Source organism: Kogia breviceps, chromosome 11 (genome assembly GCF_026419965.1).
Source record: "Kogia breviceps isolate mKogBre1 chromosome 11, mKogBre1 haplotype 1, whole genome shotgun sequence".
NCBI classification, from domain to species: Eukaryota; Metazoa; Chordata; class Mammalia; order Artiodactyla; family Physeteridae; genus Kogia; species Kogia breviceps.
In genome coordinates, this window is record NC_081320.1 from 67,800,453 (window position 1) to 68,224,032 (window position 423,580).

Sequence of the window (423,580 nt, forward strand, 5' to 3'; positions counted from 1 at the left end):
CAGGTCACCCTCACTAAGTCTATTTAAACTGTTCCTGTGTGCTCACTGGCTTCTCTCCTCACGCTGTGCACAGGATTAAGGCTTATGCGTCCTCATGGGGCAAAAATTGGTCCACCTGATTCTTATGAAAAACAGAAACAAAAGAACTTGCTCCCTGAGTTGAGAAGCAAGCAGCTACTTACAAGTTGTAGCTTGAAGAGGATTTAGGCAGTGCTCCTCACTTCCAAAACGTCCGTCCCTCTGGCTGTCATTCTCTCAGACAAAATTTTTTATTCCTCCTCTGAGGTCCCTTCTAAAATGCAGCCCCTTTCTCCACCTTCCCCGTGGGTATTAGGCCTTATCAGCAAACATCATACCTGGGAATCAGGAGGAACAGGACATGGGATAAGTGCTTGGGGGCAGGAAACACAGGCCAGCTCCTCAACAACACTCAGAATACCCATCAGGATCTGGCTCCTACCTGCCTCCCCAGCTTTATCTCTCTTCACTCTTGCCTTCATAAGGCTACAATCCTGTGGCACCCAACTTTGTACCCTTCATCATGCCCTGCTCTCTTTTGCTTTCTGGCTTTTAGGCATACTGTGCTCACTTCTTTGGCTGTCTCAACTCCTATTCACCCTTCAAATTTCAGTTCCGACATTGTTTCCTTAAGGAAGCCCTCCCTACTCATCTCAGTCTGGGTTTGATGCCCCTGCCATGCATCCCCATAGCTCCTCGTGCTTCTGAATCGTAGCACATGATGCACTGTATAATATGATCATTTATCACCTGTATCCCCAGCTGACTGTGAACACCAAGGGCACAGGTTCTGTGTTGGACTTGGCACCATCGCAGCACCAGACACTGCCTGGTACATAGTAGTCATTCAAAGAATGTTTGTTGAATGAATCAATAATTCATCGATTGGACAGATGAGTGTACTAGGGACAGACTTCACCTCCTTCACATCAAGGAATTGCCTTGCTTGAGCCCCACGTAGTTTTCCTAACTCCAGACAAGCCCCTGCTAAAAAGTGTACTGTAGATCAATCACAAAGGACTCTGAGAATGTACATAATTCCATGCAACCCATTCCCAAGCCTAGATGTACAACCTGGAGCACACGTCATTTTCTTCTGATGGGAGACAATGTGCCACTGTGCCTGGGAGTTTATGTGCCCACCTCAGAAGCTTAGACATCACTGCAGACCACCAACACCCCATTAGCATGAGTGGGGCTTCCAGGATCCTGGGAAAAGTTATAAAGGCCATCTTGGAGCCAATGGTCAGATTTCCATTGTATTGATACAAAGGTGGGAGGACAGAGATCTTCCTTTAATCCCTGAGACATGTGCTTGAGAGAGGCCAAGAACTTTGTCTGATGCAGGAGAGTAATGCAGGGCATTACTATGCTTAATAGCTGTGCTTAATAGCTTCCAGGAGGCACGGTCCAGGTCTCTGGGGAGAGGAACTTGAAAGAGCAGAGCTACTTTTAGAGAATCAAAAGAGTTAATCACAAGAAGCCAAGCCTTGCAAGTTTGGCTGAAACATGAATCATGGTAATGGTCACAGCTGGCCACTATTGAGAGCTTACAATGTGTCTACCTCTGCTCTCAGTGCTTTACAAGTATTAACCATACAATCCTCACCACACATGGTGACAAGGTAGGTCCTATTCTTACCCTCATTTCATAGATGAGGACACTGAGGCACAGATCTGTTAGGTGACTAACCCAGCATCACACCGTAAGTATAAAAAAAGAATTTGAACCCACACACTCTGCCTTCAGAGCCCCCAGGCTTAGCTGAGATCCTTGGCAGGAGTGGAGGGGACTGGTCATCAGTGCAAATGACTGGAATGATGATCCAGTGGGGCTAAGGCTGGTTGGTGGTGGTGACCACACTGCATTCTCCTATGTAATACTCACTAAGCATTTTCTCTGCTGCGTATCCAGCACTGGTCAGGCACTGGGCACAGGGGGTAGGTAGAATCCAGCCCCTGGCCTTGAGAGGCTCTCAGTCTCAAGTGTGGACCATCCCGTGGTCAGGGCTGTGGTGGTTGAAATGTGGGAGTCACGATGGGGAAGCCCTGCCCCCTGCCTGGGGAGGGTTAACGGAGTAGGGAGGCGTTCACCTGAGTCTGGAAAAATGAGAGCTGTGATTCAGGCTTTATCTCTTTGCTTCCTGCTTCTGTTCAGGAAATATCTGAAGGCCAAGGACTGTGTTTTACTTATCTTTGTCTCCCCAAGTGCCGGCACAGTGGAATGGCACATAATAGGTGTTCAATAAATGTATATGGACTAAATGAATGAGTAAACTGATTAAGCAGAATTGATTGTAAGGAACTCCTATTTGGGAGCAGAAGCAGACAAAACAAACTTTTAGGAGATCCAGGTAGAAATAAAAACCAGAGTGAGTGATGCAGAATAGGAAAGAACCCTTTGCTGAGGTTAAGCAGGTCTGCTGGAAGTTTCTGCTCTCTGTTCTGGCCCTCTCTGCTGTCTGGAAGGACTGAGGGCAGAGAGTGGTTGTTCCCTGGAGGGGCCCCAGTGATGCTGCCATTGTGTCTGGAACTTGGAAAGAAAGGCAGCTTCCCAGAGAAAGTCATCAGTGCCTGTAGTCAGATAATACACACACATCACTCCAGAAAGCCCTCCAAACACTGTAAATTTCATAAACCAGCAGCTTCCTGCAACTCCAGCTTCCAGTCCCCAGAGTGGGACCTGCATGATTTTATCACCCACCCCAGGTCACCTCTGGGCCTCCTCAGATTATTCTCAAGGTGGGGAGGGAGTGATGAAACCCTAGGGTCAAGCTCTCTGCTTTTAATATCACCTTCGCTACCAGCACCACCAAAGGGACAATGAAAGACTTTCAGAAAAAAACAATTCATTGAATACCATGATCTCAGAATTTAAAATCTGGACTAAAAAGAAAAAGAAAAACCTAAATATCTAAAAAACAAAGATTGGTTAAATAAAGTATGGTATGCCCATGCAATGAGATGTTTAGCAGCCATTTTAAAAGATGGTGTAGGGACTTCCTGGTGGCGCAGTGGTTAAGAATCCGCCTGCCAATGAAGGGGACATGGTGAGGTTCAAGCCCTGGTCTGGGAAGATCCCACATGCCACAGAGCAACTAAGCCCGTGCGCCACAACTACTGAGCCTGCAAGTCGCAACTGCTGAACCCGCATGCCACAACTACTGAAGCCTGCACACCTACAGCCTGTGCTCTGCAACAAGAGAAGCCACCGCAATGAGAAGCCCGCGCACCACAATGAAGAGTAGCCCCCGCTCGCCGCAATTAGAGAAAGCCAGCTTGCAGCAACGAAGACCCAACGCAGCCAAAAATAAAAATAAATAAATAAATTTACAAAAAGATGGTGTAGATTTTCGTTGACATGAAATGATATGTGACATATTCATAAGTGAAAAAATAAGTTATAAAACAGCTTGCAGATATATATATAGACATAGCGACATACAGAAGGGAGAAAGAACCTGGGAAGATACACATCAAACCTTAAATGTTGGTTATTTCCAGGTTGTATCCTCATGGATAATTTTTATTTTGTTTTTTATCTCTATTCTTAACTTGCATACAATGAGCAATCAATGAGTAATCATAGAAGGTCTGTCTGAGCGAGACTCTTGGATGATTTTAAAAGCAGACAAACTGACCCTGGGGTTTCATCAACCCCTCCCTACCTTGAGAATAATCTGAGCGGCTCAGAGGTGGTCTGCAATGGGTGATAAGATCACTCCGGGTCACATGTTGCTGGTTGGAAGTTGGAGTGGCAGGAAACTGCCAACTGCAGTCAAATCTTCTGTGTTTAGGAGGTCTTTTTGGATAACAATATATAGTTCTGATTGCAGGCGTTGCTAATTTTCTCCTTTCTGCCCTAGTTTCCAGAGTCAATGGCGGCACCCTCAGGTGATTGTACCTAAGGCTGGGGGCAGAAAGCCCTTCCAGGCAGCGGAGATGGTCCAAATCAGCTCTGATGAGCTTCCCCCACCTGCCAGTTTTGCTTCCTCTCCTTCTCCAGTTTAGCCTCAACTCAATCAGGGGTGAGCCTGGTCTGGGAGCAGATCAATTTACTCACCGTTATTTTATTGTCTGCATTTACCTCCTGCCCAAGAGGCCAGATCACTTTTCCAAGGTAAATTATTTATATACAAGAACTCAGAAAAAAAGATCCTCGATCTTCTCCTCCCAATTTCTCCAGGGTCTTGCCTCCAGCATTTTAACCCTCTCCCTCTGTTGTCTTCCTGGACATCTTCCCTAGCTCTGAGTCTGTCTTTCAACTACACTCAGGGCTCAAGTTTGGGGAAATTGGGGAACTGAGTCGAGGGTATCAGTTCCCGAAGGACCAGACCCTTAGGCTATTTAGCAAAATAAGGCTCCTCTTCCTGGCCAGGATCGGAGTGGTTTCCATGGTCACGCCGAGCCGCTCCATCAAAACGAAGGGTGGGGCGCTCTTCCGCACCCAGCCCTCTTCTCATACAGGCCAACAATGCCCCATACACAGACTGTACACAGACAAATATACCGTGCCGTGCATGCAGTCATGCATATATGCAAGCTCCATATATGCACCCTCAGACATATATAGTCAGACACCAGCATGCATTCTCTTGGGCATCCAGACCTATAAGCATATACACCTAGATAACACACACAGGTGTTGGAAAGCACACAACAACATGCAGACACCCACAGACAACTGTGCATTCTCACACCCGCATATGTGGATACTTGCACACACACTTAATCCCACAGACACTAGCACACATAAATCTACTACAGGCGAAGAAGGTGGCTGATGGGTCACCTATCCCTAGACAGGGACCATGACCACCACCCTGACGCGGGGCTTGCTTTGTTTCATAGGAAGTGTGTGCAGAAGGTTGGCTGCCCTTTGACAATGGGTTCAGCCCTCCTCTGCCTCCTGCTCCGCTGCCAGCTTTCTCCTCCCTGTTCCCTTATAGCCCCATTTTTTCATCTGGGGCTGTACCTGGTCGAGGGAATGCTAATCACCATGACAGAACTGTTTCCACCTGTTTACATCCCTGCTCACCTCCCCCTAATGCCATTTCAGACCCTGCCAAGCAGCGGGAGGAGGCCTGCTGTGCTGCTACAGTGAGAGGGGGAAGGAAGGAGCGAGAGGACAGTTGGAGTGTGAAAAGGACCCCAGCTAAGTGACTTCCCATTCCAGCAGACACACACAAGATGCACGTAATTGCTTTTAGCACAGTGGGATGGATAGAGATACAAAAGGTCAAATCAAGGATTTGTCCCATAATATCTTTGCTAAGCAGCAGTGTCAGACATTGGAAAAGCATATTCATGAATTGAGTTGCCAGAGTGTGGGGCAGGCTTTTTCAGAGGCGGCTGTGTGTTCCCTCTTTGAGGTGTGGTGATTGGATTCATACGGAGCAAGTGACTTCTCAATGCTCAACAAAGCTCTGCCTGTGAATTGGACAAAATAGTCTACTTGGCAGGCAGCTGAGATAACTATGCTAAGTGAATTTCATAGTCGCTCCCACTCACCACCTGCCCAAGCCTACTGGAAAATGCAGGATAAGGACCAAACTCCTGAGCGCGGCATTCAAGGCCCTCCACCAGCTGACACAGATTAACCTTTCCAGGCACTCCCTAACATGAATGTTGGATGTCTACCCCCCTGGGCCCTTCTCCAATCTCTGAATGCATCAGGAGACTGGCTGCTTTAAGGACCTTGCCTGTGGCATTCCCCAGAGTGCACTGTCCCCCCTTACCCATTCAAATCCTCCTTGTTATTCAGGCTCGACTCAAGTCCGAATTCCTCCAATCCTTTCCTTGTCCCCCTACCTAGAAGTGATCATGCCCTTCTTGGAAGGAGGAGGACAGCAGGATACTAGAGAAAGGACCCAAGTCTGGATCCTAGGATCTGATTTAATGTTAACAGGCTCACAGGGCCTGCTGTGTTGAGCAGTCTCTGAGTTGGGGGAGGTTGTTGGAGGTTGTTGAAATCACCCAGGGGAGGGAGGCCGGTGATTTGAACCAGGCTGCGGGGGGGCAGCAGTGGAGGTAGATTTGAAAGGAATTGCCCAGGGACTGGTTGTGGGATATTAAAAAGAGTTAAATATGATTACAAGATTTTTGGCCTAAGCGTTAACTGATATGCATGAGGAAAGAACAAATTTCAGTGGTAGATATTAAGAGTCTAGTTTGGGACATATTTAAGGTGCCTATTAGGTATCTGAGTAGAGAGGTCAAGACTGAGAAAAAAAAAAAAACAGGAGAGGGTGGTTTCCTGGAAGAAATTATTTTTAAAATTTATTTATTAATTTATTTATTTTTGGCTGCGTTGGGTCTTTGTTTCTGTGCGAGGCCTTTCTCTAGTTGTGGCAAGCGGGGGCCACTCTTCACCGCGGTGCACGGGCCTCTCACAGTCGCGGCCTCTCTTGTTGCGGAGCACAGGCTCCAGACGCGCAGGCTCAGCAGTTGTGGCTCACGGGCCCAGTTGCTCCGCGGCATGTGGGATCTTCCCAGACCAGGGCTCAAACCCGTGTCCCCTGCATTGGCAGGCAGATTCTCAACCACTGTGCCACCAGGGAAGCCCCATGGAATAAATTATTTTAAGGAGAAAAGCATGATCAGTCATGTTGAAAACAGCCAATAGGCCTAGTGAGAGGAGGACTAGGAGCCGACCATTGTATTGAGTTATGGGGAGGCCTTTGGTCACAAGTGGCAAGTGTGGTTTTATTAAGTAGTGGAGGCAAAAGCCTGAAGTGTAGTGGTTTCAAGAGGGACTAGTGAACTTTTAAGAAGTTTTGTTATAAAGGGAAGCAGATCAATGAGGTGGAGTAGAGGGATCAAAAAAGAATTTTTTCACAGGAAATAAAATGTCTTCAAAACACACCTGGGACTTCCCTGGTGGTGCAGTGGTTAAGAATCCGCCTGCCAATGCAGTGGACACGGGTTTGAGCCCTGGTCCACGAAGATCCCACGTGCCGCAAATCAACTAAGCCCGTGCACCACAACTACTGAACCTGTGCTCTAGAGCCCACGAGCCACAACCACTGAGCCTGCATGCCACAGCTACCGAAGTCTGCGTGCCTACAGCCCATGCTCCGCAGCAAGAGAAGCCACCGCAATGACAAGCCCATGCACGCAACGAAGAGCAGCCCCCGCTTGCAGCTACCAGAGAAAGCCTGAGCGCAGCAATGAAGACCTGATGCAGCCAAAAATAAATAAATTAAATAAATAAATTTATTTTTTTAAAAAAACACTTGCCCTCACCCTCTACTCCCTTCTATTCCTCTCACCCAGAGACAGAGAACATTTCAAGATTGACCAAAATAACGTCCACAGTTCAGCTCTCAGTGATTGAAGGAATCCCCATCCCAAGTTTCTCTGGAAACCAGGATAACTCTTTCTTATTTTAAACACAGTCCTGTGACTCTGGCCACATCAACCTTTCTCCTCCCCAACATCATGACCAATTTATCATTCTTCCTCCCAATTTCTCTTCTAAAACCAAGAAGGAAGGGGGATTTTTTTCAGGAGAGTCATATGTTCTCTAGGAAGTAGTACTGCCAAATCAGAGAGGTTTTCCTGGCAACTTAAAAAGATATAACAAATAATTTTAAAATGTAATGTTCTTCTCCATAGGAAAAAAAATCTCTGGCATATCAACCGCAGAGATGTTAAGTACATTTTCAGTTTTCAGAAAATACACTGTGTGTCAGGTACATAATTTCATTAGCCTGTTGTGTGGAGCGAGCTACTGTGAGGTGGTCTGTCATGTCTCCATTATTCCCAACCCCCCTGGAGTTTAATCACATTCAGGGCTATTTGCAACTATGGTTTCCCATTTCAAATCACATTAGGCTAAAATTAAGCCTATAACTTATACTTTGGGATGTAAATATGCAACATTTTCCATCAGCATATTCCACTGGTAAGTCGCTTCTGTGTGATGTCAAAGAAAAAGAGCAGAAAGATATCCAACTTGGTGTAAAAACTTGAGAACCCCTGACTTTGTAATTTTCCCGAAGGTCATCTCCTGTAGGGAGATAACGGGGGGGGGGGGGGGGTGTGCTCATCTTTCACTGGCTGTGTTGTTGGAATCCTGTCAATTTCATACCGATGTTTGCGAAAAGGTCAGCTGCGCCTCTCAAGGTGACAGGTCTTTTTGAAATGGCAATTTGGGCGTGGCTCCTGGGTTCCTTGTGGTCTCGGACTTCACAGAGAGCTGCCAGTCAGAGTTGCACAGGTTGCGAATGACGCCTTCAGGAGTCGTACAGTGTACCTACACAACTATACGCTGCAGCTCTGCTGCAGAGAGCTTACATGGGTGGAAGAAGAGAACGACAGAGTGCAAATACTTGGAGTTTCTTATCCAACAATGGTCCTGCCTTTACTACCACTGCGTCTCTCTCTGCTCCATTCCAGTGGAGAGGACTGAGGGCCCCCAATGTGCCACTGTCATCATGCTGTTCAAAAATATCCCACGAGTGATGTCGACTGTGGGTTTGCAATCATCATGTACAAAGGAAACCACAACACAACTGTGGGCTTGCTCCACTCCCGTGTGCTCAGAAACATGGCTCCCAGGTCCCCACACAGGAAGCACCAGAACCTCGTGATAGCCAGAGAGCCCGTGTCCTGCCTGCCCCCAGCCAAGGCCGAACTGCCAGCTCCCATTGCTTGAGAAGTACCACAACACCCAGCACTCAGGAGCCCCTGCTCTCTCCTCTCTTCTCCTCCCCCACGGCCTCCTTGGATTTTTCCTATAGTTTTGCCTTCTCTGCAGAATGCTGGCTCCATCATGGAGAGTACTCAGTTCCTTGAGGTCCCTGAGGAGGTTTTTGGTCTCTCAGAGGGAAACATCTACAAGGTAATAGCCCTTCTCTTGTTAATATCAATTACGTCTGACCAAAGACCCTTGTCATGGACTGAATGTGCATGTGTGTCTCTCCCAAATTCATACGTTGAAACCCTAATCCCCAATATGATGGTATTTGGAAGCGGGGCCTTTGGGAGGTAATTACAGTTAGATGAGGTCATGAGGGTGGTCTCTTGATAGGATTGATGCCCTTATAAAAAGAGGAAGAGACACGAGATCCATCTCTCTTTCCCTGCCATGTGAGGATACAGGGAGAAGGCAGCTGTCTATAAACCAGGAAGTAGGCTCTTACCAAGAACCTGACCATGCTGGCACCCTGACCTCAGACTTCCAGCCTCCAGAACTCTGAGAAATAAATGTTTGTTGTTTAAGCCACCTAGCCTATGGTATTTTGTTATAGGAGCCCAAGCTAAGACAACGCTTTCCCAGGAGGACTGAGAAGAAAGAAAAATCCCATTGTTGCCTGGAAAGTTCTTTCTTCTCTTGACCTAAATCTGACTTCTAGCAGGATTAGGTCCTAATTTTGCCCTAAGGAACAATACATATGTGACCTCTGCCCTTCCCACCTTCATCCTTCACCGACTGAAGCTCACTGTCATGGTTCTCTTTAGTATTTTCTTCTGCAGGTTGTTTCCCTAGCTCCCCTCTGAATGGCCTGGTTCTCAGATGCTTCACCACCAGAGTCAGCCTGTCCCTCGTCTACCATGTTGATGTGTCTTACAGAACCCAGGACCCAGAAGTGACCACTCTCCCAGATGTGGTTTCATGGGAGCAGACACCATCTATTTTCACATGCATCTATTTTCACGTTAGAATTTTATTTGACATAAAGTGGTTGGGGGGATAATATAGTGCTTCAAGGACTGATTTTTTAAAAATATACTGGATTGGTACATAGGCAGAAAAAAAGACTTGATTACAAGATTTTTAGAGCTATTACTCTATGGGATGTGTTTTTTAACGACTCACATGGCTTTGACATATGTCTCTGGTAATGTCTATTAGAAGATTTGATCAGCCCTATGTGACCTTCAGCAGATCCTTTCCCCATTTTTGGTCTCAACAACCTCCTCAGAAAAATGGGGGTGTTTATCTGATGATATCATCATCTATTTGATGATGCTATCTTCATGATTTGTTATTTCTTCAGGGCCCAGTGATACCCAATACTGAAGTGCACCCACCCAGTTCTGTGACCCACAGACACATGGTTGGAGCTGCAGGACCAGCTACGTGGAGGGAGGAATGTGGTGAGACAGAGGGGTGGGCAGAGGAAAGAGGGAGGCTAATCCTTGGAGTCCAGGACCAAGAGGCCAAGGGCACTAACAGAGGAAGGACCAAGGCCCAGTCTTAGTTCCCATATCTGAGCCAGGCTAAGTTGGAAATTAGGGACAGAGGAAAAAGGTCATTTCCCCACTTCCCTTCTTGCATGTCTGTGCCAAGGCAGGAGAAACCCTTTTATGGATGATGATCTTCCTTCTATGTGTGCTCCTGTTGGTGTGTCTCTCTCTTCTCCCCAGTGGTATCTATTCACAGTGGCATTTCCGAGAGGAGAGAGAGGGTCTCCATCAGCATAAGGAAGGTGGGTTGACATGCCCCAGAGAACGTCTTAGTGGCCACGTGCCCAGAAGAGCTGAGTCTCAGTTTTAGCTTCCTCCATCCATCCTGGCCCCTCCCCCTTAGCTTGTCCCAGAGTTTCCACTTTAGAGAGAGTAAGTTACCCTCAGTCACTTTTCACAAGACCAAATCCTACCACTTAAACGTGAATCTGGAAGGAGACAGCACTGCCTTGTTTTTCACAGCTTCACTGCAGTGATCTCTGACCCTGGGCTGTTCCTTGCTTCAGAGTTCACTGAGCTGATTCTTGCTTCAGAGTCTCTGCTGTGTCCTCAGCCAGCCCTGTGCCCTCCCTCCTGCCCTCCCAAGTCCTCAATCCTCAAGAAGTGGAGCCATTATGAAATCTTCTCTGATCTAATCTAATCTCCAACAAGCAGCCTCTTTTGCTGCTTTTTCTCTCTGACAAACCTGATTTATCCTGATGTGTCGAACTTTGGGCCACTGAGGCCATGCTGACCTCTTTGGGGAGCTCAGCTTTTGTGATGCTTGGGAAGCCCCTCTCCTGAGGACTGTATCAGCCTATTCTGCATCACATTTGAGCCCATTTTTTCTAAAAAGGACCTGGGAAGGCAGCCCATGCTGTGACTAAAGCTGTGAACATCTCTCCTTTTTTAGGGTGTCTTTCAGCCCTCCTGCCTGCCAGGTAAGAGCCAGGGGCCAGAGGTAGGGTGAAAACCTCACCTACCTGATGTTATATCGAACAGCAGTTAGATGACAGTCATTTAGACACTGGACATGCCGACAAAAGGGGCAAAACATGATGTTTCATATCATGTTTTGTTACATTATAACCATATATCATATATCATATCATATCATATCACTTTATATTAGTTTGCTAGGGCTGCCATAACAAAATACCCTAGACTGGGTGACTTACACAACAGATATTTATTTGCTCACCATTCTGAAGGCAGGAAGTCCGAGATCAAGGTGTCAGTATGTTAGGTTTCCTCTGAGGCCTCTCTCCTCAGTTTGCACACAACCAGCTGCCCTTTTGCTGCCTCTTCCCGCAGCCTTTACTCTGTGCATGCACCCCTGGTGTCTCTCTGTGTGTCCAGATCTCCTCCTCTTGTAAGGACACCAGTCAGATTGGATTAGGGCCCATCCTAACAGTTTCATTTTACTGTAATCACCTTTTTAAAGGCCTTATCTCCAAATACAGCCACATTCTGAGGTTCTGGGGGGCTAGACCTTCAACATATGAATTCTGGGGGGGAGAGAATTCAGCCCATAAAAATATTACTCCCCAATCCCATAATCAACTTGCAGTGAGGTCACAGCAAAAAGAACTGTCTCAAGTTGCAGCATGAGAGATTTCAGCTAGATGTAAGAAAGGTTCAGGCATATCCCAAGTTCAGATCCTGGGGTGGAATCTCAACAGGCAATCTAGAAAATATAATACATTTCCATTCATTTGGGACCCTTTTCAGAATTAGGAGGTTAAACTAAATGATTATTCAGTTTCAACATTAATTCATTTGATCAACTATTCATTTAGAAAACATTCACTAAGCCCTCACCTTGTGCCAGACACAGGGAATCCAGAAGTAAACCAGAGAAGGTTCTTGTCCTCAAGCAGGACTTATAATGATGTCTAAACCCTGGGTTTAGGGTTAGGTTGGATGGGAGGAAAGCAGGAGCAACCAAAATAAGGCATGTTAAGAATGTTATGAGGCAAGTGAAGGAGATTAAGAGGCACAAACTTCCAGTTATAAAATAAACATATAAACTAATGGTACCTAATTAAACTCACAAGCTTTTGCACAGCAAAAGAAACCATAAGCAAAATGAAAGGACAACCTCTGGACTGGGAGAAAACATTTGCAGTGCAACCGACAAGGCATTGATTTCCAAAATACACAAACAGCTCATACAGCTCAAAAACAAAAAACCAAACAACCCAATCCAAAAATGGGCAGAAGACCTAAACAGACATTTCTCCAGAGAAGACATACAGATGGCCAAGAGGCAATGAAAAGATGCTCAACATTGCTAATTATTAGAGAAATACAAATCAAAACTACAATGAAGTATCACTTCACACCGGCCAGAATGGCCATCATCAAAAAGTCTACAAATAATAAATGCTGGAGAGGGTGTGAAGAAAAGGGAACCCTCCTACACAGTTGGTGGGAATGTAAATTGGTGCAGCCACTATGGAGAACAGTATGGAGGTTCCTTAAAAAGCTAAAAATAGAACTATCATATTATCCAGCAATCCCACTCCTGGGCATATATCCAGAAAAGATGAAAACTCTAATTCAAAAAGATACATGCACCCCAATGTTCATAGTGGCATTATTTACAATAGCCAAGACATGGAAGCAACCTAAGTGTCCATCAACAGAGGAATGGATAAAGAAGATGTGGTATGTATATACAATGGAATATCACTCAGCCATAAAAAAGAATGAAATAATGTCATTTGCAGCAACATGGACGGACCTCGATTATCATACTAAATGAAGTAAGTCAGAGAAAGACAAATATTATATGATATCACTTATATGTGGAATCTAAAAAGTAGTAGAAATAAACTTACTTACAAAACAGAAGCAGGGCTTCCCTGGTGGCGCAGTGGTTGAGAGTCTGCCTGCCGATGCAGGGAACACACGTTCGTTCCCCAGTCTGGAAAGATCCCACATGCCGTGGAGCGGCTAGGCCCGTGAGCCATGGCCGCTGAGCCTGCGCATCCAGAGCCTGTGCTCCGCAACGGGAGAGGTCACAACAGTGAGAGGCCCGTGTACCGCAAAAAACAACAACAACAACAACAACAACAAAAAAAAAAACAGAAGCCGACTCACAGACATAGAAAACAAACTTATGGTTACCAAAGGGGAAGGGGGCAGGAATAAATTGGGAGTAGAGGATTAACAGATGCACACTACCATATACAAAATAAATAAATAACAAGGATTTACTATACAGCACAGAGAACTATAATCAATATCTTATAATCGACTATAGTGGAAAAGAATTGAAAAATATATATATATACATATATGTGTGTATATATATGTATAACAAAATCACTTTGCTATACACCTGAAATTAACACAGTATTGTAAATCAACTATACTTCAATAAAAATAAATAAGTAAGTAAGTCATAGGGATGTAATGTACACATAGGGACTATAGTTAATAATACCATAATAACTTTGTATGGTAACTAAACTTATCTAGCAAATTAAAAATAATAACAAAAAAAGAATGCCATGAGTCTTGAATGTTAGTGAAACCACAGACCTCGCCCAGGGTCAACACAGGCTTGTAGATTTCCTTCCTGGCCCTCAACAGTCCTTACACTCAGCAGGGGCTTCTGTTTGATAAAAGCCTGCATAAAGTATAACCTCCCAGGTTTGGGACATCTGAAAGACCTTGCACCTTGAGCCAATCCGAGGAAAGCTGGAGACATTTCTAAGTCCCACACCTGGGACAAACAGGTGTGAGGAGGGCCCGGTTGGCACCGCAGGGGTGTCACAATGGCCACAAACCATGAGTTTTGGGATCCTGTGGGCCCCGACACTGATCCTATTGCAACTGCAGACAGGCAGGCAAGAGTTCCCAAATCAGACACCTCTTCCCCTCACCTCACACCAAGGCTTGGTCACACCTTCTCTGGGGAGCCCACTAAATGCCTTTGGGATCTGTCCCGCGGGTGCGGCTGCCGGAAGCGGAGGCAGGGCTGCCAGGGCCAGTTACTTCCATCTAGAAGGTAAGCCTGCCATCTAGTGTCCAAGTATGGATAGCGCAGAGGCAAACGCTTTCCTCGCTCTGGGGGCCGCATTCAGCCTGCAGCATATTCTTTGGCCGCCCTCCATGAAGGCAAACCACTGTGCTTTCAGAGTGGATTTGATTTTTTAGAAACAGCTTAAAGTCATGCAAAGCCAAATGGTTATTGGTGGGAATGTGAAGAATAACACAGGTTTTTTCCTCTGTGGTTCGTAACCATCTAAAGGCAGGTGACTATTTTGAAGAATATACATATATATATTTTTAAATTAGCGTCTTGAGGGGACTAAAAGTCTAATTTTTTAAAACCCAACAATGTGTACCATGAACTCCTACTATGGTACATTTTTATACAGAATTTAAAATACATCTCCCCCAGAAATGAATGTTGGTGCCATTTTTTCCATAGAGGCTCATCTTCTAAGGAAAGAATGGTCTGTATGATTTACTCACCTGCTGAGTAGGGAGCTGTCTATACAACCTGATGGATCCCAGTCTCCCCTCACATCCTGGTCCCTAAAAGCTGAGTATTAATCCCAGAATTGGGTTCTGCCTGCAGGACCATTCATCCTGGGGCTTTCTTCAAAAGACTTCTGATGGGGGAAAGGGCTAATGGAGGTACACGAGGCAGGAGATCTGCTCTGTTTCTATTTCTCAAAGAAGGTGTGGAGCCCAGTGTCCAAACCAGGGGAGAAAAGGGCCCAGAGTCCATCTGAGGACACAGAGGAAGCACCAGAAAGTTAAAGCACCAGAGACTCAGACATTTGGTCCCTAGGGCCAGTGGTTGAATGGCTGCTGCTTCCTTGAAAAGCAGGAGAGCCAGGGCCCCAGACTGAGCCTGACTCGGGTGGGAGAGGCTAAAGAGAGCCCTCTCCAAACCAGCAAAGCCAGCCTCTGGTGGTCAGGCCTCAGGTTCTGAGAGGCCTTCAGCTCCTGGTGTCTTAGGAAGAGGCCCCCCTGCAACTCCTAGAGCCCCCTTTTCCTGGATGGAGCACAAGGTGGACCCGTCTCTAGGATACTTGCTGACTTCAACATTATCTGAGCACAAAGGGTCACTTCAGTTGAAATGAGCCTGGAATTCAGCCTGACCATCAGTGTAGTTAGGAGAGTTAATTGATCTTTTTAAATATGGAACAAGACCAGGAAAACAGGACACTCACTTGACCCTGAGCCCCTGGCACTTACATTATTGCCTTTATTAGCGATATTCTGGAGCTAGAAGAGTGCCAGTTAATAAATGCAGAAGGAATAAAAGAATTTTTAGGAACTTCCCTGGTGGTCCAATGGCTGAGACTTCACCTTCCAATGTAGGGGGTGTGGGTTCGATCCCTGGTCAGGGAGCTAAGATCCCACATGGCTTGCAGCAAAAAAACCAAAACATAAAACAGAAGCAATATTGTAACAAATTCAATGAAGAATTTAAATGGTCCACATCAAAAAGAAGTCTTAAAAAAGAGGCATTTTAGGGCTTCCCTGGTGGCGCAGTGGTTGAGAGTCTGCCTGCCGATGCAGGGGACACGGGTTAGTGCCCCGGTCCGGGAAGATCCCACATGCCGCGGAGCGGCTGGGCTTGTGAGCCATGGCCGCTGAGCCTGCGCATCCGGAGCCTGTGCTCCGCGACGGGAGAGGCCACAACAGCGAGAGGCCCGCGTACCGCAAAAAAAAGAGGCATTTTAATTTTAAAAAGAGGCATTTTAATAAAAAATTTTTTTTTTAAATCACTAATACTCCAAATGAAATAATGGGTCTAGGTAAAAATCATCAATAGATGCTAAGACCATCAGGTGAAAGGTTAATGGGAACTTTGTGGGCTGACATTACTTAAACCCAGTGATCAATCTTGGCATCATTAAAAGTGAAACAACCAGATACTATATGCCTCATAGTAATAGCACCACACTACGAAGTATTGGTGCCAAAATATTGATCTTGAATCTAATCAAGACCCTGGATATAACTACCAGTTTATAGGAAATATGAAGGATAGAGGAACATATTACTTGATATCACTTGGTATTACATTGATATTACATACTCGATTCCACAGGAAAGCAATCAGATGAATACAGAACACAAGATATTATACAGAACAAATTACCTGGTTTCTCCTCAAATCAATGGTGAGGGTGGACTGCTTTAGAATAAAAGAGACCAAAAAGACATGACTATGTGCAACCAACTATAAAAAGATGTCTGAGATAATCAAGAAATTTGAACACAGATTGGGTTTAGATGAGATTGAGAACTGTTGTTAATTTTGTTAGGTAATAATGACACTGTGGAATGCAAAAAGTCTTATCAATTGGAGATACAAACTGAATGAAATGTACCAACTGAAATGTTTCAGCTATCTAATATTTGCTTTAAAGCACAATAGCAGGATAAAAGGGAGGGATAGATGAAACAAGATTGTCAAAATGTTGATAATAATTGAAGCTGGGTCATGGGTACATGGAGGTTCTTTTCATTCTAATTTTGAGTATATTTAGAAATTTCCAAAATACACACACACACACACACACACACACACACTGTGGTGTCCTTAACCCCTGTGCATATCTCAGTTCATATCATATTATGTAAAATTCAGCCTCAGTTTGGGGTTTGAGAAGAATAGGTAGACTTATACAGAAGTGGCAAGGAATAACCATGGAGAATTTTGTGAGACTCTTCCTTCAAACATTTTGGATTTGAAAAGACAATTGAAAACAATGAGAGAGCAGTACATACCTATTAGAATGGCCAAAACCCAAGGCACTGACATCATCAAATGCTGGCGAGGATGTGGAGCAACAGGAACGCTCATTCCTTGCTTGTGGGAATGCAAAATGGTAACAGCCACACTGTATGATACTACAATGATGGATACAAGTTATTATACATTTGCCCAAAACCACAGAATGTACAATACCAAGACTGAACCTTAATGTAAACTATGGACTTGGGGTGATAATGATGTGCCAATGTAGATTAATCAATTGAAACAAATATAACACTCTGGTGGGGGATGTTGATAATGGGGGACCTTATGCATTTGTGAGAGCAGGGGATACATGGGAGATACCTGTACTTTCCATTCAATTTTGCTATGAACTTAAAACTGCTCTAAAAGGTAAAGTCTATTTTTTTAAAAAGACAATTGAAATGATCTTTTAAAAAAATATTCTACAGTCTCCAAAATGGACAGGAGACTTCCATGTGAGAAGAATCTAAAATGCTGTATCTTGGCAGCGCTGGGGACTGGCTACTAACTTAGCCAATACAACCAGCACCTCCCACAGACAAACAAGCAAAGATGTCTTTAGGGCACATCAACAAGCAAGAACACAGAGGAACACATGAACACGTGTGCTGACATGCCCAAGGCACAAACTACACACATGTATACTGACCCTACCACAGACACTAGCACAGCCACCAGGACGTGTGTAAGTGTCCACATACTCACAGGACATGAGAACTTACCCCTTCCCAGACAGTGCTGAAATATAAATCCAAATACAAACAAACAAATTCAGTAGTACTGAATATTAATGCATGGCTAGATAGAGTGGAAAAGCTTTGGAAATGAAAACAAAATTCTCAAACATCCATGTTAGTACTCCTGGAAGATCTGTATTAACTTGAGGGTAAATTTAAAGTTGTGTCTCCAAAAAAAAACACTTGAAAAGAAAAAAGATAGCATTTGACTTTCTTGTGCTTAGCTCTTCTCTCACCACACTTTTCCTCTAGGAAATCTAACCCAAAGCCTCATTCAGTGCCTGTGTACTAATCACACCCAATTCTCCCTCCCTAGCTCACACCTCTCTCTAAGCTGCAGACCTGTATTTCCAGCTGCTCATTGAACATTTCCTCTTGGTAATTAAGGTGCAGGCTAAGTTTATTTCTCTCTCATATGGTAGATGGCCCAGGGCAAGTTAGATGGCTCTGCCATCCTCAACATATGCTTTTCATCTCTGAGTCCAAGGTGGCTATTTCAGTTTTGGTTATCTTTCAGCCAGAGGAAAGGAGAAAAGAGTCCAGAGAATTCAGGCCCAATCCTTCTAAGACATGCATCACTTCATGGACTTCCCTGGTGGCGCAGTGGTTAAGAATCTGCCTGCCGGGCTTCCCTGGTGGCGCAGTGGTTGAGAGTCTGCCTGCCGGTGCAGGGGACACGGGTTCGTGCCCCGGTCCAGGAAGATCCCACATGCTGCGGAGCGGCTAGGCCCGTGAGCCATGGCCACTGAGCCTGCACGTCCCGAGCCTGGGCTCCACAACGGGAGAGGCCACAACAGTGAGAGGCCCACGTACTGCAAAAAAAAAAGAAAAAAAAAAAGCCTGCCAATGCAGGGGACATGGGTTTGAGCCCTGGTCTGGGAAGATATCACATGCCGTGGAGCAACTAAGCCCGGGAGCCACAACTACTGAGCCTGTGCTCCAGAGCCCATGAGCCACAACTACTGAAGCCCATGCGCCTAGAGTCCTTGCTCTGAAACAAAGAGAAGCTACCACAATGAGAAGCCCACGCACTGCAATGAAGAGTAGGCCCCACTCGCTGCAACTAGAGAAAGCCTGCGTGCAGCAATGAAGAGCCAACACAGCCAAAAATAAATAAATAAATAAATTTATTTATTTTAAAAATAAAATAAAAAATAAAAGAGTGGATATATGTATAATTGATTCACTTTGCTGTACAGCAGAAACTAATACGACATTGTAAATCAACTATATTCCAATAAAAATTAATTTAGAAAATAAAATAAAATTACAAATTATATGCATTATCTTAAAAAAAAGACACACATCACTTCTTCTCACATCCTATTGGCCAGAGTGTGGTCACATGGCCGCTTTCTGCAAGGGAAGATGGGAAGTAAAGTCTTTAGCTGAGTGGCCATGTGCCAGCTAACACTATCCTTGCAGAAGAAGGGCAGAAAGGTATTGGGGGTTAATCAGAAGTCAGATATATCCCTTGGATATCTGAAACTCAGTATAAATAGAACTAAATTCCTCATCTTCTTGGCCCCCTCTCCCATATCTATGTCTCCTCCTCTAATCCCCAGCTTGATAAATGACCCAACATTTATCCAGTCACCTAAGTAGGTTTGCCAGATTAAATAAAGGATTCCCAGTTAAATTTCATTTCAGTTAAACAAGGAATCATTTGGGAATTCCGTGGTGGTCCAGTGGTTAGGACTCCAAGCTTTCACTGCTGAGGGTACAGGTTCAATCCCTGGTTGGAGAACTAAGATCCCACAGGCCTTGTGGTACAGCCAAAAAAAAAAAAAACAAGGAATTATTTTTTTGGTATCAATATGTCCCAATACTGCATGCATTTTTATTTGATAAAGCTAGCAACCCTAAACCCAAGCCAGAAGCCTTGAAGCCATCCTGAATACCTCCCTCTTTTCCCATTTTGAATTGTCTTCCAAATGCTGATTCTTTTCTATAGTATTTCTCAATCTGTCCCCTCCCCCTCCACTGCACCTCCCCTGGTGTGGGCCATCACCCCCTCTCTCAGAGACTCCTGTATGGCTTCCTTCATGGCCTTTCTATTTCCAGCCTTGCCCCTTCTCATTCGTACTGTGCACAACAGGTAAACTAGTCTTTCTAAAAGGTAAACCTGACCGCACCACTCCCCTGCTTAAAATTCTTTCATTCCATTGCTCCCCATGGCTTTCAGGATAAGCTTATTAGCCAGGCTGACAAAAGTCCTTGATCTTTTGGCTTCTCTCTCTCCCTCTCTAGTCCCAGCTCTCTCAGCACCTAATCCGTTAGTCCTGAGAGACGACCCAGTCACATCGAGCCTCTGGGAGCCCTATAAGACTATCACTCTGTTCCTTTTGATCATGTATCTCCTCCATACAGCAAGAGCTTCTCATTCCTACTGCTGTCCCCACACCCCCTATTCTCCTTTGCCTGGCTAAACCTTACTTATTCTGAAAAACCCAGCTTAAATGTCACCTTCTCCCTACTTATTGTTTTAGGCACATATTTTTGCTCTCATAGCCCTTGACAAACGCTGTATTGTAATAGTTGACTTATCTGCATGTCTCCCTAACTACATTTTAAGTTCCTCCAGAGCAAGGACTATGTCTTATTTATTTAATTATTTATTTATTTTTGTCAGAGTTTGGAGCAGAGAACGGTTTATTGCAGGGCCAAGCAAGAACAGGGTGGCTCGTGCTCAAAAACCCGTGAACTCCATGTCTTATTTCTTTTGATATATTCAGCAACTGATACAGTAATTAGCACTAGTAAACAAATATTTATTGGCTGAATGATGGTTCTTTGGCTTAAAATATTCCTGCTCCCATCCTTTGACTGCTCCAGCCAGTCTCAGTTGGACAGTTTCCTCCATTTTCAGATGTGAAATTTTCTGCATCAATCTTAAACCTGTTGTATCTTTATCCTCACTGAAACTCTGGGCTTTGTTTTCCATGACTCATCCGTGATGAAAAAGCTTCTTGTTCACTCCATTACGCTCTTACCTAACGGATCTTAGAATAAAGAAATGACACCTTACCGAATGAGGCCCTGGCTAGTTCCCCTCCCAAGCTGAGTTTCAGATCATGATTCCAGCTGACATCAGGCAGCTGTTAGATGAGAGTTTTTCTCTTGCCCTCCCAACCCCCATGATTTGCCCCCAGCCCTCCCTCATCCCTGAGGAAATCACTTCTCTTTTTTTTTGTTTTGGGCCACATCAGTGTTTAGCAGGAGCAGGCAGCCATGCCTTGTTTGAGTTGTGATCTAACACCAGCTGACAGGTGGGTTTCAGGGGTGTCTCTGGGGCCGTGGCCTGTTTAGTGGATTTACCACTCTAAACTCAATTACAGGAGACTTTCAGGCTCCACAGGCAATTCCAGTCCCTTTTTGATAAAAACTCTGGTGAGTAAATAAGTCATGATGATGATAGGGTCCTGCCATTTAATATTCATTGAAGTATACAAGTTTGGAAATTGGAAGCAGAGTTTAATCCATTTTCATATTTATATCAACATGCAGCTTTAAAAAGAATCCCTCCTTTTCTCCAGCAATCTTGTCGATTTCTCTTTTGGAACGATAAAGATAAACTGGCCACAAATTTTTTTTTTTTTTTTTAATTAGAAATATCTGAAGTTACTATTATGAAAGTGTGAGCGTCGAATCTGTTCATCTTCAACTCAGAACTAATTCCTGCTTTTCATTTGAACTCCTGGGAGAGGTAGGTAATAGATAAATCAAAGTTGTTGCCGTTTCCGGCAGCTAGATTTTTGGATTTAACTTTGCTATTGGAGCTCAGGGATTATAGCCAGCCTAAGTAATGCAAAAACACCCCACTTTATGTAAAGGTAACAGTCACAAAATCACACTGTTCATGCTCACCAATAAAAGTTACAGGACTGTTCATAGAGGGAGACTTGAAACCTGGGGAGAAAGAGTTAACAGTGAAGAGTGTGGGGAATTGTGGTGCTTCCCGCCTCATTCCTGCTTCTTCTTTTTTTTTTTTTTTTTTTTTAAATGTGGATGAATGTTTAAGTGTGGTGCTATAGTTGAAGGCATCTCTTTTAATAATGCAACACACAGCTTCCTGAGGGGACAGCAGTTGATTTGGAAACTGAATATGGTGCACTCTAAATTCTCCTCCCCGAGGAAAGCTGACTAACTGATAAGTGCCATGAGCTAGCATGGGGACTCATTCTGTCAAATCGACTTGCTGGAAAGGCACTATGCAGAATCTTCTCCAGCCTCCGGGAGCTAATGTGAGCAGACACTTGTGACATTAGACAGTGCAGCAGGCCTGGCATAAAGGAAAAGTTCACCATCCGCCAACAAGGTGGTCTTTAGATGACAAGGATAAAGAAATCAGTGCAAATTTGTTAATGTAACAACTTGGAAAAGTGTGCTTCAAAAAAAAAAAAAAAAAGCCACGCTACGGGGAGAGAGGATCAAAAGAAAAAGAAGGCAACAGTACTTGGAAGCTTTCTTTGGGCTTTCTGCACCTTTGGGGCCGTTGCCTTTTCTCCTGGTCCTTCTTCTAGACTGGGGTATCTTCAGTTAAGTGAGTGAGTCCCAAACTTTGTCATTCCATAAGCCATTGCTCCACCTAAAACCAAATAAAGTAAAAGAGAAGGAAAGGAAAAGCAAAGAAGAGAAAAGAGAATTCTTGTGCCTTTGCCATTCTGGAGTAAATAACAGCTTTCCCATTTGAGATGGGTGATCACCTCACTGTCTCTAAGTGAGAATTCTTTTTTTTTTTTTTTAAAGACGATCATATATTTAATTTAGTTATTCATTTATTTTTGGCTGTGTTGGGTTTTCGTTGCTGCGCATGGGCTTTCTCTAGTTGTGGCTCGCGGACTCTAGAGGGCAGGCTCAGTAGTTGTGGCGCCCGGGCTTAGTTGCTCCACAGCATGTGGGATCTTCCTGGACCAGGGCTCGAACCCATGTTCACTGCATTGGCAGGCGGATTCTTAACCACTGTGCCACCAGGGAAGCCCCTTCCCACCGGTTCTTAATGACTATAACTAAAAAGAAGAGTTCTATGGTCAGATAAGCTTATGAATCAGGTTTAACACAATTAAACAATTTTTTTTAAACCATAGTATTTCTCAGAGCCTTCCCCATGCAAATGTGTATTATAAATATCCAAGGAAGAATTTACTTCCTAATTTTTTTCACAGCCAGTGCCATTCCCCAAGTGAAGGAACAACAGTATTCACAACCTCTGGTTCAGAAGTTAAGAAAATTGTTGAGTCGTGGTTGCCTGAACCACTAGGATGGAAATTTAAAGCATACTGATTAATTACCATATAGACCAGGTAGGTCTTACTTAAAACTTTCCCTTTTTAAAACGGCATCTTATAAAGTGGGATTGGCAGGAGGCAGAATTGTATATGGTTAAAACACAGACACTACAGTTGGACAGACCTGGGTTTAAATCTGTCAAACAAGTTATTTAATATCTCTAAGCTTCAGTGTCCTCACCTGTAAAATGGGGGCAATAATAATATTTACCTGCTAGGCTTGCTATATGAATTAAATGAGGTAATTCCTGGCTCTGTTAGCTATTATTGATGCATATATCGCACAGAGGGGCTAATATTTGTCACCAAATGAGTTAGTTAGTCTGTTCTCAACTACTCTACTCATTCAGAGACCTTGATGCCTCCAAGGTGGCAATAGGAAAAGCACTGCAATGGGACTCAGCATCTGTGGGCTTTAGAGCACCCTTTTTGCTTGACTGAGTAGTTAGTTGATGGACATATATCACATGTTTACTGACATCATCACGCCTCCCTATGCCGTTTCCTCTTCTGTGAAAAACAACAGCAGTAGCACACCTTTCCTACCTGTCTATGGGTTATTGTGAGATCAGATCCCTGATTCTTATGTTCATATGGTTTTCTTAAAGTATAAAGGCTTATAGCTTTTTCAAAAATAATTTAATGAATGCTTACTATATTCTAGGTGGTGTGTTGGGTCTTACATGTAATACCTCATTTTAATCCTCACTATCAGGTGGGTATTATCATACCTACTTTAGAGATGAGGAAACTGAAGGCTGGGAGGCCAGATACTGCTCATTTCCCCCAAGGTATCATAGCTAATAAGTGATAGAGCCAATAATCAACTCCAAAGGTCGTAGAACCACTGTGCTTTAAAAAATAATACCTTTAAAATACATTGTAAGTTTGAGATGAGTATTGGCCACATACAATTCATCTCTCTACCAGGTTCTACAGACATCTTTCTGATGTTGTAAAATCCTTAACTTGGAAAGCACCCAGCAGTTAAATGAATAAAGATGAAGCATTGGGTAGAAAATAGAATGATCAACACAGGATCCACTCTCTTAACTGGATGATTATTTATGGACACTGGCTAGTTAATTAACTTTCCCTGTGACCGATGTATATTTGCTATGATTATTACTATGATTAACATATGTTTGAGGACACCAACTGGAGAAAATCCAGTCACCTGTGTTAATTGATCTCTATCTCCTGGTAGTTCCTGGATGGCAAACTGACATGCACAGCAAGCAGCTTCATGGACTGAAGTTGAGCAAGGTCTGTCAGAGAGGGAAAATCCATATTAATGATATGCTATAAAACACTTTTTGTTAGTTACATATATTCCTTTACTTTCATTTCCCAAGAATAGCTCAGCTGTCAAAGCATTTCCAAGATTTCCATAGATTCGGCAAATACTGTGCGATTGAATTATTGCTCTGAGAGAAGCTGCAATTAAAACACATTAATCATTGTAACAAAGGATCCTTATTGAGGCTGACAAAGGTGGTGAAATCTGATGAGTAATTAGTCTGGTTAATCTTTTAAAAGTGAATTAAACCGCTAACAAGTTAAATCACTGTGATTTTCAAAATAAGCCTCCAGGGTGAGCAGAGAATGGGAATATTATCATCATTTTAAAAAGATATTTTCTTCCTTATTCTCATCTCTGGGCTTGCACTGGAGGTCCTGGGTTAGAATAGTAGGACCCAGAGGAGCAGCTAGGGAGAATGATGCTGGTCAAGCTTTTTCCCACAATGATTTCTCAATATATCTAAGAAAGTCTTACAGTGGATGGAGGAGGAACCATGCATTGTGACCTTTAAATCTGATTCAGAACTAATATGGCACCTGCTTACCAGCCATTCTCAATGACCTCTGGTGGATATATCATGCCATTCTGATTTCTTTCCCACCAACCATGACAACAGGGTCACTCTTGTATAACTTTGTCTTTTGCCCTTCCCTTTAGTCAGATGGCTTATTCTTCCAGACAACACCTCTCCTCTTTGCATGTCAATTACTGTGAAAGATCTGCCATACCCTGAAATGAACTGAGATGGGCAAATGTGAACTAATAAACCATGGGAAATGGAACAACAGGATAATACTTTGGGCTAAAGTCTTCCCTGTGGCTGAGCCTCCACAACTTTTGGGAGGTTTAGTGGATGTTGTGATGCATGGTCCAGATGCCCTTCAGGTAGGAAGGACTTATTTCTCCAGCTGCTAGGAGTGCTGCTGGCATTTGGCCCTCAGCTGTTAGCTTTGAGTGAAGAAAACTGCTCCTCCAAGGTCATGCCTCCTTCCAGGGGCAGCTGGCACCCATTTACTGATCAATGTGGGGGTATAAAGACTTGCCTGGGGCTTCCCTGGTGGCGCAGTGGTTGAGAGTCCGCCTGCCGATGCAGGGGACACGGGTTCGTGCCCCGGTCCAGGAGGATCCCGCGTGCCGTGGAGCGGCTGGGCCCGTGAGCCGTGGCCACTGGGCCTGCGCGTCCAGAGCCTGTACTCCACAACGGGAGAGGCCACAGCAGTGAGAGGCCCGCGTACCGCAAAAAAAAAAAAAAAAAAAAAAAGACTGGCCTGACTCGGAACAACTCCAAGGGGGTCATTCTGATGCTGGGGTTCACTGGGGGGTTGGCTAAGGCCTTTGCTGGGAGAGTATCACAGCCCAGTTTCTCCCTTATCCAATCTTAATTTCTTCTCCTCCCTATAGGTATTAATCACAAGAGGACTCCCTAACAAATAAACTGACTGCTAAACTGCTTCTCAGAATTTGCTTAAGGGGACTTCCCTGGTGGCACAGTGGTTAAGAATCCGCCTGCCACTGCAGGGGACACGGGTTCGAGCCCCGGTCCTGCAAGATCCCACACGCCGCGGAGCAACTAAGCCCGTGTGCCACAGCTACTGACCCTGCGTTCTAGAGCCCGTGCTCCACAACAAGAGAAGCCACCATGATGAGAAGCCCACGCACCACAATGGAGAGTAGTCCCTGCTCACCGCAACTAGAGAAAGCCTGCGCACAGCAACGAAGACCCAACGCAGCCAAAAGTAAAATAAAATTTTAAAAAATGATGGTGAGAAAGAACAACCATTAAAACAAAAAAAAGAATCTGCTTCCTGGAGACCCCAACCTGTAACAGAAGATGTCTCACTTGTGAGATGGAGGTCTCTAATGACTATCGATCCAATAACAGCAGATGGGAAAAATGAATCGGCCAAGCTCCCAACTCAGCTGCCTCCCAGCAAGAGTATTCATTACTCCTACAGCAAGAGTATTCCTACCAACAGATGCTCTAGGAGATGTCAAGGATCATTCCAAAAGAGAGAGATCATTGCTATCACAGATGAAAGGCTTATAGCTTTAAAAAGTAGGTAGATCTGGGCTTCCCTGGTGGTGCAGTGGTTGAGAGTCCGCCTGCCGATGCAGGGAACATGGGTTCATGCCCCGGTCCGGCAAGATCCCACATGCCGCGGAGCGGCTGGGCCCGTGAGCCATGACCGCTGAGCCTGCGCGTCCGGAGCCTGTGCTCCACAACAGGAGAGGCCACAACAGTGAGAGGCCCGCGTACCGCAAAAAAACAAAAAACAAAAACATGTCCTGGGATCTCCCCAATCAGTTTGTGGCAATTTCCAAGCCTCTTTAAATATTCTTTGATCTCCTGGTATGCCGCTGTCATGGGTAATTGTGAACGAAAGCCAAATATACCATGTTTTTGTCATGAATCAGACCCCTTGTCTCTATTGCAGCAAATCTAAAAAAAAACTGTAAAAGTATCAAGGGAAAGTTTGGGAATCCGGCTAAAATTGGACCTCAGAGAAAAGTGAAATAGAATTGAGATTTTTGGCCCAGGATAAGGGAAGTTCTACCAACTCCCTTCCCATGAAAAAGTCTATTGTGAGGAAACTGTTCAAGTCTTCCTTGACTTCCCATAGGAACAAACAAGATTGAAGCAGAAAGGACTTTGGCTAGGATTACTGAAGATTACTGAAATCTTTAGAGATTAAATCAGACTACCGTGTGTGTGTGTGTGTGTGTGTGTGTGTGTGTGTGTGTGTGTGTGTGTGTGTGTTTTACTTTCAGGATTGCTTTTAAAATATTTTGTTTTATAGCTATGTAACATACTCACATGGTTTCAAAGTCAAATCTACAAAACAATGTATATTCAAAGAATTCTAACTATCCCTGATCCTCCTATTCTATTCTCTCCCTCTCCCCTAAGAAACATGTTTATGTTTTTAGTTTGTTTTGGCCTATATCTCTTTTAAAATCTTTTTTTCCTTTTCACTCACTATTTCTCTTCAGTCACTCATTTATCTATTGAGCTTATCACTCTCTTTTGTGTTTTCCTAATTTAGTCTTCATTTCTGAAATAAAATTTTCCCTTTATTTCGAATTCTTTCCTGGGTTTATCACCTCATTTCAAAAATTTGCAGATTCTACATTGTCATTCTTTTATATCTTCTATCAGTTTAAAAAGTTTCTTTTAGCTTGTCTGAAATATTAGGACCTTCTTTTCATCCGTTTCATGAGCAGCTTTTTCTAAGTGGCTTTTAGTTTGGGGGTGAAAATATTTCCTTGATGCCCCAGCCTCAGTGCCCTTCATCTTCACTCCTCTCTACACACCTCCACCCAGAACCCTTCCCAGGAACTGACTCAGAGATTCTACCCTCCCCACTCCTCCAGGGTCTTGATCCCCCCCCCAATTTCTGTTGCTTCTCTTTTTCTGTACTTTTAACCCCTCCCTCTCTACTGGAACTTTTCCTTCAGCATATAAACACGTTTGTATCTATCCTATCTTTAAAAATTAATACAAACTGCCCCCCTCCCCATCTTATATCCCCCTTTAGCCATCTTCTTCTCTTATTCTTCTCTTAGCCAACCTTTTGCAAGGTCTGTCTGCATTATTTCATTTCCCATTCTGTTGTCAATCAGTGTCAGTTAGCCTATGCCTACGCCCCTCTGCTGAAACTCTTGCTGAGGTCACAAATGACTTCCTGGTTGTTAAATCCAATGACCTTTTTTCAGTTTTTATATTATGTGACCTGTTTCTACTCTCAGACACCACTGACCACCTCCTCTTTCTTGAAATGCTCTCCTTTGCTAGCTCTCTTTCTTTGATTTCTCCTTCCTCAGCCAACCACATAAATTTGCTATTCTGGGGGTTCCATCCTTGGCCCTGGTCTCTCCTCTTATCACCTGCCCTCCCTGGGTGATCTCATTCATTGCCTCAATTTCCACTACCACTCAAATGTTAATCATTTCCTATTTACTACTTATTTATTTATACCCCTCCTTATTAAAAAATTAACTTAAGACATTTTAGTAAGATATACGTGAAAAAATTAATGGAGAAAATCTAGGCAAAGGGTGGTGGTGGGGGTCTACAAATAAGGTAGAACACAAAAATGTGGTTCTAAGATTTCTTGTAGCCAGTGCAAAAAGGAAAACAGAACAACGCATACATTTCACTATTTGCTCAATAGAAGCACAGAATTCACGGTTCTGAGACACAAGCTTTTGGTCCCATAAAGTCCTCATAAAGGGGACATTGCACTGTGTTATGGTGTGTTCTCAAAATATATTAGTATAGTAAATACAATGATGTTTTTCTACAAGCTGTTTTTTTTTTTTTTAAATAATGCCTCTCAATATTGGTAAACATATGGAGAGCCAAAAACAATGTAGTCCAGGTACTCTGGTCTTTGACAACCAAGCCCATATTTTCAAACATTTTAACAGCATACTTCTTTGTTAAAAAGGAAATCTCATGTGGAGTACTAACACTTAAAACCAATTTAGTTGGAACAGTTCTGATTGAAAGGGAAAGCAGAGCCCTTGTCCTTCCATCTCCTGTCCATCCCCACCGGCCCGAGAACCTCTGAGGTTCAGCAGAACAACTTCTGGAAGCCACCATCCTGACTTAGATTCAAGGGTAAGTTCAGAGAATCACATCTTGAATGAAATGCTTTAGACAATTCTCCGTAATTATACCCTGAAGCTGAACTTTGGATCAGTATTGACTAAGGACATGGGGCAAAAATTATTCATCAATACACTAAGCAAATTAGCACAACTATTTTGGAAGACAATCTGGCAATACCTTTAAAAAGTAGCAATAAGTGGTAGTGAGTTCAAGGTTATATTCCCAAATACGTGTAAGTATTCTAAGTTGCCATTTAAGTACAGATTCACAAGATGAAATGATTGGCCAAATCGCAGATAGGATCAGGATTCTCATAGGCAATGGTTCTCAAACTTAAGCTAGCATCAGAGTTACCTGGAGGCTTGTTAAAACATAGATTGCTACACTCCACCTGCAGAATTTCTAATTCAGTAGGTCTGAGAAGGAGCCTGAAAATTTGCATATCTCACAAATTCCTGGGTGATGCTGATGCTGCTAGTCTAGGGACCACACTTTGAGAACCACTGTTCTTAAAGAAACTTAGGGAAACCTAAGGTGGCTACCTCACTTACCCAGAGTATCCAATTGCAGGTATGTAATATTCCTCAAAATATAATTTTGAATACTATTGTACAATCAAGGCATTAAAGTGCTATGATTTAAAATGGCAACAATAAATGTTAAAACAAGTAAAATCTTAAAACATTGTTGTCGGGCTTCCCAGGTGGCGCAGTGGTTGACAGTCTGCCTGCCGAATCAGGGGACACGGGTTCGTGCCCTGGTCCGGGAAGATCCCACATGCCGCGGAGCGGCTGGGCCCGTGAGCCGTGGCCGCTGAGCCTGCGCGTCCGGAGCCTGTGCTCTGCAACGGGAGAGGCCACAACAGTGAGAGAGCTGCGTACCGCAAAAAAACAAAACAAAACAAAAACCCAAAACATTGTTGTCATCTTGGTCTTTAAAAATATACTATTAGTAAAGATGCCTAAATGTTTAATTGAGTGATACAACTTTCTGGTGGGCAAAAAACAAAAACGAAAAAATAAAACAAAACCCCAAACCCTAGTTAACTTCTATAATTCAGAGTGAGATTTCACATTTTTATTTCTCTTTCTGTGAACTATCTTTTGATGCTATCCTTTCACCATTCTAACAGAACCGTTTATCTTTTTCTTATCAACTTAACACAACCTGGGTCTGCCATTGAGTTGCAAACATTTTCCAAGTTTGTCTTAACCTTGTGGTCATTTTTTAATATACATATTTTGAAATTTGTCACATTCAAGCGTACATGTCAGTCTTTTCCTTAATATCTTATGGTTTTGTATTTTGAAATTTAGAAAGTTCAAAATCTCTATTGAAAATTATATTTTTAAAATTCACCTATACTTTCCCTATCAATTTTTATTAATTAACTAATTAATTAATTAATTAATTTTTGGCTGCATTGGGTCTGTTGCTGCATGCAAGTTTTCTCTAGTTGTGGCGAGTGAGGGTTACTCTTCATTGCGGTGCGCGGGCTTCTCACTGCGGTGGCTTCTCTTGTTGTGGAGCCTGGGCTCTAGGTGCATGGGCTTCAGTAGTTGTGGCACACTGGCTCAGTAGTTATGGCTCACAGACTCTAGAGCACAGGCTCAGTAGTTGTGGCGCACGGGCTTAGTTGCTCCGTGGCATGTGGGATCTTCCTGGACCAGAGCTCAAACCCATGTCCCCTGCATTGGCAGGCAGATTCTTTTTTTTGGGCAGGCAGATTCTTAACTACTGTACCACCAGGGAAGTCCTGGACTTATGTTTTTATGTTTAAATCATAGACTCATCCAAATTTTATCTTGATGTATCATCTGTATTCTTTCCTCCAAACACTAGTCAGGTACCCTTAAGCTTTATTAAATTATCTAATATAAAGCTTCCCTTTTAAGGAAAAGGAAGAGATCAATATTTCCCAGAATTCCCTGGTGGCAAGAATCCACTAAGGCACATATTAAAATATAAGTTCCCAAGCCCCTACCCAGGAGACTCTGATTAATGTGGCGGGGGTGTGTGAAGGAATTTTTAGTAAGTACCCCCAGGTGATTGTTATCCAGGAAGTTTGGCAAACACTGGAGCAGACTCTGCTCTGGATATAAATAGACAGGACCATGCCATCAGAGATTGGATCCTGACATTTCTTGAGAGGTCTGGGAATTTGTATTTCTTAGACCTGCTTCCTTAGACCTTCTGCCAAATTACCCAACCACAGCTCAAATCCAAACCAAATAGGTTCTTTCCAGCACCCTCTTGTTGAGACATCCCATGGCTCCCCAGGGTGTGCGCTCCCTCACTGCAACAATAAACCCAATTTGTTCAACTACAGTACAAGTGTGTCCCTGGTCGTGTTTGGCTGAAGGGCATTGATAAAATACAAAAGCCTCTTTGGTAGTTCTAACATCTAAACAATTGCTGTAGTATCTGTTGATTTTTTAATAAAACATACGCTACCTTCAAATTAGGCCATTTTTATTACTTTTAATAAACACTGTATTCTTTGTGAAAGTTAATTTGGGACACTCAGTTATACAGTTGTGTCCCATGCATATGAATTCAGCTATGTGCATTTATCTCAAGAGTAAGTTTGTAACGGTTTGGTATGGTTCTTGCTCTTACGTCTCCAGCCCCTATGATACTACATATTCCTGTGGATGTGTATTCCACTGCATATTCTAGTGGAAGGAGAGATCATCCAAGTCCACAAAGCACAAACATCACTTGACAGTAGATTAAAAATAACAATAACAGTATACAAAACAGTGATTGTAAAGAAACACAATTTTAAACACAAATACAAGCTTCAAATGGAAATACCTAAAAGTCTCTAGAGTCAGTCCTGAGGAAACAAAGACAAGGAGAATACTGCAGTCTCATATATACACTAATATGTATAAAATAGATAAATAGTAAGAACCTGCTGTATAAAAATAAAATAAAATTATAAAAAGAATATTGCAGTCTGGAATTTATTGTGAAATGGAATTTTTATGAATCTCTACCAAACTTTTCCTAATTATTTGCATATTTGTTGCCTCATGTGAAAGAAACTTATCAAAATTACAATTAAATAAAAATGGTTTTGATCAACTATGAGTGAACACACGTTGACAAATCTGGCTATACTGACTACTGAATGGGAATGTGCAAAGAAAAGCAGTTTTGATATAGTCAATGACAAAGATGCAGAAGCTATATTTCAAAAACCAGAAACTATAATGTTAGTATTCGTTCAGCTACAGACCAATAAGTAGGTGTATAAGTTTTTTCCCCTTTTTCAAAAAAAAAAAACTTACTAAATTTAAAGTGTCATTTTATTACCTTTTTCTTTTTTGTATAATGATATCTTTTTGTTTTATTTAAAGTTTTACAGGTACGATTATACACATGATATTCAGCAAAAGATTTTCACTAACTGCATTTTTCACTGGCCATTATTCTTGTGTGTAGTGCGCGTGTTTATTGAGGTATAATTAACATTATAGTTAATGTTAATTATAAACTAACATTAGTTTCATGAGTACAACATAATGATTCCATATTCATATATATTGCTAAGCAATCACCACAATAACTCTAGTTAACATCTGTCCCCATACACAGTCACAAAAATTTTTTTTCTTGTGACGACTTTCATTATTCCTTTGTTTCATCTGTGATTATTAGTGAATAATTGTGTTGAATAGCGAGGGAGTATTTAACAAGAATCTGCTCTGAGTATCCAACAGATGAGATGCATCACTGCAGACCAGGCTCTCTCTGCCTTGGACCTCAGCCTGGAATGCACTTTCTCTTTCTCCTGACAGGTAACCTTTACTCATGCTCAGGCCTTAGCTAAAGTGATACTTCTGGGAAACCACCTTTAAACCTTCTGCAGTCCAGAGCTCCTGCATATTTCCCTCTGGACCTGTATCTCCTTTTTTCATATTGTCCATGCTTGTTTAACTGTTTATTACTTCAGCTAGCTTGTGAGCAGCATAAGGAAAGGGCTTGTATTTCTCCTGCTTGCTCAATAAGTGTTTGCTGAGTGCATTAAATAATGAATCCCCACCCCAGACACCTAAGGAAACAGATCAAATAAGTAATTGGCCTGAGCTACAGAGCAAGTCTTTTGGTAGAATTCCCAAAGCAGGAAATTTCTAAATAGAAAGTTTTCTAGGAGGAATTCCCACAACAAACTTGTGAGAATCAAAAGAAACAACTTCAATTTTACCTTCCCTCTATTCTTCCAGTCCCTGCCTCTCTCTATGCTTTAATATCACAGAAGTGCCCCAGGAAAATTCAATGTAAAGATAAGGAAGGTAAAAATCCACTAGAGATGTCTAAAAACAAATAGAATATCAAGAGGAAAAGGACTTGAGCAAAAAGAGAAGAGCAGGAATGTCCTCCACCCAGAATAGTGCTGTGAGGAGCAAGCACTTCCCCCCTTAACCCCTGACCCTGACAGGTACAAAGTTCTCAGAATTAGAAGGAGTGAAGGGGCAACAAACTTGGGTCTCCAAGGCTGAGGCAAACGCAGAGGAAAGAAAACAAGACTGATTCCTGGGGAGGGGATCAGAGAGCCTCCAGTTTTCCTGAGGATCCATTGCTAGTCCAGGTCAGCAGATAACAGGAGGCCAGGCATCCTGGATGAGCAATGCCTAGAGTTCTCCGTTGTCTTTAGCATTTTAACATGAGGATTCAGGGTGATAAACACTCACAAGTGACTCATGTTCCCAAGAGCCCTTGGATCACTTGTGTTCAGGGTTGACACCCGATCCACAGGATGGCTCGCAGGGGACCCTGAGCAGTGCCACAGCCTTGACCATCAGAGTTGCCCCAGATATGATATGAATATCCAGTGCTGATATGAATGTCCAGTGTGGGTAATTGAGTCTGCTTGCCCAGCAGAGAAACCCAGTATTCCACATACAGAACTGCTGTACTGATTAAAATGTATGTTTTGAGGCAGAAAAAGATTCCCTACATTATAGTGGGACTGAGAAACTTGCATGTCAAGGTGAAGCCTGATACAAATTAAACAAATGGGTAACAAACCCTTCTGGAGAGGAGCTTATAATGGAAACACTAATGGGATATAATTATGATCTGGATTTTGATCACTATGTTCTATTGAAGACACCTCTGGTATACAGTAGTTATGTAAAATACCTGTACACTGTTGTCAAGTGGCATTTTAAAAAAGCATTAAAGTTAATTTTTAAGAGCTTCAAAAACCACAGTAATGATTAAATGAGGAAGCCAACACTGCATTCTCTTTGCTACAAAGGAATTCAAGCAAGGCAAGGGGAGGAGGTGACTGGTGGCAATCCACTTAAGTCCTGTATGTTTTTCCTTCACTTCTAAGATATTCTCAGCCTTCATAGTCTATTTTGAAGGTCTAATTGAAGGACTCATGCACAGATGTAGCCAGAGAGCATTTTTCCAAATAATTAAACTCAACAAATACTTATGGATTGCTTGTGGTACATACAACATAAATCACAATTATTGTTCTCAAGGAATTTACAATCTAGTGGAAGAGAGATAATCCAAAGGCACAAAGTACCAATATGCAAAGCTATGCATTGCAGATACCATGGGGCCTTAAGGCTCCTTATTTAGTTGGGAGATTAGGAAAAGCCTCTGAATACTCAGGGCTTAAACAATAGGCAAAATCTTCAGGAATAGACAAAGGTGAGGAGTGTTTAGGGCATGGCAGGCAGAGTGTGGAGGCCCTTAAGGTCTGAATTGGGCAAAGCACTAGACAAGAGAAGTAGAACTTTCCAATGGGTGATAGTCATTAGTACGAGGTCAGCCTGGAGTGAAAGACTGGAAAAAGACCCCATGAATGGCATGCTGATGACTTAGAACAATAAGAATGCTTTATGCATTGAAGATTTGTTATCAGGAAGAAGTCCCATCAGAGTCATGTTAACATCTCTAAGCAAGAACAAACCTGATAATGCCCCTTAGTGACAGAATTGTCCCTTAAAAAAAAATAGATGTGCTTCAGATGCTTTTAGTAGGTTCTAAATCCTTTTACACTTATCTTTCCTTCCTTTTTTTCTCTCTTAATCAAAGAATACTATGCTAGCTCCAGCCCTCAGATGTCAAACCTCAAGCTAAGCCTGACTGAGAAGTTTGCAGATGAGAATTAAGAAACCAGAAAAAAAAAAAAACACCCCTCAGATTATACTCTTAGAATTAGACCACCTGCTTCTGCAGCTTTCTTGTCCTTTGCTATCCTGGGCCTCAGCAGGAGGCAAGCTGGGGGCCTCAGACTAGGGAGGACTGGCTGGTCTTAGGATGCTATCATAGACAACAGAGTTCCATGTCTTGGTAATAAGGGAAAGTTGAGTTCAGAAGGGTAAAAGTGCCACTACTCATTTTCTTCTTCCAGGGTCCTTAATCTTTGTAAAACCAATTAGTTTTAATTTTCTGAAAGCTTTGGGTTTTCTGTACATCTGTACACATCTGTACATCAAGTCTCTAAAGAGAGCACATGTGGGGCTCTCCTCCCTCTGGTGGGAGTCCAAAGAAAGGGAAGCTTGGTAGAAAGATTCATCTTTGAAATTCCTGAAAGATTCCATTCCACTGGTTTGGTACTGACAGATCTACTTCACTAAGTCTAAATTCCTCTAACTGGAGATGCAGCGTGCCGTCACAGTATCGCTGTCCATGGTGCTGACAACCAGTGTTCTGCTAAGCAGACATGGTTGTTTCTCTTATTTCTGAGACACTGTTGATGGCGAATTGAAGGTCCTTGTGTGCACTATGTCAAAATGGTCATAGTTGTATGTATTTTATCTTCTATCTGAAGAGTAACTTTATTTTTTACTATATTGTATAACAAAATTATGGTTTACATAGAGGATTCACATACACTGAGAGTTCTACCATGTTTCCGTTGATGATAAAATCTCTCTCTCTGGAAGGCATATAGGCTATCCACTCTTCCCCATATCCCTCTACTTATAACTCTACCTGGCTTTGAAAGTACTCTCCAATCTGATCATAATACCTGCATATCCCTATCTCCTGCTTTCAGCACACAGTCTCAGCAGCAGAGAGCAATTGCCTTTTCACCCCTCACATGCTACTATCAATCCCGTCTATTTCTTGACTCATTCTGGCTCCCAGACTGTAATTCCCCTCTATGACTTTCCTTCTTTCTCATAAAAACTCTACCCAGATTTCAATGTTCAGCTCCTACCCTGCCTCCTCCATGTAACCTTCTTTGATAATACTTCATTTTTCCTCTTCTCCAAATTCTTTCAGAATTTGTTATTTGGAAAATCTGGCATTGCATCTGGGATCATAGTACATTTGGAAGGCAACCTCAACTTGAGTTCCGTGCCTGTGCCAAATCAGTGCAGTGGAAAATGCATAGGTTTTAGTATCAGACAATTCTTAATATCAGTTCTAACTCCTCCATTCCCTAGCTTGAGTTGAGGTACTTAACCTTTTAAAGCCTCCTTTCTTCTCTAATCATGAAGAAAAATGTTTAACCTATATATCATGGAATTATATATGCATTATCAATTATTTGGCATACAATAGGCCCTTGGTAAGTGAGTTTTTGCTCTCTTCTTCCTCCCCACTGTAGCCTTCATACTACCTAGCACAATGTTGAACATATGGTAAATGTGACTTTACTGAAATGCACAGAAAATTCAGTTTGACTACTCAGCTTTTCTGTGAAATCCACCTGCAAGGAACTGGCCATCTCTCATCAAGCACATTTTGGGCAGAGAAGTGTCCACAAGGCCTGAGAGAGCAAACTTAAGAGAGACCATTAGAGAAGATGTTAAACTACTTGGCTCTTGAAATGGTTATAGTGATGGTTTATTTCATGTGTCAACTTGACTGGGCTAAAGGGATGCCCAGAGAGTTGGTTAGACATAATTTCTGAGTGTGTCTGTGAGTATTTCTGGATGAGATTAGCATTTGAATGGGTAGACTCTGTAAAGAAATTGACCTCATCAATGCAGGTGGGAATGATCCAATCCACTGAGGGCCTGAATAGAACAAAAAACTGGAGGAAGGGCAAATTTGCTCTCTTCCTGAGCTGGGACATCCATCTTCTCCTGTCCTTGGACATCAGCACTCCTGGTTCTCAAGCCTTCAGAGTTAGACTGAATTACACCACTAGTTTTCCCAGTTCTCCAGCTTGTGGATGGCAGATTTGGGGAATTCTTGCCTTCCATAATCCTGTGAGCCAATTCCTATAATATTACCTCCTTTTATATATATCTATATATATCCTATTGGTTCTTTGGAGAGCCCTAACACAGTCATGTTCTCAGTCAAGGTCTGATGACCAAGTACAAAACTCATGGACGTGGGCACTGGTGAAGGATACATGTAGCTGTCAAAATCTGACTCCTGCGTAACCTGTGCCCAAAACTCTTTAAAATTCAAAGTACAGTGTTGGAGAAAATTTTTACTCTCTACAGTTGCCAAATTTTGACATTTTTCCCCTGACATTTTTACTTTCTATTATCAGAAAGGGCAGAATTTCTTCTGAAAAAGAGAAGAAAAAGAAGATACATAGAATATTGGGGTTTTTTTTGTTCTTGAAAAGGCTTCTCATAGACTTTAAAAGAAAGTTTTTTCCTTCAGAGATTTATTTTGATAGAATTATCTGAGCCTTGTCAGGAAGAACTAAATTTTTGTGAGCCTACCGTACCAGTAAAATGCCAAATTATATGCTGTAAGTTTTTTGTTTTATCTCTGGGTCCAGTCAAAGAAAGAAAAGATTTTGAATCCAGAACTATTAGCATTTGGAGACAAAAGAGAGCCTTCACTGAAGCTGATACCCTGGGGCTTGTTCCCCAGCCCTACAGGCTCCATCACTCAGGTGGGAAGACGCTATATCCCTCTCTCTCTCTCTCTCTCTCTCTCTCTCTCTCTCTCTCTCACACACACACACACACACACACACAGACACACAGACACAGACACACACACACACACACACACACTTCTGGAAATCTAAGGAGTTTACAAACAAGATCACTTTCCTCAGTAACCTCTTTTAAAAGCATTAAGTCAACTTTATAATGAGCACCAGGAGATGAGTGCACGCCCACACGCGCACACACACACGCACCACACCCCCACCAAAAAAGTAACATTTTACTGAGGGCATTAAGTCTGCACTGGTATATCCTGATCACAAAGAAGTAACAGTGCAGTGGGAAGAGTTTAGACTTTAAAACCAGACATGCCTGGATGTGAATCCCAGTTCTACCACTCTCTGGCTCTGCTACTTTGGGCAAATTACCTAACCTCTCTGAGTCTCAGTTTCTTCATTTGTAAAGAGGAGATAATAATAATATCTATGTTGAAGAGTCATGGTTAGCGTTAAAAATTATATATGTAAAAATGCCTTATGTATTGGCTTGCCTGCAGTAGGAGCTCCATAAATGGTATACTGTTACTATAAATGAAACCTGGGACTATGACACCTGAGAGACAAACTTCATGTGTTGGAGACACCACAAGCAGGATAATGTGAGTGGAAAGAGGCACCAACAAGTCGGTGAGGCTGCAGAAATGAGCAGGGGCCACATCAGGTAGAAGCTCATGCAACCACAGTAAGGACTTTGGAATTTTGTTCTCAGTGTGATGGAAAGCCATAAAGAGTTTTGATTAGGGGAATAAAATTTTTTGATTATGTTTTGAAAATATTTCTTCGGTTGCTATGTAGAAAACAGACTGTGGTTGAGTGGTTAGGAGGCTACTTTAGGAGTCCGGGTGAGAGCTGATAATGGTGGGAGATGATGATGCAAATGGCAAGAAGTGTTTTGAAGTGCAGTTATGACTTGATGGTAGAGTTGACAGAACTTGCTGATAGACTGGGTGCATCGTATGAGAGAGAGGGGAGGAAAAATATGATTTTTAGGGTTTTGCACTGAGGAATTAGGAGCATGGAATAGCCATGAAACAGGGCAGACTGTGGGAGAAGCAGTTTGGGTCAGAGAGAGCAGGGAATGAAGAGTTCTGCTTTGGGCATGCGAGGTTTGCAATACCTATTAAACATCCAAGTAGGAATTGGAGACTGGACCTCAGAGAAGTGAGATAGGAATTTGTATGTCATCATCCTAAAGGTGGTATATGGAGCCAAGAGAAGAGGAGATTGCCAAGGTAGAGACAGAAGGAATCTGAGGCCCAGGGCACTGCAACATTTAGAGGCTGGAAAAGGAGGAAATCCAGTAAAATAGACTTAGGAGGACTATTCACCCCTGGATTTAGCTACACAAACATATTGGTAAGTGGAACAGTGGGGACAAAAGCCCGATGTGAATAAGTTCCAGAATGAATGGAAACTGATGGAGGAAAAAAAAAAAACAAAACAGTATAGGCAACTCTTTTCAGGGATTTTATTGTAAGGGGAAAAAACGAGAGAATAGCTAGAAGGAGAAGTAGAGTCTTGAGAGGTTTTTTTAAGATGGAAAACATATTAGAATGCATGCTGATGAGAATGATTTAGTAGTAGAGAGGGGAAATTAATGGTGCAGGAAAAAGAAGTGAAAATTTCAGGAGTGAAGTCCTTGAGTAGGCCAGAGGAGGTGAGATCTGAAGAAAAGTGGGAGGGTTGGCCTTAGACACAGTGAATTGTAAGAGGAAAGAAAGCCAAGTTTTTGAGCAGAGATTCAGGAGGCTGGTAGAATAATTGCCTCGCATATTCTAGAACAAGGCCTAGGCCAAAGCACATTACTAGAGAGTACTCTATATAGGGGATAGGGGCATTCTACAGTATGATATTTCACCACATAACATAGGGAAAGGTAATTTTGTTTTTCTCCTGGTTCCCTGCCATCAACCCCTCCTGCAGCCTCTGTGGCTTTTCTCTCCAGACTCCAGCATGGATACTGCATGCTAATGAGACAACACTTGGTCCAATCCCAGACACTTGTTTCTGAATAATCTGGCATTTTATCAGCACCTACAGCCTTGGTTTTCCTGATGATTAAATAAAAGGCCAAGGCTCTTAACAACTGTCAACTAGCTCTTTGGTGTGGTTTGGCTCCATGTCATATTAAACCACTGGGAAGTTTGGAACAATCTGATGAAAGGAGCACACCCTCCCCCTTTTGGGTCCTCCCCCAAACCATAGCTCAGACAGCAGGAGTTCAGCTTAGTCTTTCTGGGAAGATGGAGGAGGATAGGATGTCCTGACAATTTCAACTCCACATACCCATTTTGAGCATCACCTGGGCCCTCTGGCTTTCCTGAGTCCCTTCCAACCATTCAAAGGCCTTGTTTTTGTTTGCTTTCTGGCAATTATCATGTCTCCCTCCTTTCCGTCTGCTAGTCTTCTATTTCTCCTGAATGTGATCAAAGTCAGCTTAAGTATGATTCAAGCCCTAAATTCAAAATAAAGTCTCCTTCCTATTGAGAATTAAAAAAAAAAAAACCCAAACAAGAACATGTTTCTCTCAGTTCAAGTTTGAAAATGCCAGGCAGAAGCTACACCTTTTAAATAAGCTTTGAGATTTCTTTGAAGATGGCAGAAAGATGGAAGAGAAAGAGAATCGGGTAGCAACTGACTTTTGTGAAGTCCAGCTGGCACTGTAGAGCTTACTGAATTCACAAGGGGCATCAGAGGCACTGAGATGGCAGAGATCGTTGTGGCAGAAGCAACTGGAAAACGTCCTGGGACTGAAACACAGACAGATTAACATCACCCCGGTGGACACTAATGACTTGCACTTTGAAATGCCAGAGGCTCATACTGCCAGTTAAGACAAGGGAAAAACACATTTCTAGTCTCCAGAGACCTTAGATCTTTCCAAACTCTGCAGGCAAATGCAGCCGTCATGAATTTCTGCAGCGGGGCAGCCCCCTGGTGCCAGTAGGGGAATTACTGCCAGAGTTGCTATGGGCAGCGTAGTCAGCAAAGCTGAATAAAACAATCTCTGAAAACCTCTCAGAAGTTAGTAATGATTCAATTTATAATTCAATGCAATCAAGCCTACAGCATTTCCAAATACCAAGTTTATTTTAGTGATACCAGCTAAAACACTTTTTCCTCTGAAGGTTCACAGGCTAGACAAAAGGATTTCCAGGGGCTTTCCTGGTGGCACAGTGGTTGAGAGTCCGCCTGCCGATGCAGGGGACACGGGTTTGTGCCCCGGTCCGGGAAGATCCCACATGCCGTGGAGCGGGTGGGCCCGTGAGCCATGGCCCATGGCCGCTGAGCCTGCGCGTCCGGAGCCTGTGCTCCGCAACGGAAGAGGCCACAACAGTGAGAGGCCTGCGTACCGCAAAAAAAAAAAAAAGGTTTCCAAAAAAGTTTTATGATTTACCATCAACAGATAATTAGAATGTCTTTTCAATCACTGGCATCTGGATAAAGTAATTTTGCCCCAGCATGGGCATTTCTAGGAAGTAAACAAAAGTCAAAGAGGAGGGCGGAGTCAGATGGCGTACTAGGAGGACGAAGAATTCACGTCTCCTCACAACTAGGGCACCTACCAGGCACCGGTGGGGGACCATGGACAAGTCAGGCGACAGGAGGAACCCCCAGCGACCAGGTAGGACGTGGGGCGTTGGGGGAGTGAAGGGGGAGGAGAAGTGGAGGCGGGACCGTACTGGCTCCCCTGAGGGGCGGCTGGGGGAAGGGATGGGATCCCACCCCAGAAGGGGTAAATTGGAGGACCACTGGGAGGACAGAGGATCAAAAGGGAGTGTGGCCAGGTTTCCCCTGCCCACTTGGGCCCCCAACATGCTGAGATCCCAGGCCTCATCCTCTGCCCCCTGAGGCCCCCTCCAGCCACGTGGGTCCTGAGGGAGTGGGAGGGAGGGAAGGGGGAGCAAAAGTAAAGGCCGGGCCTCCAGGACCGGCACCCCTGAGGGGTGGCTGGGGGAGGGGAGTTCCTACAGCTAGTGGGACCCACCGGTGGTTAGGGGTCCAGTGGTGACAGGGGACACCCTGGGGGAGATGGTGGGGGAGGGGCACGAAGGAACAGAAGGGAAACCGGCCAGTGCCTTCCCTGTCCACTTAGGCACCAGGGAGCCTGTTGGGCTTGGGCCTAATCCTCTGCCCTTGGAGCCTCCCTCCTGCCGCTCAGAACCCGAGCCCCCCCCCTACACCCGCACCCTGGGTCCTACCTCTACACGCGGAGACCCCCTCCAACGAGCTGGGCCTAAACCCCACCCACACACCCTCACTCAGGGCCCTACCTCCAAACTCGGGAACCCCACACTCCAGAGGCCTTCCCTTCCACGTGCTGCCTCTCCCCACCTGCACAGGTCCTAAGCAGAGGCCCTGCCCGAACGTCTCCCCGCACCCTCCTAGGTCCTGCCCCACCCTAAACCCCACCCCGCCTAAGTTCCAGCCCCCACCCCCTGCCTAAACTCCACCCCCACAGCCAAGGCTTTTTTTTTCCTCTTTTAGATTGGGGTTCTGTTTTACCTTGTTGATTCATTGTTGTTGATTCTTTTTGTTGTTGTTGTTGTTGATTCTTTTAAATTTTTTCTTTTTTAAATGTATATTTTTAATCTTTTTTTTTTTTTTTTTTTTTTTTTTTTTTGCGGTACGCGGGCCTCTCACTGTTGTGGCCTCTCCCGTTGCGGAGCACAGGCTCCGGACGCTCAGGCTCAGCGGCCATGGCTCACAGGCCCAGCCGTTCCACGGCATGTGGGATCTTCCCAGACCAGCGCTCGAACCGGTGTACCCTGCATTGGCAGGCAGACTTGCAACCACTGTGCCACCAGGGAAGCCCGATTCTTTTAAATTTTTATTTTTCCTAATAAATATTTTTCTAATTTTATTTTATTCTTTATACTTTGTTATTGTTTTCTCCTTTGGGCTTGTTTCCCCCCCACCCTTCCGTTTTTATGTTGTGGTTTTATTTTACCTTGTTGTAGTTGTTTCAATTACCGTTTTATTTTTCCTAATATATTTTTTATCTAATATTATTTTGTTTTTTATTCTTTGATATTGTACTGCTCCTTTTTGTTTTTCTTCTTTCTTTCTTTCTTTTTTTTTTTAACCATGCCACGAGGCTTGTGAGATCTTGGTTCCCAGGCCAGAGGTCAGGCCCAAGCTCCTGTGGTGGGCGCTCCGAGTCCAAACCACTGGACTAACAGAGAATCTCAGATTCCAGGGAATATTAATCAGAGTGAGGCCTCCTGGAGGTCCTTATCTCAGCACCAAGACCCGGCTCTATCCAACTGCCTGCAAACTCCAGTGCTGGACATCTCAGGCCAAACAACCAGTAAGACAGGAATGCAGTACCACCCATCAAAAAGAGAAAAAAGAAAGAAACAACAAAAAAATATGTTACAGATGAAGGAGCAAGGTAAAAACCTACAAGACCAAATAAATGAAGATGAAATAGGCAAACTACCTGCAAAAGAATTCAGAGTAATGACAGTAAAGATGATCCAAAATCTCGGAAACAGAATGGAGAAAATACAAGAAACATTTAACAAGGATCTAGAAGAACTAAAGGGCAAACAATGATGAAAAACACAATTACTGAAATTAAAAATACTCTAGAAGGAATGAATAGCAGAATGACTGAGGCAAAAAAACTGGTAAGTGAGCTGGAAGATTAAATGGTGGAAATAACTGCCAAGGAGCAGAATAAAAAAAAAAAGAATGAGGGCTTCCCTGGTGGCGCAGTGGTTGAGAGTCCGCCTGCCGATGCAGGGGACACGGGTTCGTGCCCCGGTCCGGGAAGATCCCACATGCCACTGAGTGGCTGGGCCCGTGAGCCATGGCCGCTCAGCCTGCGCGTCTGGAGCCTGTGCTCCGCAGCGGGAGAGGCCACAACAGTGAGAGGCCCGCGTACTACAGAAAAAAAAAAAAAAAAAAAGAATGAAAATAATTGAGGACAGTCTCAGAGACCTCTGGGACAACATTAAATGCACCAACATTCGAATTATAGGGGTCCCAGAAGAAGAGAAAAAGAAAGGGTCTGAGAAAATATTTGAAGAGATTATAGTCGAAAACTTCCCTAACATGGGAAAGGAAATAGTCAGTCAAGTCCAGGAAGCACAGAGAGTACCATACAGGATAAACCCAAAGAGAAACACACTGAGACACATATTAATGCAACCATCAAAAATTAAATACAAAGAAAAATATTAAAAGCAGCAAGGGAAAAGCAACAAATAACATACAAGTAAATCCCCATAAGGTTAACAGCTGATTTCTCAGCAGAAACTCTGCCAGTCAGAAGGGAGTGGCAGGACATATTTCAAGTGATGAAAGGGAAAAACCTACAACCAAGATTACTCTACCCAGCAAGGATCTCATTCAGATTCAATGGAGAAATTATAACCTTTACAGATAAGCAAAAGTTAAGAGAATTCAGCACCACCAAACCAGCTTTACAACAAATGCTAAAGGAATTTCTCTAGGCAGGAAACACAAGAGAAGGAAAAGACCTACAAAAACTAACCCAAAACAATTAAGAAAATGGTAATAGGAACATATCAATAATTACCTTAAATGTAAATGGATTGGGCTTCCCTGGTGGCGCAGTGGTTGAGAGTCCGCCTGCCGATGCAGGAGACACGGGTTCGTGCCCTGGTCCGGGGGGATCCCACATGCCGCGGAGCGACTAAGCCCGTGAGCCATGGCTGCTGGGCCTGCGCGTCCGGAGCCTGTGCTTCGCAACGGGAGAGGCCACAACAGTGAGAGGCCCGCATACCGCAAAAAAAAAAAAAAAAAAAATGTAAATGGATTAAATGCTCCAACCAAAAGACACAGACTGGCTGAATGGATACAAAAACAAGACCCATACATATGCTGTCTACAAGAGACACACTTCAGACCTAGGGACACATACAGACTGAAAGGGAGGGGATGGAAAAAGATATTCCATGAAAATGGAAATCAAAAGAAAGCTGAAGTAGCAATCCCCATATCAGACAAAATAGACTTTAAACAAAGACTATTACAAGAGACAAAGAAGGACACTACATAATGTTCAAGGGATTAATCCAAGAAGAAGATATAACAATTGTAAATATTTTTGCACCTAACATAGGAGCACCTCACTACATAAGGCAAATGCTAACAGCCATAAAAGGGGAAATTGACAGTAACACAATCATAGTAGGGGACTTTAACACCCTACTTTCACCAATGGACAGATTATCCAAAATGAAAATAAATAAAGAAACACAAGCTTTAAATGACACATTAAACAAAATGGACTTAATTGATATTTATAGGACATTCCATCCAAAACCAACAGAATACACTTTCTTCTCAAGTGCACATGGAACACTCTCCAGGATAGATCATATCTTGGGTCACAAATCAAGCCTTGGTGAATTTAAGATAATTGAAATCATATCAAGTATCCTTTCCGACCACAACACTATGAGACTAGATATCAATTACAGGAAAAGATCTGTAAAAAATACAAACACATGGAGGCTAAACAGTAGGCTGCTAAATAGCCAAGAGATCACTGAAGAAATCAAAGGGGAAATAAAAAAATACCTATAAACAAATGACAATGAAAACATGATGACCCAAAACCTACGGGATGCAGCAAAAGCAGTTCTAAGAGGCAAGTTTATAGCAATACAATCCTATCTCAAGAAACAAGAAACTCTCAAATGAACAGCCTAACTTTACAACTAAAGCAATTAGAGAAAGAAGAACAAAAACCCCCAATGTTAGCAGAAGGAAAGAAATCATAAAGATCAGATCAGAAATAAATGAAAAAGAAATGAAGGAAACAACAGCAAAGATCAATAAAACTAAAAGCTGGTTCTTTGAGAAAATAAACAAAATTGATAAACCATTAGCCCAACTCATCAAGGAAAAAAGGGAGAAGACTCAAATCAGTAATTAGAAATGAAAAAGGAGAAGTAACAACTGACACTGCAGAAATACAAAGGATCATGTGAGATTACTACAAGCAACTCTATGCCAATAAAATGGACAACCTGGAAGAAATGGACAAATTCTTAGGAAAGCACAACCTTCTGAGACTGAACCAGGAAGAAATAGAAAATACGAACAGACCAATCACAAGCACTGAAATTGAAACTGTGATTTAAAATCTTCCAACAAACAAAAGCCCAGGACCAGATGGCTCTACAGGCGAATTCTATCAAACATTTAGAGAAGAGCTAACACCTATCCTTCTCAAACTCTTCCCAAATATAGCAGAGGGAGGAACACTCCTAAACTCATTCTACGAAGCCACCATCACCCCGATACCAAAAACAGACAAAGATGTCACAAAAAAAGAAAACTAGAGGCCAATATCTCTGATGAACATAGGTGCAAAAATCCTCAACAAAATACTAGCAAACAGACTCCAACAGCACATTGAAAGGATCATACACCATGATCAAGTGGGGTTTATCCCAGGAATGCAAGGATTCTTCAATATATGCAAATCAATCAATGTGATACACCATATTAACAAAATGAAGGATAAAAACCATATGATCAATAAAAAAAAACCATATGATCATCTCAATAGATTCAGAAAAAGCTTTTGACAAAATTCAACACCCATTTATGATGAAAACTTTCCAGAAAGTAGGCATAGAGGGAACCTACCTCAACATAATAAAGGCCATATATGACAAACTCACAGCCAACATTGTCCTCAATGGTGAAAAACTGAAACCATTTCCTCTACGATCAGGAACAAGACAAGGTTGCCCATTCTCACCACTATTATTCAACATAGTTTTGGAAATTTCAGCCACAGCAATCAGAGAAGAAAAAGAAATAAAAGGAATCCAAATCGGAAAAGAAGAAGTAAAACTGTCACTGTTTACAGATGACATGATACTATACATAGATAATCCTGAAGATGCGACCAGAAAACTAGAGCAAATCAATGAATTTGGTAGAGTAGCAGGATACAAAATTAATGCACAGAAATCTCTTGCATTCCTATACACTAATGATGAAAAATCTGAAAGAGAAATTAAGGAAACACTCCCATTTACCATTGCAACAAAAAGAATAAGATACCTAGGAACAAACCTACCTAAGGAGACAAAAGACCTATATGCAGAAAACTGTAAGACAGTGATGAAAGAAATTAAAGATGATATAAATAGATGGAGAGATATACCATGTTCTTTGGTTGGAAGAATCAACATTGTGAAAATGACTATACTACCCAAAGCAAACTACCAATTCTGTGCAATCCGTATCAAACTACAAATGGCATTTTTCACAGAACTAGAACAAAAAATGGCACAATTTGTATGGAAACACAAAAGATCCCGAATGGCTAAAGCAATCTTGAGAAAGAAAAAAGGAGCTGGAGGAATCAGGCTCCCAGACTTCAGACTGTACTACAAGGCTACAGTAATCAAGACAGTATGGTACTGGCACAAAAACAGAAATACAGATCATGGAACAGGATAGAAAGCCCAGAGATAAACCCACATACGTATGGTCACCTTACTTTTGATAAAGGAGGCAAGAGTATACAATGGAGGAAAGACTGCCTCTTCAATAAGTGGTGCTGAGAAAACTGGACAGTTCCATGTAAAAGAATGAAATTAGAACACTCCCTAACACCATACACAAAAATAAACTCAAAATGGATTAAAGACCTAAATGTAAGGGCAGACACTATTAAACTCCTACAGGAAAACATAGGCAGAACACTGTATGACATAAATCACAGCAAGATCCTTTTTGACCCACCTCCTAGAGAAACGGAAATAAAAACAAAAATAAACAAATGGGACCTAATGAAACTTAAAAGCTTTTGCACAGCAAAGGAAAACATAAACAAGGTGAAAAGACAACCCTCAGAATGGGAGAAAATATTTACAAGCGAAACAACTGACAAAGATTAATCTCCAAAATATACAACAGTTCATGTACCTCAATATCAAAAAAACAAACAACCCAATACAAAATAGGCAGAAGACCTAAATAGACATTTCTCCAAAGAAGATATACAGATTGCCAACAAACACATGAAAAGATGCTCAACATCACTAATCATTAGAGAAATGCAAATCAAAACTACAATGAGGTATCACCTCACACTGGTCAGAAGGGCCATGATCAAAAAATTTACAAACAATAAATGCTGGAGAGGGTGTGGAGAAAATGGAACCCTCTTGCACTGCTGGTGGGAATGTAAATTGATACAGCCACTATGGAGAACAGTATGGAGGTTCCTTAACAAACTAAAAATAGAACTACCATAAGACCCAGCAACCCCACTACTGGTCATATACCCTGATAAAACCATAATTCAAACACAGTCATGTACCACAATGTTCATTGCAGCACTGTTTACAATAGCCAGGACACGAAAACAACCTAAGTGTCCATCGACAGATGAATGGATAAAGATGTGGCACATGTATACAATGGAATATTACTCAGCCATGAAAAGAAATGAAATTGAGTTATTTGTAGTCAGGTGGATGGACCTAGAGTCTGTCATACAGAGTGAAGTAAGTCAGAAACAGAAAAACAAATACTGTATGCTAACACATATATATGGAATCTAAAAAAAAAAATGGTTCTGGTGTACCTAGCGGCAGGATGGGAATAAAGACACAGACGTAGAGAATGGACTTGAGGACACGGGGAGGGGGAAGGGTAAGCTGGGACGAAGTGAGAGAGTAACATTGACATATATACACTACCAAATGTAAAATAGATAGCTAGTGGGAAGCAGCTGCATAGCACAGGGAGATCAGCTCAGTGCTGTGGCCACCTAGAGGGGTGGGATAAGGAGGGTGGGAGGGAGACGCAAGAGGGAGGGGACATTATGGGGCTATACATATGCAAATTGAAGATTCACTTTGTTATACAGCAGAAACTAACACACCATTGTAAAGCAATTATATTCCAGTAAAGATGTTAAAGGAAAAAAGAAAAAAAAAAAGGCAAAGAAGAAAGAGCTTGCTGGAAAGTTTCTCCAAAGTAAAATCTTTCAAGAACCACTCTCAGCTGCAGGAAGGGAACGTTCCCACACCAATTTGATCAGCAAAATAAATGGGGGCTTTGAGCAGTGCAGATCAACAAAAGAATATCTGGTGTGACTGAAGGAATGAAATCTCTGGTTAAACATCTAAAACTGCAAATGGGTAGGAACTGATTAAATGTAATGTCAATCTCATGAAATCAGTCCTAAATGAATCTAAAATTCACACGTCACAGGTTTCTAAAGTCAATTTAGCACTTACAAATCTGGTCGACAAATAACTTTCCGATGCCCTGCACCAGGTGCTACAAGCAAGGGGAGAAGTAAAACTGGACCTGAGTTCTCAATTTCTCATCCAGTTCAGAAGGTCAAACTAACAGAATGAAAGGGGCATAACTAAATGCCAAATTGTGCAATACTAATTTTAAGTTGAATATAAATTCAGAAATGAGAGAAATCAGTGTTGGTTGGGGTGGAAGAGTTCCTGGGAGGCAGAGTAGCAAAAGACCCCCAATGAACCCAGACATATTCTTCTACAGGCCTGCCTGCAATTGTCACCATCACTGCTGTGCCTTTGCATTGTGGTTATTATTATAAAACAGTGTAGGATAGTGGTTAGATACACACTGGCTTTGGAACCCACCTGCCTGGGTTTCAAACCTGGCTCAATCACTTATTAGCTGTGTGATCTGGAGCAAATTAGCCTTTCTGTACCTCAGTTTTCTCATTTATAAAATGTAGTTACTAACAGATCCCACCTTATAGAACCGTTAGGATAAATGAGTTAACGTATGTAATTCACACAATGAATTTATAATTTGGTGTGCATCAGAATCACCTGGGGAGTTATGTAAAATATGGGGTCTGTAGAAGTTAAAGAAACTAAGCTCCCTAGTGCAGCTAATTATATTTGGGGAGATGGTGGTGGAGATTTTTTTCTTTGAGTGTCTTATTTCCAAGCCACTTGGTCAGCAGACCATTTCACCTGTGTTCTAGGGTGTTTCTCCTCAACCTCTTGCACAATTTTGCTGTGGAATATTTTTGGTGTGTTAGTTTCAATTTGGAGTATATCCGATTTTTTTAAAAAATTCATTTATTTTTGACTTGTTCCCTTTTGTTGAAACTTTGGAGTATAGCTTAGTTATATTTTAATCTTTCAACATTTTCAGTGTGTTATCTTTTTTTAATGTAATGAAGTTATAATCAACAAAATGATAAAGAAATGAGAACACAGAGAATGAATTAAAACAGTAAAAATAATTTAAAAATCAATTTACTGATGTTTAGAGGAAGCATGCTGTTAAAGAATTAAACCTAAAACTATGGAGAATAATGGTACTACCCAAAGTCAGTATGTATTAAGTTGGGCCTTTTTCTAGTGCAACAGCAAAAGCTCTCTCAAACCAGCTTAAGTACAAAGGTGATTTATTGGCTCATGTACCTGGTAAGTCCAGGGGTAAATCTGGCTTCAAGCACAACTGGATACGGAAACACCAATAAAGTCATAAGCCTTCTCTCTAGACCTTGGCTCTGCTTCTCTGTGTTGTTCTCATTCTCTCCTACTACATGGTGGGGCATGGAGAATGGTGGGGCAGGGAGAATGCCACCAGCAATTACTGATTCACGTTTTCATGGCTGATAACTCTAGGATAAGGTGTCTTTCCTACCAGCTGCAGTTAAAAATTCAATGAATTATGCCATTTGCTTTATTTTGGGTCCCTATTACTCTAGTCAAAAGGATGGGATTCTCTCATAGGCTAGGCCTGGCTCATGTGCTGATCCCTTGACCACCAGTGGGGTGTAATATTGGAAATTAGAAGAAGTATGAATGTAGGGGAAACATTGTGGAAGAATGACAAAAAAATGCTGACAGTCTCCTCCTTCTAACGTGCAGCGATAAACACGTATCTTTCTTGCCATATATAATTCAAAAAAGTGCTTTAATCTAATATAATTCAACTGAAACACGCCACTCACTTTCCAGTGGGAGACAACCCCAAGACACACATTTGTTCTATATCCTGCTTGCTGTGCCACATTTGCAGGTGATTTGCATTCCTCCCAGTCAGGAAAGTAAGATGGGCAGCCAAGAACAATAGCCATATCAATGTCTTTGCAACTTAATGCAATGAAAAATCCATATATTCTTAATAAGCACAAGTAAACTCTATTAGTTTCCCTCTCCAGCCTAAACTGAAATTATCAGAAGGTAAGTTGCATAAGTATCCAACTTGTAAAAGAAATTACTTTCCAACCCTTAGAGAGACACAAGCTAAAACAAAATTTCGTATTACCTATTGCTCTTAGAAAATTAAATATATTTTCTAGTTCCTTAAAAACAACAACAACAACAAAAACTTCAGTTAAACAGGAAGTTTAAGAGACCCATGTCACATTTTAGGAATTAACAATGACTGTTAATAAAGACTTCCTAAAGTTTATGTTCAGCTATTACAAGGATGATAACTGTTTTCTGTCTTGAAGGGATTCCGTTGCATAGTACATTGAAATGCCAATTACATTTGACTACTATTCTATATTGATTTATCCAGACACTATCCGCCCTGTGGGAAACACATAAACTTTCAGCCTTCACACATGGTAACACTGGGAAAATATCAGCAATAACCCCTTGTTGCCAATGCTGGTTACTTTCGTACAGTAAATGACCCTGCATCTGTCTTCCTGGTTTGTGCACTTACGAAAGAATTATTGTTTGATGGAAGTGTTGCTGAAGGGTGTAACAATGACAAATTGGACCTCCACTTATAATGAGAATCTTGGGGCTGTGTGCAAATAAAGGTCTGAGCAGAATTTTTTTTGAATAATTTGGAATTACATACATGTATAAATTTGGATATGAAAAATGTAGTCACAGATGAAAGAAGCCCTTGATTCATCAGACAAGTTGCCTTAAGAAAAAATACAATCATAACTAAACATTAAATCTGCTGCTTAAAATATGTTAAGGCTTTTAAGCAAACCAGGCTTTTAAACTCAAGGCAATCACTTGGTTCTTTGCTCACACTAGTTTGGATGTATTTGTGTGAAAATTGGAGGAGACTCCAAAAAGGCCAACAAACAATTATGAATGATCAGCTCTAGTTTTTGATTCTTTGCGATTCCTCATAAATTATATGAGGCCAAGAAAATGTTAATTTGACCTAAGTGAGATTAATGTCCACTGCCTTGTAAATTTCCCATTCAGGGTGTTGAGTACCATACTTTCAGCTAAGAATTTTAAAGTTAAATCGTTTTTCTTTTTTAAACTTTGGTCTTAAATGAAAATCTTTGTCTTAGATTGTATTAGCTACAATCTCAGATATTTCATGTTTTATGTAAAATGACTTAGCAACAACAGCAAGTTTTAATGTGTGAGAAACTATTTGCTGGAGAAGTCAATCAACCATGTTGTTCCCATAAACACGTCTCCAGTTCGAAGAGGTACAGTCTGATACATTTATCTGCCTGTTTCTGTTTACCCTGCATTTATATTGACATGATTGAGTACAGTGTTTTTCAAACTCCAAGTCATGCTGTATTAATGAATAGTGAAATCAAAATACAACCAGCATTTAAGATCTTTTTCTTTATGAACACTTTAAACCATATATAAAGTCGAGAGAATAGTAAAATGAACTCCTATACACCCACCACCCAGATTTTAAAAATAGCAAGATATTCACACTTGCTTCTTATGTCCTTTTGTTCTAACTTTTATTCCTTGGGGAGGTTTCTTCAAGAAAATTCCACCCAGCATGTTAATTTACTTCTACATATGCCAGCACATATCTCTAAAAATATACAAGTATTTTCTTACATAGCAACAGAGCCCATTATTACACCAAAAAAGCAATAATTCTTGTATTGTGCATTATACTCGTGTCTAAAAAATGTCTTCTTATAGCTGGTTTGTTTGAATTAGGATCAATCAGCATTTTAAAAAATAAAATAGAAAATAGATAAGTATTTACTTGTAAGTATTTACTGATGGCATCACATGTAGCAAGGCTCATTATTGTTTTATAAAATTTTTTGGTATGTGTGTATCTGTGTCACTTATAAAACATATTTTCTTACCATTGGTCATAGTCATGGAAGTGTGAACACCACTGGTTTAGAGATTCTCTCCTTTACTCGATAGGCTCTGGGCAGACTTCTGTGTCCAAAAACACTTTCTGCAGTTCAAGAAGGGATGTATATACAGAAAGGAGAGCTCTGTATCTTTACTTTTACTGTTCCCTCTGACTAGAAGTCCTCTCGCCATGATGTCTACTATGTAACTTCTTCCCCAGCCTACGAGGGCTGAAATATCATTCCCACCATGAAGCCTTCTTCTGTTCTCCTGCCTGGCTATCATTTGGCTTGTCTCTTCTTCATTCTACTCATCACACTGCCTAATGTAATGGTTATCTATATACAATATGTGTTTTATCCTCTCCTATAAATTAAGCTCATCAAATGTAGTATGAATAGGGCTTCCCTGGTGGCGCAGTGGTTGAGAGTCCGCCTGCCGATGCAGCGGACACGGGTTCGTGTCCCGGTCCGGGAAGATCCCACATGCCGCGGAGCGGCTGTGCCCGTGAGCCATGGCCGCTGAGCCTGTGCGTCCGGAGCCTGTGCTCCGCAGCGGGAGAGGCCACAACAGTGAGAGGCCCGCGTACCGCAAAAAAAAAAAAAAAAATGTAGTATGAATAATTTCTTTGCCCTGAATGTAATTTGCCCCGTGCTTTGCTTACACTAAGCATTTAACAACTGGAAAACGAAGTTAGGAATTTGGGACACTGGCTATAGATTACTAGGCAGTAAAGATGTTGGGGTCAAAAACTGGACCCCAAGGAGAGACTGGAGAAGAACCCAAATTCATGAGGTTTAGACTTGTTTATGAAAAGCAACAACAATATTGATGGTAGTAACATTACTTTTCACAGTTTCCTATGTGCCTGTAAGTACGTCACTAATATTCCCAAATAATCCTGGGAGGAAAGGGTAGATATCACCAGTTTTACACATTAACAAAAAAAGCAGTTAAGTACTTCTGCAAAGTCTGGCTTCTAAACTGTTAAAATTCTGTTCAGAGGCTATTCTATTTACTGAGATGGGGATCCCTAATTTTCTAACCAACGGTTGAACACATTTCATAGTTCAGAATAACTGAGGGAGAAACCAAGGAAGCTCAACCTGGGCTTCTCTTCCACTTTGTCACATCTTCTGGAGACTAAAGGAGTCTGAGAACAACTTGGTTAATTAAGTCTGAACTGAAAAACAGGCAAAACCACTCTTTCTCTCTTACACACACACAGCACACACCTACCATGTGTTAACAGCTATTCATCCTTCAGACCTCAACTTAAAGATCCCTTCCCCTGGAAACTTTTTTGATTCCCAGGTGAGGCATACTCGCTCAAGGAAACATGTCTCTTTCCTTCAGAACCCCTGTTTCAGTGTTTAATTCATTTAGTGTGATTATTTGGTTAATATCTGCCTTGTCCCTTAGAATGTAACTTCCATAACAGTAAGGACCATGCCTGCTTTTGCCCATCATATTTTTTCCTACACTTAACTTGCTGCCTGGCAGAACTAAGGGGTTTAATAGTGAATACATTCATGATTGACTAAATGAATGCCTAGACAAATTTCATCAATATTGCCTCATACTTCAAGAGGAAGCCTGGTACAAGAACAGAGAGAATCTTGGTTGGGGATTAAGGGTTTCAGAGCTAGAAGCAAGTAGAAAAGAATATGCATTCATTCTCACTACTACCTCTACCAGCCTCAATGATTTTGCAACCACATGCTTTGTCTTTCCTTCTGTGACATTGGTTGGACTATCTGGATTCTTACCTAAAGTCAATCCCTTCACTTTTGTACTGGATCCCATCCCGTCTTGCATATTCAATGTACTCTTTCTCCATCTTATGCTGCATTATCAATTTTTCACCCCTTACTGCAGCACTGTCCAGTAGAATTTTCTATGATGATGAAAATGTTTTCTGTGCTGTCCAATATGGTAGCTACTAGCTATATGTGGTTGAATGTGGTTAATTACTAAGGAACTGAATTTTAAAATTTATTTAAATTTAAATCTTCACTTCCCCTTCCTTCATGTACTCTTAAACATGCTTCACTCAATCATTTAGCTCAACATGTCACCAAAATGGCTCTTCTAAGCATCACCAGGGACCTCTGAGTTGAGAAATCCTATAGTCAATGTTGAGTGCTCATTTTACCAGAACAGCAGCATTTTACATGGTTGATAATTCCCACGGTTGAAAGATTTCTCTCTGTTATTTGTGAACTCACTACTCTCTCTTGGTTCTCCCCCTACCTCTCTGGCTATTCTTTCTCAGTTTCTTGTGCTGGATTTTCATCTTCACATCCTCTAAATACTGAAGTGTCATAAATCTCAGTCCTTCGACCTCATCTTTTGTCTATCCATATTTTCCTCCTAGGTGCTTTCATCCATTTCTCATCCATTTCTATGGCTTCAAATAATAGATACAGACTGTAAACTCCCAAGTGTATCTCTAGCTCAGAACTCCAGACTTGTTTATCATACAGCCAACCCCCTACTCAAACTTGACATTTGGATGTCTGACAGGCACTTCAAGTTTAATATTCCAGATTACTTTTGATTTCACCTTTTAAATCTGCTTTTCCCTCAGTCTTTCCCTTCTTAATCAGTGCTATCTCTATCTTTCTAATTACTCAGGTCAAAACTTTTGCAGTCAGTTTTTACTTACATCCCATAGCCAATCCATCAGTAAATCCTCTTGGTTCTATTTAAATAGAGTGAGGATCTGACCCTTTTTCATTCTCTCACCTGCCACCCTCCTTGTCCAAGCCACTACCATCTGTACTCTGGATTATTGCAAAAGCCTCCTCACTGGTCTCCCTACTTTTATTTATCCATATTCCCTTAAAATCACCTTTTCAAACAGCAGCCAGTGTGATCCTTTAAAAATGCAAATGGATTCATATCACAACATACTAAACTTTCCAATTGTTTCCCATCTCATTCTGAATAAAAATCAAAGTCCTTACTACAACACTCTGCATGATGAGGCCACGAACTACCTCTCAGATCCCAACGCCCATGGTCCCCGCCACCCCCTTTGCTCTTTCTTCTCATCCACACCGTCCTCATTGTTCTCCGAGGGGGTTAAGCATACCACCCTCAATTCCTTTCCCCTTATTTATTTTACATCACAGTTCTTATCGGTCTTCCCAAACTAAACTTTGGAGCCAATCGAATCAAAAGCCAGACGTGGTCTGTTTTGTTCTCTGCTGTATCTGCATCTCAAATAGTGCCTGGCACTATTTGAGAACACTATGGGTTCAATAAATCAGTGTTGAATGAGTGAATAAATAAATTATACCCTAGTGCCTAGTAGTATAACCCAGAGTAAATCATTTAACCTTTTATTTGGATCTCATTTTTCTCATCTCTCAAAGGAGAAATGAGCTGGATAACCTCCAAACACATTTATTCAGTAATTATTTAATGCAACCTACCTTGTGCTTGGCACTGGGTAGGTGCTTCCGCTACAGGAAAAGGCCGCACAGTTCCTGCTTTCAAGGAGCGCCTGTCGGGCTTCCGGGCTTCCGGAAAAAACTTCTGAGCTTTCACCTGGGAATGCTTAGAATACAACTCGGTGAAGAGGGCGTTGGAAAGTTGTCTGTACTTGAAGCCTGTTCTTGGCTTGCCACATAACTCCGATTGCCCCAACAGATACTGAACGGGCAAAACTTTGCTGAGAAAGCTGCTCTGAATTGTATTTGAAAATACATACATAATTTGACTATCAATTAGCGTTTTTACAAACTGAGATGGCATTATCACAGTACTGTTTTAAAAGAGTTATGAGTTGAAACCTTTGGGTAACTTGGGAACTTGTAACCCAAATTTACATGTATAATATGCAAAAAAAATCTGTAAGTTGATTTACATGCACAGGGTACCCTACCAGGTCGTAAGGCTGGGGGCCTCCTATTTTATCCCCAGATTTGGTTCAGGACTTTTTTTTTTTCAGGACTCTTAATTATATTTTATCTTGCTGGTGCATTTACTGAAGGAATGGGTGGGGTGGGAGTTGAGGAATATAATGCGTTCACTGCCAGTTTCAAAACTATACGACCTTCGTTAGAATCCATCCATTTCATAAAGCAAGGCACTATCATGGACTTAAAAGTTGGACCTCCGTATACCTTTACACTGTCCCCTGACCCCAAGCCCACAAATCACATCACATTTAATCTTGGAGGCCCCTAGCACAGTGCAAAGGTCCTTAACATTCTTCCTGTCCCACACTTCTGACTATAGAACGCTCCTCTCAGTAGGCGCGGCATCTTGGGCTTGGCGCAGGAACCGCGTAACGTTCGCCACAACTCCAGCACTCTGCAGAGAAATGTCCCACACTCCGGGATCTTCACAGTCGGCTCTTCTCGAGAGTTCCCGGGTGTTCTCGCTAGTTGGCCCCCCGCAAGCCCTTGCGCGAACCTGGGAGGAGTCGACCTCTTCCGACTCTACCAACTGAAAAATGCAGGGGTGGAGGTACTGAACATGCTGACGTGAAGGAAAGAGAACGGGAAGAGACCTCCCAGGAATGACATATAAAGCTACCTTGTAATGCACATATCTCGTGGGAAATCATATGTCCTGGGATAAACAGGTTTTTCCATCTTCCAAGTTATAGCAACACGTGACTCCCCCTACGTCTGGAGCGCCCGGCCTTTGGTCTCTCCCACGCCGGGCGACCCCGCGGTCACGTGCTCCCCCTGTCCTTGCTCAGCGTGCAGCTTAAGGTGGGGACGGCCGAGGCATGGCGGCCCTCCTGAGACCGGCCCGCTGGCTCCTCCGCTCTGGGGCGGCCCCGCACCTCCCGCTCTCCCTGCGCCTTCTAGCGGGCAGCCCGGGCCGGCCGCACGCCGCCTTCTGTCCGGGCGCCGCTCGCGCCGGGCCCGTCGCCGGGTGAGTGCCCGGCCGCTTTCTCAGCCCTCCTGCAGCGCGGCAGTTCCTCGGGGTCGTGGATGTGGGCGAGGGCCGGGTCCCACCTGTGCCCTCTCCACACTCTCCTCGCTGCTCCAGGGCCAGGCTTCCCTGGGCCTCGTATCACGCTCCTCACCGGGGGTTTTAGGGTGTCAGGGTTGGTCGCTTTCAGAAGGTTACGGCCACGGTCGTGGCTTGCTTCCGTTATGGATCCTGCTGTCGCCGCCTCGGACTCGGTCTTCCTGCCCACGGGTTATCGACGTTCTAAGAAGCTGAGAGGGGCTTTGAAGGATGCTGCCGGGGGTCAGGTGTTACTCTTCTGTGATTGACCGACTCGGGTGTTGTCTCACGTGCAAGCGTTATTGGTGGTTAGTAACCATCTAGGACTTAAGTTTCGAGAGGTTTCTTTTTGGAGGGAGGATAGGTTGGGAATTTTGGGTAAGCTAGGGGTAGCTTAGAGGTGGAAGTTTAATTATCATCAGTTTGGGCTTTTGCCTCCGTTTTTTTCAGTGGAGTTTACCTCAGTATTTACGAAGATGTGCAGCGGGTTGGGAGTTGGGACAGTAGGCTCTGTAAGTGTCAGTGAATGGGTAAGTGGATACATTCTAGGCACTCTGTGGGAACTGGGGGTGCAAAGGCAAATTAAGTTCTCAGTGGGTGTCAAATGTGTGAATAAATGCTCAGAATTGAGGCTTATCAGGAGGTAAGTTTGGTATAGACTTTGCCAAGGAGAGGATAAGGAAGCTTGATGAAGGTGTTAATTTGAGTAGTATTCTGATCGCCTGAGAAGGGTAGATGGGCACTGAGGTTTTAGAATTGAAGAAAAACTGATTTTGAAAGACTAGTGTTTACAAATAGAGGTACTTTGGGAGACAGCACAAGGACTAAGAGCTGAGGATCTGGAGTGGGCCAGGGCTGGACTGCAGGCTTCTCTATTTGCATTATGCCACTGGACAAGTTACGTAACGTTGACAGGCCTCAGTTTCTTTAGTTATAAGATGGGAGTAGTAATGGTGTTGGTGACATTGCATGAGGTTATCTATATAAAGCTCTTAACATAGGGCTTGGTTCCTAGTAAATGCTGTATTAGTTACTATAATAGTAACAGTAATATCTGTGAGTGCATGGATATTTTTGTGGTCCTGCTTGGAAACCTACTTTATGTGTAGAATTACATGGAGGAAATGTTTTGATGACTTCTTAACTTAGTTATACATCTTTGAAATGTAGTCTGCTTATGACTTGGAGCCTACCTGAATTTTCTCATTAAGCCTGAACAGTTAACCTTTAGAAGTTGTGCCCTTGCTTTCACAGATCTACACTTCTTGGCTTTCAGAGAGGTTTTTTTGAGAAAGTTGTGCCAATTATTTATATTTTTCTAGTTCTTAACATCCCTGTGAGGCCAGGGGAGGGTCGATGTTACAGTTCATCTTCGCTGTTGCATTTGAGGAAAACAGTAGGGGGAACACAATCTAGTAGAAAGGGTGTTGGTCTGTTCATCAGACCTGGGTTCCATTTACTTGCTGCGTAACCTTACTTAATCTTTTTGATCCTCAGTTCTTTGTGAAGTAGAGGTAACAAGGCCTTTCCCCCTTCTTTTAAAGCGCATTTCTTGTCATTCAGGACTCAACTTAAATGCTATCTCTTCAGAGAGGCCTTACCTCAACACTTACTGCAAACCCTATTTTAGTTGTATCACGGGATGTTTCACTTGTCTGATATTATTTATCTGCTCGCTGCTTGTTTCCTTAGAACTTAGTCTTGTTCACCACTGTGTGCTCAGCTCATAGCAGGCAGTAAATAAGTATTTGTTTTTTTGTTCTCCTGGACTCTGAACATTTTCGATACAGTTTCCTACCCACAGCCTGTAAGCATGCTCACATCTTTCCCACCTGAAAAACAAAACCTTTCCTGAAACTGGGCTTAACTCCACATGCTCCCCAGTCTCTTCTTCCTGTCTGTACTCCTGTCTCCTTCATTTCTTCACTTCGAATTCGCTCTTTGACCCACTGCAGTCACACCACTGGGAATAGCCATCATTGTTTTATTTATTAACTTTTTATTATGTATTTTTAAATTTTAGAACTTACGTGCCTTCAGGAACAATTGTGAAATATTGAGGGGGAAAGCAATAAACTAAAAATCACTCTTAATTCTATCACCCACAGAGAGCCATTGATATGTGTGTGTGCATATATATATATAGAGAGAGAGAGAGAGAGGGAGAGAGAGGGTGCTTTTAAAATTAGGTATGTGTGAGATGTAAGTTTATTTCATTTAATTTTTTAAGGGACTTCTTAATAGCCAGATCCACTTTTTTAAAAATATAAATTTATTTATTTTTATTTTTGACTGTGTTGGGTCTTTGTCGCTGTGCGCAGGCTTTCTCTGGTTGTGGCGAGTGGGGGCTACTCCCCGTCACAGTGTGCGGGCTTCTCATTGCAGTGGCTTCTCTTGTTGTGGAGCACAGGCTCTAGGCGTGCGGGCTTCAGTAGTTGTGGCTCGTGAGCTCTAGAGGGCAGGCTTAATAGTTGTGGCGCATGGGATTAGTTGCTCCACGGCATGTGGGATCTTCCCGGACCAGGGCTCCAACCTGTGTCCCCCACATTGGCAGGCAGATTCTTAATCACTGCGCCACCAAGGAAACCCCCAGATCCACTCTTAAGGCCTTGACCTCTGCATTACTGTCCCATTTCCCCCTTACTGAAACCCTTTTATTGGCATTGATGATGACACCACTCTTTCTTGATTTTATTCTCTTTAGAATTTTTCTCACTTTGTTGCATCCTTTTTCCTCTGTTCATCTCTTAAATGCTGATATCTTTGGAGGGTGGTGGTGGTTGTCCTTAGTCCTTTTGTTTTCTCATTTTTTTTTCATTCCCTTTGGGCGACCTCTTCCATTTTTAGGGCATCAGCCCATACCTGCCTATCTGATGATGGCAATATTTTCCCTCCTGGAGGTGCCTGCCTGCTACTAGGCACCTCCACTGGTTGAACTATAGGTACTTCAAACCCATACATCTCAAACTGGATTCATCACTTGGCTGTACACCAGAAACTAACACAACATTGTAAGTCAACTATATACTTCAATTTAAAAAATTTTTTAAATGAGAAAATATCAAACTGGATTCATCTTTCCTCCCAAATATGTTCCTCGTGTGTTCCCTGTTTTAGTGAATGTTGCTATTTCTGTCAGCTTTCTAGAGATTTTTCATTCATATTTCTTTGACACCTGTTCCCATCCCCCCTCCTATGTATTGATTGCACAAATGATTAAGTTCTGTTAGAGCTACTTCATCTGGAATGAGTTCCCTCTTCCAACCCCCACTTTATTCTGTAGTTTCTCTGGTAATTTGATCTTGTCATTTCCCTACTTAAGTATTAGACACTGTGGTGGCTCACATTTGTTCCAGGATAAGGTGCTTCATGTTCTGGAGATGCCTCTGGAGTCTCACTTCTTGTGAGTTCATTCCCATGGTGTCCTTTATGCTAGCCATATCAAACTCTACTTCAAAGTCCTCCACAGCAGGGCTTCTGAAACCGTAATGAGCAAAAGAATTCCCTGGGGATCCCCTGAAAATGTGGATTCTGACTTTGTAGGTATAGGTAGGGGACTGAGATTCCACATTTTTAACAAGCCCCCAGATGATAAAGGTGCTGCTGGTCTGTGAACCAGCAAGGCTTTGATGGACCACGTTATACATCTCTTTACCTTTGACTGTGATGTTCACTATTGGGATGTGTCTCCTCTTCTCTGTTTAATCTCTGTTGCTGGCTTCTCCCTTTGACCACTCCCTTCTTGTGCTTTCTCTCAGATCCGGAATCACTAAAGCACCCATTAACGCTATTGCATGTGTACCCACCAGCATTCCAGACCTGGTTGAAGGTTCCTTGAAGGCAGGGACTTTGTCTCACTCTTTTTGCCTGCCCTGGTGTCTGACTTTGTGGCACGTCGTAGATGTCAAATGTTTGTTGAGTAAATCAATGAAGTAGATGTCAAATGTTTGTTGAATAAATCAGTGAAAATCTTAGACATTGAGGAAGGAATATTTGTGGGATGCAAAGGAGTATGAAGGGGTACTTAACCCATTCATGTAGTGCAGTGGATCTCCACAAATTCACCCTGATCTTGATTTCCAGGAATGTCTGAGAAGGACAGATGAGTATTATTGAGTGAAATTATTAGAATTTATTAATCCTTAGGTGCTTCAGAGGAAAGGTAAGCTTTGAGCTAAATCAGTTTGGAAGCAGATCTGGATTGATGATTATCTTAAAGGTGAAGAGCACATATTGTCCTATGACAGAATGATGTGACTTCTAAAATTGAAAGGAGAGGAAACTTCCTTGTTTACCTCTCATTAAAAAAACTTTCTCAGCACATCTTAAAAGTCTGTCTGGGTCCTTTGGAGTTGCGATTCAGCCTCTGCTCCCTGTGGGTTTAAGTTTATCAATTACAGAGGACTATGATAGGCACGTGTACAACATATTATATATGTGCTATCCATAGAGAGGAATATAATATTGTGGCATTTCAGAGAGAAGAAGGAAAGAAACATTTGTTTTGTGGTAGGGGATCACTCAAGTTTAAGAGGCCATGTGGAAATGAGTAGTCAGAATGTTCCAGGGGAAGAAAGAGGAAGAAACTTGGAGGCCATACTTTTATCCTGTGTGTCTGCATGGGGTGGGATGTAGTGGAAGTTGATACTGCAAAAGCCAGTTAATTTCTTTTTTTAAAAAATAAATTAATTTATTTTTGGCTGCGTTGGGTCTTTGTTGCTGTGCGTGGGCTTTCTTTAGTTGCAGCGAGTGGTGGCTACTCTTGGTTGCCGGTGTGTGGGCTTCTCATTGCGGTGGCTTCTCTTGGTTGTGGAGCACGGGCTCTAGGCACACGGGCTTCAGGAGTTGTGGCACACAGGCTCAGTAGTTGTGGCTCGCAGGCTCTAGAGCTCACGCTCAGTAGTTGTGGCGCACGGGCTTAGTTGCTCCACGGCATGTGGAATCTTCCTGGACCAGGGCTCTACCCCATGTCCCCTGTATTGGTAGGCGGATTCTTAACCACTTCGCCTCCAGGGAAGTCCCCAATCAATTTCTTTTTTTTTTTTTTTTTTTTTTTTTTTTGCGGTATGCGGGCCTCTCACTGCTGTGGCCTCTCCCGCTGTGGAGCACAGGCTCCGGACGCGCAGGCCCAGCGGCCATGGCTCACGGGCTTAGTTGCTCCGCGGCATGTGGGATCTTCCCGGACCAGGGCACGAACCCGTGTCCCCTCCATCGGCAGGCGGACTCCCAACCACTGCGCCACCAGGGAAGCCCCCCAATCAATTTCTTAAAGCTACCAGGGTTGATTAGAAAGTTGGTCGGAAGCCGTTGGAGGCTTTTGAGAGGTACACGTCTTGACAAAGTTTATAAAGACCCTAGGAGAAATAGGGACTGGGGATAGATAGACCAGTGAGGAACAACATTGATACATACTGCAGATTAGGGTTAATAGGGCCACAACTAGGTGGTGCAGAACTGAAGAAAAGATACTTCCTTTTCTGAGAGAAAGAGAACAGGAGTTTGGCGAGAATGTTAGAATTAGGAAGAATTGATTTGGAGATTAGGATAAATAGTAGTACTTTTGGGGTAGATCTTTACCATTGTCAAACTGTGTTTGTATGAATTTATCACACACACATTTCATCTTCTGTGGGTTGATATTACAAATTAGGAAACTGAGGTTTAGAAGGGTGAAGTAATTTATCCAGGATCTCCAGTTGGGATTCAACTGCAGATGCTGTGATTCTCAGTTCCCAAGTGCTTTGAATATGTTGTGTTTTAGGTGCTGAAGGGATTACTTATTGACATAACATTTTTTTAAAAAGGCAGTACATAATACGGTATAAATTGAGGAATTAGAGACTATCACAAGTAAGTAAGCACATGATAAGATCTCAGAATGTAAACTCTGGAGGGCATCTCTAGAATAATCTAGTCTGTCCCACTCTTGCTGTATATTGATAGATTCTACAGAGTATCTTGCTCCACATTACATCAAAGGTCCCAGCCTGGTTAACTGACTCTTATTACTTCCTGTCATAGCTGAGACAAAGGAGACATCCCTTTGGACTGGAGGAGCCTGAGATGGAGGGGACATCTGGATAGGTGGAAAGGAATGGCATTGGTGTTTCAAGCCAGAAGACTGTTACCAAGTGTAGGAGGGTTTCAGTGACTTTTTTACTCTGAAGTTCTGTGACTTACCATAAAGCATAAAGCAGTGTTTGGGGGACAGCTTAGCTGGGCAAGAGTTTTCTGAGAATTGAGGTCTTGCAAAATTCAGGGAGAATTTTTCAGGGGGAAAATAGTTCAGGGAGAAAGTTCATTGTGACAGCTTTACAAAAAGATTTTTTAAAAGATCAAACAGCAGATATTTATTGAGTACCTTCTATAATAAGAGCTATTTATTGAGCACTCTTTTGTTAGGAATCTTATATTTTTTATGTGATCTTTACAAGGTAGGTATTTTTTCTCACGTGAGGGAACTAATGCTTAAACCAAATACCTTTCCCAGAGTCACGTACCTGTTAAACAGCATAGCTTGGATTTCAGTAGTCCTTTTAAAATAAGTCTTGTACTTTCTGCTAATACATTTAAAAAAGAAGAAATAATGTAGTTAATATTATGCTTACTTTGCTGGGTCCTTTATGTATACTTTTCTCAGTGTTGCCCGGACCTTGGGCATTTGTGTACTGCCTTCACATTTTTTGCCAAATCTAGTACTACCTAAACTATTATTTATGTTTAGCATTTTTCTTTTCATTGGGTTTAGGTTTAAACTGACATTTTATAACTTAATTTTGTTTTAAGCAAGAATTCTAGGAAGATAAAGAGCTAGATGCAATAGTTATTTTAAACTGTATTGAAGTAAATAAAACTACAGAAATAGAAAGTCTTTGTCTACATGCTATCTAAAATCATTTTCCTGGCAGAAGTGCAATATTTTGGGAAACACAGCATTATCTCAGTCTTTGTGATATTCCTGTGAGGTGAGTACTATTATCTCTGAGATTTTACTGGCTTAGAGAGAGTTGTGGTAACTTGGCCAAAGTTACATATCTTAGAAATGGCAGAGCCTGAAATCAGGACAGTCTGGGTTTTTTTTTTTTCCTTTTTTTTCCCCCTTCCAATGAGAATGTCTTGAATGGCCTAACTTTTGCATAATGGCTAACCGTTTATCCTTTTTTTTTTTTCATATAATTAGAGACTTTTGGCTTATAATTAGTGATAGTTCCCAGGAAACAGGACAACAGATATAAAAAGAATATGTTAGACATTTCTTACTGGAATCTAGGTTGCTATTGAGTCTGGTGTTAGCAAATTTGGAATACTAGACTTTTCAGTACAAGCTCTTCTGTTCTTAAGCTTCTTTCTTTTCTCCTTATAATATAGACTTTACAGTTAGGGGCCATGTTGGAAATTCTTAATTTTTTTAAACACATAAAATATTCCTGTTAAATTTGACTCTAAACAAGAATTTTAAGGACCAAAATTAGGAGTAATTGCCAAAATTTCCCCTCCTTATCCCAATAACCATTTTACATTTTTACATTCAAGCCCACACTCTGAAAGCTGGTGTGTTTCCACTATGCCATGGAGCCTTCTGTTTTTGTCTGTAAGATTGTGCTTATCTAGTGTTATAAAAAATACATAATACGTTAAGATGTATACAGAGGATTGATTACGACTCTCTAGGGCTCTTTTACATGAATTTTTCTCTTACATTGAAGTGAGAATTAACAAATTGTACTGGAAAGACTTGTTGCCTGGAATTTGCAGTTAAGTCAGGTGGGAGCCTTGGTGATTCTCATCTCCACACCCACCCTCCTCTAAGCTTCAGTCTCTCACTGGGACTGCTGCAACAGCTTCCTAAATGGTATCTCTATTAAATTCTTGCTGCTGTCCAGTTTATCGTCCACCCTGCAGCTAGACTGATCTTTTCTAAACAGAAATAGATCATACCACAACCCCTGCTTACAAAACCTTCAGTAGGGTTCTATACAGTTTTGTACTTGGAATGAAATCTGTATCTAGAATAAAATCCAGACTCCTTACCTTCACGATCTAGCCCAGCCTTCCTCTCCAATCTCATCCCATCTGTTGCTCACGCACTTGGTCTGCTGACTGTTCTACTTGGCCTAGAATACTTATCCTCTGATATCTGTATGGCTGCTGCTTTTCATCCTTAGTTAAAAATTTTGAATGTCATCATCTTTGTACATTTAATCCAAAGTAGAACCCTACATTGGGTTTTGTTGTTTTGTTTTTTTAAGTTTAACTAATTGATTATCAGGTTTACTTACTAGATAAGTAGAAAAGCTGATCCTAGCACAGTGCTTTATACATAGAAGGTGCTTAATAAATCTTCTTTGAATCAATAAATGAAATAATTTAGGTGTGATAAAAGTAAAAAAAAAAAAACAGTTATAGGATCCTAAAGAGGCAGTGACATGAAACGGTTTTGGGGGAGATTGATCTGGCAGTTAGTTGTATGAAGAAAAGCTTAAGCCTGAGAAACTAATATGAGTTTTGTTGCAAAAATCCATGTGTTCTGGATTGAATAAGGGACTCAGAAATAAAGAGGTATATGAGGGCTCAACAGATGGTCTGTGAAGGATGAGAGGGATTGAGCAATTATCCTAAGATTTTGAGCTCGAGGGAACAATGTAAAGACGGTGTAGTCAGTAGCAGTGGAGAAATTTGAAAGGAATACCAACCACTTTTAGGAGGAGTCATTGTTTTTCGAATTTTTAACATGTTAAAACTTAATTGGAATCAGTATATACATAAAATGTATAAAATAATTATATACTGCAACCAAGTTGGTTTTATTCCAGGTGTGCAAGCCTGGTTCAACGTTGGAATAGTCAATTGATGTAATCAACCATATCAACAGACTAAAGAAAACTCAAGTAGAATAGTTAAAATAAGGGATTGGTGAGAACATAAGAGAAATTTGGATACCTATTTCCTACAGAATAGTTCAGCAAAATATGCTGCTGTGAGAGCAGCATTGTGAAAATCAGTCTTGTATTTTATAAGCATGTCATAAAATCCAAATCCCATAGTTATCAGCCATTGTAGACTTTCCCTTATCTCGTCTCACATTCCCTGCCTACGTTTAATTTTTACCACTTTCCAGTGTGAACTGCCTGTTGCAGCCAGATTAGTTTCCTTGATGCCCTTCTGCCATGTTGAGCTCATTTCAGAATGAAATCACCCAAGTACAAGTACAGATTCTGTCATTTAACTAGCTTTTACTGTGACTTTGGGCAAGTTACTTCACTTTCTTATCTGTAAAGTCAAGATTATAGTCGTAATTTTCTATTACCTTGCATGTCTTAAATGCATAATAAACATTAGCTACTGACTATACCTATTCTATCGCTGTATCTTTAAACTCTGATAGCTCTAAAGTGATGCCAAATTGGCTCATAATAGCAGTGAAAAAAGATGGAAGAGAATAGGGAAGGGAGAGTTTTAAAAATGTATGTGATTAGTTTGGTGTATATTCAAAGTTTAAAAGGAATGAATAACAGTTCAATAAAAAGTTTCCTTGAAAGAAATAAACACTGAGACTATCCAGAACATACAAAGAACTCTTAAAACTCAACAATGAGAAAACTTAATGACCTGGTTGAGAAATGAGCAGTGAACAGTTCACCAAAGAAATATTGAAGGCAAATAAGCATATGTAAAGATGCTCATATCATATGTCATTAGGGAATTGCAAATTAAAACAACAATTAGATACCACTACATACATGTTAGAATAGCTAAAACACCTATGGCATCTGTGGTGAGGATGTGGAGCAATAGAAACTCTCATTTATTGCTAGTGGGAATGCAAAATGGTACAGTCATTTTGGAAGATAGTTTGACAGTTTCTTACAAAGATAAATAAACATAAGCTTACCATATGATCCAGCAGTCACACTCCTAGATATTTACCCAAATGAGTTGAAGATTTCTGTCCACACAGAAACCTGCACACAAATGTTTACAGTAGCTTTATTCATAATTTCCCCAAATTGGAAGCAACTAGTATGTCCTTCAGTAGGTGAACTGATAAGCAAATTGTGGTACATCCACACAATAGAATGTTACTCAACACTGAAAAGAAATGAACTATCAAGCCATGAAAAGACACAGGGGAACCTTAAATGTGTATTGCTAGGTGAAAGAAGCCAATCTGAAAACGATTACATCCTTTATGATCCAACTATATGACATTCTGGAAAAGGTGAAACAAGACAAGTAAAAAGTGGTTGCTAGGGGTTCAGGAGAAGGGTGAAGGGATGAGTAGGTGGAACACAGGGCATTTTGAGGGCAGTGAAATATTCTGTGGTTCTGTAATGCATGTCATGTATTTGTCAAAACCCATAGATAGATACACACAGAGCATGAACCTTTTTGTATACTATAGACCTTAGCTAATAAAAATGTATCAATATTGGTCATCATTTGTAATAAATGTACCACACTAATACAGAATGTTAATAGAGGAAATTAGGTGGAGGGGGAAGAGGGTATAATACATGGAAACTCTGTACTTTCTGGACAGTTTTTCTGTAAACTGAAAAATACCTTGAAAAAGTAAGGCATTGATTTTTAAAAGTGACAGGCTTAATGGGGGAGCCTATTAATTAGGGAACCCATGGAAGCCTGTTTATAATCTAATAATAATCTAGTCCTTGTACCTTTTTGAAATATGGACGCTCAACTATAAATCATTATTTTTTTCACTAAAGAGTCAAAAAACACTAGCACCAATTATAAAGAACAACAAAACCTGAGAAAAATAACTTTTTAAATGCCAGATTTTGCCAGAGAAAATTCATGGGTAACCTGGAAGTTGATTGTGAGTGCTGGAGTCTCAGGAGGGAAGCTGAGAAATTTCTCAAAAATATAAAGGAGCCATTTTATGACACTTGGGTGAAATGATAAAATAATTTTCCCTTATGTGTTTACATCACTTGGTTATCAGGTTTTGGAGGCAGTGCATTCCAGCTTGTGCAGGCCTGATGGTTAGGTTCCTGCCTTGCATGGACCCACCTTAACCCCTGCACTTGTTCTTTCCTTTCCTTTCTATCAGACATACCTATCGTTCTAGGCTGTGAACACACCCTTTTTCCTTCAGGGTGTGTTCAAGTGAATTTAAAAATAAATTCTGGGTCAAATAAGAAATGTAGAAAGCGCTGCCATGTGAGGAAGCACTGGAGAATCCTTTTGAAGAGTGTAGAATCCTTTGGTTTAAATATGTAACCCTTCCCCAGTTTAGTTTATAGTAGATTCATATTTTGACTTAACTAATTAAAGCCAAACACATGTGAAGGAGACTTGGCAGCATTAAAGATTTATTTTGTGAGAAAAATTAGCTTTAGAATGTTCAGCATGCAGTGCTGGTTTATTAACATCTCTGTTTTCTGCCTGAATTTTATTTGTGTTTGTTTGAGCTTACATTTTATTTTATTTTTTAAATATTTATTTATTTTGGCTGCACAGGGTCTTGGTTGCGGCATGTGGACTCTTAGTTGCTGCATGCATGTGGGATCTAGTTCCCTGACCAGGGATCGAACTCGAGCCCCCTGCATTGGGAGCGCAGAGTTTTACCCACTGGACTACCAGGGAAGTCCCTGATCTTACATTTTAAAACTGCATTTTAAGCAGAGGTTTTATTTTTATGCCCCTTCACAGTTTATCAGATTTGGGTTGTGTAAGAAACATTGACAAATACACTTCACTACAATTTTGAAATCTCTTATGTTATTTAGCTTTCATTGTTGAACAATATTATTGCACACACACCTGAACTTGACATATTGTTCTAGGTGATCTAAAATAATATTTTGTGTTTGCCTGACTAACAAGGGCATAGGTTAGTAACAGCCAGACAAACAGCCAGAGAAAACTTTTGAAAATAAGGGATAAATATATGTAGGCATTATCTTCTGTGGTTTATAGGTAAAAATCTAGCATTTAATTAATTCAGTTCATTTAACTAACTTTAATCAATTATCTATCTACAAGTGCTGATCATTAGGCTTCTTAACTAAACAAGATAAGACATTGTCTTGTTTAGTTAGTATTTTGATTTTTTCCATTGTTTTCCGGTCTACTGATTTACATAGGTGGAATCATTGATGGCCAGAGTGGTTGTGATTTGTCCCAGGTCACAGTGGTAGAATTTCTAGTCGAGTATCAGTTACTGCCTCTGTGTTTTACATAACCTTGTTGTGAAACTACTGATGTAGCTTTCTTTAATGTAACATCAGCTACTTAATCATTCAGTTTTGTGACTGGTTTTCCAGGTTAATAACATAGGATAGGAAGTCAACAATTTTATTTTTAAACTCACTAGTATGTAAATATTTATTTTCGTAATTGTGGTAAAAAATGTGCACATGCTAGAAAAATGTGATTGTCATCCTAAAGGCATTCTCAAATTAGTAAGTAGAGTGTTTTTACATTATACTTAGTTACTATATACTTAGTGTGTATTATTTAGTTATACTTACTGGCTACGTCTGAAAAGTCTAAGATATTTGGGGGTAAAGATGTAAATCTCTGAATTAGATAATTTTGTGTAAGATTTGAATGCACAGAAAGCTTAAATTCAATTCAAAGATTTATGACAGGGTTTCCTTCACACATAAGGATTATTTTTAAGTTTGATGTTTGTAAATCAGGTAGAGCCTATTGCTACAGTGTAGAATATCTCTGATTTCACATTTTGGAGCATTTGGTCTGCATGCTGGACCTGTTTTATTAAAACGTTGAATGGTTTAAAGGTTTTTTGCTTTTTGTAAACACACATGTACTAGTCTGACCTTAATTTATAAGCATTTTTTTTCCTTTTGACTTTCCCCAAATTAATGATGTTTAACAGCAGAAATCTAGTTTTATATTTCTTGGTTGCAGTTGTTAAATTGATTAGAAAAGTATACAGTTAGCATTTTGACATATGAATTGAGAGTTGAAACATCACTATAAAATGTTTCACATTTATTTAGAAAGATGGGAAGTTGTTTTGTCGTTAATGATCCTTTAAAAAACTGTATAATTTTAATTTGGAAATTGGTCTTCTTAATAATTCATAATAAGCAACACCTAGAAAGCATTTGAAGAATGCTTTAGAATTCTTCAGAATTTTAGATATATTTTAGATCTGTTGTCTCATTTGTAGAGGTGAGAAGAGCTTTGTAGCATAATCTTCATTTTCCTTCACTGACTTGGTTTTGGTTATGGGAGATTTAAAAACACTTAAAACATACCATATTATTGTCTTAGTTTGAGTTGATTCCATGTGAAAAGTTATCGAGACATTGTCAGTTATTCAAGAGGTTAATTTGCATGCAATTTATGTGCATGTGACTTCATTTAAAGCAAAGGTCAAAACTTTCTTCCCTACCAATTTATACTTCTCTGTGCCTTTTTGCTATTGTGCTATGAATTTAGGTATTTAATAACTAATAAGAAAGCTTTGTATAAATTTTACTCACAAAGATGACCTATGTGGTTAGTAGTTGACATAGTTTATTTCTAATTGTCTTTAATTTTGTAGAGAGCTACTGAGCCAAGCCAGGCTATATGCCATTGCTGCTGAAAAAAAGAATTATCTTCAAGAGGAGCCCACTTCTTCTCATAGAAGGAATGCCAGTCAGTTTGATTGGGCTCTAATGAGGCTAGATAATTCTGTTCGAAGAACTGGCCGCATCCCTAAGACTCTTCTACAAAAAGTTTTTGATAACACCTGCCACTCAGGTATTTGAAGATTCTCTGTTCAAAAAGTTGAACTTAAGTACTGGTTTGGTGGTAAGCTCATTATAGAGCACCTTACTTGTTACTTTAAATTTTGTTATTTCTATTCATGATTTTATGTTATGGTGATCTTTCTGTTTTTCCAACTCATCAGAGCAAAGTTTTGAGTAAAACATTTTGTTTTGCATGTTTATTTCAAAATCAGCAAATTAAAATTGTCTTTTCCCACAGTTTATGAAGGAATCACTTTCAGTGGTACATCTTCTTGGAAGATACTAGTTTTTCTTCTATTGTATAGTGTCTGCTTTCCCTAAGATAATCACATATGACAAATTCCCAGAAAGACTGATAATCACTATTCCCTTTCATTTTTACTGAGCTATTAAAATTTATTTGAGTCACTTATGCAACTTTGATAATCTGATAGAAACTTGCCCTCAGTACACCCCCCAAAAAAAGCCTTAACCATACATGCTCACACAAAAGCCCACGTGCAAGCCACACACATAATTTTGTATATAGTTTGAGAGCATTCACCAGCTTCCCAAAGCCCATCCATGATTTCAGTCACATTAAGAAGCTCTAGAATCTAATGATGAGGGATACTAAAGAAGTATCAGTAATAACTTGCATTTAAAGACAGTTTTTATCATTTTCTCTCTTTGATTTATTGAGTTGTATGGCTATCACCGCGGTCAATTTTAGAACATTTTTATCACCCCCAGAAGAAACCTCCATACTCCTAAACATCAGTCCCCAAACCCCCATCCCTTCCAGCCCTAGGCAACCAGTAGTGTACTTCCTTGTAGATTTGCTTATCCTGGATACTTTATATAAATGGAATCATGCAATAAGTGGTTTATTTTTGTTTTTGTTTTAAAGTCAGCTTTCAGAGACATGTGGATAAAGGGAGAAGGAAGTTAATATTTTGTAGAGGATTATAAACCTAAGTTGGATATTCTTGAGTTTTAATTGTACTGCTTTGTACTATTTTCATAAGATACTGAGAAGTTTAGCCTTTCTATTGCAGTAAGCACTAGGTTCTTTGTAGTCTTGCAGATTGTATAGATTTATAACCTTAGCTTCCCTAAGAAAACAGATCAGTTTTAAAAACTTGTAGTAACATTGTAAATGATACTTGTTGATCGGGATAGAATTTTTTGATTTATGAGTACTCTTTTAATATTATCTTTGGTGAGGCAGGAGATTTTAAAATATTTACAGATTTCAACTTAAGTTTTGATATTTATCTGCATGGTATTGATACTATGTTAAATATTATCCGTTAACCTGTTTTCGTAGGTAGCCCAGGTGGCAATCAAGCCTTGCTTCTGCTGCGCAGCTGTGGTTCTCTCTTGCCTGAACTAAAGCTCTCAGAGAGAACAGAATTTGCTCATAGGATATGGGACAAACTTCAGAAATTGGGTATGATTGTATGAATATATGATGTGTATAAAGGGTGTAGATACTTTTTCTTTTAGTAAAAAAGAATTTCTTTTCATAAATGCTGTAGTTCAGTTTTTTGTTTTGTTTTGTTTTTTGTTTTTTTTTTTGCGGTACGCGGGCCTCTCACCGCTGTGGCCTCTCCTGTTGCAGAGCACAGGCTCCAGACGCGCAGGCTCAGCGGCCAAGGCTCACGGGCCCAGCCGCTCCGCGGCATGTGGGATCTTCCCGGACCGGGAAACGAACCTGTGTCCCCTGCATCGGCAGGCAGATTCTCAACCACTGCGCCACCAGGGAAGCCCTGTAGTTCAGTTTTATGGAAGGGTTTTACTTGAGTCATTTTTTTTGTGATATGACTTATTTGGTGAGTTATAGTGACATCTAGGGGCATTAAGAATAAAATAATTTTTCATAACAAGTATTACTTTTAGGGTAAGTTAAAAGGAACGAAGTAGAAAGACATTTAGTCTGTCAAAGTTATAAATGCACATACTATTTGACCAAGCATTTCTATTTGTTAGAATTTATTAACATATCAAGGATTTCAGTGTTTTAATATGTTTATACTTAAAAAAATTCCTTTTGAAGTATAATTGATTTACAATATTATATTAACTTGAGGTGTACAACATAGTCTGTTTGTTAGAGTTTAGATAGATATACTCACATGTGCAAAAGGATATTCTTCATTGTAGCTGGTTTGCAAAAGTAAGAGATTGGAACCAACTCTAATGTCCCTCACTAGAGGTTTGGTTAAATAAATTATGGAGTGTCTGTAAAATGGAATACGGTGCAACCATTAAAAGAATGGAGTTCTTCATATACTAATGTGGGGTTTTCTCCAAAATATAATGAAAAATTAAGATGCAGAACAGAGTGTATATAGTTTGATACCATTCTGAAGAAAAATGTTTATATGTGTATGTGCATATAATATTAAAATATTTCTGGAAGGATGATAAACACTAGATACAATTTTTACTCTATACTTTTTAAAAAAATTATAGTTGATTACCCTATACTCTTTTATACTTTTTCATTTTGGGGCTATGAATAGTACCTTTTCAAAAAATAAAATAGTTTAAAAGGTCATTTGATAAAATTCAGTGTTCATTCCTGATATAAGAAAACCTTAACAAAGCAAACTAGAAATATTTATATGTCAGTAAGTCACATAATTTAAAAACACATGTTGAACTGGGAGAAAAATTTGTGAGAATGGTTATATTCTAAAATAGAAAAGAGCCCTTACATAGCAGTCATAACAATACCTCAATAGAAAGATAGACACGCATTACTTTCTATTATAATTGTTCACAAACATGTCTTTATACTGTGTATCCTTTGTGAGAGCAGAATTCATAACATCTTTGTTTTTCTCTTTGCCAGTAGAATAATGCTTTGAACTTATTACACTTTTTAACTAGTTGTTGAATTAATATTGTTAGAAACCTGGTAGATTGCCACCGTGACTCTTGTTCACAGACTTTTTTAAAGCTGTAAGAGATTTTTTAGCTTAGGTAATATGTCCAGAGTTACAGAATGAGCTGTGACAGATCTGAGACTGGAACTGAGTTTTCCAGACTAAAGAGGATTCTTTAGTCCCCTTTAGTCTGGAAATGATAGGCTCTCATTTCAGTGTTGCCATATGCTAAATTTTTAAAAATAGAATTACTTCTGGTGTACTTCTTGGCCACATCGTGATAATATATGTCTCCTTAGGTTTATTTATTTATTTATTTATGGCTGTGTTGGGTCTTCGTTTCTGTGCGAGGGCTTTCTCTAGTTGTGGCAAGTGGGGGCCACTCTTCATTGCGATGTGCGGGCCTCTCACTGTCGTGGCCTCTCGTTGCGGAGCACAGGCTCCAGACGCACAGGCTCAGTAGTTGTGGTTCACGGGCCTAGTTGCTCTGCGGCATATGGGATCTTCCCAGACCAGGGCTCGAACCCATGTCCCCTGCATTAGCAGGCAGATTCTCAACCACTGCGCCACCAGGGAAGCCCTCCTTAAGTTTTTTTATTCAGGTTATTTATATTTTCTGGAGTGTTCTTTTGTTTCTTACTCTTTAAGTCAATCCATTTTTCAAGCTATAATTTAAATCCCTTCTTTCTAGAGTTTTACCTCCAGTCCCAATTGGCATCTCATCAACTGCCTTCATTAGAATTGTGAATTTGTCTTTTTCTTTTTTTTGGCTGCATTGGGTCTTCGTTGCTGCACATGGGCTTTCTCTAGTTGCAGTGAGTGGCAGCTACTCTTCGTTGTGGTGTGTGGGCTTCTGATTGTGGTGGCTTTTCTTGTTGCGGAGCACAGGCTCTAGGTACGTGGGCTTCAGTAGTCATGGCACGTGCTCTCAGCAGTTGTGGCGCATGGGCTTAGTTGCTCCGCGGCATGTGGGATCTTCCTGGACCAGGGATTGAACCTGTGTCCCCTGAAATGGCAAGTGGACTCTTAACCACTGCACCACCAGGGAAGTCCCTGAATTTGTCTTTTTAATAGATATTCTTCTCTTGGAGTCTGATGATCTTATCTTACTCATATTTAGATCTTTGTCATGAACCTTCCAGTGTTTTGCACATGTTGGGTAGGTACTAAAGTAGTAATAGTTGAAATTGTAGAAAATGTTCAAGCAAATTTAACTTGACTTCAAAAAAATTTAAATTCTACTTCATTAAATAGTAAATCTATTAATATTAAAATGGTTCAAATGCAAAAGGTTCAATAAAGTTTATAGTGAAAGGCTTTGACCTATGTTCCCCAGACACCCAGTTCCACTCTTGGGGGCAATCAGTCAAATTTAACTTAAAAAAAAAGTTCTCGGGCTTCCCTGGTGGCGCAGTGGTTGAGAGTCCGCCTGCCGATGCAGGGGACGCGGGTTCGTGCCCCGGTCCGGGAAGATCCCACATGCCGCGGAGCGGCTGGGCCCGTGAGCCGTGGCCGCTGAGCCTGCGCGTCCGGAGCCTGTGCTCCGCCACGGGAGAGGCCACAACAGTGAGAGGCCCGCGTACTGCAAAAAAAAAAAAAAAAAGAAAGTTCTCTAAGATAATAATCACTTTTGGAAAAAGATAGATGTAATTTTTTTAGAAAACTATTTCTTACAAAGGCTGTTAATCTATTTGGGATTGCAGAAAACCTTGATCACTAGAACTCTGGTTTAGAGACAGAGGTAGGGAGGGTTAAAAACTACTCTGAACAAAAATGTGCAAACATGTTTTTAAGTATTGGTATTAGGGCAGGTCCGTATTTAATGTGTTTATGTAATCTTAATGAAGGGAACTATATAATGACATCTTAAAGTTTTCAGATGACACCATATTTTTCTTGAACATTAAAATGCCAAGCTAATTAACATAACCACATAAAAAGCCCTGTGAGATGACAGAAAAGTGGCAGGTAACTTTTACTGTGGGCAAGCACAAAGTAATACATGGAGGAGAGAATAATTATCCAAAATACACCAATGGATGAGCACTAATCTAGTAAGAAACCTGGCTTTTATCTAAAATAGTAATATTTTAGTATATTCTTTCAAGTTTGAACAAAATAAGTATAAGATAAATGTAAGTGGATGATAATTTACAAAATTATTACATAACGAGATTGAACAAGAACATAATATTAAAACATTAAAAGTAATGGACAGCAGACCCAGAGCCATGAGATAATATTAGAGGTATAAGGGTATATGGTAAGGTACATAAGGAAATGCTATTATATAGCTTTTGATTATTAAAGTAAGGTATTTTAGGATTATGTCCCTAAACTTTTGAGTTTTTAATTTAAATTTTAGTTAAAGACTTTAATTCACTCTATGAAAGATACACTATGGATTTTTAAAAAATTCTCTATTCTTCAAGAAATGACCCATGAAATTAACTAGACATAATAGTAAATATGGGGATAAAATTTTTACTGAAGTTCACAGAAACGTTTTTGTCATTTGTAGAACCATGTCAGTGTGGCAGAAATAAAGAAATGAAACCCAGTTGAGTTATGTTAACATTGATCTTGACTTAAATCTGTATGAAAATCCAGAATAGATGTTACTCATCTGGATTTTTAGCAGTTTCCTGAGCTTTTCCAGCACACTAGTGTAAATACCTTTATAAAATTATAGAATGTAACTTCCTCAGCCTTAGAGCTATAGCCAGCCATTGTTAGAGTTCAGCTTGAGTTGATGGTTTTTTGAAAGTTCTCAGACACTACATGGTAACCTTGTTGCATAATTATATTACAGATGTGGACTTGCACATGGTTCCCTATAAGGCCCTGTATAAAGTATTACAATGGTTAAGAGATTGGGCTCTCAAGGCAGACTACCTACATTCAAATTTATGGTCACATACTAGCCTTGTGGCCTTGGGTAAATGGAAGAGTCAGTTTTCCTAATCTGTAAGATGGGGATGATAATAGTACCTTCCTGAAAGCTGTTGTGAAGAGTAATTCAACCTCTGTATGCAGAGCACTTAGTACAGTGCCTGAAACATAGTAAATACACTACATGTCTAAGGTTAAAAACAAGTTTTAATTTAATAGAACAGGACTCTACTGCTTTGAATGTCAAACTGACACCACAGGCCTGTGTAGCTACAGGCAGTTGAATAAAGATATAAAATTTAATTCCCGACAAAACATGTAATTCCCGTAAAACATGTTAGCACTGTATTGATATGGTAACCAAGTTGTCATGTTGTGTTGGTATAGTAAGGCTGAGTGGTAACCTTAATTGATATGGCCTTAGGCAAGATGAACATAGAAAGAAAACAAAGGGCATTGGAATACAGGTAATTAACAATAGCAGGCTAGAAATGGTGTTCAGCAACTGGAAATGGAGTGGAAATGGAGCCTTCAAACACTGAGTAGCCTGGTTAGTAAATAAGCAAAATTGTTAGTACAGTCCTACCTGTATATAACAACTGCAGTCACAATCCATCCATCTCAGGGTATCTGTAATGTGGCAAGGACTGCTTTATAAGGAAAAGTCTTTCAGCCACTTTAAATGTAGGGGTCTTACTATTATAAAACTCTTAGAGGAAAACATAGGACACTCTTATGACATAGATCACAGCAAGATCCTTTTTGACCCACCTCCTAGAGAAATGGAAATAAAAACAACAATAAACAAATGGGACCTAATGAAACTTAAAAGCTTTTTGCACAGCAAAGGAAACCATAAACAAGACGAAAAGACAACCCTCAGAATGGGAGAAAATATTTGCAAATGAAGCAACTGACAAAGGATTAATCTCCAAAATTTACAAGCAGCTCATGCAGCTCAATATCAAAAATACAAACAACCCAATCCAAAAATGGGCAGAAGATCTAACTAGACATTTCTCCAAAGAAGATATACAGATTGCCAACAAACACATGAAAAGATGCTCAACATCACTAATCATTAGAGAAATGCAAATCAAAACTACAATGAGGTATCACCCCACACCAGTCAGAATGGCCATCATCAAAAAATCTACAAACAATGAATGCTGGAGAGAGTGTGGAGAAAAGGGAACCCTCTTGCACTGTTGGTGGGAATGTAAATTGATACAGCCACTATGGAGAACAGTAGGGAGGCGGTTCCTTAAACAACTAAAAATAGAACTACCATACGACCCAGCAATCCCACTACTGGGCATATGCCCTGAGAAAACCATACTTCAAAAAGAGTCATGTACCACAGTGTTCACTACAGCATTATTTACAATAGCCAGGACATGGAAGCAACCTAAGTGTTCATTGACAGATGAATGGATAAAGAAGATGTGGCACATATATACAATGGAATATTACTCAGCCATAAAAAGAAACGAAATTGAGTTATTTGTACTGAGGTGGATGGACCTAGAGACTGTCATACACAGTGAAGTAAGTCAGAAAGAGAAAAATAAATACTGTATACTAGCACATATATATGGAATCTAAAAAAATAAAATAAAAAATGGTTCTGAAGAACCTAGGGGCAGGACAGGAATAAAGACATAGATGTAGAGAATGGACTTGAGGACACAGGGAGGGGGAAGGGTAAGCTGGGAAGAAGTGAGAGATTGGCATGGACTTATATATACTACCAAATGTAAAATAGATAGTGGGTAGCAGCCACGTAGCACAGGGAGATGAGCTTGGTGCTTTGTGACCACCTAGAGGGGTGGGATAGGGTGGGTGGGAGGGAGACGCAAGAGGGAGGAGATATGGGGATATATGTATATGAATAGCTGATTCACTTTGTTATAAAGCAGAAAGTAACACAGCATTGTAAAGCAGTTATACTCCAATAAAGATGTTAAAAAAAAAGAAAATACAGGGGTCTTGTCAGCATTTTCTAACAGGAAGGGAATACTATGCTTCATAAGTAAGAGAACTTTTAATCCTTGAATAGGCAGTTACTTGTAACTGTCCATTAATTCAGTAATTACTCTCTTGTATACTAGTTTCCTCTGTTCTGGCAGGATTTCTATATAGGTGCGTCTAAATATGGGGTGTAACACTGAAGTGATCATGTTACCCTCCTTGTTTGTTACATTTAAGTGCACATATTTCAGTTGTGATAAAGGGTATGACTTTAAGTGCTCTTCTAAAAATTTGATTTAAATTTCATTTGTAGGTACTGTGTATGATGTAAGTCACTATAATGCTTTGCTTAAAGTCTACCTTCAAAATGAGTATAAATTTTCACCAACTGACTTCTTGGAAAAAATGGAGAAAGCAAACATTCAACCAAATCGCGTAAGTAGTTGCTATTATAAATGTTTATTGGTCATATCCACTTTTATTTTTACCCAGAAAAAATAATTTTTTAGGAAGTATTAACTGGCCCATTTCATTGACAGGTGACATACCAAAGGTTGATTGCTGCTTATTGTAATATGGGAGATATTGAAGGTGCCAGGTATGTAATTCTATAAATATATGTTTAAGCAAACATATTTGTAAGTCTTGTAAACCTAGAATATTTTCATTCTTCTTTTTAAGTTTCTACTTAGTATGAAAATTATTTCAGAAGTATTTTAACCTAGCAAATTTGGTCATATGACTTAGATAAAATACAAAATTTTGTAAAAGGGGAAATGTAATTGAAAATTGCTATTTTAATTAAAAATTTCATTTACTGGAGCAGAAGTTTAAAATTGTTGAGGTACAAAGCTGGCTTTACTTTTTTTTTTTAATTGCTGTTTCCAAAAGTAAATGTCCTTAACCATTTACACTGTATTCATTTATAAAACTGATAATATTCTCTTTATTTCAGTGATTTGTATAAAATTAGTTATGACATTTCTCTGCTCATGTAAAATTTATTAATACTTTTGGATGGAGGTTTTAGGAAATAAGGAATAAATTGAAATGTACAATCTCATTTTTAATAAAATGAATCATTAAACTTTATGCTTTTTAAAGGTTAATTAGTACAGAAGAAACCATCAGATTTTTAAAACTTACCTACTGTTTTTAACAAGAGTACTTCAAGACTATTGATATAACTTCAGGGAGTGGAATTTTGTGTGCACATGTTGTAAAAGGTGTTTTTCATGTGTATTTCCAAGAAGTATTTTTATATCTCTTTCGTTGCAGCAAGATTCTTGGATTTATGAAAACTAAGGATCTTCCAGTCACAGAGGCAGTATTCAGTGCTCTTGTTACAGGGCATGCAAGAGCTGGGTAATGTTCTACCTAAGGTTTTATTCTCAAATGAGATTTAAATTACAGAAATTATTGTGGAAAAATTTTAAGCTATGTTTATCTACCCTCTCAAAAAAAATCTTGAGTGTGTGTGGTAGAACATGCATATCTTAAAGTAAATTATTCTTTAATTTATCTGTTTCATCAAACTTTTATTTGAAGATTTCAGTTTTAAAAATTGGACTTGATCCAAAGTAACTGACTTTATAAAGTTTATTAACTACTCTGCTAGTGACCTGGAAAATATTTTTATTTCTGAAGAATAATTTACTAAATGTTATTCTTTCCTAAAAAGGTAAATTTGAGTCACAACATACCAAGTGAAAGAGGGCATGTTATTTAATGGCTATGTAATTATTATTTAATTTGATTTCTCTTTTGGAAAAGTTACCTATAAAAATTTGAGATGTTTATGATCTTTATTATTTCAGAAACCTGTTACCAGTTTAATATGTATTTATCCTTTTCTGATGTTATGATTCTCAATGGTACTTAAGAATTTTAATTTTAATAAGCGTAAGTAATACATTCTAGATTAAATGATACATTTGGCAGTATTATGGTAATCCATTTTATTTTCTTTGAATTAACTTACAGAGATATGGAGAATGCAGAAAATATTCTCACAGTGATGAAAGAGGCTGGAATTGAGCCTGGTCCAGACACATACATAGCACTGTTGAATGCATATGCCGAGAAGGGTGACATTGACCATGTTAAACAGGTGTGACTTATATAAATAAACATACTTTAAAATCATTTGTATAAACTGCTACATTTTGCATGATGCAGAAAAGTGTAGTTTATATCTGTTTTTAAAGATATCTCTTGAAGACAGTCTTGAAGGAGAATTTTTACTATAGTTCAGTACTTTGGTGTCGATGTAACAGTTATTGTTGGAATAGAATGTTTTTCTGTTTTATAAAAAGTCTTAAACCTTTAGATGTTATATGTTTCTAATTTTTTAAAATCTTGGTATTTTAATTTATTTAGCTTTAATAAAAAAAAAAACTTGTTTCTAACTTGTTCTTCTAATTTCTGGAACTGTCTATAGACCCTGGAGAAAGTGGAGAAGTCTGATCTTTACCTTATGGATCGTGATATATTGCAAATTATCTTTAGCTTCAGTAAAGCTGGGTATCCTCAATATGTCTCAGAAATTTTGGAAAAAATTACATATGAAAGAAGATATATTCCAGGTAGTTTTACAATTTTTATTTTCATGATTTTTCTAAAAATAAGAATTAATATTTTTACATGATGGAAAGGGCATTCTCTAACAATAGGGTATTGTGGTAGATGAACTTAAGATTCTTTTAAAGTCAGCTTAATAAACTGAAAAACTTGGGTGAATGAATACGTGGGAATGTTTTGATTTGGAAGTGTTTCACTATTATTTAGGCAGATAAATCCTTTTGGTATTTGTAGTTCATAAGTTTGTCTTTCATATTGGTAGCAGTGTAGAAATATTGTTCAAACCAGTAACAAAAGATGTCTTTGTTTTCTTTCCAGATACAATGAACCTCATTTTGCTTTTAGTCACAGAAAAATTGGAAGATACAGCATTGCAGATTTTATTAGCATGTCCTATATCAAGGGAAGACAGCCTGAGTGACTTTGGCAGTTTCTTTTTACGACACTGTGTGACTATGAATACGGTATTTACATAGTCTGTTTTTACTTTGTAGACAGTGTAATCGGCAGTGAAATAATATTCTTTAAAATACGAGAACATATTATGAGATTAGACCAACTATAAATATTAAGAGAACTTTGTTTTTGTGTTGGAAGATTGTTGGATAGAAAGAGGGTGAGAAGTTCAAATTTTTTATCTCAAAAGTGGTAGAATATTTGCAGATTAAGTTGATGTGGTGCCTTTCTTTTCTAGCCTGCAGAGAAGCTTAAAGACTACTGTAAGAAGTTAAAGGAAGCCCAGATGCACACATCTCCTTTCCAGTTCACACTCCAGTGTGCTTTACTAGCCAAAAAAATCGGTACTATATTCTCGTAATTAAAACTCACGTAATTAAGTTTTACTGAGGTAGCTTTGTAATATTTTATGGTGTCTCTTTCAGATTTGGCAGAAGCTCTAATGAAGGCTCTGAAGGAAGAAGGTTTTCCTATCAGAACTCATTATTTCTGGCCATTACTAGTTGGACATCAGAAGGAGAAAAATGTTCAAGGTTAGGTTTTACCTTTTACAGATTTAATAGTGGTTTAGATATCCAGTATAACAGTTTCTACACACATTTAATTGAATTATTTGGGAAAACATGCTTATTAGATCTTACGAGAAAATAGAATTAAGTCATAGTAAAGTATTAGGTAAACGTTTAAAAAACAAACATAATGGATTTCTTTCATCTTAATTTCATTTCTTAATTCATCTCTGATCTCGATATTCACACTTGTGATTGTGGTTTTAAATAGTTCATTATTTTTAAGTTTTTCAAAAAACTCTTTAGTTCTTGATTTTACATACATACAGTGTTTGAAATTAGTCTAGCCTTATTAAAGATGCAATATATACAATCAGACCATTTTCTTTGTGGACCAGTCTATTTCTTCTTAACTGAGCTGAGTTAAAATAATAGGAAAGGCAGGAAAACTTTTATTGCAAAATGAATGCTCATGACCTGACAGCCAACTGATTGAAGGACAGAAATGTTCAATCTTTGAGGTTCTTAAGTACATTTAAGCATTTAGCATACTTTTCCCTGTACACATGGGATGTCTATAGGATATGAATAAGAATTGAACAAATATTAAATTTTAGAGTACAGTATCTAATTCTTTGGTTTGCATTATTGGTAATTCAGAAAGAGTAGTCTCATAAAAAGATGCTTTTAACAGAAGTACTTCCCCCTTGGGGAAACAAAAAATGGTCTTTTTCATTTTATCTCGCCGTATAATGTGCTTTAGAATGAGATGCAGAGTTGTTAGTATGACATTGGGTGACAAACAAAATGCACAAACAACAAAAAAAGTGCTTTTAGCAGACTTTCATATTGCAATTTTATTTAAATATATAGCTGTTTTCTGGTTTAAAGGAAATAGTGAAACAAGTATTCCCTAATTGTTTCTGGCTGTAAAAGTCTCTAAATCCTTTTTAGAAAAATTTTTGTGAAAACAATATGCTAGTTGATTAACTCTTTGCATATCTTCCAGTTCTGAAAGCTCTAAGAGTTAACCTTTAACCCTAGTATTTTTGAACCACAGAAAGTTTACATCATTCCATGCAAATCTTTGGCCATGTGAGTATTGTCCACGATACACAGATATGAAAATACTTTTGGTACTCCTGTTGAAATGTTTGTTTATTCATCAGGTAAATTTGCTTTTCTCAACCTGTCATGGTATCTAGACTTGAATTGGTTACTACATTTTTACTACTTAGTAAACATGAAAGAATTCAGGTAATTCTTTCCATAGTTGTAGCTCAAACTAGTAGAAAGGACTTTATCTTGAAGCCATTTTTTTCTTAGAATCAAAGGTGCCTTGTTGAAAGCTCACATTATATTAATGAAGGAACTGAGAGCCCAGAGAGATTCAGTGGCTGATCTTAGGTTCCACATCTAGTTGTCAGTAGTGCTGGGATTAGCACTAGGATTTCTGTCCTCCTGTTTTAAATACTTATTTATATGCTGTACTTGTTTTATAAAAATTCTTAGCTATTGGTTAAAAATTAGGTATCAATTTTGGCATTAAGGACACATTTTAAAAGTGGTACCAAGTTTTCTAATCAGTGAAGGTTTTAACTGGAAAAATAGGAAAGCTGGAAAGTTAACTTGAGAGTACAAGAGATTGTCAGCTGTTTTACAGTTTTTAAAAAGTACTTTCTCCTTTGCAGGAAGTCCTGAAATTGCGTCAAGTATGTATTCTACAGTCTTTTCTTCATGTAACAGGGAAATGGCTGTATATATTCTATATAGTTTCTTTAGTGTAAGATAAGAAAGTAAGATTCTTTTTAGTGCAGTGAATTTGTTTTTTGTCTGGGGAAAGTCATTATAAACTGGTAGAAATAAATAATTAACAGAAGAAAATAATGGCTGCAGAGATGGAGGATGTAGAGGAGTGTTTCATAAGGAATAAATAAAACCCTTCAGGAAATCAAAGAAAGGTATGTAGAGGTCAGATCAGACTGAACCAGGTGTTCAACAATAGGATGATCAAACTTCTATTGAATTCTAGAATTTTTCTTGTTGCAAATTTGGCCATCACCAACCCTTAAAAAAGATTCTTATAATAATTTCCTCATGGCTTATCTTGCTAGTATTTTCTCTATTGTGCAAATGGAAAGGTGCAAATGGAAAAGTCCTCTCTTAGAATTTTAGCAAATTGGCCCAAGTGAGAGGAAATAATGCAGAATGATTGAGGGATTATCTACATCCCTTGGTATATTTAGGAAATGTGAAAATAAGAATATAAAACAGGTAAAATATAAAAGGAAGGGCTGGTATGAAAACCTAAATGCCAGTTGAGTGAAATGGTTGAATAGATGATACTTTTTAAAAAGTAAGAAATTGCCTCCTCATAAAGTGAGCGCTCTGGGTAGAGTCTAAAATTATGTGGAGTAAACACTCCTAGTTGGTGGAATTTGTTCAGGAAAACCATATATCTTTCCCAATAGTTTGAACTACTTTAATTCTTATAAAACTTTTTGAGTGGAGACTTTCCTTTAGATTCATAAACTTTCTTGTACCTACATTTGAAATATTTTTACTAGATTGTTTAGATTTTCTAAGTTCACAGAGGTTTGGGATCCTCGTTTATCTAAGTTAATATATGATTATTTTAATCTTTTATTTTAAAAAGAAATATGAATTGTATTTTTGAGGAGGAGGTATGTAGGTATGTCAGTTCAATCACCTTTCTTTCTCCTGATTGAGAAGTGTTTCCCTCTTCCTGTCCAACTATAGTTACTGAAGGGAATATCCTTGTGTGCTTCCTCAGAGTGCTTGAGGGAGTGACTGAACTTGGCTGAGCAATGGTGTGAACCCAGGTTTTCTTAAACCTGCTTTAGTTTCAGTTGGAAAGATACATAAGTTACAAATGCTACCAACCCAGGTCATCTAAACAGCAGAATGCACTCCTCTCCCTGCAAAACATTGGAAAAATGAATTAAGAGAATAAAATATATTTGAGGCATAGATGATGAGGGGAAGCGTTTGTATAGGAATAGGAATCTTCTATCTGCAATCAATTTGTTGGCCTGTTTTCAAACATTAGAAAATGAAATAGAGTTACCTTATGCTAAATTTTAGAAATTATTAGGGTATTTTAAGACAGCTAAAAAAATTAAATCACTGTTACTATTAACATTTGTTTGGTATTTTTAGGGTTTGACACTTTTTTTTTTTTTTTTTTTTTAGTTTTATTGACCACCCTGAGAAGTAAATAGGCAGCTTTATTATCATTCCTGTATGCAAAATGACTTGATCCCACATCCTTCTGATTGGAGGGAAAAGTGTAGGTTTTTGCATTTTTGTAGTATTACAAGCACCTGCCAACAATTAGGAGACAAGGTTTCTTTTTCAAGTAATGTCTCTGATCTTGAAGAAATCGCTTACTTTAACACTTCTGTTAAAATACAGATTATTGGACTTCTAAAGGCATTTCCAGCTTAGAGAAGTATACACCCCTCTTCTCCCTGCCCACCCAATAGGCTGAAATGAAAGCCTTGTTAATATGAACCTGATATATTGATCTAAACTGAGTTGCAATACTGCGATTCTTTTTGTTCAGTATGTTCTGTTTTTCCTGTTGTCTTCTATCTTCCTGTAGGCCTAGACCACAGAATTTCTTCTGTACTTGTGGGTAGTATTTACAATTTTTGTTACTTTGCTTCTGTCCATTCACTAGGCATTGAACTCTTATAGGTCAGAAAATTGTTCTATTTATTGAGTGCCTTGACTCGTATTGCCTTGCTTATTAATTCGTGGATGGTGGGTAGACGGATCAAGCCCAAAGGTACGTGTTACAGTGTCTAGAAGGCATGGTGCTGGCATACTGCCATTTCTAGCGTGTAAGTGAAGAAATAGTGGCTCAGAAAAGTGGAGTTACTTGCTCAGATTTACACTGCCATTAAGTGGAAGAACCAGGGTTGAAAGGTAGGTCTCTTTAAATTGCAAAAGCTGTTTTTGTTTTGTCACTTCACTGTAGTGTCTTATCAGACATTTAGCTACGTACTTTAAACCATGGTCATGAAAGCAGTCATTACTGGCCAGAAGGGACACTGAGGACATTAGATTAGCAGAAGTCTACTACTAGTAATTGAAAAGCAGCTAAAAAGAAAAGAAAAGCAGCTATGTCCTCCTGTCAGGTGCTTAGTAATCTTTGCATATGAAGAAGAGCGCAGTGTGATTGCCATTTTTATGATAGATATGAAGGTGACTAGTACTAATTCCCAAGAAGTTGTTAGAGGAATAGTTGTAAATTTTGCTTACAATTATTGTTAGACTTGTGTGTGCTATATGGACCAACTCTACATGCATGTTCTCTTAAATTTATAAGTAAGCACATGCCTTGTCTTTCAGGGATTTTTCCCTCTGTTATTTTTACATCTTGAAAAATATATCTAATTATCTAAGGTTTTGAAGATATTAGGTAATTTTAAACATAATGAACTGTTTAAAATGTTTTGATTCATAATTTAAATCTTATCTAAAAGAATTGTGCAGATATTCATAATGTAGTTGGACTTGCCTGTATGTTTCTGTATTCAGTGAGAATTTACAGTCAAGTTTTTGTATTAGAGTGTATTACCTAACAAATATATGGAAATATAATTTTTCTGTAGATGATACCATAGGGCAAAAATAGGGACATTTAGGGGAAGTTGTAATACTGTGAAAGTAATGAAGCTAAAGAAGTAAATTTTAAAGAGGAAAACAAGTGAGTCCTTTCTTTGATTAAACTGCTGCCTCTGTCAAAAATAGGTAATACCGGGCTTCCCTGGTGGTGCAGTGGTTGAGAATCTGCCTGCCGATACAGGGGACACGGGTTCGTGCCCCGGTCCGGGAGGATCCCACATGCCGCGGAGCGGCTGGGCCCATAAGCCTGTGCGTCTGGAGCTTGTGCGTCTGGAGCCTGTGCTCCGCAATGGGAGAGGCCACAACAGTGAGAGGCCCGTGTACCGCAAAAAAAAAAAAAAAAAAAAAAAAAAAAATAGGTAATACCTGAGTAGTTTGACAATATTCTAGAATTAATTGGTCTGATTTAAATCAGTTTATACTATTTAAAGCTAACTGTAGCTTTGGAAAACATGAACTGTACTATTAAGTTAGTAAAAGATATTTTTACAAATGGGGGAAGAGAAAGGACTTTTATAGTTTAAAATATAATGAGACTAATTCATTAGAATCAGTTGTTCTCTATTCATTTTTTGTTCTTGTATTAGGAAATAGGAAATCACTAGTTGGTCACAATTAGGGAATTCTTTACGTAAGTGCTTATATTTTTTTAAACTTATTTTAAATTTTTTTTCAAAGTAATCACTCAAAAATCATACATAGTTTTACAAGTCAAATATACTGCACAGTTTATAACAAAAGCAGCCATCCTCTGCCTATTCCATCCCACCTGAGTCCCATACCTGAGACAAAAGTGTTCATAAATGCTTAACTTAAAAACACTTTTGTCTTGGAAAGATCTCCTCTCACCCCATTCCTCTAATCCCTTCTCGCTGCAGTATTTAGTCATGTCAAGTTTTATTTTGTAAATCCATATTGCTCTGTGATAGCAATGCTGTTTTATGATCTCTGTTCATTTGGGATACTGGAAATTACTAAGCATCTTGCTTGTTTTCATTTTTCTTATAATTTCTAGGGTATTTCCTTAGCACTTTCTCCTGAATTAATAGGGAGAGATGAAGGAAGGAGCAATAAAATTTTTTCATTTATCATCTTATTATCCAGTTGTGTTGTTCTTTCTCTTTCAGATAAACAAAATGCTGAGTACTTTCCCTACATTCAGAAAGTAAATGAACTGAAAATTTTGATTTTTTGTTAATTTATTCCAAGTTCCTCATCTTTGTGCTTCTAAATTTCATTTTACAGGTATAGTTGAAGTCCTCAAAGGAATGCATGAACTAGGAGTAACTCCTGATCAGGAGACATACATAAATTACGTGTTTCCATGCTTTGATAGTGTAAAGTCAGTTCGTGCTATTTTGCAGGTGAGTACAACTGTGGTTTTAATTTCGTAATTGAAGAACATTTTCCCTCCCTAACGTTTCATGGTAATCAAAAAAAAAAAGTCACTGAGCTGAGGACTAAAATGGTTATGTTGCTATATAATTTTCTGAAGCTTTGTAAAAAGATTGGTTAGTGTAACATCTGTAGTTTTTTAAAATATATATATTTATTTATTTAATATTTATTTTGGCTGCACCAGGTCTTAGTTGTGGCATGTGGGATCTTTAATTGTGGCATTCAGGCTTCTTAGTTGTGGCATGTGAACTCTTAGTTGCAGCATGCGTGTGGGATCTAGTTCCCCTACCAGGGATCAAACCTGGGCCCCCTGCATTGGGAGTATGGAGTCTTACCCACTGGACCAACAGGAAAGTCTGGCATCTGTAGTTACTAAACTTAAAAGTCTTATAAAGGTAAAGTAGTATTTTTCTTGTGTGTTGAAAAGACAGTATGCCAATATCAGACAAAATTTAAATGAAACAGTTTCACTCTTTAATCCCACTCTACAGTGCAACTGCACCTTTCATTTTTGAATATTACTTTTCACTTTTATATGAATTTTCATAATAAACTCTTAGTATATTTACTATTCTGGGTTTTTTTCTTAAGTAATCTTTTGTTTGACCCCAGAGCATTGTTTTCCTGCCAGATAATTCCTGTCCCCACCAGAATAATTAAGGCATTATAATGGGGCATATGAAAAATTGACCCAGTGTACTGAGTCAGCAACGGTTACACTTTCCATTTTCAGAATAAAGTGCTATGCAATTAGGAACAACGTGGCGGAGTACCACACATTTTCGTAAGAAATATTTTGTTCAGAAGACCTGTTTCCTAGGTGGTTATTCACATAATGCCTTTATTTTTCTAATATTGTTAGAGTGTTCTTTTCTTTCCTTGAAATGATTTCATAATTACAGTCCTCTTAAAGGGAGAGTTTATGTCTTGAGTGTCTTTACCTTTCTTCCCTGAGTATTTAACAGTGTATTTTGACACTGTGCTATACATATTTTACTGTTAAAAAATATATTTAAAAAAGAAATTTTCCCACATGTTCTTATTTCCCCAAAACCTACTTTTTTCACTTGGCACCTTTACATTATAGTATGTAATTCCACAAATGATTGTTTATGCTTATATGATGTTTTATTGTGTGGATATACTGTAATTTATCTTTATTCATTTCTTATTATTGATTAATTAATTTTTAATATTGTGCTATTATTATAAAGTGGTTCAGTAAATATGTTTGGCTAAATTTCAGCCCATATACTTAAATTATTAAATACGATGTTGAGATAAGTCATTAGCCATTTGGAGTTAAATAAAAATAAATTTGATCTTTACCTCATTATATGTCTTAAAATATTTTAGATCATTAGAGCATTCAATTTTTATTTTGTTGTTAATTAGAGAATTGTTCTAATGTCTTCGATAGTAAACTCTTCCTAGAAGGAAGGCACTTTAAGGATAACAGATTATTTGAATTTGAAGATAAGCATTTAATTTGGGATGTTGGGACTGTATCTCATAGCTTTTGCTGAAGTTTGGTTATTCAGTTTATTTGTGTTATTTTAGAAAACAATCTTTTTTTAAATGAAGGATTATCAGAATACGGTCATATAAAGAAATGGGAAAACAGGAAATTTGAATGACATATCAAAATATTTTTAGCTGAGGTATATTATCATTGAAATATGCTTTATCCCTAGGAAAATGGATGTCTACATGAAGATAGTATATTTTCTCAAGCTGAATTGAGAATTGAAGCAGGAAATGGAAACTTAGACTATATTTTATCATTTTGTAAGTATGCAGCATTAGAAGAAAGCTTGACAGGTGTTAATTTCAGTTACTTTTGAGGGCATACAGGGTGGTTCATGCCCTCACTGCCTGCCTCAGGTAGTTCAAAGTATTTTCCTCAAAAGCAAGGAAGTTTTTATATGTTTTATTTAAGTTAGCCTTATAAGATAGTTTGTGAGTTTAACTTGTAGATAATTTGGAAGTAACTTTAAAGTTAATAGGACCTTGGAGATAACATGGTGTTAGGTTGGACTGGGGACCCAGAGGACTTGGGTCCTATTTATAATTAAGCTGCTGATTATGGGACCTGAAACAAATATCCATATTGTTCTTTTGTTTCAATTTTATGAAATGGGATAGTATTGCCTATCTGTCTAACTTGTGGGAGTTGCGAGAATCATACGAGATCTTGTTTTTGAAAGTGTTTTCTAAACTAATGCTTATTATGATCCTAAGTTACACGAAGCCATCTCCCAGTCCTCATTATTAGAAACACAGTAAATGTTTCCAAACACTTATAAATGATAGGGTGCTTTACAACGTTCATCACATGTTAATAAACTTCCTCCATTGATAGATGAAGAAAGGCAGAGAGATGTTAAATGATTTGCCCAAAGTTAGTGATTGAGTCAGAACCAAGATCATCTAATCTTAAACTTATTTTTCCACTATACTATGTTTTAATTTTAATAAATTAGACATTTTTTAATTTTAATTTTTAACATATCTATGGCATTATCTTGACAGTGTTTCAGATCTTGTGAAAGAGATATCTATTAAAAATAAATATACAAACATCAATTTCTAGCCCACTGAGATGTTAAAAGTTAAGATTTTATTAACGTATATTCAAATTGTGTAAGTGGAAGCTTTGTAAAAACCAGATTACTGGTATATATTACCTGTGTTTGAGTTATTTAAAATAGTTTATTGTATTATTATAAAGGCAAAGGCGACGTGTTCAGTATGAAAGCGTTGACTGTTAGGGGTGTAGTTATTTGAGTGTAAGCTTGAGTATTAATGCTGGCTGCTATCCGAGAGTATTGATTTTGCCTTCTACTCTGTATAATATATAGATTTTCCATACTGACAAAATGAAAACAGAGAAGCATTAGCTGAGGAATCTGGGTGCATAAGGTGGATACATGAGAGCTGCCTTTTCCCTTTATCATACCATCCATTCCACTTCATTGTCAACCTCTTGAATTTTTTCACACTTGTTTGTTGCTAAGGAAACTAGATGCTTTTTGTCAGCAGCCTTCCAGCTTGCTGAGATGTTTCTGGTCACCTTTTTAATGAATAAAAACTTGATAATATTCTGTAAAATACTAATTTGAATAGTTTAGAAGTAAGTTTCCAAGAAATTGTTTATTAAATGTGAAAAAGAAAAATGCCATGAACTTAAAGACTAAAGATTTCAGCTCCCTCACCCTTTGAATCACAGATATTTGAAGAGTAGTTAGTTCTGTAATTGCTGGTATTCCCTGTAGACGGCTTATAGATAGGCACTTTTGGTTACTACAAGGAATGGCAGGTAGTAGAGAAAAGTAAATGGCTTGTTTTTTTTTAAAATTGAGGTACAATTGATATACAGTATTAGTTTCAGGTGTACAACATAATTATTCAATATTTGTGTATATTGCAAAGTGGTCATCACAGTAAGTCTGGTTAACATTCGTCCACATACATGGTTACAGAAATTTTTTTTTCTTGTGATGAGGGTTTCAAAGATCTACTCTCTCAACAACTTTCACATATGAAATATAATATTAACTGTTGTCACCATGCTGTACATTCCATCCCCCTGACTTATTAAATGGCTTATTTTGATCAAGTTTGTGGAGTAGTAAGAAACATTTTCCCACTTGATTTTGTAGGCATGGAAATTAATTTGATCAAGCAAAGTTAAAGGTTACCAGAAAGCATGTGGTGTATCCACTTTAAAATTCCTGAGTGACTAAATGCAGCTCATTTCAGAGACGATTTTTAGAGTTTTAAATGCCACATGAAACTCCTGAGAAACTTATGCTTCCTGTTCAAGGGATCTAATAGTCGGTCTAAAATATTTCTCCTTATGTGTGCGGGTTAAATTTTTATTCATATTTAGGGAGATGAGCAAATCTTAAAACCTACTGTGATTTTTCCCATGAATTTCTTTTTTTTTTTTTTTAAGTTAACCAGCTATCTTAATCTTTACCTAAACTGTATTTATTAATTCTGTCTTCAGAATTTGCCTCCACTATGAGTTCCTGTCTAATTCCATCCCTCTTGAATCATTCAGTAGCCACTTTGCATATATACTGAAAAGATTAAAACAATTACTTATAACATGGCACTATTTTAATATAGTGACAGGGAAAAATAAATTCAGGATATGCCTACTGTGATTCTGTCCCAAGCCAATTATGGCAAGGGTTATGTGGAGAATCAGGTCTTATGCATTAAGGCCTGATTCTTTTTTTTTCTTTTTTGCGTTACGCGGGCCTCACTGTTGTGGCCTCTCCTGTTGCGGAGCGCAGGCTCAGTGGCCATGGCTCACGGGCCTAGCCACTACATGGCATGTAAGATCTTCCCGGACCAGGGCACAAACCCGTGTCCTCTGCATCGGCAGGCGGACTCTCAACCACTGCACAACCAGGGAAGCCCAGGCCTGATTCTTATACTAAGGCAAATCAGGCTTAGAATGTCAGCACTGAAACATACAAGGCTGTAGACTTAAATACCAAAATGAATGGTAGAGCAAACAAATCATCAGAAAAGTGAAAGATCAGTATAAATCAGTTACATAACAGAGGTAAAGAGGTTATTATGACTTTAGGTTGTCACTCTTGCATGAATGCAGGTCAAAGATCATGTGGAAAATAGAATGAGGAAGTGTGAGTGGTTCAACAGAATCTAACACCACTCTCAGAAAAGAACTTTCTGCCTCATCTTCTGTCTTTAAAGGGTAGTTGCAGTTTCTCCCTTCATAGTGCCATGTTGTCCAGTAACATACAGCCTTGGTATGTGTACCAGACTGACTCTGAGTATATGCTGGTAGATTAGTTATTGCCATTTATACAAAAGAATATTTATAAATTCATTAGTTGTGTAGATTTATATAAATGAAGTAAAGTATTTTAAAAGGATAGCTTATATTGCCAATATATATTTATGCAATTTCTAATAAACTTCGTATGAAAACTTTTCCATTTTTAAAATAGTATTTCCCAGATGAAAATTGAAAGGTATTGGTATAAATGTGCTTTCAAATAAATTGATAATTTAAGTTTTTGGTTTTGGTCTGGGGTTTTATGATGATTATTTTCTTTTGCAGTGGAATCAAATACATTGCCTTTCTCATTTGCTTCATTGAGAAGCAGCCTAATTCTAGGCTTTAAGAGGTAAGATGATCCACCTTATATAATCTTTGCCTGAATATAGACTGATTTCTCCTTTTTGACCTGCTGTGTGAGGAAAGAAACAGATATTCTTATCTTCCAGTATAATAGTTACCTGAATTAACCTTATCTATTTTATTCTTCCTACTAAGTAGTTGTGAGTTTAGGCTGCCTTTTTTTATCATCTATTCCAAGAAATTCATACTGATTTGGTAGAGGTCTTGTTTCACAAAAAGAGAGCACTCTTTGAAAATGGCGAGTTGGAGTTATAGACAAATTTGCATGTATATTTGATTTATACTTTGAGCATTTAATTACAAGAGGACTTTTATTCAGTGCAATACTACTCTCCTCCTCGGTGTGCTCAGGGAATGTTAATGACCTTTTCTCCCAATTTTGTTGTTTTGAAAATATTCAGACATAAAGACAAGTTGAAAGAGTGGTAAAGGAAATACATACCCTTTATGTAGATTCACCAGTTGTTGATATTTTGCCATATTGACTTGCTTTCTCTCTCATACACTTTTTCTCTAATATATACATATGGACATATACATATACATATATACACTTTTTCTCCTTTTTTGCCGAATTCCTTGAAGTTGTAGACATCATGATACTGGATCCTTCAGTATCTGTCTTAAGAATAAGGTCATCATCTTATGTAATCACAATACCAGTATCACTCCTAAAAATTAACAATACTATAATATCAACAAATATACATAGTGTGTGTTAAGATTGTCCCAGCTGTTCTAAAATTGTTTTATAGCTGTTTTACTTTTTGATGATTCAGTTAAGTTCATGCATGGTATTTGATTGCTATCTCTTTATTCTCTTAAAAATAATTCCTTACTTTTTTGGTGGTGGTGGGGAAAGAGTCGAGGCTTCTTTCTCTATAGAATGTCCCTCTCATACTTTGTGTTTACCTAATTTTTCCCTCACGATCATACTCAGATTGAACATTTTTAGCAAGTATATTTCATAGGTGATTGGCAGTTCTTAAGGAATATAATGTCAGGTGTCCAACTTTGGTGCCATCAGCTAATTTTGATCATTTGCTCACATTGGTCACCCCCACTTCTCTTCCTTGCAAAGGAACCTCATCTCCTTTGTAATTAGTAAGGCGTCTGTGGGGTGATACTTTGAGATAGTGTGTCTACCCTGTTTCCTAGCACCTTTCACTCAGTGGTGATAGTAGCTGTTGGTAGTCCTTGTTGAATCAGTTGTTAGCAGAGGTGGTTGCAAAAGGATGAGTTTCTAATATTGTCATTCTTTCTGTGTTTATAATGTTAATGACTTCTGATATTGATCCCAGTAATTTTTAGACTGTTGATGGAAGCACTAGGTTTTCTGTTGACATCTCTGGAACCTCCACTGCAGGCAAGAAGAGATAGAACAAGTAGGAGGGATTCTTGTTGCCATTCTTTATTTAGCCACTACAGTTCCACTCCTCTCATACACCTACATACATTTAAATAATTGCTATTTTCCTGAAGTTAAAAACAAAAACCAAGGTCTGTGCCTTTACAAATAAAGTTTGAAAAATATAGAACACATAATCAAGTAGATAAAAATGCTAGTAGAGCCAGATTTTAAAACAAGAACCCATAATGCATTATGAAGTGAAATATAGTGACTTTTCATATAATTGTCCTTGACAAAAGACTTGAAAACAAGTTTTTCATATAAACTTCCAGATCATGGGTATTTCCTTCTTTACCTTTATTATTTTTTTTATAGTCAGTTTGAAAGGCAGTTGTTATATTCCACAAATCCTAGACTTCTTTTTTTAAAAAAATAAATTTATTTATTTATTTTTGGTTGCGTTGGGTCTTCGTTGCTGAGCACAGGCTTTCTATAGTTGCGACGAGCGGGGGCTACTCTTGTTGCGGAGCAGGGGCTCCAGGCCTGCGGGCTTCAGTAGTTGTGGCGCACAGGCTTGGTTGCTCCACGGTATGTGGGAGTTTCCCGGACCAGAGCTTGAACCCGTGTCCCCTGCATTGGCAGGTGGATTCTTAACCATTGCGCCACCAGGGAAGCCCAATCCTAGACTTCTTAAACAAAGTATTTGGACTATAAAGTTGATTCAGTTTGATGAAAAAAACCTAATTGCATATTCTGATATATACCTGGGTCAGTCATTGAGCTTTTAGTGGCTTAAAGATTATAGTATGGAGAGGTGCTCACCTTTCCAGTAAGTGTGTCTGGTTGCTCTGTTTTCTGTTTCTACTTTTTAATTTTGTGTCATCTTTGCTGTAAGATTTTTTTTTTTTTTTTTTTACTATCCCTCTTGACAACTTTCAGTATACTTAACCTTAACCTACATACACTAAAATAATTTGCTGTTTCTGTTTATTGTGGGCTGGGAAGTTAGATACCCTAATGCACTGCAATTTGGAAAAATAAAATGTTCTAAATAAGGGCATGCTCAGACACTATCAAACTCTTAGAGGAAAACATAGGCAGAACACTATACGACATAAATCACAGCAAGATCCTTTTTGACCCATCTCCTAGAGAAATGGAAATAAAAACAAAAATAAACAAATGGGACCTAATGAAACTTAAAAGCTTTTGCACAGCAAAGGATACCATAAACAAGACCAAAAGACAACCCTCAGAATGGGAGAAAATATTTGCAAATGAAGCAACTGACAAAGGATTAATTTCCAAAATTTATAAGCAACTCATGCAGCTCAATAACAAAAAAACAAACAACCCAATCCAAAAATGGGCAGAAGAACTAAATAGACATTTCTCCAAAGAAGATATACAGATTGCTAACAAACACATGAAAGAATGCTCAACCTCATTAATCATTAGAGAAATGCAAATCAAAACTACAATGAGATATCATCTCACACCGGTCAGATTGGCCATCATCAAAAACTCTAGAAACAATAAATGCTGGAGAGGGTGTGGAGAAAAGGGAACCCTCTTGCACTGCTGGTGGGAATGTAAATTGATACAGCCGCTATGGAGAACAGTATGGAGGTTCCTTAAAAAACTACAAATAGAACTACCATACGACCCTGCAATCCCACTACTGGGCATATACCCTGAGAAAACCATAATTCAAAAAGAGTCATGTACCACAATGTTCACTGCAGCTCTATTTACAATAGCCAGGACATGGAAGCAACCTAAGTATCCATCAACAGATGAATGGATAAAGAAGATGTGGCACATATATACAATGGAATATTACTCAGCCATAAAAAGAAATGAAACTGAGTTATTTATAATGAGGTGGATGGACCTGGAGTCTGTCATACAGAGTGAAGTAAGTCAGAAGGAGAAAAACAAATACCGTATGCTAACACATATATATGGACTCTAAGGGAAAAAAATGTCATGAAGAGATTAGTGGTAGGACGGGAATAAAACACAGACTTACCCGAGCATGGACTTGAGGATATGGGGAGGGGGAAGGGTGGGCTGTGATGAAGTGAGAGAGTGGCAGGGACATATATACACTATCAAATGTAAATTAGATAGCTAGTGGGAAGCTGCCGCATAGCACAGGGAGATCACCTCTGTGCTTTGTGACCACCTAGAGGGGTGGGATAGGGAGGGTGGGAGAGAGGGTGATGCAAGAGGGAAGAGATATGGGAACATATGTATATGTATAACTGATTCAGTTTGTTGTAAAGGAAAAACTAACACACTATTGTAAAACAATTATACTCCAATAAAGATGTTAAAAAATAAATAAATAAATAAATAAGGGCATGCTTATCTTTTTGCTCCTATTTTGTAACAGATTTTGTGGTAGCTATTTTGATTATTAGAACATAAGTTCCATGTTTGGTTTATTGCACTGTTTCCAGCACGTAGATATTAATACCTGGCACATGATTAGCACTGTTGAATTAATTTTCGAGGCCTTATATATTCTGTGTTTCTGCCATTGTTTTTGAGCATTCCCTTTAATTCAACAAGTATTTATTGAGATTGGAGATGTTGGTTAGGATCAGATTGTAAAATATTTTTTAAAACATGAAGGAACTTGTCCTTTATTCTGAAGAAAGTAGACTAACTTGTGCAGTGTGGAGGCTGGCTGAAGCAGAGATCATCTAGGATGTAGTTGAATCACAGACGTTATATTGTTCATTTCTAGAAATTCAGATTTTTTTTTTTAATCTTCCATGTCTCCTTATCATGTTCATCCTTCTTTCTTCCTTCTTCTCTAAATGGAGATATTAATGATAGATGTTTTGATGTTCTTGCCTACTAATTCTGTTAATTTTTTTTTCAGGCATCATACATTTGTGCTTGTTTATAATTTGATTGGATGCCAGATGTGGATTTTATGCTGGTGGATATGGATTTTTTTTTCAATTCCTCTAAATATTTTTGATCTTTGTTCTGAGACAGTCTTAAGTTACTTGGAACAGTTTTCTTAGTGCTTGCTTCTGTGCCTTGTTAGGTAGGACTAGAGCAGCCTTTAGTCTAGGATTATTCCCACTAAATTAGTCAAGCCCTACTATTAAGGTAGTATCCTCCTGATACTGATAATTCTGTCTGCTAGCCCATGTATTTTGAGATTATTAGGAATGTGAACTATTACAATTCCATGTGTGGGTTCTGGCAATTGTCTTTTTTTGAGCTTCTGGGAAGTTCTCAGGTAGTTTCCTGGACTTCAGATTGTTTCTTCACTCGAAGCTGCTTATTAGTACTTAGCTGAAGCCTGAGGACAACCCTTTGCAGTTCTCCAGGGCTCTCTATTTGTCAAGGTCTGTCTGCTCTGATAGTCTGCCCTATAAAAACAAGTTTTAATTAGTCCCTTCCAGAGAAATATTTTAAATCTGTAGGTTCTAAAACTATATTATGTTGATGAATTTTTCTTATTGTAGATACCGAAAAGTTTCAGGTTGTGGTAATTTGTCATTAATCATAAGAACGTGCAAAATACGAAGTATTTGACTAGAGGTAATTTCTTTCTTTTCCTCACACCCCCAAAACTATTAAAAATTCAAAACATAGTCATTACAGGCCATATTATCTTGACATTAATGTAGCCTTCTATTCTTTCATTTGATGCTGAGCCAAGTAGTATATATGTTTTCAAATCCCTTTGTCAGTACGTTCAGTACAGCTTTTGAAACAGTCACCTATCACATGCTTCTCAGGGTCCTGTTGTACTCTTCTGGCAACTTTAGGATTGGCTGAGTGACTGAAAGCTGTTCTGAAAACCAAACTGATTGGTATTGCCAGTAGAGTCCTGCAGCTCCTATAAGGATTAGCCCTTAAGAGAGTCACTTCAAGTTACCAAAATTATTCATAGTTATCAGAAATAAGTTATAAAACATTAAATGAGGTAGCATAGTCACTTTAACTAATTCTAAGGGAAACGTGGATGTGCATTTCGGTATTGGAAGGCAATTTTTGTAAGAGTTATCTGCCTTTAGTATTACCTGCCTGATAGTGGTAGATCCATGGTCCAAGAGACAGTAATTCCTCCCATGTGTTCTGTAACTTGTTTGGGCCCAGATTAATTTTTTATGCTATCCCACAATATTTTTGAAAGACCAACACTGTTTTCTTCATATATTCTGAGAGTGGTGTTTGAGTGGTGTTTAAGTGGCAAGCTAGTTATTTCTGTAAATTGATAAGCTCAGGAGATGGTCATTGAATACCAATTAAGTGTCATGCCTTCCCGAAGTTTCCCAATGTATAAGCGAAATTGGTAGCCTATAGAGGCAAAGTCACCTATATAAAATGTTTAAAATTCAATATTGCTATTAGTTAGGGTGAGATTATTCAAGGTTATTAGGGAATTTTTACTTTTAATTTTTTTTAAAAATAAAGCTATTTTAAAGTATTTGAAAAAGGGCATTTACTCTGACTGGTAAAGTTAGTGAATTCTTCTGTCAAATCCAGGGCAAGAATATGTTTAGTATGAATAAGACTTTCTTTCCTCTTAATAGCACCAGCTGAACAAAGTTCAAATGAGAAAGAAGACAGTGTACATTTTGTATATTACTGAAAACTCCACCCCAGAAATATTGAGTCACTTCTAAGAGACAAAATGTCGCTGAAGATGGTTCAAAATTTGGTTGGCAAATACCAAAAAGAGAAATGTTTGAGAATTGGCTTGGAGGCACTTAAGTCTTCGTAGTCCATAGATAAAGAGTTCTGTGATATAAGGAGAGATTTTTCTGATCCAGTGGCAAGAGTTTGAACTTGACAAGTGGGAATCTGTACCATTGGAGCAGAGCTGCCTTTCACATGTTGAAAAAAATCAAGTTTCTGACACTAGCCCTGTCACAGTCAACCAAGTTAAGTGCCAGGTGTTAAGTTCCTCTTTTCAGTCAGCCAGTGAGGCTCCCACTCATGACATTTTTACAAGGAGAAGGGAAGTACTTCATGAAGTACAGTTTGTGAGTACTCAGGAAATATTAGCTCTTAGTGTGTTAAGGGCTGGGACTGTGAGGTAATAGGTAATTCAAGAATGAATAGGAATCTTCTTGCCCCCAACTTGTTAACTAGGTACCAGAAAATAGGAAAGCAACTGCAAACTTATCTTGATAATTATGAATATATAGAGGAGAAGATACTATCTGAATGGATAAAGAAGATGTGGTGTGTACACATGCACACACACACAAAATGGAATACTACTCAGCCATAAAAAGAATAAAACAGTGCCATTTGCTGCAACATGGAGAGACCTAGAGATTATCATGCTAAGTGAAGTAAGTCAGAAAGACAAATATCATATATCACTTTTATGTGGAATCTAAAATATGATACAAGTGAACTTATTTACAAAACAGAAACAGACTCACAGACATAGACAACAAACTTACGGTTACCAAAGGTGAAATGGGGGGAGGAATAAATTAGGAGTTTAGGATTAGCAGTTGCAAACTACTATATATAAAAGAGATAAACAGCAGGTCCTACTGTATAGCACAGGGAACTATATTCAATATCCTGTAATAAACCATAATGAAAAAGAATATGAAAGAGAATATATATATATATATATATATTTATAACTGAATCACTGTCTTTTCCTGCCAAGGTTAGGGGAGGAATGGGTCAGGGCAAGATGTGTAGAGAAGGTGCTGAACTGAGGTTAAAGGATGAATAAGCATTTGCCCAGGGGAAGGAAGGGCATTCCAGGCAAAGGCATTGTAGCTGAGAGAACAGTGCATTTGGGAACGTGATGATAGATTGACATAATGGTTGCCCATGAAATAATAGCAAGAAATAAAGCCAAAATGGTAGCCTGGGGCTCTTCACAAATGACCTCATTCTAAGTTATGAAGTTTAGACCTTGAGTCATGGCTTGCAGCCACTGAAAGATTGACATAATGAAGATAAGACTGACAATGGATATTTGAAGCGGGGAGAAAAGGGTACGGGTAAGGGTAGGTGGGGGAATAGGACAACAGCAAGAGATAATCGACAATTCTTGGGATCCTTTTAGGTGCCTGTGGAACTTCCAGTGAAGATAATGCTAAACTTAGCCTTTCTGAGTCTGTTTCTTCTGTGAAACAGGGAATTTAAATACCTACTTGCAGGATTGTCTTAAAAATTAAAAAATATAATGCACTTGGAACCTAGTACAGAGGATTGTTTTTAAGGAGCACCTAGGGAAGGAGAATTTCTGAAACAGATTGAGTAGCATCACTGGAAGACTGGCAGGGAATGATCAACAACACAAATCACAAAACTTAGTCAAAGGGGACCAGAAGGTGTTAGTTGAATTTTGAATTGAGATCAGTGGTAATAGTAAGAGTACTTTCAGTGGAAGTTTGGGGCCAGAAGCCAGACTGCAGGGATTGAGTGTGTGATGAAGAAGTGTTAACTATCCTTCACACAGCTTAGTTTAAAAGATTCTTTGTGGGTTTTTTAGTTTGTTTTTTCTGGACCTGTGCCATCTGTCATGAAGCTTCACGTTCAAGGTAGTGCTTTTAGTCATTTTCAGTTATTCTAGATATGTGTACAAATTTGAAAGTTTGCCTCTATGCCTTCCCTAGGTACTTCATGCCAGGTTTGATGGCAATTTACTATCTTAGGAATATTTTTGTTCTACATTAAGTTGATGTTTGATGAAAGATGATTAAAGTAGCTTTTCTTAAAAAGAAAGCCCAGTTTATTAATGCTGAGAGTTAGAATAGAGATGTAAAATTTAGACCAGAGATGGTATGTGTTTATTTTTCATTATGGAGGTTTCAATCATTCACGAAAGTAGAACTCCAAAGTAACCAGTGCCCAGCTTCAACAGTTAAGATTTGGTCAGTCTTGTTTCATTTATTCCTTCCCCACCCCCACCCCCCTTTTTTCCCCTATACTGTTTAAAATTATGGACCTCTTGTCATTCTGTCTCGTATATACCTCAGAACTTACTTTAAATAAAACAACCACTGTAATGTTATCACACCTGACAAAACTAACAGTAATTGAGAAAACGAATTCACCAAATTCCCAAAGGGGTCCATGGTACAGGACAGATGACAAACCACTGCAAATCTTGCCACTTAATATTGTACACTTTTGGACATTGGCTTCTCAAGTCCTTGCAAAGTGATTTACCTACTCTCCTTATTCCCACCTTCCTCCCCAGCACCACCACCCCCTACCCCAATTCCTTAGGTGTGGTAAGCATCTATCTATAGGTTCAAATTTCTTGGAATTAAAGCAGATTCTAGCCTAACCAAAAATGATGCCTGATTTTTTTTATCAATATAGATTTTTACTGTATCTTATTCTTCACTGCACAGCATTTTATCTTCTTTTTTTTTAACTAATTAATTTATTTTGGCTGAACCAGGTCTTGATTGCAGCACGTAGGATCTTCGTTGTGGCATGAGGGATCTTGAGTTGCGGTGTGCGGGCTTCTTAGTAGCAGCATGTGGGCTTCTTAGTAGTGGCATGCATGTGGGATCTAGTTCCCCGACCAGGGATCGAACCCGGGCCCCCTGCATTGGGAGCGCGGAGTCTTACCTGCTGGACCGCCAGGAAAGTCCATATCTTCATATTTTGAGTGCTCACTCTTCTTTCACTTACTGTATGGCCAAAAAACCAAAAAAAAACAAAAACCAAAACTTTTTTTTTTTTTTTTAAACATGGAAGTGTCAAGTAGTCGGAGGAGGCTGCTCTGTAATCAGTAGATGGATGAGATGAAAAACTTTCTTGTAACAGTTGAGAGATTGTCTTCCAGTTCAGCCTAGAGATACAATTTTTAGGTCAGTTTATCATGTCTTCTGCTAACTGATTACTCAAAGAGTTTTCTCCAAAATTGGAAGAAACACTATTAAATGCAGGGCTTCGTAAACATTTTTTTCCCCACTTATGAATAAGATTTCATCTTTTTCAAAACTTTTTCTTAATGTGCTTTAGTAGGAGGGATGATTTTATCATAAGGCAGAGGATTCTAGAGGGGCATGGAACGTGTTTTTATTTTTTGTTTTGAAGTAATTATGGAGTCATGGAATTTGCAAAGATAGGACACAAAGGGCCTGTATACTCTCCATCCATTTTCCCCCAATGGTAACATCTCATTTTATCACATGTATAGATTTGTGTAACCATTACTACACTGAAGATACAGAACTATGCCATCACTACAAATTACCCCCTGCCCCCAGTACTTCTTTATCTCCCATCCACCATCCCTAACCTATGGCAACCACTAATTTGTTGTCAATTTTTATAATTTTAGTTTGCAAAGGTTATATAACTGGACTCATAGAGTATATCATATTTTGAGATTGGCCTTTTTTCACACAGTGTAATGTCCCTGAAATCCATCCAAGTAGTCAGGTGTGTCAGTAGTTCATTCTGAATGTTTTTAAAGTTAAAAATAAGTGCCTTATTAACTCACTGTACCAAAAGTCCACCCTAAACTACCCAACCTCAAGTTTAAAGAGGGCTATGAATTTTTGTGGGTATAGGTTTAAAAAGGCTTGTAAGTTTTGTGGCTATTTTACAATGTTAAGTATAATATACATAATTATAATAAATATATAAATCATTCGCATTGTAAAATTATCATTAAAACGTAACTAGTCTCTTTAAAGTAGATTCTTTGTTTGAATTAAATATACAAAGCTTATAGACATTAAGTTTACAAAGCTTAAGTAGTATAAGAGGTTCATTGATTACCCAGTTTTGTAAATGATTTTTCATTTAAACAGTCAGAATTTGGGTGAGCCGTTCTTTTTGCTTTCCTGAAATAATTTCAAATTTATAGAAAATTACAAGAGTAGTATAGAGAACTTTTATATACCCTATTTATTAACTTTTTAGCCTTTTTTGACATTATCATTACACATTCTCTCCATCTGTTTATACATGCATGTATATATAAATGTTAATTTTTTGGAACTGTTTGGGCTTAGGTTGCATGTCATGACCCTTTATCCTTAAATATGTCAGTATATAATTCCACGGAACAAGGATGTTCCCTTAACCCAACTGCATCACAGTTGACAAATGCAGGAAATTTAACGTTGATGGAATATTTTTATCTAATAGAGCTCATATACCAGTTTTATCAATTATTTTCTCTTTCTCGCTCTTTTTTAATTAAAAAAATTTTTTTTTAGAAACTGCTTTTTAAAAAAAATTATTTATTATTTTATTTTTGGCTGTGTTCGGTCTTCGTTTCTGTGTGAGGGCTTTCTCTAATTGCGGCAAGCGGGGGCCACTCTTTATCGGGATGCGCGAGCCTCTCACTGTCGCGGCCTCTCTTGTTGCGGAGCACAGGCTCCAGACGCACATGCTCAGTAGTTGTGGCTCATGGGCCTAGTTGCTCTGCGGCATGTGGGATCTTCCCAGACCAGGGCTCGAACCCATGTCCCCTGCATTGGCAGGCAGATTCTCAACCACTGCGCCATCAGTGAAGCCCCTCTTTTTTTAAAAATTTATTTATTTATTTTTATTTTTTAATTTTCCTCCCTCCAGAACAGAATCCAGTTCAGGGACGGATGTTAGTTGTCTTTTTGTTTTGTTTCGTTTTTTTTTTGTTTTTTTGCGCTACGCGGGCCTCTCACCGCTGCGGCCTCTCCCGCCGCGGAGCACAGGCTCCGGACGCGCAGGCCCAGCGGCCATGGGTCACAGGCCCAGCCGCTCTGCGGCACGTGGGATCCTCCCGGACCGGGGCACGAACCAGCGTCCCCTGCATCGGCAGGCGGACTCCCAACCACTGCGCCACCAGGGAAGCCCTAGTTGTCTTTTCTCTTTAATTTTCCCTGATCTGGAACAGTTCTTCAGCCTTTGTCGTTTATGGCATTAATAGTTTTGGAGAATACAGGCCGGTTATTTTCTAGAATGTTCCTCATGATGGTTCCCCATGATTAGTTTCATGTTACATCCCTGATTGGAATACCGCAGGAGTGATGTTCTGTCCTTTTCAGGGAATTAAATCTAAAATGTGTCCATCAGCATCTCATTAGTGGTGTTAATTTTGATCACTCAGTGAAGTTATTGGTTCGATTTCTCCATTATGTGGTTACTGTCCTTACCATTACAAGTAATAAGCAGTCTTGGGTAGACACTTTGAGACCATGCAAATATCCTGCTCCATCAAACTGGGACCCCAGGATTTAATGATTCTTGTTCTTGAATCAGAGCCAAGAGCAAGAATCAGTAAACCTCTTTATTTTTGAGGTTTCAAAGTAAATGAGAGTCTATCTTTCTAAATTACCTTGGCTTGAAAATTCACTTTGATTTTGGAAACACTTATTTACTTATATATTTTAGGGCTTTGATCTGTATGCATTGCATATAATAATTGCTAGTGTCTTTTAACTTAAAATTTTTTTTTAACTTTTGGGTTTATTTTTAATCCTTTGCTGCCCCCTGCAGGTCTATGAATATAAATCTTTGGAGCAAGGTAAGTATTCCTAATATTGCAAATCATAACATGGTATATAAAAAGCAAAAGTTATAATAGGCTCATATATTTGTCATGTATCATTATAAATTAAGTGAATTTAGAATCTTCAAGTTGTTCGTTTTAGTTTTAAAACTGCTTTCCTGGAGCATGAAATTTATTATTGAAGTGATCCTTTACTTTGTCCTAAATTCTTCATAAGGTTTTCAACTTTTCCAAAAAACAACTGTTAACATTATTGCAGTAACCATACAGATTTAATAATTATTTTTAAAAATATATGCATGTGTGTATATGTTTATGTAAGTGTATCTATATGTATATCTATATATGAATGATATACAAATCAATTTTAAACTGCTATCTTTTTAAGAAGTTAACTGCTTTTATGCAGGAAATACAATGATCCTTATGCTGAATTACAAGAATATTTGTAGCTTAATAAAATCAGAATGCACATTATTGATTGGAATTCCCAATTTAAATATTTTTTTTAAATCTCATTTTCATTCAGTTCTGTTTTTAGTATTAAACTGCCATTCAAACTATATAGTCAGTTATAATATATGGTTGAGATATTTATATTTAGAACTAATTTTTTGACTAGAAAGATTATTCATTGGTTTATTAAATGTGTCTTTGTTCAAAATTTGGTGTTAAATTTGGCTGTCATGTTTGATGTATGGCTACAGCTTCTGGTAGAATTTATTGTCTACCTTCTACACATGTCTGTGTTGGTTAAAAAACAGTTTGTAGGTAAGGATTGTTTTCTTTTGTTTTGCTTTTGAACAGTTTCTACCTTAACCTTTGAATTGCTATTGACAGCAGCATGATTTCATGGTGGAGTGAAGTGGGGTATGGTCAGTTTTGCCTAATTTTCCATATTAGAAAATAAATAGTTGAAGAAGCTGCTGTAGTTTGAGTTGTTAATACTTATGGTATGTGCCAGGCACTATTTAAAGAACAAATAAGTTCAATCGTAGTATACACATGAGGTAATTCAGAATTCCTAACTCATATCACTTCAGAAAACTATGTTCCTTTCTTATATCATCTTCTGCCTGTGGATATATAGTCAAGTACTGTGTTCAAAAGTTAGATGTCAGTACTGTAGGTAGGTTTTGTAATCGTTTTCATCATAAAATATATATTTGAATTTAAAATTGAAATTTTCTGGGCAGAATTAACGTTGATGAGTGAATCTTTAGTTTTTGTGTATTCAGTTGATAAGAATCAATGATAAACATGTTAGAACTTTCGACCCCCTTTTGTTTTAATGCCATTAAAATGACTGGGAATATGTTGAAAAACTTTTTTAAAAAAAGTTATTTAGTGGTTCAGGATATTTTACTTTCTTATTTCTGTAAAACTTCATTTAAAAGGAGGAAACTGGACCAATTTCAACAAGACCAAAAACAGTACAATGACAAATAACATTGGTTGATAATTTCTATAAGCTATTTCCTATTATAACAGTTTATTTAAAACAGTATATAAACAGATCAGATTAGAGGCTTTCTTAGTGACATTTTATGAAACATTGCAGTTTTCCTTCAACATGGATTTGTTTTTGTTTTTAAAAGACAAGTCTATTATTTAAAAATGAAACAATCTCCTTGGCAGGTGGGGATGGTGTTGAATTACTATGATACAGAATAACACCTTACTGGAGAGAGGCTTTATTATTTCAAGAATTCAATTTCAGATTGTATTTGTTCTTGTTTGCTTCTCGCTGCAATGCACGCATTTTCTGTCTTACCAGATAACAGAACTGTTGTACAAGGATGGACGTTATTGCCAGGAGCCTCCAGGACCAACGGGTAGCGTTTCAATTTTGATGATTGTAACTTATCCACAAATCCATTCTTCTGTGTAATGATGGACTAGAAGAATTACAGCAGTAAACATTTTCTTTTTGAAAGTGAAATTTGAAAACATCTGGTTATAAATCTACATACTTATAACCACAACATTTTGAGATCTATGAGGTGTTTGGTTTTATCATAATTGTTTTTTTAAAGGGAGGGTTGGGTGAGCTTTTTTTTTAGATATTGAGGAAATGCTTCTTATAGAATCGATCAAAATAGGCTTAAAAATTAGTAATCCTTAGTGTTTATGTGATTTTAATGTTTTGCCAGTATAATCAAATATATAAAATAGTAAAGCGCTCTTGTAGATTTTTCTACTTAAATATAATTTATTACCCAAAATATATTATTTGACATATAATGTTTTTTGTTTTTACATAATAAAGCCTAGAATATATGGGTTTCTGTAAGAAAGTACCCTTCTTGAAAGTTCATATTTTTCTATCCTAGGTATTAACACATGGCCCTATACATTTTATGCTTGAATGCATAGGAAAATTACTGTTGTTACAAAGCATCTTTGTTAATCTCGGTTTTTCATTGGCTAATAGGCAGCTCTCCACAGGATTACTGTATCTGCTTATTAAAATTATTTAGCTTTCTATACTCAACATTTAACAATCCTCTAATTTTATGTTTCCCTAAGTATTGCCCACCAAAAAATTAGTACAGAAATGTGTACAAGGCATTTATTTATTCTCACGGTTTGTGATTTGGATGGGAAAGGGGTAAGGCCTTGGGCAGGACAACTTCTGTCACAGAGTGGTGGAAAAAGATAGATTGAAGTAAGATTCAGTACTGAAAAGCTGTCACTCGGTCTGAAAATAATTAATATTCCTTTCACTCACCAGTTAGATATGTGCTCCCAAACCACATAATCTCTATGCCTCAGTGATCATTGTTGCCATTTCAGAGCCTCTCATCAGGGTGACATCTCACACCAAAATGATTTCTTATAAATTAATCTTGATAACATGACAGTCTCAGTAATTTTAGTGGAATGCTTTCTCTTGTTTTTTTCCACAGAAGCTGTTGGCTATTTTCTTTATAACTTGATTGACAGCATGAGTGACTCAGAGGTACAGGCCAAGGAGGAGCGTTTGAGACAATACTTCCATCAGCTGATGGAGATGGTACCATTTCATTTTTTGCTATATAATGCCTGTCCTGCCTGACATGTATCTATTAGATTTGAAATTGCTGCTTTTAAGTACAACCAGACCACTTCTCAATGACATAGACGAGTTGGAGACTTAAATTATGTCTGAGAAAATTACTGTTAGACAAATCTCAGTTTGGTTGTCTAAAACTCAGTTTGTTTTTTCTCCTCCCTTCCCTTTGCACAGAATGTAAAAATTCCTGAAAATATCTACAGAGGCATTCGTAATCTGCTGGATAGCTACCATGTTCCTGAATTGATTAAGGTGTGTGTTAAACAGTAATCAGCTTTTTTAAATGCTTAATTTATATATAAAAGCATGTTAAAATTTTATTTAAATATGTTGCTTTTGGCCAGAAGTTTATTTAAATGACAACCTTTAAAACAAGGCTTTTCATTGATTGTTGGTAAATGCTGTTTATATATTGAAGAATGTGTTTAAAGTATTTATTACAATGTTTATAAAGCATGAACAGAATTTCTGGAAAATTTTGGAAGATGGAAAAATAACAGTAAAATGAAATGAAATTTCCAAAATTTGCTTTTGACATTTGCTAATATATTTTCCACATGTTTTCTGATTCTAATTTAAATCCCAATTTTAGGATGTTAATATGTTGGTTGAAAGAGAGAAGACAGACTCTCGAAGAGTAAGTAGGCTTTTGAGTAGATTCTACATGCTATAATAACCACATTTAATGAGAGTTCTAGACTGTTTCCTTATAAAACCATTGGTTCCTAACATTTTCGTCATCGATGTACCTCTAAGAAGTTGGTAAAAGCTATTTCAGAAAAATCAGCATATCTTAAAAAAATCGGCATATCTGAGAAATTTGCATATAATCTCAGGAGCTTTATAAACCCCTGGAGTCCATCCCCAGATCCCCAGATTAACATCCATGATAGCATTTATGACATTTAGGGGAAAGGTCAGTTTAAAGGGAAGAGTGACAAAGGGTGCATTTTCTTTGTAGGAAATTTCTTTCCTTCTTTTTTCTTTCCATTTCTGTAGACTATGCAGCCTACATCATCTGATTTGGAGTCTAAACTTGAAAAACTAAAAGCTGAAAATCAACCTATAGGAGATGTCCTAAAGCAACTCATATTAATGCTGTGTTCAGAAGAGGTAACTTTTAACTATTTCAAATATGCTATTAAGGTTAAAAAAAATTCTTTATAGATAAAAGTAAGCAAAGCCAAATGTAATATTTATGATTTTTACAATTAATTATTATACATCATGTCTGTGAAGAATGCAATCAAATGAAAGGTTAGCTAATTTCAGCTATACCTTGAATGACATGTTTTCCGGTTGCTGTAGTTTGTTTACAATAACCTGCAAAGTGAATGATAGTAACAGCCATGATAGGTTTATCAGACATGCCAAATGTCCTTTCAAGCCATGGCTCCGGTCTCTTATATCTAGATTGTCAAGCAACCAATACATGCAGTAGTCATTTGCAAGTCAAATATTACTGGGTTGTTAATGCAGGGATTGAAATTCCATTTTCCTGCTAGAAAAAAGTCTTTCTGAGATAAAGGGTCTCTTGCCTTTTTTCAGCAGGCGTCCAGCTGTACTTTGTGTTCATTTTAGTGTGCGTCTGCAATTTGTGGTATATCACCAGACTTTTTCAGTTTCTAGTTCAGTATCATTTGGTCTTATGCCTGTGTTTCTAGGGGAACAAAAATAACAGCTGACTTTAAGGTTATAACATGGTACTATTAAATTTTAAAATATTTCCTTACATTACTTGGATATTGAACTAGACTGTAAGGAATGTTGCAATGATAGATATTTCTGTGCATGGAAATTGGACGGTGAGTAAGGGCTCACTTGGTACATATTTAATCTGGAAGTCTTTTTTTTATAATACAATACCCAAACCTTAAAACATCAAATTTGGCATAGTGGCCTGTTTTGCAGTGTAGATAACAAATCTTTTAAACCCTACATATATATATCTTTTCCTGCTTTTTAAAAGGCAAATAAAAATACCAGGGAGCAAGGTGAAGTTAGTAACATGAATCCATTTCTTTTCAGGGAGCAAGGTGAAGTTAATAACATGAATCCACTTATTTTAAAAGTACTATTAACTTTTTTTACACTCTGAACATTGAAACTAGAAATTTTATTTTACTTTTATATTAATTTCTTATTTCTTTTTCACTTCTGTCCTTTATTTTAGAACATGCATAAAGCTCTTGAATTGAAAGCAAAATATGAATCAGATATGGTTATCGGTGGCTATGCCTCTTTAATAAATTTGTGCTGTCGACATGATAATGCAGAAGAGGCATTGAACCTGAAACGAGAATTGTGAGTACCCTGGCACTGAAACAAATCATCAGCATGTATGCTGATACACAGTCCTTGATGGATCATGTAGATTGAATACTACTCTCATATAATGTGAATTTTAAAAATTCTCTTTTGTGCTTTTGAAATTTCATACTATAAGACTGATTAATTATGGCTTGTTTTCAGCAAGGAGTCTTTGTTTAAGTATGATAAGACGTTCTATTCCTTAAAGCCAAAGTTTTTTTTGTCTTGATTATACAACTGCATATGATAACAGTGGTGATGGTAACTATTTTATAAAGCTTGTTAAATATTCCACTTTCTGTACTGTAGGGTAAACAAAACTCTGTCCATTTCTAAGGTATCTTTGGTTTCCCATCCTGATACATTTGCCAAATAAAAATATGTTTTTCAGGGGTATTTCAGTATTCATGACAAAGTTAGAATCACCTTAAGTGCCATGATACAAAAGAGTTCCTTATTGTCATTTGCAGATGGAAAGATGCAATATATATGTAGTGTTAGATTTTTACTTCGTCACTTTGAATATAATTACATGTGGATTTGTATATGGCTTCAAAAATAAACCTTAACTGGGCTTCCCTGGTGGCGCAGTGGTTGAGAATCTGCCTGCCGATGCAGGGGACACGGGTTCGTGTCCCGGTCTGGGAAGATCCCACATGCCGCGGAGCGGCTGGGCCCGTGAGCCATGGCCGCTGAACCTGAGCGTCCGGAGCCTGTGCTCCGCAACGGGAGAGGCCACAACAGTGAGAGGCCCGCGTACCACAAAAAAAATAAAAAATAAAAAAAAATAAACCTTAACTAAATTGTAGAGACCAATGTTAATAGCAGTTCAGACTCTGATGAGTTTTTGAAAAGTGATCAAGTAGATATTGCAGTCCTTTTAACAGTTAAACAACTTCTAACATAATATAAATATGGCTTTAATTTTTAGTGACCGTTTAGATTCTTCTGCTGTCCTTGATACCAGCAAGTATGTAAGACTTGTAAAAGTATTGGGAAAACATGGCAAGCTCCAAGGTAAGTGTCAGCACATAAAGGAAACATGTGATGCAAATATCTTGCCACTGGAATAACATGTGAATTGATACTAATGGTATATCATGTCTTGCAAAGTGCTGGAACACTTTGCATACAAATTTGCATGTGAATCCAGCCAGAGCTGCATGGACAGTGTAGGCCATTAGTTTTAATGGATTGGCAAGCTTGTCATTTACATTTGCACAGCTCAGTGCTTTTTGCATTTCTGTAGCTAGTTTTTATTAGCATTGCTGTTTGGTTTGAGTTTGAAGATCATGACTTATGGCACAATTTGCCTATATGCCTGCACTAATGGCTTTGTTATTGCTTAAGAACATTAGAAGGCTGAACATAAAACCTATAAATATAACCATTATTCAAGAATATGAATTTTGCAGTAGTCTTTGTCTTCGCTTTTAATAACGTTAACAAAATGTATACTTTAATAAGGTTTTACATAGAAGTTTGTGGGGAGAGCCTAGCTGATTATATTGTTGATGTACATACTCTAACTTTCTCATAGTTGAGATAATGCTAAACCTAATGTAATTACACTTGATAATTCTTACTGTTTGCTTGTTTCTTTCTCATTGGGCTTTATTTTGAAACTTTTTTTAACCTCCCTCTCTTCCTTTTATTCCTAGAGAAGATTTTAAAAAAATCTTTATAGTGAAAAATGTGTGGAGAAAATATTTGATTTGAACATTGAATTTTTTCCTAGGAAACCCTTCTAACACAGAAAATTCTTTATGAAGATTAGCCTGCTTTTTAAAAATTATTTTCTGTAAAATGGTCAAAACATTTTGTTTGTGCAATAATTAAGAACAACATTATAAAAATGCACTTATTCCATATCCTAAAATGTTTGTTTCTGCCTTCCTAATGAAGCTTAATGAATCTAATGTATTAACATGCAGTCTTTTGGAAAGCTTTCATTGGCTCTGCTTGGCTAATTAGTATCGACATAGCAAACAGGCCCTATCGGTATCAGACCATTAGTCTGGCTGTATATACAGTGTAAACACATCTTTATTATCTGGCCTCCTGACAAGCCATCTGCTGAAGAAACAATGGTGTGATTTAGCAGATGTTAGCTCTGAACGATAAAAGCATCCATTTAGGAGGATCTTACAGCTATAGGGCAGACAGTACAGGGTTATGTGGTGCAGAGTGGGCACACAGTCCCTATCTATAATTTGTAGTCAAAGTTGCAGGGAAATGATAAAACCATGCTATTGTGGATTTATAATTGTAGTCTCGTTTAGAAATGCAAGTAGTAATTAACTTGAAATCGGCATTATACACTAGAATTTACATTCCTGCTGGGCTTGAAATGCTGTTTTAATAGCAGTTTGTTTTCCCTACATGAAATTACCTAAGGGTCTTTTGTGCTACTTCATTGTAGATGCTATTAACATTCTAAAGGAGATGAAAGAGAAGGATGTTCTTATCAAAGATGCAACAGTCTTGTCCTTTTTCCACATCCTAAATGGCGCAGCTTTAAGAGGTGAAACTGAAACAGTAAAACAGTTGCATGAAGCCATCGTGACTCTAGGGTTAGCGAAACCATCTACCACCTTAAGTTCCCCATTGGTCACCCTATATCTGGAAAAGTAAGTTAATTTAATTTTCAGTTTTAAATGTTGGCATTGAAAGAATGAATCTAATCCTTTGGGGATTATACTTTGTAAATTCTCTGGTGCTGTGGAAGCCTTCGAGGTTATTCACCACAAAATAAGAGGACTTCTGTGGAGTAGGTGACCTTTAAAATCATCAGCCGCCATGTGGTCCTGTGGATTACTTCTCAATGGAATGATCTATGGTGATTTTTTTTTTTGTGGGGCATGTGATGATATTACATTAAGCCAAATCTAGTTTTTCCCAGTTTTGAGCCTTATAAGTGTTATTAATAAATATAAGAAAGAAGTATTCTCTGGGGCTTTTGATTATGCTTCATGACTGTTATTCAGGTAATGATGTGGCAGCGTCTCTTCATTGCTCCTTTCCTCCATGTAGTATTTTAATTGCATGTACCAATACAGTAGTTATTCTAGCTTCGATAAATATTTGTAGAAGATGTCTCTGTGTCTTCTGGGAAGAAGGTGAATTTTGTTAATAGGGTGAGATTTACTGAATTTGAAAATTTTTACGTTTGGAATGTTCATGTTGGTGCCCAATTTAAGGTATTTTTTCCAGCGCAAATCATAAAGTCAGCCTACTCTCTTGTAGTGAGTGAAACATTTTAGTAAGATGATAAAGTATTCTTTTCCTTTTGTGTTTTTCTTTTCTGTTTTAAAAAATTTCTGAGATCTTACCTCTTTGTCATCTCTTCCATGGTTTAATGCAATTTTTAATCTGCTTATTTTGTGATTGTGATTTTCTAATTTTAGTTTGGATGTTGCCGTATCAGTGTCAGGAGAAAAGTAAAAGATAAATCTTAACGGTTCTCATATTCTTCCCACATTTCTGGTTGTTTTTCTTTACTTATTAGGGGGTATAATTAATTTAATATAATGAATGATTTCGTATTGAATTTAAAATGTGGAATAAAAATATTTCTTAACTAAATATGCACACACATACATGCACATAAATGTTTTATGAAATAATTTCTTTGCCATCCAATCAAAAAATAGTTTATCAACTTATATGATTTGGCTAAATCTTAACCTCCACAATCTCAGCATTACATCTTTTTAAAGAAATAGTGATTCAAACAATTATTGTGTTATTGAGTTCTCATGTTCACAGCCACCTTTATATAGAAATCCTATAATTAATATGCTTCCTCCTAGAATTTTTTTGATTGTTTAAAAGACCCATCTCTGCAAATTGCATGTGGAGCTCTGCATAGGGATTTGAAAGAAATGGGCCCAGTGCCCAGAAAAATTAGGCCCTCCTCCGCCACTGGGCAAAAATAAAATAACAATGAAAATGAGGCCATGGTAGAAAAAGTATCTTACAAATAGAAATACTTTGAAGACAGGAGATACAAAAGTTTTCCAGAAGACGTCTGCAGGTGGGGCTCATGAACCAAGGAGAACTTCCCCCAAGGGAAAATGGAAATGGCATGGGATTCAGATGTTAATGTGGAGCATAGTCTTGTGCTTCTGATTTTACAGTAGTCAGAAATTTGTGTGTCTCAGTAAAATCTGACTGTCCCTGTTAATTGGGCTAGAGAAATCTAAATTAGTGTCTTTTATGATTTTTTTTTTTTACTACTTTCAGATACAAAGAGAAATTACCTTCTATTTTTATTTACCTGAATTTGTTTTTGTTTTTTGCTGTCTTTGCTTTGCAGAGGCAGTTTCCATGACAGGATCTTCAGTTTCATCTGTCATGATAAAAAGGTTTTGTTGACTCTTCTAGAGTCAGGAGAATAATTAAAAGGAGATAAAGGAAATTTCATGTTTAGCAGAAAACCGTAGTAGCACTCCTGGTGGGGGCTAAGTTGGAGGAAAACATTGACTTTGCAACTTATTTTCAATTGTGTTTTCCCAACTGATGGAAGATAGCTAATTAATTCAGAATCAGGACAAGTGCAGTACTAGGATTAACTACGCTAGCCTGCCCCCAAATCTACATGTATTTGATTTGATTAAATATGTTTAATCTTCAATAATGTCAGGTAATTGGCCTCAGCAGGTATGAGCTCATCTGGAGAATGAGGCTTTTATTCAAACTTGAGGTAGAATTATGAGAAACATTTCAGAACACTTTACAAAATCTTCATCCTTTCAAAGGCAAGCATCTTTTTGGAAAGTCATTGCAAAGACTCTGAAGAAGGCTGTCACTTACAAATTGTAATTCTGGAACAAATTCGCGAGGTTGAGTTCCTTAGAAAGATATATTTAAGATTCAATAGATATTAATTTTGGACTGACTTTTCCAGCATTGGATAAAACACAGGAGAAATTTAATATTGTATCAGTTTGTTACTTGGATATTGTATTAAAAGTTTTACAGTTATGAAAAATAATACATTTTGTTTTTATTCATTTGCCAAAGGAAATCCAAAATAACAGGTTTGCAAAATTTTGAAGAAGTTGTTAATAAACTAATCTGATTTGTATTATCAAAATAATACTTGCACTGAAAAGAAAAGATGTATGCTGAATTGAACAAAATTTTCATGTGTTTCGTTTACATTGGGACTGTTCTGTAAGACACATGTCTACATGTAGTCCGCATGAATGTTAAACATTTTCCATTGTAACTACTTAAAAAAAGTTTTTTTTAAATTGAAATCGTGCCTGATCCAGAAAGATGACCTGGATCCTCCATATTAAGGAAGAAAGAAATGCTTTAAAATAGATTAAAAGAGCTTTTGATTAGTCTTTATGCTATGATAAAGGAAATAAAATTAAGGAAATCTGGGCCATTAGTTTTAAAAGCATAAAAATTTGTATGATGCAGTTTCAGATTCACTTGTATAGCTGATCCATTTTGGTTTCATTTCATATGAAAAATACCTGAAGCTGTTTAACTGGAATATTTAGTGCAAATGATCAAAGAAGCTTTAATTTCTGCTTTCCATTTAGGATTTTTCTGTGCTGATTTGTGCTATAATCTGTATATACCCACATGCATTTCATTTAAGTGAATCATGGACTTTGTCCATATAATCCTCCCAGAACTCTTGCTAAATTAATCTTGAGTTCTTCATAAAGGTCACAATTTCTTTAAGATGAACCTATACCAATACGTTTTAAAACTCACTGTAACACTTCAATATGTTGCAGAAGTGGGAAATACACTTTTTATAATGCCTGTTATTCTGTCACATACATTCCCCTTCAATTTTGGCATCTTCATTTGTACTGGATACTTTTATTATTTATGGGAATGCTCGCCTTCTAGAGTAAAACTCTTTATGTGCTGAAGGGAAATTAAGGAGGTTTGGCTCTTTTACTCCATTATTGCAATTAAGAATTTAGCATCATCAGTGCCAAAGGACAAAAGTGGTTCATTTGCCCTAGGGGGACAGGACAGTGATAAGATGATTTTTCGTCAAGGATCATTGGGTCGTAATTAAGTTACATTCATGGCTATTGCTTTTTGAAGGATGATTGGTAAATGACAGGCTTCATGTGCTTAGTACGGACAGTGTTCAGTAGGGTTTTTTCTCCCTCTGTCAGAAAATCCTGTTGAGCCTGATAATGTAAATGTGGCATTTTATTCTGAACAAAAGAGCAGGGAAATGAGCTATCTTGTCTAATCATTCAGTTGTTTAACACCGACTTCCAGTTTAGACTCAATTGGCTGGAAAGCACTTGACATGTGAAGTTAGTGCTGTTCCGAACGCATGTTTGAGTAAATTTGAAAGTAAGTGACAGCTAAATTGTACCTAGGGAAATTACAAAGCCTTCAACACAGTTAATTTTTTGGGGAGGATTAGTTGTAATTGCAACACCAGTCTCCTTGAAGATTCCGCATTTATAGATGATGAACAGAAAAAAAAAACATTTAGCTCTTTAAAGGGCTGGTTCTCTTCACAGAATAATTTTTGTGAAGTCGATGGTTTCTCCTGAATTGATTTCTTTCTACACTGAACATCTGCTTAAGATTTATAGAATAGTCAGTTTTTAGAGTGTTAAGGTGTTTTTTGTTTCCCCCTCCCTTGTTTTGAACTTTTTTCTCCCCTAAAGCCCTTCTTTTCTCCAGTGATTTCAGATTTTGAGAGCTTTTCAGTCAGTAAGCTCTTTAAGTAAATCGCCACTTCACTAACACTTTTATGCATAATGTTGAAGCACTTTATTCCAATTAAAAAATTAATACTTGTCATTTAAATTTTTGATTAAATTGGAATTTATTTACTACAGGTAAGGAGACTTAAGTTTAAAGCTACCAAAAGGTAGATAGATAGTTGTCACTGGTTGTTCTTGTTCAAGATTGTATGAAACACATTTGTGATTTTTACAGTTATATATAAAGGAATTTGAGTTAGGAGGACTTTGTTTTCTGGTACCTTTAAGTAGATATTTTTATGATCAGCCTCATATAAATGTTATGTCCAGGGTTTGTTTTGAGTTAATTTGCATCAATCAAAAATATTTTAAAATGGTTGATTACTTTTTATTAGCATATATAGTTTTATTTATGAAAATCACTTTATGTGTATCATTGAAATACTTTGGGGGGGTGTCTAGTCATTGAAAATATCACAGTGGATTTTTCTTAGAGATAATAGTATGTTATAGAGTTGATTTTCACTTAGTATTATTTGAGGTTTGTGAAAGCAGTGGCTAAATTTTTATCAGGATTGGACTTTTAAAAATTTGTGACCCGTTTGTATATAAAGCTTTAGGAAATATGTATGTATACTGAAATAAGCACGGAGTAAGTTTTGAATCCAGAATTAATGTTTTCAACAAGATTTCTTCAAAGGATTATTGTTATTTTAGAGTAGAGTTTTAAATCAGTTCTAGTGTTTTAAAGTGTACTAAGGAAATCACAGAATCATCTTCGGTCACAGAAACTAGAATTACACTGATTGATAAAGTCTTCCCCCACATTTTTGGGTATAAGGCAGTTTCCACCTTTTTCCATTTGATATTTTACTGCACTTACTGATTTCATCCTGCCTAATAAAAGTGGTATTTTCATGTGATGATTTTTTCTGCCGGTGTGAAGCATATGAGATGATGAACCTAACAAGCTCAAGTTCATAGAACCTTGCATTAGAGTATTAGAACTGGGAGGGAACCCAAAGGTCCTTGAGTTCAACTGTTGTGATAATCTGCTTTCATCACCCCTTCTAGAAATGTGTCACACTGCTGTAGCCAAGCTGCATGTAGTACTTATCAATTGGGATTGAAATTCAAAAGTCCTATGAGTATACAACTATTTTCACAGCAATATGAATTTTGTATACTTTATCATATCTTTCATTTCCCTCACCCAAAGTTTTCAAGCTTTAATAGGAAAGATTAATGATGGCATCAAATCATATGAGGAGTGGACATTTTTATCTCTTTAAAGTGACGTGATCCAACCAAACACAAGTCAGAATGTAGATAATAAGGACTGAAAAGAAACGACTAGACCTTAGTTCATTTCTGTCATCAGTAAGCACACTTTGTACAAAATATTTCACTATAGATTTCTAATTCATTTTGTTGGCAACCTGGGGTCAGTGACATCGTTACTTAAAATTACTAACAGATATATATGAATTATTTCCATTTTGCTATACTTGTCTTTTCTGTTGTTGTTCTGAGCATGTATAATCTTCAGAAGCATATATTTGGAGACCAAAGACTATTAACATGTCTCTTTGATTGACAGAACAATTATTCACTCATTTATTGATAGCTTTGACCTAATGTAGGGAAAATACAATTGAGACAATATTATCCTAGTTTGGGAATTGATCTGAAAAAGCAAATTATACTGCTTTTTAAAAATCAGTGCGTGTTAGTTTTTCTCTTAAAAATATTTTGGTAGTTTTCCATTAAATGGAATTGTAGAAAGGTAATAACTGAACTTGTATCTGAAGCAAGGGAAAATACTGATTATATAAAGCTTTATATCATATGTGGTAGCTACTGTAGCATTTCTCTTGTATGACAGTAATCTAGCCTGCAACATCTACTTGCAGTTTTGAAATTAACCTGTAATTTAGTCTTCACCCCAAATGACAAAAATTCAAATGACTCTGTGGGGTGCCGGAAGATGCACTGTAAACAGGGCTTAGTAAGGGGATAAGGTAGAGTTCCATCAAGATAGGCTCATTTTCACTGTGTCAGTATTATTGTAGTAAAATTAATGCTTCTTCATGGTATTTTACTTTTTTTAGTACAGTTTAAAATCTTAATCTAGATAAAATAGTAATTCAATCTAGGGCAACATAACATTTGTATAATGAACCAAAATGTTAGGGCTTCAGTGGAAAATTTTAAAAGGCTTTCTTCTTTTTGAAAATTGTTGCACATGTGAGAGAAATGTGTTTTCTCCACAAAGATTGTCACCGTTGTCGCTACTTGTACTTTGGTCCATGTCTCTAACCATGCTTCTTTTTTTTAATACATTTCATACTTTCTTTTCAAAAATCTTTAATTTCTTATTCCATATTACACCACCTTATTAGGTTAAACAAACAACATTGCTTTTACTAGAGCATAATGTATAATTAGATGTACTCAACTGAAAGGGGGGAGTACAGGGACCTGATGACAGTGCCTTTCTCTGTTTACCTGGTGGCCTTAGGCTAATCAGTCAATCTCTAGATGCCTTAATTTCCTCATCTATTTAAAAATAAAGGAAGGTGGCAAGTAGAATTGGATCACATAATCTCTACAGCTTTTTCAAGGTCTTAATAAGTTCTCATACTGTCATTTTCCAAGGGAAACAGTAGGTTTTGAGGACCCACAAGAATGTGTTTCCACACTCTTATTTAATAAACTGACTTAACGAAAATATCTTTTTATTTTAATTAACCACATAGAGAAGCTTTGATTTTATAATTGGAAATAATTTTTAAAAGCTTACCCTCTAATGAAAAACTTTTAAAGAGTTCTAGAATTCACCAACCCTAAGAATATCCTAGGTTTAGCAATAGTAAGTTTCTATATATATGAATCCTAAAGTTACTTCTTCCTGGGACTTCCTTGTGGCGCAGTGGTTAGGAATCCGCCTGCTAATGCAGGGGACACGGGTTTGAGCCCTGGTCCGGGAAGGTTCCACGTGCTGTGGAGCACCTAAGCCCATGCGCCACAACTACTGAAGCCCGAGTGCCTAGAGCCCACGCTCCACAACAAGAGAAGCCACCTCAATGAGAAGCCCATGCACTGCAACGAAGAGTAGCCCCTGCTCACCACAACTAGAGAAAGCCCACATGCAGCGACAAAGACCCAACGCAGCCAAAAGTAAATTAAAAAAAAAAAAGTTACTTCCTCCTTATCTGGAGAGGCAGCAGTATGAAACATATGATGAGAAAGATGAAAGTGCTTGAAAATTTCTCGATGACTGTTGATGGACATTTAATAAAGTTTCCCAAATCTGGAATTATTGAGGACCATAAACACAAAGTGGTTGGAAAAAATATTTGACAGTAGTCCTTGTTTTTTATTTTTATTTTATTATTATTATTTTTTGCGGTAAGCGGGCCTCTTACTGCTGTGGCCTCTCCTGTTGCGTAGCCCGGACACGCAGGCTCAGCGGCCATGGCTCTGCAGCACGTGGGATCCTCCCGGACCGGGGCATGAACCCGTGTCCCCTGCATCGGCAGGTAGACTCTCAACCACTGCACCACCAGGAAAGCCCAGTCCTTGTTTTTAGAATGATGCATTCTTATAGCAATTTATATATAATCTGAGAGAATGCCTTCATCTTTTGGACTTTTTAAAGAGTGCCATTTAGCAAGCAAAATAATAAAAGATGAAGTAGGGAAAACAGGGAACCACTGATGATGTCTGTACTCTGAACATTGATTTTTATATAAGGATTGTTTCTTGTATTTTTTTTTTCCAATTTGGCTTCGTAATATTCTACCTTAAATAAAACTCACTCGTGTACCTTTTGACTGGTCATTGTATAGCTCTCAAATTAATTAGATATATTTTATTCATTGTTAATATTTTGATGTTTCCAAGGGATGACTTACCTACTGCTCTAGAAGTCACGATTGACTGCCATGAAAAGTATAAAATACTACCAAGGATTCATGATGTCCTATGTAAACTGATAGAGAAAGGGGAGACTGATCTAATTCAGAAAGGTTAGTCACCTTCTAATACGTTAGTGTTGTTAGTTTTCTTTTTTCCCCTCTTGCTTATTTAATCTTAATGTGTTGCTGTGAAGAGAAAATTTAACAGGAAGGCAAGCACATCCAGAGAAACTTTGTTACACTTTTGAGTTGAAAAATATCAGGTAGATTTTTAACATTATAAATGTACTTGATTTTAGTAACTTAATTTTGAAAAGTCACCCCTCTTATTTTTTGCTCCGCTTCTTGATGATCTGCCTTTGTGAGATTTTCAACCTTATCCTCACCAATACTCTTTGAAGCTAGTCACAGGTACTTAATGTCATAAATGTATGCTGTTAGATAAGGAATGTGACAGAAAATTGGTTGATTTAGCTGTAACCTTTAAGTTATTCTAAATATTTGTTTTAAAGATTTCTTGTATTTGTTCAGAACTCTTCAAGTGATACAGTGTTAGTCTATATTTTGTCTTCTAATATATTTTCTTCTTTCCTCTCTAGCAATGGACTTCGTGAGCCAAGAACAAGGTGAAATGACTATGCTGTATGATCTCTTCTTTGCCTTCCTACAGACAGGAAATTACAAAGAGGCCAAGAAGATCATTGAAGTATGATTTTTAACTACAGTATTCTAATTGTACAGCTATTTAGACTCTTAATTAGAATATGTTTACAAATTTTAACCTTTAATTACACATGTTCTGATTCATGTTAATATAATTCAGTCCCAATAATGTGGGGTGAGAGGGGAAGACTGGGCCAGCTTCTTTATTGTATATAATTACAGTTCAGAAAAGGCAGCCTGGTTGTATATTGAATTTGTTTCTTCACTTTGTTAAATTCACTGTTATATATCAAAATGATATTTGCATATTAAATCTTGGATTGTGGAACAATTAAATTAAACTGGCATTCCTGGGTGTAAAGTTGCTTAATCCTCTTTGCCAAGGAATTCTTTGTTCTTAAAAGCAGTGGAATTTAATTTGCTGCAGACCATGCGAAGATTTATTTGTAATGCTTGTCTATAAGTTAATCAGCCAAACAAGTGCTGTCTGCAAGTGTTTGGCATTTAATTTAAAATTTCTTCTTTTTTTCCCACTGTGGTAAGCAGCTTAAGGGAAATGGTAGGTGACAGACCTGGGCTATTTAGGATTAGTATATTTTATCTAGGCTTGATTGAAATTTTGCTTACTGAAATTGATTAGTATATCTAGGCTTGATTGAAATTTTGCTTACTGAAATTGATAAGTCAAAGGGCAACTATAAAGTCTGTCCAAATTGTGATTAATTTCACTATTAAACAATTCTGTATCTCCTAAAAAAAAAATCATTTCAGAGAAGATGGACCCATCGCCTTAAGAAACATTACTTTTAATGTGAGTAAAATAAACTTGTAAATACATCGGTGATCATTTTTCTCTCAGATATCCTTTACTGTTACTCCATGTCTTTTCCCAAAAGTGCCCATGGTGGACGAGACATAAAGGTGGTGTTTGGCCTCCTTGTTTTTATGTTGATGACTGCTTATAATGGATTTGAAAATACAGGCACACATCCCAGAAAATTATTAGTTTCTCTTGACATTTTTCAAAGAAGAGAAAAGTCTAGTATGAAAACGGAGGACTGTGAAATTAATTCAGAACTTTCTTATCTTTTTGTCTGTCTTTAACTCAATCTGTCCTCCTGTCGGAGGGAAGTGTGGAGCATGCTGTCTTGGACAGGTGCTTCTGTAGCTCGAGTAGTTTTTTTGTATTTTCTAGAAAATGTTATAAATTCTCTCATCGCAGGTGCACAGTGTATGTATCTGAAAATGAGGGAAGCTGTCTGCCTGTTGAGTTCTGTACTCTGTATGCATGTTATCAGTATTAGTAAGGCACTGATCAGAGCAGAAATAAAGCTCAGGTATTCAGATAATAGTGATTAGAGGTTCTACAGCAGGAAATCATGTGCCTCTCTTTGTGTAATAAGCAAGACATAATAGGAAGCACAAAAGGCATAAGAGTGGGTTCTCCTTTTTTCATCTACTTGCTAGTGTGATAATGAATAAGTTACTAAACCTTTCTAAGCTTCCTCATCTCTAAAAGGGAATATAGTATCTTTCTTTAAGATTCAATCACATAATGTATGTGAAGCAGCTTGTGTGTTTCCTGGATTATGGTAGTAATCAATATTATTAATTCTCTTTGCCCCTTAAAGGTAGAGATTGTGTTTTCTTCATCCCACATAATTCATAGTATGATGCTTAGCATAAGGTGCATGTTTGTCACATGAATAGGCGAGAGGAGGCTGCATCTGATTTACTTTAAAGCTTTGCCAATGTACAACATCATTGAGTGTAATCATTTAGGAATGGCTGTCTACTGATGACACAGTTTTTATAGTGAATGTGTACAGAATTGCTTAAAGGATACAGAATAGCTTTACAGAAGCCCTCTGCAGTACCCTAGGGTAGGACAGCAGGGTGTGCAATATATGGAAATATACTGAAGCACGTTTTTAGGGTTTTTTTTTTTTTTAATGGTTAGTTGGAGTTGAATTAAAGTGGGAACTTGATTTTTTGACTATTAAAATTCAAGACCTGGAGTTCTCATCGTTTTCTAAGGGTTATTGGAAATATTAAAAGTAATGAAAATTAATAAACTAGCACTGTATCACCATATGAAAGAATATTATAAATACTGAGCAACATTTTTATTATTCCCCAAAACGCAATAGTGTCTTATCAATGGGTAGATTCACTAGGATTGAATTTCCAAAGCAAAATATACAATAAAGCTTCTTTGTATTTGAAACATTGTGGGAGATAAGATAAACCAAGTTATAAAAATGGTCTCATTAAATAAAGAGACAAAATTCAGTGTATATATGACCTGTGTGTTTAAAATGAGTTGGTATACATATATGTGTGTGTGTATATATATATATATGTTTTAACATAGTTTTATATTTTATTTCTACCCATGGATTATTGCCGGAGGGTGGAATTATAGCTGGTATTTTCCTATATACTTTTCTGTATTTTCTGAGTTTTCAGTAATGAGCATATGTGTTCTTATTAGAGTGTTATTTTCTACTAAAAGAAAGAAAAGTAAATAAGACTTACATCCACCCTCAGGGAGCTAATGTGAGATTAATATGTGAAGATAATGTCTATATAAGACTGAGAAGTGTTGAGGGCTGTAAGAAAAATACAAATAGTTCTGAGAGTTCAAGAGAAAGTTATTCCCAGTGTAGGAAATTAGGTAAGACTTCATTGAGTTATGGGGTTTAGGGTGTGGCTTGATGGATGTGGTAAGTACTGTTCACATTTGGGAGTTTGATAGTGTTGGGCAATGTATTAAAGGTATTAGAGGTAGACAAAGAAGTAGAAAAGGGAAGTCTCTAAGTAGTTCCTTTTTTTCTCCAGCTTCATTGAGATACAAGTGACATTTAACATTGTGTAAGTTTAAGGTGTACAACCTGTTGGTTTGATGCGCTTATATATTGCAAAATGATTACCACTGCAGTGTTAGTTAACACCTCCATTACCTCATGTAATTACCATTTCTTTTTTGTGGTAAGAACATTTAAGATCTACTCTTAGCATCTTTCAAGTATATGAGTGTGTGTGTGTGTGTGTGTGTGTGTGTGTGTGTGTGTGTGTACGTGCACGCTGTATTGTTAAGTATAACTGCCATGTTGTACGTTAGATCCCTGGTACCTGTTCATCTTAGAACTGGAAGTTTGGGCTTCCCTGGTGGTGCAGTGGTTGAGAATCCGCCTGCCGATGCGGGAGACACGGGTTCGTGCCCTGGTCCGGGAAGATCCCACATGCCGCGGAGCGGCTGGGCCCGTGAGCCATGGCCGCTGAGCCTGTGCGTCCGGAGCCTGTGCTCCGTAACGGGAGAGGCCACAACAGTGAGAGGCCCGCATACCGCAAAAAAAAAAAAAAAAAAAAAAAAAAAAGAACTGGAAGTTTGTACCCTTTGACCAACATCTCCCCGTTTCTCCCCACCCCAAGACCCTGGCAAGCACCATTCTATGCACTGTTTTTAGGAGTTCAGCTTTTTTAGATTTCACATGTAAGGGATATCATACAGTCTTTCCGTGTCTCTGTCTGACTTATTTTCCTTAGCATAATGCTTTCATGGTCCATCTTCATTGTTGCAAATGGCAGAATTTCTTTCTTTCTCATGGCTGAATTGTGTGTGTGTGTGTGTGTGTGTGTGTGTGTGTGTGTGTGAGTGTGACTTGCAAATATTTTCTCCCATTTCATAGGTTGCCTTTTAATTTTGTTGATTGTTTCTTTTGCTGTACATAAGCTTTTTAGTTTGATGTAGTTCCACTTATTTATTTTTGCTTTTTTCACTTATGCTTTTGTGTCTTATCCAAAAAATTGTTGCCAAGACCAGTATCAGGGAGCTTTTTCCCTGTGTTTTGTTCTAGGAGGTTTATGATTTCAGGCTTTATGTTAAAGTCTTTAATCCATTGCAAGTTAATTTTTGTAAGTGGTAAAAGATAGGGGTTTAATTTTATTCTACTACATGTGATTTTCTAGTTTTCCCAATACCATTTATTAAAGAGACTATCCTTTTCCTGTTGAGTATTCTTGGCTCCCTTGTCGAATATTAGTTGACTATGTATGTGAAGGTTTATTTCTGATTCTGTTCTATTGGTCTTTGCTTCTGTTTTTATGCTAGTACTGTTCTGTTTGATTACTATAGCTTTGTAGTATAGCTTTAGGAAGTGCGATGCCTCCAGCTTTGTTCATTTTCAGGGCTGTTTTGGCTATTTGTGATCTTTTGTGGTTCCATACAAATTTTAGGATTGTTTTTTTCTATTTCTGTGAAAAATGCCATTCAGAATTTTGATAGGGTTTTCATTGACTCTATAGATAGCTTTGGATAGTATAGACATTTTAACAATATTAATTCTTCTGATCCATGAACATGGGGTATCTTTTCATTTATTTATGTCTTCAATTTCTTTCATCAAAATCTTATAGTTTTCAGTGTACAGATCTTTCACAACCTTGGTTAAATTTATTCCTAGGTTTTGTTTTTTTTTTAATCATTTTGATCATCTTGTGGATGGTATTTTTTTTTTCAGATATTCTGTTGTTCGTGGATAGAAATGAAACTGATTTCTATATGTTGATTTTGTATCCTGCAACTTTACTGAATCCGTTGATTAGTTCTAATAGTTTTTTGATGGAGTCTTTAGGATTTTCTGCATATAATATCTTGTCATCTGCAAACAAAGACAGTTTTATTTCTTTCTGATTTCTTAAATAGTTCTTTCATCCTGGGGTATAGGATTTATAGGAAGTATTTTGTAAGGGTAGATTGTTCCCAGAGACCCTTCAATATCAGAATAAGCAGGCTTGAGTTCATGCAGAAGACAGTGAACTCTCAGCAGTGTTAGAAAGAAATTTATACTAGCAGAAGAATGTGTGATAGATGAAAGGGGATTTGGGACAGTGAGATTAATAGGATCTGAATTAGGATAGTGGTTGTAGGGATTTTAAGACACTTTACTCAGTCATCTCAAATGATATCTAATAATTGAAGGATAGTGACCTTAATTAGCAGAAGGTATGGTGAATTAACAGAGGCATACGATCATCTAAGCTCTGACTTGAGAGAAACTAAGCTCTAACTTAGATCTGATACAGTGTCTCCCATCGTGAACCCTTATAAGTTGGCATTGGCAGATTTCGTCACCTAAAACTTCCTGGATGAAGTCCTTTAACTAAGGTGGTTGATAATATTTGAGTGGCTTAAAAAAAAAAAAAAAAAAAAAAAAAAAAAAAAAAAAAATATTTGAGTGGCTTCCCAGTTTGACCAATTTCCCCTCCTTCCCTCTCTCCCTCCTGCCCTTCAATAAATAATTATGGCTCACATCTTACAGTCTTGTTCTAAAGATAGACCTTAAAAAGATGAATCCATAAAATGAAATAATTGCTGTAACAGAAAGTGCTGTAGAAAGCATCTGTTTCAGACTAGATCTTTCTGAGGAAGTGATGTTTGGGATGAGAACTAAAGGATGAACTGGGACCCAGCGACATAAAGAGTGGGAGCAAAAGCATTTCACTTAGAGGGCACTGTCTGTGCAAAGGCCTGAGAAATTTTGTTATGTTTTTGTAGATGGTACCTCTTTTATGGTTCATAGTAGCAAAGATTTGGACTAAAACCCAGGCCTCCTGAGTTCTAGTCCCATGCTCTTTTGCTAGAAATTATGATAAAATAGGGTGGTATTTCTTTGTTTTAAAAAAAAAATGACTTCATTCTTTCGGCCAAGTGTCTTTTAAGGTACTTCATTCACCTCCCAGGAAAGAAGTGTTGCAGGTCATTTAAATAAATTAACAGTTTAGATCATTCATTTTGTGTATTAAGACTGGAGATTAAGTCCAGAGAGAGATGATAAAAACAAGTACAGAAAGTTAAATACTGACATGAAATGTTAAATAACCATATTAAAGGCTTCTATAAAGAATTATATCATTTAATTTTATTCTTAACCCTTTGAGCAGTTCAGTAATCACTTACTGATTGCCTGCCATGTGCCAGGCACTAAGTTCTCAGGATACAAACACAAGGATGAGTAAGAGTCTGCTTTAAACTTATTTAGCATTTCTTTTGCTAACCTCATCCCTTGAGGTTCAAACCTAGATAACAAGTTAACCAATATTGGTAACGTTTTTATACTTCTCAAATGATTTTCATGTACATCTTCATGTGAGCCTCACATAACAACTCTGAGAAGTAATTAGGGCAATGAAACTTCATTCAGTTCAGGATGTGAGTGTGGAGCTTATTTAGTTAGTAGTAGTCATGGAATTTGAAATCACGTCCTGATTTCACATTTTCTGTTGGTTCCCTTACACCATTTCTATCTACCTCCATGATCTCTCTTTTTTAAAAATTGAGATACGATATATTTCGTAAGTATAAGGTGTAGGACATGTTTATTTGATATATTTATGTATTTCAATACAACCTCCATGATTTCTCGATCCTTAGTGTCTGAACCACCAAAACAACTTATCGTTTCTCCAAACTTACTCTTTCTTGACTTTTCCCCCTCATCTTATCTGCTATTACCCTTCCATCACACTTCAGACAGAGTAAATTTGCTGTCTTCTCAGGGGGCAAAACCCTTCTTTTTATGATTTTGCCTTTAGGACCAAAAGTTTGGATTACAGCAATCTCCCAACCTTTGTTCCTCTTCCCTTTGTTCTTTAATAGATCAAATTCAGGGTTTTATCCTAATTTGCCTTCCTTAATAAGCCAGAATGGATCTTATATATAAAGAAGGGATTTTAGAGCTAGTTTCCCCTTCCAGCCCTCGAATTTCAAGAGATGTCAGTTCTCATGCAAAGTCATACCCCCCTCCCATGAGTTAGTTTACTTAGTATTTTCTGTAACACCTGGATCATATTTAGTTAATGATAGTTAGACTGTTAGTTTGGCTTGTTCAGACATATTTTCCTCCTTAGCAGATCACGGTCCTTAAGTCTGTCTCTGGAGATTTTACAGAAAAGGACAGTTATTGAAAGGTTTAATAATTTCCATGATACCCCTTTTTCTCCTTGCTCTCCTGGCTGTGGGGATAAATAGTTGCGTTCTTGCTGTTTTTGTTTGTCCCATACACCTCGTGCACTTGATTTTCCTCCTACTACTCCAGCCAAAGGACATGAAACCAGAGTAGTTGTTTGTTTTCCATTTTCCATTTCTAGTAGTAATGGTAAGAAAACTCAGAACAGGTAAAAATCACTATTTCAGTTAAATTTAAAATGATTGCCTTTAAGATTGAGTTCGAAGTAGAAGAATCTTCATCTGTTTTCACTTTAAAGGTAATAATTACTTGATCCTATTTTCACTAGTATACATCGAAGCCTATTATGATAACAGCAAATTTACATCAATGTAATATAATGAAATTAATGAAAATTATTTTTTTATTTTGGATTACTTTTTTTTCTTATACAAGTGAACGTAGTACTGAATTGGAACTTCACAAAGAGTGTTTTGAAGCACAGTAACCCAGGTGGAAATAAACATGCTGTGTTTTGGTTTTGGTGTTTGTTTGTTTTTATTTTTGCCTGCATTGGGTCTTCATTGCTGAGTGCGGGCTTTCTCTAGCTGTGGTGAATGAGGGCTACGCTTCATTGCAGTGCACGCAGGCTACTCATTGCAGTGGCTTCTCTTGTTTCAGAGCACAGGCTCTAGGCACATGGGCTCAGGAGTTGCGGCACATGGGCTCTAGGGCACATGGGCTTCAGTAGTTGTGGCGCATGGGCTTAGTTGCTCCGTGGCATGTGGCATCTTCCCGGATCAGGCATTAAACCCGTGTCCCCTGCATTGGCAGGCGGATTCTTAACCACTGCGCCATCAGGGAAGTCTTTTTTTGTTTTTTTTTTTTAAATTACAGTAATTACTTTATCCTCACTGTCTATTAAATAGATTGTATGTAACAAAAACAGGAAAAATTAAGAGTTGAGTTCATTGTTTTAATTAAGCAGTAACAGGTTTTGGATAAGTTATATTTAGCATCCCAATTAGAATTCTGTTCTCCATGTTTTATTACATTTTTCATTTTTACTTTAAATTTGCAATGTTTAAAATTCAATAAGATGTTAAGAGATAAGCCAGAAATGTAGACTATTACAGCAGCCTAGGAGATTTAGTTAATCTGACCTAGATGTTCTTTTGATGATTGAGATTTATCTGTGAAAACAGTTCTCAATTTCAAAATGAAGCATAGGAGTATCTGCCGTATAAGTCAGTTGTCCTGCCAGTGACAGGCAGATTAATCAGCCACAAAAAGGAAGAGTTTGCCATAAAAGTTGTGCTAGTCAGATGATTGACATTTGGATGAGCCCCATAATATTGAAAGTTATAAGTGAATGTAGCTCTTGCATTTTGCCATGTTCTAAAGAGGATTATCTAGTATTTTTTCAAGGGCTTTTTGTATACATTTTATGTTGGCTTCATTTTCAATGTAATGCATGTGAAACAAAACAGATAATGTGAGAAAATCCTTGAGTAGAAATTGGGTACAAATGTAAATATTAATGATGTTTGAGAATATATATCAACAGTTAATTTATTCAACATTTATTTCGTGTATCGCAAAATATGGGTACTTGCACGGTTAGAATGAGAACAGTTATACAACTTCTTCTGTACCAATTTTTCTGTCATTCTACCAAAGCTCTGAGATGTTAGTTCTTGTGTCAGTTTTTAATTTAACATTGTACAATACTATTTTTTTAAAATGTATTAATTTAATTTAATTTTGACTGCATTGGGTCTTCGTTGCTGTGCATGAGCTTTCTCCATTTGTGGCGAATGGGGGCTATTCTTTGTTGTGGTGCGCGGGCTTCTCATTGTGGTGGCTTCTCGTTGCAGAGCATGGGCTCTAGGTGCGTGGGCTTCAGTAGTTATAGCATGTGGGCTCAGTAGTTGTGGCTTGTGGGCTCTAGAGCGCAGCTTCAGAAGTTGTGGTGCATGGACTTAGTTGCTCCACGGCATGTGGGGTCTTCCCGGACCAGGGCTTGAACCCATGTCCCCTGCATTAGCAGGCGGATTCTTAACCACTGCGCCACCAGGGAAGCCCCTACAATACTATTTTTAAGAAATAAAAAGTAATGAGGACTTATAAATAAGAGATCAGATTTGAGGGTTGCCTAGTGTCATCCACAAAACTGAGTGGAGAAAACAGTAAACCTACATCCTCTGGACTGGAGCAGCCAGGGTAATGAGTATGTTGTTTTCTTATCGTAATGCTGGGATTGAAATGTAGTATTTAATAGGGAAGCCCTATTACAGATGATGAAAATACTGGAAGTAGAGTGACAGATCCTTGGAATTATACGTGAAGTGGTTTGTCTTTTATTTCAGTATCCAGAATTGTAAAGTAATTGTTTTGAAGCCAGAGTTATTGACTAAACCTTAGTAATTCCTAATTGAGGCTATAACATACATCTCAATTACTGAAATAAACTAAGACTATGAACTAATTTTAAGTACTTAACTTGTTTTTAGTACTTAGCTCTTTAAACATTTAGTTTTAGATACTAGGCAAACGTGTGCTAATCAGAATAATTTTTAATTTATTTATTTATAAATTTATTTTATTTATTTATTTTTGGCTGTGTTGGGTCTTCGTTGCTGTGCATGGGCTTTCTCTAGTTGTGGTGAGCAGGGGCTACTCTTTGTTTCGGTGCGTGGGCTTCTCTTTGCAGTGGCTTCTATTGTTGCAGAGCATGGGCTCTAGGCGCACGGGCTTCAGTAGTTGTGGCACATGGGCTTAGTAGTTGTGGCTCACGGGCTCTAGAGCACAGGCTCAGTAGTTGTGGCGCACGGGCTTAGTTGCTCCGTGGCATGTGGGATCTTCCCGGACCAGGGCTTGAGCCCGTGTCCTCTGCATTGGCAGGTGGATTCTTAACCACTGCGCCACCAGGGAAGCCCCAAAATACTTTTATCACTGAGTTTTACAAAGCATGTTTTTTTAAAAGCCATTGGTTTTATCATTGTGACAATTGTTAATAAGTCAACATAACATATTAATAGTTTTTGCTTCGTGAATCTGTTGGGATCTCTGAAGTGTGTGTGTGTGTGTGTGTGTGTGTGTGTGTGTGTGTGTGTGTGTGTGTGTGTGTGTTAATTTGACATATTTTGGAGTTGATTTAGTCCATCATTTCAAGGTTTCTTTTTGAGCTACAGAAAGCTTAGCCATTTTTAATGATTAAAGATTTACGGAATGAAAATTGACCTACAAAGTAACGTTTTGAAATAACCCGAATCTTCTAGACACTGGTGAAGTTCAGGTTGTTCTAATCCTAAAGGTCTTTGATAAATGTGGGATTAAGGTATAGGTTTCTTTTAGTATATACATTTGGCAGGGAGGAAGCAGGGTCATTAGAAGGAAAATTATTTGTGTTTGAGGGAAAATTAACATTTAGCTAAAGTCTTACGTTGTGTGCTGTATGATTATTTTATTTTACAGACTCCAGGCATTAGAGCTCGGCCTACAAGACTTCAGTGGTTTTGTGATAGATGTATTGCAAGTAATCAGGTTTGTGTTTAATTTCTGGTCTCACTCACCTAAAACTGTGAGTAGAAAGCAAGTGTCCTACATGTTCTGTGAGCATTTGGGGAATTCAGGAGATGCAGCATTGCTTATCTTGGTTGTTTTCCAAATAAGCAATAGCTTAATTCTGGTTTCTGAGGTCCAGTGGACTCCCTAAACATTTTAACTTGGGCTCTGAAGATTTTAGCTTGCTTCATTCTACTTGTTGGTTTGAGCAGGCTAATGTTTCTTTGGCAATTTAAATCTGCTTCAGTCGTTAGTGACCAGAGGAGTCACTTGATGGGAGCCCATTGGAGTTTCTACTTTACCTCTACTCCAGCACAGATATCTGTTCACATCCTGCCAAGAAAAAGCCACAGGGAAAGAGGAGTTTAAAGTTTGGGTAGAGGAATATTCCTATTAACAAATATAGATATACTCACTGAGTCCTCCACCCTGAATATATTTGAATTCTACAGAATGCTCCTTTGTGGAGGGTCCCTCAACTAGATAGTTATTCATGTGTGTTATTGACTCCAAAGAGTCCTTTAGCCCTTTAACTTAAAATTTTTTTAAAATTATGATAAAATACATATAACATCAAGTTTATCATTTTAACTGTTTTTAAGTGTACAGTTTAGTGGCATTAAGTACATTCACGATGTTGTGCTCAGTCCTTTAACTTTTGAAGTGAAGTTAATCTGCCCTTTGGGTAAAGTTAATTTGAAGGATTATTCAACTATAAAATATGTCCTTTACACAATCTAGATCCATCTGTTAATCTTATTTTTAAGGTTGAAACTCTAGAAAAATTAGTGGAGCTGACACAGAAGCTATTTGAATGTGATAGAGACCAGCTATACTACAGTCTGCTAAAACTATACAGTAAGTAATATGACTATTCCTCGTGTTTTCATTTTGAGACATTTATTCTATGGAAGGCAGTGGCCAGAAAGGAATATCAGGCTATGAGGAAGCTCCAGGGGTTGTCAAATGTGGAATCTTAAACAGAGGCTCATGTAGAGAGGCCAGATTGAATTTTCTCCAAAATGTTATATTGTATCACTAGACACCCTACAGTCTTCATAATTTCTGACATTCTTGCTGCAATAATGAGAAGGTGAGAAAAATCTTCATCAGAGCCACAGAATTTAATAGGAGTTTTTGAGGAGAGACTATTCTTTTTTTCTTTTAATTTAATTTCGTTAGTAGATTTATCAGTCACTTCTATAAATAAGTAGTCATTGACATGTTCATGTACATAAATCTTTTTCCAGAAAAATGCATATTGATGTACAAACTCATTGCTGAACAATTACTTTTAAAAATGTGATTGTATTATAGTTTTGACTCAGTTCTATATTACAAATGTTTTTCTACATTTTATCACCTACAAATGGCTACATTGAACAGATACACTAGAATTTACTCAGCCAGCCTCCTACTGCTAGACAAGTGAATAGATTTCAGTTTTCCATATTATAAAATAACACTGCATTAGTCATCTTTGCATCTAATCTTTAACACCCTTAATTGTTTCCCTAGGCTGAATTTGTGTTTATATTAAGGGTTAAAAGTGATTAACTTTTCTGAAACCTTCCATCTCTATTGTCAAACAGTACTCTAGAACTGTGCAGTCTCTTAGGGTATTTGGGTGGAGAGGAACAACACTTAGAATAATCAGTGACCTTTCTTCCTTCTTTCCCTTCCTTCCTTTTCTTCATAGATATTTGATCTAGATTTATTCTTCTCCTTTTCTTTTGGGAAGTTTTCCTTCACCAAACATAGACAGCAATGAATAAGGTGATTTCATTTGTCTTTTTGAACTTGTATTTATTATCGTTGGAAGCTTTGTCTTACGTCTTGATGGTATATGTAAAATGAGACTTGCTGTAAAATTTACATTTCATTTGTTGGTTGCATTGACATACCACAATGTAATTCTTAAAACTTTGGCTTGAATATGATCAGATTCTGGCACACAATGCTCAGGTTGTTGTTGAATGTATAGAATTTTAAAACTTAGGTTTTAGGTATTTAGTCCTTAATTAGTGGATTATAACCTGTATTTGAGTGCTGATTCTCCCTCCTTCCCCTGCTTTTTTACTTTTGAAGAACTGTTTCTTGCTTAAATTCTAATTTTATGCAAACTAAAAAATATATATATGTACACTACACTTATATGTCCAAATGAATCTCAGCCTTTAAAATCATCCCCATAAGAAGACTATATAAACTTTCATTCAGAAATACTCTGAAGCCCTTACTGTGCTAGCTGTTGAGGTAGGCACTGCAGATAGAAAGGTAGTGCTCTTCAGAAGAGTTAGACCTGAACCAGCACTGACAATACCTTGGGGGTGAAAGAACAGCTGTAAGGATGCATGAGGTACAGCGGTAGTCCAGGGAAGGATGAGAGGCAGCCAGCCTTACGGACTTCTTTCTCCTCTGCAGATGACCTTTTGCTGTTGCTTTTTTAAAAAGAAAGAAAAGAAAAAACAACTTTGAAGTTCATCTTAAAATTTCCTTTAGGGATAATCAGGAACTCTTATAAATAAACTGAGGTTTATTACCCTTTTCTTTTCTTTAATCCCCTCTATCTGTTCTGATCGACAACCCCCCTTCCAGCTCTGTATTTGAGCCAGTAGTCTGAGGCGCTCTCCTCTCCTTAGCTGAGGCGCTCTCCTCTCCTTAGCTGAGGAGCCTCTGAGGCTGAGGTAACATGAGGGTGGCCTCTCATGGAACTGGAAGCTGGAGGAATCATTATAGGGATGTATACTTTTTAACCCAGTTTGTTTACTTCCCAACTTCTATAGTGCTATAAATCAATAATGTAGTTGTGATAGCCCTGATCCTTCCCTTTCTGAAGAAAAAGCAAGGTTTCTCCTCCTGTGACATGGCCCCCTCCGTTTTGCCCTCTGACTTGGACCACTACTTAAATATGTTAAATAAAGCACTGTGGGCTCAATTTATTTGAAAAGGAACATGCAGTATGGAATGTCATATGAAATGTGGCCCTGTAACACATGAAAAAAATCCATGTTTTAGATTGTGGATTTCTGAGAAAACAATTTGTTTCACCTATTGGAATTTTTTATGAGCTCATTCTTTTTCATGATGTAATTTTCACCCTTGAAAGGAGTTCATTTAATTATTTGGGTTTATTTGTTAAAAAGCAGTTTTGCTTGTTTATTTTAAAACAGTACCTTTCACACAGGTATACACACTTATTTTGATGTGAATTACAACATACTACAGAAACATGCACAAGACAAAGATACATTGCTCCTTGGTTTATGACAGCAGCATCCATATGACTATAATCTAGATGAAGGAATAGCAAATGTAACTCTTTTCATTCCTTTAAATACTAGCTGACCTAAACCTGCTTTCATTTTCTACTTACTCCATATAATATGATGTTCATAGGTGGTCTGTTACAAGAATCTACCATAATTCAAACTTCAGTTCTATCCTTTCTAATACATTTTGACCTTTCATTGTGATAGTCTTGTAAAATTAGTTCCTAAACATTACATGAATGAAACAACTCCCTCACCTGCATATGTACTATTATTTCTAAATGACAATACTATAAGGAATATTTTATTTCTAAATGACAGTATTTTCACCTTCTTACCATTTTCTTATATTTGAAACACTTCAGTTTCTTTACATATACAAAGTAAAGATAGTTTATTCTTTGTATACATACAGTACTCTAGCCAAAACTAAAGCTGCCTTACATTCATAATTTTGTAACAAAAATTCTTTGAATCTGTTTTTAAAACCCCAACATTTAAAACCTGAGCATTTATCCTAAGAAGTTATTTATGTGCTGTTTTCTTCAAGTACTTATGACCACTGACATTTCTTTTTACGCCGTGTGGTCTCCTCCCCCCCATTATTACACAAATACAACATGAATATATTCTAAATTACTGAAGATTCAAGCAGTACAGTAGTGTACAGAACAAAATTTGGAAATGTCATTGTATGTCCACACCTTAGAGTTCACTTGTCAATGTCCATCCTTCCAATTCATTCTCTCTACATTTCTATCCATGTATTTTTTTACATATACCCCAATTATTTTGATTGTTTAATGCTCTACATGTTTCATACTCTGTGGCTTTTTAAAAATTATTATGAAATAAATTCACAGGAAAAGATATGTACTTAATTAATTAATTAATGGCTGGGTTGGGTCTTTGCTGCGCATGGGCTTTTCTCTAGTTGTGGCGAGCGCGGGCTACTCTTTGTTGCAGTGTGTGGGCTTCTCATTGCGGTGGCTCCTCTTGTTGCAGAGCACGGACTCTAGGCGCATGTGCTCTAGAGTGCAGGCTCAGTAGTTGTGGCACACGGGCTTAGTTGCTTGGCGGCACGTGGGATCTTCCTGGACCAGGGCTCGAACCCGTGTCACCTGCATTGGCAGGCAGATTCTCAACCACTGCGCCACCAGAGAAGCCCTGCTTTTTCTCCCTTTAATTACCAACTTCAAGTGCTGGTGTCCCTGGAACCTCCTAAGTTGATCATTAAAAATTTTTTTAATGAGTTTATTAATTTTTTTTTTGTATATTTGTGTTTCAGTTTGTTGCAACCCTTATTCTTTTGGGTGCTCAAATTGTTCCATCTTTGGCCACTGGGAACCCCATCGCATCAGCTCCTGTGTCATTTGACACACCCCATTAGTTTTTTTTTTCCTGAAATACCTTTTTAAAAAAAGTTTTTTAACAACTTTATTGGAGTATAATTGCTTTACATTGTTGGGTTAGCTGTATAACAAAGAGAATCAGCTATACGTATACATATATCCCCATATCCCCTCCCTCCCACCCCTCTAGGTGGTCACAAAGCACTGAGCTGATCTCCCTGTGTTATGCAGCTGCTTCCCACTAGCTATTTTACATTTGGTAGTGTACATATGTCAGTGCCACTATCTCACTTCATCCCAGCTTACCCTTCCCCCTCCTCGTGTCCTCAAGTCCATTCTCTACGTCTGCGTCTTTATTCCTGTCCTGCCCCTAGGTTCTTCATGACTTTTTTTTTTTTTTTAGATTCCATATATGTGTGTTAGCATACAGTATTTGTTTTGTTCTTTCTGACTTACTTCACTCTGTATGACCAACTCTAGGTCCATCCACCTCACTACAAATAACTCCATTTCATTTCTTTTTATGGCTGAGTAATATTCCATTGTATATATGTGCCACATCTTCTTTATCCATTCATCTGTCGATGGACACTTAGGTTGCTTCCATATCCTAGCTATTGTAAATAGTGCTGCAATGAACATTGTGGTGCATGACTCTTTGAATTATGGTTTTCTCAGGGTATATGCCCAGTAGTGGGATTGCTGGGTCATAACCCCATTAGTCTTTGATAGGTCCTTATTTTCAGAGCAAATAAGACCATCTAGGCTTACGTGGCATAATTCCTGTCCCACACCTGGAGTCCCCTTATTTTAGAGGGGAATGATATTTAGAGACCATTATCAGGTGATTGACACATGGGGAATTTAGAAATTGCCCCATCCTGTCAGTAATCTGTAAAAATTTATCATTTATATTTTTTATAATTAAAATCCTGATCTCTAGAAATCTTCATCTCTTAGTTTAAATACCATAGAAACCCCATGTGAAGAGCCAGTTGTTGTTACACACTGGTCAGGTAGCCATAAATGAAGCCCCATAACTATGTCTGTTCCTGTAAAATTCACTGATAGTGTCAAAAATCTTTGGTTTTATAGCTTAAGAGTTCTCAAATCATTTAGTAGTCAGCGCTCTTGTTCTTAAAGAAGACATGGTGAGTTCCAGAAAAGTGATGGAATTATTGAGGGAGTGTCCGTTCCCTAGTCACAGCCCAGGTTTGTGGCTGTTTGATTCTTCAAATAGCAAGTATGATTGTTGTTGTCTTGGTTGAAGGAATTTTAAGCCCCAGAGGGATATTATGAAAGAAAGGCATGACCCTTCCGTGCCTTCATGAGAGCACGGCTGCAGATTTTGGCACTGACTAGTTTGATTGCCTCAAATTTTTGTTATGTATTCTGTGATCCAGGTACATTTCCAAGATTTTTTTTTTTCAAAAAAAAAAAAAAGTGTGTATATCTCAGTTGTTTTATGCTGTATGCACTGTCTAGTTCTCAACTGTGTGGTTTTTTTGTTTGTTTGTTTGTTTTTTGCGGTACGCGGGCCTCTCACTGTTGTGGCCTCTCCCGCTGCAGAGCACAAGCTCCAGACGCGTGCACTCAGCGGCCATGGCTCACGGGCCCAGCCGCTCCACGGCACGTGGGATCTTCCCTGACCGGGGCACGAACCTGTGTCCCCTGCATCGGCAGGCAGACTCTCAACCACTGTGCCACCAGGGAAGCCCCTCACCTGTATTTTGAAAAAATTTTCTTGTTACTAGCTGCTAGTCCATTTGAACAGATGTATCTCTGTTATATCTTGTCCTCCCAAAGTAGAAGCTTTTCATATAGTTTGTGCTTTTTTAAAAAGAATTACCTTCCCATAGTTCTTTCAGTCTGAAGGCAGAGTTGTACCTCATTCACCTCTTCACTGTCTGAAATAGTTATGTTAGCTTAAAAATTAATCTCTTTAAAAAACACCTTAGCAGGGCTGTTCCCAGTGCTTGGAAATCTTCCCTGTGTCCTCCACAGTCCATAGTACTGTTTGGCACAGAACAAAAGTGGTTCCCCTTTCCCCTTCTACAGAATTAAAGATTTGGGGGCTTGGGTTTTTGTTTTTAATTTATTTAATCAAATAAACTAAAGTGTATTTGATAACCTTTATAAAGTTTTATACATTAACATACTTGAAAAATTACTCGAATTTTACATTACATGAGAACATTTTAATGACAGAAAAGCATAATTAGCTTATGAGAGTCTTGCTTTGAAAATTGATTATAAATTTAATAAGGGTTTTATATTAGGCTGATTTTTATTGTCAAAGTATGTATAAAATCACTCTGAACTTTAGGTTAATTTCTACTGTTTGGGCCACCTTTCAGCATATTCCTTATGAAAGTTTGGGCTGCAATCTTTGTATGACCCCTGGGAAATTCTCTACTTGTTATCTTTTTCTTTATTGCAGGTATCTGATGGAATGTAAATGTGTTTCGTTTTTGTTCTTTGAGTTTTTTACTTTCAGGAGTCAGTTATCAAAAAGCTTAGCTTTTCAGTTTTAGGGTGGGAGGGAAATGTAGGAAAATTCCATGTGTTTTAGTATTTTTGAGAAACAGATTTACTCATGTTTTCTGGAACACTTGTGTCCTGAAACACACCCTCTACTTGGAGCCGACCATACACCATTAAGATATTCCTTATTCATATTAGGATTTTTTTTTTTTCTCCAGTACGCGGGCCTCTCACCTCTGTGGCCTCTCCCTTCACGGAGCACAGGCTCCAGACGCGCAGACTCAGCGGCCATGGCTCACGGGCCCAGCCGCTCCGCGGCATGTGGGATCTTCTCAGACCGGGGCATGAACCCGTGTCCCCTGCATCAGCAGGCGAACTCAACCACTGCGCCACCAGGGAAGCCTGCAATTTTTTTTTAAAAGGCCACATTTAAAACAATACTTCTTTGTGCCTAATAGGTGTATTGAATTTAGTGTCATAAGACATTTTTCATATTTTGCTCTAGTTTTTCACAGGCAGAAATGGCTTGATCTTTTCTGTTTTTAAAACCCGTTAGAATGTTTAAAAATAAAGTCTTGATTCTTAAGTCTTTGCTCTTTGTGAAGACTAGGTTACCACATAGAAGGAACTAGATATTTCATTATGAAGGAAGCTGCCTATTTCTTTCCAGTAAACTTCCTGTGATCTTACTTAGTCTGAGGGCATTATGAGAAATCTATTACACGCTGACAAATTCTTCAAGTTGACAGAAGAGACAGAGTTCTCCCTATTTAACTAAGGGAAAAAGGTTTGTTGATTTGTCACTTTTGACAAAAATCATACATACATTTGCACACTTTCAGTCATTTTAGACCTTCAGCTGTGTACTGTACTGTATATGTGTATCCCATCGTCTTTCCAAGTCTACTGGTCATAGGTGAATTGTTACCTGTTTCTGATTTTGATTTTAACAGTGGGCAATTTCTCAGTTACTTTAAGAAGGTAAACTTTGTATCAACATGATTTTCAAAGTTCTTAATAAAGTGTGGGTTTTTTTTTTCTGTTGTTTTTTAATAGGTAAGTAATTTCTATGGTTTAAAATTCAAAAGATACGAAAAGATATACAGAAAGAAGTCTTCTTACCTTTGGTCCACAATCACCCTGGTCCTTTCCCTGAAGGCAATGTTTGGAATACTTCCTTCAACATCAAATAAAAATAGTTCTAAATATTGTCATGAATTCTATTTAGTACGTTCATTAATTTCTGCTTATTTTTACAGAAGTGAATGGTGACTGGCAAAGAGCTGATGCTGTCTGGAATAAAATGCAAGAAGAAAATATTATTCCTCGTGGAAAGACATTAAGGTTATTAGCGGAAATCCTTAGGAATAGTAACCAAGAGGTTCCATTTGACGTACCTGAGGTAATTTGTTTTTAACTGTAAGCATAACAGATTTTGTTGTTTGTCTATAGCTTTAGGTTATAGATTAGCCCAGCTTTACACTGAAAAGGTCACTGTTGTGTTTACCACTTTTTGTTTAATTGAATAATTTTATTTTTAAGTTGTGGTATGAGGATGAAAAACATTCCCTGACTTCATCACCCTCACCTGTAGAAGTTAGTCTCCAGAATGAGCTATTGAATGCCTGCCACAGGAAGAAAGACAAAGGTAAACGTGTACAGTGGGGTCTTCTTTCTGATAGCAACATGGGATCTAAGCCCAATAAATTAATAGTGATCTTGGATAGAAATGGAACTTAAATTGTATATATTAATTATTTTCTTTCATTTTTTAAGTTAACAAAGACATTTTGGGACAATTGGGAAAATTTAAATATCGACTGAGTAGTGGGTCATTAAGGAATCACTCATTTTATTACATACGATAACAGCATTATGATTTATAGGAAAATGTCCTTAAATTTTGAAATCTATAATGAAGTATTGAGAAATGGGAAAAAAATCAAGATTTCTGTAATGTATTTTAAAGTACTTAAGCCATAAAGAAAATGGTTAAATCTGGCAAAATGTTAATTATTAGGTGTAGGTGATGGGTATATGGAGGGGGTTATTATACTATTCTTTATATTTTTCTATACATTTGAAATTTTTCATAATAAAAACTAAAATAGTACATTTTTTCAAAAATTACACTTTGAAAATAACATTATCATTAATTTTTTGGCTAGTGTATTTGTTACATATTTTTACGTGAAAGCAAAAAATGATTAGGGCGTTAACCATCATACTAGTGTGTGTTACGCAGTGTCTTGAGGTTGAAGGCCAGATATGAGCCCTGTTTCTTGCGTTTTTTCCCTTTCTTCAGTGGTAAACTTTCCTGAAGGTATGCCTACCTCTATTGTGACTACTTTAAAATTTCTTTGACCATCTTGAACCCTCTGATACAAGCTTGCCTATCACATTCTAGATGTTTTCATTTAGACTTCGTTGTACCCTCCGTAGATCATATATTACTTTTCTTCCTTCATTTTTGTTAATTTTTCTCCATAAAATGCTAGTTACCTTTAACTCCTCCAGTTTTTGTGTACATTTTCAAGTATGCTTTATGATAATTTAACCATTATGCAGCAGATTTTCTTTTCATTTCAGTATTGACAGTTTTGAGCTCCCTTCAGTAGAAAGTCATCAATTTAGAAATTTATAGAACCTTTTAATTTCTTTTTTTAAATATTTTAAATTTTATTTATTTATTTTTGGCTGCGTTGGGTCTTCACTGGTGTGCACTGTCTTTTCTCTAGTTGTGGCAAGCAGGGGCTACTCTTCGTTGTGGCACGTGGGCTTCTCATTGTGGTGGCTTCTCTTGTTGCAGAGCATGGGCTCTAGGCGCATGAGCTTCAGTAGTTGTGGCACGTGGGCTCAGCAGTTGTGGCTCACTGGCTCTAGAGTGCAGGCTCAGTAGTTGTGGCACACGGGCTTAGTTGCTCCATGGCATATGGGATCTTCCTGGACCAGGGATCGAACCCTTGTCCCCTGCATTGGCAGGCAGATTCTTAACCACTGTGCCACCAGGGAAGTCCGCACCTTTTAATTTCTTAACTAGAAATTTTGTGACACTGACATAAAGTGTCTGAAGGAGGTATTAAGCTAAGCTCTTACGCTTTCTTAATACTGCAGAGTAAGTAACTTTTTATTCTTTCTGAGTCATTTTCCTTTGTTGCATATTCAGTCTATATATCCTTGAGTCTTTCACCATGTATCTCTTAAACCTAAATGTAAAGTTCATTGTTATCAATACTATTTAAATATTCTAATGGAATTTTGATTTGATTGAAATGAATGTTAGGTTAGTGTATACTTCCTGTTTAAAGATTCCAAAGCTCCATATATTGCCTTTTTTAAATTGTTGTTTTTATTTAAATAAAAACATTTTAACCAGCTAACTAAATATAATGCAGTATATATTATAAATGTAAATATATACCCCTATTCTAGTTTTTTAATTAAAAAAATATATTTATTTATTTTTGGCTGTGTTGGGTCTTCATTGCTGCGCACTGGCTTTATTTGCCGCGAGCAGGGGCTACTCTTTGTTGTGGTGCACAGGCTCCTCATTGCAGTGGCTTCTCTTGTTGCAGAGCACGGGCTCTAGGCATGTGGGCTGCAGTAGTTGTGGCTCGTGGGCTCTAGAGCGCAGGCTCAGTAGTGGTGCACAGGCTTAGTTGCTCTGTGGCATGTGGGATCTTCCTGGAACAGGGCTCAAACCCATGTCCCCTGCATTGGCAGGTGGATTGTTAACCACTGTGCCACCAGGGAAGTCCCCTATTCTAGTTTTAATATACAATTTACATTTATCTAGTAGGTTTCATTCTGTTAATGCTGCAGAGGTTTGAGTTACTTTTGTGTATATCTCAGAATTGAATGCTTGGCAAAATATGAATACTTTGAAAATTGAATTCAAGACTACAGTTTTAGAAAACCACTAGTAAGCTTTTCTAGATTATTTTGTTACCTTAAATATTCAAATTGTACTTACTCTGTATTTTCATTCAGCAAAGTAGTGAACTATTATACATGCTTGTTGGGATGTAGCCAATAATTTCAGTACATCGTAACTTCTAAGCTCTATTAAAAGGAAAATATATGCATTATGTACTGAATGATAGATTCTATCTTTTCTTAGTTAATATACAAATATTAAGATCATAACCTTTTTCTCTTGTTTTCTCTGAATTTAGCTTGAAAGTTAACTAAGTTTTTGATATTGTCTCTTCAGTTTAATTGAAGGGCTAATTCAAACTCCCCTAACTTGTAAACACAAGCATAATTCCTGCTTGTTTAGAAACTCTAAAGTAGCTCCGAATGTTCTTAGCATTAATATCATGTTCATTCCTATTTGTGTGTTCTATATTTCTTTACATGGAGCTTTATATCCATAAAAGGTCTTATGTGATAGTTCAGTTATGCCCCATCTTTATTGTGAGTTGTTTATACACACCAGAGTGTGGATTGTAGTTTCAGTTGGATGTTTATAGCCAGGCAATTTTATTTCAGAAAAGTAAGTGACTGAAAAGTATAGTTACTTCTCTTTTAGTAACATCTTTTCATTCACTGACAGTTATTGTGAACAAGTGAAATAAAACTGTTAATCAGTCAAACAAATGTTGCTTAGTTTACTTGTTAGATATCTGTATATTTGAAAATTGTATGTTTTTGTATAAGTCCTGTCGTAGCCAAATAATTTGATCTCCTAATTTTAGCATTACAGGCTATACTCACTGTAATGCTGTTGTGTTGGAGTCTTAACCGCAGGAACCACCCACTTACAGATTCAAGATCGCTTTTAAGTGAATCTTTTGCTCCCCTCAATCTAAATTATACCCCTGGTTTATTTGGACTTTAACACACATTTTGCAATTTATTTTGAAACTGGAAACTGGGATCATCTTTTGATAAACAAATTCAGAAGAGCTCTTTTTCGATTTTATTGGCATGAAAATAATTTATTGACTTTAGAGAGCTAGTATGAAAAATAATTTTGAAACGAAGCCCTTTCTGGTACCATCTGTTTGGATTTAGTAGTTTTCATAACTGTCACTTTGTTTTTTAAAGATTAGAAGAGTGATAACATCTTCTTTGGTCAGTGTGTGTGTGTCTGTAGAGTGGTATAGTGAGTGAATATTAAAAGAAGCAGAAATATGGGGGTTTGGGGCTTTGTTTTAGGGCTTTTCCCCCTCCTTTTTTGCCATTTCAGAATAATGTCATCTCATTTTTTGTTGTTTCTTTCCTTCATAGATGCATTTAATATTTTCCTGAAAGCAAAAAAGCAAAACATTGTGTTCAATACTGAAACTTATGCCAGTCTTATAAATTTACTGTTGATGAAGGATAATCCTACACAAGCAATGCAAGTGAAAGATTTGTAAGTATTAGTTCATCTGTTAAACCTCACACTTAAAAAAAAATATCAACTATCATTAGGATTTTTCTAATGATGTATTATAGTAGCAGTTGCTTGTCTTCAGCTAGTCACAAAAATTATATGAAATGGTTTTCTAATTTTATGAGTGTTTTTAACCTACAAAAAACGTAACTTTTATTAGCCCTGCACATTGCAGTATATTTTATTTTACCTTATGTAACCTCACAACTCATGTATTCTATTCATATATAGAAAAGTAGTTTTTAAAATCATATTGTTTCTTGTTCAGCAACTCGATCTGTATACTTTTTATGGTGGAAGCAGCCTGATACATGAAGACACCAAGGGCTTTGAACTTAGGCAAGGGTTTGAATCTTACTTGAAAGCTCGTGGGAAAATTTCCTCCTATCTCTGAGCCTCAGTTTTTCTTCTGTATAATGAGTAGATGATAATAAATATTACATTAATGATTTCTTCTAGTTATTGAAGGAGATAGAGTGAAGTGGAGAAAATATATGGTACTCAAAACCATATGCCTTTTCTCTTTCCCTTTCTTGTTTTGTAATCTGTTTAGTGGTGTTGGTGTTAGTGGTGGTAGTGGTTTTGTCTCTGGCTAGTTCCCTAGAGTAAAATACTTTGTTAATCAGAACGAGAATAAAGTTTTCTTCCCTGGTGTTGTGTCATTTAACTGACTCTGTTATCTTATCCCCAAGGAGTTACCTTCAAAAGTTAAGTAATTAATCAGAAAGGGCCTAGAAAGGAGAAGATCAAGGTCACCTGCTCTGGAAGGTACACCTGTCCTGTTGATGAGTCAATAGCTTTATTTTCAATGGCAAAGGTCAGCAGGCTCTGGACGCGCAGGCTCAGCGGCCATGGCTCACGGGCCCAGCCACTCCGCGGCACGTGGGATCTTCCCGGACTGGGGCACGAACCCGTATCCCCTGCATCATCAGGCGGACTCTCAACCACTGTGCCACCAGGGAAGCCCTAAGTTCAGGGTTTTTTATTTTTTATTTATTTATTTTTTTATTTTTTATTTTTTTTGCGTTACGTCGGCCTCTCACTGTTGTGGCCTCTTCCGTTGCGGAGCACAGGCCCTGGACACGCAGGCTCTGCGGCCATGGCTCACGGGCCCAGGTGCTCCACAGCACGTGGGATCCTCCCGGACCGGGGCACGAACCCATGTCCCCTGCATCGGCAGGCGGACTCTCAACCACTGCGCCACCAGGGAAGCCCGAGTTCAGGTTTTTAATGCATTGTGTCTCATTTGTGTTTTTACTCAGTTGCTAATTAAATTATCTATCTCTGGAATGTTCAGTACATCCTCAATTAGTGACTTGGAAAATGTGACATTGAACAACATCCTGTCATCTGTAACCATTGAAGTCATCCAGGAGGTGCAGTTTTTTTCCTACAGTTACTTTTCTTGGAAAATTATTATCTAAACACTATCCACAATTATCAAAGGTGTTTTGAAGCAACAGTGATTTGGGAGGAAGGGGTGGCAGGAAAAAGAGAGGAACATTTTGTGTTGAGAATTGGGTATGATTAACTGAGGAGATGGAAGCAAAGAAGGAAAACTTTTTCAAAAGTCTTTTAATCCTGAGGTTGGTCACAAAGACCTCTGAAATACTTCCCAAAAGTACAGATTATAATTCTTTCATTTTAATTGGGCTTGTTCTAGAATGGTGAGCCTCACATTCTGGTAGCATAAACAGATAACCCACCACCCACCCCAAAGGTTCTGACTCACCTGATCTGGCGTGGGGCCCAGGAATCTGCGTTTTACTAAACACCCCAGGTGAGTCAAGAATCACGTCTTAAACATTTTGATCACATACCATTATCATTGAGCTGTACTACTGTAAGTATATGATATATAAGTATATTATAGAACATACTCCAAAAATAGCAATTTTTTGGAGAATAAGATTTTAAAATAGAAAAACATTTTCTTGCCTCACCCTAGAGCATTCACACAGTGTGCATACCTCTTGCTGGAGACCCCTGATCTAGAGTAGTTTTTCAAATTGCATTTATAACCTGTTAGTGGATCATGGACTCTATTTAGTGGGGCAGAATCAACATCTTTTTTAGTTAAAAAGAATAGAAAATATCAAAGCATTCCACGTAGTAAAGATATTTTGTGGGTTTCCCTGGTGGCGCAGTGGTTGAGAGTCCGCCTGCCGATGCAGGGGACACGGGTTCGTGCCCCGGTCCGGGAAGATCCCAAATGCCGCAGAGCGACTGGGCCCATGAGCCATGGCCGCTGAGCCTGTGTGTCCGGAGCCTGTGCTCCACAACGGGAGAGGCCACAACAGTGAGAGGCCCACGTACCACACACACACAAAAAAAGATATTTTGTGAACATTTGCTTTTAGTTATATGTGCATCTGTATATATCAGTGCACTGGTATGTACCATAATACATCGTTTCTTACTATGTCTGACTGAGAACCTTGATCAAACAACTGTGAAAGATGTTGACCTAGAAGATGGTTATAAGCACAGCCCTTCTATTTACGCTTATGCCCACAACCTGTAAAATGTAGGTTTATCGTCTTTCCTTTCCTCCCTCTCTAGATGTTCATGAAACCTTTCTGTACTCCTGAATTTACTTTTATCTTCCCTGTGTTATCCTTACGGGAGTATTTTGTAGCTGCCTTCCCCATGTAGTTGTGTGGGCCCAAAGAGAATCCTAGATGCCAAGCTTTAGAATGCCCAGAGGCACTTAATCTGGGGATCTTTGCACATCCTTTTCCTTGAACCAATAAAACATTGTATCTGACTATGAAGAATCATATCTTGGGTTAGATCTACATTGGGTACTTTTGAAAATAACTCTGGACTGGGAATTCAGAAGCTGAAGTTAGAGTTCCAGTTCTCTGTTACTGGAGGAATGTCGTATAACTTCTCTGGATTTGTTTCCTGGTTCCAGCATTGCCAGTGTTCCACTAGGTCATTTCTTCCCCTTCTGGCTCTGTATCAGTGATCAGAATGAAAAAGAATTGTTGTTGTTTTTTTTTAAGAGGCATCTTTATTGTAACATGGTGTGACCAAATGAAATACTGTAGCAAGTGGTGGTACCCCCAGTATTATTCTGGCACTACTACTCTATAAATAGTCTGTTACAGTTACCTACATGATGCCACCTGTTCAGTCTTAAGAGCAATTGTTTTCCCTGTGAACTAATGCAGTCTTTGTTTTTGCTGTACCTTTGCTATCTCTAATGTGTTGTGGATTCACTTGACTACTAGTGAGATTTCTGCAGTTTCATTAAGAAGGTTATTAACCTTCCCAACAAGTAATGGAACCTCAGAAGTAACAGATGCCTTTAAAATTTTTGAAAGAAAAAAAGAAAGAATGACTTTCTTTCATTTTTAGTTAGAATTACAGCATTTCTTCGTGTTTCAAAATAAAAATTTAGGTATAGTGAATTCTTTCAAGGGAGGGGAACTGCTTATTCATAGAGCAGTAATGGTTATAAATTGTTATTTTAAATCCCTGTTAACACTGAACTGTATTCTTAGGAAATTTGAGAATCATGTGGTGATTAGCTCTGCTTTATCTTTCAAGAATAGCACTTCATTTTCTCTTGTTCCTACTAGCTTCTTATTTTATTCTGTCTAAAAATAATGCTAAATTAATAACTGATGGTTTTTACTGGATTGGCCAGTTTTTGTTTTCCAAAGTAAGATAAATTATAATCACTGCCTAATGTCCTATGTGCGTGTTATATAAGTAGAATCCGTAGACCAGTCATAGCTCTGAAATCTCTAATATGAAACTTTCCATGTGATACGATCTTCTTTGGTTAAGACAGTAATTTTTGCAGTTGATTGTAAGTTAAAAGATTGATACCCCTTCACTCTGGAATTTTTTTTCCTTTATTTTAGCAGTTCTAAAAATGAAAAGAAAATGTCTGGAATTCTGTGCTGTCCAGTCCAGTAGCCACTAGCCATAAGTGCCCACTTAAATTTAAATTATTAAAATTAAATATAATTAAGGTTTCCATTCCTCCATCACGGTAGCCAGGTAGCCACATGTAGCTGGTGGCTACCCTGTTGGACAGCATGGATAAGGAATATTCTCATCATCACAGGAAGTTTGATTTGATATCTCTGTACTAGATTTTTTTCCAAAAGGAAAGATCAAAATTATGAGTCAGAAGTAAACTTCTCTTATTTTATTGTATGAATTAGTACACTGCAAAATCACCAGTACCTTCTCTAGTTTTTCTCCTTTTGCCAGTTTGGAATATATTTTGGTTGTGATTGGTCAGTTTCTACATATGTAAAACATGTATATGTCAGCATGTAATAGAGCTGGGGAGAGTTTTCTCCTTATTTATCTTCACTTTCAAATGTGTATTGAATACACCTTCTTGAGATAGGAAGAGATTATTAAAAGAAAAATGTTCTGTGTTTTGAGATTTTCAAAAGGTTTGACAATCAAGTGTGATGTCAGAAGTTTTGTTACCTTATGGTTTTAATGAATTTTAGGTAATATTTTCAAGTAAATATGGTATAATGCATGTAATAATGTTGGCATAAGAAGTGAGCTTAATTTTAATAGTGTCTCCTTGTTTATTTAATCATGCTAAAGATTGAGAAAGTAAATCCTTTATTTTCTGCAGTTTATAGTCTCATGTATGAGTTTTTGACATAAGAGCTTTGACAGATGGGATAAAGGAAAAAAGTCAAACTGAGCAGTGGGTGGGTGCTTTGGTGGGATTAAGAGGATCGGGGCATAAGAAAATCCTTCCCTCAGGGACAGTAGGGGGGAACCTCAGAGGCTGAAAGTGACTGAGAGGATGGGCACGTCACAGTGTCTTTGGAGGATTTTCTTGGGATTGACGAGAATAATTTAGCAGTGACCCTGCTTTTCTCGCAATCTGCTCAGTTTAGATGTTCGTGTCGGTAGGCCGAGGTTGTTGGCAGCAAGATCATCACTGAGCTTGATAAGGCAAATGGCAGCAATTGCTTTTGCTCCTTTTGACCTGTGGAGATTTCCTAATCGGGAGATAAACCCTAGGGTCATTAAGGATGCTGAAATTTCATCACAGGAGATATGCAAACAATGTAGCAAACAGAAATCATCTCTGGCTAGGGTTCTTCTTATTATTTTTCTTTTTCTTTTTTTTTTAATTATGTAGGTTTTAGTCATAAGAAAAGCGAGTTTTTGCTCTTGAGTTTTAAAAAGTTGGGGGGTTTCAAATTTAAGGCTGGGACAAGATTGTGTGAAATTTTACATTTTAATGTAGCAGTGCTTTTAGTTCTGCAGTATATTCACCTTTAAAAATTGTATGTATCTAGATGACAGAAATTTGAAAATTAATCAACCAAATGATATGGTGTTAGTAATATGCTTTAGTTTATATTTAAAATATAAAGTGCTGAAAATAAATGCTCATTTTTGCCGAAAGAATAGTTTTACACTTTATAATTATGGTGAGTGTAGAAAAAAGAGGAAAAAGTATCCAGCTTAGGGTACAGCAGAACAATGCAGGGCATGCAGTTATTTTAGTCATCTAATATGTCAGCATTCAAGAATCTGAACCGATTGTTTAAAAAAAATCTTGTACTTTGTTTCTTTTGTTGCTCATTTCCAACTTTGTCATCTGTCAGAATGCAAAAAAAAATTATCCTTCTATAACCATTGACAGGATAACACAAAAGCTGTCTCCAGGTCGATATTTTGCAGCAATATTTTTAACATACGAACAGTAGTTTTTATAATTTCACCTTGGTGCTCAACCATTTATTATCGTATCAGAAGCATGTCAGTAATTCCTTTCTAAACGTCTGCTTCTTTTAGCGCTGAGACCCACATCAAGGGCTTCACACTGAACGATGCTGCCAACAGCCTCCTCATCATAACGCAAGTTAGGCGGGATTATTTGAAAGGTATGTCACAATGCTTGACCTTTACGTCACATTAATGCCTCTGCAGATTTTTCTTGTAACGCCCTTCGAATACTTGGATAAAGGAGTCCATTTAGCAAATTACCTGCTTATCAAGAGCCTTTTGTGGTAGCTGAGAGACGTAAATTACTGTACATGCATTTATAATACAGCTTGAATATGAATGTACTTGTCATTTGACCACTTAGTCCAGTTTCCATTCCATTTAACACAAGATGGGTTTTCTTAAGATGAATCACAGCTCTTCAGACATGCAAAATTTGTGTTCCAGAAGGAGAGAAAGTACAGGCTTTCAAGTGCGTTAAAATTCACAGCACAAGTCATTTTGCTTTGGAAATTAACATACTTTAGAGCATCTGAAACAATTCCCAGCAGTTGTTTCTTGCATATTGTGTTGGTTGTATGTGAGTTAGCAAATGAGTTAAATTGAGTGTTAAATGTGTGGGATTGTGCACCAAATGATTATAATATTGATTTTTAAAACTTAATCTAATACTTTTTTAATAGTTCATAATACCAACAGCAGTAAGATAACGGTGTTTGTTTGGAGTTTCGAGTTTTTGAATTAAGAGGATAACACCAGAAAAATGTGGAGATGACTTTGGGGAGGGTTGAGATGAGGCCATTTGTTTGGTAGGGGCTGTTTATGGGTTTGCAGAGGGATGGATTTGGATCGGATGGTCTTATGAATGAGCTCCCAAGGGGAAAAATGAATCTCTTATATTTAGATAAGCATCTTTTCACATTTAATTTTACATTTGAATTTTAGGTGATACAATAACACCATGGTTTTACCGATACAACAAAACACACTTAGGAACTCTTTAAGGAAGGTTGAAACAGCTCTTTAACTGGTAAATATGTTGCCTAGTTTCTTCCTCACTCTGTATATACTCCTCACTTTCATGCTTATAAAATAATTTCACATCTCTGAAAGTTGCTGTCTAATTGTGCAGCTTTAATGTTGCCTGTAATGCCTAGAGGTATTGGTCTTTGGACGTCTTCCTAATTGGTTAGGACTGAGTATGCAAGTGATGATTTCTGCCTTTGCAAAATTGCTGCCTCAGTATTCTACAGGCAGGACCAGCCTGTTAGCCTTCAGTCATAATTGAGTGTTGTAAGGCTTGCTATTAAAACTTTAAAAGCTTTCATTTTCTTTGCAATAGAAGAGGCTTTTTGGCAAGTAGATATTTAAAAACAATTTTTTTCTGCTTTTTAAAATTTTATTTTATTTTTTGGCCGCAACACGTGACATGTGGGATCTTAGTTCCCTGACCAGGGATCGAACCCGTGCCCCCTTCAGTGGAAGTGTGGAGTCTTAACCACTGGACCTCCAAGGAAGTCCCTGATAAACAGTTTTAAAACATTGAAAAATTAAACTTGCTCCCATATAAATAAGCTTATTTTTGTAAGTGACATTTTGTAGACATGGAGATCAGAATAAAACACTTTTTTATTTCAAGGGGTTAAGTTTCGAGCTGACTCAGATCAGTGTTTAACTTGACTGCCATCCCACTTGTATATTAGGTACCCTGTGAAGACAAGAAACGATGATATAATTTCACATCTGTTTTCAGCTGTTCACCTGGAGGTTGGTTGAGAGCAGAAGCTATGAACCCACCTCCCAGTGCCTCGCCATGGACTAAACTACTGTGGTCATTGTCAAGGACAGGAATGCTGTTGGCACCGTCCACATCTCCTTATTTTGCTCCATGGCTGGCTAGAGCTCCCAATTAAAAAAAAAAATCCAGGTTGCTTTTTCTCAATTCCATCTACTAAAGCAGGAAGAAAAATAAAACCAGTTCAAATGCTGTTCTGGAATATTAATAGCTGCTACATCACACTTTTGCAACATAGTCAGTATTACTAGTAAATTAGGTGACAGTGTGATAAGGACTCAGGGGGAGGGGTGTGGATGGATACTGCTTTTGGTGTCCCGTAAATCATGAACTGTCCAGAAGGCCAGACCTGTATGAGAATATGATTTCGGTTCCAAGGTCCCATGCTCCCTTTGGATAGACATAAAATGATCTCTTCTCCTCTATCCTCCACTCTTTCACACACACATGTACCCATAGATGCAGGCTCTGGGGTGGTTAGATTCTTGGGTTGATGTCTAACAGTATGACCTTGGGGAAATTATTTAAATTATCTGTGCCTCAGTTTCCCACATATAAATTTGGTACTTACCTCAGAGGGTAGTTGTGAGTGTAACTGCTTAATACTGTGTCTGGCATGTAGTAAGTGCTCAACAAATGTAGTAAAAGCTCAGTAAATGCGAGTTACTATCATCACCATTGTTATCTTATTTTTGTTGCTATTTGATCCACTAGTGTGGGAAGATCCTTCCTGGCTGACAATATTCTTGGCTAATAAAAATATTCCATATTATCTGTGTATGACCACCAGTTAAGATTTTATCAAGTTTATTTTCTATAGATAATATTATTAAAGTAGTATAAATAACATTTTTTGTTTCCTGTATGTTTGTGTGTATTTATAAAATTTTATTGAATATGCCTTTTAAACTGCCTATTTTCCCTTTTCCCCATTTGAGAATCACTGGTTTAGAATGTAGATTTGGAGTAATAATAATTTGTTTATTCAGTAATAAATACTTAAATTCATGATGTCTTTTACTGTATCACTTTTTTTTTTTTTTTTTTTTTGTGGTACGCGGGCCTCTCACTGTTGTGACCTCTCCCGTTGCGGAGCACAGGCTCTGGACGCGTAGGCTCAGCGGCCATGGCTCACGGGCCCAGCCGCTCTGCGGCATGTGGGATCTTCCCAGACCGGGGCATGAACCCGTGTCCCCTGCATTGGCAGGCGGATTCTCAACCACTGCGCCACCAGGGAAGCCCACTGTATCACTTTTAATAGCGTGTTTAATTATTACTGTTTCCCCATTCTGTTAAAGATAGACTGTTATTTGGAAAGCTGCTTTGAGGGTCTTAGTTTTGTGTAGGTTACACTGCTTTAATTTCTATAGAGCCATTGTTTTCTTTGGTAGCAGTGATTGTTGTGCTAAGTATTATATTTTCCCTGCAGTCCACCACTTTATTTAATATAATGATTTTGCTACCCTGGCACTTAAATCAGTAAATCAGAAGGATATTCCATATTTATCCATAATCACATACTTGTAAGTATGATACTTAAAAAAAGAAAGAAAGAAAGAAACTCCTGAGGGGTTTCTCCCTGGGAATCTGATGAGCTTTCTTTTCTCTGAAAAATCAGTGTAAGAAAATATCTGCAAAATATGTAATCGTGTAAAATAAATTTGTTAGTGTATAAGTTGAATGTTCCAGTTTGGCTGCTCTTCTTGTATGATCAGTCCTTTTTGGATTAGAAAGAGACATTGTTTTCAAGAAAGAATTTTGCAGTATTAGAAGATTTTGATAATCATGAATCTTTTGAGTGTAATAATATCTGGGAAAGTATGAATGTGGGTAGAGGTTACATATTTTTGGAAGATCTTTAATTTTTTAAATTTTTCCTTATTTATGTTTCTCTGAAGTTGTCAACTTCTTTGAAATTAGTCACTAAATGTTATCCCTGAATGGAATCCAACATTCTGTCAGTAATATCTGCATTTTCTCTGTGACTTAAAGAAGAAATTTCTCTGGTCTCTGATATCTTACAGTCAAATAAATCTTTATTATTTTTTTTAGGTTTCTCATACAGTATTAATATTTTCTGTAATATAGAATAAATTATTGATAGCTTTTTGTGTATAGTCATTTGGTGCTCGTATTTAAAAGCTAGTTTTCAAAACACATTAAAGTCAGTACAGTTCATATTAAAAAAAGCTCTATCACCTGCTCTTCTATTGTAGATGCTTTGACAACACTAAAAACAGCCTTGGATCTGGAGCAGATACCTTCTAGGGTAGCAGTGACCCGCCTTATTCAGGCATGTGCCTTGAAGGGTGATACAGAAAGCATACAAGACATTCAGAAGTTGGTAAATGGACTCGAAGATGCAATTGGACTTTCTCGTATGGTTTTCATCAATAACATTGCTTTGGCACAAATAAAGAAGTGAGTATTTTTGAACTTTCTTTTTCTGCATTGGATACCGGAAGGAACGTTATCTCAAATCCCACCTTTTGGGCTTCCCTGGTGGTGCAGTGGTTGAGAATCCGCCTGCCGATGCAGGAGACACGGGTTCGTGCCCTGGTCCGGGAAGATCCCACATGCCGCGGAGCAACTAAGCCCGTGAGCCATGGCCGCTGAGCCTGTGTGTCCGGAGCCTGTGCTCCGCAACGGGAGAGGCCACAACAGTGAGAGGCCCGCATACCGCAAAAAAAAAAAAAAAAAAAAAAAATCCCACCTTTTAAAAAACTAGGGTATTAGAAACCATATCAACTACAGAGGAAGTATCGATGCCAGTTGCTGATTATTCTATAGCTATCAGGAAATAATTATATGTTAACAAAATATGTTTTAGCTTTAAGTTAAATCTTAAACAACATTTATCAAAATTTTCAAATTCATTAAACTTGCTTCACGGTTGGTAACTTTTCTCATTCATACATTCCAGACCCTTGTTGAAACACTTGGTTGCAAAAGTGAAAAATAAGTTCATTTGAATGTCAGCAACACTTGAAGGTGACACTCTACCAGAACATAGTGAAACGGAAGGCCCAGCAAGCTTGTTAAAAATACACATTTCTATCTTCCCCACCCTCCTACCCAACCACCCCTGTCAACTTGAACACATCCACACAAATGGAGGCATTTAGAGATGATTCTCGTACCACCATTTCTAGATTCCTTGTTGAGAATCACTACTGTAGAAGTAAATAAGAACTTGATTTTTATTAACCTTACTAGCAAAGTTAAAGATTCATGGGGGTAATTATGGAATTGACATTTTTCATGCTTTTAGAAAAAGATGTTCTTTAGCAGTTAATCCTACATACATTTAATGGGTTGTGATATGAAAATGTCATGTTGGTTTTTACAGGGGTTTTTGTTCCTCTTTCTTTGGGCAGAGAAGAGGTTTTGTTTTGTTTTTCACCCTTTTAAAACTATTTCCCCAAATAGAACTTTAAACTTTTCCTTTAATAAGAAAATGTGATTATTTTAAGTTAGAAGATCCAGAAAATTATCCAGGCAGGTCTTTGTTGCTGCACACGGGCTTTCCCTAGTGTGGCGAGCAGGGGCTACTCTTAGTTGCGGTGCACAGGCTTCTCATTGCGGTGGCTTCTCGTTGCGGAGCATGGGCTCTAGGCGCATGGGCTTCAGTAGTTGTGGCTCACAGGCTCTGGAGCACAGGCTTAGTAGTTGTGGCGAACTGGCTTAGTTGCTCGGCGGCATGTGGGATCTTCCTGGCCCAGGGCTCAAACCCGTGTCCCCTGCATTGGCAGGCAGATTATTAACCAGTGCGCCACCAGGAAGCCCCTGGATGAAATTTTAAATGTTACCATATAAACAGAGTTTTATATGAGGCCGAGAATATGTTTTTATTCACTATTAAATAATTCTCTAACTAAAACCCATAAGAAAAATTTATTGTAATGGTGTACTCATTTTTAGAGAATTCTTGTTTTAGGTAATAATTCCAACATAAAATTGATTATTTGGATTTTGAGTGCCATATCATAACTGTAAAGTATCAATTAAAGAGCATCTTAACCAAAAAGATAGTCATAAAGATAATTTTTATCATAACTTGTTACATAAGGCCATGTAATTAATTTTTTTAAATAAAAAGTGAGAAGATACTTTTTTCTGAGAATTTTAGTATAAATTGAATATTTTTCAAATGTTATATATTACCTGACAAAAACAAATTATAGTGACTGTGGGTTGAGAGATGTGAAAATATACCTTTTGAAGACATCATCAGCATTTTTAAGAATCCTGAGATGTAATACATTATCTTTACTTCATGCAGTAGTGACGAGTTGCAGATTATAATGCCAGAGTTATATAGCATTTAAACAAGTTTTCATTTTACATCCAAACAGCTGCAGAATCAAATCTTTGAGATATAATAATTTTTTAAGTTACCGTCTTTAATTCTTCTCTATATAGTTGTTTGATGTTATCTCTAGAGCAGTTTTTTAAAATAAGCAGCTGCTTCAGTTACTGTAGCGTGAAGCACCCAGTGATTGCTTTTGCCACCTAAATGTGATTGGGTTCAACTTGCATAGTGTTTTTTATCTGGTTAATTGTAAATATATTTCCTTTTTTTCCTAAAGTGCTTGCATGTATATGAATCCCAGAGTACTCATACTGAAACTGCCTGCAATATTAATACTAAAGCAAATATTTCCTTATAATTTATTTTACTTTCTTTTACAGCAGTAACATAGATGGTGCAATAGAAAACATTGAAAATATGCTTACTTCAGGGAACCAAACCATGGAACCTCAGTACTTTGGCTTGGCATACTTATTCCGAAAAGTCATAGAGGAGCAGTTGGAACCAGCACTTGAAAAGAGTAAGTTAGCTGTTCTAGCCGAAGAACACAGAAGCACTTTTTCTCTGTAGTGAGTCTGGACTGACTTTCTTTGGTGGATGAGTTAGTTATACCACTGTTTAAATGAAAGATTTTTCTTACCTGTCATTTTTTTGCAGTAAGCATCATGGCGGAGAGATTGGCCAATCAGTTTGCAATTTACAAGCCTGTCACCGATCTTTTCCTTCAGCTTGTGGATTCAGGCAAGGTGGATGATGCCAGAGCTCTCCTACAGGTATGAACCGCCACACATGGAGCAGTGGGGCTTGTGGCTTGTGAGAAGTCAGTTGAGAAATTACTAGACTCAGGTGTGTGGTAGAATACCAAAAATGAAGTGTGGTGCTGCCTGCACATTTAAATTTGAACGTGAATCAAACTTACATGACAGACTGGATTGTAAGTTACAGGTTGCTGGTTTTAAAGATGCCAAATCGGACTAGAAATGTCTTCAGATTTAAGTGGGGGTGGGGCAAGACATGTTTTGCCAAAATGATTTAGAGACAAATGTTTCTGTGCAGATAGGTAATGCAAAACAATTCCTTTGATTTCCTAGCTTAATTTCTCTAACGCTCTGTAAATACTGTGTATCACCATGGCAACACAGTTTGCAAACAAAAAGTAGGAAATGTTTGCTTTTCAAGTTCAGCTTCTCTTGAATACTCAAACATTCTCAGTGCCTTATTCAAGATTTATTAAGAATTTGCTTTCTATTCACTTGTGTGTCACAGACACATTAAATGACAAATGCAGGTCTCTGTGGCCCTCACTCTCTCAGTTAAATTAGCAATCTTCAGGGAAGGAGACAACTGCGTTCATGCGATTTTAACAGCACTAAATATAAAGCTGAGCACCAAGTGCCGAGAGAATGGTGGGTGATCGCAGCTGCCACTGGTAATGTACACAAACAGGCACCGCCGCGGAGCCCCTTCCCAGCAGGTGGCAGTCAAACAGTCACCGTGATCCCGCCAACGGCTGTGTTTGTATAGACTCCCTGTGTCAAATTGAGGCCTGGGACCAATTTCTGGTAGTAAATAGTGTTATATTCACTTAACGTTTTTGCAAGCTGCGACACCTCTTAAGTAGTAGATTGGGAAGGTAAAACTGTACTCATTTGCTGGAGCTCTACTTTTGATCCTTAAAGTTCATCTAATTTGACAGTTAGAATCCAAGTCATTTTTAAAAGGAATTCCTGAGAAATTTCTCTGTGTTAACATTTTTGTAAAAAGTGTAAATTGGCACTGCCTCTAAGGCTTTTTTACTTTTGTTCCTGGAGAGAGAGAAATGCTAGTTAGTTGAGAATTCTCTTGTTTGGTTTGGTATGTTTACCTTAAAAAAAATTTTTTTTAAACAGAAAAGGCAATTTATGATGGGAATTTCAGGAATCTTTTCATTGTTTTATCTTGTTGCCTTTAGTATTAAAAGTTTTATCTTGAAAAGAATAAATTCTAATGCTTTATGTTTGTGTGTACATACCTAAGTGTACCCACTCAGGGTATATGCATGTCTAGCTGGACGTGTGATAGTATTCATTTAGCTTTAACACATTATTGTGATAGCTCTTTAGGAAGTCACACTTGGTATTTCATTTACCAGCTTGTTGATCAAGGCTCTTCTTAGTGAGCAGTCCAGAGTGGGAGACAGTGGGGATGTGGCAGCCGCCTTCAGAGCTGCATGTACCCACAGTAGCCTGTCTAGGGCTCTTGGCGACAGCCGAGCATTGCTGCAACAGCTGTCTTTTCGTTTTTATCCCTTCAGTAGACTGAGGTTTCAGATGATAAACCCTTTACCCATTCTTTACCTGCTTGTCAAACAGTAAAAGATTATTCTTGCTGTAGTGAAGAATACTTTATTCACAGATGTCGAAAGCATCAGTTTATAGTGTAAATGTTCTGTGTGTCCCCAAAAGTTCTTTTTATACTAGTCATTTTAGAATTGACAGTGTTTTAAAGCTTTGAAAGAGCAATGCGCTTTTAGAAAGTTAAGAGAATGACATCTGTGATGAGTGTAAACTAAAATAATGTCTTGCCATATTTGATTTTACTATAGCATCTAAGATGGGATAGACACTTGATTTATCTGGTCTGTCATATAAACTTTTTTTTTTTTTGAGTTTAACTTTTGTCTCTTTCTCAAGCACTGGCTGTCTATCGCAATGAAAGCCTTTTATAAAATAGAGAGATTGAAATCAGTCCTTTTGTATGCATAAGTGTAGGTAATTATACTTTAAAGAGAACTTGCTTTGTACATTTTAATTTTTATAAAGAAACGAGCAGTTATCTCCCTGACACCTTATTAAATGTATAATTAACCTTATGATCCCTAGCTCACTTGTGAATGCTTGGCAGTATAATTGGAGGGGAATAGTGTTTCTTTTTTCCCTCTTTCTTTGCAGTCCTAAACCTCATTCTTTGGTTGTGGAAGCATTGGTTGAATTTTTCTCTTCGCTTTTTAAACAGACCTTATACTTTCAGCGCCAAGGACAACATGCATGAAAGCCTGGCCTAGCTTGTACTTGTTTTCTTTTTTCTTGCCTTAAAAAACATTGGTCGACTGTTAGACCTTCTTATTGGTAATGATACATTACTGTATTATTGTGAACTTTATTAACTAGAAATATTCACCACTTTGGTCTGCTTGTTTATCAAAAACCTTCACTTACCAAATAATATTTCCATTTTTAGAGATGTGGTGCAATTGCTGAACAAACCCCAATTTTCTTGGTGTTCTGTATTAGGAATTCTCGGAAATCCGGAAAGGTATGGTGCTATTGTACTTGCTGACAAATCAATAATGCTATGAGCTAGTCTTGTTCAGAGGTATTGAGTATCATGTAAGAGCTTGTCAGTTCAGGACCTTTTCTGAAAATACTGTAGAGATTGAACACTTGCTGGCCTGTGCTTGTTTACGTCTTTAGATGTTGATGCAGAGTCAGTTCTGGCTCCTTGGTTGTATTGGAAATGCAGAACAACTTCATGCAGTGAATTCTCTATCCTTGTAGTTATGCATTGAGCCCCAAGAAAGGGCCCTTAGAAATGCAAGAAACAAATCCCGTTGCTTGGGTCACTGGGTAAGTTTCACAGTGCAGAAGCACTGCTGAGGGAGACACCTACTACAGAGTGTCTCCCATCAGGTGGCTCAGGTAGAAACCATGAGGTAGATGAACCCGTTAGCTTTAAAACTGGTATGTGCCACGGATTCATGTTCTGTTTGTAGTTACCTTATTTACACTAAAAGGTATGTGTGTATGTGTGAAACAGAACCAAGTCTTATTTTTGTTGTTTAAAAAAAAAGAATAAAAGCATATTTCAAAAAATTTTTTTTAGATTCAGTTTTTCATGGTGAGTGGGCACCAGAAACCCTGTTCTTAATTTATTTGGGCATATTATGAAGTTTTAAACTGAGCACCTATTGTAATGTTTGTTTTATGTTTCCAACTCTGGGAGGTCTAGTTTTCCTTAATTTTCACATACTTCCCCCATACGTACACTTTAAAAAATAATTTACCTAATTGCACTTTTTATCTCTGACTCATGTATTTATTTACAACAAACATCATTTAGAAAATATTTAGTTGTCCTTTTTTTTCCTTTCAAAGAGACTGTATAAAATGGTGTAGTATTTGCAGATAACCTACCACACATCACCTGTATACTTTAAATCATCTCTAGATTACTTATAATACCCAATACAATGTGAATGCTATGTAAATATTTGCTGGTACAAAGCAAATTCAATGTTTGCTTTTTTGGAATTTCTGGATTTATTTATTTATTTATTTTTTGGTCCGTGGTTGGTTGAATCTACAGATTCACAACCCACTGGGTACAGGGGGCCGACTGTACTAAGATATACAGAAGGGAAAATAGTCCATTAAATTGAATAGGCAGTTCTGTTGTACTGTTGTCAGGTTTTTTTGGTATAATGTCCATATATCAGTGTTCTATTTCAGTGTTCTTTTGAGTCATGGTAATGTTACCTATATTTAATTTTCTAGGCACCAACTGTGAAGTCTTTGTTAGAATTGATTCCTGAATTAACTGAAAAGGAAGAAGCATACACTTCCATCATGAAAAGCTATGGTAATAAGTTTAATCTGACTTCATTATTTAAGTGATTTAAATATTTGTAGTATAGTCAACTAAGTCTTCAGCTCAAAGGCAGTAATCCTAAATATCAGATAATTGCTTATGGTACAAAATTTATTTAGCCTTAGGATATGTTTTAAAACTGTATTTAAGAAAAATACAAAATTATTCATATAGTGTTAACATAAAGTATCTCTGAGCATCTTTTGAGGGGCCCTGATTTTGAGTAAGAGCCCAGGTTCCTGGAAGGACTTGGAAGTCCACTTGGGTGTACATATTGGGAACCAATCCAGTCTCTCTAAGATGTTTCGGAAAAACCTGAACGAACTTTTTGGCCAACCCAATACAATGTAAAATGGGTACATATTTGAGACTGCCACTTGACTTGCCTGTTTACTCCTTCAGTGGCCTACCTACTCCTTTGAAATAACAAACACCTTAATTAAAAAGTGAACCCCAAGGTTTTACCTGCAGTCACAACTGAAATTCTAGTCTTTTAAGCAGTTTCCTCCCTGATTGCCAGACAATCACACATGAAAGGGAACCAGTCTAAAGTTTCCTCAGTAATCAAGATAAATGTTAGCATTTGTAAATTATGATCACCTGTCCATCTGATGCCCACTGATTTGCTCACTTGAGGCAATGGGTAAATAATGAGTTGCTTTGTCGATTTTATTGTTGGCAGGACACCAGACTGAGCAATCAGAATTCTCCATTTTTATACCCTTATGAGTGGAACATGATATATTTCAAAATGGTGCTATAATCATAAAGTTTCGTTTGAGGAATTGGCGGATATTAAGTAATAACTAAGATGAAGTAGTGTAAAACAGCATAAAATTACTATTAAATTGTGTAATCCCACTTGGGAATTGGGAGGGAGAAGAGCAGGGAGATCAGGAAGTTTTAGTAAAAGGGAAGATATTAAAATTTTTTTGCAAATCAGCCACAAGTAGAAAGCCAGCTAAAGTTAGCTTCTAGGCTACTTCATCATCCAATTAAGTGAAATATTAGTGTAACTTGTATAGATGTATGTAGATTTTTTAATGTATATTAATATTGTATATAAAATTTTTTTGTCATTGTAGCTAACTGTATTCCTCATTTGCTTATTTTAGGATATGAGAATATATTGAAAGTTTTTTTTAACATCTTTATTGGTATATAATTGCTTTACAATGTTGTTAGTTTCTGCTTTATAACAAAGTGAATCAGTTATATATATACATATGTTCCCATATCTCTTCCCTCTTGCGTCTCCCTCCCTCCCACTCTCCCTTATTGAAAGTCTTTTGGTGTTGTTTAGCTGCTGATCTTGATGTTGATGTAGATATAGACTTCCATGTAATTTATTTTACACACTCCTCACCACAGAAGTCCTTGGATTAGCTTAATTTCAAAGTGTGGTTTTAAGCAGAAGAAGATTGAATGGTGTGTGCTTACTTTATGATTGAAGACTTCAGTTTGTGGTCACTTTAACTAGCATGGGTCTTTAAAATAGCTGTATTTGTCATTTTCCTTCTCTTTCATAGCCGGTGGTGCTGAATGAGAGGTATGGGGAAGGAAGGGCAGAGCTTGTAGATTACGAATGCTGAAGGTAGTTAAGTGTTCCTTTGCTTTGGGATAAAGGGATACAGGAGTCCCTGAATGGCTAAGTGTTTTGGGAAAAGAAGAAGATAGGTTGGCTTTATCTGTGATTAATATCTTTTTCTCTAGTCTTGGACAGTGATGTCGCATCTGCTAAAGAACTATATAAAAATTTGACTGCGAAGGATGTAAAATTGAATAATCTGTTTCTAAAGCGTTATGCAGTTTTGCTGAAGAATGCTGGAGAGTCTGTCCCTTTCACTGAGCCCCCTGTGAGTATTTCTTAATTAAGAGGGAAAAAAAATACCTCTGTGAAGATTTGTGTATGCTTCATAATAATGTGTAAAAAATAAGTTGAATACTTTATTACATGAGGATTAGATCTCTGAAGGATCCTCCAGAGAGGGCTTCAGGAACTGAACAGTCATGCCATGTGTTTGGCTGCAGGAAAACATAGCCCTCTGGGGCTAAGATTTAAAATACAAGGTCAGTCTCAGACCTTCAACTGTAGGTATGAATTTATCAAATGTCCTTGGGGCAGTTTCCTCTTCATTTCAACTTGAAATAGGGTTTAATGGCCTGTATTTCAATAGCTAAACATATTATGTCACTGTTAATTACTTGTTCATTTCCATTTTAAGTAAGTTGGGTTTTCTTTCTTTATCTAGGATTTTTTAAATTGAAATATAATTGACAACATTATATTAGTTACAGCTGTACAACATAATAACTCAATATTTGTATATATAGCAGAATGATCACCACAATAAGCCCAGTTAACATCTGCCACCATACATAGTCACAAAAGACAAATTTTTTTCTTGTGATGAAAACTTTCAAGATCTGCTCTCCCAGCTGTTTTCAAATATGCAATCCAGTATTATTAACCATAGTCACCGTGCTGTACATTGTATCCCCTTGACTTACCCATTTTATAACTGGAAATTTGTGCTGTTTGAACCCCTTTACCCATCTTCCTCCTCCTCAAACCTGCCCCCACTGGCCTCAGGCAACCACTGGTCTGTTCTCTGTATCCATGAGCTCGGTTCTGTTTGTGTTTTTCAGATTGCAGATATAAGTGAAATCATGCAGTGTTTATCTTTTTTTGTCTGACATATTTCACTTAGCATAATACCATCAAGGTCCATCCATGTTGCAGATGACAAGATTTCATTCTTTTTAAGGCTGAATAATATTCCTCTGTGCGTGTGTGTGTGTGTGTGTGTGTGTGTGTGTGTGTGTGTGTGTGAGAGACATTTTCTTTATCCTTCATCCATCGATGGACATTTAGATTGTTTCCATGTCTTGGCTATTGTAAATGCTGCAGTGACCCTGGGGGAGCATATATCTTTTTTGAATTAGTGTTTTCATTTTCTTTGGATGAATACCCAAAAGTGGAATTGCTAGATATATGTTAGTTTTATTTATAATTTTTCGAGGAACCTCCATGCTGTTCTCTGTAGTGGCTGCACCATTTACATTCCCACCAACAGTGCACAAGGACTCCTTTTTCTCCATATCTTTGCTAACATTTGTTATTCCTAGCCTTTTTGATAATAGGTATTCTAACAGGTATGAAGTGATATCTCACTGTGTTTTTTATTTGTATTTCCCTGATTATCAGTGATGTTGAACAACTTTTCGTGTACCTGTTGGCCATCTGTAGTTCTTCTTTGGCCACATGTCTGTTCAGTTCCCCTGTTGCTACTGAGTTTTATAAATTCTTTGTGTATTTTGACTAACCCCTTATCATCTATATATATTTACAAATATTTTCTCCCGCTCAGTAGGTTGCCTAGGAAATTTTGTTTTACTTTGCTTTGTTTAATAAGAGAAATCATGCGTGCAAAATTCCTTTTTATTGTTTCATTGAACTGAAGGTCACTAAAACATGTTTATTTCAAACCCCTAGACCTTCCATACCCAGGTGTAAATACCTGCATGCACTTACCCATGCACACACACAGAAGAGGCTCCTGGTGCCTTAATTCTCAGTTGGGGGCCCTTGAACTGGTGATTTCATGAAACAGAAGAGTGCTGAAGCTTGAGGAGACACGGCAGCTGCTGTGAGCCCAGCAGTCTTTGCTACCAGTTTGTAGTACTTTGTTTTTAAGTTTTGTACCATCACCTCTTGCTGGTAACTTTTATCTGTAACTTCCTTCCCTTTTTTTTTTTTCCTCTACAGGAAAGCTTTGAATTTTATGCAAAGCAGCTAAAGGAGTCAAGGGAAAACCCTTTGTGAAGCAAGCCGGCACTACTTTGTTTTGTGTGTATTTGTGATTCTGTGTCTGAAATGTTACTTTTTAAATGTATTCGAGAGGACAAAATAAACAAATGAAAAGTTACTTTGTTTATGTACTTTTATTTATTTGTAATATATGATAATATTCAACATCTTATTGACAATAACTGTGTATACTAAGTCACTAGACTTCTTTGGGTTTTGCCTACAATGTAAATCTATGGCATTTTCCGTGAGGCTCCTGGTGTAAGAAGCCATAGTTTTTCAGGGTTCTTCTCCCATTTGACTTTTCAGATTCCCGGCTCTGTCTCACTTATCATTTTCATAAAAAGATTGTTCCTTTAGTTAAGACTTGTTTGTCAACATTGTTTATCTGAAAAATTTTGGAGCTGGACAGAATGATGCTTAGTGGGCTTTCTAATGCTTAATATTCTATGAAGGAACAATTCTTTATTAGTGTAAAGCTCTGCATACTTTTCCGGTTTTGTAAAATGTTGGCGCCAGAGGCATCTCAGGAGCCATCAAATCCAGCACTCTTCATTTCCCAGTGAGAAGCTAAGACCCAAAGAGACTTGTTTGGTCAGGGTGCTCCCTCCATGCCTTCCCTTCTGCCACGGAGGCTCCCATAAACCTCTGTTCAAAACTGCATCTGAGTGTGAGTTTGATCATGAAGTTAGAGCAATGCATTTCCTTCGTCTTGGTTTCAGGTCTTCATCAGCACAAGCTACACCCTACACTGAACTTGTTACTTCGTACTGCATATCAGTGAATATGTGAGTAAGTATATGAAGGAGTGAAACCTCTGTTTGTATTCAGTTTTATCAAAGTTATCCTCAAATTGGCCTTCATGCCTGTTAATATCTATACTGTAAATAGTTACTCTAAAAGAATTTAAGATGGGTAGTCAAGACAGTTTACCATCTTAATGTAATGTTAACCTATTTGGGGATTATATTATTTAAAAAGTTGAAAATGGTTTGTTTGAGAGTTATCCCCACTTTGGTGTATCCCTTGTTCTTTTGAAATCGGTGATTAGCTACTGTTTTGGTTTCAGTGAGGTTACTTGGTTCCCACCATTTACGTGAAGGGAGACCTTGCCTTGGGGAGTAAGTAAGCCAGCTTCACACTGTTTATACTGCTAACCTGTGTCTTGTGGGCTCAACCATTCTGCATCTACAGCCTGCAGATGGCGTGAGAGGGAGGGTTGATGGAGGGAAGCCCCAAAATAAATGTTACCGTGGCATCAACCATGCTTCATCTCTGTTGTAGAGTTAGACGTAAGGAATTGGGCTCGGCCAGTGCCAAGTCCCAGCCTAGAGGAATTAGTAAAGCTTTCCTCTGTGTACCCCTCAGGTGCAGGACCTGGACGTGTTGTCTTGACACTACCCGATTTGCCATGAGCGTCACTCCATTAGGGATTCCACTGAAGCAGGCTTTATATTTTGTAGTTATGCCAACCATAAGATAGTTGAGCTTAATTTTATTGGTAGTCATTGAATTAGGTCTCTAAGATGAGGAACGACCTTGGGGCATAATCTGGACTTCCCAGTTATCTTTAGGGAAGCTCAGAGTACAATCTCATTTGCATGAAGTGACTCCAAGCCAGCCTTGTATATGGACTCTGGTAAAGTGTGGGTCTAGTGCAGAGGAAATAGATATAAATCCCTCGATGAGCTTTCTACTGTTTAATAACATTTCTGGCATTCTGAACAGCAGGCTGGACCATTCAATATATTACATACATTAAAGAACTATCAAGTCATGCATCTGTAGCACTGTATTGGCTTCCTGTTTTGAATGTAAATATTTAACATGTAATCATTGTATATTCTAGATGAGCTTACGAATGCTTTCTAAATATCTAATAGCAAAATTGAAATAAGTAGAAATTAAACACAATTATAGCAGCACTCAATGATACCTTTCAGATTCAGATTATAAGCAAACAGCTAATTCTAAAAAGTAAATGTCATAGACTTTGGGAAAGTATATTGTTTTATATGTAATTGTATGTTCGTGTATTTAAACCTTATATAATTTTAATGTGAAATGCTTTGAATAAATTGTATTCCAGTAACCTGTGGGCTTCTTCATTTTTATCTTATTAAATTTTTATATAGCCACTTTAAGCCATTTCAAGGACTTGAGTCTTAAAATTTTTAATTAAGAATTGTGTGGTGGCCTCTGTTGTGGCCGGAATTTCCTTGTTTTAAATGGTGTACAGGTTGTGAATGGGGAACCAGGGAAGTCACTGCTTATCTGCTTTAAGGACAAACAGACATTCAGTCTGAGATCTCTGACGTACAGAGTTGCAAGAATTAGAGTTGGGGGTTTTATCTTGCTTAAGTGTCAGAGGGAGGGAGCATTTTACAGCTGCACGGATGACTGGGCTCCACTCCACCAGGGCTGTCTTCAGCACACTCCCCTCTTTCTCCTGTTCCTTGCTTGTGAATGCTCACTGAGGCCGCTTCAATGTCCCCTCTCCCACCTGGAATATTAATTGTTCTCTCAGGGCCCCCCTGAAGCCACTTGAAAGCACAGCAGGTACCAACCACATAGGTTGTAAACTCCCTGAGGATCAGTTCTTTGTCTCCTGTCTGTGTCCCCAGCTTAGCACATTCATGAATTATCAGTGGTCAGTTCTGTGGGTTCTACCGTGTGTCAGGTGCCCCTCTTACTTGATATTCACGGTGAGGAAACGTAGGGAAGTTAATTTGCCCAGAATCACAGCGATAATATCACATGGCCAGGACTTTGAGAGTCATGTACTTAACTACGAGGTTACCAAAAACCCGATGGAATTCAGCCTAAACTCAGTTAAAAATCCAGTTAATGATCAAATTGTAATCTCTATAAGAATATTTTTTTAAAAACTTTCACATTAATACAAGTGTCCGCAGTCTCTGGACAGCTAGCACTGTATTTTCTTCCAGTTAATCAAATACCCGGTACCTGGCATAATCACTGAGTTTTCAAGTTCCAGTAAATTATTACGTGAGCTTTATATTGCAAATTGTTCTTCCCGGTACAATTTATTACTCCATTCTGTCTGCAGTGTGTGTGCTCTGCACATTTTTTCTCATGTCTGTGAGCAAACAATATTCATTTAATATTTGCCTTTGTGAAAAACCAGTATTTGTAGAGTTTCTGTAAGTGGAAGCAACATTCCTGAAGTATGGTTGAACTAGTAGCTGTAGGGGGTACAAAATCATGGTAATTTATCACTTTGCTGTTGTACATGAGCTTGAGTTTCCAACAGAAACGTATCCTGCTTTCAGGCTTGTGGACTTTACAAAGCCCACATTATGCAGCCTTGGTACAAATAAAATAGCTGCATTAACAAACTCAAAATAGGCACTTGTCTTTTTTTTTTTTTTTTTGCATGAAATAAACATCATCAGGTCTGGGTAGAGCAAAAAACACTTAACCAACTTAAGATCTACCACCTCTGCACATTCATTTGGACAATGGTTGGCTCTCAGGATCCATGTTGCGAGAGTTCACTAGAGAATAGATCTCACCAACCCTGCCCCCTGTGTGCACTTGCTGAGATTCTCTTAATTATTTACTTGTTTTTGTAGTTTCCTCCCCCAAGAACTTGAGCTCTCCCAGTGCTCTGCAGCCCCACCAGTTAGAACAGCCTGGCACTGTTAGGTGCCCAATAAGCATCACTGATTGAATCAATGGCACGTCACCTGTCCCCCTTTCCAAGGCATGTTCTTTCTGAGATGTATGGTTTGTGTGCATTGGGGGGTTTCTTCCTCACAAATGTCTTTATAGGAGATAGAGGTGCCACTTTTTAGCTCAGAGCTAGGATATTGGGGGTTGAGAGCTGAGAATTCTTTCAAACCCTGTGTGCCCACATGTTAGCATTTCCGGATTTGCTGCCAGGAGGAAGAGGGCTCTCAAATGTGGGATGAAATCAGACAACCTCAAGCTGAGTACAAGTACAGTGCAAGAGTGGAATCAACAAAAACAATGCTTCCATTTCATGGACATGGGGCCATAGAGCTTTTTAGAGTTTCGGGGAAAAGGGAACACCTCCAATTTTACGAAAAGACAAGACCACCGCACGAACGATAACTGTGAGGACTATTACATGGAAAGCTGAGAAGTGTTATCCATCCTTTGAATTGGTGTATTAAAATCTTAACCCACCGCTTAAAACATCATTGTTTTAACTGTTAGCTGCTAAGGCCACATGCACAGCTGTTCCCGGGCCGCCACCAGAAAATGGGCTGTGCTCCATTCGCCTGCCTCTGCCCAGGCTGTCTCAGGCAGACCGTGGAATAAAGAGGATATTGCTCTATCCCCTGGCCACTTTAGAAGACCCAATCATTTTATCAAAAACAAATGACAGATGAGATTTGAATTACCTAGTTTAGACTATTTGCAAATAAGGATGCTTTCTTTCAGGCATGAGCATGGGATGTGTTTTCCAAATAAGCACAGATCCACCAGTAAGATGCTTCCTCACTCCTGCATCCTAGCATCCCATTCCCTCGCTCTCTTCCTCGGAGTCTGCTCGGTGCTTCAGATCCATGACTGGACCCAAAGGAGAGTGGCTCAGGGCAGCTGTGCTAAACTCTGCCAAGTGACTAATGGGCGTCTCAGTAGAAACCCCTATAGCCCCAGGTCTGTAGTTAACACTTGGATTGGTGTAGCTTTAAATAGCGCTGCTGCTAGCTGTTTCATCTGGGATCAAAACAAGGCAGTGGAAGAAAAGAAGAAAACGAATGCAAGATCTACTTCTGTGAGCCTGACCAGGGAGATCAGCTTGACCAAGGGCATGATTGTGTCTTAAATAATCTTGATAGGAATGGAAGCCGTTTTAAAAAATTACCTCAGGAGGGGCTTCCCTGGTGGCGCAGTGGTTGAGAGTCCGCCTGCCGATGCAGGGGACACGGGTTCGCGCCCCGGTCCGGGAGGATCCCACATGCCGCGGAGCGGCTGGGCCCGTGAGCCATGGCCGCTGAGCCTGCGCGTCTGGAGCCTGTGCTCCGCAACGGGAGAGGCCACAACGGTGAGAGGCCCGCGTACCGCAAAAAAAAAAAAAAAAAAAAAAAATTACCTCAGGAAATATTTGAGTTAATATAGGTAATTATTTTCTGCTTAATTAAAATTTCCCTGTCAGCACAACTTGAAGTTGGAGGGCTTAAAATGCCAATTTCAAAACCTTTACCTGTTGACCAAGGGCCTGCAAACTACAGCCTCAGGCCAAGTCCAGCATGCCCCCTGTTTTCATAAATAATGTTTCACTGGGGCACAGCCACGCCACCCATACTTCAGAGTTGTCTGTGGCGCCTTCACACTGAGACAGCCAACTTGGGTATTTGCGACAGACTATATGGCCTGCAAAGGAAATATTTACTATTTCACCCTTAATGGGAAAAACTTGCAACCCCTGCTTTTTTTTTTCAATTGAAATATAGTTGATTTACAATATTGTGTTACTTTTTGGTGTACAGCAAAAGTGATTCATTTATATATATATATTTTTTAAAGGTTATTTTCCATTATAGGTTATTACAAGATATTGCATATAGTTTTCTGTGCTATATAGTAAATCCTTGTTGCTTATCTATTTTATGTGTAGTAGTTTGTATCTGCTAATCCCATACTCCTCATTTATAACCCCCCCTACCCTTTGGTAACCATGTTTGTTTTCTATGTCTATGAGTCTGTTTCTGTTTGTATATAGGTTCATTTGTATTATTTTTTAGATTCCACATGTAAGTGATATCATATAATGTTTGTCTTTCTCTGTCTGACTTACTTGACTTAGTATGATATTCTCTAGGTCCATCTGTGCTGCTGCAAATGTTACCAGAGTGGGACCCCCTTCCGAGGCCCGAGAGTGGGCTCTCGTATAACACTAGGAAGTGAACTGTCTGAGGAGACACACGGACTGACAAAGCAAAAGACTTTATTGAGAAGGGCCACCTGGGTGAAGAACAGCAGGGTAAGGAAACCCAGGAGAACTGATCTGCCATGTGACTCGCAGTCTCAGGTTTTATGGTAATGGGGTTAGTTTCTGGGTTGTTTCTAGCCAGTCATCTTCCTTGTGCCCATATGTGGTCTGACTCAGGGTCCTTCCTGGTGGCATGTGCATCTCTCAGCCAAGATGGATGGATTCCATTGTGAGGGTTTCTAGGAATTTGGCAGGACATATTATGGACTGGCATTTCCTCCCTCCTATTGGCCCCTCCTGAATTCTCCTGGTTAGTTTTTGGTGACAGCACCGAGTTCTTTACCAAGATCTCCTGTTGTGAGACAACTCACAGAGCAGTTATTATTGTGCCTGGCCAAGGTGGGTGGTTTCAGTCAACAGTTTCCTAATACAAATGGCAATATTTCATTCTTTTTTATGGCTGAGTAATATTCTGTTTTGTATACATATACACCACATATTCTTAAACCAATCGTCTGTTGATGGGCACTTGGGTTATTTCCATGTCTTGACTATTGTAAATAGTGCTGCTACGAATGTTGGAGTGGATGTATCTTTTCAAATTAGAGTTTTTATCTTTTCTGGGTATATGCCCAGGAGTGAGATTGCTGGATCAAAATAAGCTCTATTTTTAGTTTTTTGAGAAACCTCCATACTGTTTTCCATAGTGGCTGCACCGATTTACATTCCCACCAACAGTGCAGGAGGGTCCCCTTTTCTGCACATCCACTTCAGCATTTATTATTTGTAGACTTTTTGATAATAGCCATCCTGACTGGTGTGAGGTGCTACCTCATTGTAGTTTTGCTATGAATTTTTCTAAAAATTAGCGATGTTGAGCATATTTTCATGTGCCTGTTGATCAAGGGTCTGCAAACTACAGCCTCAGGCCAATCCAGCATGTGCCCTGTTTTCATAAATAATGTCCATTATTTACGAAATAAATAACTATTCTGCCCACTTTTTTGATTGGGTTTTTTGTTGTTGTTGTCGTTGAGTTGTATGAGCTGATTGTATATTTTGGATATTAACACGTCATCAGTTGCATCATTTGCAAATATTCTCTCCCATTCTGTAGGTTGTCTTTTCATTCTATTGATGGTTTCCTTTGTTGTGCAAAAGATTGGGTCCCATTGGTTTATTTTTTCTTTTTATTTCTTTTGCCTTGAGAGACTGATCTAAGAAAATACTGCTATGATTTATGTCCAAGGATGTTTTTCCTATGTTCTCTTCACAACCCCTGTTTGTGGGAATTACACAGAAGCAGATATCTACCCTTCTAATGCAGGGAGGGCTCACTGAACTGTGTGCACGCCTCTAGAACAGTGGTTCTTCTCCTTGGCCTCACATGCCCTGAGGAACATTTTTTTAAAAACAGACCAGTGGAACCAATCTCTGGGGGTGGGTCCACATTGGCATCTGTTAAAGCTCCAAGGTAGAGAACCACTGCTCTAGGGAAAAAAGAGAGGGAGAGAGAGAGAGAGAGAGAGAGGGAGAGAGAAAGAAAGAAAGGAAGAAAAGACTGAATGGTTCTACCACTCATGACGTCACATGATGTACCTTGGTGGCTGTCAACCCTCATTTCACTCTGGAATCACTGGAGAGTTAAAGAAAAAACCCAGTCTTCTTCCTCCTTCTCCATTCTCCATTCAGGCCTAAAGCCACTAGCTGACCACACTGGGGTTGGGAGTGGCTGTGGGGTGTGAGTTGGGGTGGGACAACTGTGGTGGGCCAGAGTAGGGTGAGGAGGACACCTCTGCAAACTTAGGGACAACATGATTTGGGAGTTAGAGCCTTAGCAAGGTGTCCACACAGGGGAAGGCATGCAGTGGAGTTGGGAGATTGGTTACGTATTGGAGGTTAATTAAATGAGTGAAAATATTAAGGCTAGTGGAAGCCAAGTTTCTTACAATTGGAGGAGGGAGTTATAATTGCAAAAAGGGAAAAAAACTAGACTCAACTCTGTGATGGTAGATTGGAATTGGATGTATCAATGTGGGGAAAAAATATGTTCTATATATAAAAATTTGGACAGATGTGTGTGCATGTCTGTACACACATACATACACATGTATACATATAAACATATATATGCATACATATAGTCCCTAGCTTTGTCCACTGAGAGGGTCTGGGAACAGGAATGCCCCAATACCAATGAGCATACGTATCACTCAGATCTTGGCTTCTAAATACAATTTTCCACTGAAAGGAACCAAGATTCTTTAGAGGAATGTCTGCTTCCATGACTAGGGGGTGGGAAAGTACATGATGAGCCTGAAACACTTTGTTGTGAAAGTGTTCAGAGAATGATGGGGAACTGTCAAAGGATGCAGAAGCCAGCTTGAATGGGCTCCAATTGCCACATCAGGGACAATCTGAACATCCAAGTTAATAATGATGGTAAAAGATTACAACCATTGATTAAACCAGGAAACCACAAGTTGATATTGATATAAATTTTAAAATGAATTAATGGAAAGTGATGAGGAATAGGCCACTTACACAGTTTCTAAATACCTGCCTACAAAAGGAGGGAAAATCGTTGACTGTGGTGAAACCTGGCAAGTACTCCTTTGATCAAGTGATCAAAGTGAACAACATCAGTTTGGGACAAATCGAAATCATGCACCACTGATAGGATGTAATGAGAAAAGCATATCTTTTCTGTGATATTCCTGCCAAAGGTGCGTGACCTGAATTTAATCATGAAAATATATCAGACAAACCAAATCTAGATATATTCTACAAAATCTTCATGTGTCAAGGTCATGGGAGTTAAGGAAAGCTGATGATTATTCTAAACTAAAAGAGACCAAAGAGAATTGATGACTAGATCCAATGCTTGATCCTGATCTGGATCCTTTTGCTATGAAGGACATTGTCAGAACAGTGAGTCTTTTTTTTTTTTTTAATACCTCTTGATTGGAGTATAATTGCTTCACAATACTGTGTTAGTTTCTGTTGTACAACAAAGTGAATCAGCCATATGCATACATATGTCCCCATATGCCCTCCCTCTTGAGCCTCCCTCCCACCCTCCCTATCCCACCCCTCTAGGTCATTGCAAAGCACTGAGATGATCTCCCTGTGCTATGCAGCTGCTTCCCACTAGCCATTTTACATTTGGTAGTATATATGTGTCGATGCTATTCTCACTTTGCTCCAGCTTCCCCCTCCCCACCATGTCCTCAACTCTATTCTCTATGTCTATGTCTTTATTCCTGCCCTGCAACTAGGCTCATCAGTACCTTTTTTTTTTTAGATTCCATAGATAAGTGTTAGCATACAGTATTTGTTTTTCTCTTTCTGACTTACTTCACTCTGTATGACAGACTCTAGGTCCATCCACCTGACTACAAATAACTCCATTTCGTTTCTTTTTATGGCTAATAGTCCGTTGTATATATGTGCCACATCTTCTTTATCCATTCATTTGTTGGTGGACACTTAGGTTGCTTCTATGTCCTGGCTGTTGTAAACAGTGCTGCAATGAACATTGTGGTACATGTCTCTTTTTGAATTATGGTTTTCTCAGGGTATATACCCAGTAGTGAGACTGCTGTATCATATGGTAGTTCTATTTTTAGTTTTTTAAGGAACTTCCATACTGTTCTCCATAGTGGCTGTATCAATTTACATTCCCACCAACAGTGCAAAAGGGTTCCCTTTTCTCCACACCCTCTCCAGCATTTATTGTTTGTAGATTTTTTGATGGTGGCCATTCTGACTGGTGTGAGGTGATACCTCACTGTACTTTTGATTTGCATTTCTCTTATGATATTGAGCATCTTTTCATGTGCCTTTTGTCCATCTGTATGTCTTCTTTGGTGAAATGTCTATTTAGGTCTTCAGCCTATTTTTTAACTGGGTTGTTTGTTTTTTTGATATTGAGCTCCATGAGCTGTTTGTATATTTTGGAGATTAATCCTTTGTTGTTTCATTTGCAAATATTTTCTCCCATTCTGAGGGTTGTCTTTTCGTCTCATTTATGGTTTCCTTTGTTGAGCAAAAGCTTTTAAGTTTCATTAGGTCCCATTTGTTTATTTTCGTTTTTATTTTCATTACTCTAGGAGGTGGGTCAAAAAAGATCTTGCTGTGGTTTATGTCAAAGAGTGTTTTTCCTATGTTTTCCTCTAAGAGTTTTACAGTGTCTGATCTTACATTTAGGTCTTCCATCCATTTTGAGTTTATTTTTGTGTATGGTGTTAGGGAGTGTTCTAATTTCATCTTTTACATGTAGCTGTCCAGTTTTCCCAGCACCACTTACTGAAGAGGCTTTTTTCCATTGTATGGTCTTGCCTCCTTTGTCATAAATTAGGTGACTATATATGTGTGGGTTTATCTCTGGGCTTTCTATCCTATACCATTGATCTATATTTCTGTTTTTGTGCCAGTACCACACTGTCTTGATTACTGTAGCTTTGTAGTATAGTTTGAAGTCAGGGAGCCTGATTTCTCCAGCTCTGTTTTTCTTTTTCAAGATTTCTTTGGCACTGTAACACTGCACCACTGCACCACTGGTGGTTTACATCACCACCATCCAGAGGGCAGACATCATTCAAGACTCACAATAGCCAAAATAGACAAAGTAAGTGAGTCTTGAATGATGTCTGCCCTTTGGATGGTGGCGATATAAAAGTGACACATGTGCAGTGTTACAGTTTCACCACATGAATATCCCAAGTTTAATGGTTGTATTATATAAGCGAAGTGTGCTAGCACTGCTCTTCAAGTCTAAATGTGCCTTCAGATTTCCTGGGGATCTTTTTAAAATGCAGATTCTGATTCAGTGGGTCTCAGTGGGGCCTGAGATTCTATCAGTCTAACCAGCTCCCAGGCGACACCCATGCTGCTGGCCCAGTGACCGCACTCAAAGTAGCAAGGGCCTAGGAAACCCATGGAGAACATTCACTCTCTGCCTCTTAAACATCCAACTTCCCCCTTCCTTTGGTTCCAGGCTCTGGTTTTCCTTTGGGGATCATTCCCTGCCTGCTTTCTGTACACCTGTTTTGGGTCAGCTTGTCTTCAAGGCTCAGGCATGAAGCATGTGACCTGGGCCTGCTCCATCTGATACTGAGCCACTGTGGAAGGTTCCAGGTTGGTTCTGAGACTCAGCCAGGGCCAGTGAGATGCAACTGTAAGAGTCCTGGCTGATATGACACAGTGTGTATAAACCTCTTCATCTTCTGGAGCCTTCCTTGGCTTCCAAGCCTCACAGTGGCTCAGACTTGCCTTCTGCCCCCTAACTCCTAAAGGCCTCGAAGGCCTTTCTGACCCCACATGATTCCACCAAATAGTAGCCCTGTGACCTTACTTAGCAAACAATTGCTCTGTGCCTCTCTTCTTTATCTATAAAACAGGATACTGTCCACCACAAAGAGTTGTTTTAACAGAGAAATTAATGATGTGATCCACATAAATAAAGTGTTTTGCCCTGAACCTGGTGTGGAGCGATTGCTCAGTAAATATGTAATTGTTCAGTTTGGCTTTTGGAGCCCATTACCTCACACAAAAAGAAGGGATGGCACCTCGCTGGTATGTTTTAGGTCCTTTTCTGTACTGAGAATGGCTCAACAGAGTTTGAAGACCCTGGAAGACGAGGCCAAATATTCCACTATTATGTTGTTTCCGCATAGCCTAACTACTCGATTCATACCTAATTTGGTCCTGTCTTGTATTAGTTGCCTATGCGAATACATACCAAAAGGAAATAAATTAGCGACATTGTAGGTGTCCCCAAGTATGGTTTTCACATTCCCAGTAATCTCGCAAGCTCTGGCCGGGGATCAGAAATATATTTCGACTGTCTTTATTCTACTGCCATCCTGTGGCCAGCCTGTGCCACTGCAGCACTGTGGACAGGATGTAGCTGAGCTTTGTGTTCCCACGGTCCTCCTCGTGCCTGGGAAGGGGCTCCTTGGGAGGGAGTGCAGTGGAAGGGCCTTCTCGAGTCCCCCACCGGCGGGCAGGAGTCTAGGCATGAATCACCAGTCCTGACTTGACTTCTGTTTGATGAACTTTAAGGACATATAGTACAGGACCATGAAGCCACCACTGATGCCTATGACGAAGAGGTAGATGGCGTAGAGAGGGTATGAACCCAGGCCCATGGCGTTGAGGATCTGGGAACAGAGACATCAGTGAGCTCATTAAGAACATGCTCAGACGGCTGCCACCTCTTTAGCGTCCAAGGCCTTGGCTCCTTACCATGTCTCCCGGGATAGGGATGGTGATGTTGCCAGCTGCCAGGTGATACGTGTGCCCACCAAACTGGATCTGCATCAGCCCTTCAAAACACCATCGGAGGAAGGACACCTTGGAAATCCACGCGGGCACTGGAGGCGGTGAGAGTCACATTACTCACACAGTCTAATCATCTGTTCCCTGGGAAGTGAGCCTGGAGAGTGGCCATGGTGGCTCTGACCCAAGGACAGCAAGAGAACAAAAGGGTGAACGGGCAGAGGGGAAGCTCAGGACATGGACTGGGGCAGAGGGGCCTAGTGGCTGCAGGATCACTGCACGTTTGTCCCATAATAACCCCAGAGAGTCATTTCATCAGGTGTCCAGCATGTGCTCAGCTTCACATAGCTTACGGACTGGGGAGACTCAGCAGCCCCAAACCAGAGATTACTGAGTCTGTACCCTGACCCTGCGGAGGCATCATGGTTCAGGGAGGAGGAGGAAGGAACGAACCCTGACTGCGCAGGACAGGCAAGGCCTGTTGATGGTAGGGAGTGGCATTCCTATAGAGAAATGATGCACAGGCGCCATCGTGAGAGCATGGAGTGTCTTGGGGGCTTCAGAAGAGCTGGGTGAGGCAGCAGGGAATGAGCAGCCCCAGGAGCACTCGAGGAAAGCAGTGGCTGGATTTGCACCTTAGGAAGCTCGTGCTGCATGGGTGAGGGTTGAGAGGGACATGGAGGAACCAGGGTCACAGATACCGGACTATCACAGTGGCCCAAGATCGGCTGATAGGGGGGCCGGGGGGCGGTGGGATAAGGCAAGAGGACATTTCAGAAAGACACAGGAGGCAGAATTGACTTAGCTCACTGGTGACGTGGAGGGTGAGGGAGAGTCAAGGGTGGCCCCTGGGTGTCGGGCGGGCTGTATGAGAAGGTACCATCTGTACCACGCCCCACTGCCCCTGTGTAGAGCCAGTATCCCTTGGCACCTGCTCCCAGAGGGGCCAGCTTTGAGTTGGACCCCTAACGGATGAGCTCTCATCTCCAGGGGAAAGCGGGCCGATCCAAGCACAGAAGGCCTCAAAAAGCTTGACCAGGTGAGGGGAGCAGGCCTCACCTGTCCACAGGTTGTCCAAGCTTATCATGAAGCCCCCAGTGAGGTAGAAGGAGTTGTAGAGAGCGTTGCCGAAGAAGGAGGACATGTGGAAGGTGGGGACCAGGGCGGCGGTGGCCAGGGCCATGGTTCTGCAACAGAAGACCACCAGCCACACCAGCAGGAAGTGCAGCAGGAAGGGCTCGGGGCCCGGGCGCAGGTTGGCCAGCCAGTAGGTAGGCATCCCGTAGATGATGATATAGACACAGTGCTCAGGAAGCTCCCCTAGGATCTGCGAAGGATGTGGAGCCAATGCCTTTATCTGCTACTGTTCTTTAAACGTTCAAAAGCAGCAGCCCCCAGTGACACCAACCTTCCCTCCTGGTGGTTTGATCGGGGTTGCAGCACGGAGGGCTGGTGGGCACGGGTGTGTGGGACTCTCAAGCATGAGCTCACTGCTGGCTTCCCCCTGCAGATGTCATGTGCTCCCTCTGGGGCAGCTCAGAGCTCCTAAGACCTGGTTTCAAGTCCCCACCCTGCCCGGCCAGACCTGGTAGCTGTGTGGTCTTGAGACGGCCACATAACCTCTCTGAGCTCCGCTTCCTTGAAATGAGGACAGTCACACCTGCTTGACCCGCTTCCCAGGGACATGGTGAGACTGGAGAGGTGAAGTATGCTAGGTTTTTCCCACCTCTTCTTTGTTAGGTTTCTGATGACCAGAAAAACGTCATTCCTGGTCCATAGTCCTGGCCGTGTGGTAAATGTTTAAACAATATCAAGTCTCTGAAACTCCCCTGAGCAAACGTGGCATTTGTAACCGCAGATGATGCACGGCCCCACGGTTCAGCAAAACGTTTCCCTGTAACTTCTGTACAATGTGGAGCAGCTTTTTCTGCTCCTCCTCCCACCCAGGGTGGCCACTCACTCCCAGGCCTGACCAGTCACCTTGGCAAAGAAATATGGCTCCACAGTGTACAGCCCATCTTCTAGTTCATAGTAAAGCAATGCTCTCTCCGAGTGACCTAGAAAGGGGAGAAAAGGAGAATGAAAAAGTGAAATTAATTTACAGTGTCTCTGTTTCTGAGTCTCTCTTAGTACAATTAAAAATAGTTTTATTGGGGCTTCCCTGGTGGCGCAGTGGTTAAGAATCCACCTGGCAATGCAGGGGAAACGGGTTCAAGCCCTGGTCCGGGAAGATCCCACATCCCGCGGAGCAACTAAGCCCGTGCGCCACAACTACTGAGCCTGCGCTCAGAAGTTCATGAGCCACAACTACTGAAGCCCGCACATCTAGAGCCTGTGCTCCTCAACAAGAGAAGCCGCCGCAATGAGAAGGCCACGCACCGCCAACAAAGAGTAGCCCCCACCTGCCGCAACTAGAGAAAGCCTGCGCGCAGCAACAAAGACCCAACTCAGCCATAAATAAATAAATAAATAGTTTTATTGCCTCAATGTCATGTATTTTTTTAAAAAACAGGCAATTTTAGATCCTAACTTAGATGTTTGTAATTCTGTGAGTTCTCCATTGCTGTCAGTATAACTCCTGCTAGGACAGGAATGCCTCAGACTCCTTGGTAATTAGTTCTCATTTGCATACTAATACTAATGTTCAAACTTGAAAAACAACCATCATCTTTTTTTTTTTTTTTTTTTTTAATTTTATTTTTTTTGCGGTACGCGGGCCTCTCACCGCTGTGGCCTCTCCCGTTGCGGAGCACAGGCTCCGGACGCGCAGGCTCAGCGGCCATGGCTCACGGGCCTAGACACTCGGCGGCATGTGGGATCTTCCCGGACCGGGGCACGAACCCGCGTCCCCTGCATCGGCAGGCGGACTCTCAACCATTGCGCCACCAGGGAAGCCCCAACCATCATCTTTTATTTCACAGTCACGGTGAAATTATTCAGCAAACCCTCTTCTCCAGGAGCTCAGAGGAACTCAGGCCACACTCACATTTGGCGATGACATCCAGGATCACGTTGAAAGGGACGAGAGCTCCGATCATGAACAAGAGGGCCACCGTGTCCATGAAGGAGAGCTTGACGGCTCCATGGCCATAGTAGAGGAACCCAATGATCAGGGACATCAAGCAGGCCTCTGCCCCATGGATGAGGAGGGCTGGCAGGTCTCGGAAGTCGTTGGAAATCTGACGACTTAAAAAACAGAATAAAGATGTGCCAAGGGGACAATAGGCACCAGCAGTGTGACCTTGGCAATGTCCTTGAATCTCTGTAAGGCTCATTTTCCTCCTCTGTGCGATGGGGAGGGCAGTGCCCACCTCACAGTTACTGTGAGGGATCAAACGAGAAAATCGATGAACGCATCTGTCTCAACAGTAGGTAATCAGTCAATGATTGTGACTTTTATCACCAATGTATCACCTTGCGATTTTATTTAAAGAAGTTATCCTGAGTAAATAACCAATCAAGAGCATAAAGGTGTATGTACAGGGATGTTTGTCATAGAGTTACTTGTAATAGCAAATGAATGAAGGTGATCTGACCATCAATATGGACTTAATGGGTAAATGAATTATGGCTAGATTTGGAAACCCTGAGGAAGACCTAACCAGATGAGAGGCAGAGGTGCTATTCTAAGTTGCGGGGAGTGGGGGGGAGGTTATGGAACAACACGTATGATCCCATTTATGTATTAAAATGGTTATGTGCATGGAAACATCTTAGACTCACACCAAACGCTCAGGTCTGGTTTTCTCTGAGGGCCGGTGTATCAGGGAACATTCCCTTTCCACTTGAGGGTCTCCTGTATCGACTGAATTTTTCATTAGTGATTCTGGGTGATTTCTATGAGTATCTGGCTATCAAGGAAATTTTGATTTTGTTTAAATAATCAAAGTAAGAGGAGTGCTCTGTAGCACATGGAGGGCTGGTGCTGGTTTTTTTGAAATGATTCTGCCTCTTCAAATTCAAATTCCTCCTTCAAATTCACTTTAGATCCAAAGGGCTTAATTTGATACAACAAAGACTTTTGGGGAGTGTGGGTGTGTATGTGATGAAATGGCAGACAATTACCGGATCAGCGTGTCAAACTGCTGTAGGGCGCCAGGCAGCTTAGTGGGAGTCTGTAAGGGGTTGGTGTCCCTCGGGGAAGCTGGGCTGTCAGGAGACAGAGAGTGTCATGGGGGCTTGGGGGCAGCCACCTTTTGCAGGGCGCTCTCCACACAGGGCCACCTGGCTGCCTTACCTCTGCACATAAGTGCCCACACCCTGCTCCCTTGACTCCACTGTCCACAGAAAGTCATCAAAGCCACGTATTCTTTCTTGAAACAAGGCTGCAAGGGACTGAGCCTTCTCCCTGGTGGCCACTTCCTGCTCTTTGCTTCTCCTGTCGATGCTGGTCAAGTCCACTGTAAGCAGAGGGCGACCCGGGCCCCGCAGGTGCTTACAGCCCATGATCCTGGTCAGCCCCCGGGGCCCCCGGGACATGCTCCCCACCCTCTGAGAGTGGACCATGAAGTGATGGTCAGAGCAGAGAGAGGCAGAGAGATACCCAGGGCTGTCCCCGAAGTCTACAGAGAGACTTCCTCGGGAGAAGGGCCAGTGAACACCGGCACTGGTCCCACCCAACAGGCTTATTATGGGGACATCCCCAGGACAGAGAAGGAGGCTTTGGGCTTTTGGAGCCCAAGGCCACAGCACGGTTATGCTCTGGCTCCAACTCCAGCCGTCCAAGAAGCTTGTGATGAGGACTCAGCCTCCCGGGCGTGCCTACCCCGGGGAGAAGGCGGGCTGGCCACGGAGAGGCTGAGCAGTCTGGCTTCCGGCAGCTCTAATTCTCAATGCGAATTAGTCATTTTGGCTTCCCAAGCAGCCTGCCCAAAAGGGAAGAATGTTTTGGCTGGAGGGTGCCAGGGTCTGGCCAAATATTAAGTACAATTCTCACTGCCCCGGGAGGAGGGAGCCAGCACCACCAGCTGGAGAACAGGCTGGGCCACACGCACCTCCATGTCACCCCGCTGGCAGCACCTGGTAGCCCCAGACCACAGCCCTCCTCTCCCGGGGCCCCTGCGATGCCAGAAGGGCACACCCGCCAGTCACAGCCAGGGCCTTCCTAGGCCTCTCCTCCCTCCATCCCTCCCTTGGGCAGAGTATTCCTCTTAACCTCTCTGCCTCTCCCCTCCTCCCCTTTTCATGACACATCTCAAGGCAGGATAACGTCTCGGAGAGGCCTTGTAAACCATGAAAGGTCCCTTCAGTGTGCGGGGCCCTAGCTTCAAACATCAGATTCTCTGCCAGACCGTGTGGCCCGGATCCGTAAGGGCCATCTGCCTCAGGGTTTGTGGGCAAGAGCTCCCCCCGCCACCCCAAAATGATAATAAAATAAAATAGAAAAAGAAAAAAAAAAATTTTTTTCAGATCTGGGCACCTGACTTCTGGCAACTTCTCTCTAGGGTTACAGCATATTGTTCCCAATGGCCAGGCTGGCAGGTGCCCTCTACCCCCTTATCTGGGGATGGCCGGCCAGAGGATGACACACTGGCAGGAAGCCAAGCTGGCACGTGCGCACAGGGAGGGAGGGTGACCTCTAGGTGAGTTCACACAGTGGCAGTGAGTGCAGAGGGTGAGGGCTGGTGGGCCAGAGAGAGTGGCCTGTCCTCCTAGGGGACGGTTGGAGGGTAGATGCCGGGAGGAAGGTGTGGGCAGCCGGGCCTGGAGTCTGGGAGGGGCTGGGCTGGGAGGTGGGAGGCCCAGTTCTGCCGCCTGACTATAAGGACTCCAGTTTTCTCATCAATAAGGACGAAGATGACCATGGCCTGGCAGGGCTGTGAGGGTCAAAGGGACACCCTCTGGTGCTTGGCACCTGTGGGCACAGTGTCTGCCCTCAAGGAGCTGGTCCTTGTCATCATGTTTACTGGGGAGGCCCTTGCTACACCAGGCCATCCCGGGAGGAAGGCTGGGCTCCAGGTGACCTATGTTTGGGACAAGCCACAGCTCCTGCTTCCCCAGCCCTGGGACAACCACGCAGCCTGTCCAGCAGCCACAGCGTTCCTCAGCACTCAGGATCCAGGTACCTGCTTTCAGGGTGGGCACCTGGAAAGGCAACTGTCCCCACAAGAATTGAGGGCCATATGCTGAGGCCTCAGGACCCCAAGCAGAAAGGCATGTCTGGTGCTGACCTCAATTTTCATATCTAGAGATTAATTGGCCAAGACCACCAAAAAGCCCCGAGCTGGCCTAGGCCCTGGGTCCCCCTCCACCACCCAGAGCCTCTGGGCTCCCTGCCTTTGTGGGGGAACCAGGGCACGGCTTGAAGATTTCCTGGTGGCTTCCAACCTCAAATATCCTGTTTCCCTACAGAATCTGAATAAAGACCACAGTTCCAGAAGTTGATCCAAACTCTCTTGGATTATATCTCCTCCGGTTTGGAGCTCTCAGAAGGTTCTTATCTGTCATGCACACAAGGGTGGCTATGTCAGAAGCTGCTTTCTTCAGGCCCCCATTCCTAGCATTTGATGCTTGGCAAACTGAAGCCTGTAATACGACCCATCTGCCCCCCTGTCTCCATCCTCGGTCCTGTTCTCCCGAAGCTTCTGAGAGTTTCTCTCCTGGCGGGGTTTGGGGTGTAGGGGAGCCCTGTTCCTTGCCTCTGGCCTGGCTGGCTCACCATAGTAGTCGGCAGGATTGCTGTAGCGGGGACAGGCGTGGCCGGCTGCTGTGAAATACTGGACCATGTGCTGAGCTGCCCCCAAGTAGATGGTGGTGCCAGACGTCATCAGGAGGACCAAATCAAACAGCCTGAAGATATCGGAGCGAGGCTGGTGGATGGAGATGAGCACCAGCCTGTTGCCTTTGGCCAGCCTGGACAGGGTTTTCACCAGGTTGTGGGCCGTGAAGCTGTCGAGCCCGGAGGTGGGTTCATCCAGGATGAGGATTCCTTCCCAACAAAGAGAAGCCTGGTTAAGGGGCAGGGCTCCGGCTGAACCGGATTAAGCCAGGCGGGCGGTGCAGGCCCCTCCTGCCTCACCTGGGTTCCACAGCAGCTGCACTGCGATGCTGACTCTGCGCCGCTCGCCCCCGGACACGCCCCGCACGTAGGAGTTGCCCATGCGCGTGTTGGCGCATTGCCGCAGTCGCAGCTCCGCGATCACGTCGTCCACCTGGGAGGCAGGGGCCTGCGGGTTTAGGAGGGCTGCGCCGGCCTGCTCGCGGCCAGGCGTGTGGTGACCCACAGTGGAAAGACGCCTGGGTTTACGGCGCCGGCCTTCATTTCCCTGATGCAACGTTTGTTCCCTGATTCTTTCCACACATCCAGAGCAGCTCCCACGTGCCGAGCACAGCACCACTTACTGGGAACGTGGCCATGCCCTGGCTTTCTAACTGCACGGAGAACCGGAAAACAAGTGAGCAAATATTCATCATACATTTGGGGCTAAGCTGGGACTTTAAAGGAAAACGGGGGATGGAGGGGCAGGGCTGAGCACACGGTGGGCGTTTTCGGATGGACAGATGGTGAGCTGGGTTGCTCATACTTGACCTGTGGCTGGACCCTGAGGCAGGGAGTGAGGGACGGGGAGGGGAAGGGTGTTATGGCTCCTTGGGGGGTCACTGGGGTCTGTTAGTTACCCTTTTGTCACGCTGGGCCTGGGAGAAATCTCTGGGCAGGCGCAGCTGGGCAACAAAAGCCAGGGTCTCGCGGACGGTCAGGTTGGGGAGCAGCTGATCGTGCTGGCGCACATGGGCCACGCACTTCCTGACCAGCTGGGGCGTGCTGTGCTGCCCGTTGATCCAGATTTGGCCTGACTTAATCTTGCCGCCGTGGCCTCGCCCGGTGATCACATCCAGCAAAGAGGCTCTCCCACAGCCTGAGAAACCACCAGAAGTATCCCTGAGAGCGGAGCTTCTGTGGGGGCCAGCCTGGAAGCCACTGCTGCCCGTGCACTCTCCAGACTGCTCTGTCCTTGCAGATGTAACCAGCCCTTAGGGAAGGTGGCACAGCTCTCAGACCTGCCTGGGGCAGCCAACTTGAGCATCCTGGGGGGTGCGGGGTGTTCAGGCCAGGTCGGCCTGTGGCTGCGTGACAGAAGAAAGCTGGAGTCCTAGTTGCCGCAGATGCTGCCTATGCCTGGAGCGATGCTTCCCCCTCCTCCAAGCAAGCCTGGTGTTAATTGCACTGTGAAGCTTAACTATTTTTGCCTGGCAAACATGCCAGCAGCATTTCATCATTCAAACATCATTTGGCTCAGAAGCTGGCATTGTGGGAAGAACTAATTTTGGAGAATTAATAGGGTGTCTTTTAAAAATGCAAAACTGGAACGTATTTTCAGAAAGGGAGAAAAATAGAGAAGTAATAAGTGTGGAAATGATTTTAAAACTACAGTACAGTGTACATATGGGTTCTGAATTTCTCTACACCCTCTGCACTCTTATTTTTCTCAGTAGTACCTTCCACTCTTAAAAAAAAAAAAAAAGGATCCATGACACGCAAATTAACACCATCCACTTCTGAATGACATAGTGATTGCTATCAATTTGGGGAAGTAAGTGTCAGATGGGATCAGGTTCCATGAGATTCCGTGAGACTCTTTCTTTGGCAGCCATTTGAACTGTAAATGCAAATAGGGTTCAGGCTCTGAGAAGGCCTTCTTGTAAAGGTGCTGGGAATAGCTCAGTCCAATTCCCCCAGGTGGGGTTTTGGTTTCCTTATGGCAAACTCCTTTTGGAGGGCGAAGTTTTCAAGTAGTTTTAAACAGGGAAAACTCCAATACACAGTGTAATAGCGCTTCCTTGCCACATGTCCAGGCCTCCCGCAGGCAGCCCCCTGCCCCCAGTTCCAGAGGCCTCCCGGGTGATCCTGCTGCTTACCTACTGGAGGTTCTCAGGGTGAAAGGGGACCTGTACGCTGCCTCCTGGGTGTACCTCATTCAAGGTCCCTGAGAACTTAGGTGGCACAAAATAGCCAGGAGAGAAGCCAGAGGGGAGGCCTCTGGCCCTGCTCCCGGCTCAGCCTCGGACATCATAGGATCCAGGCTCTGGGAGCGCAGGGCACTTTGCTAACATTTACAGGGACCTTAGGATTCCCAGTCAGGAAGCAGGACGACTACATTTCCTAAACAAAACCGTGGGAGGTGTGGGCAGCCTTTCCAGGGGAGGTTGCCAAGTATATTTGGGGAGATCCTCCGTGAACCAGGAGAAAACACCCACAGACATTCAAGACCCTTATAAAATGGCTGGAATCTCCCAATCAGTAAATTCATTCATTGGAAAAACGCCTTTGGCACTACCGCTGATTCTATAGAAGAAGCTAAAATGCCTGGGTGGCTGTTTTAATTAATTTCATTTTACTGTTACAATTTTGGTGAGCGGGAGTATAGATCACAGGTGGTATAATTGGTAAACCTTTCTAAGAAATCATTTAAGGAATTTCAGCCGTGTAAACCTGCAGCTAAACAACACTGAGCCTAGAGTCGAAAGTTCTGGAGACGCTCAGTGTGATTCCTGCTTGGCCTCTCCCGACTTCCCTTTTCTTCAACCACAAATCAGGGATGCTAACAGCTGCAGGGCTGTGTGTGGCTAGGATTAACAATCATGACTCTCAGCTTTGTGGAAGTGCCTAGTAAGGCCCATGTGTCCCCTCGACTCTCGGTTCATGAGAAGAAGAGGGTATAGCTAGAAGAGCCACCAGGTGTTACAGACAAAAACAAAATTGGCCTGTGAAGTTTCCACATTTTTCTTGTTTAGATCCGAATTGCAGGGGCAGGACTTGATTTGTGGGAGTTGTTTCAGTTACAAAGTGCATTTGCACACATCGTCGCATTCGATCTTCGGTTAGACAATAAACAGAACTTCCCCATCAGAAGACTAAAGACTAAAATGTTCAAAAAGTTGAGTAATCTCTACTTCTGGAAATGATTAATTGAAAGGTATAAAGTGCTCCCTCTAACACTGTGTAAGGGAGAAATGCCTTGATCTGCGTTTAAAAGGAAAGAAAGAAAGAAAGAAACAGCAAACCCCAAATGGAGCCACTTGTCCTAAGCCCCACACCACCTGACTGAGACTTAATACCTAACTTAATTACAATTTCAATCTCTCCCGTGAGTGGAATCTTAAACCAGCCCATCTGACATTACCTGGTAAGCACTGATAGACCCCTACTGTCCCCCAAAGGAAGGTGACCTTGCCTAAAACGATCAGCCCTTTGCTAGAATAACTTCCTTGTCCTACCTCCTTCTGCCTATAAAAGTCTTTCATTTCATACAGCTCTCCAGTGCTACTTTCTGTTTGCCAGATGGGTTGCTGCCCAAATCATGACTTGTTGGATAAAGTCAGTAAGATCTTTAAAATTTAATCAGTTGAATTTGTTTCATCATCTGAGAAGCAGGAGACCAGAGTTCAAGTTGTTGCTCTGCATTAAATGTTATGTCCTTAGACATCATTCCTCTTTTCTAAACTTTGGTCTTCTCATCTGTCAGATGAAGCGGGAGTGCTATGGGGCAGGAAGATACTCTAGCAATATTGAGAACTAGGTAATTTGAAAACCTTTCTCTAAAGATGCTTCCAGGCTGGTCAGGAGAAAGAAAGGTAGAATATGGTGGAAGGGAATGAACTCTGTTCTTCAAGCCCCCTTCCAGCTCTGGCATTCTACACTTTTAAGTTTGACCTGCACAAGTGACTTTCTGAAGCACTCCAAAAATCTGGATCTTTGCAGATGGTTGAAGGTTGAGCCAAGACTTGGGGTATCTGAGAAGTGAATTGCGGCAGGGGCTGTGCCTACCCATTGTTTGACCAAAACAGGAATCTGATTCAGGGGGAGCAATCAATGTGTGCTTCCTGTGGTGGAGGAGTCCCCTGGAAAGAACATTCAGTTCCAAAGCTGCATGATGCTCTTAGAAAGGCCTTACCTTGATATTAATGAAGGACCAAAACTCTGGCTGTAGCTGTAAGAGGCCCACTCATGATTCATAAGGGCAGTGACTGCCTGAGAGCTAGTAAATGGAGGAGCTGAGATTTGAACCCAGCTGTCAGACCCAGAACTTGTGCTCTTTTCACTCTGCTATATTATTCGACTGGTCAGCAAAGCGTTCTGTAAAGAGCATCTGTTTGTTTGAGGCACCACTCTGCATCCCAGGACAGAGAGAACCCACTGCCCCGCTATTTGCCCTCATTGGTACCTGAGCTCCCTATGATGGCCAGCATCTGTCCACTCCTCACTTTGAAGCTCAGATTTTGAATTCCCAGCTCACAAGAGTCCTTGTGAGATGTCCAGGGCATCCTGAAGTGAGACAGCTGCTTAAACCAAGGCACCTGGGAGGCTATGTCCACCTGTGGGGAGACATGAAAAGGTTCCTCAGAGAGCTTCACTTCTGTTCAGCTCCCTCCAGGAGATATCCTCCTGCTGATACACAACAGGCCTGAGGGGTCGCCCACTCAGGTTCTATCAAACATGGAGGTGGACCCCACCATGCTGAGAACCTGAAGCTGTCATTTCCAAGTCTGAAGAGAAGATTTGGGAAGCATGTGTAATAGCAGAACAGAAATAAATACACAACATGGAGGGACTAACTTGGGGCCCAGTGGCTGAGAATCCGCCTGCCAATGCAGGGGACATGGGTTCGATCCCTGGTCTGGGAAGATCCCACATGCCGCGGAGCAGCGTAGCCCGTGAGCCACAACTACTGAAGCCTGCACGCCTAGAGCCCATGCGCTGCAACAAGAAAAGCCACTGCAACGAGAAGCCCGTGCACCACAACAAGGAGTAGCCCCCACTAGCCGCAACTAGAGAAAGCCCGCACACAGCAACAAAGACCCAATGCAGCCTAAAAAAAATATATATATATATATATACACAAAATATAAAAAAATTTAAAAAAACACAAGGTGGAGCAAAACAATGTTTTTATTTAATAGTAATTTACTAATAACTTACCGAGCATTTACTGTGTGCAAGGCATTGTATTCATCTGCTTATTATATCCATTATCATTCAGTCCTCATTGCAAACCTACTATAACATATGTACTGTTTTAATCCCTGTTTACAGATGAGGCTCAGAGCAGTGAAGTAGCTTGCTCAAGGTCACACAGCTAGTAAGTGGCAGAGCAGAGAAAGGTCATGGTGTGGCTTGTCAGCTTGTTCTAACTCACTTCCCTGGGAAACCAGACTTGGGCCTCTGAGGTTTACCATCCCAGGTCTCAGCATGTTCTGCCTGGGCCACCTGGTATCTGGCCCTGGGGAGGCGTGGGAAATAGGGGTCTATGAATATGACCAGGAGATTCCTGAGAGCCTCTGAAAGGGCAGCAGTCCTTGCACTCTGATATTTTATTAGCTCCAGGGAAGTACATTTTACAAAAAAAAAAAAATATATATATATATATATATATATATATATATATATATATATATACACACACACACACACACATATGTATATGTATATGTATATAAAACTGATGAGATCTGAATAAAGTCTAGTTTGGTGAATAGTATTATATCATGGTTAATTTCTTAGTTTTGAGCACTGTGCTGTGGGTAAGCAAGATGTTAAAATTAGGGGAGGGTGGGCAAAGTGTATATGGGAACTCTGCACTCTTGGCAACTTTTTCAAAAGTCTAAAATAATTTGAAAATATAAAGTTAAAAATGAGTTTTAGAGATTTTTTTTTCCCCACGGGTTCACATGGTTGGCTTTATGTTTCAACAAAGGTCTCATTCTCTTTTTCATGCCTGTCAACCTCCAGCTCCAATATGTGTAGCTGAGGGACGTCTCCGTGGTGCTTGCACCCAAAATGTGAGGTATCACTGTGGCCTGGACTCCGTCCTGCGGGCAGAAGGCCCCCTGGTGGGCTCACCCTTCCCTTCCACTTGGGGAATTGTTTGGCCCTCCCTGCCCCCTCCTCCCACCTGCACTCAGGTGTGCCTCTACCTGGTAGCTGAGATCTCGCACCTCCAAGGTATTGGACTGGCCACTGTAGGTGAAGTACAGGCTGTTGTCACTTTCAGAGGAGAACATGCTGTCCTGGAGGCCCTGCTGGGAGACACGACAGGTGAGGGGCTCCTTCAGAAGGAGGAGGACATAGGAGAAAACAGAGAGAGGAGACCCAGAGAGGTGAGAGCAAGAGCTAGTGTGGGTGAGATCCCGAGTGGACAAGAGATGGATTTGCAGGAGGAGCCCAAGGGCTCTGAGAAAACAGGAGCATCCATGAGGGCAGGGCTCCTCTTTTCTGCAGAGAGAGCTTTGGGGCTTCCCTCCAGCACAGCTTCTGGCCCCAGAGAAGCTCAACCACAGGCTGCTGGAACCTAAACGCAGGTCGCTCTTGGAAGAGACCCAGACCCTGGACTGGAGAGAGCTTTGTGAGCCTCTGTGCCCAGAGAAGACCTGAGCTGGGGGCTGGCCTTTAACTTTCTCTTCCCTGCATCTGGCTTAGTATCTCCTGATACCAAACAGACTTTCCGTACCCAGCATGTGAGAGGAAGACAGCTGTCAACAAGCTAGTGCTCAGTACTTGTGAAGACACTACCATTAGAAAAGTTGCATCTTATCTTGGTAAGGAATTTTCACAACGGAGCTCTGCAAAATGCTGTTGGGGGATTTTAGAGGAAGGCCCTGTCATCGGCATCTTGTTGCTGTTTTTGGAGTGCTGCTTTATTTGAATGTACATCAAACACATCAGTGTTTCATGGTATCAGCTGATAACTTCGAATGATATTAACCATCTGCAGATCTGAATTCCTTCTAGTTTATCCATTCAATCATTTAAATCACTGAGGCCCAAGCAAGGAAGAACCTGCCTCATAAGATTTCTGTGATTTTTTTTAACATATTCAATTTTTCTTTCATTGCAGTAGTGCAGGGGAAAGTACGCATTCAGTAATAAGTTCCTGTTGATAACAAGTTCCTGTTGATTCCAATCTTCCCTCAGGGCTGCCATTCCCCCACTGATGTGTTCCTTCGACCAATCAGTCAAGCATCCAACAAATACCTATGGGGGCCACATCATGCTTTAGTCTTGGAGTTTGGGGTGTGACTGTGAAAAGGACAGTCTTTTTTTTTTTTTTTTTTTTTTAAGGGATCCACAAACAGCTTAGGGTACGCCCTACTGTGAATTACAAGGATTTATTTTGCTCAAATATTGTACAAAGAGTTTCAAAAGATCCTCAGCCTGTCTTCAAAAATCATTCATTCAAAATCACTCATTCAATCATAGTATTACCTACTTAAGGGAAAAATAAAGATGCCTTATAATTAAAACATCTTAATCTGAAGAAACATTACTTTCCAAATGTTGGTATAAGATACATTTTGATTAAAATTAGGCAGTATAAAAAAATCTAAACTATTATAGTGCTTAAGTCCAATTATTTATACCTAAAAGAAAAAATAAACCAAATGTATCAAAGGTTTAAGAAAAACCATCACATTTGAAGCATAGTTTTGAAGAAATATTCACAATCTAGAGAAAAGGACAGTCTTTGAGAAGCTTAGATTTCAGTAGATGAGACAGGTGATGAGGATGGAGCAAGACAGGCCAGACGTAGAGGCAGGCTGACCTTGAGCACCCGATCAGGCTATTTTTTCCCTGTCTCCACAGCGTCCGTGTGTGCTTTATGTGAAAACAACATGGCTTGTGACGTCTGTGAAAATAACATCCAGCAGTCTTTGTCAAAGCATCCCTGCAGTGTTGGAGGTAAAAGGTCCTTAAAAAGGACACTGAGACCAATGGAAGTGGAGGGAAGTAAATACGGGGGACAGTCTGCTGCAGGCTCACTGTGAGTAGCCCCCAGAGTTCTGGGAGAGTGTGGAAACAGCAGACCATAGCTACTTACCTTGTTTAATGTTTAAACTAGTACAGTAAAGATCCTATATTATATAGAAAAACATAGGAAAGATCAACAGCTAAGTCAGCAGAAGGGCTGTCTTTGGGGTATAGGAAGGGCCCATGGTGGGTAGGGGCCGTGCATGGGCTTCAAAGCTATTGGTAATTTGTGATGGGTATGGGAGTTCACCATTCTTTAAACCGCTTTGTCTGAAGTATTTCAAAATATGTTTTCAAGTTGAGAGAGTGTGTCCGTGAGGAGAAGTCCAGAGTTCCGCTCTCGCCTCGACCCCCAGCTGCAGGAGGCGAGAGGGTCACGCCCTCAGAGCTAGAGAATGAAGCTGGTGGGGAGGTCATGGGCAGCTCTGGATTCCGGCGGGTCAGCCCTGCAGCCCTGCCCCTCAGTCACCACCTGCGCAACCGGCATTCCCACTGCCTAGTTTTCCTATTGTATTTGGTTAAACCATCAGAAAGCCTGTCCATTGCTGAGAGACTCATTTGGGCTAACATGCATCCTGCTCGTTTGTTCTTAAAAGGTAAATATCTGCAGGAGGAACATTAGTCAGTTGGAGAAGGTATGAGTTAGCTCAGAATTTGCTTCTGCAACAAACGGCTGGGCCAGAATCTCCCCAGGTTAGATTTGGAGGTGGAGGTGCTGCTGAGAAAGGAGGGCTGGACACTTTGGAGTCTGGAGAAGTGTGTGGCGGTGACCTTAAGCCTAGAGGCTTCCACTCTCCAGGCGGGAGCTTGGAGAAGGTGGAGGGGCCCTGGGGAAAGAGGTGTCAGATGGGAAGACAGATGAAAGGAAGGAGAGAGGTGCATGCTCCCTGCTCCTGGGCGAAGTCGGCAGGCGCAGGCCAGTCAGGGGCCCCAGCCACCATCAAGGGCCTGTGCCATCCAGAGCTGCATAGACCGCTCAACTTTCGGAAGAGAATTCGTGGCTAGGCTGGGGACCACCTCTGTTCCATTTTGAAATATTTTCCTTGGCTCCCAGGAAGGATTTGTTAGAGCCTTCCTGAGGTTTTGACAAACTCTCTGTATTTTTCAAATGCTTAAATATCTATTCGGCTGACATCTTAATCAGTATGACTGTCAGAACATCACTTGAATTTCTGACAGGTGACACCCAAAAAAGCAAAAGCAGGTTTATTTGTAGGTAACCAGCTCGGCTGCTGCTGGGCTACATTGTAATTTCTCCTTGTATTAACTTCTGATCAAATTCCTGAGTCAGAAGCATAGAGGAGAAGGAAACTCAGGGAGCGCAGAACCCAAGTTCCTTGCTCTAAGATGAGGAGCCCGTGCCCTGGAAAAGTAGTGTCATGCTGAGGACTCCACACTGAGGCCTGGGCCCCTCTTGTCCTCCTCTGGCCAGGCTTTTGCCCACAGACTGTGGAGCCTGTGGACCCGAGGGCACCTGACACTCTGCGTACCCACACCCCCCGAATTCCCTGTGCAGGTGGCCACAAGCCCACTCCCAGGGCTGCATGAACTTCGTCCCAAGCCTATCCTCCTGGGCACCCCAGGCCAGAGGGGCATTTGTTTGTGGAGGGTATGGATGGAATGTGGGTGGGCAGGATGGGATGACCACGTAGGGGTGTGTGTGGTCATGTGTGGCGCTGGGTGTGGGTAGATAAGGGAGACAGGCAGTGGCTTGGGCTGGAAGCCACAAATCCTAGAATTTTTCAATTTACACCTGGCCTTCCACGTTGTGAAGAAGGTATGTCAAGCTAAGGGGATAAAAACTATTTTCTTTAATAGCTTTTAATTTGACTGATAACTTTTAAATATCTAGACATAGGGTACATAGCGCTCAGCCTCTTGTTCCAGGCCTCCATAAATGTTAGGGGCAAACTGTCGCTTGACACCTTGAATAACAGGAGTGGAGAAAAGGCAATTGGAAATGGCAGGGCCTGCACACATTCCTGGATGTCAGATTCGGGCAGGTCTTTGCATCCCAAGCGGTGATGGCTGAATTGTCAGACCTTCTAGAAAGTGTCCCCAAAGCCCCGGGGGACTTTGTCTCCTGTTCAGGCTGTGAGCAAGCACTGCCTTCACGGCTCCTAGGAATCCTCTTCCGGCCGCGGTTGGCCCCACGGGGCAGTCTCAGAGCACAGCTGCTCACCTGCTGTGGCTGCAGGGCTGACTGGGAGTGGCGGGTTCCTGGGCCCTGGCTGAAGTCAGGTCCTAGCCGCTCAAGGCCAGTCCAGGTGGCCTGTGGCCCTTGCTGTGGTGTGGAGCCCTCAGCCCTTCATGTCTTTCTGTCCCCACCCCTCAGCCCACTCACAGCCAGAGAAGACAGACAAGACAGTGGCCTGAGGCCGGGGGTGGAGGGTGGACATCTGCATCCTTTCTGTCTTCCGATTTCACTTCTTGCTTCAAACCCCACCCACATCCTGATTTCAGTCAAAGGCCATTTTTCAGGCAAACATTTCTCATGCAAAATGAGGGCAGAGACCCTGTGCCTCTTGGCCCCTCGGGTCGTGTATTCTTTCCAGCTCTCTCCGGGATCTTACGACCGCCTGCTGTATTTAGAGCATAAATTCTGATGTTCCCACAAAGTCCTCTGCCATCCTGTCTCATCAGTTTGCTGCCACTAAGGCTCTGAGCTTGACAGCCACACGGACAGAGGAGACACTGCAACGTCCCCGGGGAGGTGTGAGTGCATTTCCGTGATGGAGCCTCATTTGGAAAGAAGCCAGATCAGCTCAAGTCGCAAACAAGAACATCATTTCCCTGTAGGAGCACGTCTTAGGACAGGAAGTGACCTCAGAGGCCCCCCACCGACCCCTGGCCCCTGGAGTCTGCTCCCCTCAGCCCTCTGGTGCCCGGGAGGTGGAGTCCTGCTGTCATGTCCTCACTCTGCTTGTGGGTCCTCCTGCTGAGATAGGACCGAAAGTTCCTGACGGAGAGAAAGGTCTAATGCGCCCCCTCCCACCAGGACTGTGGTGACACCCATCACTCACCGAGTCATCCTGGGGAGCAGCCCTGTCCCCCAGCCCTGTCTCCTGTGGGGCCTCCTCAGCCATGGGGCCCAGTGGCGTCTGCGCCCGTCTCTGCAGCTTCCTTTGGACTTAACCACTGCCGGCCAGGGCCGACGTTCTCTGTCTCCCAGAGCTTGGCAAACTCTGGTCTGGCTCCCAGCATTCCCCTCTGGCAAGCCCTCCTACAAACACGGGCTGTGTGCTCTGCCCGCTGCCGAGATAACACGCAGACACACTCTGGCTAAAGGTACATCAGATAATGGCATCCACGGCCAAACCCAGGCCCGCCACTGGGAAGGCCTAAGGAGGGGCTCCAGGGCCAGGTGAGGGGCAGGCGGGACTGTCTGCCTCTGGCTCCTCGGCTGAGGCCGCCCCAGGGAGGGTCAGGAGAGAAAATTCACCTGTCTCCGCGGCCCGTTGGCCATGAGTGAACTCTACTTTTTGACCCCTGCGGGGTCCTCGGAACTCCAGGTAAACAGAAGCTCCCTATGCTCCCTAGAGGAGGTTCCTGCAGCTGCTTCTAAGCCTCGACACAGCCTGGGCATCCTCCATGCCTCCTACAGTGTCAGGTAAGGCCAGTGCCTCTTTCATCTGCTGGGAGCTTTGAGCTGTGGTCAGGGACAGGCATGGCCTGAGGTGAGTGGGCCTCCCTGCCCTCTGCTGGCTTTCCTCACCAATGGGGGGCATGCATGGAGGCTTGGGCTCCTTGTCTAGTGGGTGGAGGTGGAGAGAGGAGAGGGGAAGGGCTGCCAGAGGGAAGTGAGGGGCCGTGGTAGATGGCCCATCCTCCCGTCCACAGCAGGACTGGAAGATATGACAAACGACAGATGCAGCAGCTGTGCTCTGCCACCTTCCCCTGCTTTGTGCCCCTTCCCCCCGTGTCTCCCTTGTTGATGGCCTTCCCTATCTGGATGGCGAGCCCTTGGGGAATGGGGGTGCTGGGAGCATGAGGTGTAACGAAACTGGGTGAAGGAACGCAGGGTCAGCCGAAGGAATAAACAGTGTGCCATCTGCCAGCCAGCCAGAGAGAGCTGGTATTCAGAGCAGCTGCTGGACAGGTGCTTTATAGAGATGATCCGCTGTCACTACCCGCCAGGGTCTACAGAGGAGGACGCTGAGGCTGAAACACACTTAGGAGCCTGTCCAGAGACAACTCGGGCTGGGCAGAGCTGGGACTGGTGCTGGGGGACAAGGGGCTGGACCCTTCCAGAATCCCATGCTGCCTTTCCCTCGCGGGGTTTCCTTTAAAGCCACCGCGTGGGGCCCTGGTGGGACATCGCATCTCGCCGACAGAAGTGGACCAGGCAGATCCTCAAAGATGTCTCCTTGTATGTCGAGAGTGGGCAGATCATGTGCATCTTAGGGAGCTCAGGTAAGCTGGGGAGGGAGTTCCCTAAATTCTCCATGAGGACTCGAAAGAGTCTGTGGCTTGATTTGAACACCACATTGAGGAAACAGGTTTAAGTTGTACCAAGGAGGCCGCAGGTCTGATATTAGAATGACATCTGATGACCTGTGTGACTGTGAATAGAACCTGGTGCTAATGTGTAATCTTTAGGAAGATCCTTGAAAAAAACGAAGTCCTGCCGAACGTGTAAGTTAATTCATATTTCAGTTTGGAAAGCACCTAGCACAGTGCCTGGCATATAGGGGTGCTCAGTAAACACAATTTTCCTGCCTGGAGATGGGAAAAGGAGTTAAATAAGCACAAAGGTGCCCATTTATCCCCCATATTCATTGGTCTTTTAAAAATTATGATGTGTTTCAAACACACAGGCAAGATAGAGAGTAAATAAAGAGTGTTCGTGTCTTAACCTCTGCTTTATCAAATCTTAACATCATACCGTATTTACTTCAGATCTTTTTTTGTTTTGTTTTGTTTTTAAATTTATTTATTTATTTTTTGGCTGTGTTGGGTCTTCGTTTCTGTGCAAGGGATTTCTCTAGTTGTGGCGAGCGGGGGCCACTCTTCATCGGGGTGCGCGGGCCTCTCACTGTCGCGGCCCCTCCCGTTGCGGAGCACAGGCTCCAGACGCGCAGGCTCAGTAGTCGTGGCTCACGGGCCTAGTTGCTCCATGGCATGTGGGATCTTCCCAGACCAGGGCTCGAACCCGTGTCTCCTGCATTGGCAGGCAGATTCTCAACCACTGCGCCACCACGGAAGCCCCCTTTTTTGTTTTTTTTAAAGGAATTAAATATCACAGATTCCACTGAGGCTGTCTATGCGCCCGTTCCCCACCTCATTCTTCCCCTCCTATTTCCCTGCATCAGCAAGTCATTGCTGGGAAGGGTGGAGCCTCCGGGGAGGCAGCCCCTTGAGGCTGGGGCAATGCCCTGTGAAGGTCACAGCGGAGGGTGCACAGCTATGGGGGGGATTGGGTGCGTTGGCCCTGAAGAGGGCATCTGTGTGGCACATCACAGGGTCCACTACACTAGATTATCCTGCACATTTTAAGGTTGAAAGATTAGGACAAACTGGCTTCCCAGGAGCCTCTTAATGGAGTTCTTGCTTGCAAATTGTTGACACTTCCTGCCGTCTTCACTTGCATTGCTCTCTTTAATAGAGGTGAGCAATATAAGTCTGTTAAGCATGGTTAGCCTCTTTCGACCTGGGGAGTTAAATCCACAGCCACTCCCCTGCTGCAGTGGGCGGGACAGCTGGATGGTAACAGTAGTGTTGTTAAGATGAAATGGAAAGGAGTTCACTGGCGAGAATGGTTACACTTCCCTGAGATTTCCTTTTTTTTTTTTTTTTTTTTTTTTCCCTATTTTGGCTATGCCACGCGGCTTGCAGAATCTTAGTTCCCTGACCAGGGATTGAACCTGGGTCCTTGGCAGTCCTAACCACTGGACCGCCAGGGAAGTCCCTCCTTTTATTTTCTTTTTACAATTTTTAACCATTTCTAATTGTATGCATGTATCATAACATCCAGGGTCATCCTAATTTTCCTTTTGATAATTATACTTCTTTAAAGAGAAAAGCTGAGTTATTCCTTTAATAATGTGTCACTTGTTTCCTTCCTTGTGTAAGATAAAAAAGGATGGCATGCAGCACAACAAGGAATTGAACCCACTTCTCGGAAGTGTGTCCCGCAGGCCAATCTAAATCTTCATGCACATCTCAGCAGAACAGTGGGTGGAGCCCCCTGTTCTAGGGGCTCATGGGCTGGTGTCTGATGATACCTTATCATGGTTTCATGACTGTCCATCCTTTTATACTGAACATGAATTCAAGGTAGACTGCAAGTTCCCTGAGGGTGGGAGCTTGGTCTTTTTTTTTTTTTTTCCTGCTGTATCCTCAACAGTTAGGAGACGGCTGGCCACATCATAGGTGCTTAATAAGTATTTGCTGAATAAATGATTAAGCAAATGAATTAATTCTATGAATTACTCTTAGTTTTTCAGAAAATAACAGGATTTCATTGGTGTCTCATCTAAAGCAGTATTGTTTATCAAATCTTTACTAGTGAGGCAAAAGATGACTTAGGTGTTCAAAGTCTCATTAGAGAATGGTCTGCATAATGCAAGCCTGCCTAGTCAACCAACACTCCAGGGGAAGGTAATTTTATTTGACTCATTATTTTTGATCATTTAGGACCTAGACTCTAGGCTGCATGCTCCCTTGCAGAAGCCTATTTAGTTACAGGTGATTTCTGTCCATTTAGACAGGATAAACCCAAAGGACACAGTTTTATGGCCCTGTAGGGCATTAACCCTTTTCTTCTTTTTTTTTAAAATTGTGGTAAAATATACATATGTAAAATTTGCCATCTTAACCATTTAATTTATTTTTATTTTTTATTGAAGTATAAGTTTATTTGTAACGTGTTAGTTTCAAGTGTACAGCAAAGTGATTCAGTTATATATATGTTCTTTTTCAGATTCTTTTTCATTATAAGTTATTATAAGATATTGAATATAGTTCCCTGTGCTATACAGTAGGTCCTTGTTGTTTATTTTATCCACTTTATTATTTTTTTTGGCCACGCCATGAGGCATGTGGGGTCTTAGTTAGCCGATCAGGGTTCGACTCTGTACCCCCTGCAGTGGAAGTGTGGAGTCTTAACCACTGGACCGCCCGGGAAGTCCCCTTTTTGTTTATTTTATATGTAGTGGTGTATATCTGTTAATCCCAAGCTCCTAATTTATCCCTCCCCCTGCCCCCTTTCCCCTTTGGTAACCATAAGTTTGTTTCTATGTCTGTGAGTCTGTTTCTATTTTGTAAATAAGTTCATTTGTGTCTTCTTTTAGATTCCACATATGTGATATCATATGATTTTTGTCTTTCTCTGTCCTACTTCACTTAGTATGATAATCTCTAGGTCTGTCCATGTTGCTGCAAATGGCATTATTTCACTCTTTTTTATGGCTGAGTAATATTCCATTATGTTGTGTGTGTGTGTGTGTGTGTGTGTGTATTTTTATATTTATATATTTATATTTTAATATATATATATGAAACATCTTTATCCATTCATATGTTGATGGACACTTAGGTTGTCTATTTTTAGCTTTTTAAGGAACCTCCATACTGTTTTCCATAGTGGTTGCACCAATTTACATTCCCACCAACAGTGTCAGAGGGTTTCCTTTCTCCACACCCTCTGCAGCATTTGTTATTTGTAGGCTTTTTAATGACGGCCATTCTGACTGGCGTGAGGCGATACCTCATTGTAGTTCTGATTTGCATTTCTCTAAAAATTAGCCGTGTTGAGCATCTTTTCACGTGCCTGTTGGCCGTCTGTACGTCTTCTTTAGAGAAATGTCTATTTAGGTCTTCTGCCCATTTTTTGATTGTTGTTTGTTTTTTTGATATTGAGCTGTATGAGCTGTTTGTATATATTGGAAATTAATGTGGAAATTAATGCAATTGGTTGCATTGTTTGCAAATATTCTCTCCCAGTCTGTAGGTTGTCTTTTTGTTTTGTTGATGGCTTCCTTTACTGTGCAAAAGCTTATAAGTTTGATTAGGTTCCATTTGTTTACTTTTGCTTTTACTTCTTTTGCCTTGGGAGACTGACCTGAGAAAACATTGCTGCAATTTATGTCAGAGAACGTTTTACCTGTGTTTTCTTCTAGGAGTTTATGGTGTCTTGTATGTAAGGCTTTAAGCCATTTTGAGTATATTTTTGTGTACCTTCTTAACCATTTTAAAGTGTACAGTTCAGTGGTATTAAATACATTCACACAGTTGTGCAACCATCACCACCATCTATCCCCACAACCTTTCATCTTGTAAAACTAAAACTATTCTTCTTTTTTGGGGGCTGCATTGGATCTTTGTTGTTGTGCGTGGGCTTTCTCTAGTTGTGGCGAGTGGGGGCTACTCTTTGTTGTGGCACGCAGGCTTCTCATTGCAGTGGTTTCTCTTGTGGAGCACAGGCTCTAGGCACGTGGGCTTCAGTAGTTGCAGCATGCGGGCCCTAGAGTGCATGGGCTTCAGTAGTTGTGGTGTATGGGCTCAGTAGTTGTGGCTTGCGGGCTCTAGAGCGCAGGCTCAGTAGTTGTGGCGCACGGGCTTAGTTGCTCTGCGGCATGTGGTATCTTCCCGGGCCAGGGATCCAACCCATGTCCCCTGCACTGGTAAGCAGATTCTTAACCACTGCGCCACCAGGGAAGTCCCGAAACTATTCTTATTAAATAATAACTCCCCTTCTGTCATTTTCTCAGCCCCTGGCAACCACCATTACACTTCGTGCTTTTATGATTTTGACTACTCAAAGTACCTCATATACATGGAATCATACAGTATTTATCTTTTTTAACTGGCTTATTTCACTTATAATATCTTCATTGTTCACCTATGTTGTAGCGTCTTGCAAAATTTCCTTCATTTTAAAGGCTGAGTAATATTCCATTGTATGTAGAGACATAGTTTGCTTATCCATTCATCCATTAATGGACACTTTGATTGCTTCCACATTTTAGTTATTGTGAATAATGCTGCTATGAGCAAGGGTGTACAAATATCTTCAAGACCTTGTTTTCAGTTCTTTGAAGTATATATCCAGAAGTGGAATCGCTGGATCATATGGTAATTCTATTTTTAATTTTTTTAGAACCTCTATACTCTTTTCCACAGTGGCTATACTATTTTATATTCCCAGCAATAGTGCACAAAGGTTCCAGTTTTTCTGCATCCTAACCAACACTTGTTATTTTCTGTTTATTTTTATTGTAGCTGTTGTGTATGAGGTAGTATCTCATTGTAGTTTTGATTTATATTTCCCTACTGATTAGTAATGTTGAACATTTTTTCATGTGCTCATTGGCCATCTGTGCATCTTCTTTGGAGAAATGTCTATTCAAGTCCTTTACCCAATCTTGAACCGGATTGTTTGTTTCCTGTTGTTATTGTTGTCATTGTTGAGTTTTAGAAGTTCTCACTATATATTCTGGATATTAATCCTTTATCAGATATAAGGTTTGCAAATATTTTCCTCTCATTCTGTGGGCTGCCTTTTTTGCACTGTGGATAGTGTCTTTGGTTGAAAAACATAAGTTTAAAATTTTCATGAAGTCCAGTTTCTCTACTTTTTCTTTTGTTACCTATCCCTTTGGTGTCACATCCTAGGGCATTAACCATTATTGCATCTAACTTTGCCACTTATTCCAATCTTCTTTTCTCCACTGCTTGTACATACTAGTTTCTTATATCCTTATTATTTTTTTTTCCTGTCTGCATTGGGTCTTCGTTGCTGCACACGAGCTTTCTCTACTTGCGGCAAGCGGGGGTTACTCTTTGCTGCGGTGAGGGGGCTACTCATTGCAGTGGCTTCTCGTTGTGGAGCACGGGCTCTAGGCATGCAGGCTCAGTAGTTGCGGCATGTGGGCCCTAGAGCATACAGGCTTCAGTAGTTGCAGTGTGTGGGCTCAGTAGTTGTGGCACACGGGCTTAGTTGCTCTGCGGCATGTGGGATCTTCCCAGATCAGGGATTGAACCCATGTCCCCTGCATTGGCAGGTGGATTCTTAACCACTGTGCCACTAGGGAAGTCCCTTATATCCTTTTTTGAATGAGGATATGAATCCTTTTTTGTCATCCTGCTGGCACCCTCATTAATGAGTTAGGTATTTGACACATGTTCAAAAAAGGATAATATTAGTTACCTTTTTCTATGTTTAAAAAAGGATCCCCAAACTAAGTGACTTAATAAAAATCATTAATTATCTCTCAGTGTTTCTACAAGTCAGAAATTTGGAAGTGCCTTGGTTGGATGCTTCTGTCTGGGGTCCCTCATGAGGTGGTAGTCAGATGTCAGCTGGGGCTGCAGTCATCTGAAGGCTTGAATGGGGCTGGAGAAGCTACTTCTAAAGTGGCTCCCTCACATGCTGTCTAGCAAGTTGGTGCTCACTGTTGCTCAGTGAGGATGTGTGACATGAGAGGAACCCTGAGGGTCACCCACAAGAGGCTGAGAAGGAGCAGCCAGACCAGCAGGATTAAACCAAGAGGATGAGGTGGCATCAAGGCCAAGGGAGAGAGGTTTACAGAGAAGGGCAAGCAACAGTATCAACTGCTGCCGAGAAGTCAAACAACATACAGAGAAGCATCTATTGGATTTGGCAACAAAGAAGGAGGCTAGTTTTGAGATAGTGGTGGAACTGGAATCCAGGTTACAGGCTCTTTGGAAGAGCTGTCAGAGTTGAGACTGGATCCCAGAAATGGAAGGCTAGGGAGGCTACTAGTTAGAAGAACCACAGACAAGGCTTAAGATCGTGACTGAGATACTCAGAGCACATTTTGGAAGACAACCCCAGTGAAGTCACATTTTATTTCTTTACAAAAACTCTGCTCCCTTCCCCATGCTGACCTCTACCTGAACATACAGGGGCTGATTCTGAGCATTTTTTTTTTTTTTTTTTTTTGCGATATGCAGATCTCTCACTGTTGTGGCCTCTCCCGTTGCAGAACACAGGCTCCAGACGCGCAGGCTCAGCGGCCATGGCTCACGGGCCCAGCCGCTCTGCGGCATGTGGGATCTTCCCTGACTGGGGCACGAACCCGTGTCCCCTGCATCGGCAGGCGGACTCTCAACCACTGCGCCACCAGGGAAGCCCTGATTCTGAGCTTTGTCAGTCATGGGTTAGATAAGAAAACCACTGCTCCAGGAGCTTGGCTTATTCATCTTTGCACCCCTCAGAGCAACCAGCAGTTTCTTTAAAATATTTGAACAAAAGATCTTCCCTTTGGTTTTGCACAAGTCATCACATCCTCAGTAGAATTCTATTGCCACCTTCTCAGACAGCCCAGGATCTCCTGCCTATTCTCCCTGTTACTCATTCTAACTACTTAAAAGCTTTGGTCAGGAAAGGCCTGGTGACTCCTGTTCCTGTCTCCATTAACTCTCTGGGCCTATGTTAGCTTGTGTATGGGAAGGGCCAGCTGGTGTCCTACCCTAAAGGATCACTCTAACCCTAGAAAAAGCAAACCAGGAGAAACCTCACCCTCCTGTCACCTCAGCACAGGGCACTTAGTTCATCCCATCTCCTCTGTGGGCAAGGTCTTAGCGACAACCAGCTGGGTTATGCCCAAGGCTGTCAGTGTAGGCTGAGGCCAACTTGGTTTTAACCAAAGGACTCACTAAGCTAGTGCTTCTCAAACTCTAATATGCATTAGAACTACCCAGGGATCTTGTAAAAAGCAGAATCTGAGTTAGGAGTTGGGGCCTGAGATTCTGCATTTCTGGTTTTTTTTTTTTGCGGTACGCGGGTGTCTCACTGTTGTGGCCTCTCCCATTGTGGGGCACAGGCTCCGGACGCACAGGATCAGTGGCCATGGCTCACGGGCCCAGCCGCTCTGCAGCACATGGGATCCTCCCGGACCAGGGCACGAACCCGCGTCCCCTGCATCAGCAGGAGGATTCTCAACCACTGCGCCACCAGGGAAGCCCGAGATTCTGCATTTCTAACAAAAGCTCTGAGGTGGTGATGAGGCTGCTTGTCCTCAGACCACACTTGATTAAATCAACGAGGCTCTGGGCAGTGTCGCCTACATTCAGGAACCATCAGAGGATCCCAGGGGGTCACAAAAACAAATTCAGATGTCCTAGGATCCAAACGTTTCCAAGAACCCTGGTTTTCCTTTTATTCTGATCCTGTATTTTCTTTTTCAGCCTCAAGCAGCTTTAAAAACAAACAAACAGGCGGACAAAGCTCCTCCAGGCCTGACGTGGAGGAGAGAAACAGCTTGTCCCCTCTCATTGAGGAGACAAGCTGGAAGGACTCATTCCATGAGCTTGTCCCATGAGGCCAAAGAGAGAACAAGTCAGGGCTGGACCGCGGGTTCACCGAGGGTCTCGGGAAGTTCCCGCGACGCCTCGTGCAGGGCCTCCTCCAGGACCTTCTCTTGTCGCCTTCCAGGCTCGGGGAAAACCACCCTGCTGGACGCCATGTCCGGGCGGCTGCGGCGCACGGGGACCCTGCTCGGGGACGTGTTCGTGAACGGCCGGGCGCTGCGCAGGGAGCAGTTCCAGGACTGCTTCTCCTACGTCCTGCAGGTGCGCGCGTCCCCGGCCCCTGCCCGGCTGCCCGCTGGCCCCGCAGCCAGCGGGGGGCTGCTGACACATCCCTCCCCTGCAGAGCGACACTCTGCTGAGCAGCCTCACAGTCCGCGAGACGCTGTGCTACACGGCGCTGCTGGCCATCCGCGGCGGCTCCCAGGGCTTCTTCCAGAAGAAGGTGGGTACCGCCCCGGGGCCACCCAAGGCATCACCCCGCTGTGGCTTTGCAACCCCCTCGTCCCTCCGCTTGCCCCTTCCTCCCCTTCGCTCTTCACCCTTTAAGAGTCTAGGGCTGCACTGGCAGCCGCTAGTCACAGGTGGCTTTGGGGCACTTGAAACTGACTAGACCTACTTGAGATGTGCTGTGAGTGTAAAATACACACCAGATTTCAGGAACTTAGTCTGGAACCACAGAATATGAAATATCTCATTAACAATTTTTAAGATATTGATTATTGGTCAAAATGGAAGTATTTTGGTTGTATTGGGTTAAAGAAATTATACCACTAAAATTCATTTCATCTGTTTCTTTCCACTCTCTAAAATGTGGCCACTAAAATATTTAAATTCTAAATGTGGCTTGCGTGATATTTCTGTGGGGTGGCACTGTCCTGAAAGCTCTGTGTTTGAACGGATATGGCTATTTTCCTCACTGTGCGTTGCCCTGCAGCCCTGTTGAGATTTTTCTCAACTTTCTTTGAGGTGTCTTTCATGTGCCTCATCCAAACTGGATTCAGTTGGTGAAGGAGGAACTATTGAATTGTCAACTCTAAGTTCCAATCTGTTTCTTTAAGTGGACCTGATTTGGAAGAGGCTGCAAGTAAACTCACAGGGACCTTACCTGGAAACATTGCCTCGTTTCTGTCTGGGCTGGAAACATACAACCAAGGACAGGTCAACGTGCGATCTGCAAAGCAGGCACAGTTCTCTGGGAGACTGGCTCTCCGAGGTGCCAGAGATCACTGGTGACATCTGCCTCAGAGGCTTCACCACTCTGAGGCCTCAGTGAAGGTTCCTCCTGGGCACACAGATTACATCTGCGCTTCAGGCTCCAAAGCTAGCCTTTCTTTAATGCCATTGAGGTGCCAAGGGAATCCTCCATCACAGCTGAAGGGGCAGTAGGTTACTTCATTTTTATCAGACACCTCTGAGCCTGTCACCAGGGAGTTACTTCTCTTGTCCCTGGTGCTGGACTCTCAGACAGGGCTTGGCGAGTGCAGCTAGGTCTGAACTGTGTCCAGAGTACCAGCAGGCTTGTTTGTTGCCATGCCAAGTCAGGAAAGGGCATTCTTCTGTTTCAGAGTCCTGGATGTGTTGGAGCATAGCTTTCATTCCAGAGGAACCTTCAAGAAAGACCATTAGCCCCACAGAGTGAGGACTAGCCCTGTTCCTACCTGGAGGTTACCTTAGAGGGCTCAGAAGGCATTGCGAGGTTCTTGCTGTTCTACCAGCTTATTCTCTGGGCTCTCATATGTGGCTGGCATCCATCAGGCTTTGTTCACACACATCTCATTTCATTCTGGCATCAGCTCTATGAGGGAGGTGTTATCTCCAACTTTCAGATCAAGAAACTGACCCCCAAGGGTATTAAGATCCAACACCTGGGACTGGCAGAGGGGGGGCCATGGACCCAGGTCCTCTGGCTCCATCATGCCTCCCTGGGCCTCACTGTGGTCTGAGAAGACAGAGGTCGGAATTTGGCCCTCGGGGAGGCACAGGCGTGTTCACGTGACTTAGCTGCCCTGACAGCGAGTGACAGGTGAGCCCCTATGTAGGCTTCCTGTCTGCCTGCTTTAGTATTTTTGTGTCTAAAATGGGTAGGAGAGGATCTCATTGGTATTTGAGTTGGAGAAATGAAGTCATAAGCAGATTCTTTTGAGACAGTGATCCTTTTACATCACATACCCCAGGGAGAGAATCTGAGAAAGCCACCGAACCTTTTCCCCTGAAAATGCACATGTTTGCATAAATATTCAGAAAAATTCAAGGTACCTGAAGTTGGTTGATGGCAAATTTGCCCCCTGTGAATGGTCCCTCTCCCTGGCCCTGGCAGCCCCTAAGTGTCCTGCAAAGTTTCCTGTCATAAAGTTCTCCCTGCTTGAGAGTACTTTCTGAGCAAATCCAGTCCACAGGATGTAAAGTCCTGACAAAGTAGTTCAGGGAGAAGGAAGTGCCTGTGATAACAGAGCAGAGAGTGCAGCAGATCTGCTTTTGTCCTCTGCAAACCTGAACATAAAGCCATGACTGATGTGGCAGGCTTTGTCCGCCCTTGTGCTTCTTGGACCACTTGAGAACCCACACAGTTTACTCTCAGCCCCAGCTCTGCCATGGTGTGACCTTGGGCAATCTATGAACCTGTCTGAGGATCTGTTTTCTTTTCTATAATCGATAGAGTCATAATGCATCTCTCCTGGAGCTGATGTGAGGAATGAATCCGTTTATGTGAAATCACAGAGCATGGAGAGGACTGATGATCCAAGTGGTCCCTTCCAAGACTCTGTGAATTCTATTCCCAGCAGTGTTTGCAAAACATGGGAGAGGCTTCTAGCCAGAGACATCTGAAACACATGAAGTAAATGTCTCCTCTGTCCATTGCTTCTGAGCCAGGAGGGGCAAGCTCTACTCCTTTCTTGCTGTTGCAGAGCAGATGAAAGGGACACTCAGGAATCTGCCCTGGCTGGTGAACACATAAACCTTGCCATGTCAAGTGAAGCTCAATTCCAGAATCCTTCCACTCTGATGGCAAGAAGAGACAATCATACTGGTTTACTTATGCATTTCTAACAACCTCCTTATTCCTTTGTATCTATTTCAGATGTATCCCTTTCTCTTGGTCAAAGCTTCATCTATTGATCCCACTCCCTGTCTCCTCTGGAACTTTGTTCCATAAATCATCCCCTCCTTTACTCCAATTTAGTTTGCTGTTGTTGTTATTTTTTCATAGGGTATTTTTAAAAAATTATTTATTTATTTACTTTTGGCCGCGTTGGGTCTTCGTTGCTGCACGTGGGCTTTCTCTAGTTGTGGCGAGCGGGGGCTACTCTTTGTTGCGGGGCGTGGGCTTCTCACTGTGGTGGCTCCCCTTGTGGAGCACGGGCTCTAGGCCTGCGGGCTTCAGTAGTTGTGGCTCGCAGGCTCAGCAGTTGTGGCTCGCAGGCTCAGCAGTTGTAGTGCACAGGCTTAGTTGCTCTGTGGCATGTGGGATCTTCCCGGGCCAGGGCTCGAACCCGTGTCCCCTGCATTGGCAGGCAGATTCTTAACCACTGCACCACCAGGGAAGTCCTCTTTATTCATTATAAAAGAAACACAATCTCATTAGAGATGTTTGGGAACAAAACTCATTACCATATATATAAGTATTCCCAGTCTCTTTCTCTCTGCTTTCCCCAGGGCCTAATGCAGATAGGGGTACGCAGTCAGGGGAGGGCCAGAAATAGAGATTTTTGAAAGGGCCTCTGTGAGGAGATAAGCTAAGGAAGGAAAGAGGGAGAGGGAGGGAAAAGGCCAACCTTCTTGATTAGAGAGTCAGTAAAGAATTTTTTTTAGTGATTATTGATTTGGGGAGTTGAGGAGTAAGCAGAGGATTTCAGGGAGCTGCAGGTATAAGATAAGCAGAGTGAAGAGAATTAGGGGAAAGGAAAGTTTTAAAAGTGTGGCTGTAAGCTACAAACTGGGTTCCTTTTAAAGTCCTTAAAGAGATTCCAACAAAGATTGGCTTTATGTTTAATTACTTTTGATAGATGGATTATATCTGATGCAAAACCACAGTGAGATTGGGCCACATGGGACTCCAGGACTTATTTGGGTTACATAGGGGAAGCCAGCTTTAGTTCAAACCAAATTGATTTTTTTTTACATGTAAAACATTTATTATAATAAAGTTTCAAAAGCCAAAGACCAAAAAAATAAGCTATATTGTAACTATGCCTTAGGGGGGGAGGTTTTCTCTGTGGGCTGGACTGACTGTAGCATCTGAAAACAGGAGTCCAACAAAGTCTGCATTGTTCCTGCTGACTTTCCCTGAAGCAAGTTGAAACAGCTTTTTGTTGCTATAAGGACTAATGAAAAAAAATTCATGTCAATATTATTTATTTTAATCTGATACATATATTGTGATTTAAACCAAATTGGATTCTCTTGCAGTAGGTGTGCTTTCCCGAGGATGTGGTGAGTCTGGAAGTGGCCCAGGCACTCAAGGGAAGTGCGTTGCCTCTCCCCTGCCATCCTCAGCCCATGAATTGGGACACAGCCCAGCAGTGACCAGCCTTCCTGGACATTGTGTCTCTTACAGGTGGAGGCAGTCATGGCAGAGCTGAGTCTGAGCCACGTGGCAGATCGACTGATTGGCAACTACAACTTTGGGGGAATTTCCCATGGTGAGAGGCGCCGGGTCTCCATCGCAGCCCAGCTCCTCCAGGATCCCAGTAAGTGAGACCCAGAACTGCTACTGGCTGCTGCCTCTCTTATCTTCCATGTGTCTGCAGACATTTTCAGCCCTTTCTTCACAGTCTCCATTTGGAAAGGGGTTGGTTGGTTGGGAACTGAAGTCACTGAGGTTTCTCAAACTGGGGACCCGGTTTCTTTGGAAATCTAAGTAGTTCCTGATGTGATTCCATCATCCAAGTACAAAAGAGCTGTTGGACTTGGAAGCACTGCGTCTGTGTTAATGTTCAGTTAGGGTCTTGCATGAATGCCCTGTCCCTCCTTACTTCTTACTAGAGCAGCACCACCGTGTCTACTCTGGAAAGCCAGTGAGTTTTGCAGTGACTAGAAGTATTTATGAAACGGCAGGAATTCAAATAGGACTTTAAGTGATACATGAGAAAGTTTATATATTGGAAGGAGGGGCTATCAAGTTGGGGTAGCCAGTCACCTGCCTCTCCTGCCTGGCTTCATTCTCCCCACTCTCTGGGGAAACCCTGCCACTTATATACACTTGGAAGAGGGCATGATACATTTGGATACTTTCTTCACATTGGGTAGACCAAGACTGTGGGCAAGACTGCCCACATTCAGAACAAATAAGAGGGATGTTCTTAAGAGCCCCTGTACTTTTTGGGTAGAAATAAGCTACAGTTAAACCCTCCAAAGAATCCAAATGCCTGTCCCATCTCGGACTTTGTTTCACAGGTCAGAGTTTTCTGCAGTGCAAAGATGCAGTTGGTGTTGGAAAGTGCTAGACATGAAGTGAGATTATGTCTTTTTAAAAAATTTATTCAAGTCTAGTTGATTTACAGTGTTGTGTTAATTTCTGCTGTACAGCAAAGTGATTTCGTTATACATACACACACACACATACATACATATATATATATACACATTGTTTTTCATATTCTTTTCTGTTATGGTTTATCACAGGATACTGAATATAGTTCCCTGTGCTATACAGTAGGACCTTGTTGTTTATCCATCCTATGTATAATAGTTTGCGTCTGCTAACCCCAAATTCCTGATCCACCCTCCCCTACTCCCCCTTCCCCTTGACAACCACAAGTCTGTTCTCTATGTCTGTGAGTCTGTTTCGTAGATAAGTTCGTTTGTGTCATATTTTAGATTCCACATATAAGTGATATCATATTTGTCTTTCTCTGTTGGTCTTCTCTTACTATGATAATCTCTAGGTCTATCCATGTTGTGAGATTTTGCCTTTTTAACCAGCCTCCTCTCAGCCTTTTAGAAACACCTGGGTGCCAGCCTGCCAGCCCTTGTTCCCTGTTAGGGTCCCCTGGATGGAGCCCACACAGTCTATAGTGCCACATGAGAGGCCTGATGTGGTTGCTGCCTTGTCCCTTCAAGGATTAAGGATGGGATGTGCTCTGGAGCTGGGAGTTGGGCCCTTCCAGGTCAGGTGCTTTCTCCTGGGCTCAGGCTAAAGTACTACTCACTGCACACTGTTTGGATGGGATAAGACAGCTCAGTAAGGAACTGTTCAAATTTCTGAGGCTAGAGCACAGAGCCCAGGCTCGGCAGTGACTCAGATGTCTGATCTTTCTTTGCCGCAGAGGTCATGCTTTTTGATGAGCCAACCACAGGCCTGGACTGCATGACTGCAAATCAGATCGTTGTCCTCATAGCAGAGCTGGCTCGCAGGGACCGCATCGTGATCCTCACCATCCACCAGCCCCGCTCCGAGCTCTTCCAGGTGAGGGGGACGTCTGTTGTTCCAGCTCAACTCATCCAGGGTGGCTATATGTGTGCCAGGCTGGGGATCTCGGAGTAGAGATTAGTACTTAAACCAGAGCAATCCTGATGGGAAGGGCAAAGGATGGAAACTCAGTTCTTTTAGCACCTATCATGTACCAAATACCTTCTATACACTAGCTCTTTTAATCCACACAACAACCCTGTGAGGTGGGTACCAGTATTTTCACTTTACAGAGGGGAAGAGTGAGACTTAGAAAGGATCCAAAATTGAGCCAATATCACAGTTAATAAACAGCTGGAATTGGCATTCATATTCCAGTTGGCTTTCAGGTCTGTGTTTTTCCACTAAATCATATAGATTTCCTTCCCCAAAATCTCACCTTAATCTCCTAGGATCCTTTTAGGGAGCTATTATTTGCCTTTTATAGATGAGGATCTGAGATTAAAAAAATTTTTTTCTGTCCAAGGTCACTCATTCCAGGGCACGGCTGGGGCTCAAACCTAGGTCCTCTGACCAGTTCCATGAGCTGTCCTCTATCCTAGACATGATGCCGGGTGCAGGCTGGGAGGCAGCAGGACCCACAGTGGCAACCCAGGCTGGGAGGAAGAGGGGGGCATCTTGAGTGGTTCCGATGGCCGCAGTAAGAGTACTGATGTATGGCTGAGACAGTCAAAGGACTGACTACTTGAGACTTATCTGCCATAAAGATGTGGTGACCTGATTACACACTAACACTGTCTGTCGTTCAATCAGCTCTTTGATAAAATTGCCATTCTGAGCTGCGGAGAGCTGGTTTTCTGTGGGACACCGGTGGAAATGCTTGATTTCTTCAGTGGCTGCAGTTACCCTTGTCCCGAACATTCAAACCCTTTTGATTTTTATAGTAAGTTTTTCTTTCACAGTCCCTATCATATATGTTTTTTAAACTTTATCATCTCAGATTTCTGCCTAGATGACACCAGCACAAGTGGGTTTTATTTCTCCTTTAGTTTTCGTGTTTTTACTCTTCAAAAAATTAATTTGGCTGAGCCAATTAACTTGCCATAGATGACCTATCAGAATGAGGTGGGGGAATCTCTTTTTTTAAAAAAAAACCATTTTACCACTACTCTTCACTTAAAAAATATATATATTTATTTTAGGCTGCATTGGGTCTTAGTTGCTGTGTGCGGGCTTTCCCTAGTTGTGGCGAGCAGGTGCTACTCTTGGTTGCGGTGCGCGGGCTTCTCATTGCGGTGGCTTTTCTTGTTGCGGAGCACGGGCTCTAGGCGCGTGGGCTTCAGTAGCTGTGGCACGCGGGCTCAGTAGTTGTGGCGCATGGGCTTAGTTGCTCTGTGGCATGTGGGATCTTCCTGGAGTAGGCCTTGAACCCGTGTCCCCCTGCACTGGCATGCGGATTCATAACCACTGTGCCACCAGGGAAGTCCCGGGGATCTCTCTGGAAATGGTGCACTTCTACTTTGTCAGAGAAAAATTAGCTGAACTTCTGAATTCTCCCAGACAGGCCTATCAGGATCCTCATGGCCCTGCTGTGGTAGCTTTAAAATATTCTGATTTTATAGGTGGGCATTAACAACAGGTATTATTTTGATGAGATGAGGTATCATGGCTAGCACTCCTAAATCAATGATGGAACATATATTATTAGTCACTGTGTATATATGTGCATTTAAAAACACATGGGTCAGGACTTCCCTGGTGGCGCAGTGGTTGAGAATCCGCCTGCCGATGCAGGGTTCGTGCCCCGGTCCGGGAAGGTCCCACATGCCGCGGAGCGGCTGGGCCCGTGAGCCATGGCTGCTGAGCCTGCGCGTCCGGAGCCTGTGCCCCACAATGGGAGAGGCCACAACAGTGAGAGGCCCGCGTACCGCAAAAAAAAAAAAACCATGGGTCATTTTTTTTGTGGGAAAAAATTTCAGTGGACCTGACATCAGTGGATACCCAAAACAAAGAACGGCAGATAGAAACCTACAAGAGAGTCCAGATGATTGAATCTGCCTACAAAGAATCAGCAATGTATTGCAAAACCTTGGAGGATATTGAAAGAACAAAACACCTGAAAACATTACCAGTGATTCCTTTCAAAACCAGAGATTCTCCTGGAGCCCTTTCTAAACTGTGTGTTCTCTTGAGGTAAGAGCCTCACCCCATTTTAGATAGGTAGACATCCACCCATAAAAGAAAAGCAATTAAAACGGGGTTGTTTGGCTTTCAGGAGAGTGACGAGAAACTTAATGAGAAATAAGCTGGCAGTGACTATGCGTCTCACTCAGAATCTGATCATGGGTTTGTGCATCGTTTTCTTCCTTCTACGGGTCCAGAACGACGTGCTGAAGGGTGCCATCCAGGACCGTGTGGGTCTCCTGTACCAGTTAGTGGGTGCCATCCCGTACACAGGCATGCTCAATGCTGTGAACTTGTGTGAGTGCCCTGCCCAGGAGGTGGGCCCCCGGGGTCGTGGGAGCTTCTCTCTCCCTGAATATCTCCTTTCTCCAGCCGACACCTTGCAAGACTCCACCGTTATAGGGGTATTTCTCTGAGCTCAACCCGGCCCCCTCCAGGTTTTCTCTCTGGGACAAGGTATCTCGTGAATTAGTAACACCTTAGTGGGAATTAGGTCACCAAGTGGATCTCCCTGAGGGTCTCTGAGGATGCAGGGAAGCATGAAGTTACGAGGAGATGATGCGGCAGAGTTTGGGCGGGGTTTTTAGAAGAACAGCCCTGGTATCTTCTCTTATCCATTAGGAGGCACAGCCCATGGGGGCCCAGATGCCTGGCCGACTTTGCACTGTTAACGTTCTTTTTGGAGCCTATTTTAGGACAGCCAACACCCGGTTTTCAAACTCAGTGGGAGTCCAGAAGCAATACCTAGTTGCCTGATGTTCTGTGCCAACACCCTGCATGAAAAGAGGACAGAGTGCCTCACGTCACTCATTTGTGTCCCTTTTGCATGTGTGTTCTTGAATTGGTGACACCCCTCCCACCCACTTTAGAGAGACGGAAATAAATTGTGACAGCTTTTGTAATCTTATTGTAATTCAGGTAGAGTGTGGATTTCTGGGGTGGGGGTATTTATAGTTCTATGGATGTCAGGTTCCTTTTCTCCATGACTAGGGGGCCCCAGCTGGTCCTCACCATCCAGTGCTGATAGATCGCAAGTTCAGCCTGGACTAGCACCCCACCTCCTCCAGCTGTGTGGTGACTGGCTGTTCTGCAACCTGCCTCCCATGCCCAGTTCCTGTGTTGCGAGCCGTCAGCGACCAGGAGAGCAAGGATGGCCTGTACCAGAAGTGGCAGATGCTGCTAGCCTACGCGCTGCACGTGCTCCCCTTCAGCGTCATTGCCACCATGATATTCTGCAGCGTGTGCTACTGGTAAGGAAGAGGGTGTCCAGAGGCCTTCAGTTTTCCCGGGCCATGCTTCCCAGATGGTGGGGTCCCACATGGCCAGTGGGACCTGTGGAGGGAGAGCCCCAGGGTAAACAGCTCTCTGCTCTGGAGGGTCTTTTTTATTTTTATTTTTTTGTGATATGCGGGCCTCTCACTGCTATGGCCTCTCCCGTTGCGGAGCACAGGCTCCGGACGCACAGGCTCAGCGGCCATGGCTCACGGGCCCAGACGCTCCGCGGCATGTGGGATCTTCCCGGACCCGGGCACGAACCCGCGTCCCCTGCATCGGCAGGCAGACTCCTAACCACTGCGCCACGAGGGAAGCCCTGGAGGGTCTGTCTTTGCCCACCAATGTCTAGTACAGTGTCCTGTCCTTCAGGACAAAGAGAGGAACCCCACTGTGGGCCACATGGGACCTGAGAGCAGACCAGCAAGACTGCATGCACCAGGGAATAGCCTGTCCCCCATTCACTGCGGGGCCCGGCCTGAGGGGAGGGCTCTGGAGTAGCTGGAAGCAGGTGCAGAGGCAGTGAGCCTGTCCGCCCAGCTCAGCGTGGCTCCCAGGCTGCTGTGAGCTGGAGCGGCAACGCTGCCTGGGGTTTCATTTGACCGACCTGGGGCATCGCAGTTGGCCTGGGGTTAAGGGGGGTGGAGGAACCAAGAGTGACTATGCGAAGAGGGCTTTGGAGAACCCTGAAGCGCCCCTGATGCTGGGTTTCGATTGATGGTTTGTAGACAGTGCTTTTTATTTCATAGAACTCTTTACAGATGCAAATCTGAAAATGTGTAGAGTTATTTGTTGATTTGTTGTCATAGGGAGATGTATCTTCCCTAATCCCTCTGGCTTTCCCTTAAGAAAACATGGGGGGAATCATCCAGCAGTCTGTGATTCCAGTAGTGAAAGGTGCCCAGCTTGTCGTTCCAAGAGAGGACTTCAGGCGGTTCTGGAGACACTGTCTTTCTTCGGGCCACTGGATTCATGTGCGGGTGCTCCTACCCATAACGAGTATAAAGACCCATGATATGCGATGTGAATAATTATTATGAATCAAGTGAAATACAAGTAGAAGATAAGTGAGGGCCTGGTTAGTTTGAGCTCCAAGATGAAGAGTTAGAAGGTCATACTGTGCAGACTCTTAGATGTTGGTGTCACCCTGGGGAGAGACAGAGGCAAAGCTGCTTGCTCTGGTTAGCAAGAGGGTGGACTCTTGCAACCAAGGCCGATGGCAGGGACCACATGGCCCTCCTTGCTGGCCCTGATGAAGCCTCCTTGTCCTCTGATACTCGGGAACATGCTGAATCTCTGATCTGCGATGTAAACCACAGGCCCGTCTAGTTTAGGCTAAATGATCCAGCAGCAGATTTTTTAAAACTGACCACTTTTGAGTAAGCCAAGGTTGGTTGGAAATTGAGAACCTTGTGAATTTAGAACCTTGCTCCTCAATGTGGCCCACGAAGGAAGCACAGTGTCAGTGTTACCTTGGGGCTTGTTTAACCTGCAAAATCTCATGCCCAGCCCTGCTGAATTGGATTCCACATTTTACAAGATCCCCCAGGTGATTTATATGCACTTTAAAATTCGCAAAGCACTGATTTTGAACACCATATAATATTTGTAAAACTGCCCATGAGAAAGAGTTCTGTACGATTTAAGAAAACAGAGCAATTTTAAACTAGGTTCAGTCTTGTCGTGACTCTTTGACAAAAACACAGAATCATTTCTAGTGGCAGCACAGCTGTTAGCAATGTAGCAAATACTTTGATTTGATGACAGAAAAGTTTGTTGAATGCCTACTAGGTGCCAGGCACAGTGCCAGGTGCAGCTGGGGATTTAAAGGGGAGTAAACTGAAGGGGCTGCCCTCGAGCTTGCAATTCTGAACTGAGACGGCCCTGAAAGCTGGAGTGTTTTCTGACTCTTAGCAGCACATCAGACCTGAACTCACTCAGTAGCAAAATCCGATCTGAACCAACATGAGGTTCTTTGTACTTTTCCCACAGCAACACTCCTGTTTAGTAGATATGTTACAGGTGGAGTCCCTGACCCCACTGCAGCAAACATGGTCTACCCAGTGTGAAGCCTTTCCCAAATCTGTAAATTGCCGCATTCCAAAACACATCTGGCCCTAAAGTATTTCAGATGATGGATTGTGGACATAAAGCTCCAGATGACTGCAATTCAAGGAAGTGTAAGATTAATATTATAAAGAAGCACAAATACTGTGCTGAGGAATATAATAACAATAATGGCTGACACACATTGAGCACTTGCTTTTATGTCAGGCACTAAAAGGTTTAAATATATCAATTCATGTAATCCCTGCCACCGTTCTATAAAGGTGGCATTATTAATTATCCTTGTTTGAAGACGAGGAAGCTGAGGCACCGACGGGGAGTGTCTCTTCCCCATCTCACATTCATTATCACAGTGAGTTACAAAGGAGACCAAGGGTCCATTTGGCTGGATGGGGAGAGGGACTCTTGGAGGCTTTATAAAGGAGAACTTGAGAGATGAACAACATTTGAACAGGTGGAAAAGGAGCAAGGGCATTTCAGGGGAAGAAAGAGAAGGCGCATAGGTTCAGAAGCAAAAACACACAAGACCCTTCCAGAGAAAAAATTCAGTTGTGCTGTTGGGAAAGGAGGATTGGAAGGAGTGATGGAAAATACGACTGACAGCCTTGGAGCCTGGTAGGCGAGGTGCTGAATGCCAGGCTAAGGGGCTGAAGTGGATTAGATACCGGTACATAGTAGAGGATTTTTTTTTTTTTTTTTTTTTTCGGTACGCGGGCCTCTCACTGTTGTGGCCTCTCCCGTCGCGGAGCACAGGCTCCGGACGCGCAGGCTCAGTGGCCATGGCTCACGGGCCCAGCCGCTCTGTGGCATGTGGGATCCTCCCGGACCCAGGCACGAACCTGTGCCCCCTGCATCGGCAGGCGGACTCTCAACCAGTGCGCCACCAGGGAAGCCCCCATTGTAGAGGATTTTGACCCCCAGGGAGTGACCCATCTGTGTTGGACTCTTGTGGATGAGGCTGGCATCACTTTGGCCTCAGACTGGAGTGTTAGGGCAGAAAGGCTGGACAGCCCAGTGAGGAGGCTTGGTAACAGTCTGGGAAAGGCAGAGGCTCTGGTAAAGAGAGCAGCAGTGGCAACAGAAAGGGGGTTTCACGTTGAGATGCTGGGAAAGTAGAATCGAATGGACTCAGAAATGGAATGGATTGGGGTAATGCTGGGGGGTAAAGAGGGTCATGGATGATGCCTGAGTTTTCAGCCTGGGAGAATGGGAAGGGGACAGCATCCTTATCAAGTTTGCGAGGAAAGAGAATGGCTTTGGTTTTGAATATGTTGCATCTGGCATGCTACAGGACACCCAACTGGAGATGTCAATCTGAGGTCTGCACAATAGGTTGGTGTAGAAAGAAAAGGCAAGAGGAGTGAGAGGAGAGGCCTGGGAATGGATTCTGTAGGCGAGAATGTCAGAAAGGGAGGAAACGGTCTGAGGGTGATATCTTAAGAGGTACATTCAGAGGGTGGGAAGAGAGAGGCAATCCGGCGACAGAGGCCGAGAGGTGGTTAGAGTGGTGGGAAGAGAAGCAGAATCGGGCAGCATCAGAGAAGGCAAGAGGGGAGGGAGTTTCACGAAGGTGTAGTGAACCCGTTCAGTACTGCAGAGGTTCAAGGAGGTGAGGCATAGGATTAGGAGGTCACTGGTGCTTTTCCAAAAAAGAGGTTCAGTAGAGTAGTGGGGGTGCCAGTCAGGTTTACAAGGGAACAAGGAGTGAGATGGGAGAAGCAGCTGCTGTTTGAGAAGCTTGGTGGTACAGGAGAGGATGAAGAGGGGGCAGTTGCTTAAAAGGTTACCGGACTCAAGGAGTGGTTATTTTACAAAATGGTAAGTAAGACCATTAGGGAAAACCATTCGACTGAGATTAGATGAAACTACAGAAAAATTGGGTAATTCGCAGATCAAGTTTCCAGATGAGACCAAGGCAGAAACAGGAAAACCAGATTAACATAGTACCAAGGATGCAAGTAGACAGGACAAAGCTTGGTGAAGATGGGGTAAGAGATAGAGACAGGGAGAAAGAGAGGAGATGCAAAGGAGGGAAGATAAAGATAGAAATTCACAAAATGGGAGGTCAATCTATCTGCTGAGCACTGGGGAGAGGGTTTGAAATTCCCTGGGAAGAGGGCATAGTTTAAAGTAGAAGTTTTTATTAGCCATGATGGGACACGACATTGGAACCCAATAAGCAATGAGGAAGAATTAGGGGTCCAGGAATCAGCTGAGGCAAAGTGGCAGAGTGGATCCAATTAGCACAGCTTAATTGAGAGAGCAAGGTCCCCAGGTGGGGGATTGGTTAAGGCAAGGAATATAGCAGAAGGGATGAGGATCTGAGGCATTGAGGGCTTTGGGGATATGGGAGACAGGAGGAGGCCATGATCAGAAAGGGCATTTTCAGAATGTGAAATCTTGGATGTGGAACAGTTTTGAGTAACAAGTAACATTTAAATCCAAGACATGGTGAGTGATCAAGATTAGGTGGGTGGAGCCACTGGAATTGATCAGGTTACCTAATTAGGAGGCACTGGTGTTGATGGATCATCAAGGTTAAAAACCTTGAGGATAATGATGGTGGACAGGAGTGCAAAACTGACCCTGTTCTAAAAGCTACAAAATCATCAAAGGTGAGAGAATGTCTTAAAAGTCACAGAGGACTGCCTTGAGGCAGAGAATTAATAGTATAAGCCAACTTCCTGATTTGTATAGGAGGAAAGGCAGATGGCCTTGGAGAGTGGTAGGGAGGGGTGAGTGTAAGACATACCAACTCCTCTTACTTACTCTACAAATGGAAGAAAGAGCAGCCATGTCTAAGGGTTGTTGAGGATGTGCTATCACCAGGGAAATGTTATCTGGTGAAAGGAATGTAAGAGGTTAAGGGGCACGGATATAGGGTAGCTTGTTTACAAGAACATGAAGGTCAAATCAGTGGAAGGGGTTGGTAGAATAAAGGACAAGAATGGAATGGAACAGGCCTGGGGAGGGCTAATCCGTTGAAGGATGAAAGCAGTGAAGGGTTTTCACACTGGCAGTAACCCCATGTGACAAGGATGAGGTTCAGGGAAGGAGGGGCTGAGAAGCAGGTTGCGTGAATCCTTAGCATTAGGGTAGTAGGCTAGCTAGGGTGGGAGCAGTGCCAGCTGGGCAGAATGTGGTTGCTTATGGAGAAGCCTGGACAGTTCAGCCCTACTTACTGCAGTAGGTTGTGACCATCCTCTGAGTACTAGTATTCTTCTGTGAGAGCTGAGGAGCTGTAAAAAGGAAAAGGTGGCTCCATTGACTTGGGGCCAACAGAAACAATTTGAGGGACTAAATGGCCTCAAATGTTGGCCCTGTTCCGAAAAGGCCTTTCAAAGGGGAGTTTGGCCTGTCCTGCAGACTCTCCCCACCCACTTAACCACCATGGATTTATCCACAGAAGTCAAGTGTGGAATTTTTCTTAAATGATAATGCTTGGAGAGGAGCTAAAAACCTTATGTTTTTCTAGGACTCTGGCCTTATACCCTGAGGCTGCCAGATTTGGATATTTCTCTGCTGCTATCTTGGCCCTCCACTTAATTGGTGAATTTCTAACTCTCGTGCTACTTGGTGTGGTCCAAAACCCAAATGTGGTCAACAGCATGGTGGCCCTGCTCTGCGTTGCTGGGGTGCTTGTGGGCTCTGGATTCCTGAGGTAAGATCTAACAATTCAAATGATTTAGATTGGTATGATTTGATATTAATGATCACCTAATATGATTATTATAAGGCATTACAGAGAAGCGCTGTGTGATACTGTGATACTCTATCACCTTAGAGTCCAGAGTATTTATAGTGCTTCCTAGTCAGTATTGCTTAGACTTTGAACTGTTCATTATTTGTTAAATAAAATGTCTTCAGAATGAGAATCAGGAAATGACAATTGAAGCATGTTATCACATGTCATAAGCCATTATAACAAGAGGAGGAAAACCAAGCTGTCCTCCAGAAATACTCACAGCCTATTACAGGCTAAATAGCATGCATTTAGTTCATTTCTTCCCTGGCACTGTTGAGTTTCTATTCCAGATCTCAAATCTCAGTTACTTTAAGAAAGTAAGAATAGTCAGATAAGAAAAGAGCCTGCAGGATAGAAGACTGCTCAAGAAAGCATCAGGACTAGAAGGACACACACCAAATGTAAACAGTAGTTATCTCTGGGTGATACTTATTTTAATTTTCTTCATATTTTCTTGTATTTTGTGAATTTTCTATAATGGACAAGCATTAATTTATAACCAAGAAAAAAATATATGTACACATACATACATATTGTATATTTTTAAAAAGTAGCAGGAAGGGCAGAAAATTTTAGAAGGGTGAAAGTGGTTTCAGGTGGGTGATGTGAATGGGATCCAGTAAGTAAACTATGGGTCCCTGAGAAAATGTGAAGACAGCTCTGTTTCTTTGACTTAAAAATCAAAGAAAAGGGCCCGGAGACCTTCAAGATGGCAGAGGAGTAAGACGTGGAGATCACCCTCCTCTCCATAAATACATCAGAAATACATCTACATGTGGAACAACTGCTACAGAACACCTACTGAAGGCTGGCAGGAGACCTCAGACTTCCCAAAAGGCAAGAAACTCCCCACGTACCTGGCCATGTGGCTGACAGGGTCTTGGTGCTCTGGCCAGGTGTCAGGCCTGTGCCTCTGAGGTGGGAGAGCCGACTTCAGGACATTGGTCCACCAGAGACCTTCCGGCTCCACGTAATGTCAAATGGTGAAAACTTTCCCAGAGATCTCCATCTCAATGCTAAGACCCAGCACCACTCAACGACCAGCAAGCTACAGTGTTGGACACCCTATGCCAAACAACTAGCAAGACAGGAATACAACCCCAACCTTTAGCAGAGAGGCTGCCTAAAATCATAATAAGGCCACAGACACCCCAAAACACACCAGTGGACACGGTCCTGCCCACCAGAAAGACGATCCTCATCCACCAGAACACAGGCCCCAGTCCCCTCCACCAGGAAGCCTACACATCCCACTGAACCAACCTTACCCACTGGGAGCAGACACCAAAAACAACAGGAACTACGAACCTGCAGCCTGTGAAAAGGAGACCTCAAACACAGTAAGATAAGTAAAATGAAAAGACAGAAAAACACACAGCAGATGAAGGAGCAAGGTAAAAACCCACCAGACCTAACAAATGAAGAGGAAATAGGCAGTCTACCTGAAAAAGAAGTCAGAGTAATGATAGTAAAGATGGTCCAAAGTCTTGGAAATAGAATGGAGAAAATCAAGAAATGTTTAACAAGGACCTAGAGAACTAAAGAGCAAACAAACAATGATGAACAACACAATAAATGAAATTAAAAATTCTCTAGAAGGAATCAATAGCAGAATGACTGAGGCAGAAGAACGGATAAGTGACCTGGAAGACAGGATAGTGGAAATAACTATCACAGAGCAGAATAAAGAAAAAACAATGAAAAGAACTGAGGACAGTTTCAGGGACCTCTGGGACAACTTTAAATGCACCAACATTCAAATTATAGGGGTCCCAGAAGAAGAGAAAAAGAAAGGGTCTGAGAAAATATTTGAAGAGATTATAGTTGAAAACTTCCCTAATATGGGAAAGGAAATAGTCAAGTCCAGGAAGTACAGAGACTCCCATACAGGATAAATACAAGGAGAAGCACACCAAGACACATATTAAACTATCAAAAATTAAATACAAAGAAAAAATATTAAAAGCAGCAAGGGAGAAACAACAAATAACATACAAGGGAATCCCCGTAAGGTTAACAGCTGATCTTCCAGCAAAAACTCTGAAAGCCAGAAGGGAGTGGCAGGACATATATAAAGTGATGAAAGGGGAAAACATACAACCAAGAATACTCTACCTAGCAAGGATCTCACTCAGATTCAACGGAGAGATTAAAACCTTTACAGACAAGCAAAAGCTAAGAGAATTCAGCACCACCAAACCAGCTCTACAAATGCTAAAGGAAGTTCTCTATGCAGGAAACACAAGAGAAGGAAAAGACTTACAATAACAAACCCAAAACAATTAAGAAAATGATAATAGGAACATACATATAAATAACTATTTTAAATGTAAATGTATTAAATGCTCCCACCAAAAGACATAGATTGGCTGAATGGATACAAAAACAAGACCCGTATATATGCTGTCTACAGGAGACGCACTTCAGACCTAAGGACACATACAGACTGAAAGGGAGGGGATGGAAAAAGATATTCCATACAAATGGAAATCAAAAGAAAGCTGGAGTAGCAATTCTCATATCAGACAAAATAGACTTTAAAGACTATTACAGGAGACAAAGAAGGACACTACATAATGATCAAGAGATCAATCCAAGAAGAAGATATAACAATTGTAAATATTTATGCACCCAACATAGGAGCACCTCAGTAAATAAGGCAAATGCTAACAGACATAAAAGGGGAAATCGACAGTAACACAATCATAGTAGGGGACTTTAACACCCGACTTTCACCAATGGACAGATCATCCAAAATGCAAATAAGTAAGGAAACACAAGCTTTAAATGATACATTAAACAAGATGGACTTGATTGATATTTATAGGACATTCCATCCAAAAACAACAGAAAACACTTTCTTCTCAAGTGCTCATGGAACATTCTCCAGGATAGATCATATCTTGGGTCACAAATCAAGCCTTGGTAAATTTAAGAAAATTGAAATCATATCAAGTATCTTTTCCGACCACAATGCTATGAGACTAGATATCAATTACAGGAAAAAAAACTGTAAAAAATACAAACACATGGAGGCTAAACAATACGCTACTAAATAGCCAAAAGATCACTGAAGAAATCAAAGAGGAAATCAAAAAATACCTAGAAACAAATGACAATGAAAACACGACAATCCAAAACCTATGGGAATGCAGCAAAAGCAGTTCTAAGAGGGAAGTTGATAGCAATACAATCCTACCTCAAGAAACAAGAAACTCTCAAATAAACAACCTAACCTTACAACTAAAGCAATTAGAGAAAGAAGAACAAGAAAACCCCAAAGTTAGCAGAAGGAAAGAAATCATAAAGATAAGATCAGAAATAAATGAAAAAGAAATGAAGGAAATAATAGCAAAGATCAATAAAACTAAAAGCTGGTTCTTTGAGAAGATAAACAAAATTGATAAACCATTAGCCAGACTCATCAGGAAAAAAAGGGAGAAGACTGAAATCAACAGAATTAGAAATGAAAAAGGAGAAGTAACAACTGACACTGCAGAAATACAAAGGATCATGAGAGATTACTACAAGCAACTCTATGCCAATAAAATGGACAACCTGGAAGAAATGGACAAATTCTTAGAAAAGCACAACCTTCCGAGACTGAACCAGGAAGAAATAGAAAATATAAACAGACCAATCACAAGCACTGAAATCGAAACTGTGATTTAAAATCTTCCAACAAACAAAAGCCCAAGACCAGATGACTTCACAGGCGAATTCTATCAGACATTTAGAGAAGAGCTAACACCTATCCTTCTCAAACTGTTCCAAAATATGGCAGAAGGAGGAACACTCCCAAACTCATTCTACGAGGCCACGATCAACCTGATACCAAAACCAGACAAAGATGTCACAAAGAAAGAAAACTACAGGCCAATATCACATAGATGACGATAGATGCAAAACTCCTCAACAAAATACTAGCAAACAGAATCCAACAGCACATTAAAAGGATCATACACCATGATCAAGTGGGATTTATCCCAGGAATGCAAGGATTCTTCAATATACACAAATAAATCAATGTGATAAAGCATATTGACAAATTGAAGGAGAAAAACCATCATCTCAATAGATGAAGGAAGAGCTTTTGACAAAATTCTACACCCATTTATGATAAAAACCTTCCAGAAAGTAGGCATAGAGGGAACTTACCTCAATATAATAAAGGCCATATTTGACAAACCCACAGCAAACATCGTTCTCAATGGTGAAAAACTGAAACCATTTCCTCTAAGATCAGGAACAAGACAAGGTTGTCCACTCTCACCACTATTATTCAACATAGTTTTGGAAGTTTTAGCCACAGCAATCAGAGAAGAAAAAGAAATAAAAGGAATCCAAATTGGAAAAGAAGAAGTAAAGCTGTCACTGTCTGCAGATGACATGATACTATACATAGAGAATCCTAAAGATGCTACCAGAAAACTACTGGAGCTAATCAGTGAATTTGGTAAAGTAGCAGGATACAAAATTAATGCACAGAAATCTCTTGCATTCCTATACACTAATGATGAAATATCTGAAAGAGAATTTAAGGAAACAGTCCCATTTACTGCTGCAACGAAAAGAATAAAATACCTAGGAATAAACCTACCTAAGGAGACAAAAGACGTGTATGCAGAAAACTATAAGACACTGATGAAAGACATTAAAGATGATACAAACAGATGGAGAGATATACCATGTTCTTGGATTGGAAGAATCAATATTGTGAAAATGACTGTACTACCCAAAGCAATCTACAGATTCAATGCAATCCCTATCAAATTACCAATGGCATTTTTCACAGAACTAGAATAAAAACTTTCATAATTTGTATGGAAACAGAAAAGACCCCAAATAGCCAAAGCAGTCTTGAGGAAAAAAACAGAGCTGGAGGAATCAGGCTCCCAGACCTCAGACTATACTACAGAGCTACAGTAATCAAGACAGTATGGTACTGGCAAAAAAAAAAAAAAAAAAATCAGTGGAACAGGATAGAAAACCCAGAGATAAACCCACGCACATATGGTTACCTTATTTTTGATAAAGGAGGTAAGAATATACAATGTAGAAAAGAGAGCCTCTTCAATAAGTGCTGCTGGGAAAACTGGACAGCTACATGTAAAAGAATGAAATTAGAACACTCCCTAACACCATACACAAAAATAAACTCAAAGTGGCTTAAAGACCTAAATGTAAGGCCAGACGCTATAAAACTCTTAGAGGAAAACACAGGCAGAACACTCTTTGACATAAATCCCAGCAAGATCCTTTTTGACCCACCTCCTAGAGAATGGAAATAAAAACAAAAATAAACAAATGGGACCTAATGAAACTTAAAAGCTTTTGCACAGCAAAGGAAAGCACAGCAAAGGAAACCATAAACAAGATGAAAAGACAACCCTTAGAATGGGAGAAAATATTTGCAAATGAAGCAACTGACAAAGGATTAATCTCCAAAATTTACAAGCAGCTCATGCAGCTCAATATCAAAAAAACAAACAAACCAATCCAAAAATGGGCAGAAGACCTAAATAGACATTTCTCCAAAGAAGATATACAGATTGCCAACAAACACATGAAAGGATGCTCAACATCACTAATCATTAGAGAAATGCAAATCAAAACTACAATGAGGTATCACCTCACACCAGTCAGAATGGCCACATGAAAAAAATCTACAAACAATAAATGCTGGAGAGGGTGTGGAGAAAAGGGAACCCTCTTGCACTGTTGGTGGGAATATAAATTTATACAACCACTATGGAGAACAGCATGGAGGTTCCTTAAAAAACTAAAAATAGAATTACCATAGGACCCAGCAATCCCACTACTGGGCATATACCCTAAGAAAACCATAATTCAAAAAGAGTCATGGGCTTCCCTGGTGGCGCAGTGGTTGAGAGTCTGCCTGCCGGTGTGGGGGACATGGGTTCGTGCCCCAGTCTGGGAGGATCCCACATGCCGCGGAGCAGCTGGGCCCGTGAGCCATGGCCACTGAGCCTGCGCGTCTGGAGCCTGTGCTCCACAACAGGAGAGGCCACAACAGTGAGAGGCCCACGTACCGCCAAAAAAAAAAAAAAAAAAAAGAGTCATGTACCACAGTGTTCATTGCAGCTCTATTTACAATAGCCAGGACATGGAAGCAACCTAAGTGTCCATCGACAGATGAATGAATAAATATGTGGCACATATATACAATGGAATATTACTCAGCCATAAAAAGAAACGAAAATGAGTTATTTGTAGTCAGGTGGATGGACCTAGAGTCTGTCATACAGAGTGAAGTAAGTCAGAAAGAGAAAAATACGGTATGCTAACACATATATATGGAATCTAAAAAATAAATTAAAAAGGTTCTGAAGAACCTAAGGGCAGGACAGGAGTAAAGATGCAGACATAGAGAATGGACTTGAGGACATGGGGAGGGGGAAGGGTAAGCTGTGACGAAGTGAGAGAGTGGCATGGACATATATACACTACCAAATGTAAAACAGATAGCTAGTGGGAAGCAGCTGCATTGCACAGGGCGATCAGCTTGGTGCTTTGTGACCACTTAGAGAGGTGGGATAGGGAGGGTGGGAGGGAGATGCAACAGGCAGGAGATATGGGGATGTGTGTAGCTGACTCACTTTGTTATACAGCAGAAACTAACACACCATTGTAAAGCAATTATACTCCAATAAAGATGTTTAAAAAAATCAAAGAAGAAAGCTATTGAGCAGCTATTGTATGTAATCATATTTATTTGTTTAATTAACTCTCAGAGCAATCCATGTTCAGGTAAGAAAACTAAGCTCAGACTTGACATTGCTCTGATCACACAGCGGTGAAGGCTCTCCCAGGAGGCATGTGGCTCCCTGGAGACAGCACCGACCCTGGAGTCAGAGTCTTCCTCCTACCACTTAGTTGCCAAGTGACCATTGGCAAGTTACTTTTCTACCTAAATTAGTTTCCTCATTTATAAAATGGAGATAATGATCTCAGCCCCACCTGCCTCAAGGGATCATGAGACTCAAATGAGATCAGCAACCTGGAAACACTTCATGAACTGTAATGAGTTATTAAAAGGTGAGATATTATAACTCTCTCTTTAGATTTAAAATGCTGATGAATATGACACTTTTGAGGAGAGAGTGGGCTCAGAATTTAGGCAGGATACGGTAGGCCAAGTATGCTAAGTATATAATAAATTTTCTAATTTTACACCTAAGACAAGGAGATGTGGTCACTAAAAAATAAACATATATGTAAAACTTAATGTACTCTTGCTTTGTCAAGCTGTTTGCTGTAGTTTTCAAGATCACAATGTTACTCTAACTCTGAAAAGTGATGTAATCGGGTAGCAATGTATTAGTTCAAATAAAGGCATTCACATAACAAAAAAAGTGAGATATTATAAAGCCAAGTGAGTTCGGTTTTGACCAGTCAGGGAAGATATTTTTTTACAGTGACACCATTACATTGTATTTGTCCATGTTGCTTAATTGGCTTGTTAGCATCTATGAAAAATGCACAGATAAGATCACCCCAATGGCATGGGATCAAGCCAACAAATTACAGACCCAATCTTCAGCAGCATCTCCTCTTTCATATTTGAAACATTATGTGCTCCAATCAGTCTGGCACTATTTCACGTATTTGGTTTATAGGAAAGGAGATGGATTATTCTTGAGAGGTGGGCAGTGGCCAACATTATCAAAATGTTGTTGGGTTCTTTGCAGGATCTCAACATCCCAAGGCTTCACCTGGGTTCCGCTCCATCACTGGGGTGAAACTGAGCTCCTGAAGGCCACATCAACCTCCTAGTCATTGAGTTTATGTATTTTCCCTCAACTCATCATCTTTTCTGACCGAGTGCCTGCAACATGCGCACTTTCGGCCGCCTCCTCCTTTAAACACAAGTGGAAATAGCTTTGTAGTTCTTTCTGCTTACAAAATAATGCAAGTTCTTTGGGGGAGAAATGCACACAATACAGAAATGTATTAGGAAGTTAAGTAAAAGTTACCCGAAGTATCACAGCCCAGAGTTGAATTTTGTTGTGTATTTTGCTAGACTTTTATATAATCTTAATTAAAATGAGCTCATACTATTGTGAAGGAGTAAGGTATGCATGCTTTTCCCCCCTTTTAACAATATAATGTAGATGGTCCCACATCAGTAAGTTTAGATCTGTGGTTCCTCCCTCTCAGATGTACTGCAAGGATTGCTGTGACACAGCCTAGTTCTCCTCCTGTGTCTTTCACTGATCCATTTGTCCCCTGTCTGCCGCCTGCACGAAGCCTGGCTGGTGTTCCCTTGGCAGGGCGAGCTCTCTCTGAAAGGCCCCTTGGTTGGGTCTCACAGCCCATCACATGCTGCTCACGTTGCAGTCAGCCTCTTGAGGGCAGCAGCTGTGTCTCATTCATCATTATAGCTCTTCTCAGTGGCTGGCCCAAGGCCTTTAACCAATTAGGTTTGCCAAAAATATTTGGATTGAGTGAATAAATGAATGACTACTCTCTCTCCTTGGACTGCCTACACACTGGATCAGTCACCGAATCACGCTGGTTTTCTTCTCCGGCGTCAAATCACAGATGCACGTGGAGCTTTTGAGTTTGCCTTGTGTGGTGCGGTACAAGATGAAGGCACATGGTTCCTACCTCACACTCTAGCCGTCTGGGCAGCCACATCTTCTCGTGGCCATCACCCTCTTACAAGCCTTTGTCATCTCATCCTTGAACTTCTGCTGTAGCCTGCTCTCTTTTTTGCTGTTCCTACTCTACTCTTATTCTGATCCATCCTACTTGCTGGTGCCACTTTAATTTTCTTAAAACATTGATTGCAGTGTGACTTTTATCATGGTCCTTCAGTGTCAACTGCCTGCTGGCCCTGAAATAGCCAGTTCATGGCTACCATTCCAAACTCACCTCCCACCGCTCCCACTTCGGATCCTCTGCCTTTCTAGTCCATCCAGTCCCACATGCCTGTGCTCATACCATTCTGCCTTCCTAGAGTGTCCTTACCCTGCCCCCACATCCTCCCCAGACTCTGATCTGTCCTTTCCAGTCAGCAGCCTCTCAGTGTGGCTAATTCAATTTTGTGCCTCAGAAAATTGCCAATAACTGAAAGTCATGGAGTTTGCGGATCACTTGGTGAAACCATAAATTCTAAATACAAGAATATCATGGACATGTAGTACTGGTTTTCTATACTTTCTAAGCACAAATTGTTCGTCACTGTGTATTTTTATAGCCTTGAGAATGTATAGTTTATCTCTCCCAACTACATTATGAGTCTTTAGGGGTAGGATACTTCTTTCGAATTCCATAAGCACCCAGAACTAGTGCCTCGCAAATAGAAAGAATGTAATACGTATTTGTTGGTTGATAAAAGCTATTGAGTGGACTAAGAAGGCCACAAGGTCAGCATGAAGTTTCTCCTGAAACAGGTTTCACAACGAATGTCTGCTTGTTCTCACCATCCTTTCCCCCTTGTATTATAGTTTAGTTCTCACTTCATACATTAGCACCCTCAAATCTGTTTAATCACAAACATCCTCCACTAATGTGGTGTGTTATTTGTTTTCTTTTATGTTTATATCAATAAAACAGACACCAATCCATCATCAGGGGTGTGATAAATTAAGGTTCCTACTATAATGGATCACGAAGCTGTGATTAAAAATGATGGTGTGTTGTGCTTACTGACTTGAAAGGATGTCTGAGGCATACGTTTGTTTGAAAAAGCAGGTTAGGAAAGAGGATAAGGAGTTTAATTCCATTTATGTAAAATGTTATAAATACACATTACATATATCACCAAAATGTTAACAGTAGTTATTTCTGGGCAGTGGTATTTCTTTATACTTCTCAGTGTAGTTTGAAGTTTTTCTAGTGGACATACTTTTTATAATGAGAGATGAAAGACTATGTATATTCCTGTTGGGAAACATAAGGGCTGCCTTTCCTTTCATTTGGTAGGACTGCTACCAGAGCCTATTGAAGTTCATCTTTCTTTCTTTTTGCTTGTTTTAAGAAACACAGAAGAAATGCCCCTTCCTTTTAAAATCTTCAGTTATTTTACATTCCAAAAATATTGCTCTGAGATTCTTGTAGTCAATGAGTTCTACGGACAGAATTTCACTTGTGGTAAGTATTCAATTTTGGAATTTATTTTTACATATTAGTTTGAAAAAAAAACAATTCCTTGAGGGAAATGTATTTTTTGCTATATTGTAAAATAGATTTAAAACTTTGTTTTGAAGTCTAACATTTTCTCTGATTTTTAAAATAATAAGCAGTAGTCAAGCTAGTCACCTGTCAAAGGTCAATAGCTTAAGGGCACTCTGATGTTTTTAGAAAATGATAGACTTAATGTATACTGAGGTAAACTCTAGTATATTCTGGATGGATCAGTTCCTATACCTACTGAACAGGTTGAAGCAGGCTGCAGTGGCTTCTTCTTCCCCCACATGTACAGAGTATGGAGCTGAGTGAAGCCATTTTTGGCAAAAATCTGTTCCCTAATCCCACAAGAGGGCAGTTGGGAGTACAGCAAGGCCCTCCTGGCCCTTGGAAATCCCAGGCCAGTCTGTGAAGACACGTGAAGAACAGGGCAGAATTTAGTAGTTGTTTTATCTATCTTTAGGTGATAACATTAGTAACCTTGGGATATTCAGTGCTAAGTGATCATAATTTTTATCAGTACTATGGTACTGAATATACACCCAAAATGGAAACAAACCCGTTTCCATCTTCAAGGCCCCCAATACTCACTATTGCTTCATCTAATAATGAATTCTGGGCTCTCTAAAATTTCCTGTATCTTCATGAAGAAGGGTACTTAGCAGAATGTTGAGCATTTAGTGGGCATCTGATAAATACGTGTTGATTAAATTACCTTGCAAGTACCATATTTGACATTGTCAATCTTTTCCCTGGCAGGCAACTCAAATGGTTCTATGTCAACTAATCCAATGTGTGCCTTCAGTCAAGGAATTCAATTCATTGAGAGAACCTGCCCAGGTGCAACATCCAGATTCACAGCCAACTTTCTGATTTTGTATTCATTTATCCCAGTTCTTGTCATCCTAGGAATAATTGTTTTTAAAATTAGGGATTATCTCATTAGCAGATAGTAAAGAACATTGCTGTGAAATGGAACTTAAGCTCCTAGATGTACATGACTGCTTTGAATTTCTGAAATAAGAATGTCACGTGATTCTTATTAGTACCTCGTAAGGCCCCCTGTGCCCCTTGGATCCATGCAGGCCTTGAATGCTAGTCCAGGAGGGACATGTGGTATTTGGAAATTGTGACTGAGCTGGTCCAAAGATGTAAATAATAATTCATAAAGTTATGGGAGACTAGTGTGACTATTTGTTTTCTTTATTCTAGACACAGAAAAATAGGTCAGTTAAAGCTTATGCTTTACATTTGATAAAGGCTTTGGTAAAAAAGAAAACATTTGAGTGATTGTAAGTAACAGAAAAAGAGTTGTGGTTTGATTGAAGCAAAGCATCACGCAGAATTGGGTAAGAATGCTTTCATTTTCATTTAAAAACCCTATTTACGTGCACATGTCTACATAAGTTAACTGATCACATGGAGAGGATGTTGGACAGATGTTGGAAAAAGACCCCTGACACAGAGCATCCACTCATTTTACTGATGGTTAAAATGAAAAATGGCAGAAATGGGCTGAACTGAGAACAGCACACTAGACAAAAAGATTAGTTTGCTATTTTTCACTTTCTGCTTAGTTTACTTATAAAATTAAAAGTAAATGTTACTAAAGTATATGCACTGAGAAATAACATTTTTAAGGTTGGAGAGCAGCTGTTATTTAAAGTCCACATAGAAGAGATGCTCAATTGACACAACATTTACACTAAGAACAGAGTCACACACTAGGAATTCATGTTCTTGAATTGTAAAGAGAAAGAATGCTGATAAATACACATTTTTTAGGGATTAAATGATGTATATAGATTATTAAAAGTGGGTTCTGGACTAAATGACGGATCTTTCTGATCTTCAAGTAATTCATGTATAAGTCTGAAATGAAACGGTCTTCATGTTACCATGGTAACTTTGAGTAAGAATATCTTAGATAGTACATGAACTTGTTCAGTTACTGTAACCTAACTTGTAATGAATGATAAATTATAGTATTTGAAAGATCTCACATTATAGTGGGAAAGATCATTTCATTAAGGAAACCACAGTAAAATTCTGTTTCTTAGAACAGTATTTAAGGATCTGCAGACATTGGTAAAGTACCAGAATAGTATTGTCAATTTTTATAAAAGGTCTTTGACACTGATGATTATGGTATAATAGTTACATAATGTCTTACAGATTATATATGTCACATCAGTTATAGACAATTCTGGAGATGATAATCTATTAAAGTAGTTCAAAGAGAGTCCCACAGGAACCTCTTTTGAAATCACTGATTTCAACTTACTAAAGATATGGGTGTACAATGTAAGTGGAAACACTTTCTACTATTCATATGCAGATGAATTTCATTCTAGCTCAGAAACATTTGGAAAATTGACATAGCACGTGACTTCAAGCTATTAAATGTTAGTGATACCATGTTAGAAAAACATAATGACTTTCAACATGTGACAGTTTGTCTCAGTCAAAAATGGACAGTGATGTATAAGAAAATCAAAATATATAATAAAAATTCCTATTCCCACCAAGTCAGTGATATTTCTGAGATCAAAACGTTCACTGTTGATTTAAAGGGAGCTCTTTCTCCACAGCACTCAAGCAGGGTGCCTGTCTGCTCCTAAGACTGCAGCTCCTTGTAGACATGGTGAAATTTTCTAGAGTGTTGGAACCACATGCATTGTAACTAGTTTAGGAAGTCGTATTTCACTACAATAACCAGGTAGTTTGCTTTCCACTTGGATAGCACTCATCAATCTTGGTGTTCTTGAGGTTAGTAAGTGTGCTTATTTGAAGCTGGGTGCATGGCATATTAGAGTCAACATATTTTATAGTGGAAATGGAAGAACAGAGAATAAATTACTTTCCTGTTTAATGACAGCAGTTATGCTTACTCCAACTGAACTTGGCTAGCAGATACACAAGTCTCCAGGAGTCTGAAGGCTTCTTAAAGGCTATTCCACCTTGGAAATGATCTTAGTCATTACTAACTCATGCAGTCTTGGACTGCTTATTGATAGACTATCTCCTTAAATTTGCCTGTTCTTCAAAAAGTTATACTCAAAGTAAGTATGTCAGAACCTTCAGAGGTGCTGATTAAAAATGCAGATTACTGAGCCCCATTCCAGACCCACTGATTCAGGATCTCTGGGTGTGGGGACTCAGGAATGTGCATTTTATTTTATTTTTTTCTTTTTTTAAAAATTGAAATATAGTTGATTTACAGTGTTGTGCTAATTTCTGCTGTACAGCAAAGTGATTCAGTTATACATATATATACATTCTTTTTTATATTCTTTTCCATTATGGTTTATCACAGATACTGAATATAGTTCTCTGTGCTATACAGTAGGACCTTGTTGTTTATCCGTTCTGTATATAAAAGCTTACATCTGCTAACCCCAACTTCCCACTCCACCCCTCCCCAACCCCTCCCCCTTGGCAACCACCAGTGCCCTCTGTCTGTGATTCTCTTTCTGTTTCATAGATAGGTTCATTTGTGTCATATTTTATTATTTTTTAAATTTATTTTTTATTGAAGTATAGTTGAATTACAATGTTGTGTTAATTACTGCTGTATAGCAAAGTGACTCAGTTATACATATATATACATTCTTTTTCATATTCTTTTGCATTATGGTTTATCACAGGATATTGAATATAGTTCCCTGTGCTATACAGCAGGACCTTGTTTATCCATTTTGTATATACCAGTTTTCATCTGCTAATCCCAAACTTCCAATCCAACCCTCTCCCAGCACCTCCCCCTTGGCAACCACCAGTCTATTCTCTATGTCCCTGATTCTGTTTCTATTTCATAGATAAGTTCATTTGTGTCATATTTTAGATTCTACATATATATGATATCATATGATATTTGTGTCTCTTTCTGACTTACTTAGTATGATAATCTCTGCAAATGGCATTATTTCATTCTTTTTTATGGCTGAGTAGTATTCCATTGTATATATGTACCATATCTTTATCAATTCATCTGCTGATGGACATTTAGGTTGTTTCCATGTCCTGGCTATTGTGAACAGTGCTGCTATGAATATATGGGTGCATGTATCTTTTTGAATTATAGTTTTGTCTGGATATATGCCCAGGAGTGGGATTGCTGGATCATATGGTAATTCTATTTTCAGTTTTCTGAGGAACCTCCATACTGTTTTCCACAGTGGCTGCACCAACTTACATTCCCACCAACAGTGTAGGAGGGTTCTCTTTTCTCTACCCCATCTTCAGCATTTGTTATTTGTAGACTTTTTAATGATGGCCATTCTGACCAGTGTGAGGTGGTATTTCATTGCAGTTTTGATTTGCATATCTTTAAAAATTAGCGATGTTGAGCATCTTTTCATGTGCCTATTGGTCATCTGTATTTCTTCTTTGGGGAAATGTCTATTTAGGTCTTCTGCCCATTTTTCAATTGGGTTGTTTGGTTTTTTTTGTTGTTCAGTTGTATGAGTTGTTTGTATATTTTGGAAATTTAGCCCTTGTTGGTCGTGTTGTTTGCAAATTTTTCTCCCATTCCGTAGGTTGTCTTTTTGTTTTGTTTATGGTTTCCTTTGCTGTGCAAAAGCTTGTAAGTTTGATTAGGTCCCATTTGTTTATTTTTGTTTTTACTGCCTTGGGAGACTGACCTAAGAAAACATTGGTACAATTTATGTCAGAGAATGTTTTGCCTATGATTTCTTCTAGGAGTTTTATGGCATCATGTCTTATGTTTAAGTCTTTAAGTCATTTTGAGTTTATTTTTGTGTATGGTGAGAGGGTGTGTTCTAACTTCATTGATTTACATGTGGCTGTCCAACTTTACCAGCACCACTTGCTGAAGAGACTATCTTTTTCCCATTGTGTATTCTTGCCTCCTTTGTTGAAGATTAATTGACCATAGGTGTGTAGGTTTATTTCTGGGCTCTCTATTCTGTTCCATTGATCCATATGTCTGTTTCTGTGCCAGTACCATGCTGTTTCAATTACTGTAGCTTTGTAGTATTGTCTGAAGGCTGGGAGGCTTATGTTTCCTGCTTTGTCCTTTTTCATCAGGATTGCTTTGGCAATTCTGGGTCTTTTATGGTTCCATATGAATTTTAGGATTATTCTAGTTCTGTGAAAAATGTCATGGGTAATTTGATAGGGATTACATTAAATCTGTAGATTGCTTTGGGTAGTATGGCCATTTTAACAATATTCTTTCAATCCAAGAGCATGGGATATCTTTCCATTTCTTTGAATCATCTTCAGGCTTCTTTATTAATGTTTTATAGTTCTCAGCATATAAGTCTTTTACCTCCTTGGTCAGGTTTATTCCTAAGCATTTTATTTTTGGGGGTGCAATTTTAAAAGCTATTTTTAAATTTACATTCCCTTTCTGATATTTCATTGTTGGTGTAAAGAAATGCAACTGATTTATGTATGTTAATCTTGTATCCTGCTATATGCTGAATTTATCAGTTCTAGTAGTTTTTGTGTGGAGTCTTTAGGGTTTTCTCTATATGGTATCATATCATCTGCATAAAATGACAATTTTACCTTTTCCCTTCCAATTTGGATACCTTTTATTTCTTTTTCTTGTCTGATTGCTGTGGCTAGGACTTCCAGTACTATGTTAAATAGAAGAGGTGAGAGTGGGCATCCTTGTCTTGTTCCAGATTTTAGTGGGAAGACTTTCAGCTTTTCACTATTGAGTATTATATTGGCTGTGTGTTTATCATAAATAGTTTTTATTATGTTGAGATTATGTTCCCTCTATACCCACTTTGGTAAGAGTTTTTATTGTGAATGGATGTTGAATTTTGTCAAATGTTTTTTCTGCATCCATTGAGATGATCATGTAGTTTTTGTCTTTCATTTATGTGGTGTATCACGTTGATTGATTTGCGTATGTTGAGCCATCCTTGTGAACTTGGGATGAATCCCACTTGGTCGTGGTATATGATCTTTTTTTATGCGTTGTAGGATTCGGTTTGCTAATATTTGTTGAGATTTTTTGCATCTATATTGGCCTTAATTTTCTTTTTTGGTGGTGTCTTTGTCTGGTTTTGGTATCAAGGTGATGGAGGCTTCATAGAATGTATTTTGGAGTGTTCCTCTTCAATTTTTTGGAAGAGTTTGAGAAGGATCGGTACAAGTTCTTATTTGTATGTTTGGTAGAATTGGCCTGTGAAGCCATTTGGTCCTGGACTTCTGTTTGTAGGGAGTTTTAATTTTTATTTATTTTTAAAATTATATTTATTTATTTATTTGGCTGCTTCGGGTCTTAGTTGTGGCATGCGGGATTTTTCATTGCAGCACTTGGGTTCTTTGTTGTGGTACGCAGGCTTCTCTAGTTGTGGCGCAGTGGTGCTAGAGTGCGTGGGCTCAGTCATTGCGGCGTGTGGGGCTTTCTAGTTGTGCACGGGTTCCAGAGCACACAGGCTCAGTAGTTGCAGCATGTGGGCTCTCTAGGTGTGGCTCGCGGGCTCTAGAGTGTACAGGCTTAGTTGCCCCATGGCATGTGGGATCCTAGTTTCCTGACCAGGGATCGACCCTGCATCCCCTGCATTGGAAGGTGGATTCTTGACCACTGGACTACCAGGGAAGTCCCTGTAGGGAGTTTTAAAATTACAGATTCTATTTCACTTCTCATGATCAGTGGTTCACATTATCTATTTCTTGATTTAATTTTGGTGGGCTGTATGTTTCTAGAAACTTGTCCATTTCTTCTAGGTTGTTGAATTTGTTGGCATATAATTGTTCATAGTATTACCTTATGGTTTTTTGTATTTTTGCAGTATCAGTTGTTATGTATCCTTTTTCATATCTTGTTTATTTGGGTTCTTTCTCTTTTCTTCTTGGTGAGCCTGGCCAGAAGTTTGTCCATCTTGTTTATCCTTTCAGAGAACCAGCTCTTGGTTTTATTGGTTTTTTTCTATTTTTAAAAATCTCTTTTATTTATTTCTTCTCTGATCTTTATTATTTCTTTCCTTCTGCTGACTTTAGGTTTTGTTTGTTCTCTTTTTAAATTTTTTTTAAGTGGTAGGTTAGGTTGTTTGAGATTTTTCTTGTTTTTTTGAGGAAGGCCTGTATTGCTCTGAACTTCCCTCTAAGAACTGCTTTTGCTGCATCCCATAGATTTTGTGTGGTTGTGTTTTCATTGTCATTTGTCTCAAGGTAGGTATTTTTAAAATTTCCTCTTAGATTTCATTGATGACCCATCTGTTTTTTAGAAGCATGTTGCTTAATCTCCATGTAATCGTTTTTTCTCACTTCTTTGTCTGTGGATACTTTCTACGTTTATGCTGTTGTTGTCAGAAAAGATGCTTAAGATAATTTCTGTACTCTTAAATTTGTTAAGGCTTGTCTTGTGGCCTAGTATGTGGTCAGTCCTAGAGAATGTTCCATGTGCACTTGAAAAGAAGGTGTATTCTAGGTTTTTTGGATGTAATGTCCTGAAAACATCAATTAAGTCTAATGTTCTATTGTATCATTTAGGATCTCTGTTGCCTTATTCTCTGTCTAGAAGATCTGTCCATTGATGTGAATGCATGTTAAAATCTCCTATTACTGTATTCCTGTCTATTTTTCCCTTTATGTCAGTTAGTATTTGTTTTATGTATTTGGGTGTTCCTATATTAGGTGCATATATGTTGATGAGTGTAAAATCCTCCTCTTGTATTGAACCTTTTATCATTGTATAGTATCCCTCTTTATCTTTCTTTATGGCCTTTGTTTTAAAGTCTATTTTGTCAGAGTATTGCGACCCCTGCTCTCGTCATTTCCATTTGCATGAAATATCTTTTTCCATCCCCTCACTTTGTCTTTGTGTGTCCTTTGCCCTAAAGTGGGTCTCTTGTAGGCAACATATCTTAGGCTTGTGTTTTTTATCCAATCTGCCACTCTGTCTTTGGACTGGAGCATGTCTTTGGACTGGAGCATTTACTCCATTGACATTTAAGGTAATTATTTATTTATTTATTTATTTATTTTGTGGTACGCGGGTGTCTCACTGTTGTGGCCTCTCCCATTGCGGAGCACAGGCTCCGGACACGCAGGTTCAGCGGCCATGGCTCACGGGCCCAGCTGCTCCGCGGCATGTGGGATCTTCCCGGACCGGGGCACGAACCTGTGTCCCCCGCATCGGCAGGCGGACTCTCAACCACTGCGCCACCAGGGAAGCCCTAAGGTAATTATTGATAGATATGTATTTATTGCCATTTTAAACCTCATTTTCTCATTAATTTTATATTTCTTCTTTGTCCCTTTTTGTTTTTCCTTTTGTGGTTTGATGATTTTCTTTTGTATTATACTTATGTTCTCTTCTTTTTGGTTTTTGTGAATCTGTTGTATGTTTTTGATTTGTAGTTACCCTGTTTTTCAAGTATGTTAACCCCTTCCTATATCTATTTGCCTTAGACTGGTAGTCATATAGGCTCAAACACATTCTAGAGGAAAGAAAAAACCCCTACATTTTCTTACGCTCCTCCTCCACATTTTATGATTTTGATGTCCTCTTACATCTCCATCCTTTTGCTGTTCATTGTGGTTATCACTTTCACAGAAATTTTTTGATGTTTCTGTAAACCTGTGTACTGGCTTACTTAAGTGATTTACTTTCCAATTGTAATTTTCTCTTTCCTATAGATTCTTACTTTTTTTCTACTTAGAGAAGACCTTTCAATATTTCCTTTAGGATAGGTTTAGTATCGCTGTATTCTTTTCGTTTTTGCTTGTCTGAGAAATTATTTCTCCTTCTATTCTAAATAATAATCTTGCTGGGTAGAGTATCCTAGGTTGCAGAGTTTTTCCTTTCAGGACTTTGAATGTATCTTGCCACTCCCTTCTGGCCTGCAAACGTTTCTGTAGAGGCCAGATGGTAATAGCCTTATGGAGGTTCCCTTGTAATTAATTCTTTAGTTTCTCTCTTGCTGCCTTGAGAATCCTCTCTTTAACTTTTGCCATTTTTATTATAATATGTCTTGGTGTAGGTCTGTTTGGGTTTATCTTGTTTGGGACCCTCTGTGCTTCCTGTACCTGGATATCTGTTTCCTTCTTTGTTTGGGAAATTTTCAGCCATAATTTCTTCAAATACATTTTCGATCCCCTTTTCTCTTTCTTCCCCTTCTGGAATCCCTATTATGCATTGATTGGCATGCTTTATATTATCCTATCGGTCTCTCATATTGCTTTCATTTTTTTTTTTTTTCATTTGGCTTTGTCTGCTGTCCTGATTGGGTGATTTCCATTATTCTATCTTCCAGATCACTTATTCATTCTTCTGCATTATTCATTTTGCTATTCATTGCCTTTAGCTCAGCTTTCATCTCTGCAAATGAGTTTTCTAATTTTTCTGGGGTCCTTTTTATAGTTTATAGTTCCTTTTCACAGTACTCTGCATTTCTGTTGATAGACTTTCTTAATTCCTTCAGTATTTATTTTCATTATTTCCTTTTTGAAATTGGTGTCTATTAGACTAAAGAGGTCTGTTTCATTATTTGTTCTTTCAGGGGAATTCTCTTGGTCTTTTAACTGGGAGTTGTTCCTCTGCTTCTTCATTTTACTTATATTTCTCTTACTCTGTGAGTTTAGGAGAAACAATTATCTACTGTGATTTTGGAGAGCTATTTATATGTGGGGATGTCCCTGTGTAGCTGGTGTGAGTTTAATATATTTGGTGCAAGGTCTGTTTTTAGCATGGATGCCTGTTGACTCTTTCCTCAGCGTGTGCTGGTTGTTATCCCCTTGATACGGGTGTGCAGATGCGGTGGCTGGTGTCTGGCCTTGGGGTTCTTAGCAGCAGTGGTGGCTCTGGTGCACCCCCAGAGCACGTGACAGGAGCGGAGGTGGCTGGAGACTGCTCCTAGAGTCTGTGAGCGAGGCGGTGGCTTGCCTCCCTCCAGGCAGCTCCTGGAGCCCATGCATGTGGTGTCCTGCCCTCTGTGAGTGCACACAGAGAAAAAGGCTACAATGGCAGTCCCACCCCTTCCCTCGTGCACCCCCAAACAATGGCGCCTGGCCTCTAAGGCAGCCCAGGCTTCCTCCCCATACACTGTCAGTTGCAGTCACACTAGATTCCAGCCACCCCAGGCTGTTTCTGCACAGCCAACCCCAGTCCTGTCCCTGGGTCTGATCTCCAAAGCCCAAGTTCCGGCACCCAGTCCCCACCCGCACTGGTGGACCTGCATCTCAGGCTGGTGAGTGCAGGGTAGCAGCACTGTACATACCATCTGTTCAGTTTTCCCTCTGCTCTGGCTGCCACAAACCGGCTGAATCTCTGAAGCTCCCCTTCTGTCCCAGCAGATCTCCCCACCAGTGAAGGGGCTTTCCAGGGTGCAGGAACCTTTCCTCTTTCATAGCTCCTTCCCAGCGGTGCAGGTCCCATCTCCATTCCTTTCTCATTTTCTTTTTTCCTACCTGGTTACCTGGAGATTTTCTTGCCCTTTCAGCAGTTTGAGGTCTTCTGCCAGTGTTCAGTAGATATTCTGTGAGAATCATTCCACATGTAGATGTATTTTTGATGTATTTGTGGAAGAAGGTGAGCTTCACATCCTACTACTCCATCATCTTGATTGCTGCTCAGAAATGTGCATTTAAAAAAAGTACTTCAGATGCTTCTTGTGCCTCACCATTAATTAGAGTAAAATGATGACACCTGTGAAAGTGACCCCAATTCTACTTTTCTTACCAGACACAGCTAAGAACTCCTTAGAGAAGGAATGTGTCTAATATAAATGCTTAACCTTATACTCACAACTGTTACTAAATGCTCTTGCTTTCGTATTCCTGAAAACATAAGCAGAAACTTAGACGCTGAACCAAGTATACACTACTTAAACATGTTAAAGGTAGGTTCTGCAAGATTCTTTTTATTTTTTAAAAATATTGCATGTAATTATACAAATTTTTCCCTTTTAAGAGACTTAAAAGTATGCAGAGAGTTGCACTAATACAAGAAATTCCACTTTTCCTTTAACAAATTGCACATATAGACTTTCCTCACTTATTACTATAATATTAAGTAATAAAATAATCTTACTTGTATTTGGAAAAGAAGAAATAAACACCCTATATAGTTGCATTGGGTTCAGGAATCAAGCTCAATTTGTTTCCAAGACTTGGAAGAACTTCTTTTGTACTGTTCCAGTTCCTAAAACAAAAATATGTATTACTTGCAAATAACTTAAAATTTTAAAGCTAGGCACCTTAAAACTACCTTAGCATTTTTTTGGATATAACAGTGTATCGTTTATAACATTATCATTCTCCAAATTTCTTGACAACTGTTTTATAAATAATTATACTTAGGATTTATTTTCTAGAAATGCAGTCTTCAGAGTTTCTGTGTCACCAAAGCAGCACTTGGAGATGAATTTATTAAAATTTCAGACGAAATAAACACTACAGAGTATATACAAGTTGTTTTTCAACTAACAAACTTAAGCATTTGACATACTTTAAGTATATAAAAGTGATCTTATTTTTAAATATTTGCTGTTCAACTCTTGTCAAATTGTGGTTGAAGTTAGCAGAGTATCAATGTTTAAAATGTACATATCGTTTGACCCAGTGATTGTACCTTTAGAATTTTATCAATAAGTATAATAGAGACGAGCAGAAGAATAGCAATGGAAGGATATTCACTGAACTGTGTATATTGGCACACAATTGGAAATGGCTTAGACATCTCCCAGTAAGGGCTGATTAAATACATCAATGCTCATTCACACTTGACTTCATAGGCAGCCAGCAAAAACAATAGTGGTCTTATGTGCCACATGAAAAAGGCAAATAGGTGGAGAGAGGGCAGGACACTTCCATTTTCTACGTTATATACTTCTATGTCTTGATTTTTTTCACAATGGTATATGTTCCTTTCACAATTCATAAAACAGAGATAACTTTTAGTGGTGGTGAATATCCTGCATGAGATAACTGACCTGCAAAAGGGATCATCTAAGGGGATTGCCTCCTGGCCTCTTATATGTTGTTCAATGTCTACGTGTACAGAGTATATTATTATTTCAGATAAGCAAAAAGTGGTTACTCTGCAAGATAAGGCAATCACTGCCCTTTGGCTAATGTAACTGAAGTTCATTTTTGCTAGGAAAAGAAAATTGCATTCTCATTTTCAGAAAAAAAATTGCAGATTCTCTTTCATACCTATACTCTAAGTTATTAAAATTTAAATGTTGAAAGTTTCAAAACCGTATAAAGACTTCAGAAGGATTTTTTTATAGTATTAACTCTGAAGTAGTCTTTATAGCTTCGTTTATTTCTTCTAGTGAAGTTAGCTCAGTTCACCAGTTATCTTACAAGTAACTTATGGTTTCAAAGATTGTTAACTCATAAAGAATAAACAGTAATCAGTTATCACAAACTTTAATTGAATTATTTTTACCAATGCTAATGGTAAGGGCATTTGCTTTGAGATTCTGTGCTAGTAGTTTCTCTCTTCTACAGACAGCAAACTGAGAGAATATATAAATTTAAAATTTTGGATATTAGAATGTCAAAATTTGGAAATGGACATCAATAAAATAATTGAGCATCAACTGGTAATCATTAGCATGACTTTTACAGCAGAAGCATGAAATTATGTTAAGGTACTACATGTGCAAACTAAAATCAATTCATCTACTAAAATACCATGAATAAAATACTATGAAAGAGGCAAAATTAGGATATTATAACTTTTCAGGTGAGTTAAAAAAAAAATCTCTCAGTCAAGAGAATTTAGAAGAATTAGTGAGGTACAAGGGTTGAATAAAGAAAGATATTGTGGGGCTGCTTTCCAGTTCCACTCAAAATTCATATGGTTTTAAGGTCAGTTAGGGAAGATGTATTTGAATGTGAAAACTCATGATGCCTAGAAATACTCTAGTGCTTTAATAATAATGTGTGTGTGTGTATGTGTGTGTGTGTGTGTGTGTGTGTGTGTGTGTGTGTGTAAAAAAAAGGGATCACTATATAATATAAACAGGTACTCTTATCAACAATGGCAGTTAGTCATTAACTCCTAGATAAATATTAATTCAGAGATGACTTCCAACTAATCTCTATAGCCAACCTGCACACATAATAAGGATTACATGAGGTCACTTTAGTGTCCCTACAACATGCCTCTTACTTTGCTACAGCTACAACACCCTCTAAATATTCATGACATATTTTTCAAAAGTCTTCTGTACTTAAATGTTTTGCTTACTTATTCTAGAGCCCCTGAAGGTGAAAGGCTAGTGCTGAGAAAAAGACGCTGGTCCCGCTTGCAGTGGGTGGTTGTCTTCAGGTTATCCTTGCAACAATGTGACTGCCCAAGTTACACAGCACTATAAATCCCACCTGAGAGGTGGTCAGGGCATTCAATTTACTGTGCTTACAGTAAGGGCATGTTCTGTACAGTGTCTCATTTTATCAAACTAAAAGGAGATCTGGGAAAATCTAAATATTGGATCATGATGAATTTACCAACTTTTGCATTCTTACATTAGACTGTGTATCACAAATGGTGCTATCTGGCATATATGGAAAGCAGTCTCCACTTTTAATCACTTTCCTGAGAGACTCTGGGTTTGGTCAACTGTGTTTGTGTGCTTTCAGTCCTTAATTTTTCTGATACAAGTATAGATACATCTAAATGTCCTAATAAAAAACAAAACCTTTTAAATAGTTCCACAAACAAGAGAATATTATGGAAGTGTCTCCCCAACAGTGAGGTAAGAATCACTACCCATCTTCAATATAATCTGGAAAGTCCAAAAAGGATATGTGAACACTAAATCATCTCTGGGTGGTAGAACGATAGGTGATTTTTAGTTCCTTCTTCATGCATATCAGAATTTTTTAACATATAGTGAAGATGTACTATTTAAATAATTTTAAAAGTCAAAAATTAAGTAAATAAATTGAGAAAAATTTATGTAATTCTAAGGATATTTCTGTGATAAAACTCAAGATGAAATAAAATAAATGTTTAGGATAATACCTGATCCTTCTGAATTCTCATTTCATCAACTTCGCTTTCAGCATACTGAGGGTCTCTTGCAGGGTCCTTGACATCTTTTAATATGTTGATACTCTGAAATCACAATTCTTCAAATCATTTCATGCCCATAGCCCAAAACCTTCAATGCGGGGTATCATGTACCCCGCAAGCCAAGTTCTTGTTCCTCAGCTGGCCATCGCTGCTGAGGGTCAGTTCAAATTCCCCCAGGTCCTCTCTCCCTCATCTTTCAGATGTTGCCTCTCCCTTCTCTAACAACCAGAGAGCTCTGTTTGGACGCAGAGTGAGAACTGTGTCTTACGCATCTTTTAAGCCCACAGTGCCTCATATACAGTAGATTTTTAGCAAATGTTTAATTTATTTTTGAGCATGTGAGTAGAAAACAAAGTTACTATAATAGGCCTGCTGAAACATTTCCCAATAACTGTTGAATAGTGCTGAAAATTCTTGCTTTAAAAGAATTAGAAATACGTACCTTTGGTGGAAAGAGCTTTTCATACACTTTTTTCCACAATTCCATTGGTGAATGGGCATGAAGCTTTCCAATGTCATTGTCAGGAACAGGAGGAGATCCTAAAATTGGAAGTTTTATTCCAAATGACTGCATTGACTAAAACATTACAAACTCTATCAGTAAAACAGATGATACTTATAAAAATGTAAATCATAGATCACTCATTTCTCCCCTCCTATAGTCACTATTAAAATTCACCACAACCCAGTGTAGCAAGGCCACTGGGGCAGATTCTAGTACCAGAGGAAGAGGAGATAGAATAATGAGTAAACTATAATTCTCTTTCCCCACACTTAAACTGCTGCTCGGCAAAAATATAAAGTTTGATATTCTCATGTGTTCATGAATGTGTAAGGAAACAGTTATTCTTATGTGCTAATGAGTAGAATGCAAATTGGGACAGCTAAATCAGAGGGTAATAAGGCACTAGTGAATACTATGAAAATACTAAAAAAGGTCAAACTCTATTAACCAGCAATTCCAGTTTTGGGTGTTTACCCTAGAAATACCTGCATACATGCATTAAGGATTTCACATGGCTGCATCACTTGTATTAGTGAAAAATGGGCCACAACCGAAATGTCCATCAATAGAGGTATAGTGAACTAAATTACTATGCACAGCCATGCTCTATAACACTATCCAGCAGTCAAAGTATCAAATAGACTTATATATAGCATTAATATGGAAAAATCACTAAGGTGTACCAAGTAAAAAAGGAAAACTTCAAAATGATATAGAATGATACAATTATATTAAAACAAATAGTTTTTTCTAATGGTACTGATGAACCTATTTGCAGGGCAGGAAAAGAGATGCAGACGTAGAGAATGGACTTGTGGATGCAGTGGGGAAAGGGGAGTGTGGGATGAATTGAGAGAGTAGCACGGATATATACACACTACCATGTGTAAAATAGATAGCTAGTGGGAAGCTGCTGTATAGCACAGGGAGCTCAGCTTGATGCTCTGTGATGACCTAGAGCATGGGGTCATCACATGGGATGGGGGCAGGTGGGAGGGAGGCTCAAGAGGGAGGGGATATATGTATACATATAGCTGATTCACTTTGTTCTACAGCAGAAACTAACAACATGGTAAAGCAATTATACTCCAATTTAAAAATATATATATGGTACATATATACAATGGAATATTACTCAGCCATAAAAAAGAGTGAAATAATGCCATTTGCAGCAATGTGGATGGACCTAGAGATTATCATACTAAGTGAAGTAAGTCAAAGAAAGACAAATATCATATGATATCATATGTGGAATCTAAAAAAATGAGGCAAATGAACTTATTTACAACACAGAAATAGACTCAGACTTTGAAAACAAACTTATGATTACCAAAGGGGTAAGGTGGGGGAGGGATAAATTAGGAGTTTGAGATTAACATATACATACTACTATATATAAAATAGACAATCAACAAGGACCTATACTGTATAGCACAGGGAACTCTACTCAATATTCTGTAATAACCTATATGGGAAAAGAATCCAAAAAAAGAATGGATATATGTATATATATAACTGAATCACTTTGCTGTATACCTGAAACTAACAACATTGTAAATCAACTATAGTCCAATGTAAAATAAAAATTACATTAAAAAACAAAAAATAGTTTTTTCTATACCACATTCACATATATAGAAAATGGTCTGCAATATTAAACTTGATCCTAATATGTACTATTTCAAGATTTTATAAGGAGAATGCCTTTATGTATTGCTTGTATAATTTAAGTTAATTTAAAATTAAGTTAATATGAAAAATTTGAAAATATGCTGCCACTTCTTGGCAATTTTCAACCCACAGTCTGAGATTTGTCATTCTTTCTATTCTAGCATCTACATTGTTCACTAAGACTGTCTCACTCTTGATCTTTCAGGGCCTCCTTACTACTTTGGTGGGGAAGACACTGATATAATCCACTGATCTTATTTAGATTTCCCAAGTCTCTCCCTTGTCCTTATTTGTGTGTGTGTGTGTGTGTGTGTGTGTGTATGTGTGTGTATTAAGTTGTACAGAATTTTATCACCTTTGTAGGTTCATGTATCCACTACCACAGTCAAGATACTGAACAGTTCCATTCTAGAAGGATCCCTTGTGTTGCCCTTTTATAACCACAACTACCTCCTTCTCGATTCCTCCCCCTACCTCCCTACCTACAGTTCTGTCCCTAACCTCTGACAACCATTAATCTTTCCTCCATTTCTAAAATTTTTTCATTCCTAAATTTTATATAAATATAATTATATTGTACGTAACCTTTTCTCATTGGCTTTTAAAATTTAGTATAATCCCCTGGAGATTCACCCAAGTTGCTGTATGTATCAATAGTTTGTTCTTTTTTTATTGCTGAGTAATGTTCCATGGTAGGGATATACCACAGTTTATCCACTTACCTGTTGAATGATATCTGGGTTGTTTCCACTTTTGGGCTATTACAAATAAAGCTGTCATGAACATTTGTGTACAGATTTTTATGTGAACATAAGTTTTCATTTCTCTCAGATAAATGCCCAACACTGCAATTTCTAGGTCATTTGGTAGCTGAGTTTAGTTTTATAAGAAACCATCAAACTGTTTTCAAGAGTGGCTGTACCATTTTACATCCCCACCAGCAATGTACAATGTACAATCCAGTTTCCCCACATCCCCTCACAAGCATCTGGTGTTATCACTATATTTTATTTTACCTATTCTAATAAGTATGTGGTGATATCTCATTTGTATTTCCTTAATAATTAATGATATTAAACATCTTTTCATGTGCTTATTTGCCATTTGTATATCCTTTTTAGTGAAATATCTGGCCATGTCTTTTGCATATTTTCTATCTATCTATCTATCTATCTAGGCTGCACCAAGTCTTAATTGTGGCACGTGGAATCTTTAGTTGCAGCAGACAGACTTCTTAGTTGCAGCATGTGGACCTTTTTTTTTTTTTGGCTGCATTGGGTCTTCATTGCTGCATATGGGCTTTCTCTAGTTACAGCAAGTGGGGGCTACTCTTTGTTGTGGTGTGTGGGCTTCTTATTGTGGTGGCTTCTCTTGTCGCAGAGCACGGGCTCTAGGCATGTGGGCTCAGTAGTTGTGGCTTACGGACTCTAGAGTGCAGGCTCAGTAGTTGTGGTGCATGGCCTTAGTTGCTCCGCAGCGTGTGGAATCTTCCCAGACCAGGGCTCAAACCCATATCCCTGGCACTGGCAGGAGGATTCTTAACCACTGTGCCACCAGGGAAGCCCCATGTGGACTTCTTACTTGTGGCATGTGAACTCTTAGTTGTGGCATGCATGCGGGATCTAGTTCCCTGACCAGGGATTGAACCTGGGCCACCTGCATTGGGAGCGTGGAGTCTTCCCCACTGGGGAAGTCCTCTTTTGCATATTTTCTAATTGGATTTTTTTTTCTTCATCTTAAGGTATAATCTTCCAATTGCTTACAATTAATCAGTGCAAAGTGAGGTAAAGAGCCCAGCGTTGCCAGGTGGGGCAGCTGTGTCACACGAGCCTGCGCTTCTTGGAGTCCCTCTCCGCGTCCCGCTCCTGGGCGTCCACCTCACAGCCTAGTGGGGACACCAGGTTCAGCAGAGGGTCCTCAGAGGCCTGGCCGAAGAGTGCCAGCAGGAGGGCCATACCGAAGCCTGTGGCCCGCTCACCGGCGTGCACGGGCACAGCAATGTCCAGGTGGACCCAGACCCCAGGCCAGTCGAAGCTGATGTGCGAGGCGATGAAAAGGCCGGCGCAGGAGCTGGGGCCGTTGTCCCGGTCCGCCACTGAGTTCTTAATGTCGGCCACGGCCGAGGTGAACTCGCTGAAGTGCAGCTCCGGGCAGTAGACAAGCGGGTGCACCAGGTCCCCGCACTGCTGCCCGGCCTTCATGCAGGCCGCCTCCCACTCGGCGCTGTTGGTGAGCACTGCAGCGCGATACTTGCCCGTGGCGATGCCCTGAGCTCCGATCAGCGTGGCGATGTCCAGGATGATGTCGGCGCCCAGGTCCTTGCACGCGAAGGACACGCCATCTGCCAGCACCAGCCTGCCCTCGGCATCCATGTTGTTGATTTCCACAGTCTTTCCTGAGTACAGCAGGTGGATGTCGTCCGGCCTCGTGGTGCTGGGTCCCACCAAGTTCTCAGCTAAGCAGAACACGGCGTGGAGGGTGTCTTTGAAACCCTGCTTGACGGCGGCTCTGAAGGCCTCCCACAAGGCCGCGGCGCCTCCGCAGTCTCTCTTCATCCCCGGCACGGTGGTCTCTTCCCCTTCATGCTGAGACCCCCGGTGTCGTAGACGATGCCCTTGCCCACCCACGCGATGGTCTGGGTGGCTCCGTCTGGGGTGTGGCTGAGGACGGCTAGGGCTGGGGGGTGGAAGGCAGCTTTGCCCACACCACAGATCCCTCCAAATCCTCTCGTCTTCAGCTCCTCGTCCCGGATAACGGTTGGGACGATCCCCAGTTCTTTTCCAACTTTCTTAATCTCCTCGAGGAAGGTGTCTGTGTTCATCTCATTGCGGGGCGTGTCCACAATGCGGGCTGCCAGCCGCACGCCTTCTGTGGCACTTTTGTTAAACATTGCAAAGTGGACACTTCCACTGGCCCGTTGTCTTGTCCCACCAGGAAAAACTCCACTGGGACGGTCTTCTTCTCCAGGCGCCGTGATGCCCCTGAGCTTTGGGTGGAGAGTGGGAAAGTGCGGGCCAGGGCACAGGCCGAGGCGAAGGCGTCCGACCGCTCACAGACCATCAGAATGCACGGATGGATTCCGGCGGCAGGCAGGTCCGCGTGAGCCGGGTGACGAAATGCGCGGCCGAGGGGCTATTGTGCCGGCTCACCCTGTAGGGAAGGGCAGCCACGGTGGCATAGTTCCGGTAGAGAGGACAGCTGTCCGTGGGGCTGGGGTTGAGCGTGCTTAGGGCAGCCTGCCAGAGCTCCTCGGCGACCCAGGGCAGCAGCTTCCCGCGGACGTGGCTCCAGGGCACGCGGTGCAGGTGGTGCAGCTGCCCGAGCAGCAGCAGCTGCCGGCTCTGCGGGTCCGCGTCCCCGGCGCTCGCCTGGAACTGCAGCCCGACGTTCACCATCTTCGCCGGCCCAAGCACCCGCCCCGGCCACTGCGCCCGCCGCGCTTGGGCTCCCTCTCCGGCCGGGCCTTGGCTCCGCCCCCTGGATTTTTTTTTTTTTTTTTTTTTTTTTTACTGTTATTTATATATTCTAGATACTAGTCCTTTATAAAATATGTACTTTGAAAATATTTTCTCCCAGATTGTAGCATGTCTTTTTATCCTTTTCACGTGGGCTTTTAAGAGCAAACATTTTTTATTTTGATGAGGTCCAAGCGCCATGATTTTTTAAAAATTTATTTTATTTATTTGATAGCACTGGGTCTTAGTTGCGGCAGGTGGGCTCCTTAGTTGCGGCTCACCAGCTCCTTAGTTGCAGCACACGGGTTCCTTAGTGCTGGTATGTGAACTCTTAGTTGCTGCATGCATGTGGGATCTAGTTCCCTGACCAGGGATCGAACCCTGGCCCCCTGCATTGGGAGCATGGAGTCTTAACCACTGTGCCACCAGGGAAGTCCCTCCATGATTTTTTTAAAAAAATTAATTAATTAATTAATTAAATTTTGGCTGTGTTGGGTCTTCGTTGCTGTTCATGGGCTTTCTCTAGTTGTGGTGAGTAGGGGCTACTCTTCCTTGTGATGAACGGGCTTCTCATTGCCGTAGCTTCTCTTGTTGTGGAGCATGGGCTCAAGGCATACAGGGTTCAGTAGTTGTGGTGCATGGACTGAGCAGTTGTGGCTCATGGGCTCTAGAGCGCAGGCTCAGTAGTTGTGGCGTACGGGCTTAGTTGCTCCGCGGCATGTGGGATCTTCCCAGACCAGGGCTCGAACCTGTGTCCCCTGCACTGGCAGGCGGATTCTTAACCACTGCACCACCAGGGAAGTCCCCATGATTTTTAAAATTCAGTATTTTTCAACCCTTTCCTGACCTCCAACTACTTACATGGGCAAAAGATTTCTTCCATCAGCATTATCTATCATTACACACAGTGATTCTCACTGCTAATGAAATTAAGTTGGTAATAATAATTATTATAAAAATCAGTCTTTATAATCACTCATTAATACCTCTATTCTTTTCATTCCAATTCAATCTACAATCTCATGACAAAGATCTCTACATTTGAAGTCAAGTCAACTTTAGCTTGTAAGAGTAACGGGGGATGGGAAATAAAAAAGAAAATTATTGTCCATTAGAGTGTTAAAACCAAACTATGCCAACCCCAGCATACAGAGTTGCTAGGCCTGAAAATCTCCACAATGAAAATAGATTCTGTGAGAAGATAAGGAGCTTGACTATATAAACTCTTGAAATTTCTTTTGCTTCATGAGTCTAGGACATCTGTAAGTTTAGGAAACACATCCCATTGGATGAGAGGCAATTTTTCATAATGAAAAATTAAGGCATACCTAGTTAGTACAACTGTGTTCTTTTTGATTTATTCCAACACTTGAATCTCAGATTTTTCATCATTGCCCATAATATATAGCTTTGAATTTCCTGACCACTCTATGCTTCTGGTTTTCTTCTAAACACAGGAGCTAAAATTTAAAAGTATCTGGAAATCAGTGAGGGAAAGAAAATACATGCAAAATTTTTAGTGGAATATAGATTAGAAATCAGTCTCTTATGTGACAACATCCCTTCCATCACAAATATGTCAATGTGATGCATTTTGCATCAATACTGTGTATACAAATAAAAACAAGAATAACAGCAACAATAATGAAACCGGAAATGATGGTTAGAGTTAGGAGATGTTGGAGATGAAGTGAACAAGGAGTAGGACTAAATCAATAAGCAATTAAAAAGCCACTGAACAATCTTAATAAGTTCACCAACCTATTTGACTTAATGAATCCAATCCTGCTGTGACAAACAGTGGTTTATTCTGATCCATACATGTTGATTTGCTACATGGATAAGAAGAAAAAAGAATCCAATTTAGTTTAGCAATCAAATATCCTGCCACTCTCTACTGTAAATACAAGAGCCAAGTTTATATCTAGCCACTGGTGAGAGCATTCCTCAAATGAATGAATGAATATTAATATGATTCCAAAAATTAAAGTAGAGCACTAGTAAATGTATTATAGGAGAAAAAAAATGACAGACCCAAATTACTTCAAATCAACACCAAGGAAAGTAGCAAGGTTAAGAAAAATACACACTAAAATGATTGATTCCACTTCTAATCAATATAAAAAAGTGATAATAGCGGGAAAGCTACTGAAATGAGGGAAAAGAAATAAAAGAAATCAGGGAAACAAGTATAATAGTATCATTGTTTTAGTCTAGTCTCAAACTATGTATTATATAACATTTTAGTTGTAAAATTTGATAAATATTTAAACAATATAAGAAGCAGGAGACAATATGGAATTATCTCTAAGAACAGTCATCTGAGGCACTTTCCTGGTCAAGAAACAAAAGACTTGTGAGAACAATAATCAGATGAGACAATAACAACAACAACAAAAAAGATATTTAAAAAATATTTTAACAGTACCTTTTGTCAATGCCAAATGCCAACTGGTTAATAACTCCACGTATTTTTAGTAATAGAGCTTCTGATTTACTGGTAAACTACAAAGAAAAAAAATCAGGAGAATAAATTACATGCTCTGCTTTCAAATCACAGAAACAGGTAAAATAAATATGGTTTTGAACAAGTACAGATTGCAGAGAGAATTACTATCTATTTGTCCAACAATACTTGTGTTTCAGTAAGCAAAACAAAACCTTTGAATAAAGGGAAAGAAAAATCTCAGTAAATCTGTTTTAACTTACTCTTCAAACTTCATGAGTGCATGATATTGAATGGACTTGTTTTTATGCACTGATCCACAAATGGATCGTAGTCATTGCCAAAATGCAATCTGGTTGGTTAAAAAATAGGAGGTATGCATCATAAATAACTTTTTCATCTAAGGGCATATGACTGTCTTCAAAGCAGTTAATGTGGGAGTTGCAGATTAGTCCAACAGATACTGATACTCACTAAAACGATTTTTTAACTTCTCTTCTGAATTGCCTTTGGAACCTGCAAAATAAGCTACTGAATATTCTCAGTGGTGGTCTATAACTAGAGTGATCATCACCAGAACATTTTAGAGAACGAAACAGGGTGGGTACTATTAATCATTAATCTGAGAAATCAGGTGAAACTAGGACATATGGTTACCCTTCAAATCTTTTAAGACTAATTTGATTTTTGGAAATACCGAAGTCACCCAGCCAAATAAGAATGACCAAGATGTATGAAAGTGGGAAAAACAATCTTGAACCAAAATGAGATGTAATTATAATGTACAGAGATCAATTTTCAGGATAATATTCATCCTGGATTAAGAACAGGCTCCAGGGAGAACATTCAAAGGAGAACACTCATGTGAATATATAAGATTTGGTACATTTATTTTTAAAAATTGAAAAATTTTAGGCTTCTTTTGAGACAATTTTCTAATATGAAAACTTTAGCTGAATTTTAAAAACACAAGTTTTCATCACCATCATTATTATATTATATATAATGTTCCCTAGATCGTGAGGAAAAAAAACCTCGTCACAAATGTCTTTCATAGGATGTGGGAAGTTTTCTAACTCAACCCCACCCCCACCCCCATCTACTGCATCAACTGCCTTGAAAACATCCTCCAGAAATAGCTGTAGAGCTTTTCCTTATGAACTCAATGCCTGGGAACTCATAATCTCCAAAAGCAACTCATTCCATTTTCAGATAATGGTAGTATTAGAAATTTCTTTATTAATTTGAACTAAGCTCTATTGATTCCTTGTTATTGACTCTAAGAAAGCAAAGAATATATTTAATCCCTTTTCCATGGATCAGTCCTTCGAATATTTAAAAGAGTGTTATCACAATCCCGATGCCAGAATATAATTTTATACTGTTCCTCGTACATCATAATTCTAAGTCTCCTAACATCCTCTTGGTTCTCCACTGAATCTGGTCCTACTTACCAATGTTTTGTTTGTTTGTTTCTGTTAACTTGATTAGATTGCTCATACTATTGAACTAGTATTCTTGACTGAATTATAAAGGATAAACTATAGTGTTTAATAAAAAAGACTGCTGAGTATCATTGAACCTTGTAAAGCAGTACCCAAGTCTGGGCTGTAGGGTAAGAGTGGAAGTGAAACTGAAAGGTGGGTCTTGGATAACTCACTGCTTTCTTCTTGGTGTGGGAAGCTAGAAAAGCTTTATGGTTCCCCTGGTGGTCCAGAGTGCTCTTATAACCCCAACCTCTGAACCCTCTAGCTGACTGAAAGCTGAGATGAAGGAGTCTCAAATCCTTTCCCTAGTCCCTGACCTTCTAGGGTCTTTTGAACCACCTGCTGTGGCCTGGGTTGACCTGACTTCACCTAAATTTGTATCCGTAAGACCAGACTGGCCCTGATGGATCATCAAATGTGATCTGTTCCTAAAGAAAATAGGGATTTCCCTCAGCTAACTAACCAGAAGTAAGTATGGGGCCTTATCTAGTGGTGAAAGTAAGAAACTACAAGATCCATGGTCTTTGCTTCTGTACTCTGAATGAGTAATTTACCTTAAATTCCTCATATCTTTTTCAAAACAATAAAGAATATTTTTGTGGTTGCCAAGTTGGGGGTGGTGAGGAAAGGTTGGATTGGGAGTTTGGGACTAGCAGAGGCAAACTATTATATACAGAATGGATAAACAACAAAGTCCTATTGTACAGCACAGGGAACTATATTCAATATCCCATAATAAACCATAATGGAAAAGAATATGAAAATGAATTTTAAAAAAAGAATATTTCCAAAGTACTCTGTCAACCTAATATGTAAGCAGATACAGTACAAACATAAAAGGTAATGATTTTTAAGAAAATACGTAATAAAATGTATTTGGAGCATTCTGAAAAGTATAAAAATTTTAAATACAGATCATATTTATTACTTTTCATCTTAATATACTAGCCACAAAGGATGGGGACTAGGCCATGTTTTCTACAGGTTCCTCTGAGCACTCTGATTTAGAGGGAAAAAGAGACCATTCGAATGGAAGAAAGTTTTTCCTTTCTTCTTTTAAATAAAAAATGCGTTTATGTTTTATTGCATTAGAGGATATCCAGAAACATTTGTCCTGCTGTGGAAGATAATGATAACAGTAATTATAAGAACCAGGCTTTATTGAACTTTGTGTCAGACCCTGTGCTAAGCATTTCACAGTACTCGGGCTACTAATCCTCACAACAACCCTATGAAGAAGGTATTGTTTTGTCCATTTTACCAGGAGACGGAGGCTTCAGTGAGATTAAGTGACTTGTCTGAGACCACATATCTAGTAAATGGTTGCCCAGGCAGTATGACTCCCAAGTTCATATTTTTAACCTCTACAACAAACAGCATTTTTTTAAGTTTTAAAAAAATTGTTAGTCTTTTTCTCTTTTCTTTTAAGAGAACATAGATTCTAATTTTTAAATGGAAACTAAAACATGAATAAATGAACAACCAATTTATCTCTTTAAGATTGATGGGGGTTTATGGCTATTAGAAACTTAGAACTTTTGCTTAAAAGAAATGGTAGGCCATCTAGCAGAGTGTGTTCTAGAAATACATTATAAACACTCTGTAACAAGAGGGTTTTGAGGCAATGGGAAAGGAGAGAATGACATGCATTAGTAAAAGCATTAGCATTCATAACTATGCACCAAGCTGTTAATCTTTCCAAATTTGTTACTGTCTGTTCAAACCCAAAGGATAGGAAACGTACAAACCATTAATGATGCTCCATAATAATGTGCAACAAATCGAAGTGTCTTGCATATTACCTTCCTCTTCTCAGAGTCAAAATCCTGAAGAAATATGTTATTAAAAAGAAAAAAGTTGAGACAACTAGTGTCTGTAGCAGAAAGGTGCAAATTATTCAATACAGAAATAGATTTTCTTATTTATTTTTTGGAACATACCTTGAGTAGGATTCTATTACCTTGGCATTTGTCTCTATAGAGAGCTGAACAGTAGCTGCAGCCATCTAGAGCTGCAGCTACCAGATCTTTCCTTGTTTAAACACTTAGCTCAATAGAATTTAGATATAAGCGCACATTTTATAGTGCAGAATACCCCAAGGATTCTCTGACAAGCAAAGATAAGAAGAAACCAATTTTCTACTTTCTGCGATTTAAAAGTTGGGACATAAGCCCTGTCCCTTGGTGACTGGACTGGATTCAGTTTCTAAATCTTCTGCCATATCCCCATTCCACTGTATTTACTGTTCCTTACCTATTTTCTCTTTCCCAACTATATCCTCTTTTCCAAAATCTTTAAGATGCGTGACCTCTTGACCTCTCCCTCCCAGAGTCATTTTTTTCATTTCATTATTACTTTTGTTCCTCTCCTATAAAGCCTAGGCCTGCATGTACAACAAGCTCAACTAGAAGTGGAAGAGCTTACCTGAAAAATATCGTATTTACTTCCAATTATGACCAGAGGAATTGGAAATGGGTCAATTAATTCACGATCCTGTTAACAAACATATTTCATTGATTCATTATAATTGTTTATTACTATGTGTTCATCAATTTCCACTTATATCATTTTAAATCCTCCCATAATGTTGACATTGCTTGACATAGAGGTTGTTTCAATATTGAATTTCTTAAAATATCAATACATTTCTCAAGCATAAAACTAGAAATGACAATTCCCTGAACTATGATATTTATTCTTCATGTTGTGTCCTCTTATTTTCTTGAATATGTCACCTTCCTGTTTGTTGTTTTTTTTTTATTATTTCATATTAACGGTTTGTTACAATAACATTTATACACGGGAACCACAAACTATCAGTTTTTTTCTGATATTACCTTTGTAAAACGCACTCACATAAACTCTGGGCAATATAAAATACTGCTCTTGGTTTTCTAGAAGATGACGTTCATGATTGTATATAAAGGACTTACTTGTGTTATCATATTGCAAGTTTATAGTTTAATTAATTATCAGATGATAAAAAGATGTTGATTATGTGACAGACACTAAATGAATGTAAAGTATAGTGACAGTAAAGGCTGTTAAAATTCTATTCCTTGCTTAAAATTGTAGTTTTATCTAGCCTTTGCCAGGTGACATTTGTACAACCTGGTTTTTTATCTTCATTTTACAGAGATTATAAAATCAGTATCAAACTACTACCTTAAAACTCTATTCCTTTTGATTGGTGTAATATGCCATAACAATCACAGTAGATGTCTAACAAGAAGACATATGAAATCTTTTTCCTTGTTTTGCCCTTACTGAGGTTTTATTAAATTGCTATAATTTTCCAGTGAACAGGTTCATCTACATGAAATGAATTTCAACTCATGCATAAAAATCTAAAGAAGTTGTTTGTGATGTTATCTTTAACTATATATGGGGCTAAGAATTCTAGGGATAATCCCAACAGTAACTCACTGGATGGTCCTTCTGCATATTGCTCCATATCTTCTGTCTCATTTCAGAAACTGCTTTAGCATTTTTCTTCCCCAGTTTCATGATCACTTTATCTACATGAAGTTTTGTGGCTTGTAACAGATTTTCCATGGTGGGCCAAAGGTCATTAGGTTTTGAAAGGTCCAAAACAAGAACAATAGAAAATGTCCTAAAGAAATAAAAACATGTTTCAAAAAAAAAGACTCAAAATAATTACTATTTGAAACCATACTATACTGAAATTTATTTTCTAAAAATAACACTATAGTTTAAGAAAAAAAAAAAAAAACAGCAATTTTCTAAGGAAAAAAAATGCCAAAATTATAGCCTTATTTATTCTAGTGCTTTTCCCTAGTGATATTTAAGTGTCACAACTGAAGTTTTTGTTTGAACTAATAATAATCCATTTCAAATAATCGGCAAGCAATTGGGTCCAACAATGCCATGTTTAGATCCAGTTTTGCTGTGTGCTCCAAAGAAGGGAAGCAAAAATAATAATCACAGCAGCAACAATCTGGTGAAGGAGAAGAAAACAGATTTACTGATGGCCCTTGCTAGGGGGACTACCTACCTTATTTACTCTTAACAACAACACTTCCTAGAAGATGTTATGATGTCCATTTTATGGATTAGAAATCTGAGGCACAGATTCATATAACTAGTAAATTGTAGAGCTGGTATCTAGATGCAGAGCCACGTGCCTTTCTGCTGTACCTTGCTGCCTCTCTGAAAGCACACCCCTGGCCACCACACACACCACCACTGTGACCACATGCATGTGTGCTCAAGTTCATGTAAACTTAACCTCAGCAACAACAAACAACCCAATTTAAAAAGGGCAAAGAACTCAAATACACATTTCTCTATTTAAAGGTATACATATGGCCAATAAACATATGAAAAGAGGCCCAATATCACTAATCATTAGAGAAACCCAAATCAAAACCACAATGAGATACCACTTCACACCCATTAGGATAGCTATGATAAATAAAAGTAAAAATAAACAAAACCCCCCAGAAAATAACGAGTGTTGGTAAGGATATGGAGAAATTGGAACCCTGGTGCATTGCCAGTGGGAATATAAAATAGTACAGCAGACACTGTGGAAAGCAGTATAGATTAGAGGATCCTGCAGTATAGATTAGAGGATCCTGCAACTCCACTTCTGGGTGTTTTGAAATCAGGGACTCAAACAGATATTTGTACACCAACGTCCACAGCAGTATTACTAACAATTGCCAAAGGGGGGAAATGACCCACATGTCCATCAATGGTTTAAGAGATGAACAAAACGTGGTATATACAGACAATGAACTATTATTCAGCCTTAAAAAGGAAGGGAATTCTGATACATGCTACAACATGGATGCATCTTAAAGCCATTATGCTTAGTGAAATAAGCTAGACTCAAAAGGACAAGTATTGTATGATTTCATTTATATAAGGTACCTAGAGTAGTCAAATCATAGAGACAGAAACTAGAATGGTGGTTGCCAGGGGTTGGAGAAGGGAGAAATAGGGAGTTATTATTTATTGGGTACAGTTTCAGTTTGGGCAGATGAAATGTTCTGGAGATGGATGGTGGTGATAGCTGCACAACAACGTGAATATACTTAATGCCACTAAACTGTACATTTTAAAATGGCTAAAATGGGAATTTTATGTTACGATATTTTACAATAAAAAACGAGTCTGTCATACAGAGTGAAGGAAGTCAGAAGGAGAAAAACAAATACCGTATGCTAACACATATATATGGAATCTAAGAAAAAAAATGTCATGAAGAGATTAGTGGTAGGACGGGAATAAAACACAGACCTACTAGAGCATGGACTTGAGGATATGGGGAGGGGGAAGGGTAAGCGGTGACGATGTGAGAGAGTGGCAGGGACATATACACACTACCAAATGTAAATTAGATAGCTAGTGGGAAGCTGCCGCATAGCACAGGGAGTTCACCTCTCTGCTTTGTGACCACCTAGAGGGGTGGGATAGGGAGGGTGGGAGGGAGGGTGATGCAAGAGGGAAGAGTTATGGGAACATATGTATATGTATAACTGATTCACTTTGTTATAAAGAAGAAACTAACACACTATTGTAAAACAGTTATACTCAAATAAAGATGTTAAAAAAGAAAACAACGAACAAACAAATATAGCAGTATTTCAGAAAATGGTCATAATAAGTATGTAGAACCATAATCATGGGCCAATATATTTTGATCAATAGGGCAAACATTCTGCTAGTAGATATAGCAAGGAATTATAATACATGCTAGTTATAATATAGTCAAGTTATTTTGCTTAGTTTGAGCAAATCACCTGTGTTGTGTAATTAAAGCAGAACAGTAGCTAAATTCTATACTACAGGTCTAAATCCAGAAAGTAGTCTTTTTAGACATTAATTAGCAAGATTTTCTATAAAATTATTGTGCCATTAAATTCTCTAGCCAACTACATCTATGTCATTTTAATAAGCTCAGAACCAGTTTTGCTTAATTGTAACAGAATATATATACATAAGTGAGGATACTATATTTTCAGAGTTTTAGTATGGTTAATGTTTAAAAAAGAGAGGACTATGGTTGAACTTTTTTTAAACTGTGGTAAAATATTTATAACATAAAATTTATCATTTTTTCCAAATGAAAATAACTTCGTTTTAAGCAAAGGAGAAATGGATTATTCAACTTTTTTCTAAGATTAAAATGTATGTTTCCAGGGCTTCCCTGGTGGCGCAGTGGTTGAGAGTCCGCCTGCTGATGCAGGGGACACGGGTTCGTGCCCCGGTCCGGGAAGATCCCACATCCGCGGAGTGGCTGGGCCCGTGGGCCGTGGCCGCTGAGCCTGCGCGTCTGGAGCCTGTGCTCCGCAACAGGAGAGGCCACAGCAGTGAGAGGCCCGCGTACCGAAAAAAAAAAAACAAAAAACAAAAAAATACAACCTTTTAAAACAGGGAAGTGGACCACAGGAAATGCTCTATTACAAATTATCTAAGGTCTGTGGACATGTTCAGTGCATCTATAATTAGTCTATGAACAGGCATCTTAAAAATAAACAGTATCTAAGAGCACTGGTACGGCTGCTGAGGTCGCTGGGCTTCATCCAACATAAGGAAATTATATGTCAAATTAATTCCAGCCACAAAACACTCTGAGATTTGCAGCTACATGAGGAGTGAAATGCTTTCCATGAATTCTTCAATCACTCAGCAAGCTACTCTGGACCCAGGCCTATGGTGCCCCTGCCCTCTGTTCATCATAACCCTGACCCCTCTTCTCTCCTAAAGCAGGCTCCAGCTGCCCTGGGGTTCCAGGGAAAGAAGACCAAGAACTCACAAAGTGAGGCATTAAAGAAACTGGAAGGGTTTGGCTTCCTGTAGAAACCAGAATTTCTACCAGCCCGTGAGGTCTAGAGAAGGGAAGTGAGGTAATATGGCAAGGTGATGTGCAAGTCAGGGCCAGGTAAGAGCTGCTCCCGGCCTTTTCAGTCCTGTCAGCCTTGGGCCAAGCTGGCTGGAAGCTCTGGATCCTTCAGCCCCTCCCCATCCTCGCCATCTTTTCACAACCACACCACCGTGAGCTGCCCCAATTCCCAGGCAGCTTCGATTATTTGTCTCTGTTAAAGGAGGACAAATGGAAACTATACAGCAGTAAAATCCCATGATTCTGAAAAATAATGTCAGGGGAAAACGGTGGTTATAAGTGAAAAAGCAAGATCTAAATCTACATACATACAATATCCCATACCTGTACAAAGTATATTCATGAACACTGAAAACACTGAAAGAAATACCTCAATATGTTGAGAGTACTTCTTTTTCATGTGATTGAGGATGCTTTTACTTTCTATGTACCTTTCAGTATTTTTCCAAGTTTTCCATATGAGCATACATTACGTTTGTAATAAGTAAAAGACAGTAAATCAGATTTCTTTAAAAGAAAAAAAAAATCACTGGACAAACTAAGCCAACATTACCGGCTAGTTATAGAAAAACAATTATCCTGTTAACAAGAAATAATTCCATACTCTAAAGATCTTAATGGCTGAAATTTAACCAATAATTGTCAAGCCCTTTGTATTTGGTCCAGGCAGCAGCAATGGTTTGTGTTAAACTCTGACAGGAGTAAGATTTTTCAGATTTAAAAATTTTGTTTTCCTTGGCTAAGATGATAGTTTTCCACATCTGATTTGGCCACTTGTGGGAGTCGTTGTCAGGAAAACACCACCAAAGAGTTTGAGGTTTTCCCCCAGGTTCTGTTTCTTTTAGGTCAGCAAATAGAGACTTTCTTCCTCCTCTGACTCACAGACTTCCCTTGGATGAAGCTTCAGTGGTATTAATTAGCATTAAATTCAAAGGAGACATAATGTCCAGCTGCAGGAAAAACTCAGGGCTGAATTAGCTCATGCTTGGATGGGTATTAGAAATAATTGTTTTCACATTTATTTTTGCCAAGTGAATTCATTGCTCAAGTGTTATTTGATGTATTTTGTTTGTTTGCAGGCTTGCAAAATATGTTACTAGTTGGAATGCCAACTATTTCACTTCAGCACAGGCCAGAACCTTGGTTCTTTTAAAATCTCAGACAGCATTACAGTTTAAGCACATAGAAAGGAAGTGAACGTAAGCCTTCAGCAACATAAAACTGTCCCTGCAAATTCTGGTTCACAAAAGCCTACTCATATTCATCCTGTGGCCTCCACTGGATACTTACTAACAACTGTTCCTGGAGCTGGCCACACTTACCGTAAGGTGTCACTTGTGATTGGTATGCTGATTAAGTCCAGTAAAGAGGTTCCTCCACCTAGTTCCCAAAAATGAGCAATATCTTTTGGCTGAAAAAACAGGGTTTTTTCATATTAATGTTCCTTGATGTTTTAAAATTTTAAATAGTTCTTACATTTCATTAGTACCAGCCAGTAATAATTATGGATACAAGATATTATAGTCCTCAAGACCATTTCTTGGCAATTTTTTGAAAGGAAAGGAAAGGACATTTTTTCCTTTCTCTATTCCATCCCTCAAAATGCACCAAAACCTCTATTCCAAAGAACAAAAATGAAACATTAAGAATGTACATGTGTACTAAATGCCCTAATTCTACCCTAACTTACTAGAAGACATTAAACAGTGCCCCAATTCTGTAAATATCACATGTAGCAGACGCTCACTCAAGTTAGAAATGAAATTAACAAATTGAACACATTTGGAATTATCTTTTTGAAAACAGTTATAATTTTAGATAGAAATAAAACAGTTGAACAGGAAAACATCCTGAGGGAGGCAGAAGCTCACAAAATAAATGAGACACACAGACAAGACATGAGGAAACAGGAAGAACAGATGGCAGTCCGGGCTGCAGACTGGGATTTCCCGGGCAATAGTATATAAGCAGCTGGTCTGTGCCTGACTTCCCTGGGGAATGTGACTGGCTGGCACTGGCCATACAAGCGGTAGGTGGGGGAACAAGGAGAGACTCAACAACTGTTTCCCTTTTTAGAGGACTCCAACACTAGGGGATTGAAAGGGCTCGGCAGCCAAAGGGCTGGGTAGCTAGGAAATAAGACCATCTATTCCATGACAGCTCTCCTAGACCACCGGCTAGCTGATGGCATCTCTGCCTCTGGCCAGATACTAAGGAACCTTCAGGACACCAAGATTGTGTGAGGAACTGATAAAGCTATTCCATTTAGAACTTTCAGGAGACATTAAATCTGAGAAAGATGTGAAGCTTCTAGAATGAATATGGAAAAGCCCAACTTGATAGCACAAAGTTTAGCAGAAACAAATAGGTGAAAAAGAATCACATGAGTTTTTATGAGTCTAATACCATGAACTTGGAAGAGGCAGGTGGTTATTAAAGCAGTTTTAGATGAATATACGTATTTTGCATTTTTGACAAGTTATCTCAACCATTAAAATTGTTTTGCGGTTGCTATTTGAATCATTAATGTTTGTGGGGGAAATAAGTTTGCATTGGAAAATCTCCCTTGATTCACAACTGGATGAATAAAAGTTTTTAGAGCTCTTCTCAAAGTTAAGCTTATGAAAGTTGTCTCAGAGTTTCCCATGAAAAGGATAATTCCATTTCTAGGCTTATCACTCATTAAAAATTCATGTGAGTCACAAAAATAAAGTCCTCCCCCATCTCAATATATTACTTTTTTTCTTTTCTCTTTTAAATTTCAGGTTTTTTTTTTTGTTTTTTTTTTTTGTGGTACGCGGGGCTCTCCTTGTTGTGGCCTCTCTCGTTGCGGAGCACAGGCTCCGGACGCACAGGCTCAGTGGCCATGGCCTCACGGGCCCAGCCGCTCTGGGGTATGTGGGATCTTCCCGGACCGGGGCACGAACCCGTGTCCCCTGCATCGGCAGGCAGATTCTCAACCACTGCGCCACCAGGGAAGCCCCAAATTTCAGTTTTAATAACCAGCTCGGCATTGGTGAATCCAGGAAGCAGCAACAGCCCATTTTAACTATTTATACATTGTCTAATAATCAAACACTTGGACTGGATCAATCTATAAAAATTTGCCTGTGTTATGGGAGATATGGGACCTTCTACTGTATTCTAGATTGTTCTTCCATACATCTAATTTTATTTTAAAAAGACCTCTTTTTCATATGAGAACTCCAAAAGAGAATTCCATTTAGGAATTTTTATTCCTCTAACATACACTATAAGTTTTCCCTGTACCCTGAAAAATGTCTAATTTTCCTCTGTAGATACACTAACACAAGTGAAAACAGGATTATAGCCAATTAGGGCCTGTGGTCTCAAATAGCATTACCAACATCGAGATGTATTTGTAAAAATTCTAATAATCTGGATTTTGACCAGTATTTTTTCATAAATATTCCACAGGTCAAATTCATATTTTTAGCAGATTTTTTGGAGACAGAAGATAATTCACGATGTTATTCTCATTTGAAAGAAGAAAATATGCCAAAAAACTGTACAATAAAGTTACAAAGGAATCCGATTCAAGCATTTTAAGACATAACAAATGAGCAGGCCAAAATATTTCTCCACAGTTCGGTTGGCTTCATATATGCTGAGTTGCATTTGAATTAAAAAGTACATAGCTATGAAGTATACAGCTGGATATGTGCAACGATTGTAGGTAAGATGGAAAATATAAAACAATGTCAGCATCCTCACTTCTCCATGTATGTGTAGCACAGCATCACCAAAAAAGACACTCACTATGTTATGTCCTTTTGCTCTCCTTCCATATGTATATTCCAAGGCTAAGGTTGGTTTTGGTGGCTCATCCCTGCACAATAAAAGACAGGTAGTATTACCATCATGGGTGGAATTATTTTCTTACGCTATCATCTTACCTGATTTATTTTTGCTTCCTCTTAAAAACTTTGATTAGTAGAGAAGTTACACCTTGTATAACACATTGAGATAAAAACGATTAAGAATTTATACAAAAATTAAAATAAGCCTTCAAAATACCATCTTTAGTAGCAACTGCAGAGAATAATGGCACCTGCATGTAGTGGCAGCGCCTAGCAACACTGTTGGGGGAGTAGAGAAGGAGCTGGCAGTGTTGGTGGCCATGTTAGGGCACAAGCTCTCTGCATCCAGGCCACGTGGGAAGCACTGACAGCAGGTTTGTGCTCAGCCTTGATGTGGGGAGCTGGGAACCTAATGACTATCAATTTAACAGCAACATCAATGAAAGATTTTTGTACAGTTCTCAATCTGAAATCACAGTTCAAACATAGGCATCATTTAGCTAATGAGAGCTACAAACAAACAAGACTTTCCTTATCAACTTCCTGCAACACCTACCAATCATAATCCTAAATCTTAATCTGGTGGCATGCTTCTATGGTATAGAAGATTAGGAAGTATATAAAACAAATGGTAACATGCACAGTTTAAAGACCACTAATGTGCTTCAAAAGTAAACCCGTGAGAGGGCTTCCCTGGTGGCGCAGTGGCTAAGAATCCGTCTGCCAATGCAGGGGACACGGGTTCGAGCCCTGGTCCGGGAAGATCCCACACGCTGTGGAGCAACTAAGCCTGTGCGCCACACCTACTGAGCCTGCACTCTAGAGCCACACAACTACCGAAGCCCACATGCCTAGAGGCCGTGCTCCACAACAAGAGAAGCCACTGCAGTGAGAAGCCTGCGCACCACAACGAAGAGCAGCCCCCGCTCACAACCAGAGAAAGCCCACACGCAGCAAAAATAAAACTAAATTTTGAAAAAAAGTATACCCATGAGCAATTCGAAGATTATAATTAATGTTCAAACAGTCATGAACTAGATAGAACTAAAAAGTTTAAATATCAGAGTTGCATAGCCAAAAAAAGCAAGTACTATGGTAGACTGAGTAATTATGTTAATTTCTCCCCCCAAATAAGGAAATCCAATATTAATCCTGTATAATTTCTTTTTGCTTGTTGTTGGTTTTATCTTTAAAGGAGATTGTAGGGCTTCCCTGGTGGCGCAGTGGTTGAGAGTCCACCTGCCGATGTAGGGGACACGGGTTCGTGCCCCGGTCTGGGAGGATCCCGCGTGCCGCGGAGCGGCTGGGCCCGTGAGCCGTGGCCACTGGGCCTGCGCATCTGGAGCCTGTGCTCCGCAACGGGAGAGGCCACAACAGTGAGAGGCCCATGTACCACAAAAAAAATAAAATAAAAATAGAAGAGATTGTAAAAGCCATAATAAGGATTCACTAAGAATTAAAATATTTTGTTTCAGCCTCAAAATTATTCCCTTTCCATATGTCTTTTAGATTCTAACTTGCCCTACACAACAAGAATAAGTAAATGTAGTCTAGAGGTTAACATAACACTTACCTGTCAAGACACCTTAGAATAATAGTAGTCTTTCCCTGGAAATTCAAAAAGAAAGAAATACTGTGTTAATGTCATCCACATGTAAAATTTTATTATTGTTCATAATTGTGGCCCAAAATAGCTTTTAATCACTTGAATGATAAATTACCTGGAAACTAGAAACTTTCAGAATTAGAAAGTTAACTGTCAACTTTCCATCAGAGTGCAACTACACTGCTATTATTATAATTATAAAGTCCCGCAGATGACAAATACTAGCAAATCAAACCTCATTTTAGTGGTCAACTTGGCAGCTGTCTTAAATTTTCTCTCTACTCATCAATGCTAATTACTGGTTAAGCTGATGATTAGTGTCTTCTAAAATGTTTTAATTCCAATTTGTTGAAGTGGAAATAAAAAAAGATAACATACAAATAAAGGACATGTTGAAAATATGTTCCAAGTAAGCAATCCAGATACCAGGTTAGAGTACTTTGGGGGGTTTGTTTTATTTCTAGGAGACGTATTTATTCTAAATTTCTTTTTAGGAGTCAGGATATATAGGATGGCATATAGGATATCCCATCTCTGCCACTAATCAGGAAACTTAACTTCACATCTTAACCAGGGACTGGCTCAGTGGTTTAAATCATTGTGTTTGTTTTCTTAATAGTAAAACTATTTTTTTTAAACAAACAATCTCTTACAAGAAAATAGACAAAAGAGTAGCAGAGGGGAAAGCTCTACTGAAGGAAACCTTTAGGATCCAAAGAAAGCAGTTTGGAAAACTGTGGACTACCAAAAACACAGATTATTTTACTATACATGTTTTTTTAAGCCAAGAAACCTATAATATTTACCAAAAAAAAGATAATCATAAATAAATGACTCCAAATTATATCTGGGCTATGATCAAATTGAATGACTTTTTTTTTGGTAATGAGATATATAAATAATTGGAATAGTACTAAAAATATATATTATTGAAGGATATTTATTGGTAGGCGTTATATCCAAGTGAAAAACTAGAAACAATCTAAATGTCTCAAAAAGGGAATTGATTGGCTAAATTAATAATGGCAATCTGTATAATGGAATAACATGCAGCTAACAGGAATGATGACATAGGAATATACATACTGACATGGTAAGACATGCATAACAGATTATGCATGACCCTGTTTTCAGTTAAAAAGGTTCTTTTCCTACTTCTTTGAGATGCTCATACATATATAATATGCATAGATACAGAGAGAGAGAAAAAAAATACACAAATGAATCCAGAGAGATATCACATGTTAACAGTGAATGTTTCCAGGGGATAACTTTGTAGGTGATTAATATTTTTAAGAAAATAAAGATCTTCTAATTATCCTGTACTGAATATGTACATGTGGAATATTTTTAAAATTTTAAATAAATGAGGACTACAATACCTAAAAATTAATGTATCCTATGTGCAAGAAAGTATACAGAATTACGGTATTTTAGAATTGGAAGGAATCTTAGATAACATCTAGCCAATTTTCTCAAGTTCTCATGATCCCATAGTGTTGATTTAAATTATTTTTATTATAATTTCATTTAAATGTATAAGGCTACTTGGTGGAATTCCAAATAAACTCAACTCTGGGCACTGAAGTCAACTTTTGGATTACCATTAAAATAATGATCCAAATTTTAAAAATTCACTAGTAAACTGTTGCGCTCTGAGAATGCATCCACAGACCCCCAGGTTTCCTGGTCCAAGAAGCACTGACACAGTACAAGTTCATTTAGAGACTATCAAAATGAATCCCATCTTCCCTTCTATTACTTCAATCACAGCAGTAGAGTAAACAATTACTCTACTTCTCTTCTCTGGCAAGAATCTTAGAGGCTTGTATCAGTCTACCCTCATGGGTTTCATCTCTTCTGGCTTACAGTCTCCCTCTCCCTCTCAGCTACTGTCATTAGTCTTGTTAACTTCACACCCACATGGGCATGGGAAACCCACCTAAGACCCCAACCTCTCAGTCCCCTTTGCCTCCTTAAGAGACTTTTTCCTTCACTCTACTTCTGCTACATGTCACTTTCAAGGTTCTATTTTGAACCATTTCACTACTGGAAATTGTACCACTTCCAAAATCACACAAACAACACATTCTCTAACCACTTTTTTAGGAATCTCCACAGGAATAACTCTTTAGCTTTAGTGAGAGGCCTCCAAAGTCCATCCATCCTTCTGGGACACAGCTGGAAACAGAGGGGTGCTCAGGCTACCTGGGCACTGACGCTGCCCGGTAAAGATGTAGCTTCACTGATGTAGAAGTTAGTTCATGAAAGCCTCATGTCTGTTAACATGTAGAAGCATGAAGCACAGAAATAAAATAGTATTATATATACTATATATATATAAAATATCATAGAATAGACAGTTCCCGACTTAGGACAGTTCCACTTATGATTTTTTGACTTTATGATGATGTGAAACTGATATACAGTCAGTAGAAACTACACCTTGAATTTAAAATTTTGACCTTTTCCCGGGCTAATGATATGCACTAATATACTCTCTCATGATGGTGGGCTGCAGCTCCCAGTCAGCCCCTCGATCACGAGGGTAAACAACCAATACACTTACAACCATTCTGTATGCACACAACCATTCTGTTTTTCACTTTTAATACAGTATTCAATAAGTTACTTGAGATATTCAACACCTTCTTATACCGGAGCCTGTGCTCCGCAACGGGAGAGGCCACAACAGTGAGAGGCCCGCATACCGCAAAAAAAAAAAAAAAAAAAAAAAAACACCTTCTTATAAAATAGGCTTTGTGTTAGATAACTTTGCTCAACTGTAAGCTAATGTAAGTGTTTTGAGCACATTTAAGGTAGGTTAGGCTAAACTATGATGTAGGTTAGGTTTAGATGTATTAAATGCATTTTCAACTGATGATATTTTCAACTTATGATAGACTTACTGGGATGTAACCCCATTGTAAGTCGAGGAAGTTCTGTAATATAAACCCCAAATAAGATGAATTTCAGCATCTGCGAGCCTCAACCTTTTTTAGACAATATCACCAGCAGTCCTACGTCTCTGGCAGAAACTCTGTAGGCCAAGCAAAGCTGCATGAAGATATGATGCATCTGTTCCTGCTCTGTACGGCCACTTCCAAAACCCTTTTTATCCTTGGCTAAACAAGGGAAACTACAGTCAGTGGGGAGGGGTCTCTTGCTACTAAAGTGTTCCAATGGATATGCTGTTCTTTTCACAACAATAAACAGCCCTTTGACAAACATCACTGGCACAATTCAATTATTCCTTAAATGAGATTCCTAAAAGTGAACTAACTGAATCTAAAATATGAATATTATTTAAGATACTAACTTATTGACTTAGATGCTGACTTAGATATTTATTTATTTATTTATTTATTTATTTATTTATTTATTTTTATTTATTTTTTTTGTGGTATGCGGGCCTCTCACTGCTGTGGCCTCTCCCGTTGCGGAGCACAGGCTCCGGACGCGCAGGCTCAGCAGCCATGGCTCACGGGCTTAGTTGCTCCGCAGCATGTGGGATCTTCCCGGACCAGGGCACGAACCCGTGACCCCTGCATCGGCAGGTGGATTCTCAACCACTGCGCCACCAGGGAAGCCCCATGACTTAGATATTTAAATGGATCCTGGCTTTTATACTCAACTGAGGTGGAAGACCTTAATATTTTCAAATTATGAAATAAAAAAGTTAAAATATTTTAAATTATATTTACTATTATAATTTTTCCTAGATCAATATAAGTACTTTTTAACTCACACTAAATATGGTATTAGCTAAGTATAAAATTAGTTCATTAACTTCAAGCTCAATGGTTCCATGACCATGAATTTGCACAAAATGTCTAAATATTATTTTCAAAATGTAATTATTCTAATATTAGGTGATAAAAAATAAAATAATTTATTTCATATGTAAAATTCTTTCATCTGGGTATTTTTCAATCATGTCTTAGTGAGAATGTTAATACTGTAGTCAACATTATTTCTTAATTAACTTATGGTACACAACACTTAAATGATTATTCTATGTGAAATTAGCTCTCTGTTGATCTAAAGGGTATGCTATACCTGTGCACCTATCAACCCATGGATTTTGGCTGACTTCTGCTAATCTGTATGGAGATAAATGACATTACTAGGGTCAGAAATGACAAATAGATTGTTGTATCTCAACCACCAACATTTTCCTAGAATGCTGTGGATCAGATGTCATCTTCAGGCTCAGCAGAAAAAGCCACCACAATTGGTAAGATGTGTGTGGAAGATGTGTGCCTAGTGTTTGCTATCCCTTAAGGGACCCTGAAAAGCACCTTCTGACAACCAGATCTTAGACTATGGAAAACTGGAAAAGTAAAAATGTAGAGGTCTAGATAGCTTCCTTCCCACTTTTCTACCACCTAGAGATTCAGGTTTAGGGTGAGAAAGTAAGCTCTGGGAAGTGAAAGACTAGTCAATGACAAAGTTTTCTGGGCCACACTCTAGGAATACTAGAATGATTAACCCTTTAAAAAATTTTTTTCTGCAAGCTTTATTTTTTTCCTTTTCCATTATGGTTTATTACAAGATATTGAATATAGTTCCTCAGCTATACAGTAAAACCTTGTTGTTTATCCATTCTGTATTTAATAGTTTACATAGAATGATTATCCATTGAAAAGAGAGGAAACATATGTCAAGAGGATCAGAAGACCATGCTTAGAAATTTGACAATCAAATGAGAGCAGAGAAAACAAGAGAGAAAGGTCTGGATAAATTGAGATGTCTTTAGGTATGATATTAAGAAAAATTTTTAAAGAGAAAAATGGAAGAGGGTCCATGTAATTCATATGAAAAAACTGCTGAGACAAGGCCTTAGAATAATATATTAAAGCCACAGATGCAAAACTACAATAAGTTCAGTATTATCACAGGAAAACAAAATGACCTCATATATATTACCAAAACCTGTGGCATGAGTGAGTGCAATATCAATGTGAAGAATAAAACGAGACAGAAGAGGAGGAAAAATGCAGCACACTTTGTGTATCTGTATGGAAACTTACAAACATGCAGGTGGTAGCAGCATAAACAAATGCATTTGGATGAAAATAAAAAAACAGGGACTTCCCTGGTGGCATAGTGGTTGAGAGTCTGCCTGCTAATACAGGGGACACAGGTTAAAGCCCTGGTCTGTGAGGATCCCACATGCCGCGGAGCAACTAAGCCTGTATGCCACAACTACCGAGCCTGCGCTCTAGAGCCTGCGAGCCACAACTACTGAGCCCGTGTGCCACAATTACTGAAGCCCACGCACCTAGAGCCTGTGGTCTGCAACAAGAGAAGCCACTGCAATGAGAAGCCCATGCACCACAACGAAGAGTAGCCCCCACTTGCCACAACCAGAGAAAGCCTGCGTGCAGCAACAAAGACCCAACACAGCCAAAAATAAAATTTAAAAAAGTTTAAAAAAAGAAAATAAATGAACAGGGACTTCCCTGGTGGCACAGTGGTTGAGAGTCTGCCTGCCAATGCAGGGGACACGGGTTCGAGCCCTGGTCAGGGTGGATCCCACATGCCATGGAGCAACTAAGCCTGTGCGCCACAACTACTGAGCCTGTGCTCTAGAGCCTGCAAGCCACAACTACTGAAGCCCGTGTGCCACAACTACTGAAGCCTGTGTGCCTAGAGCCCGTGCTCTGCAACAAGGGAGTCCACTGCAATGAGAGGTCCGCACACTGTGGCAGGGAGTAGCCCCCACTTGCTGCAGCTGGATGAAGCCTACGCACAGCAATGAAGACCCAACACAGCCAAAAATAAATAAATAAATAAATAAATAAATAAATAAATAAATTTTTTTAAAAAAGAAAATAAATGAACAGAACACATGTAATCTCATGGAAGTATACTAGAGATTGTAGCCTGACCATATGAAATGAATAATACATAGGATATCTCATGACGTCAACACATCACAAGAGGAATACAGGCAACGTATAATAGTGTAGGGGATAACAACTATTCAAGACAGTGCCTAAGTCAGTTTGAATTGAGTTTTCTGTCACTCCCAAAGGAAATAATCCAGACTCACACAAAAACTAGTGTCAAAGAGAGGTTAAGTGACTCGTTCCAACCTAGAATTCTATACCTAGATAAACTTTCAATCCAGAGTGCGGGTAAAATAAAGACATTTTAGATATGCAAGGTCTCAAAAATTTTACTACCCATGTATACTTTCCCAGGAAACTACAAAAGAATGTGCTCCACAAAGATAAGTGAGTAAACCAAGAAAACGGAAGACACAGGATCCAGGAAACTGAAGCTCCAACACAAGAAAGATGCAAAGGGAGTCCCCAAGATGTTGAGGAGGGACAGTAGCTATGCAGCTGCCCCTAGGAATAACCAGTACAGACTATACAGAAGGTTCAAAGATGGGAGGACTCTGGCTGGAGAGGGGTACTTTCAGATGACTTGATACAATTGACCACATGAAAATTTGCATTGAAAATCTGTTGGGGATTGTAGAAAAAATTAGTAATAGGTACATGGGGAGCCAGCTTCCAGAATGGTTCCCCAACTGGAAAACCAATTAAATTTCAAGTCTCACCCATGGAACGCTGCACCATGACACTGAGATATACTGATAGTTCCCTCTTCCCCTGAACCCTCACCCTGGAAGTGACTTTTTATCTCCTTTTGGTCCAACAGTGAGAGGCAGAGACAAGATGGCAGAGAAGAAGGACTTGAGCTCACCTCCTCCCATGAAAACAGCAAAATCACAACTAACTGCTGAACAACCATCGACAAAAAAAGACTCAAACATACCAAAAAAGATATTCTACATCCAAAGACAAAGAAGAATATGGTAGGAGGGGCACTTTCACGATATAATCAAATCCCACACCCGCTGGGTGGGTGACCCACAAACTGGAAAAATAATTATATCTCAGAGGTTCTCCCACAGGAATGAGAGTTCTGAGCCCCCAGAATGTCAGGCTCCCCAGCCTGGGGGTGTCTGGCTTCAGGAGGAGGAGCCCCCAAAGCATTTGGCTTTGAAGGCTAGGGCTCGAGTGCAGGAGCTCCACAGGACTGGGGGAAACAGAGACTCCACTCTTGGAGGACACACACAAGGTTTCACGTACACTGGGATCCAGGACAAAGCAGTGACTCCATAGGAGCCTGGGCCATACCTACTGGAAGGTCTTGGAGGATTTCCTGGAGAGGCGGAGGTTGGCTGTGGCTCACTGTGGGGGCAAAAACACTGGTGGCAGAGGCCCCAGCGAATATTCATTGGCATGAGCTCTCCTGGAGGTCACCACTTTGGCACTGAGACCTGGCCCCACCCAACAGCCTGCAGGCTCCAGTGCTGGGACACCTCAGGCCAAACAACCAACAGGGTGGGAACCCAGCACCACCCATCAGCAGACAGGCTACCTAAAGTCACCCTGATCTCACAGCCACCTCTAAACACACCCTTTGACATGGCCCTACCCATCAGAGGGACAAGACCCAGCTCCATCCACCAGTGGGCAGGCACCAGTCCCTCCCTCCAGGAAGCCTGCATAAGCCCCTGGACCAACCTCACCCACCTGGGGGCAGACACCAGAAGTGAGAGAAGCTACAATCCTGCAGCCTGAGGAACAGAGGCCATAAACACAGAAGGTTAGACAAAATGAGACAGGAGAGAAATATGTTCCAGATGAATGAACAAGATAAAACTCCAGAAGAACAACAAGTGAATTGGAGATAGGCAATCTCCCTGAAAAAGAATTCAGAGTAACGATAGTAAAGATGATCCGAGATCTTGGATAAAGAATGGAGGCACAGACCAAGAAGATACATGAAATGTTTAACAAAGAGCTAGAAGATTTAAAGAACAGAGATGGGGCCTCCCTGGTGGTGCAGTGGTTGAGAGTCTGCCTGCTGATGCAGGGGATGCGGGTTTGTGCCCCAGTCCGGGAAGATCCCATATGCCGCGGAGCAGCTAGGCCTGTGAGCCATGGCCGCTGAGCCTGCGAGGGCACAACAGTGAGAGGCCTGCATACCACAAAAAAAAAAAAAGAACAGAGATGAACAATACAATAACTGGAATGAAAAATACACTATAAGGAATCAATAGCAGAATAAATGAGGCAGAAGAACGAATAAGTGAGCTGGAAGACAGATGGGTGGAAATCACTGCTGCAGAACAGAAAAAAGAAAAAAGTATGAAAAGAAAAGAGGACAGTCTGAGAGACCTCTGGGACAATATTAAATGCACCAAATTCATGTTATAGGGGTCCTAGAAAGAGAAGAGAGAAAGGGTCTGAAAAGATATTTGAAGAGATAATAGCAGAAAACTTCCCTAACATAGGAAAGGAAACACTCAAGTCCAGGAAGCACAGAGAGTCCCATACAGGATAAACTCAAGGAGGAACATGCCAAGACACATATTAATCAAACTGACAAAAATTAAAGACAAAGAGAAAATAGTAAAAGCAACAAACAACCTTATGGGGTTTCCCTTGTATGTCATCAGCTGATTTTTCAGCAGAAACTCTGCAGGCCAAAAGGGAGTGGTATGATATATTTAAAGTGATGGAAGGGAAAAACCTACAAACAAGAATACCCTACACAGCAAGGCTCTTGTTCAGGTTTGATGGAGAAATCAAAAGCTTAGAGATAAGCAAAAGCTGCAAGAATTCAGCACCATCAAACCAGCTAAAGGAACTTCCCTAGGCAGAAAAGAGAAGGCCACAACTAGAAACAAGAAAATTACAAATGGGCTCACCAGTAAAGGCAAACATGTAATAAAGGTCAGAAATCATCCACACACAAATATGATATCAAAACCAGCAATTGTGAGAGTACAAATGCAAGATATTGGAAATGCATTTGAAATTAAGAGACCAGCAACTTAAAACAATATTGTTTATATAGAGACTGCTATATGAAAGCCTCATGGTAACTTCAAACCAAAAATCTACAATAGATATACACAAAAAAGAAAAAGCAATCCATATACAACACTAAACATAGTCATCGAATCACATGAGAAGAGAACAAAAGAGGAAGGGAAGTAAAAAGACCTACGAAAACAAACCGAAAACAATTTAAAAAATGGCAATAAGAACATACATATCAATAATTACCTTAAATGTAAATGGATTAAATGCTCCAACCAAAAGACACAGACTGGCTGAATGGATAATGAAAATAAGACCTGTATATATGCTGTCTACAAGAGACACACTTCAGATCTAGTGACACATGCAGACTGAAAGTGAGGGGATGCAAGAAGGTATTCCAGGCAAATGGAAATCAAAAGAAAGCTGGAGTAGTAATACTCATATCAGACAAAATAGACTTTAAAATAAAGACGGTTACAAGAGGCAAAGAAGGACACTACATAATGATCAAGGGATCAATCCAAGAAAAAGAAGGAACTCTACTCAGTACTCTGTGATACTCTATATGAGAAAAGAATCTAAAAAAGAATGAATACATGTATGTATAAGTGAATCACTTTGCTGTACACCTGAAACTAACATAACACTATAAATCAACTATACTCCAATAAATTTAAAAAAAAATCCAAGAAGGAGATATAACAATTGTTTACATATATGTTCCCAACAAAGCAGTACCTCAATATATAAGACAAATACTAATAGCCATAAAAAGATAAATTGACAGTCACAGTCCCCAATAGTGGGGGACTTTAACATCCCAATTACATCAATGGACAGATCATCCAGACAGAAAATCAATAAGGAAACATAGGCTTTAAATGATACACTAGACCAGATGGACCTAATTGATATTTACAGAACATTCCATCTGAAAGCAGCAGAATACACATTCCTCTTGAGTGCACATGGAACATTCTCCAGGACAGATCACATGCTGGGCCACAAAGCAAGCCTCAGTAAATTTAAGAAAACTGAAATCATATCAAGCATCACTCCTGACCACAACATTATGAGCTTAGAAATCGACTACAAGAAAAAAACTGTAAAAAACACAAACACATGGAGGCTAAACAATATGTTACTAAACAACCAATGGATCACTGAAGAACTGAAAGAAGAAATTTAAAAATACCTAGAGAAAAATGAGCATGAAAACATGATGATCCAAAACCTGTGGGAGAGGGTAGACAGCAGAAGCAAGAAGAACTACAATCCTGTAGCCAGTGGAACAAAAACCACATTCACAGAAAGACAGACAAAATGAAAAGGCAAAGGGCTATGTACCAGATGAAGGAACAAGATAAAACCCCAGAAAAACAACTAAATGAAACAGAGATAGGCAATCTTCCAGGAAAAGAATTCAGAATAATGATAGTGAAGATGATTCAGGACCTCGGAAAAAGACTGGAGGCAAAGATCAAGAAGATGCAAGAAATGTTTAACAAAGATCTAGAAGAATTAAAGAACAAACAAACAGAGATGAACAGTACAATAACTGAAATGAAAAAACACTAGAAGCAATCAATAGAAGAATAACTGAGGCAGAAGAAGGGATAAGTGACCTGGAAGACAGAATGGTAGAATTCACTGCTGCACAACAGAATAAAGAAAAAAGACTGAAAAGAAATGAAGACAGCCTAAGAGACCTCTAGGACAACATTAAACGCAACAACATTTGCTTTATAGGGGTCCCAGAAGGAGAAGAGAGAGAGAAAGGACCCGAGAAAATATTTGAAGAGATTAGGGGAAAATTTCCCTAACATGGGAAAGGAAATAGCCACCCAGGTCCAGGAAGCACAGAGACTCCCATTCAGGATAAAGCCAAAGAGAAACATGCTGAGACACATAATCAATTTGTAATCAAATTGGCAAAAATTAAAGACAAAGAAAAATTAATGAAAGCAGCAAGGGAAAAATGACAAATAACATACAAGGGAACTCCCATAAGGTTAACAGCTGATTTCTCAGCAGACACTCTACAAGCCAGAAGGGAGTGGCACCATATACTTAAAGTAATGAAAGGGAAGAACCTACAACCAAGATTACTCTACCCAGCAAGGATCTCATTCAGATTCAACGGAGAAATCAAAAGCTTTACAGACAAGCAACAGCTAAGAGAATTCAGCACCACCAAACCAGCTCTACAACAAATGCTAAAGGAATTTCTCTAAGTGGGAAACACAAGAGAAGAAAAGGACCTATGAAAACAAACCCAAAACAATTAAGAAAATGGTCATAGGACCAGCTCCTAGAGAAATGGAAATAAAAACAAAAATAAACAAGTGGGACCTAATGAAACTTAAAAGCTTCTGCACAGCAAAGGAAGCCACAAACAAGACCAAAAGACCACCCTCAGAATGGGAGACAATATTTGCAAATGAAGCAACTGACAAAGGATTAATCTCCAAAATTAACAAGCAGCTCATGCAGCTCAATAACAAAAAAACAAACAACCCAATCCAAAAATGGGCAGAAGACCTAAATAGACATTTCTCCAAAGAAGATAATACAGATTGCCAACAAACACATGAAAGAATGCTCAACATCATTAATCCTAAGAGAAATGTGAATCAAAACTACAATGAGATACCATCTCACACCGGTCAGAATGGCCATCATCACAAAATCTAGAAACAGGGCTTCCCTGGTGGCGCAGTGGTTGAGAGTCCGCCTGCTGATGCAGGGGACACAGGTTCATGCCCCGGTCCGGGAAGATCCCACATGCCGTGGAGCAGCTAGGCCCGTTAGCCATGGCCACTGAGCCTGTGCGTCAAGAGCCTGTGCTCCGCAATGGGAGAGGCCACAACAGTGAGAGGCCTGCGTACCACACACACACAAAAAAATCTAGAAACAATAAGTGCTGGAGAGGGTGTGAAGAAAAGGGAACACTCTTGCACTGTTGGTGGGAATGTAAATTGATAGGGTCACTATGGAGAACAGTATGGAGGTTCCTTAAAAACCTACAAATAGAACTAACATACGACCCAGCAATCCCACTACTGGGCATATACCCTGAGAAAACCATAATTCAAAAAGAGTCATGTACCAAAATGTTCATTGCAGCTCTATTTACAATAGCTAGGACATGGAAGCAACCTAAGTGTCCATCACAGATGAATGGATAAAGAAGATGTGGCACATATATACAATGGAAAATTACTCAGCCATAAAAAGAAATGAAAATGAGTTATTTGTAGTGAGGTGGATGTACCTGGAGTCTGTCATACAGAGTGAAGTAAGTCAGAAAGAGAAAAGCAAATACTGTATGCTAACACATATATATGGAATCTAAAAAAAAAAAAAGGTCATGAAGTACCTAGGGGTAAGACGGGAATAAAGACACAGACCTACTAGAGCATGGACTTGAGGATATGGGGAGGGGGAAGGGTAAGCCGTGACAAAGTGAGAGAGTGGCATGGACATAAATACGCTACCAAATGTAAAATAGATAGCTAGTGGGAAGCAGCCGCATAGCACAGGTAGATCAGCTAGGTGTTTTTTGACCACCTAGAGGGGCGGGATAGGGAGGGTGGGAGGGAGGGAGACGCAAGAGGGAAGAGATATGGGAACATACGTATATGTATAACTGATTCACTTTGTTATAAAGCAGAAACTAACACACCATTGTAAAGCAATTATACTCCAATAAATATGTTTAAAAAAAAGAAAATGGTCATAGGAACATACATGTCAATAATTTACCTTAAATGTGAATGGATTAAATGCTCCAACCAAAAGACACAGGCTTGCTGAATGGATACAAAAACAAGACCCATCTATATGCTGTCTACAAGAGACCCCCTTCAGACCTAGGGACACAGACAGACTGAAAGTGAAGGGATGGAAAAAGATATTCCATGCAAATGTAAATCAAAAGAAAGCTGGAGTAGCAATACTCATATCAGATAAAATAGACTTTAAAGTAAAAAATGTTACAAGAGACAAGGAAGGATACTACATAATGATCAAGGGATCAATCCAACAAAGCAGATATAACAGTTATAAATATATATGCACCCAACATAGGAGCACCTCAATACATAAGGCAACTACTAATAGCTGTAAAACAGGAAAATGACAGTAACACAATAATAGTGGGGAACTTTAAAACCTCACTTACACCAATGGACAGATCAGCTAAAATGAAATTAAATAAGGAAACAGAAGCTTTAAATGATACAACAGACAAGATAGATTTAATTGACATTTATAGGATATTCCATCCAAAATCAGCAGATTACACTTTCTTCTCAAGTGCACATGGAACATTCTCCAGGATAGACCACATCCTGGGTCACAAATCAAGCCTCAGTAAATTTAAGAAAACTGCAGTAATATCAAGCATCTTTTCTGACCACAACACTATGAGATTAGAAATCAATAACAGGGAAAAAAACAAAAAACACAAACACATGGAGGCTAAGCAATGTTACTAAGTAACCAAGAGATCACTGAAGAAATCAAAGAGGAAATTAAAAAATACCTAGAGACAAATAACAATGAAAACACGACAATCCAAAACCTATGGGATGCAGCAAAAGCAGTTCTAAGAGGGAAGTTTATAGCCATACAAGCCTACCTCAAGAAACAAGAAAAATCTCAAACAAACAATCTAACCTTACACCTAAAGGAACTAGAGAAAGAAGAACAAACAAAACCCGAAGTTAGCAGAAGGAAAGAAATCATAAAGATCGGAGCTGAAATAAATGAAATAGAAACAAAGAAAACAATACCAAAGATCAATAAAACTAAAAGCTGGTTCTTTGTGAAGATAAACAAAATGGAAAAACCATTAGCCAAACTCACCAAGAAAGAGAGGGAGAGGACTCAAATCAATAAAATTAGAAATGAAAAAGGAGAAGTTACAACAGACACTGCAGAAATGCAAAGCATCCTAAGAGACTACTACAAGCAACTCTATGCTAATAAAATGGACAACCTGGAAGAAATGCACAAATTCTTAGAAAGGTATAACCTTCAAAGACTGAACAAGGAAGACATAGAAAGTGTGAACAGACCAATCACAAGTAATGAAATTGAAATTATGATTAAAATGCTTCCAACAAGGGCTTCCCTGGTGGTGCAGTGGTTAAGAATCCACCTGCCAATGCAGGGGACCGGGTTCGAGCCCTGGTCTGGGAAGTTCCCACATGCCATGGAGCAATGAAGCCCGGGTGCCACAACTACTGAGCCTGTGCTCTACAGCCCGCGAGCCACAACTACTGAAGCTCGCGTGACTAGAGCCCATGCTCTGCAACAAGAGAATCCACCACAATGAGAAGCCCGTGCATGGCAATGAAGAGTAGCCCCCACTCACCGCAACTAGAGAAAGCACACACGCAGCAAGGAAGACCCAACGCAGCCAAAAATAAATAAATAAATTTTTAAAAATCATATTAAAAAGCTATAGAAAAAAAAATCTTCCAACAAACAAAAGTCCAGGACCAGATGGCTTCACAGGTGAATTTTATCAAACATTTAGAGAAGAGCTAACACTCATCCTTCTCAAACTCTTCCAAAAAATTGCAGAGGAAGGAAAACTCCCAAACTCATTCTATGAGGCCACCATTACTCTGATACCAAAACCAGACAAAGATACTACAATAAAAGAAAATTACAGACCAATATCACTGATGAATACAGATGCAAAAATCCTCAACAAAATACTAGAAAACAGAATCCAACAACACATTAAAAGGATCATACATCATGATCAAGTGGGATTTATCCCAGGGATTCAAGGATTCTTCAATATACACAAATCAATCAATGTGATACACCATATTAACAAACTGAATAAAAACCATATGATTATCTCAATAGATGCAGAAAAAGCTTTTGACAAAATTCCACACCCATTTATGATAAAAACTCTCCAGAAAGTGGGCATAGAGGGAACCTACCTCAACATAATAAAGGCCATATATAACAAACCCACAGCAAGCATCATACTCAATGGGGAAAAACTGAAAGCATTTCCTCTAAGGTCGGGAACAAGACAAGGATGTCCACTCTCACCACTATTATTCAACATAGTTTTGGAAGTCCTAGCCACGGCAATCAGAGAAGAAAAAGAAATAAAAGCAATACAAACTGGAAAAGAAGAAGTAAAACTGTCACTGTTTGCAGATGACATGATACTATACATAGAGAATCCTAAAGATGCCACCAGAAAACTACTGGAGCTAATCAATGAATTTGGTAAAGTTGCAGGATACAAAATTAATGCACAGAAATCTTTTGCATCTCTTGCAAATTCCTATGCACTAATGATGGAAAATCTGAAAGAGAAATTAAGGAAACACTCCCACTTACCACTGTAACAAAAGAATAAAATACCTAGGAATAAACCTACCTAGGGATACAAAAGACCTGTATGCAGAAAACTATAAGACACTGATGAAAGACATTAAAGATGATACCAACAGATGGAGAGATATACCATGTTCTTGGGTTGGAAGAATCATTATTGTGAAAATGACTATACTACCCAAAGCAATCTACAGATTCAATGCAATCCCTATCAAATTTCCAACGGCATTTTTTATAGAACTAGAACAAAAACTCTTAAAATTTGTATGGAGACACAAAGGACCCCAAAGAGCCAAAGCAGTCTTGAGGGGAAAAAACGGAGCTGGAGGAATCAGACTCCCTGACTTCAGACTATACTACAAAGCTACAGTAATCAAGACAGTATGGTACTGGCACAGAAACAGAAATATACATCAGTGGAACATGATAGAAAGCCCAGAGACAAACCCACGCACCTACGGTCAACTAATCTACGACAAAGGAGGCAAGGATATACAGTGGAGAAAAGACAGTCTCTTCAATAAGTGGTGCTGGGAAAACTGGACAGCTACATGTAAAATAATGAAATTAGAACACTCCCTAACACCATACACAAAAATAAACTCAAAGTGGATTAGAGACCTAAATGTAAGACCAGGCACTATAAAACTCTTAGAGGAAAACAGGAAGAACACTCTTTGACATAAATCACACCAAGATCTTTTTTGATACACTTCCTAGAGTAATGGAAATAAAAACAAAAATAAACAAATGGGACCTAATGAAACTTAAAAGCTTTTGCACAGCAAAGGAAACCATAGACAAGACAAAAAGACAACCCTCAGAACGGAAGAAAATATCTGCAAACGAATCAATGGACAAAGCATTAATCTCCAAAACATAAACAGCTCATGCAGCTCAATATTAAAAAAAAACAATGCAGGGCTTCCCTGGTGGCGCAGTGGTTGAGAGTCCGCCTGACGATGCAGGGGACACGGGTTCTTGCCCTGGTCCGGGAAAATCCCACATGCCGCGGAGCGGCTGGGCCGGTGAGCCATGGCCGCTGAGCCTGCGCGTCCGGAGCCTGTGCTCCGCAACGGGAGAGGCCACAACAGTGAGAGGCCCACGTACCGCAAAAAAAAAAAAAAAAAAACCAAAAAAAAAAAAATGCAATCAAAAAATGGGCAGAAGACCTAAATAGACATTTCTCCGAAGAAGACATATAGATGGCCAAGAGGTACATGAAAAGCTGCTCAACATCACTAATTGTTAGAGAAATGCAAATCAAGACTACAATAAGGTATCACCTCACACTGGTTAGAATGGGTATCATCAGAAAATCTACAAACAACAAATGCTGGAGAGGGTGTGGAGAAAGGGAACCCTCTTGCACTGTTGGTGGGAATGTAAATTGATACAGCTACCATGGAGAACAGTATGGAGGTTCCTTAAAAAACTAAAAATAGAATTACCATATGATCCAGCAATCCCACTACTGGGCATATACCCAGAGAAAACCATAATTCAAAAAGACACATGCACCCCAATGTTCACTGCAGCACTATTTACAATAGTCAGGTCATGGAAGCAACCTAAATGTCCATCGACAGACGAATGGATAGAGAAGATGTGGTACATATATACAATGGAATATTACTCCGCCATAAAAAAGAACGAAATTGGGTCATTTGTAGAGATGTGGATGCATCTAGAGACTGTCATACAGAGTGAAGCAAGTCAGAAGGAGAAAAACAAGTATCATATATTAATGCATATATGTGGAACCTAGAAAATGGTATAGATGAACTGGTTTGCAGAGCAGAAATTTAGACACGGAAGTAGAGAACAAATGTATGGACACCAAGGGGGGAAAGTGGTGGGGGGTGGGGGTGGGGGTGTGATGAATTGGGCGATTGGGATTGACATGTATACACTGTTGTGTATAAAATTGATGACTAATAATGACCTGCTATTTAAAAAATTAATAAAATTAAAACAAACAAACAAAAACCAAAACCTATGGGACGCATCAAAAGCAGTTCTAAGAGGGAAGTTTATAGCAATACAATCTTACCTCAGGAACAAGAAAACTCTCAAACAACCTAACCTTATACCTAAAGCAACTAAAGAAAGAAGAACAAACAAAACCCAAAGTCAGTAGAAGGAAAGAAATCATAAAGGTCAGAGCAGAAATAAATGAAATAGAGATGAAAACAATAAAAAAGATCAATAAAACTAAAAGCTGGTTCTTTGAAAAGGTAAATAAATTGATAAACCTTTAGCCAGACTCATCAAGAAAAAAAGGGAGAGGGCTCAAATCAAGAAAATTAGAAATGAAAAAGGAGACGTTACAACTGACACCACAAAGGATCATAAGAGACTACCACAAGCAAATATATGCCAATAAAATGGACAACCTAGAAAAAATGGACAAATTCTTAGAAAGGTACAATCTTCCAAGACTGAACCAGGAAGAAATAGAAAATAGGAACAGACCAATCACAAGTACTGAAATTGAAACTGTGATTAAAAAATCTACCAACAAACAAAAGTCCAGGACCAGATGGCTTCACAGGCAAATTCTATCAAACATTTACAGGAGAGTTAACAACTATATTTCTGAAACTCTTCCAAAAATTGCAGAGAAAGGAACACTCCTAAACTCATTCTACAAGGCCACCATCACCCTGATATCAAAACCAGACCACACAAAAAAGAAAATTACAGGCCAATATCACTGATGAACATAGATGCAAAAATCTGCAACAAAATACTTGCAAACCAAATCCAACAGTACATTAAAAGAATCATACACCATGATCATGAAAGTAGGATTTAACTCAGGGATGCAATGACTTTTCAATACCCACAAATCAGTCAGTGTGATACACCAAATTAACAAACTGAAGAATAAATACCATATGATCATCTTAATAGATGCAGAAAAAGCTTTTGATAAAAATCAACACCCATTTATGATAAAAACTCTCCAGAAAGTGGGCATAGAGGGAGCCTACCTCAACATAATAAAGGTCATACATGACAAACCCACAGCTAACATCATACTCAACTGTGAAAAGCTGAAAACATTTCCTCTAAGATCAGGAACTAGACAAGGATGTCCACTCTCACCAGTTTTATTCAACATAGTTCTGGAAGTCCTAGCCATGGCAATCAGAGAAGAAAAAGAAATAAAAGGAATCCAAACTGGAAAAGAAGTAAAACTGTCACTGTTTGCAGATGACATGATACTACACATAGAAAATCCTGAAGATGCTACCAGAAAACTACTAGAGCTCATCAATGAATTCAGTAAAGTTGCAGAATACAAAATTAGTACACAGAAATCTGTTGCATTTCTATACACTAACAACGAAATATCAGAAAGAGAAATTAAAGAAACAATCCCATTTACCATCACATCAAGAAGAATAAACTACTTAGGAATAAACCTACCTAAGAAGGCAAAAGACTTGTACTCTGAAAAGTGTAAGATGCTGATGAAAGAAATTGAAGATGACACAAACAGATGGAGAGGTTATACCATGTTCTTGGACTAGAAGAATCAATACTGTCAAAATGACTTTACTACCTGAGGCAATCTACAGACTCAATATAATCCCTATCAAATTACCAATGGCATTTTTCAAAGAACTAGAACAAAAAATTTAAAATTTGTATGGAAACACAAAAGACCCCAAATAGCCAAAGCAATCCTGAGAAAGAAAAAAAGAGCTGGAGGAATAAGGCTCCTACAGAAATATAGATCAATGGAACAGGATAGAAAGCCCAGAAACAAACCCATGCACCACCTATAGTCAATTAATCTACAACAAAGTAGGCAAGAACATACAATGAAGAAAAGACAGTCTCTTCAGTAAGTGGTGCTGGGAAAACTGGACAGCTATACATAAAAGAATGAAATTAGAACATTCTCTAACACCACACACAAAAATAAACTAAATATGGATTAAAGACCTAAATGTAAGGCCAGATACTATAAAACTCTTAGAGGGAAACATAAGCAAAAACACTTCTGGATCCACCTCCTAGAGTAATGAAAATAACAAATGGGAACTAAGTAAACTTAAAAGCTTTTGCACAACAAAGTAAACTGTAAACAAAATGAAAAGGCAACTCTCAGAATGGGAGAAAATATTTGCAAATGATGTGACTGACAAGGAATGAATCTCCAAAATATACAAATAGCTCAATATCAAAAAAAAAACCCAAACAAACTCAATCAAAAAATGGGCAGAAGACCTAAATAGATATTTCACCAAAGAAGACATACAGATGGCCAAAAGCACATAAAAAGATGCTCAACATCACTAATTATTAGAGAAATGCAAACCAAAACTACAATGAGGTATCACCTCACTCTGGTCAGAACGGCCATCATCAAAAAGTCTACAAACAATAAGTGCTGGAGAGGGTGTGGAGAAAAGGGAACCGTCCTACACCTTGGTGGGTATATAAACTGGTACAACCACTATGGAGAACAGTATGGAGGTTCCTTAACAAACTAAAATAGAGCTACCATACAATCTAGCAATCCCACTCCTGGGCATATATCTGGAGAAAACCGTAATTTGAAAATATACATGCAAGCTGATGTTCATGCAGCACTATTGATGATGTTCATGCCAAGACATGGAAGCAACCTAAATGCCCATTGACAGAGGAATGGATAAAGAAGATGTGGTACATATATACAATGGACTATTACTCAGCCATAAAAAAGGATGAAATAATGCCATTTGCAGCAACATGGATGGACCTGGAGATTATTATACTAAGTGAAGTAAGTCAGACAAAGACAAATATCATATGCTATCATTTATATGTGGAATCTAAGAAAATGATACAAATGAACTTATTTACAAAACAGAAACAGACTCACAGTTTTCAAAAACAAACTTATTGTTACCAAAGGGGAAAGGTGGCAGGAGGGATAAATTAGGAGTTTGGTATTAACATAAACACACTATTATATTTAAAATAGATAATCAACAAGGACCTACTGTATAGCACAGGTACCTCTACTCAATATTCTGTAATAACCTATGTGGGAAAAGAATCTGAAAAAGAATGGATGTATGTATATGTATAACTGAATCACTTTGCTGCACACCTGAAACTAACACAACATTGTAAATCAACTATACTACAATATAAAATAAAATTTTTTTAAAAAGGGATGGTACCAAATGAGCCCCACCTCCTGGTATTCACACCCATCTGTAGTCCCTCACACACTGCACTGCTCTTTTTGAGCAACAGCATATGGCAGAAGTGATGGCATGTCGCTTCCAAAATTAGGTTATAAAAGACTGTAGCCTCTGTCTCAGGTAACCTCTCACTTTTGATCTCTCACTCTGGAGGAAGCAAGCTGCCATGCTGTATGTAGACTTGTTGAGAGGTCCACATGGCAAAGAACCAAAGCTTCTGGCCAAGAGCCAGCAAGGAACTGATGCCTCTTGCCAGCAACCATGTTGAGAAGGCTGGAAGCTGATTCTCCAGTTCAGTCGAGGAGAGAAATAACTTTAGCCCCTGATGACATCTTGACTACAACTTTATGAAAATTCTTAAGCAGAACTACCCAACTAAGGTGCTCTAAGAGTCCAGACCCTCAGAAACTGGGTGAGATAATGTTTGTTGTTTTAAAAGCTGGTAAGTTTTGAGGTAATTTATTATGTAGCAATAGATAACTAATGCATGTAAAAACTAAGGTACATATAAAAACTAGGCAAATAAAAAACAAAGAAGTTTTAAACTTCAGGGAAAAGTTACTTGAAAAAGGAAATATAACCACAGTTCTGCACTTGGCACACCAGCAAAAATGATTTAGACACTTATAATAAAATAAACTAACACTGAATATTGATTCAGCCCCACATGATAATAGCAATGATATTACTAGAAGTGGGAGTTTGAGAGAGATGGGGAAGTAAATACTCTTCTACTATTATCAGAAATTCAACAGATAGTGTCTGGAAACAGCCCATGAGCACATTATTCAGAAATACAGAAGTAAATTACAGAAGAAACAGTAAAAGATATGAAAATGGTGGCTTTGAGGAGAGATTCTGAATGATGTGGAGAGAGTTGTTATTTTACTTTATGTACCTTTGCTACTCTTTTTTTTTTAAGGTAGGTGTATTTTATTTTCATCTTATACATGAGGAAACAGACACAGAGAGATTAGGCAACTTGATCAACATGCACAAAGATGTTCATCATAGCATAAATTATAATTGTTGAATAAAACACAGAGGAGAGAGTCCAAATATCCACAAGTAGGCAAACTGTGTTAAATCAATTACAGTACATCATTCGATGGAGGTACTTTAATAATAGTCTATATCAGATTAAGAAGTTTCTTTTCTATTCCTAGTTTGCTAAAAGTAAGTTAGTTGCCCCAGGTGTTGAATTTTATTGAATGCTTTTCTAATCTACTGAGATGACCAAATGATTTTTTTGATTATGACAAATTAATGCAGTATTAAAATATCAAGGAAAGAAGAAAATCATGTCTTTTTTCCAGATTCTTTTCCATTATAGATTATAAGATATTGATATAGTTCCCTGTGCTATACAATAGGTCCTTGTTGGTTATCTATTTTATATATAGTAGCACGTATATGTTAATCCTAAACTCCTAATTTATCCCCCCTCCTTCCGCTATCCACTTTAGTAACCATAAGTTTGTTTTCTTTTTTTTTTTTTAAAGATTTTTGTGATGTGGACCATTTTTAAAGTCTTTATTGAATTTGTTACAATATTGCTTCTGTTTTATGTTTTGGTTTTTTGGCCGTGAGGCATGTGGGATCTTAGCTCTGGGTTAGGGATCGAACCAGCACCCCCTGCCCTGGAAGGAGAAGTATTAAACACTGGACCGCCAGGGAAGTCTGCACAAGTTTGTTTCCTATGTCTGTGAGTCTATTTCTGTTTTGTAAATAAGTTCATTTATCTTTTGATAGTCTTTAAGTTCTTAAACCACATACATGAATTACTTTAATAATAGTAATTTAAGATAACAATAAAAACAGACTGTAACAAAAGATCCAATCTAATAAGGACAAAACAACATAATAAATGAAAAAGGCTTGCAGATCCCAAGCTCAAACTTAGTGAGCAGGGTTATGTGATTACTAATATTTTTCTGTACAATAACAGAAACACGGCATCTGGCAACAGAGAATCTGGCAGACCTGCTCTAGTTGACAGTAGGTAAGCAAAACCTGAAAAATTCTGTTTTATCCTGAGAATTTCACATTCGAATAATTCCAGTTGAGTTACTAGGATGATGACAGACAGATAATCCATGACGTGTAGAGTCCATGACACAGACAGTGTCTAAACCTTCTACAGTTAAAGAAAACCTCAAAAACTCTGTTCCATCCTGAGAAATACACATTAGAATCACAGCAGATAAGACAATCCATGACTGACTGATATACAGTCCCTGACACAGAGGCATGGCTGAAAGAAACGTTAAAGCTGAAACAGAAAGACTCAGGGAGACAAGGTGGTTTCCAGAACTATTTGAAGGGCAATTTTTAAATATTTGAAGGTTTAACAAGTAGAAGAGTAAAATTAGACTTACTCGCATACTTTTACAGGTCAGAATTCAGACCAAAGGGTGGAAGTTACAATGAAACAGATTGCAATTTTCCAGCAACTAGGCTTTGTAACTAGGAGTTTCTAGAAACAAAAATGGAAACAGCCTGCCTTGTAAAAGAGAACACCCCCATTGTTGGAAATATTCAAACCTAGACCATACAACCACTGTTTACAGTGACTAGAACCCTGGGGGAATCTAATTTCTCATTAAAAAAAGCACCAGTGCACAATCACACACAATTCTGCATACATTTCTAGGGAGTTCACAGACCCCAAGAAGTACCTCCATGGATCCCAGAGTAAGAATCCCTATTGCAGAAGAGTAGACTAGGGCTTCCCTGGTGGCACAGTGGTTAAGAATCCGCCTGCCGATGCAGGAGACACGGGTTTGAGCCCTGGTCCAGGAAGATCCCACATGCCGTGGAGCAACAAAGCCCATGTGCCACAACTACTGAGCCTGTGCTCTAGACCCCACGAGCCACAACTACAACTACTGAGCCCATGTGCCACAACTACTGAGCCTGTGCTCTAGAGCCCCATGCTCCACAACAAGAGAAGCCACTGCAATGGGAAGCCCATGCACTACAACGAGAAGCCCATGCACCACAATGAAGAGTAGTCCCCACTCACCACAACTAGAGAAAGCCCACACACAGCAACAAAGACCCAATGCAGCCAAAAATAAAATAAATAAATTTATTTTTAAAAAAAACAGTATATTGCCTTTAAAAAAAAGGAGAGTAGATATCTTCAAGGTTCCTTCCATTTCTATGACACTAGTTTAAGACAGTGAAAGTTAAACGTATTATACTCTATATGGTTCATGTTTTTATTATCTATATGCTTGTTTCAGCTGTACAAGTTACCTATAAATATGACCATCAGAATAGTATTAATATTTATGGTGACTTTGTGCAAACTGGGAAAAGATAACTCCTCTGGGCTGTCTAGTCAGAAACACATGCCCCTTCCTCTGGGTTGCTGTGGCCCAGGTCAGGACACACCTCTTGACAAGAAGAGAAAGGCTGGGTGTTAGTCCCTACCCACCGGTGAGCGGGGCCCAACCAGATCCAATGTAACCAGCAGGCCGGAGACTGGTCATCTGGTTAAAGGGTTGAAGTACCTAAATTTTAATCAAAGTATTACAATAAATTTTACCACTGATTGTTAAATCATTACAATACTTGGGGAAAAAAAGTAGGAAAAAATGCATTACCCCGTTTTTACTGCCAATGAAGAAAACAGACTTTTCTCCAGTTTCAACTCCATCTCCTTCACTTCCGTTACTTCCCTGTTTTTCCACTTCAGCTGTTGCGATTTCCCAGAGAGTTTCACTATATGAGGCAGAAAACCAAAATTCAGAGAAACCAAAAAGAATCCTTTTAAAAATTTCTTTTCAGCCCAAGAAATTTTATTTCAGTCAGATTTATAAAACAAATCAACATCATTTGGGGGGGGACAATTTACTGGTAAAACTTCAGAGGATTAGTCATTCTCTTTGTACTAGATTGAAGCAGAAAATGATAAGCAGAGTCTTTACTGCCAGGATCTGAGGTTGTCTGATTTGGGGGCTTCTGGGCAAGGCTGAAAGCTGTGTGTGTTAGCGTCTCAGACACACATGAATGTACAATGACTTTTGGAAATGCACAACTTGAAAACCACCAACATCTAGGAAAAGGGGGAATGTGTAAAGCCAGTGTACCACATAATCTTTGCCTGCTGAAATAGTTTTTGGCTTTGTTTTTTAAATTATATATTTTTTGGCTCAAGATTCCTTTTTTAAAATATAAAAAAGCGGGAAAATCACCTAAAGTCACTTTTGAAAATCATCTTTTCATTTACCTCTCTACACACTCATATAATTTTATACAAATAAGATTATATCATTTTTTTAAAAGTAAAGCCTAAATGAATTATGGAGTTTTGCCTCTCACTGTTGTAGCCTCTCCCGTTGCGGAGCACAGGCTCCGGACGCGCAGGCTCGGCGGCCATGGCTCACGGGCCCAGCCGCTCCGCGGCATGTGGGATCTTCCCGGACCGGGGCACGACCCGGCGTCCCCTGCATCGGCAGGCGGATTCTCAACCACTGCGCCACCAGGGAAGCCCTGAATTATGGAGTATTGAACTAAAAACACATGAGAAAGATTTGATGTGTTACAAGCTCGAATCTACTACTTTCTACATAGAGTATGCCAACTTGAGCAAATTACCTAACCTCTCTGGATCCTTCATTCCTTTATTAAGTCAACAAGAATTTCTTGAGTGCCTACTTTATGAAAGCTTCTATGCTAGTCCCCAGGCTTACCTGTTTCTCCCCTCTAAAATGCTGATAAAAAAGAATACCAACATCATAGGATTGCCATGACTGTTCAAATGTGATAATTCATTTAGGTTAGGGCCTGTCCTATACATAATCACCTAAAATCAATGAGTGTTTATAATCATTATTATTCAAGAACCAGGAATGAAAAAAAGGGGTTAGAAAAGATCAAAACAGGTGTCCCTAAATGTTTGCACTAAAATTCACACATTTATTTCACAGGTGAGCCCCTAAGAACTCAGCCCGGGCCTGTTTGCTTTTCAATTACACACTATTTCTTCATAATGTGATTATCTTCTTTCCAAGTTCCCAGCAGAAAAGAGAGAAGGAGGTGTTGTAACCAATTAAACCGTGATGGGAAGCTTAAGGTTCATAAAATCAACAGAGATCACACCGCCCATCCACCATGTGAGAAAAACAGACTTTCCTGCTCTGTGATGGACTCCAGGACCCCTCTCTCCCGATGTCCTTATAAGTCATTTAGAGAAGCTTTAGGTATGACCTTGAGAACAAGCAACTAAAATAAACATCATAGAATTGAACAGCTAAAATGTATTTGACAGGTGATTAAAAGCCCACCCCCACCCCAGCTGCCCGTTTATATATGACCTTACATTCTTCACAGTGCCTTCACAAGTTACGCTCATTTATTGTTGTCGTGAACACCTGCACGCAGAGCCGAGGTCCCTGAGGAAGTGGCTTGCGGTCTGAATCGCCGCTTGAAACCCTGTTCCTAGAACATTCCCTAACCCTCGAGAAACTCTTACTGAAAAAGTGAATAATTGGAGTTGAATGATCTTTCAAAATCTCTTAACTTTTTCACCTGGGGAACTTTTTACTTGCTTTCGTTAGAATCCACACTCTCAAGGATAGTGCCTACGGATCCTTGACCAACAAGACAGGAATTGCAAAGAGGACGAACTCACAATTTTCTTCCACTAACGGGTCCCGCGAGGATCTCCTCTCCCCAAATATACCCGCAGCGGCCTCTCCCTCCACCCCTCCCCCATCTCCACCCCTTCCTGGCTAGGTTGGGAAAGAAGGGAGGCTCTCGAGGGGAGCATAAGCCAGGCGCAAGCAGGGTTGCAGGGATACCTGGGCATCGTGGCTCGGTCGCCCCACTGTCGTGGTCTCCGCGTAGGGCCCAGCCTAGAATCAGCTGGACCGCGAGCTCTGCGCGAGGCCGGCTTAGTGCAGGCTCTTGGGTTGCTATGGTAGCGACGTCACAAGTAAAGGTTGCGTTCAGAAGAGGGGCATCATGGGAAATGTAGTTTTCGGCGTTCTTTTTGAGCCTCTCATCTTCATCCGTTAGGGTGGGAGAGAGAGGCGACAAGTGGTAATAAATCTGGGACCTAAAAACTCTGGGCTGGAAGTGTTCTTTTATTAAAAAAGTATTCTACTGAGTACCGACTATTTATATGCCAGGGGTCTCTCTCTCTCTTCAATTATTTTTCTCTCCCCAATAGCAGTGAATTGAGAATGGAGAATGAAATAATCTCCTGAGCTGTTTTCTAGTGATTTACTAGAGGCAAAGAATATTTACGATTTTAGTATTTTCCAACTTTCTGCTTGTTTGGTTGTTTCAGGTTTTATGCAATAGCACATCATTTATTAATAAGTTAATAAAGCAAATGCATCTCCATAATACTTCATTTACTTTATCTCCAAATCAATAAAAAACTTCATTACTATATGACATACACAACTAATTATAATAACCCAAAGGAAGCCAGAGATATAAGCTATTGCAGAGAGGTACAAACAATTTATATTAGAACAAGTGACTAATTATGCCTCAAGGAGTTGGTGAAACATTCATGGCAGTGACAGTATTTGATCTGTTTTGAATGCTGACCCAGGCTCTCTAGCCCAAGATGAGCTGATTGACTGAAGGAGAAACTGTTCCTCTACTGTTCTGCCATTTAGCTTAGTCTCTGTGTTGTAATGTTCAAGAATGTGGGCTTTGGAATAAGACAAACTTAGATAGAAGTTGGGACTCAGCCACACTAGCTAAGTTGCCACATTGCCACAATGGAAAATAACTCAATTTCTCTGAGCCTTAGTGTCCAATCCTGTAAAGCAGGGGAAAATTAAGTTTTAAATGAGATAAACACATGTAAAACATAACTTATATGTGTTTGAAACATTATAAGTGCTTAATACTTGTTATTATGGTGAGGTAAGCTGCTGATCAGCAACTTTGAAGAAAGAAACACAAGGAAATGAAGCAGATGGTTCATAGGAAATAAAAGGCATTCATTTCAGATAAAATCTTTGGGGACAAAATTCTCTCAACACGTAGGTGCATTTTGGAGACACAGAAGACTACAGTTGCACATAGGAAGGGAAGTAATGGAGTGAAGTTCAATGGAGAAAGGATGGTAGCAAGTGAGGCTGATACCTCCATCATTGAATCAGCATTGCCTATAAACTCACAAACTGAAGTGGGACAAATTGTAATGAATCGCAATGATTTGGGTTCTGGAACTTTAGAATCTCTTTGCATGTGAGTTGGGAAGCCCTATTGATATGGACAATAATGGCAGCTAACATTTTGCCAGGTGTTTTCTGTGGACTAGGCACAGTACTAGCATTTTAAAGTATAATGATTTGGGTAACTGGGATACGTGGTTGAAGGAGGGAGCCTGGTAACCAGGAAGGTGAAGGTTATTTGCCTGGGCCCTAATCACCAGCACTGATTCAGGAGTGATTTAGTTGATTCACCTTGATGTGATTAAGCAGGTGAGTTCTCTTTTCTACTTTTATGCCTCCTGAGGCTTCATACTTGGACGAAGAAAGTGACTTTCCTGGGTAGATGAAAATTGTTCTCAAGGTAAAATATACAAAGATTTGAGCTCCTCTTCTGAATCAGCCCAAGAAGACTCACAGATTTCAATGGTGGTGATGGAGGAGGAGACAGTTTTATGCTGCTTGCTGGATGAAAGCAGCTGCTTGATGCTTGCTTTTGCACAACAGTGCAAAAGGATAAAGGTGGTGCAGAGTATATTTGGGGACCTGTGAATAGTTTGGGGTGGAAGCATATAAAGTGCCTGGTGGGGCTAAGGTGGGAGAGCAAATTGGACAGGTAGATTGAGCTACAGTGAAGGATCTTGCAGTCTGGATTTTACTGTGTTGGCGATGAGAAACCAAATAAGATTTCAAATAGGGGTGTGTCATGACTAGACCTAAGTTTCAATGAGATAATTTTTTGCAGCTATGTGAGGGATGCTTTGGAGTCTAGAAGTCCATACGGAGGCTATTAACAATAGCCCAGAAAGTGAGAGTTTTTATATTTTTTCCTTGTTTTCAAAGTTACATGAGCTTATTGTAGAAAAAAATAGTACATAGAAAAAACTAAGAGGATGTAATAAGCAAACACCAGGAGTAACAACTATTAAACATTTTGATGTATTTTATTCCAATCTTTTTTCTCACAGAGTTTTTACTGTAAAGTTTAACATTCTGATTTTAACATGTATTTTCCCATATCATTTTTTTAAAACACATAATAAACATAGCTTTGATGGCTGCATAAGTTTCCACTATATAGATTTTTAATAATTTACTTAAGCATTCTCCTAATATCAGTGTTTGAGGTTAAACACCTAACATGAGTTGGGCCAGTCAGAATCCTTTTCTGGAATTTTTCAAACAAGAATTAGGAAAATAAAGTCATTCCTTCTCTGGAGGAAATTGGCATACTTCCTGCTAAATGAAGTACTCTTGTAGCAATAAAATCCCTTTCTTCCTTTAGGAAAAAGAGAATAGGGGGAAATGTGAGAGGAGATACGGTCCCTGCATGAACCAGTTAGCAGAAAAGCTTCTCCACCTTATTAGTCCTGCTACTCACTTTTGCTTCCTCACTCCCCACATTCCCAAAGCCTTCGCTCCCCTGGAATCAGCCCAGAGACTCTGCAGTGAAGTCCAAATTCCATTACAGCTAGGAGGTGTGTGGATGGGTGAAATGTGTTCTCAGCATCTCAGGACCACTTAAAGCCTTTTTCTAGAGAAATATGGTTATCCATGGTGGTTAATTCTTCAGGATTATACTTCAGTACAATTATGGGTTACAAGTATTGTTACAGGAACCTGACTTCCATGTATTATTTTCCTATGGAAAAAATGTCCAAACAAACACATTTTTCAAGCAAATACTTTATAAGTTGTGACTAACTTTTCTTATAAATTGAGAGTTAAATTCATTTCTAAGCTATGGCAGTATTTGACTTTAAGGACACACACACAGAAATCTAGAGCATTTAAAATAAAATTTTAGACACAGTCCAATCAACTTACTTATAAGGAGCTTATTATGAAATCATGGGAGAACCCCATGATTTATACATATTCTATTATGTGTCAATATGCATACATACATATGAAACTTACAATGTGCCAAAACAGCTTCCTTTTATATGGATAAAACAAAGCAACACAGAAGACAAAGCATGAGTGCAAGAGAAGGAGGTAATAACTACCATTTTCACTAGTAGTACACCTCAGCTTTGACAATGAAAACATTAGGTATTTCTTGAAGATTATTCAAAAGATAATGCTTGAAATGGGTTTTGTAAATCATTTATTATGATTGAAAGGGAAGAAAATGATAGGAGACAAATATTACAATTAAACATGTAACATTATTCTCTTGTAACCAATCATAATAACATACTTTGAATTTCTTAAATGGCTATATAAAAGTAATTTCCCAGAAAATAAAATTTTCACATCATCAGTTACAGAAAATTGATTTCTTTCCATCAAAATATTTTATCTCTGCTCTATCAAAAATAAATGCCAAGTCTAGGGTACTACCATTTAAGCTAAGCCTTCACTACTTGTTTAAATTAGATTTTGGGGGGGCTTACCAGATGGTGAACTAACTATTGCCTGAGAATAAAGTCCTCACACATATGTAACAGCTCTGCCAAGCCTGTGGTTCACCAACGAATGATTATTAAATGGTTTTCTGGGAACTCAGAAACTACTGTATCCCAGCCAAAAGGCTCCAGAGAGTCATCTCAAACTGGTAACCAATTTATTCTCAAAAATTAATTTCCTTACCCAGTGAGTGGTTGTGGTTCAAAAGATTTAGGAGAAATAGTAAACGGCAATCTATTTCTATGGTTTTTTTTTTTTTACCTTTGTCATTACCAATAAAGCAAAATCTTACTTGATCAGTATATTTCTTGGCTCTGTCCTTTTGAAGGATGCTAACATGGGATGGAACATTTTTAAAAGTCTTATTGTTAGAACAGTACATTGCCATAGGGAGAAAGCAGCAAAAAAGAAAACATGAAGGCTCTGCCAACAAATTAATTCAGCAGCTAACTTTTTTTTTCCAATTGGTTAAAAAAATACCATACACAGAGTGATAAATATACGTCCAAAATATAAATATAAAATATTCTACACATAAATAAAATTAAGTATACTCATGATTACTATTTCAATTAAACATTTTTGCAATATAATTTTCATGTCTTATCACAGTTTCATTTTTATCATGAATAATAAGTACTTTATTTTGACACAAACCGGAATGTACTGACCACTTATGTAACCTAGTAAACTAATATGTTTCTAGACTCTTTCAACTAAAAATTTACCTCCTTTGACAGAAGAGTTACTTTCTCTTTTCTTTTAAAAAATATTTTTGGGAATTTATTTTCAAACTATAATTAAAAAGCACTGTATGAGGCAAAGCTTTAAGAATGGTCCTTGTTTTCACAGATATTATTATTTAACAAAACAAGGTCAAGATGACCCAGCACCAATGCAATGAAATGTGGGCAATATTCCAGTGAACTTGGGTTATGTTGACAGCCAAAGAATGTCAGGAATCACTGTCTCATTTTAAGTTTTACACTCCAGTGATCTGAAAAGGTGACAGGGTACACTTTCTAAAACCACATAGGAGGTTCTGGTTACCTAGCTCCTGTTTTCTCACACAATGATTCATAGGGCCAGAAGACTTACTGCACTTGCTCTAAAATTTACCCTTCAACACCACCCTGCAGCTGTTTCTTAAACTGTATACTCTACTTCTTTCTAAACACCATATCATTAATTAAAAGCACATTTAATTATGGTACTTAATTTTTTGGCAATGAGAATTTCCAAGTAATCAACTGGTTTGCCAAATGAGAGTTTGGAAAAACTCCCTTGAATCTCACTTTCTAAAGATTGTTAGAATATTTTTTTAAAAAAGAGAAAAAAGGCTTGATGTGTCTGATGGCAAAGGAGAAGGTGATGGAAAAAAATGACAAATTCTAACCCAGTTAAGCTAAGAGAAAATCAGCACGTGGGAAAATCTGTGTTTAGGTCCTATTACTAGCATTCATTTGAATATTTATGAATCAAATGAAAGAGAGTAACCCTCATTATTTTTAAAGAATGGACTACTACTGTGTGTGTGCCATGTTGCCAGGATGTAAATGAACTTATTTGGAGCCAATGCAGCCATTGGTTAGAGGACAGGGAGTGAATGTTCAGGCCCCTGAGCTTTCAGAGTAAAGTGGGGCCTTTGGTTGGTCTGCTTGACAGAAGGGGCTGGCTTCCCATCACTCTGGCTTGAGGACCCTGGGTCCGAGCTGAGAGCAGCGCTGGAGCAGAGAGGTGGTGAACCGCCTTCTGCTGATAGAAGTTGTTTATGTAGCTGGCGATCAAAAGAGTGATTTCAAGAATCTAAAACAAGACAAATGGAATTGTTATTCTCCTGAGAAGTTCTCATCACTTCCAAAAGAGAGTGAAGGGTTGGCCATGGGTGGTCTCCATCTCCAAGTGCCCAGGCTACCAGATTTCCCTTTTAACCAGATCAAGCAGTGCAGTACAGTTGATCCTTGAACAACACAGGGGTTAGGGGCCCGAACACTCTAAGCAGTCAAAAATCCGTGCATAACTTTACAGTGCCCCTCTGTAGCCACGGTTCCTCTGTATCTGCAGTTCTACATCCATGGATTCAACCAACCATGGATTGTGTAGTAATGTAGTATTTACTACTGAAAAAAAATCCATGCATAAGTGGACCCGTGCAGTTCATACCCATGTTGTTCAAGAGTCAACTGTACTTACATGTTCAGCACCAACAAGGCACTGCCTTATTTTCCCATTCCTTAAACCAGCAGAAAGTGATACTTAAAAAAAAAAATCAAATTTAGTGGCAATATTAGAAAATGTGACAGTAGTACAATTCTACCAGTTATCCTAAAGCCACATTTGTGAATACATGAATAAGAAATTCAGTGTATTATATCAACTCTTTAAACTAAAGCACTGAGTATACCATGATCTTCTACACTTACTGACTTCACTTAAGTATAGATTTAATTAAGAAACATATATGCCATTTTTTGAAGTTTCAAATTCTAAAAACGTAGTCTCTTTTAGTTGAGAATTTTAAGACAAAGTCTTAGAAAAATTAATTTCTCATTCTTTTTCCTAAAATCAGAGTTACATGTTAGAATGCAACCCTTTTATTTACTGCTTTTACTTAGAGACATTAAAACTACATAGTTTGCTAAAAATAGTAAAGAAACAAGTATGCCTTAATTTTAAAACCTCACTCTTCTCAGTAAGGAGACTATAAAATGAATTAGTCCAAGTAAATAAGGTAATGTGTATAAAGTACCTGACAATAACAACTTATGCCAGGACCACTTATATTGAACTTTCTGTATACCAGGCACTGGGCTATAAATACTTTACAAATCCTTCATTGTATTCTTAATCCAGAAAAAAAAAGCTAGCATCATAGCATCATACCATTTTTTAGATGAAGAAACCAAGGTTTAGAAAGATAAGGTAAACCAGAATTTGGACCTATGGTTGTTTGATTGTAAGTAGAGTCTGTTTTCCCATGAGGAACTTACTCTTTGTACAATATGTTTTAGTATGAAAAAAACTAGCATAAAGAAGTTAGCATAAAGCCTTCTACTAACCTTGGGTTTTGCCATGGCAAAAAGTAATTTCTCTGTTGGTTTGTCCTTTGAATGTGCTTTGTTAATGACTATCATAAAATCATCTTGATAACCTCCAAAGGTCATTAGACTCTTGTACACATAGCTGATTATTAACCTCTTCAAAGAGAGATAAAAGTAAGTATGTTATACAATCTTTATTTTCAAAGAAAGATGAGAGATGATTAATAACATGTATCTCCATTAAAATGATGATGTGGTCAACCAACTGCAGATGGAAAATATGTTTTAAAAATTCCATAAAGTTCCAAAAAGCAAAACTTGAACTTGCCATTCACCAGCAACTATTTACATAGCATTTACACTGTATTTGTCCTTAAGATTTCTATATGTTTATCTATCTATCTATCTATCTGGTTGAACCATATGAAACTGATGCTTTTTAAGGTAAAAAAAGGTCAAATATTGGCAAATCCACATAGTTCACCCTGATATATAAACTTTAATATATGTAAACATAAACAGTATCATGCATACTACTTCTTTTTTAACATTCTGCTTCTTTTAACTTAACATATTATGAACATCCTTCCAGGACAACAAATGTACTTGTATAACATTTTAAATGTTTTTATAGACATTTATTTGGATTTTATAGACACATAGACATTATTTAACTAATCTCCTATTGAAGAATATTTAAGATTTTTTTATTTGTTACTATCTTAAACAATACTCCAATGAATATTTTGGGACATATTTCATAATACACATAGCCTAATTATTTCTTTGATTATAAACCTCAAGCTGAAATTGCTATCTCAAAAAAGTAGATCTTTCCAAACTCAAAAAGGTTATACCCATTGACATTCCCAGCATTACAGTCTTGCTAACACAGGATATCATCATTCTTTTGAAGCTCTGCCAATCTGATTGGTGAAAAGTAGAATCTCACTGTATTAAACTGAGTTTATTTGATTGATGGTGAGATTAACATTTAAAAATACATTTATTGAACATTAGTATTTCTTCTGTGAATTGCCTCAGCCCATTTGTCTATTAGTGTGTTCATCATTTCCTTACTGTTTGATAAGACATCCACATTCATAAAGGATACCAACCCTTCATCATACATGCAGCAAATATTTTTTTCCAATGTGTTACTAAAACAATTTAAATAATATAAGTCAAAGATGTACAGCCTAAAAGGAAAGGAATCTGTGTATCTAATGATTAGCTTGCAAGATTCTGAGCAGACTATCCCAGCACTGAACACCTCTAGTGCTGCAGGCTGGCAATATCTACTTCCTGACCTGCATGTTCATCTCCCAGGATCTAGGAACTGGTTTACTTACCTAAGGTAACTCAATACTTGTGTACTATTTCTGTTGACTTTAAGTTACTGACTTAATAATCTATCTTCAGATATTTATTCAAGAACTAAAAGGCATTCAGGAAACATAAACACCTTCAAAAAAGTTTTTCAGCAATTATAAGGAGAAACAGTTACTATAACACTAAAGGATAACCTCGTTTCCAAGAAATCCTCAGTGATCCTGACCATAGCCACAAGTAGGAGAGCCCACTACACCTACCAGGTGAATTTAGCAATCCAGGTTAAAAAAAAAAAAAAAGAACAAAAATTTTAAAAGTACTCTGATACATATAAAATATGATAGAAAATAAGGTAAATTTCAGATAAATAAATGAATAAATAGAAATTACAGTCTGACTTTATATTTAATCACGTAAAAAGCTCTAAGATACTGTCTATGTACAAATGAACTGGTAATTGATATTATGGGATAGTATAGAAATTGTTATAGAAGGCTTCGTGAAACTGAACTTAAAACTTTGGTAACTAAAGTTTCCACCTTAATGTTATCTTCAGCAGTTTCATTTTACACAGGAAGCAATCTTCCGAACATAATAAATGAACAGTCATTTTACAAATACAACCATGATTGCAATTTAGTCAATGTATCTTAATATTTTTCTCACACAATATATATAACCTGTCTAATCTTGATTTAAAAGATTAAATTGTAACCATAGTTATCTTTGTAAAATGACTATTCATTATATAGTATTAGGCAGAGTGTTTTCTGTGTATGAGAAAAGTCAGATTAAGATATCATTACCTTCTGTTTACAGTACACTGAGCAATGGAAATAGCTGACTCAATGCAGAACTTAAGGATTTAATCTTACCATGGAGTTGTATTCTAAGATGCTTAAACCATCCTCATGTATAGCCAGCCACATGAAAGTACTTCCAAGTGATGATGGGGTTATGGGCTATGAAGAGGTGAAAATACACTACATATTAAATGCTAAGCAAAATTACAGAAATATTTTTCAGTGTAAATGCAATGCAGCATTTGTAATAACACAACAACATCTTATTATTATTAAAAATCTCACCTGGGGAGCAGGCAGTGTGGTATAATGGAAAGAGGAGTGAATTAGCAGACCTGGGTTTGAGACCCAGATCTGCCATTTATTAACATGTGCATTTGGACAGGCCTCTTAATCTAACCCCCAGCAGGTTTCATCTCTCCTTCTTCAGTGTTCCTGCATCACTCTGTTCATGTCACCCTTAACCATATTCTCCACACAATAGTTGTTTCCAGACCTATTGCAATACTGGTTGTGAGTTCCTGGAAGTGTGAGCACAACCTATCTGAAACCATGGGCTTATGTATCCCTAGAGCTTAGCTCAATGTTTGGCAAACAGAATTCATAAATGCTAAATAAATGAGCAAATGAGTGAGAGAGTAAATGAGTGAATGGATGAATGAATAAAGAGAAGAAAGCAGAGTTCAGCTGTTGTCTTCAGTCTAACGATTAAGCCTACTGAGCGTAAGAAATGATCTACGGTACGGGGAAGTGGAACAGAAGGGAAAAGACAGAGACGCTGATGGCTTTCCTTCCCTTTCCTTAGTGTCCCTTCATGGTTTTCTTTAAATTGTTGGAAATTTCCTTTTTTTCTTTTAAAAAGCCAAATGTACAAAACCTGGGGTTACTCAGGTTATCACTTTATATTTTACTGAACTGAATAGCCCCCCCATTCTTTCTTACTTTTGCAAGAAACAATTTGGCACCAAAAAATGGCCACTTCCTGGCTACTGTCAAATAGATTCGCACACAATCAGCAGCACTGTGTCCCCGGAGGGCCATCCATCTGGTTGACAGTCGCTGGCAAAGCTGCCTAAAAAAAGAAAAGAACATAAAAACACAAAAGAAAAACACACAAACAGTGTATCATCCTCCCAAGATAAAGCTCTCCTTGAGCCGATCCTAAGCACCACCAGGAGACATACTCACAACCTAGGTGAAGCTGTTGTTTTGTGAGTCCCATCTCACCACTGTCTACCCCTTGGTCCTTTTTGTAGTATTCCTTCCACCAAATTCTTGTACGGTTAGTGCTGTCAGTATGTATGACCTAAGTTCCCCACTCCCCACCCCCTTTAGGTAAAATTTTAAAATCTGATAAGCTAACATCAAACCTTCGCATAAATTAGTTTAAAAGGTAATTTCTCATGGGAATAACTTTAATTTTTAAAGAAAAGTACAAGAAGTCAAGACTGAAGAATGAATCCCCAACAGTGGAATTTTAGGTGCTACCACTCCTCGTTTGGAGAGATGCTAGCTGCTGGGGAAACCTCTTAAACAAAAGCACGAAGGCAACCACTTATTCTACACAGAAAACAGACTGATCTCAAATGTTTGTTTTGGAAAAATTCATGGTGAATTGGATTTGCCTCTATTTTTGAATCTACAGCTTTTCTTTATATGGTCTCAAAAATCAAAACTTCAAATTAGTTCAGTTTAATTAAAATTTTATATTATAATAAAAAACCTTGTGTAAGAAGATAGTTTATTTTTATTCCAATTTGTTTATAATGGAATGCCCTAAGAGATAAAAATTTTTTGGTAAACACTTCATAAAATTAAGCATCTTATTAGCCAATTTTTTCCTTTTCTTTATTAGCACGATTAATTTGGACAAGAACTAATAAGGTCAAATGAAAAGCAGATCTTCTAAATTAAGGTAGATTTTTTTCTCATTAAAAAAAGTTTAAATCTAGATACTACAGTTTCTAGGCACATCTTAAATAAAAAGAACTATAACCTCTTGGTATTCAACAGTATTTTTAAAATCCTGAGAAAATTGTTGTGTACAATTTTTTTCATCTTTAAAATTTGAACAGAAAAATGTCACTGAAAAACTAGTGTGCATCTGCCTTTTCAAGAGTTACAAATAGTTCTTTACCTTAACTGTTCTTCAGAAGAGTCATCTCTATACCTTTTAGGATAAAATTTCTCTATGAGTTGTTTTATAGTTTGATTTGCTTTGCACTGATTAGTAACATGCCCTGCTGGAGTAGAAAAAGGCCTTTCAAAATCTCCAATCTCCACCTAAGTGGAAACCCAAAAAAGAGAAAATACAGGATATTAAAAAAGAATTTTAAGAAAGAAAATGAGTTTTTTTTTCTAAACATTCTTTATAACATACAATATATAAATCTGTCATTATTGTGTGATTATGGAATTTATAATCATATATAAATACTATTATTTAAATTTAAATTTCATTTGAAGTCTAATTATGAAAAAAATCTATAATTTAAACATTCCAGTTTCATTTCTACATTAATCACTCTAGGTTAATATCTGGTAGTATTTGCTAAAGGTCACTTACTCTACCATTGCCTATAACAGACCAGATAATTTTTCATTTTTAAGGTACCATTTTGGTTGATAATAGTAAGGCAAAATAGAAGTTAGAAGTGAAAAATTAAAAAGTTATAAAGCTACGAAAAATCTTTAGAAAGTATTACTTGGACTTTTTCAGGATCTCTACCGAACATCATGGGAGCAAGTACTATTTTCTCATTACTTTCTTCCTAGATTTTCTCCATAAATGTTACTGTATTCATCCCCTCAATCTATTATTCTATCATTTCTGGAAATAAAGCCCTTCATTCCCCCTTTTCCCTGAATGAAACAATGTTCAATCCTTACTTCCATTAACAGGCTATACAGATGCCATCCTCTACCAACCCATCCAACCACTCACCCATCCATCTCTCCATCTAGTCTCCCACTCACTCATTCACCCAAACCTATACTGAGTCCCTGTTATATGCCAGGCACTGTGCTAATTTATATGAGAAAGAAAAAAGTTGAACATACTTCCTATCCTCAAAGACTTTACTGTCTAGTAGGGGAGACTGAAGAATAAATAAATGCTCGTGATAATCTGTGTTAAATGCTTTGTACAGGGTACCAAAGAGGGCTCAACAAGTGAGATGGGGTGGGGGACATACTGAACATCCACATCCTTACCTAGAGTACTTCCCAGCAAGCAGATGGAGGGTTCCATCAAGACTGGGATGGTCTTACAGAAAGCCCTGGGTCTCCATCTTAAAAGGGCCCTCTGCCTTCAAGTAGGCTGTTAGCACAACCAGCCTCTGAGATTCTGACCCCTGTGACCTCCCTTATCTAGTTCTTAATCTGATCAGCTACAGTCTAAATTCCTCAGCTGAGCTTTGCCCTTACAGTCTATTCTTATGACTTTCTAGTTTCCTTGACCTGGTCCCTTACTTGATGGTTTCTTGGCTTGGCTTTGCTGTTCAGTTTTTTCACCCTCATCTCCTATCTAGTCAGGTATCATCTTAATTTCCTCACCAAATAACAGTTGTCCATCTGCTCTTCAAATACATTGAAATCCTTCCCCCAGAGCAAGCTTTTCATTGTCCCCACCTATCACCAGGCAGTACTCAGCACAGCTAGCTGTGAACCCTTAGACCAGGATTTAACCTCTAAGGACATGGCAGTTGGACAAACAATAGTTACAAACATAGAGGTCATTTAAGGCAAGCTTGGCTGTTAGGGAACCCTGTAGTGGGATATTCAAGCTCAGGGTCTCCCTCTCTGGCTCCTGGCATACTGTGTGGCACTGAATGAGCACAATAAATGTTTGGAGAATCAACTCAGATAATCCCCAATATGCCTCACATCAACATGACCCCTTACCAGACACCATGTACAGCAATCAGAACATCAGCTCCAAGAATTTCCTGATTAAGACAGAGAATCTCAATAAGGACCTATAGATATGCAAATCTACCACAGAAATAACTATTTTCTTCTACAGACCTCAGATTTCCTTAGCATATTTCACTTATCTTCACAAAAACTACTCTGAGGAAGAGACCAGAGGTATTATTTAATTTTCCTTTTGTAGATGGCGAAATTATATTTTTTAGTTAGTAATATGCTCAGAATTTTCTAGGTGTATGGTTTTACCTTTCTACCCCTTCCGAAAATTCAACTAAAAAATATTAGAAGTGTGTATCTCCAAAAGATATGATAATTTTTCTTGGAGAAGCTTTCCCCAGAAAATTAAAAAGTAAGAAGATGAACTTAAATTTTAGCAAAAATAAGAGTGATTTTAACAGAGCATCTGTGCCTTTAGAGAACCAAAGCCTAGAATGGCATGTGATAGGAAATCATTCCTAATCCTCTCACCAAGAAAAAACGTGACCTAGTTCTCATTTCTTCAGCTTTTTATCACTTGCAAAAAGGGAACACTCAGTGTAGCACTAAACGCTTTAAAGTCTGGATGACCATAAAATTGTTATGAAATTAAACTAAATTATCAACTAGTCATTCATCCAAGAACATTTATGGAGAATTGACTGTGTGTAAGGCACTGTGCTAGATACAAAGATGAACAGAGAGAGCCCTTGCTCTCAGGAAGGCCCCAGTCAGTGGTGCAAAGCAGAAACAAATAACTAATAATAAACCACTGGGGTCAGGACAGTAATAGATACGTGCAGGGCATTACAGAAACCCCAAGAGGAACATTTAACCCATCCAGGCAGAATTCAAGAAGGCTTTCCTGGAATGAGTGATCCCTAAGATGAAAATTAAAGGATAAGCTGAAGTTAACAGGTAGAGGCATGGGAGTAGAGGTGTTCCAAGCAGAGGAGACAAGTCAAGTTTAAGAGGTAAGAATAAGTGAATCATATACAACTCAGGACCATAAAGTTCAAGGTAGAGAGTATGAAAAGATAAGGCTGGAGAGGCAGGCAGAGTTTAGATCATGACAGTCCCTCCATGTAAAGAGAATGACACAGCTAGATTCACATTTTTGCTGTATCTCCATTCCAGTTACTATATATTACTGCTGCCTGACAAACCACCACAGCAGTTTCTAGGCCCAGACCTTAGAAAATGGCAGCTTCCACATCTTGTCTCTTCCGGGACAGCTCTTGCCACCTCACTACCATTCTGTGAGGAAGCACAAGCAACCACTTTAAGAGGCCACGAGTAGGTCTTCCGGCTGACATTCCCCAGCCGAAGTTCCAAGTAAGAGCTGGCATCAGACGTGTGAGTGAATGAGCCTTCAGATGATTCCAGCCCTCAGCTATAGAGTCACAACCAGTCTACAAGCTATGCCAGCTGATGCCATACGAAGCACAGACAAGCTGCCCTTATACATCCCTGCCCAAATTGTCCTTTTGAGCCGAGTCTTAGAGTCATTTGCTATGCAGCAATAGGTAATTGGAACAATCTCTCTAGATTCTGCATGGAGGATAGAAGTGTGTGTGTGGGACCAGACCAGAGAAAAACACATTAGTTAGAAGCCTGATGCAGGAGAGCAGGCAGGATGCGATGACGGTCTGAACCATAGCAATGGTGGTCAGCATGGAGGGGAGGGAACAGAGTTAAAATGCGCAGGGACATTTTAACTGGGGGAAAGGGAGAGAGGGAGGGCAGAGTCAGTGATGATTCCTGGATTTGAAGCTTGCTTGGCAGACTGAATGGAGGCAGTGAATATGCAAAATGTGAAGGAAAAGAAGGGAAGATGATTAGTTCCCGATATGCTGAATTTAAGGAGCCCATGAAAGAAATATGAGCCAGAGAGAAAAGATATGGGAATCATCAGCACAGGTGGTACATAAAATTAAGAGAATGAGTAAGATGTCCTGGGATGGTATGTAGAGTGAGAAGACTGAAAACCCTGGGGAATCTAAGCCAACGACACATCATTTTCCCTTAATTAACCTGTGCAAAGACCCAGATGGGGTAGAGATGGTGGGTTGTCTCTTATGACCATTCTCTCCTTCTTTCTGAATAATAACAACCTTGAATTTAGCTGGGCTCATTGCTGCCCAGCTAAGACCACATTCTCCAGTCTCTCTTGTAGGTTGGCAAGGTTGTGTGACTTAAGTTTTGACAGAGAAACATAAATAGAAGCGTTCTATGTAACTGCTGGGAAGTTTCTCAAAAGCAGGAGGGCATGCCTTTCTTCAGTCCTTCCTCCATTATGATGCCTGGAACACTGATGTAATGGCTGGAGCTCTGGCAAACCTCCGGGACCGTGAAGATGACAGCAGAATGGAGGGCAGGATAAAGCCCATGCCCCTAATGCCTGTAGAGGCGCCAGCATGCCTATCTCTCACTGGGGAGGGGCAGATTCCCCCCCGCACACCCCTCTAGAGTTCTAGAGTTCTCTTAGCTGGTCTAATAATTAAACTGACACAAGACAGATTAACAGGAGAAAAAAACCAATTGAACGCACAGAGGTCTCATAGAAATGGGACCCCTGAAATGACCAAAGCAGGCTGTTTATATATCATTTTTAGACAAAGAAACAATTATTTATGAAGATTTTACAAAACAAAGGGGTTTGTGCTTGGGATAGCAGATTAGTGAAGAAGCAACAAAGTTTGTTTATACAGCTTTCTTAGCCTTGAATTCCCTAACTCTGTTGACAAGGATGCTTTTTATCCTCCTGGTAGAGGGAGGATACTTTCACATGGGAGATTTATTTCCTGCTTTTCAGGGAAAAGAGGGAGGTCAGAGTGTTTTTTAAATATATATCTTTTTTTTTTTCACCAGCTGTTTCTCAAGTAACTTTAATTAAAAATAATCAATATGCCACTGAGGCATATTTGGGGGCACACTGCCCTGGGCCCCAACACTCTTCATATGAGAGACAAATAACACTTCCATTTTAACTGTTATTATTAATTTGCATGCGTGTGTGGTTTACAGCCAACTGAACTTAATTGATACAATAGGTTAAATAAAAGAAAGTGCTTTAGCTTTTTAGAAGACTGATCCTGCTTGACTACTGAACGATTTTAGCATGGCAACCGCAACCCCACAGCTCAACACTCAAACTTCTTTATTAAATGCAAAGCCTAGTGGGATATTTTCAAGAGATTAAGAAACTAGGTTCCCTTTATGGAGTATTGTCTCATTCTACATCACCTCAATTGTCAGCAATGGGAGTCAGGCTGCAATTATAATGCCTGTAATTTTTAAGGTGTTAATCACAGCAAATTGAATTTAAAGAATTACGAAAGGTGTATTGTTTTACCACATTTAATTCAGTGGAGAAATTAGTATTTTATCATTACAAAACATTGCTCTATATAACATGGAAGTTACCTGAGCTAAAAGAGCTGCCATTTCTAATGCCAGGTCCCTGTTCAGAGGAAAAAGTCCATTTACTATTTGATCATTTGTCTGATACATTAACAGCAGCTTTTCTCTATCAGTCTCTCCACGGGCTTGCATTGAGAAATACAGTCTGTAAAAAAAAAAAAAAAAAGGAAATTTTTCATTAAATGATCTACTTACAAAGGAAAAACGTAAAGAGAAATCCAGAGGACTGATATGGGGTTGCTCTAACAATAGTTCTCTCAATGATACAAACTTAGACCATTACTATCGGTTAATGACCTCTATTTCTATTAGTTATAACGTTTATCAGCAAACTGAGGAAAAACTGCTTTGGAGTTGAGGCTGATGGATGCTTCTATGCTACCTTTATGCCCTGAAATACCTTAATACCTTAGGTGTTACTGAGGAAGGTCCTCAGACACCAGTGGGCTGTATAAACCCAGTTTTTTCAAAACACCCATAATTGGGCTTCCCTGGTGGCTCAGTGGTTGAGAGTCCCCCTGCCGATGCAGGGGACACGGGTTCGTGCCCCGGTCCGGGAAGATCCCACATGCCGCGGAGTGTCTAGGCCCATAAGCCATGGCTGCTGAGCCTGTGCGTCCAGAGCCTGTGCTCCACAACGGGAGAAGCCACAACAGTGAGAGGCCCGCGTACCACAAAAAACAAAACAAAACACCCATGATCTTTCCTAAACACCTTGGACACACCAGGGAATAGAAACTGAAGGTTTCAATTCAAAATCAACATCAAATGGTCAAGTGGGGCAGTTTTCTCTGGGAATCTAAAAGATAATACTTGCACATTTAAATGTTTTGACTTTTTTTTGCCACATTCTGATAAACAGCCTTAGGATCTCAAAAATAGTTTACATGTTATCATTATTACTTGTTGAAACATGACATGACTTTTGTTCACCTAGGTCTTCCTCAATTCAGTGACCCTCTGTGTTTAATCACTGTGCTGTTTCTTTGTATATGAGGTTTCAGGGGCTCTGATTCCAGGCTGCAGGGCAGGCACAGAGCACTGTAAACACTGTAAATGCTGTGACAGTGGGGTGGGTAATCAGCACCGTGACATACCTTAATATTGTCATGACAACACAGTGGCAGGAAAACAGAGATTCAGATCTGGCATTTGTTAAGTGTGTGCTCAATTAGCTATAACTGGATTTCCAGCCTTTTTTCCCCTATCCACTTGATGATAGGGAGAGGAAACCCTATCATCAGTTACAGAATCTTTCGTGGTAATTACCTCAAATAGCAAGGAATGAGAGGGCAGCAGGTCAGAATCTTGGGGGAAGCACGGGGGGTGTACTTTGAAAAGCTCTTCCTCCCCATCGTTCTGATTATTCTTTCCGTTCACGCCAGTTTAAGAATCACTGGCCTGGGCCATCATTCAGAGTGGTTTCTTGATAAAATAATTATCTGTGACTGCATGATGGCAAATTGTTAATTGGTAGGAGAATATGGCAGGGCAACAGAAGTAGATTCTAAATTCAAAATGGCGTTAGCAAAGGGATATAAAATAAAGAGAATAAAGTTTAAGATGAAAGCCCTCCCTTTCTAGCATGTTAACTTTTTTTTTTTTTTTTTGCAGTTCGCAGGCCTCTCACTGTTGTGGCCTCTCCCGTTGCGGAGCACAGGCTCTGGACACGCAGGCTCAGCGGCCATGGCTCATGGGCCCAGCCGCTCCACAGCATGTGGGATCTTCCCGGACTGGGGCACGAACCCGTGTCCCCTGTATCGGCAGGCAGACTCTCAACCACTGTGCCACCAGGGAAGCCCCATGTGAACGTTTTTGTACTTAGCTTATTCTCTCTACTTGAAGTTAAGAACTATGTCTTATTCATCACTATAGTGCACTAGGTTTTTTTTTTTTGCTAAGTGTTAACCACTGGAAGGTGCTTAGTAAAAGTTTGAATTAGTAATACAGCTAGGAGGGGGAAAAAAGAACCTGTAGTTCAAATGGCTACAGGCAAGAAGAGCTAAAGTGCATTTTCTATCATTTCTGGCATGCCAATAAGACTGCACCTGGGAAGGGAAAATGAAGCACTATAGGCACAAAAGAGAAAAACAATTCCAGACACACATATAGGAACACAACCTGTAGGAATCATAGGCTCAAGCCCCTCATGGAACAGTTTGGGCTCCAACAGCTATATAGGGATTTGGAGAGAATGTGAAGAGGAACTAAAGAGTCACAAAAATGATCAAGAAGTCAGAAAATCAAATCCACAGATCTTGAATAGGAAAGGTGCCGGGGTTACATGATCTGAGTCTCCCAATATGACCAGCTTCCAGCTGCTCTCCAATCCTAAAGGGGCCTGAAGCAGAGAAAGGGGCTTCTGTCACAGCAGGGAGGGCACACGTTGGAAGGCAGGGGCATTCCCAAATGCCCACCTCCTTACTTGACATCCAGGAAGCTGAACACTGTGGGATGGAAATCACGTCACTATGTGGACCAGTATCAGCAAACACACTGCTCCAAGTTCAGCAAAGCTCTCGGCACTGCTGGGTAATCCTTTTGCTCGCCTCCAACCAGCTCCATATTTCAGTCCTCAGAGCGTTTATTTCCTACTGTTGCCTTTCTCATCATCATGTAAATTTACTGAGGAAGCAGCCTGCCTTCACTCTCCATTTACCTTCCTTCCTTCCTCTGTCCACCATGGTCTGCTGATAACACTACGAAATCTGCAATTGTGACGCCCCTTCCCTGTTCTCCTCCGGCCTCTATGGCTATCACAAGTCCTGTGCTCAGAAGTCACCACTCTGAGAAGGCTTCCTCTCTGTTCGCACAACAGCTTGTAAACAGAGATACTATATTCACAATAAGAGCGAATGTTGCTGGGGTATCTACTATGTGTTAGGCTCTGATCCAAGTGCTTTACATTTCCCAACATTTAGTCCCTCAGCAACCCTAAAGGTAGGTACTGTTTTCATCTCCACTTCACGCAGAGGGGACCTGAGGCACAGAGATGGTGAATGACTTGTTCAAGGTCAGAGTGAGTGGGGGAGCCAGGATTCTAACCCGGCAGTTTCTCTCCACACCCCATGTTCTTCACTACTCTGCTATACTGTCACTGTTACAGCATTAATCACATTGCTAAGAATTCATGTCTGTCTCTCCCTATTTATACTGTAAGATTTCTAGAGGGTAGGAAAATTCTATTCACCTTTGAATCTCTAGGGCTTCAACAAGGCCCGGCACTGGCAGACACTGGATAGATGTTTACGGCATGAATGGATAAATGAATGGTGGTGAGAATTGTTAAATATGGAAACTATTCGCCCAAAAAAACCCTGAAAAATCCCTTCTGTAGTCTTGTGTAAATGAGTTAACTCTGTAAAGCTTCAGTTTCCTCATCTATAAGATGGAGATTAATGATAACACCTACCTAGAGGTGTTGTTAGGATTAAATGAGATGATGCATATGAACAGCTCAGCATAGGGCCTGGCATGTGGTAAGTGCTCAATAAATATTGGTGGTAGTTATTATTATTACTATTATGATGATGATGAGTCTTCTCTAGAGGTCTTTAGAATCACAAGAGTCTCTTCATACTAGAATTTTTTTTTTTTTTGGTGTGAACACAGCTGGAAGAAATGGGATAAACTAGGTGACCTGTTAACAGGCTTCTTGGCTTAGGATCCAATGGATATAAGTGCTCTTACAGTCAGCTAAAGGTGGCAGAGATGGAAGTGTTAAACTATGTTCCAGAAAACAATAACAAAGAATTATTGAAAATAATCTTCCGTTTCAAAGAGGGGAGAAGGAAGAGTTGTTCTCTGTAGAGAAAGACCCTTTCCAGTTTTGTTTTGTTAAAAACATGCTTTGATTTTGCAATTTCAAATAGTAAGAAACCAAATTAAATAAGTGGCTTAAATATGAATAGAATTTAAACGTTAGTTACCAAATGGTTTTCTATGAGAACAAGTTCAAAACCTATTAATTAGATCCTTAACCCCTAATCTAAATAATTAAAATTCCATAACTTACTAAATATAAGCAAAAATTCCATGATAAAGAGAGCTGGTGCTTTAGTTTTGCTTATTACAGTGCTGCCTGACAGATGAAGAATCAAGTCCTCAGCTGCATGATAGGTCACAGCCAGCTCCCCTCCTAACTGTGTCACTAGAAATTAGGGCTCATTGTCTAAGCTATTTTACACATGTGCAAATCACAACCACATTTAGAAACAGTACTTTCTCATAGCTGTGGCTATCCAGCCATTTCAGACTTCTGTTAAAAATTAAACGTTATGATCGAGTTGCTTTTTGTCTGATGTCAAAGATACTGTCATAAAGCTTTGTTGTTGTTGTTAACAAGCCATTGTGTTATTCATGACTGTCGTTGTCCTCCCTGGTGGTGTTTGCTAGACTTGGCACAGTATTCTTATGTCTTTCAGACCACTTTTCTCTGCTTCATCCATTTAATTTTGGTTCCAACTGTGGCCATGACAGTCAAAATCAGTATGTATTCAGCATTCATAAGCTATTCAGTGTAAGGAATAGTCTTAGACATGGACATAATTCCACTTAGTGCCAACAAAACCAAATGAGAATTCCTGAACCTCTTCTACATAAAGATATATGGCAGGTCAGGTCCAGGAGCTGGCTTCTTTCCACAAAAGACACAGGGAGCAACATGGACCTCTGGATCAGTGCTTCTCAAAACTTAGCATGAGGGCTTCCCTGGTGGCGCAGTGGTTGAGAATCCGCCTGCCGATGCAGGGGTCACGGGTTCGTGCCCTGGTCCGGGAAGATCCCACATGCCGCGGAGCAACTAAGCCCGTGATCCATGGCCGCTGGGCCTGCGCGTCCGGAGCCTGTGCTCCGCAACGGGAGAGGCCACAGCAGTGAGAGGCCCGCATACAGCAAAAAAAAAAAAAAAAAAAAAAAACTTAGCATGAGTAAGAATCACCTGGAGAGCTGTTAAAACAGACTCCTGGGCCTTATCCCCAGACATTCTGACTCAGTAGGTCTGACATGGGGTCAAATAATTTGCATTTCAACGTGTTTCCATGTGATACTGAAGCTGCAGATCCAGGGCCCACACTTTGAGAACCACTGCTCCAGCAATCACAAAACTAAAACAATCATCTGGAAGGTCCATGTCTTTCAGCTGCTGTTCTTACCAGTCACCAAATGGCCACAGATGAAGACTGCCATCAGTGGAGACAGGTTCCTCTGGGAGTACAGCCTATTATGTTTCTAGTATCTAAGTAATCCTGCTTATCTCTACGAATATGATTTTAAAACCTTAGATACGAAAGCTTGACAGTTACCTCCTCGTTACCCAGAACTCCTGAGAACACCTCAGCTCATGAACCCCTGAACAGAGAAGCTCTAGTGGCTCAAAACCACCATTTATTCCGATCAAAGGAGTCTGTTCAAACAGTGGTGACCCTTTAGTGTCTGAGTGTGTAAGAGGAATCCACAATATGAATGCACAATATTTATTTAACTGTTCCCCTATTGATAAACTTAAGTACCCCCTACAACACTTACTTTTCACTGTTATAAAGAATACTGGGGCTTCCCTGGTGGCGCAGTGGTTGAGAGTCTGCCTGCCAATGCAGGGGACATGGGTTCGAGCCCTGGTCTGGGAAGATCCCACATACCACAGAGCAGCTGGGCCCGTGAGCCACAACTACTGAGGCTGCACGTCTGGAGCCTGTGCTCCGCAACAAGAGAGGCCGCAATAGTGATAGGCCCGCACACCGTGATGAAGAGTGGCCCCCACTCGCCGCAACTAGAAAAAGCCCTTGCCCAGAAACTAAGACCCAACACAGCCATAAATAAATAATTAAAAAAAAAAAAGAAAACTGGAATATTCTTGTCCACTTATGTGGGTATTTCTGTGGGATAAAGTATCAGAAAAAGAGATCCTGAACTGGATCAAAGACTGTTACATTCCTTATGTTATATAGTACCCTTACTTCTCATATCCCAATTTCAGATCTACGAACATATTCTAAAAGTAGCCTTCTGAAAGAAGTCAAAACTTCATCAATAATTCTACCAGGCTCTTGGTCTGATATTTTAGATTCCTTATTTTATGGGATATAAGACTCAAATAAAACAAGAAAATACTTTTTTTTTAGTTTCTTTGCTGTTGTTGTACAGTTAATATGACCTGGTCAGTGAACATTCTTTATTAAATATCACCTTCTACTAATACATGGAAGAAAAGAAGATATTTTAAAAAGAAAGAAAGAAAGAAAACCTGGTTTCTGATCATTTGCCAAAGTCTTTTAAAATTGTATCAGTTGAGAAAGTGAGTGCTCCAGCCCTACCAGCTTTTTCCCAGTTCCTGAAACACTGCACAGCCTCCTTATATAGGCTTTGAACATCCTTTTCCATCCATTTCCACTCTCAGTGCCCTTCTGACATGGGCGTAAGCATCATTTCCTTAAAGAAGCCTCCCGAAGTCTCCAAGCTAGGTCAGGATTCTTGTCATGTGCTCTCACAGAACCATGCTCTTTTCTTTCAGAGAACTTAATATGTTATTATATACTCATTAGAGCCATTGTAAAATTAGCAACCGTCTTCCTCACTAGCCTGTAAATTCCAAAAGATCAGGGATTGTGTCTGTTTTTATTATCATTTTATACAGAGCATCTAGCTAAGTGCCAGGCTTATAGTTGAAGCTCAATAAATACAGAGGAAGAGAGAATAAGAATAAGAATGAATGGATATGAATATATCACTTCTGAAAGACTTGGGTAAACAAATACTTCTCACTACAGATCTGCAGTAGGGTATTTGAGTATTCAGTCTTATGAAAAAATGTAATAATAGTGTTAAAGGAAATTTTGAAAGTGAAAAATTATATCAACTACCCTAAGAGAGCAGCTATATTTTCCTATAGTTTTCTTCTAATCTTTGTCCAAGTGCATATTTTTATAAAATATAATTAATTATTCATGACATTAACAAACTAGAATTAGAGAAAAAAAATTATGTGACAGTTTCTTCCTCTTCCTACAGAAACAGTTACCATTTATAAAAAAAAACATATAAATGAATATAACTTTTAAGGCTATTCAATAGGAAACTAAATTGTAGGTGCATGATTTGAACATAGAGGTATACTCCCACTTTGGCACTTGGTGATGGCATTACACACCTGTTTTTATAAGTGAGACGAACAGTTCTCGTACCTTCCCATTTCCCGGGCTGCTGTTCTTTGGAAGCCTGTTCCCATTTAGAGATAATGTCACAAATCTAGAAGGGAAGTGGAAAATGGAGATTCATAATATTTTTCCCATTGGGTATTTTTTGAAGACAAGCATGTCTATAGACTGAAAATTTTCAATTAATGTGATCAAACCAAATGGACTGATGCTTTCTGTTTTACGTTTCTGCAGCTCTGAGTTTAGAATTTAATTATAAATCGCTCTTTGGTCCTCTTATCCTTTTGGACACACATTAACTTTGGACTATGGCCATGAATTTTTTACTCAAAAAGGAATCTTAATGAAGGACTGCATGAGACTGGAAACAAGAAGATTCCAGGAATTTTTTCATGATTTAGTCACTGAAGAAGCAACTTCCGACCTTCTGAGTTTATAAAGATTGGAATAACTGAAGTTATACCAAAGAAATCTGAAATATAATGTTAAGATTTTTGCTTGGGAAAGAACAAAAATTCTTCAGGAACCAAATAAATTTTTTTTTTTAAACTGGTCATTTGAGAATTATAAATAACAGTTTTCAGAATTATGGGGTAAGCAGTTATTCACCAAAGCCCCTAATATTTACTCAGCTCAAGTCAACCAAAAATACTAGTTTATCTTCTTGACTAATTATTAACAGTACTCAAGGAATGTCTGTCTCAAAAATTTGCATTTGGAATTGTTGATCTAAACAGGATATACTTGGAGCTGAGAAGAAAAAGACATTCATTTATCTAGATGTCTCAAAATGCAGCTGAAGAAATAAGGCAGGGGTGGGGTGGAGTGAGGGAGAAATCCTATCTTCTGACCAGTACTCCTAAGGAACTAAGTACGAGCTTTAACATAGTCTGCGGAACCCCAAGGAGACCCAACAGATCGTTTTGCAAGTGGAGTTGGGCTTTTGGGAATTCGATGAAAGAACTGATATTTCATACGTTCTAAACTCATGAGTGTGTCCCTTGCTTTGCCCCAATTCTTTAATCTCCAAATCATAAAAATACCTTTACTCCATAACAAGGTACTTATTCCCAAGAGCAATCAAGGACCACATCAAGTAAGAGGGTCCAGACCTGGTTCTAGCTGTTTGATTTGCCATAAATCATTTTTCATTCTGGGCTTCAGTTTCCTCATTTGCAAAATAAGTGGGTTATTTCTCTAAGGTTCCTTATGGTTCTATATTCTATATTTTAAATTGTTGCCACTGCTAGATGGAAACTTTATTACAGTTATTTTACTATGACCTAGAAAACATTTTTAAAGAATCTTCCAATTCTCTGTCTTTGCTCATGATTTTCCTTATGTCTGGAATCTCTTCTTTATTTCCACAGGTCCATATTCTACCAATCCCTCAAAGACCAGTTGAGCTCTTCCCTAATTTCCAATCTGAACTTAATCCCTCCCTTTGTAGAATATGTTCACCTTGCTCTTAATATATTTATCACTTTCAGATTTAAGGTTATCAGTGTATAAGGCTACTCTTTCCTAAGCAAATTAGAAGTTCACTGTGTGCAGGGACAATTTCTTGACCTTCTTTATATTACCCACAGGATCTGGACCAGCTCCTGGGACACAGTAAATGTTCCATGAATATTGCTGAGTGAATGAATAAAATGGAAAGCCATTTTATTAGACCTTCCACACCTCCACTCTTTTAACCCTAGTATTTAGGGTCTTATTACTATTATTAATCCTCTTCCTCTCTTTAACATGGAGTATGTGTGTGTGCAGATTGTATTAAGAATTCTACGGCTTCAACAAAGCCCTGCAATATTTGTTTTTATTATGAAAATTAGATTGCTTAAATTTTTGGAAAATTCTTGAGCTAAACTTTTTGCAAACAGCAGAGTAGCTTCTTTGCTGTGTTCTGGGTCTGCCTCCTTAAAAGGAGTTGGTTTTACCTTGATGTTTCCTTGAAGACAATGCTCTAAATCCCTGCCAGAAGGATCATCTGTAAACAATGCAAATCCAGACTGTGCTGGCCTCCTCATCCCTGTATCCTGGTTCAAAGTATTCAAAAATTCTTCCACTGTGGTGGACGCATCAAATCCAACTACCTAAACAGAAATAACAAAGTCGTTCTCTTAATAAAAAGGTACACACATTTCAAACTTAGATTTCAGGGGGGAAACAGGGCATTCTTGATGCATGATTAATGATAACATATATTTATCTAGGTGTTTTAACTTTTTTTCCAAAGCTCTGCTGGAGAAATTTAATGTCATCTTAGTCATTAGCTTGATGTAAGAATTCAGAGATCTTGGCTTCAGCCAACAGACATGAATTCAAAATAGAAAGATCATTTGACAGCTGTAAACATCTTGCAGAGATATTATGCCTGCCCATTAGAAGCAAATCAAGAACTACAGTACAATATGTAATCTTTAAGCAAAGGAAAAAAAATAAACATTTAATTTTTGTTTCTTTAATATGCAGTTAAGTATCTGAATTCCGTGATAAAAGGCTTAGAGCTACAAAGACTAATTGCTAGCTTTGGAACATGTTTGCTTGAGTTACTAAGCAAGCATTTAGATCTGAGTTGGGAGGGCTTGGACAGTTTTCCCAGATAATTCCTGAGATCTGGAGACTTTAAAGAGATTAAACCTGTACACGTCCCACACGTTAGTAATTATTTCCTCACCTAGCCGGTACCCAGGTGGGGAAAGCCGTCAACCTTCTTGTTTTTCTCCATCAGAATTATAATGGTAGTGAAACTCCTCCCTTATTTGGTTCAATTATGGATTTTTTTAGTGTGAATCCTTTTTAGCAAAACTGTTTCACAACTCAGCTGTCCTGACAGAAGGTCTAATACATTTGCATATTTATCACTGCCAGGAGCTGACAGAAAGGGAGACAGTCTCACTTACCAATTCCACAGAGTGCACTTAGAATTCTAGACTAAGCATGTTTTCATTGGGTAGAAAGTCTAATCTACCTGATATATCCCATTCATGAAGTGTACGGGGATACTGAAGGGCAAAGAATGATGATACGGGTTTCGAAGAAGGGTGGAAAGAATTTCCATTCTTGAGGGTCTTGCCTCTCGATCTCCATTCTGTTGCGTTCTTTCTACACATCGCTGGCAGTAAATGGCATATTTTCCAAATTCTGTCCTATAATACAAAACTTAAGATAAAGCCTAAGAACAAATTTAATTAAGACAACCTTTTATATATATGGAACAGTTAAGAAAGCTTTCCTTGGTGTACAATATTACAATGTATTATGCTAATGTTGACAGTAATTTTTCTTTTCAAGTGTTATTAACTGTCACTTTTTTCAAATTCTAGTGTCTTTACTTTTGCCACTGACTAAACCAGACTTCCCCACAAAACAATCTTCATTGTTATTGTATTATTATAGTCACAAAATAAATTTAAAATGACGATTTTATGGTCAATATAAAATGATTATATTAACAAATATAAAGAAAATAACTGTATAAAGACTAGCGCAGGGTAACTTAAGAAGTGCATGATGAGGAGAGTTCTCTTTTGAAGAACATAGAGGTTAATGCCATTCCTGCTAAGCAAGGTAAGAAAATATCTTCAAACAAAAATATATTTTCCTTTTTTGCAAAACATGCACTTCTTTAAAAATGTTAAATGTTAAACAAAACCGCTGGAGTAAATAAATCCAGTAAAAGCTGGATAGAGATCTTATTTGCCCTCAGTTGTTATATAAATTTTTATTCTGTTTATAAAAGCAGGTTGATAACATCTCTAAATATATTTTTATTCCAGTGCCTTCTAGGTAGACTTTAAAATGTCACCTTTGTCTGGAGGGGGTAGGGGGTCCTCAGTGACTGCAGTTGAAATCACATGACCTTGATGACAGAGTCGCCAAAATGTATTATGAGCTGGAGTATATTTTCCTACTGCTTCCAAGTTGGTTTTTTTTTTTTTTTTTTGCGGTATGCGGGCCTCTCACTGTTGTGGCCTCTCCCGTTGCGGAGCACAGGCTCCGGATGCACAGGCCTAGCGGCCATGGCTCACGGGCTTAGTTGCTCCGCGGCATGTGGGATCTTCCCGGACCAGGGCACGAACCCGTGTCTCCTGCATCGGCAGGCGGATTCTCAACCACTGCGCCACCAGGGAAGCCCCCAAGTTGTTTTTTGATTCATCATTTGTTTGTTTGTTTGAATCCCAGAGTCTATTTAAACAACCTAATATGAACCTCTTGGCCAAAATGATCCTGATAACCCTTGGCTGGGTGCCCTGGGTCTCACTGTAAGGAAGTCACTCTGACAGCTGAATTTTATGAGTCTTTTTCAAAGGTGTAAAAATTCTGAAGTAATTCAAATACATACAATTATAAAAGGTGGGAAGACCATCAGAGAAGTCTTCTACATAAAAGAATTCAATGTGAAGAAAATAGTAATAGGAAAAATAAGGAAACAAAATAGTTGCTTTTATTAAATGAACACCCACTAATGATAAGGCATTCATACTTGAAATGTACATAGACTTTTCACTTAAAATATTCTTTGTCAGTTTTTTAAGCTTTTACTGTAATCCTCCATAAGAGATTTAACATAACAAAGGAAATATTTTCCCAGCTCCACATAAATGATAACCAAAGGCTTCCTGTATCAACATTTGTTTCACACATTCTTCCACAAATGTACCTGGCAGGTTATTAATACCTTTGGTTTATTGTAGACACTCAGAGGCCACATAAATGGTTTAGCTGGCTAGAATTCTGCATACCTGGAATCTGCATTCCTCTTTAGGTGGAGCCTGAGGAGCCACAGGAAAGGGTGATGGGGAAGGAAGAGCCCAACACAGAGTGCTAAGAGTTGCCAGCCCTGTGCAAAGAGAAGCATCACAGGTCAGGCACCATGTGGTCGTCAGAGATCCAAGTCGGGGCGAGTGTGACTGACAGAGGCTGTGAGACCAAAGGGATGATGACAGTCTTACTTGACCCCACAATGTTTTTGCTTTTTCCATATATACATTATCTGCTTAGAGCGTTTATAATACATAAAAACATAAAAGCTTCACATTGGGTCAGAACCATAATCCATCTAGTTGTATATATTGTTGTCTACAACTGAAGTGCCAGAAGACATGATATGGTAGTCCTTTATGATATCACACCCAAAGATTAGGGAAATTGTTGCTTTTTGTTCATTTATGTATTAACTCATTCATTGAAATATAAGTAATGGCACTGAGAAAGGGCAGATTGAAAAATAATAAAAAAATTATTTATACAAAAAGCAAAACCAATCTACCCATACATAGATACATACCTAAATAAGGGGCAAATACAAAAATATTAACAGAGGTATGTCTAGGTAATATAATTGCATGCGATTTTTATTCTTCTCTTGCTCTGGACTATATTCTATTTTCTATCTTAATTTTTTTAATTAAGCAAGTATAACTTCAATAATTTTTAAAATGTCATATAAAAAAGGAGAAGGGGGAAAGGCCCTGCCCTTGAAGAACGTACAGTCCAAGAGAAGACATTATATACTGAAACAGTAATTTATAATATAACATCTCTAATACATTGTAATAATATTTTTTAAGTATAACCAATGGAGGGAATGACTTACTGTTGCAGAAGTCAGGAAGGAATATATGGGAGAGATGTTGCTTGGGCTGGACGGTGAAGTCACAGGTAGGAAGAAAGCAGAGGGATCCAGGTAACAGTAATAATTCCAGGTGCAAGGTGAAGGATAATGCAAAGGCAGGGTGTGTTTGAAGAATGGGGAGAGTTTATTCATTCACTGTACACTGGAGGCAGGAAGTATAAAATGAAGTGGAGAAAGAGGAGGCCACTGGAGCCAGACTATGAAGGGCCCTTGATTCACATAAAGCTTAAGCTTCAGGACCCCTCTCATGCACAGGTCCCCTCCAAGTCCCCGGGACAGGCCCGATGAGCTGTCATAGTCATATGACATGGTCATACGTTCTTTTAAAATGTGTAAAAGTAATGTATTTTGTACTCTTTTTCTTGGAGAGTATTCACTGCATAAGCTTCAAGTCCCACAAAACCTGGATCCACCCCTGAGAGTCTTGCAGGCTAGGGTAAGAAATTTCTATTTTATCTTGTAGTTGACAGGGAGTCAGTAAGTAAAGATTAAAAGAGGTATTCATTGAAGAGTAAACACAAGTGACCAAAAACCCCCTGAAAATAAATTCAGCTGCACTAATAATTAAGGAAATGCATCCAAAATCAATAGTGAAATACTACTTTTTACCTGGAAAGAAATTAAAAGAAGAATTACACTGAACATTGTTGAAGATATAGGAAAATTCTAAAAGTGGACTCAATGAAATTCACTGGACTTGCACACAAAATTTAGATTCAAAGATGTCTAATGTAGTGGTATTTATTATAGGAAAAATAATTGGAAAAACCTAAATGTATAGTAATTGATATTCATGCAACTAGTATTAATGTTTTATAGACTGTTGAAGGCTATAGGGGAAATGATTATGTTCTATAGTTTTTAAAAAGTAGTATGCACACTGTAACTCTAATAATGTGAAAAACTGTGAGTGCATAAAGATATACACATATACATTTATATGTAAATATAGAAACTGAAAGGATATACATAAAAATATTAATAGCTGTTTTTCCATTTCATACTTTTTGTAATTTTTCAAATGTCTGTATTGAATATGTATTATTCTTACAATCAGGAAAACAACATCATTTAAAATTTCATGTATATGTATCAACAGATACCTGCAATGGTCCTGGTTGATTCTGTGGCTGTCTCCGTCTTGTCTGTTTAATGAGCTGACAGCAAATTTCATTCTGTAGCTCAGGATGTGTCAGACAGATTTGCAAAGCACTCTGGGCTAGAGATATATGGTAATCAATTGCAGGAGAGTCAACTGCTGCATTTATAAAAAGTTGGCAGGTCTGAAATAAACGAAAAAAATAGATATACTCAGGGTAATAAATGATTAGATTTATTCTGCATGAAATATTGATTCTCTTCTTAGCAATAGCTTTTGTTTAAAAGGATTGAAAAGAATATATTGTGATAACACTAATCGAAAGAAATCCGGAGTGGCTACATTAATATCAGACAGAGTAGATTTCAGGGCAAGGAATTCTGCCAGAGATAAAGAGGGTCATTTTATAATGATAAAGGGGTCAGTTCATCTAGAGGACATAACAATCCTAAATGTTTTAATAACATAGCTTCAAAATACATGGTGCAACAACCTATAGGACTATAAGGAGAAACAAAGTTCACAATTAAAGTTAGAGATTTCAATACCGCTTGTCAATATTTGAGAGAACAAGTAGGCAGAAAAATCAGTATGGATTTAGAAAACCTGAATAACACTATCAACCAACTTGAATTCATTTGTAGAATACTCCACCTCAGAGCAGAATATGCATTCATTTTAAGGGCATATGGAACAGTAATAGTCTCTTCTCTACCAGACTATAAACTTCATAAAGACAAGGACTCTTTCTTATTTATCTTTGTATTCTCTACACAGCACAGAATTTCTAAACTTATTTGACTACAATCCCTTCCCATCTTTATTTTTTTCCAGTAATACCAATTGGCATCTTTAAAAACTAGTTTACTGAGGAAAATATTTTGGGAAATAGTAGAATAAATAACTTAAAATGAATGCAAATAAATACTTTTTTTCCCCCAAAGAGATTAAATTTTGGAGTAGGTTACTAGGAAAAGGTTATAGCATAATCTTTCCTAGACATTTTCCAAAGTAGTATATTAATACTTATCATTCTTCATTTTAACAGTTCATTGTAATAAAACTGTGAAAATTTGTTTTGTTCCTGACTAGAGGAGTAGGTACTTGCTTAAAGGCAGGGGAAGCAACTTCAATACTCATAAAGTGTTCTATGAATTCTTAAAAATATTTGCATGCTAATTGAACCCCAAATTATTGTAATAATGTATTAAATAAATTTGTAATATATATATATTTGTTTCAATGAATTAAATATATTGGGATTATTAATGACATTGATATTTGGGAGTAAAATGAAGTTCTGAGAGTGAAATCAGTTTCTTTTGAGCAGGCTATTTTACAGTCTTTTTTTCTTACAACAAATGTCAGAAAACAAAAGAAGTACTGCTTGTGACAGCATATAGTTGGATCTTGCTTTTTTATACAATCTGACAATCTCAACCTTGTAATTGGAGTGTTTAGACCATTTAAATTTAATGTAATTATTAGTATGATCAGGAATAAATCTTCTATCTTGCTATTTGTTTTATATTTGTCTCATATGTTCTTTTTGGTTTTCCTCTTTTTCAGCCTTTTAAAAAATTACTAGAGTATATTTTATGATTCTGTTTTATGTCCTTTATTGGCTTATCAGCTAAACCTCTGACTTTTATTAAGTGGTTGCTTTAGGGTTTTAGCATATATTTTAATCTTATCACAGTCTACCTTTAAGGAATATTATACCACTTCTTGTAGTATAAGAACCTTATAACAGTATACTTACATTTCCCCTCTCTCAGTCTTTGTGCTATAATTGTCATATATTTTATTTCTACATATAATTTAAAACCCCACAATACAATGTTATTATCTTTCCTCTAAACACTCAATTATCTTTTAGAGAGATTGAAATAATAAGGGAAAATTCTTATATATTTACTCACATATTTGCCATTTCTAGTGCTCTTCATTCCTCTGCATAAATCCAGATTTCCATCTGGCATCACTCTCTGACTGCCTAAAGGACATCACTAAACATTTCTTGTAGTACTGGTCTTCTGAGGAGTAATTCTTTCAGGTTTTATATATCTGAAAAAGTCTTTATGTCACCTTTGTTTTTGAAAAATATTTTCACTGGATATAGAATTCTAGGTTGATAGATATTTTTTCCTTGCAGTACTTTAAAGATGTTACTCCACTATCTTATGACTTGTATAGTTTTCAATGAGAAGTCTGCTGTCATTCTTATCTATGTTCTCTATGTGTTATGTTATTCCTCCCAAACCACCACCCTCTTTATAACTTGTCTAAAGCAATTTATTATGATGTCTATTAGAGTAGTTTTTGTTACATTTCTTCTATTTGAGATTCACTGAGCTTCTTAAATTTGAGAGTTTTATAGTTTTCATTAAATTTGGGAAAAGAAAATTTAAGCCATTATTTCCTTGAATATTTTTCTGTTGCCCTCCTTCCTTTTGTGGAACTCCAATTCCATATATGTTAGGCTGCTGGAAAATATACCATTGCTCACTGTACTCTATTCAATTTTTTCAGTTTTTTTTAACACTGTGTTTCATTTTCAATAATTTTTCTTGCTATGCCTTTAAGTTCACTAGTCTTGCCTTCTGCATTATCTTACCTGTTGTTAATCTCATCCAGTGTATTTTTTTCACTTTAGCCACTACATTTTTCATCTCTGAAAGTTCAATTTGGATCTTTTAAATATCTTCCATTACTATTCTTAAAATGCTTATGCTTTCCTCTACCTTCTTGAATATATGAAGCATGGCTGCTAGTCTCAAAGATGGCCCCCAATGATCTCCATCTCTTGATATTCAGACAATATCTGAGGCAATCCCCTTCCATACTATACTAGAGTTAGTCTGTATGACCAGTAGAATATGGCAGAAATGATGGTATGCCATTTCTGAGGTTAGTTTATTAAAAATCAATGCGACTTCTATCTTGAGTACTCTACTTGATGCTTAGTGCATTAGGAGGTCTTTCCATTCTCGATGATAGGAATACAAACTATTTTCAGCTATGTTTTTTTCAGCTTTTTTTTTTTTTTTTTTTGCCTATTCTTTTCTGGTAGTTCTTTCCCTAGCCTCAGGTAGTTTCCTCACACACATATGATTATCAGTTCTCAGCTAAAAACTCAAAAGGAACCCTCTATGAATCTGTGGAGCACTTTCCCACTCTCTTCTGCTCACTCCTCTCAGTTTTGTGAATTCTAACCATCTTGGCCTCCTCAAATTCTGAACTCTGTCTTGGTAACTCAGGAAGACTGCCAAGCACTATTTGGGTGTCCCTCCATGCACTGTGGTCATGAAACTCTCTCTAAGATATTAAGCTGCAACAATTACAAAGCTTACTTTATTTGTTTTCCTGAGGATTGCTGTCCTGCACAGCCTATTATTCAACAGTCTGAAAACCATTGGTAGGGTAAATCCAGTTCCTGTTGCTCCATCACTGCCAAAAAGCAGAAGTTATTCCTTTTATCTTCTGACTGGTTGTTGTTTGTATGTGTAAAAAGTTTTGATTTCTGCTTATTAATTTTGTACCTCACTATCTGATTGAATTATCTTTTTTGTTTGTAGTGGTTTTTTAAGTTTTTTTCCCCAGGTATACAATTATATAATCTGTAAATATTTGCATTTCCAATTTGTTCCCTTCTAATTTGTTTTCATTGCCTAATTGCAATTGGTTAGTATCACTAATAGAATGCTAAATGATAATAATATTAATAATAATGAGGATACAGTCTATGCAGATTATGCTTTAATAAGAAGTTTTAAAAATATTAATGGGAGTATCATTGTCTTGTTCTTCACTTTAATGAAAATGTTTAAAGCATTTCCCCATAAAGCATGACATTTGTTTTTACTAAGCAGAAATATTTGATCATGTTAAGGAAATATCTATCAGTATTTTATGAATGCCTTTTTACCATCTATAGAGATGACTGTTGACTTAATAATAAATAATATTAATAGACATCCTAATATTTAGCCATCCTTGATTTCCTGGAACAAATCCCTCTTAGTCATGATTGGTATTCTTTTAGTATGATGTTGGATTCTGTTTACTAATACTTTATTAGGTTTTGTATGAAATGCTCTGTTTTCTACAATATTTTCTGGGGTTTGGTATCAAAGTAATACTCACTTTACAAAAAGAATCTGGTGACATGATGACTGAGAATTGCTTCAAAATAATCCAATCTTGGGGAGCAGTGGGGTTGGGGAGAATAAAACAAAATTGGTCACATGTTGACAACTGTGGAGCTGGATGATGAGTATCTTATACTTCATAATATTCTCTCTACTCTTATATATGTTTGAGACTTACCCCCCAAAAAGTAAAAGAAAAAAGTTTTGCAAAATTTCTTTCTTTCCTATGCTTTGGGACAGTTTAAACAGCATTGAAATTAACCACACTTATAAAGTTTGGTAAATTCCCCTGTTTAAATTTTCATTCACCTGTGTAATTGGCTCTTGCCATTTACATTTTGTTATAAAGTTGATCACTTCATCCAGATTTTCAAATATATTTGTATAAAGTCTTTCTTGCTTTGGGTATTTGTGTATTCTACAGGTGGATTTTTAAAAACGTTCCATTATGGTAATTTAAAAACATGAGCAAAAGTAGAGAGAACAGTATAATGTACCCATCATCTCGTGTCAACAACTGTCAACAAGCATTTTACCACACCTGTTTTGTTCAACCCCTGCATCCACTTTTTTTCTGTAGTATTCTAATGTATGTCATGTTATTTTACCAATACTTCAGTAGGGCTCTCCAACTGATAAAGATTTTTTTCCCATAACCATCATGTCATCATTATCCCCTTCCCAAATTAACAACAATTCCTTAGTATTATCTAGTAAATATATAATTTTTTGAGATGGGTGGAATGTAGACAAGAAAAAGCCAAAAGAGAGACAAAAATTGAGACTTTAAGAGACTATGGGAAAATGAAGTACCAAGGTCCTAGTGCAGAGTCAAGACATGAATCCATAGAAGGTACATTATATTCTGAGACTGGAGTAATGGAGGAAAGAAATAGATGAAAGAATGTCTGTTGAGAAGAGAGATTCGAGGTGATCATTTCTGATGCCCTCTAATTTTCCCAATGAACTAGAAGGTAAGTTTGTTGTGAGGAGCATTATTGAGTAGGGAATTTGAGGGGATGTGACCAAAGACAAGAAAAAGGAGAGACAGTTGACCCTAAGGAATGAAGACCACAGATTTACATTGGCTCCAGTCCATATGGCTGTTTGATGCTCTCTAGCAGTATGTATGTGATTAATATACATACTGCCTGAAAGCAGGCAAGACAGCAGGATTGATCTCGATTGGGGTTCAGCTGAAGAATGCATGGAACTACAGGTCCCAAGGAACTATGAGTATTAATGAAAGTCATCCAGACTAGATAAAGAAGGAAGAAAAGCTAAGAGGCAGTTATCGTGCTCTCTCTTGATCTCAAAGAAAATAAATGGCTCAAAAAAATGTCTTAGTGAGGAAGAGAAATGGAAGAAAGAAAATAAGAGAGCTCATGGGCTAAGAGATTATGGTTAATAAAAGACACATTGGAATTTAAGCTTTTAGAAGTGGTGTACTTATGAGGAATGTTGAGGTCAGGGTGTGGACACAGAGAATTGGAAGGTGAAGCAGGTAGAGAGGAAGCTTACAGACATTGAGAAGGTCAGGAATCTTAAGGCCATGGTATTGGTGAGTGAAGTGATAGTAAAGTAATTCAGGGTAATGGCAAGATTTAAGGCAGAGAGAAAGATGTGAGTTGGGAGCCAAAATCCTTAATGAAATTTGAGGAGTTACCAGAAGGTGACTGATGACAGAGATAATGGGGGTGGACGATTAAGAGTGATATAGTTGAATGGTAAGCTTCAAGTCACCATGGATTTCTAATAGAGGTTGAATAATAAGAATTTGAGAGTAGCACTGGAGAAGAAGAAGGATATTGACCCTCTCCCAACACTAAGGTACAAGTGATGTCAGGAATCTCTCCATTTGAGAGGTTGAAGAGGAAATGATTCTTCTGATATTAAGTGTTTCACATGGCCCAAACCATAGATAGTTTACTGCAGTAAATCTCAAATCCTCACTCAGAAAGCATATTAAATTCACCTAATTTTATTTCAGTAGATTTCCTTAATCATCATCACATTTTGAATTTTCTTGAAGAGTGAAACTTTATAATCTGAAGTTTTATTTTTTCCTATTAAATTTTTTAACAATACATAACTCCATATAAAATCTTACCTTAAATAATTTAATTGCTTCTGTCTGTAGAGCTTCCGAAGGTAATGTTGTCAAAGGAGAAATGAGTCCTTCTTTGCTGTGACACAAAGTAGGGTGTCTCCATATCTGAGAGGCTAAATACAGAATGAAATAAGAACAGGAAACAGAAAGAATCACTTATTTTGGCCTCACATTAAACCAGCCATTTAGAAATTACCTCATTCTGGCTTGGCTCACAAGTTAAGTCATAAAAGTCATGAAAAACCTCTGATAACATTATTTTATTTCAGTTTCCAGGCCATTGGGATTCTCCTATTTCTGTTTTGGATAAGTTAAAGGTAGAAGAGTTTGGTACAAATATTCTAGGCCAAAACAATTCTACCAGGACATTGTCAGGTTGCTTAAATGTGCTAAAGATTGGTGACTTCGGTGGGGAGATGACTGTACATGAGAGGGAGCTGGGGAAAGATACAGAGAGGAGAAGCCAGAGCAGAAGGAGACAGAAAGATAAAGAGGAACTTGAAGTTATTCCTAAAATCAACATTTATTAAATTCCTATGCTAGACACTGTAAATAAAATGTGATCTCTATTATTAGGTAAAGCAGAGCTTAGAATCTAGGCTCTCAATAGGGAAACCTTAGCCATAAAAAAATCTTCAGTGCAAAGCAACAAATGCTATAAAAGTTTTAAATGGTAAAGTGCATTGGGATATAATTTTAACATTTATTAGGCACCTTTTATGAGCCAGATGCTGAGTTGGGATGGGTTGGCTGTGGGAGCTCCTAAGGTAGGTAGGATTTCATCAAGTTGGTGAGGAATGTGAAGGAAGAAGGGTGTTCCAGGCAGAGGGAGTAATGTGAGCAAAGGCAGAGAGGTGTGACAGGATATAGACACATCGACGGTGTCCTTGGAGCCGAAGAACCACAATGAGAATCCTGGCCCGCGACAAGTAAAGCCTATGAGAAGATGGGTACATCTCAGGGAAACAGGAACCCGCAAAGTGAAAACTATTAGGCTAAGGGAGTTAGGGCCCATTTCATAAACCATAAAGCCTTGTACGTTATAAACTTACAAGGTTCCCCTTCTATATTTAGCAATTTGCAAACGAGTTGTTCAAATTCAGATCCAACATTTACATTGTTACTTCCAGCTGCAACAGTCAGGTGATAAAGCCAAGTGTCCTTAAAAATCAAAACATATTAATAGAGATGTTAACCAAGACACAGTTTTTGATGACTTAAGGAAAAACACAACTTGCATAAACAGTAGAAAACTTTGACAATGGAAAAAAAAAACACTCGTAATTTTTAAATAATAACTAAAAGCCACTTAAAGAGTTCTGAAGCCAGCTTATTTGAATTGTGCTCATAGTACCTTTTCCCCATTGTTCACATTTAGAAAACCATAAGAAAATTAAGAAAGTAATGTGACATTAAGAGACTAGAATAAATACAACCAATTAATATTCTTTTAAGAAATAAAACAAATTCTATCAAATTTAAAATCTGATTCCTAGTACATACAAATAGAACATATAAAATACCTAGGAAATCCAGAAAATTTAAAGAAGGAAATAATACCCAGAAGGAACATACCTCAACACAATAAAGGCCTTATAAGAAAAGCTCACAGCTAATATCATATTCAATGGTGAAAAACTGAAAGCTTGTCCTGTAAGATTTGGAACAAGGCAAGGATGCCCACTCTTGCCACTTCTATTCACCATACCACTGGAAGTCCTAGCCAGAGCAACAGAGCAAGAAAAAGAAATAAAAGGCATCCAAATCAGAAAGGTAGAAGTGAAATTATCTCTGTTTGTAGATGACACTATCTTATTTGTTGAAAACCCTAAAGAGTCCATAAAAACACTGTTAGAACTAATACATTTAATAAAGTTGCAGGGTACAAAATCAACATACAAAAATCAGTTGTGGGGACTCCCCTGGTGGTGCAGTAGTTAAAAATCTAACTGTCAATGCAGGGGACATGGGTTCGAGCCCTGGTCCGGGAAGATCCCATATGCCACAGACCAACTAAGCCTGTGTGCCACAACTACTGAGCCCACATGCCACAACTACTAAAGCCTGTGCACCTACAGCCCATGCTCTGCAACAAGAGAAGCCACCACAAGGAGAATCCTACGTACTGCAAGGAAGAGTAGCCCCCACTCGCCACAACTAGAGAAAGCCTGCATACAGCGACGAAGACCCAACACAGCCAAAAAATAAGTAAAATAAATGAACTAATTAATTTTAAAAAATCGGTTGTGTTTGTATACACTAACATTGAATTATCCAAAAAGGAAATTAAGAAAACAATCACAAAACAATAGCAAAATAAAAAAAAGAATAAAGTACTTAGGAATAAACTTAACCAAGGAGGTGAAAGATTTGGACACCAAAAACAATAAAGCACTAATGAAAGAAACTAAGGCAGACACAAATAAATGGAAAGACATCCAGTCATAGATTGGAAGAATTAATATTATTAAAATGTCCATACTACCCAAAGCAACCCATAGAGATTCAAAGTAATCCCTATCAAAATCCCATTTTTTTTTAAACAGGAATAGAAAAAACACTCCTAAAATTCACATGGAACAACAACAGACCCCAAATAATCAAAGCAATTTTGAGTAAGAAGAACAAAGCTGGAGGGATCATACTTCCTAATTCAAAATATATTACAAAGCTACAGTAATCAAAATAGTAGGGTACTGGCATAAAAACAGACAGTAGGTCCATCAATGGGCCTAATGACTGCTTCATTAGGCCAATGGGAAAGAATAGATAGTCCAGAAATAAAACCATGCATATATGGTCAACTGATTTTTCACAAGGTTGCCAAGAATACAGTGGGCAAAGGATTGTCTCTTCAATTAATGGTGTTGGGAAAACTGGATATCCATATGCAAAACAATGAAACTGGAGGGCTTCCCTGGCAGTGCAGTGGTTTAGAATCTGCCTGCCAATGCAGGGGACACAGGTTCAAGCCCTGGTCCTGGAAGATCCCACATGCTGCAGAGCAACTAAGCTTGCATGCCACAACTACTGAGCCTGCACTCTAGAGTCTGCAAGCCACAACTACTGAGCCCGCATGCTGCAACTACTGAAGCCCATGCACCCTAGAGCCCATGCTCCTCAACAAGAGAAGCCACCACAACGAGAAGGCCATGCACCACAACAGAGAGTAGCCCCTGCTTGCCACAACTAGAGAAAGCCTGTGCGCAGCAATGAAGACCCAACACAGCCAAAAATAAGTAAATAAAATAAATTTATATAAAAAAATGAAATTGGACCCTGATATTACACAGTACACAAAGTCAATTCAAAATGGAATAAAGACTTAAACATCAGACCTGAAACCATAAAACTCCTAGAAGAAAACATTGAGAAAAAGCTTCTGGACACTGGCCTTGGCAATGTTTTCTTGGGTATGACACCAAAAGCACAGGCAACAGAAGCAAAAATAAACATGTGGAATTACATCAAACTAAAAAGCTTCTGCACAGCAAAGGAAACCATCAACAAAATGAAAAGATAACCTACTGAGTGGGAGAAAATATTGCAAATCATATTTCTGATAAGGGGTTAATATCTAAAATACATAAAAAACTCATACAACTCAATAGCAAAAAGACAAACAATCCAATTGAAAAATGGGCAGAGGATTTGAAAAACATTTTTCCCAAGAAGACACACAGATGGTGAACAGGTACACAAAAAGGAGCTCAACATCACTAATCATCAGGGAAATGCAACTGAAAACCACAGTGAGTTATCACCTCACACCTTTTAGAATGGCAACTATCAAAAACAAAACAAAACCCAAAAAAGACAAGAAATAACAGGTACTGGTGAGGATATAGAGAAAAGGGAGCCCTGTACACTGTTGGTGGGAATGTAAATTGGTGCAGCACTGTGGAAAACAGTATGGAGTTTCCTCAAAAAATTAAAAATAGAACTACTATATGATCCAGCAATTTTACTTCTGGGTATTTATCTGAAGGAAGCTTTATAATATAAATTTATATAAAATAGTAACTCAAAAAGATATATGCACCCCCATGTTCATCACACCACTATTTACAATAGCAAAGACATGGAAGCAACCTAAGTGTCCATCGATGGATGAATGGGTAAAGAAAATATGGTATATACATACAGTATTATTCAGCCTTAGAAAGGAGGAAATCCTGGGCTTCCCTGGTGGCACAGTGGTTAAGAGTCCGCCTGCCGATGCAGGGGACGTGGGTTCATGCCCTGGTCTAGGAAGATCCCACATACCGCGAAGTGGCTGGGCCCGTGAGCCATGGCTGCTGAGCCTGCATGTCTAGAGCCTGTGCTCCGCAACGGGAGAGGCCACAACAGTGAGAGGCCCGTGTACCGCAAAAAAAAAAAAAAAAAAAAAAAGGGAGGAAATCCTGCCATTTGTGACAACATAGATGAATCTGGAGGACATTGCTGTGTCTGGTTTCTTAGCAACCAGGTTTGTTGCCTGCTAACAAACCAGACACAGAAAGACAAATACCATATAATACCACTTATATGATGGATCTAATAGTCAAACTCATAGAAGCAGAGAGGGAATGGTGGTTGCCAGAGGCTAGGGGGAAGGGAAAACAGGGTGGTATTAGTCAAAGTGTACAAAGTTGTGGTTATACAAGATGAATAAATCCTGGGAATAAAAAAGAAAAAAAAAAGATGAATAAGTCCTAGAGATCTATCATACAGCATGGTGCCTATAGTTAACAATATTGTATTACATACTTTAAAATTTACTAAGAGGGAAGATCTTATGTAGTTCTTATCACACACACACAAAAATAATAATTAAAAAAGAGGTTGAGCCCGTGAGCCATGGCCACTGAGCCTGTGCGTCCGGAGCCTGTGCTCCACAACGGGAGAGGCCACAACAGTGAGAGGCCCGCATACCGCAAAAAAAAAAAAAAAAAAAAAAAGAGGTTGAGAGGAAACTTTTGGATGTGATGGATAGGTTTATGCCATAGACTGCAGTGATGGTTTCATGAGCACATAATTATTTCCAAAGCATCAAGTTGTATACATTGATTATGTATAACTTTTTATATGTAAGGAAGAAAGAAAGAAAAGAAAAGAACCCATTTTTCGGCTCCCCAAATATACTGGAATTTTTTCTTTCTATTAAACTATATATGTACATTATATTTTCACATAGTTGAGATTATATTAAGGACGTGCTTATATTATATTAGTAAAATTCAGAAATTATAATTACCTATTTTTAATATAAAAAAGATATGAGGCTGTAGGATATTTTATCATATGGACATTATTTAATCAATTTCCTATTGTTGAACACTTAGATGTTTACTAATTTCACACTGATAAAAAAATACCATGAAATCTAACATCTGTTAAGTAAAAAAGGGTGTCTGTTATATTTTTTGTGTTTGAAATATATCAGAGGGCTTCCCTGGTGGCGCAGTGGTTGAGTGTCCGCCTGCCGATGCAGGGGACACGGGTTCGTGCCCCGGTCCGAGAAGATCCCACATGCCGCGCAGCGGCTGGGCCTGTGAGCCATGGCCGCTGAGCCTGCGCGTCCGGAGCCTGGGCTCCGCAGCGGGAGAGGCCACAACAGTGAGAGGCCCGCGAACCGCAAAAAAAAAAGAAGAAAGAAAAATATCAGAAATAAAATTATTTAAAAAATACTATGTCCAACAAAACTATACGTAAATCTTTGATCACACTTAACGGTCATTTGAAAATTATTACCAATACTTAATCGTATTAGTCGAAATCATTCTAAATCTACCAATTAGACCTTACATACCTTTTCATGCTTAGATCCAATCAGGAGGTAAGTTGGACCTTGGTCTTTGGGGTGGATCACAATAGTGTAATGTGTGGATAAAAGACTTCGCCCACTGGCTTCATAATCTTCACCTGAATCACAGGATCTGTCAACCTCTTCAACTTTAGCCTCCCAGAGTCTGATCTGACCTAAAGGAAACTAAAGTAAATATTAGTAATTGCAAGGAAGGAACTTTCTAAATATTTTTCTGCTAAAATTTTTCAGTCTTTTTCATTCTTACCTTTATAAAGCATACCTTTTTTTAAATGAATGCCTAAAGCTAATTGGATTATCTACATTGTTACAAAAGTAGTAGCCACAACCAACATGCCAACTGTAATACTGAAAAATAATTTGAATACTAGACATTTTACTTTTGTGGAAAAAGCAAGAAGCCACTTCCATACAGTGGTTTGGATTATTCATTTGGACCAAAATGACACATTACCTAGTCAAGCAATTCAGTCAAAATATTCATTTGACTTTTTTCCCCACAGAATTAATTTGATTAAGTTACTGGATCAAAAGGACAAGGGTAGACATAGTCTCAATACTATTCATAGAAAAAGTAACAAAGTTAGACAGCTGGTGTGAAGAAGTGTGATTAACTATCACTCTAAACCCCAATAAATGAGGAGTGTTTTGAGGCTATATACACATATATGACATATTACACATGTAACGTATCACAAAAAATGCCATGATTTCTTTCATCTTAATTTAAGTGTAAGAAAAACATCCTAATAATGATTTATATTAAATTTTACCTACTCTTTTACGGATGAAAACAATTATTTGCTCTGTAGAATATTTAGCATATTTATTTTAAAACCTTTCTTTAATTAAGTCCATTTATTCCAGGAACACACACAGTCTGCTTCAGATGTACAACTTCTAAAATATTCGGTCAGGTTTGGAATTGCAGCCTGAAAAATTTCATTGTAACTCCAAGGACATTTACCATCTTACATTTCCATGCTCAGGCCCAGGGCTCAGTGCTTGGACTCTTTTCCCATCTACACTCACTCCCCTGGGTGATGTCATCCAAGCTCATGGCTTCTGCATCAGCATGTATTAGTTACTACCAAATTTAAAACTTTTGACTCACACTAGCTCTACTTAGATGCCTAATAGCATTTCAGCGTCACTTGGTAAGTCCTCCCCCACCACCTGCTCTCCTGAGTCTCTCCCATCCCAGTTGTTCGCAACTTGATCTTTCCAGCTGTTCAGGCCAAAAAGCTTGGCATCGTCACTGCCCCTTTTCTTGCTCTCATATTCCATACCCTTTTAGTCAACAAATCCTATCAGCAAATCTTTCAAAATATACCCAGAATCTGGTCTCTTCTCACACCTCCATTGCCGCACTAAACGACAATCATCTCTCACCTGAATTACTGTAAGAGTCTCCTAACCAGTCTCCTCCTAATTCCCTTCAGACAGTAGCTGTAGTGTTACTGTTAGACACAGGTCAGATCATGTCACTGCTCAGCTCAAAATCCTCAAATGGCTTCTCATCTTACTTGGAGCAAAAGCCAAAGTGCTTACTATGATAAGGCCCTCTGCGATTTGGTCCCCGTTACTTCCCTGAACTCATCTCCTATTATCATCTCCCTAATGGAGTCCAGTCCAGTCACACTGACCTTCTCACTATTCTTCAAACACACCCGGCATGCTCCTGACAAGGCCTCTGCACTTGCTGTTCCTTTGGCTTGGAATACTCTTGCCTCTTTTACTTCCTTCAAAACCTAATTAAAATGTTGGCTTCTCAGTGAGGTTTTACCTAGATATCTTATCTGCCTAATAGCTGACTAATAGTAAAAAATTAATTCATTTGATTAAACGTGCTGTCTTTTACGAGAAACATTGCTTTTTCCCATTAAATTAATTACAGTTATTTTCTGAGTAGTTACTATGTGCAAAGCTCTATTCTGGGGACTGAGTGAAGAAAATTTACTTCTGAAGGAAAAATGTGAAATTAACTTATCTATACTTTCAGAAAAAGAAAGGCAGTTAAAAAAAGCAAAATAATAAGGCAGAAAATTCACATTAATAAATAAAAAGCAAGCTTTAAAAATAGGATAAAGAAAACTAATTCTACTATGATAATACATGACAATACTATCCTAATTGTGTGCTTTAGGCATACCCAATCATATGACAATCAAGGTTCCATCCACCCCACTATTTAAAGATGATTATTCCTTTTACCAGAGGATTTACCATGGTTCTATAAACAGTGAATAGACCAGGTGCTTTTAAATATTTTGACTGAATTTTTAAAAAGACACTGGTTGAGGTAAAGACATTGTTTCCGAAACATCTATAGTACAAAATGAAGTAAGCCTATACTGATTCACAAGCATTCTCAATACTTTTCCAGTAATTATAATGGATTTCTGTTCAGCTATCTACATTCCTCTGACTGTTCCTTCTGTGATCAATGTTATCCATTTTTAATAAAAAACAAAATTATTATTATTATTAGGAACATTTAAATTCTACTCTCAGCAAATTTTAAATTATTTTTCTATTTATAAAACATGAATATAGAAACTTGGTAAAAATAGAAAGTTATTTTTAAAAAGGAAGAAAAAAATCATCCATAATTCTACTACCACTCAACATTTTGGTATAGTTCTTTCTGACTTTTCTGCTATGTGTATCTTTACATAGATGTGCTGGACTGAGAATTATAAACTCAGAATCCCAAACTTCCTCTTCTAAAGTCTCCCTGTAACTGCAGAAAAGAAGCTGGGAACTAAATTTGTCAGAATCCCCTTCCCTGCATGGCTCCAGATTAGCACTTGCCTGAGAGAATTTTCATGAGATGTGGAAGGTAATGGTAAAAGAAGAGTCATTATTCTCCTGAGACAGCTGCAGTCAGATGCCTGGACTGATGTATCACAGAGGCTTCTCAGTAAACTGCTGAGTACCAGCTGCCTCTGTGCTTTGTGTTCAGACCTTGGTGCTGACTTCTCAGATCTTCAGTGGCAGCTGCTTCCCCGACCTCTACTCTCCCAACTTTTCTAAAGTTATGTATGTCCCTAATTCTGCATTAAAATTGTTAAAACTGGAATACACAGAGTGGCTTCTGTTTTCCTGACTGATAATTGAGTTAGGGTTATACTGAATATGCAATTTTGTACTGTGCTTATTCTTTTTTTTTTTTTTTTTTTTTTTTTTTTTTTTTGTACTGTGCTTATTCTTGTATTATTTTTATGAGCATATCCCCACATTACTTCAGAGATATCACTCTCAATGGCTGCACTGTGTTAAGTACCAACCCATGAGCAATACTGAGAATAATGGCATGCATTTTAAATATGGCTAGTCGGAACTGAGAGTGCAGACTATGAAAATAGAGCAAAGAAATACTAACTGACCTACATGGTCAGTGGACCAAGAAGTTTAGTCTCATTAACACAGTAATCAGTCACAGGCTGCTGTTCTGTGGAGCTGGCATCATTGTTTCATGCAAATACTCTTAGTCCATGTTAGTTCAATTTTTAGAGTTTCAGTAATCCAAAGATGACATGGGGTATGCACAATGATAATTGGGTATACATTTCACGTTTGGAAGATACCCATCTTTTTACTCTGAAAATGCAATAACTCAAGTTTTGGCAGGGAGGAGATTAGTTAAAAATGAACGAAAGGGATATAGATATGCAGATGGATGGATAGATAAGTGGTATCTAGAGATTCAAGGGCCTGGGGCAGAACTGGATTCTTTTCCCTTCCCAGCTCTTTTTTCCTAGCTTGCTGTTCCCTTCAATCAACCTCATCTATCTAGTCTGTCAGACCTGGAAAATATGGGAAATTGATGGTTGAAAGTGGGATAGAGGAAGACTTTTCTAGGTCTTAGAAGAAGAATTAATTAAGTACTAAGGCTTATAATTAAGAATCAAAACCCCTGCGGGTCTATGATTACCTTAGTAATAAATTTTATGCAAAATTTCAACCTTATCAAAAATTCTAAAGTTTGAGCTAGCAACAGAACAGTGAAAGGGAAAACTTGAAGCCATAACAAACAAAAAATTCCTCTAATTAGCATATTAAAAATACATACATACCTTATCTTCTTGACTACGAAAATAATATAATATTTTTCCTATAAGTGTACACCAGACTCTCTTGGAGTAGCCATGTTTTACCTGAAATCATATTTCAAAGGATTACAAATGTAGCTCAGAACTCTGACACCTTAAAGTATAGTTTATATACTTTATTTGAAGCTGTTCAGCTATCCAGTTTGCTTGAGATATAAGTGATATTCCAACTAGACTATCCAAATGCTATTTAAAATTTACCCATTATAGTAGTAGCATGGTATGTTTTGCTTTGGTGCTCATAATTCAACATTTAACGAATGTTTACTATATGTCAAGTATTATGCCTAGGACTAAGGATTCAAAGATGCCAGTTTCACAAGTAAGTATATTTCATAGTTTTATGTTACATAGATTTCCAATAACCCTGTAGGGCTCTCTGGGTTAACACTCTAATGTTAGAAACAAGATTGAAACCTAAGAATTCTAGTGATTTCCAAAATGTAAGAGATTCATTCATTCAAAACATTTGATGCCTTCTCCAGAAGTAATAATACACTGAACACATTTGATACCTTCTCCAGAAGGATACACACAAAATTGTGAAATAATAATATTAAAAGCTATTATTACATATTGAGTACTTTCTATATGTCAGGAATTATGTCAAGTGATTGGGATGGAATCTGATTCCTGACTCTGAATAGTCAGATGCTGGTCTAGATACTGGGGAGATGGATATGAATGCGACACAGTCTCCTTCCTCAAGGAGCTCACTGCCTCGTGAGGAAGACAAACAACTAACCCAGCAGCGTGCTACACATCTTCATCAAGAACACAAGTTTACAAGCCTAGTGATTTTTTTTTTTTTTGGTGGAAGACATTCTACCAAAATTTGTACTGAATACCACAGGTTTTTCATCGTTTGGTAGCTTTATGAAGATCCTCACTGTGAGTTCCTCTCTGTCCCAGTTCTGCCCAGGTACAGGCATTGAAGATTTTTGCCAGACAGTCCCAGCTACACCCTCAAGCCTAGAAAAACACCAAGAACTCCATTCCCATCAGTGGGTAAGACTGATAATAGGCTCTGTTGCCCCAGACCTAGAATGTGGTGTGCCTGGTTGAGCTTGCCCTATAATCCCACCACTCTGGCAGCCCTGCCAACTTCTGCCTTGAGGCTTGACCCTCTTCTGCAATAGTTAGAGTGGGCTTCAATTTGGAGAGGTCCACCACCTGGAAACCAAGACATTGGCAGGTAAAACGAAAGCCCAACATTCCATTGTCATGCTTGCCCATGGTGATAAATATGAAGGAGAAAACTAGAGCAGGAAAGGAGAAGGAAGTGCCTGGAGAAGGAGGGACGTGTTTTACAATTTAAAATAAGGCGGTCAGGAAGGCATCACCAACACTGATTCAAGCCTTGGAGGAGGTAGATGAGCTATGCGGTCACCTGAGAGAAGAACACTCCGGGCAAGGAAGCAGCAAGCGCCAAGGTCCTGAGACGGTGTGTGCCCATCTGTCTGAGACTAAGCGAGGAAGGGGAGAGGTCACTGGGGAAGGGGCAGCATATAGGGGTGGGGAGCACACATATTTTGCAGGGCCCTTGTAATGACATAACATTTAAACGGACTGCACTGACAGTTGTACAATGAGAAGAATATAAATTATTGCCACAACGGATTTTACAGTCAGCAAGTCACGACAGTAGAAAAGGCCTGGATTCTGAGGTCAAAAGGACCAAGGCTTAAATTCCAGTTCTACCACATACTGGATGGATGATGTCCTCAGGTAACTGACTTGACCTCCCAAGTTCTGTCGTTAACATGGGATTACTGTACACCTCATTGGGCTGTTGTGATGACCAAAGGAGAAAATGTAAATAAAGGATACTAGTAGTTACTCAATAAATGCTTCCTTCCTCACTATGCATAAGGAGAAGTAAAACACATGTTTTGTTTAAACCCACAAATGCAGCCAGCCTTGGGCTTTCAAAACTATGGTTTAAGCAAACAAATGACTCCACCATCTAACAGTTTGATGGATTTAAATGTTGCTTGAGGAAAAACAAAACGAAACAAAATGTCGCATTTGGCAAGACATGTTTTGGTTTAATTAAATTTAGAAACATATATTTACAGATAAATATCCTGGAAGTTTTAAATAGCTTGTGTTATGCAGCCTTTTTTTTCTTCTTTTAAACAAACTCCAGAAAGGAGACTTACCAAAACTGAAGAATAATGCATCTGGCTATAGAGAGTATACTTTTGAAATGATTTATCTTTAAAGAGAACAATGTGTGCCTTTGAGGAACTACAAATTAATGAAGACTTCTGCCAACTTACAGTAAAAGCTGTGTTTTAAAACATAGTCTATCTTTTTATGTGCATCTGATTATGTTAAGATTTCTTCCAATTCTGACTTATTCTGAAAAAATCATAATAAAACAAATTACACTAGAAGAATCCTCACAAAGATTTAAAGACAATCTCAAACCTCAAGGCTTTGGTGAACTAAATAGTTGAAAGAATAAATTATTTTACCTTGCATCCATAACAAAGTTACTTATATCAGTTCTCTCTGAAACTTTGATGACAAATAGTATATCATATTCCGATTGGCCTTTGTCATCACACAAAACATAAGCTCCGGGCTTCCCTGGTGGCGCAGTGGTGGAGAGTCCGCCTGCCCATGCAGGGGACGCGGGTTCGTGCCCCGGTCCGGGAGGATCCCACGTGCCGCGGAGCGGCTGGGCCCGTGAGCCATGGCCGCTGAGCCTGCGCGTCCGGAGCCTGTGCTCCGCCACGGGAGGGGCCACAGCAGTGAGAGGCCCGTGTACCGCCAAAAAAAAAAAAAAAAACATAAGCTCCCATGGTCTTCTCCCCTCTCCTATATTTTCATGCCTGTAGCCTTCTCCACCACAAATCCTGCCACCTGTCTTGCTGACTTCAGCATCTAGGGAAAACTCTTGTGATAATAATAGCTAGCACTTCTGGCATGTTTGTGATGTGCCAGGCACTGTTCTAAAGCACGTTACATGCTTAAATAATTTATCTAATCTTCCCAGCACCTGTGAGGTTGGCACTATTATTATTCCCACTTTACAGAAAAGGACACTAAGGCACAGAGCCTCTAAATAATCTATTCAAGGTCACACAGGTGGCAACTGTCAGAGGCAGGACATGCACCCATGTAGTCTGGCCCCTGAACTCTTGCCCTATCCTCTTTGCTGTACTGCCTTGCTACCATCTTAACTCACAGTTCCTTGCTCTCTTCATTTCTAAAAACCTTTGCTATCCTTCCATTTTTGCCATTCATCCACTTGGCCACATTTTATTCCAGTGTATCAGTTCCCTCCTGGCTTCTCTTCCTTCTCCACCAACCTTGGAAATGATATTTGACCACAAAACAACTCTTGATCTAAAACCTGTGATTTGGGGCTTCCCTGGTGGCGCAGTGGTTGAGAATCCGCCTGCCGATGCAGGGGTCACGGGTTCGTGCCCTGGTCCGGGAAGATCCCACATGCCGCGGAGCAACTAAGCCCGTGAGCCATGGCCGCTAGGCCTGCGCGTCCAGAGCCTGTGCTCCGCAACGGGAGAGGCCCCAGCAGTGAGAGGCCCGCATACCACAAAAAAAAAAAAAAAAAAAAAAAAAAAAAAACCTGTGATTATGTTGCATTCCCATGCTTCTAACAAATCCACACAACAAAATTTCACCTCCATTTGTTTTTAAGTAATCCAGTGGAGCGTGTAGGAAGAGAAAGGTTACGGGAGGTTTTAAGAAATGACATTAGCCATAGTTAATAACTGTTGAAACTGGGTAATGAATATATGAAGGTCCTTTCTATTATTCCTTCCACTTTCACATGTGTTTGAAAATGCCCATAATAAAACACAGATTTAAAAATCATCATCTTGATATGAATAAAGCAAGTAAAATGTTCATTGTGGAATTTAGGTGGTGGGAATATGAGTGTTCGCTGTAAAATACACTACCAACTTTTCTGCATATTTGAAAATTCACATAATAAAATGTTAGAAAAAAATGACTATCCTCACATCACTACAATGTAAAGTCTCTGCTCTTATTTCTGAGCATCTTAGAGAAAAATAACCAATATGAACTCAAATCATTGAAGTCAGGTGGGCCCTCGGTAAATCAATCCTTCTATCTGTCCTTGGATATATCCTACTTCCCTTATTCTCAATCCTTTCCTTCACTCTCATGGAACTGTCCACTGGAGTAATCTTCATCAAAGAAAACCGAGGACATCAGACATGATTTCACTCATTGCCCCACCAGCTTGGATTTTCATCCTTCCTCACCTTTCTGCAAGTCCAGCCCCTCCACAGTGCCCTCCCGCCATGCCCGATCACCCATTTCTTCTGGACTTTGTTCTTAATCTCCCACTTCTCTATCCCAGCTTCCTCCCTTCAATTTGGAAACTCAAGGTATGCCTTTCCCATCTGAAAAAGTGCCTCTCCTGACACCATGTTCCCTCCCAGCTTGATTCTTTCTCATGTGCCGGAAAGTATGGACAGTCCTCCACACTCAGTACTGCACCTACTCATCACCCAGTTACCGTTCAACATACCACAAGGCGCTTTCTGCCCTAGCACTTGACCGCATCTGACACTACAGATCACTCCCTCCCTGTCAACCACTCCACCCCTGGCCTCCAGGACTTACTCTCCAGGGTCTCTTCATACATCACCTTTAAGTACCCTCAAATTTTGACAACCCGAGTGACCTATCAACAGTCCTCTGTTCTTCCCACCCTACACAATGTCCTGGGTGATTTCTCTTACTGTCATGGATTCAACTATCATATCCATGCTGATAATTCCCCAAATCCTTCTCTCCAACCTAGCCCTCTCCTCTGATGGAGACTGGTGCTGTCACTGCCTGCTGGACTTCTTAACTCAGGTGTCCTCACAAGCTCTAAACATTGACAGTTCCCAAAATACCTTTTAGTCATCCTAAACTGCTCCTGTTTTCTGAGCTCTCTATTATCTGGCACAGTCTTTCACCCAGCCATCCTTATCGCTCCCACTTCCTAGTCGCTGAATTCGGTCTAATGGAAGACTTTACATCCTAACATTATTCAGATTCACCCTCTGGTCTCTTTTCCCATGACCAGTTCAGAGTCCCATCCTCTTGAGGACAACCACTTCCACTTACTGTTCTTAGAACCTCCAGTTTGCTTCCCACAAATTCATCTTCCTCTCAGCAGAGTAATCTGTTAACAGCATGAATATAGCCATGTTCCTGTTACAAACCCTGAAGGGTTCCACAACACCTTCAGGATGAAGAACAAAGTCCTTAACAAGACAAAAAAGCCCTCCATGATCAGGACCCTACAACTTTTTCTCCAAAGGACTTGCTCTTCGCATAGGTGGCACTGCTTTGAGATACTGTGTCTTTTGTTCGTGCTGTCTTCTAGCCCGGGATACCTTTCCTTGTCTGTTTCCAAAATTAATTCCTACTCCTCCTTGGAGACTTGGCACAGGCAAATCGTCTCTGAGAAGTTGTTCCTGATCCCACAGTCTAAATTAGGTTTCTCTGTGACCTTATGATGCATGTCAACAATAGTATTTTATATATATCATTATAAATATGCTGACGTCCTTTTCTTTCCCAATAGATGTGAGGCTCTCTGAGGGATGGGGCAGTGGCCTATTCATCTTAATACCCTGAAGCTCATTGCCTGACATGTGGTAACTGCTCAATACATTTTTTTAAAATAAATGAATTCTTATATAGGAAATGTTCTTCCAAAGCATTAAAAGTTGCAAGAGTGACTGTCCAGAATCAAATTAGTCAAGTTCTTAATATCTACCTACATATTTCTGTACTTAATAATAACAGTGTGACAACTTGGAAAAGCCTCGTCCCCTCCAAAGTATTCAAATGCTGCTCTGCCATATCTGGGATTGTAAGCCTGAACGTGAGCTCAGAACAAGTCACTCATAATGAGTTTTTCTCTTATAAGGCTTTGCAGGTGAAAACATGGGGGTGGACAAGCTTTCACAACCGGTAGGAAGAAAACCTCATAAGCATCCTATCTTTAAATTCTAATGGTCTAGTCATCTGATAATCACATCAACTTATACTCATTTAAAATGCAATTGTGAAATGGGAAGCAGAGAACAGCAGAAATGTAACAGGAGTGGAAATTGACAAGCCATGCCAACAATTAAAAATAAGCAAAAAACCAAAAACACTAATTGTGAAAGAAGTAACAAACCCTTAGCCATGAGATCATATTAAAGCTTAAACGTTTGATAAACATAGCCCTTGAAACAGGAGGACACCTAGTTACTATGAATTAGAATAAGAATGTGATTTAAAGTGGCACTGTGTTCGTTGGAAAACATATATTAGCACAATACCAAGGAGTTCTCAAGCCCATCAGTAACTGAAAAAACATTTTCATGGTAATGTAATGTTTTGGAAAAAAACATAGTGCATCTCTTTGTTGAATGTATTGGTAATTTTTTTCTCCAGTCTTTGTAAATATTACTGAAGAGCACCCACCTACATTCCCACATTAATATTAAGTATAAATTACATGGTGGCATAGCTCATCTACTGCTAAATTTTTCACCTCTTACATAAATAAAGCACATGAGTGATGAGTGATGATGTAGAGGTTATTTTTGTGGGTAATATTTTGCATGTAAATATCTTATTGTATTGTTCTAAAAGTGACCAATTGAACTCTTTAAAATTTATAAATAATATTTATCTTAGCGTAAATCAATACTTCCTCATTCTAAAAAAGTTAGAAAGCAGAACTAAGCAAAAATGAAGTAAAAGCCACCCAGAAATATCTAATATACCTTAGTATATTTCTTAGTCAGACATTTGTCTACAACCATGTTTACCAAAAATGGCATAACAACCATTTTTATGTATTTATGGTAATACGCTATTTTATCACCTAACAATACATCATAACCTATTTCTAAAACATTAAACATTCTTTTACAGCATTTAAAATGAATGCATAGTAAAGCATTACCTGATTACATAAATATTTAAAACTATGCTCTACTGTACATCTAAGTTGATCCCAGTTTTTCTTTATTATAAACCATAATGTGCAAGTAACCTTTCTGCAGTAATGGAAATGTTCTGTATCTTGAGAGAGTGACAGTAAATATCTGTCAAAACTGATCAAATTCTGCACTTAAGATCTGCATTTCAATGTATGTTAATTATATCTCATTTGTTTTATATAGGAAAGAAAAAACCATGCTGTGATGGACATCCTCATACTTAAATCTTATGCAAATTAAGATAATTTCCTAAGCATAAATTTCTTGGACTGAGATTGCTGGATCAAAGGGTACGTATATATGTTCATAAAACATTTAATATTCATTCATTTATTTGTTCATTCAAAAATATTTATTGAGTAAACACTTTAGCCAAAACATTGCCAAATTGCCTTCTAAAGTAATAAACTCACTAGCAAATTTCTTAATTTGTGTCGATACTGCATTTCATACTTTTAAAAGAGGTCCTCCCTTGATCAGATTTTAAAAAAATATCCATTATTTCTTGCTTTTTAAGAAAATTATTATTGATAGTAGAACGTTTTCCCATATGTTTATTGATCCTTTGTATTTCTTCTCTCTACTATCTCTACTTCTCTCTCATTGTGTCCTTTGTTCCTTCCCCTCACTGGTATTTATCCTTTACTGATTAGAAAAAGCTTGTTTTTCATGTTCAAATAGCTTTCCAAAGCTTCTCATCAGTCTTTTAAAAATTCTGCTTAGAGAAATTCTGATAGTAAGAACATTTACTTTTTTTTTTTTTTTTTTTTGGTTGTGCCACACAGCTTGTGGGATCTTAGTTCCCCAACCAGGGACTGAATCTGGGCCCTCGGCAGAGGTACTGAAAAGCAGAGTCCTAACCACTGGAATGCCAGGGAACTCCCAAGAACATTTACATTTTTTATGTAGAGTAGTCAAATTTATCATTTTTAATCTTTATGGTTTTTGTCTTTGGTATCATACTTAAAACACTCTTCCCCACTCCAAGATAACATAAATACTCAATATTTATATTCTCTGATGCCCACTTTTTATGATTGGGGGCTAATTCCATCGTTGCCTGGGATACTGCTATGTATAAGAGTTCCCACCTTGGTGAGCAATCCCTTCACCGTTGGTTTGCCCTCAGGTTGGAGGAAAAGGGGGTTGGCAGCTTGTACCCGAAGAACGTTCTGTAACACTTTAATCCATTCCTCCAATATATTGGGAGAATCTGCAGTCAGATAGTATGTGTGTTTTTCAGTGGTCAACTAGAATAGGATAAAGATAGGAAAGGAAACTCTGAAGATTTTAGGATATTAGCATTTCCTTGTCCATTCTTCAAACATCACTACCTAACATGGAAACAAACATGCTGAACCTTGAATCCTAGGTTCTAAATAAATGATTCCATAAATCACGTAGCATATTTTAACCACTTTCTGAGAATGACAAATAACTTTTTTTGAAATAATTTTTTCACTTCTGTTTACTTTAAAACTCTTCATAGTATTAAGCTTTGGGGTCATGATTTTTTATCTTGTTTACTCATTACATTTTCCTTTTCTCCCTTAAATGTGCTACAGGTTCCTGGTTGTTGAAATGAGGAGCAGATTGATTGCAGACTGTAATAAAATAACACACTTTAAGCAAATAAAGAAGTTATTTGTTATGGAAATGAAGAAATCAATTATAAATAAAATAAGAAAACCTACACAGCAGAAGAGGAATTCTTAGAACATGTAATCAGATATTATGAACTCACAATTTCTCAAGTTCAAATTAGCCACATTTCAAAAATTCCAAATATTTCAGAAGCCTACAAATGATTCTTATCTGCCATGCTCCCAGACAAAGTTTTCCCTGATTCTCCTTTCTACATTTTTGGGCAGTCCTCAGGTATTATCCACTGGAAACACTGATAATGTACCTTTCTAATAAAATATTGTATTCTACCCTCCAAAGGAGCAAGATAAGAAAATAATGATTATTGAAAGCATTTCAGAAATAAAGCATCTGAATTTTATTTATTTTATTTTATTTTATTTTTTGGGGGGGTACGCGGGCCTCTCACTGTTGTGGCCTCTCCTGTTGCGGAGCACAGGCTCCGGATGTGCAGGCTCAGCGGCCATGGCTCACGGGCCCAGCCACTCCGCAGCACGTGGGATCTTCCCGGACCGGGGCACGAACCCATGTCCCCTGCATCGGCAGGCGGACTCTCAACCACTGTGCCACCAGGGAAGCCCCAAGCATCTGAATTTTAAATCACACATACCAAACTGTCTCAATAGCTTGTTTTTTTTGTTTGGTTTTTTAAATTTAACAAAGTCTAGCAAGACTGGCATGTGTGGGTGAAATGGTCAGCAGCTACCTCTGCCATGTGACTCAGTAGGAGCCAGGACGGCCCCTCTGCTCACCAATATCGTTCCCACTTTTATGTGTTACAGCCTCTGAAGTTCATAGAACTGCCATTTTCCGGTTCTCTATTAAATTGCAAACATTTCTGAATTTAATAGTATATTAAATTATGAATATCTTGTTGGGAATTCATTTATCAAATAACCCTCCCCTAAAATAGCTTGACAGTTTGAGAACAGAAAATGGCTAGGAGGGTTAGTGTGGGGAAAGAACCGTGTAAAGGATCAAGGGCAAAGAAAGTGTAGAGGAGAGTTACTCACATATACTCAGGTTATATTATAGTTTTAACTAAGAAGTCCTGGGGTTTCACACATTTTGGGGGCATCAAACTGACCCCAAAATGGAATAAACAAACAACTGAACACCGAATTTCCACTCTATTAGCTTACATAATTGAGAGCTGAGTTTTGCATGATACAAAAAAAGAAAAAAAAAGTACCTGAACTGTTTGTTTGTTATCTCCTCTTAAAATGCTGCAGGACGCGCTAAGTTCAATATGGCCCTGGGGTTTTCTGATTACATCACTCTGTATGATAAAGGAAGAAAACCAATGCAAAGTGATTACCTATAATAGTCATAATAAGAAATGCTTTGTCTAATTAATTGCATTACACGGAAGAAAATCAATCAGGATTCTGATTTATAGTTTGAGGAATTCAGTTCTAAATAACAAGCAATTTCCACTCACCGGAGATTTGTAGTAAAGTAATTCACCACCTTTAAGAACAAACCATCTCCGCTTCCAAGTCTTGACTTTACCACTCATTTTTAATAAGTAGCCAGATTTTTCCAGTGGTTCCTAATTAAAGAGATTTTTAAAAAATATTTAAGTTTCCCTTTGGAGGCTCAAACTAACAGATATATTAATGTTTAAAAAAAAACCTGATCCAGTGTTTACATTTTTCCCATTATCACTGGAAGACGAGCAAGTTTTCGGGAGCTTCTGCTCTGGCTGTGAGCACTCTAAGTCCGTGGAGTAAGCATCTGGGGGAATAGCATAATCACTTTCAGAAGCCACAGAAGAGAGAGACACACCTAGGTGAATAAAGAAATAAATCAAGTCAATATTTAATAATTGGGTGGTCTAAATGCTGACTGTCAGTTTTCCTAAGAAATACATCTAATCCCAAATCATAAACCTTCCTAGTCTAGATGTAGTCCATACTTTTGGCCATGAAATACATTTAAAGCAGAAAACAGAACTTAAGCGTAAAGACTATCATGCAAATCTCCAAGGAAGTTAAAGGAACATAAATAATATTTTGGTATGATTATAAGCACAGCTATTTTTACATATATAAAATGTATGCAGTAGCCTAACAATATCTTTTATTAAGGATTAAAAATATGTTTATTGATATATTGACATGTAGGAAAACAAATGTTGAACCTTAATTTATCAAGATTTGTACAATCACACTTTACTGCACTTAATTTTTGTAATCTTTTTTTAAACATCTTTATTGGAGTATAATTGCTTTACATGTAATCTTTTTTTTTTTTTTTTTTCGGTACACGGGCTTCTCACTGTTGTGGCCTCTGCCGTTGCGGAGCACAGGCTCTGGACGTGCAGGCTCAGCGGCCATGGCTCACGGGCCCCGCTGCTCTGCGGCATGTGGGATCTTCCTAGACTGGGGCAAGAACCTGTGTCCCCTGCATCGGCAGGTGGACTCTCAACCACTGGCCACCAGGGAAGCCCTCATGTAATCATTTTTAAAGTAACATCACATTAAAAAAAACACACAAAGTCCAATACTACTAGTTTATAGATTTTGAAAATCTTTCATAAAAGAGACGCAATAAGACAAAGATATAAACAGATTATTTCATTTGCCAGCAGCTCTAATGTAAAATTCAAGGGAGCATTTTTCACAATAATTCACTTGCCATTTTAGAAAACAACTTGCAAGTTGCAAGCCACATTTGGAGAGTCACTACAATTGGAGATTTTGAAAATATTAAATAAAATCAAAGACTTAAGTCATTATTCATTACAGTATGTGGCAACTTTTTAAGTGTTTATTAACATTTAAGGGAAACATTAGGACAATGTCACCATATTATTCCTCTTATTTATTTGACTAAGTCAAGTAATGGCTGTGATAATAGTAATATCTTTATTTTTCAAAGAGTAACAGAAATTTAGATCTACAAAGGACCTCAGAGATCATCCTGGTTCATGCCCTCATTCTCTAAGGAGACTAAGGTCCACAGATCAAAGGATTTGTCCAAAGTCAAACAGCTAGGCAGAGGCAATGTTGGAGTGCAAATCTCAGGCTCCTAGCCCCAGGGTGCTAGGAACAGAGCAGAGAACAAAACGAAGAAATTTCTGCCCTCATGGAATACAGATTCTAGTCGGGGGAGAGAGACAAAAAACAGGGAGCAAATACCATGGAAAAACAAAATGTAGAGTGGACTAAAGGGAATAAAAAGAGTTAGCAGTTAGAGAAGGGCAAAGGACTACATTTGAATGGTGTGCTCTGGGTAGGTCTCCTTGAGAAGGCAGTGTCTCAACTGGAGGAGGCAAAGGAACATCTGGGGCAAGAATACCAGGTAGAGCAAACGATCAGTGCAAGGTCCTGAACTAAAGGAATGAATGGCATGTGCCAGGAACAGCTAAAGGGTCTGGATGGCCAGAGCTGAGTAAGAGAGTAGAAAGGAGGAGATGAGGTCGAAGACATCAGAGAATCACATAACGTGTTACATATAGTCTTTATAAGAGGTCCTTGCAGTGTTTTGAGCAAAAGTGTGATATAACCTGATTCTGGCTGTCAAGGGGGCAAGGTCGTATAGCAAAGGGACTGATGGAAGCCCAAAATATTAAATCTATGAGAGTTGAACAGCTCCTGTTGAAGCTGAGGGGTTTGGGAGTACCTAGGTGTTCCATGGAACACAGTTTGAAAACCAACATACTGTGCTGCATTAAAGGCTTTTGTAAAATACAGATGTCATTTAATGTGACTGGCTCTCTCTGTAACCTGTATGCCAAAAATTCCTTCAAAATCTACAAAAATCGTAGACATGCCCAAAGTAAGTTTTTGTTGGTTTCCATCTTAATATCAGATTAACCACCACATTTTTAGGTATATTCTTCTGCCATTTAGCAGTGCAACAAATTTAGCTGAAATAAGTCCATCCTATAAATTATCCAAAATCACACAGTAACTGTAAAAGAAAAGCCTCATTTAAGCCAAGTATCTCACTTTATTCCTATAACGAAGTGATCTCTCTTTTACAGATAAGGTTAAAAAACAAAACAAAAACCAAACCGAAACAAAAAATACCACTGTCTTGTCTAGAATCACAAAGAGAATTTAGAAGAGAATTAGGACTAAAATATAAGTGCCTTAGTCCTAGGTGAATACTCTTTTCACTATGAGTGGAAGGCAGCTCAGATTTTTTTTTTAAAGTCTTATTATAGAGATAAAATTCCCATTAAATATTCTGAATTACTTGGAGTTGTCTTGTATGCCTGAGACTTTCCCTTACCTCGTTTCATTGCTCTGGGGCTGCCTGGCCCACTCCTACTGCGAGAGTCTGACTCTGAAGTCCGGGAGCTGGATCTGGAACTATCTTCTTCCTCTGACCCAGAGGAGTCATCCAGGAATGGGTTGCTGCTTATCTGGGTCGCCTTCTAAAGAAAAGCAAAACAGCCTCCCTGTGTCCATCCTTAAAGTGACCACTCTCTTTAGGTACAGAATATTTTACCAGAAGTTATGGAATAAGATTTTTAAAGGAATACAAGAAAATATTTTGCCATTATCAAAGTCATGTTGTTAAATCCCAAATTCCAATTCGCAAGGCATTTGTCAATTATAAAAGATTCCTAAGAACATAAGGCTGTTAATACCTGACGATACTTTTTTTTCTGATACTTATTTTAATTAGGTACTTCACACAAAGGAGGGGAACCCTGGCAGTGATACAAAGATCTTTCTATATTAGGAGTTTTCATTACATCATTAATACTATTTCCTTTAAACAATTAACAGCTATGGAGGGGATGGAGACTCACATGTAGCATAACAAAAACGGAGCGTATCAGACCTCTAATACTCCAATAAGAATAAATATCTTCTCTAGACCTTTCCATTTCTTTTTGTTTGTTTGTTTTTTGTTTTGCTTTTTTTTTGCGGTACACGGGCCTTTTACTGTTGTGGCCTCTCCCGCTGCGGAGCACAGGCTCCGGACGCGCAGGCTCAGCGGCCATGGCTCACGGGCCCAGCCACTCCGCGGCACGCGGGATCCTCCCAGACCGGGGCACGAACCCCCGTCCCCTGCATCGGCAGGTGGACCCTCAACCACTGCACCACCAGGGAAGCCCCATTTCTTCTCTTTTAATAATATGCTAGTGTGAACTTCTAAAACTCCCTATAAAGGGACAGTCCATGTAAAATGTCAAGAATGGAATCTGGAGCTTGACTAAATAGTTTTCTTGATTCATCATGAAGAGCCCCACATGTTTAACAGTAACAATAATGAGTTACCCCCTTTAAAGTTGTGTACACTGGGGTTGTCATATTCTTGTATATCAGTGATGTATAAAGTCCTGATGTGGTATAGGAAAGCACTGCAACAGAATCTGAAAGAGAAAACAAAGTGATTAAGAAAAAAACCCTTCTAACTAGCACTTATGTCTATTTCTTATGAATGTGAACTAGCAAAACTTCCAGTTAAAGAGAAACTGGATGAACATACAATATTCATTACACAGTCAACCTGAAGAATTATGGCATTTATGGCAGTTTTAATTATACACCCTCTTACATGGTTCATTATGTCCTCAGGTGTGCTAGTTCCCCAACTAGGCGGTAAGCTCTTTGAGAGCAAGGATCTTAGCTTTTATTTCTTTGGCATCTCCATCCAGCTCACAATGGGCAGAAATGAGTACAAACACCTGCTGACTGATTCAGTGAGCAGTACCCTATGAAGATATTCTCTGACTCTTCAGAGACCTATTACTGACACGTGTTAAAACATCGTCACTTTTAAACCTTGATCAGGTGAACCTCAGATTGAAAGGTTAGAATACATTTCCTGAGTGGCAAGAACAGAGGATAGCCGAAAAGGAATAGAACAATAGTCACCTCTAAGATACAGATCAGAGGCAGGATAGGGAGGGGGCCAGTAGAAGGAACCACAGAAAAATTTTTCTTTTTATTCCAGACAGTTCTCTGTTGTTTGGTTTTATTTTTCATAATGAACATGCAGTGTGTCTATAATAATTTTTTGAAAAAAAGAAAGGAGGAATGTGTTTTAAACTCTGGAAAAAGAAGACAAGAGAGATCAATAGTTTTACAATTTTAAACAGCTGAAACTCCACAGTTTCTTAGCTTTAGCCTCTTTGGGGTAAAAACATGAGGTACTTGCTACATAAGAGTTGAACATCTATGTGCCCCTATACTGAGTAACATGAATTTCAATTTTAAAATATAAGTCAGCAACCTCAGAAAGCATTTTCTGGAAGTTGTATTTTTTCCAATGACTTTAGACAGTTAGGAAGCTCTTGGCTAATGAAATGGCAATACAAAATCACTTATTTTTTTAAACATTTTTTTATTGTAGTAAAAAACACATAAGATAAAATTTACCACCTTAACCATTTTTAAGCACATAGTTCAGTTAGTGTTAAGTATATTCACATTGTTGTGAATCAGATCTCCAAAACTTTTTTATCTTGAAAATCTGAAACCCTATAGCCATTAAGCAACTGCTCCCCTTCCCCTACTCCCCCTAACCCCTAGTAACCACAACTCTACTTTCTGTTTCTATCAGTTTGACTACGTCAGATATCTCATATAAGTGGACTCATACAGTATTTGTCCTTTGTGACTGCTTATGTCACTTAGCATAAAGTCCTCAAGGTTCACCTGCATTGCAGCATGCAAAATCACTTACTTTTATTAACATTCTCCATATTGAAGGCCTCAGACATTCGAATGCCTGATTTGGCTACAGCATAAATTCTGCTTTCCTAATGTAAAAGAGAGATTTAAGCTGGGTATTTGAAGCAAAGAAACAATTACTTTCAATACACATGTTTTTCATTTGTGCTTCATTTAATTGTCACCAGAGTACAGAATTATTATAAAACTGTCACCAGTGCCAACTAAAATATGCCACTGTGAACAGCACTGCAGAATTTTCTTCCATCCATTAGTCACTCCATTATTTATCTTTGCTCCCAAATTTTTGCTTGGTATTTTAAATTCTTTTGAAGAGACAGGAAAAAAGTAAGAGAAAGCTTATTCACAATCACTGACTATTCATAAATACCACTATTAATATTCCACCATTTCAGAACATGGTCAAAAAAAAAAAGAAGGAAAACTCTGAATGGCTGTAACATGAAGCCAGAAACCATTTATTATCATTGACTAGACACAAATATTATCTTTAATATTCTACCATTCTAGAATATGGTTAAAGAAAAAGCCAAAACTTGAAGTCAGAAAGCACACACAAAGTAGCATTTCGGGCTATCACCTTCATATCTCAATGTACGTTTCAATGAAGTAGAAGAAATACCTGAGGTCACATAATAAGTGAACTTGAGAATTGCAATGGAATTTATAGGATCTTGTTCCAAAAGTAGGTTGTTATTTTGCTTTCTCGAATTCTCTGAGAGAGATTTCTGAAATGGGTACTGGAAGGCTATTGGTCCTGCCCACTCTGAGAAAAGGGACTCTAGGTTGTTCCTAATGCATAGATCACCATGTCCTGAACTTTGTAACACACCTAACCTGGACAGTTATCTGCATCGGGGCATAGTGGGCAACTAAGGCAGTCCTCTTCGGGACTGTGCTAGCCAGGGGCCTGTGAAGCAATGGGCAGGAGATCTCTAACCATCTGAGACACTTTGGATTGAAGAATGGCTGACTGAATGAATCACTCTCACAGCTTCTTTGAGAGTGTGATGGTGAGATACACACAACAGAGTGGACAGAACAAAAAGACATAAAAATAAGGCAGTCAGTGAGGCACTTAGAAGTCATGAGAGAGCGAAGGAGAGTAGTTAGCAGTCATGAGAGAAGCAGATAGTCACTGTAGACAGGAGAGGACAAGCTAAGCCATGGGACCAGGGACAGTGGGTATCACCTGTTTTTCTAAGGAGTTGGCCATCAGAGGTACTCCTGAATCTTTACATGCTGTCCTGCTAGAGTGACTACTGTATTTTTGAATGATATTCCAGTTCAGTAAGAATGGGCCATGCCTTAAAATAAACTCTTAAAAATCCTTAAACTCTCATAAATTGAGGTGACTAGAATGTATCTCTTTAACTTGAAACTTGAAAATACCCAACAAGCAGAAATAAAACCTCAAACTTGGCCAGTTTGCTAGGCTTTTGCAAAGCGGTACTACTTTTTCAGGACTGGATAGTTTCAGAAGGCAAGAAGAGAAAAAGGCAAAAAAGTAGTAAAAATGGTTTGCCAAATAAAATGAAAGTGAAAGTCTAACCTAAATCTCTGAAAATCTCAACATAATGAAAGAAGCAAAATTTCAACTCCTAACTGCTTAAAGGGTAACATAATTGGAATTCCAGAGATTCACATGCCAATAATGTCCATTTTTTATGTTACCCAGAGTTTAGTAATAAACTGCAGGTGGTTTCACGTGGACTTTGCAATGAAATGTTCTTTTAAAAGTAAATAAGAGCAGATACATCTCAAGGTCTGAATTTATGCTAGGAAAACATAGTTGCCTTCATTTGCTTAAAATTGCATTGGTCACTAAATAAAAAGTAATAACAAAACATGACTCAGAAAACCAAAAAATCCCAAAACCCAGATGATTCTCTGGAGGCTAAAGGTTAAATTATGTCAATATGTGAAGGAAAACTTCAATCTACAAAACAGATAATTTCACTTTGTTTCAAATATAGGAAGAATTTTTTTAAATCTAGAGATTCCTAAGAAGAATCACACAATTAATGGGTTACTTATTATATTAATGGTCAATGTTTCAATGGAAGAAATTTCAATCTATTCTAGATAAACAGGAAGATGCTTTTGGTTAAAGCAATAGATTTATAAGTTCATGAAGAGTAAAATTAAATTTCTCTTAAAGCCAATCAAGTAAATACTTAAGTTTAGAACTTGATGACCAGTAAGTGTCCTCATCCAGAATTTACCCACAAGTATTATACAGTTAGGGAGAGCCCTTCTTCCCCACCCCAATGTTTCCTTCCATGTGGAGGGAGCTCCAAAAATTGAACATTCCTGATCTCTAGCCAGTGATTCCTAGAAGGAGAAACCGGACATGCAAAGCCCGGCACCTTCCCATCTCCCTTTTATTGAGAAGTACCTGTGTGCAGGAAATAACCATTTGTTCTTTCTCTAGACTGTAAGCTTTAGAGGAGCTGGGCCTCACTGGACGCAGCCTGTGGTGGCTGGTCAAGTGCTACCTGGGCGTGGGTGAATAAATCTAGCTTTTTCCCAGGTGCAGTACTGGCTCCTTTGCCCACCAATTCTCTAAAATCTGTTTTATCAGTAATAAAGGTAACATTTTGATCTTCCTTTGTCTTACCCTTCTCTTACTTCTCGACTGGTGTGGGGGAAAGAGAAGGGGAAATTGAATTCTAAAAACTGGGAATTGTCAGAACAAAGCCGGACTGGAAAAGAAAGAAGTAGAATAAAACCTGAAAATGAACGTTGAGCAAAAACGAGTGTGTGTGCGTTGCACACAACACATAATTTACCCAAGAGGGAAACCGGTGCAGGGGAGGAGTTGGAGGTTTGCCACAGGCCGCCTTCTTTGCTGAGTTGCAGGTTTCCTGGTCGTCTGAACACGGGGACTCCAGAGAGTCGTAGGAAAATAATCCATCATCACTAGTGTCCATAGTCTCTAAAATTTCTGTACTGTCGCCATCAACTAGATCAAGATCTGTTTCCTGAGGTCTCAGTGGCCGGATCATGCTTATAGCATTTCTGTTTGTACCAAACATCCTGTCGGAACTTAACTGTGGCTGGCTTAGGTGTCTTTTGGCTAGAGCTACACTTAAGCCGAAAACATTAGGAACCCTTAATTTGGGAAGTGGCAGGTTTGAGGGGGGCACTAGTTCTGTGCCTTTTCCAGGGAGTGAGTTAGGATGCTTTGGACTCAAAGCTGGGGTCAGAATAGGGCTTGGGGTGTTGGCTTCACTCGATGAAGATGAATAATCCAGTCTCTGAGACTGAAATTTTTTATTCAGTTCGTCTGAGGAGCTATCATGCTCCTTTTTACTTGATTCGGAATTTCCCTTTCCAAGAGGACTCCACTGTGCCTCCTGTTGCCAAGAATACAGCTTCTTGTGTTCTGGTCTCTTTATGCCAAAAGTCTCTTCTTCAAATATAGAACTGCTGTCATCAGAGGCTGTCAGATACGTCTCACTGCCCATTCTGCTACACTGGACCCCCTCCTCTGATGTGTGGCTGGAAAGGGTGGACGTGTACCTGGACTTGGATCTTCCTTTGCTCCCATCGTCCTCATCGGAACTCCAGTCACTCCCAGGAGCCCCAGAATTCTGGGATATGCCACCATCCGTCACAAAGCTTGTCCTTGTTTTCTGATTCTGCCCTGAGACACAAGGCACGTGATGCAATGTTCTCTGACCTCGGTTGTTTTCTTGAATTTGGTTATCAACAGACTTTTCTGGTATTTCCATTTCTAGAAAAGCATACATTATATTGGCATGCTGCTTTTAACCATACAATCTTTCTGTATGTTTAGCTTTATATAACTACATTGTACAAACTGGAATTTCCATATGAGTCAAGTTAATTTACATTATCCTTTTTTTAGTCATATGCCTTTTTTAAACCCAAGTTTGAAAACTACAAGCTTTCTATAAAACACTGAGCCCTTACACTTCAATAGAATAATATCAAATGAAACTGCTTTTTACAAAGAAACATGAAGGAAAAAAAAAACTGACAGTAGTCTAGGGCGAGATAATACAAGAAGCAAAATGAAAAATAGGGCAACACTGACTATCAAAGAAAGCAGCCACTAAAAAAATGAACACCATTAATTATATTTTAGAAGCAAATAAAATGACGACCCTCTTTCTACTAAACTTCAAAATTATCATAAGTAAATTGAAACATAATAAATATAAAGCTATAGTTAAAAAAAAAACTTTGCTCCCAAGCTTCACTACATGAAATATGCAAAACCGTAAGGAAAACATACACAGAGAAAAGCTTTACTCACTCTACTTTTGGTTTAATCATAACTACAAAATATGTCTTTACAATAAAAAATAACAGTCTTTAAAAATATCTTTAGATATGGCTTATTTTTGTTTTTAACATAATTAATAGAACAAATCATTGACTTTATGAACAGTGAACTAAAAATTTATATTGAAGATACAAAAGAAACTTTGAAAACATGAAAACATATATAGGACCTTCATACTTAAGGATACAGAGGCTGAACAAATAAACTCCACAATTTGGTATTGGGCAGTTTGTTAAATTTGCAAATGAGCAAGAACTGCAGTACAGGCAACCTCAGCTGTACTGAGCTATACTCAACTATTAGAAAGTGGGAAAAAAACTAAAATGACTTCTCAAAAAAGAAAAAAAATCCATGTAATGGCATGAAAACAAGTACCAAAGGAGCCTTGTGAATGGAAAAACATTATGTAGTTTTCAGAGTTTCATAACCAAGCATAGAGACAGTTCTTAGGGCTATAATTTTTCTCCTTTGGAGGAAGGAAGCAGGAACTGAAAATAGAGAAGATACAAGTCCAAGTCTTTCTAAAATATTTGGGAGAAGTCATACTAGTCGTGGCAAAGCAGCAACCACAAAATTAAGCAAAATTTAGAGGGGCTTTAAGACTAAAGGAAGGGTAGAAATCTGCACACAGGTCCAAAGTTTATTCATCTGGCAAACACTTTCCTCTTTGAGGCAATAAAGGGAAAATCAAAGCAGTTACTAAATTGTCACCTGGTGCTCTTTTTCTTTATAAGTTTGCTGTGTCACATTTAATTTCATATTGAATATTAGATAATCTTTTTATATTTTAAATAAATAATGAATAGAAAGTACATACTTCTAAAACTCAGTTAAAACAAGTAGGTATGACTGTACATTTAAAAATTTTAAATATTACTGCTACCTATTGCAGGAAAAAGTATCAAGAAGGGAAAACCAGTTTTTCCTATAAATCACTGGCAGAGAGTCTCAAAAAACACACAAGGTAACTAGATACACAGAGTTAAATGCTGTTTTTCTCTTTAGAAATAGTCTCATAAAACATCAAGTTGTCAGGAAAAAAAATAAGGAAAATGAAGCTATCTTTGCATTAATCTTAGCAAATGATATTTCCTTTTTAAAAAAAATGTCAAAGTAAATTCCTCTAGTCCATAAATACCTTCTATGTCTTTTCCTTCAGTGAACTCAGGTTCTTTAGATGATATCTTGCTCGTTTCCTCAGATTTTACAACTTGAGGAGGACTCCTTGCTCGGGATAAAAAGCACCCAAAGGTCAGACTGCTCAGACGCTGGCCTTCTGTGAGCTTTGGTGTGGAGACAGTAGACAACTTCTTTCCTTGAACCTCTGCAAGATCATTAATCAAAATGAAGATCTGAATTTTTTATAATGGTTTGTTAAACAGAGAACCAAAGCATATAAAAATGTGGACAAATCACTCCTTGTACAAGAAAAAAGCCTGAAGTTCATCTTTATTTATGTATAGGAACAATGACCCCTCAATGTCTAGCATCACACACCAGTGTTTAAAATCTGTTTATATATTTTGAATGCGCAAACTATTTTTTAACTGCAAAGAGAAACATTTCTAATCCCTTTGAAAGTAGTTAGTTTTCAAACAAACAAACCAAAATCCAGATATAAACAACTAGGAAGTTATAGCTTCTTGCAATGTCAGCTATTGGTAAATACCAATCAAGTACTGGTAAAATTTGATTGTTTGGTATTGCTACTAATAGTGAGAAAAAAGGGACTGAGGTCTTGGTTGCCAAGACAAACCAGGAAAATTTAGATGATCACTGGGGCAAATATCACATGATCACTGGAATAACTTTTGCTTATCTTAGTTTTTAGTGTGCTTCTCATAAGAAAGCAGATGAAGGGACTTGGTCTATGGTGACCACAACATGGAGAGCCTTAATCACTTCCTTAGGGAACAAAAAGGGGAGGGGGCAGTCTCTAGACTGAGAATTTAGACAGCTAGGTGAGTGATTAATCAAGCACTTAATCATGGGTTTAATTCATCTTCTAGGACTTGTAACATTGCTGCTTGTAAGATCAAAAGCATGGAGATCTCAGTGATAGTAAGAAAAGTTTCCAAAGAAATTAAATTCTCAACTCTGGGAGAGCACCAAAGGGTTAAGTTAAATAGCAACTGATAATTGAGTATAGAAAAATACCTTTATATACTATATAGTGTACTCCTTCAGATGTATCTTTTAATATTTTCATGTTGCCATCGCTCACAGAACTAATTCATGATATTTTAGTAATCACATATATACATATATATTTTAAAAGTACTATATTATATCTACATATGTTGTATCTTTTCTTCTCCAGTAAAGCCTAGGTTCCAAGGATCAATAATCCTTAGTCTCCAAGACTAAAAGGCTGCCAGTGAAGACTAGAATTGCAAGTTAAGAATATCAGGGAGGGCTTCCCTGGTGGCGCAGTGGTTGAGAGTCTGCCTGCCGATGCAAGGGACGCGGGTTCGTGCCCCGGTCCGGGAAGATCCCACATGCTGCAGAGCGGCTGGGCCCATGAGCCATGGCCGCTGAGCCTGCGCGTCTGGAGTCTGTGCTCCGCAACGGGAGAGGCCACAGCAGTGAGAGGCCCGCATACAGCAAAAAAAAAAAAAAAAAAAAAAAAAAGACTATCAGGGAAACAGTATTTGGTGAAAGGGCTTAGTACATCCAGTCTATTTCAAAGAGGGTGAACACCACAAAGACCTAAAACTTTAATTATAAACATGGAATTCCAGATCAACTATAGGAACATCTATTTTTTTCATCATATAGGTAGAGGAAATGTGTGATATAAGAAATAGATTTTGGTCTTCATTCATGGTTCCTGGCACACAGCTCCTAAAACCCTTGGAATGTCCTAAGAGTGATAAAAGTGTCTTTTGTTTTCATAACAAGCCCTTTTAAACACATTTGAGTATGTATTAATGAGGTGATTTCTGGAAAGCCCCTAGATGGCCTCAGGATGGGGCCTGGTTGCCAGGGGAACCAACCAAATCATAAGAGGGTTGGAAATTTCAGCCTCACCCTCTACCCCCTACCTCTGACTTCAGGTGAGGAAGAAAGGGGCTGGAGGTTGAATTAATCACCAATGGCCAATTATTTCATCAATCATGCATGCCTACATAGTGAAACCTCCATAAAAACTCAAAAGGATGGGGTTCAGGATGCTCCAAGTTGGTGAACATGTGGAGGTGCTGGGAAGGCGGTATACTTAGTGAGAGCCTGGAAGCTCTGTGCCCCTTCTCCCGTATCTTGCCCTATGCACATCTTCCATCTGGCTGTTCCTGAGTTACATCCTTTGTAATAAACCAGTAATCTAGGAAGTGAACTGTCTGACTGAGTTCTGTGAGCCTCTCTAGCAAATTATTGAACCCAAGGAAGGGATCTTGGGAACCTTGGATTTATAGTCTGTTGGACAGAAGCAGGGATGCCACCCTGTACCTGTGACTCTGTCTGAAGTGTGTGTGTTCAGTGCCTGCTCGGAGGTGCAGGTGGGTCGTTTTGTGGGGGTGAGGGATCTGGTGCTATCCAAGTAGATAAGTCAGAATTGAGTTAAATTTATAGGATAACCAGTTGGTGTCTGTTGAGAATTGGAGAATTGCTTGGTGTGGGAAAAACTTCCACACATCTCATGTCAGAAATATTAAGAGAGGGAAAACAGGAGTTTTTTCCTTTACAAAATGACAGCAATAGGTACTAACATGCAGTAGGCAAAGTGCTTTCACATGTCCTATAATCAACAACCCACCATGAAACCAGTAAGACACTATTACAGTCACCATTTTACTGATGTAAAAAAAAAAATTGGAGATATAAACACAGCTATTAAATTGTAGGGCATTAAAGTTGACTTCAAAGTCCAGGTTCTTTCTACCATGCCAGTATTTTTCCAATGCATTCTACGAAACCCCATGGCTTTATGGAAATGTTGCAGAGGATGCAAGAAATGAAAGAAGAGTCATGGGTGAGACCAAGTCTGCAGAACTCTGGACCCATCACCCAGTACAGGTTTTTTACCTATTTTATCTCTTGAGATTCTATAGGAAAAAAAAATTGTTTAAAAAGGGTTCTGCTGCTAAATAAAAGTTTAAAAAGCACTATACTAGGCCATGTGTCTAATAAGCACAGGCTATCCATACACCCTGTTGACTTACCTCCTCTTCAGCTCAATGTGCACTTGAGTGGCTATCATACGAATAGCATATTAAGTGAATCTCTATCATTAACTCTACCACCCATCCTTTGGCTTTAAAGTTAAAAAGAAAGAAAATAGCCCTAAGCATTAGAAAATGCAAAGAGTTTACTCGCATTATAAAATTCTGCTCAAAATATTTAGGTTGTAAGAATTTCAATCACCATTGAGCACAATTCTACAAAATGAAAATAGAAAATAACAAGACTGATTTTTTTTTAAAGTAAACATACCTGAAATTAAACGTTCAAATTACTCCCTTTGGGTTATTCACTACTGTCTAGCTGTGCTAATATGGACATGTGGCTATTTAAATTTAAATGAATTCAAATTAGATAAAATGTAAAATTCAGTTCCTTAGTTGTGCAAGTCATATTTCAAGCACTCAGTAGTAAAATTCTAGCAAATAAATCCAACTAGGCTATATTAGTCAAAGTGCACATACCTTGTAATTTTGACTGTATTGTTCTTATCTCTTCGGTTTGGTTTTGGTTGATCAAACGAAGATTTTGATTCTCCAATTCCAGCTAAAAGAACATAATGGTTTTCTTTTATACAGGGATAACATTCCTAAAATGTACTAGTGAATTATAACGTTTAGAAAATGTTAATATCTAATTAAACACAAGCAAAATATAAAAGAAATAAGTAAATATCAGATGAATTTATCAGCACAGATTGTCAGCCTAGATAATTATGGCTTTAATATTTGTTTCCAGAGCTAAAAGTTTTAAATGTTTTTCACCCCTATGCCTTTTCCACTGTAAAGTTATTTTAAACCAAATTATTTTGGCATTTAATCTGCCATATAAACTAAATAATGTGTACTTCTCAGATACTGAATATGTTAATTTTATGAGATATGCATATATATTCTCTAATTATTTAAAGTTAACTAATTAGAACTAGTCAACTAATTAGAATGAGGCTACTTAACACTGATTACCATGGTTCTATCAATATTTTTAATTTTAAAATTACATTAGTCATTAAAGTGAAAGCTACCTATCTCACATTTGCCAAAAGCCAGCAGAACCACCAACTGATCAGAATTTTGTTTCATTCAGATATTCTGATGACTTATCTATTCAAAAGAAGTAAAAGGTAAAGAAAAGATAAATACGGCAATAAATACCTCATTCAACTTAACTGTTACCCATTCTTTGATCTTAGCTGCTTTCTCTTCTATTATTTTAGCTTCTTGAATCCTTATTTGTTTCTGAAATAACATTAGCAGTTTGTTTAGTTCAAACAGAAGCTCACTGGTCTGGAAACGTTACAGTCATAGATATAAAAGGCAAGTCCACTTAAAACCTGTTTCCAAGTTAAGACGTCTGCCTTTAAATTACCAAACATAGGAAAAAATAAGAATGGCTTAATAAAATATTATTATTTTTTATTATTATACTAAAATAATAAAAGTGTTCATAAATATTTCTAGCTTTAACATCATCTATTCACTTTCTCTGAAAGATCATATACCAATATCAATCCACTGAATTTATCAACAAAATAAACAATTTCTGGAAATAGTCTAGGTTTAGAACAGTGGAAGAGAGTTCAACCAGGTTTGAGAGGGGAGAATCAGAATCTCCTCTGGACAACGGCTTATTTTCCCCTCAAGTGCTAGTTTTAGAAGGTCCAGAAAAAATAGAGATTGAGAAATTCTAGCTCACATCCACCAACCTTTAAATCTGGTTATGGTCACAAAACTACTGAGAGTGTGACTATCATATAAATCCTAGTGGGTGGAGGCTGAAAGTCACTGACCTAAAGGAACACTGACGCCAGAGAAATGAAAAAAATGATTAAACATTTAACAGTTCTATAGTGGTCATATTTAAATGACACTAAATGATCTTTTAAGTAAATAACCCTAGTGCAATTATTTTCCTAAAAATTTTTAAAAAATAAACTAAATACTATACTAGATCTCAATGAAGTGGTTTAAAAACCGTATACACATTTCTAAGCAGAAGGATTAGAGTCAAATCAAACACATGTTTAAAATTTAACCTTCCATAAACATTTCCAACACCCTAACAATCTAAAGCAAAAATTTATTGGAAACATTTTACAGACATAAATACCTGCTGATAACCAAGTGTTTCCAACTTAAGGAGTATTTGTCACATCCAAAAAGTGGTAGGTACTGCCTTGGAATCACCCCGGATTTAAAGTGAATGTATTTAACTTGCACCTTTCACCAGTAATGTGATGTAATCCTAGGGGGTCACCAAGTAAGATTTCTGATCAAAATTTAGAAATTTTGACTCTCTTTTTAATCTTTGTGATTATGCATAAATGAATGCACATATTTAGGACTCTTTGATGATCAAATTCTTCCTAACCTGCTCCTCAAGTTGCAGTTCCAAGTTTTGAATGATGTCATCTTTTTCCTGTATTAGGGTTTCCAGATCTTGACACTTTTTATACAACCTCGTCTCTGATTCACTGGTTTGAATATTAGCTGCTTTTAATTTTTCTTCCATAACTTGTACCTGAATTCAGAGGATAAAATATTAAAACTATGCATGTACTTAATTTATCATAGTATTAAATTCAGAATTTTACTGTAACATTAAACTCCTAAAATGTATCATCATAAAAGGAAAACACTGAACAGCAAGTTTTAATGTATTTAACAATTATAAAGTCTAAAGACTATTTTGCTAAGTGATGTTTCCCCTGAGGTGCATGAGGGTACATGAAAGATTCTCAGAATATTGCTATCATGTAAAGAAATGTACATGTTAACTAGATAAATGATAATATGCAAAGTATTTCATGTGAGCATAGAATTAGAAAGCTTCCAGCTCTCATTTTTTCATACTTAAAAAAAAAAGTAAGAATATCAAGTAAAGATGTTGAGTGGTAAGATAAGACTCAGACTGGATGATCTAGTATAATAACACATCTTGGGAAAAAAAACTGAACTTATCTGAAAAAGGTACACATATACAACAGAAAGCAAAAGTAAAACAAAAGAACCTTAAAGGGACTTCCTTGGTGGTGCAGTGATTAAGAATCTGCCTTTCAATGCAGGGGATGCTGGTTCAATCCCTGGTCGGGGAACTAAGATCCCACATGCCGTGGGGCAACTGAGCCTGCATGCTGCAACTACTGAGCCCGCACGCTCTGGAGCCCATGTGCCACAAATAGAGAGGCCACGCACTGCAACTACTGAGCCCATGTGCTCTGGAGCCTGCACGCCACACCTAGAGAGAAGCCCACGCTCCACAATGAAGAACCCACGCGCCGCAGGGAAGATCCCGTGTGTCACAACTAAGACCTGCAACCAAATAAATAAATAAATATTAAAAACAAACCAAAAAAGAACCTTAAAACCCCAATGATGAAATCATAGAGAGTAAAAAAGTATGACAGTCAAGATATAGGTAGGAGAGTACATTCCGTGAGGGTTTATTGATTCAATACTTTAACAAATATTCAATGAACACCTGCCAGGTGCCAGGTCTATACCAGGTCCTGGGAAGACATCAGTGAATAAAGCAGACCCCCAAATCTCTACCTGCATAGAAATTACATTCTAGTGGGTAAGAGAGATTACAAATATAATAATGACTAAAAATCACACAGTTTGTTACAGATGGCAATAAGGGTAACGGGAAAAATAAAGCAAGATAAAATAGATCGCTGTACGGCTAGGGGTTGTGGTGCCTCAATTTTAATATCTAAGATATACTGGCTCTGCTTGGATCTTCTGCAAAACACATTTGGGCATATGAAATCTTTGAAGAGATATGTGTGATGTTAATGTTAGTAAGAAAGAAAATAAAGTACTGGGCATTGTATACAATATTAAAACTTTTATTCTGTATACTCCAAATAGGTAAGAATGTAATTTTAGTAATGTTTTAGATTATAGCAGGCAAAGAAGAAAAATATGTAAAGGCATTTGAGAAATTAAAGATGATAGTTAAGATGAAAAGTCTTATAAAACATCTCTGAAAACTCAAAATGAACTTACTTAAAGCTCAAAAATACTTGATTAATGAGGGTTCCTAGAAGGAGGGTGTTAAGGTTAGTTTGGTTTTGTTTTTTAACCATGAATACGAAGTTTCATCTGTGGGTTCACTGTATAAATGTAAATTCAACTCAAATGCCGAAACTGTCCTATTTAAATACCACCCACATAGCTTTCATAGCTGGAAGCTATGAAAATAAAAGTAGATCTAAAAGATAAGAGAAAAAATATATTCGACTATCCAAATGATAATTTTAAGTTATTTTAAGATTTAGATTTTTTAACATAATATAGCAGGCTTTCTGCAGGAACTTCAGACCAAGAGGTCAAGGACAAAGGCCTATATCAGAGATGCTGTCATGAAAAAAGCCAGAGCAGGACAGAGAGCTGGACAGTAAATACCAAAGGTCAGTCTTAAAATGGTACAGCCAGTTCCATGAAGGGTATTCTGTAGCTGTGGAAGCAGGGAAAGAAGAGCAGAGACCAAGTGCAAAATGGTAGTCCTCCACCAAGGAGGGAGTAATAAATCATAATACTCCAGAAAGACAAAATTAATAAAAATAAATATTACCGGACCTACATCTACAGTCTCCTTTTATTAAATTGGAGCAAGCCACCCTATGGACATTGGGCTACCACATAAAACTGTCCTATTATTGCTTAGAAAAGGCCTATGGCCCTGGAAAACTATTCTTCCAGGACCTTCTTCTTCCCTGAAAAACACATTCAACTTGAAAGGTGTTCTCATTTTACAAATGAATGCTAGAGTCAGAGCTCCTTGACTGCACCTTTGCCTTGTGCAACTGTTTCATTCGACTATTACTTTTAGATAAACAACTTTCCTGGGCAAGAAAAATATTGACAAAAGTGGCAACATCTCTGCTGGAGAGAGATCACAAAGCAGTTACAGGCAACCTTCTTCCAGCTGGCCCTGTTAGGACCAAGTTCCACAGGATTCACCAGCCTTCCTTGGCAATTAGTATGAATAAGAAATCTGCAGAAAAGTTAAGAGGCCTACAGAAAAACTAAGCAGCCTTTAAAAATATCTTACCACAAGTACACAGAAAATAGGTCAGATCTTTTACCATTTATTTAATTTGAATTATATAATTTTAACTACTTGGAGACTGGCCAGTAACACACACCTATGAATTCAAATTAGCTGTTGAATAAACTCTTGCAATTACCAATATGTGGATATCATCCAGTGAGGAATGTTTTGTACTTTCAGGCTACCTTTCTCCTTTACTTCCAGGAGAGACTCTGGTTGTATCTACCTACCCCCTCAGCACACTCCTCAGCTATTTTCCAAAAGTCTTGTTGATTCTGAGCTTTTGTGCAGTGAAGGGTTAATTCAGCAGACTTGGGGTGCTCAAACCCTGTACATTCCAAAGAAAGAACTAGCCTTTGACTGTCTCCTGGGAAATAACCTCTGAGCTCCTGGAATATTCTGCCTGATAAGACTGTCTTTATATAGCTGATATACTGGGCCACACCAGATAGTTTATGCTAACAGTGTGACTTATACTGAATACCTTTTTTGTTTACTTACCTGGGTCATGGGCCACACTGTATCAAGTTTGACCTCCGGAGGGGTTGGAAGTTGAGTAACTAATGTGGGTTATGCATGCATTTCGTGCTTACAAGACTGACCCCTCCCCATCCTGCCCACCAATAAAAATCCTGGACACCTAGGCTCGGATGAACAACCTGGTTGGCAATACTTCATATGTGTTGTCCCACATCACTGATGGGAGAATCAAGTGCATTCCTGTGCAATTCCACTGTGAGAGGACAACTGGAAGCTCGTATCTGGTGTCTCCTGGACTCTGCCCTATGTGCATTTTTCCTTTGCTGATGTTAATCTGTATGCTTTCACTGTAATAAACCATAACCATGAGTATAACAGCTTTTCAGGATTTCATGAGTCTTTCTGGTGAATCATCAAACCTGAGGGTAGTCTTGGGGACCCTGACACAACTCCCAATGCTATTTTCCATTTTCTTGTCTATCCTGGAGAAAGCAGTAACTGCAAATATTTTCCCCATTGTAACTATCCATATCAATATTTCCTTCTTCCCATTTCTAACTTCATCCCTCCCTCCCCCACTAAAGGTAATTAAGATGTGACTATATTTTTGAGTGGGGGGTGTAAGTTTCTATTCCTGTATAAGTATCGCAAAGACATGACAAAGATACTTAATCATTCCAAAATACAATGACAAAATTGTTAGGAGTATTTTGAATCCCAGACCATTTTCCAGTTAATTAAAATTTATTGAAAATTAATTAATCATTCTAATCATATTTTAAACACAGTTATTTAGGCATAGTGCTCTAAAATTTATGCAGTAAGGCCAGGCCCATTCTCACTGAAGGTGAAAGGGAACATCATAAAGTAGGTTTCCATGTAATGAAGCAAATCATTACACGGTCTTGGATGTTAGGATGACTGAGTAGTTATCATTTATTAAGAACCAAATATAACTTGGATACTAAGAATCAACTTTATAAAAGGCAGATGACCCCACATATTAGAATGGTCAGAAGGAAATTTAAATCCAACTCCTACCAAGCCTGAATCAAATACACACAAGTGACTGAGTCCAGAAGGACAGAATTGAAAAGACAAACTTCTACTGGGGAAATAATCTGCCCCTCTTTGGTTTGCATAAATTAGTATATTAGATTATATTATATACCTAACTAATCAGATACATGAAAAGGAATCCTGTTTATCAGTGTCTCCCAAATGTGCTATTTGCTGCTTTTCTGCCTCACAAGAGTTCTCATAAGTAGTACTGGGTTGATCTGCACATACTGCTTTCAAAATTTGTGAACAATAACAATAAAGATGTACTACAGCATCAAGTAAAAAGACTGCCAAGATTTCTCTGGAAGAATGTTTAATTCTTTTTTCTATCAGCAACTTATTTAGTGATCATGCAAGTGATGCCCACACAAAATAAGGAGAAAAATGTACAAAGCTAAAGTGTAGAGTTGAGCTGTTTCAGCTGACTATTGCTTTTAGTGGTGAAATATTCTTTCTAGGTTAGTATAAATACAGTTTAAGTCTTAGGATATGGCTCAATGACAAAGGATAAATTATGAATTTAAGCAACATGAACAGCAGATAGGCCATAGTCCCATGGAAACTGTTAAAGACAGTGAAGGATTCAGTTACTCTAAGTTAATAATATTTACTTAGTCTTGCAAAGGCAAAAAAAAAAAAGTAATATAGTCAGTGCATTAGAATTCATCTGCTCTGTTTATATTTCTTGTTAACTTTTAGATTCATTATGAAATATTTAAGAAAAAATTCTTCTGAAGCATAACAAAAATAGGTACTGTATAAATTTAAAGTGTTATGACAAAAAGAAGTATCTACAGATTATAAAGAAACTCTGGGAGATCTTCAATTCTCACTCTTTTTGGGGGGGGTGTTGATTTAAGGCAGTATATCTAAAATAACAAATCATTGTATAATTTTGCTTAAAAATGTGGCACATAGAATTAAATAACTTTACATTTGATATCCTCAAGGGAAAACTTCAAATAAGATATTCTTCCTGTTTACTTATTGAGATCAGTGGTTGGGCCCTGATGGCTACAGACTGCCATGGTTTGCTTCCCTTGAACTGAGAATGGGGATTCCTTTTTTCTTTCAAGATCCAGTGAACCAAAGGGGTAAAAAAAATGAAAATCACAAATAAAAAAATTCTTCATTTAGTTTAATTTTCAGAGCTAAATAAATTTGCTGCATATATGAATTTACACTTTTAACTTAAGCCAAAACAAAACCATCTTCAATTTCCTTCTTTTTTTTTCCTATAATACAAGCAGTTAAAGGAGAAAAAGGGAAGAGAAGGGAAGGGAAAAGAAAGCTAGGAAAGAATAGACAGAGAGACATATGGAGACAGCCATGGGTACAGAGATAAAGAGAGATGTCACCAGGAAAGGCCAAAGTCAGAAAGGGAAAGACAGGGAATGAGACATGAAAGTCAGAGAGGTCGACAAAATGACAAACGTATGCTGCAAAAGGCTGAAGGCTGAACAGGGACGCACATATACAGCCCACCACAGAAAAAGACATTTGGTACAGAGTGACAGAGAGTGATATAAACACAAGAGTCTTTCTTTTAGAATGTAAGTGACCTTTAATGACTTTACTGTTAATTATTGGCTTTTTATAGATATATGTAATTACTATTTGGTCCCATCAACTAAAGAATATAAAATACTAAAAAACAAGCAAATCATACATCCTTACCATTACTACTAGTACTTGTATCAAAATCTACATTTGAGGTTTTAAAAAATTATTGGTAATTTTTCGGTGGGGTGATGGTACTGTAGCTATGATTTTTAAGTCTTCATTTTTAGATGAGTTGCTGAAATACTCTTGGGTGGAATGATATAATATCTGGGACTTTTTTCAAAATAACATAGTGTGGGGGTAGGGAAGAAGTGGGTGGAGGTATATACTAGCTGTGCATCAACTAACTGCTGAAGGTGATGACGGGGCTTCATTATATTATGTTCTCTACTCTTGTAGTGGTTGAAATTTTGCATAATAAAGTTTTAAGATTGTATCTTCAAGTATAATTATTTTAAGAAAATTAAGGATTAGGTTAAATTGGGTTAACTTAGTCAAGCCACTAAAACAATCTACTGTGTAAAATTAAATCTTTTAGATGAAAACAAGATTTGGTAATACTCAAACTGAAGGAAGAAACATGACAAACTTAGAGCAAGTATGAGAAATTGAATATACACTCCTTGGAAGAAATAATTTTGTATTTAAGACTTCTGAAACTCTTGACTTGACTGAATCTGACAGAGATCTTTTCATAAAATGTGAAATTATCAATTTAGGCTCCTTAGACAAACTTTAAGGCTGGTGGGCTCATCCAAACCGCTCATTTTACTGTTGGCAAGGCCCAGAAAGGGTTAAGTGATTTATCAAAAGATTTTTTTTTTAGGGCTTCCCTGGTGGTGCAGTGGTTGAGAATCTGCCTGCTAATGCAGGGGACACGGGTTCGAGCCCTGGTCTGGGAGGATCCCACAGGCCGCAGAGCAACTAGGCCCGTGAGCCACAACTACTGAGCCTGTGCATCTGGAGCCTGTGCTCTGCAAAAAGAGAGGCCGCGATAGTGAAAGGCCCGCGCACCGCGATGAAGAGTGGCCCCCGCTTGCCACAACTAGAGAAAGCCCTCGCACAGAAACGAAGACCCAACACAGCAAAAATTAATTAATTAATTAATTAATTCCTACCCCCAACATCTTCTTTAAAAAAAAAAAAAAAAAGATTATTTTTTAAAGTAAAAGTAGTACCAAAATCAAAAACTAGAAAGTATGAAGATACAGAAGAAAAAAACCAATCATCCATAATTCCACAAACACAAATTTCAGGATGTTTCCTAACAGCTTTTTTTTTTTTTTTTTAATTGGTACGCAGGCCTCTTATTGTTATGGCCTCTCCTGTTGCGGAGCACCCGCTCCGGACGCACAGGCTCAGCGGCCATGGCTCACGGGCCCAGCCGCTCCGCGGCATGTGGAATCTTCCCAGACCAGGGCATGAACCCATGTCCCCTGCATCGGCAGGCGGACTCTCAACCACTGCGCCACCAGGGAAGCCCCACAGCTTTTTTTTAAACTCTTAGATTTGACTTTTTCCCCCCATATCTATTAACATGTTAAATATAAAAATCTGTATATATTTTTCCTAATATAATTAAGCATTTTCCATATTTGCATATATTCTTTGTAATAGTTATTTTTAATGGTTGTTTAATATTTCATGGAATAGATTCAGTTCTCTAATTCATTCTCCTATAAAATGGCATTCATATTATTTCCAACTCTTTATTACTATAAATAAAGCTGCCATGAACATATTTATACATAAAAAGTCATTATGGTTAGGCATAACCATAACCATAAAAGTCATATTTGATTTTTTTCATAAGTAAGATAAAACTACTGAATAGGAGCATTTTTGTCCTTTTGAAAATTTATTAAGGGGCAAAACAAAGTTAGATTCTCCATTTTCTCTATGGAACCAGCTCATGAACAGGAAAAATGATAAAATGAGGAGGACAGCTGAAGACTATTTTCAGGATTGTTTTGGGCAAAACAATGTTTATATTGGTAGAGGAAGAAAACAATTTTTTAACTAAAACTATACCCTACCTCCTGAAAAGCTTTTTCTGCTTGACGTTCAGCATCAATAACTTGTCTCTCAAGCTGCTGCATCTGAAAAGTGAGAAAAGATATAAAAAATAGAAAAATTCATATTTCCCTTTTGGAATTATTTAAGAACATTTAAAGTACTTCAGTGAGTATGAATTGCATACAATTTAGCACATTAAAAGCTCTTTCAGGGCATATTTAAAAATGGATCAAACAAAATACCAAAGGTTTGATACTTTTTTTTTTTTTTTGCAGTGTGTGGCCCTCTCACTGTTATGGCCTCTCCCATTACAGAGCACGGGCTCCGGACGCGCAGGCTCAGCAGCCATGGCTCACAGGCCCAGCCACTCCATGGCATGTGGGATCTTCCTGGACCGGGGCATGAATCCGTGTCCCCTGCATCGGCAGGCGGACTCTCAACCACTGCGCCACCAGGGAAGCACTGATACTTTTAATACAATGTAATATATACTGCGTATTCATCAAAAGAATTTTCTTCATTGGACTATATGTTAGAAATCACTGGTTAACACATATTAAGAACAATAAATTAAATCTAAGAGAATAGTAAGACCTCAAATGTCATATTTGATTTGTTGATCAAAAATAGACATTTCTCCAAAGAAGATATACAGATTGCCAACAAACACATGAAAGAATGCTCAACATCATTAATCATTAGAGAAATGCAAATCAAAACTACAATGAGATATCATCTCACACCAGTCAGAATGGCCATCATCAAAAAATCTACAAACAATAAATGCTGGAGAGGGTGTGGAAAAAGTGGAACCCTCTTGCACTGTTGGTGGGAATGTAAATTGATACAGCCACTATGGAGAACAGTACGGAGGTTCCTTAAAAAACTAAAAATACAACTACCATACGACCCAACAATCCCACTACTGGGCATATACCCTGAGAAAACCATAATTCAAAAAGAGTCATGTACCACAATGTTCATTGCAGTTCTATTTACAATAGCCAGGACATGGAAGTAACCTAAGTGCCCATCGACAGACGAATGGATAAAGAAGATGTGGCACATATATATACAATGGAATATTACTCAGCCATAAAAAGAAATGAAATTGAGTTATCTGTAGTGAGGTGGATAGACCTAGAGTCTGTCATACAGAGTAAAGTAAGTCAGAAAGAGAGGGCTCCCCTGGTGGCACAGCGGTTGAGAGTCCTCCTGCCGATGCAGGGGACACGGGTTCGTGCCCCGGTCCGGGAAGATCCCACATGCCGTGGAGCGGCTAGGCCCGTGAGCCATGGCCACTGAGCCCGCGCGTCCGGAGCCTGTGCTCCGCAACGGGAGAGGCCACAACAGTGAGAGGCCCGCGTACCGCAAAATAAATAAATAAACAAATAATAAAATAAAATAAAACAAACAAATGGGACCTAAGTAAACTTAAAAGCTTCTGCACAGCAAAGGAAACCATAAACAAAATGAAAAGACAACCCACAGAATGGGAAAAAATATTTGCAAAGGAAGCAACTGACAAGGAATTAATCTCCAAAATATACAAACAGCTCATGCAGCTCTATGTCAAAAAAACGAACAACACGATCAAAAAATGGGCAGAAGATCTAAATAGAGATTTCTCCAAAGAAGACATACAGATGGCCAAAAAGCACATGAAAAGATGCTCAACATCACTCATCATCAGAGAAATGCGAATCAAAACTACAATGAGGTATCACCTCACACAGGTCATAATGGCCACCATCATAAAGTCTACAAACAATAAATGCTGGAGAGGGTGTGGAGAAAAGGGAACCCTCTTGCACTGTTGGTGGGAATGTAAATTGATACAGCCACTATGGAGAACAATATGGAGGTTCCTTAAAAAACGAAAAATAGAATTATCATATGACCCAGCAATCCCACTACTGGGCATATACCCAGAGAAAACCATAATTCAAAAACACACATGCATGCCAGTGTTCACTGCAGCACTATTTACAATAGCCAGGTCATGGAAGCAACCTAAATGCCCATCGACAGACGAATGGATAGAGAAGATGTGGTACATATATACAATGGAATATTACTCAGCCATGAAAAGAAATGAAATTGAGTTATTTGTAGTGAGGTGGACGGACTTAGAGTCTGTCATACAGAGTGAAGTACATCAGAAAGAGAAAAACAAAAAAAAAGTCTCAAATTCCACTACTTATAAGCTGTGTAATGATGGGTAAGACACTTACCTTCCTGAGTCTGCATTCCTTACCTGTAAAGTGAGATAACACTTATCTCATACTATTTATGTGACAATTAAACAGGAAAGTGTCCAGCATAGTACCTAATACTTAATGGGTGTTCAATGAATATTTATACAGAAAAATTTAAAGCTGTGTATTTCTACCACATGTATTACTTTTATGAATAACTTTAAGTTAACAAGGTTTAGTTGAAAATGAACTAACTATAGATTTAAGACACTGGGTTCTAGTTCTAATTCTACTATTTACCAACAATTTGGCATTGGGCTCTAAAATTCTTCTTAATTCCCTATTAAAATAGGGATAATATAACCTATTCTACCTACCTGACAGGAAGTTATGAGGATAAAAAACAAAAAAAATGTAAAAGTGATGTGAAAGAGCTGTTGGTGTTTCATTAATTAGCAATACGTGGTAGCAGTTGTGGTGTTATAATTTGAATGATAAAAATAAAAGCCATGAATGTCCCCAAACAGGGGATTGTCTAAATATTTAAAGAGATATCATATATTAATTAAAAATATACATACATGGATTAAATAATATATTGAGGCTTTGCTTCAACATAACATAGGAGTAGAGAAGTAGGTCAGGGTATAGGTGAAACAGGATTGGTCCTGAGTTAATAACCATTAAAGCTGGGTGATGTGTACCTGGGGCCCATTATAATATTCTGCTCACTTTTGTATGTTTGAAAACTTCTTTAATAAAAAGTTTTTAAAAATATGTAAATGACATACTGAAAGATACATGTAAGTGAAATGTAGTATGATTAAATAATATATGTAAATACATGTTAGTTAAGAGGTCATTAGTGACTTTTGTGAGTTCAGCTGTAATGTGAGGAAGCAAGGACACAAGTTGGAATGCCAGAGTCTGAGTGAATTAAATGACTGATTAGGGTTAGACAGCCACCCGAAATGGCCACCATCAATTCCTTTCCTCCCTGTAAGTACATGTCACTTCTCTCACTGAGAGGTGAGGTCTCCTGTCCCTTCTCTTGACTCTGCGATGGTTTTGTGACCTGCCTTAACACAGAGAATGCAGTGGAAGTGACATCGTGCCATTTTGGGTCTAACCTTTAAAACATATTTATACTTATATTTTTTATGAAACCACATTTATATATATTACAAATTAAAAGTCTGCTGCTGTTGCAAAGCCATGGCAGACTAAGGAGTTGTTGAGGGCTAAATTATTCTCCAAGATGAAAGATTTCCTTCAGTTGTATTAATATTTCTACCCAAAATGTGATTCCATCACACCCTATCCCAACGTATCCCCACACTACCTCAGGCTTTCAAAGTAGGCAGTTTCATGATTATGTTGGAAAAACCACTAGTTCTCTTTAGGAAAGATGGGGCAATTGAAGTCTTTCTGGTTGCCTGACAGTCTCCCATTTTATGGCTTATACTGGACTTACACATTTAACATCTTCTAGCATCTTCAATGCTAAATAATAACCTAAATTCCAGGAGCTTGACTGAAAGCTTAAATTGAAGGTGCTGTTTTTTAAGTTCTAGAAAATGCTCATTGTCTAAAGAGTGCTCTCTAAAGAAAAATCAGTGCTGGCCACCCTAACAGTTTCAGCAGTTCCTGTTTTGATGCTCAGCTCTCCATTGCTATTGGTTTCCATCCTTTCCTCACCAATCCCCTACCACAATGCCACCTTATATAGAGATTTTTTTTTTTGTAATTATCACCAACTCCCTAATGTTTCCTTGATACATTCGGTTTCAAGTTTTATTGTTACAATATAAAGTATATTTGCTGGCCTTTTTTTAAAAAAAAGAGTTAAGGACAATCACTTAAAAGAACAGAAATTCAGTCCATAGCTTCCAAAGCATCAGAGAGGAAAAAAAGCATGGGAACAGGGACATAATGAAAACTTCATCAATATGATATATAGAAATAATACATTTATTGTGATTTCAGATACATTTAAAGAGGCCATATGTTAGGTGATAAAATCAGTCTTAATAAATTTAAGAGGATTGAAATCACATCAAGCATCTTTTCTGACCACAATAATATGAAAACAGAAATTGATTACATGAAAACTGAAAAAATTCAGAAATATGTGGAGATTAAACAACATGCTACTGAAAACCAAATGGGCCAAAGAAAAAAATCAAAAGAGAAATAAAAAAAATACCTGGAGTAAATGAAAATGGACATGTAACATACCAAAATCCATGGGATGCCACAAAAGCAATTCTACGAGGAATGTTCACAGCAATAAATGTCTACTTCAAGAAATAAGAAAAGTCTCAAATAAACAATCTACATACACCTCAAGGAACTAGAAAAAGAGGAACAAAGTCCAAAGTTAATAAAAGGAAAGAAATAACAAAGATTAGAGGAGAAATAAATTGGAGACTAAAAAGATAGTAGAAAAGATCAATACAGCTAAGAGTTGATTCTTTGAAAAGATAAAGAAAACTGACAAACCTATAGCTAGACTCACCAAGAAAACAAGAGAGAGGACTCAAATAAATAAAATCAGAAATGAAAGAGGAGATATTACCACTGATACCACAGAAATACAAAGAATCATAAGAGACTACTACAAAAAATTACATGCCAAAGAACAGCAACCTAGAAGAAATGGATAAATTTGTAGAAACATACAGTCTACAAAAATTGAATTATGATGAAAAAGAAAATCTGAACAGATGGATTACTAGTAAGGAGACTGAATCAGTAATCAAAACTCTCCCAACAAACAAAAGTCCAGGACCAGATGGCTTCACTGGTGAATTCTACCAAGGATTCAAAGAATTAATACCAATCCTTCTCAAACTCTTAAAAAACAGAAGAGGAGGGCTTCACTGGTGGTGCAGTGGCTGAGAGTCGGCCTGCCCATGCAGGGGATATGGGTTCATGCCCCGGTCTGAGAGGATCCCACATGCCGCGGAGCAGCTGGGCCCATGGCCCATGGCCCATGGCCGCTGAGCCTGCGCATCCAGAGCCTGTGCTCCGCAATGGGAGAGACCACAATGGTGAGAGGCCCGCGTACCGCAAAAAAAAAAAAAAAAAACCAGAAGAGGAAGGAACTCTTCCAAACTCATTTTGCAAGGGCAGCATTATCCTGATACCAAAACCAAACGATGATGTCACAAGAAAAGAAAATTATAGGCCAATGTCCCTGACGAACACAGATACAAAAATCCTCAGCAAAATAGTAACAAACCAAATTCAACAATACATTAAAAGGATCATACACTACGATCAAGTGGGATTTATTCTAGGGATGCATGGATGATTCAACATCCACAAATCAGTCCATGTGATACACCACATCAATAAAATGAAAGATAAAAATCATATGATCATGGGACTTCCCTGATGGCACAGTGGTTGGGAGTCTGCCTGCCAATGTGGGGGACAAAGTGTTCGAGTGCTGGTCCGGGAAGATCCCACATGCCGCGGAACAACTAAGCCCGTGTGCCATAACTACTGAGCCTGCACTCTAGACCCACGAGCCACAACTACTGAGCCCATGCGCCACAACTGCTGAAGCCCACGCACCTGAAGCCCATGCTCCACAACAGGAGAAGCCACCGCAGTGAAGAGTACGCGCACCACAACGAGGAGTGGCCCCCGCTTGCTGCATCTAGAAAAAGCCTGCATGCAGCAACGAAGACCCAACGCAGCCAAAAATAAATAAATAAAAATGAGGGCTTCCCTGGTGGCGCAGTGGTTGAGAATCTGCCTGCCAATGCAGGGGACACGGGTTCGTGCCCCGGTCTGGGAAGATCCCACATGCCACGGAGCAGCTGGGCCCGTGAGCCATGGCCACTGAGCCTGTGCTTCCGGAGCCTGCGCTCTGCAACGGGAGAGGCCACAACAGTGTGAGGCCCGCATACCAAAAAAAAAAAAAAAAAAAAAAAGATTAATAAAAAAGTTAATATATATATATAACCCAGTAATTTCCAAAATATACACAGCTCATACAATTCAATATAAAAAAAAAAAAAGAACAACCCAATCAAAAAATGGGCAGAGACCTAAACAGATATTTCTCCAAGGGAGACATACAGATGGCCAACAGGCACATGAAAAGATGCTCAACACTGCTAATTATTAGATAAATGCACATCAAAACCACAATGAGTTATCACCAGTCAGAACGGCTATCATCAAAAACCCTACAAATAAATGCTGGAGAGGGTGTAGAGAAAAGGGAACCCTCCTCCACTGTTCGTGGGAATGTAAATTGGTGTAACCACTATGGAAAACAGTATGGAGGTTCCTTAAAAAACTAAAAATATGGGCTCCCCTGGTGGTGCAGTGGTTGAGGGTCCACCTGCTGATGCAGGGGACGCGGGTTCGTGCCCCGGTCCAGGAGGATCCCATGTGCCACGGAGCGGCTGGGCCCATGGGCCATGGCCACTGGGCCTGCACGTCCGGAGCCTGTGCTCCGCAGTGGGAGGGGCCACAGCAGTGAGAAGCCGCATACCGGAAAAAAAAAAAAACTAAAAATAGAGCTACCATATGATCCAGCAATCCCACTCCTGGACATATATCTGGAAAAGATGAAAACTCTAATCTGAAAAGATACATGTACCCCAATGATCACTGGAGCACTATTTACAATAGCCAAGATATGGAAGCAACCTAAGTGTTCATCAACAGATGAATGGATAAAGAAGATGTGTGGTGTGTGTGTGTGTGTGTGTGTGTGTGTGTATACACACACACACACACACACACACACACATATATATATAGGAACATTACTCAGCCATAAAAAAAGAATGAAATATTGCCATTTGCAGCAATATGGATGGACCTAGAGATTATCATACTAAGTGAAGTCAGAGAAAGACAATTATGATATCACTTATATGTAGAATCTAAAAAAAATACAAATGAATCTATTTACAAAACAGAAACAGACACACAGACATAGAAAACAAACTTATGGTTACCAAAGGGGAAAGGGAATGGGGCAGGAGATAAATCAGGACTATGGGATTAACAGATAGACACTACTATATATAAAATAGATAAACAACAAGGATTTACTGTATGACACAGCGAACAATATTCAATATTCAATTTTGTAATAACCTATAATAGAAAAGAATCTGAAAAAGTATATATATATTCTGTATATACATACACAGACACACACATATAGCTGTACACCTGAAACTAACACAATATTGTAAATCAAATATACTTCAAAACAAAACAAAAAATACCCGAAGTATATAACCCAGAAGGTTTGATTCTTTTTGATATACTCTGAAAACACAAAATAAATTATTTTGTTTAGAAAGTGATTTCCATGGAAACATCCTATTAAAATCTCCTCCCAAAAGACTGAATAAGTCCATTTATTTCACAATTTGATTTAATTTTTGGTTTTTTATGTTGATCAAAGCCATAAATACACATTGTGTCAACCAGTTTCATAAGATTTTTTAATAAAATAATTGTACTCTTTTGGTCAATGCTCTTATTATTTCCTTAAGTGTTCTAATTAACATGCTTCTATTTCTGTTGACTTCTTCAGTTTAGTGATTTCCTATAACTTCCTTCATGGAGAATGAAGATTTAGCTCTTTAATCTCCTTGCCATCAACACAGGTACATTCCCATTCTTCCAATATGTTTATATCTTACCTTTGGTTAAATCGCTGTTCTTCATTAGTATTATTGTGACTATGTATGATAGTCAAAGAGGAACCATGTAGTAGACTATGGTTACTTTTTCCTTTGCTACATAACTTTTTTCCCTAAAGTGTCTTGTTCTTTTATTTACTTAGCTTTCTATGAACTTAATAGTTCAACTCCAAATTCACACCACTGTCTAAATCATCTCTCAAGATGCTCATTCACATCTAATTTTCCACCAATTTCATCTTCCTGAAGCTGCTCCTAAAGCCTCTGACCTGTGTCAATATAGACTGGCTCCTCTTTCTGCCTGGGCACTGCTTTCTTCTTGGGAAGGCCCTTCAACTTCCTCCCACATTGAATCTCCTATTTACTATATCTTATGCCTTCCTTTTTTGGTTTACTTCTTCCTTTTAATGGAGCATATCCTTCCGGAGATTCCTCAGAAAGGTTACCGGACACTGCATGTCTTAAAAACCTCTTTATTCTACCTTCAGATAAAATTCATAACTGGCCTCAGTACAGAATTCTGAGTTTGATGTCACTTTCCTTCAGAATTTTGAACGCATTTTTTCATTATCTCCTAACTTCTAGCGTTGCTTTTGAGAAGTCCTAGCCATTCTAATTCCTGATCCTTTGTATGCGACATGTTTTTTCTCTTAGAAAGCTTGCAGAATCTTTTCTTTGGTCTATATATTCTGAACTTTCATGATGATGTGCCTTGGGGTGGAACTATTTTTATCTGTTGTGCAAGGCACTTGGTAGACCCTCTCAATCTGGAATCTTGCATCCTTCAATCCTGGGAAACCACCGTTCATCATTTCACTGATATTCTCCCCTCTAGATTTGCTGTTATCCAGAGCTTGGACATAGTGGACTGGTCCTCTAAATTTCTCTTTTCTCTCCTGTGTTCCATCTCTTCAACATCTTTCTCTACTTCCCAGGAACTTACCTTAAGTTTATATCCCAAACTCTTTATTAAACTGACTATTTCTTCTATCATGATTTTAATTTTTCAAGGGTTCTTTTAATTTCCTGAATATTCCTTGTTTTATGGATGCAATATCTTTTCTCTCTGGGAATATTAAATGATAGGATTTTATTTGTTTTGTTTCTTTTTTCCCTGCATAGGCGATATTGGTTTTTTCTGATTGGTTGTTCTCTATCTTCCATGTTAGAGGCCTTCATCAGATGTCTGGTCATTCATGGATGCCCCCTGATGTTTAAAGGTAAGGAACTAAAAAGCTGACTAGAAGCTTTTACACATATATGGAGCTTGCTGATCATGAACTTTAATATTAGGTGATCTGGCTAGACTTTCTGTTGGAGAACCACTGATGTCAGCATTATTACCTCTTTCCACCTTGGCTGATAAGATTGCCCAGAGACTTTCAATCTCCTCCTGTAGAATTGGCTGCCAGCATTTTAGGAACCATGTAGGAGAAGAAGGCTGGGAGTGGGAGGACAAGTTCACCATTAAATATACATATTTCACTTAATTCTCTTGTTTTTGGTGAAGCAGAGTGACAGAAACCACAGCCTAGAATAAGGATTGGAGGGTCCTGAACTTCTCCCCTGGGAGCTGAATGCCCTGCACAACCCCGTAAAGACCTACAGGGGGAACTGAGTGTGGGGCTGGGAATAGTGGGTATTAATGGAAAACACATGGCCCTTAGAGTCAACTAACTCCCTGAAACCTTCTCACTTATCCCCGTGTGCCGAATGTGCAGCAGCTAAGCATTTACTTCCTGTTAAAAAACTGAAATGTTCTTCTCTTATAATGCTGAATAAATTACTTGAAGGGCTCTAGTCCAACAACTGTGGCATTTATGGGCTCATGGTGTAATAAGCAGTCTCCCACCCACTCATTCTAAAGCAAACATTGACAGTTGACCAGCACTGACTATTTATACACAATTGTTCATCAGCTTTTCAGATATCTCATTCTTAAATATAAATGGACCACCAAAGATCATCAGACATTTGAGAAAAGCTTGCAACCTGAAAACAAACAAACAAACATAAAAGTGGAAAATAATCTCAGGAAAGAAAAATAATTCAGGGAAGAGAACTTTTAAAAAATTAGAATTAGTGTTCAGGAACCAGGAATTTTCAAATACATTATTTCACAGTCACGTCATAAGACAGAACTCATTATTCCCATTATAAAGATTGGGAAATTGGTGTTTCAAATGAGTATGCCTTGTGTAAGCTAATGCTCCCAGACAGTTACCTGGCTGGGATGTGAGTCTTCATGTTCAGATTCCCTACTGCTCGAACCACAGCAGCTTTGGTATTTATAAACTCCACACACAGTGTATAGTTCTACAGAACCATATGAAGATCAGTCTCAAATATGTGAAACCACAAAATCTTTGGCTGGAAAGCATTTGTCATTATTTTTGTCCCTTGCATGCTATTCTTTTGGCCTAGGAATCTTTTATTGGTAACTTAAAATCATTAACATTCATAATAGGAACAACTTTAAGTTGCATGTTCTCAAGAAACCTATTGTAGAAGGAAACACAGGGACAGAGGTATGACCAAGAGAGGATAAATTTAGAATTTGAGATTCTAACCAAATTCTACCTAAGTAGTCTCTCCCCTGATTTGGGGTTTATTATTTACTTACGTAACATTGGTTGCAGCAGGGGTCATGAATACGCCATAACAGAAACTCAATAGATGTGTGTTGAACAAATAAAGAATGAATGGATGGTTTCAACTCTTTCCAAATAATTATTTAAAAGTAAAGATACATTTTGATAAAACAAAATCACTAAATTTTCACAATCTATGTTAAACATCATACATACCAAACATTTCACACTGCATAACTGTAAATACACATTAAGTATATCCAATAAAGTTCAGAACACTTTAAAATCAGTTTAGGGACTTCCCTGGTGGAACAGTGGTTAAGAATCCGCCTGCCGATGCAGGGGCCACGGGTTCAATCCCTGGTCCAGGAAGATTCCACATGCCGCAGAGCAACTAATAAGCTCGTGTGCCACAACTACTAAGCCTGCACTCTAGAGCCCACGAGCCACAACTACTGAGCCCACGCACCTAGAGCCTGTGTTCTGCAACAAGAGAAGCCACCGCAACAAGAAGCCCGCGCACCGCAACAAAAGAGTAGCCCCCACTCACTGCAACTAGAGAAAGTCCGTGCACAGCAACAAAAACCCAACACGGCCAAAAATAAATTAATTTAAAAAATCAGTTTAAACATAAGCATAGGATGAAAAGCAATACTTTGTTTTTCGAGTGATTGTTTTTATAATCATTCAAACTGGGCAATAACTTTGCAAAATACTAAAAATGAAAAAAAAGCAATGCAGGCAATACCCATGTAAGTTTTTACTTTCACAATGAAGACTGTAATGTAAAGCTTGGGTCAATTCCACAGCCAATCCATACTAAGTCAGTAAAAGAAACCTGAAATGATCCATATCAAGCTTTGGACAAAAATAAGTCTTTTATGAACAGGACACTAATACAATAATAAAATGAAGAAGCAAATTCTAAGCCTGGTGCTTTGATTTACCACAGTGAAAGTGCCCTCTGTAGCCAGTGTGAACACAGCAGCAAGTGGCAGAGGGAAATCTGCCACTGGTCCAGATTTTACATACACACACACACACACACACACACACACACACACACACACACACACACACACACATAACACCACCATACGTAACACTCAATGATATCATTGTTCCATGCATTGTATACAGATAAACTTATTTAATGAATTGGTTACTACAGGCAGAATACTTTAGAATCTTCAAACTCATTGATGTGGACAGAAATTCCTCATTAAGTATCTCTCTTCTTGATTTTTCCCCATAGAACCCATGAAAGACGCTATCACCATTTAAAAATTTTGTTATTAAAAATAATATCCTCAGGGCTTCCCTGGTGGCGCAGTGGTTGAGAGTCCGCCTGCTGATGCAGGGGACGCGGGTTCGTGCCCCGGTCTGGGAAGATCCCACATGCCAGGGAGCGGCTGGGCCCATGAGCCTTGGCCGCTGAGCCTGTGCCCCGCAACGGGAGAGGCCACAACAGTGAGAGGCCTGCGTATCGCAAAAAAAAAATTAAAAAAAATCCTCAGTCAATAGCCCAAAAATGAAATTTAAATTAGCCTGAAAAATCTCATTATTAGTATGTGTATAATTTTCACTGGGCACTGTGCAATATTAGGTGGGGCAAAAAATAACAGGGCATGTGTGGTTTAAATAGGGCAATCACGGTGGTGACTGGACTATTACATGAAAGCAAATACAATGCTATCCAGATACTCCTTATTCCTAGATGAGAATCCTAGACCACCTCAGGGGAATCATATTCACAAGAGGAAGGTCAAGTGGCAGGAACTGCCAGACAGAAATGCTGTATCAGGTAAAGGTAGCATTAGGTTATGTGGTCCATGCTGATGCCCAAAGGGAAAATTCTTCATATTTTTCACCTTTTCCTTTTCACTGAAAATCTAACCCATAGAAATAACATTCACTTCAACTGAAAAAGAAACTTTCCCTTTCCCTTCCTGACTCCGAAAATGAACTAGTAATACTGTAAAGTAGGAAAATTATTTAAATCTCAGCTTCCCTAAAGAGTTTATGCTTGGCATACTAGAGATATTTCTAACACCATTCCTTAAATTCCTCTAAAGACCTCTCCCACTTACAGCAGGATTTGCCCAAGACTTCAATAAGGCCTTTTTCTTCACAAGTTTCAATATTTGAAGTTACTTAGAAATTGTAATGGAAAAAACAAATAGGTGAAAAAAATAGTTTTAAAAAAATCCCATGTATTCTCCTAATCCATCTCCAAAAATATACAATGTATATGTAATTGAAATCCATCTTGAATTATAAAAACACTCTGAGATCCTCTCATACATTTTTCCTAAAAAAATTCAGAAAGATGTCTCCTATCAATCTATAATTACATTAGTTTAACTCATCTCCTTGTACACTTAACCAGTGTGTCCAGTCAGAAGGGTACAGGAAAATAATAATGAGTTACTTCTATGTGCCAGGCACTCTTTTAGCTGCAGCACAAAAAAAGCGTGAAAGATCTAAGGTTTCATGCCAACTCTGCTATTTGCTAGCTGTGTAATATTGGGCCTACTACTCAAATGCTCTCAGTCTTAATGTCAGCATCTGTAGATTGTGGGTAATAATAGTTATGTCATAGAGTTACTGTAGGGTTGAAACTAGCTAATGGTCGTAGTCAAGGCTTAGGAACCATAGTTAGTACCTAGTGTTAGATGCCTCAAATCAGTGCCAAGAAAACAGAACTAAGAACCACAAATGTAGCAGAAAGGAAAAGTTGGACAGAATTTCTGGCAAAGAGCTGAGGAATCAAATTAATATTCTCTGAAGAATCTTCAGACTTAGGCCTGCAACCATCTGGAGGGAAGGTATAGAGAACTATTAGGAAGAAGCCTTGGGGCAGACTGGTTCTCACACAAAACTAAAAGTTACAGATGGGACCAGACTATCCTCTGGAATGCAATAGGTGACTCAAGTTGTGTTGGCACGCAGAAGCAATGCAAGAGGGTTTGCTTTGAAAAATACATAATATTATGTAAACTGTTATTACTACATCCATAAATGCATCCTAACTTACACAGACGTGTGCTGCCAAGCAGAGATGGAGTTACATGCTGTGTGGCTGAACAGAGAAGACAGGATAGGTGAGTAGGTAAGAATATCAGAGAAAGCAAAGAATGTGGTAACAAAACTATATTAGAGATGCCATATAGGGTGACAGCTAAGCATTCAAGCTCTAAAAACAAAATGCCTATTTTCAAATCTTGGCTCCACCACTTACATTTCAGCATTAATTCAGGCAAGGTAAATAAATAACTTTTATGTGCCTTAGTTTCCTCCTGTGTAAATATGAATAATATTAATAGCTACCTCATAGGGTTGTTATAAGGATTAAAAAGTTAATATATGGGCTTCCCTGGTGGCGCAGTGGTTAAGAATCCGCCTGCCAATGCAGGGGACACGGGTTCGAGCCCTGGTCCAGGAAGAACCCACATGCCACGGAGCAACTAAGCCCGCACGCCACACCTACTGAGCCTGCACTCTAGAGCCCAAGCCACAACTACTGAGCCCACATGACTCAACTACTGAAGCCCACGTGCCTAGAGCCTGTGCTCCGCAATGAGAGAAGCCACCACAATGAGAAGCCCGCACACTGCAATGAAGAGGCAACTAGAGAAAACCTGCACACAGCACCAAAGACCCAACACAGCCAAAAATAATTTTTTAAAAAAAGTTGATATACATAAAGCACTTAGAAGATTGCCTGGCACATGGTAAGCATCATTTTCCTAATCTGTAAAATGGGAACAATAAAACTTATTAATTCATAGGTTGTTATAAGAGCTAAATAAATCATACCTGTAAAGTGCTTAGTACATAATAAATCAATATTTGGTATTTTTATTAAAACATGGGTGGGTACCAAAAATAATTTTTAATCCAGAGAAAAATATTTCATAGTGGAAAAATAACAGAAAATATCATGAAAAGTGTTTTTCCCATTTTGGTGTTGACTTTATTTACTGGGAAACCATGAGTAAATTTGGCATGCTTATCCTCTTTCCACTGTATGAAACACATCTGAATCATCCCATCTCTGAGATCTGTCAAAGGATTTAAGACAGATACAAATTACGGAAGACAAAAAAGAAGAAGGAGGAGGAGAAGGAGAAAAAGAAACCACAAATAAAACAGCAATTCTGAAATAATATTCCTCTGTGAATTCCCCTATAATTCCTCTGTGAATATTCATTCACTGACAAAAAAGAAAATTTAATAACATAAATTAATCACCAAAAAACTATTTACAATTTTACTTACAGAGAAAACGACACTTTTAAAATATACAAAATGGGCACTCATAAAGAAATTTGTTACAGTAAGCCTTCTGAAGAACAAAACAAATGTTGGCATTAAATTAAGAATTTAAAAGTCAATTAATTGGAGCCCAAATAAGCATAACTTCTTATAAAGTCCATAATGAAACCAAGAGAGTAAGTAGTCAACGGAACCAAGAAAATTTTGAGGAGGCTATGGTCAACAGCGGGCCAACTGTTGAAAGGCTAAGGCACCTGGGATACCTGGGAGGTGTCCAGTGAGGTTTAGCGGCAAGGTTATAACTGGTGATATTGACAAAATCATTGCATACGGGATTGGGATTGTGGAAAATACCAGATAAATCACAGTACAACACAGGAAATGATTTTTTTTCTTTCTTTTTTTTTAAATCACGAAACAGCTTTATTGAGAGGTAGGCATCATGTAACCTAAGGATTTGTATCTATCTATCTATATATTTTTTAACATCTTTATTGGAGTATAATTGCTTTACAATGGTGTTTTAGTTTCTGCTCTATAACAAAGTGAATCACCTATACATATACATATATCCCCATATCTCCTCCCTCTTGCGTACCCCTCCCACCCTCCCTACGCCACCCCTCTAGGTGGTCGCAAAGCACTGAGATGATCTCCCTGTGTTATGTGGCTGCTTCCCACTAGCCATCTGTTTTACATTTGGTAGTGTATATATGTCCATGCCACTCTCTCACTTCATCCCAGCTTACCCTTCCCCCTCCCCGTGTCCTCAAGTCCATACTCTATGTGTCTTTATTCCTGTCCTGCCACTAGGTTCATCAGAACCTTTCTTTTCTTTTTTAGATTCCATATATATGTGCCAGCATAAGGTATTTGTTTTTCTCTTTCTGACTTACTTCACTCTGTATGACAGTCTCTAGGTCCATCCACCTCACTACAAATAACTCAATTTCGTTTCTTTTTATGGTTGAGTAATATTCCATTGTATATATGTGCCACATCTTTTTTATCCATTCGTCTGTCGACAGACACTTAGGTTGCTTCCATGTCCTGGCTATTGCAAACAGTGATGCAATGAACATTGTGGTACATGACTCTTTTTGAATTATGGTTTTTCTCAGGGTATATGCCCAGTAGTGGGATTGCTGGGTCGTACGGTAGTTCTATTTTTCGTTTTTTAAGGAACCTCCATACTGTTCTCCATAGTGGCTGTATCAATTTACATTCCCACCAACAGTGCAAGAGGGTTCCCTTTTCTCCACACCCTCTCCAGCATTTATTGTTTGTAGATTTTTGGATGATGGCCATTCCCACTGGTGTGAGGTGATACCTCATGGTAGTTTTGATTTGGGAAATGATTTTTATAGAGAGACAAAGCATGAGTCACTAACTTTGAGTTAGGATAAGCTTCTCCAACTTGGAGATGTTCAACCTGGGATTTTTTTCAAGTTATAATTTTTATTCTAATAGTGATAAATAAAGAAAATTGATGTTGGGGATTCATTCCACAAAGCCTATTACTGGGTCACCCTATAGCCCAAAGTGAGTAGGATAACTTGAATCTTTCCATCTAACAGCTGTTAATACACAAAAATTTAAGATGATACATATGAAAGGTTAAACCGAACGATGTTTTACTGGATTTTATTATAATTCTTCTGTGCTAAGAGACTCTTGGCTAGCAATGAAAGTAAGATTTAACACAATTTTTGGAGATGTTAAACATCTCCAAAAGGATTTTTTTCCACCATAAAAGGATTATGCAGACTAGAGTTTAAGAAACCACCTATAAATTCTTCTGATCAGTTCTGAATGACCATTAATACCATTTATCCATCCATCCAGACAGCACTGTCCAACAGAAATATAATGCGAGTTGCATATATAATTTAAAATTTTCTAGTACCCATATTTAAAAAGTTTAAAAAAGGTAAAATTAATTTTACTATTTTCCATTTAATCTAATATCCAAAATATTATCATTTCAACATGTAATCCATATAAAATTATTGCTTAGGTATTTCACATTCTTTTTTTCAAACTAAATCTTTAAAATCTGGTGTGTATTTTACATTTCCAACACATCTCAATTTGAACTAGCCTAATTTCCAGTGTTCACCAGCCACTTGAGGTTAGTGCCTGCCACATTGGACAGTGCAGGTCTAGAATCCAAGTCCTCTGGAAATAGGAACATGCATAGTCTCATTCACAGATGTAACTGTAGCATTAAGAACAGTGTCTGGCACAAAATCAGCCCTCAATGAATATTTGTTGAATGAATAAACAAATGAATTAATCTATCAGTTTTATACACATATATTTTTTAAAAATCCTATGACATAAATGAAATTTTAATTACATGATCGGAACTATTAAGAGAAGCATAGAATTATATTAATTCAATTCTATAGTTTAATGATACATAGTCAACACAAATTCCTAAATAGGTGTATACTTCCAAATACAGTATAAACACATTTTACTATCAACAGGGAACGAACAATAATCACTTTAAAGATGATTTTCCTAAACATTTAGTAGATCAAAATGTTGTCACACTACTCTAGTAAAATCAAGTAAATTATAGCTGTTCTCTCTGTAATGAATGAACTCCATATTCATCAAATACACACAATTCTTACATAGCCCACTACTATTTGCAAAGAAGTGTTTTTTGTCTTAATGTCCAATCCATTCTAAAACTGGCAAAATACCCTGAGAAAAGCATAATTCAAAAAGAGACATGTACCACAATGTTCATTGCAGCTCTATGTACGACAGCCAGGACATGGAACCAACCTAAATGTCCATCAACAGATGAATGGATAAAGAAGATGTGGCACATATATACAATGGAATATTACTCATTCATAAAAAGAAACGAAATTGAGTTATTTGTAGTGAGGTGGATGGACCTAGAGTCTGTCATACAGAGTGAAGTAAGTCAGAAAGAGAAAAACAAATACCATATGCTAACATATATATATATATATATATATATATATATATATGGAATCCTAAAAAAAAATGGTACTGATGAACCTAGTTGCAGGGCAGGAATAAAAATGTAGACATAGAGAATGGGCTTGAGGACACGGGGTGGGAGGTGAAAGCTGGGGCCAAGTGAGAGTAGCATCGACATATATACACTACCAAATGTAAAATAGTTAGCTAGTAGGAAGCAGCAGCATAGCACAGGGAGATCAGCTCGGTGCTCTGTGATGACCTAGAGGGGTGGCATAGGATGGGAGGGAGGCTCAAGAGGGAGGGGATATGGGTCATATGTATGCATATGGCTGATTCACTTTGGTGTACAACAGAAACTAACAGTATTGTGAAGCAATTATACTCCAATAAAGATCTAAAAAAAATAAAATAAAACTGGCAAAAGAATATGCCAGATATAGCTTCAGGTCTCTGACAAAACATTAAATTATATTCATTATTTTTAAAATGCTTACCCTAGCCTAAAGTACTGAGATCATTTAACATAAATGAAATGGGCCCCACATAGCTGATGTTTACTAACAAAGGTGAGGGAGAAAAGCTTACCTTCTCTGCTAAGAGCTCTCGTATCTTGCTCGCTTGAACTCTAAATTTCATGAGCTGGAACTCTAGGGCTACACATCGTTCTTTCCAATCTACTGGTCCTTCTGTCTCAGAAAGCTCTGCCATATTTATTCTAGGAAAGAAAGCATTCAAATGGCATAATATCAATTAGCATTCAGGATAATTCATTAAATCATTGAACACACATATTCTAGTCACCACCTAACGATATCTAGACGCAAGTTTTGAATTCTAAGATAAATTCCAGAACTGGTGATAGTTCATGGAAAGAACTTAGGGGAGACAAGAGGCCAGGGTTGGAGGCCCAACTGGGTTACATAAACTTTCTGTTTAACTTAACCTTTCCATGTCTCAGCTTATCCAATCTAGAAAAAAGGGGGAATGTAGCAGTAACAAACCATTCGTCTCATGGGTAGGTTGTAAGGAACAAATTAAATACTGCTGTTCTTAACAACACTTTGGACAATATAACAGCACCACACAAACAGAGTACTATCATTATTTTAGCTCTGCCCAACAGTTGAGGTAAGATTTTTAAAATCTGTCAGTTTGTAATTTTACCATGTTCTTAAACTTACAGAATTATTACAGTTTTGATTTAATTGGTAGCATCATAGAATAACCTAAAGAAACTTCATATCAGTGCTACAATTATGGCTTAGACTTATATTATAATTATTACTTACCACCACCCTATATTTGTCCAGGTCCGGCTATCGTTCAAACCAAAAATCCTTTGGCATATTTAACTGGGCAAAGTATTACGACCCTGGACAAGTTTAGATAATTTTTATTTGGTGTAAGAAGAGAAAACATATAAACATGAAATTTAGAATCACCTACATTAAGTAAATCTGCATCAGTGTTTTCCATGATGCTAACCTTCCTTTTGGAAGAGATTAATCCTAGGGAGAAGCACGGTAAAGGGGAAGTCAAGAGGCAGGGGAACTGGTTTTGAAATTCTAAAGTGCAAAAAACTATTGCTTGACTTTAGAAGCACAATTACTTCTAGCTCTGGGATTCATAAAAGTAGTTTTAAATGTTTGTTAATGTTTCATTAGACCATTTTCATAAATGGCTTGATAATGTATTTCTGAATTGCCCTTGCTATGAACTGACAAAATCTGCATTAGGAATGGCTCTTCAGGAGAAGCCAAGTCCTAATCATAGAATATATGTGACAGCAAAACTCTCAGAACCCCAGGATAGAACTGCAGTTGAAGCGTATTATTCTGTTCTTCTGTTTTACAAAAATATGTCTCCCTCACAAATTAACCAAGTTTATTTTCCCAATATTTAGTGTAATATAACCCCTTCTTAAATCTATAACAGTTTTTTAAATCTGCAAAAGATTATTTTCCTAGCATAAATATTGATTTGTGCTTAGATCAGCTTTCACATTAATACTTACATTATCACTCAATAATTTAGAAATAAATATAAGCAAAGTTATTCTACAAAGGCTACAACTTTATTAAGAGCTCCCCAACCATCTCAAAGCCTCCAGATGCTCCTAAATTCTAGCCATAATTTAAGGGAAACTTATTGTAGAGCTAGTAATTGTTCTCTTCATTTCTTCGTTTCCACAGAAGCACCACCCCACTGTTTTATTAGTTTTTCCTAAGGATATTAGCCTTGTTAGTGACCTTTTTTCATTACTCACATCAGCATTTTCTATTAATGATTTAGAAGTAAATAAGATAGTTTGTCAGTCACAAACTTTTTCTCAATTCTACTGCTATTTCATTTCTCTCCTCATTAGCTTTAGAGTGGACAAGGAAGAAAATACAGATGAAATATTAAAAATAAAAAGCAGTCCTGAAATGGACATCCTTAAGTCTTGAACCATTCATATCATTGCACAGAAATATAGGGACACTCCTCTATCTTAAGCAACAAGAAGAGTCTATTTCATGTTGGTTAATTTTTGCATTTAAAATAACCTGTTTATGTTCTACTATAAAATTTCTACAGTTTTAAAAATAACAAACATATTTTTCAACAAATGAAAATCAATGTAATGAACCATACAAATAGAATAAAAAACAAAAAACATATGATCATTTCAACAGACGCAGAAAAAAACATTCAACAAAATCTAACACCCTTTTAGATAAAAACATTCAACAAACTAGCAATGGGAGTGAACTTCCTCAACCTGATAAAGAGCATCCATGAAAGCCCACAGCTTATATCACACTTAATGGTAAATGACTGATCCGCCTAAGATCAGAAACAACATAAGGATGTCTGCTCTTGCCACTTCTATTCAACATCATACTGGAGGGTCTGGCCAGCGCCAGAAAATAAAATAGAAAGCGCACAGACTGGAAAGGAAAAACTAAAGCTATTTCTATTTTAAGATGTCATGGCCTTATTCATAGGAAATTCTAAGGAATCCATTAAAAAAAACTATTAGAACTATTTGAGTTCAGCAAAGTTTCAGGAAACCAGATCAATATACAAAAATCAATTGTTTTTCTTTACACTTGCAAGGAAACTCCAGAAATGAAATCAAGAATATATTCCATTTACAGCACCAAAAAGAATTAAATACTTAGGAGTAAATTTAACAAAAGAAGTATAAGATTTGTACTCTGAAAACTACAAAACATCACTGATCAAGATGAAAAAAAAATTAATTACAAAACATGATTGAAAGAAATTAAAGAAGACCTAAATAAATGGAAGACATCGCACATTCACGGATTAAAAGACTTAATACTGTGAGGATGGCAACACTTGCAAATGGATATACACATTCAATACAATCCCTATCAAAATTCCAACTGCATTTTTTTGCAGAAACTGACAAGCTGATCCTATAATTCATTTGGAAATTCAGGGAACACAGAATAGCCAAAACAATCTTAAAAAGTTGTACGACTCACACACTCAATTTCAAAACTTACTACGAAGCTACAGTAATCAAGACTGTGTGGTACAGGCATAAAGATAGACATATATATAGATCAGTGGAATAAAATTACAAGTACAGAAATAAGGAAATAAGAAATAAGGATGGGGGGCAAAATAGGTGAAGGGGATCCAGTGGTACAAACCTCTTATATTAATTATATAATAAGTCACAGGGATGTAATATACAGCATAAGGAATATGGTCAATGTACTAATTTTGTACGAGGACAGATGGTCACTAGACTTATCGTAGTGATCATTTCATAATGTATGCAAACAGTAAATCATTATGTAGTATACCTGAAATTAACATAACATTGTACATCAACTATATTTCAATTAAAAATATCTGTAACAACCCTACTTCCAAATAAGATCACATTTTGAGATACTAGGGGTTAGGACTGCAACACATCCTTTTGGGGGCAGCGGGGGAGCTATTCAATCCATTAAAAAAAGTACAGAAATAAAACCTCACATTTAGAGCGAACTGATTTTTGACAAGGTGAAATGAATAGGTTTTTTTAACTAAATGGTGCTAGACAACTAGATATGTTTCACAAAAGAATGAATTTGCACCCCGGCTGCATACCATATACAAAAATTAACCCCAAATGGATCAAAGACCTAGATGTAAAAGCCTAAGCTCTAAACTCATAGTAGATTAAATAGGCATAAGTCTTTGTGACCTTGAATAGACAATAGTTTCTTAGATATGACAACTAAAGCATAAGTAATCAAAGAAAAAATAGGTAAATTTAACCTACAAAGAAAAACTTTTGTGCTTCAAAGGACACAGTCAAGAAAGTGAAAAGATAACCCACAGAATGGGAAGAAATATTAACCAATCACATTATCTGATAAGGGACTTGTATCCAGATTATATAAAGGACTCTTACAACTCAACAATAAAAAAATCCAGTTAAAAAGCAGGCAAAGGATCTAAAGAGATATTTCTTTAAAGAAGATATACAAATGGACAATAAGCACAAGAAAAAATGCTCAACATCATTAGCCATAAGGGAAAATGCAAATCAAAACCACAATGACTTCCCACTGCATACTAAATAGGATGGTTATAATAAAAAAGACATGTAATAACAAGCATTGGTGAGGATGTAGAGAAATCTGAACTCTTAGACACTGCTGTTGAGAATGTAAAAATAATACAGCTGCTTTGGAAAGTAGTTTAACAGCTCCTCAAAAGTTTTAACATAAAGTTACCATATGACCCAGCAACTCCAATGTTAAGTATATACCCAAGAGAACTGAATACCTAAGTCCACAACAAAACTTGTACACAGATGTTAACAGCATTATTATTCAAACAGCCAAAAAGTGGAAACAAACCAAGTGTCCATCATCAGATGAATGGATAAACAAAATGTGGTATATCCACACAATGGAATCTTATTCAGCCACAAAAAAAGGAATAAAGCACTAATACATGCTACAACAATGGATGAACCTTGAAAACATTACCCTAAGTGCCTAGTGAAAGAAGCCAGACACAAAAGGCAACATACTGTATGATTCCATTTACATAAAATAGGCACATCCCAGGAGACAGAAAGTAGCTTAGTGGTTGCCAACAACTGTGAAGAGAGAGCAATGGTGATCAGCTACTAATGGGCTTGGGGTTTCTTTCTGAAGTGATGAAAATATTCTAGAATTAGTGCTGTTGGTTGCACAATCTTGTGAATATATCAAAAACCACTGCACTGTACACTTTAAACGGGTAACTTTCACGGTTTGTGAATTACACCTTAATTATAAAGAGCATATATTTACAAATGAGTAAAGAAAAAGTAACAGTTTAAGTGGATGTATATTAATAATCTATTGTTTGTGGTTATCCCTGCTGAGAATTCCAACATTAACTCGAACAATTTAGAGTTAATTGTTAATCTCAAATATGACAAGTATCAGACATATATTTTACCAGGAGTACTGTGCTATGAAAATGACACATCAAATAAATTCTGTTAAACACACCTATTCATTTCTATAGTTATACTAATTACATATTTTTACAGTGAAGTAGCAAAACCTTAAGAACATTATTGGCATTTAATGTCTGCATTCCCAGTTACAAGAGTCATAATTTTAAAAATTCAAGACTACAGATTGGTTAGCTAATGGTCTATCCTGAGGTCTAGACACCTAATTTCCTCATTTCATTCTGTAATTTCAGTTAATATAAAGTAACTGCTGTGTTAATGCACCATCTTGAGTAAAGATTCTAATTTTGAACAATATCCACCATCTTTTTCCATTACTACTGATTTTATAGAGCCTAATGATATAGCTTTGGGAGCTATACCACTTGCTAAATAAACATCATTTCTAGATTTTGAATTTGAAAGTAATGTAATTTTACTGCAGCGGACAGGAAAAAGTCTTGGTTTTCCAAATACCCCAGTGATTTGGGGAAACATTTACTGACACGAAATAAACTGTTTACGATTGTGGAGTGAATGCTCTTTTCTCTGAATCTTTGACTTCCTGTTTCTCTTCCAAATCCCTAAAGGGAAAGAAAAAGAAAAGAAAGAGTTCATCTACTTAGGCTTCCCCTGATGAAGCTCAAGGTAGCCACTCATATTCTTTAATTCTCTCCTCTTAAGGGACAGCTTAACTTGGTCCGGTGTGTGAGAGAGAGGGGGAGAGGGGGAGAGGGGGAGAGGGGGAGAGGGGGAGAGGGGGAGAGGGGGAGAGGGAGAGGGAGAGAGAGATGTGTGTGTGTGTTTCTAAAGCAGAGAAGATGTCTTTCTTGACCACACTGAGGCTTGCCTTCTTTAAGCAACCTCCCGACCACCACCCAGCACCACTTGGGCAAAGACTACCCTTCGGTAGCACTGCTCAGAACCCGTGCTCCTTACTCCAGAGCTCCTCAGGGACACACAAAGCTGTGTGGTCGAGGCTTGCGACTGGCATTTTCACAAAGAAAGCAGTGACCTGCAGGTAGCACAGCACTAGGACTTTTCCAGCGTAAATGTTTCAACCTCTTTTTCCCCTGCGTTTCGCACGTCAAAATTTTTGGCTCAAATGTTCCATCTTTTTAAAAGTGGTCGAATAACTTGAGGGACAGCGCAGTTTCATGGTAGGTCACTTAAGGGCACTGACATTCTGGCATCTCAAGGTGTAGAAAATGGTTCTTTAAAAAGTTTTGAGGAGTTTCGCCCCCGAGATCACAGTGGGGCTCCCAAGAAGCGGAGGCCGAGCCGCAGCATCCCTAACTGCGTGGGCCACTCAGGGCAGGAACGCGCAGCAGCGCCGTGTGCCCCCCTGACTGCCCGCGCCGCACCACAAACCCGGGCCCCGACTTTTCAAACAAAATGTCACGGGAGACCAGTGGGCGAGGAGCCGCCGGCCACCGCTCCCAGACGAGACCCCAGTCCTGGTAGCAGCAAGGGGAGCGACGTGGAGTGCGGAGGCTGCGGCGGGAGGCGAGGAGTTGAGTCCGGTGCCAGCCCGCTCCATCCCCGGGTCCCGGCCCTCCGGATCAGCCCGCCGCCCCCATCCTCCGCGCGACGCGCCCACCCGGGACGGCGCGCTCTAGAGTGGGCGGGGATCCCCGGGCACCGGAGTCTCTGGGGTCGCCCTTCGGCTCCCGGCCAGTCTCATCTGCCTACCTCTGAGCTGGCCCCCAGGGGCAGCGCCCGATGTCCCGGGTGCGTCTGGTGCGGGTTTCCTGGGGCTCTCAGCCTGCTCCCGCCTCACACCAAGCGCGGAGAGGGCGGGGAACAGGGTACTGCCTCCTCCCCGGACTGGCGGCCGTGATAGCCAATCAGAGACCTCAGTCGACCGCCAGACGTCACCTGGGGGTGTGGCCATGACTTTGACTCCTCCTAGTCCCTATCCCAGGAGAGAGTCTGTCCAGGAGTCTCTATCCCTGGCCTTTGGCACACGTACAGTTCAGAGCCTGTTGTAGCGCTCACCTCCTTTCCATTCCCTCTGCCTCGACTCAGCATCCTCCAGTTTGGTCTCCCAGCCTGAAGTGTCTCCTCTTACCAGTCTATCCTTCAACCTCTTGACAGGTTAACTGTCCTTAAGTGCGGTTTTGATGTACACCCTGACAAAGACCTTCATTGGTTTCCTTTTGCTTAAGTTATTAAGAACAGATCCCTTGGGGCTTCCCTGATGGCGTGGTTGAGAGTCCGCCTGCCGATGCAGGGGACACGGGTTTGTGGCCCGGTCAGGGAGGATCCCACATGCTGTGGAGCGGCTGGGCCCGTGAGCCATGGCCACTAAGCAAGAACAGATCCCTTAGTGTAGCATTCATAGCTTCCAACCTACTTTTGTCAGGTTTATTATTCACAGCTGCCCTTCACACACCTGAGACTGTTGCTGTGCAGTTCCCCACCCCAGGGAAGTCTGTTTGGAACATTTACCTACTATTTCCTATGTCCACCTTTTAAAGTTCTAACTATCCTCTAAGACACAGCTCAGATCATCTTCTGCATGTAACCATGCTTGTCGCCCCACCTAGCAGTAATCTCTTCTCTTGTTTCTGCTCCCTGAGCATTTACGTTTTTTTCTCCTCTTGGAACTTAGCTCATTCTGCCTTGTGTACCATTCCTTATCTCCCATTAGACTGTGAGCTCTTTGAAACCAGGGATTTGTTTTCTTTCTTTTCACATCCTCCTCAGCACCTCGCACAGCACATCCCATGAGTAAGTTAGTGATAATTTTAACATAATTGGATTTTACATCCCAAGATGGGGTCTGGAGAGGCCAATCCCAGGGTTAAAAAAAAAAAGAGAGAGAGAGAATTCTGAATGTTATGGGTAATCCTTCCCCAGGTCACAAAGCTAGGTCAGACAAATTACTCCCATTGGTTCACAGTTGGCCAATAGAAAGTGCAGGAGGCTTTTTTCATTACAATCTTTTTTTTTCCCTAAGCTTATCTCACCTTATATAGAAAAAGCACAAAACAGATAAAGATTTACAAAGTTCCACAGAGGGAAGGCAATAAACGAATAAGACTAAAAGGCCAGCAAGTGAGTATCAGGCTTCCATGTTTCTTCCAGATGAGCACTAGTTTTGGACTGGATCCCAGACTACCCCCACACATTAAATTCCTTTTGCCTTCTGTGGGAGCTGATGATGCATAGCATATGAAAAACTGTCTCCAAACAGCTTTGGCAAACAAGCAGGCTGGGCTGGGCTTATTTTATAGAGCACACAGGAGTTAAATAAACAAAGTTTAAATAACTTGCAAAATTTAACACAGCAAGTCAGTAGAGACCAAAGAGCTAAGTTCAGGAGAAAGAGAAGGAATGCCAAAATAGAATCACTTCCGTTTGTGAGTCAGAATACTAAATAGACTAAGAGAGCTGAGTGAATACAGTCACTCATGAAAAGAAGCTTTCTAAACACGGCTGCCACTCTTGTAAGGCTCTGCCAACATTTGCTTACTGTCACCTTTTTCTAGAAACATGACAAACTGAATTTGGCTGTGGAGAACACAGTGGAACAGTATCCTGTTTCTGGTTGTACTAAGAAAAATACATGAACAGTGGAATATTATTTAGCAATAAAAAGAAAAGTACCTTTAAATGCTACAACATGGATAAACCTTGAAAACATTATGCCAAGTGAAAGAAGCCCGTCACAAAAGACCACGTTTTGTGGGACCCCATTTACATGAAATGGGCAGAATAGGCAAATTTATAGAGACAGAAAGTAGAATAGTGGTTATGAGGGGGTGGGGAGGATAGGAGTGATGGCCAAGGAGAGACGGGGTTTCTTTGGGGGAAATGAAAACATTCCAAAATTTGTGGTGATGATTGTACAACTCTGTGAATATACTAGAGACTATTGACGGGTACAGTTTAAATGAGTGAATTGTATGTTATGTGAATTATATCTCAATAGAGCTGCTCTTTAAACAATACGTGCTGGGGCTTCCCTGGTGGCGCAGTGGTTGAGTGTCCGCCTGCCGATGCAGAGAACATGGGTTCGTGCTCCGGTCTGGGAAGATCCCACATGCAGCGGAGCGGCTGGGCCCATGAGCCATGGCCGCTGAGCCTGCGCGTCCAGAGCCTGTGCTCCGCAACGGGAGAGGCCGTAACAGTGAGAGGCCCGCGTACTGCAAAAACAAAACAAATACATGCTGAATTTTATGTTTTCATATTAAGTAGGGGCAGTTGGAAAACATCTCTGACCAGCCCTCATGAATGTTCATAGCACTATATACCTTTGTCGCATAGTATTTACCTTAGTTGTATTTACCTTAAGGTAGTATTTATCTTAGTTGACACGAGCTCAGGTGTGAAGCCAGGCAAGAGCAAAGAGATAATGAGAAGAGCATCCCAAGTCATGGGAGCTACAGGTGCCAGGCCCTGCAGTGAGGAAGAGCCTGAGATATTGAAAAGACTGAATGAAGGCCAGTGAGGCAGGGGCACAGTGAGGCATAGGGAGCAAGGGGACGAGCAGAGCAGGACGAGGCTACAGAAGAAAGAGGGTCAGACTGTGTGGGCCCTTGAAGAAACAGGGTTTCTCAGACTTCAGTGGGGATCTTGTTAAAATGCATGTTCAGACTCAATAAGCCTGGGCTGCGGACCAAGAGTCTGCATTTCTAATAAGTCTCAGGGACGTGCTTTGAGTAGCAAGGCTGTGACGACATTATTCCAAGAGCCCTGAGAATCCACTCAAGTTTTTAAAACAGGGACATGATAAGATCAGATATGGCAAGTTACGGAGAGTGGATTAGAAAAGAGCAAGAGTGGATTCAATGTATTTCAGTTAGCCCGGTGAGAAGTGGTGGCAGCTGGGGAGTGGTGGTGATGGAAAAAAAGCAATGGGTGACCAAAGCTGTGCTTTAGGAAGCTCTATCTAGTGTGCTGGAGAGAATAGCTAGAGGGAGGAACAATTAAGAGGCTAAGAGAACAGTTCAATGAAGATCTGAAGTAGGGTGCTCATGGTGAGAATGAAATGGAGGCCATGGTGGGAATTAGATTCTGGGTAGAACAGATAAAAATAGTAAATAAATATGCGGCACTTAGAATGCATAGGGAGCTGTTCCAAGTGCTTTAGCATATATAATCTAAGGAGAATCCTATGATATAGGTGCAATTGTTATTCCCATCTGACAGATGGGGCAATCGAGGTACACAGTTTAAATAACTGTCGCAATGTTGTACAGACATTAAGTAGCAGGACTGGGAATTCTGGCTTCACAGTCATCTCCACTGCACCTCAATTTCTTTCAAGAAATTGAATCTTCAAGTTCTGAAAACTGATTAGAGCATAGGGACATGAGGCTCTGAGTAACTGGGAAATGATGGTCCCACTAACCAAAGTAGAGAAGCAAGGAGAAGAAGGAATTAGTTTAGGGGAGGAAGAATGAGATCTGGCTTGGATGAGCTGAGTGCAACCTGAAGTGCCTTTGAAACATCCAGGAGGAGAGAGCCAGCAGGAAATTAGTCAGACTTGAGTTGAGGACAAAGGCTTGGGTTTGAGTATACATTTCAAGGTAATCTGCACAGAGGGGAGATTTTTGTAAATACTGGGAACAAGAGCAGAGAGGTTGAAGGAAGCAGGAATAAGGGAGCTGGGTAAATACTAGGAAATAAGAGTCTGGCTCTTTAATCCAACTGCACATAAAATCCAAAAAGAAACAAGGGGAAAGGAGACACTGAACCCACCAGAATGAGCATATGGCTTCTGGAACAGAGATATTGGAAACCTCAGTTCAGAAAGTAGATGTGGGCTCCCCTGGTGGCGCAGTGGTTGAGAGTCCGCCTGCCGACGCAGGGGACACGGGTTCGTGCCCCGGTCCGGGAGGATCCCACGTGCCGCGGAGCGGCTGGGCCCGTGAGCCGTGGCCGCTGAGCCTGTGCGTCCGGAGCCTGTGCTCCGCAACGGGAGAGGCCACAACAGTGAGAGGCCCGCGTACCGCAAAAAAAAAAAAAAAAAAAAAAAAAAAAAAAAAAAAAAAAAAGAAAGTAGATGTTCCAGCACTTGGGGAAATATAACAAAGACAAGGAGAAGATTGGGAAAAAGAAATAGGGCTTGTAGGATCAAGCTCTTACTGGCTGACTAGGGTACAAAGTGGGGTATAGGCCCAGGCACCCCAACCTGTTTACCTGCAACTCAGGAGACCAGCAAACTCTGGACACCAAAGTGTCCCTAGAACTAGGGAGAGAGACAAACAACCTGGCCCTCCTAGAGGGGTGGACAGGAAGATGGCCTGTCTGGTGTGTCCCCAGTGCCCAGGGCATAACAGCCTGTTCAGTTCTTTGGGGCTGAATGAAGGCAGCCTCACCAGGTGAGCTGGGCCCCTTCTATCACAGACTGGTGTGGGCAGCAGGTTGTAGGTGAGAGCAGGCCAAGACCAAGACTGGTGGTGGTGAGAGTTTAATGGGCACTGGTAAGGCCACAGAGGGAACAAGCGTGCACAGAGGAAAAAGAAAAGAGCTAGGGCAGAGCTTTGCGGATCACTTATTTTAAGGCAAGTGAAAGGAGAAGCGGACCATTGAAGCAGATTGAGGGGGATAGTCAGCAATGACTTGGTCAGGATCCATGAAGTTAAAAAAAAAAGGAAAAAGACACTACACATGAGAGTCACACAGGAAAACAGTGACCCAAACCATATAAAAAAATATTAAATGTGAACAGAGGATTTACTGTATTTGGGCTCATTACCTACCAGGCAGAGGCAGCTATTCTGGTCCAGGTACTCACTACAGCTAATAACTAAAACTTTTCGCTCTCTCTTTTTACAGTGCATAAAGGGACAGCTTAAGGCAGAAGTAAAGGAACAGAAAACACAGCAAAACTGACGACAACATCCCCTGACAATGACAATTAGAGAAAAGACACATTATAAGGACATTATTATGTGCCTTGGGATAACTGTAAAATCATTGCCTATGGAATATAGTATGGATGTTTCAGAAAACCTGGCAGGGTGACTGAACAGGTATTTGATTGCCACTGAATGAAGTACAAGCCTAATGTGTTTGATGGGTATTGGAAGCTTGCATGGAGCATTTATTTGAACGATAGCAGATACATAGCAGGAAAATGCTAAGAGTTGAGGTGAGAAGGAGTAGGGCAGATGGAGCAAGGGAAATGTAAAAATGAAAGAGGGCTATATGTAGAAACAGAAGAGAGGCAGTGTCTCACTGAATTCAAGAGGCGGGTTCGCTTTGAGCCTAGCTGAAATAATGTGAGATGGCTTGGCAACAGCATTTTGAACCAACAATTGAATCAAAGTAATTACCTGCATTCTTGTTTTCAATAAGTCTTTTCCTTTACTTAACCAAATTCATATGGTGGCCCAGGACTTTGAACTTTAGTGCTGGGTTACCTTGTTACTTATGCAAATCAATACAGAAACTTTTTTTTTAAAAGTTCCCCATAGTCACTTTTGTCTTATACTGTTTCCTGATTATAAAAGCAATATAAATTAATGTTCTTTGGAAAATATAAAAAGATGTAACAAAGAAAACTAAAATTACCCACCATCCATCATCAGTCTTTTCCTTTTTTTCTCTCATCATCAAACTTTTCCCGTAATGATAGTCCCTTATAAGATTATGCTGAATTTATACTTTTTAATCTTTTACACTTAAGATTTTATTGTCAGCATTTTCTCTTTTTTAAAATTTTTATTTTATATTGGAGTATAGTTGATTTAAAATGTTGTGTTAGTTTCAGGTATACAGCAAAGTGATTCAGTTGTACATATACATATATCTATTCTTTTGTGAGCATTTTCTTTGTCATTATGTATTATTTGAAAACATTTTTAAGGACTGGTTAATACTCTATCATAAATTTTACCCCAATTTATTTAACCATTCTCTTACTATTATACAATTAGCTTATTTCCAATTTTTCACTAGTATAAAAAACAACATAACTGTTTCAATATTTTCATGTTTTCCTAATATAATAATCTTTCGGAAGATTTTTTTAATTTTTATTTTTAAATTTTTTATTTATTTAATTTATTTTTGGCTGTGTCAGTTCTTAGTTGTGGCAAAAGGGATCTTCGTTGAGACATGCAGGATCTTTCGTCGCAGTGCGTGGGCTTCTCTCTACTGGTGGCGCGCGGGTTTCTCTTCTCTAGTTGTGGCAAGCAGGCTCCAGGGCATGTGGGCTCTGTAGTTGTGGCGCGAGGGTTCCAGAGTGTGTGGGCTCTGTAGTTTGCACGTGTGTTCTCTAGTTGAGGCGCGAGCTCAGTAGTTGTGGCATGTGGACTTAGTTGCCCTGCGGCATGTGGGATCTTAGTTCCCTGACCAGGGATGGAACCCACGTCCCCTGCATTATAAGGCAGACTCTTTACCACTGGACCACCAGGGAAGTCCCTGGAAGACTTTTTAATAACAGCTTTATTGAGATACAATTCACACACTGTACAATTTACCTATTGAAAGTGTACAATTCAGTGGTTTCAGGTATATTCACAGATTTGTGTAACAATCACCATAATCAATTCTAGAACATTTTCATCAATCCAAAAAGAAACTCAATATACTTTAGCCATCACCTTCCAACCCCTCCTCCACACCAGACCTAGGCAACTACTAATCCACTCTCTGCTCCTATAGATTTGCCTATTCTGGGCATTTCATATAAATGGAAACCATACAATATGTTATCTTTTGTGACTGGCCTTTTTCACTTACCATAATGTTTTTAAGATTCATCTATGTTATAGAATATATCAGCAATTCATTTTTTTTTATGGATAAATACTATTCCATTGAGTTGGATATATTACCTTTTGTTTATCCATTCACCTGGTGATGGACACTTGGGTTGTTTCTACTATTAGGAATAGTATTAGGAATACAGCTATTAGGAATAATGCTGCTATGAACATTTGTGTACAAGTTTTAGTGTGGACTTAGATATTCAATTCTATTGGAAGAACTGCAGCAACTCTTGGCATTGGAGTTGCTGGGTCATATGGTAACTTTATGTTTAACCTTTTAAGGAACTGCCAGACTGTTTTGCAAAGTGGCTGCACAATTTTACATTCCCACCAGCAGTGACTGAGGGTCCCACTCTCTCTACACCATCACCAACATTTGTTATTATTTATCTTTTTGATTATAGCCATCCTAGTGGCTGAAGTAGTATCTCATTGCCTTTTTGATTTGCATTTCTCTAATGACTAATGATGTCGAACATCTTCTCATGTGCTTTTTGGTCATTTGTGTATCTTCTTTGGAGAAATATCTATTCAAGTCTTTTGCCCATTTTTCAATTGAGTAATTTGTCTTTTTATTATTGAATTATAAGGTTTATATTCTAGATACAAGTCCCTTACCAGATATAGGATTTGCAAATATTTTCTCCAATTCTGTGGGTTGTCTTCTCACTTTCTGGAAGATGTCCTTTGAAGAAAAAAAAAATTAATTTAGACAAAGTCCAGTTGTATCAGTTTTTTCTTTTGTTGTTTGCACTTAGGCATATGAGTAGGGCATGGACAGTCCCTGCCCTATGACCTACACGTATGGTAGCACTGAAAATTAAAATATATATTTGGGGCTTCCCTGGTGGTACAGTGGTTGAGAGTCCGCCTGCCGATGCAGGGGACACGGGTTCGTGCCCTGGTCCGGGAAGATCCCACATGCCGCGGAGCAGCTAGGCCCGAGTGCCATGGCCGCTGAGCCTGCGTGTCCGGAGACTGTGCTCTGCAATGGGAGAGGCCACAACAGTGAGAGGCCCATGTACCGCAAAAAAAAAAAAAAAAAAAAAAATATATATATATATATATATATTTGCTATTCACATTCATAAATTTCATATCAAGAGCACCACAACATCAGACTTTGGTGATATCATAATATTTATAATTTGTATCATTAACACAGTGTCTATTTTTTCTAGTTTCCTTCAGGCCAACTTATCCATTAGGCAAAATAGACACAGTGCTCAGTGTCCACAATACCTTTACCGGCCCATGAAAATATTTTAACTTTAAAATCCAAAGAAAAAAATGAACTTTGTTGTCAAAGAAATGTTTTAACACACAGTATTAATATATACATTTTCATACCAACACAGTGGTAAAATATCACTTTTAATGTGTTTTTCCTGAGGAAGGAGCCTACAAAGGCAAAAGTGTCAGGTCTAGAAAAGTAGTAATATGAAAATGAGAGGAATTTGGTTTTGCTCCTGAGAGAGAAAAGAAAAGAGAGGGACCAAGAAGGCAGACGGCACAATGGCAGAGAGCTGGCACGGCATAGGGTAAAGGGGCAATGAGAAATCCCAAGGGATGGTGTGGCCAAAGGCTTTTTAAGAACTGGAAGTCTACTGTATGATTTTAGGTTATTTGCTCTATGATGCATGATGTGGCTTCTCTCAGGAGCCCCAAATCTTTTGCAATGCCTGCAATGCTCATAAATGCTTTGCATAAGTAAGAGGATGAGACCAAATTTCACATCTGACACTTAGGGCAGAAACAAAACAGAAAAACAGGAGCCCAGAGGCAAAGTGACCATAAGGATATCAGCCACCAGAGAAACCACAAAAATCTTCAGTGTGCCTAAATTCTTCCACAGCTATGGAATTGGGTGAAGTGGGGGATTGGGCTGCAAGGAGAGGAGACTGGGTCAAATTGATACAGACTGAGAGGGCCTAGCTGACATCTAGTTAAATTTAGCTTTCAGTATATATGTATACACACATGTGATTGAAGCCTAAGTAGATTTATTATTTTTTTTAAGTTTTTACTTTAGAAATAATTCCAGACATAAAGAAGAGTTGCAGGAATAAAAACTGTATAGAGAAAACTCATATGGACTTTACCTATTATCACTTTACTTATATATTTTGCCTCATTTGTTTTATACCCACTTACTTTTACCTCTTTACACCCACTTGCTGAGACATCATGGTTCCCCATAGTACGTGTCCATCTTAGCTGCAATAAGTAATAAACCCAACTTGTTTAACTACAAGTATGTTCCTGGTGGTCTCTGGCTGAAGGGAGCTGAGAGAAGTAGATGTTCCACCAAGATTCAGTGGAAGCCCTCAGCACCATGCACAGGACCCTCAACCCAGTAATCCTGAGTGTATCTGAGAGCCCTGTGTCTCTACCTGCACATACTAAATTGAGCTCCAGTATTTCACTGAGGCCCTTCAGTGTTGGGTTTATTTTGTTTTCATAGGAATAAGATCCCTTAAGATTTTTTTTAAAAACCTAACCAGTTTTGTGTTGCTCTTTGGCAAAATTATTTTCTAGCCAACACCTGCTTCAGCTTGACAAGCATTTTGAATGTTTCTAAAAGGAAAACTCTACAGGGAGAGGATCTAAACTTTCTTCCCTCTCCTTGCAGGGAGAACAGAATTAGCTTTTTAAAAGAACAATTTCATATTCGTAGGGAGAAGAAATCTATAAGTTCATCCTGAGCAAGCCTCGAGGGCTAAGGAGTTCAAAGTTCTCCACAGACCAGCTTAAAAAGTTTAAATAAACTTTTCCATGGGTCACCTTTACAGACCTTATCAGGACTTCTTCCTCAGTCTTGTCTTTGTTTCCCTGAGAACCGCTGTGTTTAATTTCACCTGCAGTGAATCAGGAGACTCTGTTCAGCTCTGGATTAGCTACAGTTGGCCTTTGGCAAAGCTCCGGAGACACAAAGTTAGCCAAGCACCGTCCTTACGGAGCATTCCATTCTCAGGGCTTTTCTCAGTATAAAATTGCACCTCTTCCAGACTAAACACCTGCTGCCTTCCTGTTTTCTCTTTATAATCAAACTTGTACACTTGACCTTCTAACTGGCACAGTTTCACAAGGGACAGTTTGGAATGCGGTGGCCAATCAAGGGAACTTTTTTTTTTTTTTTTTTGCGGTACGCGGGCCTCTCACTGCTGTGGCCTCTCCCATTGCGGAGCACAGGCTCCGGACGCGCAGGCCCAGCGGCCATGGCTCACGGGCCCAGCCGCTCTGCGGCATGTGGGATCCTCCCGGACCGGGGCACGAACCCGTGTCCCCTGCATTGGCAGGCGGATTCTCAACCACCGCGCCACCAGGGAAGCCCTCAAGGGAACTTTTGACATGAACAAGGTTGTTCATTTGAGAAGTGACTCATAACAAAAAAAAAAAGAAGAAATTTTCTTAAGAAGATTGTCTTGTTTATCTAAAAGAGAGAAAAGTTTGTCTAGCTTAAGAAATAACCCTTTTTTTTTGTAATTTACAGATTAATGATATCTGATGTACTCATTTATGGCTGGACAGAAATTTTCAAGGAGTCAAGTTCTGTCAAAACCAACTGCACATCACTCTCTTGTGTGTGTATATACATCACATTAATTTTTCTGTATGTAACCTTTCTTCCGCTCCTTACTGAGGGAACATAATTAGATTTTTTTTTTTTTTTTTTTTTTTTTTTTTTTTTTGCGTTACGCGGGCCTCTCACTGCCGTGGCCTCTCCGGTAGTGGAGCACAGGCTCCGGACGCGCAGGCTCAGCGGCCATGGCTCACGGGCCCAGCCGCTCCGCGTCATGTGGGATCCTCCCGGACCAGGACTCGAACCCATGTCCCCTGCATCGGCAGGCAGACTCTCAACCACTGCGCCACGAGGGAAGCCCTAATTAGCTTTTTTAAAAAAAGGTTTTTTGTATTTATCTGACGACAGCTCCCTCACATTTTTTCTGTTTCTTTTCCTCTCTTTTTCCTTCTCTTGGGAAACATTAAAGATGAATTAATTTAAAAGACGCATCAGTTGTTATGTGCTCACTCTAGGAGTATAGTCCAGGTAAGTGGTCAAAAAGATCTAAAAGAAAAAAAAAGTTATTAAACCATGTTTCTTTTTATTGACACTAAAAAGTATATTTACATATTAGCCTGCATAACATCTATAATATAGGAAGAAAAGCCTTCAACTTTAAGTTAAAAGAAGAATTTTTGTCGTGATTGAGTCTTTAAAAATTAGTTTACCTAAAAATAAAGTCAGCATAACAGTTTGGTTCATTTAAGACCATTTAATCACATTTCTTGTGATTCAAACATCTTAAATTTCCCACATTGGTTTTATGAATTAAATAAATTACCACTGTTTCCATAACTTGTTTTAAGTAAAAACTTATACATGTAAAATCGTATTCAGCTAATTGGAATGATGATCAATGTCTGTTCAAAGGGTTTAGTTTTATGAAGTTCGTACAGTGTTACAAATCATAAGGATTTAATGTGTTAGCTAAATTATGATTTCCAGATCTTTAACTTTAAAAGCTTAGACAAATGACTAAGTTAATTAATAAAAAATCTTTGGATGCAGAGACAGTTTCTAAAAAATGAAACACAAAAATTGGTCACTAAACAAAATTTTAAGTTACCTTATTACTTAAATTGACAGTAGATTAACAAAATTTGCAAATACATTTAAATGATATTACTCACACACCTACAACTTAGTTTTTTTTTGCGTCCTCAGATTTGTTAGAATTATATGAAATAAACGCTAAAGGATAAAAAGAGATTTTGGTTTTCAATTTTCTAGTTTTCTTTTGTGTCTGAGGAAAGTAAAGTTGGTTACCTTGGTTAAATATGGCAATTAATATAATTGTGTAATTACACTACATACAATAATATTTTTAAAATACAAATATATATACAATGATAATACATATGAGTTTTTGTTTTTTATTAAGAAAGTTATAGTTTGCTCAGATGGCAAATTTACTATGCTATATACATTATTTTATCTACTCTACTACTGTTAGTTATATTTTAAAATTATAGTTAAAGACTTCAAATTAATATCTATTTTAATATTTATATATATCTGTTTAAGTATGTGGGATTGAGTACATATTAATGCATATCAATAAGTCCTTGGGCTTCCCTGGTGGCGCAGTGGTTGAGAATCCGCCTGCCGATGCAGGGGACACGGGTTCGTGCCCCGGTCCGGGAAGATCCCACATGCCGCTGAGCGGCTGGGCCCGTGAGCCATGGCCGCTGAGCCTGCGCGTCCGGAGCCTGTGCTCCGCAATGGGAGAGGCCACAACAGTGAGAGGCCCGCAAAAAAAAAAAAAAAAAAAAAAAAAAGTCCTTTAGGTACTTCCCTGGTGGTCCAGTGGTTAAGACTTCACCTTCCAATGTAGGAGGTGCAGGTTCAATCCCTGGTTGGGGAGCTAAGATCTCACATGCCTTGGGACCAAAAAAACCCCCAAACATAAAAAAGCAGAAGCAATATTGTAACAAATTCAATAAAGACTTTAAAAATGGTCCACATCAAAAAAAAAAATCTTAAAAAGAAAAAATAAGTCTTTTACTGCAAATTGTTACATGAATAATACACATAGGGAGTAAAAATAGAATTTGGATATTTTTTCTATAAAATTAATAAGTTATTTTACGTACAGATCAGAAAATTATTTTGCTAACTTTTGGTACTTCTTGACACAGTTTTTTTTTGTTTGTTTTTTTGCGGTACGCGCGCCTCTCACTGCTGTGGCCTCTCCCGTTGCGGAGCACGGGCTCTGGATGTGCAGGCTCAGCAGCCATGGCTCAGGGGCCCAGCCGCTCCACGGCATGTAGGATCCTCCCTGACCGGGCCACAAACCCGTGTCCCCTGCATCGGCAGGCGGACTCTCAACCACTGCACCACCAGGGAAGCCCTTGACACAGTTTTAAATCATTTTTCAAGAGTCTTTACTTTTGGAAAAAAGTTGAATTCCTATCAACCATTGTTGCTTATTGCTATGTTTTTAGAACTTTGCTGCAAGTTGTTTTGTCTTTAGATATTTATGAATCTGCCTCTTTAATCACTCTCGATGTTGCCTTTCCTAAATTCAGGCCTCAAATTCAGAATAATAGAACTGTTAAAATGCCTTTTACCCTGAGCTATCTTTCAGTACCCTAAAATGACTCGTAGGTAGCACAAAGATTTGCTCCATCCCTCAATAAAAGAAAGGAAAATAGGAATAATTAGGTTTGTCTAAAATTCTCCAAATTTTAGTTAATTAAAAACCTGGGGACTTCCCTGGTGGCACAGTGGTTAAGAATCTGCCTGCCAATGCAGGGGACACGGGTTTGAGGCCTGGTCCGGGAAGATCATGTGGCCTGCAAGCCACAGCTACTGAGCCTGTGTGCCACAGCTACTGAAGCCCGTATGCCTAGAGCCTGTGTTCTGTAACAAAGAGAAGCCATCAGAATAAGCCCACACACCGCAACAAAGAGTAGCCCCCGGCAACTAGAGAAAGCCCATGCACAGCAACAAAGACCCAACGGCAGCCATCAATAAATATATTTTTTTAAAAAACAACCTGTATGAGTTCTTTTGTTTAACAAATTTAGAATTTAAAAAAAACTGACAATAAAAAGAGAGTTTATCTCCTAATGCAAATATATTTAAGTAAAATATCTTTCTTAAATAAAAATACTTTCTATGATTGGATACTTTTCAAGTTTAAGAAAAAAAAATGACATGCTCATGTACAAGCACAAAGACTGGTACAATAACTGCCTATCAAAATGTGTCTTCCAGGATTCTAGATCCACAATTCCTATTTCCGTTTTTGTTCATACAGAATCTGAATAAATACTAGACTAGTGGTATTAATGCAAGTACATGGTAATTTTTAGAGGCCTATTGCTCATTTCAGCATTTCACTGAGTAGCCAAAACATAGCTACCTTGTCTGAAAGTATGAAGACAACAGTAAAATGTGTGAAAACTTTAATTGATTTTGTTTTAAGGTTTTCACTAACCTTGATGGTTCCTGTGCTATATAGACTCTGCTACTGATAGAAAATGCTTATCCTTTTTCAGCTGGTCACCTAATCTTTATAAAATATTGTTGTATTTCTCCTCCCATATCAATACAACACTAACACAGCCACTTCCTTCCTTTACCTGAGAAAAGGAGAACCCTGTGATTACTTAACCCCTATCAGGGAACTCTCCACATCCCTTATGGACCTTACAGAGACTCTCTTGAGTATCCCTGATTTAATTGTGGTGGCTCATCCTTAAAAAGAAAAACTAAAAATTGCCAAGCAGGCTAGTTTAGCACAGTCTTGAATTTTCCCTCGAAATTTAAGCTGCTCACAGAAATAAATCAGTTCTGATGGCCATATTAATTGCTCATGCCCAGTGCCAGGTAACAAAAGATAAAATATTTGTACTAATAGTGGGTATTGTTTGGGTTAGTCTATGATTTCAAAAGGCTTTAGAACAAAGAAGTTTCCTGACCATTACAGGAATCCTTGCAAAATGCACTGTGAAATAAAGAACCTTGAGATGTTTTGCTAGTACCTAAAGAGATAGCCACAATAAAAGTCAGAATTTAACAAAAATCCTTCATGACATTACCCAAAATAGCTGAGAGAAATTAGCCATGATGTAGAACCAACATTCATGGGGTAATTTTAAGAAGTATTGCTGATGATGTTTCCAATGCATATCTTATTTGCCAAATATTTATAGTTCATTCCCTCATTTCCTTGGGACTTTTCTCAAATATAACCTTAAGAACGAGGTCTTCCCTGACCAGCCTATATGAAATAAGAAACTTCTCCTTCCCCATCCCGCTTTATATTTATAGCAGTTTGTCTACTGTCTGTCTTTCCCCACTAGAATGTAAGCTCCATGAGGTTCTTTGTTCTTTGCATTCTTATTTTCAGTGCCTAGAGATGTAGGCACATGATGGGCACAAATAAGTGTTTATTCAATAAAGAAAGTACGCCTTCGTAAGTCCATTGCACTTAGCTGCTCTCATTTATTCATCAAACAAACAATACCTTTTATCTTTCAGGCAGTATGTTGAGATCTGGTGATGAACAATGACTAAACTTCGAGGTGACTAACCTCGAGTGATAGCCTTAAAGGAGGTTATGGTCCACTCAGAGGCAAACTGACAAGTAAATTGGCAATTAGAGCACGGTGTAATAAATGCTGCAATAGTGGAAGTACTAGACACTGAAATGTACAGCAGACTCATCTAGCCAATCTTAAGGGAATCAAGGAAGAATTCCTGGTGGAAGTAATGTCCTAACAAAGACGTGAAGGACAAGGAGTTAATCCAAGTGAAATATTTGTAGAGTCAAGAGTGTTTCACGCAGAGATTGGTCTCCAGAAAGGTTGAACAGTGAGAGAGGCTGTTGCCAGATTAAAGATTTACCCTCTCCAAAGGCACCGATTTGTGTCATGTCTTACATCATGTTGTTCCCTGTGCTGGGAAAGGCTGGAATGCCACCCTGTTTATAGCTTAATCACCTTTACATCCTGAAAAACCTTTCTCTATGTGGCTTCTTCTGCCTCACAAAAGCTGATGCAGTCACTTGCTTCTTTGTCCCATCCCTATAATCAGTGTTTCCTCCGTTCTAGCCCTTACCAATGTTTTTCTTCAACACTAGATGGAATTCCCTAGAGAACAGAAAATGTGTCTTATATACTTTGTATCCTTAGGCACTAGGAACTCCAAGAGGCTGGCATAGAGTAGGCACTTGCTAAATGTTTGTTGGATGAATGAATGAATAATTAGTACTGATTCTGTATGTAATTTCTTGATTCTAGTAGTACTTGGAGAAGACAATGACTAGAAAATCCCAGAACTTCCCTACATCAAGAAAATAATGACTGCAAAGTAAAAACTAATATAAATATAGACATAGATTTTATCTATTTTATCTATCTATCTATCTGTCTTCTAGCTCTTGCTTGAGTAGTAAAGGAGGTTAAGAACCACAAATGTGTCTTATTCCATAAATTTATTAATATTTGTCTCCAATTAGTTTTATGAAAGCAGAAGCTGAGATGGGGCTTGATGTACACGATATTTATTAGTGACCAACTTCTGGCTGGAAGGGGAGGATGTAGGATTGGAGCAAGAACTGCAATGTAGGCTCCCCTAAGGCTCAGGAAATGCCATGGAGAGTTTGAAAGCACATACGACCCCAGTCAGAGTTGTCCCACAGTGACCACAAGTATATTAAGAATGCCATCAATTGATCAATACTCAGATGGAAGGGTGTGAGCTTCGATATGGCAAACGGCTTAGGGAAACCCTGATGGGAGTGACAGCTGGAAGCTGTCTGGTCACTGAATTCCGAGCAGCCTGGGTGGGTAGCAAGTCCTTCCTTGAAGCAGGACCTCTGTATTTACCACAGTCTTATTCCATAAACGTACAGTCATGATTTCAAATGGGGTAGGTTATATTCAAATTTCCCTAACAAAAATATGTGTATCTAAAAACATGTGGAAAACACCAAAGGTGTATGATGGAAATCAGTATATGGGAATTATACTACAAATACATTTTTCTCAGAGGTATTACTGGATTTGAAGCACTGCCATGTGGCTTCTTTTCTTTAAGTTTGATGGTAATACCTTTAAGTCAGAATTTTGGTTTACTTTGTCCCAAAAGACACCTAACATTTTCCATGGCGAATTGCAGAGCACTCTTTCCTTTGAGGTGCCGTGAATTTCATTTTCCCATTCTTTTTCCATGACCTCAGGGGCCAACTATCCAAACAAACTTCACTTAAACTGATTCATATGGTAGCTCTGTACTTTGAAGTTTAGTGTTGATCATAAAAGAACCATAAAATGATTCTTCAAACTTATTTTAAAGCAATGAAGCCAAATGATTTCTTGAAATATTTTCAATGTAATAGATATTATTGAAGAATTTTAACATTATAAAAATTACCTTTTAGTGAAAAAAAATACTTTTCCTTTGAATCTAAGAATTTTGTCTCTTGTGCTCTTTTTTTCCTATCCACGTTATCCTAGATTCTATTCTACTGCTGCTCTTTCTTTCTGACTGCATTTCTTACTGGTTCTAACCAATGCTTCAAGTTTTTCTTCCCTAGCCGTTGTCTTTCATAGCTTATATGGATATTACTATCAGTAGGATCTAAAGGTCACCAGTTACACATTAAGGGTTAATTTTCCATTAAAGAAGCATTCGACTCTTATAGACATTTGGAAAACTGTCTGCCAGACTCTTAAACCTCAAGATTCTTGGGACTCAGCTGTGCTCCCCTTGTGCACTTAAATCTCTAGCTGTCACATGAGGTCATAGTCTTTTTCTCTTTGTTTTATTCTGTTATAACAGAATGGCATTTGGGTAAGTCCAGCTCAGTTCTTTAGATGCTATTGGAGCACTTGTTTGCAACAGACTATAGCAGGGACTAGAGGAATAAAGATAATCCCAGTCCTCCAGGATTCTGCTCTCTGATGGGGTAGACTTTTGTACCAAGTTCAATGCTAATAGAGAGCTATACTCAGTGTTCAATGAGAAGACAAAGAAAAGACACCTAACTCAAGATAGAGGTCTAAAATAGGTTTCTAAAGATGATGACTGCTGATTTGAGTGTTAAGGGATTTTTTTTTTTTTTTTTTTTTTTTTTTTTTTTTTGTGGTATGCGGGCCTCTCACTGTTGTGGCCTCTCCCGTTGCGGAGCACAGGCTCCGGACGCGCAGGCTCAGCGGCCATGGCTCACGGGCCCAGCCGCTCGCGGCATGTGGGATCTTCCCAGACCGGGGCACGAACCCGTATCCCCTGCATCGGCAGGCGGATTCTCAACCACTGCGCCACCAGGGAAGCCCTTAAGGGATGTTTAATAAGAGTTATCCAGTCCCATATTACTAGAGCATCATGCGGGGGGCACAATTGGGGGTCCATAGGAGTAATATATGCCATGTCAAGTAGCATCTATTGTCTTCTATAGGACATGGGGACCACTTTTTAAGCAGAGAAGTGCCTTGTATTTTCGAAATATCATTCTCACTGGCATGACATGAAGGATGGCTCTAAAGCAGTGGTTCTCAGTGTGCCCTGGACCAGCAGCTTCAGCATTACCTGAGGACTCAGAAATGCAAATCCTCAGGCCCTACTCCAGACCTACTGAATCAGAAACTCTGGGATTGGGGCCCACCTGTCTGTGTTTCAACAAGTCCTCCAGGTGATTTTGATCCAGGCCAAAGTTTGAGAATCACTGCTCCAAATCAGCAGGAACATTTGACAAAGTCTGGAGCAGGACTCAGATTAAGAAGGAACTCACCTCGGGTGCAAAATTTAAGAGGGTGCCAAAATCCTCTGTAACCAAGATAATGTAACATTTTGAAAAAATTAAATTGAACGCCAAAAGTTCACAATGTTGTGTTTTAGGGCCCTGTGTTATTGTGCAATGGGAACAGTTGTTTCCAACCTGCTTGGGGTTCCCAGGGCCCACATAACTGTCACATTTTCCAGCAGGTGAATTGGGTAATGTGGTGTTCAGGTCTGGTTTCAAGGGTGTGAGACTTGTGCAGTTGAACACGGCCCCACATGCAGAAGGACCGCACACTTAGAGGGGCCCCTCAATTGGTTTACTGCTCTGCTATCACTGTCTTGAAATTCTTCATAATTTTTGAAGAAGGGGCCCTGTATTTTTAGTTTGTACTGGGCCCTGCAAAGTTTCTCTGGAATGGTTTCTAGATGTCTTTTTTTTTTTTCCTTCAAATTTTACATTAGCATAAGGTAAATTCAATCTTCTTGCTGTTGTAAGCCTTTCATTAACTTTTTCCATGTGGTTCAAAATATGATAGGACATTCTGATAACTGTATATAGGGCACAGATTTTTCCTTTTGCCTCAGGCTCCAACATGGCCCAACACAGTACTAGTCCGGAGACATTTTTCTCATGACAAAGGTGTGCTACTGACATCTAGTGGGTAGTGACCAGGGATGCTTCTGAACATCTGACAATGCACAGGACAGCTTCACAAATTATTTGGTCCAAATGTCAATGGTGCCAGGGTAAGGAGGTTGTTAGCAGTGTCTTGAATTGGGACAATGATAGCAAATATGGAACTATCTAGAACTTGGTGATTAGTCAGCTGGGAGGGAGTGGAGTTCAAGGGAAAGAAAGATTCTCAGAGTTTTCGCTTGTTTGGGGCACAAGTTATATGGAGAATTCGGGAGAAGGAGCTAGTTAGTTAGAAGTAAAGCAAAAACAGATAGGAGTTTGATGCAGGGCATCCAAATAGAGATGTTCATTTGAAGGCCAGCATCTAAAGCTCTGAATAGAGAGAGTTTAGAATGGTCAACAGGTACCTCTATTACGGTCCTCTGCCCTACCCAAACCTCTAGGACAATTCCACCCCTCCTGCTTCAGGGAATGGACACCACAGCTCAACCATAGGAGAAGGAAGGCAATTTTTGGCTTTTTAAGTCCCACATGATTTTTCTGAAACCCATGGCAGAGAAATAGTTTTGTGCATTTCAAATTTTTAAGCCCTAAAGAGCACAAGGTATAGAGTTCATTGTCATGCTTTAAGTAACAGGCTGGGATAACAGGCAAGTCCAAGTACTTTTCTCTGAGATGAAATAAAGATTCCTCAGGTGGGAGAAGGGGAGGGACAAAGGGGATGTAGGGGAGAGGATGGTTGGGACAATGGGATTGTGTCAGGGGCACCAAGTGGACAAAGCAGAATCAGTATCAGCAGCCAGCACATCCCCGCTTGCAAAGGCAGCCCTCTTTTCCAATAGCTAAGGCCACTTGAAGGCCCCATGATAGAAATAAAGCCCCATCACCTATTCTTGGGTAGAGCTGAAGGGATCCACAGTCCATTACAGACGAACGCCAAAGTAATCTCCAGCTGCTTCAGTTACATTTACTAGGCAAGTTTCTCTAGAACTGTTCCTGGATGACTTTTTTCTTCTTCAATTTTTATATCAGCAGAGAGTGAATTCACTTTTCACCCTGAATATTTTCAAACTTTTTATTGCCATCAATAAAAGGCAAGGATTTTTCTTTGTTAAGTTTATGGGATACATTTTCTAGCTACAAGATAATTTTCTACAACATTTGTGTGTGTGTGTGTGTGGTACGTGGGCCTCTCACTGTTGTGGCCTCTCCCATTGCGGAGCACAGGCTCCCGACGTGCAGGCTCAGCGGCCATGGCTCATGGGCCCAGCTGCTCTGCGGCATGTGGGATCTTCCTGGACAGGGGCACGAACCCATGTCCCCTGCATCGGCAGGCAGACTCTCAACCACTGCGCCACCAGGGAAGCCCTGTTTGTTTATTCTTTAACTACGCAGCTGTGGGTACCTCTGAAGGCAGAGATGTTGTCTTGTTCAATATCATACCACTAGACCATGTCACAGTGCACACAACATAGGGGGGTCTGTAGTGGATGCTGCGACGTGCTGCCCAGATCTCCACTTTAGGACCAAGGCATTCATTCCCTCAGATGCGGCTAGTCTCAGCTGCGACAGCTCATTATTTGATCCAATAACTGGTTCATGCAAGACAGAGGCTCTGTCCCTTGCCAAGCCAACGCCAGAGCTCCCAGTAGGATTGGCTAAGGCCTCTGTAGCAAATTCATCCCCTTTCAACCCTTTCTGACCAGTTCTGTTTCCCTCAAGTCTTTACAAAAGTTGTTCTCAAGAGTACTCCCCAGTAACACTCCTTTATGCAAATCTCTGCCTAGAATCTGCTTCCTTGGGGACTGACTTAAGATAATGTTTAATAAATATTCGTTGACTAAATGGATGAAGGGGTTCTTCCATTGTAAACTATGAGGTTCCTCACCCTGAGCAGAAATAATTGTGGAAAAACTCTGACCTTTATTTGTAGACTTAACATTTTATTTTTATCATCTCAGGCCCTAGAAGTCAGAGCTCACACTCAAATCATTCACTCAGCTTCTGGGTCATGCGTGACTTTTCTATGATGACAGTATCAATACACAGTTGTTTTAGTTATATTGTCATTTGGTCACCAGATGGCAGAGGTGACATGCAGAAAGCAACTCTTTCTGGCCCTGGGTCACCCACTCCAGGATTTAACATTAAACCCAAATTACCCATTTAGTACCATTAATTCCCCAAGACCTTGTTATTATGGCATTGTTTCATTTTGTAGGAAAGTGTCACCGACACACTTGGCCTCATTTGCATATAAAAAGGAGGGTTTGAAATATAATGGAAAGAGCCCTGGACTAAGCATCTGAACCACTGTACATTGGCCATTTGTTCCATTTGAATATGTTTCTCCATCAGTAAAATGAGAATCGCAGCCCTGCCTGCTTTAAAGGTCTGTGGTTAAGGAACAAATGAAAATGATTGGGGTTGAGGGAAGGGGTCTGGTTGAAGGGACCACATGTGTTCCTCCCTAGTCCAGGAGAGCTCTGAGTATGGGGGGCCAGGATGGAGTCCTGTAGGAGGTGGAGGGATTTTGCCTGGCTTCTAGGGTGAGGGGTTAGTCTAAGCCAGACTCCTGGGCTGGGCAGTTACTCCTCCTCTTGTAGCATCCTCTGAGGTATGCTCCCTTCCTAGAACAGCACAAATGTTTCCTGCATGCTGGGGTGCATGGTTTATTTCTTCCAGGAATCCTCAACTCCTGCCCTTCTTGCTTGTGCGGGCTACCAGATCAGGAAGAGGTAGCTGGGTTTGCACAAATTTGTCACAATGCTATGGGATGGACCCTCACTGCCCAAATTTACCCATTCCCACACCAAAGTCCAGGCATAGGCAGAGGCTAGCGCCAGCCAAGCCAGGAGAGTTTGGTTCAGGCTTAGATGTGCCCGCGAGGTTTCCCGTAGGAGACCACAGCTGTCGGCCAGACCTGGCCCTATAGGAACCACCTGCGACTGGAAGGCGGTGATGAAAAATGCGGAGGTGCCAAGGAGATGCCACAGGACTCAGTGCAGTACTGGGGGCTGGAGAAATACGACCTAGAGGAGGGCACTGCAGCCCCAAACCGCAAGGAGTCTGCTAAGAAGTACACCCCTACCTGGCGCTGCGTGGAGGGGGAGGAACTCCGGTACTCACGTGACACAGGATACCCAACACCGCATCCACTTCTACCACTGGGCCAAGTGGCTATTCTGTTCAAATCCGACTGAAAACGTGGATTGTGGCGGACACTCAGGGATCTACCCACAAATAGGGACTGCAGCCTAAATTCCAAAGACTAGAGACTGAATCTTTCAGCCTTGCTAAGAGAACACCTTGATCTTTGAACCTTTACTGTGATCTTCTGTACTAGTGCTGTCGGTACTAGTTTGTTGTGGTTAAAAAGCAACTAGCAAAACAGCTTGCATTTGTATTCGTTTTCTATTCCATACTTCTCTGCCCCGTGTTTTTTCTCTCCTTAAAATCTATTCTTTAAATTTAAAAAAGAATAGTAAAAAAGCACCACACAAAAATCCCAGCTACACAGGGTTTAGTTTCACCAGCCCTAAGGCTGTCTGAGCTAAGGGGTTGAGGGCAGCCTGCCAGGTGAGTACCCTGGAGCTGGTCCGGCTTTGACACTGAGGTCAATGGAGGTGTGCAGCTTGGTGTCCACACTCTTCTTTTTCAGTTAGGGAGTGTATTAGTTTCTTATTGCTGCTGTAACAAACACTACACGCTTGGTAGCTTAAAACAACACACACTTTAAAATTTTATTATAGATCTGGACGTCAGAAGCCTGAAATGGGTCTTATGGAGCTAAAAATCAAGGTGTCAGCAGGGCTGTGTTCCTGTCTTTTCCAGTTTCTAGAGGCTGCCTGCATTCCTTGGCTCATGGCTCTTTCCTCCATCTTCGGAACAGATCATGCTAAACCCTGCTTCTGTTATCATATCTTTTTCTGACTTCAATCCTCCTCCCTCTCATGAAGACCCTTGTGACTGGGCTCACCTAGATAATACAGGATAATGTCATCTCCAAATGTGTTTAATCACATCTGCAAAGTTCCTTTTACCATGTAAGATAACACATTCACAGGTCTGATAGGCACTTCCCATGTGCTATCTCATTTAATTCTCACAAAAATGTAGCAAAGTAGCTATTATTACAGCCATTTTTAAAAGATAAGAAAACTGAGGCTGAAAGAGCTTAGTTTACTAGTCAGTGGTAAAGCTTCACACTTGGGCCTCTGACTCAACCCTTTCTCTTAATCTCTAGAAAAATCAGTTTTCTCATTTGCAAAATGGAGACAGTAATTAGCTCATACATTTGTGTGAGGATTAAGTGAGCTGACCTCTGTGAAGGGCTGAGAAGAGGTGTGACTCGTGGTGAGTGCCCCATTAACACTAGCCTTTACTGTTACCATCTGCCAGACCTAACCTTCCCTGGTCCCTCCTGGCTCAAGTCCCTCCTCTCTCAGGCAGGCAGAGCCTCACCCAATTCTAAGCCAATTCTGACCAAATTAGGCAGAAGCTCTGGCAAAGTAACCCCAGGCAAAGTAGGCTGTAAGCTCTGAAATTAGTGTGCTGTTGGAGAGCTGGTACCATGAGACACTAGGGTGGAGCATTCAGCTGAAAGAAGATACTATTTTTGTGTGATATTTAAAATAAAGTTGAATGGCCCTTTTTGTAGTCTTAACAGAAGTGCTTACAGAAGTGAATTGGGCTTTTCCTGAAAGGGGCAAGTGTGTTAACTATGTTTATTCACACCCCAAAATGCTCCAAGCAGCTACTCTGCTGGATATCGACTCAGTCCTGCCAGAGGCCTAGGACCACTAGGAGTGTCTTCACTCCAAACAAAATCCTAGAAATCATCCCCGATTCCTGTCTTTCACTTATTACTATACTCAATTAGTCACTGAGTTCTGTCCATTGGGCCTCCTAGTCATCTTTTAAATCCATTTAAGTACCTTTCATGACTATGCCTCACAAGTAGAGCAGTTGAAAAAGAGTATTTGGGGGTACTGAACAATATATCTCCAAAACATTACCCCAAACTAGTCAGTTCCTGTCCTCATGGCTGAAAGAACTTGTCCAGGGGTTCTCATTAGACACAGAAAATGTGAATACGGAATAGTAAACAGGTAAATGGATAAGGCAGTATATGTATGGGTCCCCAGACCTATCCTGGCTGCTCTGAAGTCTGAGGAATCATTATCTTGGCGTTTCATTGCCCATTTGCAACACCACCAGTCTGCTTAGCACATTTGGGAATCTACTTCATTCGCTTGATGGTTGGCCCACTTTTGGATCTTGAGATAGAGTACTTGGCAGTTAGGAGTGAGTTTGGGTTCCCCTGCCTGTTTACTGAAGAAGTATAGTCTCCACTTCCCTGTTGACTTACTGCTCTATGAGCCTGGAATCCTGACCTGAAGATTGTGTTAAGTTTTTAATATCCATAAAACTATTACTTAGCATGCACATACAGGAGACATTTACTCTGTAACACATACAGGAGGTAAACCTCTGTAATTTACAGAGATTTGTGTTAGTGTTTACATTTCCAGGAGGGAATGAGACATGTTGTAGAGACATCCCTGGATAGTAAAGCTAGAGACATCAGGTTTATCTTGTTCCTGGAAAAATTTATTTTCCAAAGGGTTAGAGTAAGAACCCAGGACCCTTCCCATTGCATTTCCAAGGATATGCTCTAAGAAGAGGGGAGAGGGAATTCCTTGGAGGTCCAGTGGTTAGGACTGGGCGCTTTCACTGCTGTGGCCTGGGTTTCATCCCAGGTTGGGGAACTAAGATCCTGCAAGCCACGCAGTGCAGCCATAAATAAATAAATAAATAAATAGAACAGAATAGAATAGAATAGGGGAGAGATACAGCTGCCTTCCCTTCTGTATAAATGCCCAGGTTCATCTTTGGGGGTTTCTTGCCTATAATACATATTACTTCTACATAGACTTTTATTCAACCAGTTCTCATCATGTCATCCCAGGGATAAGAATTTGGGCACTGGGGAACCATATGGCTATTATCTGCTGTAAGGAAATAATAGTAATCTGCTCTGCTCCAGAAGCCTTTAATTTTGCAGTGAGGATACTATTAATAAATGTAGATACTAAAAACTTAACACAGCCTCATGTAAATCAGTGAAGTTAGAACACTCCCTCACATCATACACAAAAATAAACTCAAAATGACTTAAATATTTAAATATAAGACATGACACCATAAAACTCCTAGAAGAGAACATAGGCAAAACATTCTCTGACAAAAATCGTAGCAATATTTACTTAGATCAGTCTCCCAAGGCAAAAGAAATAAAAGCAAAAATAAACAAATGAGTCCAAATAAATCTTTTGTACAGCAAAGGATATCATAAACAAAATGAAAGGACAACCAATGGACTGGGAGGAAATATTTGCAAACAATGCAACTGACAAGGGGTTAATTTCCAAAATA

The 423,580-nt window shown here is 39.4% G+C and overlaps 6 protein-coding genes across 16 annotated transcripts; 2 read left to right on the forward strand and 4 right to left on the reverse strand.

Moving 5' to 3' along the window:
• Positions 1–57,555: 57,555 nt before the first annotated feature.
• Positions 57,556–165,953, forward strand: LRPPRC (leucine rich pentatricopeptide repeat containing). The gene is made up of 38 exons (XM_059079400.2): positions 57,556–57,763; positions 71,382–71,581; positions 72,881–73,003; positions 79,621–79,742; positions 79,847–79,905; positions 80,586–80,672; positions 81,291–81,417; positions 81,748–81,892; positions 82,206–82,351; positions 82,582–82,687; positions 82,769–82,876; positions 88,751–88,869; positions 90,598–90,691; positions 94,005–94,071; positions 105,895–105,922; positions 107,685–107,742; positions 108,817–108,923; positions 109,137–109,214; positions 109,555–109,599; positions 109,962–110,075; positions 111,136–111,266; positions 112,204–112,289; positions 113,695–113,902; positions 121,883–122,007; positions 122,496–122,602; positions 132,987–133,055; positions 133,844–133,934; positions 141,444–141,586; positions 141,727–141,832; positions 145,417–145,543; positions 151,361–151,449; positions 155,303–155,507; positions 157,779–157,918; positions 158,056–158,171; positions 160,618–160,692; positions 161,931–162,015; positions 163,738–163,880; positions 165,794–165,953. Exons 1-38 carry the CDS (start codon positions 57,615–57,617, stop codon positions 165,848–165,850), a joined length of 4,185 nt encoding a protein of 1,394 aa, XP_058935383.1. The 5' UTR covers positions 57,556–57,614; the 3' UTR covers positions 165,851–165,953.
• Positions 165,954–177,787: 11,834 nt separating this feature from the next.
• Positions 177,788–195,872, reverse strand: ABCG8 (ATP binding cassette subfamily G member 8). Its single transcript, XM_059079410.2, has 13 exons — positions 195,810–195,872; positions 190,956–191,057; positions 189,206–189,356; positions 185,661–185,899; positions 185,062–185,194; positions 184,702–184,971; positions 182,281–182,443; positions 182,109–182,192; positions 181,030–181,229; positions 180,024–180,100; positions 179,103–179,370; positions 178,011–178,138; positions 177,788–177,925 (listed from the first exon to the last, which is right to left on the reverse strand). Exons 1-13 carry the CDS (start codon positions 195,870–195,872, stop codon positions 177,788–177,790), a joined length of 2,016 nt encoding a protein of 671 aa, XP_058935393.1.
• ABCG5 (ATP binding cassette subfamily G member 5) lies at positions 184,865–249,286 on the forward strand. Of its 5 annotated transcripts, XM_067007663.1 has the most exons (16): positions 184,865–184,946; positions 185,350–185,437; positions 192,622–192,717; positions 195,430–196,396; positions 197,078–197,199; positions 205,187–205,323; positions 205,406–205,504; positions 209,618–209,750; positions 211,329–211,468; positions 212,225–212,354; positions 213,391–213,604; positions 213,687–213,892; positions 214,707–214,845; positions 220,410–220,595; positions 230,686–230,798; positions 231,594–232,021. In XM_067007663.1, exons 4-16 carry the CDS (start codon positions 196,251–196,253, stop codon positions 231,785–231,787), a joined length of 1,959 nt encoding a protein of 652 aa, XP_066863764.1. In that variant the 5' UTR covers positions 184,865–184,946; positions 185,350–185,437; positions 192,622–192,717; positions 195,430–196,250; the 3' UTR covers positions 231,788–232,021. The 5 variants fall into 5 exon arrangements, with proteins under 5 accessions (XP_066863764.1, XP_066863767.1, XP_058935394.1 ...); XM_059079411.2 differs by lacking the exon at positions 184,865–184,946 and having other exon boundaries at positions 185,136–185,437; XM_067007664.1 differs by lacking the exons at positions 184,865–184,946; positions 230,686–230,798; positions 231,594–232,021 and adding an exon at positions 248,766–249,286 and having other exon boundaries at positions 185,136–185,437.
• On the reverse strand, positions 241,662–293,098 carry DYNC2LI1 (dynein cytoplasmic 2 light intermediate chain 1). Its single transcript, XM_059079419.2, has 13 exons — positions 292,961–293,098; positions 290,762–290,879; positions 266,678–266,712; positions 265,064–265,133; positions 262,606–262,694; positions 257,839–258,025; positions 256,837–256,905; positions 256,161–256,238; positions 252,908–252,984; positions 252,241–252,311; positions 245,291–245,388; positions 244,798–244,890; positions 241,662–241,962 (listed from the first exon to the last, which is right to left on the reverse strand). Exons 1-13 carry the CDS (start codon positions 292,966–292,968, stop codon positions 241,900–241,902), a joined length of 1,056 nt encoding a protein of 351 aa, XP_058935402.1. The 5' UTR covers positions 292,969–293,098; the 3' UTR covers positions 241,662–241,899.
• On the reverse strand, positions 248,803–250,419 carry LOC131765635 (probable aminopeptidase NPEPL1). Its single transcript, XM_059079413.2, is given in 4 exon segments — positions 248,803–249,594; positions 249,597–249,902; positions 249,905–250,104; positions 250,107–250,419. Coding segments are annotated over 4 exon segments (1,569 nt in total). The 3' UTR covers positions 248,803–248,844.
• Positions 293,099–295,262: 2,164 nt separating the features above from the next.
• Positions 295,263–405,877, reverse strand: PLEKHH2 (pleckstrin homology, MyTH4 and FERM domain containing H2). 7 transcript variants are annotated; one of them, XM_059078852.2, is made up of 31 exons: positions 398,173–398,239; positions 396,987–397,064; positions 391,605–391,734; positions 373,322–373,384; positions 365,493–365,642; positions 364,277–364,360; positions 363,587–363,668; positions 360,082–360,267; positions 357,421–358,367; positions 354,621–354,696; positions 353,210–353,304; positions 352,212–352,356; positions 349,621–349,757; positions 349,411–349,521; positions 349,162–349,248; positions 347,417–347,575; positions 339,292–339,372; positions 335,198–335,377; positions 330,459–330,567; positions 329,407–329,519; positions 323,150–323,329; positions 321,154–321,251; positions 319,380–319,557; positions 318,346–318,501; positions 316,399–316,496; positions 309,255–309,396; positions 304,060–304,205; positions 302,865–302,994; positions 301,995–302,081; positions 299,806–299,943; positions 295,263–298,552 (listed from the first exon to the last, which is right to left on the reverse strand). In XM_059078852.2, the coding sequence occupies exons 3-31, from the start codon at positions 391,725–391,727 to the stop codon at positions 298,373–298,375; spliced, it is 4,461 nt and encodes a 1,486-aa protein (XP_058934835.1). In that variant the 5' UTR covers positions 391,728–391,734; positions 396,987–397,064; positions 398,173–398,239; the 3' UTR covers positions 295,263–298,372. The 7 variants fall into 7 exon arrangements, with proteins under 7 accessions (XP_058934835.1, XP_066863770.1, XP_058934836.1 ...); XM_067007669.1 differs by lacking the exons at positions 396,987–397,064; positions 398,173–398,239 and adding an exon at positions 405,828–405,877; XM_059078853.2 differs by lacking the exon at positions 396,987–397,064 and having other exon boundaries at positions 398,173–398,263.
• Between the last annotated feature and the right edge of the window lie 17,703 nt (positions 405,878–423,580).

Excerpts from the sequence above, each read along its gene's own strand:
- LRPPRC (XM_059079400.2), top strand. The coding sequence starts at position 57,615 with ATGGCGGCCCTCCTGAGACCGGCCCGCTGGCTCCTCCGCTCTGGGGCG. Across the intron at positions 82,352-82,581 it reads ACTGTGTGACTATGAATACG|CCTGCAGAGAAGCTTAAAGA; the intron begins GTATTTACATAG and ends TTTCTTTTCTAG. Across the intron at positions 109,600-109,961 it reads AGAAGACAGACTCTCGAAGA|ACTATGCAGCCTACATCATC; the intron begins GTAAGTAGGCTT and ends CCATTTCTGTAG.
- ABCG8 (XM_059079410.2), bottom strand. The coding sequence starts at position 195,872 with ATGGCTGAGGAGGCCCCACAGGAGACAGGGCTGGGGGACAGGGCTGCT. Across the intron at positions 180,101-181,029 it reads CCTGGATGTCATCGCCAAAT|GTCACTCGGAGAGAGCATTG; the intron begins GTGAGTGTGGCC and ends TCCCCTTTCTAG. Across the intron at positions 178,139-179,102 it reads CTTGGACAACCTGTGGACAG|TGCCCGCGTGGATTTCCAAG; the intron begins GTGAGGCCTGCT and ends CACCGCCTCCAG.
- ABCG5 (XM_067007663.1), top strand. The coding sequence starts at position 196,251 with ATGAGTGAACTCTACTTTTTGACCCCTGCGGGGTCCTCGGAACTCCAG. Across the intron at positions 214,846-220,409 it reads TTCTGCAGCGTGTGCTACTG|GACTCTGGCCTTATACCCTG; the intron begins GTAAGGAAGAGG and ends ATGTTTTTCTAG. Across the intron at positions 230,799-231,593 it reads CGGACAGAATTTCACTTGTG|GCAACTCAAATGGTTCTATG; the intron begins GTAAGTATTCAA and ends TTTCCCTGGCAG.
- DYNC2LI1 (XM_059079419.2), bottom strand. Across the intron at positions 266,713-290,761 it reads TCATTGGCAGTAAAAACGGG|GGAAAGACTACTATTATTCT; the intron begins GTAATGCATTTT and ends TTGAATTTCCAG. Across the intron at positions 252,312-252,907 it reads GCATTTGGCATTGACAAAAG|CAAATCAACATGTATGGATC; the intron begins GTACTGTTAAAA and ends TTATCCATGTAG.
- PLEKHH2 (XM_067007669.1), bottom strand. The coding sequence starts at position 391,727 with ATGGCAGAGCTTTCTGAGACAGAAGGACCAGTAGATTGGAAAGAACGA. Across the intron at positions 353,305-354,620 it reads TATGGAGAATGTTAATAAAA|ATTCTGTTGCAGTGCTTTCC; the intron begins GTAAGTGATTTT and ends TTTCTCTTTCAG. Across the intron at positions 329,520-330,458 it reads AAATATAGAAGGGGAACCTT|CCTCTCAGATATGGAGACAC; the intron begins GTAAGTTTATAA and ends TTCTGTATTTAG.